Source organism: Bradysia coprophila, assembly GCF_014529535.1.
Source record: "Bradysia coprophila strain Holo2 chromosome IV unlocalized genomic scaffold, BU_Bcop_v1 contig_5, whole genome shotgun sequence".
Taxonomy (NCBI): Eukaryota; Metazoa; Arthropoda; class Insecta; order Diptera; family Sciaridae; genus Bradysia; species Bradysia coprophila.
Genome location: NW_023503374.1, coordinates 4,062,076 through 4,592,531, shown reverse-complemented (window position 1 = coordinate 4,592,531; position 530,456 = coordinate 4,062,076). Strand labels below are relative to the sequence as shown.

The window sequence follows — 530,456 nt, the reverse complement described above, 5'->3', positions numbered from 1 at the left end:
TCCTCACGTTTAATTGAGAAACATTAAATGATTTGTACACATTGTTTAGCATGAAAGAGAACCGATTTATTGCAGATGAGGTGAAACGTAGAACATTATTTACCTCTAATTCAGTTCATTGTTTGTTTTAGAAAGATTTCCTTGAAGATTTACGATTTTAAATTCTGTTTCGTTGGTCAATTCATGCGAATCAGTATAATATTGAATGCACAATTATTTGTAATGGACAAAAATTTGCTGCGTTTGCTCGTTTACACAGTCAGTTGTGAATAATTTTGTCGTAAGAAATTTCTTGATCCGAGACAAACCACAGGTTAGTAATGATACGTAAGTAAGAAAGACTTTTCAATTCTTTAGGAGGTTTTGTATAAACAAAGTACATAAAAACTCTAAATCAGGCGAACTTTAGTGAGTTCAGAAGGTCGTCATGAAGATGATGAGAATAATTTCAGTCAATGCTCACCAAATATCAGAATTGTTTCATTTATTCCGATGATGGAAACAAAGTCTAAGAACAGTATTCTATACCGAGTATAGTCTGAATACGATAAGTTGTCCCTTAATTTCCAACTCTCCGATGAGATGTTCACTGTTCAGTCATGAAAAATGAGAATACGAAGGGACAACACCAATATTTTAAAACGATAACAGGTGCGATCTGTTGACTAGACTTACGGTAAGATTATGTGGTTGAGAACAGACCATGTACGCATTTTCATCCTTTGTTATGAACGTTTTGTTTTGTCAAAAATGTCCTGTTCAACAGCCCATTACTCTATCTAGTAATTAGGGCCTAAAGTAACATATAAGCTCGTGGGAAAAATCCCCCGCAGTCCCCCTCAAATCCCCCCGGTTTTTATAAATCCCACAAATTCCACCGACTCGAAAGATCATCGAAAACAAAACTTTAATCTAACTAAATTCAAGTTGTTTACCATAAGATCAATAAATGTGTACTCGATTTCATGAAGAAGGCCGAAATCAAAAATTATTGCTCAATACAGAGCTGAACCAAGCGTTCGTACTTTTGCTCAATGTTCGACTAAGAGAAGACTCAACTGGCCTTAAGGCCAATTCATACTCGCATACATTTTTGCGATATATGCGACCATGAACTGGTCTTAATAACCTTTGGATCACGTTCCTACTAATCAGAATGTTTCACAAAAAAATCATTCTTTGCGGAACGGTTTAACCGTTTACGATTGTAATGCGCTAGCGTTAAAAACACGAATGGTTAGATCATGAGTATGTTGTATCTAGAATTCCACTTACATCGTTGTGGGATGTCAAGGAACACTTGTCTACGGATTGTGGATACAATATGACTAATTGGAAACCATTTCCGCAAATTTACGAAAAAGGACATTTTCTTGATTGAATTACACCAGTTACAGTAAAAACTTCTCAACGGTGTTGTATGCGCTGGATAGCTCTTAACATACTCTACAAAACTAGCGATAAAATATTTATTTATAATGTCACATCTGTGAGCCTCAAAAACGAGCCTAAGCCTTAATATGGAACCCTAACCGTCAGGTTTGCTGATGCGCGCAGGCGTTATTAGTCAGAGAAAATTTTTCTTAATACAGTCACTGAAGGCAGTACAGTCAACAGCCCGACGTATTGGAAGTCTTGTGTGATTGGCCTAGTCTAGCATTACAATCCACTAAAATTTGGACGAAGTCGACCCCTTATTGCCGAAGAGAATCAGGAGAAAAAAATTTCCTCCTGGAAACCACCGATTTTCTAAACAGCTCTACCACGAAAACGACTATTCCGAGAGAGGCGAGATATACCTCGTTGAACTCGTAATGAAGCAAGTATTCGATGGGTACCATACTCGTCAAAAATCCGGATGGCATGGCTAGCCGATTGTTCGAAGATTTCGCGATATCACTCTTAAGAACTGCAGCAATTTCACACTTTCATCGAATGAATGTTTACGTACGTACGCGAATTACCGGCCAAAAAACAAACCATTCGAATAAATTGTATCAGAGGTGACTAGTTCAACAGTTCATTACAGCTGTAATGTAACTTCTGAGTCCGAATATTTATAGCATTCGGTTACCCTTCTTTCTCATAGACCGACTACCTATAATTAACTCGTATGTAAGCTATTTTGAATCATATTTTCAAATTCCCAATTAATTGCCTCAAACGTTTGTTTTTGTTTTGGACGGTTTTTCTGTTGTTTTCGTTGCTCGCGGCTATTTAAAATATATCAACCAAAGACCGGGATGGTAATTAAAATATTTACATAATGTGGCATATTTGCAGTGTTTGCACACATCGATACAGCTTAATCATACCGTTTACCCATTTTTCAAAAAAAAAAGTTTTTTGACCTAAGATCAAAAGATAACGTTGGACGCAGTATAAATATAAACATATATGTGTCCCATTCAACACTTCTTATTCAATTCCTAATTTAAGTCTCATATAAGATTTTTTTTAATTTCTGACCTTCAGTTTGGCACTAAATATATTATGAGTGTGTTGTTGTTGTTGCTTTTATATATTTTCGATGTTGCATTAATTAATTTCTTCAGTAGTCATGTAGCCAATATGCCAAGTCTCATGACTCTAGGATTTTTTGTTCTGTGCTAAAGATAGTCAAACATTAAATTTTATATAGACCAGCTCATCGAAACTCTACAAAAATGAATAGTACGAGGAGTGAGGTAAATTCACAAATGATGGATTCTTGTTTGAATTTTAACCGAAGCGAGGCCGAGGTAATCCAGCTCCATCATCGGCCATACCATCCGTACACTAAATACAGTGATTCAGAATTCTGAGCAACCGAATCGCAATCGAATCAATAACAAATTCTTTGTCGGTTGTCACGCGTCGGGAGTATGGCTTAGATAGTAAAATTACACTATATAGTATTTATCAACACTGCAAGATATTCGGATAACTTCGGAACCAGCTTGACGTGTTATTTCGAATTCCAAATTTACACGAGCTGAATATAGTCATGCCCAAGGCTCGTTGGTTTTCTGTATTATCGTGACGATTGTGAAGCGAACGCGAACGGTTCAAGTGAATTTTGCCTTCAATGGCATGCCATAGCACACGGATTTTTTTTTAATAAATCCTATTTATATTGTGTATTATATCGTGAATCTATAACAAAATTCTTATGCTCGATGCGCATGGATTGTTATTAAATACAATTTACATACATTCAGTTAGAAGGGTGCAATTTTTCTGTTCGAATCGTGTTCATCAGACTAACAGTTTTTTTACGACATTTATTCTCTAAATACAAATATCAAAGTTATCAATTCATTTCTTAAATGTGAGATTAAAGTAAATTTAGCTTAAAAGTTTTGAAAGTGTGTTCAGTAAGACTATAAGTGGATTGAAGATTATATTGCGTCGTAGACGTGATACGAATTATGGAGATTCCGGAAACTATAAAGGAGGAAAATCAAATAGGTCTGAATTATCTAATTCGAAACCAATGTCCGAAAGAATTGATAGAGGCCCTTTTAAATTGCGAGTCAATTCAATTGAACTATCAAAATAACGGTGGAGATACGTCACTACATGTCGCTGTTAAAGTATGCCGAAAAGATATTGTTGATATATTGATTGCAAAAGGAGCCAATGTCAATATTGAAAATAACTTGTTCAAAACACCAATCAGTATTGCGGAAGAAAATTTTCAACTTGATCAGTCCCAAGAATGGGAATCTATAATGTTTCGCTTGAAAAACGAAGCAAGAATCAAAAGCGAATCTATTCAAAATGAACCAATACCGTCGACATCAAAGGCAGGTATTAAAAGATCAGGTGAATCGCTTGAAAATTCGATTATCGAAAGAAAAAATCGAAGAACTGATAAGCATCCAGCTTCAGGAATCAAGACTGGTTTACATGGCGTTGTTTTTCAATTAAAATTGTTAATGTTATTTGCTCATCGGGCAATAAATAATCAATTAGTACCATTCAAAATGGCTACAGAGTTTGATCCTGCTGAAAAATTTGACGATATTGTTTTTATGAGCGAAAACACTCGCGTTTTGCAGGCTAAGCATAAGAACGAAAACGAAGGGAAAAGAATCACCAGCATAGATTTACTGTCAACGATGAGCACAGCTCCATTCGCACTACATAAATACTTCATTTCATTTTGCAAGATAAAGAGAAGTAACAATCAATGGTTTAAAAATGCCGAAGTGAGTGACTTTATTATCATAACAAATGCCGATTTCGATTTGGCTGAGTACCGATCGACTAAAATAAGGAATAACATCGAATTGAGGGATATTTTGCAAGTGGAAAGTGATTTAAATGGAGACAAAATTCTTTTTATCGATGCATCTAATGCAAAAAAATTCAAACTCAACAGCAATGGTCGAGGTGATTTGAAGGGATTGATGAAAATAAATTTGTTGAACACTGCTTTGAAGACAAAGATTCAAGTTGCCAATATAAAGGCAATAAAAGATTTATTGCGTGCCATGAAAATCGTGCATTTTGAAAGTTTAATAATTAGTGTTAAAGAGGCGGTTGAAAAACTGAATGATAGGAGTACAATAACAAACATTAAATCAGTAACTAAAAAGGTGTTGCAACTTCAGGAAACTGTCTACGATTTTTCGGAGAAGTGCAAAGTCATTCAATTCCAAAAAATGGTGACTAATTCCAATATCTCCCTGGAACAGTACTCGAGTTTAAAAAATTGTCTAAAAAATCTAAAAGCAAACAATAAAACCACAGTGGTACGTGAAATTAAAATACTTGCTAGTTCAATAACAAATAATGCAATAAAAGATCTAGCAGATTCAAAACGACTTTTGAACGATTACAACAGCGCTGAATCGAAAGAGGTCGTAACAATGGAAACAGTCGAAAGTGAATTAAAAGACATTAAAGAGCAAATTTCGGAATCAAACACATTTGATTCAATACAACAACAAATCGAAAATAAATTGTTGAAGATGAATGTGACAAAAACGTTTTTCAGCGACCTTACACAAAAGTTTGACGATTTCAAGGATGTGAAACAGGAAATAGAAAAAAAATTGGACGACATCATATCAGAAGTATCATTTATTTGGCTTGTATTGACTTGTAACGAGGAACTAGATTCCCTTTTAAAGGAGTTTTTCGACAAATTTCACTTTGTTACAAACTATCCGAATGAACGGGAGTTGGGAGAGTACATCGATAAAGAGTTCAGTACCATACTTAACTTGCTAAATTATGATTTTCCGGCAGCTTCATTTGAGAGATACATGTTAACGTTTTTAAAAACTTACAAGAATAAGCAAGCAGAGTTTTTAACATCTGACCACCTAAAAGATTTTTTCGAGGAAATGAGAGGTAGACTGGATGGGATGGTAGCATCTGGAATACATCAGCAGCACATTGATCTTTTGAGAAAATATGGAATTCGATTCAAAATAAATCCAAGACAACTGGAAGAATTCATCGACCACAGCAACAGTGAACAAATTTTTCATTTTTGTACGACAACCCCTCGACTGACCGCCATCAAAGTTCTTCACACTGTTGAAGCCAGGACTCAGTATCACAAGTGTGACAGCTATATTTTCTCGAAACTAAAGACACTATTGACTGGTGACGATGCCCCTACCGAAAGGGGGAAAGATTCACAAGAAATAATTTTAAATGCTTTTAAAATGAAATCGTCTCACTATCTGTTGGTGATCGAAATTCATGACGAAGCAGATGGCGACATCGCAGACCGGATAGATTTTAAAAGACTTTGTGATAGTCTGTCGGAAATTTTGGCCAACAACTTATCTAAAAAGTTAGTTTTAATTGGGAAAAAAGGTACAAACTTTTGGAACCTTGATGTTCGAGACCAACTAGAAGAATTAATTTTCTTCAGAGACTTAGATGAAGCGTCGCAAATGAAAGTACTCGATAAGGAAGTAAATTTCCAAGAAATAAACTTAAAATTAAATGAACTCATCAATGAAAAGTCTGCCGACAGAGTTTTTAATCAGGAGATTTTATCCGAATTTCTGGAAGATAGCACGAAAATGAAAATTGGCGAAAAGAGAACATTCGAGTCATTAGATTATAAAAAAGATTGTTACATTGAAAGACAATTTCAATTAAAAGATGGAACAATTAGAGACGAAAACGATTTTTGCACAATGGAAAGTTTGACTCAAAGGACTGTTGTCATTGCAAATGAAGCTGGAATGGGTAAATCTACTGTCCTAACTAGCATAGCTAATAAGATAAGAGATTCTCTGAGACATGTTTGGATTGTCAGAATAAATTTGAACGATTTTAAGGCCGACAAAAGAAAGTCTCGAAGTATAAGTAAAATAAGTTTCGGCGAGAACGACATCGATAATGCAATCGAATTCTTGATCAAAATGATTTCTCTTAATGTGAGGAAGAAACTAGCGGCTCGATTCCAAAACAACCTCTTCAAATTGAGCCTAGATGAAACCAATAACGAGTTGCGAAAACCAAAAATTGTATTAATATTTGACGGTTTCGATGAAGTTAGCAGATCTATCAACGAAACAACTACACTAATCAAAGCTCTTCACAGAAGTCAAGTATCTCAAATTTGGATATCAACTCGTATAATTAAAAAACATCATTTGGAGGAAGCGTTTCAGTCATGTGCTTACATCTTGATCCCGTTATCGAACGAAAATCAGATACATTTTGCGAGCAATTTGTGGAAAAGGACATTGAAATACAAAGATTCAGACAAGGGTACAGCCTCTCCTAAAAGGTTTTATAAAGACATTATTGCCTATTTAAATGAAATAAACTTACCGGACGAAGACTACGCAACCCAATTGAAACATAGCATTTTAGAAATTAAACAAAAGTTTCCTCTGGAAAAACGTGCGAAGATAAAAGCTCTTATGTCTGCCATCGACGCTTTAGATTTCACCGAATACATTAAAGAGCTGAAAGAATACTTCACGGCAGTCGAAGGGGGAGGGGATGATTTTGGCTTTACAACGAACCCTCTGCATCTTAAAATGTTGACCGAAGTTATTTACGAGAAAAAATTCAAATTGGAAAAAAACTTAGGACTTTTAGATCTTTATGATGAATTTGTGAAAATTAAGTTCAAAATATATTATAAAATGAAAGCAGTAGCTGGCGACTATGAAGCAATGGAAGACGCGAACGACAGAGACTTAGAAAACGTATGTAAAATTCATTGTGCGTTGTCTGTGAAAATGCTCATTGATGATGCAACATGCAAGTCATTACCAAACCTACATTTATACGAAGGTACAAAGGATCAGAACCGAGAGCTTGATAGGATCGGATTTTTTAAACTGGTAGATGAAGATAAGAAAGAACTAAAAGAACTAGAGTACGTTCATAGAAGCTACGCTGAATACTTCTGCAGTAGATATTTGATTGATAACCGGGAAAACCAACGAGTGCAAGAGCTATCCCAAGTTTTAGCCATCGACGATAACAAGATGCTTCAACATTTTTTCGAGAAAAGTAAACTTAAAAGAGAATTAATGGAAAAGGGACTTTCTGATACCGAGCATTAGCTTTCTGTGTCATGATACTTTGTAAATTTCAATGACCCAATAACGTCATTCAAAGTACGTATCCTAACTTACGTCCCAAAATTTATGGAAATAGGACTGCCTTTAATTGTCAAAGGTGGTGAAGCTGCCATAAAAAGCTAACGAGCTGACAGAGTTACCTCCTGCAACGTTTAAAAACGCTAAGGTAGTTTGGAAACGCTCTGAAGTCTCTTACTATACTCTCACGATAAAATCAAACAATTCCAGTAAAGTAACAACTATGATCCGGCTTATTTTTGCATGAAAAAAAAAACGTCGCATAACGTCTTTCAATCGTATGTCAGATTTTCGTTAATCGATAAAATTCAATTATAAATTGAAATGTATTCTCGTTTTCTACGATTTTTTTCCAATTTCTTTTCCATGTCTTGCGGCATTTTAAATGAAAATGATTCACAAATTAATAAGCATTTCCAATACAGGCAAACAAAAAAAGCGAATTATTTTGTTGAGATTGGTAGATTTAGTCTTCATAAACATTCCTTTTTATTTTATTATGCTTCACCCGAGGTTGTACCTCAGTTTGAGCTTAATTAACTTGTTGATTGGATTTTCTGACAACCAGACGAATTCTTGTTATGAGGTAAGGTATGAGCAAAATTTGTTTTTATTGAACATATTTTCCTATATTTAGCTTTATTTAGCTTTTGCGATTTACTTGCATATATGACTAGGAACCAGAAATTTTCCGTATTTAGAAAAAGCCGTAAGTTAGTATCAGAATTTGAATTTTAAGTGAATTAATGAATTGTCCCGAAATTTGCTTTCAAAGCATTTATATGAGAATAGTGATCATCTTCAAATACGTTTGAAATTCCATCGACTTAAAAAAAATCTCATACAAATGAATGACTTAACGAAACATTTAACGAAACTTAAGTAATGTTACTGGTGAAAGTACCGTAACTCGATGGAGTGAATATGGTATCCCTGGCAAAAAATAAGGGAAAAACTGTATCCACGAATACTGCATTTTCCGTATACTCCTCTTCTATATTCTTATGTCGAAATGAGGATACCGAGGTTTTCTTTATACTTTTTCCCCTGATTTTTTGCTCAGGATTATACAAGAAAAAGTGTGTAAAAACTAATGAAGTAATTTATATTTGTCACGAAGAAGTCGAGGCTTGCCTAGACTGATAGTGACAAGTATGTACTCTATTTTATCGCATACGGTGTATATTATATTATAATGGTTATTTATGAAGCAAGAAACGTATGAAGGTATGTTCATTTTGACGAGTTGGTAGACGAGATTGTGATCATTGGCGAGTATTAGTACGAGTCTCTTATATACAGCCTTATAGCAGTAATGTACTATTACCTTACTAGGAAAGTAATAAAGCCATGACTTCCCTAGGGCAAAGCCTTTACCAACCTCGTAAGGTAAAATAGCATAGTAATCTTGTTGAAGTATAGTAGACTTAGCATTATCATAATTTGTAATTAAGTTAATTCAATCACGTTGGCCTTTATACTGGGAAATTCTTGGTACATTCATTCTGAGTCTTTCATTAATAAAAGAAGAAACTTTCAACTAAGTTTTATTATCTCGTTTTATTATAATTACTTTAACTGGCGTTACAAGATGAAAATGCTGCTTATAGGAAAAAGCTATTGGTAAGTCATTAAGGATAATGTTCCTGATCCAGTCACCGAAGCATCAGAAAAAAAAAGATCAAAAAAACGCATTCACTAATTGCTTTGTCTGTCGAAGATGATCAAATTCAGCACATCAGAAATTGTTAAAGTTCCAAGGAAGCATGGAACCAACTGAAGGAATTTCATGAAAAGGACACTGCAAACAGTCGCGTTGCTAATCTGCGATTTTTTTTTATATAATTTTTATTTATTATTTATTTATTTATTTATTCACGGCAGAGTAAAAGTAAACCTGGCAAGAGCGGTTCATTATTGAAACGTCAAATAAGGGACCTAATACACTGTATGAAAATGAACTCAAATGAACACTGCAATCAAATTAGAAAATATACACAAAATTATATTCTAGATAAAGATAAATTTACAGCCTTCCAGACTTTTTCAAATTTAAGTTACGACATTTCTTTACACTTTTGTATTAATTAGTTATTGAAACTTGACAATTCAGAAAAATGGTGAGATTTATTATTGTCTTAGAAATATGGTTTGATAAGTTTTAATCTTCACAGCTTGTGAAATGCCATTATTTACCCTCATAATTGGATAAAGCTTGTACCTTGAGCACCCTGAGTATGCTTTCAGCAACGTTCTATTCACATGTTCGTTATGCTTAAGGTTGGGTTGTATGTGATAACCCAGGTAACGAACACTTTTCTTGAATGGTATATCCGAATCATTGATTCTCAAAGCAGATACGCCTTCTGAAAGTTTCAGGTAGTTGGCCCTGCAAATAAGGAGTGCTTCGGACTTTCCGGCATTAACTCTAATCTTCCACTTTTCATAGTAGTTCTGTAGCCTGTTAAGATGGCCTTGAACATTTGATCTCGCTTTGTTTTGGGATACTCGAGTCGAGAAAGTATTCGTATCGTCAGCAAATATTGTCAAGGTAGTGTTCATATGTGTTGGCAGATCAAACATGAATATTATAAACAGTAGCGGCCCCAGTAAAGAACCCTGTGGTACCCCATCGTTTACAGTTACTGGGTTCGACAATGCCTCTCTTAACTTGACCCTGAAATTTCTATCCTTGAGGTACGATAATACAATTTTGATAAGATATGTGGGGAAATTCAACTTTATCAATTTGTAAATGAGTCCATCCACCCACATTGTGTCGAAGACTTCTTCTATATCTAGGAAAGCAGCTATTGTAATCTTTTTGTCGTTGAAGCCAATGATAGCCTCTTCGTATAATCTCAAGAGCGCATGCTCTGCGAAATTAATGACAGAAGTTGGAAGAAAATGGAGATTTGGTGGCCCATGTGAATGCTATGAATGAGTTGTTTCAAAAATTGTTGGCTCTCGTCGAAGAACTCAAGCCTGAATTTATCCTCAGCGCGACGTTAATTGGCTCGTTACCAGAGAGTTACAGTGCACTGGAAACAGTTTTGGAATCTCGCAATGAAGAACTAACCTCGAGTGTTGTTTGCTCAAAGTTGATCGATGAATACAATCGGCGAAAAGATTCTAAATCTACTAGGAAGGATCATGTCATATGCTTCTTTTGTGAGAAGAAAGGTCATTTCAAACAAAGTTGTGAGGAGTACAGAGAGAGAAAGCAATCTAGAGGTGAAGTGGCTAGATTAGTGAAGGAAAAATTATCATCTTATGGCAACGACTATGGCAATGTTAAAATGGACAAAAGAAAAGAAAGGAACAGAACAGAAAGGAAAAGAAGAGGAAGAAAGAAGAAGAAAAAGTTGAAGAAGAGAAGAGGAAGTACGGAGAGAAGAAACATAAGTAGGACGGGTTTCCATTTTTAACAAATTATGAGAATGAGAAGAAGTTTTGAAGTATAGTAGACTTAGCATTCTCACAATTTGTAATTAAGTTAATACAATCGTGTTTGCCTTTATACTGGAAAATTCTTAGTAGATTCATTCTGAGTCTTTCATTAATAAAAGAAGAAGCTTTCAACTAAGTTTTATTATCTCGCTGCAGAAATCAAATCCCTAACAAATCTACTATAATGTATCGCAATACAATCAAAAGAATTTGCCGTTATAAGGTTGTTACGCACTATTCTGCACAGTGTCATTTCAAATTAGGTTTTATGCATTCAAACGATTCGAAAAAAATTCAAAAAAAAACATACTTTCTTCACTTCCCCCGAGAGTCATTAATTAATTGACATGAGTGTTAACACTCATTTCCCGTGGCCTTAGTGAGTAATATATATTATGCACCTGTTGCCAAGATTGATATTTTGGCGTGTGGGACATTATTGATGTCTGTGAAGTACCTGCGAACTTGAACCTGCGAATTCTACATTATAGTCCAGTCGTTGTGACGATCATTTTACATGACTTTCTACTGATGAAAGTTTCGAGAATTCGCAGGTTTGAACCTGCGAAAAAAAAATCGCAGGTTCAAACCTGCGAAAAAAAATTCACAAGTTCAAATTCGCAGCTTCAAACCTGCCAAAAAACCAACGCAGAACCAAAAGGGAAGTTGGAAGGTCTGGTTAAAAATTCGCAGATTCCAAATGAAAATTGGGAGCTTTGGTTAAAAAATCGCAGGTTCAAAATGGAAATTGGGAGGTTTAGTCAAAAAATCGTAGTTTTGAACCTTCGGAAAAAATTCGTTCGTTCACACATTTGGATGAATTTGCAGGTTCAAACCTGCGAAAAAAAAATTCGTTGGTTTAAACCTGCGGAAAAAAATACAAAGTCGCAGTTTTATACCTTCCAAAAGACCATCGCAGGACCAAAAGCGAAGTTGGAAGGTCTGGATTGAAACTTTTTTAAACATTGACAACCTTGTTGGTAGCCTCATCGTTATATATTTCTAGGTCCAGAGAGGACATGTTAATTTGATAAGTTCAGTGGTACAAAATCTTTATTACTCAGAATGTTCTCTTTCAAAATCGTAATTTTGTGATCAACTTTGAGGCTTTTTGTTTCGATTTATAATATTTAAGAGCCGATTTGCCAAAACTTCGAACAACTTAAAAACAAGCCATCGGCGATTTTTTTAGAGTATACAGTAATTGAATCAGGGGACCTTCCTGAGTAATTTGCAAAAAAAAAACAAGCCGTCAGAACAGTCGGAGCGTTTGCTGCGACTGAGCCCCTACGACCCGTAAACCAATTACGTACGTGACCCTTGTGCATCCGTAGCCCTAATTCGTCAGTGATCCTAATTTTTCCGAAGCCCTAATACATCCGCAACCCTAATAAAGCTATAACCCGATGTGCCCGTTACCATAATGCTTCCCACCTAGCCCAAGTGCGGCACGTTCAATTTTAATCAAAGTATTCATCTTCATCTTAAAAATTGCACATAGCTCAATTACGAAAGCCCGTACGAAGTACCTCTCAAATAAAACAAAAATTTACGAAGTATTTTAAGGAACCCAAATTTGAAACTTTTTCGATCTATGTCCATATGCGTGATATATGGAATGCCTGAAACACCCCACACACATAACCAATTACTTTTCTGTTAACAGAAACTCTCTATGTACCATTTTCCCCAAGATACATCACTTTTACTAAAATCCAACATGGCCGCCGGTAGCCATTTTGTTAGGAGACCGGAAGTAGTTTTGACGCCCTACATTCGTTAATACCTTTCAAACAAAAAAAAATCGGTCAAAATTTACTCGAGATATTGTCAAAATACACCACTTTCACTGTACTGCCGTGTAGCCGGATATGAGCTCACTCCAAGGACCTAGCTCACGCTCCAGTTAACCAAATTTCATAAACTTTTTTTTCCTTGATTGGTACCTTAAATTTCTATCTAGTAAAGTAAACATATTTGAAATCCGTTCCAATTTGGCCGACCTATAAACAAAAACTGCTTCCCGCCCTGTACCTGGTTCAAACTCACGAGTCGGTCATCCAATTTTCATAAACTTTTTTTTTGTCGATTGTTATTGTAAATACCTTTCATTTGACGTATCACTTACTAGTGTAGCGTTTAAATTGCCGTAGATATCTTCGAAAAACCCTAATACACCTATTGGGCCCCAGCTCAGGAGTGGTACACCCAAATATGCCCATTTTCATAAATCCTCGAAGTAATTATGTTTTCACGCCAGAAATCATGAAAAAATGGTCTGCACTAGGGTGACCAAAATAGATTTGTTGCATATCACCGACAATACGTAACGCATTTATCTGAAATTATGGTGGTTGGCAGAGGTGTTGAGGACGCATATGTTGACCTTTTAAAAATTTCTAAATTTTTCTGTATGTGGTGCAGTAGCTGTTTTAGGGGAAAAAATTTCTAACTTTTGGAGTGTTTAAAAAAAATTACAATGATAGGACTTGTAAAAACTCCTCCGGTAAGTGGCTAACGTAGAATATATGATTATAATATGCTATTAAACACCTGATACAGTGCCGCACTGGCTATACTGGGAAGTCGGGAGATACCCGAGGAACGTGAACAGTGAGTGATAACATCATCAAAATCATGTTCGCTTAATTTCGCGCTTACGAATTAATAGTAAATTATAGGAGAGACCATGTAAATGGTCAATTACAGTAAACGCAAAGTTTGTAATATTTTATTACAGTTTTTATGTCAAAGTTGACCTGTGATGAGAAAATATCTGTTTATCCCATCAAATCATCAACTTAACATTCCATCTCATCATCATCAGACTCCACTTTTTGGTTGACCATTTAATGAAAGTATTCAAGCAAAGGCTCTACACCAGGCAAAAGTTGACCGACGTATAAACGTCGGATTCGTTCCTCACATCCGCCGTTTATACAATGACAACAAATGAATGAGCGTGATATGGATTTTTATTGTGGGCGAAATTTTTGAAAACGCAAATAATTTTTGTGGAAATTTTGTTATTTTTATTTTTCTTCAGGTATTTTAGGCTTTAGGTAATTAGGGTGGTATATATTTGATCTTTCATCGACGTTTTATTTATTTTGTGTGAAATTTGAAACTAAATGTACAAGGTACTTCACACAAAATAAATAAAACGTCGATGAAAGATCAAATATATATCACCCTAATTACCTAAAGCCTAAAATACCTGAAAAAAATAAAAATAATAAAATTTCCACAAAAATTATTTGCGTTTTCAAAAATTTCGCGCACAATAAAAATCCATATCACGCTCATTCATTTGTTGTCATTGTATAAACGGGGGATGTAAGGAACGAATCCGACGTTTATACGTCGGTCAACTTTTTCCTGGTATAGAGCCTTTGATTCAAGCAATCTATCTACCGAAAACATGTTTTTCTTCGACGAAGACTTGATATTACCAAGGCTGTAAACTTTGGACCACAAAGTTTACAGCATTGGATTTCGCGTGTGCAAATTATGTGTATCCGCGGTATCCAGGATACCGGGAAGTTGTTAGGAAAAAAAATTGGATACCGGGAAATCGAATTACACTTTTGAACATACAATTTTTTTCCGGAAGCCCAAACCTGCCAATTTTTTTTGGCTGGTTCAAACCTGCGATTTTCTTTCGCAGGTTTGAACCTGCGAATTTGGAACGCGCGGATTTTGACCAAACTACCCAATCTCAGGCCGAAACCTGCAAATTTTGTGTTTTTGGTTTTCGCAGTTTCAAACCTGTGAATTTTTTATTTCGCAGTTTCAAACCTACGAATTTCTTATTTCGCAGTTTCAAATCTGCGAATTTTTTGTAATTTCTAAAATCACCAAAAATTCATGTAAAATTATCGTCACAACGACCGGACTATAATGTAGAATTCGCAGGTTCAAGTTCGCAGGTACTTCACAGACATCATTATTGCCCTAGCCGAAGGCGTGGGCTATAATGCCTACACGTCAAAATAACAGTCTAGCAATAGGTGCATATCATATTTTATCTGTCGAGAACAGATATATCGAGATAAACAAAAACTCCCTAGAGGGATGAGCTCGAGATTATCGTTCTAGACAGATAATATATATTACACACTTGTCACGAAAAAGTCGAGGCTTGCCGAGACTGATAGTGACAAGAGTGTACTCTATTTTATCACATAAGCGAAAACGAGACGACAACATAGACCTGAAGTGTAATTATTGAATAATTCTTCTAGTTCAGTAATTTTAACATCCGAACACCGCGCGGTGATAAAATAACCAACGTAAATGTTTCGAACTTGGGGTTTCACCTTGTGTGGTTGTATCTATCGCATTAGACTCGAGCGGCTCGGCAAATTAAAAAGTTCTAATCGAATATTTCTAAGACTGTACTTCTGATCGCCGTAATTTCGACCAACTATGTAAGAAAACTAAAGGCCAAAGTCAGTCACTATCGTCAGTTCAAATCATAAAAAGTAAAGAATTCGTTTTAAATTTTCTTTAAATATTTTTTTTATTTAAAAAATAGCTTAATGATTGCAAAATATAACATCAATTTTATATTTATGATAATTTTATTTATATTTATTTGATTGATTAATATAGTTTCTGTTTATGATTCAGTTAGTTATGTCACAAATTGTCGAACTGAATTTTTTTGGTAAATTATTTTATAGAAACAATTGTCACCTTAACAATTCAATAATTTTTGGTTTTTTCTTATAAAAAAAATTAAATTATAGAAAATTTTTCGATTTAACTACAATTATAACGAACAATAATATTAGTGATATTACAATTTCAATTTAAATTTATTTATAATTTCGATAATGTTTATTGTTAGTGTACACCATTTTTCCATATTTTTTTTTTTTTATTTTAACAATTTCTTCAAGTTCAACCTCATAGAAACGGCTAGACATCTGGTATGGACAATGACGACGAGATTAAGCGATGAGATCTGGCTATAATGTTTACATGTATTATCAGAATATTGAAGTAATAGATTTTTTATATCAAACACTAGGAGAAAATCTACACAAATGAAGTAACAGATTCAATGATTTTGTAGCGATACGCTTGCCGTTTCTAAAAGGTTAATCATAATTCCCTAATTATATATAACTAATCATCCGTAATTCGGCTATATAATAAGAACATTTCTTTTTCTTAATAAATTTATTGACGATTTATACTTGAAAATAAAATTTCTTAATAAGTCTTTGACGATAACATTTCTTGCTTTAAATTTTGATAAATAATTTTTAAATTTAATTTCTGATTTTAATTCTTCATCTTTCTTTTATAAAATTTAATTATTTATTCTTACTCATTTATTCATTTATTATTATTACTGTTGGTGTTTTTGAGAAGTAAATCTTTTTTTATAATTTTCTTTAAGAAGCAATGGTTTACTGACGATTATATAAAGCGGTTTTTAGGATTTTCTTTTTAGCTTAATAAATCTTACATTTTTCACAATTTCAAGATCATTCTTGTGGAGATCCATAACATTGAAATAGTTGACTGTATAGTATAATGCTGAAAATTTCCATTATTGACTTTGGCCTGACATTGAAGGAATCTACAAGACTCGTCAGACAAAAGTAGTGGCAGTATCCCGAAAAAAAATTTTGAAACGGACGGGATCCGAATTCAGTATTAGAATTTGAAATTTTGTAAATTTGATAAGGCAGAAGACTATTTTCGACTCTTTTGCAATTGAAATCTTTCGAAAATCAGGCGAGCAAAAACGGTTATGTAATCTGTTGTCGACGCCGACGGTAAAAGTAAATGTAGAGCTCTGACTAATGAGGCCTTTTTTTCCAAATGTTTGTTAAAACAAATGAAGTAAAAGATTTGGCCCAGTCATTCAATAATACTTTGAACAATTGAAGTAACAAACTTGATAGTTATTCTGGTTATACGAATTATTATTACGAATACTAAATGCGAATAGTCGTAGTTTTGATAAATAGCAGATTCGCAGTTTGATTTCATGAAGAAAAAAATTTAGCAAGGAGCTTACCTGACGGGTACGACGGCAGTATTATTTTTTCTTCGTGTTTCTTTGTACGAATTAACATCACTGCCCTCGCATAAACAATAATTTGATTTTAGTAATCATTAAGGAGAATTGATAAGATAAGTAGAATTAAAAAGAAAACTTTGACGATCATTGTTAGATTGCACTTATTAATTAAATACAATGCGAATGGACAGCATCATATTACAAAGTAAATTATTTGAATGCTATTGACACCAATGTTTGGACCCCTACTATTGTGAATGATAATCTAGTTCCATTCAACACTTTCCAAATTATCAATGATTTGAACGTTATTGGTGCCATTTGTTGGGATCTTAACTTTATCAGCCTCACCATTATTCGCCATTATAATGCATATGAATGCACGGCCAGTATTACTATCTCTAGGATGAATTGTGACCGGAAGAAATCTGTCAGTGGTTCCCTCAACAAATGAATTGAGTCGTTGATGAATTTCGGGAAAATGTTTCCGTATGCTCACTCCGCGCCGCTTCAATATGTTCTGAACATTGACCATAATTTGTTCGCGAATTTTTTGGTTATTCTTTTTCACTGTACAGAAGGTTAGTATCAAAATATCATTGTTTTGTTCATTGGGAACATTTGGCATGGCTAATTCGGATGGTAAAGCTTTGCTTAGTTTCAACTTGGCACATCGAGACACTAATTGTCTTTCCCATTTGACTGGGGCCGCACCAGTTCCTGGCGTTTCCGACACAACACAAATGGCAACGTAAATCAACATTTTCGAGTCAGTTTTGTATTCTGTACTTAGGCGCAACAATTCGGAATAGAGCTCAGCGCCCATTTCTTGTGGCAGTAATTCCGGCCAACGAACATAAGACGCTTCACCGATACACTGAAAACCTTTCGTCACAAACGCTTCCGCACTTTCTGGACTACGGAACAGAATTCGAATAACTCCTCTGCCCTGTCCTTCAAATCCTTTACGAGCCAATAAGCTCAGGTGTCGCAGTGTGTCAGCATCGTCTTTACAGGCCGATAACACTTGTCGACATAGAGCTGACACCCTCGAATGTAAACAAGCCTTTCGATGCTTTTCCCAATGGGAGCGACGACATTCTCTGGAGCAATACATGTGGGAGCAATTGTGGCAACTTTTGTAGAATTTTTTCGCCTCAGCAGCTGTTGTACTAGAATCGCATTTCGGAAAACGGCACTTCACTAATTCATTATCGTTTTTAAATTCGGTTGAGTCGAGGCTGCCTCGCCGTAACGAACTGTTGGAGTCGGCACGCTTTTGGGCATCACCTTCACTGCGTCGTCGCGGTGGGACGGTCTCAATTTGGAGATGGGTATTTGCGTCAGTCGTATCATTATTAGCTAGAGTGGTGTCTATAAACAAAATTTCAATTTCTTTTCGATTAAAACAATTTTTTTTGAGCGAATGATTACAAGGTTAGAAGCATTTTGTTTTCATTATGTTCAAAGCATTTTCAGTATGCATCTAAAACGGTGAAAGCATAAACAAAAAGAAACATTTCTTAAACTGAAGTCAACTATAATGGAACAAAACTTACAGGTTCATACCTGAGGACCTGTAGGAATCAGTTGGTAATCCCAATAAAGATGCCAAAACATCTTCTAATGTAGTCGAACTTGGTGAGGGTCGATCAGACGACTGTACCGATAATACTGGTATTGGTGTAGCTGAAGACGAATTATTAAAAAAAATAGAAAAAATTTATAATTTCGAAAGAGAGTCGGTGGATGAATCTCAACTGAATAGGTGATTTGATGTGACACACTCATAGCGAAAGGTGAAAAAAATATGGAGCGGTTGTCGTCACTTTTGCATTGAAATGGAATTGTTATGATAGAAATGCATAAATAAGCGTTCTACACACAAATGATCAAGTAAGTGGAGTATTTTCCATCGCTTCGTATCTCTGCTGAACGTTGTCTTGTTACTGTCTCCCTCACTTTAATGAATGTGAACTGTATCGAAGAATTGATTCACTTGGATGGTGCTCGGAGCGGGGAAACGATAAAATAACGTTGATGATACCATCGAACGAAGATCTATAGAGACTTGGTTCGAAGTAAATCTGTGTGAAGTAAACTCATCCTAGAACAAGACTATCACGGGATAAAATGAAGTCTGACAAAGGCCGCGATGCAAACAGTAAAAATGTAAACGCAGTAGAGACTTCCGAATTAATTGTTATTCGATTATTGGCTGCTGTTCTCTTTATATATGCTGCTGGTAAAAGTTTGAAGTAATAGATTTTGCATCAAACCGTGTGTGTAGGGAGGTAACAAGGGAAGTAACAGATTAAATGAGACGAAATGTTTGCCGTGTATTAAACATATTGATAAGCTCTTCAACTGGTTGTGCACCAATTTTATGGGGCGGTTCATAAATTACACAACGCAAAAATCAGGATTATCGAGAACCTATCCCCTGTCAAATGAATAAGAAATTTAAAAAAAATTTATGGACCGTCAAGCAAGCCTTACACCCTCTTCATATGACATAATTGTTATGTAGCTTTGACCTGAGTGGATAAAGGATAGCAAAAAAAATTCTTTGGTAAGAGTATATGGGCTACATACATCAGGTTCCATAAATTTCACTAAAAGCAAAATTGTAACAATTTCCTTTGACCTTATACAAGTGCTGGGTGCACAAAATAGATAATTTTGAACCATTTCCGACTACCATACAAAGCCCACGTAACATGAACTTTCAAGTAAAAAAGGATATCATTTCCTTTTAAATTGCTGCTTGACGTTTCCCTTCCATTTTATTATAATGCTCAAAAGAAGAAGACATTATTCACGGCATAATAACGCTAGTTACTTTAAAATAAAGACGAAAGATAAAGAAACTAAGATAAATTCCCATCCCAGAACGTTTACATATATATATGTGTAATCACACGCAGACAAAGTGAAATATAAATGGTTCAGATAGCATACCCAACCATGGTACACACAAATTTCATCCCAAGTGGAGTGCAGCTGAAGGCGATGGTATTATTATTTCAGAAGAAATTTATAATAAAAAGGGCGCTCGCTGGGTTATGAATAACTCAACTATTATTGATTCGTCTGACGTATACTCACATTTACTGGATAATGATATATAATGTATAGCACAAATCAACATAATATTGTGCGAGTATGCATTTTGGCTTGTTGGTTGGAATGATAGTTTCCAGGTTTTTTCCAACAATTTTCTTTTGAATAGACAGAGAGACTGTACGTACATATTTATCCCTCATCAGGTCCAGGTTGAACCCTATGATGCCATATTATTACACTATGCCCAATGACAAAAACATTTTTTACGGGGTCAGACCAGACATTGTATTATCTCAGCTGTAACACATTGTTCAAAATGAAGGATTGGAGACGAATGACTTTGAAAAAAAGTTTAAAAGGGACTGTCATGTTTGAAGAGTTTAAAATATGTCGTGTCTGGTACGACATCCCTTTCAATAAAAAATTTTATTTTTGATTTTTCTGATTCGTCATTTTGCATTAGATGCCTTCTGTTTGTTGTCATGTTTGATTTTCTACAACGGCTGTGTAACGGCTGAGATCAAGTCTACCCTACTTAGGGGCTTTACAATGCTCAAAAACAACTGTCGTAAAAGTAGGTAAATTCCCACACTGTGCCTTAAGAGTCATATCGATATCTCCAAAACTTCAGGTGATTTAATTACCTTTGGGAACAAGCGGTCTCCAATTTTAATGATTGATAGCTCGTTGGATTCGTATTTTAATTCTAGGAAAAAGGTATCTTTCACTTTTTCAAAAAAAAAATTGTTTTCTGTGAAAATCGTTCAAAATTTCAGGGGATACTGTAAACGGTTTTTCGGCAATAACTTAAGAAAAAATTATTTTAAATTATTGTAATGTTGTACGAATGTCGACCCTGGAAAGACCTACAGGTAGAGTATACGCACTGCTTGGAACAGCATCTGGAACGGTACTACGGCAGTCATTTTTTATCGTCTACTATTCTTTTACCTTATCAATAGAAAAACGCTTCGCTATGTCGCCAATATATGTCGTTGCAACAATTCCAGTGTTAGTCAAATCGAGAGAAAAATTATGAAATTTTTCTCGGCAGATTTTAGTCAAATAAAGTATTAGCGTACCTCAGGACTCCAGAACAGTAATTAGTTGTTTAATCGGACCAATATTTGCTACGCTACAGGAGTTTGGAAAAACCATATGCTCAAGTGGGAGCAAACGGTTTCCAAACTCCTGTCGCGTTGCAAATATTGGTCCGATTGAACAACTAATTACTGTTCTGGAGTCGTGATACGCTAACACTTTATTTGACTAAAACCCTCAGCAAAAAAATTAATAATTTTTCTCTTTATTTTACTAACTAGGGATAGGAGACGTTCAAAATTATCGATAATATCAATCGAAAGAAATTATCGATTATCGATTATCATTATCGCCCATGCCTATTACTAACCTTGGATCTGTTGTAACGACATTATATTCGCGACATGGCGAAGCGTTTTTCTATTGATATAGTAAAAGAATAGTAGACAATAAAAAATTACTGCCGTACTACCGTTCCAGACACTGTTTCACCGGTTGGGTCTCCATAAAGAAGGAAAATATCTACATTTTGGCACCATCTTTTTTTTCTAAGACCTCTGTAGGCTTGTAGCACAAAAGTACTGGGTTCATTTATATGTGGAAAGATAATGGCTGAGGCCAGCTACAACACCCTATACTCAGTTCCGTGGAAAATCGATGCTGCAGGGAAGGCGGTCTCTCCGAACATCTGCTTTATTTTTAGTCATAACTCTCGTGGATCTACTCGCACCAAGCAGTGCGTATACTCTACCTGTAGGTCTAACTAATTTTTTCTTGAGTTATTGTAGAAAAACTGTTTACAGTACCATTTGACATGTCTTTAGTTTTGAACGCTTTTCATAAAAAACAATTTTTCTTTTCGAAAAAGTGAAAGATATGTTTTTCCTAGAATTGAAAGACAAATCCAACGAGCTATCACTCATTAAAATCGGATACCGCTTGTTCCCCAATCGCCTGAAGACTTGGTGATGTGACTCTTAATGGAAATATTACACACATGTACAAATTGTCGACCTGCGGCGAATCCGAGGTTTACAACACATCGAATGACAAGTTTTTTTTTGTCCAGAAGTTTCTTCAATCATAGGACCGTTTAGTACATCGAATGCAGTTAATCAGTTAAATCAGTTAAACTTTTGAACAAGATTTGAGGTACGCCGGTGGAAATAGATTTGCATTATAATTATACACTAGTGCTTAAAAATGATGTTTGCAAAAATGAGGATGCCATTGCTATTCATAAAATCTTGTTCCTAACTTGTGCCTACATTTTGCGAGGCGTTGTCTCTGATTATCAGTTGACAATATATTGCATAAAATTTTCATTTAGGCACATGTTACAAAACAATTATTTCACAACTCCTTACCATAATGTAACCTCAGCCTGTGGCCTCGTATGAAAATTACACACATCAAGTTCCTAATTAAGGATTTTTCACTCCATTGAATAAATTAATATTTCTCAACTCATTGACGATGCGTAGAACTTCCGTTGCTTATATTGAAAGAACCTCTTTGCTATTGTATTGCTTGGTCTCTCCGAAAAAGCCAACGAAAGGTTTACCTTCGTAACTGGAGTTGAGAAAATTATTATTTTCGGGTCGAGTAGCACAATAATATGGCACAGGGATGAGATGTATCGTGACCTTGTATGAGCGATTAATATGCATACAAGCTGTCGGTCTTAAACAGTGGTGCAATCACATTCTACGACGATTCATTCTAAGAAGCGTTACGCAACAAAAATAAAACTCAAAAGGAAAGCCCGGCTGGAAAGACGTATTTTTCGTTGAACGACCGAAAATAAACGATAAAAAATCAAACAACATAATTTTTGCAATAAACTTATTTAGACGTTTATTAAAAAATATAATTAAAAATATTAAATTGTAATAAATTCGCAAATAATAATAATAGAAAATAAGAAAACGGAAAATTAAACGACTAAAAACAAATTTTACAAGTTTTAAGACATTATACAGTTCCTTCTACGCGTAAAATTACCTTGCATAACTTGGCTATTCATTACTCGGTAAATTTAGTAAAGTGAAGCTAGTTTTGTGACTTTTATTAAATTTTTTTAATGATCAGACACAAATCTCCATTTTATTATCAAAAATATTCAATGTCGACTTTAACGGTCGTATGCGTTTCATATTCACATTGGTACACTTCCAAATTAAAAAGGATTCATTAGCCTCCGGAGTACATTCATTATTCGTCTCCGCAAAAACAGAACTCAATTTAAATTTCTCATTAAAGCGTTTGATACGTTCTCACCGATAAAAAAAAGGATTTAGATCCATCTCACAATGAATATATCAATTAACTATCCCGCCACCACCATCGCGAGAGGTATATGAACACATTTTAGTATGTAAATAACATTAGCAATGCACCAGTGGAATAATTTAGCTGGGTAAACGATAGAGCACTGGTAATGTTTGTTTTTTATTCGTTGGGTAAAGAGTTCACATAAAATTAAAACTTGTTCGCTTTGATAGTCAACGCTGGCGTATTCACATTAAATATAATTTTGTGCGAGTATCAAACGAGATAATTTAATTAATTAGCTAATGGAAGCGAGTTTATCCGGTTACGGCTATTCGTGTCACAATTTTTATCGGATTTTTTTTGGTTGGAAATATAATTCTATTTCCGGCTAATGAAAACTTTTCCAATTTGGTTTTCGGTGTTTGTTTAACTTGACTATGCATTGCGACGATTTCACAAGGAACTTACAGACTTCATTGTTTACTTATGCAAATTAAAAACCAAAAAATTAAATAAAAAATGAAGAAAACTTCAAATCTATCATTCAATCATCAGTTTAGCATATCCATCCATGCTTTCAGAAAAAATCTGTCAATTTTTTGGTGAATTTTTGTGTCTAATTAACAAGCTATAAAATATCTCAAATCATAACCAACCGAAATTTAAAAGCTATCAAAAATGGTGGTGATTAATAATCTTTCGTTCTTATTCTCAATTTTTTTTTTTTTGATTAAATCGGATACGTTTCAATAGAACAAAAACGACAGAAGAATTCAATTCTGAACCGAAATTTGTTGAACCACATGCCTTCAAAATAAATGTGCCAAGCAAGTGACAGCTGCCAAATAGAGTACTATTTTGTAATAATTTGTTTGATACACTGTCAACGACAGAGTAAAATTAACCAGGCAGTAGCGCTGATTTGACTAGAGACCTGAATAATCTAGTAGCCCTAAATGTTTTGCGAATAATATGAGCTTATATAGCAAAATGAATATTTTAACAATTTAAGTAAAAGATTTCAGTAAAATGTATTGAGACTTGTTACAGTGATTCCAGCTATGAACTGCATAGAATTCATTTTCGGATGAATTTTTGTATGGCCAGCAGAAAATGTACTAGATTTCTGGCACTTTAATAGGTCCAAAGGAAAAGTAATAGATTCGGTAATAACACTGATCATATGCTTGTCAGTGAAAGGATTCGAGTGTTTTTCAAGGCTCATATAGCAAGAATTCGGGAACTGAAATTGTTGTCACTCAATGAGGACCGACAGGCTGTGTAAAGGGACGTATTTTTTTGTCGCCACGCACATTGACATGGGCTTCACACACTACTGAATTCTTTCATGTACTGATGTCTTTAAGCAATCATTGTGCATTCTCAACATCATGAGCCATCAATCAACTGATTTTACAATCTTCTGTTATATCAAATCATTATCGTCGAAACTACAATCCGAATAGAAAATGAAGCAACTTCTGAGGCATGTGGTTAAACCATTTTCCGTTTAAAAAGGTGATTCTCTGCGTTGATTAACAAGTAACCAAAGAAACAGCTCCGAGTAAAATTGAAATTTGGCGATTTATTCATTTTATTCTTTTGTAACAATTTGTAACAATTCTGATGATCAATTAAGCTTAGCTGATCGATTATTTAAATCTTTGAAAAGATTACGCAAAAACAATATTTCGCTTAGTTGCCACTACAAATTATAAAGAAATTTCTTACGAAAATATAAATCTAGACAGAAACAGCAAGAGAGAGACAGAGGCACAATTACAGTATTACATACAAAATAATAGAAACCCATTACATATTTCATTTATGCACAATAACATAAAATACTAAAAGCTAAAATTTATCAGCTCAATATTTCTGTAAACTAAATCGTCTTGAACATACAAAACTATAAAAATTGAATAAAAAAAAATCTGATTTTTGATCTTTTAAATTATATAAAAAAAGTGTTTGTCAATCTTTCTGACAATGAAGAACTAATTGCACTAAATACTAAGACAAAAAAAAGTTGTGTGTGATTTTAACATAATTAAAATGTTTTCGTTTCTCTTTTGTTACAAATTAAAAAATAAATAAATTAAACTGTAAACTCTATTATTTAGACAAGCACTGACTTACCGACGCCATTCAATCGGGACATTGTCGCATCCGTACTACCACGCGGGGAAAATGTGTCGATAACAGGTGTTTGGGGCGAATCAAGCGGTCGATTTCCAACGAATGAACTTTCAAGCCAACATTTTCTGGGCAAAATGGAAAGAATTTCATATTTAACATTCTCTTCACAATTCGCAAGGATACTGATACAGACAAGTGCCCGACGGTACCTTCAGTTCCTCATAAGAACACGGTTTTGTTACCCGATACGCAAAATAGTTGTTCAACGACTTTTAGTTTCTAGCCCTTCAAGGGGTAAGACATGGTATACGTCATCTCGGCAATCACATATCATACAAAATGCTTATTAGGATCAAATTGAAGGTATTGAACCCAAATGGAATTGCCAGGCATGCCCAACCCACCAACGAAAATTTTATTTTTCAATTCCATTAGGCCGTCAATAACGTCAATTCGACCCCACTCTCGCCTTAACCCTTCTAGGGCTCGAAAATGAAACTCGTAGAACAACCATTTTTCGTATCGGGTAAGAAAACAATTTGACATAGGTTTCGAGTCGTAGCTCCACGAAGGACTCAATGTACCGTATGTCACTGGTCTATGAACCCGTCAAGTACTCACCTTGCTGTAGGGCTTGTCGATCTACTTCTGGAAGTGCGATCCGCTTGATCGTTTACAAAATGTACGATTGCTGATGTGACTTCTTTGATTGATGACTGTATTTCCGGTGTCACTGCTGGCTCTTGTTGGTCGTTTTGTTTTCGCTGTTTCGACAATTGTCGTCCAAGCAAATGCTCCGAATGTCTAGCTGCCAATCTGAAAATTTGTTATTGTAGAGGAATGTATATTGATCATCGCCGGTTTACAATCGAAGGAGAGACAACTCATTCTGGTTTGCAATGAACAAGAAAATTCTGATTTTTGGTAGAGCTTGGTGTCTAAAACTCCATCAGAACATTGACGTTTAATACATCGTTTCACAGCAACTTTTAAGGCAACGAATGAGCGGCCAAAACCGTATATGTCAAAAATTACGGCGTCTCAAGTTACGACTACTTAAGAGCCAAGATAACTTGAGATTTACGACATTTCAATTACGACTAGTTGTAGCATATTCCGACTCGACGAAAGCGACTTTAGGGACACGAATAATCTTGGACTAGTACCGTGAGGGTTACCAAATAAGTTCTTTCTCCCTTGTTGAAAATTACACACAATCATAACGCGTCTCTTACCTTTCTCCAGGCGTTCTCGGATTATCTAATTTTTCCTGACTACGCCAACCCAAGTACGGTTGTCGTATCGAACTCCGCGCACTGTATCCAGAAGAACCCGATAATGTGCTCGAATTTAAGACACCACCACGCGAAAATGATCCACGTGTTGAAGCACTCGGCGATGTGAGACTTGAATTTAGTTGTGACGTTGACCACCGCGAGAACCCTGTTTGACCGTGATGACTATGTGCTGACGGACTTAACAATAGCGGACTGCGATCTGCCCGATTCGATCCTAGCGAGCTGAGCGATGTCGTTTTTGAATTGAGACCGGTCCAACGACTAACATCGGAATTGCGCTTTTTCGTAAAGCTGCCGGGAACATAACCGCCTTGACTGGATTCAGTCGGTTTCGACGGGGGACCATATTTGCGATACCATTCTGGTATGTTTAACCTTTGTAGTGAGGCTTGTACTCGAAGTTGATGTTCACTTAACACTGGATTATTGTCATGGCATTTTTGGAGCTCATTCTCTGGTGGCTGAAAGCAAGGATTGAAAGTAAAGTTAAAAATAAGTTTAAAAATTCAAAAGTTTAAACGAAAAGCTTATGTGAAAATGTATCCGTTCGGATAATGAATTTACCTCCTTGGCAACAAAATCCAAACAATACAACAAGTCCTCATTAGTAAGCAATTTTTTCTCTAAATCAAGGGCAATATCTTTGCGAATAGCTACCGACATATTGACACATTCATGAGAGTAGATTTTGATGAAAGACAAGAAATTTTTTAGCGATTTAGTATTCATGGTGGCCAATCGATTTTTGTCTAATTGGCTGAGAGCACTTACTAAGCGATTCAAGCGACTTAAAATTTGGGCATATGTTTCGATCGAGGAAAGTTTCCTCACATATTTCGCTAACAACTGAAAGTCCCCGCTTGAAATCAAATTGGTAACGTCTTTTGTAACGTTGTCCTCGACTTTTTTCCTAAAGAATTTTCTCTCTGACTCGAGACTTGCGTTAATTTTCTCTAACATTTCATTGTACATTAGAACCTTTTCTCTAACATTACCAACGCCCAGTTCTTTAGACAAATTGTCATAAAATTCAACGTTTGATGGGTCTTCATCGTGAGATTTCACTTTGGAACCGACAAAGACATTCTCTTTAGCCTGAAGCAGTGTTTCGGTTGCATTATCAATAAATGTCCCGAAGTGAAAGTTGTCGGAAGAATTTGTTATTTCCTCTTGATCATCGTCAAATTCATCCTCACCGATTTGATGTAATTCAGAGCAAAATTCATTGTATTCTTCCTCACTGTTATCGGTCAATTCGTCGATATTGTCATCAAAGTAAGAGAATATTTGATTAAATTCGTCAGTCAAGTGCGTTTGATTAAAGTCATCGGTCAACTGAGTTTCATTCATATCAACCATTTCTTCGTCACGTTCACAGTTGTCGTTATCCGTGCCCAATATGTCAAAACCCAAAAAATCTTCAACATTTTTCAGCCGCTTCTGTTGCGGAGGCACAACGGACAGTTCATAAACGATACCAGCATACGATGACAAATCGAATTCAGCTGATAGACTTGTGTCGAATGAAAATGAACAGTCGGCATTCTCCAGTGAGTCACTCATTATTTCAATAAAAAAATAATTTCTTTTCCAATTAAAACTTATTTAAACGAATAACGAGAAATGGAAGGGCCCGAAAACGGCTTTGATCAATTAAAATTAATTACTCAATTGAGACACATGCATTAACACACAAAGTACAACTCAAAGTATCAAACGTTACGCAGCGACGGACGGTGTGGACAGGTTTAAGATTGAAAATTAACTAATGAACTAGTGACAAGGTGAACTGTATGTCACTCTCCTGTTACCTCTCAATGGTCAATTGTCTTTTCTGGATATTTCCGTTACTACAAACAGACGTGTAGTCATGACACACTTCTTATGTAAATTTCAAGCTAAACTAACAAATAAACCGAGGGTTTACAAAATGATGTACCGGCAGCCGGGACTGAGTAATAGAATTGTTAGTGTGTGTGCCCTTAAGAACACCTTTTTTGCTGTTGCGACGTGAACATAATTAGCAAAGCAATAAATGGTTATTTCTACCTAGAAACAGAGAGGAAGGATTAATATTTATTCGGAAATTGAACACACCACTGTAGTAGAGGTACATGTGATATGAACGAAGACAGAGAAATCAGTTCGCATAATTTTCCATTTCGCTCCAAACCACAATGCACTGAAGTTGTCCAATTTGTGTAATTGGGTACAGAGAGTGAAGAGATGTATAGATCTTCAAGTCTGGCTCTACACCTTTTTTTCCAAAATATTCTACTGACTGATTCGTTATTCGTACAATATAATGTCACCTTGAAAGTCGAATAATTTATTTGCCTGATAATACACACATTTCAGTGGAATAAACGACTTATTAATAGCGACTAAATGCATTAATAATAACTGGAATGATTCATTTGTGTCACCTTACACGTTGCACACATTTCTACTTAAGTAATTTGAAAATAAACCTGCAATGACCGAGATATGATAATTGATAATGGTTATACAATATTGCAGAACACATCCGTACCTACGTTACGTACTGAATGCATTCACAGAGACACCGAATTTGTCTTTTGACATTTTCATAATCAATACTTTCTTCTTTGGGTATCAGCACTGTGTGTCATTACAATTTTTCACTAGATACAGTGGAACAGGAGGGGTAATTGTTTCACAATGTGAGTTTTAGATAAAAATAAAATTCGAACATAGATTTACCTCGCTGTAATCGTTTTGGGTGTACGTGAACATTTCTCAATTCTAGCATTTAGAATTTATATGCAAAAGAAAAAAGAAAAAATTCAGGTCGTAAAATTCAAGTTGCCATCGGGTGAAAAAAAAAACCCCACACACAATTTACCCTACACACAATTTTGGGCGTTGATTATTGCAATTATTACACTTCATTTCTATGTGATTTATCAATCTACGGCAAACTTGATTTGGCACATTTTCCGACGAAAAACTGGACAAATTTTCAATTTTTGGTTTTTCATTATTTTAATGGTTTAAGTGAAACGTTTTTTTTTGTGTGTTCTCATAAATTTCTCGTACACTGTTACTGTCGTTGTTCAATGTTGTCTGACCTCGCACTAGTTTCGTTCCTTTTATTCTGGTACATGCGCAATACGTCCGTGTGCTGGAGGCAATTTAAAATACTCGACCTAGTCAAATTTTACGTTTTATACAGTCGGATGCATGGTTCGGGGGTAGTAGATTCATCCACAATATTTTATGCTATGTGTGTATGATGTATTTGTACGAATAACTCATCTCTATACACAGTCAACTAGTATCCTCATGAGGGTACGTTCAAAGTATGCATCGATTGTTGGCAATCGAGCAAAAATTCTGTGTTAAGAATTTATCTCGGTCGGTTAACAATAGATAAAATTGAGGAGAATTTTCCAAAGAAACGTAATCGAATATGTGCCAAAAAATATGCCGACAATTGAATTTTGAATCAGTTAGATGAATGGGAAGGGAAGTAGAGATAGTTTGAGCTACAAAATGAATAGTTCTCGGAATGGTTCATATTTTCAAAAATTGATAGAGCTGAATGTGTAACATAGTAAAAATTGAACTGTTGATACTCCGCTAACATATGCACAGATGTTAATCAAACATTGTAATGAACCACTTCCGTCAACATGAAGATGATGTAACGAAAGGGACAGTTTACAACAATATACGTCGAGCACATCTATTTCAAAATTCAAGATTAGTTGGCCAATGACCACACACCTTTAAATGAACGATTTTATCATACCAGACGATCTGCATATTATGCTAAGTTAAACTTTGTCGATGACAAAAGAATTTAAATCGAATAATTTATGGTCACATTTGGAATCCGTTACCGCAGCGGAATCGTCGAAATATGAATTGTACAAAAAAAAAATCAATTTAAAATTCAAGGCTGGTTGATATTTCTGTTTCTGTTTTTTTTTCGTATTGTTTGATATGGAAAATTTAACAGTTAAATCCATATCTATGCAAAAGAGAATTATACAAAAATTATAATCGCAACTTCATTCATTCATTTCCTTTGTGTGAGTGTGTTAGACATTGCAGTGCCATTTACTATTTCAACTTAATCCATTCTAATAATCGAGTTGAAAATGTCATGTATGCGCAATTAGAGAAAAAAAATAAAAATGCGAAATTTACGGATTTCATTCGATGCTATGCTATTATACACCTCCACCATTTCTGTTTTGTTATTATTAAATATCGCATGAAGAATAGGTTTTATGTAAATTTACTGTTGGAAAGTTATTACGATACGACGATGTGATACTAAGTTGCTTGTGTTTATGATATGACGCAAGTCTTAGAAGTCTTCAACTGAACCAGAATGGTAATGCTAACAAATACTGGTTTCTTTAATGTTCTTGAACACAGACGGTGTTGTTATCTTGAGCTGGTCAGTTTGCGTAATAGCTTTTTTTCAGTTAGCCACCAATTTTGGTCGGCATGGTCATTGGAGAATTATAAATAATGAGCGCAAGTGAGCGCAAACCTTTTTATTTCAAATATTGTGTCTTGAGCCTCCTCAAGTTCTCAAGAGTCATATCGCCAAGACTTCAGGCGATTGGGGAACAAGCGGTCTCAATTCTAGGAAACACGTATCTTTCACTTTTTCTAAAAAAAAATATTTTCTGTCAAAAGCTCTCAAAAGTAAAAACATGTCAGAGGGTACCGAAAACAGTTTTTCGGCAATAACTCAAGAAAAAATTATTTTAAATTGTTTGTAATGTTGTACGAATGTCGGCCTTGGAAAGACCTACAGGTAGAGCATACGCACTGCTTGGTGCGAGTACATCCACGAGAGTTATGACTGAAAATATAGTGAATGTTCGGAGAATCCGGATTCTCTGCAGCTTCGTTGTTCCACGGAACTGAGTATGGGGTGTTGTAGCTGGCCTCAGCCACTATCGGTGTACATATAAATGAAGTACTTTTGTGCTGCAAGCCCACAGATGTCTTGGAAAACAAGGCATCAGAACAGTCGGAGCGTTTGCTGCGACTTAGCCCCGTACAACCCGTAATCCTATTTCGTCCGCAATCATAATACGTCCGTAGCCCTAATAAGCCCGGAACCCTAATACGTCTACAACCCTCTAATGCGTCTGTTACCAAAATGCAAGTCAAGTTGGGCATTGTCAAATTTACTGAAACTGTTCATTTTTAAAATTGCGCATAGCGCAATTACGAAAGCCCGTACGAAGTACCTTTCAAATAAAACCAACAATTTACGACATTATTTTAGAAACCCAAAATTTTTTGGCAACATTCCATTGGGTATTCAATTACCTCTCAAATGAAACAAAAACTAGCAAAATCGGATGAGATTTACTCGATTGATGTGCAAAAAACACTTAGGGCCGAGTAGCGGCCTTAGGCCAAGAGCCCAAATTTGAAATTTTTTTTGCCATCATTCTATTCGGCATTCAATTATCTCTCAAATGAAACAAAAACTAGCAAAATCGGATAAGATTTACTCGATTGATGTGCAAAAAACACTTAGGGCCGAGTAGCGGCCTTAGGCCAAGGGCCCAAATTTGAAACTTTTTTTGCCATCATTCTATTCGGCATTCAATTATCTCTCAAATGAAACAAAATCTAGCAAAATCGGATGAGATTTACTCGATTTATGTGCAAAAAACAATTAGGGCCGAGTAACGCCCTTTGAGCCCTCCCAACAAGCCCACGTTGCATCTTACCCAAAAACAATGTTCAGCAACTTTGTTCTACTCGTCAATACCTTTAATTTGATATATCAAAAGCAGCTATTGCGTGCGTATTTCGGTAGATATCGTCGAAAGACTGAAAAACACCTATAGGGCCCTAGCCCTAGCCTAGGGCCCTACCATGCCCATTTTCGAACTTGACCTTACTTTTGTCGATACCAATCGGGGAAAAAAAGAATTTTGAAAAAAGGTTGTGATTTAGTCAAGCTAGAGGGGTCACAGACGGACGGATGGACGGATGGACGGACGGACGGACGGACGGACTTTTTTTTTTATTGCGGATTCGTAGTCTATGAACATAACCAAATGCTTTGCCCTCACTGTCTGCTTCCAATTCGACGTGTTACAAACGGAATATTAATCTTATAAGCCCCCAGTACTTCGTACAGGGCTAAAAAGTTGGTGCCAAAATGCAGACTTTTCTTTTTTTCTGAGGGCTCTACAGCTTTTACCTTATCAATAGAAAAACGATTGAACGAAAGACATTCCAACCAGTAAATGTGAATTTGTCAATTTCAATTGAAGTTCTAATAGTCGGGAAGCATTATAATCTGACCATTCGAAATCTAGGATGACTCAATGAAGACTAAAATCCAAATCAAAAATCGAAGGGAAGACTACATTCTGTCGCGTCTCAACGAACCCAAATTTAATGTCAACCATTTGGTTTTAATTAAAAGTGGGTGTTATATAGCTTCCTACGATGCTATAGCTCTCTAAAGTTTTTCATAAAACAGACGATGGAAATATTCAAACGTTTTGACTCGATAAAAAAAAATCTTCCACAAAAAATGATTAGCTCAACATTCTCAGCCAATAACATCGTGTCATTCACTCAGAGCTTTAATAACATTCTAAAAACAACCCCTATCTCTCGATCACAAGAACCCACCCCACTTAAACGTTTATTGTTCGGTCGTTCCAGACTGAAGTTAAGTCTGATGGTTAAAAATCCAAACAGTCAACGACATTTTATCAAACGAATTACGACCACGAAACGAACATAAATGGGATATGTAATTTAGGGCTTTGTGAAATTAAATCATTTATGAAAAACGGTCATGGCACGTTCGACGGAGGATGACTTTATGATGGGGATGGATTCTAAAATATTCATGAGAATAATGCCACTGAAAAGTAATTATGTGAGTGGCGGGGGGGATAAGGACACTGTGACGAGAGGAAAGCTTTTTTTTGGGAAAAGAAACACTTTTCCGATTTGCATGGGCAAAATCTTTTCGGAAAAGCTCTTTGGGTGGATGAAACATAATTGTAGTGTTGTGTGTACTATGATATGATGATGGTTCACACGATATGTGTGTATGTAAATTTTGAATCGTTGAACTGTTGACGAAATTTTTGAAATATGAAAACATGAAATGAATTTTATAGAGCAGCACAAAGAGCAATTTCGTATTTTTAGGAAGAATTTTAAAGTTAACGTGCCGTCACGCATTAAATTCTTTTGTTTTATGGAAACGTTTTTTTGTTTTGTTTTGATTCTATCAAATGTAACAACTCAATAAAAAAGCAAATTAAAGCCAGTTACAACACACACAGAGGTTTTATCGAAATTATCAAAATCAAGTTCATGTTCAAAAACACTACGAATTCGTGTAACGTTCAAGAAAAATTATGTTCCAAAAAACCTGCGATATCATTTTTATTATCTAAAGTGTTCACTTAACAGCACACACAAGAACCACTTAAAAATGAACCGTTTATTATTATTTAAGAATGATTATCTTCTCTGTGAAAAGCGTAATACAGCAAGAAAACCACACCTCTATATTAAAAGTCATATAAATGCGATAAGAGGATATATTGGATGTAGGAGAGAATAAAAAGAATGTGTATTCGTAAGTGCGATGCTTGTTAGCTGTAATAGGGAACATACTAATTGATTTTAATTAATAAATTGTTGGTAATGATATCATTTTCTACTCGGTATTGGTCGCATTGTAGCGCAGCAAAACACAATTTGAACGAACATGACGATGACAATGAAAATGTGAAGGAAAAAACAACATGATAATGGTATGCGATATCATAAACTTGTCCTCTAAAAATACCAAAACAAGTATTACCTCATCTGAACGATAGTTGAATTTATATCAATGGTCGGTGGAATTCCTATAATATAATCTACCGTTGAGATAATAATAAAATTGAAGATAAAACAAAACGGTTTACCGTGTACGATTTTCGATTTTTTAGTTGTTGTTGCTTTTAAAGTCCTGGTAAACAAAACAACGCTACAGCCATCGAGCCAAGGTTAAAATGTTTACATCACAACAAAATTTATGAATCTGTTTTCAGCTGAAATACTTCCTGACGTAAAGCTATAACCAATGCTCTTAAACAAATCATTTTGAATTTACTATATTTAACCAAAGATTGAGAAATATTTCGTTGAGACGCCATTACAGTTTGCATGGAATGTTTTGGTTTTTTGTGAGGAACGTGATGACCTAAAATTTATTTCGTTTCGATAGGTATGCTCAGGGGCTATTATTTGGTAATTTTGTTAACTGAAATGACTAAATCTACCAAAATTTATCGAAAACGTTTTTCGATAGATTTCAGTAATTTCGTTGAATTTCGATAATTTTCAGTAATTTCAGTAAATAAAATTTACCAATAATTGGCCCTGGATGTATTGGAACTTGGCGACTGGTGGCGTTTGGAAACAGTTTTTGAGGAAAAACATATCGGTACTTTGAAGTGTCTAGTCTATTCGACCACGGCCATCACTGTGGCAATAATGGATACAGGCACACATTTAAACTGATCGCAGAAAAATAAGAACATATCGCAAGAAAAAGAGGAATTGATCGTTACATGAATTGATCGATCAAATTCTTTTTTTCTTGTGGTCCATGGGAAGAGACATGGATATAATAGTGTAGGTGTTCTTCATCCAAGTTAAGTTGATTTTTCTTCGGATTAACAGTGCCTCATTCTCCTTGCTTTTGTTCGCTTTTTGGTAGCTTTACCATAGGACTGGGCACGAGTTAAAAGTTTGGTGATGAGTTGAAATTACATTTCAACTATGATTCGCTAGAATTTTTCGTGAGCAAATCGGTATAGTATTCGATAGAGCACTGCATCGAGTACCATTGTCGCCATGGACTGATGAGAAACGGTATTTTTGAATTACATATTATGCAAAACTTGGAATGACGCATTTAATTTTCTAATAATTAGAAACAGTGGTCTAATGTCTTATCACCTCTAAAGCAAACGTTTGTTCTTTTTGCAAAAGTGACGTCCAAGACAGAGCCTCCCAGTGCATTTTCTATTAATAGCTCTAGTATTGACCCATCACAGCTTTGAGATGCAATAAATTCAAATCATGGTCATACATAAATGATGTCCATTCATAGGAAGAACGGGTTAACCAATGGTGACATACTATGTTACCGATACAGGAAAAGACATCACCGAGAAGAGAGGTGGTCAAAACATTAGAAAAAGTGTAGGAAGTACTTTGTGAATTGCCCCAAATTCTCAGTCATGTCGTTGCATTTATTACGAATAAAATTGATCGCAATAGAAAGTTATGCGGTTAAGTGAAATGGAATAATTTTATTACAATCCAAATGTACCATGACTCTTCGTGGTTCGTTTTAAATTTATCGATATATTTTTTGCAGCGAATTGCAAAGTGGAAAAACTGAAAAAAGGGCGTAGCAAAATGATGCGAAAATATTCATCAGATGTTGTTGGAATGAAAATAAGATAATTTTGTTTTTCTCGACGTGAAAATTTTCTTTCCATTTACTTATAAATGGATACACATGTCTTCATTCTTTACGGACGTACGTATGACATTTATGAATGGCTTTCAACGCTATTGCCAAGAATTGAATGAAATTTAATAATAGACCAAATGTACTCATACGAAAAAAAAGGGAAACAACAAAAAAATAATAAAATTCGCTCAAAATAGACGAACTGATTCAAATTTTCATTCCATTGAGAGATTCCATGAACAAAGTAACATAAAATGTACCCACGTATACAGTACAGTACATAACAACCATTATAGGTACATCATGCATCTGCATCAGAGTTTTATCGAGATTTGTTATCCATCCATCCATATTTTTTGTACGGATGGATATAAATAGCTCGTGTAAATATTACATTAAATTTCTCAGATTGAAACACTTTGTGATACGAAAATATTATTAGCTTTCATCGGGCTTTGTAGTTCTTTGTTGTTGTTGTTTCTTTTCCATGAACCAAAAATGTGTACATATTTATTGCAGTGACTCGAATTGAACCGAGAACTATACGTTTCCTTTCTGAAACAACAACACACACACACATTTCCGATAATAAAAATAAATTATTGACGAACATACAGACTAGAATACAAAATTTATATTTCGACGATTATAGTGTTGTACAGAGCCATGGTTCATTTTATATTGGGATTTACAACGAAAACTTCTGTATATTCGAAACAAATAAACAAAAAGTTCAAGGTAAATCTTATGTATACAAATATTGGATAGAAAAGCATATTACCGATTACTATACTGCATCTCTACTGCAAGAAACTTTCCTTTCAATAACTGATTAAATTATGGAATTATATATTTCCTCGTATCGATTGTTTACAATGGCTTAACATTGTATCAGCTACAAGATCTGCTAACGAAGCATTTCAAAAAATATAAACCAAACAGTTATGTTCTAAGCCGAGTGGTTCGAAGAAAATTATGAGAAATAGAAGCACAAAAACACCCACAAAAATGTTATTGGAACATAAACTCTCCTACGAGAATTGGTCACGAAAATAATGGTTGTGGTATTATCGGTATGTACAAACAGCAAACGGTGTATTTACACGTTACATCAATTGAATTAAGGACAACAACAAATTTATGAAATTCAGAATCAGTCAAAAAACCCTGAGGATAAAAGTGATGCAAGTCCTTTTGTCTACTTTCAAAATAACTGATATCGCTGAGGATGACGCATTCCGCGCCCGTAAGTAAAAGTATTATCAACAAAAAATTAAAGTTTTAAAAACATTGTTTAGCTTTTGTGGTGGTTTAACTACAGACCGCCACGAGTCTGCAAGGATAGTGATGAATTGGAATTTCATTCCGATTATAATTCGCTATACTTGTTCATGTGCAAATTGATATGGTGTTCCTAGAGCACTGTATCAAGTACCACTGTCGCCATGGCCTCATGAGAAATGGTATTTTGAACTGCATATTAATGCAAAACGTCGACAGACGTATTTTCTCGCAGTTCGAAACAGTGATCGAAACGTTCTACTCACAAAAAATGTAAGAAAGAAAATTTTAAAAAATTATTGCGTCACAAGTGTCAAATGTTGAGGAAACTACTGTTAGGAAAATAGTTAAAATAGAGACAAATATGTCCTGAATCGTTGGCGTTATAGTGTAGTCAATAACGCAATGAACGTTTACCGAGCGAGTTCCGGCAAACGAGTGATTAGAGGTTGTTGGGGACATCGAAGAAATAGTTTTCTGAAGCGACAAAGAATTCCTTTTCACTCTTCCCCTCACCACCTCTTCAAAGTTTAAGTGCAGATGTGTCTTTGTCGAATTATTGACAGGGCTGTGTGAAACGGAGAGATACGTGTGATATCTCATTTTAAAGGTAAAGGTTCAAAGTTTGTTTTGACGTAGTTACATTTTCCGAATTACCCTTAAAATGAGCTATCACATGTATCTCTCCGTTTCACACAGCCCTGTCAATAATTCGACAAAGATGTCCACAACAACCTTCAATCACTCGTTTGCCGGAACTCGCTCGGAATACGTTCCTTAACAAAATTTTCGTTATCGAATCGACTACACTATTAAGGGGGGAAGTCAAAATGTTGTTAATAATTTTTTGTTGAAAATTTTGTAGTGAGTACCTGCATCACGCCCGCTTACTAACGTGCGGGCATGACTAAAGTGAGAATGCTAAAAAAAACACCAGAACGTGAATGGTTCGTTTTTATCGGTTAATTTTGCTTAGTACGAGGGTTGCAGATCTGCCGGACGTGTATGAATGATTCAACCGTTTTTTTTTATTGGCAAGGGTTCAAATGACGTACGAAGAAAGTAAATAAAAAAGGTGAAAATTACAGTAAAACAAAAAAAACAAATTTTTGAATAATTTTCGGGTTGAATGTCTTATGGCAGCATAAAGCAATAAAAACTCGTCCAAATAATAAAAAAAATAAAAGTTCACCTTATCATTACTCATAAGACCATACGGGAATTATACAAACAAATACACACAGCTGGTAGCTCTAATCTAATGTTTTACGAGCAATTGTTTAGCTATTCCATTTCTTCAAGACCACACATTTAAATATGATTAAATGTACCAGCAGCACAGAACGAAAGAGCATTATTTAAAAAGAAATTATTTTAACATGAATTTCATTGCAGTCCGTATGGTAGAATTGAAGAGAGTCCATAAATTATCCAGCCAAATGGCGTTTATTATCATAGACTGTACCGAATGTACATTCGGTACACAATTTTTTTTATGTACATTCTCCAACATATAGAGACTATAATAAACAACAAAACACATTGCATTTTGAAGCAACAGTTCATAACACCGCCCTTCTGTAAATTGTAGTGCAGACACTTTTTCTGTGAATTCAGCTAAAATGTTTGAACTATTAAGTGTCTAGATAATGTTGCAGACTGGTAAATACATGTATTTAATCCATATGGAACAAGGTTATCTTCATCTCGGTGTCTATGGTATGTTAGATAGAACGTCATCGAAAATAAATGTAAAATTTTGATGAAGGGGAAGGAGAAAATTGTTTTGTTAGAACGAATTATGATGTGTACATTGTTAGCGAATAAATTCACAATTTTATTCACATACAATCAGTCAAGGTTTTTTATTTCAATTCCATTATCTCATAACATTCAAGGAAGACAATTATGATACCTTGACAATAGAATTAATTGAAATTTTATTTTGCATTTTTTCAAAAAGAGAATGACCAACACAATGACAATTTAATTACAGAAATTCATTAAGTTTATCGCTTCACATTTAGGGTCTACACTAACAGTCATTTTATACGGTTGGGTGTAAGTGACACGAACTCGGGCCACGGCAAAGTTGTGTTAGTGCCACTTTTTTGTTTAGTTGAATGCATTAACAAAATGTATACAGAGCGATATATATACGTATAAAGAGACGAGAGGGGCTAGACTTGAAAATGTTTATTTTAATGCAACAAAATATGGTCACACAATTCACAGGATGTAAGCAGTTATAAAGTAACGTTCTAAATTGACAAAATTAATTGCTGGAAATGTATGATTGTGTGTATGGTTTATATGTATGCCTAGCAGTTTTAAGGTAAAAGGTGTCTCGCTAAAGGTATTATACAATTTTGTGCACAGTACTCACCAGAACGAATTTTTGATTTTCTTTATCTAGCAGAAATTCCATACTTTTGTGTGGTCGTCGGGTCTGTGGCTCCATTGTCTGAACGATTCTATGTTTTGCATTGCATTGTTTACGTTGACCGTCCGTTTGCGGTCCCAGTTCCATCAGACTTCTCGTTTTACCCGATATGACCGTTTCGTGCGTATCCAAATTCGTTTCGATTAAACCGATTTTGTGCTCGAATCCGTACGATTCGTTAAATCTATCATCATCACAATTGCCACTGTCATCCCCTATGCTCGTCATGGTTTCACAATAAAACTGATTGTAAAATTCATGATCCGAAGACAGATGATGGTCGTTGACATCGATTTCTCGCGGTGCAGAAGATGCACGTTGTTGCGCATGTACCTGCTGTCTCGGTTTACCAGTTGGTAATGGGGGTTTCGCGCATAGTCCAACTACACGTGGGGGTTGTCGTGGTAGTGGAGGTTTTGCAGTCAACACGTGGCTATTGTGGTTCACCACATCACTGGTTTGTTTTGATCGAACACAATTATCCGATTCGCTATGCGAATTGCCAGTAAGGGGCTCCTTTAGCGGAATATACACAAAATCACCGTTTTTATTAATCGAACCGCGACTGTTGACTTTTTCCACTTTTTCGACTTTTTCAACTTTTTCCACTTTATCATTTTTGTCATGCTTATCACTTGTCACCCTCTGTTCATTTATCACGGGATTATTATTCTCGAAAGCTTTAGCCTTCTTTTTACCACGCAAAGAAAACCTGAAACCAGAAAGCCTCGACAAAAATCCACTTTTGTGCTTCTTCTCCGGTTTGGCTGGCAAATTCTTATTGTCATTGCCATCAGCAGCACCGGACACATGACTTTTCGTCGGTTTGCTATTTTTATAATCACCGCCACCCGTTTCCATAGTTCGCTTATTATCGTTCGGTTGTTCACTTAATTTAATAACACTTCTGTTATCACCATTCATTGACGGTACGCTCTCGTTGACGATCATCACATTACTACTAACTTTTGGATTCAATGAGCTCGGTGAAACATTTTTATTGCCTTCTGCTGTCGTGCCGCGATCTTGATTGTTTACATGTGGTGTGTATGCGTTATCTCTTTCAGTTGCTATGACTTCCGATCGGTACGGTATGGTTCGACTGTTCTCTAACGTTGTGCTACTAATATTGTTGTCGGTTTGTTCGTCGCTGGAATTTAAATTAGAAATTGCAAATTTATTTAAAAAAATAAAATAAAAAAAAGATTTGTTTGGTTGTTGGTTTAAGTGTAAGTTTTAACTCTTCAGCGTTTTTGTTTTGGTGTGTTTTAACGATTCATTTTCAATTGCGTTTCGAATGTTTTTCCGATTAATAATTATCTCTTCCAATACACTCAACGAACATAATCGAAATGAAGAAAGAAATGTAAATAAATTTGTAATTTAGATATGCCCAGCGCGCTTGTTTCTAATTTATATTTGAAACAATTGTTTATAAAACGTAAAATGTACCGAGTAGAAGTAGTTTTAATAAAGTGGTGGTCTGTTTATCTTCAAAAAATTTATTAATTTGCTTTGGCTGGGCAGGCAGATTTTTTATTTTTATTTTAAATTTATTTAGAAATTCACTTTGAATGTGTAAATGTTCGCGAAACATTTTCAATTCCAGTTTAAAATGTTAATTTAGAGAAGCAAAAAAAAAGAGTTTTAAGTAGAAAATGCATTACACTCTTCGGAATAATATGCCTTTTTAAAGTAGCCTTAAGTAAACACACACTAAAAATGTTAATATATGACGATCGTGACCCAAATACATTTCTTCGCTATATTAGTCAGATTTAGGCGTTTCCACACGAATTAAAATTTAAAAAAACAAGCCGTCAGAACAGTCGGAGCGTTTGCTGCGGCTGAGCCCCGTACGACCCGTAAACCTATTGCGTACGTGACCCTAGTGCGTCCGTAACCCTAACTTGGTTGTGATCCTAATTCTTCCGAAGCCCTAATACGTCCGTAACCCTAATACAGGGATAAACCGTATATATAAACCGCAATTTTAATGAAAGTACTCATATTCATCTTAAATATTGCGCATAGCGCAATTACGAAAGCCCGTACGAAGTACCTCTCAAATAAAACAAAAATTTACGAAGTAATTTTAGGAACACAAATTTGAAACTTTTTTATCACCATATCCATATGCGTCATATATGGAATGCCTCAAACATCCCACACACACAACCAATTACTTCTCTGTTAACAGAAACTCTCTAAGTACCATTTTCCCCAAGATATTTCACTTTTACTAAAGTCCAATATGTACCAATTGTACTGACACTTTACAATCATCAATACCTTTCAACAAAAAAAAATCATGAAATATGGTCAAAATTTACTCGAGATATTGACAAAATACACCACGTTCACGGTACGGCCAAGTAGCCGGATATGAGCTCACTCCAAGGGATCTAGCTCACGCTCTGGTAAACTAAATTTTATAACCTTTTTTTCCCTGATTGGTACGGTCAATACCTATCTAATAAAGCAAAAGTAGTCGAAATCCGTTAAATTTGGCCGACCTAAAACAAAAACTGCTTCGCGTCCTGTACCTGGTTCGCATCAAGGGCTCACGAGTCGGTCATCCAACTTCCATAAATTTCAATTTTTTTGTCGATTGGTATTGTAAATACCTTTCATTTGACTTATCACTTAAGAGGCACCGGCACTTTGCTGAAAAGCCTACATTATGGCGATTTTTAAATACTGGATTTTAGTTTACTTTTGATGATATCTTTCCACCAGAATCCTTTTTCAAAAATGTACGACCGCAATTCCGACCACAATCAAAAGAAATCATCAAAAATGAAATACGAGGCACACAAATGTAGGCTACAATTTTAGCTAAGTACCAGTGCCTCTTAAAAGTGTAGCGATTTAATTGCCGAAAACCCTAAACCACTTATTGGGCCCCAGCTCAAATATGCCCATTTTCATATGGGGTCTCGCCATTGTCATAACCTAATCAGGGAAAAAAACGAATTTTTGAAATCGGTCGAGTTTTACTCAAGTGTACGCAGACGAACAGACGTACAGACAGACATTTTTTATTGTGGATCATCTATAATCATAGGCAAATGCTTTACCCTTACCGTCTGCTTCGAATTCCACATGTTACAAACGGCATGGTGTTCTTATAAACCCTCAGTACTTCGTACAGGGCTAAAAATTCTTCAAAGAATTTTTTAGACTTTGATCGGTTGTTTATAACAACAACGTTTTTCGTTTTAGGTGTAACTACCGTCTTTCGCAACATTTTTATAATTTTTTCACGCATAAACAACTCCACCTTTCGAATGGGAATCCTGGGAGAAATGTTAACATTATATTTAATGACAGCCAAGATGTAAATATAATTTCCGTTCCAGACGAATGATCTTTGGAGAGTGAGTGAGGATAGACAAATATTGAATCGATCTTATCAATAGACTTATAATATTCAGAGTACATTGACACTGTACCCTATTTATCAACATAATACACAGATTGTTTATTAAATGAAGCACACAAAATTGAAATTGTTATTAGAAGACTTCATCACGATCGGGGAGCGGCTGTGGAGATAAGACCGAGTTTGATTAACTGCAATTAATTATAATAACACAATAATCAGCTTTTCTCGAACGTGTAACGTTCTGATAGACTGCAAAACCAGTCGCACAACTTATATTATGCCCATCACAAACTATGCAATTTTCATTCCTTCATTAGACAAGCAAAGAGTTTGGTTTAAACGGTTGCTGTTAAATGTCGATTTATTTCATGCAGTTTATAATTGATTTTGTATAAGCTCTATCGTTGGCTAATTATAAATTGTAATAAATTGTCATGAGGACTAATAAATCGAATCGTGCTATCTTCACTGAACGTTTCATTTTGGCGAAAAGCGAATGAGCATAGAAGACATTACGGTCTTCATATTATCATCTGTTACCGACAGTATCGCTAAAAATAATAGATGTGGTCGGGTCATTGTAGTCTTAAATAATTGTAAAATTGTGTTAAAACTAATGAAGCAAAAGATGTCAATTCAATTCAACATGTTAGGAATGCTTCAAAAAGACGAAGTACTAGATTTGCTTGTCTTGCGTGAACAATTAAGTAAATATTTACTTAGTCGTAAGTATAAGTACAAGAATGATGTCACGTCATCCAGAAATTACTATCTTTAGCAGAAACATGTGCACTTACAGTTAGAGGCAGAATTTGCTTCAGCTGTTTCTCAGCTGATCCACACAAATAAGCAAAACTGTTTGAACGAGTTTATACAGTCTTACCACCACCACGCGCGTGTTTGTAGCTATAGTAGTTCGACCGTATAAAAAAGTATAAATAGTTTTGATTGTATGTGTGTATCAGCTGAAAACCACCCGAAGAAAATTCATGCTGAAATTTCAGTGCCTCTGACTGTAACAGTCTGTGAAATTTACTTCGATCAAAAGTAGTAACAGTAGTACGAGTCACAACTATATTTATGCTTGCAGTCTGTGAAATTTTAACTTATTAATCAAATTGCTCGACGTAAAAAACTATTTTGGTATATTAAACGTCGCAATCGTTATCAATGATGGATGAAGACGATATATGAGAAATTTCAATCAGCAACGTTCGCAGTTTACTTCTATTCACGACCGCATCCCATTTTCGAGTTATAAATTAAATCTCAATGAAACAATCGATGGAAATATATCCATAGCACTGCTTCTACCGAAGCACACTTTTTTTCGTATTCTAATATTTTACGAACGATCGATGTTTCACGACACGGCATAATCATTAACTCTTTTACTTCTGCTGTTTAAAGTCGTACAAAATCTTGTACGTCGTTTGTTTTATCTATATAACAAAACACCAGCGAGAGTTTAACGCTCATTACTTTCCTCGTTGTCCATAACAGATGATTATCTGTAAGTAAGACCATATTGGAAGCTAATTATCTCGTCAGTGTGACCAACCCAGGTTCTATTGTTTTCTTTATGTCGCACATATCTCTACTTCATATTTGTTACAACTGTGAGCGATAGTAGGTGGGAGGCACAGATGCCCTTTATGCCTCATACGTTCTGAGAGTACCTATTTTCAAGTACACCGACGCAGTGAATGAATTTAAAGAGCTTTAGCCTGACTGGATGGCCTCAACCTGTGATAACTGTGCTGACGACTTTTTGCTTTAATTTTCTGTGATCTTTAAGCAACTTTGACTTAAATGTAAATATGAACCTAATGTATCATACCATACGCTAAATAAATCAATAAAATGAGAGTAGGTAGCGCAAGTAATTTACATATTTTTTTGAATTGGAACTTTAGAGCCTCGGAAAATTCTCCGCTATCAAAATTTTTTCCAGCTCTTTCCATCCCCGAAAGTTTTGGTTGTCCCCCCACATAACTCGGCGGTTCGCTGATGGTAAATTTTCAGAATCTGTACAATCGTCTATCAGCGGACGCCTGAGTTTCAATGGTAAACGAATAAAACTTGCTGGAGACGATAGAGCGTGAAAAACTATGGAACAAATCCGTTATTGGCGGAGAAAAAATTTTGATAGCGGAGATCGCCGTAGAACATGGGTTTGAAAATGCAGACCTCCGCCAATTGCAATAATTTTGTATGACCAGTTACCTCAGATTAAATTTTTAACACTTTGAGGCAAAAGAGGAAGGATCAGTCTAATGCATGAAACTACGATTTTTTCTTGAAACTAGAGTTTTCAGTCTTAAAAATTGTAACGCAACATACCGTTATTGGCAGAATCTGCCCTTAATTATACGTAAGAAACTATCTGTTTATCTTACAAATTTCGGATAAATAGCTTATGGTAGTTTCCAGTTAAGAACACTGATGCGGAATCTTGACAAGGATTATGACCATTCATTAGAGTTTAACATACGAATACCTAAAATTTGAAAGTTTTTTCCTGCGTGTCTGTTACAAAGAGAATTCAATTTTTTCCAGAGGAAGAGGAATCAGACCAGAGCCAGTGAATTCAATATTTACGAGAAAAGGCTCACGAAGAGGAGAGAATGGCTCTTTGCAGATGCAGACCTTCATTCAAAATTAATGTTTTTACTCATAGTGCAATGATTAAGTAATTTCGGTGTGTCGATCTAGCAACAGCTGGTTTTGTATCAGCTGGTGAATATTGTGACGATTGTTTACTTTGTGTATATCTTGCTGTTCTCTTTATAGGCGTATGTGTGACGGGTAACAAACACAAACGATGAATGCAGATCATACTAACACTGAAATGGACACCAGCTGATACAAAACCAACTGTCGCTAGATCGGCAAACCGAAGTTATTTAATCATTGTAGATATGAACTTAAGGTGAATTTGAATTCCTTCAACGGCTTTTACAGTCTTTATCTATTGACAATAACTAAAAGAAACAAACAATTATGGAAGAGCTCTTGCAATTCAACTATGTTTTCCGATAGTGTGTACCAGCACAACCGCGCCAACACAAACAAAAATCGGCAACATTTTCAATTATGCTTTTCTTCAATTACACAATGTAAATAACTAAATTGTTTTCGAGCTTGTATGTGGAGCTGACATAAAAGAATTACAATTATCAAGAAATATTCGAAACAAAAACCACAGGTGATCCAGACGTTCCGTTGAAATGTTTGAACGTTTTGTATGTTAACATACGCAGATGGTTTGCAGATGTAAGTAACTTAGGAAGTCAATTGCTTTCTTATTTGTTTTTAAATAAAAATAAGTTCTGTGCAGAATAATTGATAAAGAACAGACGCATAACAACGTAATGTGATTACACAATGTCCATATAACAACTCAATACAAAAAATGTTACCGTATTACGTACACTACACACTACGTGAATTATGTAACACGAGTCTTTGAACCAATATGAAGAAAATGACTTGGCACTTTAATACGAAAACACTACTGCCGGCTAACGTGCAGACGTCTACAAGAATTTTGATTTCGATGCGATTGCTGCCAAAGATATAGACGTAAAAGCTGTTCACATTTTTCCAGACATTTTTGGATTCTCTCCCCATTGTTCTAACATTTTCAATAACCGAAAAAATTGGATATCTCACCTGTCCCGACCACCCTCTCAAATAGTGGGCACTGCACTTACACATATCCCCATAATTGAAAGAAATATTCATAAAAAATGGCAAAGCAAATTACCTGATATCAAAATCCTCCTCGTCCACACATTCCTCTGAGGATTGCTCTCGCCAGCTGATTTCCGACACTATCGGACAGAAACTGACACCCTTTCCTAGCGAGTGCCGTGATCCAACTGAAAGAATTCCTTGTTTCTTATCGTGCAACTCTTCTTGTTGCACGTTCGGTAACGGGTTCATCGACACTGTCGTACTAGATATATCCAAATAATCATCGGCATCGTCCACATTATGTAAACATAAATTCGGTGTGCTGGCAACCATTTGTCGTTTAACTGCTGTCGGATGTTTGGTTGGTGTCGTTGTTGTTGTTGATTCCAGATTCGAATTGCTGTTTATGCTACTTATGCTGTATGATGAGCCGCGAGCATCAAAATTACAGCGTTCCATACTTTCAGCATAACATGTGACCAGATTCGTTGGATCGCGATCAAATGTTAATTTTTCCTGTACTGGTGACGGTTCCACTGGAGCTTGTTGTACATTCACTGGATGTTCGATGTAGTTTGACTTGATCGTTGGATGAATCTTTCGAGGCGGTGGTTTGGGTGGAGTGTCATGTGTGGCATCGTTTCGTTCGCGGTACAAAAAATCCTCGAGCACCGGATCATAGTTTTCGGTACGATCGTTCAGTATGGATAGATCACGGTTGAAATGTGCCGAGATTTCGTCCAGCAAGAAATTACATCGACTAAATTCACCACTGTTCCGTTTCCGATTATCCGCCATTTTCTTCAAACTACTGATGCTGCTGCTGCTGAACGACTGTCGGCCCGAATAGTCCAATACTGTTAAATTACTATAACTCGCATTAATCACTTTATGCTGACGATATGACTCAACTGGGACATAGGTCGTTTCAAAATCACATAAATCAAAATTCTTAGCAGCGGCTGAACAATACGTTCCGTTGTTCGGTGAATTCAAATCATTGCATATGTTCAAATCGTTCGGTACACTAGACACAATCGAAAAATGTAGGAATTGATCGTTTTTTCGCGGATTACGGTTGTATGGGCCGTCGATTTGATCACTGGATCGATTCTTTTCACCATCTACACCAATGTGATTTAAAATGTCTGGTAAACTTGTCGAAATGTTTTGCGACGCTGTTCCGCTAATGCAATGACCGTCGATTGTATTTTTGGCGTCGTTTGCACTCGAACGTGCCGCCGAATATCGTTTCGTTGTTTCTATTTTCGTTGGATTATTCTCACTTATGACTCTACTATTTATATCTATGTTCATGGAATGTGTTTCATCTGCGTTGCGTATGCTGCTGTACAACATATTCTCTAAACTCTTATGGTTTTCGAATTCCTCTTCTTCGATGAAATCGTCGTGACCGAAGTTTGGAATGCTTTTCGATCGTATTCTCAACGAATTGTATTCACAGTATCCACTGTCCTCGCTCAAATTTTCCACCGAGTTTTTGCCACGGTAATTTATTCGTTTCGGATGCTCCATAGCCGGTTGACTCTGGACACTCATCACATCATCCGAATTATCACTGTCCGAATTGGAGCCATCGGTTCGTTTCAGTTCGATCTGTTGGCCACCGGTCAGAAATGCCGATTTATCGAAATCGATTTTATTGACATCGTAATAGTTACGCGACGATGGTTCGAAACGTTTGTTCGGTTTGGCAATGTCAACCGTATCGTAGCACGTTTGTGGATGAAGGGCAGGCGTTGAACCACCATACGGTTGTGCGTCGACTTGCAGCTGTCGTTCCAATGATTCGAATTGTATTAGAGATGATGATCGGCTCAATGAATTGAATGATAAACTGTCTGAATCCGAGTAAATGTCCGAGTAATCATCGAGGCGACACCTAAAAATTAGAATTTTTTGTTTAATTTGTGGAAGCAAATTAGGGAAACAATTTGATTAAAAAATCCCTGAAAGCGATAGAATAGACTATGCCAAAATGACTTTTTTTCACAATTTATTTGCATAAATTAGCTAGAAATTGAAAATAAAGATACCCGTGTCTCGTATTTTGACGAAAAAACTTGAAACCGGAAAGATTTTTCACTTTATAAATTCCTGAAATATGTGATTTGCGCCATTTTCCACCCGAATTCCACATAAGGTCTTAAGTTTGCCACTTTACAATTACAGTAGTATTGTTCATTCAGTTCACCCAGTTTTGACTGATTCACTGAATTTTGTTTTGATGAAATGTCAAATCGCCACAGTAAATTATTAATCTCAAACAAGTTTGTGTCGAAAATTTGTAGTATTTCGCGTAAAACTTAGTGATTCAGTTTAAATTTCGTCCAGAAAATAGTTCCGAGTGTGCTTTTTCTATTGTTTTAAACAGAATGTAGGACAAATTTTCCGAAATAATTTTAAAGACAAATTAATTTGGTCAAACATTGTGGGTGTTGTGAAAATCTCATTTTTAAAGCAATTTGGTGTCGATTATGCAATTCAGTGTTCAATTCCTTAAGTTTATGTGCCTAGAAATTCCCTGCAAAACGTTTCGTGCTAATTCAGTCGGTAAAATGTGAAGAAAACATGCAAAAAATGTTGCCATTCAGATAAACAAAAATTATTGACATGTCTGTTGTGAAGTTAGTTGTAAGTGACACCGCAAAACTGAAATTATTTTGACCGTTAATTTAAAAAACTATTTTTTGGCGGAAATGCTTTTATTTGAATGTGTGCATGTTTCCGGTAAAATAAAATAGTGATAACGTCATCACTATTGAGGACCTTTAAAATGGCATCATTGGTTAAAGTTGATTGGCATAGTCTATTGTAATTATTAAGTCGATTTCGGTTAAACTTGCCCAACAGAGATTTCTTTGAATATACGGTAAGTGTAGTTCTGAAGGCATTTCGTGTTTCATGAACGACCCTAACCGTAAGCTTACAACTATTTTGTACTATTGCCCATTCATCAAGTGAAATACTGGATTTCGATACCAGGTACGTGATTTTCCATATATTGCAGCTCATAGTTACAACTTTCGCTGCGCAATTTCTGATATTTCATTAGTAGCGTGACTTTTCATGAAACAACTAATCTCTGCAGCAGTTGTAGAGCTCTTCAAAAAGTGATAGTGAATATCATTTTTCTCAAAAAAATTCGATAAGAAGCATCAAACCTAAGTTACGGACACTTAATACGACTGTCTATGGCAGAAATGTACATCGAACTAGTTGTTATTTTCAGAGGTTGGGCTGATATCAAAAGTTTAGGATAAAGGCCGCAAACACACGATAAATTTTGCGTTCATGTGATAGACAATTGTGCTGCAATTGTCCATTGTAATTTGATATTCATCACATATACGGGTTAACGGAAAGCGCAGCATAATTGTCGATCACATCAATGCAAAATTGCTCATGTGCTTTCGGTCCAAATCACTTCTCAACAGCAGACAATCTGTTATTCCAACAACTCCAACACACAAATATGCTAGGACGTCTAGCTACTATTGTCCTATAATGTAAAAAAAAGTCAAAGGTCGATCAATAGGTATACTCAGCCTTTTGAAAACGGAGGGGGTATCATTAAATCTGGTACTTCTGTTGTTTAAGGTGCTGCTGAGTGTTTGATTCAATTTCTTCATTTGTTTTAACATAAACCATTATGCTATCGCCTATTTTTGTCGTGGCTGTTAACAACTATTTGGCAGATCTTATTATCATTCCTTGCCACCCGGAAATGATTCATTTTTAAATATAACATGGCATCACCCTCAATTACAGAGGAGAATTGAACAAGAATAACATCGAGGAATTTCGATGAAGTCTATATTGTAAATCTATTTAGTCGAAATGCAAGTGTTTTCAAACTTGTTACGAAAAATATCCAGAAATGGACACAAAATAGTGGTTTGCGTACCTGTTTGAGAAGCCAAAGTTAAATCAATCGTCCTAAACAGGTACGCATGTAAGTTTTCATGCAGAGTGCCGAAAACCAGAGAAGAGTTGCCCTCTTTTTCGGCTCCGAAGCAAATAGTTATTTGTGCCACCGAGAATTAAAATACGACTCTTTTCAGCACTCATTTTAGTGTTGTAACGTGACTTATTTCAGCACCCGTTTGATGTGATATTACAACACTCAAAGCAGTGTTGATATGGAATTTGTATGAGTTGTTACAGAATTCGTTTGAGAAAATGCAAAGCAATGTGATCGATCAAATTTGAAGAGTGATTGTTTACAAGGAAAATTATGATTTTTTGTGCTCTTGTCTATTTCAATTCTCGGTTGGCACAAAGCATGATGTGTTACACGTATTGTAATGAGATTTTTTTAGCACACGACCCAATTTTCCTAACTCGCTCCGCTCGTAAGGAAAACTTGGGTCTAGCGCCCAAGTTTTCCTTACGAGCGGAGCGAAATCAACATTACAATACTTGTAACACAACATACTATTATGACATCGAATGCGAAGTACTTTATTAGGCTCTAGATGAGTAATTATGACACCACAAGGCTGCAGACCGTGTGTCATAATACACATCTAGAGCCGAATAAAGTACTTCGCATTCGATGTCATAATAGTATGTTGTGTTACAAGTATTGTAATGTTGATTTTTTCAGCGCTAGACCCAAGTTTTCCTTACGAGCGGAGCGATGCATTTTCTCAAACGAATGCTGTAACAACTCATACAAATTCCATATCAACACTGCTTGAGTGTTGTAATATCACATCAAACGGGTGCTGAAAAACGTCACTTTACAACACTAAAATGAGTGCTGAAAAGAGTCGTATTTCAATTCTCGGTGGCACAAACAAATATTACATGCTGTGAACCCCCAGACCAATTGTCTTGTTTTCCCGAGTAATGTAATTCGCCACCTTCGACTCTACGAAAAACCAAAGTGGTGGAATAGTTATTTCATACGAGAGCCGAAAGTGAAAAATTTCAATTTTGAGGGGCGAAACTTTACTACGTAACACATAGTCATCTGTCATTAACAACGACGAGAAAAGTAAGCGATGAACATTGTGTCATGATGTCTTAGATAAAAAACTGTATGCAAAAACAAATGAAGTAAAAGATTTTCAATCGAACACTAATGCAGTATTTTCAATAAGAGAAGTCACAAACTTACGCTGGTATAACTCAATACGCTTCATCTTGTGAAGGATTAACATAAATTTCACTTCGACTTACCGTTTTCCAAAATTATCCAGATTGTCACAGCATTCGACTTTAAATTTAAATTCAAAATCCTGTCTCGGTTTCAATCGCATTTGGAACACATCATCGTTCAGTTCATCCTGACGTCGTCGTTTGGCCGGGCAAGCAAAATCTCGTTCGGAAATGGTATCTTGATCTGCATATATGTAACGGAACGAGATTACAATTTTAGAAAATCTTAATTTAATTGTCTTTAAAAAAAATCCAACATTTTCTCGACCGAATGTGAGTTTAATTACTGGTACTAATCAAAAATTCAAATTTCTATTCAACGAAACAATTGAATGAATGAATTTCATTGAAAACTCAAACTGTTCGTTCAATGTAAATATTATATAGCAATGCGCACCAGCCCAAGCTCACAACGTAATACTTTGTGCAAACAAACACACAGAACAAATATAAACTCTGCGTGATTAGTAAGGCGTAAAAATATTTCACTTTCGATTACTAAACAAGAGGTTGAGAACCATTTGGTTAAAGTGTGAATTGAGATGTTTCAATAGAGATCGTCCGATGAGTAATGCATGCACACAAAAATGCAAAGAATGCGTTTCATACCTTGATGGATCTCCACACGTATAACGGACCCCGTCTCCGATTCCGAACTCCAAGTGGTATGCTCCATTTCGGTCCATGGGTCAGCAATGCCATTTTCATCGTCGTCTGATGTTTCTTCGATGATTGGCTCCAGGGCTGCACGGATGACATAGTTTGAATCACCATTTTGTCCGTACGGAGGTAACCAGGGTGTTGACAGAACTTCTGCTAAGTCTAGATGATCCATTTTCGATGGGACGTTGATTTAGTTGATGTTGTTGCACCATTTGTGAAATGAGAAAGCTGGTCGGTCATATAGAAAGAAAAAAGTTTTAAAATCGAGTTCAAAATTGATTCAATTAAAATCGACCAGAACGAATGAGAGTTAACCTGTCATCTGTTTTCGATAATAACGACAAAAATAATGACAAGCTCTGTGTAATGTTGTCCTTTTTTAGGAAAATGCATGTTAAAAAAATTGAAGTACAAGATTTGAAATTTATCAGATTAAAAATACTTTGACGATAGCAGTGTAGGCCCAATAATAATACCGGTCATACCGGTCACAAAAATCATTCCAATTTCTCACAGGCCATCGCAGCATGATCAACACGTACACACTAAATTGCTTGCTGTCCAACAAACAACGATTCTTCTACTAACTTCATTCCATTTTGCAGGTACTTTCGTTCCACTAAAAACACTCCCTGACTGAGATAAGCTTTCATTCAATGACTCGATTTGTCAGAAATCAATTTAGATAGCACACGACTGTCAATGAAAGCGATTGCACCTCAAAATGCCGATGGTTTTTGAAGAACACACATAAAGGTATGTTGGTTTGTTGAAGGGCTTCTTTGCATCGATTGACGACGCTCTTTTGTTCTAATGTATACACTGCTCTTGAACACATTCTTGTATAATACTTGTGTTCGTACTTATTGATGTGTTAATGTTGAAACACCTGCCTGTCTTTGTAATGCCATATCCAAATTGTGTTCAGGATGTAGGTGGTTGCAATTCAATTTGAAATATTCATTGGTTTTCCGTTTCGTGTTGGGAGTTCGAAATAAATGTCTCTCGAAACGACTATCAAGTTATGTAGTTGATCTATTCAACTCAATTACTTGTCGAACCGTTCCGTCTAATTTCGATAAAGAACAACACTTTTCACCCACACTCTACATATAAGTTTGAGGCATTTGTATCAGATACAGTGCACATATCTGCATATCAGTGTTACCTCTCCAATTTGCTTGTCATTCCTAACATTTAGCATAAAACGAAATGATATGGCTTTGAAGTTCAGACATGTTCCACATTTTAATTGAACAATAACCGTTTGCATATAATGTGATTAAACGTGCAACAATGCCAATAAAATTCCACTGATGCCTTAATTCAATTCAAATTTTGCATGCTACACAAAACATATAGAGTCGACGACGCACATATAGGTATACTGTTGTGGAATGGATGAAATTGTTTTGCGTAGATTGTAGGCAGAGTTTGGGAATGTAACAATTTTTATTGCTTCACTGGGTCTTACCTTTCCCTCTTTTAAATTAAAATGAAAAAAATCTTTGAAGAAAATGTTTGAAACAATCAGGAAGACAAAAAAACAGCAAGATGGGATTGAAGTCCACTGTTAATTTGATTAAGATTCAGGTTCTTCTTAGTACTTTTCTTTGCAAATGTAAATAAAATACCAGACCATTTAACCTGGTAACCTGTTAACAATATAAAATCTATTTAAAGGAAATGTTAAAACTAACGAAGTACTAGACTTTGAATGTAAAATCATTAATTTACACAAGATAAGTACTAGAGTTTGTAATGTAAAGTTAACTTTATGTTAACAATAGAAGTAGCAGATTTAATGCGAACTGTACATAAATAGTGAAAAGAAAATTCGCCTGACAACATCGTGCAAGTGATTCACATTCTTCAGTAGATAAGTCATGCTACTCTTTTTTATTTACTTTTTATTTTTCTTACTTGAGATATCGTCACCAGATACGACATAGCCATAGTGGTAATAAATTCTTACTATCTAATCGTAGCCGAAAATCACCGAAAAACCGTTATCTTGACACGTTTGCAAGCCATTCAATTGCGTTCAAGTTTCTTATATATACTTTCGAAGAGTCCTAACAAGAAATGTTCAATGGACGAACCGAACCGGGTACCGCTCAATTGCAATAATGAAAATTCATAATTTCGTTTTAATATGAAAAGTTCGTTTTCCATTTTTAATTCACAATCGTAATTTAATTCCGCTTTACATTGCTCCGTCATGCATTACAATGAATGTATGCAATATGTTTTCAAAAATTAAAATGAAATTTCTTGGTTGGATTTTTTTTGCTCAACATTTCAATATATAGTCGGTCGTCCAAGTCTATTATCCATTTCTTTGTTTTCGTTAAAAGCATGGGAATTTCGTAAAAAAAATCGTAATTTTTGGTGAACTTATAATTACATACAAATACATATTCACAACAAACATTTTTTTTTTGAATTCAACTTACGTGTTGTAAGTAGATTTATAGGGCATCCAATAATTTTACGTGAGATTTTTTTTTCTCTCGTGTATTGTTGTAAGAAGCTTTCTTAAAGACGTTGTATTTTATACATGAATGTATCTCTTTCGCCAGCCACGTTTAAATGTCAATTTGTATATTATACGTTAGATGTATTCATACAGCCAGGAATTTTATGTTCGAACACTTTCGACTCAAGAAACATTCTAATTTTTATTTTTCTCTTTTTTATTATTCGAACTGTTTAAATCACTGAACGTATAAAATCGGTCCAAATTTAATACAATAGGTGAAACAATACGGTGTACAATACTATATAGGCGACACACATATATAACACTCGATTACTCACAGGTCTCCCATAAAAAACAATTTTGTTTTAATTGTACACAGTGCATACTATTACGACATGGAAAATATTTACTAGAGAAAATCTACTTAAGTTTAAGATTTCGTTATATGTTCTTGTAAGTATATTATGGTCGAAGTATATTATTAATATGCTTGTTACTCGTTGTAGGGTGTATGTATACACACACGGTGTGTATTTTTAAAACAAAATCCAACACTCCGCTGTGAGATTAATCTATTTTTATGTTTGGAACTTGGCAAAATAACCTTTACGAGAAGCCGTTTACTTTTGCTGTAATTTGTTTTTTTTTTCTTGATAACACAAGTATGTTTTTTAAGTATAAGATTAAGTGGTACACATTCGGTATTGTGGGAGTAGGTGTTTCTTAATAAACAATCCCAAAAAAACCGATTACGAATATGACTTTGTTTTATAATAAATAAAAAAAAAACTTTTCATTGAATTTATTGTTGTATGAATGGAAACACCGAATAATCTATTAATTCCAAACTAACTACTGTTACACCGTAAACTAAACTGAATCTCAAAATTTCACAGAGGTATGCAGCAACAGAACGAAATATACAAAAAAAAGAGTATAACAAGACAGGACAGGTTTATATTCATTTCTGTAGAATATAAGTATATGAACGTACACAATGAACGTGTGGTTCTTGTGAATATGGATGAAAACAACAATATTATTTATATGTAAAAATTTTACAATAAAAAACTCGAATGTGAAACAGCAAAATACAATAAATTCGTTGATAAAACGAGTGGCTTATAGACGTAAACAGTCAATGCTTCACAAGTACACAAAAAACAGCCAACAGCGAACCATTGAATGAGAGAATTTGTGTGTTTGTTGGTAATGGTAAAACGAAGAGAATATTATTAACAAACGTGAAGTGTTGTTATAATAAACTGTAAATCATTGCACTCGTAAGTGGACCTGACCAACCCGACAGGCAGTTATTTACAAAGAGTGTTAAAATAACTTTACCAAAACATTTTTTTTGTCGTTTATCTTGTCCGAAATTGTTGATGATATTATGCCAGTGCACTTTCCCCTTGTTGATTGTTTAATTGGAAGGAATCTAAACTCTTCTTATTTATAGAACAAGAGAGCTGTCCACCTGAGTTTTTTTTTATCACTTTGAGAAGATGACGTTTTTTTGTTGTCTTCTCACCGAGCGAATGTTTCTGGTTTTTTTTTTAAATGCCGAGTTGAATGAACCATCATCCGTAGTTAGTTCTTCTTTTTTAATCACCCCTTAACCTCTTAAGTTGCTAGACCCATAATTGATTTCAAAGAAATAAAAGAAATTATGAGCAAAGAGATGATTTTGTATATATATCAGTAGTTTAAAGTGCTTATAATGAATCGGTTTACAATGAATCGGTAAAACTGATTGTACACCTAGAATGGACATTTTTCAACTGGTTAGTATTAGGGCAGGTTGATATGAAATTCCGTGCGATTTACGTTGTTATAAAATTGTCTTTGTCTCATCTTGTTTCAAGCCACTCATATGAAAACCTTCAAAGTCGAATATCTCCAAAAATACAATGTTTTTTTTGAAAAATTTCTTCCGTTCTGGAAAGTGTGGCTTATTACCGATATTTCATGGAAGAACTTTTTTTGGAGGAGCCGGAATGGAGTCGGTATTAGGGTTATCCCAAAAAGTGTCCCGGAAAATTCATCAACTGTCACTACTTCCCCTCTTCGTGATTTCGGTTCAAGGATAATGGAAAGTTCCATATTTGGAATGTTATTGGCGATTTTCACTATATAAAATTCAATTTACATTTACGAAAGCTTTTTCGTGTGACATAACTATTCCGTTGTTCCCTGTCCACGATGAAATTTTTGTGACTGTTTATGGAGTAACCCATCCAAAATAATGTCGAATCCCGACGTTTCTAACACTTCCTTGGTCTAGACACTAGACATTTCTTACATTTTTGGTCATTTTTTCGTCTAACATTTGGACTTTTAACGAGTTTGAAGTCACCAGAGGTTAGTTCCTAAAAATAAGTGACGTCTTCCCAATCCTAGAAATATAGAACTGCAGGGACTTCTGACGAATTTTCTCGATGGTTAAGGTAATAGCATAAGGAAAAACCACGAATTATAGGAATTGAAGGGCGAATCCGGCAAATATATGTGTTGATCCGGTAATTGAAGTAATAAATGGAATTGAAAGCAATTAAATAAAAGGAATTAGGAATTGATTTGCCACCATTTCGGCCAGTCGATTACTCTTTGGACGATACCTTTATACAGTGCATACATACGTAAAGGTCATCTATGTGCGCACATAACACGTATGACTGTAGACTCGTTTAGAAGTATAGTATAGTATAAGTAGAGTATGTTTGTTGATCAGCTGGTGAAGTTCAGCTGTTGCAGATTCTGCACAAGCTTTACGTTTAATAATTGTAAGTTGACCCTTTTAAAAATAAAGTCCATTGTGTAACATGCCCACTCTTTTAATAATTATCAAAATACAATGTACTTCTTAAGTTCGGCATTTTCCACCATCACTTGACGCAATGCAAACATGGATGCATGCAAACTTTATAAATGCAAACCAGCTTTAACTTTGTCTCCTAACTTCTTATTCACAGTGTATAAGTTCCGTTTGAGTACTTTTTTTTGTATTCGTTTCTCAACCCGACTCAGATTAGTTATCAAATTCGATATAATGCTCTTACGTTCATCGGCACAAATTTCATGTTCCCAAAAATATTTCGCTGGTGAGAAATTGTCATCGTTACCAGTGTCTACTCGATCCACGTCACCACTCACGTTGAAGACATTTTGCTTAAATGAACGATTATCATTAGAATTGATGCCATGGAATGTATTTGGATAGTAGTCGGGAGCATCTTCACCATTGCTACCAACATTCAAGGGTCCGTTTACTCGATAAGTTTTTACTTCAAAAGGACAAGCGTTAACGGGTATTTGAGCAAAGTTAGTTCCGAGTCTGTAAAGTTGAGCATCAGGATAAGCGAATAGTCTTGCTTGAAGTACCCGATCAGGACTAGGCTCAATTCCTCGCACCATATTAGATGGACTGAACGCAATTTGTTCAACATTAATAAAATAGTTTTTGTGATTTTCATTTAACGTCAATGTACCAACGGGTATCAGTGGATACTCATCAGTTTTCCAGTTCTTAGTCGGATCGAATGGATTTTCGGGGTGCTTTTCGGCTTGATCAAATGTCATCACTTGAATTGACAATGTCCATGATGGAAAATTGTTTTTTGCAATGTTGTCATAGAGATCTTGTATCAGCACATTGGGAAGTGCATACATTTTAATAGCGTCTTCCAAAGTGAAGAATTCTTCTTTCGTATGAGGGACCCAAGTAAATTTAACATAAACTGCTTCACCATGTGAGTTAACCATTTTGTACGTGTTTAGTGCGTATGCTTTCACACTTCGATATGATTTGGGGATGATTCCATTTGACATAATTAACAATAGAAACGTTGTCATCTCAGGTCGTTCAGATATCATATCCATTAATGCAGATTGATCAAACAGGTGAGTTTGTGGATTACGTTTAAACGCCCTGCTCATAGCATCAAATAGAACTGCATCACGCAAAAAGAAATTTTTTACATTTAGCGACAATAAATCGTGTATTCCTTCTTCTGTATAAAACTTGACGGCAAATCCTTTGAAGTCATTTAGGAAAGTGTCTGGTCCTCCCGCATCACCATTAGCACCTGATAAACGTGCCGCAACATTCGTACGTTTACCAGGTTGAAGAAAAGCTGCCTTTGTATATCGGCTTATGTCATGAGTGACTTCAAAGTAGCCCCTGGCACCTATAAAAATTTATTTATCCCTGTAGTCTAGCGACACGAATTTCAAATTCCCTTATTTTAATGTGTATAGCTTTTACGCAAACAATTTCACAATTGAGCAATTTGTTCATTAACAGTCGTTCAGTATACTATACGTACCTGCTCCTTTTGCATGCACAATTCTGGCCGGGATGTTATTACGATTAAAGGCCTGCAGTTTTTCAATGAGAAAGAAATCTTGTAGTAGAATAGGACCTCGAGAACCTATGGCTAGTGAAGCCGTCAACGTAGGGTAGACGATTCCAACAGCATTTTCAGCAAAAGCTTTAGTTTTATTCGGATGGGTTGCTGCGTAAATGGCTAATTGATGTATTGACGGTGAATCTGAGTATGGTGGTTTGTCGACATCTATTGTTGAATTCAAATATAAGCAAGGAGCACCTACGAATGCCTAAAAACTATCGATTGCAATAACTTATGGGTTAGAACATTTACTACAACCAACCTGCTGTAAGAGAACTGCTAAAAGTATAATACGATCCACTTCCATTATTTACTTTAACTGTAGGTGATTCAGAATGCAAGTGAGTTAACACTACAAGTAATCGTTTCTTATATGGCAGGAAGCACAATAATTCAAAAAATTAATTAAGGCAGATTGTGTCACATTTTAGTTTTATGTGAACGGTAATGAACAGAGCCGTTCCAAGGAAATTATGAAGCCACCCACCTCTTCTCTTACCTTCTAAGAGCCGAATACTTTTTCGAATTAGATCGCCAATTGTACTCAAGGTTAATAAAATCGAATGCAATTTTTTACTTGGCTTAAATACATGTTTTAGATAACATAATGTGGGACTTAAAAAAGGGAAAGCGATTTTTATTTCCATTTGTGCGATTTTTTAATAGCGGTCGTAATTCAATAATAATTACTGCCATACATTGTCGTTTTAGGTAATAATATATTTTTATGGCAAGAAATGGTAATAGTATTTTTCCTAACGAATGCTGAAAGGCTCGTGCTGGAAAACTCTCATTCGCTAAAAAAAGTCTTTCACCATAAGTTAGTAACAATGCTTTTCTTAAACGACGTGTCAAATATGCGACGAAGTCGCGATACTTTAACACTAGTTAGGCCATGAATCAGCAATCGGCCATCCATTATACCCTATGAGTTTTTGTCGTCTCTCTCAGATCGTTCAGACATTATGCCCACTTATATCACGAAAAATTGAGAATCCGTCACTTATACTTACCTTGAAGTTTAACAAGGGGAAACTAACAATGACTAAACAAATATTTCGAGAAACTAAGCCACGAAAATTCGCAAAAGCTTACCGATAGAAATAAAAACCAAAATTGCTTCCATTCTTCGTTAACACTTTGAGTTAATGAATCAACGCTGCTAACATGGCCATGTGATGTTAATTTATGTGAGGACGAACAGTAATTCAATTTGTTGCAATTTAGGACTAGAAATGATAAAAGTTATAGTTAATGCAACAGTGAATTCCATTTTAGATTGTTAGAACTTAGAACGTAAAATAATTGATTGATAACATAGCTGTTCCAAATTTTAGTTGCGTATAGTCTGACCATTCTTCGTTGACTTTTTTAGTCTCTATTTTGACAACGATATTTATAGTGAGTCACCAACTATTTCTTTAAAAAAATATGTCGCAATGGAATTGAATAATGACGGAAAATATAGTGGAATTATTTCGAAGATTCGTGAAATTGTCGAAATTAATTGGAATTATAGGAATTGAAGGGCGAATCCGGCACATATACTGTTGATCCGGTAAATAATTTTCCAATTGGTATGACGACGTACCCCTACTTATAAACAACAGAATATTAGTCGTCAATTATTTTCGGATAATATATCTTCGGATTGAATTGTTTCAGGAGATCACATTAACGACTTGATTTCGAACTTTTCATACACGTAAAATCTTAAAAAGTTTAAAATCTTTCTGATCCTCGAGCAACCAGGTTGTTCACAAGTTTCTTTCAATCTTGTCTATCGCTTCTATAATGTTGTAAAATTCACATCCAATTATCATAAGCTCCAGTGGTAATGTCATGACAATTTTCTGCAATACGTACACCTGAACTCAAAGAGTTGTATGTTCATTGCAGGCTCATTATATTTTAATTCTAACAAATGACATTCCGAAAAATAAGGTGCAATCAAATCGTAATAATATTCCATCAAATTGCAGATCGGTTGAAAATGCCATTTGATAATTTTTTGTAATACAATTAAGTTACGTGATATTCTAACCGATATCATTTATAATACTTCTTGATGGAATTTCACAATACCACGAGGAAGGATATTAAAGCAACTTGTACTTCGATTGGATAAGATTCTACCGAATCGCATAATATGGCGGCAGAGCGTATTACCCAAAATAATATTCCATGGATATGCATTTCCTTTACCATTTGATGGAATATGTTACTACATGGTCGAACATATTACAATTTAGTCGTGTTAATATACTACTTGGTGCAATGACATAATAGTGGGATAGACAGGCCTTCTATGTAAATATTTTGTTCAAGCGGTGAAGCAAAAGCAAATACGAAATATTCAAGTGTGTGTGTGAGTACCTTAAATTTATGGTTCTTACGTACTTTCGTACTTATTTTGAAATATAGGCGCGAAGGAAATTTGTATTTTCACTCTTTCTTCGAAATTGGTTTAAAGCATTTCTTTCTTTGAAAATTAAATATTAATCGAACTGAAATTTTTATTTCATGTAAACAATCTCTCATTGTCCCCAAAACTGAACTAATTTTGTAATTTTTTCTCCTTTTCGATCGAATGTTTTTTTATTAGAAATCTTGACGATCGGAGAATTCAATCAGTTGGCTGAATCTATAAACTTTCACGGTCAGTAGTCACACATAATAAAAATGTTAGCATCGTCAATATTAAAATTTCGGGACATTTCTTTTTAAAAATTATAAAATTTGTCAGAAAATGTGTGTAATTAGGTAACTAGTGAACTGTTTATGTGTAATTGAAAGTATAGCAGCTATCGTTTCAAGTGGTCAAAGTTGATTTCGAAAAGTCTGCAACAGTTTCACCCTTAGAGTAATTAGTATGGTTAGTCTAAGGTTTCACCGACTTGTCAAAAATAATTGGAATGTGTAAGTGTGTGTGTGTCTCAAGTGTATATTACACAGAGTTTACTTTTGCTTCACGATTTCGTCTACGTAATTCCTCTCTATCCCACTATTATCTCATTGACTTGGTGAACTCATATTCTATTTCGTTGAAAGTTTTTTTTTAATGTATACTTTAAACAAACGAAGTAACAGATACAATAAAAGGTATAGGCTAAACTGGTTCGATTTCCAATCAGCACTCATTTATTAGTGTAACAAACTTTTCTAAACTTTTTGATTTTTATTTCCGGTCACTTTTGAATATCAAACAGATGTTTGAACGATTTTACCCTGTATTTTAACTTTGAATGTTGGTTTTGCTGGTTTCAGTTTGCAGAGCATGCTGAAACTTATATCTGAGGAGAGTTATGCACTAACCGTCACAAAAAGACATTATCCAAATGAAAACATTTCGGTTCATGCATATCTCTCCTCATCTAAGGTCAAGGCACATTTAGATTGCACAACCAACATTGAAGAGGTTTCCTGCTTCGTCTATGAAGCTACGGACCGTGAAAACTATGAAACACAGATCACGTCCAGCTTTCCAACGAAACCCCATACATATCTGTAGTGATTAAAAAATATAATTTTGGTGGAGTGTGACTGCATCACTCTTATCGTCTACTCAAAAAATCCGGAATATAATATGGAGAAATCTGAACTATATTTCCGGAGGCTGGTAGTTTGCATAATGTACGTACCCAAATTAGATCGAATTATTACAACTCTCCTGAAAAGCGGATTATTTAAACTCTCAATGACCTTGGAAACGTACTACGTCATAGAAGAATCAGATTATTTGCGAACGACACTTTATTATATGTAAATTTCTGACTATGTTGAAGATGCAGTGTCTCAGACGAACGATGACCTCACGGCGTTATTTAGTAATGATGACAAAACTAAAGTGATGATTTTTGTTAACGGCAACGAATTGTTCATATAGTTCACCAGGTGTGGGCGTGATGGTGGACGAGAAACTAGTTTTCGGTAAGCATGCTAAATTAACATTGTTTGTGAAAAGGTGGTTACTCCGTGCAGACTTAAAAAAGAGCGTTATAGCTACAATAATACTTACTTTTCACAACTATAGCAGATGCATAATTAGTGTACAGGCCTCTCACTCTAAATTTGGACTCCTTATTAAGGAATTAAGGAGGTTTTAGCACAAAAATAAGGAGAAATAAGGAAATTGTTGGTTGAAACTAAGGAAAAATGGGGAGACATTTTTCGATAAAAATCGAAATTTATCTAAGATACAGTAATTAACATCGGCAGTCCGCCTCAACTTTAAAATAAAACGCATTATTGTTTATTTTGACGTATCGTTTTTGTAAAGTTGTATCGTAAAATTCACTTTTATCACGATGAAAATTTGAATATTTTGTGCTTGTTTGAGGCTCGAATTAGATTCTTAGCAAAGCTTAGCTTTACCAATTATCACTGTAAGTGCGCTTAAAAATTCAAAATAAAACGCATCACTGTTTACTTTGTCGTACCTATCGTTGTTGTAGGGTGGCAGTTTTCAATCAGTTTACGAAGCGACAAAATTTTTTAAATTTTAGACGTACTTACGGCGTGAATTCTTACTTGACCCCACCCTCAAGTTTAAATCTTGCTTGATTAGATTTCGATCTCGTTAACTGCAAAACCTGTTGTTTGTTATCCCGTTCGAATCTCGAAAAATAATAAATTTATGAAAGTATAAAAGAATAAATTTGAAAGAAGTAAATGTAAATAAGGCTAAACCCTTCAATTGTTTGTAATAAGGACGCATGTCTGAGACATTGTTAAGGTTGATTTACATGTTAATACTGAGACTCTCGAGCCGAGAGACGGCGTGGAACCACAAAAATATATGTTAAACCAGTCATGTTGGAACGATCATGAGCTACAACACCACCTTTTTATTAGAGTTCTTTGTGCTAAATAATCAAAATTGTCCGTCGATGAAATTTGCGAAAAATAAGGAAAATAAGGATTTTTTAATAAAATAAGGAGGAATAAGGAGGTTTTTATAAAAATAAGGAAATGAGGAAGTGTGAAAGGCCTGAGTGTATGATGAACATCGTCATGACTTAAAGTTAATGAGTGTAAAAATTGCAATGAATCAGTAGTACCAAAGCACTGTCAAGCACCGAAGCTGACTTTGACATCACTCAATTAGAAGGCCAAAAACCCACCTGTTGACAATTTTTTTACATCTTTGGATAGCCATTGTATGAAAAAGAATAGCCTACTTTGATCGGTTCAGTCCTCTATTTGAGTGACGTCAAAGTCAGCTTCGGTGCTAGACAGTGCGTTGGTAGTACTGTAAACTGCTATGCAATAGTACTTTGCAAGGTTGCACTAGCGTCGCTAATCATTAGTCGCTAATAGCGACGGTTATTTTCAAAATTTGTCGCTACTAGCGTTAGCGCTCGCTAGAATGTCATTAGCGAAAGTTTTTCGCTGATCGCTAATCACTTCGCTAATGAAAAATAGAACTTTCTAGGTATTGAACAATTTAATATTGAATTATTAGAATTGCTATTTGCACAACTAGAAGTGAAGCGTTGAAAAATCGAGTTATGAAATGTACTTCACATTCAAAGTCCGTTGAAAGTTTATGAAATTTCATGTATTAGACCAATTCCACCTCGCAATCGTGTAAAATACTTTTCATGCTTTGGATTAACAAAATTCACACGAAAGCTTGACTTTCCAATTGTTACTATACTCAGTCTTTTGCAACTCCGGTAAAAAGGTAATATTCAACATAAATCATAATCATAATCATAAAATCTATAAAATTTTCCTCAAAAAATGATTGAACAAAATTCAATCAAAGTTCATCAAAAACAATATTAAAAAGATTATTGAGATTTCATCATGCTCAGCGTGATCGAAAACGTTAAAAAAATTTATAAATTAAAAAATCGTCTTATTCATGAGATCTCTTAGCGAAACATTAGCGATCGCTATTAGCGACCGCTACTAGCGCGCTAACTTTTTTTCGGTTAGCGAATAAGTTTAGCGACGCTAACATTTTTCGAAATTAGCGTTAGCGTCGCTAATAAAAATCGTTAGCTATCGCAACCTTGGTACTTTGATATGCATTATTCATAGAATTGTGAAAGGAAAGGCGGTATCCAACAAGAAAGATTAAGTTAAATTTGTGATAAATAGACCTGAAATTGAAGGAGCCTATGTGATTCACCATTCACGTCGACTATTAAATCTACTAGTGTTCAAGAATTATCTCTTGAGGGAATGGAGATTGATTGCAGATTGGAGTTCGAAATTTCACTTGAACGTTGATCAATTTATCATTATGAACAAATTAAGATTGAAAGGCAGAAGAGTTCAAAAAAATCAAGGCTGTATACTTTGGGGAGGTCACGCAGACCGCCATTTTATTAGATACGCGGGAACACACCACTTCTGATGATTTTACATGTAAAAAAATTCACCACATCATCAAGACGACTAGAATCATCAGAGTAGGTGAATTTTTGTATGAAATCGGCCATTTTATCATCAACTGTGGTGTGTAACCCGCGTATACACCTGCATTATAAGTAAAAACGAGCCATGACAATCTCAGCCCAAAATGTCCTTTTTAACTTGATCTAACTCAACTCGAGTCTCGAACAAAATCAAATATGAACAAATATGGGTTTGATCATTAGTGATATGGGAATGTCGGATGGGACCTACAAATTTTAAGTTGGATTTGGTCGATTTTCTGAGTTTAACATTAAATTGGTTTTGATTGATGTATTGGGGTTGAGCAAAACTTTGGACATATAAGAATCGAGACTACAGCGACAATAACCAAGTTACCAAAGTAAAAATGATACGTCAATATCAACTTATCTTTGCGTTGGACTAAGTGTGAGCAATTGATCCATAAGATTGTTTTAAAATATTCGAAGATCTAGAATTTGCCACTGGAGTTTCACAGTATCGGTACGAAAGCTAATACAAATAAATTTGATCTACTACTTCTTCTATACACTCAATATTTTTATTTAAAAGGTGGTCCATTTCGTTTACCAGTATTCAAGTAACACAAGTTCAAAGTTCAATTTTACATTAAAATTTATTTTGAAAATAATGAGATTTACAATAACAATTACGGCGATCGATTGCCCATTTCAACCAGATGAGATGTAACATATAACTCGCAACATGTAAATAATGTACGGCGGTAGAACAACAAAAACCATTGTTTTGGATTGTGTGTGTGATGGATTATTGACTGCACTTCCTATTGTTTCTGGAATTAAAACAAAATTTGTGAGCGCTTCGAACGGTTCTTTTCGTTTTTTTCTGATGATAATGACGAATCACACAGAAATAGTAATTTAAAATTGATTTTGTGCAACAATCGAATTAGGTAGCAAAATGCTACTCCAATGAACTGTTAATACCTAGACTGTAACGAAGTCCAATACCAAAAATGTGTTTTTGTGTCAAGAATAAATTTAGTGGATGTGTTCGTTGAAATGAAGCAATAAAATAACGGATTTTTACGTACCTTAAGTTGTTCTCCAATGATAAGCAGATCTTTTAGTAAGTCTTCGGCCAAATCCTCCTTCATATCGATTGCACTTGGTCCAACGCTGCCACAATATGCTGGTACGTGAAGTCGCGTGACAGCTAACTTGAATAATTTTGGTAGAACCTTCTGTTTCGATACCCAGAATTTCTTGATTATGTCGAACTCAAATTCGAAGTGGGAGCTGTTTAACAGAGGCAGTTTTAGATAGATGGTGACTTTGTCGTTCTCAGTTGCTTTTGAATTCTGTACTTCGAATTTAGCTAATCTGCTGGATCCCTTTTCCTTATTGGAAAGCTGGACTCGAGCCTTAGGCTTTTCAGGATGTTTCTGCGACTCAAAATTTTCAATCCGGCTTTTTTTAGGTCTACTTATTCCAGTAGACGAAGTAGCTTCATTGTCGTTGCTAGTTTCCTTCAACAGACTCCGTACTTCAAGCATTACATCAGATCGCTCAGCCTCAGTTAACATTAGAAGCTGCTTGAATCTCGGGTCTAAAAACGAATTGATTTTATCTTCCATTGTTACTGGAAAAGCCAATACGAAAGCGTCTCTCGCATTAATCATAAATTCCTTCAAATCACTCGAATAATCATTTAATGATTATGTTCATACAGTACGGCCCACCAAACAAAAACTTTATTCGCTGTTGTGTAGGTAGTTGCAGATAGGTCATCGATAGCTTCAACAAATGGTGAAATCAATGCAACGAACTCTTCCGATTTTCTTTTATTGAAATGAAACGTGAACTTATTATCACTGTTTGAAATCGACAGCATTTCAACGTAATTGTTATTAATTGACTCCATCATCATCAATTTATCTTTCCACGATCCATTATCAGCTTCCAGCACGAAATCGTATAAAACGGAATCATTGATATATTTTACGATTTTTCTACAGCTTACAAGGAAATCATTTAGTTCATCTGATTCACAGTTTTCAAATGCTTTGTCCAATACGTCTGTGATCGCATTGACCATACATTTCCGGCGAGAAAATGGAAAATTCAAAGTCTTCAAGAAAATTGTGTCATTCGGTGTAACAATCTTCATACGATGAAGATCATTTTCGTCGCCACCGAAGTGCTTGAATCCATCCACCAAATTTCGTAAAAAAAATTCGGAGCTTCTTCGATCGAATGGAACAGCGAAGATGGCTCTATTTATCAATCCAGACAAATTATTTGCATAAAATGGTACCCGCATCATCAACAAACTTTTTTCTGTTGAACCTTCAAACTTCTTGATGCACAGGGATGCCGAGCACCAATCGTTATTTAATGCTTGTCGAATATTTTGGTAGTTCTCACGGTTGTTTTCGTCCTTGAATTTTGACATTGCTCTATTCATTGCATTGGAATCGGGAAACAAGTCCTTAAGACAGACATTACCGTGTTTTTGTGCAAGAGAAACGAACGACTGAGCATACGTAACAAATTTCGGGGACTGACACATTTTTTCCCATGTAACAAACTCATCTGCACAATACTCCATCATGTTTCGAATTAACAGATCTTGGACTTGTCTAGCCATTTCGGGTACTAAAATCCTATATTTCGATGCTGCATCGGGTGCACTTTCATCAATATGGCATTTATGACGATGTAAGTGTGAGCTACCACTGTACTCTTTGAATGTTAGAAGCGTCTTGCATTCCATACATTGAATAAATTCGATTCGTTTTTTTGTCTGAACATTTCTTATCAACATGAATTTTTTCCAGACTGGGGAACGTCCTGTACTTTTGTAAAGTTCCAATGTTCCATTCTCGAGCCCTTTCAACGTCTCTTCAATCTGCAATATTTTTTCCTCCTTTCTTAATTGGGGCTGATCTTTATCATCGGTATCAGTAACTTCTTCCTCCATAATTATTGCTGACAACTGTATTTTTCACTCTTTTTACAGAAACTGTACTACGCACACTTCGTTGATATCTCACTTAATTTCAAATGTTCACACCTCGAAAGTATTAAAAATAACATATTTTGGGATGAAATAAATACTCTATCCGGTCAAACTGTTACTTTTGCAACAAAGAAAAATAAAGAGCGACATTGTTCCACCCAATATTTTCTCTGCTTTCCCAAAAGAAAACGATGCATCGAGATGTTCAGATTTGTTCCTAGCAATTATTTTCGATAAAATTTTCTTTCTAAGTAAGCAAAGAATTATACAGTCACGAATAGCAAATTAAATCATCTACAAAAACTTTAAGAATCGCAAAATGCTTCCAAAAGAGACTCTCAATAAAGAAAAGAAAGTTCTTACTGCGAAGATTGGAGAGTTTTGTGCTCCAGATATCAGGCCTTTCGAAATTATTAAGGGCAAAGGTTTCATCAATTTGGCGCAACATTTCATATCAGTCGGTGCAGAACATGGTGTCATAGATGTGAATAACGTCCTGCCACATCCGACAACTATTTCTAGGAACGTATCAGATGTAAAGCTTAAGAAACACACAGAACTTTTTCCCATAATTGAAAAAGCATTGAAAAACGGTGAATGTGCAGCAACAAGCGATGGATGGTGCGACGACCACAAAAAGAACAATTACTTAACAATGACCATTCACTTCTTCGACGAAGATTTTTGTCTTCAAAATAAAGTTCTCTTCACGTCTTTGTTCAACGTCAAAAAGAAAACCGGTGTGGCAATTCGAAATGAAATTTTGGCAAAATTCAAAGAACTGGGTTTCAATGAAAATGATTTTTTTGCTATGCCAATGGTGACCGATAAAGGAGGAAATATGGTTTGTGCTTTTAAGGGCAGGAAATTCAACAGAAAAAATTGTGTAGCTCATGTTCTAAACAGAATATTAGCCAACACTTTTGAAAAACACGCTCCAGTCGAAGTTGAAATATTAATTGATAACTGCAAAGCCATTGTCCGTCATTTTAAACAAAGTTCTAAGCTAAACGAACTGCCATTCACGGTTAAGCAAGAAACGGAATCGAGATGGAATTCAAAGCTGACACTTTTATCTTCCGTCACTAAGCAGTATGACCATATAATGTCTTTGTTAACGGAAACACAACGTAACAACTGGTCATTTCGATTGGATTTGGCGAATGAGATCATAAGATTCTTAGAACCTTTTAAGGAAGCCAGTGATCATTTAGAAGGAGAGAATTATCCTACTTTCAACTTAATTTTTTTGTGGCGTGTAGAAATATTGAAACATTTGACTGATGGACAATTTATTGGACCGGTTAAGACTCTCGCTAAATATGCTTTGAAGTATTTGGAAGAAAAATTACCTGTGTTGATGGAGTACAAAATTGCTACTTTCCTGGATCCACGTTACAGACATATGGAGATGTTGACAGATACACAACGCAATCACGTTTTTATTGAAGCTCTTAATTTAATGAAAGACATCACACTTCCTGAAACAGAAACAGCCTCTCATAGTAAAAGAGCAAGATATTCGGTTTATGAAGGCATAATTGACAACCGAGACGAGCACGAACTTAAGTCGTACATTCAAACAGCGATGTACTCAAAGCATACAGAATCAAAACTGGTTGTGCAAACATTTTGGAAAGAAAATGAAAAGAATTTCCCGAAGCTCTATATATTAGCGAAAAGGAGACTATGCGTCCCTGCGACTAGTGGACCTAGTGAAAGAACATTTAGTGGTTCTGGTAGGACCATCGATCCTCGTCGAACTAATATAAAGCCTAAAATTTTGGATGACTTACTGTACATTAGAGATAGTTACCTGAAAACTAACTAATATTATTCGTCACCAATTAAACGGAAATAAAATATTTGTTTTATGATGGAAAAGTCCAATTTTTTTTATTACTACGCAAAACCAGAGTACAGAGTCATTTTCACACACTTGCAATGAAATAATAATAAAATCAGGGCCAAACTGGGTTTCAAATGAAAAACTCTGTCCAATTATAGATGCTCAGTCATATATACTTCATATTCTTCTCAAGTTGTTCAACTCAGACCGGGATCAAACATCTTATATGTCCAAAGTTTTTCCCAACCCGAATACATCAATCAAAACCAATTTAATGTTAAACTCAGAAAATCGACCAAATCCAACTTAAAATTTGTAGGTCCCATCCGACATTCCCATATCACTAATGATCAAACCCATATTTGTTCATATTTGATTTTGTTCGAGACTCGAGTCGAATTAGATCAAGTCAAGAAGGACATTGTGGGCTGAGATTGTCATGGCTCTTTTCTACTTATAATGCAGGTGCATAAACCCGCGTATCTGTATCTGCGTGACCTCCCCAAAGTATACAGCCTTGAAAAAAATGCCTATCATGACCAATATCATCAATACATGGTTTCTGTGTACTAAATTTTTGGAAAATTTCTTAAACGTAAAAAATTTTCCATTCAAAAAATTGTCCCAAAACTGAAAAACAAGAATAGACCGGCTGAAGCCTGGTGAGGTCTTTTTTCATTTTTTTTTTCAATTTCTGTTTACTGCTAGCTTGGTACTCATTCAAGTACCACTTTGGTATTCAACTACCAAATTTTGGAATTATAAATAGGCAAGCAAGCCGATTAATTTCATCAGTCGGTGTGCAGCTATCAAACAGTAAAAATATCTACATCATCCGTATTAGTCAACTACCATGTTGGTAGTCAACTACCACTTTGGTAGTCAACTACCACTTTGGTAGTCAACTACCACTTTGGTAGTCAACTACCACTTTGGTAGTCAGTCAACTACCACTTTGGTAGTCAGTCAACTACCACTTTGGTAGTCAGTCAACTACCACTTTGGTAGTCAGTCAACTACCACTTTGGTAGTCAGTCAACTACCACTTTGGTAGTCAGTCAACTACCACTTTGGTAGTCAGTCAACTACCACTTTGGTAGTCATTCAACTACCACTTTGGTAGTCAACTACCAAATACTCGATTTATAAATAGACCAGCAGGCCGAATAATTTCGTCAGTCGGTGTGCGTCTCTCGAGTAAGAAACATCTTTGCTGCTATATAGTTTGGGGGTCTAACTACCAACAACTACCAAATTGCAATGTCTGCTATGAACGATCGGTTACCAGATAACAAATAATAATTGATTTGCCTGGTGTTGGTTTGCTCATAGTAGCATTGCAATTTACCAACGTGGTAGTCAACTACCAAATTGTTGAGTTATAAATAGGCAAGCAGGCAGAATAATTTCGTCATTCGGTGCGTAGCTCTCAAACGGTAAACATCTCTGCTGCTAAATATTTTGGGGGTCCAACTACCAACAACTACCAAACTTTCAAATTGCAATGTCTGCTATGAGCGATTGGTTACCAGATAACAAATAATAATTGATTTGCCTGGTGTTGGTTTGTTCATAGTAGCATTGCAATTTGAACTTTTATCAATCACATTTTATTTGTGACACAGACGGACGGACGGACAGACGGACGGACGGACGGACGGACGGACGGACGGACGGACGGACGGACGGACGGACGGACGGACGGACAGATGAAGTGCCCACAATAGGTCTTTTTTTCCTATGGAAAAAAGACCTAAAAAAGCTTTTTTCGGAAGGAATATCAAGCGACTAGGCTGGTTATGTGCTTTTTGGATAAAAATATTTTTTTTTAAATCGATCGTCCCTATAAGTAGGCTCTCAAAAGAGCACGTGATTAGTTCTACAGTGACTAGCATTCTAAAATTAGCAACTATAAGAAATTTTAACGCTTCAATTATGTCAGTTTGGGTCAAAAGTAGGTCTTTTACATCTGTCAAAGTGACGTTTTAGACGTCAAGCGAAAGAAGTGGTTGCTTACGTACTAATTTATTTCACCGGAAACGTACACTCATTTAAATTAAAGTGTTTCTATCAAAACGGAATTTTTTATGATTACCGCCGAGATTATTACATTTTTCACACTCAACATTAAGGGCGAGCAGAGCAATTGTTTTTAATTGAGTGATAACTGTCAAAGTTCACTATCCATCTCCCTCCTCTATCCATGTCTGTGATATGGGTTGCTTTGTTAAAACTGTCAAAAATTCGCTAGTGATTGTTGACGAATAATTGCTGTATACGTGCTATTCATTTTTGTGTTGGTGACTTGACGTTTCAAAAACAGTACTCAGAGGTTTCGATTAACGACTTTAACTACGATTTTCTTCGTTAAGTCATGTTTAACGGATGTGATTTGGGTGTGAAATTGAGTGAATGCTCGATGTACGAGTTTCTTATTTTTCGTATTTATATTGATATGTGACAAAACGTCGTGAAAAGAATCGATCAGTCCCTTCCTTATTGAAGAAAAATAAACGATTTTCTGATTCTGACTAATTCGAATATTTTTTGCGTTTAACGTTTAAAACAGACAGATGGAAAAGGCAGACTTTTGATCCAAAATGATACAATAGGTTTGTTCCAAGTAACTGTAAACACAAACTTTGACAACCCGAACAACGACAATTTCATCCACAGCAACGTCGCTAACGTGATATTTCATACAAATCGAGCAACGTCGCCTACGCGATTTACAGTGAAATGTTATTGATGTTATGGTTTTGTGGATGAAATTTGACAATTCATATGGCCTTGGAACAAACCTATTACATTGTAAACTTCTGCGATTCTAGTACATCATAGATGGCGCTATACTAGTTCGGTAATGATTCGTGGATTGTTACGGCAGATTATCATCGTTCCATTGACTTCGCAACCAGCTCAAATCTCAAACCACACGACTAGTACAAAATTAATGTATTTCAAATAAAAAAGAAATTATAATTTATGCTGAGGTAAAATTAACATTTAAAAGTTGTAAAGACAAAGGTTTGTTTTGTTAAATAGAAATTTTGCTAGTAAATTTTTTGTTGTTTTCGTCGTCAATTTTTTTTTGCTTCTTCTTCTTCTTTTTATCATTAAATTTAATATGAATTTTTTGGGGGGTAGATGGGGGTTATTAGTGTTGTGCAACTTACTTTTCATTCATTTTCTTCTTTTTTTCGACGAACTTCTGCGCGCTTACATAACTAATTTAATTTCATTAAATAGGAGGATAAATATTAACAATTGAAAAAAAAAACATTCACTAAATTTGAAAGACAATATCCACTAATTTATACAATCTGTCCTTACGTCTAAAATTATTCTGTTTGTTTTCTTGTTGTTGCTTTGTTGTTACATTTAATAATAGTTTTTCACTTTAATTCAATTAGGGTGAAAAGATAAATTTTGAAATATAAAAAAAAAATTTGACTACACCATCCACACCGATGACCAGGGTTAGAATTTAACAAAAAAAAAATGAAAAAAAATTTTAATTTGAATTGTTCCACAATATTGAACGATATCAGCCCAAGACACCTAACTCTACACACCGAATTGACTTCAAATCGAATTCCTCGAATTAGATGATTTCACCTTTTCTATTGCACAATCTATAGTCTGCTTAAGATCACTAAATACCGGTACACCTTGCCGCTTCGCCAAATCAATCAAATACGATCGACCGCGATTATAATCCTTGATCGCAGCTGGTGTTAGCTGAGGAACGGAACGGAAATTAATTTTCGATTCGAATGATCCGATCAAACAGTAAACACTCACCCGATCATTTCCCAGCACACAAAATTCGGGTAGCATTTGTACGCACAGGACAACATTATAGCCTAGACCAATGTAATGAGCTGCCAATGTCATCGGAGCCAATGATCGTGTTTCGTTGGTGATGACAAACAGTAGAACTCGACTAGCATCTAATATGGCCGGATTGAACATGGATGGCAGGGCAAAGTCTGTCGACGAACACACTTCACCGCAGTAGGCCAATTCCGTTTCACCATTCACTTTCACCGGTCCCGGTAGCTGGTGCGTCGAGTCACCGTTGAAAATACTTTCGTGTAACATGGGCAAATGGTAGCTGATGCCCATTTGATTCAGCATCGGTATCACAAAGTCTTTTCGCCACGTTGTTCTTAACATACAGCTGCCGCCTAAGTACAAATCCTTGATTTCGATCATATTCGGGCGATTGTGCTCAATGTGATTCGAATCGATGGAACTGCCACTGGAAAATACTGAATCGTTTGAATCGCTCTCCTCTTCCTGTTCGCTGGCAAAATACTCGACGTTTAGCGAAATTTTTGTTTTCTTTTCCAATTGCGACACCTTGGCCACAATATTTTTCAATTCTTGCGGTGATGATGTGCCACTGTCGCGATTCCGATACAAATCGGTTCGATTGAATCGATCTTCCGGCACACTTTTGCAGCTGCTTGTTCGAAATATTTGTTTTGAATACGTTGTGTTGTAGGTGACCGTCAGATGATCGTTGGGCGTGTTGTGCATAAGTTCTGAAACCAGAAGAAAAAAATATCAGTCACAGCTCGAAGGACCACCAGTTCCGCAGTCTTATAATCGTATAGAATCTTACCCGGCGTATTTGTCAAGAAGATTGGCGGTGGTGGTAAATTGGTCCCTTTTATCGGTGAAATGCAACCACTTTCATGAATCTCTTGCTGCAAAATTGCCAAATACGATGTGATCATGCAGAACTCATCGAATGTTATCGAACAGTCGTGAATGCTCGAAATTGATCGAACCTCTTGAGTTCGCCCATTCTCTCGATGTATGTCGATTATTTCGGTCAGGCAATTCGTAGAAATCAAATTTTGCGGATAGCCCAGATAGCTCAGAGCGCACTGACACTGTGCCAATGTTATTTTATTATGCAAAGATTTGTCAGCTACTCTATCGAACGCTCGACGCACCAGTCTGTTTCAAGAGAACGAAATGGTTAGCCGGTTGAGTTGAGACACATGAAATGTCATCTCCTTACTTGAGTCTGGATGAAACATTTGATGGGGGCGATCGTCCCAGATCACCGGTTAATATTGCTCTAGTTCTCTGTAATCCAGACGGAATGCTGTCTAAAACAGGAATACCTCTTCGTATCACTAATTCTTTAAGTAACTCTTGGTTCCTCTTCAAATCGATGTATTCTCTGCAATAAACAAAATAGAATTGGTAAACATTCCATTGGGAGGGATGTACGCACGGACTACAGAAACTTACTGCGAAGAAATGGGCTCATTTAAAATGCACTGCTCAGGTTTGTATGGATGAAGTACCAACACTAAATGCCTCGAATTCTGTCCAGCAATATGAGCTGCTTCAATTGCCCCGGCTGATGCCCGGGTTTCGGAATCCATTACGAAAAATAACACGCGAGCTTTCTCCTTGGCTCGGTGCTCCAATTCAATCAGATCCGGAGTCCAATCGGACACTTGCTGCATTAAAAAGAAAACGGAAATGCAATTGGATTAGCATACACACAGTGCCGTCAGTGATTGACAGAAGAAAACTTACCGGATTATAAAACGAGATTCCAAGTTCATCGAGCGCCGGAATGGCAACATCTTTGCGCCACGTTGTTGGATTGCACGATCCACCCAGGAATACTTCCGGTGCATTAATATCAATGGTTGAAAATGGTTGTTTGTAGGTCTTGTCAATAGGGTCAGTTTTTGAATGTGATTGACCATCGGAATTTGAATCTGAATTTGTATCGGTCGCTGCTGTGGTTGATGCTTTTTGTGATGTTGATGATGCTGGTGTTGATGATGATGATGATGATGACAGAGAGCTTGAAGATTTTTGGTCATGACCTTGCGACGCATGGTATGTACGAAATCGTTTCAAATCTGTTGCCAGCACACAGAATTCGCCGAATGTGAGGCCGTTCATGTGCTTTTTACTGGCATCCAAATTGTTGCTGCGCCGAGCAAATAGTTTCGCCGTTTGCAGCATTTCGTTGACTGGAAAGGAATCGAATTTAGGGTTATTAGAGATACAATCATGTGAATTCAACAATTTTTCTTACTTTGTTTTTCAGTTGGATTAAAATTTAGCTCTCTAAAGAGATCATACAGTCTTTCTGCAGGTACAACATTGCATCTTGCTTTAGCACGCCAGGCATACAAAGCTTCTCTGGAAGGAAAGAAAATGAAACGAAATCGTTAATTTAATTGGAACGGTCTATCTAATCGTTAAATTGAACGGATGATATATAACAACGTCAATAAAAGCACAATTTTTTTTATCAATCTATAAAGATAAGCGAAATTTATTTAAAACACAAAGCCAAATGGCACGGCTGTAATTGTAAAAAATAAAAGTGAGGTCATTAAATCTATGACACCGGTAGCAATTTGTCCAGTAAAATTGTTTATTTCACCTTGTATTTGATACACGACTTGCGCTAAATTTTCAAAGTTTGAGAGAGAATGAACTTAACTCAACGAATTAAATTGTAAACATTTATTTCGTTGTAGTGCACTTCTCTCCCCTTAAGAGTCAGTTCGCCAAAACTTCGAACCATAGAGGTAGACTACCTAGAGGAATTATGACCTGAAATTCATTGAAAAATTATATCACACACACCACTAACACGAAAACGTCAACTTTGACATTAAGAGTCCCTTTTTACTGTCTGTACACGAAGCTGTCACTCACACATTCAAATATATGATTTTTCATTTTAATTTGTCAGTTTGTTCTATTGAGAGGGCCCTTGCTTCGAACAGCCTATATGGAATCGGGATTCAATCCGACGGCAATCCAAACGAGCTATGGCTCAAACGAATCATCGTTCCATTCTGAGAATTTCGTGGAACAACTTTTTTCTCGAAAATTTTTTGTTGGGCTGACATGGCACTTAGAAAAATTTTGTCCGAAGTGGTCGCGAAAATCGTTTTTTATCAATAGCTCCAACATGCGAGATGTGAATAAAGTCAGATTATGTACGTTCATGAAGGTCGATGAGGGGAATATTATTGGCCAACAAACGCCGATGTCCGGCCGCAACAAGTGAAAAACCTCGAAAAAACTGAAATTTTTGAAGTGCTCTGGGTGGCTGGGGAAGCAAGTAGGAAGCAAAAATCGACTCCATTTCTATCTGTTACGGTGGGTATGGTCGTGTGGGTGTCAATGGATACGGCGTGAAGTAAAACACGTATAAAACAATTACAAAACTCCAGGTTAGAGCTTCCTGCTACTTGCTTCCCCAGCCATCCGGACCACTTCAAAGATCTCAGTTTTTTCGATGATTTTTACTTGGTGCCAGCCGCTGGTGGGCTGGACATCGGCGTTTGTTGGTGAATAATATTCCCCTCATCGATCTTCATAAACGTACACAATTTGACTTTATTCACACATTGCATGTTGGAGCTATTGATAAAAAACGATTTTACTGACAGCTCCGGAGAAAATTTTTCTTAGCTCAACAAAAAAAATTCGAGAAAAAAGTTATCAGAATGGAACGATTCGTTTGAGCTTTGGCTCGTTGGGATCGCCGTCGGCTTGAACTCCGACTATTCGAAGCTTTTGCGAATTGACTCTTAAGACACTATAATTAGTTCTATATCACAGACGGACATACTATATATTAAGAGTTATCAATGTTATTTCTTTAATCCTAATTAGTTTGTAGGACTCGAAACGAAATCTATTACTTTACTTGTTCTTTCATGAATTTTACTATTTAAAACCACATTTACCAAAGCTGATCGCGCAGTTATTTAGTTGTTGTTGATAAGAGATAATATACTGCAATTTTACATGTTTACAGACGTATTATTTTCTGCATGACAAAGAATTTATCGATACGAACAAAACACCCATCCCATAGTTAAGCAAGAAACGATATGCCGATTGTCGACTCAGAATCAAATTGAACTTTAACTGTATACGGACCATTAACATATTTCAATGATATTTTTAGATGATTTGATATTTAAAATTCCTCTGCAATTGCCACAGAAAATGCACTTTTCAAATCGATGCAAATGACTATCACCAACAACTAGATTCATTCTAATGTACAATCGAATGTTATTCCACTTTTAAATTGAAATTTACATTTCCTTTCAATTTTCTCGGTTGCCCCCGTCAACGGAATTGAATTTTAGCTTTTTGAGCAAACCTTTTTTTGTCTATCGACAACACAATTTTCTTCCGAAAAACTAGAGACTAGATGGCGCCGTGATATTCAATTTGTGTCGAGACACAAAGGAAAGAATTTGCCACTGAAAGTCAATGTATGTTCGCGAAAAGTAATTCAATCGAATCGACACTCTGAATGAACTGAAAATGTTTCTTGTCGTCGAATGCTTTTGAGTCTATGTAACCAACTAATTTCTGATTTTAATGAACTGTGAGTGAATATAATACGAAAAAACATTTCAGATTTTTTTCATTTTAATTATTATTAACAGCTTTTCCATTTATTCAAAACCACAATACCTACACGAAACAGACAAGACTTGCATCATGATCTCATTCTTATTACAAAATATAATTTATGTTTCTTTTTCCAGGTATATAACTAACTATATATAAATAAGCGTATAATAACTGTATTATGTCATTTTTTTCAAATTCCATTGATTAATAATAAAAATGTAAAATTTATTCGCTTTATAATTGATCGATGGCATCACTTTTAACTATAACTCGTAAGGAAAAAGACAAACACGAACGACACAAACAACAACAACAACATCTTAAAAATCTTTCCACCTAGAGCAGAACCAATTATGAATATTAATTAATGAATCATTCTTCGGAAATGTTTTAAAGGATTCGGAAAGTGTGTGGTGTATTGATAGACTCATCCACATGGGTTAAAAATATAAACGTTTTTCGTGTGTGAATAGTATACTCATAAAATGTTAAGTGAATGAAAGAGCGGTATATGTTAGTAATTAACATGTGACTAAACAACATTAGTGAGAACAACTCAATTCACTAATGCTCTTCGTTGAAATATCATAAAATTACTACAACTATTTCGGTGATACTTTGTCATTGAATATTGCTTGTCCAGTATAATATTAGCAACATTGTGTAGATTACATCTGTACACACATCGAGTGATTCATGAATGTTGCAAAAACAAAAAAAAATATGATTTTGTGTGTACCTGAATTCGATATTCATAAATCTATAAATGATTGTGGTTTTTTCGTATATATATGGCAATGCTTTCCGTAATCAACTGGGCCAATGTAAAACATCTACACACACGATAGAGAAATTAAGTTTTTATTTTTAGTTAGCCTCATACGAAGTACAGTGTGCTGTAGGTCTGTGTTGCCGTTTGTAAGATTGCACGCACAGTCTAACCAAATAATCTAAAGAATTTGTCCATATTTTGCTATCTACGAAGTTGTACAGATCTGACAAGAAAGCCGGAAAGAAACAACAGACGGAGGCAATTATGGTGATGATGATAATGATCGAACCTTGTTTCCAAGTGAGCTATTGAAACGTGCCTGTGAGGGAAAATCATAGATCTGTTTTGTTCCCTCAATTCGACCATATTTTTTTGCGTAAATACAATTGAAGTTCTAGCGCGACGATCTAGGGGTTCACATTCGATCAAGATAATATATGCTGACTTTACCTGTCGCATATGGCTATTCATCTGTTATCGATAACGACGACAAAAATAATGACAAGTAAAATGCATGTTTAAACAAATGAAGTAAAAGATTTGAAATCAACAGATTAAAAATACTTTGATGGAAGTAATAGACCCGATAATAATACTGGTCATATGCTTGCCGTCTGTAACAGGGTAATATATCAGAAATCTTACAAGTGTTCTCTGAGCAAATTTAGTACGAACAGGAATAAAATTCGTTCCAATTTTTGTGTCGAAAAAGTAAAATCGTTTTCTCAAAATGTTCTTCTAGCATTGCTACATCAGATTTCTGTAGATTTATGTACTGTCCAAAAACCTTGCTAAACTGGTCAGACTACTTGAACCTGCCCAAGGCTCAAGTTTTCATGTTCTTAACGAATTCAAGTTGCCGAGAGGAAACCTGAACCTGAACTGTTTTTGACTGCCGGTTTCAGATAAAGTCAAACATGACCAGATCCAAGCCTTGATTGAAAAAACTATCATACGAATCGAACTAGGTGTTATTGAACAATCGTCGTACGGGGACTCAATGCACAGCCACTTTACCATTTAACTTTTTTTTACGTCGGTCTATTGTTTCCATACGAAAAACGGTACGGTGTCCAATCACGTAACAGCACAGTTGTTTACTAAACAGGCCATCAAACCAAATAAGAACAATGTAGATAAGCTAACACTTGTGATAAATTATTAGGCTCAAATATTGATCTGGCTTATCTTAATATTTTTGAACGCATAAACAGTGCATTGTACATGTCAACGTTGTACATAGGAACACCTTTTTCGTGAAACATTTAACAGTCACTATTCAAATTTAAAACAGCTACCAATCTGAAACCATAACTAACTTAACTAATGTATGTTGTTAACGTCCGAAGTTGGTGCTACAAAAAAAAATAATGCTTATTTTATCTTGCAGCAACTTTGGCAAAACAAACGTGCATTTTCTTAAATTCATATACAGCGCCGCTCAAAACTGTATACATACAATGGTTAACATCTCCATCTGAGTATATATTACTAACCGTGAATAAACAGTTTTGATATTATGAATGTGTATATACATAAGCCCATTCACTCAAGTTATATCCGAGGATAGGTAAAACATGTGCGCTTGTATTTTCTTTCGGATATATATATACAACCGAGAACACAGTACAACATGGAATTTTATTATTAGTAATGACCTCATCGACTGTTCAGTTTCTTTATCAAATATCGATGAAAGTGTATAAGTATCTACCTAATACATATAATAAAAAGTATAAATAAAAGTGTATTTCACGCAATATAAAAAAGCAAAAAAAAAAAATCATTTCGCGGTTGGTTCATTGAATGTTGAAATAGCAATTTAAGAAAAAAGAATTTTTGATTCGAATTTTAATTCGTACAGAAAATAAAGAAACAAAAAACATTCAAAATGATAGCAACGAACGTGAATAATATGGACAAACAAATTGGCTTCATTAGAATTTTCGTCACCTCTCTGCGGCGGTTTATAAAATATTTTGATCTGACATCGTATGCAGAAAAAGCGTTCTCATTGGATACGAACAGACGGCTGTCATCTGTTATCAACAACAACAGCAATAATAAACGACAAGCTCTGACTATTGAGGTCTTATATAGCAAAAAACATGTTCAAAACAAATGAAGTAAAAGATTTGTGAAATCAATTTCTGAAATTCTTCGATCGAATGAAGTAATAGATATGATAGTAAAACTGTTAAAATGCTTGCCGTCTGTAACATGTTAATCTAAATTCAACAATGATTTTGTTGTGCGTTACATTTCACAGATCATAATTAAAATAAACAAAGGCGCACACGTTTTGACCATGATAATGTTGTTATGGAAAATCTCATATATGTATAAGCCTGTATCCAATCCGAGTATAATTTTAGAACAAATATTTTACTTATACAAAGTATTTCAGCATAGCATGCATGGTATATAATAGGAGGATTCTAATTTTGCCATTGCAAATATATACATTTTAGTGTTCGAACGTTTTCCCCCCTGTTATCATACCAGATTATTATCTATTGGCATTTCGTTTGCACGCATATCCAAACAAATATATATTTCAGGAAGCTACATAGCCGTTTAAACATCGATAAATAAATTAGTTTCGGTGAAAATTTGTAAATGACCTCATCTGAGCATTTTAGTCGAATATATTTATATAAAATTGTCGATGTTGACTTCATGGATTTTAAATTCAATTATCATGCAACGGAAACATAAAGCTTGGAAAACAACAAAAATAAAATAAATTTTTTGTTTCGAGCGCAGTTTTATTTTCATTCGTAATTAAAGAAAATATCTACACTTCGGCCTCCTCCTTATTTGTAAATGCCACTGGCTTCCTTCAATTTTACTTGACAACTTTCCAAAAATATCAAAGAAATAATAGATCGGTGTCATCAACTTTTTAATTTAAAGCTTTAAAGCCAAATCGTATGCAAAATAGTGAATATAAACAGACATTTTCGAGTATTACGTATTGCGTCGAATGTGGAGAGGCAGTTTTCGATCGGAACGACAACAAATTGGTGTGGGCGTGTAATTATACAAAAACAATTAGAATTTGGTCATCTTAGAAAGTTGGTGACTATTGCAATGATGTTGATTAAATTAATTTAAATTGTCATATTGAGACCATCTGTTTCTGCGCAAAATGTAGCTAAGTAAACAAGACGAGTGATGACACTTTTCGTTCGCTCCATTTTATAATATCTCGAGGAACTGATCAAAATAAATTCTGATGTACATTCTCAGGAATCTATTATTTTTCACTTGAACGAAACGTACAGAGAACATACTACTCACTGGCTTTATAAGGCTTGATACACTCTCCATTTATAGTGTGTGCTAACTTTCGGAACGTAGAATCTCCAATCGAGGAATGGATAATTCTTTCGAAAATTTATTAAATGGAAAGTATTCCACGGCGGTTACTTTGGGTAAAAAAAAGTAAAAATCGTATCTATGGAGATGTACAGAGTTCGAATGGTCGACAGTAATTGCAACAGATCATAGAAGGTAGTTATGGTGATGAGAAGATGAAAAAGATCGAACCTTGTTCCCAAGTGAGCTATGGAGAAGTGTCTGTGAAGGAAAATCATAGATTTATTGTATCTTTAATTCGAGCATTTTTTTAGAGTCAAAATAATCAAAATTCTAGCAAGACAATCTAGTGGTTACATTCGATCAAGCTAGTAGATGCGCTGTCCAGTCCAGTCCAGTCATAATAAATAGCAACGATCTATTCTGCAAACACTTTGTAAAGGGAAGCATCACTCTATTCTACATAGTAAAAGAAAGCAGCACTCTTCTCTACTCTACAAACACTTTGTAAAATAGAAGCAACACTTCCTTCTAGAATCTAGAAACAATTTGTAAAAGGAAGCATCACTATCCTCTGCAAACACTTTGTAAAATGAAACTACGTTGGCCTCTAAAAACACTATGTGAAAGGAAGCATCAATCTATTCCACAAGCGATGTGTAAAATGAAACAGTACTATCTTCTTCACAGTGCTTGTAGAAAGGAGTGATTACAAAATGTTTGTAGTGGAGGACGATGCTACCTTTTACAATATGTCAAAACGTAATACGAAACATTACCATGTTTTCATGTTTTAAGTCAATGCTGGCTTTGTAAATAACATATAAATAATATTAAAGCGAATAGTCGAAAAAGACTAATCACCCTCTGTACGAATAGTGAAATAAAGACTAATCGCACTTTGTGCGACTAGCCTTTTCGATAATAAATTACATTTTTGTATATGAGTATGAATCTTAAAGATTTCAGGTTACTGTCAAATTTATCCTGATCGGGTGTTTCATGTAAAATCTATGACTTCATTTGGTTCAACATTTTCAGTCATTTAGTTATTTAGTCATTTTTCACCTCAGATGAAACGTCGTGAGCCTCAACATTCTTCGATGACTCTATCAACAAGATCGTCTAATTTTGCCGATAACAAGAAAAAAGTAAAAATCGTAACTTGTTCGGCAGATACGAGGAAATTGCAAGAAGAAATGGACGAATTCGGGCAGTGGTGTGATGACAATGGGCTGCAACTGATCATTGGAAAATGCAAGGTGATGACTTTTACACGCAAAAGGAATTCCATCGAAGCAAATTACACCATCAAAGGAACAGAGATACAAAGAGCCGACAACAACCTCAGATTCGTGAAACGGGAGTGCTACAAGGCCCTGAACATGGACAATGGACAAGAAAATGGATACGTGCTACGACCATACCAAGAACGATGCGAAGAATTAGGACTGCTCTCACTACATAGAATGAGGGTAATTTCGGCTGTATTGTGGATGCACCAAATTGTATCTGGACGTCTGTGCGTCTCTCCATACTTACGTACTCAACTGAACTTAAATACTCGCCAACTGAGAAATTCAGGTTTTATTAGGCTGAAACATCCGAGAACGGAATATGGATAGAATTCTCCACTCAACAATGCGTGCAAAGCATTCAATTGTGCAGCGGCAGTTGTCGATCCGACGTTACCGTTTGTACGCTTTAAACAAGAAATTTTGAAACTGCCAGATCGGGCATTCGGTAACCTCATAGAGATACGAGATACGTGATACGAGATACGTGATACGAGAGATAACAATTGTTAGATGGCAAAGGACTGTGATATAGTGGAAGCGAATTGCTTTTGAGGGAATAGGTTAATTGAATTTGAAAAGTTGAATTTGAAAGGTTGAATTTGAAAGATTGATTGATTTGGACATTAAATTGGAATTGAAGTAGACTTAGATGTGTCTGAGCGGATTGAGTGACGAAGCTTGAAAGCTATATTGATTTGGTGTTTAGCATTAAATTGTGATGATGACGATGATTTTAACTCTGTCAGCTTACTTAAGTAGACACTAAAACCAAAGAATAAATATAAAATGATTTTTTTTTGCTCTAGAAGAAAATACTGACCCATTTCAATGGCATGATTTTTACAGTGACCAATTTCTTCTTTGAGTTCCTAGAAAAGTATTACGAAACCCAGTAATTCCACAAAAACTCCCATAAAATTTTCACCACTTTCTAAAGGAAATGTAATTTTTCGTTCCGAATGGAGGAGAGCTTATTTTTGTAAAATTTATTTCCGAAATTTTTCGAATCTTTTTCGTAATTATTCGGAATGTTTGGGAATTTTAAGAAATTAAGTTCCAAAAAATAGGTCCTGGAATAGGGAATGAAGCTAACAAGTCGTAAATTTAGAGACTACGAAACTTAGAGACATATCGGAGGTAATATTGACGAAGGCTATTCATATAATAGCGATAAATGTTTTAGTTTCCCTCTGTGGTGTATGAAACATGCAACAATTATTGGGTCATTGGAAATTCATGCACTGACTTTTATTGCCTGACTATGTTAAAAGTCAGTGTATGAAATTTTAATGAACGGAAAATTGTTGCATGTCTCATGCACCATGTTGTTATTAGAACAATATGCCCTCAATAATTTACTTCGCTAACATTGTAAAAACGGAAAAATCGATCTCGAATAACCTAAACTCAATGCAATCAAAATAATTACGCAATGAACTACTCAAATCTAAATGAATTAGTTAGGGTAAATCGTCCTCACTTGCCGAGGGTTTTTTTTAATAGTTTAATACCGAGTCCACTTTCTATTCAACCCACAAAATGCGAATTGTTGAATAAGTAAGTAAAACGTCGAATCAATAAAACGTTTGAAGAACGGAACTTGATTAAAATCAGTACAAAATATCGATTGCAAATTTAAATAACGACTCTATCGAATGCCTTGTACATTCGTATCGTATACTAAAATGTGCTAATTTCGATTTTTATATTTGTGCACATATACTACACTTTTTTTTCTATCTCTCTCTCTTTCTGTTCGTGGTGTTCGTTATTGTACGATGTGTTCACATTTATAACCGCAATACTAGGTGAAAGTTCCACTCAAAAAACATAAAGAAAAATATCATCAAGTTCATCTATTTTAAAACGTGAGTAATATTAGTGGAATATACTGGTGGGTATATTAAAATATGAAAAGGAATCGTACGAGAAGCAACACACTAAAAAAAATCGAGTTATAAATCAATAAAATTGATTCTTTGTAATATTTGTGTGAAAATGAATTTCGAAAATAATATCAACCACTTCATTTTTATACGCAGACATTTGACTAATCGTTTATAGTACCAGAATAGCACAGACATCCCACGCTAATTATATCCGAGTAAAATTTTAGGAATTAGCAGGAATTTTCTAAAAACAATAAAACGAATTTAGTATTGAAAGTGATGAAGACATCAGGTGTATTGACACCATTCAGGCGTTAGACGAATCATGTTTCTGTTTTAGGTTTTTAAGAGGGAAAGGGGTTAGGAACTTAATCAAATAAAACATCTAACTAAATTTTGTTTGTTTTAAACCGAGTTGTCCATCTGGTACCGACAAAGATGACAAAAATAAGTGATGAGCTCGGGCTACTGACTTCTTATATAGCAAGGCGTGTGTCAAAACAAATGAAGTATTAGATTTTCTGTCAAATGCAGTACAGTGCGAGATATAGTTGGAGCAATAGAAGTAGCAGATTTAATGATAATACTTATTGTGCGTGAAAGATGTAGTTAAAAATATCTGACAATTGATTGATAAGTTAGAAACTACCAATCAACTGACAAATGGATACAAATTATATTGTCAAATTCACCGGTGCAGGCTAGTGAAGATGACATTAGTCCACTATGATTTACAATCGCTGTTCCATTCATTTAGTTTCTATAACCTTCTTCAACCGCCAACATTTTGCCGATTTTAGATTTGAATATTTGCAAACAATAAAAACTATGACAAGGTTGACAGATCGAATAAAAACATCTGTTTTGTGTGACATCGTCATTGTGTTCTTCAATTTCTCTAAAACGAATTCATGAATTCATGGGTTGCATGAATTCATGGGATGCATGAATTCATGGGATGCATGAAAATCAGGAAGAATTTAAAAGAATACTCCCAAACTCAGGAAATTCGGGCATGTAATGATGTTGAATCGAATTGACTGTCTGAGAAAACACTGTTACTATCCTAGCCAGTATTACTCTCCATTTATCACAAAAATTGTTTAAAATATTTTGAAAATTGCCTCACTTTTAATTGCCAATTTTATATGGCTATCATTTCATCGGAATTCTTTTGTTGTTCTGAAGAATTCCATTGAATTTTGTAGAATTTTGAGAAGTAACGTGGATAGCTGCTGGAATTAGCCATATAATAAAAAAAAACAAATCTCATCGAACGAATCGTTCAGCGTCTCCAGAGATTAGAACAAAATTTCCGCAGATAAAATTTATTGCAAGGTGATCATGTGACCAGAATGACCGTCAAAATTACTAAATCTAACTCAATCATTTTTTTCTACACAAACTTTTCATTCGTCTAACAGCTAGCACCATATAAAGCAATAATTCAAATCCAATTAAAAAATAACGAAAATGCGGCTGTAAATTGCAACGCCGACGAGCTCGAAATTCCTCTTGCACTATACGACGCTACACCAACACCTCTCTTAGTTCACAACAAAAATGAACATACCAAAATGACTGGTTCATGAAAATATCAAGTCAATAAAAGTGTAGGCTAATATCGACTGACATTATCGTTAAAATTTTGTACAAATTTATCGCAATTATAATTAACAGGGACAACATATGGGTTGGTAATTGGAACGAGAGCAAAAAGATGTCGGGAAGAATTAGGTATGAACAGAATGACATCATTTCATCGGATTCCATTGGCTGATATATTTGTTATTATTCTGCATTTTAGTTAAATTTAGTTCACAGATTCGATAAACTGCACACGCTATGGCATGTTACTAAGGACGGAAATGGTATAACCATCAGAAGAAATATTTCGTAATCGGCAAATTTAATTTAAAAGTCGACGAGTTCAAATTTAGTCGGAGAGGTATAACCTCTCTAGGTATAAGTCGTTTGTATTTAATATTAAGTGTTATAAATCCAGCACCGTCGATATATTCCAAATGTATGAGTATATATCGTTCGGATATATAGTTTATTTTCACGGCAATTTAATTTGGAAAACGAATACATATGGTAAATTAGCGTACAGAGAGTGTAACATCGAAAATTATCAGCAAATCAAAAACAAAAACCAGATGTTCATAAAATTCCTGCGCAATGAAAATCTGTTGAATTTTTGTGTGTACTCGTTTTACATTAAATATTATGAATGTATGTATGTAACGTAACGTTACGACGTTACCTCTTTTTTTTGAAATTTCAATTCGAAAATGTTTGGTCATGAAGAAACTATTGCTAGACATAATATAATGTGGGTATATTAAGTATAAAAATATATAAAAATTATATTTATTAAAAAACATGATGTCATGTCCTCTCAATATACTTTTTTCTCTGTTGTACTTGACCACTTCTGACTGTTTATTTTGGATTTATCGATGATATATATAAACACGAAAATATTAGCCAATAACAATAATTGTCATAATCAATCAAAAGATTAAATGCGAAAACGGTTTGGTGTTATGTGCATTGTTTTTGAGCTGGATTGGTTTTAGGCTAATTAGTGGATTATAATATGCACGAAATATGAGAGCGTTCATGGTGGGAAAATCGGTTAGAAAATGTTACAATTCATGGGGTTGGATGGTATGGATCTAACAAATTGTTGTCGTAAATTGAAGAGTGAATGAAAAAAAATCAAAATGTGCAAGACAATACCTGATGAACTTTTTCGACTCCACATTTCGGTCGTTTCGCGTAACATTCAAAGTGTTCGGTCGCATCGCCACTTCATCCGAATCTAATCGACCATTTGATCCATTTGTAGTACTATAATTACATTCGCAGCATTCTGTCGGCAATGGTTCCGCTTTCATTGTAATTATTCCACACACCGAAGAAGGAGCAACACACACGAAAAAACAAACAAACGAAAAAATTCTTCTTGATTTAAACGGACGAGTTGATGGGATTCATCCTGTGTGTGTGCCTAATTGGGTTGGGTTTATCAATATTTTCGATATATTAATGTAATCCCTTTCCTCGATTATACTTGAAAATTTATTTCTGATTTTACTCGCACAAGATTATATTCTTTGAACTCAATTAAAATTTATAAATGGAATGATTTAATGTTGATCACGTTTGGTATGAGATCATTTTTATATTTTCTTTTCACTTTGTTGGCTGGTGGCTTTTTTTTAAATTTTTTTTTTTATTATTTTTTTGGTTTTGTTGTTGTTTTGTGTCACAAACGGCGCGACTGACAACTTCCTGAACAATCCGATTTTATTAACCGTTCAATGTAACGATGAAGTTCAACGTTTATTTGGTTGCTTTTATTGGAAAAAACGGTTCGTTCGACAGAAAAGTTCGAAATGCTTTTTGGTTGGAAAATAATATTCCGTCAACTGCATAGAAAACAGCTACAACAAATTTAAAGTTTTTTTTTCTTTCCTTTTCAATGTGTACCTAACTTATATGTAGATTTGCCATATATAATATACTCGCGGCGCACACACAAACTTAATAATATTTTTTCGGATAGTGATGTGTGTTTTACTACGTACATAATCGTCTATTATATACGCTATACAACACTCTGCCACACTCTGATTCAACGTTTTATTTATTACTTTATTTACACAGAATTCATAGTATTATTAGTAGCATTGATCAACAAAATGATTGTCGTTCCGTTGAGATCTTTAACAACAATAAAAAAAGATTCAATTTTATGACCGATACAATACGTTTCCGCATTATCATTCAATTTTATTCAATATTCGACTGAATCTTTCATAAAAGCGCGATTACAGTGAAGACACAAAAAAAGAACCATACACCGAAACGACAAAACTGCTTTTTTTTCTCGTATTCTACTCTCTTTCAGAGCTGGCAATGAACTAACAAATCGTTTCAATTTATCAAAGAAAAGCAGTTCTTTTTCACAGAACCGTCTCACTAACACAACGTGGCGCTGTTGGTTGTAATATTTATATTAATGAATGTATAATAGCACGGACGGACATTTGTGTGTCGGGAAAAATGTTTTAATGTGACGTGAGTCAATATGAAGCCATTCAAATGAAAATTTAATTTTCATGAATGTGCTAATTTAACGTAAATTAATTTGGAGTCTGAATGCTTTACTGCATATTGACGAGAGAGAGAGAGAGAGAGAAAAGCTAAACAAACAAACCGAATGAAATTAATTTGGAAAAATTAAGGTGACAAAATATTGCTGGGTGTATAAGGCTTTCACCATCCAAGCAGACGAGTCATTATTATCTACCTATCTACCTCTATGCATGTATTTTGCCAATGACTACCGTCACCACGCACGACGTTTCTAGAAGTTATCGTTTTATTCTCGATTCTTAATTTTTATAGTTCAAGACCAAGGACGTTGGAGACTGCGGTAAAGATCCAATAAGAATTTGAACAGTTAACGACAGTCTCATTTAGAACTTTCTCAGATGGATCGAGTTAGTAAATTTACCATTCAGAAACTAAACGTAACTCCAAACCTGAATTACCCACAAATTTCACTTTCCGCCAACAAGGTTGTCTGATAAGTGTAATCAGCTGAAAAGCATTGCATCATTAGTCATCGATAGTAGACAGATAGCAGCTAAGTACCATCTCGTTCTTGAGATAAATTAGAATTTGTGTTTAGTGTCGATTTGATTATACGTGCGCAAATACATGGAGTCGGTTGTTGGACATCATGGTAACACTGGCAAAAACAATATAGTCTTCGTACGAACGAAACAAATGTGCGCTTAATCGAATTGTTAGTCAGTTTAATTTAATGTTTTGAATGAATTGCGTACAACAAATCCAGATTGAATGGCTTACGACGTTTGTAAAAATTAATTCATTAAAAAAGACGACAACAACAACATCATGAATCAACAAACTAAACGGTCGACAACAACAAAAACATTTTGTAATAAACAACAATCATGTAACCTATGAAAACAACGCGAATTTTGTTGGTATAACAATTATTGAATTGTGATTTTTGCAACGTGAAATCACATTGTGATAGTAATATTGTTGTTTGAAGTGGTCACACTCTTGTGTTTATTTCCATTGAAGTTGATTGGTTTAGTGCGCAAGAAATTGTTTCTACTCGAGTCCGAAAAGGTTATGAGTTGGGATTCTACCTTACTTGATTTGAGAAATTTTATGAGAAAGCACGGCAGAGTAAAATAAACCAGGCAGGAGCGGTCCATTTTCGAAACGTCAAATAAGGGACCTAGTACGCGAAAAAGAACTCAAATGAACACTGACATAAATTGAATAACTTTATCCACAAAAAATAAGGCTACTAAATTATTCAGGTCCCTAGTCAAATCAAGCACTCCTGCCTGGTTTACTTTACTCTGCCGTGGAGAAAGGAAGGTTGATCTGACTTCACCGATTTAAAGTATGATGAGTAAGATAAACTATGTATCATCTTGACACGTGTATTAAGCAACAGAAAAGCGTAGAGCGGACGTTATCAACTACATCTAATTCAAATAATATGTTTGCCAATTTTGAGTCATTTTAACTTTTCTTAGTGGTATCTTGACTTAGAAATTCGAACAACAGGTAATACTTGGTCGATCTATAGATCTCTTCCAAGTGCAGGTGCAAAGTGCAGTTTATTGTCAAACGTCATCCAAAGAGCCATAACCTCAACACTTTTCCATACATTTTGTCAACAAAATTGTTTGACTATGTTGTCTGTGGATGACGATGACGGTTTGTTCCAAATAACTGTAAACACGAACTTTGACAACCCGAACCACCACAGACAACATAACCTTTGTTTTTTGCAAAAATTTTGAGGCGCCGCGCCGTATACTTATAGTGACAACTTTCAAAAAATTTTACGTATTGAAGCTGCTTCGCGCTAATTTCGGCAGTTCATTTTTCATGAGAAATTGTTTAGGTTATGTTGTCTATGGATGAAATTTGACAATTCGTAAGGCCTTGGAACAGACCTATTGTTTGAAATGTGAACTGTCACCTAGGATTGTGTTGACTATAAATCTCACCACCATCTGTTATCGACAGCGACGATGCAAATAAGCGACGATGCCTGACTAAAATGTCGTCTTATATAGCAGATAGCCTATCAAAACTGTTGAAGTAAAAGACTCTGCATCAGTCAATCGTAAATATTCAGATCTAGCGTCAGCTCATTTTGTATCAGCTGGTGTTCTTGTTGTTCTCTTTATATGCCTGTGTGTATGTGTGACGGGTAACAAAATGATAAATGTAGATCCTACTAACAATAAAGTTGGCATCAACTGAACCAGCTTTTGCTAGATGTGCTTGACGTCATTGAAAGGTTATAATGTTTTAGTTTCGGCGCAAAACTGATAAAAAACGTAGAGTTCGCGAAGTCCACACTAAAACTTTCTGTTCGATATAACAAGACGATAAGATTCTCATGCATACGGCTCATACGGCTTTGGATTATTCTGTGACATAGCTAATTTAAACCCTCACATCATCACCCTTTTGAGAGCGTCTATACAAGTTGTATGGCAGGTGATGTAAGAGCTAAATATATTTTAACAAAAAGGTTGGCTGAATATGTCCGATCAGCAAATAGTTCTTTATGAATTTACTTGACCTATGCTTCACCTTGAGCTTGAAATGCCAGTTGATGGCTGAATCAGTATTTTCATAAATTAGCCGTCCGATAGACAAACAATGCAAATTTATGTATATTTTGCACATTAACGTGTGCAAGAAACACAATACGAAATGACGATGAAGCCAAAACAAATTGCATTTTAGAGCCAACAAAATTTGTTTCGTTTCAGTTAATCAGAATCATTTTCCAATTTTGTTAATTAAAATTTAGCTCTATTCGTCATTGTGCTATGGATCCTGGTCAATTAGCCGACGCGTGATCATTAACATAAACAAAAGATTTAATAATAAAAATTGAGAAGAAAATGTTGACTTACGGATGTCGAAATTTCGTTATTGATGAAAGAGATGTCTATTAATAGAATTTGATTCACTTTCTTCAATAAAACGTTTCGGTAGAACAATGCTTCAAATTCAAATTGGATATTCGGTCAACCACATTTCTTTTAAAAGAACAAATTTAGTCGATTAAATCTTATAAAAACATCAAAACAAAAGTGCGATGACTGCTTCTAACCTGTAAAAATTACAAATGCGCACACACACTGAATAAAAAACCGTCAACTTGACAGATGACGTCAGGAAAGCAGAACAAAAACGAACTCCCGTCTGAGCTGTCAAAATCATATGGTATGTTGGAAAACGAACGAACCCCCAGCTGTCACACAATCAACGTGTTTTCTGTTTAAGAAGAGATGTTTTCTTGAAATAGTTTTTCCAAAATAAAATGAATAAGAAACCGGTGTTGAGCGATCAGGATAAGAGAAAAGTTCTTTCTGCTAAGAAAAAACAGAAGGTGGTCCTGAAAAATGTGCTGGTTCAGCCGTTTGAGAGATATTGGTAAGTTAACACTCAATATTATTGTCTCTTAAAATCAAAACAACCGGTGGTAATCGAGTATGTATTCCTCTGAAACGGAATGATGAATGATAATGTGACGGAATACTCGGATTGGTATTCTTCCGAGAAATGTTGGGATGTGAGGAACTTACGTGCCGTCTTTAAACATTTTCTCTCCGACATTGCAGTTCCAATTGTGCATTTGAAATACCCCAAGCAAAAAACGGTTCCGGTGATTCTGTCAATTTAATTTACTCTTCAAATTCTGCTTAAAATTCAAATGTAGACGATTTACGCCACCCGGTCAACGTATAACCAATCTGGTGATTTTATCCGACTAAAACAAAAATTTTCTCAATTTTCTTCGACCAGGTTAACACTTCCTGTTTTATTTCACGCGACCAAGGGTATGTTTCACGGGACATATAAATTAGGGACAATTTGTTCATCTTCAGGCATCAATTTCACTTCTCTTGATCCAGTAAATATGTTTACGCTTGAACCGTCTTCTCCGACTCGGTTTTCCATCAGTCAGAACGTAATATTTGCATTTCTCTCCTTTTGTCATGCGCCTCCATTCAGCTCCCGCCAGAACAGCCCCCTCGACAATTGTCAATCCGCAGTGGGTTTTACGATATTCACGCAGAAAATTGAAAAATGGATTTTTTGTGTATTCCCCAGGCTTTGAAGGGATTTTCTTCTCTTTGCCTGTATGACATTTTGATGTCGATCTGGTATGCGGTGCAACAGACGTGCTAGGCTGGGCTACTTCACATTCCAGCGTAAAATGAAGCTCTTCGCATTTCAGCGTACTAGGTTGCCCTTCATCGCTCTGCAGCGTACAAGGCTGCTCTGGTGCGCATTCCAAAGTCGGTGTACAACTCAATTTAACCTGTTGTGCTTGAATGCAACGATACCTGTTTCGTTTGTATGTTTTCAATTTAGAACAGACAAATTTCCGTAGACTTTTCATTAATTTTTTGATCATCTTATGGTTATTGGAGACGGCAATGCTGTTTATAAAAAAATAAAATCTCTGCGAATGACAGTGACAATTTTAATTTTGAAAATTGCATATCGTCGGACGCCCGATTACTTGATTCAATTTAATTGGACCGGTACGAGGTATCGGGCTAGAGAGTTTACGCTTTAGTTTGGAACGCTGGGATGTCCGAAATTTAGTGAATTCAGAATGCTCACCTGTACTGCCCGTCCGTCTTCATCTAATTTTTCTCTGGAAATTTTCGTCCGTTACCAGGTAAATCTGTAGTAGAGACTCTACCGATTTGTTTTACTGAAAATTGAGAGCAGAAAGTGATCGATTTAGCGTCCCAGGTAAGGGTTAGAGTTATCTCGGAAATATCGGTCGTAACCCTTTCGTGGAGGTTGCCTGCCATTAGCTAAAAACAAAAATGAAGAGCTTCTAGAGCCTTAAGCTTTGAGCTTAACCTTTTGAAACGAGATCTTACGGGATCGATACGTATCTCACTACGTACGCGCGGGTCGTCGAGCACATTTAAAATGACTTTTTGAACAGTTAAAGAAATACGAAATAAATTCTAACAAAAACGAATTGTTACAGGCCAGAACTCTCCGCAGCAGATGTGCATCAGTTCGTGCAAAGGTTTCAAGGTCTTCATAAATCAATCTCACGGTAATATACCCCTCATATCATTAGATCTTGCGTCATAATTTTAAAATCGAAAAATAACGACAAATAACCAACCAATTCCGTTTGTTTCTCTAGCGACGACCCAAAAGCGACTACAAGCATCAAAGCATCCACTAATACCTCTTCTCAACAAAATGTGACGACAAACAAAGACTCATTATCCGACAAAGTGATACTAGGACTACGATCATCGATTCGTTGCGTATCATCCGGCAGAACGGTTGCACTGTTCATATCGTCGAAAATACGACCGAAATACATTGTCGACCAGATAATCATAATGGCCGTTACGAAAAATCCAAACTCAAGCATTCTTTGTGTACCTGACATGGATGCGGCACTGCAGAATGTACTCGGCTTTTCATGTCAATGTTTAGCTGTGGTGGACGATCAAAATGAAATTTGGAATTGGTCTGTGGAAAAATTCAAACAGTTTGCTGTTCCGAAATCATTGCGGAAATTCGAACTTCCCGTCACCGAACGAATGAATATTGATGGTGAACCTCAACGAAAGCGACCGGTTGTCAGGGATGAAGTTGATGTTTCAGCGCTGTATTTACACAAAGCAAATGTTAACGGCCGGACGTTTATCCCTAGTGGAACGATGTCGACAAAGGATGCCGGAAACGATTTTATTTCGTTGGGTAGCATAGGTCTGAATATTGCCAACATTCGTCCCAAACACCAAATGATATCAAAAGATCAGAAAGCGGATAAGACCGGTGCCAAAACAATTTTCAAACCAAACGTACTGTCGGAAAAGTTTCCAACAAAACACAAGTTGAAGACAGCGCGCAAGCAACGGCTGCATCACAATCACAATAAATTTAATTATCTGCCATTGAAAGTGAATAAAATTCAAGCGAACGCCGACAAAGTTAGGAATAAGAACAAGAAAAAGAACAAAAAGAATAAAAACTGAATGACTTCAACAGACGTGTGGGTTTATTAGCGAACTCTGGCTGTCCTAAACACCGCATTGTTTGTTAAAGCCGATGAAAGAAGAAACACCTGAGGTATGTATCCAGTAGTAGTGAAAAGATATGATTTATTCCACAGAAGCAAAACGCATTCACTTGGAAGGGCTGACATTTGGGGTTTAGCAAAATGTCAGGATTTCGCCCATTTCAATGGAATGCGTACTTTTATCGTGCTTACCCCCATCCTTGGCTAACAAATATCTTTAAGAAACGGTAAACGTATCGCACACATGACCATTAAATCTGTTACTTCGTTTGTTTAAAATATTGCTTAACGTTTGATATCGTCGTCGATAACTGACGTCGTCGTCGACGTTTTTCTGAGCTCAACGTTCTTCAAAAACAGGCAAAAGAACAGGATTTAAATAAGGGACCTCTTTGAAAAATATCCTATTGTGGACACTTAATCTGTCCGTACAATAATAATTATTGTTATCTGACAACCGATCGCTCAGAGTTGATACTGAAATTAGAAAATTTTGTAGTTGGTAGCAGACTACCAATATTATGATTGACTACCAAACGTAATTTTTGGGGAAGAGATGTTTACTATTCGAGAGCTGTGCACCAACTGACGGAATCATTCTGCCTGCTTGCCTATTTAAAGCTTGAATTTTTGGTAGTTGAGTACCATGCTGATAGAGAGGTGGTAGAGATGTTGCCTGTTTGAGAGCTGCACACCGAGTTATGAAATTATTTGGGCTGCTTGCCTATTTATAATTCGATAATTTGGTAGTTGACTGCAAACCTGGTAGATGAATACTAAATTGGTAGTTGACTACGAAACTGATAGAAAATTGGTGAAGATGTTTACTGAACAGCTGGATATCGACTGATGAAACTATTCTTCCTGCATGCCTATTTATAACTCACGCAGTTGGTAGCTCCAGCATTGAAAAAAATTGAGAGAAAGAAGAAGGATCTCACTAGGTTTATAGCCGGACTATTCTTGTTTTATGCTCAACTGCACATTCAATTTTACTGTGGTATTTTGTTGCGAGACTACAGTTTCAGAAGCTCAGAACATTCAAATGCAGGGAAGACAAAAAGGTTCACACGATATTATTTGAACTAAGGGACCATTCATAAATGACGTCCGCGTTCTGGGGGAGGGTGGGCCTCAAGAAAACGTGACTGCCCTAACAAAATTTGAGTCAAATTTGACCATTTTTGCGTGACGATGGGTTAGGGTGGAGTCTAAAATCTACCAAAAGTAGTGGACGTCATTTATGAATGGCCCCTAATTATCAAGTTTTTCCAAATACAATCGAAAACTTTGAAATAAGTGCCGAATTTGGTTTCAGCTGTTTTTCAGCTGATCCACTCATACAACGAAGAGTTTAGAATACTTTAAAATCTGATCTGTGGAACCAACATCGCAACAACGTACAAGAAGTGATTAGCGGTCAATCACAAATTGAAGACAGTCTTGAGGACAAAGTTGAGAACAATTTTGTTGCTACATTATAGGAGTTCACTTGTCATGGGTTTGTTGTTATTTTTCTTCTTCTTCATTTCCCATGAAGGTTTCTTTCGATGTGATGCGTGGGTTTTCCTTATGCTATTACCTTAACCATCGAGAGAATTCAGACAGGAACCAGAAAAATAGTCAGAATTTCCTGTAGTTCTATAGATCTAGGATTGGGAAGACAGCGGACCATGAGGACGTCACTTATTTTTAGGAACTGACCTCTTCTTCTTCTTCTTTTTCAGCCTGTTTCTATCCACTGCTGGATGTAGGCCTCTCGAACTTCTTTCCATTTCGTACGATCCATTGCCATTTGCTGCCAGTTTGTACCTGCAGTTTGTATTCTTAATTCCGTTTGTCCATCTCTCTGGTGGTCTACCTATAGCTCGCCTTTTATATGGTCGCTAGTTCATGATCTTTTTGGTACAACGTTCGTCTGTCCTTCTTGCAATATGTCCCGCCCAGCTCCATTTCAGAGATGCTATTCTTTCCATGACATCAACGACCCTGGTTTGTTGTCGAATCGATTGATTCGTCATTCTGTCTCTGAGTGTTATTCTAAGCATACTCCGTTGCATGGCTCTTTGTGTCACTCTCAATTTATCTTCGGATGCTTTCGTTAAAGTTAACGTTTCCGCTCCATAAGTGAGCACTGGAAGGACACAAGTGTCGAAAAGTTTGCGTTTCAGACTATTATTCTATTTGCTTTTGAAAATTAGTCTGAGTTTTCCGAACGCTGCCCTGCCCATGCAAGACCAATCCTACGTCTTATTTCTGCAGTTTGGTTGTCCGGACCTAGCTTCAGTTTATGTCCTAGATATACGTATAGCTGTCGACTCGTTCAATGACAGTGTCACCAATTTTGATTTCTCTATCGCCCCCGATGTTGGTCATGACTTTTGTTTTCGAGGCCAACTTTGCTTAACTGTTGTAGCATAAGCTGAGCCGAGCCTGACCTAGATTTGCTGCTATCGGTACAATGTCATCAGCGAAGCGGAGATTTCTCAGGTACTCTCCATTTATCTTTATTCCCATTTTACTCCAGTTTAAATTCCTAAAAACACTCTGCAGAATCGCCGTGAATAATTTCGGTGAAATGGTGTCACCCTGCCTTACACCTCGGCCGATTTTGAATTTCTCCGTGCTCTTATGAAGTTTTATACATGAAGTAGCATTTTTGTACACATATCGAATTGTGTCCAATATCGACCATGTTTCCACTGAATCGAAAGCTTTTTCGAAGTCTATGAATAACAAGACTATATCGATGTTGTATTCACTGACCTCTGGTGACTTCAAACTTGTGCCCAAATGTTAAACGAAAAAAAGACCAAAAATGTCTTTTGTCTAGAACAAGGAAGTGCTAGAAACGTCGGGATTCGACATTATTTTGGATGGGTTACTCCATAAACAGTCACAAAAACAATTTCATCGTGGACAGGCACCAACGAAATAGTTATGTCACACGAAAAAGCTTTCGTAAATGTAAATTGAATTTTATATTGGGAAAATTGTCAATAACATCCCAAATATGGAACTTTCCACAATCCTTGATCCGAAATCAAGGAGAGGGGGTGTAGTGACGAAATGTATGTGCAAGAAACACTTGAATTAGTATCCCAAATTAAAGTAGCGTATCTTTTATATACTAGAAATAACTTGCAAAATCCTTAAAGGAGCATGCATGACTTTCCCATGCCATATCCGAGGCTTCTGAACATGGATCATGGCCGGCCGACTTAAATCAGAAGTAGTTGAACGTAGCTTTGAAATGACATTACTTTTATGAAAAATAAATTGGAAATGGCCAGCGAAAATGGCCTCAAAGTTGATGAATTTTCCGGGACACTTTATGGGAGAACCCTAATACCGACTACATTCCGACTCCTCAAAAAAAAGTTCTTCCATGAAATATCGGTAATGGGCCATACTTACCACAACAAAAGAAATTTTCACACAAAAAATTGTATTTTCGGAGATATTCGACTTTGAAGGGTTTCATATGAGTGGCTTTTCCGGCCGGAGAAACGATTTTCCATTTTCCGGAAAAAAAATGTCCCACAACTTTTTATGGCAAACAAGATCAGACAAAGAAAATTTCTTAATAACGTACGGAATTACATATCGACCTGCACTAATAATTCATATCATGTAATACGAAATTTGAGATGCGCTACAAGTAGGAAGAGACAAAACAATCATTTTCGTAACAATGCGATTAACACATATGTGGTAAATTGAGTTTTTATTTTAGTCTTCTAGTAATTACAATAATCAGCATCAGAATTTAACGATCGGAATTCTTGGCAACGTTGGCTCCTTGTTGGACACCTAAATTCAAATATTTTAGTAAATGAATTTTTTTTCAATAAAACTTAATATTTTACCGAATTCATCTTCTTGAACAGTTTTGCTGGGATCGGTACCACTACGAGCAACGGAAGCTAAAATTTATATTAAACTCAACTTTTTTCACTAAATTCTTTATTATTCACTAACCCAAAAATTGACTGACTGGGAGGCTAACAAATCCTGTACTACCTTCATGCACTTGGGTTAAAATCGTTGGCTCACGTATAGCCTTTGGCTTTGCGAATGCAATAGCAAACACAGTGAACAACACAAAGATAAACAATTTCATTTTGAGAGTGAAACAGAAAACACTTTTCAAAGCACTACAGCGACTATGCTGCTGAGGCGAATCGTCGTGCTTTTATACCTAGAACGATTTTTAAGCTTGATAACTTGAGACAGAGTTCCGGTTCTTTGCTTACATAACTTTATTTTGATTTTGCCTTTATTTACAAATCAAAAAAAGTTGAATGCAAATGGTGTCTGCCGTTCATAAACTTGTTCCCGAATTTGAATTTTATTAAAAATTTTATAGTCAATCAACGCACTTCAAGCAAAAGTGCTTCGATTGACAATCCTGCCAAATAGAGTACTCTATTTTATATGAAATTTTATCCCCACTCTTTTTACAGTGTAAAATTTTGTATGGAGCACTGTCAAGTTTCAGTACCCTATTTAGAGTACCACTTTTGCCTGAACTGCGTTGAGTCAACATGACAGGCAAATAACTATAATATCACACTAAGTATAAATATAAATAACTTATTTTTAATTGATGTAGATTATTATTCAGTAGAACAAAAGTGTAAATCTCACTTTAAAAGCTGGAATTTGACTCCAAGGATATCCCGCATAGTATGAATTTCATACTGATTCATTCTAATTGGATTCTTACTTCTACATATATTTCTCATGTATGACATGTAGAAGAAAAACATAGGCTAAAATTTTATGTGTTGGTAGTACCGAATTTGAGCTAGTTAGCTGTCAAAATTGTATGAGACGACGGTGTAGCGATGTGCTGAAGCGCTGTAGGAGCTACCAAGTCTCATACATTTTGACAGCTAACTACCTCAAATTCGGTACTACCAACACAGCCTCCGAATATTTTCTATGCTCGTGCTAGCTAGTAGCAGCGCTGTGATCTTACACAAAAAAGTTATTTTTAGCCCCGTACGAAGTACTGGGGGCTTATAAGATTAATATGCCGTTTGTAACACGTCGAATTGGAAGCAGACAGTAAGGGCAAAGCATTTGGTTATGTTCATAGATGACGAATCCGCAATAAAAACAAGGCATCAGAACAGTCGGAGCGTTTGCTGCGACTTAGCCCCGTACGACCCGTAATCCTATTTCGTCCGTAACCATTATAAGTCCGTAGCCCTAATACGCCCGTAACCCTAATACGTCTACAACCCTCTAATGCGTCTGTTACCAAAATGCAAGTCAAGTTGGGCATGGTCAAATTTACTGAAACTGTTCATTTTTAAAATTGCGCACATCGCAATTACGAAAGCCCGTACGAAGTACCTCTCAAATAAAACCAACAATTTACGACATTATTTTTGAAACCCAACATTTTTTGCCAACTTTCCATTGGGTATTCAATTACCTCTCAAATGAAACAAAAACTAGCAAAATCGGTTGAGATTTACTCGATTTATGTGCAAAAAACACTTAGGGCCGAGTAGCGGCCTTAGTCCAAGGGCCCAAATTTGAAACTTTTTTCGCGACGTTCTTTTGGGTATTCAATTATCTCTCAAACGGAACAAAAACTAGCAAAATCGGATGAGATTTACTCGATTTATGTGCAAAAAACACTTAGGGCCAAGTAGCGGCCTTAGTCCAAGGGCCCAAATTTGAAACTTTTTTCGCCACGTTCTTTTCGGTATTCAATTACCTTCCATAAAAAACTAAATCTAGCAAAATAGGATTAGTTTTACTCGATTTATGTGCAAAAAACACTTAGGGCCGAGTAGCGGCCTTAGTCCAAGGGCCCAAATTTGAAACTTTTTTCGCCACGTTATTTTCGGTATTCAATTCCCTTCCATAAAAACTAAATCTAGCAAAATCGGATGAGATTTACTCGATTTATATGCAAACAAGGCATCAGAACAGTCGGAGCGTTTGCTGCGACTTAGCCCCGTACGACCCGTAATCCTATTTCGTCCGTAACCATAATACGTCCGTAGCCGTAATACGCCCGGAACCCTAATACGTCTACAACCCTCTAATGAGTCTGTTACCAAAATGCAAGTCAAGTTGGGCATGGTCAAATTTACTGAAAGTGTTCATTTTTAAAATTGCGCATAGCGCAATTACGAAAGCCCGTACGAAGTACCTCTCAAATAAAACCAACAATTTACGATATTATTTTAGAAACCCAACATTTTTTGCCAACTTTCTATTAGGTATTCAATTATCTCTCAAATGAAACAAAAACTAGCAAAATCGGATGAGATTTACTCGATTTATGTGCAAAAAACACTTAGGGCCGAGTGGCGGCCTTAGTCCAAGGGCCCAAATTTGAAACTTTTTTCGTCACGTTCTTTTCGGTATTCAATTACCTTCCATAAAAAACTAAATCTAGCAAAATCGGATGAGATTTACTCGATTTATGTGCAAAAAATACTTAGGGCCGAGTAGCGGCCTTTGAGCCCTCCCAACAAGCTCTCGTTGCATCTTACCCAAAAACAATGTTCAGCAACTTTGTTCTACTCGTCAATACCTTTCATTTGATATATCACAAGCAGCTATTGCGTGCGTATTTCGGTAGATATCGTCGAAAGACTGAAAAACACCTATAGGGCCCTAGCACTGGAAGGGCCGACCCTACCATGTCCATTTTCGAACTTGACCTTACTTTTGTCGATACCAATCGGGGAAAAAAAGAATTTTGAAAAAAGGTTGTGATTTACTCAAGCTAGAGGGGTCACGGACGGACGGACGACGGACGGACGGACGGACGGACGGACGGACGGACGGACGGACGGACGGACGGACGGACGGACGGACGGACATTTTTTTTATTGCGGATTCGTCATCTATTAACATAACCAAATGCTTTGCCCTTACTGTCTGCTTCCAATTCGACGTGTTACAAACGGCATATTAATCTTATAAGCCCCCAGTACTTCGTACGGGGCTAAAAACACTTAGGGCCGAGTAACGACCTTTGAGCCCTCCCAACAAGCCCGCGTTGCATCTTACCCAAAAACAATGTTCAGCAACTTTGTTCAACTCGTCAATACCTTTCATTTGATATATCACAAGCAGCTATTGCGTGCGTATTTCGGTAGATATCGTCGAAAGACTGAAAAACACCTATAGGGCCCTAGCTCTGGAAGGGCCGACCCTACCATGCCCATTTTCGAACTTGACCTTACTTTTGTCGATACCAATCGGGAAAAAAAAGAATTTTGAAAAAAGGTTGTGTATTGCTCAAGCTAGAGGGGTCACAGACGGACGGACGGACATTTTTAGCCCCGTACGAAGTACTGGGGGCTTATAAGATTAATATGCCGTTTGTAACACGTCGAATTGGAAGCAGACAGTAAGGGCAAAGCATTTGGCTATGTTCATAGATGACGAATCAGCAATAAAAACAAGGCATCAGAACAGTCGGAGCGTTTGCTGCGACTTAGCCCCGTACGATCCGTAATCCTATTTCGTCCGTAACCATAATACGTCCGTAGCCGTAATACGCCCGGAACCCTAATACGTCTACAACCCTCTAATGCGTCTGTTACCAAAATGCAAGTCAAGTTGGGCATGGTCAAATTTACTGAAAGTGTTCATTTTTAAAATTGCGCATAGCGCAATTACGAAAGCCCGTACGAAGTACCTTTCAAATAAAACCAACAATTTACGACATTATTTTAGAAACCCAAAATTTTTTGCCAACTTTCCATTGGGTATTCAATTACCTCTCAAATGAAACAAAAACTAGCAAAATCGGTTGAGATTTACTCGATTTATGTGCAAAGAGCATTTAGGGCCGAGTAGCGGCCTTAGTGCAAGGGCCCAAATTTGAAACTTTTTTTGCCATCATTCTATTCGGCATTCAATTATCTCTCAAATAAAACAAAATCTAGCAAAATCGGATGAGATTTACTCGATTTATGTGCAAAAAACACTTAAGGCCGAGTAGCGGCCTTAGTCCAAGGGCCCTAATTTGAAACTTTTTTCGTCACGTTCTTTTCGGTATTCAATTACCTTCCATAAAAAACTAAAACTAGCAAAATCGGATGAGATTTACTCGATTTATGTGCAAAAAACACTTAGGGCCGAGTAACGACCTTTGAGCCCTCCCAACAAGCCCACGTTGCATCTTACCCAAAAACAATGTTCAGCAACTTTGTTCTACTCGTCAATACCTTTCATTTGATATATCACAAGCAACTATTGCGTGCGTATTTCGGTAGATATCGTCGAAAGACTGAAAAACACCTATAGGGCCCTAGCTCTGGAGGGGCCGACCCTACCATGCCCATTTTCGAACTTGACCTTACTTTTGTCGATACCAATCGGGGAAAAAAAGAATTTTGAAAAAAGGTTGTGATTTACTCAAGCTAGAGGGGTCACGGACGGACGGACATTTTTTTTATTGCGGATTCGTCATCTATGAACATAACCAAATGCTTTGCCCTTACTGTCTGCTTCCAATTCGACGTGTTACAAACGGCATATTAATCTTATAAGCCCCCAGTACTTCGTACGGGGCTAAAAATGTCCGTCCGTCCGTCCGTCCATCCGTGACCCCTCTAGCTTGAGTAAATCACAACCTTTTTTCAAAATTCTTTTTTTCCCCGACTGGTATCGACAAAAGTAAGGTCAAGTTCGAAAATGGGCATGGTAGGGTCGGCCCCTCCAGAGCTAGGGCCCTATAGGTGTTTTTCAGTCTTTGGACGATATCTACCGAAATACGCACGCAATAGCTGCTTGTGATATATCAAATGAAAGGTATTGACGAGTAGAACAAAGTTGCTGAACATTGTTTTTGGGTAAGATGCAACGTGGGCTTGTTGGGAGGGCTCAAAGGTCGTTACTCGGCCCTAAGTGTTTTCTGTACATAAATCGAGTAAATCTCATCCGATTTTGCTAGTTTAAGTTTTTTATGGAAGGTAATTGAATACCGAAAAGAACGTGACGAAAAAAGTTTCAAATTTGGGCCCTTGGACTAAGGCCGCTACTCGGCCCTAAGTGTTTTTTGCACATAAATCGAGTAAATTTCATCCGATTTTGCAAGTTTTTGTTTCATTTGAGAGATAATTGAATGCCGAATAGAATGATGGCAAAAAAAGTTTCAAATTTGGGCCCTTGCACTAAGGCCGCTACTCGGCCCTAAGTGTTTTTTGCACATAAATCGAGTAAATCTCATCCGATTTTGCTAGTTTTTGTTTCATTTGAGAGATAATTGAATGCCGAATAGAATGATGGCAAAAAAAGTTTCAAATTTGGGTCCTTGGACTAAGGCCGCTACTCGGCCCTAAGTGTTTTTTGCACATAAATCGAGTAAATCTCATCCGATTTTGCTAGTTTTTGTTTCATTTGAGAGATAATTGAATGCCGAATAGAATGATGGCAAAAAAAGTTTCAAATTAGGGCCCTTGGACTAAGGCCGCTACTCGGCCCTAAGTGTTTTTTGCACATAAATCGAGTAAATTTCATCCGATTTTGCTAGTTTTTGTTTCATTTGAGAGATAATTGAAAGCCGAATAGAATGATGGCAAAAAAAGTTTCAAATTTGGGTCCTTGGACTAAGGCCGCTACTCGGTCCTAAGTGTTTTTTGCACATAAATCGAGTAAATCTCAACCGATTTTGCTAGTTTTTGTTTCATTTGAGAGGTAATTGAATACCCAATGGAAAGTTGGCAAAAAATTTTGGGTTTCTAAAATAATGTCGTAAATTGTTGGTTTTATTTGAAAGGTACTTCGTACGGGCTTTCGTAATTGCGCTATGCGCAATTTTAAAAATGAACAGTTTCAGTAAATTTGACAATGCCCAACTTGACTTGCATTTTGGTAACAGACGCATTAGAGGGTTGTAGACGTATTAGGGTTCCGGGCTTATTAGGGCTACGGACGTATTATGGTTGCGGACGAAATAGGATTACGGGTTGTACGGGGCTAAGTCGCAGCAAACGCTCCGACTGTTCTGATGCCTTGTTTTTATTGCGGATTCGTCATCTAATAACATAACCAAATGCTTTGCCCTTACTGTCTGCTTCCAATTCGACGTGTTACAAACGGCATATTAATCTTATAAGCCCCCAGTACTTCGTACGGGGCTAAAAATGTCCGTCCGTCCGTCCGTCCGTCTGTGACCCCTCTAGCTTGAGTAAATCACAACCTTTTTTCAAAATTCTTTTTTTCCCCGATTGGTATCGACAAAAGTAAGGTCAAGTTCGAAAATGGGCATGGTAGGGTCGGCCCTTCCAGAGCTAGGACCCTATAGGTGTTTTTCAGTCTTTCGACGATATCTACCGAAATACGCACGCAATAGCTGCTTGTGATATATCAAATGAAAGGTATTGACGAATAGAACAAAGTTGCTGAACATTGTTTTTGTATAAGATGCAACCCGGGCTTGTTGGGAGGGCTCAACGGTCGTTACTCGGCCCTAAGTGTTTTTTGCACTTAAATCGAGTAAATCTCATCCGATTTTGCTAGATTTAGTTTTTTATGGAAGGTAATTGAATACCGAAAATAACGTGGCGAAAAAAGTTTCAAATTTGGGCCCTTGGACTAAGGCCGCTACTCGGCCCTAAGTGTTTTTTGCACATAAATCGAGTAAATCTCATCCGATTTTGCTAGTTTTTGTTTAATTTGAGAGATAATAGAATACCGAATAGAATGATGGCAAAAAAGTTTTAAATTTGGGTCCTTGGACTAATTCCGCTACTCGGCCCTTAGTGTTTTTTGCACATAAATCGAGTAAATCTCATCCGATTTTGCTAGTTTTTGTTTCATTTGAGAGATAATTGAATGCCGAATAGAATGGTGGCAAAAAAAGTTTTAAATTTGGGCCCTTGGTCTAAGGCCGCTACTCGGCCCTAAGTGTTTTTTGCACATAAATCGAGTATAAATCATTGAATACCCAATGGAAAGTTGGCAAAAAATTTTGGGTTTCTAAAATAATGTCGTAAATTGTTGGTTTTATTTGAGAGGTACTTCGTACGGGCTTTCGTAATTGCGCTATGCGCAATTTTAAAAATAAACACTTTCAGTAAATTTGACCATGCCCAACTTGACTTGCATTTTGGTAACAGACGCATTAGAGGGTTGTAGACGTATTAGGGTTCCGGGCGTATTACGGCTACGGGCGTATTATGGTTACGGACGAAATAGGATTACGGGTCGTACGGGGCTAAGTCGCAGCAAATGCTCCGACTGTTCTGATGCCTTGTTTTATTGAACGGGTTCGTTTTGTGGTAGACGATTTTTTTTACAATAATTCGATATATATTATCTGTGACTAGATTCACGTCCACTAAAATTGTTTCTACATTTTTAGTCATTAACGAAAATATGGGCGACAATCGTCGTCCAAATTTTAGAGTCCCTATGTACTTGCTGAATTTTGAATTTTTGCTAAGTTGATATAATTCCCTTGACTGAAAGTCAGGCTTTTACACCAGAAAATACCGAAAAATGTGGGTAACAAAAAGGTTCACTATGATTGAAAATGTATGAAATGCTATGAAAAACGTTAAATGTGGGTAACAAAAAATCGTTGAGGGCACGATAACTTGAGTAATTTTTAACCAATTTGGATGATTCTTTTTTTTAAATACGTGGAATGAAAATCCCGAGGCTAAGTTCGAAGATGGGCAATGTATGACTAAGGATCTGGAAGCTATCCGAGAAAAACAGGATTTTATACTGTTGATCATAGCTTCAATTGAAAAAGATTACTTTGATGAAATTTGATTTTACTATGCTGGTGCATGTAATAAGGCTATTACATGTATAGGCAATAGCCTTTACATCACTCGCATAGTAAAACGCCGTACTACACACGGAAAATAAAGTGATATCTCGTATCACGATGAGTAAATGTACCTCGGGCTAAAGCCCTCGGTTACTTTTACTCATCTGGATACGAGATATCACTTTACTTCCCTTGCATAGTAATGTACTATTGTTTGGTAGTGTGGGTAAATCATATAAGTTTGTTTTCGACGTGCATGAAACTAGCAGGAAGAATAATTTCATCATTCGATGCCCATCTCTTGCTAGTGTATTACTAACAACTTGATCTATCAAATTTGATAGTTGACTAACAACTTAATAGTTGACTATCGAATTTGATAGTTGACTAACAACTTGATAGTTGATCTATCAAGTTGTTTGTCATTTATCAAATAGGTAGTTTTTTACTCCCTTTACAACCACATCTTACGCCAGCAAAATGCCTGTTATCAAATTAGCACACTTTAAACACAGCATTAAACATTGTAAGAGATTTTAATAAAAAAGTTAAATTTTTGCAGGCAATATAGGATGAATTATCTCAATTTCTGAATATTTTTTTAAATACATGGAATTAAATGAATCAAAGAGAATATTGTAAAAATTGTACGAGTGTGTAGTTTGCGGCCAGAGCGAAGCGAGTGCCGTAATTCACACGAGTCGTGACATTTTATTCACGATTGAAGGTTTTTTTTAATGGGAAATCGAGGGATTATTTTTTCTCGGTCTACCAATAAATTTCTCCTTTTACAAATATTTTTAATCCCTTTACCATTATATAGTGGTACCAATTTACCGAAGATATAGGTAAACTGAGTTATTTTTAACGATGAACCAAAAACTAATTAAGTTCATTTATTACCATGTGAAGGTATATTAAGTATCGGTGACCTCCTTTTTTATGCAAAAATGTAAGAGAATAACATCTATCGCACTTTTTTATTTCCTGCGCTAATTTTACTGATGAGATACAGCCACCATTGAGGATCCATTTGGTGAAACCGTTTGTGTCAGACGGTTCAAGATCATCGTCGCGGAAACTTCCGACTTGTTGCTGAACAGTACACACTCGACAATGCTTTGTATCACAATTTATCACAGAATTGTTTAAGTTACTATCTAAATTCAACGATTATTATCAAACTTTTATCACAAACGTCAACAAAAACAGATCTCTGCTGTTAATTTGAAACATTATCCGGCTCTATGAGAAATTAACCATTTGCAGATCACACGCGCAATTTTCTCCTCCATGTCCTACGTCGTCCATAATTGGACAAATTCTGAACCCAATTCCTCACAGGAGCCTAAGGCGAACCTCGTTCGCATTACTTCCCCCGCATGCAACCTACTGTTTTTAGAGATACATTTTTAGATTAAAAGCAACTCACTCTTATTAATTATCACTGAATCCCGAGGTCGAACAGCTTCTTTACTTCACTTCATGTGTACCCTGGGAAAGAAAAAAGAAATGGCTTTGTTCGTTTCAATTTTCTGACTTTTTAGCGTTTTATTTGTAGGCATCTCAGCTGGGAGATACATAGCCTAAGAGCTTTGCGCTGTGGTTGAGTTCTCTTGTTGTATTTAGTCCGTTTTAAAATCGCAACGTAAAAAATTCTTACAATAGAGTATTATGGTGAAAGAGAAGCAACTACCTTGACACCTCATCCCCAAAGCAAGTTATAATTAACCAGTCTTCGGTTTTCTCGCTCTGATCATAATAGTCTTTATCTTGACGGCGGAGCCAGATTTGTGTTATTTTCAATATAAATGGGGTGTTACAAGTATAGTTCCTAAATTTTGGGATGATAGATGTTTCCTCTGGCACTACCTAACTTCCATCGGATTTTTTGATCGATTTGGTTTTTTTTCGACATGAGTGAGGTGTTCCAATGTTGGTTCCTAAATTTTGGGATGACAGATGTTTCATCTGGCACTACCTAACTTCTAACGGATTTTTTGATGGATTCGGGTTATTTTCGACATAAGTGAAGTGCTTCAAGGTTGGTTCCTAAATTTTGGGATGACAGATGATTTCTCTGGTACTACCTAACTTCCATCGGATTTTTTGATCGATTTGGTTTTTTTTCGACATGAGTGAGGTGTTCCAAGGATGGTTACTAAATTTTGGGATTCAGGCTAATTTCTCTAGAATTTAATTTCCATGAGGTTTTTTGATGTTCTCGAAATGACAATATCAATCAAAAAACTGATTCTATACATTTATTTATATCTATTCGACCATTCAAATTATCTTTCAAAATGACCGCTACAATGATCCTAAGGTATAAATACTGCTTTTGTGTGTGTACGTCATGAAAACATTCGAATTTCCAATTCACAGAGCTCCATGCTGACTTTTCTCATGTGCTCGACGTGCAGACGTAAAGTTGAATGACGATTCGCAAAATTTGCAACGATATCTTCTTTCGTTGGTATGCACCGCTTTGTGTCGTTTCAAGTAGCTCCGCTTCTTGAATGCCTTCGGACACTCGTCGCACATGAAATTCAGTTCCGTTATGTGTGAAGCACGATGCAAGCGCAATTTCGCATAATACGGAAATTGCTTATCACATTGATCGCAAGCGAAGGTCTTACCCTCGTGCGTTTTTAAATGTTGCGTGAGTTGGCCGTACGTTCTTAATCGACGACCACACGTCGGGCATTGGTGACGTAGAAACTTGTCGTAGTGAGTTCTCATGTGGGCGACCAGATAGTATCGCAATGGAAATTCCCGTTCGCATATGTAACAAGTGAAGCAGTTGCAATTTTTCCGCTTGTGAAAGAAAAAGTCAGCGTCCTCGTTGTGTGCGTCTTTGAAATGAGCCTTAAATTCCACATGATTCAGAAACCATTCCTTACAAAACTGACACTTGTGTCGTCTGGGTTCCGATGGATGTTTTATCGGTGGCTCCATTTCACAGTGGTAGCAATGGTTTGTGGTATGATTCCATGCAGACATATGACTACTTAGCCTCGTGGAACTTTTGAAGAACTTCTTGCACATGTAACATTGAAAGACTGTGTAGTTGAAATTGTGCACATTTCTGATGTGATTACGGTAGTCATCGCACCACTCTTCGCATATGGGACAATTTTGTGGTATGTCTGGTTTGAGATATTTCACATCCGTTTGTTTGCGTTTTCGCTTCCGTTTTTGTGGTTGCAGCGCATCTGAAGAATGTTCGATTAGGCCTGCAGATTCCGTTGGTTCTGTTAGCGTGAGGTCAGGTAAAGACGCATTCGAATTGAAAACTGCAATTTCGCTTTCAATTTCTGCACAAACGAACTCTGATGGTCGCACGGTCACATCATACTTTTCATCTGGATAGTGGCCCTCGCAATGATTGATTATTTCGCCAAAGTCTTCGAATACTAGGCCACAGCTATAACACATGAATGAATATTGCTCCTTGTTGTTCCGGAAAATTTCTCCCATCTTCATTGGTAATGTCTATGAAATGCACAGAATGTCGCTTTTGACAAAGTCACATAAAACTTGATTAGAATTGACGAACCTCGGATTCGGTGTCCAGTGCATCGAAGATGTGTGATGTGCTGAAGGATGGTTTAACATCTTCCATATCCATATCCATTCTAGACCTGAAGCAACGTCCAAATTAACGGACAATTTTTATGTCTCAACAGTGACTATGGACAACGTCGGTTTTAATTCAAATTAGAATAAATTTTGCGAATTTCAAGTAAGTTGATATGACATTTAGTTTGTTTTTTGTTGTTGTTGACCCGAGCGTTCAGCAAACAGCTGTTTTATTTGACTGTGTGCTTGTCAGTGCTGTCATCTAAATTTGAATTTTAAAAAATTGCTCAATTTCTAAATTTTAGCTGGATAGATATTGAGGATACACAAAAACAAATTTTCCAATGATTTCACCAGGTTTTTGATAAAAATAATGAGTGCGTTCAAGGTAAATAGACAGATTATGAAGAATCGGTCATACCTGGACTGTACATTCATTGGTGTCAGCCGTGTCAACCGCCCATCCTCAATAAATATAAACTTCCCAGGTATGGTCTAATGTCCAATGAAAGTAAATAGATAGGTATGGCCAAACGTTCAAATTTGTTCTAGCCGAAGCACATACGGATTTGCATGGCGCCACCTCAAACAAACTCATTTCTAGTGCAAATTTCCACTAGAAATGAGTTCGTTTGAGGTGGCGCCATGCAAATCCGTAGCGCTTTTAAAAATAAATGCAAACGCACTCATTTTCATATTATTTTGACATTTTGAAGAATCGGCCATACCTGGTTTGTGCATTCATTGCCTATCTGTATCTGCGTGACTTCCCAAAACTTTACACCATTTGAAAATTTCGGAACGAACTTGTGGAACTTTCGGAAGGAACTTTCGGGTGAATATAAGATATTTTACGTTGTATCAGTGACGTTTGGCGTTATTATGCTGTTCCAACTGCGTTCTATAAATTTGTCGAAGATTTCTAAATACATTTAGTTGCTAACATCCAGGGCTGTAAACCTTTGGGAGGTGACGCAGATCTCGCCATTATGTTATAATGGGAAGAGGTGAATTTTTTGTGGGAAAATTATCTATGTGATCATACGTATCTGATCCGCCTGACCTCCACGAAATTACAACCTTGTTAACATCCTCATGAGATGCACCTTTCCTTAATTTTGACATCGAAAGTGCGCCCTAAAATGTGAGTTTTAAGTGACGTTCCATTTTCAATATTTTAGCTCATTTTCGGCATGAATTATAAAATGAAATAGAAAATTCCGAAAGTGAGAATCTTGCATGAAATCCACCAAAAGGAAACGAGAGTCGTTATAAAAAAAAATTATTTATTTATTTCGAGCTAATCCTTTCAAAAATGAATCGTAAACGCGCTAAAACTCTTCAACACAAATAGACGAAAAATGGAACGTACACTTATCGACAACACATAAACTTACCGACACGGTCTCTCGCAACACTATATTCGTCTACATGAAAAGAAGAAAAGAAAAAGAAACTTTACTTTACTGAAGACACCATTCATGAAAACAGCTATGGCGTAAAATGTAGAATCCCGTGTTAAAACAAATCTATAAAATCGTCTGAATCGAACGTGTTTTTGTGTGTTAAATTATTAGAATTTTAAAGTGAATGAAATATTGTGCAGTTGACTATTTATTACCAAGCATTTTGAATTGAAATTTGTAAACCGCTTCAGTCGAGAGAAAAAATTGCGATGGAGTCATCTGTGTAACAGAATTTTTGATGCGAATTTCGGATTTTACAAAAAATCGGTGAGTTTGCCAGCTTATAAATCTGGATAGACGTAGTGCTGATGTTCTGTTTTCATTAACAAGCTTTATGAACAGAAAAAATAATTCGTAAAATTGAATTTCATTCCTCAATCCAATTGCGCCATTTGTAGACGCGATAAACAACTGGCCAATTTGTTTATTTACTCTATTCAACCACTGTTTAGCGATATATAACAGTCTGAAGTCTTGATATATATCTATTTACGATTTGTGATTATGTGTCGGTCGTCCGCTGAGTATAAAATAATATTTATTCGATGATTAAACCTTTTGCAGTGATGACTTCTTAAAGACCAACATACATTTTGCAACATTTATGCTGGAAGGCTATTTACATTGTACCACTTTCTCTGTCGTCGCTTTTTTTGTGTGCGAAATAATTTGCAAGAAAAAAAAATTTGTTTTGCATTGAGCGGTAATGAATCGTCTACCTGGTATATAACAACAAAATATTCCACCAGCAAATGTCTAACAATTCCATGTGTTCAAATAAAATATTTATTTTCCCCTAAAATTATTGTGTCTCATCTGCCGACAATGGAAACATTGATTTATGTATTGTGACCACGGGTTCACATACGGAATGTGTATGCATATAAAAACATAGCAGTCCCCGACGCATTGAATAGAATCCTCAATTCTAAAAAATTTTATTTTGAAAAAAGAAACATTTTCCATTCACAGATCATAAAGCAATGGCTCAACAAATGGAAACGACTACCTCCAATTATAACACCGACAGTCTAATTGACGAAGACAATGCCACTGGGGCATGTGTTGACAGCGGTTACTCGTCGCTGGGCAGTCTTACACAGATATCATCAATAAACGGCTCGTCATTGCGGCCGTCGGCGTCCCACTACCTCCAACCGATTTACGAAAATGTGCCAATCAATTCGTTCACAACGGTATCCGAATTGACGCCGACCAGCCAAAGCATACGGAGGATCAATGAGTTTCACATCACGTCGCCGATATCGTCACTGAAACGGTCGGCTTCGTCGTTGCCATGCACTCCGATCAAAGTTGGTACGCCGAAGAAGATGCGCTTGGACGGTAAAAGTCGATCGAAGGCGCATCTCAATCTGATTGACAACATCCATGTGGATGAGAATAGCGAGAATCGCGACATTGCAAATGTTGAATTTTCCCCGATCAAGGCGGTGAACGTACTGCAAGAGAGAAATGGGAAATTCGAACGGAAGGGCAGTTTTAGCAGTACGCCGATCTATGAAGAATCGTTGTTGAAGTCGATGTCCGTGTCAAAGACTGATTTTTTTAACTCTACGAATCGAAGAAACGAGAACAGTCTGGTCATACGTAAGACGAAAAGCTTTAGCCCATCGAAACAGAGATTGTTGGTACAACGCAACCGTCCCGTTGAAACGGCAAAACCGATACCGGAAGATAAAGAATTGCCGTGTACCCCAGTGCGTAGGTCAATTAAGCGAATGCTTTGTCGTCAAGATGCACTTGAAACATCACCACAACCATCGACCTCCAGTTTGTTCGATTTAATGTCGAATGATTCATTCACCGAATCGGACATTAACCTCGAATCACCAGTGATCTTCAAATCACCATCACCATCACCGCCACAGTCAGTGTCGTCTAATGAGACGCCAATCAAAAAGATTCGCCGGAACCTTAGCTTTAACCTACCCCAGCAAAGTCCCAAGAAGGAGCTCGACAAGATAATATTTTCGAAAATTCCGTGCTCGCCACGCAAACAACGATTGCCGGCAACCAAACGTTCCTCAACGACAAAGGATGTAGCCGTTGTTGCCAAGCGACCACAATACGATTTAAGTCCATTGTTACCAAAGCGTGCATCTTATGCTCACCTGAAATATTTTGATATTTTGAGCCACTTGGCCGAGACAACGACAGCCATTCAAAAGATTTTCAGTTATGTCGGACCGAAGGATATTTATCGCATGTACAATGTGTGCCAGCAGTGGCGCACGATCATTAAAAATGATACGTTCGCAAGTGGTCAACGAAACAAGTATCTGGGCTCGTTGATGAGGAACAAAGAAAATTTGCAGAAGAAACCGCTTTTAAAGTCACGTTCGCTGAATGCCGTTCCCAAATCGCCGCTGAAACGTGCCAATACAGTTAATTTGAGGAAGAATTCGCTGAGGAAATTGCCCACACAGTCATCGTTTGATGAGGAAACCTTGTTGGTGAGTACCGGTTTTTTGTTGTCGCCTTTTTTAGAACCGCATGAAGTCCCCTTGACTATTACGTTGTTGTGGTTCATAACAAGAATTAGTTTTGATTTGTCCTTGATAACATGATGCGTAAGGGAAAATCTGGGGAGAGGTAGAGTTCTTCAAAAATGTTTCAAAGTTCTATGGGATATTGCTTCCTTCTCTTACCTCCAATTTACGAATAAGAATTCGGGTGTAGAAGACTTCAAAGTTTTGTCTGTGAAAAATCATTTGGTTCTGTTTAACATCGTCCGCTGACAGTCTTCTTGGGAGAACTACGAGGGATTCTTTTGAAAAACGACCTGCCGAAATCGGACACATTTTCCAGCGTACTTTTTATATGTGCCTAAATAGGTATTGGTCCCTAGAAGCCATTTTTTTTTTTGAAAATTCGTCGATGCTTGTGTGGTTAGCGAGAGGTGATCGAAAACCGAAAACATGTACTTTTCTTATGGAAATTTCTCCGGCTACACGACAAGGTCGTTTGAGGTGTCATTAGAAAGGTATCTGCAAATAGTCGATCATGGGGTGTAGACTCACTTCTGACGAGGTACGAGCAGTTGAAAGTATGGTTAAAGGTTTGATTATTTCGGCGAACTTCTGTTCTGATGGTTCCTGTACATCCGAAAAGCCACAAAAAACTCTTGCCCCTAATTGCTACTGGTCTTTCTAATGACACCAAACATGCTAGGGTAGTTTATCGATGAATGCGGCTTTGAAGTGCAAGTTTAAGGTTTAGTACCGCTCGGTTTTCGATCACCTCTCGCTAGCCACACAAGCATCAACGAATTTAAAAAAAATATTTTTGGCTTCTAGGGACCAACACCTATTTAGGTACATATAAAAACTCCACTGGAAAATGTGTCCGATTTCGGCAGGGCGTTTTTCTAAAGAATCCATCTACTAGTTTTGTACAGACTGAGATAATGTGCCTTTCGTTCCCTTACGCCCTGATTTCACAATCAATCTACTACACCACACATCCCTCAAGCAAACATAATCCCTAACACTCTAACAATAATTGCTAGAAAGTATATAGAACGAGAAGGTACTTTATGGGAACAAAACTTCCTGGCGACGTTCAGAAGTTCGGCCAAAATTTAAAAAATCTGGGTCTGATTGTTCACATTTGTTTTTATAACCGGGAGCTTTAGTTGAGAAATTAGGATAATCAGGATTAGGATAAGTGGGTTAGACCTAAATATCAGCTGTTGTATTCCATTGTGAAATTACCCAAAAATCTATTACGATTCATCATAAAGGCTGGTAGAGATAGTGTTCTGCAGTTTCACTGTCTCCGCACCTCTCGCAATTCGGCGAGTCTTTGAAACCTAACAATTTCAAGCTATTATTCAGCGAACAGTGGCCTGTTAAGATATCTGTTAATCTTTTTATGTTCCTCTTACCAAGAAAGAGGAAGTATTCGGAGAATCTTGGACATTCTAGAAAACCCTCGCCTTACACTGATTTACGGAGGAGTAGAGAGTTGAAAACGATTCAAAGTCGAAAGGAATTTAGAATTCAAATCTTTTCGCTTCGAAACAGGGCTAACGTTGACGGTCAGTATCTTCTATGATTCACGCCTAGAACTCGTAGAATTAAAACAGTGTCGCTTTGTATGTTTTGCCAAACACACATCAAAAACCCACACAAAAAATTTCGCTCATTTAACCGTACTGTCTTGTGTCTGTCGAAACAGTTACCTGTTTCTTTTTACGATATATGGGAATTCCTGAATAAATAATTTTGTTTTATGACCCTTACTTAACTGTTCATTTTTGTAACAACAAAAAATCGACCCAACCAAACTCTGCGAAACTCTGTGCAAATGAAATTTGTTTTTTTTTTATGTAAACCGCCTACCTGCTTCAGTCCTCACTTCATTATTGTATGCCTTTTAAATATCGCAAAAATTATCAGTCGGTAACACATAATCCTTCTCTAATTACTTTTCGGCCGGTATGCATTCAAAATAAAAACAAAATAGGAAATTTCCATGTGAAGTACCTGATTCCTTTACGTCATTCGAATGGATCAGCTAAATAACAAATCCTATTTTCCATTCCAGCTCATCAAAGAAAATCAACGCCGTACAAAATGCATAAATTGCGGCTACCCTAGTATTATAACCAAGCACCAGAACAACGAGCCAAATAAAATCAACGAAAATCGCATACCATTCCAACGCAGCATTTACTGTGACCAAAATTTGTTCCGTAGTGATCCGATCCGATCCGCCGTCAACGAATACGATGTGGCCGAATGTACGAACAGGCGGTGTGCATTCAAATTTTGCATGAACTGTAAATCTGACTATCATGGCAGTGATCCGTGTCGCGATGCCACATTCATCGCACCGGTGGATTCGGATGATGAGGACGATGCGAAGGTGAATTACTCGACCGGGTCGAGGAGCAAACGGAATTTGCGGCGGTTGTGTTCGTTGGATAGAGGAAGGTACAGTTCGGTGGACAAAGTTAAATTTAGTTCGTTGGGTTAGAGAATATCGGACAATCGGACTGATTTTTGTACGGATGCATTCGAAACCGATTCCAGTTTTTTTTTTAAATAATGAATTCCGTTTATTTTCTGAAAGAAAGTGATATACTTAGTAATGATGTGCGTGTCGGACATTGGTCGCGTCGTTTTTCGTAAAATTAATATATTTTGCTAATTTGCCACTTTTTCTAATGATTTTATGACAAAATGATTGCCAATATTTAATTTAATTTATATATTTTCGAGTGTCCTGATTTATGCGATAGAGATATGGTTCACACCGTCTCGTCACTTTTTAAAATAATTAATTTGCTTGATGCGATTTGAACGCCAATTTTATTTTTTATGCGAAATGATAATTAACTGAGAGTAAAAACTTTTAATTTTGTGAGTTCGATTATTTTTATTAAATTTAATTTACAAACGAAGGACTTGTTGTCGGTGCCTTTTGCAATTTTTATTTGGTTTGTATGCTTAAGAGTGCGGTCTGAACTCATAAAATGTTCGGTACAAAAACGATGCTTAAAATGGTTTACAAGAAACGTATAGACGCCAAGAGTATGAAAGTCATAGACAGTCAAAACGAGAAGAAAACGTCTTACGTTTCACTTGACAAAAGAGGAACGTCGTGATAAAACAATTCAAATTTCGTGAAAAGTCTTAGGTCATCATTGTGATACATTTAGCATATCAATCGTTATTTTCAAAATGATTCACTGACGAAAGATGGTTTGAGAGCGCGCGATAATGTGTAAGACAAAGGTATGAATCTAACAATTATTTTAAATGAAAGCGAAAAGAACGAACGCCCCCGTGCCATCTTTTTGGAACTCATTTATCAGTAAATTTTATTCGCGTTCGACCTTACAATGCAACATTCCTAACTTAGCTACATTCGTCCTGTAAGGAAGTGCGTGTGTGGGATTCTTTTAAATTTCGACTGACTGAAATAGGCGCTATTTTTTCCGGAACTTTTTTTATATGTGCCTAGTTAGGTTTTAGTGCCTAGGCCCCAAAACCAGTCTCAGATATTTTTGATCTTCCATACCTGGCTGGTGGTAAGCGACCAAAATTCGAAAAATGGGGTTTCGTAGTCTGGATTTCATTTCCGTAAGATGGCGAGTACACGAACGTGTATGGGTTCGTTGGAAAGCTGAGGTCGAGTACTTTCGGGGCAAGTATCACCTTCAAAAAATTTGATGATAGACGGCCGAAATTATGACCTCCGGAAAATTTCTCAGAATCAATAAAACCTCGTTGAATTTTGACGAGGGCTGTGACCTCACTAATGCAATTATTTGATTAAATTATTATTTATTATGAATGTGGAGCACCTCAGCTTTACAGCGATACCAATATGTATGTAGTAGTTTGGTGGGATAGAATACACCGTTTTTATCTGTTAAGTAGTCACGCACCAAACTACTTCATATTTGTATCGTTGTAAAGCTGAGGTCCTCCACATTCATAATAAATAATAATTTAATCACTTAATTGCATTATTGATGTCACAGCCATCGTCAAATTTCAACGAGGTTTTCTTGATTCTGATAAATTTTCCGGAAGTCATATTTTCGGCCGTCTATCATCAAATTTTTTGAAGGTGATACTTGCCCCGGAAGTACTCGACCTCAGCTTTCCAACGAACCCATACACGTTCGTGTCCTCGCCATCTTACGGAAATGAAATCCAGACTACGAAACCCCATTTTTCGACTTTTGGCCGCATACCGCAAAAATATGTGAGACTGTTTTTGGGGCCTAGGCACCAGGAACTAAGCATATTCAAAAAAAAGTCCCGGAAAAAATAGCGCCGATTTCAGTCAGTCGAAATTCAAAGGAATCCCTCTGAAAGTCATAGACAGTCAAAACAAGAAGAAAAACTTCTTACGTTTCACTTGACGAAAAAGGAACGTCGCGATAAATCAATTCAAAGTTTTGCTTCACCAAAGTCATTTAGCATATCAATCTTTATTTTCGAAATGTTTAAATGAAAGCCGTGCCATCTTTTCGGTGGAACTCATTTATCAGTAAATTTTATTCGACCAAACAATGCAACATTCTTCAATTTCATTTTCATTTATTTTTAAACATAGTTTCTTAAACTAAGTACACCGCGTAGCTCCAGTATGTGTTACAATTCTAAGGAACTACAACATTCTTCACTTAGCTACATTCTTTCTGTATAAGGAAGTGCATGCTCAAATTGTATATCGGGAGAACTGTGAATTCCTTTTAGTGAAATCAGCTCCAAAAAAAAAGGAGTGAGAAGTTATTATAGTTTCGGGTGCGAAGGAAAAAAACGATTTTTTTAGGAAAGAAAATGAGCTTCAGCTTGTAGCTCCGAGAATTTTACACGTAACTAGATAATTTCAAATTGTAAACCTTTTAGTAACGGCAAGCGTTTTGCGATATTCATCATACTCTGTTCGGTCTTCTGTTTAAAGTATTGCCTGGTGCTTGTTACCAAATCTCATTCGTTTCAATGTTCGCTGCATATGACCACATAAACTAGAGATCATTGCTAACGTTTGTCGGTGCTGTCGATAGCAGATAATTAGCCTAAGATGTGATATGAGTTAAAATTGATTCAACATTGCGGCACAGAGCCTCGGATGCAGCATTTAAACATTATCGTTTAATTGACGTTACGCAGAGAAAAGAACTTTTCATTTAACGAAAGTTAAGCGAGTTTTTGCAACTTCCATTCAGCTGAGCAGAGGCTGAAGTCATGAAAACGTTTTCGCAAATTTTCGTGAATCTCAAAAATCGTGACAATCGAGAAAATTAGCAAAAAATTTAGAAAATTCGCGAAAACGTTTTTACGATTACATGCACTGCAGCTGAGGTAATGAATCAGTAATTATCTTCTTTCACTCCGAGGGAATCAGGTCTGCATTCAACGTAGTCAAACGTTTTCATTTGTTTCAACTGGTGCAAAGTTTGTAACCCTAACCGAAGAAGTGTGGTGTCGTTTGTAAATAATATATTTTCAGACATGATCTGATAGAATGTTGCATTGACGATCCTTGTTTGTCTTTGTCTCGTTCAAGCTTTAAAAAGTATTAGAATTTGCTGCAGTCATTTATTTTGAGAAGGACTGTGATCGATGCATTTGTGTAGGACAATAAAGACATTTTGAAAGTTACGACACTTAGATTATAAAAACACAATATTCCACATCGATAAGAAGACTTACTTGTATAATAGCTAAATTGTTAAGTGTTGCGATGTGAAAAAGAAAAATAATTTTTCATGATTTTGTATTCGTTGGAAGTGAGAATTTTAAAGTATAAGTCAAGAAAGAATGCTCAATAGAATTTCGACTAGAAATTTGTTCGTGTCACAAATTTGATTGTCTGTAGAATGTTTAGTGAATTTAGAATTAATATTTTTTATACGGAAACCTCACATGGAACAATAAAATAAATGCCATTTTTCAATCGCAAGACTTTTTTTTACCGTTGAACACCTTCGCCAATTTATAACATTGAGAAACACTGCATAAGAAATTGAAAAGAAAAAAAATCTGCTCGTTTGACCAACATTTCAATCGTTAAATCTGTTAATTCGTACAGCCACAATATCAAATCTCATTGGTAACATCTTAGTATGTAAGTGGATCTGGACAGATCTCATTATGAATCGAGGATTTGCTGAAGAGTTTGGATTTAACCCGTTACAAACGACAAGCATCTGACGATTATTATTTTCGGGTGTACTACTTCCATCGATGAAAGTATTTTTAATCGGTTGTTTTCAAATCTTGTACTTCCATTTTTTGACATGCATTTTACTATATAAAGGACCATTTATTACCCAGATGAATAGCCGTATGTGACAGGTTCGTTTGAACGAAGGTTTTCACGGATTGAGAAACCTTCAAAAAAATGTTTACCTATGCTATATAGGACCTCATTATTCGTTAGTCGTTTATTCTTGCAGTCGAGAACAGATGACAGCCGTCTGAAACAGGTTAAGAGTCTTTTTCAGAAATATACGACCGCAATAACGAGCTTGTTAGCTTTCAATAAAAAAAAATAGATTTTGTTGTAGCAGTTTGACCAGCTTTGCGAAAACTGAGCAATTAATGAAAATTTCGATAAACTATACTGAATTTGCTCAGAGCTGGTCAAGCTGCTACATCAAAATCTATTTTTTATTGAAAGCTAACACATTCGTGGTTGTATTTTTTAGATAAAGGATTCTGGGGTATCGATATTGAAAGTAAAATACGAGACACACAAATGTAGGCCACAATTTCAAATAAGCGTCTGTGCCTTTTAATCTGTTGGAAACTTGCTTTTTTAGCTAGACATGAACACATTTCATTGTCCGGAGTTTTAATGATCCAATACAAATGGAAATCAATATAGATGATAGAGATTCCAAATTAGAGTTTTAAGGTCTTTTTTCTTCTAGAAAAAATACCCTATTATGTCCGTTTTGTATGTCTGTATGTCTGTCTGTCTGTTCCACAAATTTGGTAGTTTTGGAGCTCTCAGTCGGTAGTTGGTATTTTTGGTAGTTGGTAGTTTTGAAAGTTGGTAGTTTTGGTAGCTGGACTGATATTACAAATTGCAAAGCCACTATGAGCAAATCAACACCAGGCAAATAATAATTATCTGTTATCTGATAACCGATAGCTCACAGTTACACTGGTATTTTCGACAATTGCTGTGTACCGGACATTTTGACTGTATGACTTATAATATAGGTAAGAGATCCATAATATTATGGCAACTGAGCCCATATTTGCTTGATATGGTTAATGTGCCTATAATATAAGCTGTATACCCATAATATGGACTAGAAACACATATTATCGGTACATTACGCATAATATATTATGAGGGTACAGGCCCCATATTTTAGAAAAAATATAGCAGTGTGTGCCCCATATTGAGCAATTGTATGGGACTCATATTCATGTGAAGGGAAAAAATCTTAAAGTAAGTGCGACTAAGTCTCGTACATATCTTTTCTTGACTTTTTGAAGGAAATGGACCTGTGGCAGAAATGTTGGCTTTTTCTGTAAAGTCTCATGAGAGTTTTGCGAGTCGAAGTAAATAGTATTCGTTAAAAATGAAGAACAGTTAGTGAAGTAGAAGTAAAAGTGACTGACATTCGTGAAAACCGTCGGGCACTAAGAATGCATAAGATGACAGTTCCTGGTCGGTTCCTAGCTTTTTATGAGAACGCGGCTTTTGAAAATCATAATCTTTGGCTTCGTTGGAAATTCTTTTGATATTTCTTTTCAAACTTTTTTTTTCGCGACTTGTTTACCGCTTCATTTTGATTGTGATTTTTTTATACTTGCGTATCAACATTTTCTTAAACCCAAATTTTAAAAATAGAAATGTGCTAGCTTCCTTTGCAAAAAGCTGAAAACACTCGGCGTTCAAGATTTCGATTTGGAAGCCCAGAAAAATGATGTCAAATTTTCGGTCGTTTTTCTTTCAATTTTTAATTTTTCGGTTATCGGTTGTCCAAAAAAGACTTGAACAAATTTTGTTGGTTTTTCTTTCTTTCAAAACAATTAAGTTACCAACCATTTGGTTGTTTTTCACTATTTCGAAACAATTATGACAACCAAAATTGTTCCATAAAATGACTAAAAGTGCTGATTAGTAAATGCTAGCAAATGTAAAATGTTTCATAAGTTTTGTTCAAAACTTCATTGTGATCGAATAATATAGCTACACAGTCCATATTGTAATAACAACGCTTCAAAATAAAAACATGTCATAACACAAGTAAAGTTAGCGCATCAGTAGCACAGGTTTCAGTTAGTTTCTCGGGTTAAGCATCAATCGGCGCGGTTAGTACTTACGTGGGTGACCGCAAAAAACATGCAAAATAATAACTTTTTTTTATTTAAACGTCATAATATGAGTGGTGTAACCATATTATAAATCACACAGCTATATTATGTGTCTCAGGGCTATAAGAAGTAACACTATAATATAAGTAGTACAGCCATGTATATCCGGCATACAGCCACATTATCCGGCATACAGCCTTTTTCACTACAGTTTTTCCAATATGGTACACACAGCCTCGGCCAAAATAAAGACCGTGCTAAGTCCACTTATGGGTACCACAGCCACATTATTTCTTTCCGTGTAACATTGCAATTCGAAAATTTGGTAGTTGGTAGTTGACTACCAAGATTATTATTGACTAATAAAAGTAATTTTCGACCGAGATGTTTACTGTTGAAGAACTAAGCACCGACTGACGAAATGATTCTACTTGCTTGCCTATTTATAAACAGAGAATTTGGTAGTCGGTAGTTTTGGTAGTTATGGTAGTTGCAAGCTGGATTCACATTCAAAATTGCAAAGCCACCATGAGCATATCAACACCAGTCGAAAGTTTGGTAGTTGGTAGCTAACTACTAAGGCTATAATTGACTACCAAGCGTAATTTTTGGAGAAGAGATGTTTGATATTCGAGAACTACACGACGACTGACAAAATTATTCTACATGCTCGCCTATTTAAAACTTAATTTTTGATAGTTTTTTGACTACCAAACTAGGTACTTAACTACCAAACTGGTACTTAACTACCAAACTGGTACTTAACTACCAAACTGGTAGTTAACTACCAAACTGGTACTTAACTACCAAACTGGTACTCAACTACCAAACTGGTAGTTGACGACCAAACTGGTAGTTGACGACCATGCTGATAGAGATATGGAAGAGATGTTTACTGTTTGAGAGCTGCACACCGACCGATGAAATTATTTAGGCTGCTTTCCTATTTATAATTCGATAAGTTGGTAGTTGACTACCAAATTGGTAAAAGTTGGTGGCGATGTTTATTGTTCAACAGCTAGATATCGATATCGACTAATGAAACTATTCTTCCTGCTTGCCTCCAGAAAAATCGAGAAAAAGAAAAAAGACCTCACCAGGCTTTAGCCGGTCTATTCTTGTTATACTTTTATGGATTGTATAGAGTTAAATGGTTAACTGTCGCGGCACTCTATAAATGATAACAATACTTATCAACGTCTCATATTCGGGAATGAAAATTTCAATGGAAAACTCTGCGGAGAATGATTCCTGCTGTGAGCTTATTGTGAAGGATTTGAGGAGATTAATGCTATACCAAAGATGAGTCAATAACTTGGTTTGCAGACGAGGGTTAGTTTCAGCTATTCAGAGAGGCAAGGCGCTGGTTAGTAATATTTCTTAATTGATTTGCAATTTTATCAATCAGTCAAAGACCACGACAGAGTAAAATAAACCAGGCAGGACCGCTTCATTTTTGAAACGTCAAAGAAGGGACCTAATACTCTTTGTGAAAATTAAATCAAATGAACACTGCCATAAATTGAATAAATTTTATTCGCACATAAGGTACTAGGTAATTCAGGTCCCCAGTCCAATCAAGCGCTCCTGCCTGGTTTATTTTACTCTGCCGGGTCAAAAACCCTTTAAGAAGCAAGTTTCTGTGTTCCAAAACCAAGAAAATTTTCTCTAAACAATTTGCGTCTCAATCTTCATTTAAAAGAGTTTCTAATCAATCCTTAGATCTCCCACCAAAAAATCGTTCAAATTAGTTCAGGAAAAATGTAACAGATGGGCCTGTTGTCGACCACCATTGACTCATTTTTTGACGTTTGTCAATATTTTTCTTAATTATTTTTGTTATCAAAACACAAACCCGGAATACTCCTATTTGTTAAGACTATGGGTGATTTTGAGTGGCCTTGGGAATACAATTTTCCTCCCTTTTTCACGTAAGACACACCCGAAATGTAAACTTTCAATTTCTCCAATCGTAAGGTTCCGTTCTTACATAGAATTCAACTGCATGGAAAAACCAGAGAACTGCAACTGTCGGTGTGGGCTGGTCTTGTCCTCAAATATTTCCGTCATAACCGGGAAACACAGTTTACAATTGGCGACGAAAGTGTTCTGTTCGCAAACCAGCAAATCCAACGAAAACTGTCCAACGACGGAATCCAATTGATTCTGGAAGAATTGGAAAAGTCCGGCAATGCTGCACCGGTCGATAAGAAGAAGTTGCAGTGGGAAATTTATTGGCATCCATTGGACGAATGGGGCAACATAATTTACAAATGGGCATCGGACAACGGTATGGCGAACACGGTGTGCACATTGTTTGAGATCAGTCAAGGAGAGAATTCGGTTGATGAGGAATTTTACGGTTTGGACCAGAGCGTGTTGGTGAAAGCTTTAAAGACGTTGCAAGCGAAACAGAAGTGTGAATTGTTCGATGACCAGGAGGGAGTGAAGTTCTTTTGAGCGATTGTGATGTGTGTGATGGACCGGGTGGTTGTTTTATAATTTAATTTAAATAAAAATTTATTTCCGTAAAATTTTGGTATTATTATAAGCGGTACGGTACACACACTCTCTGCATCATCAAACAACATTCGATTCCCCAGGTATTGATATGCTGAGAATTTCGTCATCGTGATGATTGTTGTGATCCTGCTGCATACTTAACGCTATGTTCAGGCGAGTATTCGGACTAAGTAATTCCCCAGAACTTGGTGATGTAATCGGTGGAGGTCGTAAACGGGAGGGATCGAGAAGCGATTGGACTTTTGTCTGTTTTTTGACTGGCGTACGGCTCGGTGAAGATTTTCGACTGTTGAATGCTTTCAGTGTCTTGGCTCTGTACAGAAAGAAAATTGAGAAGTCAATCCACATTCATTGAAACCTCAAATTGAACATACGCATCTAACAGCTTCAGCAGCAAACGGCGATATGCTTCGTATTCATCGCTTCCAAATTCATTTGGATCATGACGTGCCATATCGTACATATCGCAAAATTGATGGATCAATCGTTGTCCATTGCCATTCAATGTAGCCGCTAGTGTCGACAGTAAAAATGCTCGGAAACTGTCACGGGGCGTTCGAACAGATCCATCTTGCTTAGCAATTTCCTTCTCTGCAATTACAACAACACAAAATTCCGACTTTGAAATGTGAATCTGCTGCACGATTAACTGACGGTGGACCATACCCAAAATCTTGATGTCATCCACTGCTTTAAATCGATAATAGTATGGCGGAAGGCTTGCGTCTGGTTTGAGAATATATCTCGAATCATCGTCCCAAATTAGCTGAGGTTCGTAAGCAATCCGTTGAATGCAATCCAGTCGACGTTCGATCTCCTTTTTTATCGACTGGAAAATATCAATTGAGTGTTTCGGAGGTCAACAAATGTTCATTCAAAAAAGAAAAACCTTCTTTGCATCGTGTCCAATCGGAAAGTGCGGACCTCGTCGTGACCTCAAGGCGAATCTCATAATTTGTCTTTTAGCGAAAATGAACAGAATTATGAATAGAATGGCACCGAGAAATGCACAGATCACATAGATGTACGCCCCGAAGACGTATTTCAGATATCCTTGGCCTTTCTTGTCAACCATTTCTTTAAACTTTACTTGCATCGATTCGGAATGTTTGCAGTTTATGTTTAGCGAGTGTATCTATCGAAGCAACGGCATTACGTCCGACCGAAATCAACAAACATTTTGTGGTTTAATTCGGAGAAATTAAATTTTTTCGAAACGAATCACCATTTGTACACATTATTTTCTTTTGTGTTGACAAACAGCTGGGATGGCTGTCAAGACTGTCAACAAATTGATGGCTAATGGGAACGTTTAATTCATTCGTTGTCACCATTCATATGAAAAAATTTGCCGCAAAAGTTCAAATATTCTGCGAGCACGACAGAGTAAAACAAACCAGGCAGGAACGGTTCATTTTTTAAACGTCAAATAAGGGATCTAATACACTGTTATGAAAATGAACTCAAATGAACACATCTACATAAGACACTGACTGTGTTTTTTCTGAAAACACAAAGGCTACTAGATAATTGAGATGCCTAGTCAAGGCAAGCGCTACTGCCTGGTTTACTTTACTATGCCGTGCTGCGAGTCAAAATCTAGTTTTCACAACGCAGGTGAGAAAATATTCATTTTCCTCCGCTGAAACTTCGGAAGACTTTGTAGTGAAAAACGTGAAACGACTGGAAATTGCATTTTCTCTGGTGAATTAGACCCTAGAAATGCAATTTCCAACTTTTCTTCCCTCGTTGAACAAATAACTATTTTATACTATAAAAAAAGAAGAGCAGGGGCAAGGATAGCATCAAATTAATCATTTTAATTGAAACATTTTGTTCAACAAAAGTACAATCGCTAAAACGAACTGGTGTGCATACGTTATTTTGCACCAGCTAGTCACATACAATTCCAAATGTGACCAGCTGGTGCAAAATAACGTATGCACACCAGTTTGATTTAGCGATTATATCTTACTCTTGACAAAATTCTTGTTTTGATTTTATTATGAAGCAAGTAGCTCATATAAATGTGTCGTGAGTTTGAACAATAAATTAAAGGTTAACGGGCCAGCGTCCGATGGTAAAAGGTAATCGCGGGCCAAAATCTTTCTAGCACATCATCGGGCAGTCATTGTTCGGGCGGGCATTGGGCGAGCCTACATATTTTTTAAGAACATTTTTGTCGTAAATTGCGACTCGACTCACTCCGGTTTTTAATTGAAAAACAGTCAGTGATCCAGCTCTTAAACTGAAAGCTTACAAGCAATATACTGGCCTTTATTATTCTTTCACGGTTATATTGAAACACTGTGATCATTGTGCGGGAAGAGCATTTTTCGGGTTGGCATTTTTGCGTGTAAAAACGGGCCTTGGGTACGCCTGCTCTCTCCTCTACGATAAATATCATGTAACGAACTCACGACAATCATGAGTCATGATTATTCTCAACAAATCAGTAGACATCATCAGTAAAACCAACGCACTGTCTAGCACCGAAGCTGACTTTGACGTCACTCATATAGAGGACAGTGCTTTGGTAGAACTCATACTCGTGGTATATTAGATCAAAGGGACCATTCACGAATTACTCCCTAGAAGCAGGAGATGACGTGTAAACAAAAGCGTGAGCTCGGTACATTTCGAAAAAATCAATAAATTTTTGTCTAAAATTCGTCATATTTAGAGTGTGTACTTCATGATTTTCGCCAATTCATTCTCAAAACCGGCATTTCATGCAGTACCATTAAGTATTAGCTTATTAAAACATTTAACAGAAATTGGTATACTGGCACTAGCAAAAAATTCAGCTGAATCGGTATATTTCCGTACGTAATTCGCCCAGAACAGACGTGCAAATCAAATAAAGAGAATTTTTTCCATCTATCTGCATAAAATCGAATGAATAAATGTAACCTCATTTACATTGAATTTTCTTTGTTCACGAAACACAATTGTTCGGATCACAAAGAAACAGCAATGCTGGCATAGAATTATCGCAGCCTTCACGTGAAGTAGTAGAGTGCAGTAGTCGCAAAAATGAAATCCTTTTTGTTCGTGTTTCTTTTCATTGGAGTCGGTATTGCAGTTCCCGACTCTCATCTTCTAGATCTTAAACATTCGAGTATTTTGTCGTCTGTCGGTGGTTTAGTGGATTCGGTTCCAACATTGCTCAACAATCCAGTCGGTGCGTATCAAAATTAAAATTAATATTGATGGGCTGAGCGCCTTTGGTAGAAACGTTATTGAATTGAATTACAGTTGAAATTCTTTTTTTTTACATAAAACCAGATGGTATTGAAGGTCTTGTAACCGTTGCTCCTCTTGCTTTAAGCTATGGTTTAAGCTCGCTAAGATTAAGCAAATCTATAGACAATTTGACAGCATTCATTCGTAAGTCAACCGATACATCGCTGACGGTCACTCAATATATTGGATCTATAAGCAATGGCTTAGATGACCTCATACCGGCCGCATTATGCTTCGACAGAGTTGTCCGTGAAGCCACAGATAAGTATCATAATCTCAATTTGTTCAAAGTTAAGTCGATAACCGACTGTTTGAGCAAGACGACCAAGGCCCAATACGATATCAGTGCAGCAATTCAGGCAAGATTGAATGGCATTCCCGCTGAATCGTCCACAGATTTGGATGACCTAACTGGTAAAATAGACAGAGCATCACAGGCAATGCAGGGTTTTGCTGATGTAGCTGATAACGTACATGGTGTAACCGGCTTCTTCTTTGGTATAGCTGCGCACATTCTACTTGTCGATTACGGTCTCATTAAATTGTCAGCAAGCTTACATATGTTAGCTAATGCTATCAGTGATTCATCTGATACATCATTTGACGAGTTGGTCAGAGCTTTGCATGGTCTTGCACAGACCGAGAAAAATATAAATGTTGCCTTCCAACATTTAGCCTATCTGACGTAAAAGGGCATTTTGGTAGATGATGATAACATCTAACGTGATATGAAGTGAAGAATACAAATCATTCTATCCGTAAGCAAACAAAATTGACTTTAGCTGTTAGCGCGAAAAACAGACTTTTACAGGGAGATAAAGTGGGATTATACCCTTGCCTTCGGCTCGGGTTATAAACTTCACACTGGCCAAAATAAAAATTTGGAAACAGGTACATAAAGTACAATTGAGTTCCAAACAATGATTTTATTTCAATTAAGAACATTATTATGAGCAAAAAATTATTCTAGACCATAACAAAAAAGTTTTTAGTTTTTTAATAAAGCAGATTTTGTGTTCATAACATGTACAACCCGATGGAGAAGGGTCAATTGTCAAACGAAGAAGGACATTTTGTTTACATCTATGCTAAATATCCCGATTGTTTTTATATTTTATATTTTATTTCGATGCCGAACGTTATTTGAAGTATTGGGGAACTATATGTATTATGCATGGAAATTTTGCATAATTAATTTTTAATTCAGTAAAGTATCGTGAAAAAATAAGAAAAATAAGCAAAGTCAGAAACCTTGGTCAACATGCGTGCAGCGCGCCATCTTTTTATTCAGTCGAAATTGCGAAAATTTACATATAAAACAATCGGGATATTTAGCAAAGATGTAAACAAAATGTCCTTCTTAATTTGGCAAATGACCCTTCTCCATCGGGTTGTACATGTTATGAACACAAAACCAGCTTTATAAAAAAAACTAAAAACTTTTTTGTTATGGTCTAGAATAATGTTTTGCTCATAATAATTTTCGTAATCGAAATAAAATCGTTGTTTGGAACTCAAATTGAGTATCTTAGACTCCATACGAAACACAATTGCATAGTGCATTTTGTGTCAAAGGTCTGAAAATTTTACCATCGGTAAATATGAACTTCCAGAATCTAATGCAATGTGGAGCCCAAAATTTTAGCCCCTCCCATTCTCCTCACAACTCTTTAAAGTTTATTGAATTATTATTATTTTAAGAATTATTGTGAAGCCGCCATGACTCCTACCATAGCTATATATAGCTCAAATGAAAGAGGAAAGTCCAAAGTTTTTTTTTTTGACACACCTTGGTTTTTAAAATTTTCCATTTTCATTGGGCTTTTCCGAGCATTGGCGAAATATAAGAAAAAAAGTTGAATTTCGAAATGAGATAACTCGTGAAATTTAATTTTTACAAAAAAACGATGTCACCATTTACTCATCGAGAGGGTCCACCAGTCAGAACTCTGGAATTTTACGACTTCTCAATGTAATTTTTGAATGTGTCAAAAGTTCTTCTGGATAAAATAACCAAAATTTCATGAATACCTGACATCCTAGCATATTATCCTGATGGGATATAGCCAGGAACAGCGTCGGAAGTGACACATGTTTTTGGTTTTTCAGGAATTTCTTGAAAAAACTACATTTGTCAAGTTAAATAAGGAAGATTTACAGACCCGTATAGTCCTGGCCTCTTTCTTCCGCTCCCAATTCTAGAACTGAAAGTTTTAAAGGACGTACCTGAATTTTTTTGTTTTTGCTTTGGTACTTTTAGGATTATTGACCTGGTAGAGTACTAGTTCCTAAAATTCGAACACTCCACATGGTCCAGCATCTTCCCAGTTCTAGAACGCTGTGATTTTACGAGTTAACTCTTTTTTTTTTGAATTTTCTTCTTGCCTAATGGGATGACGAAGGTAGTTGGTTGGTTGATTCCTAAAATTCCATCATTCTTCATGGTTCAGTATCCTCCCGGATCAAAAACTTCAGCATTTTCTGGGATAACAAAAACCTTTGAGGGTGTTGTTTTGATATTAAGAAACTTTAGGGTAAGTAAGTAAAACGCTACACTTGTAAAAGTACGTCAAATGAAAGGTATTTACAATACAAATCGACAAAAAAAAACAGATTATGGAAATTGGATGACCGACTCGTGAGTTAGAGCCCTTGATGTGAACCAGGTACAGGGTGCAAAGCAGTCTTTGCTTGTTGGCCAAATTTGAACGGATTTCGACTGTTTTTGCTTTATTAGATATGTATTGACCGTATCAACTAGGGAAAAGAAATATATTATGAAATTTAGTTCACCAGAGCGTGAGCTAGGTCTCTTGGAGTGAGCTTATATCCGGCTACTCGGCCGTACAGTGAACGTTGTGTATTTTGTCAATATCTCGAGTAATTTTTGACCGAATTTCATGATTTTTTTTTGTTTGAAAGGTATTACAGAATGTAAAGCGTCAGTACTATTTTCAGTCTACAAACAAAATAGCTGCCGGCGGCCATATTGGATTTTAGAAAAATAGTACTTAGAGATTACCCTACCCTGTTTCTGTTAACAGACAAGTAGTTTTATTAGAGAAGTAATTGGTGATGTGTGTGGGCGGGGGTTTCAGGCATTCCATACATCACTCATATGGGCATGGCGATAAAAAAAAGTTTCAAATTTGGATATCTATTTAGGCTTTTTATTTGAGAGGTACGGGCTTTCGTAATTGCGCTGTTTGCAATTTTTAAGATGAATACTTTCATGCCGCACTTGGGATAGGTGGGCAATAATGTCAAGTACGTAATAGGGATACGGAAGCATATTGGTAACGAGCGCATGATTTCTCAAAATAGTCCCTGTGTTGAGCTGTTGTGCCATTTGAGGCGAAAGTGATGTTGGGCAGCAGATACGTACATCATTTTTGAATTCTAAGGGATCATTGTTTGTTGCACACATGTAGTTGGTTGCATAAATAACTATTAGATGATCGTTAAATTGGGGGTATGCCTTGAGTAACAGTACGGTTATTCATCTGCTATCGATAACGACGACAAAAATAATGACAAGCTCTGGGTATTATAATATGGTCATTTTCATAGTAAAATGTATGTTAACAGAAATTGAAGTACAAGATTTGAAATAAACCGATTAAAAATACTTTGATCTATATAAGTAGTAACCTGATAATACTGGTCAAATGCTTGTCGTCTGTAACAGGTTAGTGCTTTTCTAGAATGATGTTATTTCGATAAAGATTTAAGCAATAAAAACTTTCCGTATTTTATACAACAGATGTTACATAAAAGGGTTAAAGTCAACATTCTCGTTGTAGTTCCATTTATTTACGAATCTCGGGTCATCGTACAGTATGTATGCAATAGAATTGTATACGAGGAGATCTCAACCTCGCATCGCCATCGAGATGAAAGCTCACAATAATACGTTAGTGGTAAAAAAACAAAAGTTTAATCTTATCTCTCCACAAACAGTGTTGTTGTCATCAACACTGAATCTGATAATATTTCTTTTTCTCTACGGTTGACTAATGAATCCGGTGTATGTACGAGGCAAATAAATAGTCTAATTATGTAAAAATTACACACTATTAACGCATGAATACGCCAATTTTAATGATAATTTTATTATAATCTCCATATTTATGCATAATAACAGGCACTATCTTATTTGGATATTACAGAGGATTGATAATATTTAATGGTGTTATTCAAATTGGGCTCATTAATTCGGATTCGATTAGCATAAATCAGTAATTATTCGGTTTTAAAAAGTGTCGACAGCTCTCGAACGCCGTCTAATAAAATTCAAGTTTTTGTTTAAAAAAGAGGAAAAAAATCTATTCATTGGATTGGATATGTATACAGAACTAAACGGAAAGATAGACGCGTACTTACGAGACGAGACCAGTGTCTGGTCATCAGACGTGCATCGAAATCATGTCGGATATTTCATATACGTTCTGGTCGTACCGATTTTTTGTATCTTTGGTATAATAACCAATTCTCTCAATGCAATTATATTTTCAAGACCACGTATGGTATCATCATCTTACATCTATTTTACTGGTACATACTCATAATATTCGACATGCTGGGGACTGCTTCAATTTCATTTATTTTTTTCTAATGAAATTATTTTAGCTCTTTCTTGTTTGGACTTACTTTCTTGTTTGCTTTTGTTTCTTTCTTGTTTGGCTAGAACGGAATTTAGGATGGTTGATGGATGGCGACGATTCGATTTGTTTTGTTTTTTACCGATTTCTGGAATTACAACATCAGCATCGAATTTTGTGACGTTAGCTGTAGTAATAGGTATGGTAGTCGTAGTGGTGCCTGACTTGCACGCATTTTGCAAATGGCTTGACATCTGTTACAAATCTTAAGTTGCTTGCCCCCTTATATAGCAGAAAACATGTTAAAATGTATTGAAGTAAAAGATTTTGTATCTCCGTTAGACTACCACAATTAACACCAGATTCAAAAATTACTGTGATAAGCTTGCCATCTGAGAAAGGTTAATCAGTGTGGTATTCGAAGATGTGTGAAATATACATTAGGACTAATATCGTAACACTCTGGCATAAGCCTATTACTGGTGAAATTTAACGAAATTTAACAAAATTTTTATTTACGAAATTTTGAGTTTGTGAAATTTAACGAAATTGGTTAAATTTAACGAAATTGCTTAAATTTAACGAAATTGCTTAAATTTAACGAAAGTGATTAAATTTAACGAAATTGGTGAAATTTAACGAAATTGGTGAAATTTAACGAAATTGGTTAAATTTAACGAAATTGCTTAAATTTAACGAAAGTGATTAAATTTAACGAAATTGGTGAAATTTAACGAAATTTGTGAAATCTTACGAAAGATTGATGCAAATATTTTGTACTTTAGAGATGACACATACGTTGTCCAATATAAAGTCATATTAGCAAAAGCCCATTGTTTATTTTATCATCGTTGTCGTTAACATATGTCAAAAAGTAAAACCCCGGAATGCCTTTCAGCAATACGAATAAATTTCGAATTGTTCCTGTTTTAAATTAGTTTGCTCTGTCAATAAATAAATAAATTTAGGTCATTTAATTGCACAAATTGTGGGTAAAAAAATTAATCATCAAGTCGTTCATTGATTATTCCACTCATGTTGATTTTAAATTATTATTCAGTTAAAGCTCGACGTGAAAAGCTTCTGAAATTGGAGTGGCAAATAAAAGGCAATAAATTTGAATATTATATTTGAGCTTAACTTGATTGGTTTATTTATCTGATTGATGCAACACAAAAGGTTATTTATTCCGCGAAAGCGCATTCAATCATTGCAAAGGGCTGTTTGGTATGCAGCGATATCCGAATAATTGTAATGCTTAATTCCTATAATCACCGGAATATAAAAATATTTTTTTCCAATTAATATTTTAGACCGAGTAATCTACATGAAGACGTGCTTGCCGAAAGGAATACCAAAATATTGTCAGCCTACAGTGGCGAAAAAAGTTGTTTCCGTAATCATTTGCGTTTGCGTCTTCTGTAATTTGCCTTATTTCTTCATTTACCAAGAAGTTGACGGCCGCTTAGTAACGTCTGCATTCTTCGAATCCATGTAAGTCTGTGCACTGAGAGAAAATGGAGTTTCAGTTTTATTATTGGTCCAGAAACAACACAGATAACTCTCAGTGCACGCACAGGTGGAGATGATGCTGTTTATTTTAACAAAGTTTTAAATTTTTTTTAGATGGTACAGCATTTACAATTGGATCAAATTTTTCATTTTAGTCCTGAGTTCTGCAATTTTGATTGGAACTAACGCAAAGATGATATGCATTATGAGAAAGTGGTACAAACGCAGTTATTTATTGAGATGCGGAAATTCCATGTCGGAAAAGAAGCAACTGTTTGTAAGTCGATTTGAATTTTATTTTCTATTGAGTCATTCTATAGGAAGTAGGGGGGGGGGGGGGGGCGCTACGCGATTCCTTTTCAATTTTTCACAAACTCAAATTCTGGACTTCTAATTACAAGACTAAAATCATCTGAAATCTTTCACGGCAAGCATATCTTAAACTACAGTTGACGTCAGTGAAATTTATACGTGAATTTGCTTCAGCTGATCCACTCATACAAACAACAAATACGAGTGAAATGGTTACACGCACGTGCTTAATAATGATAAACACTGTATAAAAATGTACAAGCACAGCGCTCCCACAGTGTCCTACTTTCCTACTTTGTCCTACATTTTGAAAATTCGACCTACTTGTCCTACTGTCCTGCGTAGGTCATTTTTTCTAAACCATTCTCATACATTTCTATAAAAATAAAACTTTTATTCGGTTCCTACTGTGGTCTGCAGTCGAATTTAATGACCAAAGTACAAGGAGTCAACTTGTACGTGAAAATCACAATCTCACAATCTGTTAAAAAGCTTATCTTAGAGTAGATCTGGTAGATTCGGATAAAGACGAGAATTACTCTTCTTTGACTTACATTTTCCTTCTCGTTCGTGGAATGAACAATTTTGCGACAATGTGTGAATGGAATCACACATTGTATGAATGATTTGCAAAATTGTTCGACTATCGTTAGTGATTCATTGGTGGTTGGACTAAGCCTAATCCGTCCTTTACTTCTATATACTCAGTGAAGAGTATAACCTGAAGTGAATCACAGCGAGCTGGCGTTCCTCATCTTCATTCCACAGCTGAAATGCTTATCAAATGAAGCTAAAAAATCAAAATAAAATAGTTTGAACACTCTGCCCTTACCCAGGACTCACGTTAAGTGAATGAATTGAGAAAAAAAAGGCTGTTCCGACCTCGAGACCTAGCGGCGGTCCAAAAAACAGAGTGGACTGACTATCTTCAGTTGTTTCCGCTGGCCTCTTACACAAGACAGCAGTAAATCTTTCAATTTAACTAGCGTTAGAAAGTTTACAAGTTGCCATCTACTGATGGAAAATCGGGTGTCAAAGAAAGCTACATTCCAAAAAAAAATGAGAAGTAGAATATAAAACATAGTCACAGTCAACAAATGAAACTTGTTCAATGAAGTCATATTTGATTCATAGGACCACAACACTGGTCATGATTTCTTGTTTTCATCATTCCGAAAGTCTTGAAATTGGTGCTTGTCAGCACGAAGAAGTCTAGCCTGAGTACGAGAAAAGAGGAACAAGAAAGGTAGAATGTCGCAGTTAGTTCGGGCACCGAAATACAAATATGAACTATGAAGAAGTCCTATCACTCTTCATGTGAAAATATTGTCCTACATGTTCTATCGAAGGACAGGAAATTTTTAGTGGGACCACTGCAAGCATTTTTGTTAGTTTGAGTGCAAAACATCTGAAGCAAATTGGTGTTCGAACTGACGTCTAATTACGACTAACAGGGCGGCATGTGACTTACTTTTCTCACTAATTCTGACTTTTTTTTAAAGAAGCGATAGTGACTTACTTTTTTGTTTTTTTTTTACTTTTCTAACTATTTCTAACTATTTCGGAAAAAGTATTGAAAATCGGAACAATTTCCTTTTCCAACTAAATATTTATTACAAAAAGACAACACAAAATTTGCCTGCGGCGCAAAGATGTACGTAGTAAGGTAACTGACTGAAAGTTGACCTAGTGGAAAAGTGATCTTAAGTTTTCCGTGTAAATTTGTATGAAGAAAAAATTATCGGTCAACTCAACATTCAATAAACCGTGATATGTACTATGACTTTTGTATAGATAGGACAACTCACGATTCAATGTGTTTGAGATTTGTCAAATTAGGTCAACTTTCAGTCAGTTACCTTATATGAAAATTTTCCGACTTTCCTACGTATTAGGGCAACTCAGTTTTTCTGTTTTTTAGTCGTAGAGTAGTTTACGGTAGCCCACTTATCCCATGTGAAAATAAAATTCGCTGAGAATTTTTTTTAGTCGAACAGAAAGTAGCCTAAGGTAGCTGTATTCTGGGACTGGTAAGACGACCAGTATCCTACAGATGCTTCTGCAAAGGTTTTATTGTGAACGCAATCTAGATGTCCCCATCCCCATACGACATTCAAACAAAAATATATTAAGAAGCAGAAATTTAAAACATTTTAAGTTTTTGTGTTGACAAGGTTCAAAAATAGGGTGACTATACATGAATGGAGAAAATCATCTCCTGGAAAACCTCCAGCTGATGCGATTCTTTGACATAAATTCAATTGTATTTAACAAAAAACACATTCAAAATAGAGGAACAGTGAAAATCAGCTTTTGGGAGGGATTTTTTTATCCTTAAAAATGCTCAAAGGTTCACCCTATTTTTGGACCTTGACAATACAAAACTTAGTTTCTGCTTCCAATGCTTCTATTACTTTATAATGAATTGAAATACCTCTCAAATGAGCTATGTTCTGCTGTGCCAGCTACGGCTCTACTCGTACGTTTTCGGAATAAAATTAAAACAAAATAAAATGATCGAGTCTAGTTTTTGACAATTGAATTTCAACTGTCAAAAACCAGATTTTATTTTACTTTTACCCGCACAAGCTTCGACCTCGGCTTCGACTAAAAAAGTGTATCTACGGATAACTAAACTAAATGTGGAAAACCGATGTACGTATAACAATTGAAAAACCTAATCTATCGAGGAATCATGTTCAAAAAAGGAACGTGAGGTAAAATTATATTTAAATTTTAAATCAAGTTTTTGAGTAAAATACCTTACTTGGCATTGCCAAGTTGGCAATGGAATAAATGGTGTAAATGGCAATTCTTGTGTGTAAACAATTTTAAAGGACTAGTCACTGTTGTTTTTAGCAATCTTTCAGTTTGATGAGGTAAGCGAGAAATAACTTCGATATTTTATTTTTCCCATAAACAATTCTAAATTTTTGATCACCTTCCTTTACTGTCCTTTATGGTACATTCAGATATTATCGATTTAATAAAAGTGTCTGTTTAAACATGTGCCGTTGAGTTTTAAGTATTATGGAGTTATTTTGATAACTCATCGTCTCGTAGATATATTTGCTCTAAATAGACGTTTGTAAAAATAAAGTTGCATTTTGTGAGTCATGTCAGTTTAAGGGACAAATACAAGTAATCAGATAACAATAAGTTCTTAGTCAAATCGTCAAAACTAAGTTTATTATTATTTTCTGATCTCCCAATCACACTTTGTGATAAAGAAAAAGGCTTTGTCTCAATAAAGTAACCAATAAATCATAATCGAATTTCGTGCTTCTTTTTCAAGATTTTTAAACCTCCCGCCTGCTGCTAACAAGCGCTAAAGTGTACTTTACTCTTTCTTAGTAGAAAGCAAAAGTGTGAGCTTGAAATTCACGTTTTAGAGCTGGTTTTTGTTCACTATTCGGTCACTTTTTATAAATCAATCGATAGTGAGAATACCAACTATTTTCGGAAAATTTGATCACTTTTTCACTATTTTCTGAAGAAAAATCACATGCCGCCCTGGACTAATAGAAAGCCAGTCAATCGCCTAAACTATATTAACCATATAGTTGTACAGCGTGAGTCTGTCCGTCGTTATACCAAAATATTATTTATGAAAATAAAACTTTCTTCATCGTTCGGATGAACTTCATGAACTTTTAGCCCAGAATGAAATAGTTTGATGCAACATATGTTATCAAGCGTTGCGTTGTACTGCAATAACTCCGAAAATCACTCAAATTTACCGTTAACCTTTCACATACGGCAAGCATATCGCTGTAATTTTGAATCTGTTATCTGAATTATACTCGATATGAGTGAATATAGTTAACAGATTAAAACCGAATCTTTTACTTCAATAGTTTGCTATTAGGTTTACCATCGTCCACGAACACATGACAGGCAAGAGACGTTCCCCCAATAACTACTTTTTACGAGAGCAAAAATTAAGATAAAAAACGCAGCCCAGATAGCAATGGACGTCATCATCCCTTAGCCTACCACCTTGATCTATTGCACTCTATAAAACCATATTAACGACATGATTGAGCGACCACAAATTAAGGATCATGCCATTTAAACTCTACCCATTTTCACCCCTAAATGTTAACACGATGATGCACTCTGTACAGTACATAACACCAAAACTACATTTTTTCCAGAGTCAAACACAATTAACGTTGACTATAATTGTGGTCGTTTTTCTATTTCTAATTGGGGAAATACCGATGTATCTTGCATCCCGACGCAGCGCAATTACAATGCTTTTTCAGGTAATTCTCCAACTAATTTTCCAACTCAGACACTTTGATATAATAAACTAAGTTATTTTCACACTCCATAAAACTAACATATAAATTTCTTCATTTAACCGAAAAAAGGGCGATTTATCGAAAAGTTCATCGCAAGCCTTGGAAACATTTCGTATTATTGCAACCTTCTTGCACGCCCTACATATCAGTTTGAACATTGCAATTTATACATCTCTCAATCCACCCTATATCATTGAGTTATTTGACTTTCTGCAGATTATTTGCTCGAAATGCCATTGGAAAGTATTTAGCAATAATACCGGCGGTAATACATCGAATAAAATCATTTCGAATTCTTTTGAAACGAATATTTGCATTATTCATGGCGTATCCGTAGACGAATCGTCTATGTCGAAAAAATCTATCACAGTGAACAGTGCTAGAACCAGCAATTATAGGATTTGTACATGTCCTTCGACAGCAACGAAAAAGGAAACGATTGAAATTGAGAACAACGATTATGTGGAAATTTTGGCGTCATAAAATATAATGTGACTGTCTGTTCTGTATGTTGTATTGAATTGCTATCCGATCATAATAAAATGCTAATTTTGTAATGTAAAAAACAACAAGAAAAGTACTGTCTATGTTCGATGCTATTCGTCACCTCACTCGATAAATTTCCTATCATGTCGGTTGCATCATGGAACACTTAGGTGTTAATCAGAAACCGTTCATCGAGAATTATATTTCAATGTAAATTCGATTGGACAATTGGTCACCGGAAGTTTAATCGACTGGGTAAAGTCAATGCTATGTCATTGGTAAAGTACAATGCATTTTGAACAGTTGAACTGATATTTATGGCTGCCACAATGCACACAATTTATTACACCATACAATTTGCAGAAGGTAAACATATCGCCGATTTATCGAGTTATCCGGTACTTCTTTTTATCAAAGTATTTTCGATAGAAACAAAATCTACTACTTCATTAGTTGTATCACACGTTTTACTATATAAGACCTCATTATCCAGAGCTCATCGCTTGTTTTCGTCATCTCTATCGATTACAGATGCTATCAACGTTTGCTACATCATTTCAACCAATTTTTATTTATTTCGTTGCAAGTTACATACCAACGCACTGCAAGCATGATTGATCGTAGTGACAGCTGTCAAATAGAGTATAATCTTTGAGGAAAACTTTTTCTTAATTTTTTTACATTGCCAAAACTTGTTCGATACACTGTTCAGTTTCAGTACTCTTTTGAGAAAACCACTCATGGCTGAAGTGTGTTGCTTGTAGACGTATCTAGTAAAAAGGCACACAATAGAAATTTTCTGATTTTCGCGAGAAAAACGATTCGCAGCTGCATGTTAGTTCGAGATAAGCTATGAATACATTCATAGCAGTAGAAGAGACTGTTTAAAGAAAAATTGGCTCCACTTCTCATATATTAAGACCCTGCAACATAATACCATTATTTTAAACTTAATTTATATGAACAGTTTTAAGTACTGCGTAGAGGAGGCTACTTTTGAAAATTTTGGTCTGGTGCTTGGTTCGTGATATGCTTGATTTCATTAAAAATAGAAAATTGCATAGCAATGTATGACATTAGGCTGAAAACTTACTTACTTACTTAGGCGGGCACTACAACCTACTATTGGTTTTGGCCTCTTCCAGCAATCTTCTCCAATCGGACCTATTCCGCGCCAGTCGCTCCGTTGGTCCGTTGTCATGTACTTGGTTTTTCTCTCACTGACCTTGAGACCGAACTCAAGGCCGAAAACACACAAGCAATTTTGAGTTGATGGGATCGACAATTATGCTGTGTTTTCCATTGAAATCCAATATTCACCACAGACTTTGGTTCGAGTTAAGGACCAACATCATGTTCGATATTTTTTATCTTACATTTCACTTCAGAGCCAAGCTTCGGCTTCGTTTTATTTTCAAACTCACGATAACAAAATGGTGGTGAGGTGGCAAAGGACATAGCTCGACCGACATATAGATAAATTAGTTCTCAATGTCCATTTCTGATATAGCCGAAATTAGGTTGACAAAAAAAAAGTTTCCGTCCAACACGAACAGGAATCGAAAAGCGATATATTCAAACCGTTAAGTGGTTATATTGAAGAAAGAATTTCGAATCACAAATCATTGCCAGCACCCACGCTTCCTAAAATCGGAAAATCATTTAAATGACAAATGGTCGAAAATAAATTTCAAAAAAAAGAAAGAAAAAAAAACTTTCGCTTCAAGTCTTGTAATAATTTAGATAGTTACTACAAGGAAAATGACATTATTTCAACCTATCCATATATCAAGTAGTGCCGAAATAATTCATTTCCATTTTGTGATGTCGACTTTGTCGTTGTATAAATTTATTGATGGAAAGTGAAGTTTTTCCATTTTTTTTCTCGTTCGGGGAAAGTGGTTATAAATAGCATTTTATATTATATGATATACATAAACAGAAAACCGTCTTATAGGAAACTGGATGGAACGAAAAATATGTATGAAATGGATTAACAACAAGACGAGGATATTTTTCTCTTGCCGTTATACATATTATAGAAACGAGTAATGTAACATGACATTCTGTTTAGACACTTAAACTCAAGATGAAATAAATTACTTTCCCGACGAAAATGAGTTTTCACCGTTTTAATGCAGTTGTCATTTTTACGATATAGATTTTCGAGTTAAGTGATTATTACAGCGAACCTTTCATTTCAAACATACAATACCGATCGAAAGTCTGAGTGGATACAAGCAGCTGTCCAAATAGCTTGTTTGTTTTGGCTGTAATTTTATTTGAAACTATTTTTAAAAGTTACTTCTACCCATTACTACTAACCATATAAGTTGACATATTATGATGTACCCATTTATCCATTCGAAACTAAGCAATCAACTGTTCACGTCGAAATTGTCTGGTTGAAGCCGTGAATTGGATTTTTTTTGGTTATTTACTCGTAAATAGTTATTTGTTAACTGAGAGGAGAAAATAAGAAATTTTATTTGGGTTTCGAGAGCGTAGCGAAGTCCACAAGTCACCCGAGAAAATGGAATTTCCTACTTTTTCATACTTTTGTACAAATTTCATAAAAGTTTAACTTTAACTATACGTTTAAGGGTGCAAGAGGCTGAAGGTCAAAGTACGCAATAGATAAACTGGCTCAGTCGCAGCAAACATTCCGACTGTTCTGATGCTCGTTTTATTTTGTGGCCTTTTTCATTTCATTTATTTACATTTGGAACACTCAAGGATCACTCCATATACAAATGTGAAATGTCCGTACAATCATATCTACTAGTTAACCATAAATACAAGAATAAACAAGAATAGACCGGCTAAAGCCTGGTGAGGTCTTTTTTCTTTTTCTCGATTTTTTCTGGAGGCAGGCAGGCAGAATAGTTTCATTAGTCGATATCCAGATGTTGAACAATAAACATCTCAACCAACTTTCACCAATTTAGTATTCAACTACCACATTATCGAATTATAAATAGGCAAGCAGCCTAAATAATTTCATCAGTCGGTGTGCAGCTTTCAAACAGTAAAAATCTCTTCCACATCTATATCAGCAAGGTCGTCAACTACCAGTTTGGTAGTCAACTACCAAAAATTAAGCTTTAAATAGGCGAGCATGTAGAATAATTTTGTCAGTCGTCGGTTAGTTCTCGAATATCAAACATTTCTTCTCCAAAAATTACGCTTGGTAGTCAATTAAAGCCTTGGTAGTTATCTACCAACTACCAAACTTTCGAATTGCAATGTTAACTCTGAGCTATCGGTTATCAGATAACAAACAATTATTATTTGCGTGGTGTTGATATGTTCATGGTGGCTTTGCAATTTTGAATGTCAATCCAGTTCGCAACTACCATTACTACCAAAACTACCGACTACCAAATTTTCTGTCTATAAATAGGCGAGTAAGTAGAATCATTTCGTCAGTCGGTGATTAGTTCTTCAACAGTAAACATCTCTGTCGAAAATTACGTTTGATAGTCAATAATAATCTTGGTAGTCAGCTACCAACTACCAAATTTTCGAATTGCAATGTTAACTGTGAGCTATCGGTTATCAACAAAAACAGCAATAATAAACGACAAGCTCTAACTAATGAGGTCTAATATAGCGAAAAGCATGTTCAAAACAAATGAAGTAAAAGATTTCTGAAATAAATCTCTGAAAATCTTCTATCAAGTGAAGTAACAGATCAGATAGTAAAACTATGTTAATATGCTCGCCGTCTGTGACAGGTTAAACAACAACATATAACCCCAACTCAAAAGAAGGATGGATGCTTGTGTGCCACGATGAAAATCCGTAGGCGGTGGTACTCTCAGTTACAACAACGACATATGTCATTCCAAATCGGTCAAAGCAACGGCGCTTGAAACTCGCTAACGTATTCAATTGTTTGATTATCGTCGACAGTGCATTATAACTAGAAACAGCATTGACGAAGAATGACTTTTGTTGTTGGGAGTTCGAATGACGGGGTAATATCAGTACATTAGATCGTGTCGACGGCTGGAGCTTGTGGTACAGATATTACGGGCCTTGTTAATAAGTAATTTGAAGACACAAACTTGTCTGCGATAATGTACATGATTGGACAGCCAACCACACGGTTTAAGTATTCGTCCACAGTGCAACGTCTCCCAATAGCGAATACGAAACGGGTGCACGTAGAGAACACTCTTGTTAATATCCGAACTGAATCAAAATCCAAATTTGTATAGAATATACTGACTACTGAGTCACAGTAAGTAAACAGTGGTACGATAAGAGACTTCACTAGCATTAATCTCGTTTGCCATGAAAGAATACCGATATCACTAATCGCAGTCAACTGGCCCGAAATATCAAAGATCGTTTTGACTTTTCAGTTGAATTGTTAACGCTGTTGGAAGAGTTGGAAGAAATTCTATTTCAATTTGTGATTTAAAGACAGTGATTTTGTAGCTTGACTCAGCTGCTCAGGTACAAAAACTTTACAATCATCGAATTATGGAGGCAGAAGAAGCTGTTTCACGTGGAGTTAAGCGATCGTTATCAGGCGATGAAATTGAAGAAAATGACGAAAAGAAAATTAAAAGTCCTCCGGAGTCATCAGCCGTAAGTAAAAGATTTGGATATCTAATAAAACCTTGTTTGCGACGATGCGGTGCTTTTATTTATGTACTTTCGTCCACACAAATTATGTTAAATTTTAAATGGAGTTTATGTAATTCTTGACACGAAAAAGTAGTCTCTTTTATTCATGAACAACCTCTTAGATCTGTTCTGAAATTCTGATGATAAGCTTCTCCATATATATATATGTTTAGGAAAACGGCAAGATACTGGTCCTGCTTGATTTAAACGACGACTGCCTGTATCAGATATTTTCAAACTTAGTACTGTATGACCTGACAAATGCAGCCGATACGTGTGTTCGACTACGGGATTGTGCAACCTATGTTTTTGAACATTATCACAAGTGCTGCATTCTTTTCGATTACCGGACAGGTGGAGGTGTTAATCACACCGAAGTACGAACAGCAGTACGGATATTCGGACCTACAACCACGAAACTTACGCTTAATATGCAAATTTTCCACAAACTTTTTTCCTCGGATTCTGCCCTGAGCATGGTCAACCATTATTGCAAGAGCTTGGATACAATAATCCTAAATGGATTAAAATTTACAAAATGGTTTCCTGCCAAATACGTCGAATATGATTTTGATCCCGACAGCGATCCCGATAGCGATGCTTGGAACGACAATTATGATTCAGATGACGACAGAGATTGGATTGTGGGCTACGTATCGCCGAAGTTTCTCACAAATTTGCCGCGAGTGAAAAATGTTGTCGTTAACAAGGCAATGTTATTTTGTGGCGGTCGCCTGTTTGATGATTGGAAAGACAATATTTGCACCCTCACCATGGAAGATGTGCTGGTCGGCGATGGCTTTCTGAAAGCACTTCGGAATTCATATGTCGAAGTTAACATGGTCATTCGCAATGAGACTCGACGCGGACGCGGTAATATCGTGCACAATAATTTCAGAATTGTTGAAGCATTGTTTACACCAAAAGGTTGCGAGAATGCTCTAAAAACAGAATGATTCCAGTATGGCAACGTAATTTCACCAATTTAATAAAATAGTTTGTGAACATTGCGGTTTTATTTGCGAATGGGTAGGGAGAATGAACCGAAAAATGGCAAGAAAAGGCACTAGAGAGTTTGCGAAAGTGGAATATAATTCCCAAAAGCGCAGTTATTGTATGTAAATTGGTAATTGTGGACTGCAATTCCACACATTTTTCAGCCAATGGACCGTATGTCTCGCCATATGATATTTTTCAGTCATTTTCAACCATTTTTACAAACTGTGTGAACAGTAAAGATTACTCCAAACATTCACTATATCTTTAGTCATAAGTCTCGTGGATGTACTCGCACCAAGCAGTGCGTCTACTCTACCTGTAGGTCTTTCCAAGGCCGACATTAGTACAACATTACAACATTTAAAAAAAATTTCTTGAGTTATTGCCGAAAAACTGTTTTTGGTACCCTCTGACATGTCTTTACTTTTGAGAGCTTTTGACTGAAAATGTTTTTTTTTAGAAAAAGTGAAAGATACGTGTTTCCTAGAATTGAAAGACGAATCCAACGAGCTATCACTCATTAAAATCAGAGACAGCTTTTTCCCCAATCGCCTGAAGTCTTGGCGATATGACTCCTAAAATGTTACTGCCATTGTACGGGCTTTTTGAGACAACCCATTTTCGCATACATTTTTAGATCCCCGTGAAATAGTTCCACTGACAGAACATAGATTTTTCGCAGAGTTTTGGCAGAAAGTTGATATTATTCGCTAGCCTGGGTCTTAACCTTTCTAATGATATAGCATATTTTTACGAGTATAAATTGGAGGCAGAGTTGACCTACTCGAAAGTTTAATCCGAAAGAAGTAAAAGAATTTCATACACTTCACTTCATACCACTTCATACATTGGAAGTACGAGATTATGATGTGATTAGCTTGATTTTTTGGTTTTGTTGACTTTCGTCTGAGCAAAGCCATTTATTGGAGTATACAAACTTAAGTCAGAGGAGACTGTACATATTAAGGACAACAACGATGACCGCTTAAATGTAAAACTTCTAAACTTCTAATCATCTTCGCTTCGCCCTACGACGCTAGGGGACAGAATTAGATCGACGACCCTTGTTGAAGGAAAAACCAAATTTCTGTTTGAGCTTATAATTCTAAATCTTCATGACGATTTTGTCAACATTCGACATCGCACCTAACGGTGATTTAATTCAAAAAATTTAGATGAAACTTGCAATCCACAATCGGTGAGCAGCAATGCGTTCATAGACATCAGGCACACCAGTGGCACAGGGGACATGCCAAGATGCAACTCCAATTAACTGTCCTCCAGCAATCAAACCGCCACCCTCATCACCGTAACAAATACCCTCACTAGAGCGGGTTAACGCGCAAATTTTGTGGTCGTTGACACGTTCAGCATTTCGTGACGGTAATCTCGTACGGCACTCATCGTTAGTAATCGTTGTCGTGGACATTCTCTGCAAGTTGTTGGGTCCTTGACCACCGCCGATGGTATTCGTGCCCCATCCTGAGACTTGAACCACAACATTTCCGCCAATTATATTTGCACTGATTGGTACCGCTTGAACATTGACTGTAATCAAATTTCAAAGTTGAGTGTTTCTGTGGAATAAGCTCATCAAATGTATGCGCAAAGAGCAATAGAAAACTTATTGCCATTCAGAGGATTTAATGGATTATATAAAAACACAACCAACTTACCGGTGAAAGCCATTGCGGTTGCTGTGAAAACAAGCGAGAGGCTGCAGGATAATTGGAAGTTAGTACAAACCCTTTAACAAACATCACTCTTGATTGTCTTACTCATTTTCCAACGTTTCGCGGTTGAATGCGGGATGGTAGGTTATGTTAGAGCTGATATGGGCTGCGCCGCCAGCATTTAATGTAACTGTTCCAACGACGACACGGACTCCGTTTAGGGCTCGTCCAAGGGTACACATAGCCGTGGTGACAATATATCGATTTGAAACAATTGATCCTCCACAGAAGTGAACATCCGTTAGTGATCTCAATGAAGCCATGTGTGGAACCTGTCCAAGATTGACTGCCACACCACCCAAAAGACGTCCACTAGGACCAGATGGATTCACAACGATCGCTGTGAACGCGTAAAGATCAGAAACATATTTTCAGTTCCTATGCTTAAGCCACTTACGAGTTGCGATCGCTGCTGACACTACAGCCAGTAGAACTATTATTGCTCTAATCATTTTCGTAGTTACAATTACCGACTAGAAACGAGAGTGAAGTGATTTCATTTTGGAATTGCAGCTGCCTTTTATATTGAGGTTTTTAATCTATCATATGGTTTATATCCGTACTTAACAACCACTTGAGATTTATGAAATATTCACAGTAAACGGACAGATTGAATTTTTGCTAACCAGAAAATGTCGGCAATAAAATGTTCTTCGATAAGATTGAAGCGGCTTTTTGGTGTGTTGATTTGAGACATTGATTAGGTAATTGATTAATTAACAGAAGTAATGCCATCAGATTAATGAGATCAAATTGGACTGATAGCACTCGAGTATCATAAATTTCTTAAATCATTTTTTTGTGTTCTCTGAATTCGGTAATGCTGACTAATTAGACGTTGCGCAATTTTTATTGTATGTCAGAAGCAGTTTTATCGTGTTTCTGGTAGCTGACTGTGTAATTATGAGTTGTATCAGATGTTTCAGCATAAGGTCAAGTTGACAAGTGTTTAACAATTCTGAAGTCATAAAGGGTGGTATGAAAATTGAGTCATTCTTTTGATTGAGTCAGAACATGGTAAACTGTACGAAGTTGGTCATTCCTTCTTCTAGCATTATGAAGGTCTTGTACTTCATTTGTTATTCCGCAACAGCTGGGAGATGCGGGAAATCAGAAACAAAACTACATTTTTTATTTACATCTTTAAAAAAAAATTTCTATTTAAAATCGCTTGATAAGATTTTAGTGTAGACAATTGAGTCGTACAACTTTACTATTGCATAGAAAAATAGGTCAGCATCCTCTTAAATTTTTTGTGTAACAGTAACTTATTAACCGTACGAAGAAACACCTTTGGATTTTTGGCTAAAACATGAAGAATCGATTTTTTTAACTGTGAAAATTCTATGTCTCCAGTTTCGTGGCTGATCACAATGTGAATGTGAGATACTCTCAGAGTTCTACAACAACCAAATACAAAGTATACAGTAGAAGGTTCCAAAAATAACCAAATAAAATTGTACCAAGTCATACAAATCGAAACACTCCGATCCGAAACATGTTTCGAAGACTCTGCAAAATTCTGTGAATCTTGAAGACAGCGATACCGTACATCAAATGCAATGGAAGCGAAGGGAAAATGAATTTTGCCTGGTTTATGGTCCTCATAGACAGAGGACCTCGGCGTTGCACGATATTTGTTTCTAAATTTGGTCACCCATGTCAAAAATGGTCTAAAATATCAGTCGATACTGTCCAGAATCTGGAAATAATCTGCAATTCTGGAAAAATTGGTCACTTACATCAAACGCAATGGAGGCGAAACGAAATTTAATTTTGTCTGGTTTATGGCATACATAGACAGAGGACCTGGGCATTGCACGATATTTATTCCAAAACAGGGTCACCCATATCAAAAATAAGTCGAAATATTAGTTTGAAATCAGTCGATACCGTGCAATATTGCACGGTAACGACGGTTTATTTACCCATTTTTCACGCTATTTTTGATATGGGTGACCCTGTTTTGGAATAAATATCGTGCAATGCCCAGGTCCTCTGTCTATGTATGCCATAAACCAGACAAAATTAAATTTCGTTTCGCCTCCATTGCGTTTGATGTAAGTGACCAATTTTTCCAGAATTGCAGATTATTTCCAGATTCTGGACAGTATCGACTGATATTTTAGACCATTTTTGACATGGGTGACCAAATTTAGAAACAAATATCGTGCAACGCCGAGGTCCTCTGTCTATGAGGACCATAAACCAGGCAAAATTCATTTTCCCTTCGCTTCCATTGCATTTGATGTACGGTATCACTGTCTCCAAGATTCACAGAATTCTGCAGAGTCTTCGAAACATGTTTCGGATCGAAGTGTTTCGATTTGTATGACTTGGTACAATTTTATTTGGTTATTTTTGGAACCTTCTACTGTATACTTTGTATTTGGTTGTTGTAGAACTCTGAGAGTATCTCACATTCACATTGTGATCAGCCACGAAACTGGAGACATAGAATTTTCACAGTTAAAAAAATCGATTCTTCATGTTTTAGCCAAAAATCCAAAGGTGTTTCTTCGTACGGTTAATAAGTTACTGTTACACAAAAAATTTAAGAGGAGTCTGACGTATTTTTCTATGCAATAGTAAAGTTGTACGACTCAATTGTCTACACTAAAATCTTATCAAGCGATTTTAAATAGAAATTTTTTTTTAAAGATGTAAATAAAAAATGTAGTTTTGTTTCTGATTTCCCGCATCTCCCTGTACTTTGTTGGGTTATAGATAATCTATTGAGAATAAGATTTGAGAACTGCATTGAGAAGTCAGGTTCATAGTATGAGTGAATCGTGATTGATCGGTTGATAAATGGTGCTTGATTGTAGACATATTTTGTAAAGACAAAATTTAAAGGGTTCACGGTAGGGTTGAACAAATAAATAGTGTCGCGATACCACCTCTGATTACTATAAGGAACCACATTCAGTTCGCGGATCCATCCAATCGTTTCGGAGAACCGGCACTGATGGCCGTGCGGGAGCGGGACCGACGAGTCAATTTGAATACAGATTGTTATCGTGCACCAATCTATTGATTAATCGAATAAATAGCAAAGTTCGAATCCATTGAATAAACCCAATTTTAATCGGCAAAATACACAAACACGACAAAGCTCTGTAACAATATCAAGATAAACATTAACTGACAAGAATGCTGACATTAGAATACTGAATTAGAGCAGGAGCTTCTCTTTTGCATTCTCGTTGTAGAAGTGCTTTATAATTCTCCAAGTGAAAAAGTAAATGCATTCGGTGATGCTTAATAGACTGACACCCTAAGTTCCGACGAAATGAAAATGTTAGTTTTCAATTTATTTGTATTTTCAATCACCAAAGCATTATACCAGAAACAATCCAAGCATTCCCCCGATGTAAACTACAGGAAAATAAAAAATTATTTACAAAATGTTCAATTCATATATTCCATTCGTTTTACCTAATAAATCTGTGAAACCGAAAATGAGGTCTCGTTTCAGCTGCATCTTAGGGTAGTTTGATATTCCCCATTGAAGGTTTGCACCTAGAAACCAGGGTCTCGATCTCTGCAGTAAGTGATTCAATTTAAAGAGATGAGAGAGGAAGACAATTTGATTTTTAAAGTTTGATTGAATAAGTAGGTGCTGAAATACAACAAAACTTTAGACCGCAAAGAGGAAGCCATTTAATACTGAGACAACTGTTCCCAACACCAACGACATCATTAACCAATTAGCTCTGGGCAAAAAAGTATTAAAATTTTGCTAACTTTAAATTGAAATTAAGCCGTATAGGTAAAACGTTGATGTTGACTTAGCAAGCTCTATCCAATTATTCAAAGACTAACTCTGTCTAATCAGCAGTAAAAGTGTGATTCTTTTGTCCACCTGTCCTTAGTGCTAGCAATTCTGACTGCTTGTAGCTTCCCATTACCCCTCTCACGTTAAAAAAAAATCTGTTCCAGAACATCCAGAGAAATATCGATTTCGTATCTCTATCTGATACTAAATACTCTAGAACATCATAGTTGACAAAAAATAGTTTCTGAGTCGCGCAACGCAATCGATGCAAAGTTCACATGAAAATGCATAGAAACGCATTCTAGGGCTACTTCCCATGTCAATGACTGCTAATACTTTCTGTAGTTTTCAATTCTTCAATTTTGAAATTTTATTCACATTTTCACATTCATCATATATCCCGGGTAAAAAAAAAAGTGAATGTGAGACCCCTTTTGAGACCGTTTTTTTTGTATGGAGCTGAGACGTCTCTTTTCGAACCTTTGAGACTGGTTTCTTCTCATATACTGATGAATTGATGATGATGATGATTGCGAAACCGATGAGAAGTCTCGTTTTAAATGTTTTTATAGACTGTATTACACTGACCGAGTGGTCTCTTCTTCTGTATTTTATGAGACCGACCGAGTGGTCTCTTCTTCTGTATTTTAAGAGACCGACGGAGTAGTCTCTTCTTCTGTATTTTACGAGACCGACTGAGTGGTCTCTTATTTTGTATTTTACGAGACTGACCGAGTGGTCTCTTCTTCTGTATTTTACGAGACTGACCGAGTGGTCTCTTCTTCTGTATTTTATGAGACTGACCGAGTGGTCTCTTCTTCTGTATTTTACGAGACCGACTGAGTGGTCTCTTATTTTGTATTTTACGAGACTGACCGAGTGGTCTCATCTTCTGTATTTTATGAGACCGACCGAGTGGTCTCTTCTTCTGTATTTTACGAGACCGACCGAGTGGTCTCTTCTTCTGTATTTTACGAGACCGACTGAGGGGTCTCTTATTTTGTATTTTATGAGACCGACCGAGTGGTCTCTTCTTCTGTATTTTATGAGACCGACCGAGTGGTCTCTTTTTTAAATAATTTGCGAGACCGACTGAGTGGTCTCTTTTCAAAATAGTTTATGAGACCGACTGAGTGGTCTCTTTTTTAGATTTGACTATGTTTAAGACTCAAAATATTTTTGAGACTCTTTGAGAAGTCTCATTTCAGTTTTTTCTAGATTCTTTTAGAGGCCATCTGAGAACTCTCACTTTCTTTTCGACGTCTTTTGAGACTATCTGAGAACTCTCACTTTCTTTTCCACGTCTTTTGAGACTATCTGAGAACTCTCACTTTCTTTTCGATATTTTTTGAGGTTATTTGAGAAGTCTCATTTTAATTTTTTTTTTGAGATCCTTTGAGGCCATCTGAGAACTCTTACTTTCTTTTCGACATCTTCTGAGACCATCTGAGAAATCTCATTTCCATTTTACATCTGTGAGATATTTCATTGTCTTTAGGCTGTAGTTTCTTCCCGTATTCACAGATGGCACAGTTTTTTATTTTTTCTTATAATTCGCTGAAATGATAGAAGTTTTAGTGTTATTTATTTGATTTTTTTTACCTTTTTTTTTACCTTTTTTTTATTTCGTGATGTATTTTCCGGTCACCACTCCAAGTACTAACCGCGCCGAATGATGCTTAACTTTTGGATTGGACTGCCAGCCACGTTACGCGTGTTGCTAAATTCGATATATCTTCGTGTAGGTCTTATTTCGAACCGTTGTTACAAAAACTTTGAGACCGACCGAGTGGTCTTTCTTGGATTATTTTTCGGTGGACTTTGGGAGACTGACCGAGTAGTCTCGTTTGGAACATTTTACGAGAATGTAAGAGACCGACCGAGTGGTCATTCTTGGATTATTTTTCGGTGGACTTTGGGAGACTGACCAAGAAGTCTCGTTTTTGAACATTTTACGAGAATGTAAGTGACCGAACGAGTAGTCTTTTCGAATTATTTTTCATTGGACTTTATGAGACTGACCGAGTAGTCTCGTTTTTGAATATTTTATGAGAATGTAAGAGACCGACCGAGTGGTCTTTCTTGGATTATTTTTCGGTGGACTTTGGGAGACTGACCGAGTAGTTTCGTTTTTGAACATTTTACGAGAATGTAAGAGACCGAACGAGTGGTCTTTAATGAATTATTTTCGTTGGACTTTAGGAGACTGACCGAGGAGTCTCGTTTTTGAACATTTTACAAGAATGTAAGAGACCGAACGAGCAGTCTTTTCGAATTATTTTTCATTGGACTTTATGAGACTGACCGAGTAGTCTCGTTTTTGAATATTTTATGAGAATGTAAGGGACCGACCGAGTGGTCTTTTCGGATTATTTTTCATTGACTGGCCGAGTAGTCTCGTTTTTGAATATTTTATGAGAATGTAAGAGACCGAACGAGTAGTCTTTTCGGATTATTTTTCATTGGACTTGATGAGACTGGCCGAGTAGTCTCGTTTTTGAATATTTTATGAGAATGTAAGAGACCGAACGAGTAGTCTTTTCGGATTATTTTTCATTGGACTTGATGAGACTGGCCGAGTAGTCTCGTTTTTGAATATTTTAGGAGAATGTAAGAGACCGAACGAGTAGTCTTTTCGGATTATTTTTCATTGGACTTGATGAGACTGGCCTAGTAGCCTCGTTTTTGAATATTTTAGGAGAATGTAAGAGATCGAACGAGTAGTCTTTTCGGATTATTTTTCATTGGACTTGATGAGACTGGCCGAGTAGTCTCGTTTTTGAATATTTTAGGAGAATGTAAGAGACCGAACGAGTAGTCTTTTCGGATTATTTTTCATTGGACTTGATGAGACTGGCCGAGTAGTCTCGTTTTTGAATATTTTATGAGAATGTAAGAGACCGAACGAGTAGTCTTTTCGGATTATTTTTCATTGGACTTGATGAGACTGGCCGAGTAGTCTCGTTTTTGAATATTTTAGGAGAATGTAAGAGACCGAACGAGTAGTCTTTTCGGATTATTTTTCATTGGACTTGATGAGACTGGCCTAGTAGTCTCGTTTTTGAATATTTTATGAGAATGTAAGAGAACGACCGAGTAGTCTTTTCGGATTATTTTTCATTGGACTTTATGAGACTGGCCTAGTAGTCTCGTTTTTGAATATGTTATGAGAATGTAAGAGACCGAACGAGTAGTCTTTTCGGATTATTTTTCATTGGACTTGATGAGACTGGCCGAGTAGTCTCGTTTTTGAATATTTTATGAGAATGTAAGAGACCGACCGAGTGGTCTCTTACATTCTCGTAAAATGTTCAAAAACAAGACTTCTTGGTCAGTCTCCCAAAGTCCACCGAAAAATAATCCAAGAAAGAACACTCGGTCGGTCTCTTACATTCTCATAAAATATTCAAAAACGAGACTACTCGGCCAGTCTCATCAAGTCCAATGAAAAATAATTCGAAAAGACTACTCGTTCGGTCTCTTACATTCTTGTAAAATGTTCAAAAACGAGACTCCTCGGTCAGTCTCCTAAAGTCCAATGAAAATAATTCATTAAAGACCACTCGTTCGGTCTCTTACATTCTCGTAAAATGTTCAAAAACGAGACTACTCGGTCAGTCTCCCAAAGTCCACCGAAAAATAATCCAAGAAAGACCACTCGGTCGGTCTCTTACATTCTCATAAAATATTCAAAAACTAGACTACTCGGCCAGTCTCATCAAGTCCAATGAAAAATAATCCGAAAAGACTACTCGTTCGGTCTCTTACATTCTCCTAAAATATTCAAAAACGAGACTACTCGGCCAGCCTCATCAAGTCCAATGAAAAATAATCCGAAAAGACTACTCGTTCGGTCTCTTACATTCTCCTAAAATATTCAAAAACGAGACTACTCGGCCAGTCTCATCAAGTCCAATGAAAAATAATCCGAAAAGACTACTCGTTCGGTCTCTTACATTCTCATAAAATATTCAAAAACGAGACTACTCGGCCAGTCTCATCAAGTCCAATGAAAAATAATCCGAAAAGACTACTCGTTCGGTCTCTCACATTCTCATAAATATTCAAAAACGAGACTACTCGGCCAGTCTCATCAAGTCCAATGAAAAATAATCCGAAAAGACTACTCGTTCGGTCTCTTACATTCTCATAAAATATTCAAAAACGAGACTACTCGGCCAGTCTCATCAAGTCCAATGAAAAATAATCCGAAAAGACTACTCGTTCGGTCTCTTACATTCTCATAAATATTCAAAAACGAGACTACTCGGCCAGTCTCATCAAGTCCAATGAAAAATAATCCGAAAAGACTACTCGTTCGGTCTCTTACATTCTCATAAAATATTCAAAAACGAGACTACTCGGCCAGTCTCATCAAGTCCAATGAAAAATAATCCGAAAAGACTACTCGTTCGGTCTCTTACATTCTCATAAAATATTCAAAAACGAGACTACTCGGCCAGTCTCATCAAGTCCAATGAAAAATAATCCGAAAAGACTACTCGGTCGTTCTCTTACATTCTCATAAAATATTCAAAAACGAGACTACTCGGCCAGTCTCATCAAGTCCAATGAAAAATAATCCGAAAAGACTACTCGGTCGTTCTCTTACATTCTCATAAAATATTCAAAAACGAGACTACTCGGCCAGTCTCATCAAGTCCAATGAAAATAATCCAGGAAAGACCACTCGGTCGGTCTCAAAAATCTCGTAAAATATTGAAAAAGAGACCACTCGGTCAGTCTCGTTCAGCCAAAGTTCAACAATCATCAAAGAAATAAAATATTGAGAATGAAATGAGACTGAAAACGTAATGAGACTGAAATGAGACCGTTGATCATGCTCATTTTACGGTCTCACTGAGACCTTAATTTTCACCCGGGATGTACAACACATACATTCATCAGTTGTCGATAACGATGACAAAAATAATGACAAGCTCTTGGTAGGATGGTCGTTTATATAGCAAAACGCATGTTAAAAAAATGGAAGTACAAGATTTGAAATCAACAGATTAAACATAGCTAACCCGTACGAAACACCTATTTGTATCAAAAGACTTTACTGTGAAACTTTATTTCTTTTACTTCATTCTCTACTGAAACGTTATTTGCGCTTTAAAATCACTTGCATTATCCACTCTTTGCCTTGTTATCATATACAAATAAATTGCCGGAGGCAATATAGACAGCCCCGTACGAAGTCAACTTTCATAAATTCCTATTTAAACAGCTATATACCGCTATATTTACCTATATTTCACTATAAATAAACATTTCACAGAGGAATATGCTATTATATAGCTCTATATGCCTGCATATAGCTCAATATAGCTGTATATAGGTATATATAGATGTCCATACATGGAATCCCTGAAACGCCACACACATAACAAATTACTTCTCTGTTAACAGAAACTCTCTAAGTACCATTTTTCCCAAGATAGCTTACGCTCCGGAGAACATAATTTCAAAAACTTTTTTTTCCCTGATTGGTACGGTCAATACCTATCTAATAAAGCTAAAACAGACGAAATATGTTCAAATGTGGCCGACCTACAAGCAAAAACTGCTTGCCGCCCTGTGCCTGTTTCACACCAAGGGGTCTAACTCACGAGTCGGTCATCCGATTTCCATAAACTTTTTTTTGTCGATCGGTATTGTAAATACCTTTTATTTGACGTATCAAGTGTAACGTTTAAATGTCCGGAGATGTCTTCGAAAAACCGTAAAGCACTTATTGGGCCACAGATCGGGAGGGGTCGATCCAAAATCACCCATCTTCGAACTTAGCCTGTCTTTTGACATTACCAAACGGAAAAAAAAAGAATTTTCAAAATCAAATGCGTTTTACTCAAGTTATCGTGCAGACAGACGGACAGACGGACTTTTTTTTCACTGATTTGGCGTCTCTAGACAACCACAATAGGTTCCCCCTTACTCAGGGAGTCCAATTCGGCGTGTTACAAACGTATGCGTAAACCTATAAGACCCCAGTACTTCGTACGGGTCTAAAAATACTTTGAACGATGGAAGTAATAGACCCGATGATAATACTGCTCATATGCTCGCCGTCTGTAACAGGTGAAGTGAAGATTGAGAGGTGCCAATTGTACTGATGGTTTTTTTGAAAGTGGACCTCGGATCTATTTTTTAGCGACTTTTTTTTACGTGCCCAAATAGCCCTTGGCCCCAATAGTCTAAAACCGCAGTCGTTTTATTTTAATTAATGTTCTTTTATCGGCTTGTGAACTTTCGCAAGGGTGTTTTTTGTCCGTGATTAACTGCCGCTACAGCCTATGGACAGGACATACATGTGTGGGGGTTCGTTGGGTAGGTATTGTCCAGTAGATATAGGCCAAGCACAGATATCTTACAAGTACTGTACCACTGTTCGAAAATAACGTGTTTCAGTCAAAGGCCGGAAATTTTGTTGAGCTTCAAAAGGTGATATCTCGCACCTGGCGAATATTTATCTCACTACGTACTTGCGAACTGTGAACTATTATTTTGATTAGTGTATTTTATAAGCTTCGAAGCAACGTAATCTATACATATAAATCTGAACATCGGCGCACCACGACGCCCCTTGGCGCACCTCGGAGCACCTCGGAGCACCACGGAGCACCTCGGAGCACCTCGGAGCACCACGGAGCACCTCGGAGCACCTGGGGGCACCCAGCCTCCGAGAAGTCGGCCGGTCAGTCCTGCGAGGCCATTTTTTGAAATCGACCTCTGAGGGGTCGGCCGGTTAGCCCTCCGAGGTCGTTTTTCAAAATCGACCTCCGACGGATCAGCCGGTCAGCCCTACGAGGTCGTTTTTCAAAATAGACGTCCGACGGATCAGCCGGTCAGCCTTCCGAGGCCGTTTTTTAAAATCGACCTCCGACGGACCAACCGGAGAGTCCTACGATGCCGTTTTGCAAAATAGACGTCCGACGGATCAGCCGGTCAGCCTTCCGAGGCCGTTTTTTAAAATCGACATCCGACAGACCAGCCGGACAGCCCTACGAGGGTGTTTTGCAAAATAGACGTCCGACAGATCAGCCGCTCAGCCTTCCAAGGCCGTTTTTTTAAATTGAACTCCGATGTATCACCGATCAGCCCTCCGAGACCGTTTTCCAAAATCAGAGAATTTAACCGGTCAGCCCTCCGTAGCCGTTTTTTAAAAACGGTCTCCGACGGCACACCTTTTTACGCCGCCGAGGACGATTTTGAAAAATGCTTTTCAATGGCATTTTTCGAAAACAGTATCTGGACCTCATTCGGATTGTCAAAATTTAGCTCAAATAAATTAGCTGGCAGGACCTCAGAGTGCGTTTTTCAAAAAGTTTTCAGGACATAAATTTCTTTTCTCCAAAGTGTGCTTCATACAGGGATAAATTACTAAAACTCTATCAAACATTAAAATTCAATTCAAAGTAACTGAATAAAACAAGGAAGTCGTCTTTTCGTGAGAAATTTCTTGACCCGAGGATTAGTCGAAGTAAAAAATCAAACAATAACTTACGATGAGTTTTATAACAGATTTATATGCTTCGCCTCGGTACGTAAAGTTCGAAAAGCAGCATACGTAATTCTCGCACGCGTCAAAACAAAATCTGAAATTATTCCTAAATGTTTGTCCAATGTCAGATATTACTATAAGTAATAAAAATATCTAAGCATCTTAAGGGGTCATTCAAATAGTGCGCAAACTGTAAAGGCCCCTTATGTAATGATTGTCTTGAATTGAACGTTGTGTTTGGTTAAGCTTTGACACATTTAGCTATGAATATTTAAATGAAATTATGGCGCTTATTTGTAGCGCCCGATTAAAGGATTTAAATCATGTCAAAGATACCTTCAAAGATACACGTCCCGTCTTAAAAAATCTTTGTTTAAAACTTTTATTGAAGCAACATCTTATGCAAAAAACCAACAATCTCTGCAAATTATTACATAAGAAAAAATAACTTAAAAACGAAAAAGTAAACTAAATCAGTTTTCAGAAAAAGTGTACAATTTTTTGAACAATTTCATGTAGACATGATTTTGGTATCAGTAAAATTACGAATAACAGAACGATTACTGGTAATTACAGGAATCGGAATGTTAACACTACCTAAAGTATTAGTACTATTTTAAATACCAGTTCAGTTATATCAAAATAAATACGGTTGAAACAGTGCATATCCCAAGCGAGAAAACAGTGCAGTACGACCCGGCCGAAGGCCGGGAAACTAGAGGATGAAGTGCGGATAACTGTCAGATATAAGAGGTGAAAAGGAAAGCCGATGTGAGGGAAATTTTTTTTTTTATTTTATGGCAAATGCTATAGCTAAGTGCAAAATCAAACATGGCGTCCTTGTACATTTTAATCGATGAAACTTTGTTTAATCTAGAATTTACTTAAAGAAACGATTGTTGATAATTTTCGTTTGTGTGATTAAAAAGAGCAAAAAAGAAAGTAAGAGAGAGATAATTAATGAAAATTATGATTTTGAAAGGGAAACGAAATTAAGGATTGAGATTATGATTACATTAAAAATGTAGAATTAAAATTCGAAGTTTGGAAAACTGGAAGCGTAGAGTTGAATCTCTGAATGCAAGAACTTTGAGTTGAATCCCGGAAAGCTAGAAGTGTAGAGTTAAAAATCGAAACACGATAAGCGTAGAATTAAATTTCGGAACGCGAAGCCAGAATTGTAATGATAATTTTTAAATACCACATGTAGGGTTGATAACCAAGTAAGGAAACTTTATTTTGATAAATAACCCTGGGAACAGTACGACCCGGCCGAAGGCCGGGAAACAGTGCTAGTCTACCATTAAAAAGAGTAGACTATTAATTCGCTTGACCAAATCACTCCCTGCAAAGAGAGAACTATGGACATGTTTGTTTAGAGACCTCACTAACAGAATTTTATGACCAATCACAAGTGCAGTGATGGAAAGATATCATCAAAAGTAAACTCCCTAATGTATGCTTTTCAGCAAAGCACTGATGCCTCTTAACGTGACTTCCGAACGACGCCTCGAAGTATGCAAATACTATCTGAAGACAGTTAGGTTCTTAATTGATATCTCTACTAAATGTAGTCTAGCCATATGCTCACAATTGATAGTATTTGCGTTATGGCCTTCCTAAGTTGTACTACACTTTCTTACCCCAGAATTAAATTTCCTGATGTGAAAATGGAAATTTTACCGAAAATTTTACAATTAAAGAGTGAGATGAATTTTAGGGATACAAGCAACCGATGATGCTGACGTAGAATATTTTCCTAAAATTTTTTTTCAAAATTTGAAGGAAAATGTAAACAAAAAGAAAACGAAGCGAAATGAGCGCGATCACAGTTAAATGGAAAAACAAAACCAAAACCATTTCGATACATTTCCTGGCTTTCAAATAACTTGAAAAGCATCTGAAAATTGTTGTCAGGCATTGTCTGCCCAAAAAAACATCAAATTTCGCAAACTAATCGAATTAGTCAAGTTAAGATCTTTTTCATTTAATTTGTCCATTGTCTGTGTCTCGTAATGAAATTATACCATTTACACATAAATAAACATCATAATAAGATGGCATTAATTTAATGGGGTCTCTTTGTCGACATTATGTTATGTGTGAGTATAAACCAACATTAATAAATCTGAGACATTAAACAACCAAACAACAAAAAGGTACACAACATGCTCATGAAAGTAAGTGGATATAATTCATTCTTCTACATGTAATATGTTATATATATGTGTGGTTAAGAGGTATATATATTGCAATCATTCTGTAATGAATGTATAAAACACGTCTGTAGACGTTTGCTCTGTACTACTCGTGTTGTTACACAAAACATGGCATCAAACATCAATTTCTTTAGTCATAAAAAAAACAATTCATATTTACATAGTCCTGAACAAAGAAACTCGAATCGTCACAGTTGGCCAAACACTTGCAATTAATTTTCATTTTATTTGATTTCAAAGTAATCAATTCATCTGGAAAAGAATCGAACACACGAGATAGTCATGTAAGTCTATATATACATTCCATCCATAATACATGCTATACAAGTTATATATACATTCACATTCTGCACTAAAGATATCTAGTCAGAGGTTTGTGTGAATACACAAACCCGGCCCGAAAACGAAATATTCAATTATTTCCTATCTAAACATAAGGCAAAAGATCTTTGATACATTTTTAATAAATTACCTTTAATGGTCATCAGGCACAGTAAACCTTGAATGTCACAAATGTTTCCCAGCTTTTCATTACGTCTACCTGCCGGAAAAATGATGGGAATTTCAGATAAAATTTGTGCTTTCTAAGACGAAGGGCGAAAATAACACAGTATGTAACAAAGTATGCAACGGTAAAACGTTAACGAACTTCGATGTTATTATTATTTTTATCTTAAGACGAAGCAGCGCACCTGATCTGGGTATACAAAGTTTTTTATAGCAATTGTTTGGGGACACCATATAATTTTGTGTTCCACTGAATATTTTAGTTTTTTTTTGTAAAAATAATAATTTACAGTTGAATGACATCGGAACTAAATTGTTTAAATGAATTTAAACAACAACTTTTATTAAGAAGATACAAAATTAGCTGTTAGAGTCTACATTTAGGCGAAAAAATTGGTTTGTGGCTGATAACTTATCCAACTCGAAGAAACCATTGTAGATTGTGTAAATCTATCAAATCTGCACATGTACAGGTTTCTCCAAATGGGTTAAATTATGACTCACAAACCAATTTTTACTTTAACTTTTTACTCTTCAAAAGTAACTCTAAATAGGGTACTGAAACTTGACAGTGTGGCGTGAAACTGTAAAACACTGTAAAAAACAATTTCATACAAAATAGTACTCTATTTGGCAGCTGTCGACAGTGATGTAACAAACAGTGATGTAAAGTACACTTTTTCGGACGCTTTTTCTTTTGTGTTTCGGTATGCCTTTATTACAGTAAAATGAGCCATTGGCTTCCATTCCTTTTTTTAATTCAATTTTACTTTCATGAATAAAATCGTTCTCTGAATGGAAATTTATATTGATCAGAATTCACCAGAATATCGCCTGTGAAAGTCACTGGCTAGTTCACAGATAGCCTTTCAGTTGCAATGTTTACCTGATATGGATGATCTTCTCTCTACAAACAAAAAAGTACGATTCATTCAAGTCGATTCGTTGTTATATCATCATTATAAAATGCCTTTCATTCATGAACTGAATTATTGCATTTTGAGTGGGATTATGCGGCTTAATTAGCTCGTATATACATACTACATGCTGCGATAATAATAAAATTACGAAAATGATTCTCATTTGTTGCTAACATGGAGAATAGTTATTGGAATAGAAGGGTTACTGTCCTATATTGCAACATAATGAACCTGAACATCGATTATCACAACTCTGTTGTTTTATATTAATAGTTATTTATACTATAAGAACTGTAAAGGGTGTTTTATGTTCGAGGAATGGTAAATGGTTCGAGACGAAGTCGAGAACCTATTTGCCATTTCGAGAACATAAAACACCCATACAGTTCTTGCAGAATAAAATTTTTTATATATTGAGCGCTTAAACGCACTTCATTTGACCAAAAACAAATCACATTTTCATTACACTAACTACGAAAGTTGTAATTTTCGCTTCCCGAATGAGATGCGAAAGTTTAAATATTCAACTCTCAGTAAGCCACGACATCGCAAGAGGTGCGAAAGTACTTTCGGCTCTCAAACGAGGATGCGAAAGTAAATGACAGCAACAACATGTGTTCCGTCTGGTGTCGTTGTGATCGCTGTGATTGTTGTGATAGAAAAGAACGTTGCCATTAATTTAATATTTTTTCTTTTACCAGGGGGCTGCCGCCCCCTGGACCCCCGCATATTTCAGCTTATTTCGGTAAATTTCATCAGTTTGAACGTGTTTAGGAAGCTCAAATTACAATTTTCGCAGTTATTGTAATGAAAAGTTGTATGGATCACATGGCACGACGTAAAAAAATTCAACCTGTGCGATTGCCGCCCTGGCCTTCGGCCACGGGCTGCAAACTTCGCACACGGTTGGATTTTTTTACTTTCGTCCCTTGTGATCCAAATAACCAATTCTGTGTGTATATAAACACATCATCTATGTACCTTTACAGTTCAACTATAAAACTTATATACTCGACTATAAAGTTTATGTATTGGCTTATGTATTTGATGTTTATACGCGAATCGCAAAGCCTTCTTTATATCGAGGTTTGCGGTCAGATAAAGTGCGTTTTTTAAGCGAGAAATATATAAAATTGAAAATGTTTAGTGTTTCGTGCCTCGCTTAGTGAAATTTTGGATGAATCGCAAAATGAACTAATCAAACCAAATGCGTCAACAACATCAACGCCAAATCCATCAATAATGATGGGTTGAATGTATATTTAGAGTTTAATTTACATATCGGCTCGTTGTTGCCTCTGTAATTCCTGTGGTATAGACCTTGTGGATTTATCAAGTTCTAATTACCTTACAATGCTATATAGCGCTCAAGCCGATACGTGCTTGTTAGGTAGGCGTGGTTGTTTTGTGGAAACCGTTCGACAGGACTATATTGGTGCTCACGAAATTATAGTTCAAGCAAGGCACTTCAAGCAAAAGTGATCATCGTCGACAGCTGCCAAAATGAGTACTATTTTGTATAAAATCGTTTTTTTAAGTGTTTTGCATTATTCTTTGAAACTCTGTCCAGTTTCAGTACCATGTTAAATACCACTCATGCATGAAGTGCATTGGTTCAAGCGATTAATATTATTTCCGAAAATTTCTGTGGATTTACATTTCCCGAAAATTTACAATTCTCAGGGGATTTATTTACAATCTACAGCGAATTGCAGCACTTGACCTAGTGCAATAATAACTGATACTCCATACTCTCTTTCACCGATAATACTTTGACAATGGTTTATTTAGTAAGCGGTACAGGTAATCAATTCCTTTTTTTCTCTCCCGTATGTTATTGCAATTTTTTTTCCTACTTTTAAGTATTTGGAAGAATTTTTGTTCAAAATTCTTAGTTGGTTCGGAAGGAGAAAAAAAATCGAGATAAATTTTAATCGAATTTCTACCTTTTGTTTTCATCTACTTAAAATATCTAATATTGTTTTAATTAATGATGTCGATGAGGCTTTTTATCTCGACAAAGAAAAGAAAAAACTTTTTTTTTCAAATTCTTTTATATTACCATGCTGTCGGTCGATTCTGTATCTGTACACTAAATTGGTATAAGTACACACAAATGCTGTGTAGATGGAATAGGTAAATGATATTCACATCAGAAAGTTTTTGTCATTGCAAATGGACACCTTGTGATAAATTAAATGCCTGGAAGGAACAGAATGGAGTTGGAAGAGAGTAAGAACAAAACATTGCGAATTCCTATGACTTAATTTCTATAGTAAACAAAGTGGATGTTGTTGTATTTTGAAGCAATTTTGTTTCTCCTTAACTGCCGTAATTTGCATAAGAAACACTTAACGGTACATTTCCATTTATTTATTAGAAATGTTAAGTTTCATAGTTTCTTTTGCAAATTGCGGCAGTTAAGAGGCACCGGTACTTTGCCGAAAAGCATACATTAGGGCGATTTTTAAATACTGGATTTTAGTTTACTTTTGATGATATCTTTCCACCAGAATCCTTTTTCAAAAATGTACGACCGCAATTCCGACCACGAACGTGTTAGATTTCAACAGAAAATAGATTTGGTTGCAGCAATTTGATCAGCTCTGAGAACAATAAGCAGTTTATGAAAATTTCATTAAACTGCTCACTTTTCTCAGAGCTGGTCAAATTGCTGCAACCAAAACTAATTTTTATTTAAAGCTAACAGATTTGTGGTCGGAATTGCGGTTGTCCATTTTTCAAAAAGGATTCTGACGAAAAGATATTAACAAAAATTAAATACGAAACACGCAAATGTAGGCTACAATTTTAGCTAAGTGCCGGTGCCTCTTAAGACCTACCCCTCGCAAATTTGTAGCCTACATTTGGGCGGAAAAATGTTAGTTTTTTTGATGATTTGGGAACCAAAATCTTTTTTTTTGAAAAAGTAAAACCTTTAAAGCACCCTAAAATGTGTTACTTCTAAAGGAAAAATTGGTTTGTGGGTGATAACTTATCCCACTTGGAGCAATCTTTGCATATTGCGTAAGTTTATGTAATCTGCACAGGCTTCTACAAGTGTATTTAATTTATGACTAACAATCCAATTTTTCCTTTAAAAGAAACACATTTTAGGGTGCTTCAGCGGTTTTACTTAAAAAAAAGAATTTGGTTCCAAGAAATCATCAAAAAACGAATGCTTTTCCGCCTAAATGTAGGCTATCAATTTGCAAAGGGTCCATTGCTCTTAATAATTTTTTGTGTTAGCGTTTTTGTTCTTAGAGATCTCATTAACAGTCTTTTGCTGCCAATAACAAGTTCAGTCCTGACCATCGACTTAACATGACTTCCGAAAGTTAGAAAAGTTAGATGCTGAATAAGTGAATATCCCGCCTAAATGTAGGCTAAGATATATGTCACACAAGTTATTCAGAGTGTATATAAATCGTTACAGCCACCAAAAACACTGCATTGGCGATTTTCAAGATCAACAGATGTCACTGCTTTCTATGCATGATTTCCTACGTCTTAGAGACGATATTCTTTCCGCGAAGCATTTATGTCGCCACTTTCTATGTTCAATTTGTAACCCTTTTTTCCCCACTATATGTCGGAAAGCCAATTAGATTCTTTGGTGTCTACAGCGGACGTAAAGGAAATTTGTGCAGGAATTTGCTTCAAATGTTTATCAGTTGGTATGGTTTGGTTCATACAGACGAAACTGCTTATTAGGCAGCTTTACTACTATCACTCGTATGCGTTGAAGCAAACAGCTTTGTTTTGTTTTTATGAGTGGACCAGCTGAAAAACAGCTGAATCAAATTTATATCTAAGTTTCACTGATGTTCACTGTATGATGAGCGAAAAGATAAAAAATCGATTTACTCTCAGACACTAGATTAGAGCTTGAGATCGTGTCTCCTTGAAATTACAAAAGTTACTAAATAAATCAAGTGTCGTCGATGTGGTAGTGGATTCCTTGTGAATCACCAATAGCTTTAAAATTATTTTTTGAGTGATTCGTTCGTGCAATAAATTCTTTGCCATATCATTCAATGTGCTTACCTCTGCTTCGATAAAAGTGTGGAAAACAGCCGCAAATCCTACTCGCCAATCGCATACGACATTCGCGAGTACACAAATTGAAACTGTATATTGGACTTGTCATCATAATTTCCGACTCATGAGTGTATCTGCATTGACGTTGCGAAACAGTTAAACTGGAAAATGTTGAGAATGAAAACTTTGCAACGAAGTTAGATGACAATTTTCTTTTTTCATTAAAATTATTCAAATTTTCCAGCAATCTAATTCAAGTGCTGCAGAAATGTATAATATTTACTCTCTGGCATTGGCCGAAGTTAAAGTTTCCAGTCCGAGTAATTCCACTGTTGTATAGTCAAGTGCTCCAAACGAATAGCGATGTTTCGATATATCAGCCACTTCCATAGCTCCATGGAAATAAACTTCATATGCTGAAGATAAATTAATGAGCTGTGCGTATATTTCACCATCCAATTGATGAACGTATACGGTATTGTTCGGTTTAATTAGATCCCATCGATTGCGCTTCCAATAGCTGAAAGAATTCAATAATATGCAATTAAAACACGAGTGAACTCAAGTGTATTGATGGATGAGTTTCACTTGTAGTCATTGTAGACGGAAACTTTTGAATTTGTGGAGAAGCATATTCCCATTTCGGTGACCGTTTCCTGGACGTACATCTTGGCAACCGTTCCACTGCTCACTTCTGGCTTATAGGACGATGACATATTGGAAATTAAATCCAAATAATCATCGCCAGTGATGCCGAATGTTCGGTTTCGAACAGGTTCTAGTCGGTGCAAATTTTCATACGACACGGTGGATACGACATCCATAAAGTATTGAAAATCGTCTCTCTCTTCTTTTGTTGGAAATTTATGTGGAAACATTCTGCATAAAAGAGAAAAGACTCAGAAAACATTCCTTGTTATGAATGATTCAATGTTTTACTTGATGTAATCGTCAACTTTATCTGGGTCAATCCTGGTGTGTTTTGAATAAACCAATAAAAGACGTAAAATTTCTAATTTCAATGAAACTAACACTACAGCCTACCAATTTACCTTTTGTGCGGACACACCGTTAAGCTGGGAAACGTAGTGTTCCAAGCAAATTTGTCCCGATCCATTGAAATAACAATCGGATTGGTTTGAAAACGGTTCCATGTTCGTTGAGCCAACGATGCAGTGCCATATATTGCAGTGCAGATGCAGACAGCCCATAGCAATCTTTTCATTTCATATACCAAGTGAAAAGATGAAACAAAACAAAGTGCAAAAATATATACAGATATATGAGGGGCGAATTTTCAAAACTAGACTGGTTGGTCATAATACTTGGATGGAAAGAAAGGAAGAAAAAAATCGTCAGATCTATAAAAATGCGAAAAAATGTTACATTTTTCTGCTGAGGAAAATCAGTTGATGAGATATAGAAATTTGCATATTTGTGGTTGCTATAAAATTGGATTTAGATTTTCTGAATATGTTTGCAGCGAAGCGATTCTGCACATCATTTAAAGCGACCACATATTTCCGATGTAGGGTGAAATATCGAAAACCGAATTACCGAAAAAATGTTCAAATTGGCAAAAGGGGTGATTCTCCTCTACTCGTTAAACCCTGCGGAGATATTCAATTGCAAAAGTAATTTTTTTAAACCCATCGAGGCATACAGTACAAAACGAACTACGTTCTCTCTAGTTAACTGCAGGTAGCTTCGAAAATAACAGAGATACGGATTAAATAGAAAATAAGGAGCATCAAACCCATCAGCATTGATATTCATGAATAATTTAACATTTCGCCGTTGAATGGCATATAAGTTGATAGAAATATCTGTCGTATGAAAATACCTTGGAATTCCGGGGTACCATTAGAAATAAGAGAAGACGTTCACAAATTAACTGAAATCATTTACATGTCAAAGAGAGAAAACCAGATACTGCCGCATCCCAGTTTCGTCCCATCCAAACTTTCATATCGTGGGCTAGGTATGTAAAGTTACATACCTCGGAGAAATGTTTTCTGACGAGTGTGAAATATTGCTGCCAAAAGCGAAAGCTAAAGAATTGTACATTACTATACCAGTGAAGTAATTTCATATCTCCAGCAGCCCTCGGATACTTTTACTCATCGTGATACGAGATATCAAATTACTTCTTGTGTAAAGTATAACGTTTTACTTTACGAGCGAGGGAAAAGGTTTTCACTAGTGAGGAAATAGCCACATTACCTCACTAGTAAAGCAACATAACTTTCCTCTCGAAACACAGAGACATTTAACGTAACTATATGTTCAATGAATCTGTTACTTCATTTGTTTCAACTATCACTTTTGAAACATTAGAGAACAATATCCCGTAACTTTCAATAACAATTGATTTCCAAAAAAAAGGTTTTTCTCGGCATGCGAAGCTTTTCACATCCGATATAAATAGTCTTAGATTACACCCTCCACCTCCAAAATAACTTTGCAGTCTTTGACAGAGCCTCTTAGGTTAAATATGTACGAAAACATATGTTGAATAGCGCGACAACAAACCTAGGGGAAAATCGTGAGCACGTGCACGGATTTTCGGAAAATACCATTCAACAGAACAATTCCACTTGACGATCTAATCAACGAAACGACATTAGTAAACACTTAAAGCAAATGAAAAGTGGATAGCAAGATAACCGTCTTAGAATAAGTAATTCTCTCGTCCGTAAAATTTTGCAGACACACAGCCAAATGGGTACACAAACGAAATAAGTCAAATTAATAGAATAAAAGGGATAGTCTCTTCTTACGATGTATTAGAAAATGTTTGATTATACCAAACTTGAAAGAGGACTTTTTCATTTAAAAATTAAATTTTTCTTCGTCGTTTTTTTCCCGTAAAGAATTACTCCATCCATAGCATGCACCCAAGCATAATGGAAAAGTAGAGAAAAAAAAAAGTAAAATGCATTGCATAGCCATATTGGCGATGGGTTCTATCCATATATATATATTCGAATAGTGCTGGATACTATAACATTTGAGCAAAAGATATGAGAACGGGAACATGAGTGCTGCAAGAGGATAATAATAAAACTAACTGAAAAGTAGATTCTATTTTCCACCATATAATGCTTGGACGTTTGGATTTTATCCAAAACTTTATATTGCGTTTCTCTTCGTCGAAAAAGATGCATCCATGTTGTGTGTGCGAGTGTAACGTATATTTATATGCACGTATAATATTATGGGAAATATTATTGCACAACGCTAGCATATTTTTTTTGTATCCTTTTTTTTAAGTGAGTTGTTGATCTTTTTTTCCCTTCTCTGCTGTGTTACATAATAATACATTTCCGAAAAACTCATGATTTATGATTGAAATGGATAGGAAAATATATTAAAAAAAAACGGAATGCTAATTTGGCTGCCATCAGATCCTTATCTGCATTGTCTGCAGTTCATATTTAAAAACAAAATGAAAAATGAAAAACAAAACAAAAACATTTATTTCCACATAAGTTTTCGAATTTTCTTTCTGTATTCAGATATTTTACATGTCGTTCCCATTTCTGCTCACTGACTCAAAACTGTCGTGGGTACACACAACTAATCTTATTTGGAACAATAAATTAAATATTCTCTTTTAGTTCTAGAGCTCGTTTTCATATTAAAATCAGAATTCCAGAAAATTTTTAGTGGGAAGGATTGCGTACAAATTGGTTTTGTCGGTCGGATCGCAGTTTTTTACGTCAGTAGTTTTAATGTAACTTTTCTTTTCATTTCCATTTTATGGCTTCTTAGAATTGTAGCTCCTTAGAATTGTATACATACTGGAGCTACGCGGATCATTTGTAATCGATATATTTTTACGGAAAATAAATGAAATGAAGTGAAATGGCTGCCTTGTAAACGAAAGACTCTAGAAACTAGAAGTCACAATCGAAAAGAGGCATCGATGCTTTGCATTACACTTTGGTTTTGACTATTCGCACGCGCGTGCGAATAGCCATTACACACTGTACCAGACTATTCGCACGCGCGTGCGAATAGCCATTTCACATTGAACCTGACTATTCGCACGCGCGTGCGAATAGCCATTTTACATTGGGTTTGACTGTTCGCACGCATCCACATTTAATCTCAAATCAAATGTCGTTATAGCGTTATTTATTGGCTGAAAACTTCAATTTAATATGTCTTTAGTGTAAATTCATTCAAAATACATATAAAAATATTTTGAGATCAGAATTAACTCGAAATATCCAAATCTTACGTTACATTAAAGATGGATTTTTTTAAATTAATTCAATATAAGTAAAGTAAAAATATCGAAAGGGGTCACAATAAAAATTCCTAGGGAATTTTTCCTTTTAACGACTTAATGTAACGACAAAGCGTTTCGTTCGATCTTTGGGAATTTTTCCATCGAGAAAATGTAAACGCGTTTACTATGCTGGTGCATGTAATAAGGCTATTACATGTATAGGCAATAACCTTTACATCACTCGCATAGTAAAACGTCGTACTACACACGGAAAATAAAGTGATATCTCGTATCACGATGAGTAAAAGTACCTCGGGCTGCCGCCCTCGGATACTTTTTCGCATCTGGATACGAGATATCACTTTACTTCCCTTGCATAGTAATGTACTATTGTTGATACTAACTAATTTAGCCTCCTACGAAATTTAACACAAGTTGGTATGTATACATTATTTTTCATATTGGCACATTCATTGTTCCACTTTGGAACAAACCATTTTTTGGTAGAATAAACCGAAAAACGTTTTGGAACATTTGAATTTACAATTATTATTATGGGAACATTTTAATGCTGACAATATCGAAATGGCTTAAAGTTCAATATTGCAAAAAAAAATGATTAAAATCGGACAAAGTTCTATATAGTCCATTTTGCATTGGCTTGGCATGATCAATATGATTATCTGGACGATTGTTTTGGGTGGTGACTGAAGAATCTTTTTAATGCTCAAGTTCAGTTTTAATCGCACACTTTTTATCACTCCTTTTGAGCCATTAATGGTAAATAATAATTCTGTTCTGAACAAATTTTGAACACATGACACTAAAACCAATTGCTCATGAAGCAACAACTCTAACCATCACGTAATTTTCCGTACATATGGTTAAATGTATGGCGAATGTAGTTCTGTGTTTTCAAACAACCTTGTATCTAACCAAAGCACTGTCAAGCACCGAAGCTGACTTTGACATCACTCAATTAGAGGGCCAAAAACACACCTGTTGACTATTTTTTTAAATTTTTTGATAGCCATTGTATGAAAAAGAATGGCCAACTTTGATCGGTTCAGTCCTCTATTTGAGGGACGTCAAAGTCAGCTTCGGTGCTAGACAGTGCGTTGATCTAACACGTTGCGAAACCTCTTTTCGCAACTTGTTGCATGAATTACTGTTTCGACACCTGTCTGTGTATAAATAAAGACATTCTTACATTTCCGTTTGTTGATCTATCAGTTTTACGAGTACTGGCTATTCGCACGCGAAATCGAGCGCCCATGAAAAATACGAATATGATTTTCGCGCGAAAATCATATTCGTATTTTTCATGGGCGCTCGATTTCGCGTGCGAATAGCCAGTACTCGTAGGCTTAGCTATTCGCACGCGCGTGCGAATAGTTAAATCCAAAGTGAAATGGCTATTCGCACGCGCGTTCGAATAGTCTTCTACAGTGTGGAATGGCTATTCGCACGCGTGTGCGAATAGTCAATTACAATAAGGAATGGCTATTCGCACGCGCGTGCGAATAGCATCAGCCTTTTTTAAATGCTGGATTTTAGTTTACTTTCCACTAGAATTCATTTTCAAAAATTTACGACCGCAATAACGGTCAAAGCCTTTTAAACGACTACAGCCAAAACTAAACAGCCTCGATGAAGCGAGGCTGTTTAGCCAAAACTAATTTTTATTTATATTCTTGGTTGTTATTGCGGTCGTACATTTTTCGAAAAGCATTCTGATGAAAAGATATCACTAAAAATGAAATACGAGACACGCAAATGTAGGCTTCAATTTTAGCTTAGTACCGATGTAAGGGGAGAGCTGCTGAGAAAAAAGGCTATGTGGTATTTAACAATAAGTATTTTCATAGCATGTGCCTAAATGGACATTTTGTGCAAAAGATGTGATAGGTGAAGCCCTGAAATCCGTGAAATACCAGCTAAGGCACAAGTTAGGAACACGATTTGTCGTAACGAAGCATTTTCACCTTTTTTGGAGAAGGATTCAGTTTTTCCGCACTAGTGCGTAAAGTCTGAGCTAAGAAATAGTTTTTTGAACCTCAGATATTGCAACAAGTGTATTTCCAAAAAAGCGAGTCTGCTGAAATGCTAGTCCTTTACTTTTGACTTCTACTAACGTTTCGCGTTAAAAAGAAAGTGCTAATTTTTGTAATATGGCAAAATTTTTATTTTTAGACCCGTACGAAGTACTGGAATCTTAGAGGTTTACGCATACGTTTGTAACACGTCGAATTGGACTCCCTGAGTAAGGGGAAACCTATGGTGGTTGTCCATAGATACCAAATCTGATTTAAAACAAGGCATCAGAACAGTCGGAGCGTTTGCTGCGACTTAGCCCCGTACAACCCGTAATCCTATTTCGTCCGCAACCATAATACGTCCGTAGCCCTAATAAGCCCGGAACCCTAATACGTCTACAACCCTCTAATGCGTCTGTTACCAAAATGCAAGTCAAGTTGGGCATTGTCAAATTTACTGAAACTGTTCATTTTTAAAATTGCGCATAGCGCAATTACGAAAGCCCGTACGAAGTACCTTTCAAATAAAACCAACAATTTACGACATTATTTTAGAAACCCAAAATTTTTTGCCAACCATTGGGTATTCAATTACCTCTCAAATGAAACAAAAACTAGCAAAATCGGTTGAGATTTACTCGATTTATGTGCAAAAAACACTTAGGGCCGAGTAGCGGCCTTAGTCCAAGGGCCCTAATTTGAAACTTTTTTTGCCATCATTCTATTCGGCGTTCAATTATCTCTCAAATGAAACAAAAACTAGCAAAATCGGATGAGATTTACTCGATTTATGTGCAAAAAACACTTAGGTCCGAGTAGCGGCCTTAGTCCAAGGACCCAAATTTGAAACTTTTTTTGCCATCATTCTATTCGGCATTCAATTATCTCTCAAATGAAACAAAAACTAGCAAAATCGGATGAGATTTACTCGATTTATGTGCAAAAAACACTTAGGGCCGAGTAGCGGCCTTAGTGCAATCGCCCAAATTTGAAACTTTTTTTGCCATCATTCTATACGACATTCAATTATCTCTCAAATGAAACAAAAACTTGCAAAATCGGATGAAATTTACTCGATTTATGTGCAAAAAACACTTAGGGCCGAGTAGCGGCCTTAGTGCAAGGGCCCAAATTTGAAACTTTTTTTGCCATCATTCTATTCGACATTCAATTATCTCTCAAATGAAACAAAAACTTGCAAAATCGGATGAAATTTACTCGATTTATGTGCAAAAAACACTTAGGGCCGAGTAGCGGCCTTAGTCCAAGGGCCCAAATTTGAAACTTCGCGTTCTTTTCGGTATTCAATTACCTTCCATAAAAAACTTAAACTAGCAAAATCGGATGAGATTTACTCGATTTATGTGCAAAAAACACTTAGGGCCGAGTAACGACCTTTGAGCCTTTGACCTTTGAACAAGCCCACGTTGCATCTTACCCAAAAACAATGTTCAGCAACTTTGTTCTACTCGTCAATACCTTTCATTTGATATATCACAAGCAGCTATTGCGTGCGTATTTCGGTAGATATCGTCCAAAGACTGAAAAACACCTATAGTGCTCTAGCTCTGGAGGGGCCGACCCTACCATGCCCATTTTCGAACTTGACCTTACTTTTGTCGATACCAGTCGGGGAAAAAAAGAATTTTGAAAAAAGGTTGTGATTTACTCAAGCTAGAGGGGTCACGGACGGACGGACGGACGGACGGACGGACGGACGGACGGACGGATATTTTTTTTATTGCTGATTCGTCATCTATGAACATAGCCAAATGCTTTGCCCTTACTGTCTGCTTCCAATTCGACGTGTTACAAACGGCATATTAATCTTATAAGCCCCCAGTACTTCGTACGGGGCTAAAAATGTCCGTCTGTCTGTCCGTCTGTCTGCACGATAACTTGAGTAAAACTTATCCGATTTTGAAAATTCTTTTTTTCCACGTTTGGTAATGTCAAAAGAAAGGCCAGGTTCGAAGATGAGCGATTTTGGGTCGACCTCTCCTGAGCTGGGGCGCGATAAGTGCTTTAGGGTTTTTCGAATATATCTCCGGACATTTAAAAGCTACACTTATAAGTGACACGTCAAATGAAAGGTATTTACAATACAGACAAAAAAAAAGTTTATGGAAATCGGATGACCGACTCGTGAGTTAGACCCCTTGGTGTAAATCAGGTAGAGGGCGCCAAGCAGTTTCTGCATGTAGGGCGGCCAAATTTGAACCAATTTGGACTACTTTTGCTTTAATAGGTATTGACCGTACCAATCAGCGAAAAAAAAGTTTATGAAATTCGGTTCACCTGAGCGTGAGCTAGGTCTCTTGGAGTAAGCTCTTATCCGGCTACTCGGCCGTACAGTGAATGTGAAGTATTTTGTCAATATCTCGAGTAAACTTTGACCGAATTTCATGATTTTTTTTTTGTTTGACAGGCATTATTAAATGTAAAGCGTCAGTACTGTTTTCGGTCTCCTAACAAAATGGCTGCCAGCGGCCATATTGGATTTTAGCAAAATTGAAATATCTTGGGGAAAATGGTACTTAGAGAGTATCTGTTACCATGGAAATAATTGGTTATGTGTGTGGGGTGTTTCAGGCATTCCATATATGGACATCTATATATATATCTATATTAACCTATATTGAGCTATATACAGGCATATAGAGCTATATAATAGCATATTCATCTGTGAAATGTTTATTTATAGTATAGGTAAATAGGTAATATAGGTAAATATAGCCTATTGCGGTATATAGCTGTTTAAATAGGAATTTATGAAAGTTGACTTCGTACGGGGCTGTCTATATTGCCTCTGGCAATTTATTTGTATATGAAAACAAGGCAAAGAGGGGATAATGCAAGTGATTTTAAAGCGCGAATAGCTTTTCATTAGAAAAGGAAATGAAGTAAGACAAATGAAGAGTTTCACAATAAAGGCTTTTGATACGAATAGGTGTTTCGTACGGGTCGGCGTTAGCTATGTTTATTATTAAAAATTGTGGAAAATTTCGTTTTCGTCCCCTAATGAGAAAACAGAAGCTTTGCTTCTACTCAGCAATTTTCGTATTATTTTCTAGCTGGGTGTGCAGAATGTCATCTTTTAATCGACGGTAACGACAATAGTTATTTACGTATCTGTTATGGACGGTAGATTTTAGACAGTTTCGCGAGTTGTAGCCCGAATGAAGTGAGAAAAATTCCAAAATTTATGCCCAATGCATAAAAAATAAGCTATGATGTCTTGCTAATATAGTCTTTTATAGGAAAACGTGTGCAAAGAGGGATATATACGACAGAGTCGAATATTCGTGGGACAAAAAAACCTGTGTTGATAACACTGATTTTGAGCTAGTGTTATATAAGGACAATCTAGCGTCATCTAGCGTAGCTTTTCAACTATGAAATTTAACAAGGAATACTACTAGTATTATACTAGCTGAAAATCAGTCTGACCAACTGAGGTTTTTTTTGGCTTATGTTTTTCTTCTACATGTCGTATATATATCTCTCATTCATATATGGCCGGAACAAACGAGGTAAAACATTTACCATTAATCTATCGAAAGTAGGGTACGGACCCCAGTATTCGGCATAGTTTAGAATATCGGCCACAACAATGGGTTTCATTGGGTTTCATTGTTCTAAACAATAGATGGCCGATATTCTAAACTATGCCGAATACTGGGGTCCGTACCCTACTAAGACCAAAAGAATTATAAGATTTGGTGATACCTGTTTTGTCATCATAAAACGTGACACGAACCGCACGGACAAAAATGTTTACACTAATGCATTTGTGGAAAACGTGTACTTTTGTAATTCGTAACCAACAATTTCTTCACCACCGGAAGAATTCTCGAATCTGTCATTGCTTTGGTTCACACAAAATCTTTTACTTTATTTGTTCCACACACATTTTGCCTATATGAAACCAAACTATCACTGGTTCATCGTTTATTTATGTCGTCGCTGCAGATAACAGATAATAGTATCACAGAACTCTTATTGCTACTGTTTGATTATGTTGTCCAATTTTTTGCACATTTTCTGGGAACTTTGTTTTTATAAAATTTTACGTACTGTCTGTGAGAGGGTAGACTATAGATCAATAGACCATGTATCTACTGTAAGCTCACCGGATCTCACTGATCTTTATCAAACTAAACATGCATGAATTGTGAATTGGTTCATTTTCTTGGCAAGATGTTTTTGTAATTGTCATCCCGAGTAAAAATAAAAGTCTCAAAGGTTCGAAAAGAGACGTCTCACGGTCTCAAATCCCTTGTATTTTGAGACGTGAGACGTCTCTTTCGAACCTTTGAGACTTTTATTTTTACTCGGGATTCTTCGCACAAAAATGAGTGATTCATTGGGAAATTTTGCAATAATGGGACGAAAACGAATAATTGTCATGTTTCTGCAACCCCATAACCACCATTTTACATTCCATTCATTAATAATGATGATGGTCTTCAAAATGCAAATCCCAAATCACTCAAACGTAATACCGACCCGTTTGTTTAATATTATATCAAATCCATTAAAAAATAAATCTGTAAATCGAAACAAAGTTAGAGAAACGTTCGTTCGATAAATACAATTGAGTTATACACACATTGTGTGGAGAGATGTTTTTTTTTCTTCTTCCTTCCTTCCTTCTTTATTGAGCAAAGCTTATTTTGTAATGGAAAAGAAATGTTTTTAGTTTTGTAATTACTTATTTTCTTTTATGGTACACGGGATGGTAAACAAAGAACCGTTCTCTGAATAGATTGTATAAATTTTACGATCTCTAAAACATAATAAAAAATTGATTGAGAAAATCAATTTATGTGACTGTAATGCCAAGCGTATTATTATATGTGGACCGTGGATGTGCGCATGCAGTATGTGTATGCAACCATCATCCGGTATACCATTTTTGTAATATAATGTCATCCAGAAAGGAACTCTCCGAAGACATTCATTTGTATTCATTTCAAATCTTTGATTTACATTTTCAATTTGTACAATTTTTATGGGTTCGATGTTAGAAGTTATTTAATTTGAAAATTTCGGTTGCATTTTATTGACTCAACTTTCTTAATTACTGTTCAGGTTCGTATGGTTTCATCATTACGAATCATTCTGACTTCCTAACACTGTACGTACGAAGTTTTTTTTTAGTTAGCTATTACCCAAAGCTATTAACTAAGCCTATCGTAACATTTCGAATTTGTTTCTCTAAGCTTATGATTATACCGAGAGATACAAAATCCACAAAAAAAAACTTTCTTACCCCGTCCAGTCCATTAATGGGTTAACTTGAGTAAATGTTATCTGATTCTGATAAAGATGGTCAGGTTGTTGAGGTATTTTTGTAAACTTTTTTTTTGCGTACATCTATGGAAGTACGGACTTCAAAACAGAAGAGTTATTGAAGTAGATAATAAAGGGTAATACGCAGGCAGGGAAAAAAAGGTTTATAAAAACGGTGCATTGCAGAAGACCAGAACGTAATAAACATGTCGACAAAGTGTTTTAATATTTGAGTTTAAGGTCCATCTCGGAAATATGGCAGATATAAGGTGGAATAGTGCTTCCAAGCGAAATTCTTAGATAAAGTACAGTTAGGTTGTTTCTAAGTTCATTGGAATCGTTCATAAAAGTGTGTCACTCGTGCGAAATATGTTTGATAGATAATGGTTGCAAGGTAGAGGATGTAGAAAACTTAGTTTTGTTTTACGAAATGTGTTGAAATCAGATCTAAAAATAACTCAAGAGAAGAACTTCTTTTTCAAATAAATTGCTAACTGTCCTGTTAGGTGTAACATTAAATGAATGGTTGCGGCAAACCTGTCTATTTCTACAGTTTTTTTCCGTTCCAAGCAGAGCCTATTTTGGTAATTTTTTTTCCCAAAATTTGTCAAAATTGCAAAAGATTACTCAAATTTCCAGAAATTGTCGAAATTTACAAGAAATCACTAGTGAGTCAGGAAATAATTAGTTTTAATTTTTTCCTCTAAAACATTGCCTAAAGTAATTTTACAAGCGTTAAACAGTTATTTTTATGTTTTGGGGCAGAAAAGGAGTAAAATTTTTGAGTTTTTGCATGTATCTGTTTGGGACGATTGATCTGAGGCACTTTTGCATAGAGAGCAAGCGAATATTAAAAGATTGGAGAGTGTTTTTTGGTGAATTTTACACTGCGAATTACAAACAACGTCTGACGTTTAACAATAAACCGAGAGGCGGTCTTGTAAACGTAACACAGATTTTCACAGCTGACTTTTCATGTCAGGTGGTATCAAGTATTTTTTACAAAGAAACCTGACCTGACCCTAATCTGAATTTTTGATGAAAAAAGTCCAGGTGAGTTTCCAGCATAACCTGAGATTTTGAGAAATTTTTATATATGAATAACACATGAAAGTCACTTTCTTACTCTGGTAGAGTGAACATCATTCTTCATTTTAAACGAGCCGTCAGAACAGTCGGAGCGTTTGCTGCGACTGAGCCCCGTACGAACCCGTACATCTATTGCGCACGTGACCCTAGTGCGTCTGTCACCCTAGTTGAAGTCAAATTATTATGACATGTGTACATCTTACAAATTGCGTATAGCGCAATTATGAAGCCCCGTACGACGTTCCTTTCAAATGTAACACAAATTTCAAGTTGACCTAAAATTTTAATTTATTGAGAGGCCTAAGGCCTAGTTACGGCCTTAGTCCAACGACCCAAATTTATTTTTTTTTCAACATCATTATAATCGGCCTTCGATTACCTTCCAAATGAAACAAAAATTAGGAAAATCGGACGAAATTTACTCGAGATATATGCAAAATACACTTAGGGCCGTGTAGCGGGCTTAGTCCAAGGACCCAAATTTATTTTTTTTTTTCCAACAACATTCTATTTGGTGTTCGATTACCTTTCAAATGAAACAAAATTTAGGAAAATCGGATCAAATTTACTCGAGTTATATGCAAAACACACTTAGGGCCATGGAGAGGCCTTAGTCCAAGGACCCAAATTTTAAATTTTTTTTCAACAACATTCTATTCGATGTTCAATTACCTTTTAAATGAAACAAAAATTAGGAAAAACGGATGAAATTTACTCGAGTTATATGCAAAATACACTTAGGGCCGAGTAGCGGCCTTAGTCCAAGGACCCAAATTTAATTTTTTTTTCAACAACATTCTATTCCTCGTTCGATTACTTTTCAAATGAAACAAAAATTAGGAAAATCGGATCAAATTTACTCGAGCTATATGCAAAATACACTTAGGGCCGAGGAGCGGCCTCAGTCCAAGGACCTAATTTTCAAACATTTTTCTCACCACATTCTATTCGGTATTCAATTACCTTTCATATAAGACAAAAACTAGCAAAATTGGATGAGATTTACTCGATTTATATGCAAAATACACTTAGGGCCGAGGAGCGGCCTCAGTCCAAGGACCCAAATTTCAAACATTTTTCTCACCACATTCTATTCGGTATTCAATTACCTTTCATATTAGACAAAAACTAGCAAAATTAGATGAGATTTACTCGATTTATATGCAAAATACACTTAGGGCCGCGGAGCGGCCTCAGTCCAAGGACCCAAATTTAAAACGTTCTTCGCCACATTATATTCGGGCTTCGATTACCTTTCAAATGAAACAAAAATCACGAAAAAAGGATGAAATTTACTCGAGTTATATGCAAAATACACTTAGAGCCGAGTAGCCTTTCACTTCTAGGGCCCTAACTCACGGGCCATTCACCCGATTTTAATAAACTTTTTTTCCTGGATCGGTATCAACATTACCTATCTTTTGCCGTTTCATTTACATTTCCAACGTTTTTTTTGCCGTAAATATCCCCAAATGACCTTAAAGCACTTAGGCGGCCCCAACTCACGAAGGGCCGACCTAAATATGCCCATCTTCGAACTTAACCTCACTATTTTGACTATCTTTCAGGGAATTTTTTTTTTTTGAAATCGGATTTGATTTACTCAAGATATCGACGTGACGGACAGACGGACAGACAAAATTTTTATTGCGGATTCGTCATCTATGAACATAGGCAAACACTTTGCCCTTACCGTCTGCTTCGAATTCCATCAATTACACACGGCATCGTAATCCTATAAGCGTATCAAAAATGCGTAACGCAACTTTCTCTACAAAGTCAGTTTAAGGATCGTTATCTCCAAAAACACATCGACACATTTAAACGTTGAATCTTAATTAAACGAATTTTCCTAAAATTTCTCAGCAGTGGGGGCTGCACATACGTTTCAAATTTAATTTCCGTAAAAACTTGCATTTCCTTCAGTTTCAGCAAATGCCTTTCACACGGTCTCAGTAGCCTCAACCCAAACATAAGTTAAATAACTGAGTTGCGTTCCCTTAAATTGAGACTCCTCACACAACCTCTGAAAATGTAATTCATTTTTTCTCTCTAAAGGTGAGACTCCTCACACAGTCTCTGGAAATGTTATTTATTTTTTCCTCATATTATTCGAAATTCAGACTGCTCAGCCATCTCAAACAGTCTCATAAACTGCAATGAACAGCAAATTTAACTTATCCAAAAAATATTGAGACCGAAATTGGACGAATGAATAATTGAGATCAAAACGAGACTGTTGAGGGGCCTAAATTGACGATCTCAATGAGACCGGAATTTCACTCGGGATTAGCGATGTAGTCGGTGGAGCCTTTTTCAAGGTCTGCCAATCGTTTAAAAAAAAAAAAATCCAAAATTTCCAAAAATTACCAAAAACATTCCAAAAATTATAAAATTTACCAAAAGTTTACAAAATTTCCAAAGAAAATAACCAAAAATAGGCCCTGATTCCAAGTATGAATAAATAAGGAATGAAACCTAGTTTTGTGGTCTGGCCAACTATAAATTCTGATAAACCACATGATCAACAAAACCGAAATACGATTTTACAGCTCCAGTGTTGATGAATCCATAAAAGAATAAATAAATTTCGACTAATGCGGGAGTGACAGGCACACTAATGCTACATGGATTCGTATACTTTTTATGTTCCCGCTAATTTACAGTCCAAAGCCCATACACCAGTCCAATGTCGAAACGTAAAGAGCGTATCACCGAACGTAAAAAAATACCCAAAATTAAAGACATCGCACATGTTACATTGAAATTTTTACCCAAAGAACAATCTCACTTAATCTCTACATAATCCCCGAACCGACAGCATAGACAACGCACAGACACACACGCACACACCCAGGCTAAATCTAAATCAAACGAAAATATAATAAAATGATAATTTACCTTTCAGTGAAGTGTAATCCACGATTCATCAAATAAATAAATCCATGAACGCTGGATGTACGCGAGAAATTTATAACGAACATGTGAACGTTGGTTAATATTTCAAATATTGGATGTCCAGCCATAGTTCCTTTGGTCAGATGGTCAAGCTTTGAATTATTATCTATTAATTGGTCCATTTTATTGTGGTGTTTCGGTCGGGCCAAATTATCTCTGGTTTTGGTTTATATGGCAGATTTACACGTTGAAGGGGATGCCGCACAATTGGGATTTCACTGTTCCATCTGCGATAGAATATACAAAGTCTGCAACGTTTATATATGTGTATACGATGATAATTTGTATATTTATGTCAATTTCACTCTCTCTCCACACAGACAATGTGGAAATAGATTGTGTGTTCATTCCAAATAAATAATTGAGTTTCTAGGAAATCAAAATTTGTCGAAGCCTGACGATGAATGGTATAAAACATATGAATAAACGAGTGGTCTGTGTCAATTTTTAGCAATGAAATTCTCCAGCCAGCAAAAAACATTTGATTTTAACAATTGTTGCAATGCAAAAATCAAAGTTCTAAAATTAAAAAATTTCAAATTTGTCAAGTTGTTCGGTGTATAATAGAACTAAAATTGAGATTAATTGGAAACGAATTGCTGAAAATAATAAATTGAATACGTTAGAGATGAGCGAGCAGACCAAAATTCGACACAGAATCCAGGAATAAACTTTAGCTGCAAATGGCTAGTCATCGATTATTGACTAAAACAACGATAATAAGCAATTAGATCTGGATGGCGTCTTCTTTCTACGAACTACAAAAACATACTTCAAACAAAAGAAGATTCAGCCACAGCTTGTTGTTTAGAAAAGACTAACCTTCATATTTTACAGAAAAGGCAATGTCTTCCAACGTCTTTACTTGGTCAACTGTGGGTACTTCCTCACTTTATACGATCGAAATCCTAATCGAAATCTTATTGTCCTGTCAGAAAAATCTATATTTCGTAAGAAAACGGTTTCACCTCCAATCAAGTGATATCGATTTTTATCAGAAATTGAAGTAGTAGACACTCTTGACGGTGACAGCTTTTCTCTTTAAGAGTTATTTTGGAGGACCTAAATCGATTGAGGAGGTAATTTTAACTCGCCTTCTAATATGCATAGTGTGTATGAATTGAGGCTATTTTAGGTCTCAGGTGGCGACGACTCTTGAAAAAATCGCGTCGTTGTGGGAATGGATGTTATAGAATTTGTTGAATGAGACTGGTTGCACAGTGCTCAACCATTTACATGAAGTAGCTGCCGTTGATTAAAATAAGTCAAAGACACAATCAAGCAAAAGACCAATAAATTGAACCGAATCTGTTACTTCGTTGTCTTGTGATCGACGTGTTGTTAAATTGGTGAAAATCTTTTACTTCATTAGTTTACAACCAATATGTTGCTATAAAAATCCAATTACGGTTCGGCTCGTCTCCTATTAATGTTTCCGTTAGGACCCAATTAAAATTTCATTTTAATTATGATTCGCTATAGTTATTCGTGTGCAAATCGGTATAGTGTTCGATTAAACACTGTCGCCATGGCCTGATGAGAAATGGTATTTTTGAACTGCATATTAATGCAAAACGTCGAAAGACGTTTTTAATTTTCTCACAGATCGAAACAGTGGTTGAAAGGTCTTACTTTCCGTTGTCGATAACAGATGATACAGCCGTACATGGACAAGTTCAGCATTCGCTACTGTGCCTTATTACATTGGTCGAATGAAGCGATTTATCATCATTGTTAGAGACAGACATATTTGTATTCTACTTATTGGAATAATTTTAACCGCTTTTCCAGCTATTATCTAACCCAAGAAACCCATTGGGTCATGTCAAAAACTACCCTTGTAATGTACGCAATAAAACATTGAATGTATCATTAATTTTGGCATTAAAGAATGTCTATTATACCTTGTGTATTCCGCAGCACTTAAATACAAACTGGAGTCGGTCGGTAACACCAGAAACAAAACGAAATAAATTAATTACGAATTTCCATGAGAAGTAATCTAATTTTCACTGTGAAAATGTTTCGTTGAGAATTGGTTTTTGTATACTTCCTTTTACGGGGCGAACCACACAAATCATTTACATCACAAATTGTTCTCACTTAACCAAACCCGCCTGTACGGAAAACATATACATATATATAAGTAATGTATAGTTGTTGCGAATGTTGTACCATCGATGTACACATAATTTAAACTATACATACCATGCACCGTATAACACAAAGTACACATAGCTGGAAACATTTTATGGTCGTCTTGAATTCATGGTTTGATAAAATGTTCGTCTAAGTCACATAAATACCAGTAAAAGATTGCGATGCGGTGGTAGTATTGAGTAAAGCATAACGGCTTGCGGTCTACATTGGAATGAACCATCATGATGTAGTGTGAAAAAAAAGAGACGAAGAAAATTTTCAAAGTCTCATAAAAGTTTGATTTGGAAAACATGGTTCGGTGAAAACAAATTGTATACATCGCAATGTTCTCTGTAGTAGCAAAATATGGATGTTGTAACATCTAGATATATATACATACACAGCCATCCAGCAAACAATTCTCATATGAATCGTAATTTCAATTCGTTACGTATGATGTGTGTGTGTTGTTGTATGTTGTGGGGCTAAAGAAGGACTAACTGGCATTATATGGAATTGTTACTCGAGCGGAATGACAATGTGATTCCTTTGTGCGTGTGAAGACCCTTTTCCGGTTTTTGTTAAAAGGGGTGAACAAATTTCAATTCAAAGCTTTTCGAAGTTAATTCAATTCCTCTATTTCTGTGAAAGATTTACTAAAATTGTCTGAAATGTACGAAAGCGGCCCATTGTGATGATCTTTGGTTTGGATTTTTTTTTGCTTCAAAATTTTTGCACTTGAAATTAAACATTAGCCATTGTCGTACCATTAAGTGTGTGAATGGAGTGGTATTTGTGGTGAGCTTTGGCGATTGGTTTTCGTCCTTTTTTTAGTAATAATTTAGTTCAGAATCAGAATGAATCAGAATGAATTCATCATTTGTTATCGACGTAAAAGCGATGTCCTAAGATTAATACGAGCTTATACAGTAAATTGAATGTTTAAACGAATGAAGTAAGAGATTTTGTGTTTAACATTTAGTCGATTTAAACAGAAGAAGTAACAGCAGTAATTATAAGGCGATACGTTTGCTGTTTCTGAAAGGTTTAAAAGTCAGAGATCTTATGTAATTCAATTACTGGACACTAATAAGTCCATTTTATTGGAAGATATGGAACGAGGGGTAGATAAACGAAAATTGTAAAAAAAATCACAAATTCGTTGGAAATCCTTAAAAATTTTAGAGAATCTTAAAAAATCAAAAAATCAAATCCTGGGAAATCTTTTTGTACGATTATCTTCCCCTCGCGTGGGAACGTTTGCTCATTGCACGGAAAACTCATATATGCACCCCAGACGAAGAAATCGGGAACAGCTCCACGATTATAGAACATTAGTTGTGTGCTGCATATTGATCTGAGGATCATACAATGCCCGCCTAATGAATATTGTTGTTGTGTGCTGGATATTATTTTTCAGCGTGCAGGTCTTAGCTGTATGCCTGTTTTATAATATAAAATGACGCCATTTTTTTCAATTCAATAAACAACCTAATTTATCGTTTAATAGAAGAAATTGATTTAATTAACTTTATCAATTTTATTTGCGTTAGCAAAAAAAACAAAAAAACTTTTTCAATTTTTTTTTTTTAATTATTTTTAATTTTATTATTATTATTTGTTATTAGCCGTAGATTTATATTTAAATTCATCATATTAAATTGCTAACAGAATTTTTTTTTTGCTTACGTTTTTTCCGGTCACCCACCCAAGTACGGACCGCGACCATCGATGCTTAACCTCAGTTTCTGACTGCCAACGACTTTACCACTGCTGCTATACTGCTTGCATATAGTGGCAGTGTTATTTCGAACCGTTGTTACTTTGCTTTATGCAGCACACAGGCATATTTATACCTGCATGCTGAATATTGACTAAATGAATAAAGTCGTCCGTATTTAGAATGGGTTATGCAACAACATTTAATTGAATTTATTTTCTATGAAATGTAGTACTTCTCCCCACTAAGCAATGTCATCGGATATTATTAACGATCTCAAAGTGACAATAGCAGCATTCCTGGACATAGAGAAGGCTTTCGACACGATGTGGATTGAGGGACTCATATATAAATTGATGAAGATGAACTTCCCAAATTATCTCATCAGAATTGTGTTTTCCTATCTCAAAGAACGGAGCTTTAGAGTTAAGTTGGGAGACCAGCTGTCTGACTCAGTATCTGTGAATGATGGGGTTCCACAAGGATCTATATTAGGTCCTTTACTCTTTATTATATTTATGATAGACCTCCCGACGCATATGAACACAACTCTAACAGTCTTTGCAGACGATACGAGCATTTTCTCAACTCGATTGTCGCATAGTAGAGCAAGATCAAATGTACAAAGCCACCTCGATAAGTTGCATAGATATTACCAAACCTGGAAAATTAAAGTGAATGTGCAAAAATCGGAAGCACTCTTCATTCAGAGATCAAACCGTTCGCGTATTGTCCGTGAAAACTCGTGTGCTATTTTAATGAATGGCACAAAAATCCCATTCAAGAACAGCGTCCGTTTTCTGGGTTATTATGTTCAATCGAACCTCAAGCATAACGAACATGTGAACAGAATGTTACTCAAGGTAAACACTGGGCTGCATAAACTGTATCCTATCATGAAAGCGAATAATGGCATTTCACAAGATGTGAAGGTTAAAATCTATGTGACTATACTTAGACCGGTTCTCACCTATGCTGTGGCGGTTTGGCATACCTTACCAAAGTACTTAATTAAAAGGCTGAAGGTTTTTGAGAATAAATGCCTTCGTATGGCAATAAACTTCAGAAGGTCAAGAACGAATTATAAATTTATATCTACTGAGGAACTGCACAGAATTGCGAAAGTACCAAGACTCAACGTGTACTTATACAAATTGGCTAAAAATGTGCTTAGCAAGACCTATTTACATGATAACACTGTTATCAGTAAATTTGGTAATTTTTCAAACGAAAGAATCGCTAACTGTATTTACAAACCCCCTCACTCGCTGATAAGAGGCCTTGACTCTAAGCTGTTGTCTTTAGACACACGCGCATCTTGAAATTTTATTTCCCATTGACAATAATAATTATTGAAAATTAAGAATTTATTGGTTTCTTTCTACTTTGATTTGTTAACAACAGATTAGTTGTATCTCTAGGTTAAGTAATCCCCCCCCCCTTCAAAAAAATAAGAATATTGATTGTTTTCATATACTTTTTTCAATCTATAAGGTGATATGCCTACTGAAATTTCATTTTACAGAAAAAATTTTACTCTCTGAATTATCGAGTCCAAACACGAATCAAAATGTAGAAATCTCGAACATAAATTTGAAAAAGTCTGGATGACTGTAAATTTATTTTAACCTCAAATATTTATGTAAAAACTAATTGTGTACTTAATTTGATTGAATAAACTAAATATACAAAAAAAAAAAAAAAATCGGATATTATTATTTTAATTCTGAGCCTGGTTCTGAATTCGAGGTTTTTTCAATCGTTCTACAAAAAAACTGTTCACATTAATAGTGAGCATCTATTACGCGAATTAATAAATTATAAGATTGGCTCACCTAGTTTGTGTATATTACGTAGGTGGAAGCACGGGGTTTCAGGGGGTTTCGAACATTTAGTTTTTTCATGTTGCAGATATTGCAGTGTCAAATTCTGTCCAAGATGTGACATATTTGCAAGGTATTGGCCTTTTTCACAAAGTATAATCAGCGTAACCTTCGTAAAAAGAATCTTGAATCTGACAAGAGCACGTGTGCCAACGTGTAAAAAACAAATGTTCAAAACCCCCTGCTGAACCGTGGCGATCCTCTTGTCAAACGGACAGTACATAAACAAATTCCATCATTTATTGCTGAATACCACCAACTATTTCTGTTAACATTTCAAAAGCCTTTAATACCGAAAATGGACTTAAAAGTTCGTTCGTCAATATTTCTATTGAAATACATAAATGTAACATTATCATTGCATATTAATTCGGTAAAAATAGAAATAACTTTAAATGAAGGAATAAAATTAGATTTGATAATCATCTTTATGCGTATGTTCTTGAGATCTTCCTTTTATTTCATTAAAACAATAAATTTATTGTTGCATTGTCCATTCTAAATACAGACGACTTTATTCATTTAGTCAATATTCAGCATGCAGGTATAGTTCGATAGTACCATTTAGTCAATACTCGGCATGCAGGTAAAGTTAAGTAATACATCCCACAACTAATATGAAGATATAATTCAGCACACAGCAAATATATACCTGGGAACCTCACAATATTCCTACGAGCTGAATAATATTGTTGCCGGAACTATATTTTGAAAATATTCATATTACATGTTTATTGTAATACAACACACGGGAACATTATTCAGTCTGCAGCAAATATATGCAGCACACAACAAATGACGAATTTGCCGAACTTTCCGTGTGGTTAATAAGCGTCGAGATGTGTGGACATTGGTTATTTACACTTCGTTGTTTAGTAGAGACAGTGAAATCGTTCTCTTTTTATTGCAATTATGAATTGAAAACAGATATAATACTGAAAATTCAAAATCAATTAACCCAAGAGCAGTAATTTGCCACTGTAAATCCAATAATCCATTCTTTGATCTCCATGCTGAAGGTTGCACTAACCACATTCGCCAACGCAATTACGACGAAAACTTAAATCAAATTAAATGTTTATAAAAGTGACATACCAAAAAAACTAGCTAGGCAAATTCCTACCATATTTCGGCCAGAATTTGGACTTTCCAATGTTTCTGATTAAAAACACGGTTGCCAACAATAGAAGAAATAATAAGCTCATCTTTGCCAGAGTCGGCTTATGTAAGAAACAAGAAGTCAACACTTCTACCTCCGCTTCCATATTTTCCGTTTTCGCGAATAAAACATTTTCTTTTATACTTGAATTAATATTCATAATTGCTTCGGATTCGTAGAAATTGATGCAATAATGTTTGGTGCTGGTCTGAATCGTAAGTTTAAACATCAGCGAATTTATAACTTTCTGTTGACTATACTCGACCATGATATCAGAAAGATTAATGAAGGCTGTATTTCAAAATAACGGGAGAGATAATCTTAGATTCTGTACAACATGCAACGCAAATAAAAGCAATAAAAACCGATTAGACTTGTACTGACATATGCGTCATAGATAGTTATTTATTGCAACAACACAATTGAGAGTGGTAAATGCTTTTTACATACTACATGCGTCGAAAACCGTACTTTTCATGTTTGAAGCACGTCTTTCGACGCCCTCAGCATGAAAAATCCATTACATAACTCGGTATAAAAATGAAAAGTCTCATTTTCGTGTGTTTATTGACCTCGGCTTCGCCTCGGATAAACAACATTCACGCGTAAACTCTACTTTTCATCTTTTTAGCGAAAGTAAAATACTATTGCGCACTATAGATGTGTAATTGTCCCTCAAGGTCGATGTGACGACACCTATTGTCAGGGCCTATTTTTGGGAAATCGATTTTCCACAATTTGCCATAATTTGCCAACATTTGCTAAGATTTTCCGAAATTTTCCAAATTTGCAAATGGCAAATTCTAGCAAATATTGGAAAATTTTGGCAAATTTCGGAAAATTTTAGCAAATTTAGGAAATCAATTTCCCAAAAATAGGCCCAAAAAAATGCTAAAAAAGCGCCGAGTTGCCAACGAAAGTTTTAGTTTTCGTCACTGAGTAGAGAACAATTATTTCCATCATGAAATTGAGTAGAGGATAATGCTTTTTATGAATTAAAAAAATGAATTTTGTCTCTCACACGGAGTACTTTTATGGTAAGTGGAAATCAAGACTTAAACTCCAAGCGGGTAAATATATCTCGAATGGGTACGTAAGATTAGACAATTCTGTCAATTTTTTACAAATCTCTCCTTGATAAACGCTGTATATACTCAATTACACTGGCACGAGTTGCCCTGATGCAATTTGAGTATAATTTGCTGTGAAAAACCGAGCTGATGAATTCAATTTTCGAATGGGTCAGCCCAGTTTATATTTTAGTTTTCGTATTCAAGAGACATGCCACAGATTTCCCAGAAGTAACTATTATTCTGGAAGACATATGATCACTTTGGGAAATTAATATTTGCTTAGCACAAAAATGTTTACATTTGTACGGTCGGATTCTAAAGCTCCTCGTAAAAGCAGCAACATCCTCAACAAAATGTACAATGGAACTTTGTCAAATTGATGTGAAATGTATGCTGGCTTTGCTACGATTCCATTTTTTTACGTTTTCCATTAAATAAGTCACGTCATCATCATCTTCGTTGATTTTAAAAAATTAGCTCACTAATGTGACTGGAAACTTTAGGCGCTTAACATACATCTCTCCTGAATGAAGACTAGACATATGAAAAAAATTAACCGTATTAGAGTTACGTGATACGAGTCATTCAGTTATACACCGTACTTTTGCCACAGAGACGTTTCAACCGATCTCCAAAATCAAAAAAATATTTTCTGCAAAAGAGACGTCTCCATCGGTCTAAAGAAACCGGAACATCATTTTCTGCCACAGAGACGTTTCAACTGGTCTAAAAAGTCTGGAACAATATTTTCTGCAAAAGAGACGTTTCAACCGGTCTCCAAAATCCCAAAATAATATTTTCCAATGAAGAGACGTCTCTACCGATCTCCACAATTCGAAAACATATTTTCTGTTCAGAGACCACTCATCCAGTCTCGCACTATTTGCAAAAAGACTATTCGTTCAGTCTCAAGCGGTCTGGAGATATAACTGCTACAAGACCATTCATACAGTCTCGCACAGTTCACCCATAAATTTTAGCGAGGAGACCACTGGTTCTGTTTCAGGTGATCTGAAAACACATCAACAATGAGACCACTTATCCAGCCTCACAAAATCTAGCAAAGAAATTTATCGAAAAGATACTACTCGTTCGGTCCTATGCATTCTCATTCGTTCATCCAAAATGTGTATAGCACAAAAAAAAAATATTTTGAGACCGAATTGAGAATTCCAGCAATTTTGAGACTGGAATTAGACAGTTGAGAATACGTATTTCATGGTCTCATGAGACCGACATTTTCACCCGGTGTTACAGCTACACACCACATCTACTCAAATTATAAAGCTTGAGTGAACTTTAGGGCACTTTATCAATATTGACACAGAAATCGAACCCGATTCATTTTGGCTGAAGGCCAGTAAGTATCCACTGAGCCATCTTGTTCCGTTGCAATTATCAAATTTTTTACTTCTTTTGTGTAAGATATTAGAGATAAAAAAGAGAATTTTTGTAGTTTTTGATGAGCTTCTTCAATAATTTTGTATTTTAAAGTCGGATTAGCTCAGTTTATTCTTTTAATACGCCAAATATTTCGACTTCAAATCGAAGTCGTCATCAGTGGCTGTAACAAATTTCATCAAAAAATCAGCGCACTGGACGTTCGCTGATGACTTCGATTTGAAGTCGAAATATTTGGCGTATTAAAAGAATAAACTGAGCTAATCCGACTTTAAAATACAAAAATAAAAATGAGAACGCAAGAAGCAGCCATTTATTTTTGATCGTGGCTTGTGGCTCAGATAACTCAGTTTGATCTAGCTCCACAAAAAAATTGGCACAAGAAAGCTCATTTCGTTGTTTTCGTAAGTGATTTGTGTAAAAGCAAAACTAAAAAGCAAGTCTAAAACATTGACATAACCACTGCACTGGCATTACCTTTCGTAATAAAAGACTGAGCGAGCTCCACTTAAAATAAGTCTTAAATGAGGGACGAGTTTTACTTTATTTTAATTAAAAGAGCAAGCAAACTAAGAAATATAATAATTCTGATGAACTAAAGTCAACATTTCTTCTTTTTTTTCTATAAATTTTCAACGTTTGCAACGACCGCCTGTGTAATGTTGTTATAAACCTTTTAATTATAACTTTTCGCACGAAAATCTCGTCGCTGCTGTGGAATGGTATTATTTTTCCATCATTGCTGGCATATAATTATGAAAGTTGTCTGTTCCGGGTATAATTCCGATGCTAAACCAATAAAAATAATTTTAAAGATTTTCCGATGTAAAATCACAAAACACACATCTGGCTTTTGCGATCTAATAACTTCCTGGAAATCGGGCAAATCCTTTTGATGTTATTTCGTTTTGTACGGGGTTTTTTTATGGATTTAATTTAAAAAATTCCTCTCTTTATGGTAACCAGAATAAAAGCGCTGCTACGGAATAGAATATATTCCGTAAAATATTAGCAAAGTACATACTCTAGTGCCCTACTCAACAATTTTAAACCGCACATACAATAGTTTTAAGGGTGGCTTGTGAATGTTGTTGGCGCTCTTGTTTGTAAAAAAGTTATTTGTTTCTAGGGTTTAACTTTAACAGGTTTTAGAAAATTCTATTTTGTTGTTCGAATAAATTCAAGGTATTAACATTTTACCATACACTCACTACATATACCAAGCAATTGTTTTAAAATTACAAAAAAAATGAAAATAAATAAAAATCCATACCCAGCAAAAAAAGGCAGCAATCAGCCAGCGTTTCAATAAAAATACAAACAATGGACACGAATATCTGCATACGGTCCGGTAGTTCACGCATTCACCAACAATGCAAAACTAAATCCCATTCACAATATTTATTGGTCTATGGATTGGAATTACAACTGGAAGTTTTTTTTTGTTGTTGTTGTCTCTGTTGTTGCTCTCTAAATACCCCAAAGCAAAATCGTTTGGATATTTTATTATATGATAGTCAACACAACAGCGATTTACACACCTACGACCGAAGCTGCCATCAATGTGGAAGACCCCCGAATTATATAGGAACACACCAGGCATTGAATCTATGAACCAAAAATGAATTATTAAACTTTTGTACCATTGGTATTTTAGTTTCGATTTTATCATTTAATTGATTTGCTGGAACAACCAAATGCTCATGTTCAAGTTAAATATATTACGGTACATACATACACAATAGACGTATCCACACATAACAACATATTGTGGAAAAGGGCAGCTCTACCGAAAAGCTCCATATGTATATATACACAGCTAAGGTAGAGGAATTCATTAAGTAGTGATGTGGTAGGTATGCTTTTTATTAGTCCAGTCAATTTACCAATTCTCATTCACAACCCCTTATTAACTACCAGCATTATGCGGGCTGATGAATAAATATTTTTTGGAAATATGATTTTTCTATTACGACACGATAATGATTCAATTTGTTGTGAAATAAATGAAGGGATATAGGCAGGTCACGAAGTAATATTGGTAGAGTCACGCACGGGCAAAAGTGTATTTTTATGGGAAGTGGATTTTTTTTGTGTGCGTGGAAGAGTGGAAGTGGATGGAAATTGAGATCGGATTAATGGGTGTGCAAAACGCAATGAACTTTTATTGTTGTGGCTGTTGGGGCTGCGTTGGCTATAATTACATTTTGAGACAACAATGTGAAATGTGCAACCGCAAATAAATCGTTTTTAGACGAACCAACAATGCCACAATGCCTGGGATAATAATGTTTCATCGTGGAAATTGTGTTGATGGCATTCGACGTCATTCAATTTTATAATTCGATTCTTGATCATGGGTCGGTTTATCGTTGCACTCGTCAATTTATTTGTTTATAAAGAATCAAATTCTCTTGCAAGATGTGATGAAATGAAAAAGAAATCGTTTTCGTAATAAGGAATTTTCTTTGGCATAATGACAAGTTGCAGTGGGCTACGTTAAAATATGACAAATGAGAAGTGGGGATGGTTCTGTTAGTTGAAGCTGACACAAAAACATATACTCAGACTTTCGTAGCATCCAAATGATAGAAAACTAAGTCTCCATGTCGATGCTTCAATCTAAATATTTCTCTGCTGATGAAGCACTCTACTACTTTAATTTGTGTGAATCTGACTATTCGACAAAGAATCGCCTTCAAGACACAGCCGACCATCTGTTGTCGAAAACGGCAACAAAAAAGTATTGAGACAAAGATTCTGTTCACTTATATAGCAAAGCTAATGAAGTACAAGATTTTGCAAAAAAGAAGTGACAGATTTAGTAGTCTCAAAGCAAAGGCTCTATATAGAGCCTTTGCTCAAAGTGATCCTTTTGACGTTTGTACCCTGAACGAAAAAGGTATGAGACTGAGATACCACAATTTTCTAGAGGCTCCTCAATCGACCCTGGAGCAGTAATATTTGTGGAGTAATAAAAACTTCCACTGAACCGTTCAGATTTTGGCTCCAGGCGCCTTTCTGAGTATCTCAATCTGTTCTTTCAGAACCTTAGTCTGTAAAAAGTTTAGAATTTGCCACCATTCCGATATTAATTGAATTTACTGTACTATGGTGTCATTACAAAGTAATCGTAAGGACGAGAATACATAGGAAACAACTTCCATTCACCGTAGAATCCTCGTATCCTCAAATGAATTTCAAAATGTTTATGCATGTACATAAACACCCATAACATCCTTATCCATTTACAATTTACATAGAGAACAATTAGAATACACACTCGACACGACGAAGGTACCGTGCATGCATAATGATTTCATTACATTCCGACATTACACAACACACAGCCGCACAAACCCAGTACACAATCTATAATACACAATCCGAAATCCATCTGATTAATTGTTATATTAGTTTCGTGATTAGTTTTCGTTACTGTTTATTAATGCTGCTTCCTCGAGACGATATTCAATGATAAATATTATTTCCATAAAAGCATAAATTATTGTCCAACTGATACGTACATTTGATTTAGTTTGTCATTTTCGTAATTCACATTGAATTCGATGTGCTTTTGTTTGTCACAGAAGGCAGGACAGAAGTGGCCTGGGTAATCAAACATCTGCCAAATTGAGCTTTGATGATATATCGTATCGTATCGGCTATCAGCCAAATTGTGGAAGGTATGAGCAATTGCCGGTTGTTACAAAAACTCTACCATTGTACTACAGAATATTTGATAAATTTTCATAATAGACGTGTTGTGCACGATATAATAGATAAACTGGAGAGTTGTATCCACACCCCATAATTACATAAATTGTCCTTCGGACTCTCAATGTAATTGGTATTGACTCATCACAATACACGGTGCGGTTGAATGAATTTTAACTGAGCTTTGCGATGTACTTTTGATATTTTTGGATATGATTAATCTGCTCGGAGCCCTGAACAAGGTTCCACAAAATTTTTTTGATTTTCATCCGTACCGACGGTGAGAGTCAGAGTGGTGCATAGCCCATCATGGCTACGGAGAGAGTGGTGGAAAACTGGTTGTAGCTGCAATCGGTAGTGCCTGAAATTCTAATAACAATTGTACAAAAATTCGGTACCATAAGTGTAAGGGAAGCCGGCAGAGACACACTAAAAGTAAAAAAACGTGATTTACAAACAGTCATAGAGGCGTGGATACTTGAGAGATGAAGCTACTAAATAGTTCTAGCAGTAGAGCAACATTTCCTCTACCAATCACCAAAAAATTATTTTTGGACACCGTTCACGTTGAGGCCGACAGTAGCTCAAAGTTACTCTCTCATATTTGGAAAATTTTGCGAGTTTCAGATGCATCTGAAACACACTTAGTAAAATTTGTTGTAATTAAAATAGTTAATTCTAAAATACAGGAAGTCTTAGCTTTCCATCGACACCACACTTGCAATGACTCATGGCAACAGTGCCCATATGTTGTGTGAATAAGTCAAATGTGTCCTTCTACGACGAAATTTCGTGCATGACTTAAAACATTTTTGAAAACACCACTGGAATGATTTGTTTGATTAACAAAGTTATAGAGACAACAAAAAAAAAACAAAATCGCTGTAGAAGCACACATTTCACTTATTCACCCAACACGTCGGCACTGCTGACATGAGTCAATGCATGTGTGGTGTCGATGAACAGCTGAGACTTCCAGCATTTCAGAACTAAACATTTTAATTACAAAAATTTTTAATAAGTGCGTCTCAGGTGCATCTGAAACCTGCAAAATTTACCAAATATGAGGGAAAAACTTTGAGCTACTGTCGGCCTCAACGAGAACGGCCTCCAAAAATAATTTTTTGGTCATTGGTAGAGGAAATGTTGCTCTACTGCTAGAACTATTTATAAGCTTCATCCCTCAAGTATCCACGCGTCTATGACCGTTTGAAAATCAGGTTTTTTAAACTTTAGCGTGTCTCTGCCAGCTTCCCTTACTCTTATGATACCGAATTTTTGTTCAATTGTTATAGGAATTTCAGGCATTACCGATTGCAACCACAACAAGTTTTCCACCACTCTCTCTGTATATAGGATTAGCTATGTACTACCACTGTCACTGACGGTACGGATGAAAATCAAAATTTTTTGTGAAACCTTGTTCAGGGCTCCGAGCTGACTAATTATATTCAAAAATATGAAAAGTGCATCGAAATACTCAGTTAAAATCCATTCAGCCGCACCGTCAATAGCAAGCAGCAACACACATCTTTTTATTTCCACATAGCACAGAGGAGGATTTTCTAGCACAGATTTATGCCGTTGATTATGATTTTCAAATGTTCTTATACCGAAAATTCGTTATATTGCGACACGTGACTCTGAAATTCATCGCTGTAGTTCTAAAATTGAGGCCAGGGATTATTACCCTCACATACTTCAAAAATAATTTTCCACCTAGCTACGTTACGTGGCCTACGTAGCTCCAGACACAAATGAAAAGTCTCGTTTACAGATCAAATAATTTACGAAATTTCTTTAAGTGAATATTGCGTGCGATGATTTGTTGAAAAATAAAATTGAAAAGCCTAAAGTGACAACTGGTAGCTTTATGTACGGTACTGTTCCTATTCTCGCCCTTTTTGGAGATGATCCATAAGTCAATTCGTAGAACATCACTTTATTCATAAAATATCCTTCTTTTGTATTTTGTTCGGCTCAAGCTTGCAAAATGGAAATTCTAAACCTTTAGATTTCCAAAATACGGAAAATTAGCTGTAGTAGCTGTTGGAGAGCTTTTCGATTTTTTCAACACCAGTCCAAAGTTTTCCTTACGACCGAAGCGAATTCTCGAAAAAAAACTGTTACAGAAACTTTCATTTACTGAAATTTACAAAAAAAATCTCTGGACAACACTGTTCCGTTTACAAAAAATGTAATCTGCATTTGGTACAGGGTCGTGTGAAGTTTCATTAATAATTGCATTGCATTTACTTTCGGGAAAATAGGGTCTTATTGGGTTTAAAATGCATCCATACATTAATTTCAACGTCTCATATTTCATTGTAGATGCTTCCAAACGCCCATAAGACCCTACGTCCTCTAGAAACCTTGAGATTCAGGGTGGATGAATTTCAAAAAATTCCATTGGAAAATGCGCCTGATTTCGGTAGGCTGTTTTTCTTTTAAATAATCCCTCATTTTAATGATCACTCAATGGTCTCAAATTCCACTCATATCTCAAGTTATAATCTTCGGTTTTCTCTCCATGTCGTATGTAATGAACTATTTTATCTGAAAATCGTTTCGATCGTCTCTTCTTTTGTTGGCAGTGCGTTCCTTTTTCTCTAGCAAATGTCCACTTTCCTTGTCAATAAGGTGGTATTTTGACAGCGTCCAAACGAAGTTTGTTTGCTAGAGAGAGGATTGCGTATTCTTGCTTGACGAGTGAAATGAAACGAATCCTTTTTTTTCTGAATAAAAGTAATTTATTCTGAATAAATTCAGTCTTGTATAGAAATAACATTTTTTTTATCATAAACTTATATATAATCTGTTCTGTTTTTTCTTTCATTTTTATTTTAATTTAATTCTTTTGTGTTGTTGTTCTTGTTGTTGTTGTTGTTAATAATATATTGTATCTTCATTTTCATATCATTTAACTGTATCATTTGTTTTTAATTTTTTTTTTTTTTTTTCAATTATTATTTCAATATATTTACATTCATTATTAGTTTTTACGAGATTAATGTTTACAAATTGATCATCATTCACTAAATGTATTAATTAACATTAAATGTGGGGAAGGGTGAAAGGAAAAGTTCTCTAAAAAAAATTTATTTCCTCTTCCACAAATGAAAAATGTACATAACTTCGTCAAATGAATAATATAAGTATACGCTAGAGGAGTATAAAATTTGAGACGTATTTCATAAATATTTCATATTTTATATGTTTAATAATAAATCGTGTGTTTTATTTAGAAGAACAATTCTATTTCCGAATGTTTTGTTGTTTTTGGTCTTATTTTTTTCCTGTTTCGCTGCGATAACGAAACGCATTAATTGTTCGAAAAACCCATTTTCAATATTTTGATTTAATTTATTTTATTTGATTGCGAAAGTTTATCAATTTTTTTATAAAGAATTATATTGCTAGAAATATCGTTAGTTTTTTTTTCTCTTTTCTTTTTTTTCTCTTTTCTTTTTTTTATATTTCATTTTTATTAATTAATTAGTAAATATACAACCCTAATGCATTGCTTTTTAAATGGTACTTTAATTTACAATCCTATCTTACTATTTATACGTTCATTTCGGTTCTTCTTCCTCGAAAGAGCTTGAGCAACTATAAATGAACATAATAAAAATTGCTGGCAGAAGACGATTTGCACATGCGAAAAAATAATAAAATAATTAAGAATTCAACTTGTGAATGAAGTGGTACAGCTGTAAGAAACGATTAAGACATTTGGGGTAGTTTCTTATAAGAAAAATGTTACGTTCCTGTGTTGGGTGGTAACTACTTATTAACTGCACAGCTGTAGTAATTGAAATTAAGGCGAGCCACACGTACCAAGGGAAGTAGCAATTACAGCAAGCTGTATGAAAAAATTCAAACTATTCATACCACACACACTCTGGATGAAATGTTTAAGGTATGGATTGGAGGTCGTTGGATTGAAGTAATTAAACTGTAAGTTTTTAGTTTTTCCTGTACATTGAGCATCCTAGACTTAATAACATTTTACCCCTTGCTTTTGAATCATTAGGTTGCATGAATCCTGAAACAAAGATTGCAGAAAATTTCTATTGCTATTCATGGAACTTTAGGAAGGAATAGAGTGGATGATTTTTATTTATTGTATTTGTTGATGGAAAAGGTCGTTTTTTACTGACTGCGCCATAAGCGAGCAAATAAAAAAAAATTACCTATTATCTATTCGTGGGAGAAAATAAAGAAGTCACATTTGCAAAGATTACAATCCAATTGATTTTATTCATTCCACCTGAAGAATATTTTTGGGTAAATAATGGTGTTTCTCGAACTGAGTCCGTCAATTGATCATTGACCACTCGGATTAACTCAAGAAAAAAAAACGAGTTTTGAAATAATTTTACTATTGCTGAGAATGACGACACGATTTGCGGACGGTAATAATTTCATTGCATTCCTAATTGCAAATTTTGGGCTTTCCTATATTTCACAAAATTATCAGTTTAGATACATCTGTTATCGACAACGACAGCAATGATAAACGACAAACTCAGACTAAAGAGGTCTCATATATAGCAAAAAGCATGTTCAAAACAAATGAAGTAAAAGATTTCTCAAATCAATCTGTGAAAATCTTTGATCAAATGATGTAACAGTTTGAATAGTAAAACTGTTAAAATGCTTGCCGTCTGTGACAGGTTAAATCGAATTGTGTTTACATTGTGTGACAGAACAGAAGCACTAATTGGACAGAAAAAAAACGTTGTAAAAAGTCATTAAAATATTGTAAAACAAATTACGCTTGGAAAACTGAGAACGTTAACCTACTTTACTTCATTATATCAGATTTCTAGAGAGAGAAAAAAACAAACAAATTTTTACCTCGCATGCATTACTCGACGTCTAGTGCATAAATAATAATTGTTATAAGCTGAGGGAATAAAAAGCAAAAAATTTCCCGTCTTCGTTCATAACACTCTGCACTAAAACAACAAGTGCAATTTATCGCCACTCAAGTTTTCTTTCGTTTTAAATATATTTTTTTAGTTAGGATGTTAGGGTTTAATGAATTCGGTTATCTAAATATGGTATATAGTTTCCAACTAAAAAATTCTTTTTTTTCTCTTTTTTCTGTACATAAATTCCAAATGTTTTGTCTGGTTTCCTTCCTTTTTTTTATAAATATAATATTTTGTCAATAATTTTACTTATTTTATACACGATTTTGTTTATTTTAAATTATTTTTAATAATTTTTAATAATTTTTGTTTGTTTCATTTTTACAATTTCTTTCTCCCTTTTTTTTGCATTAATTTGTTACACCACATATTGTCATTTTATTTTGTATATTCAAAATCACAACTAATTAAAATCAAAAACTCCGTTCATATATATATTTGCGTTGAGAATTTAATTAAATAATCAAAAAATATTATGCATGAAAGCTGGTGGATGGTGTGGGGTATAGTTTCGAAAAGGCTGCATTTAATTTGAACAGCAAGCAAACAAAAATAAAATTATTTCTGGTCAGACCGTCAGACATATCAATTCGTTTATTTATTGTTCGCTTTTAAAATGCTCTTTTTTTCGGTGATTTTTTTGTGTTGTTATTGTGTGTATTCATTCCTGTTTTGTTTGTTAGATCATAAAATGAAAGTTATTTACATTTGCTATTTTTACTCCCCACCCATTATCCCACACCCCGTCGAACCGAACCTATTTAATGATGCTGATGATGATTCCCATTACCCATGGGCTTCACACAGTAAATGTGTACATAAAACCGTCATAAGCTCACACACACATACACCAGCTGCAAGGCATTTTATAAATCATAATTTAATTTAATGTTTTTAAAAGCAAAAGCTTTTGCAAAATTTATACCGTACACATATTGTTGTATTTGCAGAAAATATTTTGAAAGGATATTTATTACGAACACTCCAGATATATAGAGAGCTTGTGGCTTTTTGGTGTGGTTTTTCCTTAAGGACTTTTCATTCGGTGGTGAGAGTGTGAGAGATTTTCTTTTTTTTTCGTTAAATGTTTCTCTACCTCATCAGAAATGCTTTGCCACCGTTTATATTACACCGAAAGGTTTTTACCATATAAAATTAGCGCCACACTTCAATTTCGCATGCATTTTAATTTAAATCATTTAGCTAAAACAAGTAGAGCATAAATTGTTAGGAAAAAAAAATAAATGCGGAAAAGGGAATTTAAACGTTTCACTTTGGCGAATCACGTGAAGTGATTTTGTTTAAATCAACTTTTCAAAAGTGAATCGTACAACTTCTCTGTGGTGTTTACCTTCAACCTTTTTAAGCTCACTGCCTGAGTTGATGCTTTAGGATAGTAGAAAAGAATTTTTATTAAAGTTTACATGGAAACATAAACCTGCTGACACAGTTTTAGCGAACCAATTAAATGTTTGTCGTATTACGGAGTGACTGTTTGCTCTTCAGTGCAAATAGCAGCTGCAGTGAAAAACAGCTGTGTGCAATTCGAAAATTTAGCCATTTTTGGTTATAAACTCTTTTGCTAGAGACGTCGACTTCGACTCGAATCGTTTACTCGATCTCGAACTGAGACACTTTGCAGTTCTAGTAGCATATGTATATACTACCTGAACAACGAAAAGTGTATGGAATGATCCAACAGCAGGCGCGGGTGTAAATGGACAGGGCGCTTTAACATGATTGTTCGGTTGCCTTAATTGTAAATGGCTAAAGATTTCTTTTTAATCTTTTCCAAGCATATTGAGCTATAACCGATAAATCTCCTGCTTCTATTTAAAGCATTTGATGCGTTCAAATCTTTTACTTCAAACATTTTAACATAATTTTTGCTATACATAAATAAAAACTAACCGAAACACGGCGCTTGTTTTTTTGTCGTCGTTGACGATAACAAATGATTAGCCGTTTCTACAGAAGGTATTGAAATTACAATTTGATCACCCCAATTTTTGGCATTAGCTCACGTATCCTCCATTTCATTTTATTTCAACATTTTTCTCGCCAATACCGCATGACATACCGACGTCAGAGTAAAGCCATTTATATCGAGTGACCTACAAACAAACTTAAAAGCACTTAAGTGTAGAAGATACTATACGATTTTCGAGAAATGAACAAAAAAAAAACAGACAGAAGTACCATCATCATTTGACGACGACAGTCCAGTTTACTATACTCCAAATAGATTTTGTTGCAAAAAATAAATAAAAATTTAAATGTTTCTTCATTTCCCCCATTGTCCCCACATTTGTTTTAGAGAAAATTGAGCAGAATAGCAGCAAAACTCAAAACAAATAGAAAAGACAAAAACACAACCGATTCATCTTCGCTGTCGCATTAAAGTTTTTTTCGGGTTGTGTGTGTGTGTGTGTGTTGTTCATATTTAGAAAATGTTAGAAGCAATTTAGACCGTAATTGAATGGAAATTGTATGTGACTATGTGAGGGGGGTTATCTTATGTGCAGATCCGGGAATTTATGTTCGTGTAGAGAAAATGGTCACATAGATGGAAGAAAGTTTCATGGACCATTTGGTCGCATAGGCAGTAGGTGAAATTGGCCGAAACTATTACGTCTGATGTATCGTTCAGACGACGAAAATGTTATTGACAAGCATCAGCAATGTAATAAGACATTACGATCAAGTTTATGGAAGTAGCAACGATGTAAGCCTATTGAAGCATAATAAATGACATGGAGATGGGATGGGGTCAGCTCGTTTTTTTTAGACAACTAGATAAAGACAAGGACATCTGTCAGAACTGTTTAAATTCATACCAAACTCGTGACTTTTGTCTTCCGTTGACAAACGAAACTCTGATGATGGAGAATGTAACTGTAAGATGCAACGTCTGGTTTATCAGGTTCATGTGAAACCCTTAAAAATAAGCCTCCCATTTACACAAACGATTTGGGTTGACTTCGTTCCGGTATGCAAGGTAAAACGATTGAAATGGTCATTTCATCTAATAGAAAACACTCTACACGTTTATCCACATAGTCCATGCCATAAGCTATATATATACCATCAGTTCGAATATCATTTGGATGAAAAACTGTCTACCAAAATGGTCCCTTTCATGTTTTGAATATCGTCCAGCCGACATGCTGCGTATGTCTGTTGTTTGGCGAGCGTTGAGCTTATGTGCGGTTGTGTGATGAAAACAAACAAATCGAAATGAGGGATTTTCAATCTAACGATTGTCAAATAAAATATGTGACCGAATGTGAATGCTAAAATATATATTGTAAATCGATTAACACAGTTAGGTATCCCATTCAGATGGTGAAGCTTAATTAAATCGTTTGTGTGTAGAAAATTCCTTTGGCATTATATTGCATATAAACATGAATTGGAATTTAAATTTTCGATCGCTTTTATTGAGCACTCATTGAGAGAGAGCCGAGGCATGGCGAAAAGCGAGAAGTGTTGAGGATGATGGTATACGGTATGGTATTGTGGACGTGTAATAAAATATTATTGTAGTGCACCAATCATATAACAACGAGGGAAAAAAAACCTTTCATCCATATTATGAACTGATGGTGTGTACTCGAATTGTGGAAGTTATTGTGGAAATATGAGATACAAGTATCATCGTAGAACGGATGGAATAAAGGATTTCATGATTTTCATCCGGTTTTTTTTTCTCTCTCTCTCTCTTTTTGTTTTGTTTAATGAAATGCCATAAAGTATTTTTATCTATAAAATTTTATTATGGCCATAAAGTTGGAAATATTTAAAACTAAACGACATTCATTAAAAATATCTGCGTTACCTACTGCCCGAATACTGTACAAAACATCATTTACACAACAACAACAAAAAAAGAAGCTTTAATGGACGATCTGAGGATTGGGACTGTATGGCTGATGTATGGCTCGTTTTTTTTTAGTTCGGTATACATATATACGTATGGATGGTGGTTGGTGTACGATACATACCATTAAGGATAATCACTTTGGTTTTCGTGTTGTTTTTACCCTACCCCCCATTTGTGGCCATATATTTTTAAACTTTGCCATGGAACCGAAACAAAAAGGTTGCGTCTAAACGCAATTATTTTTCGGGGAGATGTAGAAATTGAAATGAATACCGGACCGGTTCGGAATGTGGAACATTGTGGAGAGATGAAGACGGTTTTCAATAGTAATAGTTTCGGTTAATGGAGGAATTTCATTTTGATGTTATGTACGGATGAATGCTCTTTCGAACCGAATATATCCGAACATTTTGCTGCTGGTTCTAATTCCGTCAAAGAGGTTGTTTCACATCAAAAATGTTTTCATCATCCAGCAATTATGCAAACATTTCTGGTTAACCTATTCATAGTATCGAATGTTTGGAATTCAAAGAAAGTCGCTCTTGTTGTGAAAATAGAGACGATGTACCACTGGCAAATCCGAAGGGTATACGAAACATTCGATCACAAATTTCTCATGTGGATTGGCGACGATACCAAAAGTCGATGAGTTCTGGCCAATAATATTAATAAAAACATAAGCTAACGCCGACCAGTACCAAACACCTATTCGTATCGAAAGCTTTTAATGTGAAACTCATTATGTCTCTCACTTCGTTTTCTGCTGAAAAGCCATGGGCCCTAAAATCACTTTCTTTGCCTTGTTATCTGCATAAAGAAATTGCCGGAGACAATGTCGACAGCCCCGTACGAATTGAATTAACATTAAGTACCATTTTTCTCAAGATATTTCAATTTTACTAAAATCCAATATGGCCACCGGCAGCCATTTTGTTGGAAGACCGGAAATAGTACTGACACTTTACATTCGTGACGAATAATTCGTTATCACATTTCAATAAAAAAATATCATAAAATTCGGTCAAAATTTGATCGAGATATCAATCACAACCACAATAGGCTTCCCCTTACTAAGGGAGTCCAATTCGACGTGTTACAAACGTATGCGTAAACCTATAAGACCTGAATACTTCATACGAGTCTAAAAATTTCAAGAGTCATCTGTTATCGACAACGACTTCAAAAATATTCGATGAGCTGTAGCTACTGCTTTATTAAATAACAAAATATATGACAGAACTAATGAAGTACAAGATTTTGTATCAAACAAAATTTTGTTATTGAAGTCATTTGTGCAGTGGACGAACTGGTATTAAACGGTATTGGGATACGGAAGAAACGATCATCAATTTTTTTTCTTTTGAAGTTACGACATGATTTTTAAGTTCTCAGGAAATTTTCCGTAAACTACCATTTAATAACCCACTGTAGAACGGTTTTGTCAACAAAATCTATAGTGTCACAAATTTGTCATGTCAGGTCAACTCATAGGAAGTGAAAGCAAGAATGTTCCACAGCACTCTTAAGATGTTGTCGGTGTTAAATGCCACATGTACCCGATAGGGAAATTATTTGTTCCACTATGAAGCGTTGTGAAACTGTAGTTTTGTTGTTATTCTGAGAGGCGCCATTTTGGGTGAGAAAATATTCATTTTCTCTCCTCAAATGGCGGGTACAGCCTTATTGGGTGAGAAAGTGATCATTTTCTCAACTAAATAAAATGGCCGAATACCAAAACACGCCATTTATTTTATTTTCTCCTAAGTGGACAAAGATGCGGAATTTCGCAGAACGCAAGCATGAAAAATGTTGTGTTCACCTCGGGGAGATATAAGAAATTCCACCTTGAACTTTAGCTCTTGCTGAAATTTTCTATTTTCTCTCATTTGTTAACAAATAACTATTCCTTTTGAGCCTTAGAAGTGCTTTAACGAGGGTATGCCTAGTGTTCTACCGTCACACATCTAACAAAATCCAAGTAGATTTGCCAAAGTGAATGAATTTTAAAAGTTGCGTGACAAGTTGAAAATTTAAAAATTTATATTGGGCACAACGACCCATTTCAACAAAAAATTTCTTTTTCATTTGTCATTTGACACTAGATGTGTGACGGCCGAGACATACACTAGGTCTTCTCTCGTCAAGGCCTTTCTAGGTCACAAAAATAAAAGTTGTCGACTCAACATCACGTGGGGAACTGGTATATTAGTGAAGCTCGTTCACTCTTAAATTTGGCGATTTCAAAGCATGTGTTGCAATGGATTTTTTTCGCGATAATTCACGTTGTCATTCCCGCAGCACTCTCTCTCTCTCTTGTCAATTATAAATATTGTTTTGTGGGGAAATGAAAACAAACAAAAAATAACGGTAAGAAGGAGCGCTCAACTCGTTTGTAATAAAATATATAAACTTTAAAAATTAGCTTTAACTTTACTGTTTTTTTCATTATTGCTTATCGAAGACGTTTTTCTTTTAAATTTATTTATTTGCACTTTTAATTTTATTTAAAATGAAGAAGAAAAACTTTCAGTTTCTTTCCTTTCCGTTCGAATTCTCATTCTAATTTCCATAAAAATTTATTGACTTTTTCCTTACTGAAAATTTTACTTCCCTTCTCTTCCTCCTCCTCTTTCTTTGATTAAGAAAATATTTGACAGAAATTTTTAGAAATCATTTTACTCTAAATTCTCTTTAAAAATAATTTTACTCAATTGTTTCAATTTACCACAAAGTCATACATACACCACATGCGGTTGCTTATGCGAACGTCTTGTATCGTACCGAAAATCATCGAATTTCTCGTAATGGTCTGGCTCTTCGATCAATTTATTGACGGGAATTTCCCACGGTCGCAATGCCCTGTATTCGTGTTCCATTTCCTGTGCGGCCAAATATCGTTCCAATTCCAATTTATCAATTGGTTGCGGTATGACACGCTTATTAACATTCTTCCGTTCGGCCAGTGCCTGTTTCTTTTTTCGCACCATTCGCAAATAACACAATACACTAACGCCGGTCATGACGACCAGCAGTATACTCATCACGGCACTTATTATTGTCACAATGTGCGCTGGACATTTGATTTCACTTTCAGACATTGTCTTCAATATTCGACGAATTTTCCGCTCCTCCCATATATCACATCCAATTTTATCTTTATCTAAAACGAGTATATTTGTCGTGTTCGTATTTTCTTCATCGTGCTGGCCAGTTGTAAGTCGCCACAGCCATAACAAAGAACAATTGCATTCGAGTGGATTGTCGGATAGATATAATCTCTGGAGACGGTCCAGTGGAAATTGTGCTGCATCTAATGTTCGTAAATCATTGCCTCGCATGGATATTTCCACAAGATTTGGATTACCATGGAATAGTCGAGCTGGCAAATCACCGAATGACGGATTGTCGTCTAGGGTTATTGTTTGCAGAAATGTGTTGTCCACGAAGGCTCTGCAAAAGAAGAAAAATGATGTTTATGATTACATGGTTTCTCCCATTGCGTTTTTGTTGGGTTGATTCGGAGGTTTTCTCTGCTTTATTTTCGACTCAGGACATTTCTATATATGTAATTTGGGTGGTCAAGGGAGGTGGTGTGCAGGGAGATTGAAGGAAATTAATGACATTTTTTTGATATGAAAAGGAAAATTGTGTTTTTTATGTTTATGATTGGGGTAATTTGGGGTTAAGACATACAGTTGAAATGGCAGATTTAAGTGCCAGCTTATAAATGAGAAAAAAAAAGTTCTTTTTTTGTGTTGCCTTTTATTGTCGTTGAAGTATGTGTGTAATCATATGATCTGCACAATATTATTATTGTACTTGCCTAAATGGAATAACAAGAATCGTTTTCTTCCAATGCATAAGGAGGGATTCTTTTGAAAAACAGTCTACCGTAATCGGACGCATTTTCCAGTGGACTTTTCGATATGTACCTAGAAATGACTTCGACCCTAGAAGCCAAAACCTATTTAAAAAAAAAATCGAAGCTTGTGTGGCTGGTGAAAATTCTTCAAAGCTTGTGTGGCTGGTGATGAAAAACCGAAAACTTGCATTTTTCTTACAAAAATTTCTCCAGTTACACGAGCCGTACAGGGTCGTGTTGGGTGTCATTAAAAAGGTAATCACATGTACTATTGAGCCGACTGAAATATGTGTAGGTAAAGTTTTCAACCGAAGACTTACACTGTTCTTATTGAAATTTCTCGAGGTACACAAAACGTACATGGTCGTGTAGGGTGTCATCGGAAAGCTTATTTTATGTGCTTTTGGGCACATGGGGTCTTATGTGGTTTGGATGCATCTACGATGAAAAGAACTTGAAATGTTGCCCATATTTCATCGCATATACATCCAATTCCCATAAGACCCTATTTGGCCCCGAAGCACATAAAATTACCTTTCAAATGGTATCCCACACGACCATGTACGTTTTGTGTACCTCGAGAAATTTCTGTAAGAACAGTGAAAGGTCTTCGGTTGAAAACTTTACCTACACATATTTCAGTGTGGATGAATTTTAAAACCAATAAGTCCGGCTCAATAGTAGATGTGATTACCTTTCTAATGACACCCCACACGACCCTGTACGGCTCGTGTAACTGGAGAAATTTTTGTAAGAAAAGTGCAAGTTTTTGGTTTTTCATCACCAGCCACACAAGCTTCGAAGAATTTTTTTGAAAGTGGTTTTGGCTTCTAGGGTCGAAGTCCCTTTTGGGCACATATAAAATATTCCAGTAGAAAATGCGTCTGATTTTGGTAGGCTATTTTTCAAAAGAATCCCTAACGATACAACAAAGTAATTGTCGAGAGAGTCAGTGTGGAATTTTTCGTAAGCCTATTACATCGTTACATGGTTCATAAATCAAGATTAGCCTCGATTTGTAAATACTATTTTCGATAATTCGAATTTTATCCATTCATATACATAATTCGCAGTTAGAATTGATAAATTTACTGATTTAATAACTCCACTAATTTCAGATTCCATTTTGATGACTTGTAGGTATGCAAATTCTGTGTGGCAAATTCTAGCCAAATTTACATAATTTCATGTGTATTAACCAATCTAATCCTAATAAATCGATCATTTGCAAACACGTATACGTACTGTCCGTACATTATACATAAAATTGAACTTTACGTAATTATTTATTGGTTATTTGTATGCATCTAAAACCCGTGTTGTATGCCGTTCCGTACATTTAATAATGTTCCCGACTAAATGCCATTTTATCAAAAATTGAAAATAGATTGTGACAACCAGCCAGCGGGTACGTTGAGTAATCGCATTTTGTTACATTATATTTATAAATAACTTCCCGAATCATGTAAATGAATGGCCCTCTCGCTCTCGCTCTTTTATTTATTTTAGTCGATGTCCTGTGGTGATTTAAGTGCCGAAAGCGTTCCACTTAAATGGCTTTTACAAAGTGGTATTTTTGTAATATTCATTATTGTCAATTAATTGCAATGAAAACAATTTTGACAATTTTTTGTTTGTTTGTTGTGCTTCGCAGCCAACAATGAATGTTTGTGAGTTACATGTGGTCACAAAGGCTTGAGCGGAACGGGGTTATTTGTTGAGTAGCGATAAATTGTTGCCTTTATGAAAAGCGATTTCCGAATCACCATATCCGTATCAGGCATTCCAACAGTTTGACTTTCCCGAAAGAATTGTTTTGAAGAAATTCTCTTTGGAATTCTGAGATAATATACTTGATACATAAAACCTTTACCACGTCAAATATGTCGAGAACCGTACCTTTCATGCTTAATCAAAGGCTCTGTACCAGGCAAAAGTTGACCGATTTTTAAACGTCGGATTCGTTCCTTACATCCGCCGTTTATACAATGACAACAAATGAATGAGGGTGATATGGATTTTTATTGTGCGCGAAATTTTAGAAAACGCAAATGATTTTTGTGGAATTTTTTTTATTTTTATTTTTTTTTAAGGTATTTTAGGTTTTAGGTATTTAGGGTGATCAAATATAAGTGTAACAGGTAAGTTTGATCAAAAGTAAAAAATAGTACGAAATGTGTTTCATTAAGAATTTTTGGGCTTTCAATCGTGGCACGTAATTTGATTATGTGTATAGTACATTGTCATTAACATATGCTCTCCATGTTGGTGGTATATTTTCAAGTCCTCTCTTTCCCGGCTGAAGTAATCGCTCCCTCAACAGACTCGGTCTCGTTATCCATTATTTTTTTTAGCGAAACTCGATAGCGAATGAATCAGATCACATGAAGAAGCTGCTAATTTTGTACCAAACTTGCTGCAGCAACCAGCAACATGTTATAATCAGCTCCGGTTAACATGTGTTTTGCCTGCTGCAACCAATACGAACGTACAACCGAATTTGTGTGAATCGCTTCATATCTCCCGTACCGACTCGTATCCACAAGTTCTAATTTGTAAAAGAGTACGAGTGGCAGAATATTGCAAAAAATAAAAATAGACTGCATACGTTCAATCCATATTCATTGAAGGTTTTCCAATGATTTAATTCTAAGAGAACCACATCAGTGTCTGGACTGAGACCTAAAATCTGATTCATTCTATGTTGATAAGAAAAATGCAAAATTCGAGGCATTAGTCGAATATCAGCTTCTTCGAGAGAACCAAACGACAATTCCGGGTACTCAGTTTGTTAGAGGAAATACAAGGATCTTTCCAGTCACCGATTGTAGCACTGCAAAGAATGTGTGCTTCTTGTCGAAACAATGATCGTTGTGTGAGTACAGTTGATTTGAGGTATGATTGGAGCCGCATTTTTTTTCACTGAACCGACAACAATTGATTTACTGTAGGAATCGATTTCGTTTTATCTTCAGTTTTTAAAAGTATTTTAAATTTTCAAGTAACAAATTTGAATTAATTGGACCAATTTTTTCTGAAAAATGTTGTTCCACAAAAATAATAAATTTTTTTCCGTCGATGGACACGGAATGTTCAGTGGTCCCTCGACTTAATAGGCAAGACAAGAAAACAATTTCGGAAAACAGTTATTAATGGTAAATCACAAAAGATGTTCGTACTTAGTCCTCACATTACCAATGAAAAAGAAATCTATGCTACATCCGTGCAGCAGTATTATCGACATCTTTTTAAGTATGCGAAGGTAAAATATTAAATCTGGCTACACAAATTCTTTTAGTTGCTATTCGGACATGAACATACTTTCGGAAGGAATTCAATTAGCAATCTGTCCAATCTGTATAATACCCGTCTTTACAACTAAATCACCTCGTGTTTAGTTTCACAATTTATTTCATAAATCTGTTACCACAAGACCCGCAAACTATATAGAAATTGCATTCATTTGCTTCCCTTTTCAACAGATCTAACAGAAATCCTATTCATAAAAATCCTTTTGGAAAAATAATAACTAATAACACAGGCACACAGTACAATACACAACCCACACATGCTAAACTGTCTTACCAACATGAAAAACGAACTATTTGCAGGAACAAAAATGCAAGGACTGGAGAGACGAACGAAAAAATGGAAAAAGATTAATTCTTTTCACATTATATTTGGTATACCTCAACATTACACATACATAATACGCCATGAAATGATAATACATAATGTATACAATATTACAGATTAACGTAAGGTAAAGGTATACCCCCTTATCCTAACATGCATAAAACCTCTTAAATCTTTATACTTTATGTACCAAAAGGAACTTTACTTTGGTTTTATATAATATTTTATAGAAAAGCTCTGCATTAAATTTGCTGCTTCTCTCCGTTTTTTCCTTATATTTTTTTTTCGAATTCGTGTGCAAGGCATGTAGCTATGTCCATTATAATAAATTGAGATTGAATAAGCTTTTAAGGAACTTGATAACGTGACCATCTCTGCCAAGTAGATGCATACATAAAATGCATTATTATATTCCAGGATGTCCACTATTTAATACACATATCCACTCTCAACTTAAATGTATCAGAAGATGTACAGTAGTCGGTACACTTCACCTATATTTATACATAAGTATACAATCCGTACATGTACAAAATTGTCCCGTGTCATTACTATAATACTATATGCAACTATGACATGACACACACGTAAATTGTTTATTTTGTAATGAGGAGATGATATGTTATGTGTATCAGATCGACCTTTGTTCTGTACTTGAATCTGGTCTTTCGAATGTTTGAAGGCATCAAAGTGTGTCCGTCTCATTGAAAATGCTTGATCTGTAGATGAAATCTTGCAATTAATTTACATTTGCTTACAATTAGACTGGAAGACATTCGCTTTATGCTACACTTTTCAAGAATCACATCAAAGTGTTTGTAAGGAGTCATCGTACATATATGCGTGCATATTACGCTCGTTGTCGGTGGTGTCTTCATTTATATACGTTTACATTTGTAAACACCGTCGTCAAATAATGTTGTTGTTTTAGGCATAATTTCGTCATATTTCGTTGAATTAACACCATTTTGATTTTGAGTAGTATTTCCTACGTTTAAGGATGATCCTTAACCCTAATGTTGATGTATAATTAAGTACGCTCGTAACTGCCTTTGTTGCATGTTACCATTATATTAAAAATCACTTTCAACTTTTTGCTGCAAAGTTATAATTAATTAAATGGTGAAAGCACCACCCAAAGCTCCAAATAAATAGGACTAAAGTTTGGCTTGGTAGGTCATGCCATGATTTAAAAATAAAACGGGAGAAAAAGAAAAATTAATTGAAAATAAAAATAATCTCAGACCTCTTCTGTGTGATTTGTTATTTAACCACAATTTAAATTTGATGGACGTGAATTAAAAATGTCAGGACGGTTTTTAGGTTGGTGCACGTTATTACTATGTCAGCGTAAAAAAAATTGTTTTGTACAACATAATGCACTCTTTTATTTAGCGAAACAACATTTTTCATGGCATTTCTAAGGTTTTATTATTTTTAAAACTGGGATTTAATCCGTTTTAAACGTTGTATAAAATAAACGAATATTAATTGTGGAACGGTACGCGCAAATTTAATTACACTTGGAGAAATAGAGTTTTATGATGACGCAGATCGCAATAGATTACATTTGGGTGCCTGTGGAAGTGCACCACATGAGGTATCATTCTTTTTATTATGAACAGAGCTCACAAGTGTGTCTTTAAGCGACAATGCTTCGGTTAGGATGTACAATTTCTTTACTAGCCAAAAAAGTAGATAAAATATTCATGAAAATCGTGAATTTTTTTTTATTTTCCCTCAATTTTCTCAAAGTCGAGGAAATGCACAAGGCTTGTTTTGCAAATAATTCCAAAACAAAATTCGTTTAACAAATGAACATCTAGATTTTTTTTAAAGAATCATAAAACTTACTGACATATTCCTGGCCAAGATACTTCAAATCGATTTTTCACCATAAAGCCATGATGGCTCATTTTTGGCCAAATGGAGAAAAATGTAGATCTGGTCGTGGTCTACATTTTTCTCCAGTTGACCAAAAATGAGCCATCATGGATTCATGGTGAAAAATCGATTTAAAGAATGTCTTTACCAGGAATATGTCAGTAAGTTTTATGATGATATAATTCACGGTGGGGTTGAACAAAACTTAAATAGAGTCTCTATACAACCTCTGATTTTTCTTCATGTTCTTATTGAGGGACTCGAGTACTATAAGGAACCACATTCAGTTAGCGGATCCATCGAGCCGTTTCGGAGAACCGGCACTCATGCCCGTGCGGGACCGACGAGTCAATTTGAATACAGATTGTTATCGCAACGGATAGAGGGACTCTACCGAAAATCGAGAAGATTCATGAAAATATTTTCACGAATTTAGACTCTGAAAGTAAACGTTTCCAAAAAAGGGGCTTCCAAACACACGAAGTGCATAAATGAATATCTGTTCGCATCTGTTACAAACACAAAAATTTTAGAAGACCAGACGAATTTCGGGTAAAACGGTTCTATACAACAATTTGTGTTTCAAACTTCAATCAAAATTAATTAGGTAACGAGTTTCTTGAAAATATTTAGATCAAATGAAGTAGTAGATTAGATACGCCTTGTTGTGGAGCAACACTGAGTATCTGGACCATCAACGGCCAGAATAGTTTTGAAATCATTTAATCTAATAGTGTATGAAAGGGAAACTAAATGAAAAGAGTTTCATCAATTTTCTTGTTTTCTTTTGTTTTATTTTGATTTTTTGTCTACGGCAGGAAAATTGAAGCTTTCAATAAAGGAGTTTTATACGTTTCTCTCAAGATATGACATTTGTTACCGACGACAATAACAAAAGTAAACCATGAGCATTGGCTAGTATTCCCTTATGTATGATTGAAACGACTAGTCATTTGAAATAGACCGAACAAGTTAAGTAAAAGATTTTTTATCAAACATTAGGCAACATTTTAAACGAACAAAGGGACAGATTGATCCATTATTTGGCGATACGGTTGCTGGTATTATTGGCATGGATGCGTACTGCATAGTGCCAAAGAGATACAAATCGCCTTAAGATATGTCTATGCTACTGTGCTAATATTAAACTCGTAAACATTGCACTGAAATGCGCTCGGAAATGTGTGATGAAACTAGGAAAATTGAATTGATTTTCCATACATCCTGTCTTCTAAAATAATAGTTCCGGCAGAGCGGACGGAATATATGAACGGTTGATGATATTAAATTCATAGAAAAACACAAAAACTACTATCGATGATTGAGATCCATTTGTTTAATTAAAACATGAAATAACTCAACTATTATATGATTTTAGCAATTTGGTACATGGCAAAATGTGTGCACAGTACATGACCGAAACTCATTCAAAATTAACATAAATTGTTATTTAGATGAAACATATGCGCTCATTAAATATAATGTAGTTTCTGACGGATTTATTATTTATTTAAACATTTACATACATTGCACTGTAATTGTACAACACAATCTACTACACCACATCTGCAGTCTGCAGTTAATTTATTTTAGAGAGTCGAATTAACTATATTTAGTGTAACAATTAAATGGAGGACTCTGTGCTACTTTTTTATTGGTTGGATGAACATGAAGTAATTTCATTGAATTTTGAATAAGCTAAACGGGCCTCATCATAAGTTTTTAATTTTGGTGGATTTGATTCCACCACACAGAAATAGCGCTTGTCTTTCCGTTCCTTCAATTTCACACGTACATGTGAGGGAAACGACTCTCTTTACGCTTCTTTCGTTGACAACATGTGGTTCAATGTGGAATTAGGTCCGTTTATGTGGCTGTATGAATTTACCGGAAGGTTGGAATAATATTTTACTTTACTAGTGAGGTAATGTGGCCTTTCCCTCACTAGTGAAGACCCTTTCCCTCGCTCGTAAAGTAAAACGCTATACTTTACACATGAAATAATTTGATATCTCGTATCACGATATCTCGGGCTGAAGCTCTCGGATACTTTTACTCATCTGGATACGAGATATCAAATTACTTCACTTGTATAGTAATGTACTATTAATTTTCTTGGACTTTCGTCACTAGCTTTGTATTTAAATAATAATGTTCCGTTGATGTCTGAGCGCAATTCCACAATGTTTAGTGGGGTATTCATTTGAATAACCAACGATGCTGACGAGCTTCGAAATTGCAGTTTTTCGTTTTAAATTTAATTCCGAATATCATTTTGTTGCGAAACCTTATTTTCACAAACATAACCGTATTTAAGCGCCCATTTGACGAAACTTAATTTTCTTTCAATTTCTCTAACGTTGGATTGACATGTAATAATCTCTGCTCCAACGAAAATAGCAGGAAATGCCAAAGGGAAACTAATTTGCAATTTACACCATGTTATGCTATGGGAAAAGATTTGATTTTTTTTGAGAATCAGGTCAATTTTGAAGTAATGTCACTTTTAGGAAGTATTTAGAAAAGCTTGAACGTGTATACTTATGGCATTGCACACAGTTAGACTTCATGCATATGGAAAGTTTCACCGTAAAAACTAACATAATCGTGTGTGGATGTTGGTTTTACGTATAACGTGATGCACTTTTGTACATACATTAAACCATTTCGAAAAGCTCTTTCGTACTCTAAAATTATTTCCGCAAAAACATTTTTTCCCTTTGATGTTAAACGTAGTTTCATTCAATGAAAATACTGCGAAATGAATTTTTAAAATGCCCCATAAACAAGCGAATTTAGCAGTGAAGCACTGTGACTGGGAGGCAAAATGTTCACAATTTTCATTTAACAATCGGAAAATATTCTCAGTTCGATATTGGAAATTGCTCGACAACTTGAATACTTTCTACACACACAACATCTTCACATATACAATGCATACGAATAAGAAAATTCAGTTCACGTTTAAAGCATAATAATCTGATAACCAGGGCATACTGCATCATCGCTGCATCTAAAGAATTACATTACATTGTTAGACAAAATTTTGCACTGACTGTGGATGCAAAATTGTTATGTAAAATAAAGCAAATATTGTTGCCCACTGTTGATTGAGTTGATTCAGGTGCAAAAACCATTTTACGCCGTAAAATCAATGCTCGTATGTAATCTCTACATTTTATTCGTTGTTATTGGAAAATATGTAAAATGTAAAAATAAATAAAACAGCGAATGTAGAAAGGTGCGGAGGCTCTCGCACCGGATTCAGCATTTTTAAATGACTTAGCAACGAATCTAGGAAGCCTATATCTCTGTAATGATACATCTAATCATATGTTTTAGACTTTTCTTTAAAATATCTTATCAAAAAGGTATTTTAGCTTTCCGCTTGCCGTTAGGACATATGACCAGAGATTGATTCTGTCACTTGTTTGAATTATTCTATTTGTATTTGATGACAAATCTGTTACATCTTCAGTTCAACTTTATGTTTTGCTGTATAGGAGAACATTGACGGGATCTAATCGTTTATTTTTATCATCATTGTCGATAACGAATGAGCAGCCGTATCTGAATGGTCTTAGGTGCTCTTAGATCTATTAGACCAACAGATAGGTGTTTCTATATTAGAACCAAACACTCACATGTACTTGTGTGAGCGTTCGAAGTTTCGTTCTTCGTTCGTTCTTGCACAACACTCGCACGTGTTTTTGTTGGTATTTACCAAGGTAAATATATGGGCGGAGGTAATGTCATACGCGCGGCCTAGCACAATATAGTTCGATGCTAATGACACCTTTTTTTAAAAAATGGTTGACTATGATTTACTTGTGTCTCACAAAATGTTGTGTCTATCACAAAACAGATGGCCCAGGTTTCTAAGCAATTTTGTGATTTTAAAGAAAGTGAAAGATGGCGTTTATAGCGATCTTTCATGCCATTGTACATCTGATTTGGTTATAAATGTCATTACCTCCGCCCATATATTTACCTTGGTTATTACCAGCTTTGTGGTAGCTTGACCACATTTGCATGTGACTGGCGAGTAGAGCTGTGCGGGCGTACCTAATTTTTATGCCCCACGCCCGATTAATTTTCGATGCCCGCCCGAAATATAGTTGCCCGATGTCGCGCCCGAAAAATTTAGGCCCACCCGTGCCTGGTGCTATTGGGCGAGAGCGGGCATCGGGCGGGCCAAATTTTTGGGCTGCCCGCACAGCTCTACTGGCGAGTGATGAAGCGGAATGAAAGTCTAATTTCATTTTGCTCATAATTCTCTAGACTTGTACATGCAACAGGGTACGACTAGCCACTTTTTTTGGTTAGTTGTTTCCTTGCCACTGTCGCCATGGCCTGATGAGATATTAGCAAAAATAATTATTTAAAACTTTTTAGGAATTATGAAATTGCATTACATAGTCTCTCAGATCGAAACAGTCAGTGGAAGAAACCATGTCGCTAATTTCACCTATGCTCAATTCAATTAATAAGCTTTTGGGACTATTTCAAAATATGCCAACGAAATGTATAATTTGAAATTTTCAAATTTATTTTGACAAACAAATGACCGCGTACATCTCTGATGCTATTACACAAACACATATCTTCTGAAGTCCATTCATGCAGCAGAAATGATTGATACAAAAAAAAGCGAAAAAGGTTTTTCAATTAGAGGGATGTTTTGAATGAACATGCTACATGCACACCAAACACTCTCAACCACACTTTATTTATAACGATGTGCAATTTTATATAAAAAAAATGAATAATTCAAATCAAAATGCAAATTTATATTTTATACCAACACCGATTGTGGGGTGAGAGGAGTTGTTATGTTGATGTTGTGTTCTTGTTACGTGTGACGTGCTATGTGTGTGTGTGTTAGTGTGTGCGCTTCAGGATTGTAATGTGAATCCTTTAAGCAAATATTCGGAATTGATGTTATGTGCAACCAACGTATTTATTCCGGAAATGCCATGACTATCAAAGTGAATAGTTAAAAATCCAATCTGGAACAGTCTTTCGGAAATATTCGCCCATTCATTGTTTCACAAGGAACTGCATGGTGTTTCGGTTATTTAAATACGGTTTTTTGCTTGTGCTGAGATTTTAATTAAAAACGAAAAATTAAAATTTAAAGCTGCACACTTACATGAAGTAATATATGCGATGCAAAAGGGACTCGATTAAAATTTATTTTGATGAATATTTCATGTAAATATGACACAGAAATGATAAATATTGGATTTGGAATTTAAAACAAAATTATTCGTGCAATGGGTAATATATTTTATGTTGATATAATACTCATGGCTGATGGAGCATTTATATGTTTAATTTATCTGTATGGTGGATTTGAAATGCATATCTGTATTAACATTAAAATGTTTTCGTAGAGCTACATTAACAAAGTATTAACGTGCACATTTTGATTATTCTCATGGGTTCATAAAATATTTTGTGCATTTCAGTCAGTTGAGTGTGTATGTGTGTGTAACATTTGGTTTTAGCATAAATTTTGCAGAGTCTAGCGTATCATTTTAAAAACGAAACGAAGGTGTCTGAAAGGCAAAGTTTTGTTTTCCCGTGACACACGGTGTGTTATGCATACACACATAAACGTTGTGGAATATAAGACTGTGCATAAAACGTGAAAGTGTTACGTCTCATCAACAGAAGAATCACCTAAGTAGATTCACAATTTAGAGAATTTTATATGTAATAGCTTGGCTGAAAGGTTTAAGACTTTCGGAGTAGATGTTGCAGACCAACTTAAACATTCTTACAGCGACAGAACTGTGTTGAAATCTGGTATGGAACTCAGCTTAGTAAAATAATATTTAATGACGAATAGATGAGGTCATTGGTTCGACCTTTCGACCTTTTTCGAGATACTCTGACGAGACAAGATGTTACGATGCGATGCATTGGATCCTTAAAATTAAAACAGTGACTTAATCAATTCCCTATTGATTGTGGCACGACTGGGCTTGTCATTGGAGGTTGGGTGCTATTTTTTTTTTGTAGACTAACTAATATCATGTTAACTAAGAGTCTGTTCTAAGGTAGGCCACGCACCAAGAAGAAGAGATACACATATGAAACATAGTTCCGTGACTGACGCAAAGAATTCATCATCGCGTTTTGTCACACGTCTAAAAGTCATAGCTCAGCTCTAGAGCGTAGAAATACGTTAGACTCTCCATCTAAGAGACTCAATGTCAGCGATCAAAATATAAATGATAATCTCTGGCTCATATAGTATAAGTTATATAAGTTATAAAGGAAGATTTTAAACAAAAGAAGTACCAGATTCTCGTGATATTTTCAGTTTTCATTTTAGTTCATTGTGTCAATCCGCTCGCTTTACATTTTTGGAACTTTTCAATTTCAATTTGGTTTATTCAATGGACTTTTTCTGAATGACTAGATGTGAAATAAAGTTGTGGAAGAAATTTTCAATTTCGAAAATCCACTTTTTAGTACATTTTTGGCGAATGAGGATTTTTTAGCCTAGAAATGAGATCAGTTTCAGGCGGTGTGCGACAACTGTTAAGCAAGAAGTAATAGTTTTGATAAAAATTCGAGTGATTTATATTTCACGGTTTCAATCATCCATCCATCAGTTTATCTGGATTATTTTATCGTTGATCTTTGCTTGAATTTAACGTTAAATTGCTTAAATAAATGTTGAGCTGTCATTTCTTTAAAAAAATGCAAAGCTTTCAATTCAATAACATCGGAGACAGTGCAAAAGGATTATTTCTTACAAAAATAAACAAAAATGTCACATTGACAATACACACAGTGTCATATAAATGTATACGAAATTGGAATAGTGTATTCTCTGTTGTATATCTGTGAACATTTTAAGAAGAGCTGGTGACTTTTCTTCCGTTTTTAAAATTAGAAAAATAAAATAGTATTCAACATTCGATACGTTTTCAGTTGATACGACAAATATATCTATGCTCCAATGATTTCCATTTTAATATTTTTCTATTTTCTCTTCTTTCTTTTTTTTTATAACAAGCTTCTCTGTATCCCAACTCTTGCAGTTTTATTTCCACATGCAGAACTTTGCATATGCTGCCGGGATGGTTGTTATGAATTTTAAAAATCTTATATCATTTTCAGTTAGAATCGTTTCTTTTTCCAATATGTTCCCAATGCTCCGATTTTCATTTTTCCTTTTTGAAACAATATATATGTCAGAGTGCGACAGTTTCCGGTGAGGCTCATTTAAACAATCTTACATTATACTTTTATCCGTTCGAAAGTTTACGGAGAAATAAAACAAAATATTCAATATCCAACGAAGTGGAATTAATATTTAAGATCTTTGATTGCGCTAGACGTACAATGAACCTTATATGAAGGATCATTATCTTGGCACTTGTTATTACTTGCATTGGTGCACGAAAATGTTTAGACGGATGCGTTTGTGAACAATGTGTACTAGTGTTGCATTTGTCGTACTTAGTCGACAAATCCTTACATAGAATATATACCAAATCTGTTACTCCTTTGGTTCTAAGTAATTTGTAAATGTTCATGTTCATACAAAAAATCTGTTACTTCATTTGTTTTTGTCTGCATATATAATTCTAAATTACCCAAAGTTAGTCGCTTATTTCTGACGTAATTGTAGATAACAGATGATCACAAGACAGGATGATTATCAAGGTTTGATTGGAAACTACTTTTGCTATCCGTCGTTGATGAGATTTATCGCACAAAAAATAGTCGACACCTTGTATTCTAACGGAAAACAATTTATTGGAAGATACAACTGAACACCAGTTCGAATAACAAGAGAGTGAGTTAGCAAAATGTATACAGTGCAACACATGCAATATGATGAAGTTGAACTGAAATCAGGTGCTGACATGGATATGATGACACAGTGTTGACATTAAATAATTGCATTTCAACAGGTTTTTATTCTAGGAATCATTTCCTTAAATTTCCTAATAATTCCAGGAACTTAAAAATCAGTCAAAAAACCCTTAAATGGACGCAAGTCCTTCATCTTCCTTACAAAATACCTTACAAAAAATTGTGAAAGAAAATTAAAAAAAAAGAAATTTGCGGCACAAGTAGGAGATGATTCGCTTTTTTTCAGTACACTTTTCAACCATTTTCCTAACAATAGGCTTCTTTACATCTGCCACTTGTGACGCAAATTTCTTTGTGTAAATTTTCTTAAACAAATTTTTAGGGTCAATTTTTGTTGATAAAATTTTTGTGTCACATTTACCCTTTAGGGGTTTTTTGACTGATATCACCACATTTGTTAGTATGTCATTTCGACAACATCGAAAAACCTTACGGAAATTAAAAAAATCTTGAGAAATCAGTCTGAATCATAAAATCTAGAAACCAATCTTGGAACACCTCACTTAAAAATAACTGAAATCCATTGAAAAATCCGAAAAAAGGTTGGAAGTGCCAGAGGAATCATCTGTCATCTTAAAATTAAGAAACCAACCTTGGATTACCTCATTTATATCGAAAATAACCCAAATTCACAAAAAATCCGATGGAAGTTTGGAAGTGCTAGAGGAATCATCTGTCCTACCAAAATTAAGGAACCAACCTTGGAACACCCCATTTATATCGAAAATAACCAAAATTCATAAAAAAACAGATGGAAGCTAGGAAGTGCTAGAGGAATCATCTGTCATACCAAAATTTAGGAACCATCCTTGAAACACATCACTCATGTCGAAAATAACCCAAATCAATCAAAAAATCCGATAAAAGTTAGGAGTCTGTCATCCCACAATTTAGGAACCAACCTTGGAACACCTCAGTTGTATCGAAAATAACCCACATCCATCAAAATTTAGGAACCAACCTAGTGGAAGTTAATACTTAATGATCCCCACAATTTCCAACAAGAAACACATCCCAAAGCAAAACACACCTCTCACCACATTACCATCCATATCATGCACCAAAATATATTACACATAAAAATACACAACATTGGCTTTTATATGGCTTTTGTATGTAGACTTTGGGGAGCTCCAGCTACCAAGATATGGATTTTTGCCAACTTTTCAAAATTTGGGCCATTATTAGCCTATAACCAACATTTCAGCCTAATCGTAGGCAACTGTAACGTGTGATAGCTCGTTAAACTCGTATGAAGTCTTAGATTCCAAATATCTATTGGGAGTCGTTGGAGTTAAGGGGAAAGTCAAAAAATTACTGTAAATATGCTCCGAAGTCCCCAATTTTTTTTAAATACATTTTTGGTAGTGGACCTGCGTCACTCCCGCTTACTAACGTGCGAACATGATTTCTAGAAATAATAAAAGATTATCCGCAACCTTTGTCATGCATCAATGATATTGCGACACGACCACTCCCATTTGGTTCTGTAATCTAAAATTTAGCTTGCAATCGAATTTTTACTGTTCTGATGTTGGAAATTTCGGTAATAATCCATTCAATACATCGATAACAAAGAATCGAATTAAACGAATCGCTGGATACAAACGTAACGACTAGCTTTAGTGCAACTATATTCTAAAAGATATCGAGCCATATAGTTGAAGCGGTATAAAAAATGAAAAAAATGAAGTGACCGGAAAAAAATCAATATCTGAATATGATCAGACCAACAGCATGAAAAATTTGGCTCTCAATAAATCAACATGAGTATTTTGTTTGATTCGATTGAGCAAACTGCATTTCGCTTTAGAAAATATTTCCAACTTTATTCGAATACGTTTTTTTCGCCACTCGTTTTTTTTTGATATACTTCGGTTGAATCATGTCGGAGAGATGAATATTTTATTTTCGAATAAAACATTTGGAAACGACATATTCAAACAAATTGTTCTTCGAAAAGCCAGCGATATATATTATTAAAGAACCTTGACCTCGTGAAGTTTTCATGCATCGGGATTTCAATATGGTGAGTTAAAGATGATGCAATTGCAATTTTGAAACTTCCAATTTAAACATCAGGTACAGCCGTTTCACATTTATGCATTTACGTGATGATGTATAGAAAGGATGTGAGGGTATTATCGTATATTTCACATCTTATATTTGAATATATATATGGATCTAGTCAAAATCCAGTCAAATATACATATAAAAGTAGATTCGAGTGAAATGTAACGTAATATATAACAAGACATGCCGTAATAAGTGAACTATTAAGGACTGATTGAAGTTATGAATTTAGTTAAATTGTATTTGTCAAAGAAACATTAAACTTTGCATATTAATACTAATTTCAAAAGCGTTACCTGTGGCAAATGTGACTTGTTACTTTCATGAACTTTTATTTACATTTATATGTTGATGCGGTGGGTTCGTATCTACAAGAGTAATGTGGTTACTATAAATGGATTGGTTGTATCTTCTACAATAGTAGTTGTTGATCATATTGTATTTCAGAAGGGAGGCTCCCGGTTAAAGCCAATTCGATTTAATTTATGACTATCGTGTTGCGGCATAACGTTACTTTGCTGTTTGTTATATCGTCATCTCACAATTTATGAAATCAACAATTTTTACTAGAATAATCAAAATAAAACAATTCAATTTACTGAACCATACTGAAAGTTTACCGAAAACGTTTTTCCGTAAATTTCATCCGGTAAATCTAGATAAATTTTCGGAAAGCAAGGTTTAGAGAAATTCAAAGGTTCCAATCCAAAGTCTCCTTTTGAGAGCACCTTTATTGGTTGCTTCGTTGATATATCCTGAAACGCTTAAAATAACAACTACTACTGTACAACTACTAAAAGAACGGTATGGCACGGACATCTGTTATCGACAAAGATATAAAAATGTAAGCTTTTGGATTGTTTGCCGTTAAATAGTGAATGTATGTTAAAACGATTGAAGTAATAGATTTTGTAACATATGCCACGTACATTACTTTAATCAAAAGAAGTAACAGATTTAGTTGTTATGCAGGTAATACGCTGGCCGTTTGTAAAAGATTTGAGTGGTCCGGACAAACGACAAAGGCTTCCCAATTTTCTAGAGTCGATCTTTTCCTATTAATTTACAGTCATTGATAGTTGAAGTGACACGTTTGATGTGATCTCCTCCTTCACTACAAAACAGACGCATTATATGAAAGACACAGCCACCGTATGGAGAGTCAGTTTTTCATTCCGTCACGATGCTAGCGGGTTGTCCGAGACGTTTTTCAGAAATTAGCGACACATCATCAGCAGAATATTAAATTTTGAAAAATAAGCAAAAAGAAAACCAATGTTACTGACCAAAACACGAAATAATCCAATTTTTTATAATGCAATTAGCGCCGATTTACATAGCTGTTCTTGCATCTTCTACTCGGATCGAATATACTATTATGTATGTACAAGGAAATGCGAAAATGTGGAAGCGGCTGGTATATAAACCAACCATTCTTATGCAAATTAGTAAATATTACAAAATCTTACTCATTCCGTGTGTTGACTGCTTTTCGCGAACATTTTAACGCTTTCACTGTGCCTATAATTTTTCGTAACTGTACTGAGTGAGTAAATCTAATTTATTACTTTTATGTACATTGTACGAAAAGCCAAAGCGCCATTTTATACCATCATATAAATACCACGCTGAGTTATTATGTCAGTGATAATGCTTGTAACTGAAGAAAAAAATTTTTTTTTACAATATTTATGAAGTTGTTATACGTTTCCCTCCATAGAACCCTAATTATGTAAAATAAATGTTCCATGTTTCGACTTTTTCTTTATTTAACAACGACTTAGCTCTTCTGAAAATGTTTCAAAAGGAATGTTTTTTCGCGTTGCGTGTGTCTGTAAGACACCGAGAATCATGCTTTAATGTTGTATTGAAGAATATGTAAACATCAAAAGATGGTAATATAATACTAGAAAACATGCAAAGAAATTGTCAAATATTTATGCATAATGTACGAAGTAGGGATACAACGATTGCTTTTATATGTAAGACGTTGTACACATCGTATGGAATAAAATGTGTGTAATGCTTAATGTTTCGTTCATTTGATATATCAAGTGTTGGCTTGAATGGAACTTATACGTATTGACAAATGGTAGAGTCAACGAAATGTATAAATGCAGGGGAAAAAATGTGGAAGTAATAACACAATGAAAAAGGATCGTGGATGCTACATCTTTTATTTACAAGTTTTTTTTTCTTCTTTTCGTTCCTTTTTTGCTCATAACAATTTTAATGCTGAAATCACAATGGCAACGAAGTCAGTTAAAAAAGAAGAAAATCCTCAACAGGCGTATTATAACCGAGAAAGCCTACCCTAACAATTACACAAAACTCATTAATAATCAAGATTCGTCTAAATTTCATGCTTTTCTCTTCGTATTGAAAGACAATTTTCTTATTTCGGATTGAGCCTTCATCATTCACCATTATTATTATTACGATGATGAACCAACCGGGAACGGACGAAAAAAAAAACACCAAAATATTTTGCAAATTTTATGTTAAAGCATTTCAAAGCAACATTTCTGGCAGCGATAGGCATTTTTTAATTAAATTATTTTTGTGTGTTCTGTACAAGGATTTTCATATTTATCTGTCTTGTTTAGTATTTTGAATCACGTTTTATTTGCATAATTTTCTTTTTATTTCTCCGGGATGGTTTTCTTCGGCCGTCGTGGCTATATGCCATAAATTTTAAAATGTTGAAGAATATTATACGATTGCTCGAACGTGTCCTATTATCCGGTCGCATAAAATGCAATGTTAGATTATTCATTCGCCTTAAAGAGTTTTTTATTGGACAATATAAGGAATGGACAAATTGAGGTGCTTCGAATCATTTTATTTGATCAAGTAATTTAACCCATTATGCGAAGTGTAATTTATGCAATGAAACGGCAACTGAAGAGGAAAATACGGCGTGCGATACATTGAACAAATCAGTGTATAACTTGGCTATAAATTCAAGCACCTCTGGCAGAGGCTTACATACATAAATTAAAGAGAAAGTACTCCGAAGGAATGTAAAAACCTTTCATACTAACGACTTATCCGTTTTACGACGCGGCGTTCATGACATATTTTAATATTTTATTGTTAACAGTCATTTCTTATCGACATAGACGACAAAAATAACCATCGAAGCAAAAGGTTTTGATTCAATTAGAAATCAGTTCCAAGTTCCAACAATTAACTGATAGATTCAATTATAGTGCATTATTCCAGTTCACTTGTCGTTTGTTTAAGATTGAAAGAAATATACTCATTCATTTCGTAGTTTTTTATTTATTTTTGTTATGTCAAGAATAAGACCTTTCCAATTTAACCTGTCACATATGGCAATTCATCTGTTATCGATAACGACGACAAAAATAATGGCAAGCTATGGGTAATATGGCCATTTACATGGTAAAATACATGTTAAAAAAATTGAAGTACAAGATTTGAAGTCAACAGATTAAAATTACTTTGATCGATGGAAGAAATAGACCCGATAATAATACTGGTCATATGCTTGCCGTCTGTAGCAGGTAAAAAAGTGAAGGCGAGATAATCCGTTTAGTTTTAAACATCTAGCACCAGTCTCGGTACGAGTGTGTGTTTATGTTTCCACAGATTATTGAAGTTGTCAATAAAAAGGTTCGAGTGTTTGGCCTGGATCGCTTTTGAGGATTCTCTTGTCACTGACAAAGGGTTTACTATGTTTATCCGCTCATGCCATTCGATGGACGAAGCGAATGTTAAGTAAAATTAATCATTAACTTTTGCTGAGTTGGTGTGGTTCGGCGAGTAGATCTTTTGCTGACACTAGAGCCAAAACGCACCATTTAATTTTGGCATTGAGTCAAATTTACATTAATCACACCATTATATGACGAATAACATTTAAAGGTTTAAAGCTAAAGGTTTTGCAAGCAAAATTATATCACTAGAAAAAGAGATGTTTGCCTACTGCGATAAAATACCTCACTGATATAAGGCTGTATATAATAGACTCGTACTAATACTCGCGCAAGCTCTCGTATACGTACGTACACGTCTCTCATATACAGCCTTATAACAGTAATGTACTATGACAAGTACACACACGGAATTTTGAAAACCGACACATTTTCTGTTTCTGATTTCTCCATTTGCAAACACATGCAAAATTCACAAAAAAACAGTAAAACACGAAACAGAAAATGTGTCGGTTTTCAAAATTCCGCGAGTGTACCTTTTTAGTACGTGGAAACAGACAACAAATTTTATTAATTTATAAATCGGTCCAACTTAAAATACAGTGTGTTCAAACTAAATTAGAACGTCGTAAGATTTTTTTGAGTTTCTACAGTCACTAATGTCAAATAGAAAAAGTGCGTCCGTTTCAGTCTTTTTCTCAGGCCGCACTTTTTATTTTGAATTTGAATTTTTCGTCTTTTTCAATTTTTTGTTTTTTGCTACAGAAAGTGTTCTATTTTAGGTTTTATTGTTTTATTTTGTAATTTGGAAGCTCAATACTCTAATTTACGACCGGGCAAATAAAAGAATCAATAGAAGTAAGTAACTTATTTTGAAATGCTATCAGATTTTTGTCATAACATATTACAGTGGCCGACTTTCAATTTTGTGGTATAGTGGCCGCTGTTAGACCAGCTGGTCCATTTAAACAAGCAAAGTCAGTTAATTCTATAATCAGCAGGAGGTGAAAGTAGCAACATTGGTTTGTTTATTATCGTTAACAATACAACTAAAGAGAGTTGCTTTATAATGCAAATATGTGCGTTGGTTGACATTGTGTGCCATGGATATACAAGATTAGAAGGTAACGTCGATATGGCGCAAAATTTGAAAATAAAAATGAAACAACAATTTTCTATGAAAAGAGATTGTTTCGCATGAATAGCATGTTTCAGAAGGAAAACATATTTCAAATGAGTAACATGTTGCAAATGGGAAAAATATTTCAAATTGGAGACATATTTCAGATGAAAAACATGTTTCAGATGGGAGACATGTGTCAGATGGTGAACATACTTAAGATCGTAAACATACTTGTGATCGGAAACATATTGCAAATGGTAAACATATCTCAGATAAAGAACATGTTTCATATAGAAAACATGTTTCAAACGAGAAACGTGTTTTAGATGGAAAACATGTTTCAGATGAAAAATATGTTTCAAATGGGAAACATTTGTCCGATCGTAAACATATTTGAGATGGGAAACATATTTCAGATGGAAAACATATCTCAGATGAAAAACATGCTTCAGATAGAAAACATGTTTCAGAATAGAAACTTGTTTCATATGGAAAACATGTTTCAGATGGTGAACATACTTGAGATGGGATACATATTTTAAATGGAAAACATGTTTCAAATGGGAAACATATTTCAGATAGAAAATATGTTTCAGATGGAAAACGTGTTTCAAATTGGAAACATATTTCAAATTGGAGACACATTTCAGATAGAAAACATGTTTCAGATGAAAAACATTTTTCAGATGGGAAGAATGTGTCAGATGGTGAACATACTTGAGATGGGAAACATATTACAAGTGGGAAACATGTTTCAGTTGGGAAACATGTTTCAGTTGGGAAACATGTTTCAGTTGTGAAACATGTTTCAGTTGGGAAACATGTTTCAGATGGAAAACATGTTTCAGATGGTAAACAAACTTGAGATGGAAACATATTTCAAATGGGAAACATATTTCAGATAGAAAACATGTCTCAGTTGGAAAACCTCTTTGTTCTTAGTAACATAATATACAGTATTTCGACACAAAAAATGATTCCCATCTGAAACATGAATGCGAACCAATTCTTTTCATATAAAATAGTTATTTTTTTATTTCGATTTTCAAATTTTGCACCGTGTCGATGTTACCTTCTACTCTTTTATATCCATGGCACACAATGTCAGCCAACGCAAATATGAACGGCGTAACCATATATAAAAAAGATCTAAAAGATACATATCAGGATACCCATAAAATTTCAGGATCTAAAAATTAATTACGGTTAGTGCATAACTCCGTTCATATTTGCATTAAAAAACACGAATACACTCTCTTTAGTTGTATTGTTAACGATAATAAACAAACCACTGTTGCTACTTTTACTTCCTACTGATTATAACATTAACTGACTTTGTTTGTTTAAATGGACCAGCTGGTCAAACAGCGGCAACTATACCACAAAATTGAAAGACGGCCACTATATGACTGTTATAAATTCACTGAACCTTAAAACACTCTAGAAAACACTGTCGAACGGGCGAACAGAAACGAGGCCAAATGAATGAAAATGTATCTTAGACACCCGGAAAAGGGCTTTAAATACGAAGGTTGTATGTGAAAACGGTGCATTCAATAAAAGTACGTTCAACGGGACACAAGTCCCAAATTCAGTAGTTTTATTATTATTCGGAACAATGACAAAAGTCTGATAGCATTTCAAAATAAGTTACTTATTCTTTATTTTCCCGGTCGTAAATTAGAGTATTGAGCTTCCAAATTATAAAATAAAACAATAAAACCTAAAATAGAACACTTTTTGTAGCAAAAAACAAAAATTGAAAAAGACGAAAAATTCAAATTCAAAATAAAAAGTGCGCCTGAGAAAAAGTGTGAAACGGACGCACTTTTTCTATTTGACATTAAAGACTTTAGTGTAACTGTGGATTTACATAGCAACGTAAAAGTGACAGATGCAAAAATTTTCTCATACGGCAACTCGAAATTTCATTCATAATTTTAATTTTATGAATGAAATTTCGGGTTGCAGTATTTAAAAAACATTGCATCTGTCACTTTTACGTTGCTATGTAAATCCACGGTAACTCTAAAAAATCTTTACGACGTTCTAATTTAGTTTGAACGCACTGTAAAATCAAATCATGAGGACCTTCAAATACCTAATGTAACTAAATATTCAAAAAAAATGTCTGTATGAACAGCGAAGTAGTGCGAATAATTGAATTGCCAGTTGTGGGTCCGAAACTCAACCGCAACACAAATAATTCGTTTCATCAGGTTGTTGTCCACAATAATGACATCTGATTGAATCGGTTATTAGGTTGCGTCTTGGACATAAAATCTTGTTACCAACACGTTGGTGAATTAGGGGTTTGCGCATACGATGTGTTTCCGAACTAGCCTTCGGCTCGTATCGGCAATCTCCATACAGTTAGTAAAATAGTCATTTTTCACCAAAAATCAAAGTCGAAAAATCGTGTGTTGGAACGAATGTTTTCGATCATAGCGAGCTGTTCTCAGTTGATAGTGTTGCAATGCGCGTAGCCAGCCGTAATATGCGTAAACACTCAATAAATTTTATTCAAATATCACAAAAAAACTGGCTGTCACAATAGTAGGAATGTTCGGGTATTAATCAACGAAAATGCGTTACAAAAAGCAAAACATTAAATGATGAAATCAAATAAATGTCAAAATAACAAACAAAAAAATTATTTAAAAAACATTTGCCATATAATCCAATTATAACCACACATAATTTATACGAGCTGTGATTGATTGCTTGAGTTTCCTTCCCCTTTCTTGTAACCGTACAAACTAAATAAACGCTTTCTATATTTAATAAACACGAAGAGGTAGAACGCTATGTCTAAGTCTATAGTTATTGTTTTGCGAGAGTGTGTGTGGTGTGTTTCTATTCTCTTCACAGTTTCCATAATATTAAACAAAACCATTCCTACGAAAACACCACACATATCAGAAAAGTTAAGCTTGCTTGAAATTCAAGACACCAGAATAAATTCGTGGAACATAACACAAAATAAAATAGGATTTCATCATCACATGGATTCGTGTAGTATGTATTTATATATAAGAAAAAAAACCCCGAATGGTATGAGAGACAGAACTCCTCTCTGCCTGTTCGTCTTGAAAATTTTCATTTGAGGCATTTACGTCCTGTATACAATACATATACGTATGTTCCAATGTGACAGCCATAATTCCATATCCATCCTCATTTGTAATATGCTCATAAGTGTAACTTTATATACAGGCTAACAGCTACACACTCTTAATATTATACAAAATATAATTGTGAATGTTTGCGTTTAAAACTCACCTTGAGTCTATTTTAACAAGTTTATCAAGACGATTCAGATGAAGTTCCTTCAAATGAAACAAATTTAATAGTGCTACAGGCGGTAGATGTGTAAAACAGTTTCCGCTCATCGACAAATGCGATAGGTTTGACAATTTTGACAATTGAAGCGTTGGCACAACCTGCAAATAAATAAGAAAAATATTTTTGTTAATATATTGAGTCATTCCGGTGTTGTCGGTTTCATTTGAGAAAAAAAAATTTTTTTTTTGTTAACTTTGCATGACAAGATGTCATTGTTGTAATGTATAATCACCAACACCTACTATCAAAAACCTGGTAACGTAAACTTACCTACCAACATATCACAATATTAATGTTCAAATTAGAAGGGTTAGGGCCTCAGACGAACAAGAAATTAGTTTTAGTTTTGACATTCTATTCACCTCAATTAATTATATAATTTAACAATTATTGTTGGGAAACTTATTAAATTTTGTGTTGTTTGTAATGGGTGTGGTAACTTTAATCACGAAAGTTGGCTGTGTGATCATGTGTGACGAAAATCATTTTCGAAGTTTAAACATTTTTTCATGGATTTTCGTTTGCATTAGGGCAACGCACTTCAAGCATGAGCGGTACTCTAAATAGATTACTGAAGCGGGACACTGTATCAAACAAATTTTGGAACGATAATAGTATTTTTCGTACCAGGACAGAAAAAATTCATTTCCTATTGTGGTATGACCAATGTTTTGTGCATCGGCCAGCTGAAATAGACAAGACACATCAATTTACTTGAAAACACACACTTCACATTCACCATAATAAATTTGATCAATCGTATAGTCATGAAAAAATTCTGGTAATTCCTTTTAAGGCTGTATACTTTGGGGAGGTCACGCAGATCGCCATTTTATTAGATATGCAGAAACACACCTTTTCCATACAAACAAATTCACCAAAATTGAATTTGTATGGCGTGGTGAATTTTTTGTATGAAACGTGGTGTGTAACCCGCGTATCTGCATCTGCGTGACCTTCCCAAAGTATACAGCCTTGATCCCTTTCACGCACAACAAATCGTAAAGAAATCAATTTTATCGGGCACCAATACTCTCTAGCAACCAAACTCTCAGCTCTCTTTGTCAAATTCACACCTTATTCCTTTGTATTCTACAAACACTATTCTACATATTGTTTAGTAGAGAGAGTATTGTCCGCACTATATATCGTTCGGGAAAACCTGACATTTCATAACAAAAAGTCATGGAAAAATATGTCGTATTTCAGTTGTCCGGTGCACAAAAATGTTTTTCGTATTTCGTACAAAATAGTACTGTATTTGGCAGCTGTCACTCGAAGTACGTTGACTAGGGATATGATTCAACATACCCTACATTTACATACAACCTAACACCATTAGAATATCCTTCAATCTTTTTTCATATAAGATATTCTTTCAACTCATATGTCTTTAGTGAATTTAAAAAAATTAAATCAAATTATTTAAGAGGTATATGTCGTCATCACCCCCACCTTTTTGGGCTGGTGTTTTCGTTGCTGATTATTATGAGCTATGTTTTGTGCTTTCAATGATGCTATCCAAAAATTTTGTGCTGCTCAGGCACCCGAGCACATAACTACTTTAAAGCATGTCGCTTTGTATGAGATACCCCTAATATATCAACTGCACCCAAAATACAATTCCAGGACTAAAATGTACACATTATGTGCTGACGATATCACCACACCAATAGTTTAGTGCTGCCACCTGTGTTCAGCAAACTACTTTCTGCTCATAACATGACACTTTCTATGGGAGACCCCTAATATATCAACTGTACCAAAATAACAATTCCATGACTGAAATGTACACATTATGTGCTGACAATATCACACCACCATTAGCTTAGTGCTGTCACCTGTGCCCAGCACAAAACTACTTTATGGTCAAAACATGTCACTTTGCATTGTATGGGAGACCCCTAACATATCAACTTTATTCAAAATACAATTGCAGTACTGAAATCTATACATTATGTGCTGACGATATAACTCCACAATTAGTTTAGTGCTGCCACCTGTGCCATCGAGATGCATACACAGTAAACTCTGACTATTGTCTAAGCCTCTTGTTACATGCACAATGGACTCAGGCTATTGTGCAAGCATTCTGTTTCATGCACAATGAACTCTGACTATTGTGCAAGCATTCTGTTTCATGCACAATGAACTCTGACTATTGTGCAAGCATCGAGATGCATGCACAGTGAACTCTGACTATTGTGTAAGCCTCTTGTTACATGCACAATGAACTCTGACTATTTCGCAAGAAATCTGTTGCATGCAAAACAAACTCTAAGAACTGTGAGGGGTCTACTATGCATGTTTTCTAAATATTTCATTCTCATCATGAACAGATTCACCATATTAAGGTTGATTGCATAAGTTTACAAACATCCGTGACTCTGACATATGCGAAGTAACATTAGGACTCACCCACAGCGCGAGGCTATTATACTAATCGCGAAAACGTTATTCTCTAAGCGAGAGTTCGAGCGAAGCTAGAACAAGCCAGTTTTGTGACGCATTTTGACAAACAAGGGAAACATTTTAAATCGTCAATCGTCCATGCGAAACTTAACGAAATCCGAAACAAAAAACAATTAGTCAGTCATGTCACGTTAGTCCTAGAGTACCTAGAGACACCGTTTCGTTTTCTGCTCGGGTGCTTTTTTAAATCTGTTATCGATAGCGACGACAAAAATAAGTGATGAGTTCCTCATTCGCCTTTATATAGCAAAATGTGTGTTAAAATAAATGAAGTAAAAGATTTTGCTTCAACCTATTGAAAGATCAAAAGAAGTAATAGATCAAAACTCGATAAAGTTGTATAGCTTGCAATATAAGAAAGGTAAAGGAAAAGTCATAGAGATGAATTAAGAAAGTTACACATTGTAAAAATCACACCCACAGCGCAATTTTTCGTGCTGTGCTGTAGTTTAGAGTGTAGCGACAGTTGGACTGTTAAATAATACTTTATAAACGAAAAGCAACTACAATTTCGATAGTTTTAATTAGACAGCCTAGCTTCAAGCACATTTCGCAAACTGACGAGGTTTCTCTCTCGGTTTTGAGCCGTTACATTACATTGTAACACCCAAGCCAGTGCAAAAGTTGTTGATGGAAATCAATTTTCCAACAAGTGTATGACATAAATGAGAGTACAGCACCGAAAACACCTGTTCCATAACGACTATGGAATAATTACAAAAATATTATGGGTCAGCTTTTGGTCAAATACTAACATGCACTGGGCATACATAATAATTACCGAGTTTTCTAAAATGGTAAAAGTGGTTAGTGTATCGTCTAGACATTTATTTATTCATAAAGTAGCAAAATGTCGGATAAAAGTTCGATTACATTAGTTTGTTGTGTAGAGTAATCCGTAATCACACCCTCGTCACTGACCTTTTTATATATTGTACACAAAGTAGTTAATGAGGGCTATCGTCTGTGATCTGATCGTAATACTCGTTTTTTTTCTCTTCAACTATAAAAGGGACTTCAAACATTGTTGTTCTATTACCCTTTCAGAATAGTATATGTGGGGTAAAATGGATGCGTGTCGGTCTAATAATAAAACATTTTCCATATTTCGTCGAACATGTTTATACACTCAAAAATGAGACACTTTATTGACTTTGTAAGAATGTTTGACTTCTAAACTTGTAATGTGCTGACGTCGTTTTATATAGTTGATACAATAATGATATTCATAATACTGTTGTATGCACAGGAAAAATGATTAATGGTGAGTGTTTATCGACTTAGTTTTTGAACAATTTTGCGGCAAGAGATTAAATGTAATCAATGTAACCGCACAATTTGATGCAGACAATAATTTGTAAATGATGTTTTCTAATATGGATGGCAAGGTGGAGACGATTAGTGTAACATTAAAACGAAATCTTTTTAATTCAAAATAAGTAACGGAACTTCGTACAAAAAGCAGATAAGGTTCTCAACGTAATTCTTTTCCTCAATGGGTTTGGAAAAGAAGAAAGAAATTTGATAGAAATACAATGCACACACAACAGCGCTCATAATTTATTATTCACGATATTAAGTGAAAGAACTTTCGACGATGAAATTTACCATTCGTTCGTTTCGTTGTAAATTTTGTCTCATTGAATGTGTATTTGACGGAACATTTTCTATTACATTAATTTATGAATAATGTAATAACTAAATCACATACAAAATTTCAAAGGTTCAATTCATGTTAAATTCACGAAGATTAATTGCTGAATATGCGTAAATTACACAGAAGGTTTTACATAAGACGGAATTTATTGATGAAGCGTATAGTCATTTGCTTCTACCTGGATTGATGTGTACATATTTTAGCGAATTCGCTAGTTGTAAATTTATGAACGGTGGCGGTTATTAAAATATTGATTTTTACTGCCTAAAATTTGTATTGTGAATTGAATAATTAATATCAATAGCAGGTTTAACCCCCACATGATGCGGTGAAATATTGATTAATGCATGAAGTCGTCTTTTGAATTAAAACGGAATAACTGGGAAATGCTTCAATGCAACCGAAAGGAACACTTCAAGGCATGAGTTTTCGCACATAGTTATTGATTTTGGTATTTTGGTGTACTATTTTGAACACAGTGAACTATAGAAATTTAGATCCAACGTTGTTCTAAAGCTGCGGAACAATCGAGGAATTCGATTCAAACTCGGGAGGATACGTCTTTGGATTTATTATTGATTGATTGATTTCTTCAAATTGCTTAGCAAGAAGAGATTTTTTCTAAAACACGGTTGGTTTGAAACGAGATTAAATAGGGAACGCCGACCACCATTAGAGACAACAATTAAAAAATCAGTTATTAGTGGTGGATAGGGCTTGTAATCCTTTATCCATATCAACAATCCGAAACATCCACGGTTGCTTCCTCTCGAAAATATCGCCCATTGAAAATCGTGATTTTTCGACCACTTGGGGCTACAGCTGCACAACCAGATGTTCTAATGTGATTTTTTTAAATAAAAAGTCTTAGAATTAGTTCCGCTACCGATCCCAATATAAGTCAGAATTAACCGCTACTCTACCGACCGTGGACGACACAGCTGCTGGTTCTCAGAAACGGCCAAGCCGTTCGGTCTGATTTTTTCCTGTGTGATGTTCTTGTCAATCACTGATTAATAATATGAAAAAAAAACATGGTGGGGGCGTTCCCTATTGAATCTCGCTTCAAACCAACCGTGAAAAACCTAATCCAAAATTTTTTGATTGCAGATCAGATTAATCGATTGGTTGAAGGTTTCGACCAATCGTACGTTAGAGATAATATTTGTTATTTAGAAGCTCTTAGAAACTGCTATCCAATTGTTATCGACAACCATAATAAGTCCTCGCCACAAAACCATTTTATGTCTTACTTCATTTATTAGAGTATCTTCTACTGTGTGAGATACAAAATCTAGTACTTCAATATTTTTAATTATTCTTTTCTGTAAGAAGAGAAAAATGAAATTCGACAAGTTTTCTGATTTGGAGTTGTGGTTTGTCCACAAGAATTTCGTTCAACCAATGAAAATATAGATTTTCATTTCCTGACTAAATTTTGTGTGTAATCATATACAAACCACAACGACTCTTACGTCACTAAATATGTCGAAATTCACTTTTAAGATAAAATATTCGTTTGCATTAGAAGTTCAATCAATAACGAAATAGGACTATCTTTTTTGGTAAAAAATGCATGTCTCTATTTCAAACGATTTTGACGATGTCACATAAGAATTGGTTGGGTGGCCATCAGAAGGCTTTTCTTCAAATTTAAGGGTGATTGTATTCCAACCAAAACAATTAATTGCAAATTCATACCCCGATGTATAAATTGTAGCAGCTGAAACCAGTTTTATCAACGTACTTTAAGGTTTGAGAGAAAAATTATTATTTATCTTGGAATTGAATGTTCATGAAAGCACGCAGCCATAAAAAACACGCAGCCATTAAAAAAGCACGCAGCACTATTGAATGAGCACGCAGTCATTGAAAAGCATAAAATGTCGTCTGTACCTACAATTCATAAAATATAATCACATCGAGAACAACAAGCCGAGAAAATTATGCCGACTATTACACAAATCTCAGCGGAATAAAAACATTTTTCTTATATTGAAATTTTCGCAACAAAATTGTAGTCTGAGTAAATAAATAAAAGGATCAAGGATGAGTGTGTGCATGGGTTAGGTATGAGAAGGCGTATATTATCATTATAACGACTTTTATGATGATGATGATAACTTTGCATTTATTGAATAGAATTTTCCAAGGTTTTTCCTTTTATTTTAGATGATTTTCATCAATGTGACGACTCTTCACTCTTACATAAATAAAGCACTTAGCGTCACTATTATAATTATTTTTTGCACGGGTTCGTTATACATATACACACATAAAATTCATAATACAGTGTAGGGAAGGTGATGCAAAGTTATTTGTTTAAAAGCCAACGGCGACAGCATGAGTTAATAGAAAATAACGTTTTAAATATTCACCAACGAAAACTAGGGGGTATAGAACAACAAAATTACCGAGCAAAAAGTTTTTCATTTTTTTTTCATTTTTACAATACACGATGCAAAAGGCTTAATTGTTTGGTTTAAAGTTGACGGTGCTGTATATGTAAGGCATCTATCAGTATTTTGTATTTCAGTCGGTTCATGCATTAAATAGTTTCTTTTATGCTAAAGTAAATAGAGACTCATTAAGTGAATGCTCCCTTCTTCGTTAAATCTATTTAGCAATATAATATTATTCGTTATAAATTGTCTCAAAAGGCTTTTAGAAATGAACAGAAATAAAATACAACGAGAGAGCGAAAAAAAAACTTTTTTTCTTTGTTAGAAATATAGACGTAGCATAATTTGCTTAAAGTTTCCGTTTTTTGTCTTGGATTTTTAATGATAATATTCCAGAGGCGAATTTCATATTTCCACTTGTTAGTACCTGTTTTATATACCATGTTATAGGTTATAGAAAGGGTTGAAATGTTGTGTTAATGTAGTTACAGTTGAAACTCAAGAGCGAACGAAATAAAAAATTTACAAAAAAAAATCTGGAAAAAAGTTAAAAACGAAGGGAGAAATTCATACCTCTCTACAACAAATTGAAATTAATTTGTCGCTTGAAGGAGAAGCAAAATATACATTTTTACGCTGCGAATTGTTTTTAATTAAATTAAGGGAAAAGCAGTTGCAATGCGAATAACGTATTCAATTTAAAGGGATTTTTCGCGATGTTAAAGAATTCTTATGATTTCCAGATTGTTGATAGTGAGAATATTACGGATTTAAAGTAGGTAAGGTTTTCACGACTCGTAAACACAGTACCGAATCTAGCGAATTAAAATTTATTCAAATTAAGTTATTGACGCTCAAATACCTAAAATAGTACATTGAAGTCACAAAAAATAAATAATTTTGTTCTAAGGCATTACTCGCTTCGCTTGCAAAACAATATATTAGGATTGCGACTCGAAGACTGCAAGTTTGTCATCTGTCATCGACAATGTTAACAGAAATAATCTATTCTGGCTAACGTGTTCTTTATATTAAACTTTATGTTGTAATAAATGAAGTAGTAGATTTGCATTGACTTCTTGAAATGCTCCAATATTACAATCCAATTGACTATTCAATATTTGAAATATCACAGTAATATGGAACACGTAAGTATATTCTGAGGTAGTGTATGTAGAGTAATATAGTAATTAAGGAGCTGTTAGAGTACCCAGTACCAATACCCATTTCAAGCACTAATTTTATATCAATCGATTATAGGCCAAATTTCTAAGACTAGCTAGTTTAGACCGATCTTGTACCTTCTGTAAGACTTAAGTGATCCCCATCTATAATTCAGCAATATATTGAAAGTGTTTTGTGACATCGCCTGCTCCAGCGAAACACTTTCAAATAAAAGCCATGACAAATGACTCAATCCATAATCTCAGCCAATGGACGAGATTTTTTTAAATCTTGACTAAAATAGAAATGATATAAACCCCTGCCTTTACCTAACTTCCGTTCTTTGTGGGAGGCTAAACATTTTTCTTCCAAATGAAACGAAACCGAATTCATAACAACATGACATGTGTTTCTCTTCCAAAGTAGGGCAGATGTGAACCTGGAGAATCACACCCAAAAGTGTATCTCTATCTTAACTTGATTCATTACGCTGTAAGTGACTCGCCGTGGCTTTCTTTGTGATTACAATTTTCCATTAAATTCCGTTAATTTAATGGCATTAGCTTCAACCAAAAATGACATTGATTGCACAACGAGATAAAGTGTGTAACAAGAAATTTGCTTTCAAAAAATATTTTTCAGACAAATTTTTTTTTCTTCCCTTCCTTCTCCTAAATCCTCAATTTTCATATTTCCGTTTAAATTCTCCTCTTCCCCATACACCATTTCGAGCGTATTTTCATTTCTAACTTTCTGTCGTTTGCTATTATGTTCTTGTGCACGTAAATAAATCTCATTAATTACAGGTATAATGTAAATTTAATTTGTTTCTATCGCAGATATTACACAGGAAATTTCTTCCAGCCAGTCAACCATAGGCAACGTTATTATAACAGTTAATTAAAATTTGGTTTGGTTTATTTTAATTTAGTATTACCCGTCGTACATTAGGGTATAGTTTGTTACCTTTTTGCCAACAAGTAATAATTGTGTGTACGACGATGGTTTAATAAAGCAAAGTCTCAAGTTATAGAAAATATCTCACGAATATTGCCAACATCATATTTTCCAGCGAAACCACAAAAATAGACAAACTATTACTATAACAGTCAAAACTAAACTGAATACGACTGGGGACAAAATAGGATAGCAGTTTATGCATGAACAAACTTTATCTGTGTCTCAGATTAATGTTGGAAACGTTTTACGTCTGGAATTTTGTTACGGGTTTTAAGTAGTTGTTTTATAGTTATAATTTCCTTGGTCTATATTTCCATTGAAAATATTTTGAGGGTGGATGCTAATCTCGAGCTCTGTATTTGAAATCTTGTGACAAAACACAAATATTATAGCCGCCAGATATGTTTCGAAAATGTTAATAATTATACACAAAACAGAAATTTTGCGTTGATGATGTTGACAATGGAGATTTCACTGGAAAACACAGGACGTGTGGAGATACGATACAAATCGGATTATTCGAAAGCTCTGTAATATCCTGAAAATGCATAGAATTCCAAAACAAGACTACACATATCATGTTCATAATGCTATGGACACAGAAGTAAAATTACAAAGTTTTGTATTTACAACCGCATTACATGCATGGTATAGATATGTGTGTATGGATATGGTCGGTGGGGTAGGGGTACACGTATCTGTGGAAGATGGGGTTGTGGTGGATGATCGTATTACGAGCAAATACAAACGAATGCCAAAATGTCTTCGTTATTCGTACAAATGCAATTTTGATAAGCGAAATGACTTTGCTAAGAGCTTTGGAGCAAAAGTTTAATGCGGAATGCATGTAAATGAATGTTGAAGTCGGAATAAACTCAATAAATTCAATAAACTCAATACACATGACTGGAAATATCAACAACACAATTTATATGTAGCATTAATCCGGTAAAAGTGGATGGAGAATTTGTAATCTTTTCTCTGTATAGCGGAATATGACAGAACATACACAAAGCATTTTAGTTATGTTAAAAATTATTTACATTTCCCAACTTGTAGCACCGAATGTATTTGGCTCGCGGGGGATCATTACTTGCAAATAAAATGCTGGAAAAAAACAGCTCACAATGTTGAATGCATTTTGTTTGTCATTTTGTCACTTTGAAAGTTTTTTCTTATTCAAATTATATATGGAAGAGTGGTCTCCAAGCAAACGGTTTAAATGTCAAGAGTCAGTTCCAACTAACATATTGGTAACGGCACGTGTACATCTTTCAGAAAGGTGGGAAAATTTAACACAAATCAATTTTAAGGAATTTAAGGAACGTCAATTTTTCACACTTTTTTTTTGAAAAGAATGCGGAACCATTTTTTGTTGTTGGTGATAGGGGGTGATAGCTGGTTGTTTTCAGCAAGGACATTAGAAGATTATATCCTAGAGCCATTCCCCTATACACAATCATGTCATTGTTCTGTGTAACAACAAAAGTTATGCCGGTGCCTCGGAGCAATTTCATGAAATTGAATCGAATACGATAACGTTCAGCCCAGCGACGGCCTTTAAGAAACCAACGCAGTCACTGATATTTTTTAAAGAAAAGAAAAATTGTCTCAAAACGATATCTACTTCGCATTCAAATTTATACGCTTAATAGGCTTACAACAATATAACAGATGAAAACGACTGATAATATTTTTGTCTTGTTCATGTCTTTGAACCAGCCTGATTATACGCATCATATTGTATTGTATACGTAGAGATATCAAACTGGTATCTGGGAAATTTTCGTCCGAGAATGGAAAATCTGCTGTTAGTTTAACTGGAAATAATGTTGATAAGCACAAAAGGCTGGTTCGATTATATCGATTTTGTTATTCATTTCGGCACAGTGAAGACGATTCGGTTTTAACAAAAATAAAATTTTGATAGTAAACTTATACCGAGGGGTAACCTAACCACTGTGGAATTTTTGGGACAGGCCAATGGAATTTTTGGAATTTTTGGAAATATTCTAATTTCGAGTGGAACTTTCACTATTGGAATTTCGAGTGGAATTTCCAATATTGGAAGATCAAGTGGAATTTTTCATACAATCGCTAAAACGAACTGGTGTGCATACGTTATTTTGCACCAGCTGGTCACATACAATTCCAAATGGGACGAGCTGGTGCAAAATAACGTTTGCACACCAGTTTGATTTAGCGGCTGTATTTGGATTTCAAGTGAAATTTCTATTATTGTAATTTCGAATGAAATTTCCAATATTGGAAGTTCCAGTGAAATTTCAAGTGGAATTTCCATTATTGGAATTTCGATTGAAATTTCCAATATTGGACGTTCAAGTGAAATTTTTCATATCTAGATTTCAAGTGGAATTTCCATTATTGGAATTTTGATTGATATTTCCAATATTGGAAGTTCAAGTGAAATTTCAAGTGGCATTTTCAATACTGGAATTTTGAGAGGATTTTCAAGTTAAACTTCCAATGAATTTCGAGTGGAATTTCACACATTGGAAATTCAAGTGAAATTTTTAGAATTTAGTTGAATTGAAATTGTTGGGCCAGATTTTTTGCCAGTGGTGATCCCCTCGAATTTCACAAAACATATATATAAATGCTAGGCCTAATGCTATTTTTGCTAGTGACACGGGTAAAATTTATGTTATTAAATGGCATAACCGAATCACGCTGACTGGTATGAAAAAAAAAACTGAATGTAATCGCTTGGCATGGAGAGGCATTAAGTAAATAAAATTAAGTTTTTATTACTTAATGAAGTATATAATTATTTCGATGCATAAAATTTCCTATTAACACAACACTTTAGTATTATAGTACACACAATGTGCTCCATGGATTGAAATATATTGAAACCCCCTCGGTTTCATGCCTCAAAGTTGTGTACATACACCATGCAGTCAACCCCTCAAACCATTGTTAAATAACAACAACTTATTCTTCATTCCGAACAGTTAAACTCTTTGCTACTTAAATATATAAAAGCGAAATGGCAGTAGATTTTCGTGTATTACCGAAGCACGTTTCTATACATGTAAAATATAGCTCAATTATACAACCTTTTTGTTTTGCTTTTCTTTTCACCATATGCGTGCAGTTAATTTTGACGGTAAAAATATTTCTGCTTTGTTTACCAATTTTCGTCCCAACTTAAACAACCCGAGCTCATTTTTCCATGCGATTATTAACAGGTTTTTTTTCCTATTTCGCTTTACCAGACTTTTTTACATTACATTTTCATTTCTTATGCCCTTGTACCCTTCCAACACACAAACTTGATGATTGTAATATTATTTTGGTAACGAACGAAAAAAAAATGATAAAATTGAAAATGGAATAGCGGTACAACGGGGGTATAGCGTATTTTGATTTGGATACGTAATTATGAAATAAGCATTGGGAGTAGAGTTCATTTGAATTTGAGGGAATAATAATTACAATGGACGAATTAAAAGCTTTAAGCGAAAAAAGGGAATAATTGTTTACATAGCAAGGAGTCTTGACAAGTGGGAGGTGGTGCGGACCGTGCTACGTTTTGTATATGAAGCACAGAAGAGAATGGGTTAGATCCAGAATTAAGAAAACCTGTCTTGCTGTGAGTCTTACAACCCTAAAAATTTAAATTTATCATTTGGGGTCTGGTGAATTCCGGTCAGCGTTAGATTAAACTGAAGTTTTAATGGCCATTTTTCAGAATAATTTGACCAGAAACTGGCATTTAATTACCAAACCTGCAGTAATCAATTTCTGGTTAATATTGAATCAGGTGGTACATGAAATCTTAAGTTCGAGTTCAGGTATCAGGTTCTCGTAAATGTTCTGAATGAAACTGATCCTGAAATCATTTCAGGTCTGGTGATTTCACGTCAGAGTCAGGTTAACCTGAAATTCTGGAAACTACAAAGGTTAACCTGAAATGACCTGTATTTATCACACCTGAAGTGATAAATATTCGGTTCATTTGGAGTTTACAATCTTAAATGAAGTAAGTCATGTCAATATAAACCTGATCGGAACATTATCACTGCATGCGAAGGGATGAGAAAAAGTTTGTTTCTCCTTTGAGGAATGCAAGTGGTATGGCCTAGATATGTGACATAATAACACGAAAGAATAACAACGTAATAAAGTAATGGTAATGGTAATGAAATGCTTATAAGACAAATTCATTTAGCGATGACTGTTTTCGAATAAACAGGAACACAAATGTTATATTTACCTTCATGAAATTGTATTATATTGAAGAATATAAAAGAATGATTTGTCAAACCAGTGAGAGTGAGTAAATAGAGCGTTTAGTAATAAATACGTTTGCTATGGAGAGTATTGTATTTTATTTCTGAGCATGAACATCTGTTAATTCCCCACATGGGGGCTCAACTGAAGCCTTAGTGATTAAAGGCCTTAGTGAGGAAAGACCTTAATAGTGAGTGAAGTACTGTTGAAATTAAATAGAATAATAAGTGAAATCTTGTTTGATGCTAAAGCTTAGTTTTAGCTAACGATGTACGTTGAAAGATTTGAACAAATTTCTTAGAAGTAATGTTAGTAATGGGTCCCTAAGTATGTCTATCAACTAAACGAATGTCTATCAAACAATTTACATGAGAACGAGATGATTAAAACAACACTATGACTCAGTTTATAATTGTATTTGCAGCGTCTTTCTTAAAGTTTTTCGTTGAATTTTCTCTAAAACGAATTTTAATAACCATTAAAAGTTGAACAAGGATGAAAACGATACAGTTAAGAACACTTCTTCATTAGTTCAACTTCTAGTGCTTAAACTAACTTGTCGCAATTAAAATAATTATTATTTTTTCAACAAGGAGCAGAGAGGAAAAAAAACAGAAATGCGGAGACGAAATCTACCAGAAATTCTTTCACTTCACCGCACACACATTGAGCAACACAATAACGATATGCACCGCAAAAACGAAACTTTTTCGAAAACTTTTTGAATTTTTGTTTGTTCACTCTGTTCAGTCGTTAAACCGTCATGCCGAACAACTATATAGCGTCGCTTTTTATGCAAATTTCTTTAACAGAATTAAAGATTTTAGTTAAAGCTAACACTGAAGAAGTTTTATTATTTAAATTGGGCTTTTCGTATTCAATGTTTAGTTTGAAAGTTTTATTTGGATGTGTCGGAGTAGTTATACACACAAGAAACGGATTGAGCGGTTCAGCCATTTAAAATTGTTAAGAGGAAGAATTTTGTGAAGACGAAGAATTTCACTCAATTTTTTGCATCAATTTTTAATCAACAAATTCATTCGATTGTTGCAACAAATCCAGACGATAAACAGTAATGAATTTTCCTTGTACCGACTAATTATTGCAAAAAAAAAACTTTCGAGTATAATTCTGCCCTGGTTTTATTGGATTTAATGGTTCAAATTTTAGAACTAAATTAACATGATCATTGAGTCAATTGCATTGACATCCTTAGATTATTCAGCGGTTCAATAAGAGCTAAAGAAGTGATACAACGTCTAGACAGACTAATAGATATTTAGAGTCCATTCACTTGGACATACAATCATGACAGCCGACACATAAATATCATGGGCCAACATTTCAAGAACTTAGTCTTGATGTCTTTGACTTAAGGATTCAAACCGACACTTACAGATGAAGTCTAAAGTTTCAAACCTACAGTGATAAACTGGTGCTGGGAGCAGAGCCGACGTACACACGCTTCCATACATATTCTTCTAATTAAATCCAAGATCGGGTTAACATTATTTTTTTTAATACCGACTTAAAATGAGCTCCTTATTGGCTCTGGAAATAACTAAGCAGCGGCTTACTATCGACGAATTTCATTGTCCGTTAAATAACCAGTATGTCTATCAGTTTTGTATTTCAGCTACATCTATCAAACTAAATGTTTGCAGTTTGCAATCAAAATTTAAAATGTGAATTCGTTCTACAATACGAATGTTTCAACCTCAATGTTTCAACACTGCCAGCCGATGCATTCTTTTTTGCAATGGCTAATTAAAGAAAATGGAAATGAAAAATTAATTTAAATAACTAATTTCATGCTTCGTGTAGCAGAAACCAGTTACGTGAACTTTGATTTTAATTTTTTGATAAAAAAAACGAGTTCGTTGAAATTTGAAAGCGTTTGTGTATCGTGCTGAAATATTTATGTAACTGAAACAAGAATAAAAAACTAACAAGAAAATAGGTACTCACCGTGAGATTATTATCAGCTAAATTCAAAGTCCTTAGTTCCAATAATCCATCAAATGCTCTTTGATCCAGCTCATTCACAACATTTCCTGTAATTTTCAGAACCGACAGATGCTTGAGCGATTCGAAGCTGTCGTTTCGCACAAATTCAATGAAGTTCCCCGACAAGTCCAGTGACCTTAACTTTTTTGTGTACATTAGATTTTCTGTTGGCACGTCTAACAATTGATTATTTTCGAAATTTAACTGAAACGAATAGAATGCAGTGAGTTAGAAAAATTTGCATTTAATCGGTTGGAAAAAAAATGTGTAGCAACAAAGCAACTCAAGATTTATTTATCAGTCTTCAGTGAGTGATGATGGTTCTATTGAAAATTTTAATTTGAAATTGAATTATTCGAATTGAAACCAATATCAGAATTAAACTATTCTATCTAACGTTTTATCTTGCGTTTTATTCAAAGCAAGCTTATCATTGTCGACACAATTAAATAAAATCTTCTACTTCATTTGTTAATCACTCTCGCTGAATCTTTGAAATCATTTGTTTCAACAAAACTTTATTTATATATTATCACATCAGGCAGAGCTTATAGCTGATTTTTTGATATTATCTGCCGATAACAGGTGAAAGAGCCGTAAGACGACTTTATTCATTCTTTCTATGTTCTTACTAACACATCTTTGATCAATACGTCGTATTTTAGACAATGGGGCAATTTAATCGTTTAAGGCCAGTATAATGAAACTACAGATAACAGTAACTAATAGAAAATCTCTGTAAGAATCTAGGGCTTAAAATAATCGTCAAAAATTACTTACAATTTCCAACGAAATCATATTCCGGAAAATGCCATCATCCATACTTATGATACTATTACCAGCTACATTCAATTCAATCAAACCGACCAAGTCATGCAGCGCCGTCAAATGAATGGTTGTGATTTGATTGTAACTCAAGTCCAACAATAATAGACTCTTTAATCCACGAAATGCATCTTTCTTTAAATGTGTTATCGAATTTCTACTTAAATTTACGGTTTTCAATTGCTGCTGTGCATCAAAGTTACGTGAGCCAAGATCATCAATCTTATTCTTGGACAAGTCCAACTCTTCCAACTGAGTATAGAATTGTAACGTAAAATGCACATTTAGGATTTGATTCAATGTCAAATTGATGTATTTAATGTCCGGATTTAACTGAATTGGCACGACTTCCAGTCCGGCATTGATACATGATACACGTAAGTTATGATCGACATTACATTGGCATTTCGATGGGCAGAAGCTATTGGTCCGTTGAAAGAATAATATGCAAATTAGTAACAGATTCCGTGTGATGCCATAGTGTAGAGGCAATGATGACATTTTCGTATCGATCCTTGGTTCGAGCCGGTATGTGTGTGTATTTCGACGACGATTTATGTCAATTTGACGTGTATCACCTGGAAAATGAGGGAAAAAGGCAAATTACAAAAAGAATTTATTTAATAAGAAAATTAGCAAAGTTTAATAATTTTATTTTCGTTTTTTTTTTTTACTTTTTTGTTACTTTCCGAAGATAGGGGAGAAACGAAATTATCATCATGAATAAATACACCCAGACTTTTTTTTATATATTTATGAACAATGATAAACATAGGTTGGAATAGCTATGCAAAGGGAGGAAAAAAATAGACAAATGACGGTGGTTATTTGAATAAATTATTGCAAATTTAAATTGAACTATTAAGGGAAGAGACATTTTACTGGTTATATGGGTCGTGAGATTTGTGTTCATTTTTTTAAAATGTTACATTTATACTTACCAACAGGGATTTATGCCCTTTACATTTTTATGAAAATTGCATTACAATGTCGATAAATTTTCAGAGGGTTTGGGTTGGGCATACGATTGTAATTATTATTAGTCTCGTGAGGCTTTACGGTTTTTCTGCTACATTTACTTTTTTCTACGTTTTTCATAAATTTTATTCAGTCCTTGTCCTTGCAAATAGTTTTTTTTTTCCTATTTTTAGATTTTTTTACTTTTTGTTGAGTTTGAGTATGATGTTAACATAAATTTTAGTAAAACTTCATTGCAAAGCAAGAAGGACCGAAACCGTCGCGTCCTATGTATATGTGTAGCCTATGAAAGTTCGAAAAAAAGCTTTAATTAGTTCACATACGCATGAGACGATGAATCGATCGAAATTACATTTTAATTACGATTCGCTAGAGTAGTTCGTGTGTAAAATGGTATATTGTTCTTGCATCGACATTACTTTCGCCATGTACTCATGAGTATATTATGTAACTAGGATCAAAAATGTGTCGTTTTGACCCAGATGGTGAAAACGTCTAAGGATGGAGTGGATCGCAAGCGATATCATGTTTGACATTTTGGAATTGTTAAATATCTTTTACAAATTTGACTTCGACGAAAAAGTGGGAAATAAAGAAATATTTGCAGACCCTGGACAAAGAAGCGGGAAATAAAAGTGAGAGAGAAAGTTGTTGTTTTGGGTCTATATCTGGTGAGAGAATGTGACGTTATTGGTCCGTCTAAAAATAAATGAATTTTTTTGTCTTGCGGCCAGAAAATGCGCCATTAATGTGTAAACAAAAACCAGTTTTTCGATTTTTCTGGCCTAATTCCTAACGTAGTTCTAAGTCTTTGAAGGAAAAAAACGAGAAACAAAAATGATTAAAAGAAGATTATCAACTCTTACATTATCACTTTATCAGGTCTTTAGGGCAATGGCAAGGGTACGCAAGACCACTGAAAAAGTAAATGTAAGTTGAGTCTGAAAACTTCACTTGTTCTTTAATTGTTAAGTGGTTCTTCATTTGAATATGTGAAACATTAGGAATGAATATTTGCATTAGTTTCTCCTCGAGTTGCTTTCAATTGTTGTGTTTCGAATGAGCGTTCTGTTTCAATTTAAACATTCAGGGGTATCTAACCAACAAAATGATATGCGGAGAAGAGTTTATGTGTTGACTTAAACGAAAACATGCCAACTAAGTTAACAAATTACTTGGCAAGTACTTTATCGACCGAACCAAGAATATATAATAATAAAACGAACAATAAACAAGTTCTTATTTGACTTTATTAGTCTCTTTACTGTAATGAGTCCTTCTAGCCGGAAACCCTTTTTCCTAGGGCATATATACGTTACGTATGTATGTTCGGTTTTCTTACAACACAAGAAAAACCAACTCAAAATGTAATTTAACTATTCCGAAATCCTAATTCGGTTTATAATGTCAATAAAACCTCCCCCCAGTAATATAAATCTCGAACTTATCCTTTAGCCTCGCATATAAGTTAAAACCTCAGTAGTCATAATGACGTCTAATTGGAATTGTGGTAAACCAATTTCCCATGGCACAATTTCACGCATATATTATCAAACTTAACACTCAATTCTTTTGACATTACATCGGCATAACAACGTAAACTCTCAACGATATAGAGTCCCCCATATTATATATATGTATCCGACGCAATAAGTACATGTATGAATTTTAGCCACTTTTCCACCCTTCGCGTCAGCATCGATATCATAACTTAACGTTGGGACCTAATCTAAACAACAATAACCATAAATTTATTTCAAATTTATGTGCATAATTAGTTTTAGGCATATCATTTCACAATATTTATGCGTTCCATTAAAAATTATAATTTTCAATATTGTAATGGTTTGATTGCTTTATTTTGTTCCAACCATACATATATCAGAAATGGAACAATTTACTTGATTACATGGCGCTATACCTCCAACGCACTCTCGTCAACTCTTCATATTAATATTGTGTGTATTTTGTATTATAATAGATGGTTGGGAGCATATAATATAATTGTGTTGAGTGGCAAACGTTATGCATTTGAACTGGAAATATTTCATTATTGAAAACTCTACCACCGTATTTAACTGCATTTATTGTTTTCATCACAGAAAATTTACGAACATAAATATAGATGGAAACATCAAAGGGGTTTGGCTTATTTTTAGTCTGTGCAGTTCTAAAAATAATAATAATAATAATAATAATAAAAGTGCTACGTCGAAAAACTCAGCGACACATAGAAAATGAACGCATAGCACACATTAAATTTATAGTTTTCCATTCTTTTTTATTTTTCAATATATAAAAGTTTTATGTGCCTTTTTTTCGTTTGATATTTTCCACACATCATACAGAATGGTTCAGAAGTGAAGATTAACTCCAGACACACTAAAAAATGCAAGATTAAAAATGTCGAGCTACTTCTTTTCACAATATTATTTTAAGGATCTGGAATTATAATTTATTGCTTCGGATATCGTGTTACACTTCTGATGTGCCGGTTAGGAAGAATTGAATGCACAATGAAAGGTTTATTGTGATACAGTGGACGTCAGTGAAATTTAGGCATGAATTTGCTTCAAATTATTGAAATATTTGCACAAAATATTTCTAATTCCATTTCCCAATTTTCATTGCAGATGCGGAAGGATTTTAAAAAGTGTTCCATTTTCATGCTCTGTGGCCTCTCAATCATCATTCACTTGTTCTCAAACCATTCTGTTTAGTTTAGAAATTTTAGACGATTCCAAATTCAAAGGGAGCTAATATTATTGCGCCATGTATTTCTTATGGCGCAATTATTATCGCACTCCAATTTTAGAGCGAATGCGCTATTGAGAATTTTTTCAGAGTTTTCAGAAATTTTTTCGGAACTTTTGAGATTTTTTTTAGGAATTTTAAGAATGTTTTTTGGAATTATTCAATAATTAAAATTCCCAATAATAAGCCCTGTTCTATGACCGTTAGAAAATTCCCATTTTTTGCATATTTTCTGGGAATTTTATGTATGGCCGCTGCGTTGTTAGAAACAATTTAAATTGAGCAGTTTTTTTATAAATTAATTTTTAACGATAGAGCTGTGCGAAACGACATTTTCGTAAATGCTCTCAAAGAGGCAGTTGCTAACACAAATACATTTAAGCAAATACAGAGATAATTATAGAGTGAAACCAAAGCCGTAAGAAGAAAAAGTCGACATTGTTTTTTGCGTTTTTTTAAAAGAAGATAATGTGGTGAGTTTTGATTTCAATTTAAAAAATAAAATACTGCGTTTTTTTGAAATCAAAATAAATTAAAAAGATGTTACTGTTTCCCGATAATTAAAATTCCCGATAATAATCACTGTATTGTATGGACATGGTCGCTTACATCGTCGAAATGATTATTTAATTCTTAAGAGTCAGATATTTTCTGTATTTGTGTTTTACTTGAGTTTTTGACTTGTCCATATACAAATACTTGCAAAATTCATGAAACATGTTCCAGCGGAAGGCTTTTTTTTAAATATTTTTAAATATCACCATATATTAAATCTATTACTTCAATTGTTGACAGTATGTTGTAATGATTGACACAAAATCTTTGCCTTCATTAATTTGATCGTACAGATTGTTATTTAAGAGAATACCGAGGAGAATACTAACTAGAGCGAATCGCTTTTTTATCGATGTTATTGACAACAGATGAAATTGACGAAATATTATTTCTGTTTGAAAATTATATCTTATAATACCGTACCCACCCTGTGCGTGATTTGTATGTAATTTGAGTTGTCAGTCAAATATCACATCCATGCACTTACAAGAGGTGCAATAAAAGAATGGAAATAAAACACACAAAACCTTATAGGTAGAAAAGTGACACTTGAAAATTTATATATCTTCCATTCAATGAATATGTTTGCTAATTGTCCGTATTGAATTGTATGTTATATCGCCCACATATTTCACTAATAAAACGATAAATTTATAAATAACAATTTAGTCAAAGTAATTGTGTGTAGGAAAAACCAATTTCGTTTGATCGATGGTGATGTTGTTAAAATGGCAAAATGTTTAATTAATTGTAACTTGAAGTCAGTGAATTGAATATCGCTGGTAGAAGTGTTGGAATTTTCTTCGTTTTTATCTTCTTTTTTTTTTGTGCTGAGCACATTTCTCTCGCCCATTCGTATATATATGGGCGATTGCCATTAAATTAAAGATAGAGTTACGAGAGCTCTATGGGATATATAAAATAAAAATCAATATTGCTGCATGGATATTGCCTGTAGCTGTCGGTAAAAAATTCATTTGAAGTACTCAATGAATATTTATATAAGCTAAAGGGTTTGATTTGGGTTTTATTCAATAATACATATCTTCTATTATATACGAACAAGAGGATTCGATTCAATGGAAATTAAAGTTTCTTTTCAAAGAACTTTTCAGCAGAGAAGCTATTGATCCGAAACAAATTAAAATAGATCGGCGATGCTCCATTCTGTGTGTGTGTTTTTTTTTTCTCCTCTACTTTCAACAGACACTGAAACAGCTGACATTGATAAGTGAGAAAAAAATGTTTTATAAATGGCTTAATGAGAAGGTCAGGTCCGAAGTCAAACTACTAACTGTTCGTGTTGAGAGAACGTTGATTTAAAATTTCGAAGTTTTTCTTTATCGAAAACAAAAAAGCAAAGTTTTTCATTTAACAAAACCGCTGACTCTATACATGAAAAGAACGAATGAAAAACTACACAAAAAAACTAGCAAAGTTCGTTTCTGAAACTAAAGCTGGACCTGGTGCTCAATAAAATTGATGATACAAAGAAACTTATTTCAGTTGACAATCGAAAAATGTTATGGTGGAGCAAGGTTAAAACATCTTGATAACGTTTGAAACGAAACCATTAATCGTTGGGCTTCCCCCCGAAACTCTTATTTTTCAGACGCTTTAAAGTCATTAGAAATCATTGAAGACGTACTAGATAATAACTTGGGACTCCTTATCATGTTAGGGAGTGAGTTCAACGAATTTACGGCTGTAAATGTTATCAATGAAATGGCCGTAATTAACTAACACTACAATCCAAATCACTGGGGACAAATGACATTACCGAAAGAGTCTCTCTACTTCAGTGGGCTCTCACCCACCCTAAGTATCAGTAGCATTCGCATTAACCATTCATTGTTACACTAAAAGCCCAACAAATTTCTATATTGTACATAATGGTCACACGACAACAAAAAGTTGTATAAATAATATTTTGATTAATGATCAACAATGATTCATTCATAACGCACTCGTTTCGCATTATAATATATCACAACAAAGTGTATGACATTTTCGGATTCTTTTGTGAATAATTTTGCGCCTTCTGGCTGTTATTAAGACACACTTTCTGAAGTGGAAATATGAACTTCGTTCGTTCGTTCGTTTTTTCCTGTTGGGTTGCAGATGAAAACCCAATTACGTAATATTTTCATCAGAAAATTCATTATTTATATTCACTTTTTTCGTGCTTTTACCATTTCGATCTTATACACAGAGCTATCCCATGTCGGTATACAATGGTGTGGTAAATGGCACACATCTATACAGAAAAAACAACGAACCATATTTACAACAATGTGCTACACAGTCGGTATTTTTGATGAACAAAGGGATAATACGGAAAGTATTACGAAACATTAAGATATCGTTCCACTGTGTTATCATATCTTTAATGTTCTGGATTCTCGTTGTTGGTGGTTTTTTTTTCTTTGTTTCCATCAAAAATATCCTCAAGAGATAAATTAAATGGATTTTGTTTACCTTTAGCCCATTAATAATCATAAGCTGGATGGTTAAAGCTTTAATCGCGAGGATTAACATTTTTTCTCCCTCTCTCTCTATGTTTTGCTCGTTGCGTACAACGATTATTGCAATCTTCTTCATCTGTTTAATATGACGTCGTTTCGGCAACAATATATCAAGTGATGTAAATTTATATTATATGTAGGTTAAATATGCTGTGTGTGTAGCCAAACAAACGTCTCTTCCTATGCGTATAAAACGATGAAATTGATAAGGGAGTAAAATGGTTTACTTGCTACGATCGAGCATTTCTTGGTTGTATTTTATTTATATTAATGGGATGGTTTAGTGCTACACAGAATAAAAAGGAATAAACTAAATTCAATTTAAGAGGCAATTACGGAAAAAGGCATGTAGTCATAAAGATATCGGCTGAAACGAGTACATGATGGAACAACACTAAACTCTATTGTTGTGAAATTTATCGACTTTAATTTCTAACGCCGTGTATTGTATTAGAGCATGTGCTTGCTCTGTATGGGGTTGTGGTTTTTCAATTTTGATATTGAGAAGAAGAAAAGAAGATTCACAAACGATAATTTGAAAATGGCAAGCGTATCGCCATATAATCATTCAATCTTTTAGTTCATTTCATTTAGGGGTCCCTTGGTCTTTGATGCAAAATCTCTTACTTCATTAGTTTAATCATACTTTTTGCAATATAAGTAAACACACTACCTTTGGGACATTGGTTATTTTTGTTGTCGTTGTCGTCGATATCAGATGAATGCCAAAATATTATTCGACATAGTGGCGCTATGGCCTTGATTCTTGTATGGTGCTTCTAACATGACGAGACAATACATACAACTAATCGTCCTCCCGGTCTTGCATATTTATATTCAAACAGAATCATTAGAAGAATTGCTTCCCAAAAAACCTTCAGGGATACAGACCATACGAGAATATGGTTCAAACATAGTGAATTAGATCCTTCATTTAACATGCCATCGAATAGTCAAGGTACACAAATTTGGTAGGAAATTTAGTATCATCGTACAAACTAGGGAAGTACGGGTGTGCAACAGTCTCCCATCAGTGCCACTAGACCTGAATTTGTTTACGGATGGCCCGTTAATTAATGAATCAGCGGGTACAGGCCTCTATTGTGAAAGAATCAACTCCGGCACTTCTCTGCCGCTCAGTTCGTGCTCCTCTATTTACATGGCGGAGATGAGAGCTATTATAGAAGCTATTTTAAGGCACATTGTAACACTAATGACGATGTATGTATCTCTACAGATAGTCAAGCAGCCTTAAAAGCATTACGTTCGCCTGTTATAAAATCTGTTATCACTCTTGAATGCTGAAACTTACTCAATATGTTGGCTGAGTGGAACACAGTAAAGCTAATATGGGTGCCAGGACACTCTGGAATTAAAGGTAACGAGGAAGCGGACATTCTAGCGAAAAATGGTGTAGATGTACAAACAGATTTCATAGGTCCCGAACCTGTAATGGGTACTCCATACAACTGTATTAGACAAATAATATCATCACTGCGTAACATCAAATTCATTGAGTTCTGTGCAGATAATACGAACTGTAAACAGGCCAAACATTGCATAAAAATCAGCAGAAACAACTCCAAGTTTTTATTAAACATCAGTAGGACGAGACTCAAAAACTATACAGGGGTAATGACGGAACACTTCCGCTTTAACAATCATATAACCACGCAACCTTATTAGGTTCGATCAGATGTCATAATTTGTGGACAACAACCTGATGAAACGCATTATTTGTGTTGCGGTTGAGTTTCGAACCCACAATTGGACATCCAATAATGCAATGTGAAGTCTCAATTTAGACCCTGCGCTATTGAGTGGTACTCCCTCATAGCGATAATTTTTACCCTAGCCTGTCGATGCGCTTTCGAAATATTCATAGGATAAGGATCTCAGATCTTACTAAAAATTTCAAGGAAAACGAGTTTTTCGGGGCGTTACAAACCAACTCTCCCATTAGACAGCTAGCCAGTAAACGATTGAGTAGGGCGGGCATCGGGGAATCAGGCACACGAGATCATAGTATGCGTCCTTTTACGACATGTAACGAAAAGTCATGACTGTGCCAGATTCGCCCCTTAGAGGTGAATCTGGCACACCATCAATTTGTATATAAGAAAAGTATATTTTGTATACTTTGATGGAAGCCCTGTGCATGCGAATGACCTTGATACATTTGACTTCTCTCTCTCTCCTCTCTCTGGTTTCTAGGTAAAGTTGTAACAAAATCATGATTACAGATTTACTTTTACAATCCAATGAAAGCGAACCATAGAAAACAAAAATCGACGCTTTCCCCCAGTCTTGCTAAAGCGTATTATCCCATTTACTGTTGTGTTTACTTAAATGAGTGAATTGTTGCCAAGAGAGTTTCTGCATCATATTAATGTTAAAAAAAGAGTAGCAACAAAATTAATCCATAATTCTTTATCACGACCGCACATTTATTTATATGAATAAGTTGCGACTGCATTGAATTAAGTTAAACAAATGAATGTATCTCACTGTTTTGGTGTATATCATTTGTTACATTTCCTCTCTATAAATGTTCATATATATGGATGTAGGAGATAGAAAGTATGCACTTAGGATATTAAACTTTGTGCGCCATTATCCCTAAGCTTTAGCAAACACCATATTTATTTATAAGATATATTTCGTACATTTTGTATACTTCAATTGAATGAATAAAGAACATTTTGGCGTTTATATATATATCTACATCCCTCATCCCTCGTATTGTGTCAATATGTAAGTGTAAATGTTTTATAGAAGTACACATTCGTTTGAATTTGTTTATACACCGACGAAAATCAGACACAATTGTATAGAGTATACTGTCGTCGAGGAAGTGGGAAACTCCTCAAATCCCAAACAACCAGGAGAATCACAGTATCGAAAAATCATCATTGTGCATATTGAAACGATACGCATGTATAATGCATGAAAGATTTATTTTCAACCATTGGAGAACATAACACATCAGATTCGGTATATCGGATGTGTAGCATCGGAAAAACAACAGCGCGTACGAGTTAAATAAAAAACAAAAATCTTTTTTTTTTTTAAATAAATTGGATGTTTTCATGCAAATTTATTGTATTTTCAGTGAAAATTGTGATCGATTGAAATGTTTTTTTGTGTCTCTGAAATACATTCTATTCAGAGCATTGAATGACTGACGCTGGTTCGAGTGACCTAAACTAATCAAAATTTTATGTCTTTCGTCAAATTATATTTGCCTGTACCTGAATGTATAGACGACGACAATAGTTCTGTATGACAGACTTCGATTTGTAGTTGCAAGTTTTAGTAGAAATCAATAATTTAATTCTCGTCGAAATGGGGGTTTTCGACGACCTAGATTATTCGAAAGTTAATTAATTAATGATTAGGGCTCACAATACTGATTTGCTTCAGTAGATTTGTTTGGCAATAATGTTTGCAGGTTGATTGGAAATTTAGAGAGCAAGAGTCGGCAAATAAACCGGATATTTTGAATGGAGTAGTTCTCATTAATTAAACGTTAACCAACAGCAAGTGTCTCATGGTACAATCATTTTGTTGCTTCAATTAGTGTCAACTTCCTGCTGACTCGGCCCACTTATCATAGGGATCGATAAGTTGGTCGAGTCTGCAGGAATTCGTGCGCCCCTTCTGTGTATTTTGGGCGTATTCTTACGATTCTTAGATTAAGGCCATTTTTATGTAGATACTCAATTATATGTCTTTGTTTTAGTAGTTTAGTCGGAAAGCTCCAAGTGGTTTCGTCCGGGCTTTTATAAGCGCCGAACAGTGTACAAGTGCTCCAATGCCTCTTGATACAGTTACTTCATTGGTTTTGACCTATTTTGCATAATAGATCTCATAACCCTCTAGACATGTTCAGATTGTTTATTGTGTCGCTTTGCTCATAATAACAAAATCCTTGACCAATATGCAACGTGAATAATTCTGTACTGTGAAAGTAATGCCAGGTATGTTCGTAATAGAACTTAACTGAATAAGCAATGTAATATCGAGTGCATCTATCTGCAATGTAGATTCGACATGCATCCGATGACAAATGCAAAGTTTATTGATTGATTCGATCCTGAAAGCAAATCGAGAACTCGACCGTTTCCAATTTGTTAATTTTTCAATAATTATAAGCTCCGAAACGAGAGACAAATTTGTGTCACATAACCCAACATTAAGTCAATTTAGATGTTTCGTATTTAGAGTGAACGTTTTGAATTATTAACGAAAGATTATGGGTTGGGTATGCTTGCGCTGAAATTGTGTATGTCATTCATCATACAATAAAAGGAATCGTCCAAAATAAACAACTGGAACAACACAGCACAACAGTTGTTCCACCTTAAGTAATATTAAATTCTCCTATGAATTCTTAACGGCCGATCCAACTACTCGCTCGGCTCATTCCCATTCACTACAACAATGAATGAGTTGACTATAAACACTACAAAAAAACATTTTTGTTTTGCTCAAACAATTAAGCACTCAACTTTTTGTTCTGCCGACTGTGTACATCACGAATGATGTGTGTAGTATACTGCATCGCTTCATAACGACATCAACAAACTTTTATGGAATCATTATCATGCGGCAAACAATGGCCTCTCTACGAATGATAATGGTGAAGGTACATTTGTGATATTTTCATTCATTCATTCGTTCTTATATTATGCCAACATGAAAGCCCATCATACCATCATTATTCTTCGTCTTGTATTTTTCTTTCTTCGAAACTTTCACAGTATACAGTGGTGTAACAATACAACACGGTGGAATGTTGTCGAAATGGGAAACATATGAAAATTGGTGACGGCTTCAAGTATCTCTTTTGTTGTTTGATTTTAACGTAAACATTATGGTGATGGGTGTACTTGCAACATAAAACAATATTCACAATCCAAAAGTCATTAAAAAATCCATTAGATACACCTCACGTTACTCACTCTCTTGAGACAAACCTCATTAATCTTTAGTCACACAAAGCACATACATATACGGTACATCACACGTACCACATATATGTATATATCCAGAAAGCAGATCGCTTTTTTTCTATTACCTCAACAGAAACAACAAAACGAAATGAAGGAAACGAGAAAAAAAAATTTCACCAACACTCAGGACGATCGGCGTACAATAAAACCTTTTCCATGTTTTGCATATTTGCATGTGAAAATAAGTTCAGTGTGCGTTCAAAGAAAAACCGAGGGAAATTCACAGTGCTTTTTTTCGCTTGTTATTTTTTATCCGAACGATTTTCCATCCGCGTTCATTGACTCAGAATGAAAATATTTTGCATTTTGCCTAAAAAAACATTTCTTTCGACTTTAAACAAACTTCTGAGTGAATGTTTGAAGTGATGCCTTAACATCTTTGTCACACCAAAAGAAAAGACAAATGACACGCTCGGCGAGCATTGCGTGCATATACATTTATATGTGTATATAGCGCGTACACACAGAGTCATGTTATACAAATAATCTCGTTTCATCGTTTATCATGTTTATTTATACATAAAATAACATTGTTAAACTTTTAGGCTTTCCAAGGTATTTTATCTATTTATACAGCATTTTTGGCCTTGCAGAACCATATTTTATGTTACCCTTTTTTAACATGTCCTCATATAGCCCGAAACCTCCCCAACCATTAAAACGCCATGTAATTTACTCGACTCTTTCACTAATGATGGTTTGTACAGGAATGCCAAACTTCACCATTTTCTATGTACATTTTCAAGCTCGTCTCGTGTACGTGCTAGGAAAGGAATATGTCAGGAGAATGTTGAATGTACGGTCGCAATATATTTATAGATGATATCGAAACGGTTTTCATTCTGTGTGGAAATGTGTATTTATATGAGAGAGAAAGAGTGTAGCACTATGTAGCACAAAACTGGGATAACTGGGTATTATTATGGGAAACATGGAGTAGGAGTTCTAAGTTCTAATAGATAGTCGTTTTCCCCGAAACAAAAGATTTGTGTATTTCTCGATGAATTATTTTAACATTAGCAAGGTTATAGGGAACTTCATTTTGTTGATTAATTTTAATGATCCGGAGGGTTTTATTGAGAAATATTGCATTGGATTTGTCAAAATACTGTTAATTAAATTGTGTTTGCAACCCGAGAATATGCTTCGTTTCATGTCGGGGGAAATGGTTTGAAATATTTGTTCGTAATGAATATGGGGAACAACCGATTTTCGAACAATAAAACAATGGAAACGGGATACTAAGAATTGTTTGATTTTGCATTATGGCGACATTTTTCGTGGTAAATTACAATAAACCAATTTCCTTTAAAAACGTTACGAAGTACAAATCATTGCACGTTCGGGCGTAACGATTGTGTCCTGTGTGCTATGCTAAATGGATGAAATCAGTCTGGTTTGTATTTGGTTTTCCAATTGTCATCACCAACAACATACATGGTCGGAACATTTGCACATTTTACCACTGCTTTTTCGGTGAATATAAATAGGCAAGCAAAATAGCATTACGTTTGTTGTGCTAACCAAAACAACTGTAAACTTAAATGCATAATACAGTTTCCTCTTATCTATTTACTTTCCTTTTACCCCTAATGAAATTCAAATGCAAACACCATTGATTCGATTTTTCTATTGAAAAATAACGTCAAATCATGGGATGGATGTGTTTCAGCCGACGGGCTACCCGTACGTATTCTACTTGGCTTAGTACATGGTTTGTTTTCAAGGTATGGAAATTGTCAATTCTCTATTTCTTCTACATAAAATTGTCGTATCCCACTGCAATCATATCGCCAGTAACTATAGAATATTTTACTTCTTTTGATCAAATTAGTTTCAACAATTGGATAGAAAATCTTGTACTTCATTGGCTTTTTATTGCTGTTGCAACTTACTGACTTTCAAAAAGTATGAAAAAGTGCACCGAAGTGCACCATTGAACCTAAAAAAGTTAGGTCCATCTGTGTGCACTCAGTCACTGAACCTTGCAAAAAACTTTTTTTGGGTTCAATGGTGCACTTTGGTGCAAAGTTGTGACTTCCCAAATGGCTTCGGAAATCGAAGGTGCGTTTTTGTAATTTTGCAATGCAATTTCGAATGCATTTGTAACGTTTGGGTCCGCGTAACATATACTAGAAAAGTCACATTCCAAACAAAAATTGACACAGCTGGGACGAAAAAGTGGGAAAAACGGTTTTTGTTTTGGTGTGAGAATTAGACGTTTTTCGTCTGCCTGAATATAAAACAGATTTTTGAAATGAGTGAAAAAGTGAATCAAATATTTCAATTCTGTGAGAGCAAATTCAACCTTACAGATATGTATGAACGACATAAATAAACACCGTAGCCCCAGTCCTTCGTACGAGCCAGTCGGAAAGATTCTAGTGTTTCAGTTGCTTTTATTTTTCTTTCGACTGACATTATCCTGCATAGAAAAATCCAAAAAAATAAAAACATTTCTAAAATAGAATTTAAACAAATATTTATGCATTTTATGTTGAATAGAGAGACATAGAGTGCATACATTTTCGAAAATATTATGTACGTTGAACACCCTTCTCGAAAAGACGAGAAAAGAGGTCTTTTGAATTGATAAACCAAATTTTCAGTGAATAAAATCATCTTCCTCTCGTACAAATGTACTCCACATTCGTTTACTCCATATATATAATGGACAAAAACAACAATATTACAAACAAAAACGATAAAATCAAAACAATTGAGTCTTGCATACGAATACACTATGGAAAATATAAAATTTTTGTATAGACTCAAAGCGAACAGCGACGTATCATATACAAATGGTATAGGACTAGAAATCGTATGTTAGGATATTCGCCTGAAACTACGGTACACTTTTGTGGTATATCAGTCAGCTATATAATCAATATAGTGCCTTTCTTCTTTCGAGTTTTCAGAACAATTCACAATTCACAATGGAGCACATTGCAAACAATAGAGCAAAATGCAGATGTTATCGGAGCAAAAAAAGAGTAGTGAATGGGGGGCAGTTCTCCACGGATCCATTTTGAATCATTACCAAATCTATTCAAATCTCCTTCAGCAAATGTCGGCATGCAAATATGAAAACTATTTGCTATATTGTGCCGGAGAAAAATAGCTGAAGTACCGATGCTTACGCGGAAATCTCAAAATGTAATTTAAACTCAACAATATATTAGGGTGCCGTACGCAATTTTGCGTTCAATTAAAATATGGTACAACGTTCAATGAGCATATTTTAAGTTAATGAGATAATATTTACAATCGTGGTACGTAGTCATTCCTCATTCCGTCTATACACCATCAGCCCACTACCCCCATACATACCGGATTGAAAACATTCAAATAACTCAATTTTCAACATTAAAGACAATTTGGTAGGCTTCCTTTTAAAAAGTAAATATTTGTGGATACGTGAGCTCGTTACGAACTAATATTTTTAAATTGGAAATGTACTGTACGGTGTGTGGTGGTTTGTTATTTCGGTAAATGATGGATATACGTAATATACGATCACAAAGAGAGAAAGAAAAATAACCTCAAACCAACATAAGTGTACTTCTAACAAAATGCTTGAATGGTTTTGTCACGTTCACATTGCTTTTTGGTATTATATAATTTGATCGGAATTAGTTATTGAGTTTCATATATATATCATCGTTTCTGCCAGGAAAATTACCCATTTGTGGCGATAATGGAAAATTTTCGAGTAGATTTTGTATTGAATCGTTCAGTTTTCTTTATTATTATTTTGTGGATTTATGGAGCAAAATGGGAAATTGTGGGGCAGCCCATTTATCAGAGTACAGAAAAGTAGTTAGAAATAGAAATTAGGGATGTGGCGATTCGAAATGACACAAGTCTTATTCGTAGAAGTAGACGTGAAGTATCGTCACATTTTGACGTTTCTTTACACTCTGTCGACTTTTCTTAGCGTTTCTTCACACTTTGGAGATTTTTCTTGACAATTCATAATTTTCACAAAAAGAAATCGCTTGAATGTGAAGGCAAGCCAAGAAAAATCGCCAAAGTGTGGGGAATCACCAAGGAAAATCTCCAAAGTGTGAAGAAACACCATAAAGACAAATTTTCAATTCTTTATGTTTTTTGGAGGTTCTTCACACATTGGCGACATTTCTTGGCGTTTCTACACATTCTGGTGATTTTTCCTGTTGATTTAACAAACTAAGGAAAATCTCTAGAGTGTGAAGAAAAGTCAATAAAAATCGCCAAAATTTGAAAAAAGAAAGTTACATTTTTGATTGCTAAATCGGATAAAAACGTCTTAACTTTAGTCTATGTGATCGAACAAGACAAGAAGGCATTACGTTTCCTTCCATAAATGGATAGACACTTAGGATTTAACCAGTGACAGACAGCTGTCATCTGTTATCGACAACAACAGCAATAATTACGGAAAAGCTCTGACTAATAAGGTCTTATATAGAAAAAAGCATGTTTAAAACAAACGAAGTAAAAGATTTCTGAAATCAATCTATGAAAATCTTCGATCAAATGAAGTAATCGATCATTATCTATCTGCATTAGTAAAACTGTTAATATGCTTGCCGTCTGTGAATTCCCTATGATCGAACCAAATACCTTTTCAACACCTTTGTAAAAGGATAGATTTACAAGCATCGAACATACCGCCCTTTGCGCTACCTTTCGTAAAAAGATAAATACCCTAGGATCGAGCAACATCATCATCATTTTTGTTTGATTTGTTAAATCACCAAGAAAAATCGCCAAAGCGTGAAGAAACGCCATGAAGACAAGTTTACCATTCCCTGTGTTTCTTTGCTGATTTTTCTTGACGATTTTTTTATTTTTTGGCGGTTCTTCACGGGAATCATTTTATCACTCAGAAAGTAGGACAACATTTTTCGTATATGTAAAGTTGCCATGAAAATTATGTCTGGAATGTTGCTCTCATGACAATAATCAATGTTTAATAAACATGTGCGACAACACAACGAAATAAAACGTTTGCGGTTATTGCCACAGTGATCTGCGCAGCCTTGATAAGCCTTTGACAAGTCCGAATTTTGGTAGTTAGCTGAGCGTTTCTGATCTCTATGCATTGACCTCGTCTTCGCCTCGATTCAACCACTTTTACACGAACAAACTTCTTAGCTATAGTCATGTAAAGGACTATTAACATTTCTCACAATTCTATACATTCTAAAGGATGTCCGATAAATCCGAATTCTTTAAACTCTCCGAGTACTTTTGAAAATGAGAAGAGATTTCTACATATTCCTCCGTATAAAATTGCAACACAAAATACTTTGCTTTAATAAATTTTCGTCTACAACTTTATAAAATCGCATGCCATCTCAGCGAAACATTTAATTCGAAATACGCAACCATTTATACCAATCCAAGAATTTTAACAGTTTGTTTTGTATGTGATTATATATATATGTATGATTTCATGAAGTTTTAAGAATAGTTTCAGTTACACTAGGACGGATAAATTATAATTTAAATGTTTACAATTTTATGGTGAAAGCGAGGTCTGCTGGGTAGCCACAGTAAACATATATATCCGTACACACACACAATGTACGTTTCCTATGTCTGTCGTAATTTAACAAATTGTTTTCGCAAACTTCTTCTCTTTCATACTGTCCACTTTTTGATTACACACAATATTAAAATTAAATTAAATTATTTTAACTTGTTCCATTTGTTTTATTGTTCGACTGAAACTATTTCTATAATCATGTTAAAAACATAAATTTTATGGAGATTATTTCAAAAGGGAACCGAAATGAAAGTATCAAGCCATGACGTATACGTGTGTAAAAAGCAATAAAACTGTCTGCATTATCACTGGTATGGTGTGTAAAAGGGAATTATGGATCGAAAGTGTTAAGGTCGAAAGTTGTAATTATGCAACAGTGGTACCGAACTCGAGTCATTTCTAGAATTTTAGAATGGAATTAAAACAAGTAGCTCCAACATAACTAAAAGCTCACCGACACTACCAAGTTGAAGCGATTAAATTATTATAGAAACTAGAGCAAAAATATTATTCTCAACGGTAATTACGACATGCTTTGCATATTATTGTAATAATAAAAAAAAGGAAAATTAGAAACAGTGTGGACTCTTTTCCTTCGCTGGATCTAAAATGTTTAACGTGACGGAATATTTGCTGAACTTTTTGGTTATATACGACCCAGCATTTCGACATGTATTTGAACAAGCTAAACAGATGTATACTGACAGAGTAGATCCTAATAGATTTCGGTTAATTAGTTATTTGTGATACGAGAAAACTATCAGCATTCATGGAAGAGGGATAAGGCTATGCCATATAAAGAAAAAGCACAGTATCTATGAAAGACAAGGAAAACCTCAAGGACATCTAAATGTCGGAAAAATAAACATTTTCGCTCTCTATCTATCTCTTTCTTCACAACCGTTAGTAATGGAAAGTGAGCATAAAAATGTTCCTTGGTTAGAACTCTGCTGTGAATGTTATGTTAGGCCACCTGTCTTGTACCTCTCGCTACGCTCTGGCCACACACACACACTCTAAATGAAATTTCCAACTTTTCTTGCCTAGGCTAACAAATTTTCCACTACTGTTCTAATAATGAAATGTTTCAATTTGCCGAGTTCCACTGTTATATTTGTCTTCAGTGACGTCAATGACCATCACGTGATGTGGCATAGCAACTTTTTTAATTAATTGATTGATTGACAATAAAATCGCGAGCAGTGATTTTCATTTGCGTTTTAAGAAAGTCACGTGCGTATCGCAGTATTTATAGAAAAGGTCAGGCTATTTCGCATTTATCTAAAGTGCACATTGCACTTCACTTGCTACGAATGGTTTGATAAATAGAATAGATTTATCTTGACAAAGGCAAACCGAATGAACCGAATAAACAGTTTAAATTATTTTATAATTAATAATTCTAAAAGACTTGCCAGCTGACGCAAAACTCGAATAGCTACTGTAAGTTGAAAACCATCAGCTTGACTCAGCCTAAAATCAGCCTGACTTCGGTGGAGCAAGTTATTATCAAAGTGTGTAGGTCTCATGCTCATAGTAGTTCCTAACTGGTCAGAAGTATACAAACATCCACTTCCTTAGTTCTTTCAAAACAACAAGTGTCTTCCAAGAAAGTCTTTATTGTCGTAGATACTAGGGCTAAAGTTTTTTTTTTTTTTAAATAAAACTCCTCAGAAATGTCTCTTTTTTCACAAGATTTTTCGCCAACTACACAAGCTATTCAGGTGATGCAAGGTGTCTATTTAGTCACATCATTTAGCCTCTAATAGAGTTGGATCGGTTATCCGAAAAACCGAAAATTTCGGTTCGGATAAACCCGAACCGAGAATTTCGGTTCGGATTGAACCGAACCGAAATTTTCGGTTCGGTTTGAACCGAACCGAATACTTTGGTTTTGTCGTAAAACAATATGAAATGAAGGCAGACTCGTCAAAATTGATTGATTTCATTATGAACTAAACAAAAAGAAGTAAATGGAGCAATTGCATGCGATTTTTGTGAGAAAACGAATTTGACAAGAACTTATGAGATTTTCAATTCTCAATAAAAGTATCATGCAATTGCTCCATTTACTTCTTTTTGGTTAGTTCATAATGAAATAAATCAATTTTGACGAGTCTGCCTTCATTTCATATTGTTTTTCGACAAAACCAAAGTTTTCGGTTCGGTTCAATCCGAACCGAAATTCTCGGTTCGGTTCAATCCGAACCGAAATTCTCGGTTCGGTTTAATCCGAACCGAAATTTTCGGTTTATCGGATAACCGATCCAACTCTGCCCTCTAAGCCATATTTCTATTCGATTTCTTTTATTTTTCCGAGAGTCGTATCGTCAAAATAAGAAAATTTGGAGGCTTTCACAGCCCGACTCTACGTCACTGAACGGCTATTCATCTGTTATTGATAACGACGACAAAAATAATGACAAGCGTCGGGTAATATTCTTCTTTATACAGTAAAATGCATATTAAAAAAATTGAAGTACAAGATTTGAAAGAAAATAAAACAGATTGGAAATACTCTGATGTATGGAAGTAATAGACTCGATAATCATACTGTGGTCAGATGCTACATATGCTCAAATTGATGGATATCGAAAGTAATTGAGAGGAAATACGGATGAATATGATGATCAAAAGAATCAGCCAATGCACACAAAAAATGGTTCTTCTTACTGTACGTTTCGCGAATTGCAATCGTGCCGATTTAGTTCGTTAAGCATTTTTGCAACGCTAAAACGGAATATGAGCATCGGTTTAGGTATTTAAAATTTGAAAAAAAAGGAGGACACTGTTAGACGCTGGTTCTTTCGTTCATTATACTTATCCGTATTTCCTTTCTTTTAATTAATCAGGTTGTCAGATTAGCTCAATAAAGACAAGGATATTGAAATCCTTTCTTTTAATTTCTATCAATGTCTCTTAGTTCCAGTCAATAAGGGAGGTACCGCATATACTTTTTAGTTGATTTTCTTGAAGAACTCGGAAAATAAAGAGACCCGTGTTTTTTCTTTTCTCGAAAAAATCAAAATTCGAAAAATTATCACTGGTTGAAGTTGAAAAAATTTTCACACCCGATCACACCCGCCATACAAATTGTTGTTGTAATCGTCATTTACATGGGAAGTATAAAGTGCCCTATAGAGGGTACTATTGCTCGAATCAAGAAAGACAAAAACACGGGTCCTTTTATTTTCCGAATTCTTCAAGAAAATGGAAAAAAAATGGAAAAAAAATCTTTTTGTACCTCCCTTATTCTAGTATTTCCTTCAATTACTATTATTTACCAGATGCTCCTGCAACTACGAAACTGCAATAAATTCGACGGTTTTTCCTTCGTTTTCTTCAAATTTGGAGGAAATTTTAGAAAATTATTGAACTAAAAAATTTGTTGAAAAAAGTAGATAATGAATCGGTTAACAGAAAATATCGTGGAATTATTAAAATTTATTAGGAAATAATAGGAATTGAAGAGCGAATCCGCCAAAACGGAATTAATCGGGTAATTAGAATTTAATCTGATAATTGAATGAATTGAATGGAATTAGTAAATGATCTGCCACTATTTTGGCCAGTGAGTTTACTCTAGTTTTCAAGACTGCAATTCAACAGCAACGGCATGAATTGTATAGCAAATTTTCACGTATATTTAATTCCCAAAAAATTTTATCAAAATGGTATACGTTCAATGTGCTAAAATATCCTCTTAATTTGATTTGGTTTAGGTGGTTTATATAACGTATAAATGGCACAAAACAAACAATTTTGTGGTTGTTCAAAAAGTTTTGAGCTGTAATCGGATATTGTTTGTAATGCTGGGTTTTTGGGGTGTATAATATAAGTCTTTTAGTTGTGGTTAGGTAAAATTGATATAATGGTTTTGTTATGTCATGTCTAGATTGGTTACGTAAAATTTCAATGTAACTTCTGAGTCTTAAAAAGTTTTTTTTTTAAGAAAATTTTTAATCAGTTGAAGACAAGGTAAACGGGCACATTTCCCTGGTGCTATATTTTGTGTAAGCTTGCATAATTATACTAAAACAATAAATGGATCAATGCGGTTCAACAGATAAATAAATAAATGGAAGGAAGAATGTATTTAAGGAACAAAAGTAAAGTTTTCCCGAAGTTTCTCAGCAAAACAATGGAAGAGTTTCAGACAAAAAGACTAGATAAATTCATGAAAATTCATATCGGCCAACAAAAAGGTTTAAAATCACTTGTACATTCGATTCGATGTTTCTATCTATACCTAGCTACCTAGCACACAAAATCCACTTCTCCAAAGATAGTTTATGTTAACTGGTTTTCGTTAAAGTTTCAATGTAAAAACAATAAACAAATCCCATTATCAACACCGCATTTACAATCCCAAAGAGTCGGAAATAAGAAGCGTGAACAAGCAGTGCTACTGGCTCTTATTTTGCAATTTAAACGAAATAAAAAATCAAGAAAGTTCTTTTGTCAAGTTAGATCCGTATACACATTTTAAGTTATAATTTTGTTGAAAAGACAATTTTTTTTCCAGTTGCTAACTTGGTATATCGTCGCCAGTAAAAGAAAAACTTTATCACGGTATAATATATTTTCTATCTTTTTTCATTAATCCCCCGAGTTAAAAAAAAGGAAAAACTTTTGCAAGAACAAAAGTGAAACGAGAAGACATAAATAAAAATGTATTATGTTTGAATGGATGTATAAATGTGTCGAGTTTGAAATTAATATTGAGTTTTGGAGTTGTGTAATAAACGGGAGAATCGTATCTATAGCTCTGCCATCGACGAAAAAAGATTGGTGTAATCCATTTATGGGATGCAATCATACAATGTGTAATACTTGAGATTAAGTTATCGAAAAATAGTTTTGATGGAATTTAATTGGATTTCAATACATTCGATTATGTGTGTGTGTATAAGAGGGGAAAAGAAACCAGCAGCGAAAGAAAATACCAATTTGTGTGAAACGATAACGAGATGATAAATGTCGACTGAAATTTATTTTCGCATTTATTTCTTCATTGAATTGCTTTTTTTGGAAGTTACGAGTTTCAATATGTGCCCTCAAGGATGCTACTTCAATCGATGGAGTTAATTTACCGATGGCCAGTGATGTAATGGAAAACGATACGATGGTAGTACTTTATCGGAAGAATCATCGATTAATATTTTATGTTTACCAATGGCCTATTTTTGGTTTAATTCTGTATGTACGGGCTTAAACAACAGAAGTAACAGATTTACTGCTTTGCCGGATAGTCTTAAGTCTGTTGACGAAATATTTCTATTAACACTGGAGGCCATTACTAGTGCTCGAATAGAAGGTTTGTCATTGGATTAGACTTCTTTTCCTTTGTTCGCGGTCTGTGGTTTGGAAATCGTGGAACATTCGGTGATAGCGTTATTCAATTTTTCCGCGAAATGAAATTAGACAATTCGTTCCTCAAACAGTTGTCCGAAAGTGTTTTGACAAAGACTATCCATGACGTAGCAGCCACCTTTGAGTTTTGTAAAAAGATTAATTGAATTCGACTTTGTGTTTGTAACGACGATGTCCATTGGATTGATCAATATGCTGTGTAATTTAAGCAACTTATGTTATGTAACCAGCACTTTTTATGTTAAATAAATGTTTCTCTCTCTTGGGGGATTGGGTGTTAGAAAAGTTGAAGATCTAGCAACACCAGCGTATTTGTCTTCTATTTATTCTTCATCAAATTTATCTAACATGATACTTCAAAAGTTTGGTTTAGGAATAATTCCTAATTATTGATGAAGAAATTTTAAAATTAATTTCTTAAATGACAATTGAATTTGTTCCTGAAAAAGAAGTATTAAGAAAAGAACAAAGAAATTGGGACCTTCCGAAGATCATACATCAATTTAATGAGATGTTCCAATCTGGTGATCTTAAGACTCGTGCCAGACTACTTGCGTCATCAACTAAAGAATCTTCAAAGTGGCTGCTAGTACTGCCAGCCCAGCGAGTCAATTAGGAGTGTTACTGGATAATAACACTGCTAGAATTGCTGTTGGTCTTCGATATGGTTCCCAATTATGCGAAGAGCATAAATGTATTTGTGGTGATATTGTTAAAAAAGATGGTTTAAATGGTCTATCATGTGCAAAATGTGCAGAAGGAAAATTCGCTAGACATGACCGTATGAATGTGATTTTCTTTCATTGTTTTTCTAGTGCAGGTATTTCTAGCAAAATACAGCCACCTGGTATCACAAGAGATGATGGCAAAAGACCTGATGGAGTGACTTTAATACCATGGAGACATGGTAGGTCATTGTTGTGGGATGTAACTGTTAGAGATACAATGGCTGCATCGTATATTAACGAGTCTTCAAAGAAAGCACGCTCAATTGCTGACAAAGCGGAGAGGCGTAAACTTAATCATTATATGAAATTAAAGCAAAGAGGGATTTTTTTGAAAGTGGACCAGGCTCCGTCGGAGCTATTTTTTCGCGGCGGTTTGTTCATATGCCCAGATAGCCCTTGGCCCCAATAGTCCAAAACCGCTGTCGTTTAATTTTCATATTTGCGTCTTGGCTGGTGGTGAAGGTGCAAAAGTCGAAAAAAGGGTGTTTTTATACGTGATTTACTGCCGCTACAGACAATGGACACACATGTGTGGCGGCTCGTTGGATAGGTACTGTCCAGGGGAACCGGGGCAAGCATAGATATCTTGCATGTTCTGTGCCATTGTTCGAAAATAACAAAAATATTGTGTCAGTCAAAGGCCGTAAATTTTGATGAACTTCAAAAGGTGATATCTCGCACCTGGAGAATGTTTATGGTTAGATCATTGGATGCAGACATCAAAAACAGCATAATTCGTGTATTTTTCTAAAATCAATATTTTGCTTTCGAGTGAAGGAAGTCATTTGCTTTATACCCAAAAAAGTATCCTGAAACCTTTCACTTCTATGGCAATTGAGGTATAATTGTAGAGCTGGGTTAAGCCTCTATCAGGGCAACCACTGATCTATACAACAACAGTCACCAAGTACAAAATATCACCTAATAAAGCTCATCAAAATTTCCGGCCTTTGACTGATACATACTTTTTGTTATTTTTGAATAGTGCTTGAGTACACATTTGATATCTGTCTTTGCCCCGGGTCTCATGGACAGTACCTATCAAACGAGCCGCCACACATGTGTGTCCATCGTCTGCAGCGGCAGTAAATCACGTATAAAAAACACACTTTTTCGACTTTTGCACCTTCACCACCAGCCAAGACGCAAACATGAAAATTAAACGACTGCGGTTTTGGACTATTGGGACCAAGGGCTATCTGGGCATATGAACAAACCGTCGCAAAAAAATAGCTCCGACGGAGCCTGGTCCACTTTCAAAAAAATCCCTCAAAATGATTTATTCACCCCGATTGGTTTCAAGACTTTAGGTTGCATGGGCTCTGAGACGGTATAAAAATTGGGATCATTAATGAAAAAGGCAACTGGTGAGGCTAAATCAAAAGACCATCTCTTGCAACGAATTTCAATCGCTTTACTGGTTGTGTCATTATTGTGAGCAGTCTTTTTTTGCGCATTTAAATAAAAACAGAAGTAACAGAAGTTACATAGTAAGGACAAATTGGGGTCAATTTCAGGCGGGCCGATTTCTATTGGCTAAATGGGCAAATCACGAAATCGTAAAGCACAATTCACTATACACTCACGACAGAGTTTTTCTTACAAAACCCCTCACTAGGTCCTAAAATATGAGATTTATTATTTGTTTAGCGTATGGTTTTACCTCTTTACCCCCATACGCCGAAAACCAAAGTATTTTTTCTTGGCAAAAGACCGTGTGTGATTTTGAGAAAAAAGTTTCATATTTCAATAAAAAGAAGATTTACCATGAAACCAATCGATTTTTTTTTTAATGGAAATTATTGAAAAATATTGTTGCCATCCCGGTGTCATCCCACTTATTAGAATCTTAGTGAGAATCCAATTAGAATGAATTAGAATGGTTCGGATATCCTTTTAGTTTCATTAAAATTACAGCTTTTAGGAGTCATTCATAAATGACGTCCACTACTTTTGGTCAGTTTTAGACCCCCACCCCTCCCCCCTCGTCACGCAAAAGTGGTCAAATTTGACCCAATTTTGTATGGAGTGTCCGAAATCGTAGACCCCCCTCCCCCCCTCAATACCGGACGTCATTTATGAATGACCCCTTAAAGTGAGATATAAAATCAAGCAGACATTTTTCAGATATTCTGTTTACACTTTTGTTCTACAGAATAATAATCTAAATCAATTAAAAATAAATTATTTATACTGCACACGGTCTATTATTTTAACGTTAACGGTGACCGCAAAGTAAATACACAAATGTATAACTTCTTCTGCTTAAAATTACAACTAGGTTTTGAAATAAAATCTTTTACTTCACTTGTTTAACCATACATTTTGCTATAAGAGAACACAAGTCAAAGTTCATAGCTTATTTTCGGCGGTGCTGTCGATAACATATGATTGTAATCTTACAGATAATACTACGTTGGGGTTCATAAATGTCATATCTTCATTCGCTGGCTGTTCGACTCGTTAGTGGTCGTTTCAAAAAAATCTTTATTAAAACTCATAAAAACATCAAAATAGCACCAACAATCTGCACTTTACATCCAATCCATCCATCAATCTTTTATTATCAAAAGCACACAGTTCATTTTCCATCTTTGTCCGTGGCATTTTCCCAGAATCAGAACATGTTTTTTACATGTTACTTTTGGGTGCCACACAAACTCAATTCATCAAAAGTCATGCCACTGTTTTTATCATTGGAATTCCAAGCGATAATTTATCGTTCTCTTGCCATTAACAATAACCACGCATATGATCTTTTATACGTTTTTTTTATCTCTCTCTAAATGTCATGAATATACTGTTTTGCATACGTTCAACGTTCAAACCCATATCAACGTCAATTACATATTGAATGCAACAACAAAAGTAACGATGGCAAACAAGTAAAGCAATGAGAGAACAGAAAATAAAGAATGAGTCCACGAAGTGGGTATGCGAGACCCTGGATATAGATCTAGTCGAACAAAATGTAATGTAATGTAATGTTGATAGTCAATGTTCACATTTTGAATAATGGGCCACAAGAAAGGAAGGGTTTTAAATGGTTCGTTTCTCGTTTTTTTTTCTAGTCTTCTCTGTTTATACTCATTTTAACTATGCTGCTTAAAAGTTTTATCCGACATAAAATTATTTAAAGCCAATACTATTCATCCGTGCCATGTGAAAATTAAATACTTCTAATTTGTAAACGTCAGCTTGTTTTCTCGTCGTTTTTGTAGCAATTCGAAAATTTTGCTAAATACAAAACACACTGTAGCTTATGTACTTATGCCGCCACGGGTTCAAGTGTATAGTGTACCTCCTCATATATAGATACAACACTTTGTGTTGAATTTATTTTTCGCCTTTGCCTTTTTAGCTTCTCTCCCCCACACACACAATAAATAACGAAATAATAGGTTTTAAACATTTTGTGTGTGTTATGTCGGGGGTTCTATACATTTTATTATTTTATGTTGTTATACCGTAGGTATATAAAGATTAGCTTTTACTAATAAATATCCACTAACGGTTCGGTTTAAAACCTTAAAAAAATATTTACTTTCATCCAAATTAATGTGGGGTTCACAAATACATAACGAGGAAAAAAATGGGTAAAATTTTTCGTGTTATTTATTCAGTCCCATTGAATTACCACCTCGCCCCATTTTACATCTTGTACAAGTAAATGCATGCGACGTTCATTTCGTTCCATAGTCTTGTTTGTCAAATGCAAATTAACAAATTTCTTTTTACCCAACTTACGGATGCGTATAAATTGATATTAGTGGAATAGTTTTCGTAGGGTTTCGTGTAATTAGTCGTGTTATGTACGCACCAATTTCCCGGCAGGTGCATTTCAAACATGTATGCATTACATATAAGATATGGCAGCTGAAAAGTGAAGACTTTAAACTAACGTATTTGATGTGGTAACGAAACAAAGTTTGCAGACGTTCTTCTTTGTTTAACGTTCCATATCGAATTTGCAACGAACCACGAGAAACTTTCTTTCCATTTTTTAAATCTCGCTAGTAATATACTCGACGTTAACGTTCTTGTTGAAAGCTTTCCACTCGGAAAGATATATCAGTAAATATTTCACTAGTTTCGGAGCGGCTGATATGGCTGAATATGTTAAATGTATTCGTGACGAGTGTTCTTTGACATTAATTCTGTGTGAAATAGGATTTTTGTCAAGGTAAATAGTACTTTTGTCATCCACAATTCGTCGAAATCTATTCGAAATTATTTTGGCTCAAAAGAACCTTGTGCTTGGCAATATAAAGTACTGTGCGAAACTATTTCGAAGCCAGGTTTCAAACGGAATCGAGCGTCTCAAAGAAACGTTTTGTGGATCTAAAGTTTTCATTTAATTTGAATTTATAAGATTAACATTATGAATGCTGCGAATTCAAATACGTATACGACGTATATACTCGATGCGATTGTGTTTGTCGGAACGTTAGGTATTACGTTTTGAAAGTGCTTTTCCACGAAGGCAAGACATTTTGTCGAGTGTCGATTATTATTAAAATCTTCTGGCATACGACATCTTATGCGAAATATAAAGATTACAATTCACAGATTTGCGGCAAAACCTTTATGTTCAAAGGAAATGCGACAAGCATTGAAGCATCAGAATGTACTGTGAAAATATCCGTTCTGAAAATCTACCACCTACCGCCTCGCCTTACCCTTATGGACTTGTGAAAGTTTATTTTATTACTAGCGATACATTTTAAAAAGATTCAGCAATAACTTAAACTGAAATAGAATAGCCACTGTAATAGAGACCATTCGAGATGTCTTTTTCTTTTCGAAAAAAAAAAAGTTCGAGCTGATTCGTAGAGCTTTCACCCGAGTAAGTCATCTGTTATCGTCAGCGACGGTCATAACAATCAAAAACTCTAGCCAGTATTTTCTCATTATAGTATGAACTAATGTTAGAAACGACCGAAGTACAAGATTTTGTATCAAAAATGGAAAAAATTATTGAAACAACTGAAGTAGCAGACCTAATGGATAAACTGAATTTCGTTTGTCGTCTGTAAAACTTTAAAAATCTCAAATTTGTCGTTTGAATCGAGTATGTACGGAAGAAGATGTTTTTATTGATCACAAACATGAATATGGATGGATGGATGGTAAAGATTGGATGAAAGAAATTTCAATACTACGAAACCAGTACTTTTCATCTATGTCAAGTATTACGCGATAAACAGTCAAGCTCAACTAATTTAAATTAATGTTTTTGTTCCATACCTTGACAGCCCATCAGCAGCAGAGAAAATATAAAACAGGAACAATAATGAAAAACTTTTTTCTTATAAAATGCGACTTTTACTGACAGTCTAATCCAACTAAGTATCATGTGTATATAATATATACATATATACATATAACCTTCCATCCTTTCTGTATAAAATTATACTGGCACAACGACCACTGGCGCATTATTTACTTTGATTCCATGTAAAATGTTTTGCTTGTTTTTTTATATTCCGAATGACATGTTTTTGTGATTAACTTCGATAACATAATCCAACGACGGAAACTTTTAATTAGTGGCGTAACAAAAATAACAAGCTGTGTGATATAGCTTATGAAGTTGATTCTTGCAGCAGAATTAAAATAGATAGATTTGTTAGATATAAAAAAAAACAGATTCTGCGAGCATTGAGAATTCTGCTTTTAATATTAAAACGAATATTACGAACGACTCTCTCAACCACACATATACGCTCAATGAGACCCGTTTCTAATTTTTATAACCAACCAAGTTTGTCTTTCACTTCTCTTTTACGAACTTTTTATTTGCAATTTAAAAATGAATAAACCCATGTAGCACTCGTGTGTCACAAAATTTTTTGTGTGTGCCTGCCTATAAAAAAAACAGCATCCCCAAAAGCACAGTGTACCATTTCATATGAGCGAACAACGTATACATTTCAAATGCCTCTGTTTGCTGGCGCGTTTTTTTTTTGCTTCTTTCTTTTATGCGACATCTTTAACTCCAGTTTACATAAAATATATGAACTGGATAAATACAAGAAATAAATTTACCTTCCGGCACATATAAATTCGGGTTAATAAATAACCAACAAAATTGTTGTTCAGAAACATATTTTGAGGAATTTTCTTCTATAAAATATTCAAATGTTGCAAAAGGATTATAATATGGAACTGGTGTTACTGTTTAGCTCCATGAATTACCTTTAAACATTCCGTTTGTATTCCGTTTGTTGGTTTTTTTTCTTCTTCTCTTGCTCGTCAAGTCATTATTCAAACTGGCAAAAAGGAAATACGTCGTAAATTCTCTAATTTAATTTCGAAAATGAAAAATACAAAACTCACCGACAAGAATTAATTGCCGAAATAATTACTCAACTTCCAAAAACAATGAAATGTTTTGCAACAATGACGTTACCTTTTCCTTCCGTTTATGTATTTTTGTTGCTCGGTATTAACGGGAAAATGGTAGATATATAGGAAATAAGTGACGCCAGCAGAAGCTTTATAGCGCTGCAAACTGTCAATAAACGAAACTTAATTTTTATTTCGCACGTAGGACAGTAATAGGTTTTCGCTGTTGCCGAATTATCTCATTAAAATCGAATCTCTGGCAAACAGAATCGAGCTAAATTGACAATACAGTTAGAGGCAGTGAAATTTCACCATGAATTTGCTTCAGCTGTTTTTCAGCTTTAGTATACAATCAAGACTGCAGGCCCGGACTGGCTCAAAAAAGCCCTTCGGGGAAAAAGTCAAAAGACTCTTCCGTTCGGGCGACTTTTTACAATTAGGCCCTCGATTCGTATGACTGATTAATATTGTGTAACTTCCACAGTGTAAGTGAATCACACAGTTCCGCCACACCACACGGACAATTGGGACATTTGCGGTGCAAACTTTTAAAAGAAAAAAAAAAGATTGTGGAGATAGCTCAAAGAACAATCTTTGAGGGGAATGTAAAAATGTACAACTAACGAAAAATTATTTAAAAATTTCGCTCACCTCGCTCGCTAGTGAAAGTATATAAATTTTGATTAGGAGAGGACTTTCTGTTAATTTTTCTTCGATTTCCAATCGAAATTTTCCTACTGAGGCCTTTCTGTTAATTTTTCTTTGATTTTCAATCGAAATTTTCCTACTGAGGCCTTCCTGTTGATTTTTCTTCGATTTCCAATCAAAATTATTCTACTGAGGCCTTTCTCTCAATTTTTTCTTCGATTTCCTACTGAAGCCTTTCTGTTATTTTTTTTTTTGATTTACAATCGAAAATTTCCTACTGAGGCATTTCTGGAAAACAATCAGAAAGGTCTCAGTGGAAAAATTACGATTGAGAAAGAAAAAAAAAATTGAGAGTAAGAAAATTTTTATTGGAAATTGAAGAAAGAATTAACGGAAAGGCCTCAGTAGAAAAATTTCGATTGGAAATCAAAGATTTTGTCTATGTTCGCTAAAATGGGCTTCATTTTTTTAAAACAATAAATGGTCGGAATTCAAAAAAGGCCTCGTCGGAACTTCGCCCGACTAAGGCAAAAGGCCCTTCGGGAATCGCCCGAACGCCCAGTATGGCCAGTACGGGCCTGCAAGACTGGTTATACTTGTTAAAACGGTTCGCGATTTTTCTGGAATTTTAGACCACTTCTCCCCCTTGTCCGCACATTTTCACTACACAAATTTGTAGTCCCCCTCTCACCCCTATAGTGCGGACGTCCTTTATGGACGGCCCATAAACAGATTTGATTGTTTGTGTGGATCAGCTGAAAAACAGCTGAGGCAAATTCGTGCTGAAATTTCACCGCCTCTGACTGTAGAAATATCATCCTAAAATTCCTATTCCGATAATAGATTAAAAAAAACTCTAAAAATGTTCATCTATTTAAAAAAAGAAGCTTCATCTAAAACAACCGAATGGTAAAACGCTCAAGACTGAAGACTAATGGTAAAACTTAACCTTTTTAATGAAATAGTTGTGGCTGTAGTAGATGTGCAAAAAAAAAACTTTTTCAACTTATATTCCGAAAAGTTATGGTAAACCTATTATTTTAACACTAACGCCGTACTATATGAACAGCGAATTCTCTCTAACATCGAAATAGGTGCGGCTGGCACTGGGTGTTTGTGTATAACGTGCAAACTCTGAAAATTATATGTGTCATCTCTTATCATTATTTAAGATTTTATTATATTTTGGCGGAGCGAGATTACAGAAATAGTTTGCAGTTTTGAATGCTAAAATCCAGAGTCTTTGTGTGTTTGTTTGTTTTAAGGTTTCCCCTTATAACATCAAATCTGTAATAATACAGACAGCGATGATAAATGGTGTTGAGATTATAATAGCTAATAATCGAATTGTTAAAAGTTTTCTGATTTATCGGGAAATTTGGTGCGGAGAAATATATATCGGGAAAAGTCAATAATAATTTCGTGCTTTTAAGACAGAACAATCGGTATATGGCTTTGGATTTTCTTCGAATAGTTTATGTACCGTTCGAATAAAACTTTTCTGTTTGCCATTCGAACGTTTTGTTTAAGTTTTGAATTCGTACATCTCTTTCGTCGATGCGTTTCGTTAATGATTGAGAGGAAATAACAATGTAAATTTTGAGTCAGTAAAAGATGGGATTGTTTGAACTTCATTCTAAATTTAATGGGATTTCTTGAAAACGAAAAAAAAAACTTTGCTGAGTTTACTTGTGTAATTTGTACGTGATTTACGTTTACTTTCAATGATTGCGATGCTTAATGTTTTTCCAATCGACTCGATAAAATGTGATTTGCCATTGATGTGCATCGGAATTCGGTAGGGGCGGTTAAAGTTTGTATATTACTTCACTGATAAAAGGGGATTTTCCGAGCAAACTTTTCCCACATATCCCACACATTTTTTGTCCCACATATCCCACATTAATAGTTCGAATTGAGCTCCTTCTGGTGGCGTTATTTGTATTTATGTGTCCAAGTAGTGACAAAATGTACTGGGTAGCTGTAGTTAACTTGACACCTTTACGTGCTGGATACTTTACCGAAAGATAAAATATTTTGGTGACTCTGCCCACAATATTACATAATATTATGAACATGAAATGAGTCAGAGGTAAGAAATAACAACGTGAAATGTATGTGGTTTATGTGAGATCTGTTATCGACAACGACTACATAAATAAGCGTTGAGCTTCGACTAGTGCTTCCTTATATAGCAAAATGTTATGTTAGAACTATTGAAGTAAAAGATTTTTCAAAAAATTCTCATCGATTCAGCAAACGATGTAACAGATGGAATGATTAATACCGTGATACGCCTGAAATTTGCAAAAGGTTAATTTCCAGATCACCCTAAAGTGTGCTCTCGAATCTCATGGTTCTGACTGCAAAAAACGTATAATTAGGAACAATAACTGCTTGATTATGGGGAACATCTACCAACCGCGCAAATGGTTATACGGTTCGTTTTGTATCCACCGGCCAACCTTTTTATTAATAAAGAATATGTGAACTCATAATCTGTGTTATCGGATCTAAATACAAAGTTGAAGCAGAAAAAGTATGAAGAAATCCATAACCGATTATTAAAGAGCATATCAAACCGTAGATAAAATCATCATCGTAAACGTTGTGTGCTGTGTTGTTATACTTGTTTGTTATATTCCTTGTTGCTGTTGTTATTATTGTAAAACTTCAATTATTTACTTTTGAAATGAACATGCTTGCATGCAATCAATTTATATTAATTCTCTTCTCCAATGTAACCATGAACTATACGGAGTGGAGATTGAAGATGGTTGTTTATATTAGATTATATTAAAAGATAAATACCCACTTGTATCTTCATAATAAAATACATAAACGCACAGCTATCCGAAACGCCTAACCTAAGCCACTATACACACCGCACCGCGATATTGCGATTGCATACCGTTCCATTAATGGTTCAATTTAAGATTCGATTATCCATTTCATTATTCATAGTCTGTAATTACCAGTAATTTAACCTCTCCCTCCTTGAAATATGTACAAAATGAAGTCATTAAAACGTCGCTGTTGGTTTTCAAAGTCGCATTTACATGCAGTGTTTATTTGCATTAACAGAAAACATCTTCAATAAAGTTGATAACATGTAGCTATGAACACAAAGTATAAAGTAAACTCCAATCAATAGCATCAATCTTTGAATGCTCATCATTTGGTGTTTTAATTTAATTTAATTTTTTTTCTTTTTCGTGATTTCGTGTTAGTTTTTTTGTTGTTTTTATTTTCTGTTCTATTTAACAACAAACTTTTTTAATATTGTTTAACGATTGAAAAGAAACACTTTTCACCAGTACGTTCTTGTTTTGTTTTGTTAAACTTTTTTTTTGCCTTCTCTCATTCGTTTTCCAAAGACTTTAGATTTAGACATCATTTCAATATTGATTTACATTTTACAAGATTGAATACCTACAACCATAAATAAATGAATGCATACATGGCACATAAAATCGAAGAGGAAAACAGAATTTACACACCAGAAAAAAAGACGATTTTTTTTCTGTTTGTTGTGTAAGCACTACAAGAAGAACTTTGCATTCGAAAATGTCTTAAGATGCAAAGAATGAAAGCAAAAAAAACTGAAAAACTGCGCAAATTCACTTTTTTGTTTAACTAGACTCTCTGCAAAAGAAAACTATCTTTCAAGTGTATTTGCACATAGCAGTACTAATAATTTTGATTGTCGAAGTGGAACAGCATTTTCAGAAACAAAACTTTAAATTGGAAGATTTGTTTTAGCATTTTTGAATTTTATATCCACACACACAAAATGATGTCAGTGCTTGTTAAAATGGATGAATGATTGCTGAGGAATAATAATAAAAAAGATTTTTTTTCCTACTCCGGTTCGGAAGTACCCTGCTATGGATATCATCTATAAATCGAGTCACGATTTTTTAGGTTTTTCATTTTTTATTATTTGATATCCCCGGAGGACTAGCAATTGTTATTGAGGATGATATCTTAATATTCATTCATAACATGCTGTTTCATCGCTGGCTTTCCTTTGGAAAACATATTTTTATGAACTATGTTTGGAAAATGAAAGAGAGATGTTACTCACAAATCATTAAGTTCAATGTCAAGTAGAAGAAGAAAAAAAGATGAAAAATATGAATCATTCAATGTGATATTTATAACGTTTATGAAACGCAACTAGGTACCACGGTACGTGGGTATATCCCTAACATTTTATTTGAAAGAACTGTGAATGCAATACGAATCGTAAGGTGCATGTGAAATATACCTTTTTCATGGTTCTTTTGTAGTAATACACTCAGCGATTTCTGATCATCATTTTTCTCGATAAAGCTGACGAGAATATTTTAATGATTACTTGCGAATCGAAGCTACGCGTGAACTATGATTTGTTATAATACTCAATCTTCTTGACACTTTCCTCTTCTCTAAGTGCTTGAAATACCAGTCGATGAACTCGTAATGTTGAGTTCTGACCATCAGTTTGTAAATTAGTAAAATTGTAATTTGTTTACCCAGTAGAAAGTATGGTTTAAAGTTAAATTGGAGATAAAAAATGTCATTAAAGCATGTATTTTATGTTCAATAAACTAGAAAATAAGTGAATCATCTGCTATCTACAACAACGGCACAAATAAACCATCAGTTCTGGCTAGTCTGCTATGTATGTATAAGCGTGCCCAAACTAATGAAGTAAAAGATGTTGTTTAAACAACTGGAGTAACAGATGCAATGATTAAGATCATTTCATCCATTTCATACGACGATGACGATAGAATTTAGGAAAATGTAAAATGTGGCACGACTTCTCTATGCATGAATAATGTCATCGAAATTATGATGTGTTTGAACAATACTCTATCTAGCAAACAAAATTGGTTTTGACCCTGTCCCCTTATTTCTTTGTTTGTAGAATCATGCACTGTTGACTCATTTGTAATTTTACACGTAAAACGCAAACGCAACCCTACCGATACTGTTGCCATGAGCCATACTTGTACGTGTCTTATCCCTTGAAAACTTGGAAAAAATGTTTCACACCGGAAAATCCTCGGCGGCGGTATAATCGACTTAAAACGGTGGCTGGGAACTATGACTCTTTATTATTTCTACGCAAACTATCAAAGAAATTGATTAATAAACAAGAAAATCGCATTGATACTGGTGTATTCAGTGTAAAGAGTCTCTCAGCAATAGAGTCTGTTTTTCTTCATTAGGCGATTTAGAAATCACTTTTTCGATTTCGATGCAATTTTTTTTATTTTTGAGTCGATTCAAACCGCCTGGATCCGATTTTTTGCGGGTTAGGCTAGTTTTTTTTGTATGAAAAAAACATTTGTCGGCTACGGAAAACCTTGACCCCCTCAAAATATTGTGCCATTAAATGCATCTCAAATATATATATTTTTTTTTTTCATTCAGCCTTGGCGGTGGAAAAAATTCAGTAAAGAGCAACTTTCCCATACAAAATTTTTTTTCAAAAAACTTCAATGATTTTTTTCACCGCTAAAGCTGCATGAAAAAATGTAAAAAAATATATATTTGAGATGCATTTAATGGCACAATATTTTGAGGGGGTCAAGGTTTTCCGTAGCCGACAATATTTTTTTTTCATACAGTCAAAAACTAGCCTATTGCGGGTGCTCGGCTCGCGTCTCGGCTGGCTTAAAAAGTCGGCGATGGCCTCAACGGCGAATCTCATCGCTATGTGAAAGTATAGAGCTTATTTCTATAAAACAACGACAAAATTTGTCTAGAATAGTCAGAAACACAGGCTCAGTACATTTATAAAGAATTTCGCGGATTTCGCGTTTTTTTTTCGGCAGGATACGTCTAAGCGTCGATAGAGGATTCTTTTCTAAGAATTTTGAGCTATTACACGACTATACCGGATGAGATTTGCCCGAATTATGTGTGTTTTTGCATATATGGTCGCCATCTTGGATAACAGCGCCACCTCCAGCTTTCTGTTAACTTTTATATTTTTGTGAGGTCAAGAAAGGATCAGAGAATTTAAATCAATTTAGTTTAGCGAAATTGGTCAAACATTGGATTTTATAGGAGAATTAGGGAGAATTAGTAGTTTTACGCGGCTCTACATGCCAAAATATGGCGGCTGTAGCTTGGCACGTCAATATACTATAATTAACAATAAAAACGCTTTTCACATCAAATATGAGCCAACGGACATCTCGCACCCGACTAAATGTAAAATTCCATCTTCGACGCATGTTACAAGTAATATTGAATGAAACTATGATATTAGTCCTTGTCTTCGTGACGCACCAGAAAATCACCTCTTTTGTTACGTAAAACTTTAACGTACCACTTGTACCACCTGTAGTCCACTTCCCCTCACACGGTTGACTTTTTTTACTTTTCCCATTTTGTGATGCAAAACTTATTGTCTTAAAAACAATAGAATTTCTGATAAAACAAAGTGACTGTCACAGTGTCCGTATTCACATACCTTCATCTGAAAGTTTGAACTGTATTTTAGTTGGTCTACTTTCTATCCCCTGAGGTACATATCTTTTTAAAGAGTCCAATCGCAAACTTTTTTTTCCTCTGTTTTATTTCGATATTGTAACGACAAAGAGATCTGACACAATGTTAATCTCGTGACAAATATTCATCGGAAAAAAGGATAATATTGAATAGGTATGATAGCCATGCCAACCATAATATTATCTTATTTTCATCTTTTTACTTGAATCGAGAACTTTTTAATTTATTATCAGAGCTAATGTTCAGCCATTCAGCTGCTTCCACTTAAATAAATTTCATTTCAATATTCATAAGAACATATATGAGATAAAATATCGAAACAAGAATATTACTTAAAACTGCTAATAAAGATAAGAAATGACAGGAAAATATTAAAGCGACTTACGTTTAAATAAAGAAAATTCAACAAGATTACCATAAAAGAGCAATTGATCTTAGAAAATATATTTAAAAAAAAACGAGAGAAATAATGCAAAATTGCAACACCAGATACCATTGAAAAAGTGTCCCAATCCGAAATACACACCGGTTAAAATGCATCTCTCGATGGTTTTTTGCGATGTGGGCTGTACCCCCATATATTAACAGATTATAGAATGAGTTTAATATTATTCATTGAGTCTAACATTTAAAGCGTATGGATTCGATATTATGTGTCTTAAAAATATAAATTTCAATTTTATTTTGTTTTGCTACTCGCGTATTTTGATCATTAATAACCGTCTTCACGGGCAATGATAATGCACACACTGCACTCTGATATTAATTGGGTACAAGAGTCTGTTAAAAGGAGAATTCGATTTATTTATTTATATATTTTTCTGCATAATATTTATTTGGATTTAATAAAAACGAGCGCAAGTTTTATGTAGGAGTTGCATCACAGTTATAAAAATGTTTAATCAAACACTTTTATTATTATTTGTGCTCATTGTCAATGCGGACACCGTGACGATATCACATATATTCCGCATTTTTATTTTAATGGATCAGCCTACAACTTTAGGTGATTATTTAGAATTGATAGTACTGTAATTGTGTTGAAACGAAAATTCCTGGAGCAGTTTTAATCTGCTGAGTAGAGCCAAGTTTAATGGAATTCCTTGATGATTCAGATGGTTGCTTGTTTATGAGGAATGAATAGTGACAGGCGCAACACATTTACAGATATCAGGAGGTATGATTTCATCACTTTTCAATCTACTTATACATACAAAATATTTTTAAAAGGTAAGGAACTATTCGCTCCAGCCACCTTCTCAATTATTTTTATGAAAATCCTTCCATCTACACCAATCTAAGAGACATGGAAATAGTAGATTTTAAGGTTAACGGAATCCCAAAGATTTAACGTTTTCATCATTAACCATTTAGAGATAGTAAACATTATAACAAATGTAATTAACGAGTTTTTCTTTGCTTCATTTGATCAAAGTCAATGGATCTAAAATCTTTTACTTCATTAGTTTAGGAAACATTTTGTTATATAAAGCCGAACTTAACAGAGCTCACCATTTGCTTTGGTGTCGGCAGCAGATCGGAGAAACGATAACAGATGGATAGATTATATCAAGCAATATATCACGTTGTTCATGCTAGCGATACGAAAACCTTATTTTGTCCACTATGAAGCGTTGTAAAAATGTCGTTCTGTTGTTATTCTGAGGAGCGCCATTTTAGGTGAGAAAATAATCATAATGGCGGGATAAGCCATTTTAGGTGGGAAAAAGATCATTTTCTCACCTAAAATGGCCGAATACCAAAACACGCTATTTATTTTACTTTCTTCAAAGTGGACAAAAATGCGGATTTTCGCAAAACGCAAGCATGAAAAACGTTGTGTTTACTTCGGGGAGAAATTGGAAACTCCACCTTGAGCGAAGCTTTCGATTTTGTCAAAATTTCATATTTTCTTCCCTTGGTTAACAAATAACTATTTCATAAGAGGCTATGTGTGGCTGACCATTTTTTTAAACTTTCGGCAGAATTATGACATTTTACCCTATGTATGAAATCTGTGACTTAGTACTTACTAAAAGTACGTTGAGGTGTAACAATAAATTCGCTTTTGCAGTCTCGTCAACATTTAACGTTTAGCTAAAAGCGATCATTGCGTATAGGAAAGGGCATCGCCATACAATCAATAAGTTCGCTGTACTTCGTTTTTGTTTAAACCATCGTTCAATGTTTGAAACAAAATCTTTTACTTCATTTGATTTAATATTTGTACTATATTCAATCCGAGGGGTGACGCACTTCCATTTAATCCATTTAATCCATGTAATCCATTTAATCCATTTAATCAAAAAAAAATTTTTTTTTAGTTTTACCGAAATAATTAGGCTACCCATCTGAAAAATTTGTAAAGTAATTGCGAAAAATAGATTTGCACGATCCCCAGCTCGTTTAAGTACTCGTGAGGTATAGGAATTTTTTTGTTGTTAAAAATGGTATTAAATTTCCCTATGTACCCGGGTGGTATACCTGTCATACCACTGGTGATCCTGCTGGATCCTGGTGGGATCCTGCAGGATCTTGCTCAATTAGAGGCTGGATCCCATGCGTAGAAAAAAGTGAAGCACAGTTTACACTAAAAACTCCTAAAAGTGGATTTTTTCGCTTTTTGACATTGTAGTATGAGTTGTAGTACGTGGTTCGATCAAAATCAACAATTTTTAAGACTTTTACAGTATTTGGTAAAATGAACTTTTTTCCTATTTAATCCATTTATTCCATTAAATCCATTAAATCCATTTAATACCATTTAATACCATTTAATCTAGAAGTGAGTCACCACTCGATTCAATACATTTAAAAGTGGAAAATCTTGTAGCGTGGGCAACAAATTTCTCGGTTCCTGCTAGTCCTACAGCTTTTTGATGTTCTACAAAGTTGTAGGGAATAGCTAACTTAGTAACAAAACTGGGGCCTTTTATTTTTTTAGCTTCTAAATTTCTCGAGATATTGGTAAAAGTTCACAGCTTTGTTGCCCACGCTACCGTGGATTGAGCAAATGTCACATTACCCGGTGGCTGTCGCTTGTTTTTATCGTTACTGTTGTAAAAGTAACTCAAAACTCATCTGTAAATTGCACACTTGTTTGATGTGTATGTTACACCAGTTATCTCGCTCTACGCGTGCTCGTAGAAACAGTTAAGCCAATGTGAATCGTATTAACATTATGACAATGCAGAACGTGTTGAACTGTATTTGATCTAATCACCTCTACTAAGAGTATTATAACATTTCTACTATTTGACTAATGTGCAGCGGTTCTCATTACGATTCTCCTGTTCAAATAATAGAGAAACTACGATTCTCCCGAAGCATGAAAATACCTATTATTTGAGCCATGCTTAAGTCTCTCAATCATTTTTTCCCTCAATTACATCATGTCAATTCGATTGTAGACTCTCCAAAAACTTATTAAGAAATTTGGTAAATTGACTAAAAGATTTTATCTGTTTAAAAAAAAGACTGTTAACAACCACTCACAACCCGTTAACACGTTTCTCCATCACATTCTTTGAAAAAAAATCACTAAAAATCGTGGTATACCACCAAGACGAAAAGTATTAAAAGAAAATGAGAAAAAAGAACTGATGTGACCTCCGACTAAACACTGTATACAGAGCTTCACAAAAGACGATGCAATAAAATGTATTACCACGGAACATCATTAAAAAATATATTAGCTGCGTGAAATCGAAACCAAACGAGAGATACTTAAAGTTAATAGCGACGAAATTCCCGTTTATGAGGCCGTTGTGTTTAGTTTGTTTCTTTTGTAAGCAAATAGCCGATTTAAATTTACTTACCAACTATAAGTAATTATCAACAAAATAAATAAATTAGCATTCGTATGACTTGGAAAACAAAATTGTTTATAGTTCGGTTTACGATGGTTGGATCTTAAACATTTTAATAATGAACATTACCGACATTACATGACATCCCATATATATACATATATTACACATTAAAATGCATACTGTGTATGTACCATAAATTACTTCACAAATACCAAATCGGTCTGAAAAATGTACTTATGTTAAAAATTAAATCTTTATTACAATCATAAAACTCATGATAGAATGTGCTCAAAATTGAATCTTTACAGTCACATGGTATAAAGACGTAATGTAATTCTTCCGCACCAGTGAACTGTGAAAAATTCTTCGATTTATTTTGTCTCAATCATATGAAAAAAAGGAACCACATCGTTACGACCATATCATTTTAGGAGCTAAGTTTTCCCATATTTTAATCGTGTTATTTGTCTCGACAGTTAATGACTGAAGAACTTCATAGAAAATCGTCGGCGAACAAACTAATCTTCGACCGAAAATAGTTTTATGAACCGACAGAATAACCGAGAAAGTTTTTATGACCACATATAGAAAATTCACACTCTCTTTGTTAGATTTTGTCCTACACTTAACACCATCAAATCAAACCAAATAAATCAATAAGATGTGAGAGCTTATGAAGCAGATTTTTTTTTCCATTCCTTTTGGTCTGTCGGTTTCTTTTTTTCTTCTTCTTCTTTTTTATTCATCTCTAGATTAACTTCAGTTCATATATAAATTTTCTTTATTTAACATGAAGTTGGAAAAGTGTTGTTATAGTCAATTGATGACAGAGAAAAGTCTAATAAATCCAATGTTAAGCTGAAATCATTGTATTTGAACAATCACTTAATCTCAATCAATCAGAAAATATAGAAAAATTCGACAAAAAGGAGCGAAATGTATTACGGTTTTATATTGTGGATGCTACTCAACCAGTAATTCTTTCCATTTTTCCCAATCGATGTGTACGATAATATAACACACTCACACACGATACACCTTCCGCCATACACAGTTGTTCACAGATATGTGAAACATATTTTCGATTTGTACTTTTCATACATGGCGTATTAGCAATTGGATTCGGTCGGTAGATAGCTGAAGCATCCATATAAATGTTGGTTCCCTTTGTGAGGAAAAATGCTCCATATCAAATTCAATTACATTTATTACTCCCATTGCTTTCATCTACGTATGAATGGATTTGATTTCCTCTTTTTTTCTTGGTATTTTTTTCTGTGCACAATATATACATGACAACGCTAATCGTTCAATTTTCTCTCCCCCAAAACCGTGTCACAGTTTTATTGTATATTGGTTCTATCGCCGCGAATTGTTATACGAAGCCAAATTTCCTTGTAACACTTCCACCGACACAGAACAATGGAATGCCTTTCCGAATGATATATTTTCGTGTTTCGAATGAAATTATCATAACTCGGCGGTGTGTAATACATGACACACTGCAAAGTTATTTCAGCATGATGGCTGTTGTGTATAGGTGATAATTGACGAGCTTGTCAGTTTAGCTTCAATTTTTTTTTCTTCTTCTTTTCATTGAGGCTGACAGCAGATTTCAGTGGATCTCCCAAAACACTTCTTTGGGGATTGGGAAATTATGACAACGTTCTAAAACCGTCATGTGATGAGAAACAGATATATATGTACGTTGGTTCTCATAAACAATTCTTTAGACTGACAATAAAAATAAGCGAGAAAGTCTGGGTAAGGCTGTCTTGTCTTATATACCGAAATTCATGTTAAAATGAGTGAAGTAGTAGAATCTTTATCAATCTTTTCAAAATATTTAGATATCAAAAGTAGTTATAGATTCGCTTAATACGTTAATGTTCGGGGACATCTATGGATTCTTAATTATTCCAACGCTTGATCATGAAGGACATTTATGTTCTAGACATTTCCTTCCTTATGGACGTGAATTAATAGATATTTACGTCACAAGGACGGAAATGTTAAAAAGAAGAGTTTTCGCGTGAAGTTTGTTAATCCGAGGCGAAGCCGATATCAATAACCACTCGAAAAATTGGCTTTTCATTTTTTGTCAGAGTTACGTACAACATTGTACATGTTGGGGGCTCCGAAAAAAATGCTTCATTGATGAAATGAACGGTTTTCGGTGCGGAAGCACGTAATGCTAACCATCGTATTTAAAAAAAAATATTAGAAGTTGGTAAGACTTGTGTTTGCTCCAAACATTTGATGAATTCACACAGTTGTACCCTTTCCGCGTCCGATTTTGACGTCTCCCCAAATGTCCTAGAATTGGAAAAACTCTACCCCTTCTAATAAAAATGGACTTCTTTCAGTGTACAAAGTTTGAAGAATTAATTTTGAAAGTAAGAATCGTAGTAGTAGTCCAAACTCTCAAAATAAGATACGTGAAGTAAGAAGAGATGGAGCGACATCAAAACTCTTTATTGCCTATCCACCCGGAATATTGTTGTTACACGTACATTTTTCACCCGCGGAAAGCGGTCGTTACATGTGGGATCTTTTTCATCACATCACAAGTGAAGGAATATTCATTACATACCAAGAGATTTTCATTACTTATCAGCAAAAATGTATCGCATGAAATATTCTTTAGCACTGAAATCGAAACAATACTCGCGATGTTATTTTAGTTTTGATACACTCACGGAATTTTGAAAACCAACACATTTTCTGTTTCGTGATTTACTGGTTTTTTGTGAATTTTGCATGTGTTTTTATAGCCATAATTTCAATTTTTTAGCCCCGTACGAAGTACTGGGGGCTTATAAGATTAATATGCCGTTTGTAACACGTCGAATTGGAAGCAGACAGTAAGGGCAAAGCATTTGGTTATGTTAATAGATGACGAATCCGCAATAAAAAAAATGTCCGTCCGTCCGTCCGTCCGTCCGTCTGTGACCCCTCTAGCTTGAGCAAATCACAACCTTTTTTCAAAATTCTTTTTTTTCCCGATTGGTATCGACAAAAGTAAGGTCAAGTTCGAAAATGGGCATGGTAGGGTCGGCCCTTCCAGAGCTAGGGCCCTATAGGTGTTTTTCAGTCTTTCGACGATATCTACCGAAATTCGCACGCAATAGCTGCTTGTGATATATCAAATGAAAGGTATTGACGAGTAGAACAAAGTTGCTGAACATTGTTTTTGGGTCCAACGCGGACTTGTTGGTAGGGCTTAAAGGTCGTTACTCGGCCCTAAGTGTTTTTTGCACATAAATCGAGTAAATCTCATCCGATTTTGCTAGATTTAGTTTTTTATGGAAGGTAATTGAACACCGAAAAGAACGTGGCAAAAAAAGTTTCAAATTTGGGCCCTTGGACTAAGGCCGCTACTCGGCCCTAAGTGTTTTTTGCACATAAATCGAGTAAATCTCATCCGATTTTGCTAGTTTTTGTTTCATTTGAGAGATAATTGAATACCCAATAGAAAGTTGGCAAAAAATTTTGGGTTTCTAAAATAATGTCGTAAATTGTTGGTTTTATTTGAGAGGTACTTCGTACGGGCTTTCGTAATTGCGCTATGCGCAATTTTAAAAATGAACACTTTTAGTAAATTTGACCATGCCCAACTTGACTTGCATTTTGGTAACAGGCGCATTAGAGGGTTGTAGACGTATTAGGGTTACGGGCGTATTACGGCTACGGACGTATTATGGTTACGGACGAAATAGGATTACGGGTCGTACGGGGCTAAGTCGCAGCAAACGCTCCGACTGTTCTGATGCCTTGTTCAACTTCGACGAGCACCAATGGCTAAACAATTTTAATTTTTGAATTTTTCACTTATTTTCAAAAACAATCAACACTTTTACTTTTATTATCATGTATTCACTTCACTTCACAGAAAAATTTATTGTAACACCACCAAAATCGACAAATATTACGCAAAATATGAATCTAGCACTTCACAAAAACAAAACAGTCGAAGTAGTTTGTCAACATGTCATCAAAACAGTGGTGTTGCCAGTGATGCTTTCGGGATTAATGTTATGAAGAAGTGTGAGCCGATTTCATGAGCAGACTAGATTCGTTTATAAACGTTTCAATGCAACAACAGATTGTTTTGTTGGTTTTGTGCTATCGGTATTTTTTATGTTTATTATTAGTCTGGCAGTGAATCAAATAGCGCGACATAATGTTGTGAAATTAAACAATAATTTAGAATAATCTTTTGGTATTCAAGAATCTGCTAATGTCTTCTTGAACACTTTTGGTTTTGAACTGTCAGGTCCTTGGGTGGAAAAATGTACTCGTAACAACAATATTACGGGTGAATAGGCAATAAAACAGCATACATTGGATGCTGCTTAGTAGTTCATTACACTCGGAATCAATTTTGTGAACTCGCGAACTCACTCGTGTGGTTTTAAGCAAGAAGCTTTCGCCTTCGGCTCGGATATGCAAACTCTACACTTGTCAAAATTGTCAAATAACCGTTTCCAAAGCTTGTTGCTTAAAACCACACTTGTGAGTTCGGCTCGTATCACAAAATTGATCACTCATGTAATGAACTACCACCGCAGCATCCAAGGTAGTCTACTATATTGGTCGAAAGGTAGTTATCTGCCCATGTGATCATTAGTCACGATTTGTAAAACTATTCCCCATTTTACGAACTCCCTTGGAAACAAGAAAATCTTTCGATCTTACTTACCAACGTTGAAAAGAAATACAAAATTGTGGACATTACCTGAAAAAAGAGAGAATAAATTCAAGTTAATTTTTGGCTTATTCTTATTTATAATTTGAAATAAACGTTTCGTGTAGTCATTGATAAATTCGTAATGGTTTTCTTCTAACACCTACATCACGATTAGTGAAAATTAATTCGCTGGTGGCTCTATTAAATATCAATTAAATTCAAATCAATGCGACAGTATCAAATAACAACGCAAAGAGACGCAAAATAACCGTACAATTATAACTCCTCAAAGTGGGATATAATTTCAAATTAATTTCTAGCTCAGGTAATATTAGCCCATTGAGTAATGAATCGCTTTCAAAAAAATAAAAATGAAAATCCTTATTATACCTATCCCAAAAATGAGCAGGCGAACAATTTCTTCCATAAAATATCGAAGAGACCGCAGTACACTTATTAAACCAAAACTCCTCTCAACAAAATTATTTAAATTAGATTTCTCCTTTCAATAAATATTCTTTGGAAATTAAATATTATATGGAAGTGATGGTGGCGTTTGAATCCAATTAACCCCTTGTACCACCGCATCATAATAATACATAAGTATGCTCTTAAAGGTCCATAAATCATGGGCACTTTTAGACGTAGACGAAGGAATGAACACACACACAAAAAAACCGAAATCTTTTCCAAAACCAAAATTGTGTAATAAATTATTCCAAATTATAATATTATAATTGAAGTGGTTTAATCTTAAAATGTGATAAGAAAATACGAAAAAAAAAATATTTCTCTTGTGGTGTGCCGTATGGTTCATGGTGTATAGTATACAGCATATCGTTGCTATATATAATATAAAAATGCCGCACACGCAGGGGGTTACCCATTTTACGTTTTATTCCTGTTATTTGTTCAAGTGTTGTTGCCTACACATTTCATTTGATTTCATTCTAAAAAGGTTCAACATCAACATAGAAATGTGCATTTTTCTGCTTAGATTAGAGCGACAGAAAAAAGGTTTAATTTTTCTCTGTTTGGTATTTTGTGATCGAGGGCGGTCTTGTTCAGGATAAGAGACCAACAAGAACCCAAATGTGTGTTATCTGATGTTAATGTCCTTTTTAATTTGGTTTTCGTAACGAAATCCAAAATTGATATGTCTTTTTGTCACTTTCTTGTGTTTTTTATGGAGGCTAAACAACGGTTCCAAAATTTATTTTTATTGTGTGGTGTGACAATCGAAATAGATATTGTGTAGTGGACTGAAATTTCAAAATTTCTTTTTTTTTTCTCCATTTAAAATGATTTGTCATTAGTTGGAATCTCACGTAAATAAATACCGTCATATCCACATAATATATTGATTGCTGGTGAGACACATTTCTTTTCTTTATATTGCTTTTTTTCGAGTGACCTCCCAATGTTTCTCTTTGTAATGATCGACACGTTAATTTGATAAAACAGCAATAAATTCGGTTTTTATTATCATCTTTTTTGTTTATTTCTATAATGGAATTGTAAAAGGAAATAAAATAAAAAATTTAAACGAAATGTTGGTTGTATGCAGCTCGTTTCTCCTTATCGTAAATTCATAAAGAACAGACACTCCAACGAAACATTATTTTTTTCATTTTGGTATGAATAAAAGTTGTGGGTAGATTCTGCATCTGCAGTTTTGTTTATTCAATAGAAAATAGGGCAGCTACGATATGGCTAGATGTTTAAAAAAAACTGAAATTTCGAATTAAATAAGCCTCGAAATAAGCTTTGTGTTTGATCTACTTTACATAACGACGACAGGGCCGAGGGGTAAGTCACTTCCATATTAGGTGTGACACAATTCTTCGAAATTACATAGAGCGGGAGGGAATGATTTTGATTTCTTTGTAATTTTCGATACAGTCAGGGGCAATAAAATTTCAGCTAGAAATTCCTTCAGCGGTTTTTCAGCTGATCTACATATACAATCAAAACTACGTGTACGTCTTTATACGCTTGAAGTTGCTACACGCACACGTTGTATTGGTAGGAAGAACACGATTCTCCCAGAAAATGTCTCTAATCTGATATCGACAGTAACGCCAGACATAAATGATAAGTCCTGACTAATGTAGTCTTATATAGCGTAACATATGTTAAAATGAATGAAGTACTAGATTTTGTTGGAATATGTACTTTGATCAAAAGAAGTATTAGATGTGATAAACATATTGGCGGTATGTTTGCCGTCTGCAAAAGGTTAATCTTATCTTTGAGATTCTCTATCTAAGGCACTAGTGACAGCGTGATACTCAACTAGCTGTTCACAACATTTTGTTCTAAGTCACTTACAAAGTACGTTTGGTTATAAGCTTCACTACTGGAGTGTTACATTTTGTACAACTTGTGAGAATTGTGAGATGTTGATTGTTGAAGTCAGAAAATTGTGTAATGACACAATTTCTGGTGATTGACAAAATTGAGTTTTATATAACAATAAGGAAAATCACCTTTCATCAATTTGTCAGAGACACCAATTGATGTCGTGCGATTAAATTTTCGGGCAACCCGGACTTGTTTTCATTTAGAAATCCTTCATTTCAAAATGTTGTCATTCGGATATGTACACATGCTCTTGCACCCCCGTTTATTACATCATTGCAAAGTCGTTGTAAAGCAGAGTTCCCCATAATATACACTGCACACCACCGGTTCTATATGTTGCATAAAACAATGTCAGTCTCAAATCCGTGATGAAGTATTGTTCTCATAAATATTGTTTCCGTACAAGTAGCAACACTATCTGCCGACCAAATAATCTCTGCTCGCTTTTCTGTGTGTGTATTCTTTCTCCAAAGTAATGCATGTGACAATGTGAATCACCATGAGAATGCTGAGGGTTTTTGTGCAATATATGAAGGAATTTATATAATCCGAACCCCCTAAAATAACCAGTATGTATGTTCGGGAGAGGAATGTATTGTATCCTGTTCATTTCATGTATGGAAGTGTACCAAGTGTACCTTCATCTTTCAAGTGTATACTGTAGTCTACACGCTCCAGTTGACTACCTCGAAACATAAATATAAACTCTGGTATTTCCTGATAGCATATACACACACATTGTGTTAGCATTTATTATTGATTGCTGTTAGTGTTTATATTATGCTTTTCAAGTAATCTTGTAAAGCGTTCATCCGTCAAGATTTACATAAGATATCAATTAGACATTAGACATTAATCAATTTTCGAAATGATTCGTTACAAATTATACAAAACGAAAATGTCATATGCAAGAGAGATAAGTTGAGTGTGTTGTGTGCGCATCGTATAAAATGTAATATCGATAAGATGATGAAGAGGGTACATTTTGTACACCGAATATACTCAAACATGTTCAACAAATATTTAAGTTTAACATTAAATTTTCCAGTTTCTTTTCATTTTCGTATTTTAATTTTTCTTTTTTTTTTCGTCGATGTACGACTGCCGCTGTGTATATATAATACCTCATAACGTCGAAAATATCTTGGCACATAAAATGAAATGTTCAAGATGACAGCTAAACAACTGCTGGCTTTTTGGAAGACATTGTTTGATGTTTTTGTTGCTGTCATATTTACTTCTCCGTTGTTTGTCTAGACATCAGTTCTTGTCATGCTAACGAAGTTTTAAATTAATGTTTTACTGTTTGTTTGAACGAAATTTTGTGTAATTATTATTGGAAGAATTTTGTGCTTTCTATGCGAGTGTGCACGATATACATAACATGGTAAATGTCCTGATAAACATTTAGCAAAATCTATATATGTATGCGAGTGTATCCAAAGAAAGCGATCGGCTACAACAACAAACATTAAATTAAGTTAAATTACACAAAGCCATCGGAACAGCCTTGTATTGTTTGCAATTTTCTTCGTATTACATTAACATGCGATACCGTTGGTAAGACGACTTTGTGGTATAATGTTTTCCCGATAGTTTCGCTTAAACAAATTTACATGTGTTTGTGTTTCGTTTCAGTTGTCAGGTTTACATATTATTAAGATGTTGTGTGCAATTTGTCCGTAATAGTACTTCAGTCATCAAAGACCATAATCTTATACTGATATCTTGAAAGTGGACACTTAGACCTTCAACCATGTTCCGATCGTACGCTTTAGTTTTTCTATTTAACTTGAGCGCAGAACCAGCACAATACGTTTTAGAAACGGCAAAACATCTGTTATCGACAACATCGACAGTAATAATCAAAGAGCTCTTATTAGTGCTCTTTTATATAGCAAAATGTACATTAAAACAGTTGAAGTACAAGATTTTGCACTAAGCCAAAGTCGCTATAACGGTAGGAGAATATTGCTCCTGTCAAATAGAGTAGTTTATACTCTAATTGCATGGCATTGAAACAGTGTAAAATGTGAAATTTCAAAAGGGTACACTTCCTACTATATTTTTAGCCCCGTACGAAATACAAAGGCGCTTGTAGGATTACGGTGTCGTGTGTAATTGATGGAATTCGACGCAGACGGTAAGAGCAAAATGTTTGCCTATGTTCATAGATGACGAATACGCAATAAAAATTTTGTCTGTCCTTCTGTCACGTCGATATCTTGAGTAAATCAAATCAGATTTCAAAAAAAAATCACTGAAATTGAAATAGTGAGGCTAAGTTCGAAGATGGACATGTTCGGGTCGGCCCTTCGTGAGTTAGGGCCTTCTAAGTGTTTTAAGGTCTTTTGGAGAGATAGATATATATTGCAAAATAAACGATTAAAATGTAAATGAAATGGCAAAAGTTAGGTATTGTCAATACCGATCCAGGAAAAAATTAATTTCACATTAAGTTCAGGTGAGTGGACTCTAAGTGAAAGGCTACTCGGCCCTAAGTGTATTTTGCATATAACTCGAGTAAATTTGATCCGACTTTCCTAATTTTTATTTCATTTGAAAGGTAATAGAATGCCGAATAGAATGTGACGAAAAACGTTTCAAATTTGGGTCCTTGGACTAAGGTCGCTACTCGGCCTTAAGTGTATTTTGCATATAGTTCAAGTAAATTTCATCCGGTTTTTCCTAATTTTTGTTTTATTTGTAAGGTAATCGAACACTGAATAGAATTTCGTTAAAAAAAATTAATTTGGGTCCTTGGACTAAAGCCGCTCCTCGGCACTATTGCATATAATTCGATATTCGAGTAAATTTCATCGGATTGTCCTATTTTTTTTTTTCATTTGGATGGTATTCGAACACCGAAGAGAATGCCGTTGAAAAAAATTTTTAATTCCGGTTCTAGGACTGAGAAAATTTTTAGGTCAATTTGAAATGTATGTATGTATTTACTTGCGTAATAGGCTTACGGTCAAAGTAGGGCGACAGACGCGATATACGGGTTCATACGGGGCTCCTTCTTTGGAACCACACAAATAAGTAAATTAGAAAGAGTTTTGACGATCTTGTCAATGAAACAATCCATCATTTTCCGGGCTCGGAAACACTTTACTTGAAAACGTAAGTTAACTTTTCTTCAAGGCGCCAAAACTTTACTTCAAATTTCTGAGTAAAATCAACGCCCTTCAACTCATGAGTTTTACACTAAATAAGGTCCTGAAACATGACAGTGTGTCACTCAACTGTAAAACACTGTAAAAATCATTTCATAAAGATTGGACTGTATTTGGCAGCTGTCGACTACGATCACTTTCGCTTGAACTGCGTTGGTAAAATACTTCACTTACGCAATGGGTAATGGGACAAAATATGGAAATTGTTTAACCGATCCGACGCGAAACCGACCATTTTCAACTTTTGTCCCATTATTGCTAAGTACTATTAATAAGAGAAGAAAACGATTCAGCTACGTACAATACCATTCTTACCGATTCTACAAGTTTAAACTTTTCCCATAAAATAAATGAAATTGCCATAAAAGTTCAGTCCACTTTCCATCAGTCGAAAAGTGGTTTGTTTGTTATTCAATCAGACATTCACTTACCTCAAGTTAAATTTCAATTATTAAGCACAGAGCATACAGTAACTTGAGTCTTGATACCTAAACTCACTAATTAATTTGTTATTTGCCAAATGCGAATCGTAGCATGATAAAATTGACATTTAATGCATGTAACATAACATGGCATTAATATACACATTCTCAGCATTATTCATTTCATATCATTCCAGTAGCAGTTCAAATATAAATTAAATTGTACAAATGCTGAAGAAGAATGTATCATACTACCATTTTGGTATGGGTATTATTGCAACATGCTACCAGCGGTGTGTATGGATCTGTGTGCTATGAACATGATATCACTTCTCTGTGTGTCTAAAGTTGATCCATTTCGTCATAATATTATAACTAACTACACAATGACATAAAATCCGAATTGAATGTAATTCCATTGAATATTATTATTTATGAATCGCATTAATTTGAAAGGCGGCTCATAAAAAAATGAATGAAAAATAAATAATTCGAAATTCGTTTTTTATGTGTTTGTGATAAATTCCGAAAATCCCATCTAAATCTTCTACAAATTTGTACGGCTTTAGTTGCATAGCTACACACATCAGAGCTACGAAAGTCGCTGAGTATACCTTGTTCTTGTTAACAACGTACATATACTACATAATCGATCCGAGGGTATGTGCACAGAAGCTATTCGAGTAAAATATTTTATAACTTCTCCTAGTGGAGCGTTTAATCTTCGCCAAACCTATAAATAAATTGCATGCTATAATGTATTTGGGAGTAATATCGACAAATGTGTACCCACCTCCCCCACAGATACGTGTTGTGTGTACTCTCGCTCACTCCTCTATCTCCGTGTGTGTACTACACTGACGTTATATTACAAAAGACGTATATAACACCGATAAAAATCCAAAATTGATTTATTGATTTGAAATTGAATGCTTCTGTACCATTTCGATGTCAGACGAAACGAGCGTTGTTTACTTTTTTAAGACAGATAAATCTTTGAAGGTTTGCCGTTGCTAATACGAATACGGTTATAATGGCTATTGCACTAACACAAAGGATGTGTTTGCTTAAAACAAAGGGATTATGTGATGCGTACCACAGATACCGAAATAGCAAATACTAAGAATGCTGTGGGTTGTTTGTGGCTTGGCAGATATAGTGGCAATGACTGTAGGACCCGATTTAATACATCTTATGAACACAACCAACCGAACGTATTTATTTTATTGAACCGGAAGATATACGTTGTTGGTTATATTACAGCTAAGCATGCAGGAGATAATGGTATAAAAGATTGTTTAATAATATCTTTGTTGGATTAGTGATGGAACCAAAGGGCGATTACATTGTGACATGTCGTAATATACTAGTCTCGATCCATTGGCCTGAACGAACAGTGTGCACTTTGTATTTTGATAAAGAGATGACTAACACAAATCCTACGAATCTCCTAGGCCATAACGGAAGATTGTGATATTTATTCTCTATAAACGATGACAACGGAAACAGCCAAAGGCATGAAACTGTACTCATTCATAATTCTGTTCAATACATGCTGTACAAGTTGCTGCTTCGTCTACAGATAGATTGATAAATCATGGAATACCCTTTAGAAAGGGCTAATCATCTGTTATCAAAAGCATGTCTTCATGCTACTGTAGGACTGTAGTACAGTGCCACTGTACCCTTTTTAGACCCGTACGAAGTACTGGGGTCTTATGGGTTTACGCATACGTTTGTAACACGTCGAATTGGACTCCCTGAGTAAGGGGAAACCTATTGTGGTTGTCTAGAGATGCCAAATCCGCGAAAAAAAAATGTCCGTCTGTCCGTCTGTCCGTCTGTCCGTCTGTCTGCACGATAACTTGAGTAAAACGCATCCGATTTTGAAAATTCTTTTTTTTCCCGTTTGGTAATGTCAAAAGACAGGCTAAGTTCGAAGATGAGTGATTTTGAATCGACCCCTCCCGAGCTGTGGCCCAATAAGTGCTTTACGGTTTTTCGAAGATATCTCCGGACATTTAAACGTTAAACTTGTAAGTGATACGTCAAATAAAAGGTATTTACAATACCGATCGACAAAAAAAAAAGTTTATGGAAATCGGATGACCGACTCGTGAGTTAGACCCCTTGGTGTGGAACAGGCACAGGGCGGCAAGCAGTTTTTGCTTGTAGGTCGGCCACATTTGAACATATTTCGTCTGTTTTAGCTTTATTAGATAGGTATTGACCGTACCAATCAGGGAAAAAAAATTTATGAAATTATGTTCTCCGGAGCGTGAGCTAGGTCTCTTGGAGTGAGCTCTTATCTGGCTACTCGGAAGTACAGTGAACGTGGTGTATTTTGACAATATCTCGAGTAAATTTTGACCGAATTTCATGATTTTTTTTTTGTTTGAAAGGTATTAACGAATGTAAAGCGTCGGTACTATTTCCGGTCTCCTAACAAAATGGCTGCCGGCGGCCATATTGGATTTTAGTAAAATAGAAATATCTTGGGAAAAATGATACTTAGAGAGTTTCTGTTAACATGGAAATAATTTGTTATGTGTGTGGGGTTTCAGGGATTCCATATACGGACATCTATATATACCTATATACAGCTATATTGAGCTATATACAGGCATATAGAGCTATATAATAGCATATATTTATCTGTGAAATGTTTATTTATAGGAAAATATAGGTAAATATAGCGGTATATAGCTGTTTAAATAGGAATTTATGAAATTTGTCTTCGTACGGGGCTGTCTATATTGCCTCCGGCAATTTAGTTGTATATGATAACAAGGCAAAGAGTGGATAATGTAAGTGATTTTAAAGGGAGAATAGTTTTTCAGCAGAGAAGAAAATGAAGTAAGAGAAATGAAGAGTTTCACATTAAAGGCTTTTGATACGAATAGGTGTTTCGTACGGGTCGGCGTTAGCTATGTTTTTAGAATTAAATTCTTAAAAATTTAAGAAATAAAATTTTGAATTTTTTGAAGAATTTTATGGAGTTTTAAGAACTTAATTCCACAAATAGGCTTTGATCCTGTTCTTTTGTACATTTAACTCTAACCAAATTTGTGGAGCAATTAGCTTCAGCTGTTGTAAGCTGTACCGCTCATACAACCTCACTCCCTTAGTGAGGTTGCATGAGTGGACCATCTGGACAACAGATAAAGCAAATTGCGTCACAAATTTGGTTGGAGCTCTGAGAAAAATCTTTGTTAAAATTAATGAAGTAATAGATTGGAATATTATATTGATATACACTTGCCATTTATAATAGGTTATTGAGGTATTTATTGAACTAAACAGTTGGTTTCATTTACTTCGATTAAGCAGAGACATTCCGGTGACTTATTAGAAAAGAAAACAATAAAATATTCCCATCAACAATACCTCCGCACAATTGAAGAAAAACGAAATGATTTTTATCAAACATTGCAATCTGCAACGTCAGCACTAATCCAACTAAAACATGCTTGATCCTAACCCCTCATAATGCGAATTATTAAATTCTGTTAGAAGGAAAATAAAAATAGCTCCGTACGATCAAAAATAAAATAAAAACAATAACGAAAACCTTCATAAACGACAAAACACTCCCCCATCCCCGGCTTAAACACCTCACTCAGCAGAAATATATATTCTTCATTTTGATGTTAAAATAAAATTATAAAAAAAACCTCCCGATACCCAATTACACGCATGCGGATTTCCCAAGCAGAAGACACAGGAACAAAAAAAAAAGAAGAAGAAACCATCGTTCCTTTTCCTTAACTTTCTCATCACGAACTTTTCTATTTATATTATGATGAAACTACCAGACAGACGGCTATATTGTACCGTTTGGTTCGCTTAACACACCGAAAAGGAAAACTGAATATTTTCATAAATAGAACATGGCGCAGCTGTTCAAACCATTTAGCCTGTAGGAAAAAAGAGTCAAAAGAAAACACACACAAAATAGCTGTGTATATCCCCGAAAAAATTTTCATATTATAATATTGTATTATGATGGCAAAAGAAAACAAAATAAAAATCAACTTGCATGGCAATCTTTACCGAGGGGTAACCGACTCGCCACAATCGTATGGTAACATTTTTTTTTTCATTTACCCGTATTCGGGCAACATTTTCTGGCAGTCAATCGTCAATCGACACTGGTATTTTCCCTACTTATTCTGCTTACTGAAATTTGACCATTGGCTCTCTATTCGTGTGTCAGTATTCACCCGAGTCGGTTACCCCTCGGTCTTTAGTATACAATAACAGCATAGACATTAGTTAAGAAGGAAAATAAATAAATAATCAGTGCACGTTATAACGTTGTATACTTGTATCACACACTGTAGCGAAAGCGAAAAAAAAATGCAATTAAGCCGAAAAAATGAATGAAAATAATATTTTATAAACATAGTTAATGTAATGGCGCTATAAAATGCTCAGAGTGGCACTTAAGTATACTTACGAGGAATTTAAGTAGAAATATGTTTTTAACAAGATACCAACACTGTATTGGTGTGTGTACATTAAAATTAAATCTACTTAATCCTATAAATAAATAATATAAATACCTAATCCATGGTGAACCAGTTAAGATAAGAATTTAAAATTTTAGAAAAAAAAAACTTTTTCTGGTTTGGATTCAGTATGTAAAAGTGGTTTTTCTGTTCGAGTTGCGAGGAACAAGTCCGAATACCATGAGCATGTGAGCTTCACGATGGTGGATATGATTCACAACAAAACATATTTAAGAAACAAATTCTTTTCAATTAATCTTTTTCGTTGAAAAAGGCGTTCATCGTAAAATACACTTCTTGAAAATGATAAATCATCCATAAAACCTTTTAAAATCTATATACGAGATGAAAGTGTGATTATGTAAATGAGACGATATTTAAAAAATTTTGATGATCGTTTTCTTACACGAAAGAATGATATGTGTCAGAATTTCACCATAAATTTGTGTTTGGTAAATATGGCATAAAGGAAAAGAATTGAAGTGAGAAATGGATCTGCCTTTATTTGTTTAGATATTTAAATTGAAAAATTAAATGATTTTTAAATTATGGTTCTTTGAACGTATTATAGTAGATTATGGCACCATAAAATAATTGAATGGAAAGGCTTATTATGTATTATGAAAAATTAATTGAATGCCGAACACCGGTTTTAGCTTGATACTCAGAGATTACACGAGTGCTTCGGTATATCTGCATACCTTCCGTGATCACACGAATAGCACACAATTAGAGATGAGCCGCGTAGTCCGAACATAGTGAAACATTTAACGGAGTTTCAAAATTTGAAAAATATTTATTTTGGTTCGGGCCGGATTTTTAATAAGAGATATTTAAAAGTATACCAGGCTCTGCGCATGCCCCGTATCTCCTGGACAATACCTATCCAATGAGCCCTCACACATGCATGTCCATAGTCTGTAGCGGCAGTAAATCACGGACAAAAAACACCATTCGTCAACTTTTACTGGAAGTTTCCTATCCAATAAAAGAATATTAAAATTAAACTACTGCGGTTTTAGATTTTAAAGCTGAGTTTCATTCGGTGTCTTGATTTCATAAGTTATCGACAATGACGACAGAAATAAGCGATGATCAATGGTCCATGTTAGTTTATATTGAAAAAATGTGGCTTTAAACAAATGAAGTAAAAGATTTTATATCAAAAAATTAAAAATGTTAGACAATTGAAGTAGCAGATGACATAAATAATGATACCGTTACACACTTGGCGTCTGTAAAAAGCTAAATCTAGGTGTAATATCTTTTCGATAGTTGTGGTTTCTGATGCAATAAAATAACTGAGATGTACAGGCGAGTTTGTTTGCAAAATCTACTGCTAGAGAGGTTCTGATCAAATGTATTTAGCTAGTTTCATCTCAAGAAAACGTTCTGGAAATCTTAGCAAACCCATTTGTAATAGTGTTAAACTAGTCGAACGACTACAAACTACGGTAGATTTGATAGGTTAATAAGAATAAGATTAAAACAAAATTCATATCCCATAAAACCGAACAATTCAAAAAAAAGGTCGTCTCACATCAATTGACGAGACAACACTGTTATGCCAGACGTCGTCTAAAGTAATACACATTAAATTAAGATCTGCTTTGGATAATCTGTTCAACAACCAAACACCCACACGGTATTTTATGTCCCGACATTCAACAAAATATTTATTTTGAATCAAAATATGAAATAAAATGAAAACAAAAGATTCGTCGATTCGTGAAGAATTATTCATAACTCCGATTGAAGAATGAAACAATAAAAAAATTGCGATGATGGATCCTAAACATTAAGTCCATATACGCTATGTATGTAACATAATATACAACGAATAAACACTCAGTACTCAGGCAATGTTTGTAAATTTTTAAGTACATACGGTGGTGCTATGGTAAAGGTCAATTATAGCTTCACATTATGTTGTGGTTCGGTTTGGAATAAACCAATCTTATTAATGTTAATCGCACTCAAATCAGGGATTAGAATTTAATACGATGTCAGTATATGGCTACCTGTTACCTGTTTATTGAGTGGTTTATACTATTTATGTGTGGACTTAACGACAGCTTATTTTAATATCTGAATCACAGGTCTGGAGTACATTAGTACATCCAATGTGTAGCGTTCTACAATACGACCTTCTGATAACTACAAACAAATGTCTCCTAAAATACCAATCAGAAAAAACTCAAAATTCAATTACTGAAAGTTCGTAACTTTCAAAAATACCGGGTTTGCTGTACCGACGACGCAAGATAACAACATTATAGACATACACCCTTAATAGTCAACTGGAATGGGTTGTGATATAGTTTCGTTCAACGAGAGGGGAAATCAGGGGAATTTAGATGGCGTTGAGAGTAACTCTATGATAAATTTGAATAATCGTATGGAGGATGTGAGATTTTGCTAAATTTAAAAATTTTGGAGTACAGAAATCGAGGTTTTTGATTTTTCTCGTTATAATTAAAATGTTTTCCATCGTTAAAAAATAGTTTCAGTGAAAAATTATTTTTTCTTGAAATTTCATGCGGAACTATTTTTATATGACAGGAAACATTTTATTTTGAACAAGAAAAATCAAAATTTTTGATTTCCGCACTTCAAAATTTTTAAATTCAAGAAAATTTCACATCCTCCATACGAATATTCGAATTTATCATAGAGTTACTCCTAGCGTCATCTGTTAGTCTTTCTACGTACATGCAATTTTTATCAAAAAAAAGATGGCGAAAATCACGACCCATTACGTACAGACAGACCAATGCATTTAACGTTTTTTTTTTCGTCTTCTTCCTTCTTTCTTAATTCTATTATAGGACTGAAATGTTCGTGTTATTTTGAATTTCAGCGACAGTTATTACATTCCTCAACACCTGCCTCTATCCATGATTTTCGGTGAGACACCATAAGTGAATATCTAACTTTATAGGCGATAGTTAAGTTAATTTAATTATCGCTAATGCAATAATCAAATGTGAAGTCTTTTGATCATCCAGCAGATGAACAGAACGAAACTATTCAAAGTATGCCGAAACGAAACAGAAAGACACTCAATAAAGTGGAGTCGACAAGAAATTTATGGTTTGTTTTATGTTATGGATGCTTAGTCGTTACAGACTCTTCAATTTTAACTCGATATATTCTTTTTCTTTTATTTTTAAAATTTCATTTTTTTTTCTCTATTCAAAGCAATCATGGTGACAATTTTGGAATTTATCCAAGAAATTTTATTTACATTTTTTGTTGGTACGTTCGGTTAGTGTGTGGAATAAATTTTTAACGTCAACTTTTATCATGATGTGCAGTTTGTTTTCTATATACAGTCATTCATAAATATAGAGTAAATTGTGTTATGATGTGTTAAATGTGATACAAGCGGCGTGAAATTGAAATTAAAATCAGAAATGCGTGACGATTCGCTGAGGCAATTCAAATATAAATTAAATTCTGGCGCCATTTCTCTATTCCATCAAACATCATCAAAATGTTCATGGCGTTGCGGTGATTGAATAGAGCGACCACATTCGGTTTTGATTCTCGGTACCCCCTTGGATTTACGTATACCAACCATATTGTATGCATGAAAGAAATTAATTTTTACCGCACAATGAATCCAACATTAACGCATAATGCAGTTGGGAAAACTTATAAACGTTTTTGTTAATAATTTCTTTGCGAAATTTAAATAAACATTTCCGTGCATATTCCACTATAGAGCATTCACAGCATCAACGTTATAAAGTAAATTGGTTTCAAGTTTTCTGCTAAGTTATCTTGGAAAAGCTCCACCACCACACCAGTTCTTCTCTCTCTCTGTATGTTAAAACTCGGTTTTGAATTAAATGCAAGGGTTTCGGTCGGTGGAATTAAAATAAATCTTTGAATATCGTCAAACGAATATACGAAGCTACATTTCATTACAGTCATCAATTTCTTGAGGAAAATATATTTCTGAGAAATTTTTACAAATTCATAAAGAATGTACACCACACGGTTTTGCCGCTGCTGAATGAAAAATCAACTAAATTTAAAAATGAAAAACATTTCTGTAGAATTTCATACACCGAATGATCGATTCTATTTTGTAAAAAGAATTTTTGTGTTCATTAGTATGTCGTCGAATACAACGAATTGGTATGGGGACTATTCGTTCCTAATAGAAGAATAGTTTCAGGTATTATTAGTAGTCTTTTGGTCACCTGCAGTGGTATTACGGCATGAGTTTTCTAATGAAATACTAGACGATTCTAAACAAAAGAAGTAATAGATGTAAAATGATTACAATGATGATTAGTTATGATAAGTCAGTCTTAATTATACTTTGGGAGAAGAAGTTCAAAAAACTATATTTTTTTTGTAAAGTCTTGTTTTATCCAATGCAATGTCCCCGAACTTCGGAGATTCCAATAGGTTATGGGCCCAGGTACGGCTGGTGACATTATTTACAATAGAATCTCGCATTCCAACGAGAAATCTGAATGGTGATGGCAAGTGAGACTAGTTTGGCGCGAGAATGATGATTAAGAATTGAGAGCGCGTTTGGGAAAAGTATTGGACCTATCGACGATGAGAAGCAACAGAATGCGAAACCAAATTTGTGCAAAGGGATAACGTTTGAAGAGGTTTGTTGAGATGATTCCATTCGAATGAAGACTGATGCATAAAATACGATTTCAAATTTTTGTAAATGATTAATTGTAATTCGGCTTGGAGAACGGTGCTACAGGCTACAAGCTAAATCAATAATAGTAAATAAAGAATCGTATAAATTCAGCACAACAGATGAAATGTATTTAGTTACGTAGAAGCTGATGATGACATAAAGCCGAAATGCATCCTATGCTAATAAAAAACTTTGTAAGACCAAATTAAAGGTGTTTTAGTAACCAACCACAACTTTTAATGTAGACAATATCATTTTTCAATACAAAATCAACTCAAATATGTCATCTGCTAGTAATAAACCACGACAAAAACTATTATTGAACTCTATATGTCGTCGTGATATATATAGCAAAACACATGTTAAAACAAATGAAGTAAAAGATTTTATTTATCGAAAAAGAACAAATTCAGTAAAAGATTGGATTACTACACTCACGGTTTGCTTGCCGTCTGTCAATGTCTAATTTTATATTTTCGCGGAACTAGTATACTAGTGGTCAGTCCATAGTAGAAGACTGCTTCTTTGTTGTACGCTTGTCATTTCGTTTAAAGCAATTACCAGGTCATGCCTTTAGAAAGCTGTTCATGTAAAAATTGAGTGGAAATGAATTTAAATCTGAATTAACAAAAATTGATTTACTTTCCATTGACAACATTTTGGTTAACCAGCTAGGGTGTTGAATGTAACCAAAACTATCTCTTGGAAACCAAACTACAATTATTAACTTGCCAAGGACGTTTCTGAATCTCTGTTGCTTTGTCCACACTGTTAGAAATAAGTCTTATTTTAAAGTGTCAGATTTTCTCAAACTTATTTTGCCACTAATTCGATTTTAAATTAGTTTATTTGCCAGAGAGAAAGAGAGAGAGAGAGTATTGATGTAAATATTTTAAGAGCACACATCCGTCTTTTTAATGTAATGTCTTGTTTATCTACTGGTTATCTACTGAATTCATGGGAAATATGGTATGATCCGTTCATTATCGAGTATCAAGCATACAAAAGAAATCCCATTAAAAATTTGACATTATCGAGTACAAATTATACTTAAACTGAGTCAGGAAACGTTTTAATTAACTAATTTAATAATAATCTACCTTGCTATTCAAAAAAGCCGTTGTTTTAAATAATTAATGGGACTTGAGGATACAACAATTTCAGATGGCAGAAATATTTTTCTAAATAAAAAAAAATGATGAAAAAAAAACGGCTTTCCGACCTATTAAAACTCCATTTTTTATTCCGTTTTCTATAATTTTCCGGTGCACTGCTAGCATTAAATGAAATTTTTCTCGAATGAGCGCGTACCTCTATTTTCCCACATCATACTATGATGGCTATATGTGTAGTAAGTATAGTTTCAAGAATCCAGCGCACATGATATATATTTAAAAAAAAAAAAAAATCACCAGCCAAATAATACACTTATACGGAAAAACGGAAAAAATATCACAAAAGCATTTCATGATATGAATATTGAGCAATTCACTTTGTGGTTTAAGTTAAACAAAGGCTTTTTATAATTATTTTTCTATTTTACAATTTTTCAATTCAAAAGGGGAAAACAATGGAAGTTTATACAGACTATTATACATCCGAGATAAAGTAAAGGAACTTTTTTTTCCTCTGTACTGGAAAATTGAGTGAAAAAAAAAGAAAACGGAAAATAGAAATAAGCGAAAAGAGTCACTCGTTTTGTTTTTGTAATTTCTGAAATGAAGTGCATTTATATATCTTAAGGATGCTGGCTAGACTAATAACTTGAATGTTAAATAGCGTAATTTGAATGTTTGAGAATCATATACAGCAGCAGCAGCACACTGCGCTGGTATTATACTACACATCAACTAATTTACAAAGTTTAAATCAAAATCTGTAGTGGAAGTAAAATAAATTTTCCCCGAAAACCTACCGCAGACATAAATGTACACACATAAATATTATATGCGATTCTTTATACTATACATATACCAACCGAACCAACTCGGCTGAATAATTTGAACGAATGCGAATAATTAAGTTAGAAAGCGGCAAATAAGAAATCCCCAGTTTGATAGTGAAATTGTTTTTGTTGAAGCGAAATGAATTTTCCAACTCTAAAATCATTTTCATTTAAATATTTTATGTAAATATTTCCCTTGGTTTTAGTGTTTCAATGTTCATGCTGTTTGTAGACATTCGGGGGCCGTACTGACGATATGCAGAAGCTAAAAGTGAAATTATCCCAACATGTTCTTACTTGCTTTGCTCGTCAAATATTTCAGATGTAGATTAGGGAAATCCAAACACAAATCTGACGCCTCCCGTAACGATAACAGTCGAATAAACTGATTATGAAGAAGCCGTATATTCGCTATTTATTCTCACTTATCATGTTGAGATAACAAAATTTGTCGACGAACGAAAACATTTATTGAACTTGTCCTTGAAAATGAGGAACATTCTAAGCTGAATTAAGGAAATAAATCGACATGCGATAATCTACCCCTCCTAATATACATTATACGTTCAGAATCGTATTTTGTGTGGATAAAATGTTTATGTGGCTGCGTGTGCAGGTGTCTAACCAATAATATTATTTTATAGGAACGAACCCTGATGGAATAGCTTCACTCTGTACCGGCTCGCACAATGCTTTAATCGATTAATCGCCTATTTTTCGACGGAATTATCATGACATTCGACCATTATCGTTTTATTTATTTCGTTTTTGTCCATTAGCACTTCATATCTCTATTTCGACGTGTTCGTGCAGCATAAAACAAAAGAATTATCGAGAGTCTCATGCGACCGCAACCTCCAACGGTTAAGGATATAAAGCAGACACCTCGAACAAACAATATAACGTACAATTGAAATTGCGATTATTGAGAAAACCTTTCACCCCATCTCGATTATGTACTACACACCAACTTCTCGTTTGGATTTTTATTCGTTTTTTTGTGTGTTTTTCTTTCTCTCTTTTTCATTTGTTTTTTTTTTTTTTTGCTACGCGTAGTACTACGAATAACCATTGTCGCAATGATACTAAAGTGGATGTCATATCTACAGAGCATTTATAGCCTATTCTTAAGTCCTCGGGCACATTTTTTCCTCATTAACCAAATCTATTATTTTATTGAACCATCTCGTTTCGATGTTATAGTATATGGCATTTTACGTAGGTCTGCATTTACTTAAACTTTTATTTATACGAACAAAAATATTCGAATGTAGCCTTAAAACGAAAACCAAGTATTTTTTATGTGTATACAATCTACGTTATCGCACATAGAAGATAAAAAATGTTTTCGTTTTATTTTACTATTTTTCATGGTCTTTTTTGTGTGTGCAGTATATACCCATGCTCCCAATATACAAGGGTGCCAAGATGGATGGATGGATGGTTAGATATGTATGATGGAAGAAACATTTATCTGTTTTTTATCTTTCGTCTTATAATATTGATTGTGGAACAAAAAAGGTTTATATTGCATCGGGAAAACGTAGTTCGCTCTTCTTTTTTTGGTCATTTACGTTTAAGGTTGGTGTTTGGTTTATATACAACACACCAAAAAAAAAGACGAACGAGATTTATGTGCGCACGACAAAAATGCTGTATGAGTTTTTATGCTGCTTTATGAACAATATACATGATAAATGAGGTAATTTTCGGGATGTATACAAATGTCAATCACGTCATATTACTGAATTCTTGTAAACAACACCATGAAAGAAAGTACAATCTCAGAAGAAAAAGTATCGGGTGTGTCGTTATGTGTTCACGTTTGGATCCGTTACACATTTGCTGTGAAAAAATATGGTATTAAGTGTGTCTTACACGAAAAAAACAGAGGTCAAACTCGTTCCTAACCAATGTTAAGACTATTGGCAACCGAATAGCACGAGCGATCGGAATATTATATTTGAATTTTACACCGAAAAGTATGTTCGACTTTGCATAAACATATGCAGTTGTAGTCGGTGCACTTCCAGTTATAGTGACAAAACGTTTATTGTTTACATTTTGATTGTAACTTTTCTCTGAAGATAAGATTTTTACAGTAGCTACTGAAATTACAGAGAGTAAGAAAGAGTCAGAATAGAGTAAGAACTCGTTTCACAGGCGAGTCACCAGTGAGTTGTGATTTTCTATTTTAACACATGTAACACAGAGAAATGATAACAGATGGCGTTTCCTCCACATGGGCGAAAGAAACGCCATCTGTTTTTATTTCTCGGGTAGTACACTGTTCCTTCTGAAAAACCTACGTGAAAAACACATTCTAAACGAGCGAATCTTAATCTATGATGATCTCGTTGTCTGTGTGTTATATATATCACACAGAGCATTTGATCGATACATTGGAAATTCCGATGTGATATTTACATATACTACTATGTCATCTGCTGTCTCAAGCGCCAACAAAAATAAACGATACACACTGGCTAATGTGGCCTTATAAATAGAGACATGTAAGTTGTATGTCAAAACTAATGAAGTAAAAGATTTTGTGTAAAATGCTTTCGACAAAAGAAGTAATAGAAAATCATTCATGAAGTATGTCACGTGTGACTACTATTTGCATCTGTTTCTATCACATTGTTTATCCGTGTATTTCATCTCTTTCGCGAGCTACATATACTTTATAGACGATCCATAGACTCGAATTCGGATTCCAACCAAGTAAACCAGAAACTGTTCGGATCTCTAGCCTGTAACTTTTACTTTCTTTAAATGTCCTAACCAAATATCAGGTTGGTCCAATTTTATTAATTGCATTCAATGTTGGACGGGAACTTGGTTACCCCAAAAAACTTATTCATTTGGCTAGAATGACTCTGTAACATGTGAGAGCCAAGGTCAGAATTCGGAACAATCTATCTGATACCTTTGAAGCCTTGGAAGGACTTAGACAAGGCGATGGACTGGCAGCTCTATTCTTCAACATTGTTCTTGAGAAGGTGATAAGAGAGAAAAGTCGAGTCAGTTGTTAGGATATGCTGATGACCTAGACTTGGATTGGATTGGATGGGAAGGAGGTTAGCCCAGCACCTAAGCCTCTAGTGGGCCTGTTGTGCTATTGCACAAGTCACTTGATCATATGAATTGTGATTTTTTCATCATATCTCTCCGGACTCAGATAGTTCACAAATCGACCGTGTAAACGTCCCATACGTTGTGAATTCTCTAAGCCACGAGTGGTATGCGAAGACCACAACCATCACTAATGACTCCTGCATTTTCCCAATGAGCGACGAGTCGATCATAGATGGCGCTTATCCTACAGTCTGTTGTATATTGTGAATTGTGTCATTGACATTATGTCAACATGGCGTGATTGTTGCGAAGAAATCGAATATTGGATTTCTTTGAAATTTGCGACTTTGTTACGGTCGTACAGCCATTAGATAACTAATAGCGAGTGCTTAATCACCAAGTGATTAGAATAAAACCAGGCAAGCATTTTTGCACCGGGAGTTGAACCCGGGACCTCTTGGGTATGAGTCCTATGCTCTACCAATTGAGCTACCTAGACTTAATTGGACGGAACATTGACATCGTTAAAGAGAATTTCACGAAAATTGAAGATAGGGGTGCTAAGTTCGGTCTCAAGGTCAGTGAGAGAAAAACCAAGTACATGACAACTTCATTGTCTGATGGCAGACCAACGGACCATACGCTGGAGGTGAATGGTAAACACTTCGAGACTGTCGACAGCTTTATTTACCTTGGGTCGCTGATCAATAGTGATAATAGCATCGGAGAGGAAATACGTAGAAGGGTAACGCTTGGTAAGAGGGTCGAAAACACTCAGCCGCAGCATTAAGTGCGAATTGTACAGATCGCTAATTCGACCAGTTGTAGCATATGGATCGGAAGCTTGGTGCAAAACACAAAGTGACGCTTTTGGTTTTTGAAAGGAGAATTCTTCGATCAATTTTTGGAGGTGTCAATGTGAACGGCAACTGGAGAAGAAGATACAACCATGAGCTGTATCAGCTTTACAAGGAGCCTGATATAGTCAAATTCATCAAAATCAATCGATTAAGATGGCTCGGTCATGTACAAAGAATGAACGAGGAACGTGTACCACTGAAACTGCTAAATACAAATCCCGATGGAAGACGCATACCAGGAAGACCAAGAGCGAGATGGAAAGATGCAATTGAGTCTGATCTAAAAGTACTAAGAGTGAGCGACTGGAGAACGTTGGCGCGGAATAGGTCCGATTGGAGAAGATTGCTGGAAGAGGTCAAAACCAATGTAAAATAAGTAAGTACTCAATGTTGGACGTTTGAGCCTATCAGATGTGTAGAAATTGTCATCTTGCTCAACTCCGTGCTCAACTTTTAATTAAAATTCCACTTAATTCACCGAAATAAGATTGACTTTTACACTGACAAATCATTCCCGGTGTTCCGCCATAAACGATTTATTAATTTGCTCCCCAAATTATATTTCATTATTTACGCTGTTACGGAGACAATCTCTGTCCGACGTATGTAGGTTAATTAACGTTGAAAATAAAACGAACCGGTTACATTAACATATAGAATAAAATACCAGGCCCGTAGAGACTTGTTCTACATTTGCTTGTGACCGACAATGATATGCAGACCTATTGTGTAATAAATATTAATTACGAATGCTAAACAGAATGACGAAAATTAAATAATCGAAATAATGAAAATGCTAATATTTCATAGACTTGGAATTCTCTCCCCATTCCCGAGCAATCATCAATCAATTAAAAAATTTTGATTGTCTTAATCATGATTAATTGATGATGATCATCCCTTAACGTCACTTTACGTTCCTATGCAAACAATGACAAACAAAATGGGATATCCTTATTCGATATTAGCTAGCAGCCGCACATCGTCCGTATAAGCAAGGAAACGATAGAGGATACGGTGCATACAATGTATACAGCTTTTGTTGAACAAAACAGAACGGGATACAAAGTTCCCTCTACGGTTCCCTATTGTTGATTGTTGTATCGCGAAAACATTGAAACACTTTTCGCAAGAATGCCCCTTTTTTCCATCACAATTTATTATTGTATTTCACCCTCGTCGTCGGCACAAATGATTATTTAGAAAAAAGTAAAAAGCTTTTTTTTCTGTCGTAAATTAATATTTGTTTTTAGACTCTTTTTATGTTCGACAATTGGTATTGTTAAACAGAGACGCATCTGATATAATATACGAAAATGACCATTCCAATTGCGGGTTGTCATGGAACATTTTCCAACAGTGCTTTTCAATTTAATTTTTCCTTTAATCTGGTGGAAGGAAAAACAAGCCGGAAAATTGCATGAAATTATTGGAAAAGTAATTAAGTAAATGTTTAGGAAAACGGACAATAAAATCATTATGAAGCGATAACGATGTCAATGATTGGAAATTTAGTGTAATGTAAAAACCGATTCTATCTGTACGGAGAAACCGTACACTTCTTTTTAATGGCTTTCTAATGGAGCAAAGGGTTAAGGCTGAAGGTTATAAATGGTTCATTAAAATATAGCCTTTTTTTCTATTCCTCCGCATATAATAATCGATTCCACGGAATATAGACATTGAATTTATGTTCGGTGTAGTCTATAAGGAAATCGGAATGCCGCTATCGTAATCTCGAAAGATTAATTGATTTTAAAGTTAACCGTCTTCCGGAAGGTATAAAGCCTTCTTGTACGTAGAGAGAGAGATAAAAAAGCGTTTCACCCAAATCAAGAAGGATTTACGAGTAACATTAGAATATTGAGGAGCCTAGAAGGCACAGCACAAAAACATTAGGATTCGTTTACGTGTTTCATAAAATCGACGAAATCGACGTGTAGGCGTAGTCGAAAGGTTTTTGTAATTTGAATAAATGACGATCTATTATGGGATGTGAGAAAAATTGTTACGGAGGAGTTCAATGTATTTAACATTAAAATCGCGGCAAAAACTTTGTTTCTAAACGATTTCAAACATCTTGTGCTTTGAGAGAAGTTTTATTTTAATGCTAAAGTCAACAGAATCCCGTTTCAATCTACCCACCATAAAGAATTAACTCGATACAATCTTCAGCTAAGATTCGTTAAATTTTTTTTTTTTACAACTTTCAATGCCATTACTCAAACAAAACAAAAAAAAATCGAACGAATTTCGTCTGAATTGACCTGTGAAATTTTTATCGAAAAAAAAAGTCGAGAGAGCTATTTGATTGGATAATCAACATAAACTTTTCCCATTTTCACGAAACAACACCGAAAAAAAAGAACTTCTCTCTCTATTAAAAACGAAAAACGATTGTTTTTATATTGTTTTCGATTCCAAACAAACTTCTTTCACCGCACATGAATCAAAATGTTTCGACATCAATACTCTTAGAATGAGCAAGAGGAAAAAAAACGTAACTTTTTTTCATGCTATGTACCAGTGAAAATAAACAATTTTGTTTGCCATATTTTTCACTTGGCGGTGAAATGAAAAATTATTTTTATAACATTTCGCTTTCCACAATATTGCCAAGAGAAATTGATAAAATTCATAACTGATATTGGCATAATTCAATTTCGGTTGCTCCAAAGTAACGTAAAACATATACTCTGTGCTGCTGGTGGTACCTTTGCCTCTGCTACGTGTGAAACAATGTTATATTACTTGAGACAAAATTTTATGCTCTGGATTATGTAGGGGTAAAATCTGGGAGATATTACTTTTCCGTCATTTCTAAATGATTTAATGGATGGAAGCGTAATGCGATTGTAATTCGGATATGTCGGGAAAAAAATGTAGCAGCAAAAAAAAACCATCACATTCGGTATACCCAGAGTGCAGTGTTATGTCATTGACGATATTCATCTTTAATATGTGTCACAGTGCATATATAAAATGCAATGGATATGGTTCTTTTCACATGGCAAAACATTCATTGAATAAAATTTGAAAGAATGTGAGAGGGAGAGAGAGATTTTTTTTGGTACTTATGGTAACCAATTATCAGTTATGTTGAACATACAAAAAATGTTGAACAGAAATATATTTTATAATACGGGGAGATGTTATGAACGAGAAAAGAAAACACACACAAATTATTCCCGGAAATATCAAATTATTTTTGTCGAATAACGATAATCCCTTTAAACCATTTTCATTTGACATATACCATATTGTTTGCACATTATTATAACCGATCCGACGAGGACGAGTCAAAATCAAATATTTGAACATGTTTTTTGTAATTTTTTTTTTCTGTTGAAAGTTTTTGGAGAAACCATAAGAAAATATATCAGCAAAACAGACGTAAAGGTTTGTTTTGTAAATTGTATGACGAATAGAGATGTTCCTTTTACCCATTTCACTGTATGTTGATTTAGGGTAAGTCTAAACGGAGGGTTTAGGAAATTTAAACATTCACTGATTTCGATTGAGAAATTGTTTCAAATGCCTTGGAATCGACACCTTATGGAGATAAATCAACCGAAATTTCCTTTACGTCGCTCTACCGCTTTTTACGACAAAGATTTGTATGTCCACCACATTAAACTTCGGTTTTATGCTAAAAACCTGCACTTTGACCACTTCGTTATGTGAACGAATTTCGGACTTTTAACGATAAATTCGATTCAATTCATTTATTCATTGCCTTGTTTCACATACAATAGCTAATTGCAACAAGATTGTTTTTTTTTAATGAAAATTAACTCAAAAATTGAATCAAAAATTTAAAACTGAAAACAAATCCACAAAAATGTTAGAAACGACGAAATGACACTAATATCAGTTTCGTAAACCCATGGATAATATGCACTATGGACTTCGACATCAGAGGTCAGTGAGCAAATTCGTTAAAATTGGTCTAGTAAAAATAATGGCGAAGCTCCAATTTGAGACGACATTTATAGACGTGTAATTTCATGTGCTATCAACAGCGTCGACAAAAATAAATGACGATTTCAACCTAATTTGATCTTATAAGCAAATTGAATGCTAACACTAATGAAGTACAAGATTTTTTCTCAAATTGTGGATGTCTACATATATGACCTCTATGATGATAATATTCACGTGTAAGATTAGGTTTTTACTTCCGGGTGGTACCTCCTTCTATCATCAAGAGATTACGGAAACTTCTAAAAATGTAGAGAAAACTCTTGAAAGTTGACGAAAATTCTTCGGTTACCTTTCTTGATGCCACTTTTTTTTCTCTAAAATCTGAACCCAAATCAAAAGAATCTAAAGCTCCCGAATCAATAAGAATCACAAAGAAATGTTGCATCATACTGTTAAAATAAGATAAAAAGACTTGATTTGCTGATGATTCAGTCTGTGAAATGTTGAGTTGCTACTTGGTGTTAGTTCTCTCTTTTAAAAGTGTTTTTAGTTTCTCAAGCCAATATTTTCGATTGGTTACACATTGACTAGTTAAATGTTCGCGAAAACATTATTTTCGCAATAGATTCCCGTAAAATAGATGGTAACACTGAAATTAGCAGTTCAACTTCACCGGATTTTTTGTTTTCGTTCTTGTTTTAATACACACAGTTAGTAACTCGTATACAACAAACAATTTTTGTCATAAAACTTTTGTCATAGTGGCCATAAAATGTCCCATAAAAGCTTGAACTAAGCGTGAAATGAGAAAAATTTGCCATTTGCAGTAAATTGCAAACAAGCATAAAACAGAGAAAAAAAATAGTGATAAACTACCACTCTTGTAGACCACAGAATATTGTTTCACCTTATTTTGAAATCAAGGAGGAGACAAATTCGTGTTTAACCACCAATTTTACGGGAATAAAGAACGTTTCGTTTAGTGCCATATACACACATAGTTCTTACCAGTAGTGGTCATATGTGTGCAGGTCCGTTTTAGGATAGAAAGTATAATCGAGTCACCCACTGCTTATATGCCGACTAAACACATTATTATTCATTTAAAAAATCTTTCACATGTTCAGACTTGCCTTTTCTCAGCAGTTAGTGTTTGGTATAAATAATAAAATACTTTAGAGGCGAGTACCCGAGTAAAAAAAAACAGACAGACACACCACCATAAATTGTGAAAATTGAATAAGAAAAATTTTCTGCTGACGGAAATAAATGAGGTAAATACATCAAGTGGCCCGAACGGCCAAAATGTTATATAAATCAAGTATAAATGTGTCAACATAGCAGCAAGACCATAACATAATTGCATGGTCTATTACAGAAAAATGTGACGGAGCGAAACTCTGGATAGAGAAGAGGAGGAGGAGAAAAAAGAAAAAAAAAATTAAAAAAGAAATGTGACAAGAACCGAAAGTTATTGTGGCTTCGTAGAAAACTAAAGATAAAAAAGTATATTATGTCTTCAAAGTCAGGCGTAATTAATGAATCCTGGTTTCGTTTCGCTACTATAAAGGGAATGGCAAAGTAGCACTTTATTTTCCATAGATTCATATTATTGCTGACGTCGAGCGTAAAAAATTAGTTTCAGCAAAATTCTCTTCCATCCAAATTATTTAATTCAATTAGCAAATAATACCTACCCATCGAGACCTACCATATTTTATAATTAATTATTCATTCGTTAAAAACATATTGAAGACACCCACCCTCCAAAAAAATGATACAAAATTTGGGTGCCTTATTATTGTACGTTCATATACGTATACATATACACAAATCGTTTTGTTTACTCATCCAGGTATCTGCCGAGTAATTATTCCAAACATTTTGTTAAATAAGCAATTACCCTTTCTGATTTCTCTGGGGCATCTCCTATGTCTATTTCATCTAATGTTTACATTTTATAAAGAAACATTCGGAATTTTGTGTGTTTTTTTTGCTCCTCTATTTAAATTAATTTCCACCAATTTATTTCTTTGAATTCACCGAATATCTTCGTCAAAAAACGGTGAAACACCAGTACTGCGATGCAGAGAAGCACATAAATAAAACTAATTATCTCTCGTGTATCTTTCGTTCAGATGAAATTAATCATTTTCTCGTTGTGAGACAAGCTTAAGTTAAAAGGTTAAAAACCATGTTTTTGGTAATGTGAGTTCGTTTTTTTTTAGTCTGTTTCATTTTCGATTTGTTTAGTTTCGTGTGTGTGGTGTGGCGTTGTTTTTTTTATATCTGTTATGCGGTTAGATGTTCCAGAACAACGAAATATGAATGAGCAAATGAGATTAGATGGATATTGATATGGTTAATAGGATTGACGATACATTTATGTTGTAAGTCATTAGCTCGGTGACCACACAGTTTTTTTTTGTTGTTTCGCTCGAGAGGAGTATAATTTTTGTGGTGTAAATGATTTTGCTTGATGGTGTTCCCGATGTTTTGAGTGAGTAGGAAGTGTTTTAATTACTTTTCATTTTGTTTAGATTTTTTGTCGTCGCATTTATTGCGAATGTGGGAGTGGCCGATAGTTATGTTGATAGAAAGACGTAAAATGAAAACATTGGAATGATCGCATTGGAACGGTCGTTAAGATGATAATGAATCAACGGATGGTTATAATTCAGACAAAGAAATATTTTTAAAATTTTCAGATTTCACAACAGTCTGTATTGAGATGAAAAATCTATAGGCTGGCCTCTAACATTTGAAAAATGCCAAACATATCACAATCAACGAATCTTGTACTTCTTTTGATCAAAGAACAATCAACATATTGACGCAAAAAAATCTAGTACTTCATTAGTTTTATCACACGTTTTGCTATGCATAAGATCACATTCATCGTTTATATATGTCGTTGACATAGTCGCTTATAGCCAAGAGGTTAAAATTCAAAACCTCCTCCATTCTCTAGACACAAACACTGAACTTATTGAATGCATTTCAGGTAAACGTTTTCTATTGAATGCATTGAAAACGCAAAAGTTTCGGTCATGCAAAGCTTTATTGGTAATTCATTTCGACAAAAAACAATGAGAGAAAAGTCAACACGACCCGAATAAATAATTAATTATTGAAATAAAAACCCCGGTTATTTTAGCTTCTCTTCTTTTCATCGAACAGAATACAAACATTGGCAAACATACAATCAGTCCGTAATTGTTTGAAATTATTTCATTGTTTTGCCGATATCGAATGTTATGTTATGTTGCTTTTGAGGATGTGGCATGTGGGTAAATATTCATTGGGAAAATTTATAAATTTTTTAAATTGCAATTATAAAATCGTTTGGATAAATTTTGCAAATGAATATGGTAATAGTCTGAATTGCCAGTCCAGAGTAAAAATTGGCGAAACAATATTCAAAAAACGATCATATATACCTGGCCGCACCGGATAAAATCGAATCGATAATTTTAAAATAATTTAAATTGCAAATCGGGTAATCGTTATTATTGCTTTGTGTGTTTATCGTTATTACCCCATGTTATATGAGCATTTAAAATTAACGTTCGATTTTGGAATGCGAAATTATTATCGCCTCAGGTAGAGCACATAATTCTGAATAATTTATAAAATAATGGAAACTTCCTTAAATGAACAAGCTAATACAATTCACGTTTTCATAAAAGTTTTTCTTATAGTGTACATGTAACCGTGATTTTAGCTAGTTCCTAACATGGTGCTCATATAGTTTCATACGTAAGATAATGTCTGTCCGGACGATTTATAAACCAATATGGTCTGCTAGTTATTGTATACCTTTTTAAATAATCTATCGACTGGAAAAAGTTTTACTCTGTAGGGATTCCATCATATCCTTGGCAAAATTTTGGAACGTTGAGTTTGCGTAACTATTAGTAGTGCTTCACTCAAGATGATCTTTTAAAAAAATTCTTCAAGAAACCTTTCATACCCTAAATGCAAACAGACACCCTCACCGCAGCATATAGAATTAATTTACATAACTGGTTATTGCAGGGCCTATTTTATATTTTCGACACATAACTCTTCAGCTGAATAGAAAACATAAAAGATGTCGATTGCCATTCTCTTTCATGTGCACTGTCATCAAGCACATTTTTGAGAATTATCCAAAGAAAGCTTTGCTGCATTCCAATACATTCGTTTCGTCGAAGATCGAAATTAGGGAAGGGAAAACCGGAAGCTTTTGGCGAAACCGGTTTTCGGTAATACCGGACCCTGTAATACCGGTATTACCGGTATTTTCGGTATTTCATACAATCTTCCTTTCTTTACAAAACATTACCCTGTACCTATTAAATTATGGACTTATTTATGTGATTTGAAAAGATATAGAATAACAGTCGTGATCATGACCACTTTACGCACATGAATAAGACCCAGAACTCTCAAATTACATGATCTCGAAAGCTTTTTTCCTTTACCACATTAATTTGTCAAGAACTTTTTCTTGACGGAATTTGAAGCATTTTACCCGCAACCAAAAATATCTTAAGTTGTGCAATGGTTCGTAAATAAGAACGGAAGGAGTCCTCAAAAAATTTATAACTTCCCTAGTTCGATTAATCTTTTATTTATGTAGATTTGCACAAATTCACAAGTACAATATTGTTGGTACCTTCAGATAATTTCTGCATAGACTCAGACTCATCTATTAAGAAACAATTTTAAAATTGTTATCACCTACCTATGTTATTGATTCTAGACTCCAATTCAACTTAAAGCTTTGACAATGTAGTTTCAGTGGGTCATCGAAATTCATTCGATTTTAAACCAATAATTTTTCTTCGATTAACACTCATATGGCCTGGAATTCTTTAGAAGCAATTCGGGTAAAGAGTTTTCCAAAGTTGACACTGAAGTGTCTGTGTTTGTATTGTCAAAAACGTTGCAATTTATCATCATTTAAGTCACTTGTGGAAATACAACGGAGAACTTTTTTCGAGTATAGACATCAGATTTTAAAAAATATTTCAAAGAACTCCTCAGTCGAATTGAGATTCAGAAGAACCTTCGAAGGACAATCCTAGAAAATTTCACATTTTTTTTAGTTTTTCCAAAAGTTTTAAATGTAAAATACTATAATCTTCAAACGATGTCGAACTTTAGTAAAAACCGGTATTGAAAGTGCTAAAACCGGTATTCGGTATCCCGGTATTACCGAAACCGTTTATACCGAATTCCCTTCCCTAATCGAAATACATGAGAAGCGAAACCTGAAATCTCAGATTTAGATGTCTGTAAAGGAATCTCATATCGTTAGTCAGTCATAGAAAGACTAGGCCCTACTTTATAAGATCTGTTATCGACAGTATCGACAAAAATAACAGATGAGCTCTCTCTAATGTTGTCTTATATCACAAATGGTTACTTAAACTGTTGGGCTTTGGCAACGCACTTCATGCTATTAATGACAGCTGCCAATAATAGAGTACTACTTCGTATGAAAAAAGTTTCCGAATTTTTTTACAGTGCCAAAATTTGTTCGATACACTGTCCAGTTTCAGTACCCTATTTAAAGTACCACTCATGCTTGAAGTGCGTTGGCTTTGGTCCATTTTGAAACCAATGTGAAATGAAAAACAGGACGAGGTGATATCATTGATGTGATGTCTTTGCAATCCTTCTTGTAATAAATACGATGTGGGACTGATGTCGGCAATTACTAAAGGTGATTTGACGGTATGTGTTTGAAATCGTTTAATCAGGCTATGACTCTGGCAAACAAACTTCGTTTTTGACGTTGTCAAAACACCAAAACGTGTAAAATGTAATGGCTACGTTGCATTTTTATCACCTCAATAAATGTAGTTGAATTGCTAGAGAGGGTATTGGCTATGATCGTCGTTAAGTGAATATTTCAATGAGCTGCAATGGCTCGAATGGATTGCGTTCGTAACAAACGCTATGTGACATAAAAGACAGTGACCAAAACGTATGCGAAAAAATACACTCGGTTAGAGCCCCGACTAAAACTTAATTTAAAATGAAAAAATAACAAATTTCAAAAACAAAGACCGCGTGTGTATAAATATAATCTTTAGCCAAATATTTTCGTATGGGAAATAACATCTGAAAATAATAGCAACCGAGAGACGTATGTAGACAATCCATGGTGTACGACTGGTGTACATTAATTTACTATTATAATGTAAATCATCGCATATGCATACATGTTCCAGTTATAGTACATGTACGACAGACTCCTAGACTGTAACCGAACACACATTGTAATGTAAATGTTAAGCGTGCAGACGAAAAAATGTTTCTCTTTTTTTTCGGGGTCTTGCAACAAAAATAATTTGCATTTGTCTAGCTTTGTGCTGAGATTTCGGTCATTTTGTAATAATACAAATAGCTGCGGTTGTAACATATGGAGAATTTATGTATCGTTAATGGTCCTGAAGAGATAGATTACGTAATCAAAATGTATGCATGCACATATATGTAAAATTGTTTTATCCCAGCAGAGTGTTAAATTTTACAATTCGGTGTACACACATTTGAACTGTAGATATCACTGTACCATCCATAGTGTATATGCGGTGTATGTAGCGTACAACAACACTTTTTTTGATGGAGAGACTGGGGTTGAGCTGAGCATTGAACATATTTTCAGTTTTGTTTTTAATATGTTAATAGATTTGGGATTGTTTTCGTTGAATTTTTGATGTCGGTCCAATCCGAAAACGAAAACATTTATGTTTTATAAAATGAATTGGGCATGTGAAAATAATGTACATTATGGTCAGTTTGATGGATTTATTAAGATGAATAACTCTGCATTTTAGTCTGTTTTAAAGCAGATTGTTAGCTGTCGATCAATCAAAAAAAAAAAATGAGTCGAATGTAAACGGTATTTTTTTATATGAATGCTGTCCAATATAAGCGTCTTACGGACGGATGGAAATTTTTCGGAAGAACATTGGAAGTTGTAAGATTCGACCTGTTTACAAACGTATACCCCTTTCACTAGAGATTTAATTTTTGTTTTATTTTACTTTTGAATATAAACGCAAGATCAGGGTCGGTCCGACATGGCGCTTAACCTTTAAAGCAATCTGTTATCGACAGCGACGACAAAAATGAGCAATGGATTTCTGACAAAAACAAAAGCAAAAAGCATCCTAAAGCAAATGAAGTACAAGATTTTTCACTAATCCGTTGCAAACACTTTGATCAAAAGGAGTAATAGATTCAATAATTTTACTTACGTGTCCTACAGTTGGTGAAAGATAGAAATTGTTTTCCGTATAACTGAATAACCTATCACGAGCTAGGATTTTGAATTTCACTATGTAGTACTAGTTGCATGTAACAACCAGCGTGATTGGTACCAGGGCGAACAGTATGACATAGGTTTGTATGTGACGCAACGATAGTAACCCTAGGGGGAAGCAACACCAGCAAATGGTGAGACAGAGTTCGGGCGAATAAAGGTAAATAATGTGAAGGTGGTTGAAAATTCAACAAATGTAGATACATTGCACTTCGTATCTATAGAAGAATCAACCCAAGTCGCATATGTGTGGTTTATGAAGGTTTGTTCACGTTCAAACATATGAGCAAATTTTGCTTTGATTAGCTCAAGTGGTGGCTTTTAGTAAAAAAAAAACCACGGACGGGCCACGAGTTAGCAAATTTAGTGACGAGTTGAAATTTTATTTCGACTATGATTCGCTAGACTTGTTCGTGTGCAAATCGGTATAGTGTTCTTAGAGCATTGTATCAAGTACCACTGTCGCCTAGGGAAGGGAAAACCGGAAGCTTTTGGCGAAACCGGTTTTCGGTAATACCGGACCCTGTAATACCGGTATTACCGGTATTTTCGGTATTTCATACAATCTTCCTTTCTTTACAAAACATTACCCTGTACCTATTAAATTATGGACTTATTTATGTGATTTGAAAAGATATAGAATAACAGTCGTGATCATGACCACTTTACGCACATGAATAAGACCCAGAACTCTCAAATTACATGATCTCGAAAGCTTTTTTCCTTTACCACAATAATTTGTCAAGAACTTTTTCTTGGCGGAATTTGAAGCATTTTACCCGCAACCAAAAATATCTTAAGTTGTGCAATGGTTCGTAAATAAGAACGGAAGGAGTCCTCAAAAAATTTATAACTTCCCTAGTTCGATTAATCTTTTATTTATGTAGATTTTGCACAAATTCACAAGTACAATATTGTTGGTACCTTCAGATAATTTCTGCATAGACTCAGACTCATCTATTAAGAAACAATTTTAAAATTGTTATCACCTACCTATGTTATTGATTCTAGACTCCAATTCAACTTAAAGCTTTGACAATGTAGTTTCAGTGGGTCATCGAAATTCAGTCGATTTTAAATCAATAATTTTTCTTCGATTAACACTCATATGGACTGGAATTCTTTAGAAGCAATTCGGGTAAAGAGTTTTCCAAAGTTGACACTGAAGTGTCTGTGTTTGTATTGTCAAAAACGTTGCAATTTATCATCATTTAAGTCACTTGTGGAAATACAACGGAGAACTTTTTTCGAGTATAGACATCAGATTTTAAAAAATATTTCAAAGAACTCCTCAGTCGAATTGAGATTCAGAAGAACCTTCGAAGGACAATCCTAGAAAATTTCACATTTTTTTTAGTTTTTCCAAAAGTTTTAAATGTAAAATACTATAATCTTCAAACGATGTCGAATTGAAAGTGCTAAAACCGGTATTCGGTATCCCGGTATTACCGGTATTACCGAAACCGTTTATACCGAATCCCCTTCCCTACTGTCGCCATGGCCTGATGAGAAACGGTATTTTTGAACTGCATATTAATGCAAAACGTCAAAAGACGTATTTTTAAATTTTTCTCTCAGATTGAAACAGTGGTCGAATGTCTTATGTAAATAATGTACGAAATTGTAAGCGAATAATGAGGAAACAATGGGCGAATAATGAGTGAATAATGAGCAAATGATCGAGTGGTGGGACAAGACTCTTCATTGTTGTTTCTTCCCCATAGTTACCATTTGAAAGACAGAAATTTCCCTTTGTCTGGCAACAGACCATGTCTTCAACCAGTCTTTATCAATAATAAATCTTTGCTTTTTGTATGAACTTATATGTTGTTGTTCTTGCATGACAACTTACAATTTATCAATATTAAATGACACATGTCGTCAAACTGTTGAATCTAATGGTAGCAATCGTAAGCTAGTTATTGCTATTTCATACGTTCATATATTTAAATGCTCACAACTTGAGTATCAACCCAGCGTTGTTCGCTCGAAATAATTATTCTGACAATATTACGAGACTCTACAGGTGGAACTAGGAACGAATTTGGATAAGCAAAAGTGAATCGGGTATAGTTATTTATTGACTTATTGCCTATCCCTGCAGCAAGCTTAATGTATATCCCATAGCTATCTAAAGGACTCTCGGAAATGGAGCGAGATCTCCAGTAAAACCTGAATTTTAGAAATTCAATTTTTACGTCTTACAGTGGGTTCATTTTAGTTCGGAACATATTTGAAATTTTTGAGAGTTCTAAAAGTCATCGATGTTCCCAGTCAATAAAGCGTTTCCAGGTTATGATATTTTGGCACAAAATTTGAAAATCCCATAGCGATTTCAAATTTCTCGCCAAAATATCATAGACCGGGAAGAACTTAATTGACTGGGAACCTCGATGACTTTTAAAACTCTGATAAATCTGAAATTGTTCTTTCTAAAGATGAACACACTGTAATTCCTTCCATTAAAAATCCACTAACTCTTGGGCTGCGATTGGGCTGCACGAACCGCATAAGTAATTTAGAATTTCTATTTTTTAACCATCTGTCTCAATATATCACAAAATTGTTACGTTTAGTATCCGAATGTAAAGTGATAGTCACGGTGGGAAGTGGCTGAGCGGCAATTGTATTCATAATTAAAATGAATCCATACGCACAACTCATATTTTCAATCAACATTTCCATTAAAAAATTGAACATAAAATATAAATCACTGCAGCCAAACAACTGTTTTCCATGATTCTAATTATACTTATGAAATATTCAAAAATTATCAACATTTTTAGTGATTTATAAATAATGGAAGATAAAACAACATTATGACAAAATATTTTTTTATTTTGTGTTGAAAAGCGATAAAAAAAATTTGAATAATAAGTAAGTGTAGCGTGTTGTCGAGATCATTAAACTGAGTTATTAGAACTGAAATTATTGTTTACGTTTCTATTAAAGAAAAATTTACGATCGACTGGTTTAGAAAATGTTCATTTGGCTTTTTAACTATCGCATCAAATAAAAAATAAATTTCCTCCATTTTATATGCGAGTTCAGTAGGGCAATCCTTATAAATTACGCCCAGAGTATTATTTGCTTGGTAAATAATATCACGTTACAATTGAATGGATAATTTGAACAAAACTAAAATTGCATAATTCATAAGGAACTTGGCTTACCTTTTATAAATTGATCGGCCAAGGAATATTTCAAAATTTATTCCGCTTATCATGTTACTTCAATTGGAAGTCGGAATTAAATCTGGCTATCTGTAAGAAAAAGAGACAAATGTTAGTTAGTCAATTAATTGGAGAGGTGTGAAGGTTTTATTCCACTTTACAGTACTCTATTCATTTGTATTCGATATGGCATGCCACCAATACCCTCTCTAGTAGCCTTACTACATTCATTAAGGTGGTAAAAATGCAACGTAAAATTAGAAATTAGTCAACAGTGATGATTCTGATGTAAGGATGCATGCATGTGTGTCTTATCAAAATTCTAAGTAAAAAATTTCCTGGGGCGAGCCCCCCTCTGAGTTTTGGTTCTGGCTCTGAAACGAAGTTGACTAGAGTATTGATGCCATCTATACAATAAATATATTCCTTGCTTATGTACTGTTAACATAAGTTGTCGACGTAAAATTTGCTCTTGTTGGAGTCTTCTTCTTGTTAGTTTGACATGCTGCTGGTGATCGTTCACTTAATTACCATTAGAAACAGCTACTTAGACAACAGCTATGACCAAAACGTTCTTACATTTTTCTCACACAAAAGCGACTGTTTACAAATAAAAGACACAGTTGTGCGACTGTTTAGAGTTTTTTTGAAGAATTTTTCATGTTGAGAGAGAGACAGTCGGAAGAAGTACTTAAATTATGATTTTTTTGTAATTATTTTGAGGGAACTAGAAATATCCAAATTTTCCAATAATGAAAGATCAGATTAAGAGATTAAGATTAAGAGCAGTGGAGCGAGACCACCAAAATGGCCACTTCACGCGGAAAGATTGGTTTAAAAAAAATATGGATAGACTACCAGGTAGAGGTCACAATGAGGTTAACGCAGTGTTGTTCAAATCTATGCTAAGAACACTAAAGTAATAGATTTTGTGTCAAACATTAAAAATCACTTTCACGAAAAGAAGTAACAGATTCAGTGATTGTACCGTAATGTGTTTTCATTTTACAAAGGTTTAAAATTTGAAAATTTCTCAAAACGATGTTTACGGCGCCGCGGTATAAAATGTGTCACAGAATGTGCAATTTTATCTCCACTAACGAGTGGACAACATGAGACCTCTCGCACCAGTGTGAAACACGAACCATTGAAATTATATTAAAAACGTCAATAGATTGGAGCTGCACATGAAAAATGTTAAGTTTGAATTTGGGAAAATAATTTAAAAATTGTGTTTTCAGGTTGAAAGGTAACGGTTCTTTCAATCAATTATATTTAAAACTTTTTTTTTCGGCATTTAATTTAAAAAAAATTGCAGGCGACAGCATTTTAAATACATTTTTGAACATGAAAAAAAGGCCATATAATTCGAGCGAATATTTAAATTCGATTTTCCGAAATTTAATGAATGTTCATAATGAAAATATTTATTCGGTTTCTGATAACTTCATTATATCCACTGTCCATTTTTAAGCTCTCCTGTCAATTTGCTAGTAAATTAAATTAGCAAAAAAAAATGTTCAAGAGGTACATTAAATGGCAAAGTGGAGAGTAATAAACGTTTTGCCATAAATTCATTAATCATTATGTTGAAAATATTTGTTGCTGCTTCATATGGGCATTGCCCGTTCGATTGTGATGTGGATCTAACTAATCCGTTATCTTATAGGTTTATTCAAAATACCCGCCTTTTTAAATAAAAGATGTTCACGAAAGTGACCATTTATTTTATACAGGGGAACAAGAGTAATGTAAAACGTAAATCAATCCGCCGCTCATCTGAGCAGTTCATATTCACTTCAGGTAAAATAATCTCAATGACTTTATATGCCCACTATTGGTTTTACAGTGAGAGACAGTGAAATTTCAGCATACATTTGCTTCAGCTGTCTTTCAGCTGATCCACAAATACAATCAAAACTTTTCTTACATGTTTATACGGTTTATACAGGCACGCGCATGGTAGTAGTAAAACCGTATAAAGACGTGTAAACTGTTTTGATTGTTTGTGTTGATCAGCTGAAAAACAGCTGAAGCAAATTTAACTGTCTCTGACTGTATCAACCTAACTACATTCATTAAGATGGTAAAAATGGGACGTAGTCTTTGCATTTTACATTAGTCAAGTCGACAGTGCATGATTCTACAAACAAAGAAATAAGGTGGTTTTTGGACAGCGTCAAAACCAAGTTTGGTTTTATTTACCGAAACTTACAAAATTTATGTTACCGAATATTTTGGTAAATTGCAGCAAATTCGGTAAACAAATTTGCGAATAATAGATTCTGTTGACTTTGAGCTCTAGATCTAATTTAATATGATTTGAAGTCGACCGCTGTAGCTTTCCGTTGCTCGAATCAATGCTGCTGTAGCTATCCATTTCAAAGTTCAATCTCTGATTAAACTTTTAATACGTTCAACGCTGTAGCACCGATATGTTTAAATTATTCTAGTGCAGTTGAATATAGATCATAGTAATTTCGATCTCTATAAAGCGATTGATGACCTGTTCCAAGCCTTAATTCTGATCACAAAAACGTGGAACGAATAAAGCGAATGGAAAAAACTGAACCTGCAACTTGATATAAACGATATCATCCCATGACTTATGGAAGTTAGCAGTCAGCACAAAGGTTATCGTGCTCAGTATTACGTGTCTTTTTTGCTTCGAAACTCGTCAAGATCACATCTTCCGTTGTCAAATCATCAAGTTTAGTGCGAATTTTGTTAATTTCAAATTGAACGAAGCTAATACACACAGAGAGAAACGAATAAATTAATGTTCGAAAAGATGGTTAGATATTTCCCCCGCGGGAGTGCCACCAATCACATGGAAAAGTTGAAAGATAAATTAAAATAACCTAAATTTCGATTCATCAGCGATGTTTTAAACTCAATTTAATATTCTATTTATCTTCCATATTTACGTATTAGCATAATCAATCTCCGAATCCTGTAAATACAAATTATGAAAATTAAACGTTTTGTGTCTATCATTTTATGCGTCTCGTATACGAATAAACATGGAATAGTTGCTCAATAGTAACCCACCGTATATACATGTTTTATAACCGGGTCTCGTATCTCGCTCTCATCTGTTTATCTCTGATCTGATTTAAAATATTAATCTTTGCCTTATTCATGTTTCAAATTAGAATATTATATACAACCATTTAACGACGAATGATTAAATGAACTTCTTATTAAACACCTGTCAATTATCCCATTCACCATGCCTTTAAATGTTTCAGAAATTGTTGTTTAAAAATATTTTCATCTGTTTATGGGTTGATCGATTGGTAAATGATTGACTTGATATGACTGGTAGGCAATGGTACTCGAATTTAATCATTATAATGAACTATCATGCATGAGCAAATTCAATCGAATTTAATTATTATTCCAGTTAATTTTCGAAACACTTAAGCAAGACGATTCAAGCGTCTCAGTTAAACATCTTTCAACAATCAACATGTAATTACAAAGATTTATTGAGAATTTCGTTTTAAATATTTTGATTCAACAACGATCGGCAACGACAAAGTACTATTGGAATACTAAGGAATAAACCTTTTACCAGTGTAAATGTGCAGCTTTATTAACGAATCTATTACTTCTTTTCATCAAACTCGTTGCAACAGATGGGCACAAGATCTTTCAGAAATGCTAACTCGAGATTTAACCATTCAAATGAAGTATGTATGTCAAGGAGAGGACTAACTTTTACATGAACACAACTCTGTACCTCTCCACACTTGTTCAGTCAAATTGACCGTGAACGACAGATTACAGTATCGAACGAATGATACAGAAAATGCATCAGGTATGTACCCTTTACAGACGGTAATCATACCTAGGAATCCGTTACTTCATTTGTTTTAATTATAAATTGAAATTGTAAATCTTTTACTTCATTTGTTTAACATGTGATTTGCTATACATAAGACGAAGCTATGCGACGTGACGTCAGCTACAGCTCTCATTTTTTTTTGTCGAAGATAACAACAGAGAAAATGTTAGTTCGAGCTATTTTTACTGCTTCGTAAATAAAACACCCCAACACAACGTTTTAAGACAATTTTATAAGACTATAAAGCTGCACCCCAAGGCCTACATTTAAAACTCTTTAAAAGAGACACAAAACCCTATAAAGTTTCCAAACTACGTAGAGTTTATATTTAATTTACCTGAACACCAGCTATTTTAATTAGCAAAGCATATGTGAAATTTCGTCCAACAACCGGGGTCAAAGCAAAGTGTCTCCTTTACAAAGTTTCTGTTGACCACTTACGTTTTTAAAATACCCAACACAACTCAACCCGAACTAATATGGAACAATAAATTGTGTTCTCTAAAACTTTTAGAAACTTATACAACTTCTAACATATTATTTACCAAGCACAACTCTAAATCGACTAAAATCTATTTGCTACATATATGGCAGTGTTACTTATAGATTAATTACATCAAATCTTTTGAAAAAGTTTTTCGTACAAAAATTGGCACATGCTATCGAAGTGATCACGATAAAAACAAATGTTCCAACTAAGTTTTTTTTCGTGCATGGCAATTCTGAAATTTTGCGTCTTATGCACTTACAACATCACTTATAAGTTCATATCTGAAATGCTGCTATTCTTTCGGTTTCAAGTATGTAAGTATCCCGAATGAAAGTTCTTCATGACAATCAGAAAAACAATTTTCCATTGAAAGCAAAAACCAGGATTAAACAAAGTTGTAGTTTACCGAGAGGGGAAGAGCTAGCGAAGTAGATTGTTCAATTTATTTATTTACAAAAGTTTTTATTTTAAGACTTTTTCTCGTTTCAATCAAATACAAAAAAATATCGCTCACGACATAAGCCATAAAAATGTTCACAACTTTCTTTGTCTGGGGCTGGTCGATTTTTGATTGGGAAAGGTATTATATGGACGTCGTATGTGTATGTATATAGGTATAAAAGTGCACTATGTGATTTTCCGATCCAATATATATTCAATATACAATGCACACTCTATTCAATACACTCATTCAGCAATGTCCAGCACAAAACTTTTATTATCACATTAAAAAGTTTTAATCGATTGTGTGGACATGTATATATTGCTTAAACGTACGTTGAAGCAACAATACCCCCATGCACATTTCTAAATGCACAAGAAATTTCTCATATTCATTTTATATTAAATGTCGACACTGGTTCTACTTCGTTCGACTATTTAAAAAAAAAATACATTTTTCTCTATCCGATATACCAATAATATACCAACCATATATAGGTAACGTTACGTTCAACTTCAAGCACTTAAATACTTGACCTTTTCCATAGAAAAGTTATTGGGGTAAGCACTTTTTACAAAAAAAAAAAACGAAGAAAATAAAGAAAAATATCACAAAATCATCATAATATTTTTATTTGTATGGAAGTCTTACGTGGAGAGTCGGGTGGCAGTAGCTTAAATCGAAACAAGCTAAAGATTAGGGTCAAATAATATAAAAGAGGAAAATGTACAAATTGTTTACAAGGGTTGTTCGATTTGACCGAACCGAACGTCCACAAATCTACATACAAATGGATAACGGTTCATGTTTTTGGCATACATTAGTGATGAGCACTTATCAGCGATAATTTTGGGTTCCAAGAAAAATGCATCTGGATTCTGCAGACCATGGCAAAAGTTTTGATGATGTTTACATTGGTCCGAATGGAAAATGTGAATAAACTTTACCAGGTCCGATTCGGATGAATTTATCATAGCTACTTGGAAGGAAGGTATATTATGTGATGCTTTGATATGATGAAATCATTTTCATTTAGTTGTTATATTAAGCTTTGTTGATTGTTCTGACATACTAATAAATACCATATTAGCCCCGTAAGTGAATGTTTATTATGCCCTTTGTGCACTCGATTTCTCGTCAAAATTCGTTCATCCTTCAACAACGAAGAGAATTTCTATTCACTTGAATAAGACAAGAGAAAATATTGGATTAATGGGAAAGTGTTTCGATTTTATGGATTCAGATTTGCCTCAGAAATTAAGGAGCTGTTCAGAGTTTTGCGGCTGGGAATGGTCTTTTGTTTGAAAAATTGCTTCATTTTTGAATTGATTCGATTTTCAAATAGAAATGAGAATTCAATTCAATTTTAAATCCATGAGATCCGTGAGGTATATGACGATGTTCTGTTAAAGTGCTAGATTTGGTATTGCAGTAATTGAAAATCAATCAATCTAGGACTTAAAATTGTGATTATATTTGAAGGAAATGTCGGTACCTTTCACAAACGGTAAACATATCGCGATACAAAATCTGTTACTTCATTTGTTGAAACATCATTTTCCTACAAAAGACCAATAAGACCGGACGACATCGCTTAGTTTAATTATTGCATTCGATAACAGATGATTTCTCATACCTCAAAGATGCAAAATGATAGATGTTTAGTTTTGGCCGACATGGAGTCATGATATTCTCATTATAGAGTAAAACTTTCAAGACAATTCGACCAACATTCTTCGAATGAAGCAAGATAAAATAGAAGTTCAAACAGGCTTCCGTAATTGCATGCATCATTTCTTGTCGATTTTATGTTTCCTTTTCATTTCATGCACAGTTTCTATACGGTGTTATGGTTAACAATGGGGCGAGGCTTTAGAGATTTTTTGACACATAATTCTGTTACTTCGTGTTGGCATCTCGTAGCCGGTTTGTCTTCATTGAAATTTGTACGTGTTTCTACGTTCTTATTAGCGTATCACCTTTATGCATGGTACTACGTAATGTACGTTCTACAAAAAGTTCAACGTAGAACGAGGATGAGAAACAATTCATTAAAATTACTGGTAATACAAAATAATGTTAAGTGAATTCTTAAATGCTATACACCGAATAATAATTAAATATTTCAATGGGAATATACACAACGGTGAGGCAGAATTTCAATTAATTAGTTCCAATTAATAAAGAACACCATTCTATGGGTCTTTATCATTACGTAAAATATGCCATAAAATATAAGTTGAATGTGAATATTCAAAGAATGCGACGAGAGAAAACACACACATTTTATGTACTCTGAATTTTCTCACCCTTAATTCATATCCATACACATGATGATGATGCTGCTCCCCATTTACACGCAGCATACACAATATTTTAAATGTACTTGCGAGTTATACTGATCTATAGAAAAAGCGCGAAACGATGATATACAAAACACATTCATGTTACCATAATCATGTTCTTCATTCACCCTTCGTTTTTCATTTTGATACTTAGCCTCGACATAATAGAAAATTTCTTATTTTCATGTATTTTATCTCATATATATGTTGTAAAAGAAGGAAGAGAAAAAAATAAGAGAAGAGGAAAAGTCTTAAGGGAATCTGTTCAATTATTTCTAGAGATTGGGTAGGTTTTTTTCTGCTTTTCGTTCTTACGATTTCGTTCATTCAGGATGGTATTACAGAAATATATACAAAAATACTAATACTTTTTTCATAATATATACCTGCAGCAGAAGGAAAGAGAGACTCGCAACGAAAAAAAAAATATAAGAAATCACTTTTTTCCTCCTGGCTCCTCTGCCTGGTTTTCATTTCATGAGGAATGGCTACAAGATATGTGTAATAGATTAGAGTTTATTTCTTTTTGATATTGACTTATACCGAATAATTTATGTTTATGTTGAATTCATGTTCAATGTAATGTGAAAGTAGAGACATTAAATTCATTCCGATATCCAACCCTACGTACCGTTGCATTTAAAATTGGAAGTATTTCCGAACGCAAATTGAAAGTTATTTGCCGCACATTACTGTTTCATTTTATGCGATGGGAATAATATTTTTTGATTAGAAAATAATGAGCAACGTACACACAGAGATGGGTAGAGATTAAAAGCAGCGCATTATTTAATAAATTTGTCATTCGGTGTGACAAAAATTGGCTACCGCACATAGTATATAAATGACGTAGGTTTGAACGGGAATTACATCAAATATGAGCACCTACTTTCGATTTTTTTATTGCTTGTGACCGTGACCACAGGTCAAGAATTACTATAGACTAGTAGGACCTGTAGCCTCTATGGGCTATGCATTTGTACACGCTCCGTTCAAACTTTCTCATTAAGAGGTGAGACCGAAATTTAACGAATTTTGTAAGCCGACACCTAATACGGTTGTTTTTGTAAATTAATTTTCTGGTTTCAAACACATAACCCCGTCAAACACGTAATAAAAAGCTGTCAAAAGCCAAGATGACCGCAATTTTTCAGATATTCCATAAAAACGTAATCTACTGTCCAAATCCTACAATTGACACTTTACCCGAAGTCTATATGTGCCATGAAACTGAAAATATCGTAATAAATGTCAAAATCCAAGACGGCTGCCATTTTCCTTTGATTAATACTAATCAGAGAGATGCTAATATGACGACTGGGTCGTTTCGACAGATAGAGGGAATATGTCGAATGATTCTGAAATTGGTTGAGCGAAAATGTATTAAATTCTCTCGCAAAAACCCAACTGTCATTCGACATATTCCCTCTATCCGTCGAAACGACCCAGTCGTCATATTAGCAACTCTCTGATACTAATGTCCAAAAATATTATTCCAATATTTCAAATTAAAATTTTCCACGAGCAATGAAATACAAATTTATTACACAGATGGCGTAACAATACTATGTGATCACAATGATCACTATTGTGACCGACTTATAGAGAAATAGATAAGCAGACATACATTGGCACTTCATAACTACTATAAGACACAGCTAGACAACCTTTAAACTTCATCTGCTATCGACAATGATGTCAAAAATAATAGAAGACCAATAGTTTGGATATATCAAAATGCATGCTATAACAAACGAAGTAAAAGATTTTCTTTCAATCTGTTGAAAAAATGTGTATTAAAAGAGGTAACAGATTTTTTTTGTTGATCATCTGTTCAACATTCATTTTCATGACTCGGAGAGAAAATCGTTACTTTCGACCGCATTTTCGCTCGCGAATGAAAACCAATCAACTTTCGTTGCCCTCTGCATGAAAAGTTTTAAATGTAACTCGGGGAATTTTTTTTTTGGTTCAAAGTTACTACATTTTTATGCCAAATACTGCGAAAGTTTGTATTTTCGGTCCTCAAATGGTGACCGAAAGTAAAAAAATTCAGGCCTTGGGCCGAAAGTAAATGTCACTGTCATCATTTTACTTTCGCCCCGTGGGCTTGCGTATTTGCGGGCCGAAAGTAAATGTCACTGTCATCATTTTACTTTCGGTCCTCATATGTCTCGAAAACACATGTTCACTTGATTGAAAGTACGCATTGAGTGTAGTGTTGTGTTGACGATAGCCAAATGTTTTGTGAGCAAGTGAATGTATGTTTACAGTAATTTCATTTGTTAAATTGTTTTTATTTTTATACCAGGGGGCTGCCGCCCCCTGGACCCCCGCGCTTTTCGGCATTTTGGTGTTTCTACAGCAAATTTTGTTGATAACTCAACAGTTTAATTTAAATTATGTTTTGTTTCGGACCGAAAATACAAATCTTCCGCAGTATTTGGCATAAAAAATAGTATGCATCACTCGGGGCAAAAGTAAAAAAATTCAAATCGTGTGATTGCCGCCCTTGCCTGCGGCGCGGGCTGCAAACTTCACACGTTTGAATTTCTTTACTTTCGCCCCTTGTTATGCAAAATACTATTCATTAGGCCATGGCGACAATGCCAAGGAAATGACCAACCTCTATGAAGTAGGGCGGACATAACCTTTTACATGTACAAGTCTAGCGAATCATAAATCGAATGAAACTATTTGTTTTGTGAAACTTCTAAATGTGTTCTTACAAGAAGAGAATCTTTAGTCTTTTCTCTCTCTTGTCAGCATATATTTAGCAGTAATTGTGTCCTGAAAATGACGAGAAAAATCTGATCCGCGAATTGTAACCTCGAAACAGTGAATAGTGGTGGCAGTTACAGTTTTCACTTTTCTCTCATTGTTGAAAGTTCTAATACAAATTAGCCTTTAATGATGCCTTAAATTCAAAATCCAAGAGAGATGAACGCTTAATTTAGTAAAACCTTTTTTGCAATCCATAATTTTCCATAATTTTGTGGCTCAATTCTACATAATCAATGGAAGAAAATGAAACGAAGAATAAATTAATCTTGATGGAGTACGGGGCAATCACACAAATTCTCTGTATATTTCTGCTGATTTTATTTTTTGCCAATCGAAACCCTCACACCACCAACCATTTCGGTACGCTAAAAATTAATTGTGAATTTAAATTGCAAAAAAATTAATTTCAATGTGTATTCGTCATGGTTTAAAATAGCAATAATGGAAAATGAAATTCATTCAAAATAATGGACGGCAGTAAATTAGCTAAAATTACTTGAGGGTTGATTTATATTTGTTACTTGGATACGATGTAGAAAATTACATTTCGAGAAAATGCTGGATATTATTTAAAAACCTTTAGCAAAATCTTCCATTACAACCCATTTGAATAGAAACCGAAAAAAAATTAAAATGGCGCGAAGGGTTAATATACGGGGATGGCGGCGGCAGTTCAAATACAATAATGTTCCAGTCACGATTAAATACAAAATATTTTCTTGAAAAATAGTCGGAAATTACAAAATTATAAATGGGCTGCCCATAAGTATGGAATGGTATATATAAGTATATACGGGTGGTACTCCCCTTTATAGCAAAAAACAATCATCTCCACGCCAATTTCTCTTGTTACATTTTATTTAATACTTTACTGTGTTAATGCACTTTGTGCGTGCGAATAAAATAATTCTCTTTTAAGAACATACAATCACTCATATGGTAATTACAACATTGATATATTTATGACACAAAGATTTTTTTAATCATACCTTTCTATCAAATCCGCCGTAATTAGAATAAATAGTAGTAATGAACATTTCTAGTGAACGGAACCGAGTACAAATGTATACTTACCTAGCTGAGCGGTATTAACGGGGTGATATGGGTTAGATATACATTTCGTTTGCTAATTATACACGCAGTTTTCATTCCGTTAATATTTCACTAATGTTTCACATAAGCTCATAGAACTTAAAAATGTGACTATCGATCTGTGATACGATTATACGCCATGACACACACATTCACATATCGATCAAGCAAAATTAGTTTAGATGCATGATAAAAATGGGATTTTTTTTGAAGCAGTTTCCCATCAAATATTTAAGAGATCCCCAGCGCAGTCATAAAGGGATTCCTTGTTACACAAATGCAAGCGATCCCAATATATATTTTTTCGACATAAAAAATGTGAAAAGAAACTTAAAAAATTGCAATTTTATTCCGAAAACGTTACAGTGTTTGCAAGCAATAAAGAAATTCATTTTGGTGTACCTTCGATACAATGTTAACGTAAATATAAGTTTTATAATGCAGTCGGTGCTTAAAAAGCCATACATTATTTACGACGTTCCATCGTTTGCTTTTTTCTTCTTCTATGCTTCCACTATTTTTTGAACTTACACACATAAAACCCAGTGCCGGTAAAGTACCCACATATCATGACGGTATACCGGTAAATATTTTCAATCATTTTAAAATAATACCACCGCAAAACACCCAATTTTTCCTATATAAAATTTATATTTCCTAGCCAGCACACCCTCGCACAGTTTCATCTATAGTGTACAAAATGGTTTTGATTTCAACCGGAATTACGCTCTAGTAAATCCACATATAAAAACCAAATAAATCATTGCGATTTTTTTTTCACCTCCTCCTTGTATACCTACTACGGTTGGCTGTTACGTGTACGGTGCAGGGATGGTGTGTGTAGTGTATACAGATATAACTTGGGCATACGGTTATACTATTTGAGTTTCGTTATATGTGCTCAACAGTCTGGCTAAAATCCGATACAGTGTATCGCTGCGAACGCTATTGAATACATTTCATGTCTAAATACAGAAATTGCCTAAACTACAAAAAATATACAATTCCTCTGCTGAGGTTTTCCCTCTTGTTTATACACATATTTTTCTCTGTTTTCAAGAAACGTACAACAGTTGAATAAATTATTTTTTTTATATTAATTTCGGGGATTGGGGACTTAATTCAGTTGGGCATTATTTACCTTGGAATGCAATTATATATACAGCGTGTATAATACACACATTCACATTATAATATATACGAAGTAGCGTTTTTTTGCCATGCTGACAGAGTAATTATCCGGAAACAGGAATTATCCCTGAATAACCTCTATAATGTAGGAAAAAAGAGAAGAAGAAAAAACATTTCTTTCTTTCGGGATTCTTTTCGATTTGGTGTTGGCGAAGTTTTATATTGAGATTTATTTGTCGTGAAAACTGGTTCAATTTGTTTGCGAAAAAGTTTTTTTTATGCAAATTATTTACTTTTTTTATGGATCAGTAAATAAATAGGGAAGACAAGCAACTGAATGCATTGATACATTTATAACAATTATGCGGGGGCATGGGAGAAAAATGAGGGGAATTACTTTGATTTGTTTCTATTTTTGGAATTAAATTTTGTTTTTAAATTCCAATCCAAGTTGAAAGTGGATGAAACGCCGCAAAAATTTATTCAAATTAAAATGCATGACTAGGTTTGAGACTAACGAGCACAAGTACGCTCAGCGAACACTACTGATAATTTAATTAGAAAGTACCTAACAGAAAAACGAAGTCTCAATTGGTAGATGTATTCAGTAAATGTTTCATCTTACCCAACCGACATCTGAATCTGATTTTTCCTCATGATTTTACTCTTAAATTTTCTTGAACCTATTTCTAATCGATAAATGAATGGAAAGGATAGAAAAGGATCGGAGAAGCGGTAGCCCTTAGAGTGGTTGTGCGGTTAATGGTACTACGTTGAAAGTAAATTTACTACATACGTCCATATAATTAACGAAGTAACGGTCAGAGCGCATTCGACGAAAATAAAATTTACCCAACAGGGTTTGTTGTAGCAGATAGACTTTGGTAGTCTGTCCTCCAAATATTTCAGATTTTAACGTCAAATTTAATAAGCCAAAATAATCAAGGCAAAGCAGTCAAAGATGGTAGTGTCAATCTCTTTTTTCTTTCGTTTAAAGCATCACATAATGTTTGATACCTAATCTAGTACTTCTTTAGTTGTATTATATGTTTTGCTATATATAAGAGAACCCTAGATAGCTATCATTGTTGGCGTCTTTGTCAATAACAGATGATGATTAACCATTTATTTTTGTGCTTTCCTTGTTAAAATGGCTGCTTTTAATAATAATAAAAAAGGTATGTTCAATGTAAAGTACTGTCATTTAAGGGGAACATAGAGGCTTGCCGATAGACCCGAATCATAATCCAACTCCAAATAAACGTATAACCTTGCTAAAGAAGATGCTAGCTGTAAAGGATCATTTTGTTGTTGATCACATACACACATTCATGTTTCGGGTTATTAGCTCACATATTATTTTGCATTCCTCCTATATTCCCTTGACGGTAAGTCAGGGTCTTATGCCGGAAAATACCCTAAAATGTTTGTCCCAAACGTTGTATGAAATTTTATGAAAAACGGAATTGTTTGTCCCAATTTTTTGCTTGTAAACACGATAACTTGAGTAGTTATCAACCAATTACTAAATTTTTCTTAATCGACGCAGAATTCAATTTCTGAGGTTAAGTTCGAAGATGGGCTATGTGGGATTAAGGATATGGAAGTTACTCCAGAAAAACAGTATTTTACACTGTTGGAAATGCAATCAATCGAAAAAGATTACTTTGATGAAATTTGATTTTGTCGGTTAGTTATATCACGGTGATAGTCAATTATCACGGTAGAAGGTAAGTAGCAGATTTTGCGCCATATCATAAAAATGTACTAAATTTTATGAAAAACCAATTTCTCAATCGTTAATCGTTATTCAAATGTGTGGAAGGACATTAAAGAACAATCGAACAGAAAACTTTAAGACTCAAACTAGTGAGACGAGTGAGCCAGAGCGAAGCGAGGGCCGTAATTCCCACGAGTCGTGATATTTTATTCATGATTCGAGGTTTTGTGAATGTAGTAGGTATCGAGGGACTTCCTTTTGGTGTACATAAATGTAAGAGAATAACATCACATATGTAGCTATCACTTACTTCTAATTAACGTTAACAATAAACAGAATAATAGACAACTCATACGAGCGGAGCGAGGGCCTTAATTCACACGAGTGAGTGGTTGTATTTAATTTATGATTTATGGTTGATTGAAATTGAGAATACAAAAAGTATTTTTCCAAAGAATTTGGACTCAGACGAAGGTTTTTGTGATGCTTTGGTGATTTGTGATGCTTCGGAAGTTTAACAACAAAAAATAAAATGAAATTGATTTAAAATATAACCACAGAATTGTCAGCCAAGGACCTGACCCGCCCAAAATGTTGGGCCTAGTAAATTACTGAAATATCAAACTATTTCAATGTGACTTTACTGTCGTTATTTTCTAAAATATAAAAGTTCCGCTCCTATCTGTAGAGTATAAAGTTTCAACTATCCGAACTACCATCATCCACTTTATAAAAATACCATCTCTTTGCACCGTTGTAACTGTCACGACTAAATCAATTCGCTAAATCAACAAAGACACACGACTTTCACGGCATATGCACACATAATCATCCGACGAATTTATGTCTCTCATATATAATTGAATCAAATTAATATTTATATTCTTAACTTAAGTGCAGAGGTATTAAATAAACCTACTAATCCATTACCATTTACATACACTCGTACATGCTTGACGAGATAGAGTCCTGAGGATATGAAAATCAATTAATTTTATTATACTTTTACACCAGTTTTATCATCATCCAGCCTCTACGCCATCTCCCATCGATATATGGCTGGAGGTTTTATCATTAAAAAATCGAAATTATAAACTCGACATAACTTAATTGAACCGAATCATTAAATCTAATTTAATGATCAAGCTGATGATGGTTACAATTATCTATACGCAATTTTATTGTCAATAATTTAAAATTCATTGAATTTACGGTTGTATATGCAGATAATGGTCGTAACCGATATGAAATAAAACGTGCAGAAGATATAAATCAAATTTAATTAATTCGCAAAGAGACAAGAATATTTTATTTCGGTTTGGTCTGGTCGATGTGCAAAGCGAACAGGGAGCTAGCAAAGTTTACCTTGTGGCGTATTCGGAATTTAAATATAAAATTCTTTTTTATTGAGTTTCATCATGGATAATATAACTTTAATTATGCCGTTTTCTGAGAGCATTATTTTAATCCCAATAAACAACACTGACATCAAAGGAAGATGCTGCGTTGGAATTTCTTGTCAGATTTTAGTGATTTCAGTTGAACTGATAGACAAAATGTATTGCATTTAGAAAAGATGAAAGAATATTGCTTCTGTATGCTGATAAACTGCATTTTGTTTTTGTTGAATTAATCAAATTTGTAGCTGGATCTCGTTCCATCCCCAGTGAGAAATAATTGAAAATAAACAAAATATGCATTTTTGTCTTATAAGGAAACTAGTTCATATTTTAGTATTTAGTGTATACATAAAACTGTATACCATCACATCTATTATCGACTAATTTTTACCTTGGAAATCCTCAAAATCTAGTACTTCAAATTAAAATTTTCGGATTTTCAACGTTTTATATTTTTTATCGATATAAAATTTAATCCGGGCAAAAAATTGTTCTACTGCAACGCACTTCAAGCATGAGTCGTACTTTAAATAGGGACTGAAACGAGACAGGGTATCAAACAAATTTTGTTAAATTTTTTCATACAAAATAGAACTCTATTTGGCAGCTGCCATTTGAAGCACTTTTGCTTGGTGTGTTTACTTTTCTGTCAAAAAATCTGAGAAAGAAGACAAATACCTGCAGCTGTAGGAGGGGTAATTCACTTCATAAAAAAACGGTTCATTTTCGGCGTACATTGTAGAACCATTTTTTGCTTAAAATTACTTTTTACGTCCAACAAAAATGATTTAAAAAACCGTTTCTCGGTCCATTTGCATCACATGCATTTTTGAACTGGTTGCCAGAATAAAGTTAAAAAATAGTTGTGTCCTTCATGATGAAGGCTTCATTTAAAGACGCCAAGAAATCTTGAGTGAGATTTGATAGATCAACGACTAGAAGACGTTACTCATGTGAGACAGTTCAGTTTTGTGCTGACGAAACGTTTTACTTAACTATTGCAAACAGAACTTGTTCATTCTCTTAAAGTCGGCACCGTACTTGTGAAAGTACTTGTGCCATCATATGAACAGCCCAGTTTCTAAATACTGAAAATTTTTCTACAGATTTCCGCATTTTTTGTAACATTTTTCTGTTTTCCATTTTCTGCCGACATTACTTAAATAGTACAGCAACTTTAGTCAACTTATGGCTCTCCAACGTTGTATTGTGCAATAAATCGTAATATTCGAGGCATAATTTCCAACTTTAACTTTTGAATTCAATTCTGTAAGTGAAATGTTCTCATGGAAATGGTTGTACGATAAAAATATCACTTTATGCGACATTTCAGTTCGCAGAAAATTTGCCCAATCGAGAAATAAATCTTATTTTAATCCCGATGTATGCCAGCAGTATACACGTTATACGTTCAAAATGCTGTCCCTTAGTTCAAATTTACAAAAGCATTTTCTCATTTTCAACCAGTCAGAATTTGCAGTTATTGTGCTTGATGGGAAGTAGTTGTGATTTATATATATTTTTCGGATGTATTTAGTATACAAGAATGTTGTTAAGTAAGAAACGAACATCCATTTAATTTAGTGAAAACCCTTCTTTGACGGAACATAAAACTAATGTTCGTTCGTTTTTTTATTATTTTTTTCATTTTCCAAACATGTCATAAACTTTTACGTTCATTTGATTGCATGTGAACGACGGCATGAAAATCTTTTCAAATGAAAAATGCAAAAAAAAAAAACAGAAAACAAACAAAACGAACAGAAGAAGACGAAAAAAATGATAATAAGAAGCCGAAGCAAATATCGTTAAGATTTGACTGTGCAGAAAACTTCATAAATTTCCTTTTCGGTTTCATAATGATGATGTACACCCCAAACCAAATACGAGCAAAAGAAGAAAATGAAACATCTTTTTAACACACAAAATGAAACAGACAAAGAAAATGTAATATCCACTTTGTTGGTCTAAGTATTATATGAAAATGGAATGTTACATTGTAATAAATAATCTGTTGTGGAAAATCACAATATTTCTTTTCATCAAGCTGAAATGTCTGTCGTAAAAAATACAGGTAATTTTAAGGGATAATACATAGGATAAAGTCAAGGATAAGCAAACACGCATAAATTTCTTTAAATGATTATATTTGTCGAGGAGTTTTTCTCTTCCTCCATCTCTCATCCAGCTGCTTGACTCTTGTTTGATATTGTATAGAGCATCCGTTTGGTACGTGTCTAAGTGATGGATTTTTTTCGAAGGGCTTTTTAAAACAGATTCGGTTTTTGTTTAATATTAGCATATTAAAACATGAACTTGACGGAAAAAGTTCGTGACGTTTTATGTCACGAATTTTTGCGATTTTATACGGCTAATTCCAGGCAGTTGTCAAGGTTAATTCCAGATTTTTGTCAAGTCTAACTCTGATTTTTTTTTGTTTTCCTTTCTTTCTTTTTTTTCCTCGTCCTGGAATCCCTTTCCATTTACAAACAGCTTTGCCACCTGTCACTCACGACGAGACATTATTAAGCCAAAAGCCAATGTGGCAAATTATTAATAGCAAAATCTATTATAGAATTGCTTGCAGCCATTCATTACATACATACCCTAGCTGTAATAATAACATCCATAGGCGTATTAGATAATACATATGTTAGCAATAGGGTAGACAAAAATAAGCGATGAGCTCTGTCTGATGCGTTCTTTTATAGCAAAATGTACGTTAAAACGAATGAAGTAAAAGATTTGACCGGAATCTGTTGTGAATATATTTACATCAAATGAAGTACCAGATTCGCCAATAACGCTGGTGGTATCTGCTAGCCACCTGAACAACGTTAATGCAAACACAATTGAATTATGTCACTCATTAAAAACGTACACTTTCCACCATCGATCTTGGTACACATTACAATTAATCATTGGCAGCGTTTCCGTGATTAAAAACCAATTTCAATCTTTTACAAATTTATAGCCAAAACTACTAAATCAATTCCTCCTGCTCTCTCTCTACCCCATTCGTATAATTAAAATTAGATTGTTATCTATTCAATCTTCCTGTAATGTTTAATGCTTCAACGGACATATGATGACTGGTTCGATCTGTTCAAAGGACCATGTCCATTAATAACTGTTCGATTCGAATGAAACACGAATACATCTTCTTCAAACAGAATGGTACACACATCTAACCGGGGGATTGATAAAATATTACACATCGACACACACACAGCACATATAAATGAAATCAATTATCGACCACTTATTTTCTCTTGTATGCTTGTGTATCCATTGAGAGATGAATATAATCCCACAGCCGTTTTTTGTTTGATTCAATCGAATTTATTGTTTAAAAAAAGAAGAATGTACTTTTATCGAAGGTGGTACTTCCTTTCGATTTCATTGAATTATTTCTTTTTTGATATTTGTTTGGTGCTTATATAACATCAAGCCCATTGATAGAAGTTTTGATTTATTACAAATGGAAGCGTCATATAAAACACACGCGGCTGTTCACGGTGTGAGAATGTAGCACCGGGATCTTTTCAGTATCTTTTCAGTCATTATAATACTCTTCCTCTTCGCATATCTGGGCTCCCTGGCTTCACGTGTTGAATCTAAAATTTATTCGCTAGACATTTGTATGAAATTGCACTTTTGTTGAAATTCTTTCAATCAACCTGAAAGTTGACAGGGAGTGTTTGCTACAATTCCTGCCATAGATCAACGGCACGATCTGTAGAAACATATATTACAGACTATCGCTCATTGCTCATATCAGTCTCAGATTGACGTGATTTATTTCAGGTTGACCTGAACCTAATCTTTACCTGAATATAAGATTTAAGGTTCAGCCTGAACCGGGCCTGTTTTCGATCAGGCTTTCTTATTTCAGGTTCAGGCCTGAATTTTTCAAAAAAACTAAAATTTCGGGCTCAGATTAAATCAGGTTCAACCTGACCTGATTTTAATCAGGTTTTATCATATCAGATCAAACCTGAGCTGTTCGTACGATACGTACGCCTAGAGATGAGGGTCTATGAACAGTTACGTATTGCAATGTAAGGAACCAGGCGTTTGATTCAAATTCGGATTTTCACAAAAATCTGTCCTGCATAAACGTCGGTTTCCATCGAGAATTTTGAAGAGAGTTGTATATTCTGTTTGATATATTTAGTGGTGATTAAGTGGCAAACAATGGTTTTCGAACACAGACCGCTGTGAAATTAAACGAAATTATAGAATTTTGCGTTAAACATTTTCTCTTGTCATTGGCCTTTCACTATACGTGCTATTGTTCACGGAGAAAGCCATAAATTTTACTCCATGAATCTGCTAGAAAACTCAAATAATGAATATTGGCTATATATAGACACTATAATGTTTACCTGGCTAATATAGGCGCTATACAGGAAAACCGACTGGCTAGATACAACACAATTTACGTATGCTAAATATAACGCTCGAAGCATTATGTGATAAATTAATGAATAGTCGAATACGCAGAGCTACAGATTCTTCGTTTACACATAATGCATGTCTGAAAACGAAATTAAATCTCTAATATATGCTTCCATCAACCACTAACATCATCAATGAAACTCCATTCAGATATACGTTATATCTATATGGACTATGCTGCATCATTTCGCCTACCTGAACTTGTATTATAACATGCCGCTGTGCGCTTATAAATTTATTTTCATTTCGAATTCATTACTTTGCATCTTTTACACCGCATTTTACCAAATTAGTAGCACCCAAAATGACCATAATTAAAAACCAGTAAACACACACCGATTATCCATAAATTACACCGAGCTTTACGGAACGTCAGTCTCAGCAGTGGAGACGAGCCGAGAGAGAGAGAGAGAGATAGAGAAAAAAAAACCACATTCAAAATCAAAAGGAAAATTAGGGAAATGTGAGACACGATTAATTAGTTTAAATACCGTGTGGGCCAATAAATTATAATTTATATACACAATGGTGAGCCATAAGAATAACAAGAAATACCTTTTAACAGCCGAAAAAAAAGACAAAATTTGTTTTTTATGTGAAGAAACTAAATTGTGAAAAAAAATCTTTTCTTTCAAACAGGTTAACGTTGTAAATTCCGCGGCGTAATTTTATCATTTTATTGATGTGTCAGTAGGGAAATTAAGATTGTAAAGGAAAGATGTAAAAAAAACTGTAGGTTGTAAAAAGAGGGATACACAAAATTGATAAATAGAAATGGAAGAGACCCCGGTATATATACATATCTGCTGTTAACGTTGTTGAAGACAATGATGTCACAGCGATGACTTGCATTTCACTTTGAGATTATTTTATTTGTATACTTTGTCATTTAGCACACGGATATTTTTCTAACTTGATAATGGATTGGTGAGTTCAGGAGAAACCATCAATCATTATCGTTACTTGTGTCGTCGGTGGGATAAAGTTTTTGTTTTAAATTTTAACTACGAGACATTTTGACTAAGTAAAACAATGGCCAACAGATGTGTCACCTTTTTCGAATTTGAAAGAAAATCTTAGTCCGGAACAACCTAAGCTCAAAGTTTATCACTTTGGGTTAGGTAGGCTCTACTTAACTGCAGGGTTTACCTACTAGGTCAAGAATTTAAAGTCTCAAAATTGGTTCAGGTAAATCTGGAGTCAATCTGATTAACATGTTCCTATTAATAGATTGAATTGTTTAAAACGCTTTTGCATAGTATTTACATATCAACGATCTGACCCAGCCTTTCCCGAGTAAAAAAAAAGTTCTCACAAATGTCTAAATCTGTCGAAATCACATATGTCAAATCTCATTGAGTTTTGAAAGACAATACATTTCGAGACTTGAGATATCTGATTTCGACAGATTTAGACTTTGAGATTTCTCACTTCAAATTTTTTTTTACTGGGGTAAGAAATCTAACCTACTGGACAAGCTGTTACCACAACCATGCCGGCAGATTGACCAAGCTGGAATTGAGGCCGAAGGGATTTGGTTCGAAAAGTTTAGTGAGTTGCCACAAATGGATCTAAGAAACGTTCAGAAAATCTGGGAATCCTTCGTCACGGACATTAAAATCGATTCAATTAAAAATGCATTAGAAAAGCCGGCAGATAAGGCTAGATTCCTAGCCAATTCAGTTCGCGAATCAGCAGCCTGGTTGCAAGCCCTTCCATCTCCACAGCTTGGTACCCATTTGACAAACGATGAGTTTCGAGTCGCATTGGCCTTACGCATAGGGTCACCGATCGTTCCATGCCATACCTGTGTTTGTGGCGACACTGTAGATAAATACGGACGTCATGGTTTATCTTGTTCAAAGGCGGCTGGAACCGAGACATGACATCGGGCAACGACATTATCCAAAGAACAATAAAATCTGCAGTCCGAGAACCACCGGGTTGTTCAAGACCAGACGGCAAAAAACCTGACGGAATGACGTGAATTCCTTGGGCGAGGGGCAAATCAGCACTGTAGGATTTCACATGTCGTGACACTTTCGCACAATCGTCTTTGAACAAAACAACACAACAAGCGGGTCATGCAGCCAATCAAGCAGAAACAAAGAAAATTGACCACTACAGTGACCTAGCAGACCATTTTATTTTTATTCCTGTTGGCACTGAAACGTCTGGAGTGTTTGTTGATATCGGTTTGAAATTAATTAAACAAATTGGCAGCAAAATTGCAGAGGTTACAAATGAAAAACGTTCAACTTCATATCTTATACAGCGTTTAAGTGTAGCCATCCAAAAAGGTAATGCGGCGTCAATCATGGGAACAATACCTCCATCCAAGAATTTGAAAGAAATATTTTATTTATAAAGTCAATTGTGTAATTCTGTGCCTGATTAATTTAATCAAAAATTAGCCAATTTTTTGAAGAAAATGTAAGCAGCTAATCATCTGTTATTGACTGCAACGACTAAATTAAGCGATGGTTTCCGGTCTATACTTTGAACAGTTGAAGTAGTAGATTCAATAATAGTAATAGATTCATGTCCATACGTTTGCCGTTTATATATACTATACAACTTAAATCTATTGACTTTATAATTTAAAGTCCGTTCGAAAGAGTAGATTTAACAGTTAGTTTCGCAAACGATTAATTAGGAAACAATCAGCATTAATTTCAGGTGAACTGTCACTATCCTAGAATCAATCATCTAAAACCAGACAGTAAACTTATTCGCTCACAAAAAAAATGCCAAATTCATTCATTAAAATTGGTTATTGATTGCTCAATTTGTTACCAATTCTCACAGTGAAATAAAGTTAAATCCACCAGTCTCTATTTCTCATGTAGATACCGCGCGCACATTCTATACACAATAATTCCTCAAACAATTATTTTGATTTAATTTAATGATGCCTATGGGAATGGAATTCGTTCAAATTTAATTTTTTTTTCTTTAAATTAAATGGTCCAGAACTGGCAAGTAAATAACCATAACAACAGAACGTTTTTCAAATGGCTTTTTGTACATTTTTCTTCACCTTCTAATTCCAAAATGTGTGATTATGATCATCAAATAATTAGGTGTGGTGTGTGCATTTGCTTAACAATAAAAATCATAAAATGAAAGATGATACGCTGTGCTTCATATAATACGAGTTTCAAATTTATACCAACAACGCTCACATATCCCTATATGTTCCACTCGCTATATGACTGTAGATGTAAAACACAACGATTCCAACTCTATCATATCATTGTACAACATGGAATGGAGTTTGTTGCCCTCATTTTCTTATATATTTTAACCTTTCTTTTTACAATTTCAGTTCATATCTCGCTGTGAAAGTGCTTCCAAAACTCCATTATTCCTAAGACGAAAAAGTACTTAAGATAAAAAGTGATAAATGGTTATATCCAGGGTAGAAAATTACAACAAAACGCCGCAATAAATGAAATGCACTATGTGATATACGAAAGGTGTGTTTGAATATGTTTTTGTTATAAAAAAGAGTGTATTCGAGAAACAACTTTGTTACGTTTTCTACATTTTTCCGCTGCTTCTCTCAAGTATTACGTATAGCCATCTTTTCATATTAACTCGTTCCAAATATAATTCTTTTTGAATGAAAAAAAGAAGAAGAAACGTTTTTTACTTATAACAACGGCTCTGAAGCAAAATATATGGCTGTGTTGCAAGGTTATGTTCATTTTCCATAAGTATATACAAATAGGTACACAAACAGCCATAAAAGCCATATAAGAAAACCTGGCGAAAACTGAAACGGAAGGATGTAATGTTGATTTATCAGCAGCTATTTAGAAGTTCGCTCCTTCTGTAATTAAATTAAATGTATTTGGCAAACATGTAGATGAGAGGAAAAGCGAAAGAGAAAAGTTTTTTCTTTTCTTTTTAAGGTTCTTTAGCAGCGAGACTGAATTTTCAGCAGCAAAACTAAGATACAAAATTCTTTTTGGCTACGTTGTCACGCTAAAAAGTAACTTAATTATGAATGAAGCAGATGTGGAAATTCTAAGCTCTTTCACTTTTCCATACATGTAGAGACGAAGTATTTACGATTCAGTTGCTGAAAATTGTACACTAAAACAGTGGTAAATACATTTGCGGCAATTTAAAAGTAAAGTTTGAGAGATGGATATCAGATAGGAGTCTTGAATGCACAGAAAATGGGAACATATTTGTTGATAGAATTAGAAACCAAATAAGTTGGGCGTTACTTCGTTCCATGCAAATTCATTTTTCATTTTCAAATTAATTTTACTTTACAACATTGATTGGCCAATCAATCGACAGCTTGAATGTAATCTACAGTTATATATATTGTGTGTAGAACGAGGTGAGCGAAGCGAGTGGAAAAATTTTGAGAAAATTTTCGAACTAGTGCTTACGACTCACTTATTTAACCAATTTTAACCAATGCGATGTTTTATCACATAGGTTAGTAGTTAGTGGAAACATAACATAACAATTCAAATTCGTTAAAAGCATAGCACTGCTTCTCGTATTACCACTGACTCAACAAGCGTTCAATTTGGAGGCTTCAGTGATAGGAGCCACCGCATAAGTTGGTTTGTACTATATCGTTTGAACTCATACCATGAAAACAAGTCCACCTCCACAAAAGGAACATTGAGCTAACTCTGATTTCATCAGCCCCAGCATATTTTATAAGTTAATGCTAGGAGAATTGCTATACTCAAAGTTAACTTAACATGCGGCTAACGTGAACTCAACTAATTTCAAGAAGCTAGTGATGTCGAGGCCAGTGAGGCAAAAAGGATGATAAAATCGAATTTATCGTTCTAGGCAGATAAAAGCCTTTTAGCATTCGTTAGAAAAATGACAGTTACACCACTAGTGATGTAATGAAAGGAAGGGAAGATCGATATACCTCCCAGCTTTCTCACTTATAAACTTCAATCCACCGGCAGCCTTTGTGATAAAAAAGAATAGAAATTACGAGAGCGTTCATCCTTGCTGATAAAAATTATCATTTTTTCTCCTTGTTACGCAAGCCGAGCAAAATTCTTTGTCTGACATTATCGAAAAGAATTCCATGAATTTTTTTGCAATTTTTTAAGGTCCTCCTTAATTAAACTGAACAAGAGAAGATTTTACATTGAAATTAACGACAAGTGTCATACAACATTTTATTTATCCTGTTAGTCGTCGTCGTTCCGTATAAAGTTATGTGTATGCTGCATTAAGTATCAAAGTTTTAAAAATTCGCTCTTTCAAACACTTTATCTTTTCTGGATTTTTTTCCCTCTTCTTTTCATTCTTTTATTTCTTGTGCATAATAAAAAGCGAAGCATTTCATTCAACACATATTATGCATATAGATGTGGTGGCCTCGACAAATGTCCACATAAAAACACAAAAAACGATCCATTACGTTGAAGTTTTATTTGAACTCAAATGGGATATATTCCAAGATTGCATATCTTTTTGATAAAAATTCTTTCACGAGAAGGATGAAAAAAAGAGTTGTCTTCTTTTATGACAGCGACACTATCTTCTATATTATGGGATATTTAAAACATATGTAAATACCACAGGCACATATAATATGTAGCCAGCTATAATATGGTGTACAATCCAAGCATGAATATTAGAAAATTTTATATATTCTTGACGAGTCTCGCGCCTTGCGGCCACATGAAAAGCTTTTTACAGTACAAATCTCTTCTTTTTTGTTAGTCGAGTTGTAACTGATGTAATATTAGATGCGCTTTAACAGAGCACATCTTTCTCGTTTATTTATTTTTGTTTTAAAAATTATTTTACAAGAGTCTCGTATGGGATTTCGCATATAGATAAAATTTATTGTATATTTCACCTGAGATATGAACATGCAGCACATTCGTATATATATTCATAATATGAATGTGGATACATTGGAGTCGCTGTATGTGATATAAAGCCAACAACGATGTCATTAAAGCGATTGTGTCATGGTCGGAAAATGTCATAAACGAAGAAAATATTTTCTATGATTCCATATTGTGATAACCCGAACCGTTATGCGCCAAATTGACTTGGTTTGCATACATTTTGCCATGGCATATAAATCTGGAATTGCATTAATTGCAAACGGATTGTAGTTTTAAATTACGAGCAACAATTTTGCATTTCAATTCAATTTTGCTATGCAGATTGACGGTATGTATGGATGAATGTTTCAACATCATTTGAATGTAAAATCATTTGGAAATAAATCTCTAAACTTCTTGGTGAACAGATTCATATAACAAAAACTGAATGATCAAATCTGAAAGAAAAAACCTTCACAAATTCTTAGCAGTATCCGGCGTGTGTTTAAATTATTTGGGTAATTTACTGAAAAACACATTTCATCGTCTGTATACATAACACCGATGTGAGCTCTTCGCTCTTCCCCATCCGCACACCAAATACATTATTTATCATGTCCTCTTGTATCCATTAGTACTACCCTAACAATTTATATTGTCAGTCATATTTTATTGCACAGTCAAGTTGTCATTGAGATTTTCATACTGTTTTAGTATTTGTATTCACCACCCTTTTCGTTAAATTAACACCACTTACCTTTAATCATGGAAGTGTTAAGCGAAAGTGTTCCATTTTGAAACGAATATATTATTCGGTTCGGGTGGTGCATAGTAAAACACTTGAAACATTTAAATTGATCGGATTTGTGAAGCTTGGAAATTTCTATTGGTAGCTCAGTGACAGCATTATTCGTTGTTTTCAGAACCTTTGTGTCCTATGGATTCTGTGGGTTCTTTGGATCATTCGATGACACGAATAATTGTTAAGTTACGTACGCAGAATCATCGCACTTCAAGCTAAAGTGTCAAATAGAGTAGTATTTTGTATGAAATATTTTTTGACAGTGTTTTACAGTCGTATGACACACTGTCAAGTTTCAGTACCCTATTTAGTGAACTAATCATGCTTGCGATGCGTTGAGGGGCCGTTCATAAAGGACGTCCACGATTTTTTTGGAATTTTAGACCCCCCTCCCCCTTATCCTCATTTTTCCACTACACAAATGTATGGCGGTCACACTTTGGCGACCTCCCCCCCTCAACCCTATAGTGCAGACGTCCTTTATGAACCCTGACAGGGTGTAAGATTATAATTATAATAAACAGTATAAGGTTATTATGCTGCAGCAATTATAATCAACAAATCACGGTATAGATATTCTGTAGTTCAAAGTATTGTTTAGAACTTGATACGAAATTATTTGATATGTAAGATACTAGACAGAGCGAATCTCTGATTTGTTTCATTTTTATTGAGAACAGATGAGTACGAATGGCTAAAACGTTACAATACAATAACAGGTGGACATAACTATGTCACAAAGTTTTGTTTAAATCTTGAATGCACTGTGATGCGTTGCCACTGTAAAATTTGACATTTACATTTTAAATGCTTTCCATCTAGCATCTAAAAAAATTTCAAAAATTTTTAACCGTTCATAGACGAGAAGCATATCAGCAGTTTTCCATATGATCTAGTACTTCAATTGTTTATTTAAATGTAAAAAAACGCAGCAAGCCTCAACCAGTAAATCAACCAATCTAGTACTTCATTTTCTATGTATTTTCAATAGATTGTTTTTAACATAAGTATTTTGATTGGATTTGTTGGATCTCATAATTCCTCTAGTGTGCAATTATTAATGGATTAATCAATTAGCCGACAATCATTCCACTTTGTAAATTAAATACCCAAACAAATTGGTGCAATCAAATCAAAATAGTAAATTTGATTGGCCGTCATTACATGGGAATTTATTGGAATTATTTCTGTGGATTTAATATACGAACTGCGTAAAACTGCGTCTACACAAAATCTTTATTTATGTGTGTAGCAATAATAAGCATTATTTATGTTTCTCCAGCCAAATAAAATAAACAGCCAACCAACATATAATTTGTGGGATGTGTGTGTGATTGCTGATGGGTAACTACCAATATTCTATTCACATTGATGGACAGGAATTTCTCATTATTTTTTATCCCAATTTATGAAGGAATTTGTTCGGTCCTCTATATCACATAATATTATTATATAAATGAACGGTACATACATACAAACACGAGCCACGAACCTATACATATTGTTATTTTAGTTTTTTTTTTCCTTTCGTTACGTTTATTCATTCATTCACAATCTACGGTCCCTTATACGTACATGCGTTTATCATTTCCGATTTACCCACAATTTGTACATGTCATAATAATCTGAGATTGACATATCGCATCGTAAAGGACTTTTCTTCGAAAAATATTTTTCACCATCATTTATACCGCTTTTTCTGCTGTTAATCAATGATTTAATCATTTAGTATTTCTTCCCTCACTTCCACTTCCTTTTTGCATGTACAATGTACATAACCTGCGGATGTATAGCAGTGCGCACAAAAATCCTGTAGTATCGAAAAAAAAGGATTTCTTCTTCCTTTTTACTGGCATGGTTGGAGGTAGTTTTTCTTTTGATATATATTGGCGTGCAAGTTGAGTAAATAAATTGCAAAGTTTTTTTTCCTTCTTCTTCCTTGTATAACAAGATTTTCTTTGTATTTACGGTTTATACATTGTGGATGCTGTGTCCTGTGTATAGATGAATAAGTTCTGGTTGAGACAAGTACAAAAGAATGAAGAATTGAATGGAATTCGGCATGGAGAGATAATTCGAATAAGTAAATTTATCAGGGTTTATAACTAGTTTTCCGACGTTTCTTCGCTTTTTGTTTTGCGCACTCCGCATGAGGTTTCGAACGCACGAAAGATATCATTTCGAATGTTAGCAGCATTTTGGACTTAATCTTCGTTTGAATCAATTTGCCAGTCAAACTACAAGCTACTAGCAGATGGGTAAAATTAAATTAAAACTCAGCGAATGGAAAGTGAAAAATTGTAGAAAAGTTTCGTTGCTGACAACGAATTAACATAATTTTAATTAGTTGTATACGAACAAAAACTGCTGTGAAACTTTACTACGAATGTTGAATGTGGGAGAAGTTTTCTGAAAAGAATATTGTCTTTCGGACAGATCTTGTACTAGTCAATACAAAACACTAACTTAAATAGGTCGGGAATTGACTGGGAAGTTATCAACTGGCTTTGATAAGAAATTGTGTAGAGAAGTGTATGTTTTTGGCGCCCATTATAGACCGGCTGTCACTTTAAAATTTAAAGTTTAAATAAGGTTGACAATCGGGTGAGGTCGTTCAACATTTTGACCTGATTTGACCTGAAACCTTATATAAAGTTAGTACTTGGCCCGATAGTTATTATCTTGACGTAATGAATTGACTAACAACTATTGCATCGGAAATTGCCATTCAGGTTATTCAAGATGATCTAACAGGTTCACGACAACCTTCCACATCTGAATTTTTTTTTATTTTTTAGGTGATGAGGCCTAAGTTACACTTGAAAATAGTAAAATTTCGCTTGGATAACAGGTTTTGAGTAAAATTACAACAAACTGAAAAATCGAACAATTTTCACGAAAATTTGTTCAGGCGCGACCCACATCTGAATGTTATATTTTTGGCCTTAATTCAACTAGAGCGCTGCGCCAGTGAGCCCAGCAGTAGCCGCCGCCGAAAAATTGGTCAGCCGGAGGCGCCGAAGCCGAGTTAAATATCGGCGGCAGCCGATGTTTTCAAATTCAAATTTAAGAAATGCCTGTCCCGATGTCAAGCACACCTAGCGAAAGAAATTTTTCTCATTCAGGCAAAGTTTGTAATTTCAGGCGATCTTGCATATTACCAAGTAATGTCGACAAAATAATTTTTATTTATAATAACTCAGAATTCATTACAGGCTTTTACATTTCAAATGTCTCACTGTCATTTTTTTCAAAGAATGCCTTTGTGAATTCGCAATGACACAATGAAATTCTCAGAAAAATTTGACAGTGAGACATTTGAAATGTCAAACACTGTAAAAAATTGCTTTTAAAAAGTTTGAAATATAAAATTTCAATTTGGTAAATGAAGAATGTTGAACGTTGGACTTTTTTTTACTAAATAAAAATCTTTTTTCCTAGTTTTTCTTTGATTTTATATTAACGAAATTCAGCCGTTGCCTCTATCGCTGCAGCCAGCCGCCGATGAACTCCGGCTGAGATTTCAGCGCTCTAAATTTAACTTGAAAATACTTAAATTTCGCTTGGACAACAGGTCTGAACACCTGAAGGCGACTGAAGACACTGAAGACTAGAGACGACTGTTCGATCAGTTTTTCATACTCCTGGATCGTTTTGTCCATGTCATTTTGAAGCACAAGCTCCAAGTCAACTTTCGATTCTCGACTGAGGCTGCTGTATAATTTCAATTGTGGTCTTTCGACAGGCACTGAAAATTCATGCCAGGTGAGGTCAATCTGACCTGTCATAAGGCTTAAATACAAACGATATTTTGGCAGAGGATGTACATTTGACCTACTCTCGAAGTCGAATTCAGAAAAACATATTTCGATAATAGACATTGTCATTGCCAAGGACTACACGCCAAAATAGCCAATTGTCAAATAAGTCAGTATCCTTAAGGTCAAAAAAAATGCGAAAATAGGACCCTCACTTGGAAGAAATGTCATTTAGCATTTAGAAAAATGTCAGGATTTGACTCATTCCAAGTTAACGTCTTTGGGCGAGACAGTAATGATAAATTTTCCACCCGCAGCCATGAAAAAAAAACAATCTGTGCAATCGTAGTCATTTTTCGTAATATTTAGTTAATTGCCAGTTATGAATGCACGCCCAGCATTGCATTTTCTGTTTTATTTTTTATTATTTCGTTCAAATCTTTATTTTGGAAGATAACCACAATAAATAGTGTTGCAGTGGAAGCATTTCCTGGAACTACTATAATTGAATTAGTTATATTTGCATTTCTCTCCGCAAATTTTCGCTGTGGAAATTCACTTCTGCACATAGCCGTGCTAACAGTGCGCTTCGCTTGAATCCATAACATTTTTTCAATTTATATTCAATTTCTAAAGCATAAAACGCATTTCCCTAATTGCATCTCTCGCCATTAAAATAATTATCTTTTTCCCACATTTTGCATAAACGAATTTCTTTAATGAATTGATTTATCAGAGCAGCGGCGTTTTTTTTTCTATAATTTTAATTTGAATTTTACTCTATACGTATTCATAATGCATAATGCACAACAGTATACGATAACTGATTTTCAATTCCCATTTCGGAATTTGAACAACTTCAATAACATAATTTTAAATTTCATTATAATATGCAATTCAATGCAATCCATCGTGTACATTCATCACTGTTATTACATGTAATGAATTTAATAAGTTTTCATTAATTTTCACAAATCAATATATCAGCATGGACGATGTGATAACGGCAATGGCAGCTTTATTGCAACAGTGGAAGCGTTTAGCTATCAGATCAAATGAATTGCAATTTGTAATAATAGAGAAATTCGTATAATGGTGGTAAGGGGAATTGTTTTTTAATCAAATTCGTTTAATTTGATCGTCAGCGCAAAACTTTACTGATGGAGGACAAGAGTACTGCTAAGTCCTCTTCTATCGACCAAGATACTGCATAATAACAAATGAAGTAAAAGATTTTATTTCAATTCAATCTGTTTAAAATCATCAAATGAAGTAACAGATTCGAGTATAATCCTATCATTGATACGTCTCTTCCGTATGAGAAAGGATCATTATGTGCATTTACCCTAAACGCTGTCTTTAGCTAAAAATGCCAAGACTGACCATTCCTATCTCCTCAATCAGCATTACAAATAAAAGAAAAATCTCCTGACTAATCGAGTCAATTTCGCCATATCGCTATACCCCTCCGTATAAATCTTCACATCTAATAATTGAGAATAACCCACAATTGCAACACTAACTCCGAAACATATTTATTATACTAAGTCTAACGTTGGTAAAGCTAAAGCTGATAAAGGTAAACAATAACACAATAGAACAAGGTTATTCTACTGTAAGATGATTTGATTTAATCGCGTTATCTTAATAATATCCTCCCAACTTCTGTTGTATACCATCTCGTACCGTATTTTATTGTTCGTTGAATTATCGCTGTTTTTGGTTGTGTATATATATCAAATAAGCTTAGCATTACGGAAGACACTGTTCTTCCTTCATGTTCCATTCAGCCAAAAGTTCTTTAGTTTAAATACAAAACACATAGAAAGTTCAGCGTCAGCATTAATGTGCTTATAGTCGATGTGATTGAGTTTCATTAAATGAGGGAAAATGAAAATGTATATCGACGAAAAACCATCAGCTTTCATGTATATAACAATCGTGGAACATCGATGAGCAAACTGATATAAAATTTGATTTTGCAGAGTTTGTGGTATGCGGTGTAGTTTTTTTATTTATTTATATTTTTGTGTGGATACTACCGTTAGGTGTACACAGTGTTGTTGATGATGATAATAACAATAACAGTAATAATATGCTATCCGTTTCTGTGAAATATTTTGCAGGAATTTAATCAAATACATATTAACAAAAAACGATCCATTCAATGAATTTATACAAAATACTGAATGCGCTATAAAGCGATATGATCAATTTTTCCGTTGAAAAACACCACTTCAAATAAAACAGCAAATAAATTTGGAAATTAATTAACGCAATTAGATGGGGTGAAATGACCACAATGACGTTGTTTCACCACCGATTTGTGCTTTAACCTGCAGGGGTTAAAATGAATCGAAATTATTGGGAAAATAAATACTGGTAATCCCTCCACTACAAAAACTAAACATTTTGTGATTTGTGATTATCAAGTTGACATTGGTGTGTATGTACTATTTACAATTGTTGGGATAATTGTTATTGGAGTAGCAGATACTTTAGAAACGGTCATAGTCATCTGAGTTGTGGCTAGGGTTCTTGCGTTGAGCTAGGCGAATGGTAAAATTCAGTGAAGTAGAAGATTTCTCATCAAACACTCGGCAATACCTTAAACAATCTAAGTAGCCGTTTGGCTCACGATGGTCAAGATGGCACACGATGGTCATTGGCTAGTATTAGATTCATGTACGAGTTATTTGAATTGAGTGGGAGTGTTGGAGTTATACAATTATAATATAACTCGTTCAAGTCGAACACTCGAAGATGCACACTAGAATAGTAGCCTAATGAAATGATTTTCAACGTAGTAGACATTGGAAACATTTGGTCCGATGTGTGAAGAGACAACGATTTTTATAAGCAAACTTGGAAATTTGTTACAAGAAAAAACTGGAGAAAAAAAGTGTGATTCAACAGTTTCCAATTGAAATTCAAAGAAACAATGCCGCATAAATTTTAAAAACTTTCGAAACAGGTGAACCAAATACAATTTCTAGTATTTTTGATTTATTGTAACGAAACTTCTTAATAAACTAACAATTTCTAAAAAAGACTTAGAATTAGGTATAAATGCTTTGATAGAACTAGGCACTCTCTAATAAACGTTCAAAGTGTGAACATCTGAGTTTTTTTTTTGAAGTTCGGATTGGAATCCGTGAAATTCCAACAGGTTCTGACTAGATTAAAAAAAAAGATGTCATTGGCATCGAACTTATGTGCTGGGCCGCGCGTCTGAATGGCATTACCTCCTCACTAATTTACCTTGGAAATTCTGGTTGAATATTTGTTGCAGAGACACGAAGAATTTCGTATTGCTGTGGGCATAATTTCTTCCACTACTGGTAACATTAAAACGGTTAATATTTCGACTAACATGTTCTACATCACACTAAAAAATATCAAAAACTCAAAATATTATTTGTCAACGCTGCCTGTAGGGCATTCAACCTACATATAAATGCACTTTTCTTTTCCAGATAACAATTACAACTGTTTACACTTGAACGAATACGCTTATTACTTAGAATTGTTATTACATATACCCGAAGAGCAACAAAAAATCGTTTCAATAAATTTTATTCGAAAAAAATGTTTAACAAGTCGTTGATAACATTATCACCACAATTCTCGTTTTTTTTTCTCTCTCCTACGTCGTCGTATATTTGAAATGGGCTAGGAAATGGGAACTAAAAATTTCTTGTGTTAAATTGTGTTGTTGTCGTCGCCATAATAGGAAGACACAAACATTTTATTATGACAGGGTCAACAGATATATATCGTATAACAACCATCCATTTATTTCATATGGGAATATTGTGTGTGTATATTCGAGATGTGTGCGCTGTAGATATATATATTCGAAAAATGTATAAGGAGAAAAGGAAGAATCAAAACGAAACGAAATTCAATATGACTTTAGCCTATTGACATTAAAGAGATAAGGAATCCATAAGTCGTTTTATGAAATTGTACCGAGAGAAGAAAACCTATTATAGCAAATATCCAACAATTTATCTATAAATGAAATTAATGTTGAGATTTCTTTGCATTTAACGTAAACATACATTTCTATGTTGTGTATAATATAACGTAAAGCATTCGTTATTTTTCGGTATTTCACTACAATACGGTATATGTATAACAATATCCGTCTAATCGTTTTGCGTATTTCATCCGACTATGATAAAACATTTGTTTTTCGTTTGCTTTCTTGTTTAAGCTTTTAGCCTATAATTCTCTGTGGTGGTCCCTCTTTAGTTATGGAAAATTGCTTCGTACATATACCTCGGTGCGGTTCAGTTTTGTTATTTATTATTAATAACAAGTATGCGGTTACGATATGGTTTTGAAACATTAAATAGGTAATACTATTTCTTGGTAATAACACTGTGGTTGTTGGGTATCATTTTACATTGTTTTCGTTCGGTTATACACGGTTATAATAGAACAACGTAAACAATGTTTTGTTAAAAGATTTTTCGTTCAAACACATTTTATTCCACATTATTCCACATACGCGTAGCTGCTCGGTAAGCTTCTATTATTATATATATAATATTGGTTAAACCTCCTTCATCTTTATTTGAAAATCATTGAAAATTCCATTACCTAATATTCAATGGAACGGCAGGCATATAGTGTACCACATATACCTTTTGTACCAAAGAGAGAGAAAGAAAAAAAAAGATTATATCGGTTATTATCATAGAATTTTTAATTATTGATTTCGTGCACGAACAGCGTATTAAAATGCTTGAAAGCGAAACACGTATACATTTTACCTGATATTGTGTGTAGTGTGTATATTGTGTGGTTTAGTTCTCTTTTTTTGCCCGTAAAATAGACGTTTTATTCGAACCAACTAAACGTGTAGAAGTGCTCTGTGCAACAAATACAAATCACTATAAAAGCTTTTTATGGTTATTACGATTATGTATTTCGATATTTTAATTTGATCTCATTTAAAAACTTTTTGAAACTTATCTCTCGCATCACTCGGTGTAACGTTAAGTATTTTGTTGCGAGCGCGCGAATAGCAGAAATTTAAATTAAGATGCTGTATTCTTTCGTTCCTAGTATTCCTATAATATTCTGACATTATACCATGGTTTTGCGTTGCCGCGGGCTTGGATGTTGAATCTGGCTTGCCAATATATAAATATATTTTATGCTAATACCCGAGTTGTTAAGCAGTAAATTGTTGTATTAATTAATTAAGGTATTCTAATCACGCGTTAAATTTTTAATTTTTGCTTCGTCTTCGTCTTCTTTACTACGGTTTATTGGAGGGATATAATCGAAGTATTAAATTTTTAATGACTAGTCCCATCCAAACATATTTACCTTTTGCTCATTATTAGTGATTTTATATTCGATTGTTATATTCAATAATTCCATCGATTTTTATGAGTCTTTTCAATATTCATGTATTGAATGTACAATCAATTATTTATCGATAAAGCGACGATGTTGAAATTATTATTACTTTTTTTTGGGATAGGCATTTTGTAATGTCCGTCAGACGATTAATTTTTGATTCATTGTTATGCTTGCGGAGTAGAGTTTTCAATTTTGACTATAGGTCCCGTTTCTCAGTATTGTACTTTATTTCCATATATGAGATTGTCATCATAGATAATCTTCTCATTGTCGTAGCTAAATTTTAATATTACGACACGTGTAGCCTGTGGTGTTATTGCACAATGTAAAAGGTCATTATTGTTTTTATAATTAATTGATTACCGAAACAATCAACATGAAATTGGACAGGGCCCATTCTCGAGAAAAGAAATTTGATAATTTGAGGATAGGTGGGTCCTGACACAGGTGGGTCCTGACACATTACTTATGCCACTTCACTGACAAATACCAGTTGAAAATCTAAATTGAAGCAAGTAGATTTGTCTTCACTGCCACAGCTAGTGCGCAACATGCAGAAAATACAGCTTTAGCAGATAATGTAGATATCCTGGGAGTTGCATTTATTCACATTTTTACATTTGATTAGTAATTTTGTTGTGGCACTCATAAAAAACATTTCAATCCAAGAAATGTGACCAATGTGCCATATCCAGGCCCAGAACAGTCAAAAGTTGTCGAAAAGTGTATGTTTCTGTTATTTTTATGCTTATTTAGCTGTAAAATTGAGATTCTTATTGTTTTCTTACGATTGATTCAGAGATTTACTCACAGTTACAGGGTAAATATTGTCACCCTGACTCTTTATGTAACCGACGTAAAGAACGTTTTACGTAAAATAATTCCGAAAAGGGGGGTCTTTAAAAATGTGAATACGTTCATACTATCCATTCATATTCATATTGTCCATTTCATAAACAATCTTCGCAAGTTCAATTTTCATTTTTTCAAATGTGGCATTGTACCCATCGTTATTGACGAGCCACTGTGAAAATTATTAACGATTCCCGCAATTCCCGGGAGACAAAGTGAACAATTTTCAACTCTTTTTTGTCATTTTTTTGCAACAGAATACTGAGATGAAGCGTCTAAAGATTTGTCATCCCGATAAAGCAAACCTGAATGGGAAATGGGAATGATATGTGGCATTCTAACACTTTTTCGTTGGACCGTAACAAAGACGAACAAGTTTTAACGCAACATGGACTACAGAAGAACCACCAATACTTCACAGCGAGTATCTGAAGTAGAGAGAATATAGCCATGGAACAATAATACTTTCTCGAGTTGATTATAAGATTGGTTTGGCTGAGATCAGATATCTAATGGATAATATTCTTGTTACATACATTCAACGGAAATTCATCTGTTATTAAATAAGATGACAACAAGCAATCGATTCTTACGTGTAAGCGTTCCCATTTATGGAAAAATATGTGTTCGAAATAATGAAGAGAAAAATTAAGAATTGTTAAATAATAGAAGTAATAGATTCAATGATGTGATAATACGGTCAAACATTAATATTTTTTGGTCGCCTCACTTCTCTCGAAAGTAATTACGAAGAAAATGAGTTGATGGAACGCCACTTATCTTACCCACTGCAGACTAAAGGAGTCGGAACAGCCATTTCATCATTATTAATATTATTTCCTCAAAAATCCAGTCATGATCCGTACATGTTCATGATAATAGGCACTCTCTGCTTTCACAAAAGTATGGCACTATATGAAATACATATTTATTAGAGATTTTTATTTCACGAAATGAATTAATTAACTCAGTTACAGCTTTTCCAATTCCAAATATACAACAACAAAAAATTGTTATGCGCATAATTTAGCATTTTAGCATCCAACGAGCCTAGAACTTCGCCATATTATACAATTTCTATGAAAGTCGATATATGGTGTACATTACACACATATGATGTAACGATGAAGGAGAGAGAGATGTGTTTGAATTATTATTTATGTATAGTGTTATGAGTCAAGTTATGATGACGAGGAGAATAAATAAAAAATAAAAACAACATACATTATTTGGGGTGACGTTTGGTTTCCGTGAAATATACTTATGTTCCGAAAAATAGGGAAGACAGTAGACTTATTTCGACGAAATATACCCGGAGAGAGTGAATATTATGTTTGTATATACTGTACGTAAGGAAATATCAAATATCATGAAACATATTTTGGTATGCTGATGCTAGGAGAGAGAGTATTCGAAAGAAAAAAAAATTGTTGAGATACACACGACGGCACATTTTGACTGTATAAAGAACCATTTATTTTGTTGCCCCCAAACGTTTTTTTCAAAAAAAAAAACCACTTTAAGTTTATTGGGCGTGTCCGAGAAAATACTAATTTTACGGGAAATAAAATATTCAAATTTATTTAAGTAGTTTACTTATTATGATTAAAGACTTTGAAATAGAAAAATGAAATATTTATGGGAATTGTAAAAAAGGAAATCGTATTCGGTTTTGAATATTGTTTTTCTGTTGCTTCTCTTTTTTATTATTGTTTCGAAAGTTTTCTCTCCTATGTTGATGTAATGCATGGCGTGATAAACCCACCCTCTCATAAATGTTATTTAATGTTTGTGTATAATATATGTGGTGGAAGTTATTGATAATATTTTGAGAGGAAAAGAATAAAAATGAAAATCAAATTTCGGAAAGAAATCATAAAACTTCTGTCATACATTTCTGGGCTTCCTCTGCGGAGAGGGACTATGCCCGACGTTTCGAGTACTATGACTTTTTATGACATCTTTTATGCGTTTAGTTTTCTTTTTTTGGGAGATACAATCACATATTGTCGAAGTTGGCACATCATGTCTTTATGATTTTGTCTGTCGATAAACTGCATTTCGTTATTATATCTATAAAATATCATATCCTAATTCAATTGTATACGGACGAGTACGGGTTATGATTTTGCATTGATCTCTGGGTGTGAGAGAAATTACATAGCCAACATATACGTATTGTGTTCTTAGTTAGTGAATGTGTGGTGGTGGTGGGACCAGTAGACGGATATCTATTGTTCTTTTGTTCATTCAAAAAATCAATCAAAAAGTTTATCATAATGAAAGAACAATAGGTGTCCGACTATTGGTGCTGGCTCCATTTTGATGTTACTGTAAAACCTGTATAAGTTCACCACCTCGTGGGACCGGAAAATTCGATCAAGTTACTCGGGTTACACAGGTTTTCCTTTTCATTTCTCGTTTTTATATTTTTTTTTGTTTGAATAAGTTAATTAGGGAAAATTCTACCACTTTGCAAAAAAAAAACAACAAACAAATCATTGGGACTGAGAAAAGCTGTCAACTTACAGAGGGTGGTCAACATACGCAGGTTTTACATTTACTTAATTCCCATATCTTGGCCCGTGTAGCCATTATGTGGTGATTGAACAATCATTGGAAGCAGCGTGACTCAGCACCTACATATGAATTCTTCTCTCATTCTTCGGCCTTGAAACGTCCATTAAAGTAATAAAAAAATGCCAAATTTAACATTTTATAGGCAGTGTAGCTATCGAATCTGTTACTTCTTTTGATCTAATAGGTTTCAAAACGTTGAAGCGAAATCTTTTACTTCAATTCTTTTAACAAATATATTTTGCTTTTTAGGTTCAAATTAGTCGGAGTTTGACTTTTATTTTTACCGACATCATCGATAACATATGCTGATCAAATGGTTTATTCAAAGAACATTTTCCCAACAAAACCCAACAACACTTATAACTACAATCGTTAACCTTAAGTCCTATCCCCGACCGTAATATTTTTGCTCATATCCCGACGGGTATATGCGCTGCAACTTGAACTGTAGCTGGAAATGATTGAATTTCGGTGGAATGAAGCGGCTCTTTGAATGATACAGATACTTCAAAGGACCATAAAATCGCTAATATCTCTCTCGTTATTATGATAAAAGCAAAACGGAAGAAATATTTGCGTAAAATGTCTGAACATGGTTGAGTCAACAACAAAACCGACCGTACACCGTACACAGCACAATCTCAACGTAGCAACATTTTTATGATATTGCAGAATGCTGATGCTGACGTGGTCCAATTATAAGTAATCAAACACACAAACAACTGGAACGACTGCTAAAAGCAACATAATATTTGCACTATAACTATCATAAACTTAAGTCTTCGCTATTGCTTGCCGTATATTCCGAACGAACCGAATGTTTCAATTTCAGAACAAACAAAAACTTCTCCCATAACAAAATCATTTTAAATTCTTTTGTTTGTTCGCTAATTGTTGTGCTGAGACTTTTAAATTGCATTTTTATAGTCGTCAAACAGACTGTGTTGATACAACACGATCCCGCATAATGTACATCGGAGCCGGAGAACGTTACACAAATGATTTTATGGCTATCAAATCACAAAATATACGTGATCAAATCATGTTACCAATATTGCCATTTCGACATTGGCTTCGAATTAGAGATGAGCGGGCCGACCTTTTTTCAATACCCAACCCGACCCGGCCCGATCCAATTTTTTGAACCCGAGCCCGACCCGACCCGAGAATTTCTAAGTAAGACCCGGCCCGGCCCAACTCGGCCCGTATTTTTTAAATGAACGAAAAAACCTAAAATTGTTATATTTGAACAAAAATAAGTGTCCGCATCTGACCTGACATCCAATACAATATTTATTTGATCTCTTTATCTTTCAATTTCACAAGAAAAAGATGACAAATTAAATTTAAAGGAAGTTTACCTGTATCGAATCAGTTACAGTCATTTTACAAAAAAAATTATGAAAAATCAACATAAGCGAAACCGTATCAGTCTTTTTTTAAATGGGTGAGATTTTGCTGGACGAAAATGGTGTCCGATAAAGTATCGATATCCAGCAAAGTTCGTCGGGGATTCATTGCGTATCCCGCCCCTGAAAAAACCCTCTCCGCTGTGATCTCTGACGCTGGTACTGCCAAAACACGCATTGCAATTTTTTGTACGACCGGAAAGTGTTTACCGTGGTCGCGCCAGAATTCCAACAAATCAAATTTATCTGTGAAATCAACGAATTTTTTTAAAATCAAATTCAGATAATGACTTGGGAGCCTCGATATCGACTACTCTTGGTCGTTTTCATTGGTTCTATAAATAATACAGTAAAATTGATGATTCATCAAATTCATCAAACTAAGACGTAGAAATACACAAGGGTTAACGGACGATGACGAGTATATACAAACACAACATTGATTTTTTTTTATTGCCCATATTAAAAATTACAAAAAGTTGATCGGCATTTAAACCAAACATATTTCACAAAATCACAGGTTAGCCTAACATTTATATCCTTGCCCAATGCTGTAAAGATTTTCATTCATATCACATGATGATCAGTGATCATTGATCACAAATATGTTTACCTTTTCAGATTGCGCTTAGCGCATTAATTATGTTATTATTTAAATTAAATTGCACAAATAATGATTTTTTTCATAATTTTATGAAAAAAATTCAGATTACGTAATTCACGTATCATCCATAAAATATGACTAGCCAGAAAGACCGAATTTTATTGACAGTCATGCAATAATGGCATAATTAAAACCTTTTTCAGTGTTTACAGTGTCTACCTCTGTGAGAATTCTATGTAGTTATTGGAAAGTCTCCATGATAGAGCCTAATTCTCTTTAAATTCAAAATGTTCGAATGACAATGAAAGTTGAATCTCTTAACAGATCATTGAAAAAAAAAAGTTTTCTTTAAGTCTCCATCACAATTAACATTATTAACATTAACAATATTCCAGACGCTTAAATGTAAGTTTAGCCTGAACTGAACCTGAACGTTCTGATTTTTTTAAAAGTCCGAAATTCCCGGGCAACCCGAATCTTTGTTTTTGAAACCCGAACCCGCCCGAGCCCGACTAATTTTTGAAACCCGGACCCAAACCCGGACGGGCCGGGCTGGGCCGGGTCGGGTAGGCGAATTTCGGGCGGCCCGCACATCTCTACTTCGAATATTGCAACAAATTTTTCGTTGGTTATTTTAGTTAGCTAGGCAAATATGTATATAGCAACGCTTTTAATGCATGCATCAATGATCCGTCATCATCATTATCATCATGAAACTCAGTCTCTCGTGTGCACTATCACAGAATAAAACAACGAAGAATACCGATTCGTATTGAAATGAATGTGAAGGAACAACATGCACAAATAAAATAAGAAGAAAAAAAGATTGAAAACGTATTTCAAACAAAATATGAAATTCAAAAAAAATATAGCTCTCGTTGACATTGTAGCAGACGCTAGCCCCGTACAAACCTGAATATTTAGTACTAGCGTACCTTAGTATACCAACTGCAGTAAAAAAAAAAACAGAAAGTGTACGCCGTAGAAGTAAACTATGAAAGCACGTCCTTCGTAATGCTGTTGAAACAGAATTACATTCTTAATTTTTACACGTCAAAAAACTTCTACTATCTCCACTCAAGCTTCCAATGTCAAATTGCAGATTTGGCCCCACTACAAAACATGCTCAAGATCCATCAAACTGATTTTCTCATTAAACTTTTCAGTCTGAACTGAACCTGTCACATACGGCTATTCATCTGTTATCGATAACGACGACAAAAAATAATGACAAGCTCTGGGTAATATGGTCCTTTGTACAGTAAAATGTATGTTAAAAAAATGAAGTACAAGATTTGAAATCAACCTACTTTGACCGACGGAAGTAATAGACCCGATTATAATATTGCTTGCCATCTGTAACAGGTTAATCATAGTTTTTTGGGTCAATTCTTCCATTAAATTAAAAAGAAAAATTAAAATCGAGTGAGTAAGTGACGAATGGATGGATGGACAATTTTTTTTTGTGAATTTGGTATCTTTTGGCATAGGTCAACGCTTTGCTCAGAATTCCAAGCTGCATTTTGACAACGGCGTATCAATCCTATATGCCTGCAGTGCTTCGTACGAGAACAAAAATTATCGTTTTTCGATGTGAGGGAATTTTTGTATGCAAAACACGTTAAACGACGATATATCCGTTTTCATGATATTTTTTATCAGCGGCGATGAATCTTTTTTTAGTTACTGATGTAAAATGATTTTTTTTTCTGGAACCGTAATAACACAGAAGAGTAAAAGGATGTCTCAAGTGTTTGTTAATTAACGTCGTTGAACAGGAGCTTAAAAAATAATTATATAAATTGTGCATCAACCAGATATATATAAGTTATATCATGCGTATGCTACAGTACGCTATCTAAATCTTAAAATTGAATGTTGTAAAAAAAAACCTGTTTTGCAATTTATTTATTTCTTTTTATTTGATTTCTTTCCCCTTTTTTCTCCCATTTTCTTTGAAACGAATTCTTTTTAATTGAATTAAAATCAGCTATGGAACCGTATCGCTTAATGCGAAACAGAAAAGAAAAAAATTTGTTTGATTTGTTTCAAAATTAAAAGTTGATACCGTTCTCAAGTTCGTTTCGTTATTTTTTATTTTTTGCCTCCTGTGTCTAAGTTACAGCTTGAATGCACAAAGTTCAGACACTTTTTATTTAATATTGCTACTTGTTTTGTGTGTCAAGTCTCATGTTTCATGTTGTGTTAAATTTCAAGGCATTGAACTTTAGTGGAACAGGTCAACGTTAGAGTTAAGCATTCCGAAGACTGTATGCAAATGTGATTTTACTTTTCAAGACAATAAACTTGTTTTTTTTCGTGAAACTTTTTCTTGACTTTGAGACAGGCAAACTTAAGTGTACCGAAGTTTATTAAATGATTTTATGGTACATTTGGCCCTTTTGTGTTGAGTCGAAAACGAAACTGAAAACAAATTCACTAAAACATTTCAACCGGATCGTGCAAATACAAAACGTCGCAAATTTTCGCCATTCCCTTCATTCCTTTCTGATAAAAACGGATGATCGGTATTGTAAAAGTGTATATGGCTTATTCCAGCAGCAATCCACGTTACTCAGAATCTTACAAAATTAAATGGAACATCAGAACAACAAAAAAACTCTGGTGAATTTCTTGTGAATTTTTTAAAATTCCCAGAAGTTCCCAGAGATAGCTGCTGGAGTTAGCCGTATACGGAAAAAAAGTCCGTCTGATAAACATTCATTAATTGAACCCCGAGATGTAAAATCTATCAAAATCAAAAGTTAAGAATACGTTTTAACGTCGACGAAGACGAAGGCTATACTGATTTGCATGAGACGGTTCGCATTCTGAAAAGTTTGCGGAAAGAGAAATAATTGTTCGAAATTCATCGTTTTCAGTGCATTATATACTTGAGGTATCTCTTTCTGGAACCGCAGGCAAAACGATAAATGAAATTATTAAATGGTTGACTTCGGGCCTGAGGTGAATGGAATGCAAAAAGAACGGAAAAACGAATGCAAGTCATTTTAAGAATGGTTTTTTAAGCAGCAGAACCATCAAACTAGAATCTTATTTTGTTTGGTCTGAAGGTTCCACTGATGGGATGAAAGTAAGCTGAAATAAATTTCGACATGGAATTCATTCGATATGACCAGCAACCACGCAAAGCATGTAATAGAAGTTTTCATATTTTTAGAATCGACTAGACATCTGTTATAGACAACCTCAACCAAAAATAATTAGCGAATTCCTTCAATAGATTTGGTCTTATACAGCAAACAGCATGCCATAAGAAATAAAGTAAAAGATTTCGTATAAAAAATTAATCGATGCATCGAACAATTGAAGTAATAGATTCAGTGATACAGTGATTACATTGATGAATTACAGTGATTACATTATACGAGCTATTCACGCAATTTCTTATATTTCAGGAGTAAGAAATTTTCGCTTTGAACTTCTGACAGCTTATTTTGACTAATTCGAGGATCAGTCATAGTCATCAAATGTTTGTCAAAGTCTAGAGATTCGTTCGAAAATTTATTATCAAGATTCGAGGATTCAAACTACTAACAATTTTCTAAATGATTTAACTGAACTCAGTTGTTACCTCAATTTAATATCAGTCATTTAAATTAAAAAAAAAAAAAATGAGGAAAGCAAAACGTCCCCATTGTCTAAAACTTAAAACAGAAAAATGAATCTAATCATCCCTCTGATTCGACTATCCCTCCGACGAACCCTTGTCGGCGAGTTTATCTGAAGAATTCATGATATCATTCTTCAAATAATATGATGAAAATCTATCGTAAAATGCTAAACGTGAAAACACCCAAAGACAAAAGGTTGTAAAGCAATTAACCAGAATAAAAAATGCAAGTGAAAAATCTTTGAAATTCCCCTGAAATTATAATTATTCCACCATAAAAATAAATCAATTTACCGAGCCCAAATGTTCGAATAGATACACCTATATATATGTGGAAAGTATAACGGCACAGGGAAGTTATAATATAAAGAACACCGAAAGCTCTCTAATAATAATAATATTAAGTAAAGCCCACAACAAAATCTAATTATATTTTAGCAATTTTCTCGTTAAAATTCTGAATAATTTTCTTATACATTTTCCCCGTTGACACCGAACGAAAACAATTTTTCCCTATTGTGCTTACACGTTTTAATATAATGTGTGTACGGAAAGGCCTATAAATAAAGGTGGTAAAACAGAAACTTTTATGTACGAATATATATATACACATCTAGACGTTATCTTACCTTTCATTAATTATATCCCTTTATAAACTGGTAATCCTTATGTTCCCTCGGCGTATTTTATGTATGTATATATGCTCCACACTTATGTTATTTTATGTTATACTTCTGACGTTTAAATAGCACATGCACGATCCTTTTTTTTTCCCGTAAAATAGTATTGTATCTCTTTATTATTCTTTGCTTAAGTTGAATTATTTAATTTTACCTTCATTAGTGCGGAGGAAATAAACCGCCAAATGAACTTACTATAAAAAGAATATTATTCGACACGAGCCTATCTCGCGCGCACAAAAGAAAAGTATTATTTCGAATATCACTTTTACGAACCCTTTTAAAACAACGTTAAAACCATGTAATTACTACAATTGCTCAATCACGCGAGACAAATGGTAATACACTCGGCAATTTCGTTTATTTATATTTTTTTTCTGCATAAATATGAAAACCGAGAAAATTCATAAAATGAAAAACTTTTATTCCACCATTGGCCGCATTAAAATAACATTTATTTCACCTTGTCTCTGGCTCTCTGGTTCGGTCTGTGCTTTTATCAGAATAATTTACAATTACTGTCTGAAAGACCTATTCGTGACGGTTTAACTTAAAAAAAAAGTTTTTCGTCGAAAAGCTTCCAGTACAATGACAACAAAACGACAAAATTGTACAAAGTAATCAGACAATAAACACCTTTTCACTCAAAAAGGACATCATTTAGTCGTTCATAGCAAAAAAAAACTTCTTTTTTGCCAAAGAGAGAAGGACGATAAATTGTTTGAATTGTTTTGCATATCAAAGTCCATTCACATGGTGTACAGACACCTTGAACTTTGGCCTTTTATTAAAAAAACGTAATCGATTTGCGAGCTTTTTGGTATAAGCATACACGGTATACAATAAATTCGCTACGAGTTTTGTTAGTTTTTTTTCCTTCTTGTTATTTGAAATTTACGATGTTTATGTGGTTTACGGAAATATATTCTACGGTTTTATTAAGCACTGCCGTGTTAGAGTTTATTTAATCAACCGTTGTTATCGCACAAAAACGATGTATGAATTTAATTAAGTTTTTGCTTTAGCAGACCTTTATGTTGAAGGACAGCATAAGGTTCCTTTTTTTTAAAAAAAAGACTAACTATTTTCCAATCAAATTCAATTCAACAAATCTGAACGAGAAGATAACTTTTTATTCATAGTTTCGACACTGAAATCTTTGCTTTCTGAGCATTCGAGAACGTAGAATGTCACGTATCTAGCACCGAATATCGACTAACAACTGAAAAGTGTCGTTGAATGTTACTTGCTGCGAGTCGTATTCTCTGCATAAATAAAATGTAAAATACAAAACAGGAGACTGGGGATTTCCTTACGAAGAGTGGGTAAAAACCATTACGACAGAAAGAGAGTGAAGAATGGGAAACGAAAACGAAGAAGAGAATGACTGATGCTCATGGGGAGCATAAACTTTCTGCAAACTCTCTGAATGAACGCGTGGTTCACATTGAAATGCCATATTACGAAAATGTGTAGCAAAGCAAAGGCGAAGAAGGGGAATCGTTCGAATGTATCGTATTATATGCGTGTTGAACATATGTTTATATGCACTAAGGAATGTTGAGTGTTCTTTGATTGGTCGCTTTTTATTGTGGATAATAATAATGTTAATTTTGACTAAGAGTTACATGTACAATGCACACATAAATGTTATTTGTTTTAAATTGGATTCTCGAGTGGTATTAAGAGCACAATGGTTAGTAAGATGACCACTGTAAAATTTCTTGTATTGAATCAGTTACATTAAAAAAATACAATTTGGCTATCTCATCTGTTGTTGAGACAGCGACGGTAAGACTAAGCGATGCTATCTGGCCAATTTGATGTGATAGAAAAATTTATGTTAAAACTAATGAAGTAAAAGACTTGGTAGCGATCGAAGTAGATTTACAAATTTTTGATTTTGGAATCATACGTATTAGTCGAGATATTAGAAGAGTTTCGAAGATGTTTATATCCGACCGAAGTCGACAATTCCTAGTCAAAGTTTAAAATGTTTGATCAAGGTTCGAAAACTACTTGAGAGGTTTCCTGGTTAAGGCGCATCAGATATACCCTTTTACGCACCGCCATGTCATATTTTTTCGACAGCGACAACAAACGAAACATAAAAGATGAGGTTTAACTGATGTTTTTCTATATAGAAAATTGTATGTTAAAACTGATGAAGTAAAAGCATCAATCAGTTGAAATAGTGAGATTATCGGAGACAGATTCGATAATTTTATTCGTGAAATGATTGCGGTCTGTAACGTGTAGCCAACTATCAAATATAAATTTATTAAAATTGAAGTCTTCCGCCTAGAAATTAGAACTTAAAGTCAAAGATCGAAAATAAATTGGTTGAACATCTATTTTGTTGCCACACTCATTCCACTTCCATAGTAAAATATACAAATCCAATTGAATCAAACTCCTCGCAATTTTAAAGTTATTTTTAACTTTATTATTCAATAAACCTACCATAAGATTGGTACCTTGAGTACCATTATTTGGACAAAAAAAAAAATTGAATTAAGTTCAGTCACAAATATGAATATTTGGATGTAACCTGCCATTCACAGTGTTGCAGTTATTGAGTTGGCAACCTAGTTATACTAAGCCAACGTTCAATGAATTCACCTCTTTGGAATGGGGGAGGGTAAAACCATAGATGGTTCTCATTCATATGGATAAAAGATCCACATTATTCTTACATACATCGGAATAATGGTATGCAGCTCTGAAGCGTAATGGAAGAGATCCTTTGGTGAAATGTTGAAGAGCATATATATTGTCAGTTGTAATCGAATATTGAGTTAGGGAAATGTAGATAACAAATGAAGGACTAGAAATTCTATGGACTGGAATTTTGTTGGGTGAACATACGTCCGCGACTGGGTGACAAAGATGTAGTTTTATACAAATCTATACAAATAATCTACTCATTAACAAACTGTGTCGGTAGTGTTATGCTGATAGTGTAAATAATACAAAACTAATTGTAAAAATTGAGTGCGTTTAATGAACATTCCCATGAAAGTTCTGATGGAAAACTTTCGAGAAAAACTAACCGAAAACACAAATAGAAAGTTTCGGTGGAAAAATTTATTTTTCATATTACGTTGCTAATATTGAAAATGATGATAGAAACTTGTCGCTTTGTAGATTGTCGTACATACACACACACACCAAACAAAATGCAATTTGAAACTTTTGCGTGGAGTGACATCGAAGCGACATTACACCGAAGAAGTGAGGGACACACCACACAGCTTTCATACACCCAACTTTTCTATTCATAATAGCTCTACTTCTGTACTGCACAATGTCATGCATGTTGGAGTACCACACACACCTCCCAGAGTTACATATTTTCCAATAAACTTGAACACAACTTTTTTCTATTTTCGGAAAAATATATTTATTCATGAAAGTAAGAATGTTAACTTATTCACATGAAGTGGAATACCGTCTATTTATCAGATTTGCTATCGACGTTGTCGAATATATACGTAGGAAAAATCTATAGAAAATTATGTGATATACACTAACCCATGTAAGCGAGGAAATTCTTTCAGTGGTTTAGAAGACGGTTGAAGACAGAATGATTTCCAGAGAAAGAAAAACTTTGTTCCAACGACGACGACGAAAAAAAAACATGTTTTTCATGTTTATGATGTGATTGTTGTGTATGATAAAATATTTAAATTGCAAGTAACACATGCGAGAAATTATTTATCGGTTTTTAATACAGAACTTTTTCACTTTTTAAAAAAGTTTTTGTAGGTTCAGTTGTAGGTAAAATGTTTTGTAGATACACCTAATATAAGTTTGAAAACTAACGGAAGAAAAAAAAACTTTCTTTTTTTTCCTTTATGAAATTTTGTTTATTAAATTTAAGTTTGGGATTTACATTGTGGTTGGATCGGAATTTTATATTTTAATTTCATACACGCGTGGCTCCAAAGACGTTAAAAGTTTATTTTTTTCTTCAAACTTTCGAGTGCAGATCTGCTAGTGCAGTAACTAATGAGATTATTTCTTTCTAATAAAGTACATTTCTTGGGCCTTTATTAGTAAAACATAGCTAACGCCGACCCGTACGAAACACCTATTCGTATCAAAAGCCGTTAATGTGAAACTCATCATCTCTCTCACTTCCGTCTCTTCGCTGCTGAAAAGCCATGAGCCCTAAAATCACTTACATTCTTTGCCTTGTTATCATGAATAAAGAAATTGCCGGAGGCAGCCCCGTACGAAGTGAAATTTAATAAATTCCTATATGAACCGACATATTTACCTATATTTTACTATAAATGATGACTTTACAGATAAATATGCAATTATATAGCTGAAAAGAGCTATATATAGTAGGGGTGTGCGATGGGTAAGGGACCGAGACTGGCGTAGTCCACAAAAAATTGTTTTCATCCCTAGATGTCAAATATCGATTTTAAAAATTTTAAACAAATTATTTACAACTTGCGTAACAAAGAAGCTAAATTTTCGAGTTTTTGGTTGCCCACATATTTCGACCTACCAAAAGCTTAGCCTGTCTTTTGACATTACCAAACGGTGAAAAAAATATTTTGTGCCACCGAGAATTGAAATACGACTCTTTTCAGTACTCATTTTAGTGTTGTAAAGTGACTTATTTCAGCACCCGTTTGATGTGATATTACAACACTCAAAGCATGTTTATGGAATTTGTATGAGTTTTTACAGCATTCGTTTGAGGAAATGCAAAGCAATGTGATCGATCAAATTTGAAGAGTGATTGTTTACAATGAAAATTATGATTTTTTGTGCTCTTGTCTATTTCAATTCTCGCTTGGCACAAAGCATGATGTGTTACACGTATTGTAATGAGATTTTTTCAGCACACGACCCAAAAAAAAACTTGGGTCTAGTGCTGAAAAAATCTAAATTACAATACTTGTAACACAACATACTATTTCAAAATCGGATGCGTTTCACTCAAGTTAAAGAACACACAGACGGACAGACGGACATTTTTTTTCGCTGATTGACATCTATTGACAACCACAATAGGTTTCCCCTTACTCAGGGAGTCCAATTCGACGTGTTACAAACGTATGCGTGTGTTTCAAATACTGACTTCATTACAAGCATCATTAACAATCATAATTTAACGATGCAACCTGTAATGAGCATAGCAAACCCGATACCTGTGTGATGTTCTTGGCATTCAAATTTCATAAGATTCTGTTCTTCTTAGAGATGAGCGGGCCGACGTTTTTTCAATACCCGACCCGGCCCGATCCAATTTTTTGAACCCGAGCCCGACCCGACCCGAGACTTTTCTCTTCGCGGCCCGACCCAACCCGACCCGAAAAAATCATCGGCCCGACGTGACCCGACTTTTTTTTACTATAAGAAATTTAATGAAAAATCATTTTCTACGCATAAAAGCTTTGCAATAATCTTATACGCGAAGTAAAATAATAAAATAAGTTAGTGTTTCATGCTTTATAGGCTTTTATTGGCTTACTTTAAATTTGTATTTCTAAGTCGGGCCGGCCCGAATTTTTGTTTTCAAAGCCCGACCCGACCCGGCCCGAATGAATTTTCAAAACCCGGACCCGAACCCGATCGGGCCGGGTCGGGTCGGGTCGGGCCGATGTATTTCGGGCGGCCCGCTCATCTCTAGTTCTTCTGCCTATTAAGTTGTGGTGAGTCAGTTACGAGCCTACGAATTTTGAAATAGTATGTTGTGTTACAAGTATTGTAATGTTGATTTTTTCAGCGCTAGACCCAAGTTTTCCTTACGAGCGGAGTGAGTAAGGAAAATTGGGTCGTGTGCTGAAAAAATCAACATTACAATACGTGTAGCACATCATGCTTTGTGCCAACCGAGAATTGAAATAGACAAGAGCACAAAAACCATAATTTTCATTGCAAACAATCACTCTTCAAATTTGATCGATCACATTGCTTTGCATTTTCTCAAACGAATCCTGTAACAACTCATACAAATTCCATATCAACACTGCTTTGAGTGTTGTAATATCACATCAAATGGGTGCTGAAATAGTCACTTTACAACACTAAAATGAGTGCTGAAAAGAGTCGTATTTCAATTCTCGGTGGCACAAAATATTAAATACCAAACACTGAAAGAATGATCATTTGAACTATTAAACTTACGGAGAGCACTTCATTATACCATCCGATTACAATGATTTATTTGTATCCCATAGCTAAACTGCAGGACCTCACCAAACGTTGACGAGTGTATCAAGTGTTTGTTCAAAAAACGTACTTCACAAACTTTACTTTCGGACACTTTTTTACAATATGACAAATTATGTATGAATAGCCTGGAAATGGAAGTATAACTCTATAATTGTAACGAGGTATTTATGTACTTCGTTTGGGACTATGATGCCGTTTTGTTAAATATTACGAATTGTTCGTCCGTAGAGAATAAGTTGAGTAAATATTATTCGAGTTTGATAGATTTCTATCGATGGAATTGGTTATTTAAGGTGAGTTCTTTTTGGATTTTCCATGTTACGTATGCACACTCAATGACAATACATACTCAATTTGTGACAGAGAAAAATATCATCTGTTGGCGACATCGGCGGAAATAATAACCGATTAGCTCTGGTTTTCTTAATGTAGTAGAATGTATGATCAAATGAAGTATAAGCTTTTGTATCTCATTTAAACAGAAAAATTAGTAAAAGTGATTGATCGATTAGAAAACACTACGAATAAATTTGGAGTAAAATCGGTTTCTGTATTTTTAAGTAATATTTGTCGCTACATTTTTAAATTTCGAATGGAGGCTTTTTAGTCAATACGACGATGCATGCTTAACGCACTGGTCAACTGTACTTTAAAATCTATTACTTCTTTTGTTTAAAATATCATTTTGTGTTCAAGAATCTACTACACCGTTTGTTTAAACACACATTTTCTTTAATAAGAATCACTATGTCCAGCTCACAGGTTATTACTATCGTAGCTATCGATAACAGGTGCTCGCCATGCAATTAATTTTAATATAAAAACAGGAAGAGCAGTAAAAGTATGAAAAAATGAAGTTTTTCTTGCTTTCTCCCCAATAGCTGCTGTACAAACCCGATTATCTTAAAAATTTAATATTTTGTATTGTCTTGTTAATACCTTTCATTTGATCTGTTTGCCTGTTACCACTGGTTTTTCAAGCATATCTCCGAATGTTTTCGCTCAAAAATCGCGAGCGATACATTAAATGGAAGGTATTGACGACACAAATTTAAGTACCTAATTGTTGGAAAATCGAGTCAGTCGATCAGTAGTTAAAGGCGAGAAGGTGAGCAAAACACATTGTTTTGCCTGTTTAGACCCGTACGAAGTACTGGGGTCTTATAGGCATACGTTTGTAACACGTCGAATTGCACTTTCTGAGTAAGGGTTGTCCAGATTGTCCAGGGACCTATTGTGGTTGTCCAGGAAGTTTATGAAATTAGGTTCACCGGAGCGTGAGCTAGGTCTCTTGGAGTGAGCTCTTATCCGGCTACTCGGCCGTACAGTGAACGTGGAGTATTTAGTCAATAATTTAGTAAATTTTGACCGAATTTCATGATTTTTTTTTGTTTGAAAGTTACAGTTTGTTCAAAAATGAAATGCACAGTTTTTAGTATTTCGAGACAGTTGACAATTTCAATCTGTCAGATAGTAAAGGATGCGTTTAATTAACCGGCGCATTAACAGATTTGAAATTTGAATGGTTTTTTCCACAGCTACAGATTTTTGCATGTTAAGTTTCTTACATTTTTTGCAAATAGCATTTTAATAGTAGGAAACTTAGATTTCGTCAGAAGAATCTGCGAACGGAAAAATGTAAATTTATTTTGAGTCTGAGTCTACATCCATAATTTCTCTTAGATCGTGTCTTCATTCAAAGAAATCGATGGTGTTGTACAGCAGCTTACTGTTAAAACCCAGCCACCATTGAGAATTTTAAATAAATCGAAACAATCCAATCCACAATACATTCCATAACTTTTAACAGTTGTCAAAAATACTATAGCTGCATATATTAGCGACTCTTTTTCAAATACCGAATAAATTTGCTTCAAGTCAAGTTCAATTTTTGCATTGATCAACTAGTTTTGGTGATCTTTCTAGTAATTATTACGCACTACATGGGAATCATAGAGTTGAATTAACCTATAATTAACACACATTTAATAGTTGCTTTTGTTAAATATTCAATGCACAAAACTTATTCTACAAAACCAGTCCACTGAGCCAACATACATGTTCTATTGAAATTTCAATTGTCAAAATAATATCGAAGCCATTGATTTATGATGACGAGAAGGTACATTCATCTCTCAGAAATTTTACTTTTTCATTTCTTTTATTGTTTTGTTTATTTTTTTGTGTTTTTACGAAATCCTTTTCATTATTCATGATAACTCAAAGTAAATACAAAAACATAAAAAGTAATGAAAAAGTAAAATTTCTGCGAGATGAATGTTCCTTCTCGGCATCATAAATCAATGGCTTCGATGTCATTTTGACAATTGCCATTTCAATAGAAATGTATGTTGGCCGAATGAACTGGTTTTGTAGAATAAGTTTTGTGCATTGAATAACAAAAGCAACTATTAAATTTGTGTAAAGTAGAATTTAATTCAACTCTATTCCCATGTAGTGCGTAATAATTACTAGAATGATCACTGAAACTAATTGATAAATGCAAAAATTGATCTATTCGCCTAGTCGGTTGGACTGTAGAGGAGCCACATTTATTTATAATTGTTGACAAATTTTTTTCCCTGATGCTTATTCGTGTTTCCAATATCGTCACTTCAAGTGCTGATAAAACTTCTTGTAAAAAATTTGCTAAATGTATGAAGCAGACGGTCTTTCTACAGATTTGAGTATTCAAAGACCATCGATTTGTTTGAATAGAAACACGATCTAAGAGAAATCATAGATGTAGAACAATACTCAGACTCAAAATAAATTTACATTTTTCCGTCCGCGAATTCTTCCTACGAAATCTAAGTTTCCTACTATTAAAATGCTATCTGCCAAAAATGTAAGAAACTTAACATGCAAAAATATGTAGCTGTGGAAAAAATCATTCAAATTTCAAATCTTTTAATGCGCCGGGTAATTAAACGCATCCTTTACTATCTGACAGATTGCAATTTTGAAATGTCTCGAAATACTAAAAACTGTTCATTTCATTTTTGAACAAACAGTATTAACGAATGTAAAGCGTCAGTGCTAATTCCGGTCAACTAACAAAATGGCTGCCGGCGGCCATATTAAATTTTAGTAAAATTGAGATATCTCGGGAAAATGGTACTTAGAGAGTTTCTGTTAACATAGAAGGAATTGGTTACGTGTATAGGGTGTGTGTTTCAGACATTCCATATATGGACATCTATACTGCCGTAATTCGCATGTCAGACTTAGTGCAAAATTTAAACAAAGAATTCTTTTGTTTAAATTTTGCACTAAGTCCGACATGCGAATTACGGCAGTATATAGGTATAACTATATACAGCTATATTGAGCTATATATACAGGCATATTCATCTGTGAAATGTTTATTTATAGTAAAATATAGGTAATTATGGCGCTATATAGCTGTTTCTAAATAGGAATGTATGAAATTAGACTTCGTACGGGGCTGTCGATATTGCCTCCGGTAATTTATTTTTATGTAATAACAATGAGTGGATAATGTAAGTGATTTTAAAGGGCGAATAGCTTTTTAGTAGAGATGATTATCAAGTAAGAGATATAAAGAGCTTCACACTAAAGACTTTTGATACGAATAGGAATTTCGTACGGGTCGGCGTTAGCTATGTTTTTCACTGTTTTTTAAGCATATTTCTGGATTTTTTTTTTCGAAATGAAAGATATTGACTATACAAATCGGAATATTTTAGGTTTAGAAAAATCTGGCTGGACGATCAGTAGCTATTGGCGAGAAAGCAGACAAAACAGCGAGATTTGCTTGTTTTGTCTGTTCCTCACTACACAGACAAAAATCCTGGATTAGATTTAAATCTTTTTCGGATTACATATAGGACCAAATTTATTTTTGGATTGAAATCTAATTTTTCCAAAGATTACTTGCATTTAATCTTTCGAAAATAATCTGTCGATGAATTAGATCGAAATCTTCCAAGAGATTTCAATTTTTTTTATTTTGAAATTAAAAATTTTTTTCCAAAATTTATTTGAATATTGGAGTAAGACTTGTTTGTTTTATTTATTCTGAAATTGGAAATTTTATTTGTTTAATTGAAATTAAATGTTTTTTTTTTTACTTACTATGATCAGGATTTGAACTCGTTCACCTCGGTATCTCCGTATCTCCAGTCCTGTATTTTACCACTGAGATATTGGGTTCTTAATCTTAGCAAGATTATTTTCGAACCGTTGTTGCGGAGATTTTACTCTTTCAAAGATTAAAAAATAATCTTCTGAACGAAACCTTTGTACCAACTGAGGTAACCATCATAGTAAACGAGTTCAAATCCTAATCGAAGGCAACATTTTTTTTTTCAATTTTCCAATTATTTAATTAACTATTATCATAAATCTGTATGAGCAACGATAAGGACGTTGAGCCTGGCAAAACTATTGAAAAGTATCATAAGCGTATGGAAAATATTATTGCTACTATCAATTTTAGCCATTTTAACCCGAAACGAAATCTTTCAAAATATTTAAAATATTCGTAATCTTTCCGTAGATTAAACATTTAATCCGACTTTTTTCTCTGTGTAGTTTTTTAAGCATATTTCTGGATGTTTTGACCAAAAATGGTGTGCGATATGGCCAATGATAGGTATTGACAAAACTAAATATTTAATTTTTAAGAAAATCGGGTTTGTACATACAACAGCAGCTATTATCGATAAATCAAGAATACTCTAATTTTTTCATACTTTTACTGTTTTTCCGCAAATTTCACTGGAAATATTATTTAATTGAAACAACCGACATCCATTTTGCAATTTTATATTAAGTATGGAACACGTTATAATTTTTCGTTTTTAACCTAAGCCGATGAGATGATAAAATACCGTCTTTAATTGGCTGGGCTAGTACAATTAGAAATTAATTGTCCTATTTGAACATTGTGAAACTCGATTTGTATGTAAATTAAAAAAGTTCTGAAATGCGATATCCTATAAAATGTTGTTGAATTTTGAGCATTTTCCATGTTCGAAATAAAATTCAATATCTCCAATTTACATACATACAAAAGGATATAAGAGGTTATGATGATATAGAAAATGTATAATATTATAGGGGATTATATGGGGATAAAAATCTGTATATATATCTGAATATTAACATATATTGAATGGGCGTGTGCGGCAAAGAGTTGATTTTACAATTTCAAGCTTTTTCTTTTCAAATAAATAAAAATTCAAGAGATGGATCTACCGCTTCCTATCTTATAATATACGATGTTGAATGTAGACCAGGAATGATGAAAAAAGAAAAAAAAAACCCCGAATGTTATGTGGAGCTATGTGTTTGCCATATCAAAAGCTGTTATTTATTGCATGAAGTGAAAAAATAATATTTTGGTTCGATGAAGAATATGATATGTCAACACACAGAAAAATAAATTAAAATTTTTGAATAATAGCTAACGGCTTTCGTGCTAGAGATAAGGAAAAGGGTTGATGGATATTATTTGCGAGAGTAAAAAAATAATACCTAAAACTGTGGCAATATAGTGCGGTTTCGTTTGTAAAGGACTGATGGGAGTTGTTGCCCCATTTTCGTCCGAGATTTACTGTGGAAACTTTGGTGAGAAGATAAACAGCGAAAAAAAAACAATTGTGGAAAACTCATTGTTATACATTTTACGGCACTGTAATTCATAAAATTATATGCAGCTGGAGACTTTTATAAATCATAAATATTTTCTTTAATTGGAATTTCCCCATGATTGCGAATGCTCTCATTAAATGGAAATTAAATGACAATATTTGCTTAAAACTTTTTCCGAAAAATCGTACAAAAAAATGATGAAGGCGAAAAGTTGTTTTTTTGTTTTACGAAGGAAAGAAGGGTGGCAATTTTTCGGAGAAAAACAAAAAAAAAATACGGACAAAGGATAATGTTAAGCGGTTTGCCGCAAAATATTTTTTTTGTAATCCGGTATGATTACAGAAGCTAGCTGTGTATTTGCATACAGCGTGACCATCATAACACATTAATCTTGATTTGTATGAACACATCAAGAAGTGAAAGGGGCGAACATTTCATGTGATTTTAATCCGTTGAATGGTTGAATTCATGAAATTTCATCAATTTAAAGCCGACAATACGGATTTCATTTCGAAATATCTCTGAGCAACTGCCCCCCTTTGTCTAAAATAAACCATCAACCAACCCATTAAGTATTAAAGCAGCATTGGGACTGGCCATTGTTCGTTAGCAACACTAGTTGTTAGCTACTTTTAATATTTGTCCAGCTGTACGTCAAAGAATTTTTTAGTAAATTCAGACGACTGAATTATCGTCGAAACTTTTTTCTGTTTTTTTCTGAAGTACTAGATTTAGATTTAGACTACTAGACATTTAAAAAAAATATAGTTTTCTGTTAACGAAAACGACAAAAAAGTAAGCAATGACCTACAGTTGTCTGTCTTACATATAACGAAATCTATGTTAAAATTAATGAAGTAATAGATTTCGAATGAAATAAAAAAAATGTTTAAGATGCATGCATTCTGTTGAAAAGATATCACTGAAATAAAATACAAAACACAACAAAGTGTACAATTTTTGCGAAGCATCCATGCCTATCAAAATAACAGAAGTAGTAGACTTGATTATTATACGCCATGAAACACTAGCAGTTTTTAAAGGTCAAACAGAAATTGGTCTTCAAGACGAATCTCAGCCTGATCTTTTCCATATTCCATAATCATGATACACATTTCTCTTTTGCAAGTTTACTGCATTGTGAATGGAACAATGAAATCAACTGACTTCGGTCATTTCATTTGACATAGGTTCGCCGCCTAACAATGTCTCTATGAGTTAATATACAGTATTGATATTAATCAATTTCGTTTAATGTGATGATAGGTGAGAATAGGAAGGAACGAGGACCAGAGAGTTACAATTTCAAGTTTTCGTAGATTTTACGTGGGATTGTGTTGTGTTGTTATGGATGTATGAGATGATTTATCGATTTTCATAGAACATAAAGCTCATCTATGAGGTCTATAAGTGTACATCATAAAGTTAACCCAATCTGCTACAGTATCAAGTAAAACAATAAATTGTTGTAATTCAGTAAAGTTTTAATTAATGCTGGGCATCATCTGAACCGTGTGTAAATACACACTGTGTATCTAGCCTTCATTAACGAGGTGCAACTGAAAATGATTCTCTTTGCAAACTAAAAAATTTTTATAATCACGATCGTCCGTTGATGATATAAACGTGTTCCCTACGATATTATAAGTGCTGTAAAAACGTTGATGATTATAAAAAACTCTTCCACCGACGTATTACGTGTTAAAACAAGAAAAACACACAGCCAATTTCTCACACATTTTCTCACATTAATTAAAAAGAAATATCAGCAGACCATTTCTAATATATCCGAGAAAAATGTAAACAAATTCTACGAGCTTCGTTTATGAAAGTTTACGATAATGTTGGGTAAATGGTGTGCATGAGAATGGTGTGCAAAAACCTAACAAAAATTGAGTCATAAAAATATCTAAACATCATCTTTAAAGCCCACCATTTAGCACTTGAATACATCGGAGAGTTTAAATAAAACAAAACCAATCACGCCTCTCAATCAATCAAAAAGTCGTATTTTAATACATAATTCAACAGCATAGACGAGAAGATTTCATTTTTTTTTCTCTTCTTTTCTTTTTCCATGTGAAATACAACGAATTCATTACCATAAATATGTATAGAAAATACACTCATTCACTTCATCTTGAAACTTTAAAAAACCCGATGCTTATGCCTCAACAAAAACATAAAATAACAATAAAATCTCATTAACAGAAATATCTTCCTTTTTTCCATCCTCTCGTTGAATGTTTGTTGTAGTTGCTGTTGTTGGTTTTTTTCTTCGTTCGTTGTTGTGTTATACACTGACTGAGGATAAGTTTTTATTATGCGCCAAGATGATTTATTTACAATAATTCGAGAACAAACTAATATAATATTCATTTGGTCTGTTCTTTTCTTTTTCCGAAAATTGTTCAAGCGTTCAATTGTACCGGGGCCAAAGAGTATTACCGAGTCGAACCATGCGTCTCCATACATTATAATCTTTATGTACCATCATCATCAGCATTGTGTTATTCGGTACGATTTACTTTCAGTTGAAAAGGTAGATACGGTATAATAGGTAGCCCCCCGAAAACATGATATATAATATGGTGGAAGACGAAGACGACGAAGACGAGGAATTCGTTTTATCGAAAGGAAAAAAAAGAAAGTTTTTTTTTGATGAAGGAATAAAATTTGGTTGGTGTAATCGTACGCCTGGTAGATTTTACGCTTTTTCCATACGGTTCGGGTGGAGGAGGGTGTGCATCAAAAATCGATTTAAATATTAATTTGAATAAATTATTAGCTTTTTATCTCATTTTTCATTTTACTGTCAAAATACATTTTCATAAATTCATTTTTTTCCCTCGACTTGATTTCAAACTTTAATAAATTTTTTTCTTGCTTCGCGAGATATATACTCTCTTTTGTGGTTTTTGCTCGGTTCGAAGGTACACACATTACTATAAAGGCATGTGCCAGTGAACAGTGAATAAGTAATCAATATTAAAACATTCTGATAAAATATTCGAACATTTCTATTTGATTTTTTTGTTCCGTCGTCGTCTTTGGTGAATAATGACTGTATTTCGGGTGTTTCGCGGGGAAAGTATTAATATTGCCGAATGGAAATTAGAATGGGATATTTTCGAATTGGATGGGGTCGTTTATCTACGCCCAGAAAATTCTTGGTCAATGGAGTAATTCTTATTATGTCTGGATTTCCGATTTATTTTCGTTTTTATTTAAAAATGACTTCCGACATGGAAGGGAGTTTGATAGACGTTTTATAATAAAAAAATAATAAATCTCGCTGTGTTGAACGGCTCAATCTTACGATGTTTAAATATTAAAACTAGTCAGGAAACATTAATTTAAATAAACACAAAAAAGACTCGTTCGAAGACATGTATATTAAATCTGCTTTCTTGGCATCTTTAAATGTGCTGATAAAAATGTCAGAAGTCCCGACCGAAGCTGCACCCCTAAATCATGCTCTGGTCTGTCTTCTTTTTAAGTTTATATAAACTTCATAATGTACCAAGAAAAGGTAGTTCTGATGGATCCCGACCTGTAAAACCTTGGATCTTTTCAGAACATAAACTACAAATAAAAAATTTCTTCTAAGGGTTTCGCCACAGGATCCTGTCCATCACACGGTTGGTTTGAAACGAGATTAAATAGGGACCGCCGACAACCAATATTTTTTTTTTCATATTTATAATGAGTGATGGACAAGAACTTAACACAGGAAAAAAATTAGCCCGAACCCCTGGGCCGTTTCAGAGAACCAGTGACGACTACCACAAGCAGTCAGGTTCAGCCTGAGCACATATTTTAATTGGGATCGGTAGAGGGAACAATTCTAAGATAAACTGTGTAAAAATTATTGTCTTCGGTCATCTGCTCTAGGAGCAATAACAGTTGAAAGTCAAAATTTACCCATTTTCGAAGAGTGAAAAAAAATCCAAAAATTCCACAGTGGTCACTGCCTCGGTAAAAGACATTGGAAACTTGTCTGACTTAGTTTCTATTGGTAATCACAAAGAGATTGATTCTTCCCACTCATTGATTAAAATTCATGATGTTACGAACGTATATAAAAGGCATAAGCTCCGTAAACTTCGTACGGGTCGAAGAAGGATCGAGCGAAAATGAATTATTGCGTTACAAAATGGCAGCGTCTATAACTTCACACTGTTTGCATTTTATGCACGTAATCAAAACCACACACGTATTTGCCATAAATATAAAAAAAGAGCGAAAACGAAAATCTGTAACTGAAAGTATAACAATAATGTTTGACAAATCCTTTGATATGGAAAAATTACCACCCCTCAATGAACAGTCAAACATTTCGTTGAATAAAAATCCCTGTGTATCCATTATTTGAGTGTAAAATGCATTGCCGCCCGATATATGCGATTACATATACGAACACTGATTTACGACTTCAATTTTACATATATACAAATAACTCGATAACAGCCGGAGAGCACAACAAAAATAAACTTTATTTCTCGCAACTTTCACTTTTCTTTCCTTTTTTCAACCAATTTTTTTTTGTATTTTGAAAAGTTTTCACAATAAATATCCATTCTCTCTCATATATATAACAGTTGGAAAAACATATCGCTCAGACACTTACTATCTATCCAGTGTATTTAGCATACATGCGAGTGTTTGTCTATATATGCATAACATAAACTCATTTAATGTACAGCTATACGTGTTTGCATATACTTACCCTAAAGGGATGCTGAGACTCTTACTTGGAATCAAATTTCAAAAGCATTTGTAAACTTTACCCTAGTCTCATATGAAGAGCGCAAGGAAGACGAAAAAAAAAACACGAAAACATGGGAAGTGGAAAAAATGATATAAAATTGTACATCATAGATATAGAACAGCACTCACATTCATAATAATGCCAACCCAACTTCTCATCGTATATAAATATATTTGCTGCGAGTTCCACTTGGGAATGGTATGGTTTGAGTTAGGTTGAGGCTGTGTTACTGCATAATATGCCGAGAATCTAATATTCTGCCTTACTGGAAACTAAAGGCATTGTGTGAAGGCTGTTCGTTCGTCGTTGTTTCCCCAGTTATAAATTACATGTCTATGAGCTATTTGATCTTAAGTACGTAGATGATACGTGAGATTTATGAAAATAAAAAACTTTTCAATCCATTGTCTCGATGTTGTTGATGTGCTTAATCATCATATTGTATTTTTTTTGCCTCCATCGTGAAAACAAATCCATCAATGTGTTATTATTATCTCTGTGCTGCGGGGGTGACAGCGGTTTGTTCGCTGTTTTTATCGCGAGCTATTAGAAATCAATCATTTGTATGGAAAAGCATAGCTTCTCGACATGTTTAGTATTTTTGTGTTATTATTTTGAGTAATAATTATTTGCAACTTTATTTATACTGAGTCTCTACATAGCTGGATCCCATCAGGCTATGTATAGACTTTATAAATAAAGTTGCAAATAATTATTACTCAACTTTATACAGAATCACATTGAGGGAAGTCGATCACTGGATCAATATCAGTGATTTTACAGAAAGCAAGTTAAACAAGATATTGCCATTTCAGTTCGTAATATTCCAGAACTACTCCCATATTACGGCGCGGCATCTGCTATGGTCAAAAAACGTAAAAGTAAGTGCTGTGATCTGGCTAATTTATTCGGCTCTTTATATCAGAGTTTATGCTGCGTATAATGAAGTAAAAGATTTTGTTTCAATCCGTTGAAATCTCGTTTAGATCAAAAGAAGTACTAGACTGAAAAATAAACTTCAGAAACATTGATCACAAGGCCCCACCTATCTGGTGGGTCAGGTGCCTTGTCTGACTAAATTTTTCAATAACTGAAGTCCTAGTTTTCTTACCATTTTTAAATAGGCTGCTGTTTTTGAGATCACAAAATTATAGTAAGATGAAAAAGCGATGCAAGAATGGTCTATTTGCTACATCATAAATGATGCATCTGTTTTATTTTCACTGGCCGTTTAGAAAACTTAAATTCTGAAGAAACTAAAAGAGCTAGGAGTTGAAGATTCAGTGAGCGATGTTTTGCTCCCAATATGGCATATTTCTTGCCTGCCTCTTGAATAAATTAAATTCGTTTGAATTACGGCCCTCGCTTCGCTCTGGCGGCAAAGTTCACACTCGTTCAAATATTCTATTTCACGCAAAAATTCTCTTTTATCCAAGATTACTAGTCCAATAAAAATCCAATCTTCGAACTAAACCACATGAATTAACCTACTGGTCGGAACCACTAGAAAACATTTAATGTAAATCCCACCCATCTCATTACTCCAATATTACGAACTTAATCTCAGTCGATTAAAACCAAAATTTTGAAAATCGTTTCAGAATTATTAGAGTTATCGCGGTAACAAGTGTACGGACATTTTCTGCATTTAAGGTTTTTTGCCAATGTAAAACATTTTCAAAATATCATAGTCAGCTTAGCGTTATGGACCTTTAAGGCTATTTTCTGTCGTAAGACCCTGACTTTCAGTGCTTAACGCAAGGCTTAACGTTTATAGCTTACGTATAAACAAAGTAAGGTATGGCTTCTTTAACTTTTTCGAAGCAGACTGTTATTCTAAGCGAAAAGTTGTTCTACGGTAAAGCTGTACGTTTGGCTACAGCTACATTTCTGATTGAAAATAACTAACCAAAAATCGGTTCATTTTGGGGGCAGACCGTAAAACAATTTTTTTTGCTTAGAGTCGATTAATAGTAAATTGTCTGGATCTTCTTCTTCTTTTTCAGCCTGTTTCTATCCACTGCTGGATGTAGGCCTCTCCAACTTCTTTCCATTTCGTACGATCCATTGCCATTTGCTGCCAGTTTGTACCTGCAATATTCTTAATTCCGTTTGTCCATCTCTCTGGTGGTCTACCTATAGCTCGTCTTTTATATGGTCGCCAGTTCATGATCTTTTTGGTCCAACGTTCGTCTGTCCTTCTTGCAATATGTCCTGCCCAGCTCCATTTCAGAGATGCTATTCTTTCCATGACATCAACGACCCTGGTTTGTTGTCGAATCCATTGATTCGTCATTCTGTCTCTGAGTGTTATTCCAAGCATACTCCGTTCCATGGCTCTTTGTGTCACTCTCAATTTATCTTCGGATGCTTTCGTTAAAGTTAACGTTTCCGCTCTATAAGTGAGCACTGGAAGGACACAAGTGTCGAAAACTTTGCGTTTCAGACTATTATTCATTTTGCTTTTGAAAATTAGCTTGAGTTTTCCGAACGCTGCCCATGCAAGACCAATCCTACGTCTTATTTCTGCAGTCTGGTTGTCGAGACCTAACTTCAGTTTATGTCCTAGATATACATAGCTGTCGACTCGTTCAATGACAGTGTCACCAATTTTGATTTCTCTATCGTCCCTGATGTTGGTCATGACTTTTGTTTTCGATAAGTTCATCTTGAGGCCAACTTTGATTGCCTCTTCACTTAACTGTTGTAGCATAAGCTGAGCCTGACCTATATTCGCTGCTATCGGTACAATGTCAATTCGGTACAATTTCAAGCAACATGGATTTATGAGGAAGAGGTCAACTTCGTCGAATCTAGTGGATTTTGTTAATGAGGCTGTCAATGTCATGGAGTCCGGCTGTCAACTAGACGCTGTGTACACAGACATACGTAAGGCGTTCGATAGAGTGTCTCACAGCTTGCTAGTGCAGAAGTTGAAAGAGATTGGCATTCACTCAAGTCTGCTCGGTTGGATTCACTCGTACCTGAGTGGTCGTTCCCAATACGTGAAGTTGTCGAGTTGGAAGTCACGTTCGTTTGACGTTACGTCAGGAGTTCCTCAAGGTAGTCACCTTGGTCCTCTTTTGTTCATTGTTTTTGTCAATGACGTCACGTCAGTGTTTGCTTCGGCCAAGTTTCTGTTGTTTGCTGATGACTTGAAGATATTTCTTCGTGTGAGCTCTATACTCGATTGTGTGTTGCTTCAACGTGACCTTGATGCACTCTCTCGCTGGTGTTGCCGTAACCGCCTTCCGCTAAATGTTGATAAGTGTAAGGTGATTTCCTTCCACCGATCCAGAGATCCAGTGTTGTTCAACTACTATATCGACGCTTCCATTTTGGAACGTGTGACGCTTATTCGCGATCTTGGAGTCTTTCTTGACTGTGCGCTCAATTTTAATTTTCACTTTGAATATGTTGTATCGAAAGCGTATTCGATGCTTGGATTCATGAAACGAATGTGTTACGGCTTCACCAACTTGAGAGCGCTTGTTAGTGTCTACTGTGCACTCGTTCGCTCGCATCTTGAGTATGCCTCGGTTGTATGGTATCCCTGGCAAACCGACAGAGTAGCCAACCCAAGTAGCATTTCATAACTACGGTTGGAAAAATGACTTATTCGTTGCAAACTTATTCGTTGTCTAACGGTTATGTAACGAATAAGTTATATTCAGCTTGACTTATTCGTTGTATAACCGTTTCACAACTAATTCGTTATCGTTCAATTTTTAACGAATTAGTTGTACAACCATTATTAAACGAATAAGTAAATCGATCATTTTTGCCGAAAACGTATTCGTCAAATCACCGTCATACAACCAATAAGTTGGAGTAATCTCTTTCACGAATTAGTCGTAAAACGGTTATGGCACTAATACATTTTCAGTTTTTGCGTCAGTTGGAATCAAGATGTGATGCTAAAAAGTTCGCTCGGAATATACCTATCTATAAGAGACTTGTTATGCTTTAGTGTTTCAGTTTTCATACGATGTCATTATGTGTAACAGTAAAATTTGAAGTATGTTTGTGCTGAGAATTGTTTATACTTTGTGAATAGTCGTAATTTTCTAACTTATTGCCAATTTGTAAATCAACATTTTATTGATCAATTTCACTAGTTTTGTTTGCCGCTATTGTCGAAGTTAGATGTCTTGTTAGGTCTTTGATAGGAGTTAGGGTCGACAACAGTATCATACAATAAAAGTGAAATTGATGAATAAAACTTTGTTGAATTGGCATTAAGACAATATAGTGCAATCTTTGATTTCATTTCATAATAAACAAATTTTCTAACATCTAACACGATCTGCGTAACTCTAGTTTGCATAAACAATTCAAAAAAGCTTTATCAAAAATGTACAAAAAAAAACGCGTGGAAAAACGTCTGACTGAATTGTTGACTAAAATATGGAACTGTGACTGAAATAAGAACTAGTCATTGTGCCTCTTACTTAATTTACACACCAAATAATGAATGATAATAAATAATTTTAAAAAGAATCAGTTGAATTGCAGTTCATAAATAATGTGAATTGATTTACGAATTGCACATACAATATTCCAGATAAAACGTGTTCTTGAAAGTGCAGCTAGAAGCTGAAATTACTGATACACGAAAAAATTGTGAAACGGTAGAACAACCGTCTTACAACGAATAAGTTAGACAATATTGAATTTCCAAACGTGACTTATAAGTCTTACGACGGTTATACAACCGTCTCACAACTTTAACCAATTCGTTGTATAACCGTCTTACGACCAATTCGTTACTAAAATCTTACAACTTTCGCAACTGGGCAAAAACCGTTGTACAACCGTTATTACAACGTTGCGGCAACGTTGCGACAACCAATTCGTTATCGTCTAATTTTTACAACCGCGGTTAAATAACGGTTGTACAACCGAATTTTAACCGTTGAATGCTACTTGGGAAGGTCGAGTCGATACAAAAGAACTTTGTCATTTATGCCCTCCGTAGGACTGTTAGGAGAGACGCTAATTACAGGCTTCCCTCCTATGTGTCTAGGTGTGAAACTCTCGGGATCGAGACTCTGTCGAGGCGAAGGCTAAATCTGTGTGCATTTTTCGTGCATGATCTTCTCAGCTGTCGTATTGATGCTCCCGACCTCGCTTTAAAGTTCGTCGTTAACCGACCTTCCAGGTCCCTCCGTTTTCATGAGTGTTTGCACGTTCCGACTCATCGCACCTTTTACGGCTTTTTCGAGCCGGTTTGCAATTTGTCCAGGATTTTTAACAATTTTAGTCGTTTGGTTGACCCGCGAGCCAATAGGGCCACGTATCGCCGTTTGATCAAGTCTCTGTCAATTGATTGTGAACTGAAATTCGCTGTTGGCTCATATGTTTTCTGATACCGTAGCCGGGTAGTTGGATGAAGATTGGTTTCAGTATTGCTAAGACGCGATAGTTATTTTTCTTATTCAAGTTTTTTGTAGTGATAGTTGGTTTTCGTTCTAAGTTTCGTCAGGCTTCATTTGTTGTTTATAATTTTTAAGAGTTTGATTGATAATCGTTGTAATCGTTCATCATCAGTTAGCAAACATGCTGTCGATGATTATTCCGAATAAAAATAAAAATAAAATGTCATCAGCGAAGCGGAGATTGCTCAGGTACTCTCCATTTATCTTTATTCCCATTTTACTCCAGTTTAACTTCCTAAAAACACTCTGCAGAATCGCCGTGAATAATTTCGGTGAAATAGTGTCACCCTGCCTTACACCTCGGCCGATTCTGAATTTCTCCGTGCTCTTATGAAGTTTTATACATGAAGTAGCATTTTTGTACACATATCGAATTGTGTTGGAGTACCTTGAGTCTACTCTACATTCGTCTAATGCGTCCAATATCGACCATGTTTCCACTGAATCGAAAGCTTTTTCGAAGTCTATGAATAGCAAGACTATGTCGATGTTGTATTCACGACACTTCTCAATAAGCGTTCTCATCACCTGCAAATGGTCGTTTGTGCTGAAACCAGATCTGAAAGCAGCTTGTTCAACAGGTTGGTAGAAGTCGAACTTGTTAGTGTTCCTCTTCGTAATGATTTTCATAAACAACTTGTAGAGTGTTGACAATAGGCTTATGGGCCGGTAATTTTCCAGCTTTGTTATGTCTCCTTTTTTATGCAGCAATGTAATTACCGCATTTTCCCAGGCTTCTGGTACTTCTTCCCATTGGAGACATTGATTAAACAAAGCCGTGATTGCCTTTAATAAGGAGTCTCCACCTAGTTTAATGGCTTCCACTGGAACACCATCTTCTCCGGGAGACTTTTTGTTTTTCATCTCGGCTACTGCGACCTTGACTTCATCAACAGTTATGTCGGGCATATCCTCCGATCCCACGTTTCTTATTATTGGTCTATCTTCGGTTTATTCCGTTGGACTCTGTCTTGCTGAAGAAAACAAATTCTCATAAAATTCTGTTGCAATGTTTAATATCGCATTTCGATCCGTTTGGATCGTTCCTGTTTTGTCTCGTAATTTGAAGATTTCTTTTTTGGCGTTTGTCATTTTTCTCCGTAGGACTTTCATATTGCAGTTAGCTTCAATTATGTTTTGAGCCAATTGGACATTATATTTTCTTTCATCTGATCTCCTTGCTTTGTTGATACTTTTAGACAAGTTCCGGTATTCCACCGAATCTCGCCCTCCGTTTTTTTACCAACTCTGCTCTGCTTGCGATCAGGTCTAACGTTTCTCTGCTGAGTTTTGATTCTTTCCCTTGGACGGATTTGCATTTGGATTTCATGAATCCCATTATTGTATCGACGATTTTGGTATTCAATTCGTCCAATGTTTCACATTGATTGTTGACGTTATCTAATTCGGCTGGATGAGTTAATCTAATTGTGATGATCAATAAACAGCACTAGACTCTAAAAACTTTCTTACAAAAATTTGACCTACATTCAATCTGTTCCATTTGTATGACCTGCTTCTTCAATTGCATACTTGAGGAGTCTGTTTTACCATAAAGAGATGTAAACTTACGACAGATACAGTGCCGGACTGGCCCTATGGACGTTCGAGCGATTCCCGAAGGGCCTTTTGATTTTTGTATGGATAAATGACGACGAAAGGTTTTTTGAAAAATTTCTTACAACGCCCGAAAGGCTTTTTGGGCCAGTGCGGCACTCGACAAATACATCCGAAAAACAACCAAATTTATTTTCTCGGTCTGTTTTGACCTATTAGAAGCAACAAGCGTATCTGTGTGCAATCATGAAATCTAGTACTTCTGTCGTTTAAATAATAGCGAAGATGTACATAAACCGTATGTCATCACTGATTTTAATCTTTGCTGTCGTTAACATATGGTTAGCCGTATCTGAAAGGTGAAGCTCATAAGAAACATCAGAAGCAATAACTTCAATAAACATGATGACCATAAAACCAGCCTAATGTTTCGAAAACATTATTCAGTTAACCGCAGACTTGTTAAAAAATAAAATTTTATTTAAATTTCCAAAATTCATCATTAATGGCAATTTAAATTATAATTGTAAAGTAAATCTGAAACACCTTTTTTGGGCACGAATGGCAATAAATTTGCTGGCTATGAAAAAAATATTACAAATTACAAAAGTGTCATATCGAAGACAAACGGGGTATCATCTTCCATACCATATAATAAATACCCCAAACTGAAAATCGCGACATATTTCTTTATTCCTCTCCTTGGCTTCGTTATTATTATTTTTTTTGTGCACCGTCAATATTATACTGTAAACATTTAATAATGGGTACAAAAGATGAAATTTATGGCTCTTTGAATGGTAATATCATGCCGTGAATTTGTTTTGCAATATTGCAATACACAACACAATATGTTAATAATTTTCTTATATTTATTTCCACTAATAATTTACAATCTCATGTCGGCACAATTTACATATTATGTTATGTTACCACTAGCGACAACAGCAGAGACACACAAACACACAGAATTTACGTTATATTAAAATGTTTTTGATAATCTATCCTCTCTGATGTTCGATGGGTATATGAGTTCCCAGTTAATGGTCCGTATGATGTTTGCAGAGCGCAGTTTGGATATATTGCAATAATTATATTTTGTGCTTTGATGAAATTGCATTTGAAGTGAAATAAGTCGATGACATGAAACCAATTAAGGATTTTTAATTGGCTTTTGTAGCGAAAATTTAACTGTTTATTATTGTGTTAAAACATTTTATTATGATTGCAGTAAATTGCAAGTGCAATTAATTTATGCACCTCCATATTTTTGCATTCCAAATAAATATAATTTTGAAAAAGGTTTACTCTGCGCGCCCATGGTGGAAACGATGAGAACGTTGCAATAAAAACGGCTACAACTTTTACTTTTTGAAAAGTGGTAGTAGCGTTCGATAAGAATTTAAATTTACGATTCCAATTCAATGGATTGGTCGAGTTAATACCGTTAATACACGTTTAGTACAAGATGGTTGAACACAGTCAATCTAATGACTTTTTCAAAGATTTTGAGTTATTAGAGAATTAAAGCGTAACGATTGAAAACACGTCACCACTTCGTCTGAGTCAATTTATTAAATTGAGGTGAAATTTGAGATAAATCATCTGTTAACATCTCATTGGAAATAGGCAGCTACTTCATCCTTTATCTGTTATCGACATCAACAACGAAAATAATTGATGAGCTCTGCTCAATGTTTTACTTTATAATAGTAAAATGAATTTTAAAACTAATGAAGTAATAGATTTTTTCTACCTTATGGGTGGATTTTATTATCTATTTATGATTGGGCCTTGACTGATGAGGTTATGCTTTCACATTAATTAAATTAATTAATTAATTTGTGATCCGGATCCCATATAAATTAAAATATTTGTGAAACTAGTATTAACAAATATTCTAAATCATGTAGGTTAAAACTACTAAATACGAGTCCTGCTTTAATACGAGCGTTCTATTATCGTTTCTTTTGTTCGTTCCAGTTTCTTGTGGACGTCTGTACAAATTTTTTTATATTTTCACTCACTTCAAGAACGTCAAAAACGTCGACCGTCAAGATCTCCACTGTACATTCTTCTGTTTATTTATCGAAACCTCAAACAAATTGAAAAGTTGTACAATTTCCAATTTTCTGGTAATTTCTCATTCCGATGTCATTTCTTAACTCTCCATGTTTTCTTAAATGTGTACGAAATAATGCTTTTAGTGCTGGCAAAGCTTCTGTATAGTTTGTTACTCGGTTAATTTTCTGTGTTCGTAGCAGCTGGTACGTAGTAATGGTAAAAATGTTTCCTTTGATAAAACAATCGTTCTTGACAACTTTCTAATGCAATTCAATGCAATAACAACAATATATGATGTTCCCATATATAGATTGTATAGGTTCTATCATCGTGTATATCATAGAATACGGAGAGGTTGTGTAACATACATGATTGTGTACAACGTAATGTTATAAACTTATACTAATGCTAACTTCAAAGACTTTTCTTTACAAACAATTAAAATTTTGTAGTTTCGGAGACTTACGTGTAATTTCAAGAACTTTTTTGTTGAGGTTAGTAAGATCACGACGACAATTCAGCCTATCATGGTGTAAGTGTGTTATATACGTGTCATTTATTTTGACATCTATGGTATCAAGTTACTTATTTTGGTAACTGACATCTTGGCATCAAGTTATTTGCATCTTGGTATCAAGTTATTGACATCTTGGTATCAAGTTACTGACATCTTGGTATCAAGTTTTTGCATGTTGGTATCAAGTTACTGTCAGCTTGGTATCAAGTTACTGTAAGCTTGGTATCAAATTACTGTCAGCTTGGTATCAAGTTACTCTCAGCCTGGTATCAAGTTACTATTATCTTGGTATCAAGTTACTGTCAACTTGCTATCAAGTTATTGTCAGCTTGGTATTAGGTTACTATTAGCTAGGTATCAAGTTACTGCCAGCTTGGTATCAAGTTACTGTCAGCTTGGTATCAAAATACTGCCAGCTTGGTATCAAGTTACTGTCAGCTTGGTATCAAGTTACTGTCAGTTTGGTATCAAGTCACTGACATATTGGTATCAAGTTGCTATCAGCTTGGTATCAAGTTACTATTAGCTTGGCATTAAGTTACTGTCAGCTTAGGTATCAAGTTATTGTCAGCTTGATATCAAGTAACTGTCACCTTGGTATCAAGTTACTTATTTTGGTAACTGATATCTTGGCATCAAGTCACTGTCAGCTTGGTATCAAGTTACTGACATCTTGGTTTCAAGTTACTGTCAGCTTGGTACCAAGTCACTGTCAGCTTTGTATCAAGTCACTGTCAGCTTGGTATCAAGTCACTGTCAGCTTGGTATCAAGTCACTGTCAGCTTGGTATCAAGTTACTATTAGCTTGGTATCAAGTAACTGTCAGCTTGGTATCAAGTTATTGTCACCTTGGTATCAAGTTACTGTCAGCTTGGTATCAAGTTATTGTCACCTTGGTATCAAGTTACTGTCAGCTTGGTATCAAGTTACTATCAGCTTGGTATCACGTTACTATCAGCTTGATATCAAGTTACTGTCAGCTTGGTATCAAGTCACTGACATCTTGGTATCAAGTTATTGTCACCTTGGTATCAAGTTACTGTCAGCTTGGTATCAAGTTACTGTCAGCTTGGTATCAAGTCACTGTCAGCTTGGTATCAAGTCACTGTCAGCTTGGTATCAAGTCACTGTCAGCTTGGTATCAAGTCACTGTCAGCTTGATATCAAGTCACTGTCAGCTTGGTATCAAGTTACTATTAGCTTGGTATCAAGTAACTGTCAGCTTGGTATCAAGTTATTGTCACCTTGGTATCAAGTTACTGTCAGCTTGGTATCAAGTTATTGTCACCTTGGTATCAAGTTACTGTCAGCTTGATATCAAGTTACTGTCAGCTTGGTATCAAGTCACTGACATCTTGGTATCAAGTTATTTGCATCAAGCTACTGTCAGCTTGTGATCGAATTGTTGTCATCTTGTTATCAAAATGTCAGCAATTTGGCACCAAGTTGTATGTAACTTATTATCAAATTTTTTAGAAGTCGATATCACGTTTTTTGGAATTTGGTATCAGGATATCGGTATTAAATTATTTTTAGTCCCCGTATCAAATTACCTGTGTCTCGGTATTAAAATGATGTGAACTTGGTATCAAGATATTTGTGTCCCGGTATCAAAGTATTTGTGCTTAAATTGTTGGCATCTTACTTGGTATAACGTCCCTTAGAACTTGGTATCAAGTTCTGTCATCTTCACAGGAAATTACTGTCATCTTTGAGTTAAGTTGTTGTTTATGTTCAACTATGTATAATTATTAATTATACAAAAAATTACATGAAACCATGATTTTTGATATTGAATCATCACAAGCGGCATCTTTGTCAGTTCACCATAACTGACGATTCATACGATCAAAAGAAATCTAAGCAACCCCTGCAGGCATTCTTGTAACCAATGCGTTAAACGCTACACATCAATCAAAATTAAAAGAAAACTTTGTGCTTTTGTGAGGAAATAATGTGAACATTTGTTGTTTGGATATTGGGAAGTGTACTGTAGATACTGTGCAAAATTAAAAAATCGAATCAAACTCCAAATGCATTAGTTTATTAACTATAATCACAATTCGCAACAAAAAAAATTAACTTCGAACCGGATGTTCGAGGTGGCTAAATCTGTCTTATAATAAAAATTAAGTAAATCGGCAAGAAGATCTTAGTGTAAACACATCATAAAACATTTGTTTGAATAATAAAACATTCCAAAAAATAACAATGAGCTACATGCAGTGGGGCTATGACGATTCCGATCATAATATTAATTGCCACAGCGCACAAACTGCTGCTGAATCAAATTATTATATTAATGGCCAAGGCGCAGGCATCGTAAACGAAATACAGTGTGGCTATGACGCCTTGTATCATAATATCTGCGGTCCCAGTGGACCAAACTTCTACATGCAAGGTAATCAAAACGGGAATCGTTTTCTGCAAAACCAAAATTTATCCGTGGTGAGTACAACCGTCATTTGAAAATATTTTTTTCGTCAATGACTGTTACCATTCGTGCCAGAACGCCGGATATTACGTTTCGCCGAACCAACCTCAATTTGATCGGGGTAACATCTATTATGACAATGACGGACCGATCCTGAAAAACCAGAATTTATTTTTGGTGAGTACAACCGACGGGCGTTTAGAGAAAATGAAAATTTTGTAAAATATGGTCCAACGTATAGCAGAGCTCATACAACTATCTACCGCACTACAATGTGCACTATCACGGTGGGTACCCTGCGAATTATTCAGCAGTTGGTGGCCATCAATGGGGTTATCGACCTCTTGACGATACGAATCAGGTGCAACAAATATCGCACAACTATCACCCAGAATACAATGTGCACTATCACGGTGGGTACCCTGGGAATTATTCAGCAGTTGGTGAACATCAATGGGGTCATGTTAATTCGAACCGACACCAACCTCTTCAAGATACGAATAAGGTGCAAAATCCGCTAATTGCAATGAACATCAGTCATCCGAAATGTTGGGACCCAAACAAACATATGCCTTCGGTAGGTTGAAATGATAAAACACTTCCAACCAAAAATCATATTGGTTTTTGAAATTTCAGAGCGATTGCAATGAGACACAATCCAGTCCGACTAAGTACCAGCAGTTATCTAAATATACAGCACCAGCAGAGGTAAGAATGTTGCAAAATTCTAAACATTTCGACAGAAAATTTGTTGACACTTTATTTTGTGACCTAAGTGTCGCACTGAAAATTGACCTCGTCAGTTTCAAATTAATTTTTGTGGGCCAAATGTTCTTTTTGTAGGCGAAATGCTCCACACATTAGTTCAGAGTCAAATCTAAATTTGTAATCTAACAGGAGTTAAAGCTAAGATATTTCTTTCGTGAAAACAATTGTACGGATGATTACTGAACTTCAATTGTGGTATAACCACTCATTGAGAACAATTTACACTCAAATTTACCACGCGGTCCGAAAAATAATTGAAAAGTAAATGTTTGACTGTCAGTTTTGATTTTACAAAATTGCAGTTTCTCGATATTTAAAATTATTGAAATTTCGTCGGAAATAAATACCATCTTTTATGATGAACATCAGCAAAATGTTGGGATTTCTTCTAAGAAATCTAACAATAAAAAAAATGCAAAAATTATAACATTGCACCCAGTGCGACTGGATAATGACTGACAAATATGTCAACTAATTTGTTTTCTGAATTTTTTGCCTAATGAAATTGCATTCTCGAATTACGTACGTGTTAGTGAAGAACCGTTGACCCTTCATTTGATCTTTTTATTAACAGATGAGTGTTATGTTGACTTTATTGTCCATTGTACGGCGATTCGTACAGAAATTCTTTTTTTCGTCGCCCGGTGAACAGACGAGTTAATGAAAGTGAATTTTGACAACTGACGTTGCAATATAAACAAAATTAATTGATTTTTACTATTCAAACACAATGTCATCACTCAAAAATAATTAATATTCATCAACACGAAAATATAAATCCTTTTTACATCAAAAATGTCAAGTTTCACTGACAAGTTAATTCTGTATGACTTTTTTCTCCCGAAAGGTATGGTCATTACCTTTCATTTGATATATTAGTCTCTACTTTCCTGATTATTTCCTGATATTAGTCCACACTTTCTGATATACTCTGCTAAAAACTTTTTTCTCTCAAACGTACGGTCAATATCTCTTACATGGTACATGCGTCGAAAACCGTACTTTTCATGTTTCAAGCACTAAAATCCATTACTCGCGAAAAAATTGTTTTTCGTGTGTTTATTGACATCGGCTACGCCTCGGATCAACAAAATTCACACGAAATCTCTACTTTTCACCTTTGTATCCATTGTTGTTTAAAATACTATTATTTACTGTATCTAGCACTGTTGCTGAGACAATACTTCCAGGCATTTACGCGAAAAATACGTAAAACCTTTCAGAAATGTAACTCTGTCGGCCATATCTCTGGCACGACTTGACCGATTTTCCCCATCTTGACCTTTGTTCTTGATTATCTTTCAGGGATTTTTTTAAAAATCAGTCGCATTTTATTCAAGCTATCGTGCAGACAGACACTTTAACATAGAATTTTTGCATATTCAACATCTCTAGGCATAGACGAACAACTATGCCCTTCACAGACTAGAGGTCGTTACGCAATGTTACAAACGTACTTTATGTACTTCGTTCGGCGCTATATCAAGGATAAAAAACTTTGTAAAATCAGAATGACAATTTTAACTGATATAGAATAAGATGAAACATACCGATCCGCACCTATCCCTATTTTGTAGAGAAAGAATACTTGCCCTATCAAAAAAATATTCATTTATTACCAATCGCTTTAAATTGTATTACATGACTTTCGGTATAATTAGAAAACGCTGAAAATATATTTTTTTATGGTTTAAGGGAGATCGTCTTCACCTAATTAATTATTTGGAGTATTTACACGAAACTCCGTTGCTTGCCGACCAAATCGTTCAGAATGAAAATCTCATGCCTGCCAACCGAGTGGTTAATGCCGTTGATGGTGATGTGAATGGTTTTGATGCCAATTTAAACGTTATAGAGCAAGATGACGTCGATATGGATGAAGGCGAAACGAAACGTAACGTAAGCGAATTGTGCATTGAGAATTATCGATGTCTTCAGCTTTTTCATTTTTTTTTTCTTAATATGAATTTTCAGGCTATAACTGATTCGTTGATCATCAAACCGAAATTCCAGATAGGTTGTGACAACAGCACTATGTTTGTGGAAACATCTGATTGCCCTTCGACGAAGAGACTGTGCTGCCCATTTTGTGACAAGCTCTACATAAAATTGGCAAGACATATGGAAAATAAACATAAGACTGAGGAAGACGTAAAGAAATTTATGTGTCTTCCTAAAGGTAAATTTTTACATGAAAGATCATATCCAGCAAAATTTTCGCAAAATTCGTGTTCTTGTTTTGTACAACAACCGCCGAACAATTTTCAGGCTCGAAATCGCGACTGCTAATATTGGATTCACTTCGTAAGACTGGACAAGACAACTGGAACAAGAGTGCTAAACTAAATAAGGGTAAAATGATAACGTGTCGACGACCAAACAAAAAATTTGGTAACAAGAGCACTCGATTCAAAACATGTCCGTACTGTATTGGGCAGTACACAAGAGGAAGTCTTCGACTACACGTCCGTAATAATTGTCCACGAAAGCCAATACAGAACGAAGAAGCAAAAGGCAAGCGATTCATCACAGCACTTGCAACATCTGTCGAAGCACGGTATCATGAGAACGCTAGTGCGGGCTTACAAAAGGTGTACAAAAGATTTCGGGATGATGCCCTTGTATGGAGTTTGAAATTTGATTGGTTAATTACGGTTTATGGTAATAAGCAAGCTGCCAAGTACACCAGGCTCAAGTCACGACCCATGATTAAAGGTCGGCTTAGACTGATCGCTCGCTTCTTGCAAGAACTAAAACGAATTGAACCAGAAGTAAAGGATCTTGCAACACTGTATCACCCGAAATATTTTGACCGTGTGGTTGAAGCAATTCAAGCTGTTGCACGATTCGATGTTGAAAAAAATGAATATGGCGCTCCCGCAACTGCTTCAAGTTGTGTTACACTTGTCAAACAAATCGGGGTGATATTGATTTCCGAATACATCAAACGAGATGACCAGGAACTTCAACGTCTTACCGAAAATTTTATGACCGTGATGAATATTGACATCCACAACATGATCAACAAAACGGTGAACGAAAATCAAAGCAAAATGAGACGTCGACGAGTGGTCAACCTTCCATCATTAGACGATTTGAAGATATTGAATGAGTATATACAGTCCGAATGCAACGTTTGTTACGATGAACTGTCGAAATCGTTTAATTACAAAAAGTGGGTGTGTCTGTCCAAGCTGACGATGATCTCCATTCTCATTTTCAACAGAAAACGAGTAGGAGACATGGAAAATATTACTCTTGATGACTTTCACTACAAAGAGGAAATGAACGAGAACACAAATCAAGAACTTTTTGCAGCACTCTCGGACGAATCAAAGGACCTCGCAAGACGCTACAGTCGAATGAGAGTACGCGGAAAATTAAACCGAACAGTGCCGGTGCTTCTAAATCAGACTATGAAGAAATGTCTCGAGCTCCTTGTTTCACATCGCGAAGACGCATTGATCGATACTAAAAATGATCATCTGTTCGCACTTCAACCCTCACCCATCGAAGATATCAACTACATAAATGCCGGTACCACTTTGAAGAAGTTTGTTGAACTTAGTGGAGTCAAAAATCCGTCAAGTATAAATGCCACTAACATGCGGAAACAACTCGCGACAATGTGCGTTTCGCTGAAACTCGACGATGGGGAGGTTGCAGATGTAGCAGATTTTATGGGCCACGCCGAGTTAGTCCATCGTAACAGCTATCGGCAAAACACCATTGATAGACAAGTGGTCAAAATGTCGCAGTGGTTGGAAGCTGCATTGGGTAACGAGACATCAATTGACACTGAACAACGAAAAACAGATGATGAAAGTCTCCAAAAAGCCAGCAAACTATTGCAATTATTGGACGCTGCTTTAGGTGACGAAGAAAGCTGTGACGATAACGTTTGTTCTTCAGAGTCCTCAGGTCCTGCCCAAAATGTGACAAGTAAGTTTGAATACATTTCTCCTCTTTATGTTGCCTCGTCGTCCACAAAATATTTCTTTTTCTTTCAGTGAAATCTAAGGTTCCTGCAGCAGCCGCACCTAAGCGTAAACCGCCAGCAGTTCCTACAAGTAAGTCTTTCGAATATTCAAAAAAATTCCACTTTTTGTTGCTTCGTGATCCTGAAAGGTTTCTTTTTTGCTTTCAGAAAAATCGAAGCGAGTTACTGGAAGAAATCGGAAAGCGTGAAGTGAAACGGAGTATAGCATTCATCATCTACAATTTCTGTAATTTCTTTGATTGTTTGCTGGTTCGAGCATTTTCTCAATTATTCAAATTATGCACTTTCATTGTCTTTAAATAAAATCGAGTCCCAGTTTCTATAAATGAAAGAATTTTGATGATTTCGTTGTCTTGTCGTGTAAGTAAAACAAACTTCGAAGAGTTGAGAAATTTGAATTGTTTTACAATCTCAAGTTTTTATTGTCAGAAGACAAGATAGACATACTGAACTGATACAAACTTCGAAAGCACAAAGAAAAACACTAAATTGATGAAGAGTCAGCGCAGATTTTGATTATCAGCACGATAGGTGTCCGTCCCTTTTAAAGTGTTCCTCGAGTTGGTCTTTCCGTAATATTACATGACACTATTGGCAGCATTCGAATACCAATCGTGTCTTGTACACATGATGCAAGTCAGGAAACTAATCTTCATTATCCAGGACCAGAAGACGAGTTACTGAGAGGTATCGCAGAGATAGACAAATTTCACTTCCCCAACTATTAAGGTCAATGACTCCTCAGGGTGATAAAATCAATAAAATTTTTAAATTCTACTCTGCAGAGTTTTATTCGTAACTTGTATTGTTTGATACATTGAAGTTGCGTAAAGTTTTCATCTGTTTATCGCATTTCAGATTATCACCCAAATTTGAGGAGAAGTGGTGTATTTTTGTGAACTTTCTTTTCGACAGATTAGACGAAGTCGTAATATATTGATACACGCCACCTTGGAACTTGAATCCAGGATAGTAGTTTCTTTCTCGTTTGTCGAATTTAATCCATCCGAATTTCACTCCTTTCTCACACCATTCCGGAACTGGAAATGTGCTGATTAGAGAGAATTGAAAATACAACAAAAAACAAAACTTACGTGCTTTGTCCTTCACTGCTACTCCATCTCTCAATTTGGGTGGATAGTTTTTCTGTGATGTGTCGGACGTTGTCTTTCTCTTTCTTTTTGGTCTGCTGTTTGCAATAATGGTCGAATGACCCGATTCGATTGGAGGTACGTCGTCGTGGTGATCAATTGAATTGCGGTCGAATGCAACCGCCGGCTGTACCTTGAACGACGATGCGTTCGGTTGGTGTGCGTCGATCTCGGCAATGATGGTCGAATGACCCGATTCGATTGGAGGCACGTCGTCGTGGTGATCAATTGAATTGCGGTCGAATGCAACCGCCGGCTGTACCTTGAACGACGATGCGTTCGGTTGGTGTGCGTCGATCTCGGCAATGATGGTCGAATGACCCGATTCGATTGGAAGCACGTCGTCGTGGTGATCAATTGTATTGCGGTCGAATGGAACCGCCGGCTGTACATTGAACGACGATGCGTTCGGTTGGTGTACGTCGATCTCTGCAATGACGGTGGAAGGACCCGATTCGATTGGAGGCACGTCGTCGTGGCGATCAATTGAATTGCGGTCGAATGCAACCGCCGGCTGTACCTTGAACGACGATGCGTTCGGTTGGTGTGCGTCGATCTCGGCAATGATGGTCGAATGACCCGATTCGATTGGAGGCACGTCGTCGTGGTGATCCATTGAATCGCGGTCGAATGCAACCGCCAGCTGTAGGTCGAACGACGATGCGTTCGGTTGGTGTACGTCGATCTCTGCAATGTGGAATGTGGTAGAATAACCCGATTCGATTGGAGGCACGTCGTCGTGGTGATCAATTGAATTGCGATCGGATGCAACCGCCGGCTGTACCTTGAACGACGATGCGTTCGGTTGGTGTACGTCGATCTCGGCAATGATGGTGGAAGGACCCGATTCGATTGGAGGCACGTCGTCGTGGTGATCAATTGAATTGCGGTCGAATGCAACCGCCGGCTGTACCTTGAACGACGATGCGTTCGGTTGGTGTGCGTCGATCTCGGCAATGATGGTCGAATGACCCGATTCGATTGGAGGCACGTCGTCGTGGTGATCAATTGAATTGCGGTCGAATGCAACCGCCGGCTGTACCTTGAACGACGATGCGTTCGGTTGGTGTGCGTCGATCTCGGCAATGATGGTCGAATGACCCGATTCGATTGGAGGTACGTCGTCGTGGTGATCAATTGAATTGCGGTCGAATGGAACCGCCGGCTGTACCTTGAACGACGATGCGTTCGGTTGGTGTACGTCGATCTCTGCAATGATGGTGGAAGGACCCGATTCGATTGGAGGCACGTCGTCGTGGTGATCAATTGAATTGCGGTCGAATGCAACCGCCGGCTGTACCTTGAACGACGATGCGTTCGGTTGGTGTGCGTCGATCTCGGCAATGATGGTCGAATGACCCGATTCGATTGGAGGTACGTCGTCGTGGTGATCAATTGAATTGCGGTCGAATGGAACCGCCGGCTGTACCTTGAACGACGATGCGTTCGGTTGGTGTACGTCGATCTCTGCAATGATGGTCGAATGACCCGATTCGATTGGAGGCACGTCGTCGTGGTGAGCAATTGAATTGCGATCGAATGCAACCGCCGGCTGTACCTTGAACGACGATGCGTTCGGTTGGTGTGCGTCGATCTCGGCAATGATGGTGGAAGGACCCGATTCGATTGGAGGCACGTCGTCGTGGTGATCAATTGAATTGCGGTCGAATGCAACCGCCGGCTGTACCTTGAACGACGATGCGTTCGGTTGGTGTGCGTCGATCTCGGCAATGATGGTGGAATGACCCAATTCGATTGGAGGCACGTCGTCGTGGTGATCCATTGAATCGCGGTCGAATGCAACCGCCCGCTGTAGGTCGAACGACGATGTGTTCGGTTGGTGTACGTCGATCTCTGCAATGTGGAATGTGGTAGAATGACCCGATTCGATTGGAGGCACGTCGTCGTGGTGATCAATTGAATTGCGGTCGAATGCAACCGCCGGCTGTACCTTGAACGACGATACGTTCGGTTGGTGTGCGTCGATCTCGGCAATGATGGTCGAATGACCCGATTCGATTGGAGGTACGTCGTCGTGGTGATCAATTGAATTGCGGTCGAATGCAACCGCCGGCTGTACCTTGAACGACGATGCGTTCGGTTGGTGTGCGTCGATCTCGGCAATGATGGTCGAATGACCCGATTCGATTGGAGGCACGTCGTCGTGGTGATCAATTGAATTGCGGTCGAATGCAACCGCCGGCTGTACCTTGAACGACGATGCGTTCGGTTGGTGTGCGTCGATCTCGGCAATGATGGTGGAATGACCCAATTCGATTGGAGGCACGTCGTCGTTGCGATCAATTGAATTGCGGTCGAATACAACTGAATTCCGGTCGAATGGGTCTTGAATTCTAAATAGACGAACGACTGGGTTCCACGCCATGTTCAACCGAAGCTCATTATTTCCGTTTACCGTGACTTCCAATATCGAGTTAACGTTGACATTTTCCGACGTATCTAGGTTTGATACAAATGTATTCAAAGAACTTTTTAAATAACAGAAATTGTAGCTCGTGAAGCTTACCAGTTGACTCGTGGCTGTCCCTCAAATGGCGAGTTACATTGCCAAGATTCCACCCCAGCTTTAATCTATCTTTTCGCAATTGAGGTGCCGACTTATACTGGCAGAACGGACATACAATCTTCTCGTCTGCTGGATCAATCAAATGCCATCCTGGCACATTACGGCAGATCTACAATAAATCTCTTAATAATAATCTGCTTGTGAAGACTAGTTTTATTACCGTATTTACCTCAAATAGCTTCGCGTCGAAGCTTTCAAATATTGTGCTTGCTTGTTCAATCAAATGTTGCTTCATACTCGCATCCTTAATATTAAAAAAATTAGCTCACGGTCGGTACTATTATTATTTATCAAATTACCGTTTTAAGTATTTGGTACGCTGAAGGACACTATAAAAAATTAAAGTTGATTTTCAGACTATTTCTTGTATGTTTATGAATTGTGTGTGTGTGTGTGTTCTGGTAATAAGTTTCATAAAATTTGGTGCTTCTTTATACAAGAAAGCCGAATATAAAAATAGGTTCGAACGCGTTTGCGAATTATGTGTATCCGTGGTATCCAGGATACCGGGAAATTTCTGAAAATCTTTTTAGGACATCGGTAAATCGAATTATAGCTGCACAAACCAGCGAAAAATGTATGTAGCGGGAAGTCACTTTTACATTTTTGGATACCGGGAAATCCGGGAAATCTTGACTCGGATACCGGGAAGAAAACATAATTTGCACACGCGTTCGAAATGACAGTAATTAGGGAAAATTTCGGTTTAACGTAGATTATATGTAGATAACACACCATTCTAGCAAACTAATTTTTAAAATAAAAGAATTACCGAAGCGATCAATTGATGATTTCGTTTGTCTGGAAAGCGGACTTCGTCTTCATCTACCCGCTGTCCCTATGAAATTGACAAAAATATTTTTATGCTAGACAAATTAATCTTTTTTACCGAAAGGCAAATATTATCGATCTAAACAAATGAATGTATTACCGAATTGACTAAAATTCGCTTTCGTTTCGTCGGAGGTGGATTGTCATTTTCAACCATTCTCTGGTAACATGAAATTTACAAAAGTGAAACATAAAATATTTACGTCTGCAGGCATTTTATAAATTACCTTGACGGCTTCTTTGAACCGAAGGCGATCTCCGATATTCGGGAGAAGCTCAGTGATTTCATTTGCGTTTAACTGAACGACTTGATATAATTCGATACAGTGCTCTGCAAATAAGATTGAATGCTATAGGAGGAAACTGCTAACAGTTAATACTGGACATTAGACGGAATTTCTAAACATAATTATCCGTAGCAAAATATAGCGTTTCATACTTTAAAATGACTTTTCAGGTTTCAGAGGTTCGAAAAAAATAGATTTTACGTTTTAAAACACAAACTCTAATCGAAATATAATTATTCTGAGGTTAAATAATACTAAAACTTACTGGAAAACGTCTCCACTGCAGTCTTTAGACCACAATTAGTGAGAAATTCTTCCATTCTTGGCTGATAACTGTGATATGGGATAACTTGATCACTCTTATGAATTTTATAACGATTGCGACAACACTTGTAATAGGACTACTTGATCATTTTTACGAATATTGATTGCGAACTGCGCGACGCGTACCGGTAAAAAAAGGAATTTCTTATACATTTCGGGCGCCATACATTTAAAATATCGATCGGAATTACAATCTTGTTTATATTGAACACTTCGTATTTTCATTTATTTCTGTCGTTGACGGTTTGTGTATACACTTTTGATTAAGTCTCAAAATATCAATTGTCATTCACAATTCCCGTTTCATGTAAGTTTCAAGTAATAATTAATCAATAAATCAAAATTTTAATAAATTGATGTCTAGATACGCTAGATGCCAAAAAGTTGATACGGAGGTGGAAATAAGTTGATACTAAGATAACTTCATATCAAGATGCAAATAACTTGATACCAAGACGAAAATAACTTGTTACCGACACTGAGAGAAATTGATGCCAATATGTTAAAACCGTGATACCAAAATGTAAACAATTTGATACCCAACCATCGCGTGTGGAAATTATGTTTTCTTCCCGGTATCCGAGTCAAAATTTACCGGTAACCAAAAACGTAAAAGTGACTTTCCGGTACATACATTTCTTGGTGGGTTTGTTAGGCAGTGCTTCGACTTCCCGGTATCTGAATTTTTTTCCAAAAAAAATCTTGGTAGATAGGATACCGCGGTTACCCATAATTTCCACACGCGCCCAACCAATCTGCCTTGATACCAAATTAGAAATCACTTGATACCAAGACAGAAATCACTTGATACCAAGACAGAAATCACTTGATACCAAGACAGAAATCACTTGATACCAAGACAGAAATCACTTGATACCAAGATGACACTCTTGGAACAATACTAACAATACTTGGAAATAACTTGACACCAAGGTGTAAATAACTTGTCGGCAACACTGAGAGAAATTGATGCCAATATGTTAAAACCGTGATACCAAAATGTAAACAATTTGATACCCAACCATCGCGTGTGGAAATTATGTTTTCTTCCCTGTATCCGAATCAAAATTTCCCGGTAACCAAAAACGTAAAAGTGACTTTCCGGTACATACATTTCCCGGTGGGTTTGTTAGGCAGTGCTTCGACTTCCCGGTATCTGAATTTTTTCCAAAAAAATCTTGGTAGATAGGGTACCGCGATTACCCATAATTTCCACACGCGCCCAACCAATCTGCCTTGATACCAAGATAGAAATCACTTGATACCAAGACAGAAATCACTTGATACCAAGACAGAAATCACTTGATACCAAGACAGAAATCACTTGATACCAAGATGACACTTACTTGATACCATAATTTTCTTGGAACAATACTAACAATACTTGGAAATAACTTGACACTAAGGTGTAAATAACTTGTCGGCAACACTGAGAGAAATTGATGCCAATATGTTAAAACCGTGATACCAAGATGTAAACAATTTGATACCCAACCATCGCGTGTGGAAATTATGTTTTCTTCCCTGTATCCGAATCAAAATTTCCCGGTAACCAAAAACGTAAAAGTGACTTTCCGGTACATACATTTCCCGGTGGATTTGTTAGGCAGTGCTTCGACTTCCCGGTATCTGAATTTTTTTCCAAAAAATTCTTGGTAGATAGGATACCGCGGATACCCATAATTTCCACACGGGCCCAACCAATCTGCCTTGATACCAAGATAGAAATCACTTGATACCAAGACAGAAATTACTTGATACCAAGACAGAAATCACTTGATACCAAGATGACAGTTACTTGATACCATAATTTTCTTGGAGCAATACTTGGAAATAACTTGACACTAAGATGTAAATAACTTGTTACCAACACTGAGAGAAATTGATACCAAGATGCAAATAACCTGATACCAAGAAACCAATAACTTGATACCAAGATTGCAGTCACTTGATACCGAGATGCAAATAATTTGATAACTAGGTTGCTGACATTTTGATACCAAGCCAAAGATAATTTGATACCAACTGAAAATAACTTGATACCAATATGCAAATAACTTGTTACCAAGATGCCAATAAATTGATACCATAGCGGCAGTTTCGGAGAAGTCTTCAGTGAATCTATTTAATGCTAAAATAAATCAAACACAGCATACAAAATTATGGTCAATAGTACCAATTCTGTTACTTTTGAAGCTGAGTCCTCAGAACTATCATACAACACACAAAACGCAATTATCACAGAAATATTCTGGAAAATATTTCTTTGTTAAAATCAAGTTCTCAAAGCTATCATTAAAGAGTTATTTAAATCTCCATCAACATAAAATTAATTGAAAAAAGAAAGAAAAAATAACGACACACTCACATACACGAGCGTAAACCCGAAACTGAAGATAAGAAAAATGGACCAGACCCTACCGTATAAACCTTTTTAAAATCAGCAAAGCCGGAACATAAATTAAACTTTACTTGAAACAAACCTAAAATTACAACCGAGAAAGGGATCTGCTAAAAGAATTAACCGAAATTATTATTCCTGCCATGATTGAATGAAGATAAACTTACATAATCCGACATATTATTTAAAACGGATAGTAGCGAACAAATTCATTACAAGGATAAAACTCTTTTCATTTTCGCATGATAGAGGTGGCTCTCCTCCACATTAAATGATTAAAATAAAGTTAGAAGATAAATCGAACGAAAATCGTGGCTTACAAACTAACCCTCCGGTTCGGTGAATCTTTCGATGCATTTCTATAAATTGAAAAAGATTCTTGAATTTCAATGAAAAGTTTTTTTTTTGGTCGGAATTACTTTTCGGTTACAATATTCTTTAAATGATGTGTGTAGTAGATAGCACTTTTAATCCATTCGTAACTTCCATTATACATTTCCTTCTCAATCATTAACTCAATAATTATTTACTTATCAGTGAATTGAACGAAAAACTTCGATGGAATAGCAAAATCTTTGCAATCGCACTAGCATTCCATCATACATAGTTCATAGATTCTTTTTACTTCGCTTGGAGAAAACGTAAATCGACACGACCCATTTGAACTTCTGAATATAATCATTTGCAGGGGTCCCACTCAAAATCTCGTGTCATTCGGTAGGACATGTAGGACAATATTTTCTCATTGTCACTAGGACTTTTTCATAGTCAGAAATTGTTTTTAAATCATATTAGTCGAAAAGTTTTTCCACGGTGAATTTTCCAATTTGTATTTAGAAAATGAGCGTAATATGTGGATCAACACGGTTTCAGTCTATTACAAAATGTTCAACACAATTTATTTCAGGAGTCAACATAATTACGTAATTCTTCCTTTCTTGTTCTACTTTTCTTAACCTTGTACTCAGGCTTGACTTCTACTATCGGACCAATATTAAGGGTGTTACGGCTAATTTTCGAAATGAGGAACACAAGAAATATTTCACAAATTCAAAACACTATCCAATCGGGCCCGTAGCCAGCGAGAGATATTTTTAAAAATTTCGTGTCATGTAAACTACAGAACACACTTGAACAAAATTTGTTTAAGCTATCCATATTGTATTTTTTGATTAATTCCCGCCTTTATCCGAATTTTCCAGATCTGCTCCTAGTTAAGCTTTTTAACAGATTGTTGGTGATATTGCGATTTTCACTTATAAGTTGACTTTCCATCTCCTTGGTAAAAAAATTCGACTAGAGACTACAGTAGAATACGAAGAAAAAATATTTTTATAAAAAAGTATTAGAATGCAAGGATTACACGGAAAATTTAAAGTCAAAAAATGGAAAAGTGAGTAAAAGTAACAGAAATAGTTGCTAGAAATACTTGATTTTCAGATCAAAAAGTTGGTAAAAAGTGGGTTTTTAGGAACTTTTATATCCTATTTTTACGCGAAGCCAAAAGGAATTTATAACGTTGAAGAGAAATCAGTATATATAGAATTGACTGAAAAGCAGAACCGCATTTTTGTGCCAATTTCTACATAGAAGGTGTTTCTGGCAGACATTGATAGAAAAATTACGGACTCCAGGAAAAAGTTAGTGAAACGAAGCAATAATGGGAAAGGTTAAGGCGATGGAATTTTGTTTCAAAGCTTCGCGTTAAAAAATTTTAATGGAGGTTGCAAGTGATGAACTTTTTTTTTCAAAGTAAAACCGCCAGGGTAAAATTTGTTGCTTTAATGTTTATGTTCAATCAAACAGACTTCCATCCTCCTTCATCAGAATTATAATAGCAATTTTAAGGCTCAACATTTTTTTAAACCTCTTGTTCTTTTGTCTGTGGCTTTCATTTGATGTTTTTTTCATTGAAACTTTATCCATTACTGGTTCAAAACCTGGAATATTACCAGGAAATTTTGTATGAAAGTTGCAGGTTTACAAGTAAACCTGACACCTGACAGTTTTAAATCTGATCAGATCAGCTTCTTTTTCATAGACTTAATTACCTGCCCAGACTTGAATTTTGAAAATGTATGAAGCTTACACTTCGGTCTGAACCTCCTCCACCATAAAACACTAACAAAAAAGTTTCGAAAAACTCAGCTGTTGCAGGTAACTTTGTCTCCGGGTGATCTACAATAGCTGCCACAGCTATTAGATTAATGTAGATTACCTGGAGACAAAGTTACCTGCTAAAGGTGAGTAGTTCGAAACTTTTATGTCAGTGTAAGCTAGCGTTCTTTTTGAATGACCTCTAACTCTAAAGAATTCAAGCAATGGTGCAAATTAGTACTGGTGATAAAAACGTAGATTAATCTGCGAGAATACTAAAAACCACAAATATAAAAAGTAGATTATCATCAGTAAAATAGATTCGAGTCGACACTAACTTTGGAGGTAATATTGCTAAATGCTATGTAAAAGACTAGATAAAAGAAAAATTTCAAGCGCCGCAGGCGAAATTTTTCAAATCTAACATAGTTTCCAACCTGTTTTAAGTGATTTTGAAAAAAGTGAGTGATGGGACTGAAAATAGTTGAAAACGATGAGAAATCGAGCAAATAGTTGCTCACTTTGTCTGATGTTGAAAATAGTTGAGAAAAGTGAGTGCGTGGAATCCCTGAATGGCAGAGGTGTCCTACGCAGGGCAAGTAAGACGAATTTTCAAAATTTGAGACAAAGTAGGACTGTGGGGGCGCTGCATCTGTTATTGACATCGACGAAAACTGAAACGATTAGCTTTAGCTAATATGACTTTATCTACGAAAAGGTGCGCAATAACAAATGATGTAAAAGAATGGAAGTAATTCGAACATAAGAAGTAATAGACCAAATTGGCGACTTGAATAGACTCGAATTTATGTTACATACTAGTAATATGATTGGTGTGCGTAAAGGTCCATAATTATTGTCACGGAATTCTTCAGACTCGATATACTATGCTGGGTATATACTTTCCTATTCTGTGAAAGGCATGCAAAGTTAAAGAAAAATTAGACTAATTGGGGATCATAAATTACGTAACGTTTTTTCGGTGCAGTCATCGAAATTGAATCTTAATTAAATCGAGAAGTACGCGCTCTGCAAAGTTAAAACTATGTTCTACGTTGGAGGTACATCAAAGTCTTATTTTCGCAGAGCTGATTGATTCGAGGACTAATTTGGTGTATACATTGATGTAATTCAAACGCATAAAACTCTTTAACTAGATTTAACATTTAACTGAATTATTGCGCACATAGCGATCCACTTTCACTTAAATTCCGAAAATTCATAAAGCCGATGCCACAAACTTATGAAGAACAATGCCACAAACAATGAAGAACCATCTGTGGTTGACAAAAACTAAAACGGTGAGCTCTAGCTAATACGGCTTTAATACCAAAGTGTGCGCTAAAACCAATGATGTAAAAGATTTGAAGTGAAGAAAGATCTGCTGAAAATACTTCGATTAGAAGAAGTAATAGACCAAAGTGGCGATTTGAATAGTCTCGTCTTTATGCCAGTAATATGATTGGCGTGTACGTACTACTCGAGCCAAAGTATTATATAGTGACTATTTGCACCGTGTGCAAATAGCCAAAGTATTATAAAGTGACTATTTGCACCGTGTGCAGCGAGCCTTTTCCAAGTCTTTAACCATTTCTAGAAACTGAATCTGTTCCAAAGTTGACCAAAGTGACTATTTGCACACTGAAGAACTTGGTACCAGAAACTGTATTTATTTCACGGAAACCGAAAATTGTCAATTTTAGTAACTTATATTATTGAAACATTTTCATATTACATATATTTCGGTAAGAAAATTGTTAAGAAAAAGCCATAAATGAAAAAAAATAATAATTCGGCCAGCCAACTGAAAAGGCTGCAAGAAAATTTACAACGATTGAAAAAAAAAAACAAGTGAATCAGCTTGCAAGTATCTTTCAATTTCAATCGATAAATAGTTCAAGAAATAGTTAACGTTACGAAAATGTTTCGAAAAAGATTGATGCCTCCTATTACAAAATCTACCCAGTACATCAGAAAAAGGAGTGACATTTTCTTTTACAAAATGTAACAATGAAGAGTATTACTCCTTCTATAAAATGCTTCGAAAAAGGTGTGATATTTCCTTTTACAAAATGTAACATTAAAGAGTGTTACTCCTTCTACAAAATGCTTCGAAAAAGGAGTGATTTTTCCTTTTACAAAATGTAACAACGAAGGAGTAATACTTCCTTCTACAAAATGTAACAATGAAGAGTATTACTCCTTCTACAAAATGCTCCGAAAAAGGTGTGATATTTTCCTTTTACAAAATGTAACAATGAAGAGTGTTACTCCTTCTATACAAGGAGTGATATTTCATTTTACAAAATTCTTCGAAAGACAATATTAACGAAGTGAGTGAAGCTTTCTTTTAGTGTGCAAATAGTCTCTTCATAATACTTTGGCTATTTGCACACGGTGCAAATAGAAACTGTATTATAAAGAGACTATTTGCACCGTGTGCAAATAGCCAAAGTATTATAAAGTGACTATTTGCACCGTGTGCAAAGCCAAAGTATTATAAAGTGACTATTCGCACATTGTGCATATAGCATCAACCTAAAGACTTTCCAAATGATTACCTACATTTGATTCTGCTAGGCGCACAAAAGACATGGACGATGTAAAAAATTATTATAAGAAATTATCGGCTGCTCAGATTAGAGATGAGCGGGCCGACGTTTTTTCAATACCCGACCCGACCCGGTCCGATCCAATTTTTTGAACCCGAGCCCGACCCGACCCGAGACTTTTCTCTTCGCGGCCCGACCCAACCCGACCCGAAAAACTCATCGGCCCGACGTGACCCGACTTTTTTTTACTATAAGAAATTTAATGAAAAATCATTTTCTACGCATAAAAGCTTTGCAATAATCTTATACGCGAAGTGAAATAATAAAATAAGTTAGTGTTTCATGCTTTATAGGCTTTTATTGGCTAACTTTAAATTTGTATTTCTAAGTCGGGCCGGCCCGAAATTTTGTTTTCAAAGTCCGACCCCACCCGGCCCGAATGAATTTTCAAAACCCGGACCCGAACCCGATCGGGCCGGGTCGGGTCGGGTCGGGTCGGGTCGGGCCGATGTATTTCGGGCGGTCCGCTCATCTCTAGCTCAGATTGCTTCAGTTGATTCAATTGTAAAAACTATTGCACAAAGAGAGCCATCAGAATTTGCGAGGACTGTTTGAAGTACTGGAAAGGAACGGAATTCCGAATTTCCTTTTTTATACTGGACCCGTGATCTTGAAAGGCATCTTATCCCCTCAAAACTATAACAATTTTCTCGCTCTACATTGTGCAGTCCGTATATGTTCGAGTTCCTTCGTTGATTCACATTTACACGTCGCAGAAAAACTTTTTAAATTTTTCGCCGAATTATATGGATGACAAAGCGTCAGCTATAGAATTTATAACATTGTACACATTCCCAGGAACGTCGAACGTTTTTGAAAGTTGGACTCGTTTCGTTGCTTTACCACAGAGACAAAATTGACTTTTTGAAGAAACTGTTAGGGACAGCACATAACGACATAAGCCACTCGAACAGGCTATAAATCATTTGGCTGAAATGGACATTTTAGATCCAAAAGAAAGAAAAAGCATCGAACTGAAACTTGTGAAGAAACACATAGATGATCATGATGCTTATGAATTACTTTTCTTTAAAGACGTGAGAATCGACACTTTGGACAAAAGTAAGTGGTTGCTAACCGAAAGCAATGACATTGTTGAGTTTCAGAAAGACAAATACTTGGAGGGTCGTCTGCTTATATTTGGCTCAAAAATCAAACAGAAACATGATTTTTACGAGATGTTACTGAAGTCTTCCTTGCTTCATATTAAGCTTCAAATGGAAAGACCGAAGTGCCTCAAATATACGATTGAAAAGAGTCTTTATTCCAATTCATTCTACACAGCACAGTAATTACAGAACATAAAAATGAAAGAAAGAAGAAAAGAGAAGAAAAACAACTTGATCAATGCAGATGGTAGATCTCGTCCAGTGCGGCACCCTTCGGAATGCAAGCGTTGACAGACATTGCATTTCCCCGCTGGATAGCCAGGGAAAATCTTTGGAACAAATAATGTCTCGCCTTCGCCTCGCCTGTCAGTCTAATCATGTGTGAGCCAATTTTGTTGAGTAAATTGATAGCTTCCTTCGACCATGGACCGAATGTCTCCACCCCGACGGCGACGAAATGGTAATTTGCCTTTATCAACGAGTATTTGGAGTGCTTTCGAGCGACGGCTCTTTCTGAGGCCATTCCTGGTGTTTTGATTCTGCCAGACATGTTAGAAACGGCGAGTGAATCCGCGCAGGTCGCGTCCCAAACGAGTGATTTACCTCTCTCCCAGGCGGTGTACGTAATGCCATCAGGTCTTTTTTTCCGGTCGTCTCGATATAATCCAGTTGGCTCAAGCAAGGATGGCATGTTGATTGTTCCCAAACCTTGATGCAATATTCGGTTCAACTCAGCATGGCGGAAGTATTTTCCCGGATTCTTCTTGCAATGAAGGGCGTGCCTACCCAATTCGTCCACAGCTTTGCCGCACACACATTCGAACGGATGACAGATTTTTGATCCGAGACGCAGGCCAATACATATTCGCATCACATCGTTATTCAGAAAAGTGCCAATATTCGGGCTAGGAATAACATTCAGCCAGGCTCCTGACATTTTGTTTTGCAACAGGTCAAAACGAAACTGTTCAACTTCGGTTGTGAATGTTAGCTGCGATATCAGTCGGTTGATATTGATTCGGTCCCAAGCAAATTGTGACTTCAAAATTTCAGGCTTGAGTTCGTTGTTGACTTCATTCCACTTGTTCAATGCTTCCATCATGTATGGCATATTTGACTCGTAGTCCTGAACATAGGTTAGTGTAGACACGATGTCTTGTACTCCATACACTGAGGATAGGAACGCTGGGAGAGATATGTCTGTGAACGAACGAATACCTAAACCTCCAAAGTTCACTGGTAAAGTTGACTGAATCCATTGTGTTTCGGTCAGCTGCACGTTGATTATATGCTCCAATGCCGATTTCAGCTGCATGTCCAGATCTTGTAGCAAAGCAGTAAATTTCCAAAGCGGGGAACACCTGAGCAAGTACACCAGCTTCGGGATTGCCATACAATTTTTCAAGATGAACAGCGCGTAGTGTGTTTGTAGTGACGATAGGCGACCGATGAGGACGTCAATCTTTTGAAATTTTCTTCTTGTGAACGGTTCGATGGTACTTTCGAGTATGGGTGAGCCCAAAATCTCTAGCTCGTCGTCAGTGACTACTTTGATTCCAGGGGCTAACAGCTCGAACTGACTTACAACATTATCATTCGCCCGACCATTACAGAAATAGATTTCGCATTTTGCGCTGTTGAGCTCCAGACCAATCGATTTTGCTCTGTCTTTGATAGTCGACAGATCCGCGAGTACCTTGGCTGGTGTGTCACCAAGAGTACCGTCGTCAAGGTACCAAACATTGAATTCAGCCTACAAACTCATAAGAAATGGATGGATTGCGAGACTGAAAATTAGCGGACCGGCCGGGTCGCCTTGTTGAGCGCCGACTCTTGATAAAATAATTTTATTCCCATAGGCGAGGAATGTCGGCCGTAGATAGCACTGACTGAAGTAGTGATAGAGCTGAGGAATTTTATCTTTAATTTCCGCGAGCATAACGTCTCTTTCGACGCTGTTGAATGCATTTTTAATGTCAACTTTGAGGATGAGCTTACATCCATTTCTCGGATTGCGCACATACGACCTGATGGCGTGGACAGCTGCTTCACATCCAAACTTTACACCGAAGCCTATTTGACGTGGTCGCAGATAATTGATCATATCAGATTTAACGGAGAAACAGGCGATCTTCGAAGTTAACCTTCGTAGGGTCGTGCCAATTGCTATTGGCCGGAGGCCACCGTCTTTCTTTTGCAGTGCACACAGCGATGCGCCATACATCAGCTCGCACACCTCATCATTTAGTTTTCCTGCTAAGAAGAAATTATTGAGCTTTGTAATCGATTGAAGTGCACGATTACCCGATTCGCCTGCCGACATTGAAATGATGTCCTTGAGGTGTTGTGGACTCAGACCATCGCTTCCAGCACTTGACCCGTTGGCAAATGACATAATTGCTGAATGTACCATGTCAAAATCCACTTGCAGCGGTTGAATTGAATCGTCAGGTTCTGATGGAAAATTTTGAAGTCTTGAAGGCTCCGGATGTTTATTTTCTAGCTCGGTGAAAGTCTCATCGCATTCCCTGGCTATTGTGTCTGTTGAACTAATCAATCTGACTGCCCCACGTATGTCGAAATCGGCTAGCTTAGCTTCAATACGACTGGTTAACGTTGATTGTTTTTTAGAGGACACTCGGTTGTTTTCCACCGTAGGCAATATACGATTTAACATCCATAAAAACTAAAATGTTTGCCGTGTCTTCTGAGGGTGGACGCTCTAATACTCAAGAAGGAGGAATAGATGGGAAGCGAAGGCTGCAATGGTTCGTTCGAGGGTTGCCTGAGCGGTATCAAAATCTGCGACGCTTGACAATAGACAATAGACAAATTTATCCTTGGTGCCAATATCTTCAGGCAACACCAATCTTGCCAAAAATCGAATCAGTCACTGTCATGGCTATGGTTCACATGATAGACGTCGTGAAGATTTATTATCAGCAAAGTGGTTTTTACAAAGGGAATTGGACAATCCTTGCGAGCACAGGGCTCACATAATGGAGAAAAGAATGTAAAAGAACAAAAATTGCTTCGTTCGAATATAGAGAACGCTTGTTGAAAGTGATCGTGGGTATTTTACGTCAGATATGGATAATATATAAAAAGAAAGATTCTAACAACGTAATCGATGAGTTTTTCTGTAATATGTAAAAGTCCCAGCAATCTAGAAAACAATTCTTAGACATCAAAGTCTTTGAATGAAAAAATATTGAAAAAAGGAAAATGGATTCAGAAAATCTATCGTTTACACATGGGTGGTATTACTATGAGGAGGAGGCGGTTTCAGGAAATGAATCGCAATTGAAAATCAGGTTGTGATTATTCTGTACATTACAGAATACTATCGTAGAGAAACGTATGGTCGAGGCCATCATCCACCAACCACTTCATCAACCGAATCACGACAAATTCATGAACCTCACTCAGGCAGACATTACTAACAATGGTTAGCTTCGCAGTAATTTTTTTTTTTAGCCCCGTACGAAGTACTGGGGGCTTATAAGATTAATATGCCGTTTGTAACATGTCGAATTGGAAGCAGCCAGTAAGGGCAAAGCATTTGGTTATGTTCATAGATGACAAATCCGCAATAAAAAAAATGTCCGTCCGTCCGTCCGTCCGTCCGTCCGTCCGTCCGTGACCCCTCTAGCTAGAGTAAATCACAACCTTTTTTTAAAATTCTTTTTTTCCCCGATTGGTATCGACAAAAGTAAGGTCAAGTTCGAAAATGGGCATGGTAGGGTCGGCCCTTCCAGAGCTAGGGCCCTATAGGTGTTTTTCAGTCTTTCGACGATATCTACCGAAATGCGCACGCAATAGCTGCTTGTGATATATCAAATGAAAGGTATTGACGAGTAGAACAAAGTTGCTGAACATTGTTTTTGGGTAAGATGCAACGTGGGCTTGTTGGGAGGGCTCAAAGGTCGTTACTCGGCCCTAGGTGTTTTTTGCACATAGATCGAGTAAATCTCATCCGATTTTGCTAGTTTTAGTTTTTTATGGAAGGTAATTGAATACCGAAAAGAACGTGACGAAAAAAGTTTCAAATTAGGGCCCTTGGACTAAGGCCGCTACTCGGCCCTAAGTGTTTTTTGCACATAAATCGAGTAAATCTCATCCGATTTTGCTAGTTTTTGTTTCATTTGAGAGATAATTGAATGCCGAATAGAATGATGGCGAAAAAAGTTTCAAATTTGGGCCCTTGGACTAAGGCCGCTACTCGGCCCTACGTGTTTTTTGCACATAAATCGAGTAAATCTCATCCGATTTTGCTAGATTTAGTTTTTTATGGAGTCTAATTGAATACCGAAAAGAACGTGGCAAAAAAAGTTTCAAATTTGGGCCCTTGGACTAAGGCCGCTACTCGGCCCTAAGTGTTTTTTGCACATAAATCGAGTAAATCTCATCCGATTTTGCTAGTTTTTGTTTCATTTGATAGATAATTGAATGACGAATAGAATGATGGCAAAAAAGTTTCAAATTTGGGCCCTTGCACTAAGGCCGCTACTCGGCCCTAAGTGCTTTTTGCACATAAATCGAGTAAATCTCAACCGAGTTTTTGTTTCATTTGAGAGGTAATTGAATACCCAATGGAAAGTTGGCAAAAAATTTTGGGTTTCTAAAATAATGTCGTAAATTGTTGGTTTTATTTGAAAGGTACTTCGTACGGGCTTTCGTAATTGCGCTATGCGCAATTTAAAAAATGAACAGTTTCAGTAAATTTGACAATGCGCAACTTGACTTGCATTTTGGTAACAGACGCATTAGAGGGTTGTAGACGTATTAGGGTTCCGGGCTTATTAGGGCTACGGACGTATAATGGTTGCGAACGAAATAGAATTACGGGTTGTACGGGGCTAAGTCGCAGCAAACGCTCCGACTGTTCTGATGCCTTGTTTAAAGGTAACTTTACAATACTATGACACCGCATATCGCTCTTATACAGGTTAAAGAAAATAGATGCGCACTGCGCACACACTTCCTTGACCGAAACCATATTATTCAGCACCCTAGGTCTTGGGGAAGCCAAAGGAAGCCGATTCTCCATATCGTATCGTAGGCGGAGGACAAATCAATAAGTAGCCTTCACTGTGGTTCGTCATTGCCAGCAATTGCTCAACATACACCCGATTTTCTCTGAATCCCGCTTGATCATCAGGAAGAACATTATCAAGTAATAAAGCTTCGATAGACTGAAAATATTTCAAGTACCACAACGACCACAACCCTCGGTCCAATACCTTAATTGGATTTTCAGCCGGACCAATATACGCCGAGAGATTTTTAAGACTTTGAAAGCATGAGACATCGTTAATTTTCGAGGGTCATTTTGCCACTTTACTTCAGGACGAAGAAGTAACCCAAGTAGCATTCAACGGTTAAAATTCGGTTGTACAACTGTTATCACACCGCGGTTATAAATTATTTGAAGATAACCCAAAATAACTAATTAGTTGTCGCAACGTTGCTACAACGTTGCAATAACGGTTGTACAACGGTTTTTGCCCAGTTGCGAAAGTTGTAAGATTCTAGTAACGAATTGGTTGTAAGACGGTTATACAACGAATTGGTTAAAGTTGTGAAACGGTTGTATAACCGACGTAGGACTTATAAATCACATTTGAAAATTCGATACCGTCTTACTTATTAGTTGTACTACCGTTTCACAACTTTTTCGTTTATCATTATTTTCAGCTTATAGCTACACTTTCAAGAACACGTTTTATCTGGAAAATTGTATGTGCAATATACGTAAAGATGTTTTTATGCACAGCAATTCAACTGATTTTTTTTTTAATTATTTATTATCATTCATCTAAATGAAAAATTAAATGTGAAAAGAAACTTCTTTTCAAAATCAATTTTGGTTCGATACATTCGCGCTCGAAGAAAAATAAATTTCTTCAACCGCTGCATCATCCTGCCCGAAACAGGCCTTCATCGTAAAATAAAACACAACATTCTCTAAAACAAATGAAAATTGAATTTAACTATTTCACTCCACTCTTTATCAGAACGTATTTCCATCACATAAACAAAAAACAAGCTGATTTCGTCAGTGCACCTTTGTCATGACCATGTGCATATCAGCTCGTACACTTTTAGACTAAATCAAATCAAGTGTACGAAACACATCATTCATCATTCATCATTTGGTGCGTAACTAAAGTAAGAGGCACGGTGAACTGTTCTTATTTTATTCACGGTTCGATTTTAGTCAACAATTCAGTCAGTCACACGTTTTTCCACTCGTTTTTCTACATCTTTGATAATTAGCACCGTATTGTCTTAATGTCAATTCAACAAAGTTTTATCCATCAATTTCACTTTTATTGTAAGATACTGTTGTCGACCCTAACTCCTATCAAGAGACCTAACAAGACATAAGAAACCTAACTTCGACAACAGCAACAAACAAAACTAGTGAAATTGATCAATAAAATGTTGATTTACGAATTGGCAATAAGTTAGAAAAATACGACAATTCACAAAGTATTAACAATTTTCAGCACAAACATTCTTCAAATTTCATTGTTTCACGTAGTGACTCAAAACTGAAACACTATTTAGCACATTTTACACATAAAGTCTCTCATAGATAGTTATATATTCCGAGCGAACTTTTTAGCATGACATCTTGATTCCAACTGACGCAAAATTGAAAATGCATCAGTTGCTCAACCGTTTTACGACGAATTAGTGAAAGAGATTTCTTCAACTTATTGGTTGCATAACGGTTAATTGACGAATAAGTTTTTGGCAAAAATTGTCGATTCACTTATTCGTTTATTAACGGTTGTATGTACCATTAATTCGTTAAAAATTTAATGATAACGAATTAGTTGTGAAACGGTTATATAACGAATAAGTTATTGTGAGCATAACTTATTCGTTACATAACCGTTGGACAACGAAAAAGTTTGCAACGAATAAGTCATTTTCTAACCGCGGTTATGAAATGCTACTTGGGAATTAACTTCGTGGTCAGCTAAAATATACATATTATGGACAAAAGCGTCTCATTCTTTGCATTTAACAAAAAGCATGAGGTTCCGACGGGTACATTTAATCCTTGATGGAAATAAAATAAGGCCATTAAATCATATCTGGCTTTGTAATTTCTATAGAAATGTACAACCAAAATGGAAGTACCTGTAGCTTTTGCAACATTATAAACTAATTAACGAGACTTACTGAAACCTAACCAAAACTTACAAAAATAGAAACGCCGGAGTAATAAACATTTATTACGCTACCTGTTTGTGTAAGAGTTTTTAGCTTTGCTTTCTCTCTTTTCTTATTTCTTTCGTCTTTCGCCCGAAGTCAAAGGATTATGCGTATATGTGTATGTGTGTAAAAGAGACGAATGGTATAAGTAGGAAAAAATCATTGTTGGGGTAAGTTTCGTCCATTATAAAGATGAAGTCTGTCCTTGTCAGTGTATATGTGTTGTGTAATGTTTATAGCAAATATTTGTTGCAAGTAAAGCAGTAGTATTGGTGAGCGTTTTGACCGTAAGTCAGGATTTAAGTTGAGACGACTTAATCGTAAATTTACTTTCGAGGTGAAAAGACCTGTTCAGTACAGCAGAGATATTTTCAAAGTATTTTGGAAAATTTAGACAAAACAAAAGTGAGGTGAATAAATTAGCAGCAAAACAAAAAGGATAATTAGCAGCATAGCATCATGGAATCAAACAAGTTAAAAAATGTAAGTAAATCAATTTAATTTAAAAATTCTGATTCCAATAGATGTAACAATTTTTTTCTCTTTCAGATTGTGCCCCTCAACATCGAGATCGTTGCCATCGATCCGGATCACTTCTATTCATCCGAAAATGAAGATAGCGACTATAGTGACTGCAGTGATAGCGAAGCTGAAACCAGAAACTACGCAACGGAGCGCAATATCAGCAAAAACCCTGAAGCTCAGCCCACATCCGAGCCACAGTCATCAGAATCACAAACAGCCACCGACTCTCCTCAACCAATGTCATATATGTCAAGATCCAACGAAAGGAATGAAAATGACACCACACCTATAACCGACTTACCCACATCAGATGTACTCACACCAGACGTGCTCTTATCAGACGATCCAGCCACATCAGATACGCTCACACCAGATGAACCAGACGAACCTGTCGAATTGATTGACGGTTTGTTCAACTTTGTCACATTCAACATCGACGAAGACGTTGTACTAAAGGATGTGGAAGAAGATGGCAAACATTTCAGCTTAGAGGCGTACATCACCGATCAGAGCGAATCGCCGACTTCATCTTCACAAGAAAACGCCAAATCATCCATTTCATCTTCACCAGGAAGCAGTGCACCACCGATCTCGTCATCACAGGAAAAGCCGTTAAACAATTCAAAGGGCGAAACGACAGTGAGCAGTACTGGGTTTGGAATAGGTCAAGGAAAAAATTTCGCAGCGCTCATGAAATGCTACAACAAGGATAAGCCAGTGTTTCACCAATCGAAAGGAGATACAGAAAATAAACTGAAGGCCTTGGCTAAATCGGTTAAAGATAATAGAGCGCCCAAAGAAAGAGACGTGAAAATGACCAAAGACAAGGACCTGAAACAAATCAGAGAAAAGCACCTGAAACCGGTCAAACGGGAAGATGTGAGAACAGTCAAAGTAAAACAAGCGAAACTAGTCAAAGAGAAGGACGTGAAACCGATCAAAATAGAAAACGTCAAGCCAGCCAAAGAAAAACTAGTCAAAGAGAAGGACGTGAAACCGATCAAAATAGAAAACGTCAAGCCAGCCAAAGAAAAACTAGTCAAAGAGAACGATCTGAAACCGACAAATGGACAAGGCGTGATGAAATTATTGAAAGAGGAAAAAGTCAAATCAGGCGGAGAAAATAAGCTGAAACCATCCAAAGGCGAAGTGAAAACCTGCGACGAAAATAAAGAGCAAATTGGCCAAAAGATTTATAAAAAGATGGAAAATCATTCCAGTGCACGGAACACTCACATCGCCACTCAGAATTCACCAAACTGTGCTGAAGAAGTAAATAACAATCTGGATGATTTTACAAAAGCAATTTTGGCTTCAATGGCTGTAGCGCAAAGAAAACCAAATCTAGAAAAACGACGCAATTCAAAAACGAGAAAGCGAATTTTCCATGTTCAAGAGCATTCGCTTAAATTTCAACAATTTTTGAACGAAAAACGAGAAAAGCCAAAGATGAACGTGCTTGAACCGTCAATGACACAAAAATGCAGTAATCGTATCCCAACATTACCGAACGGCAAAATACCAAACACTACAAATGCTAACAACGAACACTTGAAGATGCCACCACAGCTACAACAAAACATCAGAAATGCCAATAGTGTTGCGTTGAAGACCCATCCGCAGCAACAACGCCAAAATATTGATATCGAAAACCTGCCACCAACTGAAAACTCCAACACCGTTGAAGTGAAGACGTCGCCGCAACAACAACACCAAAATATTAAAACCGAAAACTGTGCACCAACTGATCATAAAGAAGCGCCGGCCGGTACTCGCAAAATCAGCATCCACGAGTATCTCAACCGGAAAAGATCCCACCAATCTTCCAATAATGGTTCGGGCGTTGACATTGATTCGAATATTCCGACAAAGAAAAGAATATCCATAAATGAATATATGAAACGTAAGGTGCAGCATGAAGGTTCACATCAGTAAGCGTTTTATTTGCTCAATTAATTTCATTGATTGTTATACCCATCCAGATAGATAATGGTATTCTCTTTATTACAGATACACTCCATCAAACATCGCACCAGTTACGAATGTGGCCATCTCCTCAAAAATGTGATTTTAGAATGTAAGAAAATAATTGTACGACATGCAGTTGTAAATTGTTTTTATGTAAAATATATTACTTGTAAGAAATGATTCATGATTTATTACTTTTATGCGTCTATATCGGCTCAATGCTCATACATCCATATACTCATCAATTGTTCCCATTTGCAATAGTCTCGAGGATGTTTCTCACTCACTTTTTCATTTATTTCACCTTTTTAGACAATCTGAAAAAGTGATGAAATATTTCCATGAACAAGACAAGATCTGCTGTTTCAACCTCAGGTGTTAACAGCGGTCTTAAGCCAGTGTGGTCTGCACATCGTCAGTTGCTACAATTAACACCCTTTGCACGACAGTGAAAACTTTACTTTCGAGATTTAAAGTTTTTTCAAACTAATTACCATCGACTGATGGAGGCTCGGACAGATGTGAAGCTGCTATGAAATTCATTCCCAAACGCAGCAAAATTTGGTAAAACTTGAACACAAAACGGAAATCAAAGACGAATGCACCGGGATGGTTTGTTTTCCAAATTGACAAATAAAAGAAAAAGATACAGTTCAACCAATGTCTTTTTCAACATCATTTGACATATCGGCCAATTGTATTATTTGTAATTTTTTTCGTTCAAACATCACGAATTGTAGAAAATGATCGGACCAGTTATTGGATCGTGTATTTCTATCAGCTGTTCGGTGCCCACACATTGGTTCGCTTGGAAAATTTTCAGATCTACTGCATGATTTGTTGCACAGCTCAAATCGAGATATTGAAATACCGCGTGGAGAAAATTGGCATTTAGCCACGACAAAATGTCGAAGAATCCTGCAAAAGACTCAAATCACGACATACAACTGCTGGAGTGTCTAAAACTTCACAAATTTATAATGAGGCGAGTAGCGTTTAATGGAAGAAGAAGAAGTGCTTAATGGAAGGTCAACATGTCTATCTACCACACATTTGCATACATTTTCAGATTCATCTCAAATATAGAGCGAGTGTTCAGCATTCCATTCTTGTTTCAATTGTTTTGTAGCAGCGTTATTTTCTGCGTGACCGGATTCCGCATAATAATGGTGCGATCATTTTTGTTTTATATGTAAAAACAACATTCGACTCGTCATAGCAACCAATGAAAGTATATAACAGGTATGGCCAATCGAAAAATTCATCTTAAACGCACTCACAATGTGTGTCAAAATAATATGAAAATGAGTGTGCCTCATGGCGGAAATCAAATTTTTATGTCCTCCGTGTGGGTGATAGACCATACCTGTTTTACACTTTCATTGATAGCAACTCAATCGCTCATTCACGCCGTAAGTGCGCCTGAGAATTTGAATTTTAAGTGAACGAATTTAACGCTTCCTTATGAGAATGGGTCGATCTTACTCTGGCTCGTTCCTTCTTGAATATTGTAGCGCTCTTATGGCGTGAATTTGTGGTTGTGAAAAGTAATATTAATTTTACGAATTCTCAACAGATGGAAGACGACACCATCACTCTGGCATATTACGTTTGCTTTTTCGGCGTTTTCCAAAACGAGATATTTTTACCGTGTTATTTCGGCACCCTGCTAACGTTAACAAATGATGGTATGACCGTTGCACTTTATTCATCGAACTGGCCCGATCTATCACAGTCGTTTAAGAGAACTATGATATTGTTTCTCGAATACCTGAAACGGCCGAAGGTAATGAAAACCGGAAAGATATTCACACTGACTCTATTCAGCTTTTTAACGGTAACACATTATGAGTGAAGTTGGCAGTGTCTGATACAATTAAAATGATTGATTTTTCCATAGGTGATCAACAGATCTTACAGCATGTTTGCCGTTCTCCGGAATTTAGTGAAATAATTTTACATTTTTGTTCAAGAGGTTCTGAATGTGTCCTTACAATAAAGATAATTGAAACATTTGGTCAATGTCAGTTTGTGTTACTGTTTAATCACACAAAAACTGGAAATAACTCTTGAAAGAGGAAGGAATGACCCAAGTCGATCACTGCGGGAACTATTATGATCTTTAAATATATAACCATAACTCGATGATAAATGCATCTCTCTCTTTTTCGTGACATATTTTCGATTGCATCGATGAAAGGTTTCTTAAACGTTGCATCGAAGTAAAAATGAAAAATTACTACAACGTTGTTGCAACTTTCCTGCGACGTACTTGCAACATTATTGCAACGCTGATATGTTTTAAAATTTACTAATAAAAATTGGTTTAAATTAACTTGGGCAGTTAATCTTAGTAGCCTACGGTTTTTTTTTTTTTTTTGAAAAGATCAGCCAAATTTAAGTCGGCTTTATCAAAGTGTTCAGAGTTTTGTGCCAAAGTAACAATTTCACCTTCATTCAATACACATTGTGTATTACACAACAAGAAGGTAAACACATTTCCCTACAAATCCCTACAAAAAATTCTAAGTCTCCATTGTGCATTCCCTAACCTTTATTTCGTTCGAATATAGAGAACGCTTGTTGAAAGTGATCGTGGGTATTTTACGTCAGATATGGATAATATATAAAAAGAAAGATTCTAACAACGTAATCGATGAGTTTTTCTGTAATATGTAAAAGTCCCAGCAGTCTAGAAAACAATTCTTAGACATCAAAGTCTTTGAATGAAAAAATATTGAAAAAAGGAAAATGGATTCAGAAAATCTATCGTTTACACATGGGTGGTATTACTATGAGGAGGAGGCGGTTTCAGGAAATGAATCGCAATTGAAAATCAGGTTGTGATTATTCTGTACATTACAGAATACTATCGTAGAGAAACGTATGGTCGAGGCCATCATCCACCAACCACTTCATCAACCGAATCACGACAAATTCATGAACCTCACTCAGGCAGACATTACTAACAATGGTTAGCTTCGCAGTAATTTTTTTTTTAAGGTAACTTTACAATACTATGACAACGCATATCGCTCTTATACAAGTTAAAGAAAATAGATGCGCACTGCGCACACACTTCCTTGACCGAAACCATATTATTCAGCACCCTAGGTCTTGGGGAAGCCAAAGGAAGCCGATTCTCCATATCATATCGTAGGCGGAGGACAAATCAATAAGTAACCTTCACTGTGGTTCGTCATTGCCAGCAATTGCTCAACATACACCCGATTTTCTCTGAATCCCGCTTGATCATCAGGAAGAACATTATCAAGTAATAAAGCTTCGATAGACTGAAAATATTTCAAGTACCACAACGACCACAACCCTCGGTCCAATACCTTAATTGGATTTTCAGCCGGACCAATATACGCCGAGAGATTTTTAAGACTTTGAAAGCATGAGACATCGTTAATTTTCGAGGGTCATTTTGCCACTTTACTTCAGGACGAACACAGTAAAAACGTTCGGAAGAACTGTGTGTACGTGCGTAGCTGCACGCACGATCCTGATAAAATCAAATTATATCCAAATTTACAACAATTGCAAAAAAAGAAGTAATTAACTTCGTGGTCAGCTAAAATATACATATTATGGACAAAAGCGTCTCATTCTTTGCATTTAACAAAAAGCATGAGGTTCCGACGGGTACATTTAATCCTTGATGGAAATAAAATAAGGCCATTAAATCATATCTGGCTTTGTAATTTCTATAGAAATGTACAACCAAAATGGAAGTACCTGTAGCTTTTGCAACATTATAAACTAATTAACGAGACTTACTGAAACCTAACCAAAACTTACAAAAATAGAAACGCCGGAGTAATAAACATTTATTACGCTACCTGTTTGTGTAAGAGTTTTTAGCTTTGCTTTCTCTCTTTTCTTATTTCTTTCGTCTTTCGCCCGAAGTCAAAGGATTATGCGTATATGTGTATGTGTGTAAAAGAGACGAATGGTATAAGTAGGAAAAAATCATTGTTGGGGTAAGTTTCGTCCATTATAAAGATGAAGTCTGTCCTTGTCAGTGTATATGTGTTGTGTAATGTTTATAGCAAATATTTGTTGCAAGTAAAGCAGTAGTATTGGTGAGCGTTTTGACCGTAAGTCAGGATTTAAGTTGAGACGACTTAATCGTAAATTTACTTTCGAGGTGAAAAGACCTGTTCAGTACAGCAGAGATATTTTCAAAGTATTTTGGAAAATTTAGACAAAACAAAAGTGAGGTGAATAAATTAGCAGCAAAACAAAAAGGATAATTAGCAGCATAGCATCATGGAATCAAACAAGTTAAAAAATGTAAGTAAATCAATTTAATTTAAAAATTCTGATTCCAATAGATGTAACAATTTTTTTCTCTTTCAGATTGTGCCCCTCAACATCGAGATCGTTGCCATCGATCCGGATCACTTCTATTCATCCGAAAATGAAGATAGCGACTATAGTGACTGCAGTGATAGCGAAGCTGAAACCAGAAACTACGCAACGGAGCGCAATATCAGCAAAAACCCTGAAGCTCAGCCCACATCCGAGCCACAGTCATCAGAATCACAAACAGCCACCGACTCTCCTCAACCAATGTCATATATGTCAAGATCCAACGAAAGGAATGAAAATGACACCACACCTATAACCGACTTACCCACATCAGATGTACTCACACCAGACGTGCTCTTATCAGACGATCCAGCCAGATCAGATACGCTCACACCAGATGAACCAGACGAACCTGTCGAATTGATTGACGGTTTGTTCAACTTTGTCACATTCAACATCGACGAAGACGTTGTACTAAAGGATGTGGAAGAAGATGGCAATCATTTCAGCTTAGAGGCGTACATCACCGATCAGAGCGAATCGCCGACTTCATCTTCACAAGAAAACGCCAAATCATCCATTTCATCTTCACCAGGAAGCAGTGCACCACCGATCTCGTCATCACAGGAAAAGCCGTTAAACAATTCAAAGGGCGAAACGACAGTGAGCAGTACTGGGTTTGGAATAGGTCAAGGAAAAAATTTCGCAGCGCTCATGAAATGCTACAACAAGGATAAGCCAGTGTTTCACCAATCGAAAGGAGATACAGAAAATAAACTGAAGGCCTTGGCTAAATCGGTTAAAGATAATAGAGCGCCCAAAGAAAGAGACGTGAAAATGAACAAAGACAAGGACCTGAAACAAATCAGAGAAAAGCACCTGAAACCGGTCAAACGGGAAGATGTGAGAACAGTCAAAGTAAAACAAGCGAAACTAGTCAAAGAGAAGGACGTGAAACCGATCAAAATAGAAAACGTCAAGCCAGCCAAAGAAAAACTAGTCAAAGAGAAGGACGTGAAACCGATCAAAATAAAAAAACGTCAAGCCAGCCAAAGAAAAACTAGTCAAAGAGAACGATCTGAAACCGACAAATGGACAAGGCGTGATGAAATTATTGAAAGAGGAAAAAGTCAAATCAGGCGGAGAAAATAAGCTGAAACCATCCAAAGGCGAAGTGAAAACCTGCGACGAAAATAAAGAGCAAATTGGCCAAAAGATTTATAAAAAGATGGAAAATCATTCCAGTGCACGGAACACTCACATCGCCACTCAGAATTCACCAAACTGTGCTGAAGAAGTAAATAACAATCTGGATGATTTTACAAAAGCAATTTTGGCTTCAATGGCTGTAGCGCAAAGAAAACCAAATCTAGAAAAACGACGCAATTCAAAAACGAGAAAGCGAATTTTCCATGTTCAAGAGCATTCGCTTAAATTTCAACAATTTTTGAACGACAAACGAGAAAAGCCAAAGATGAACGTGCTTGAACCGTCAATGACACAAAAATGCAGTAATCGTATCCCAACATTACCGAACGGCAAAATACCAAACACTACAAATGCTAACAACGAACACTTGAAGATGCCACCACAGCTACAACAAAACATCAGAAATGCCAATAGTGTTGCGTTGAAGACCCATCCGCAGCAACAACGCCAAAATATTGATATCGAAAACCTGCCACCAGCTGAAAACTCCAACACCGTTGAAGTGAAGACGTCGCCGCAACAACAACTCCAAAATATTAAAACCGAAAACTGTGCACCAACTGATCATAAAGAAGCGCCGGCCGGTACTCGCAAAATCAGCATCCACGAGTATCTCAACCGGAAAAGATCCCACCAATCTTCCAATAATGGTTCGGGCGTTGACATTGATTCGAATATTCCGACAAAGAAAAGAATATCCATAAATGAATATATGAAACGTAAGGTGCAGCATGAAGGTTCACATCAGTAAGCGTTTTATTTGCTCAATTAATTTCATTGATTGTTATACCCATCCAGATAGATAATGGTATTCTCTTTATTACAGATACACTCCATCAAACATCGCACCAGTTACGAATGTGGCCATCTCCTCAAAAATGTGATTTTAGAATGTAAGAAAATAATTGTACGACATGCAGTTGTAAATTGTTTTTATGTAAAATATATTACTTGTAAGAAATGATTCATGATTTATTACTTTTTATGCGTCTATATCGGCTCAATGCTCATACATCCATATACTCATCAATTGTTCCCATTTGCAATAGTCTCGAGGATGTTTCTCACTCACTTTTTCATTTATTTCACCTTTTTAGACAATCTGAAAAAGTGATGAAATATTTCCATGAACAAGACAAGATCTGCTGTTTCAACCTCAGGTGTTAACAGCGGTCTTAAGCCAGTGTGGTCTGCACATCGTCAGTTGCTACAATTAACACCCTTTGCAGGACAGTGAAAACTTTACTTTCGAGATTTAAAGTTTTTTCAAACTAATTACCATCGACTGATGGAGGCTCGGACAGATGTGAAGCTGCTATGAAATTCATTCCCAAACGCAGCAAAATTTGGTAAAACTTGAACACAAAACGGAAATCAAAGACGAATGCACCGGGATGGTTTGTTTTCCAAATTGACAAATAAAAGAAAAAGATACAGTTCAACCAATGTCTTTTTCAACATCATTTGACATATCGGCCAATTGTATTATTTGTAATTTTTTTCGTTCAAACATCACGAATTGTAGAAAATGATCGGACCAGTTATTGGATCGTGTATTTCTATCAGCTGTTCGGTGCCCACACATTGGTTCGCTTGGAAAATTTTCAGATCCACTGCATGATTTGTTGCACAGCTCAAATCGAGATATTGAAATACCGCGTGGAGAAAATTGGCATTTAGCCACGACAAAATGTCGAAGAATCCTGCAAAAGACTCAAATCACGACATACAACTGCTGGAGTGTCTAAAACATCACAAATTTATAATGAGGCGAGTAGCGTTTAATGGAAGAAGAAGAAGTGCTTAATGGAAGGTCAACATGTCTATCTACCACACATTTGCATACATTTTCAGATTCATCTCAAATATAGAGCGAGTGTTCAGCATTCCATTCTTGTTTCAATTGTTTTGTAGCAGCGTTATTTTCTGCGTGACCGGATTCCGCATAATAAAGGTGCGATCATTTTTGTTTTATATGTAAAAACAACATTCGACTCGTCATAGCAACCAATGAAAGTATATAACAGGTATGGCCAATCGAAAAATTCATCTTAAACGCACTCACAATGTGTGTCAAAATAATATGAAAATGAGTGTGCCTCATGGCGGAAATCAAATTTTTATGTCCTCCGTGTGGGTGATAGACCATACCTGTTTTACACTTTCATTGATAGCAACTCAATCGCTCATTCACGCCGTAAGTGCGCCTGAGAATTTGAATTTTAATGTGAACGAATTTAACGCTTCCTTATGAGAATGGGTCGATCTTACTCTGGCTCGTTCCTTCTTGAATATTGTAGCGCTCTTATGGCGTGAATTTGTGGTTGTGAAAAGTAATATTAATTTTACGAATTCTCAACAGATGGAAGACGACACCATCACTCTGGCATATTACGTTTGCTTTTTCGGCGTTTTCCAAAACGAGATATTTTTACCCGTGTTATTTCGGCACCCTGCTAACGTTAACAAATGATGGTATGACCGTTGCACTTTATTCATCGAACTGGCCCGATCTATCACAGTCGTTTAAGAGAACTATGATATTGTTTCTCGAATACCTGAAACGGCCGAAGGTAATGAAAAACCGGAAAGATATTCACACTGACTCTATTCAGCTTTTTAACGGTAACACATTATGAGTGAAGTTGGCAGTGTCTGATACAATTAAAATGATTGATTTTTCCATAGGTGATCAACAGATCTTACAGCATGTTTGCCGTTCTCCGGAATTTAGTGAAATAATTTTACATTTTTGTTCAAGAGGTTCTGAATGTGTCCTTACAATAAAGATAATTGAAACATTTGGTCAATGTCAGTTTGTGTTACTGTTTAATCACACAAAAACTGGAAATAACTCTTGAAAGAGGAAGGAATGACCCAAGTCGATCACTGCGGGAACTATTATGATCTTTAAATATATACCATAACTCGATGATAAATGCATCTCTCTCTTTTTCGTGACATATTTTCGATTGAATCGATGAAAGGTTTCTTAAACGTTGCATCGAAGTGAAAATGAAAAATTACTACAACGTTGTTGCAACTTTCCTGCGACGTACTTGCAACATTATTGCAACGCTGATATGTTTTAAAATTTACTAATAAAAATTGGTTTAAATTAACTTGGGCGGTTAATCTTAGTAGCCTACGGTTTTTTTTTTTTTGAAAATATCAGCCAAATTTAAGTCGGCTTTATCAAAGTGTTCAGAGTTTTGTGCCAAAGTAACAATTTCACCTTCATTCAATACACATTGTGTATTACACAACAAGAAGGTAAACAAATTTCCCTACAAATCCCTACAAAAAATTCTAAGTCTCCATTGTGCATTCCCTAACCTTTATGCAGAACACATTGAACATGTACCGCTGTAAATTACCGAAAAACATGAGCCGATCGAAGAAAGTGTATCTTGTAATTAAAGAAAACTTGGGGACGAATTACGCCACTACATCAGATTTACGAAATCGTGGGTCAATCGAGAAGTTCAGAAAAAATAAACATTTGCAAAATATCGTGCAAAATGAACCTCTTTACAATTAATATTCCAATTATTAGTTTTTCGAACGACGATAATTGGCATTGGAGTAACTATGAGCGCGATCTCGAGTCCGATAACGACGATTATCATTTAAGCACATGGAACAGTGATATATGTGCCTAGGCTCTTACGTTTATAGTTAAAACCATCAAACAAACAATTTGTTGTTCAAAATCCCACGTTCTCGTGACACCACAAACATTCCGAAGGATGAACTCTATTAAAAACACCAAAAAAATAGATCGATTGTTGAAGGTTTGTGGTGGCAGCTACTGGCACAATGGAATCAATTTAGAGTTAATTTATTCTGTAAAAACGAAAATTCCAAAAGAAATTGAGCCCATGTTGAATAGTCCTCCGATCAGTAAAAGTTCGAAGAGTCAATTTTGGCCGATTATCGGTCAAATTCATGGGAGTTGGCTACGAGCCATTTTTATCGGTATTTTTCATGGCTACTCTAAGCGAATGATGCAAATGATTATCGCGATCAAGTGCAAGGCTGTATAGGTTTGTTCCAAGTAACTGTAAACACGAAATTTGACTGGCCGCACGAACACGATTTCATCCACAGAGCTCGGTTTTCATACAAATATTGATGAGGTTATGTCTCTATGGATGAAATTTGACAGTAGTTTGACAATTCGTATGGCGGTGGAACAGACCTATACTTTGGGCCGATTTCATACAAAAATTCACCTACACTGATGATTCTTGTCGTCTTGATGATGTGGTGAAATTTTTTACATGTAAATCATCAGAAGTGGTGTGTTCCCCGCGTATGTAATAAAATGGCGGTCCGCGTGACCTCTTCAAAGCATAAAGCCTTGGATCAAGTGTCGTTGTTTCTAATGTGACGCACCAGCAAAGGCATTTATAAATTGTACTGTCTCTCACAATGGGTATTTCGCATGAAGATTCTGTTGTGACCAAAAGTTTTCGTGATGAAGAAGAACATCAGAGAGGATAGTCAACTTTGGAACAGATTCAGTTTCTAGAAATGGTTAAAGACTCGGAAAGGCTCGCTGCACACGGTGCAAATAGTCACTTTATAATACTTTGACTATTTGCACACGGTGCAAATAGTCACTTTATAATACTTTGGCTATTTGCACACGGGTGCAAATAGTCTCTTTATAATACAGTTGCTATTTGCACCGTATGCCAAATAGCCAAAGTATTATAAAGTGACTATTTGCACCGTGTACAAATAGCCAAAGTATTATAAAGTGACTATTTGCACCGTGTGCAGCGAGCCTTTTCCAAGTCTTTAACCATTTCTAGAAACTGAATCTGTTCAAAGTTGACCAAAGTGACTATTTGCACACTGAAGAACTTGGTACCAGAAACTGTATTTATTTCACGGAAACCGAAAATTGTCAATTTTAGTAAACTTATATTATTGAAACATTTTCATATTACATATATTTCGGTAAGAAATTGTTAAGAAAAAGCCATAAATGACAAAAAAATAATAATTTGGCCAGCCAACTGAAAAGGCTGCAAGAAAATTTACAACGATTGAAAAAAAAATACAAGTGAATCAGCTTGCAAGTATCTTTCAATTTCAATCGATAAATAGTTCCAAGAAATAGTTAACGTTACGAAAATGTTTCGAAAAAGATTGATGCCTCCTATTACAAAATCTACCCAGTACATCAGAAAAAGTAGTGACATTTTCTTTTACAAAATGTAACAATGAAGAGTATTACTCCTTCTATAAAATGCTTCGAAAAAGGTGTGATATTTCCTTTTACAAAATGTAACATTAAAGAGTGTTACTCCTTCTACAAAATGCTTCGAAAAAGGTGATATATTTCCTTTTAACAGAATGTAACAATGAAGGGGTAATACTTCCTTCTACAAAATGTAACAATGAAGAGTATTACTCCTTCTACAAAATGCTCCGAAAAAGGTATGATATTTTCCTTTTACAAAATGTAACAATGAAGAGTGTTACTCCTTTCTATACAAGGAGTGATATTTCATTTTACAAAATTCATTCGAAAGACAATATTAACGAAGTGAGTGAAGCTTTTCTTTTAGTGTGCAAATAGTCTCTTCATCGTGATGCAAATAGGCCAAAGTATCATAAAGTGACTATTTGCACCGTGTGCAAAGCCAAAGTATTATAAAGTGACTATTCGCACATTGTGCAAATAGCATCAACCTAAAGACTTTACAAATGATTACCTACATTTGATTCTGCTAGGCGCACAAAAGACATGGACGATGGAAAAAATTATTATAAGAAATTATCGGCTGCTCAGATTGCTTCAGTTGATGCAATTGTAAAAACTATTGCACAAAGAGAGCCATCAGAATTTGCGAGGACTGTTTGAAGTACTGGAAAGGAACGGAATTCCGAATTTCCTTTTTATACTGGACCCGTGATCTTGAAAGGCATCTTATCCCCTCAAAACTATAACAATTTTCTCGCTCTACATTGTGCAGTCCGTATATGTTCGAGTTCCTTCGTTGATTCACATTTACACGTCGCAGAAAAACTTTTTAAATTTTTCGCCGAAATATATGGATGACAAAGCGTCAGCTATAGAATTTATAACATTGTACACATTCCCAGGAACGTCGAACGTTTTTGAAAACTGGTTTCGTTGCTTTACCACAGAGACAAAATTGACTTTTTGAAGAAACTGTTAGGGACAGCACATAACGACATAAGCCACTCGAACAGGCTATAAATCATTTGGCTGAAATGGACATTTTAGATCCAAAAGAAAGAAAAAGCATCGAACTGAAACTTGTGAAGAAACACATAGATGATCATGATGCTTATGAATTACTTTTCTTTAAAGACGTGAGAATCGACACTTTGGACAAAAGTAAGTGGTTGCTAACCGAAAGCAATGACATTGTTGAGTTTCAGAAAGACAAATACTTGGAGGGTCGTCTGCTTATATTTGGCTCAAAAATCAAACAGAAACATGATTTTTACGAGATGTTACTGAAGTCTTCCTTGCTTCATATTAAGCTTCAAATGGAAAGACCGAAGTGCCTCAAATATACGATTTAACATCCATAAAAACTAAAATGTTTGCCGTGTCTTCTGAGGGTGGACGCTCTAATACTCAAGAAGGAGGAATAGATGGGAAGCGAAGGCTGCAATGGTTCGTTCGAGGGTTGCCTGAGCGGTATCAAAATCTGCGACGCTTGACAATAGACAGTAGACAAATTTATCCTTGGTGCCAATATCTTCAGTCGAATACCTGAAACGGCGAAGGTAAATGAACCGTGAAAGATATTCACACGTGACTTTCAGCTTTTTAACCGGTAAAACATTATGAGTGAAGTTGGCAGTGTCTGATACAATTAAAATGATGATTTTTCGGCATTGGCTATTTTGACGCGTATGGGCAAATAGCCAAAAGTATTTGATATAAAGTGATATGTTGCAGCCGTGTACAATAGCCCAAGTTATAAGTGACTATTTGATCCGTGTGCAGTGCGAGCGCTTTTTCCAAGTTTTAACCATTTCTAGAAACTGAATTTGTTTTACCAAAGTTGACGGCAGTGACTATTTGGCACACTGGAAGGACTTGGTACCGAGAACTGTATTTATTTCAACGGAAACCGAAAATTGGTTCAATTTTAGTAACGTTATATTATTGAAACATTTTCATATTACATATATTTTCGGTAAGAAAATTGTTAGGAAAAAGGCCATAAATGAAAAAAAAAAAAAAAACTAATTGGCCAGCGGCTAACCTGAAAAGGCTGCTAAGAAAATTTAACAATCGATTGAAAAAAAATTACAAGTGAATCAGCTTGGCCCAGTATCTTTTCATCTTCTACTGATCAAATAGTTCAACGAAATAGTTACGTTACGAAAATGTTTCGAAATAAGCTTGAATGCTCTATTAATTACTCTAGTAGGCATTCAGAAAAAGTAGTGAATTTTCTTTATACAAATGTAACAATGCAAGAGTATTACTGCCTTCTTATAAAAGATGCTTCGGAAAAAGGTGTGATATTTCCTTTTACATAAATGTACATCTAAAGAGTGTTACTCCTTCTACAAAATCTTCGAAAGGTGTGGGTATATTATCGCTTTTACAGAATGTAAAATAAGCGGGTAATACTTCGCTTCTTCGAAATGGCCTACGACAAAGAAGTCCGATATTTCCTTGCCTTACAAATGCTTCAAAATAGGCAGTGATTCTTTCCTTTTACAAAATTGTTAACATGAGAGAGTAATCACTCTCCTTGCTACAAATGTAACAATCGCAAGCGTACTTACTCCTTTCTATTCAAAATGCTCCGAAAAGGTGTGATATTTTCCTTTTATCCACAGGCAATGGGTGGTATTACCTATGAGGAGGAGGCGGTTTCAGGAAATGAATCTGCAATTGAAACTCAGGGGCTTTGATGATTTATTCTGTAACTATTACAGAATACATATCGTACGAGAACGTTATGGTAGAGGCCTATCCACACAACAGCTTCATCATGACCGACATCAGCGACAAATTCATGAAGCCTCACTGTCCGGCTAGAATTACTAACGAATGGTTAGCTTCGGCAGTAATTTTTTTTTTTTTCAGTAACTTTACAATAGCTATGACCAACGCATATCGGCTGCGTTATACAAGTTAAGAAGAAAAGTAGAATGGGCGCACTGCGGCACATACTTCCCTTGCACCGAACCATATTTTAGCCCACCCTAGGTCTTGGGAAAGCCTATAAAGGAAGCACGATCTCCATATGCGTAATCGTAGGCGAAGGACAAATCAATAAGTAACCTTCACTGTGGTTCGTCATTGCAGCAACTTGCTCAACATAGCACCCGATTTTCTTGATGCCCAGCTTCGATCATCCAGCAAGAACATTTTATCAGTAATAAAGCTTCGATAGACTGAAAATATTTCAAGTCAACGGCACAACGACACAACCCTCGTTCAATACCTTAATTGGATTTTCTAGCCGGACGCAATATACGCCGAGAGATTTTTAAGAACTTTGAGAAGCATGAGACACTGTTAATTTTCGCAGGGTCATTTTGGGCCACTTTACTTCAGGACGAACACAGTTAAAAACGTTCCGGTAAGATGTGTGTACGTGCGTAGCTGCGACGCACGATCTGATAAAATCAAATTCATATCCGCAAACTTTAGCAAACCATTGCAAAAAAAGAGTAATTAACTATCGTGTCAGCGTACAATATAGCATATTATGGACAAAAAGCGTCTCATTCTTTTGCATTTTATACAAAAAGCATGAGTTCCGACGGGTACAGTATTATCTTGCATGAATAAATAAATGGCCATTAAGATTCATATCTGGCTTTGTATTTCTTATAGAAAATGTTCAACCATAAATGGAAGTACCATGTAGCTTTTGGCAAGCATTGATACAACTAATTAACGAGAATTATGACCTAACCAAAACTTAACAAAAAATTAGAAACCGGGTAATAACATTTTATTCGTTCTACCTGTTTTGTGTAACGAGTTTTTTTAGCTTTGGCTTTCTCTGCTTTTCTTATTTCTTTTCGTCTTTCGCCCGAAGTCAAAGGATTTAATGCGTATTTGTGTTATGTGTGTAAAAGAGACTCGAATGGTATAAGTAAGGGAAAAAATCCATTTGTTGGGAGTAAGTTTCGTGCATTATGAAAGATGAATGCTGTCCTTGTCTAGTGTATATGTGTTGTGTATGTTTTATAGCAAAATATTTGTTGCAGTAAAGGCTAGTATATTGGTGAGCTGTTTTGAGCCGTAAGTAGGATTTAAGTTGAGAACGACCTTAATTTCGTAAAATTTTACTTTCGAGGTGAAAAGACCTGTTCAGGTATACACGCAGAGATAGTTTTCAAAGCTATTTTGGAAAAATTTGACAAAACAAAAGTGAAGGTGAATAAATTAGCAGCAAAACAAAAAGGATAATTAGCAGGCATAGCATCATGAATGCAAACAGTTATAAAATGTAAGTAACTCAATTTTATTTAAAAATTTTTTTTGATTCAATAGTATGTAGACAATTTTTTTCATCTTTTCTCAGATTTGTGCCCTCCAACATCTGAGATAAGTTGCCATCGATCGGTCACTTCTATTCATTCCGAAATGAAGATAGCGACTATAAGTGACTGGCAGTGATAGGCGAAGCTGAAAGTCCAGAAACTAACGCAACGGAGCGCAATATTAGCAATACCCTGAAGCTCAGCCCGCATCATCCGAGTCCACAGTCATCAGAATACAAACAGCCTACGACGTCTCCTCAAGCTCCAATGTTGATCAGTATGTCAAGATTCAAACGAAATGGAGGAATGAAATGACCACCTATAACGACTTACCACACATCAGATGTACTCAACACAGACGTCGCTCTTTATCATCGAGCGATGCCAGCAGATCAGTATACGCTCTACACAGCTGAACCAGACGACCTGTCGAATTGATTGACGGTTTTTGCTTCACTTCGTCGCATTCAACAATCGACGAAGACGTTGTTGACTAAGGTGTGGAAGTAAATGGCAACATTTCAGGCTTAGAGGCGTACATCACCGTGCAGAGCGAATGCCGCCTTCATCTTCAGCAAGGAAAACGCCAAATATCCTATTTACATTTTACACGCAGGAAGCAGTGCACCACCGTTATCTCGGTCATCACAGAAAGCCGTTAACAATTCAAAGGGCGAAACGACAGTGAGCTAGTACTGTGGGGTTTGGAATAGGTCAGGCAAAAATTTGGCAGCGGCTCATGAAATGCTAGCAACAAAGGATAGCCAGTGTTTACTCAATCGAAATGGAGACTCAGAAATCAACATGAAGGCCTTTGGCTTACTCGGTTTAAGATAATGAGCCGCCCAAAAGAAAAGAGACGTGAAAATGACAAAAGACAAGGACTGAAACATCAGAGAAAGCACGCTGAACTGGTCAAACGAAAGATGTGAGAACAGTCAATAAGTAAAACAAGCGAAACTAGTCAAAGAGAAAGACGTGAAAAACGTTCAAAACTAGAAAACGTCAAGTCCACTGCAAAGAAAAACTAGTCAAAGCGAAGGAAGGTGAAAACCGATCCATAAATAGAAAACGTCTTAAGCCAGCCAAGAAAAAACTAGTCTAAAGAGAAGTATGGGGGGGCTGACAACCGACAAATGGACAAGGCGTGATGATATATTGAAAGGGAAAAAGTCAAATCGCGGAGACAATAACGTGAACCCATCCAAGGCCGAAGTGAAAAGTGACGACGAAAATAAAGAAGCAATTGGCCAAAAGATTTATAAAAAGAATGGATAATCATATTCAGATGCACGGAACAGCTCACATCGCACTCAAATCAGTTCACGCAATGTGTGAAAAGAAGATTATCATGAGATGCTAATATATACAAGCATATTGGAATTATGGACTAGTAAGCGCAAGAAAACCATAAATTTAGCAAAACGACGGGCAGATTCCAAAAAACGAGAAAGCCGAATTTTCCAATGTTCAAGAGCATTGCTTAATTTCAACAATTTTTGAAGACAAATCGCTAGAAAAGCAAAGATGAACGTGAATATAGAAGGTAAGATAAAAAGAAAAATGCAGTAATCGTATCCCACATTACGAAGGCAAAATTACTCAACACTACAAATGCTAACAACGCACACTTGAAGATGCCACCACAGGCTACAACAAAACATACAGAAATGCCGGCATAGTGTTGGCGTTGAGACCCATCCGCGCAAACAACGCCAAAATATTGATATCGAAAACCCTGCCACCAACTGAAACTTACCAAACCATAAAAAACCGTTGAAGTGAAGAACGATCGCCGGTCAACATACAAACACCACAATATTCAAAACGCGAAACTGTGCACAGAACAACTGATCATAAAAGATAGCGCCGGCCGGTACTCGCAATAATAGCATCCCACGAGTATCTCAACGGAAAGATCCCACCAATCTTCGCAATAATGGTTGCGGGTCGCGTTGACATTGTTGATTCGAATATTTCCGTACAAGTAAAAGATAATCCATAAATGGAATATATGAAACGTAAGGTGGCAGCATGAAGGTTCACATCAGTAAGCGTTTTTTATTTGCTGCAGATTGCATTGATTGTTATAGCCGCATTACCAGATACGATAATTGGTATTTCTTTTATTAGCAGATATCAGCTCCATCAGCATCGACCAGTTACGATGTGGCCATTCTCCTCAAAAATGATGATTTTAGAATGTAGAAAATAATTGTACGACTATGCAGTTGTAAATTGTTTTTTATGTAAAATATATTACTTGTAAGAAATGATTCATGATTTTATTTACTTTTATTAGCGTCTCTATCGCTCAATGCTCATTACATCCATATACTATCATTGTTCCATTTGCAAAAGTCTCGAGGTGTTTCTCAGCTCACTTTTTTTCATATTATTTTCACCTTTTTTAGACGGACAATTCTGAAAAAGTCTGATGAATATTTCCTATGAACAATGACAAGATCTGCTGTTTCAACGCTCAGTGTGTTAACAGCGGTTTAAGGCAGATGTGGTTCTGCCACAATAGTCAGTTTGCTAGCAATTACCCGCTTCTGGCAGACGAGTTGAAAATCTTTCTTTTCGAGATTTAAAGTGTTTTTCATAACTAATTACCTGTGACTGATGGAGGCTCGGAAAGATGTGTTAAGCTGCTATGAAATTCATTCCAAAACGCAGCAAATTTGGTAAGGATATTGACACAAACGGAATCAAAGCCGAATAGCACGCGGGATGTGTTTGTTTTCCAAAATTGACAAATAAAAGAAAAAGATATCAGTTCAAACCAATGTCTTTTTTCAAGCATACATCATTTGGACTATAAATCGGCCTAATTGTAATTATTTTGTAATTTTTTTTCGTTTAACATCAGGAATTGTAGAAAATGATCGACCAGTTTATTGGATCGTGTATTTCTATCCAGGCTGTTCGGTGGCCCGACAATTGGTTCGCGGTTGTGAAAATTTTCAGATCCCACTGCAAATGATTTGTTACCAGGCAGCTCAATCGAGATCATTGAAATACGCGTGGAGAAAATTGCTATTTAGCGCACGACCAAATGTCGAAGAATCCTGCAAAAGACATCGCAAAATTTCACTGACATAACAACTGCTGTGAGTGTCTAAAACATCACAATTTATAATGAGGGATAGTAGCGTTTATGAAGAAGGAGAAGTGCTTTAATGGAAGTCAAACTGTCTATCTACACAGCATTTGGATACATCTTTGCAGATTCTTCTCCAATATAGAGCGGTGTTTCAGCATTCCATTCTTGTTTGAATTGTTTTGTAGGGCAGCGTTATTTTCTGCGTGACCGGATTCGCGCATAATAATGGTGCGTCGATTTTTGTTTTTATGTAAAAACAACATTCGAACTCGTCTATAGCAACCATACGGCTGTTTTACACTTTCATTGATAGCACAACATCAATCGCTTCATTCACTGCCGTAACGTGCGCCTGAGAATTTGGATATTTTAAGTGCACGAATTTAACGCTTCCTTATGAAGAATGGGTCGATTTACTCTGGCTCGTCTCCTTGCTTGAATATTGTTAGCGCTTTATGGCGTGAATTGTTGGTTGTGAAGTATATTTAATTTTTACGGAATTCTCACAGATGGAAGACGAACCATCACTCTGGCATATGTCGTTTGCTTTTTTCGGCGTTTTCCAAAACGGAATATTTTTACGCAGTGTTATTTCGGCACCCCGCCTGCTAACGTTAACAAATGATGGTATGAGCCGTTGCACTTTATTCTTGCGAATGGCCGCGATCTATACAGTCGTTTAACGAGAACCTTATGATTATTGTTTCTCGAATACCTGAACGGCCGAAGGTAATGAAAACCCGGAAAGATATTCGACACTGACTGTATTCAGCTTTTTTTACGCGTAGCACATTATGAAGTGAAGTTGGCTAGTGTCTGATAGAATTAAAGATGATTGATTTTTCCATAGGTGATCAACAGATGCTTACAGCATGTTTGCCGTTCCTCAGCGGAATTTAGTGTAATTTTACATTTTTTGTTTCAAGAGGGTTCTAGAATGTGTCCTTACAATAAAGATAATTGAAACATTTGGTCAACTGTCAGTTTGTGTTACTGTTTAATCACACAAAACTGGAAATAACTCTTGAAAGAGGAAGGAATGACGCTAAGTCGATCACGGCGGGAACTCATTATGGATTCTTTAATATCTAACATAATCGTTATGATAAATGCATCTCTCTTTTTCGTGACATATTTTCGATTGGGTCATGCGATTTGAAAGGGTTTTTCTTAAACGTTGCATTCGAAGTAAAAAATGAAAAATTAGCTTTACAACCGTTGTTGCAACTTTCCTGGCGACGTACTTGCAACATTGCTGCAAACGTTCCTGCAGAAAAAAAAAAAAAATTATTGCACGCTGATTATGTTTTTAAAAAATTTAACTATTTAAGAAATTGGTTTAATATTCTTGGGCGGTTAATCTTAGTAACCTACGATTTTTTTTTTTGAAAAGATCAGACCAAATTTAAGTCGGTTTAATCAAAGTGTTCAGAGTTTTGTGGGCAAAGCTAACATTTTACACCTTCATTTCAAATACACTAATTGTGTATTACACACAAGACAGTAACACATTTCCTACAATCCCGTACAAAATTGCTAAGATCTCCATTGTGCGATTGCCTAAGCCTTTATGCAGATACACTTGAACATGTACCGCTGTAAATTGAAATAACATGAGGCCGATGCGAAGAAAAGTGTTCTTGTAATTAAGGAAAACGTTGGGGAACGAATTAGCGCCAGCTACATCAGATTTGACGAAATCGTGGTCAATCGAGAAGTTCAGAAAAATAAACATTGGTCTTTAGCAATTAATATTCCGATTTTAGTTTTTCGAAGCGACTGATAATTGGCATTTCGGAGTAACTATGAGGCGCGATCGTCGGTCGCGATATCGACGATTATCTTTAGAGCACTGGAACAAGTGATATATGTGCCTAGGCTCTTACGTTTTATAGTTAAAACCATCAAACAAACAATATTGTTGTTCAAATGCCCCGTTCTTCTGTGACCCCACAAACATTGCGAAGGATGAACTCTATTAAAAACACCAAAATAGGATCGATTTGTTTGAAGTTTGTGTGTAGGCTTATTCTGAACTAATTGGATAATTCTTAGAGTTTAATTTCTTTTCTGTAAAAACGAAAATTCGCAACAATGAAATCTGTAGGCGCTCATGTTGAATAGTCTCCGATCAGTAAAAGTTCGCAGAGATGCAATTTTTGGCGCGATTATCGTCAAATTTCATGGAGTTTGCGTACGAGCCATTTTTATCGGTTATTTTTCAGTGGTACTCTAAGCCGAATTGATGCATAATGATTATCCCGCGATCAGTTGGCAAGGCTGTATAAGGTTTGTTCAAGTAGACTGTAAACCGAAATTTTTTGACTGGCCGCACGATAGCGAGATTTCATCCACACGAGCTCGGTTTTTTCCATACATAATATTGATGAGGTGTATGTCTGTATGGATTGAATGTTGATTCAGTAGTTTGAACATTTCGTTATGGGCCGTGGACATGACCTATTACTTGGGGCGATTGTTCATACTGAACAAATTCACGCTTGATACTGATGATTCTTGATTCTGTCTTTGATTGCAGTAATCGTTATCCCAACATATACCGAACGGCCACCAACATACCAAACACTACAAATGCTAACAAGCGAACACTTGTAAGATGCCACCACAGCTAAACAAAACATCAGAAATGCCAATAGTGTTGCGTTGAAGACCCATCACGCAGCACAACGGCCAAAAATATTGATATCGAAAACCGTTGCCACGCACTGAAACTCCAACACCGTTGAAGTTGAAGCTGCGCGCAACAACAACACCAAAATGATTAAAACCGAAAACTGTGCACCAAAACTGATCAAAAGAAGCGCGGCCGGTACTCGCCAAAATCAGCATCCAGCGAGTTATCTCAACCGGAAAAGATTCCACCCAATCTTCCAATAATGTCGGGCCGTTGGGGACTTGGATTCGAATATTCCGACAAGAAAAGGAGATATCCATAAATGAATATATGAAACGTAAGGTGCCAGCGATGAAGTTCACATCCAGTAAGCGTTTTATTTTGCTTCAATTAATTCATTTGACATTGTTATACCCATTCAAGATACGATAATGGTATTCTCTTATTTTACAGATACACTCCATCAAACATCGCACCAGGTTCACGAATGTGCCATCTCCTCAAAATGTAGATTTTAGAATGTTAAGAAAAAATTGTCGACATGCAGTTAGTAAATTGTTTTTATGTAAAATATAACTTGTAGAGAAATTGATTCGATGATTTTATTACTTTTTATGCGGTCATATATTCGGCTCAATGCTCATACAGGTCCATTATACTCATCAGATTGTTCCCAGTTGCAATAGTCTCGAGGGATGTTTCTTCACTCACTTTTTTCAGTTTATTTCACCCTTTTTTAGACAATCTGAAAAAGTTGTGAAAATATTTCCTATGAACAAGACCAGATCTGCTGTTTCACACCTCAGGTGTTACAGCGGTCTTTAAGCCAGTGTGCGTCTGCCACATCCGTCAGCTGTGCCCTACAATTAACTACCCTTATGCACGACAGTTTGAAAATTTACTTTCGGAGATTTAAAGTTTTTTCAACTAATTACAATCGACTGATCGGAGGCTCGGACAGCATGTGGAAGCTGCTATGAAATTCATTCCCTAAACGCCAGTCAAAATTGGTAAACGTTGAACACAAAACGGAAATCACACAGACGAATATGCACCCGGGATGAGTTTTTATTTCCAAATTGACAAATAAAAAGAAAAAGAGGTACAGTTCAACCAATGTCTGTTTTCAACATCATTTGACATATTCGCCAATTGTTATTATTTGTATGTTTTTTCGTTCAAACATCGACGAATTGAGGAAAATGATTCGGACCAGTTATTTGGATCGTGTATTTCTATCAGCTGTTCCGGTGCCCACACATTGGTTCGCTTGGAAAATTTTTCAGATGCTACTGCATGATTCCTTGCACAGGCTCAAATTCGAAGGATATTGAAATACGGCGTGGACGAAAATTGCATTTTAGCCACGACAAAATGTTCGAATAAGTCCAGTGCACAAAAGACTCAAATCACGACATACGGGAACTGCTGGAGTGTCTAAAACTTCACAATTTATAATGAGGGCGAGTAGCGTTTAATGCGATAGAAGAAGAAGTGCTTAATGGAGGTCAACATGTCTATTCTACCACACATTTGCATACATTTTCAGATTCATCTCAAATATAGAGCAGTGTTTCAGCATTCCGATTCTTAGGGTTTCAATTGCGCACTCGCTACTCCGTGTTATCTCCCTTTTGTAGCAGCGTTTCTATTTTTCTGCGTGACCGGATTCCGCCATCAATAATGCTGCGATCATTTTTTGTTTTATATGTAAAAACAATAACATTCGACTCGTCGATAGCAACCAATGAAAGTATTATAACAGGTATGGGCCAATCCGAAAAAATTCATCTTAAACGCACTCACAATGGACGACACAAGGATTGTCGTGTCAAATAATATGCAAAATGAGTGTGCCTCATGCGGAATCAAATTTTTATGTCCTGCCGTGTGGCGTGCATAGACGCATACCTGTTTTACCACTTCATGATAGCAACGCAAATCGCTCATTCACGTGCCGTAAGTGCGCCCTGAGAATTTGAATTTTTTAAGTGAAACGAATTTAACGCTTCCTTATGAGAATGGCGCTCGAATCTTACTTCTGGCCTCGTTCCTTCTTGAATTAATTGTACGCTCATGGCGTGAAATTTGTGCGTTGGTGAAAAGTAATATTTATATTTTAACGAATTCTCAAAAAAAAAAAAAAAAAAAATCAGATGGAAGAACGACACCATCACTTCTGCACTAATTACGTTTGCTTTTTTCGGCGTTTCCAAAACGAGATATTTTTACCGTTTATTCGGCACCCTGCTAACGTTACAAATGATGGTATGACCGTTGCACTTTATTCATCGAACTGCGCCCCGATTCTTATCACAGTCGTTTTAAGAGAACTATGATATTAGTTTCTCGAAATACCTGAAACGGCGAAGAGGTAATGAAAACCGGAAAGATATTCAGCACTGACTCTATTCAGCTTTTTTAACGTCGGCTTAAACACATTATGAGTTGAAGTTTGGCAAGTGTCTGATACAATTTAAAATAGATTGATTTTTCCATAGGTGATCAACAGATCTTACAGCATGTTTGCCGTTCTCCGGAATTTATAGTGAAATAATTTCATTTTTGGGTTGCAAGAGGTTCTGAATGTTTGTCCTTACAAATAAAGATAATTGAAACAGTTTTGGTCAATGTCAGTTCTGTGTTACTGTTTAATCACACAAAAAACTTGAAATAAACTCTTGAAAGCAGGCAAGAAGACCCAAGTCGATCACTGCCGGGAACTATTATGATCTTTAAATATATAAACCATACTTCGATGATAAAATGCATCTCTCTCTTTTTCGTGACATATTTTCGATTGCCCATCGATGAAAGCGCTTTCTTAAACTTGCATCGAAGTAAAAATGAAAAATTTACTACAACGTTGGTTGCAACTTTCCTGCGAGCGTACTTTGGCACATTATTGCCATACGCTGATATGTTTTAAATCTTACTAATAAAAATTGGTTGTAAATTAATTTGGGCCAGTTAATCTTAGTACCTACGGTTTTTTTTTTTTTTTTTGTTTGTTTTGAAAAGATCAGCCAAATTTTAAAGTCGGCTTTAATCAAAGTTGTTCAGAGTTTGTGTGCCAAGTAACAATTTCACCTTCATTCAATACACATTGTGTATTACACAACAAGAGGCTAAACACATTTCCCTACAAATCCTACAAAAAAATTTTCTAAGTCTCCATTGTGCATTCCCTAACCTATTTCGTGCATTGTTCGAAGTATAGAGAACGCTTGTTGAAAGTTGATGTGTCGTATTTTTACGTCAAGATATGATAATATTTATAAAAAGAAAGATTCTAAAAACAAACGTTAATCGATGGAGGTTTTTCTGTAAATATGAAAAAAGTCGCAGCAGTCTAGAAAACGAACTTCTTAGACATCAAAGCTTTGAATGAAAAAATATTGAAAAAAGGAAAATGATTCAGAAAATTCTATCGTTTACACATTGGGTGTATTACTATGAGGACGGAGGCGGCTTTACAGGAAAATGAATCGCCAATTGAAAATCAGGTTGTGATTATTCTGTACATTACAGAATACTATCGTTAGAGATCAACGTATGCGTCGAGGCCATCATCCACCAAAACACTTCAATCAACCGAATCACGACAAATTCATGACCTCACTCAGGCAAATTACTAACAATGGGTTTAGCTTCGCCGGAGTAAATTTTTTTAAGGTAACTTTACAATACTATGACAAACGCATATCGCTCTTATACAAGTTAAAGAAAATTAGATGCGCACGCGCACACACTTCCTGACCGAAACCATATTATCTTGCAGCACCTAGGGTCCTGGGGAAGCCAAAGGAAGCGGATTTCTCCATTATCATATCGTAGGCGCGAGGACAAATCAATAATAACCTTCACTCGTGGCGTTCGTCATATTGCCCAGCAATCTCAACATAACACCACGATATTTCTCTGAATCCCGCTTGATCATCAGGAAGAACATTGATCAAGTAATAAAGCTTCGCATTAGACTGAATATTTCAAGTACCACAACGACCACAACCCTCGGTCCAGATACCTTAATTGCGATTTTTCAGCCGCGACCAATATACGCGCGAGAGATTTTTAAGGACTTTGAAAGCCATTGAGACATCGTTAATTTCGAGCGGTCATTTTGCCACTTTACTTCAGGACGAACACAGTAAAACACTCGTTCGGGAAGAACTGTGTGTACGTGCGTAGCTGCACGCACGCATCCTGATAAATCAATTTATATCCAAAATTTTACAACAATTGCCAAAAAAAGAAAGTAATTAAAACTTTCGTGGTCAGCTAAAATATACATTAATTGATGACAAAAGCGTCTCATTCTTTGCATTTAACAAAAAGCGATGAGGTTCCGACGGGTACATTTAATCCGTTGATGGGAAAATAAAATAAGGCCAATTAAATCATATCTGGCCTTTTGTAATTCTATAGAGAACTGTACAACCAATGGAAGTTTACCTGTAGGCTTGCAACATTATTAAACTAATTAACTGAGACTTACTGAAACCTAACCAAAACTTACAAAAATAGAAACGCCGGAAGTAATAACATTTTACTAACCTTGTTTTGTGTAAGAGTTTTTAGCTTGCTTCGTCTCTTATTCTATTTCTTTTCGTCTATTCTCCCGAAGGTCAAAGATTTATGCGTATATTGGTGTATGTGGTTCGTGTGTAAAAGAGACGAATGGTATAAGTTAGGAAAAAATCATGTGTTGGGGTAGTTCTCGGTCCTTATAAAGATTGAAGTCTGTGCCTTGCAGTGTATATGTGTGGTGTAATGTTTTATAGCAAAATATTTGTTGCAAGTATAAGCAGTAGTATTGGTCGAGGGCGTTTGACCGGTAAAGTCAGGATTTAAGTTGAGACGACTTCATCGTAAATTTACTTTCGAGTCGTGAAAAGACCTGCCTTCTCAGTACAGCAGAGATATTTTTCAAAGTATTTTGGAAAATTAGACAAAACAAAGTGATGGTGAATAAAGATTAGCAGCAAAACAAAAAGGATAATTAGCAGCATAGCATCATGGAATCAACAATCGGTTAAAAAATGTATAGTAAATCATTTAATTTTAAAAATTTCTGATTCCAATAGATCCTAACAATTTTTTCTCTTTTTCAGCATTGTGCCCTCAAACATCGAATCGTTGCCATTCCGATCCGAAATCACTTCTATTTCATCCGAAAATGAAGATAGCGGGGACTATAGTGACTCAGTGATAGCCGAAGCTGAGAACCAGAAAACTTACGCAACGCGAGCCGCAATATCAGCAAAAAACCCTGATAGCTCAGCCCACATTCGAGCACAGTCATCAGAATCACAAACAGCCACCGGACTCCCGTCAACCAATGTCATATATGTCAAGATCCAACGAAAGGAGATGAAAATGAGCACCACACCTATAACCGACTTAACCCAACATCAGATTACTCACACAAGACGTGCTCTTAATCAGACGATCCAGCCAGATCAGATACGCCCACACCATCCTCATGAACCAAGACCGAACCTGTCGAAATTGATCTGCACGGTTTGTTCAACTTTTGTCACATCAACATCGGACGAAGGACGTGTACTAAAGCGATGTGGAAGAAGATGCAATCATTTCAGGCTTTAGAGGTCGTACATCACCGATCAGAGCGAATCGCCGACTTCATTCTTCACAAGAAAACGCCAAATGCCATCCATTTTCATCTTCACCAGGAAGCAGTGCACCACCGAATCTCGTCATCACAGGAAAAGCGGTTAAAATCAAAGGCGAAACGACATGTGAGCGAGTACTGGGTTTTTGGAAATAGGTCAAGGAAAACAATTCGCAGGCGCTCATGAATATTGCTACAACAAGGCATTAAGCAGTGTTTCACCAATCAAGAAAGGAGATACAGAAAATAAACTGAAGCCTTGGCTAAATCGGTTAAAGATAATAGAGCGCCCAAAGAAGAGACGTCGAAAATGAACAAGACAAGACCTGAAACAAATCAGAGAAAAGGCAACCTGAACCGGTCAAACGGGAAAGTGTGAGAACAGTCAAAGTAAAACAATGCGAAACTAGTTCAAAAGAGAAGGACGTGGAAACCGATTTTCAAAATAGTAGAAAACGTCAAGCAGCCAAAGAAAAACTAGTCAAAGAGATAGGACGTTGAAACCGATTCAAAATTAAAAAATAAACGTCAAGCCAGCCAACTAAGAAAAAACTATTCAAAGAGAACGATCTTGAAACCGACAAATGGACAAGTGCGTGATGAAATTAAATTGAAAGAGGAAAAATTCAATGCAGGCGGAGAAAATAAGCTGAACCATCAAAGGTCGAAGTGAAAAACCTGCGACGAAAATAAAGAGCAAATTGGCCAAAAGATTTATAAAAAGATGGAAAATCATTCCAGTCGCACGGAACACCTTCACATCGCCACATCAGAATTCACCAAAACTGTGCTGAAAAGTAAATAACCAATCTGAGATGGATTTTACAAAAGCCAATTTTGGCTTCAATGGCTGTTAGCAGCAAGAAAACCAAATCTAGAAAAACGACGCAATTCAAAAACGAGAAAGCGAATTTTCCATGTTCAAGAGCATTCGCTTAAATTTCAACAATTTTTGAACGACAAACGAGAAAAGCCAAAGATGAACGTGCTTGAACCGTCAATGACACAAAAATGCAGTAATCGTATCCCAACATTACCGAACGGCAAAATACCAAACACTACAAATGCTAACAACGAACACTTGAAGATGCCACCACAGCTACAACAAAACATCAGAAATGCCAATAGTGTTGCGTTGAAGACCCATCCGCAGCAACAACGCCAAAATATTGATATCGAAAACCTGCCACCACTGAAAACTCCAACACCGTTGAAGTGAAGACGTCGCCGCAACAACAACTCCAAAATATTAAAACCGAAAACTGTGCACCAACTGATCATAAAGAAGCGCCGCCGGTACTCGCAAAATCAGCATCCACGAGTATCTCAACCGGAAAAGATCCCACCAATCTTCCAATAATGGTTCGGGCGTTGACATTGATTCGAATATTCCGACAAAGAAAAGAATATCCATAAATGAATATATGAAACGTAAGGTGCAGCATGAAGGTTCACATCAGTAAGCGTTTTATTTGCTCAATTAATTTCATTGATTGTTATACCCATCCAGATAGATAATGGTATTCTCTTTATTACAGATACACTCCATCAAACATCGCACCAGTTACGAATGTGGCCATCTCCTCAAAAATGTGATTTTAGAATGTAAGAAAATAATTGTACGACATGCAGTTGTAAATTGTTTTTTATGTAAAATATATTACTTGTAAGAAATGATTCATGATTTATTACTTTTATGCGTCTATATCGGCTCAATGCTCATACATCCATATACTCATCAATTGTTCCCATTTGCAATAGTCTCGAGGATGTTTCTCACTCACTTTTTCATTTATTTCACCTTTTTAGACAATCTGAAAAAGTGATGAAATATTTCCATGAACAAGACAAGATCTGCTGTTTCAACCTCAGGTGTTAACAGCGGTCTTAAGCCAGTGTGGTCTGCACATCGTCAGTTGCTACAATTAACACCCTTTGCAGGACAGTGAAAACTTTACTTTCGAGATTTAAAGTTTTTTCAAACTAATTACCATCGACTGATGGAGGCTCGGACAGATGTGAAGCTGCTATGAAATTCATTCCCAAACGCAGCAAAATTTGGTAAAACTTGAACACAAAACGGAAATCAAAGACGAATGCACCGGGATGGTTTGTTTTCCAAATTGACAAATAAAAGAAAAAGATACAGTTCAACCAATGTCTTTTTCAACATCATTTGACATATCGGCCAATTGTATTATTGTAATTTTTTTCGTTCAAACATCACGAATTGTAGAAAATGATCGGACCAGTTATTGGATCGTGTATTTCTATCAGCTGTTCGGTGCCCACACATTGGTTCGCTTGGAAAATTTTCAGATCCACTGCATGATTTGTTGCACAGCTCAAATCGAGATATTGAAATACCGCGTGGAGAAAATTGGCATTTAGCCACGACAAAATGTCGAAGAATCCTGCAAAAGACTCAAATCACGACATACAACTGCTGGAGTGTCTAAAACATCACAAATTTATAATGAGGCGAGTAGCGTTTAATGGAAGAAGAAGAAGTGCTTAATGGAAGGTCAACATGTCTATCTACCACACATTTGCATACATTTTCAGATTCATCTCAAATATAGAGCGAGTGTTCAGCATTCCATTCTTGTTTCAATTGTTTTGTAGCAGCGTTATTTTCTGCGTGACCGGATTCCGCATAATAAAGGTGCGATCATTTTTGTTTTATATGTAAAAACAACATTCGACTCGTCATAGCAACCAATGAAAGTATATAACAGGTATGGCCAATCGAAAAATTCATCTTAAACGCACTCACAATGTGTGTCAAAATAATATGAAAATGAGTGTGCCTCATGGCGGAAATCAAATTTTTATGTCCTCCGTGTGGGTGATAGACCATACCTGTTTTACACTTTCATTGATAGCAACTCAATCGCTCATTCACGCCGTAAGTGCGCCTGAGAATTTGAATTTTAAGTGAACGAATTTAACGCTTCCTTATGAGAATGGGTCGATCTTACTCTGGCTCGTTCCTTCTTGAATATTGTAGCGCTCTTATGGCGTGAATTTGTGGTTGTGAAAAGTAATATTAATTTTACGAATTCTCAACAGATGGAAGACGACACCATCACTCTGGCATATTACGTTTGCTTTTTCGGCGTTTTCCAAAACGAGATATTTTTACCGTGTTATTTCGGCACCCTGCTAACGTTAACAAATGATGGTATGACCGTTGCACTTTATTCATCGAACTGGCCCGATCTATCACAGTCGTTTAAGAGAACTATGATATTGTTTCTCGAATACCTGAAACGGCCGAAGGTAATGAAAACCGGAAAGATATTCACACTGACTCTATTCAGCTTTTTAACGGTAACACATTATGAGTGAAGTTGGCAGTGTCTGATACAATTAAAATGATTGATTTTTCCATAGGTGATCAACAGATCTTACAGCATGTTTGCCGTTCTCCGGAATTTAGTGAAATAATTTTACATTTTTGTTCAAGAGGTTCTGAATGTGTCCTTACAATAAAGATAATTGAAACATTTGGTCAATGTCAGTTTGTGTTACTGTTTAATCACACAAAAACTGGAAATAACTCTTGAAAGAGGAAGGAATGACCCAAGTCGATCACTGCGGGAACTATTATGATCTTTAAATATATACCATAACTCGATGATAAATGCATCTCTCTCTTTTTCGTGACATATTTTCGATTGAATCGATGAAAGGTTTCTTAAACGTTGCATCGAAGTGAAAATGAAAAATTACTACAACGTTGTTGCAACTTTCCTGCGACGTACTTGCAACATTATTGCAACGCTGATATGTTTTAAAATTTACTAATAAAAATTGGTTTAAATTAACTTGGGCGGTTAATCTTAGTAGCCTACGGTTTTTTTTTTTTTGAAAATATCAGCCAAATTTAAGTCGGCTTTATCAAAGTGTTCAGAGTTTTGTGCCAAAGTAACAATTTCACCTTCATTCAATACACATTGTGTATTACACAACAAGAAGGTAAACAAATTTCCCTACAAATCCCTACAAAAAATTCTAAGTCTCCATTGTGCATTCCCTAACCTTTATGCAGAACACATTGAACATGTACCGCTGTAAATTACCGAAAAACATGAGCCGATCGAAGAAAGTGTATCTTGTAATTAAAGAAAACTTGGGGACGAATTACGCCACTACATCAGATTTACGAAATCGTGGTCAATCGAGAAGTTCAGAAAAATAAACATTTGCAAAATATCGTGCAAAATGAACCTCTTTACAATTAATATTCCAATTATTAGTTTTTCGAACGACGATAATTGGCATTGGAGTAACTATGAGCGCGATCTCGAGTCCGATAACGACGATTATCATTTAAGCACATGGAACAGTGATATATGTGCCTAGGCTCTTACGTTTATAGTTAAAACCATCAAACAAACAATTTGTTGTTCAAAATCCCACGTTCTCGTGACACCACAAACATTCCGAAGGATGAACTCTATTAAAAACACCAAAAAATAGATCGATTGTTGAAGTTTGTGGTGGCAGCTACTGGCACAATGGAATCAATTTAGAGTTAATTTATTCTGTAAAAACGAAAATTCCAAAAGAAATTGAGCCCATGTTGAATAGTCCTCCGATCAGTAAAAGTTCGAAGAGTCAATTTTGGCCGATTATCGGTCAAATTCATGGGAGTTGGCTACGAGCCATTTTTATCGGTATTTTTCATGGCTACTCTAAGCCGAATGATGCAAATGATTATCGCGATCAAGTGCAAGGCTGTATAGGTTTGTTCCAAGTAACTGTAAACACGAAATTTGACTGGCCGCACGAACACGATTTCATCCACAGAGCTCGGTTTTCATACAAATATTGATGAGGTTATGTCTCTATGGATGAAATTTGACAGTAGTTTGACAATTCGTATGGCGGTGGAACAGACCTATACTTTGGGCCGATTTCATACAAAAATTCACCTACACTGATGATTCTTGTCGTCTTGATGATGTGGTGAAATTTTTTACATGTAAAATCATCAGAAGTGGTGTGTTCCCGCGTATGTAATAAAATGGCGGTCCGCGTGACCTCTTCAAAGCATAAAGCCTTGGATCAAGTGTCGTTGTTTCTAATGTGACGCACCAGCAAAGGCATTTATAAATTGTACTGTCTCTCACAATGGGTATTTCGCATGAAGATTCTGTTGTGACAAAAGTTTTCGTGATGAAGAAGAACATCAGAGAGGATAGTCAACTTTGGAACAGATTCAGTTTCTAGAAATGGTTAAAGACTCGGAAAAGGCTCGCTGCACACGGTGCAAATAGTCACTTTATAATACTTTGACTATTTGCACACGGTGCAAATAGTCACTTTATAATACTTTGGCTATTTGCACACGGTGCAAATAGTCTCTTTATAATACAGTTGCTATTTGCACCGTATGCAAATAGCCAAAGTATTATAAAGTGACTATTTGCACCGTGTACAAATAGCCAAAGTATTATAAAGTGACTATTTGCACCGTGTGCAGCGAGCCTTTTCCAAGTCTTTAACCATTTCTAGAAACTGAATCTGTTCCAAAGTTGACCAAAGTGACTATTTGCACACTGAAGAACTTGGTACCAGAAACTGTATTTATTTCACGGAAACCGAAAATTGTCAATTTTAGTAACTTATATTATTGAAACATTTTCATATTACATATATTTCGGTAAGAAAATTGTTAAGAAAAAGCCATAAATGACAAAAAAATAATAATTTGGCCAGCCAACTGAAAAGGCTGCAAGAAAATTTACAACGATTGAAAAAAAAATACAAGTGAATCAGCTTGCAAGTATCTTTCAATTTCAATCGATAAATAGTTCAAGAAATAGTTAACGTTACGAAAATGTTTCGAAAAAGATTGATGCCTCCTATTACAAAATCTACCCAGTACATCAGAAAAAGTAGTGACATTTTCTTTTACAAAATGTAACAATGAAGAGTATTACTCCTTCTATAAAATGCTTCGAAAAAGGTGTGATATTTCCTTTTACAAAATGTAACATTAAAGAGTGTTACTCCTTCTACAAAATGCTTCGAAAAAGGTGATATATTTCCTTTTACAGAATGTAACAATGAAGGGGTAATACTTCCTTCTACAAAATGTAACAATGAAGAGTATTACTCCTTCTACAAAATGCTCCGAAAAAGGTATGATATTTTCCTTTTACAAAATGTAACAATGAAGAGTGTTACTCCTTCTATACAAGGAGTGATATTTCATTTTACAAAATTCATCGAAAGACAATATTAACGAAGTGAGTGAAGCTTTCTTTTAGTGTGCAAATAGTCTCTTCATCGTGTGCAAATAGCCAAAGTATCATAAAGTGACTATTTGCACCGTGTGCAAAGCCAAAGTATTATAAAGTGACTATTCGCACATTGTGCAAATAGCATCAACCTAAAGACTTTACAAATGATTACCTACATTTGATTCTGCTAGGCGCACAAAAGACATGGACGATGGAAAAAATTATTATAAGAAATTATCGGCTGCTCAGATTGCTTCAGTTGATGCAATTGTAAAAACTATTGCACAAAGAGAGCCATCAGAATTTGCGAGGACTGTTTGAAGTACTGGAAAGGAACGGAATTCCGAATTTCCTTTTTTATACTGGACCCGTGATCTTGAAAGGCATCTTATCCCCTCAAAACTATAACAATTTTCTCGCTCTACATTGTGCAGTCCGTATATGTTCGAGTTCCTTCGTTGATTCACATTTACACGTCGCAGAAAAACTTTTTAAATTTTTCGCCGAAATATATGGATGACAAAGCGTCAGCTATAGAATTTATAACATTGTACACATTCCCAGGAACGTCGAACGTTTTTGAAAGTTGGACTGGTTTCGTTGCTTTACCACAGAGACAAAATTGACTTTTTGAAGAAACTGTTAGGGACAGCACATAACGACATAAGCCACTCGAACAGGCTATAAATCATTTGGCTGAAATGGACATTTTAGATCCAAAAGAAAGAAAAAGCATCGAACTGAAACTTGTGAAGAAACACATAGATGATCATGATGCTTATGAATTACTTTTCTTTAAAGACGTGAGAATCGACACTTTGGACAAAAGTAAGTGGTTGCTAACCGAAAGCAATGACATTGTTGAGTTTCAGAAAGACAAATACTTGGAGGGTCGTCTGCTTATATTTGGCTCAAAAATCAAACAGAAACATGATTTTTACGAGATGTTACTGAAGTCTTCCTTGCTTCATATTAAGCTTCAAATGGAAAGACCGAAGTGCCTCAAATATACGATTTAACATCCATAAAAACTAAAATGTTTGCCGTGTCTTCTGAGGGTGGACGCTCTAATACTCAAGAAGGAGGAATAGATGGGAAGCGAAGGCTGCAATGGTTCGTTCGAGGGTTGCCTGAGCGGTATCAAAATCTGCGACGCTTGACAATAGACAGTAGACAAATTTATCCTTGGTGCCAATATCTTCAGGCAACACCAATCTTGCCAAAAATCGAATCAGTCACTGTCATGGCTATGGTTCACATGATAGACGTCGTGAAGATTTATTATCAGCAAAGTGGTTTTTACAAAGGGAATTCGACAATCCTTGCGAGCACAGGGCTCACATAATGGAGAAAAGAATGTAAAAGAACAAAAATAAACTTTGCTTCGTTCGAATATAGAGAACGCTTGTTGAAAGTAATCGTGGGTATTTTACGTCAGATATGGATAATATATAAAAAGAAAGATTCTAACAACGTAATCGATGAGTTTTTCTGTAATATGTAAAAGTCCCAGCAATCTAGAAAACAATTCTTAGACATCAAAGTCTTTGAATGAAAAAATATTGAAAAAAGGAAAATGGATTCAGAAAATCTATCGTTTACACATGGGTGGTATTACTATGAGGAGGAGGCGGTTTCAGGAAATGAATCGCAATTGAAAATCAGGTTGTGATTATTCTGTACATTACAGAATACTATCGTAGAGAAACGTATGGTCGAGGCCATCATCCACCAACCACTTCATCAACCGAATCACGACAAATTCATGAACCTCACTCAGGCAGACATTACTAACAATGGTTAGCTTCGCAGTAATTTTTTTTTTTAAGGTAACTTTACAATACTATGACAACGCATATCGCTCTTATACAAGTTAAAGAAAATAGATGCGCACTGCGCACACACTTCCTTGACCGAAACCATATTATTCAGCACCCTAGGTCTTGGGGAAGCCAAAGGAAGCCGATTCTCCATATCGTATCGTAGGCGGAGGACAAATCAATAAGTAACCTTCACTGTGGTTCGTCATTGCCAGCAATTGCTCAACATACACCCGATTTTCTCTGAATCCCGCTTGATCATCAGGAAGAACATTATCAAGTAATAAAGCTTCGATAGACTGAAAATATTTCAAGTACCACAACGACCACAACCCTCGGTCCAATACCTTAATTGGATTTTCAGCCGGACCAATATACGCCGAGAGATTTTTAAGACTTTGAAAGCATGAGACATCGTTAATTTTCGAGGGTCATTTTGCCACTTTACTTCAGGACGAACACAGTAAAAACGTTCGGAAGAACTGTGTGTACGTGCGTAGCTGCACGCACGATCCTGATAAAATCAAATTATATCCAAATTTACAACAATTGCAAAAAAAGAAGTAATTAACTTCGTGGTCAGCTAAAATATACATATTATGGACAAAAGCGTCTCATTCTTTGCATTTAACAAAAAGCATGAGGTTCCGACGGGTACATTTAATCCTTGATGGAAATAAAATAAGGCCATTAAATCATATCTGGCTTTGTAATTTCTATAGAAATGTACAACCAAAATGGAAGTACCTGTAGCTTTTGCAACATTATAAACTAATTAACGAGACTTACTGAAACCTAACCAAAACTTACAAAAATAGAAACGCCGGAGTAATAAACATTTATTACGCTACCTGTTTGTGTAAGAGTTTTTAGCTTTGCTTTCTCTCTTTTCTTATTTCTTTCGTCTTTCGCCCGAAGTCAAAGGATTATGCGTATATGTGTATGTGTGTAAAAGAGACGAAAGGTATAAGTAGGAAAAAATCATTGTTGGGGTAAGTTTCGTCCATTATAAAGATGAAGTCTGTCCTTGTCAGTGTATATGTGTTGTGTAATGTTTATAGCAAATATTTGTTGCAAGTAAAGCAGTAGTATTGGTGAGCGTTTTGACCGTAAGTCAGGATTTAAGTTGAGACGACTTAATCGTAAATTTACTTTCGAGGTGAAAAGACCTGTTCAGTACAGCAGAGATATTTTCAAAGTATTTTGGAAAATTTAGACAAAACAAAAGTGAGGTGAATAAATTAGCAGCAAAACAAAAAGGATAATTAGCAGCATAGCATCATGGAATCAAACAAGTTAAAAAATGTAAGTAAATCAATTTAATTTAAAAATTCTGATTCCAATAGATGTAACAATTTTTTTCTCTTTCAGATTGTGCCCCTCAACATCGAGATCGTTGCCATCGATCCGGATCACTTCTATTCATCCGAAAATGAAGATAGCGACTATAGTGACTGCAGTGATAGCGAAGCTGAAACCAGAAACTACGCAACGGAGCGCAATATCAGCAAAAACCCTGAAGCTCAGCCCACATCCGAGCCACAGTCATCAGAATCACAAACAGCCACCGACTCTCCTCAACCAATGTCATATATGTCAAGATCCAACGAAAGGAATGAAAATGACACCACACCTATAACCGACTTACCCACATCAGATGTACTCACACCAGACGTGCTCTTATCAGACGATCCAGCCAGATCAGATACGCTCACACCAGATGAACCAGACGAACCTGTCGAATTGATTGACGGTTTGTTCAACTTTGTCACATTCAACATCGACGAAGACGTTGTACTAAAGGATGTGGAAGAAGATGGCAAACATTTCAGCTTAGAGGCGTACATCACCGATCAGAGCGAATCGCCGACTTCATCTTCACAAGAAAACGCCAAATCATCCATTTCATCTTCACCAGGAAGCAGTGCACCACCGATCTCGTCATCACAGGAAAAGCCGTTAAACAATTCAAAGGGCGAAACGACAGTGAGCAGTACTGGGTTTGGAATAGGTCAAGGAAAAAATTTCGCAGCGCTCATGAAATGCTACAACAAGGATAAGCCAGTGTTTCACCAATCGAAAGGAGATACAGAAAATAAACTGAAGGCCTTGGCTAAATCGGTTAAAGATAATAGAGCGCCCAAAGAAAGAGACGTGAAAATGACCAAAGACAAGGACCTGAAACAAATCAGAGAAAAGCACCTGAAACCGGTCAAACGGGAAGATGTGAGAACAGTCAAAGTAAAACAAGCGAAACTAGTCAAAGAGAAGGACGTGAAACCGATCAAAATAGAAAACGTCAAGCCAGCCAAAGAAAAACTAGTCAAAGAGAAGGACGTGAAACCGATCAAAATAGAAAACGTCAAGCCAGCCAAAGAAAAACTAGTCAAAGAGAACGATCTGAAACCGACAAATGGACAAGGCGTGATGAAATTATTGAAAGAGGAAAAAGTCAAATCAGGCGGAGAAAATAAGCTGAAACCATCCAAAGGCGAAGTGAAAACCTGCGACGAAAATAAAGAGCAAATTGGCCAAAAGATTTATAAAAAGATGGAAAATCATTCCAGTGCACGGAACACTCACATCGCCACTCAGAATTCACCAAACTGTGCTGAAGAAGTAAATAACAATCTGGATGATTTTACAAAAGCAATTTTGGCTTCAATGGCTGTAGCGCAAAGAAAACCAAATCTAGAAAAACGACGCAATTCAAAAACGAGAAAGCGAATTTTCCATGTTCAAGAGCATTCGCTTAAATTTCAACAATTTTTGAACGACAAACGAGAAAAGCCAAAGATGAACGTGCTTGAACCGTCAATGACACAAAAATGCAGTAATCGTATCCCAACATTACCGAACGGCAAAATACCAAACACTACAAATGCTAACAACGAACACTTGAAGATGCCACCACAGCTACAACAAAACATCAGAAATGCCAATAGTGTTGCGTTGAAGACCCATCCGCAGCAACAACGCCAAAATATTGATATCGAAAACCTGCCACCAACTGAAAACTCCAACACCGTTGAAGTGAAGACGTCGCCGCAACAACAACTCCAAAATATTAAAACCGAAAACTGTGCACCAACTGATCATAAAGAAGCGCCGGCCGGTACTCGCAAAATCAGCATCCACGAGTATCTCAACCGGAAAAGATCCCACCAATCTTCCAATAATGGTTCGGGCGTTGACATTGATTCGAATATTCCGACAAAGAAAAGAATATCCATAAATGAATATATGAAACGTAAGGTGCAGCATGAAGGTTCACATCAGTAAGCGTTTTATTTGCTCAATTAATTTCATTGATTGTTATACCCATCCAGATAGATAATGGTATTCTCTTTATTACAGATACACTCCATCAAACATCGCACCAGTTACGAATGTGGCCATCTCCTCAAAAATGTGATTTTAGAATGTAAGAAAATAATTGTACGACATGCAGTTGTAAATTGTTTTTATGTAAAATATATTACTTGTAAGAAATGATTCATGATTTATTACTTTTATGCGTCTATATCGGCTCAATGCTCATACATCCATATACTCATCAATTGTTCCCATTTGCAATAGTCTCGAGGATGTTTCTCACTCACTTTTTCATTTATTTCACCTTTTTAGACAATCTGAAAAAGTGATGAAATATTTCCATGAACAAGACAAGATCTGCTGTTTCAACCTCAGGTGTTAACAGCGGTCTTAAGCCAGTGTGGTCTGCACATCGTCAGTTGCTACAATTAACACCCTTTGCAGGACAGTGAAAACTTTACTTTCGAGATTTAAAGTTTTTTCAAACTAATTACCATCGACTGATGGAGGCTCGGACAGATGTGAAGCTGCTATGAAATTCATTCCCAAACGCAGCAAAATTTGGTAAAACTTGAACACAAAACGGAAATCAAAGACGAATGCACCGGGATGGTTTGTTTTCCAAATTGACAAATAAAAGAAAAAGATACAGTTCAACCAAAGTCTTTTTCAACATCATTTGACATATCGGCCAATTGTATTATTTGTAATTTTTTTCGTTCAAACATCACGAATTGTAGAAAATGATCGGACCAGTTATTGGATCGTGTATTTCTATCAGCTGTTCGGTGCCCACACATTGGTTCGCTTGGAAAATTTTCAGATCCACTGCATGATTTGTTGCACAGCTCAAATCGAGATATTGAAATACCGCGTGGAGAAAATTGGCATTTAGCCACGACAAAATGTCGAAGAATCCTGCAAAAGACTCAAATCACGACATACAACTGCTGGAGTGTCTAAAACATCACAAATTTATAATGAGGCGAGTAGCGTTTAATGGAAGAAGAAGAAGTGCTTAATGGAAGGTCAACATGTCTATCTACCACACATTTGCACACATTTTCAGATTCATCTCAAATATAGAGCGAGTGTTCAGCATTCCATTCTTGTTTCAATTGTTTTGTAGCAGCGTTATTTTCTGCGTGACCGGATTCCGCATAATAATGGTGCGATCATTTTTGTTTTATATGTAAAAACAACATTCGACTCGTCATAGCAACCAATGAAAGTATATAACAGGTATGGCCAATCGAAAAATTCATCTTAAACGCACTCACAATGTGTGTCAAAATAATATGAAAATGAGTGTGCCTCATGGCGGAAATCAAATTTTTATGTCCTCCGTGTGGGTGATAGACCATACCTGTTTTACACTTTCATTGATAGCAACTCAATCGCTCATTCACGCCGTAAGTGCGCCTGAGAATTTGAATTTTAAGTGAACGAATTTAACGCTTCCTTATGAGAATGGGTCGATCTTACTCTGGCTCGTTCCTTCTTGAATATTGTAGCGCTCTTATGGCGTGAATTTGTGGTTGTGAAAAGTAATATTAATTTTACGAATTCTCAACAGATGGAAGACGACACCATCACTCTGGCATATTACGTTTGCTTTTTCGGCGTTTTCCAAAACGAGATATTTTTACCGTGTTATTTCGGCACCCTGCTAACGTTAACAAATGATGGTATGACCGTTGCACTTTATTCATCGAACTGGCCCGATCTATCACAGTCGTTTAAGAGAACTATGATATTGTTTCTCGAATACCTGAAACGGCCGAAGGTAATGAAAACCGGAAAGATATTCACACTGACTCTATTCAGCTTTTTAACGGTAACACATTATGAGTGAAGTTGGCAGTGTCTGATACAATTAAAATGATTGATTTTTCCATAGGTGATCAACAGATCTTACAGCATGTTTGCCGTTCTCCGGAATTTAGTGAAATAATTTTACATTTTTGTTCAAGAGGTTCTGAATGTGTCCTCCCAAGTAGCATTTCATAACTACGGTTGGAAAAATGACTTATTCGTTGCAAACTTATTCGTTGTCTAACGGTTATGTAACGAATAAGTTATATTCAGCTTGACTTATTCGTTGTATAACCGTTTCACAACTAATTCGTTATCGTTCAATTTTTAACGAATTAGTTGTACAACCATTATTAAACGAATAAGTAAATCGATCATTTTTGCCGAAAACGTATTCGTCAAATCACCGTCATACAACCAATAAGTTGGAGTAATCTCTTTCACGAATTAGTCGTAAAACGGTTATGGCACTAATACATTTTCAGTTTTTGCGTCAGTTGGAATCAAGATGTGATGCTAAAAAGTTCGCTCGGAATATACCTATCTATAAGAGACTTGTTATGCTTTAGTGTTTCAGTTTTCATACGATGTCATTATGTGTAACAGTAAAATTTGAAGTATGTTTGTGCTGAGAATTGTTTATACTTTGTGAATAGTCGTAATTTTCTAACTTATTGCCAATTTGTAAATCAACATTTTATTGATCAATTTCACTAGTTTTGTTTGCCGCTATTGTCGAAGTTAGATGTCTTGTTAGGTCTTTGATAGGAGTTAGGGTCGAAAACAGTATCATACAATAAAAGTGAAATTGATGAATAAAACTTTGTTGAATTGGCATTAAGACAATATAGTGCAATCTTTGATTTCATTTCATAATAAACAAATTTTCTAACATCTAACACGATCTGCGTAACTCTAGTTTGCATAAACAATTCAAAAAAGCTTTATCAAAAATGTACAAAAAAAAACGCGTGGAAAAACGTCTGACTGAATTGTTGACTAAAATATGGAACTGTGACTGAAATAAGAACTAGTCATTGTGCCTCTTACTTAATTTACACACCAAATAATGAATGATAATAAATAATTTTAAAAAGAATCAGTTGAATTGCAGTTCATAAATAATGTGAATTGATTTACGAATTGCACATACAATATTCCAGATAAAACGTGTTCTTGAAAGTGCAGCTAGAAGCTGAAATTACTGATACACGAAAAAATTGTGAAACGGTAGAACAACCGTCTTACAACGAATAAGTTAGACAATATTGAATTTCCAAACGTGACTTATAAGTCTTACGACGGTTATACAACCGTCTCACAACTTTAACCAATTCGTTGTATAACCGTCTTACGACCAATTCGTTACTAAAATCTTACAACTTTCGCAACTGGGCAAAAACCGTTGTACAACCGTTATTACAACGTTGCGGCAACGTTGCGACAACCAATTCGTTATCGTCTAATTTTTACAACCGCGGTTAAATAACGGTTGTACAACCGAATTTTAACCGTTGAATGCTACTTGGGCTTACAATAAAGATAATTGAAACATTTGGTCAATGTCAGTTTGTGTTACTGTTTAATCACACAAAAACTGGAAATAACTCTTGAAAGAGGAAGGAATGACCCAAGTCGATCACTGCGGGAACTATTATGATCTTTAAATATATACCATAACTCGATGATAAATGCATCTCTCTCTTTTTCGTGACATATTTTCGATTGAATCGATGAAAGGTTTCTTAAACGTTGCATCGAAGTAAAAATGAAAAATTACTACAACGTTGTTGCAACTTTCCTGCGACGTACTTGCAACATTATTGCAACGCTGATATGTTTTAAAATTTACTAATAAAAATTGGTTTAAATTAACTTGGGCGGTTAATCTTAGTAGCCTACGGTTTTTTTTTTTTTTTTGAAAAGATCAGCCAAATTTAAGTCGGCTTTATCAAAGTGTTCAGAGTTTTGTGCCAAAGTAACAATTTCACCTTCATTCAATACACATTGTGTATTACACAACAAGAAGGTAAACACATTTCCCTACAAATCCCTACAAAAAATTCTAAGTCTCCATTGTGCATTCCCTAACCTTTATGCAGAACACATTGAACATGTACCGCTGTAAATTACCGAAAAACATGAGCCGATCGAAGAAAGTGTATCTTGTAATTAAAGAAAACTTGGGGACGAATTACGCCACTACATCAGATTTACGAAATCGTGGTCAATCGAGAAGTTCAGAAAAATAAACATTTGCAAAATATCGTGCAAAATGAACCTCTTTACAATTAATATTCCAATTATTAGTTTTTCGAACGACGATAATTGGCATTGGAGTAACTATGAGCGCGATCTCGAGTCCGATAACGACGATTATCATTTAAGCACATGGAACAGTGATATATGTGCCTAGGCTCTTACGTTTATAGTTAAAACCATCAAACAAACAATTTGTTGTTCAAAATCCCACGTTCTCGTGACACCACAAACATTCCGAAGGATGAACTCTATTAAAAACACCAAAAAATAGATCGATTGTTGAAGTTTGTGGTGGCAGCTACTGGCACAATGGAATCAATTTAGAGTTAATTTATTCTGTAAAAACGAAAATTCCAAAAGAAATTGAGCCCATGTTGAATAGTCCTCCGATCAGTAAAAGTTCGAAGAGTCAATTTTGGCCGATTATCGGTCAAATTCATGGGAGTTGGCTACGAGCCATTTTTATCGGTATTTTTCATGGCTACTCTAAGCCGAATGATGCAAATGATTATCGCGATCAAGTGCAAGGCTGTATAGGTTTGTTCCAAGTAACTGTAAACACGAAATTTGACTGGCCGCACGAACACGATTTCATCCACAGAGCTCGGTTTTCATACAAATATTGATGAGGTTATGTCTCTATGGATGAAATTTGACAGTAGTTTGACAATTCGTATGGCCGTGGAACAGACCTATACTTTGGGCCGATTTCATACAAAAATTCACCTACACTGATGATTCTTGTCGTCTTGATGATGTGGTGAAATTTTTTACATATAAAATCATCAGAAGTGGTGTGTTCCCGCGTATGTAATAAAATGGCGGTCCGCGTGACCTCTTCAAAGCATAAAGCCTTGGATCAAGTGTCGTTGTTTCTAATGTGACGCACCAGCAAAGGCATTTATAAATTGTACTGTCTCTCACAATGGGTATTTCGCATGAAGATTCTGTTGTGACAAAAGTTTTCGCGATGAAGAAGAACATCAGAGAGGATAGTCAACTTTGGAACAGATTCAGTTTCTAGAAATGGTTAAAGACTCGGAAAAGGCTCGCTGCACACGGTGCAAATAGTCACTTTATAATACTTTGACTATTTGCACACGGTGCAAATAGTCACTTTATAATACTTTGGCTATTTGCACACGGTGCAAATAGTCTCTTTATAATACAGTTGCTATTTGCACCGTATGCAAATAGCCAAAGTATTATAAAGTGACTATTTGCACCGTGTACAAATAGCCAAAGTATTATAAAGTGACTATTTGCACCGTGTGCAGCGAGCCTTTTCCAAGTCTTTAACCATTTCTAGAAACTGAATCTGTTCCAAAGTTGACCAAAGTGACTATTTGCACACTGAAGAACTTGGTACCAGAAACTGTATTTATTTCACGGAAACCGAAAATTGTCAATTTTAGTAACTTATATTATTGAAACATTTTCATATTACATATATTTCGGTAAGAAAATTGTTAAGAAAAAGCCATAAATGACAAAAAAATAATAATTTGGCCAGCCAACTGAAAAGGCTGCAAGAAAATTTACAACGATTGAAAAAAAAATACAAGTGAATCAGCTTGCAAGTATCTTTCAATTTCAATCGATAAATAGTTCAAGAAATAGTTAACGTTACGAAAATGTTTCGAAAAAGATTGATGCCTCCTATTACAAAATCTACCCAGTACATCAGAAAAAGTAGTGACATTTTCTTTTACAAAATGTAACAATGAAGAGTATTACTCCTTCTATAAAATGCTTCGAAAAAGGTGTGATATTTCCTTTTACAAAATGTAACATTAAAGAGTGTTACTCCTTCTACAAAATGCTTCGAAAAAGGTGATATATTTCCTTTTACAGAATGTAACAATGAAGGGGTAATACTTCCTTCTTCAAAATGCTACGACAAAGAAGTGATATTTCCTTCCTTACAAAATGCTTCAAAAAGGAGTGATTTTTCCTTTTACAAAATGTAACAATGAAGGAGTAATACTTCCTTCTACAAAATCTAACAATGAAGAGTATTACTCCTTCTACAAAATGCTCCGAAAAAGGTGTGATATTTTCCTTTTACAAAATGTAACAATGAAGAGTGTTACTCCTTCTATACAAGGAGTGATATTTCATTTTACAAAATTCTTCGAAAGACAATATTAACGAAGTGAGTGAAGCTTTCTTTTAGTGTGCAAATAGTCTCTTCATCGTGTGCAAATAGCCAAAGTATCATAAAGTGACTATTTGCACCGTGTGCAAAGCCAAAGTATTATAAAGTGACTATTCGCACATTGTGCAAATAGCATCAACCTAAAGACTTTACAAATGATTACCTACATTTGATTCTGCTAGGCGCACAAAAGACATGGACGATGGAAAAAATTATTATAAGAAATTATCGGCTGCTCAGATTGCTTCAGTTGATGCAATTGTAAAAACTATTGCACAAAGAGAGCCATCAGAATTTGCGAGGACTGTTTGAAGTACTGGAAAGGAACGGAATTCCGAATTTCCTTTTTTATACTGGACCCGTGATCTTGAAAGGCATCTTATCCCCTCAAAACTATAACAATTTTCTCGCTCTACATTGTGCAGTCCGTATATGTTCGAGTTCCTTCGTTGATTCACATTTACACGTCGCAGAAAAACTTTTTAAATTTTTCGCCGAAATATATGGATGACAAAGCGTCAGCTATAGAATTTATAACATTGTACACATTCCCAGGAACGTCGAACGTTTTTGAAAGTTGGACTGGTTTCGTTGCTTTACCACAGAGACAAAATTGACTTTTTGAAGAAACTGTTAGGGACAGCACATAACGACATAAGCCACTCGAACAGACTATAAATCATTTGGCTGAAATGGACATTTTAGATCCAAAAGAAAGAAAAAGCATCGAACTGAAACTTGTGAAGAAACACATAGATGATCATGATGCTTATGAATTACTTTTCTTTAAAGACGTGAGAATCGACACTTTGGACAAAAGTAAGTGGTTGCTAACCGAAAGCAATGACATTGTTGAGTTTCAGAAAGACAAATACTTGGAGGGTCGTCTGCTTATATTTGGCTCAAAAATCAAACAGAAACATGATTTTTACGAGATGTTACTGAAGTCTTCCTTGCTTCATATTAAGCTTCAAATGGAAAGACCGAAGTGCCTCAAATATACGATTTAACATCCATAAAAACTAAAATGTTTGCCGTGTCTTCTGAGGGTGGACGCTCTAATACTCAAGAAGGAGGAATAGATGGGAAGCGAAGGCTGCAATGGTTCGTTCGAGGGTTGCCTGAGCGGTATCAAAATCTGCGACGCTTGACAATAGACAGTAGACAAATTTATCCTTGGTGCCAATATCTTCAGGCAACACCAATCTTGCCAAAAATCGAATCAGTCACTGTCATGGCTATGGTTCACATGATAGACGTCGTGAAGATTTATTATCAGCAAAGTGGTTTTTACAAAGGGAATTCGACAATCCTTGCGAGCACAGGGCTCACATAATGGAGAAAAGAATGTAAAAGAACAAAAATAAACTTTGCTTCGTTCGAATATAGAGAACGCTTGTTGAAAGTGATCGTGGGTATTTTACGTCAGATATGGATAATATATAAAAAGAAAGATTCTAACAACGTAATCGATGAGTTTTTCTGTAATATGTAAAAGTCCCAGCAATCTAGAAAACAATTCTTAGACATCAAAGTCTTTGAATGAAAAAATATTGAAAAAAGGAAAATGGATTCAGAAAATCTATCGTTTACACATGGGTGGTATTACTATGAGGAGGAGGCGGTTTCAGGAAATGAATCGCAATTGAAAATCAGGTTGTGATTATTCTGTACATTACAGAATACTATCGTAGAGAAACGTATGGTCGAGGCCATCATCCACCAACCACTTCATCAACCGAATCACGACAAATTCATGAACCTCACTCAGGCAGACATTACTAACAATGGTTAGCTTCGCAGTAATTTTTTTTTTTAAGGTAACTTTACAATACTATGACAACGCATATCGCTCTTATACAAGTTAAAGAAAATAGATGCGCACTGCGCACACACTTCCTTGACCGAAACCATATTATTCAGCACCCTAGGTCTTGGGGAAGCCAAAGGAAGCCGATTCTCCATATCGTATCGTAGGCGGAGGACAAATCAATAAGTAACCTTCACTGTGGTTCGTCATTGCCAGCAATTGCTCAACATACACCCGATTTTCTCTGAATCCCGCTTGATCATCAGGAAGAACATTATCAAGTAATAAAGCTTCGATAGACTGAAAATATTTCAAGTACCACAACGACCACAACCCTCGGTCCAATACCTTAATTGGATTTTCAGCCGGACCAATATACGCCGAGAGATTTTTAAGACTTTGAAAGCATGAGACATCGTTAATTTTCGAGGGTCATTTTGCCACTTTACTTCAGGACGAACACAGTAAAAACGTTCGGAAGAACTGTGTGTACGTGCGTAGCTGCACGCACGATCCTGATAAAATCAAATTATATCCAAATTTACAACAATTGCAAAAAAAGAAGTAATTAACTTCGTGGTCAGCTAAAATATACATATTATGGACAAAAGCGTCTCATTCTTTGCATTTAACAAAAAGCATGAGGTTCCGACGGGTACATTTAATCCTTGATGGAAATAAAATAAGGCCATTAAATCATATCTGGCTTTGTAATTTCTATAGAAATGTACAACCAAAATGGAAGTACCTGTAGCTTTTGCAACATTATAAACTAATTAACGAGACTTACTGAAACCTAACCAAAACTTACAAAAATAGAAACGCCGGAGTAATAAACATTTATTACGCTACCTGTTTGTGTAAGAGTTTTTAGCTTTGCTTTCTCTCTTTTCTTATTTCTTTCGTCTTTCGCCCGAAGTCAAAGGATTATGCGTATATGTGTATGTGTGTAAAAGAGACGAAAGGTATAAGTAGGAAAAAATCATTGTTGGGGTAAGTTTCGTCCATTATAAAGATGAAGTCTGTCCTTGTCAGTGTATATGTGTTGTGTAATGTTTATAGCAAATATTTGTTGCAAGTAAAGCAGTAGTATTGGTGAGCGTTTTGACCGTAAGTCAGGATTTAAGTTGAGACGACTTAATCGTAAATTTACTTTCGAGGTGAAAAGACCTGTTCAGTACAGCAGAGATATTTTCAAAGTATTTTGGAAAATTTAGACAAAACAAAAGTGAGGTGAATAAATTAGCAGCAAAACAAAAAGGATAATTAGCAGCATAGCATCATGGAATCAAACAAGTTAAAAAATGTAAGTAAATCAATTTAATTTAAAAATTCTGATTCCAATAGATGTAACAATTTTTTTCTCTTTCAGATTGTGCCCCTCAACATCGAGATCGTTGCCATCGATCCGGATCACTTCTATTCATCCGAAAATGAAGATAGCGACTATAGTGACTGCAGTGATAGCGAAGCTGAAACCAGAAACTACGCAACGGAGCGCAATATCAGCAAAAACCCTGAAGCTCAGCCCACATCCGAGCCACAGTCATCAGAATCACAAACAGCCACCGACTCTCCTCAACCAATGTCATATATGTCAAGATCCAACGAAAGGAATGAAAATGACACCACACCTATAACCGACTTACCCACATCAGATGTACTCACACCAGACGTGCTCTTATCAGACGATCCAGCCAGATCAGATACGCTCACACCAGATGAACCAGACGAACCTGTCGAATTGATTGACGGTTTGTTCAACTTTGTCACATTCAACATCGACGAAGACGTTGTACTAAAGGATGTGGAAGAAGATGGCAAACATTTCAGCTTAGAGGCGTACATCACCGATCAGAGCGAATCGCCGACTTCATCTTCACAAGAAAACGCCAAATCATCCATTTCATCTTCACCAGGAAGCAGTGCACCACCGATCTCGTCATCACAGGAAAAGCCGTTAAACAATTCAAAGGGCGAAACGACAGTGAGCAGTACTGGGTTTGGAATAGGTCAAGGAAAAAATTTCGCAGCGCTCATGAAATGCTACAACAAGGATAAGCCAGTGTTTCACCAATCGAAAGGAGATACAGAAAATAAACTGAAGGCCTTGGCTAAATCGGTTAAAGATAATAGAGCGCCCAAAGAAAGAGACGTGAAAATGACCAAAGACAAGGACCTGAAACAAATCAGAGAAAAGCACCTGAAACCGGTCAAACGGGAAGATGTGAGAACAGTCAAAGTAAAACAAGCGAAACTAGTCAAAGAGAAGGACGTGAAACCGATCAAAATAGAAAACGTCAAGCCAGCCAAAGAAAAACTAGTCAAAGAGAAGGACGTGAAACCGATCAAAATAGAAAACGTCAAGCCAGCCAAAGAAAAACTAGTCAAAGAGAACGATCTGAAACCGACAAATGGACAAGGCGTGATGAAATTATTGAAAGAGGAAAAAGTCAAATCAGGCGGAGAAAATAAGCTGAAACCATCCAAAGGCGAAGTGAAAACCTGCGACGAAAATCAAGAGCAAATTGGCCAAAAGATTTATAAAAAGATGGAAAATCATTCCAGTGCACGGAACACTCACATCGCCACTCAGAATTCACCAAACTGTGCTGAAGAAGTAAATAACAATCTGGATGATTTTACAAAAGCAATTTTGGCTTCAATGGCTGTAGCGCAAAGAAAACCAAATCTAGAAAAACGACGCAATTCAAAAACGAGAAAGCGAATTTTCCATGTTCAAGAGCATTCGCTTAAATTTCAACAATTTTTGAACGACAAACGAGAAAAGCCAAAGATGAACGTGCTTGAACCGTCAATGACACAAAAATGCGGTAATCGTATCCCAACATTACCGAACGGCAAAATACCAAACACTACAAATGCTAACAACGAACACTTGAAGATGCCACCACAGCTACAACAAAACATCAGAAATGCCAATAGTGTTGCGTTGAAGACCCATCCGCAGCAACAACGCCAAAATATTGATATCGAAAACCTGCCACCAGCTGAAAACTCCAACACCGTTGAAGTGAAGACGTCGCCGCAACAACAACTCCAAAATATTAAAACCGAAAACTGTGCACCAACTGATCATAAAGAAGCGCCGGACGGTACTCGCAAAATCAGCATCCACGAGTATCTCAACCGGAAAAGATCCCACTAATCTTCCAATAATGGTTCGGGCGTTGACATTGATTCGAATATTCCGACAAAGAAAAGAATATCCATAAATGAATATATGAAACGTAAGGTGCAGCATGAAGGTTCACATCAGTAAGCGTTTTATTTGCTCAATTAATTTCATTGATTGTTATACCCATCCAGATAGATAATGGTATTCTCTTTATTACAGATACACTCCATCAAACATCGCACCAGTTACGAATGTGGCCATCTCCTCAAAAATGTGATTTTAGAATGTAAGAAAATAATTGTACGACATGCAGTTGTAAATTGTTTTTATGTAAAATATATTACTTGTAAGAAATGATTCATGATTTATTACTTTTATGCGTCTATATCGGCTCAATGCTCATACATCCATATACTCATCAATTGTTCCCATTTGCAATAGTCTCGAGGATGTTTCTCACTCACTTTTTCATTTATTTCACCTTTTTAGACAATCTGAAAAAGTGATGAAATATTTCCATGAACAAGACAAGATCTGCTGTTTCAACCTCAGGTGTTAACAGCGGTCTTAAGCCAGTGTGGTCTGCACATCGTCAGTTGCTACAATTAACACCCTTTGCAGGACAGTGAAAACTTTACTTTCGAGATTTAAAGTTTTTTCAAACTAATTACCATCGACTGATGGAGGCTCGGACAGATGTGAAGCTGCTATGAAATTCATTCCCAAACGCAGCAAAATTTGGTAAAACTTGAACACAAAACGGAAATCAAAGACGAATGCACCGGGATGGTTTGTTTTCCAAATTGACAAATAAAAGAAAAAGATACAGTTCAACCAATGTCTTTTTCAACATCATTTTACATATCGGCCAATTGTATTATTTGTAATTTTTTTCGTTCAAACATCACGAATTGTAGAAAATGATCGGACCAGTTATTGGATCGTGTATTTCTATCAGCTGTTCGGTGCCCACACATTGGTTCGCTTGGAAAATTTTCAGATCCACTGCATGATTTGTTGCACAGCTCAAATCGAGATATTGAAATACCGCGTGGAGAAAATTGGCATTTAGCCACGACAAAATGTCGAAGAATCCTGCAAAAGACTCAAATCACGACATACAACTGCTGGAGTGTCTAAAACATCACAAATTTATAATGAGGCGAGTAGCGTTTAATGGAAGAAGAAGAAGTGCTTAATGGAAGGTCAACATGTCTATCTACCACACATTTGCATACATTTTCAGATTCATCTCAAATATAGAGCGAGTGTTCAGCATTCCATTCTTGTTTCAATTGTTTTGTAGCAGCGTTATTTTCTGCGTGACCGGATTCCGCATAATAATGGTGCGATCATTTTTGTTTTATATGTAAAAACAACATTCGACTCGTCATAGCAACCAATGAAAGTATATAACAGGTATGGCCAATCGAAAAATTCATCTTAAACGCACTCACAATGTGTGTCAAAATAATATGAAAATGAGTGTGCCTCATGGCGGAAATCAAATTTTTATGTCCTCCGTGTGGGTGATAGACCATACCTGTTTTACACTTTCATTGATAGCAACTCAATCGCTCATTCACGCCTGAGAATTTGAATTTTAAGTGAACGAATTTAACGCTTCCTTATGAGAATGGGTCGATCTTACTCTGGCTCGTTCCTTCTTGAATATTGTAGCGCTCTTATGGCGTGAATTTGTGGTTGTGAAAAGTAATATTAATTTTACGAATTCTCAACAGATGGAAGACGACACCATCACTCTGGCATATTACGTTTGCTTTTTCGGCGTTTTCCAAAACGAGATATTTTTACCGTGTTATTTCGGCACCCTGCTAACGTTAACAAATGATGGTATGACCGTTGCACTTTATTCATCGAACTGGCCCGATCTATCACAGTCGTTTAAGAGAACTATGATATTGTTTCTCGAATACCTGAAACGGCCGAAGGTAATGAAAACCGGAAAGATATTCACACTGACTCTATTAAGCTTTTTAACGGTAACACATTATGAGTGAAGTTGGCAGTGTCTGATACAATTAAAATGATTGATTTTTCCATTGCTATTTGCACCGTATAGCCAAAGTATTATAAAGTGACTATTTGCACCGTGTACAAATAGCCAAAGTATTATAAAGTGACTATTTGCACCGTGTGCAGCGAGCCTTTTCCAAGTCTTTAACCATTTCTAGAAACTGAATCTGTTCCAAAGTTGACCAAAGTGACTATTTGCACACTGAAGAACTTGGTACCAGAAACTGTATTTATTTCACGGAAACCGACAATTGTCAATTTTAGTAACTTATATTATTGAAACATTTTCATATTACATATATTTCGGTAAGAAAATTGTTAAGAAAAAGCCATAAATGAAAAAAAAAATAATAATTTGGCCAGCCAACTGAAAAGGCTGCAAGAAAATTTACAACGATTGAAAAAAAAATACAAGTGAATCAGCTTGCAAGTATCTTTCAATTTCAATCGATAAATAGTTCAAGAAATAGTTAACGTTACGAAAATGTTTCGAAAAAGATTGATGCCTCCTATTACAAAATCTACCCAGTACATCAGAAAAAGTAGTGACATTTTCTTTTACAAAATGTAACAATGAAGAGTATTACTCCTTCTACAAAATGCTTCGAAAAAGGTGTGATATTTCCTTTTACAAAATGTAACATTAAAGAGTGTTACTCCTTCTACAAAATGCTTCGAAAAAGGTGTTATATTTCCTTTTACAGAATGTAACAATAAAGGGGTAATACTTCCTTCTTCGAAATGCTACGACAAAGAAGTGATATTTCCTTCCTTACAAAATGCTTCAAAAAGGAGTGATTTTTCCTTTTACAAAATGTAACAATGAAGGAGTAATACTTCCTTCTACAAAATGTAACAATGAAGAGTATTACACCTTCTACAAAATGCTCCGAAAAAGGTGTGATATTTTCCTTTTACACAGCACATGGGTGGTATTACTATGAGGAGGAGGCGGTTTCAGGAAATGAATCGCAATTGAAAATCAGGTTGTGATTATTCTGTACATTACAGAATACTATCGTAGAGAAACGTATGGTCGAGGCCATCATCCACCAACCACTTCATCAACCGAATCACGACAAATTCATGAACCTCACTCAGGCAGACATTACTAACAATGGTTAGCTTCGCAGTAATTTTTTTTTTTAAGGTAACTTTACAATACTATGACAACGCATATCGCTCTGATACAAGTTAAAGAAAATAGATGCGCACTGCGCACACACTTCCTTGACCGAAACCATATTATTCAGCACCCTAGGTCTTGGGGAAGCCAAAGGAAGCCGATTCTCCATATCGTATCGTAGGCGGAGGACAAATCAATAAGTAACCTTCACTGTCAGCAATTGCTCAACATACACCCGATTTTCTCTGAATCCCGCTTGATCATCAGGAAGAACATTATCAAGTAATAAAGCTTCGATAGACTGAAAATATTTCAAGTACCACAACGACCACAACCCTCGGTCCAATACCTTAATTGGATTTTCAGCCGGACCAATATATGCCGAGAGATTTTTAAGACTTTGAAAGCATGAGACATCGTTAATTTTCGAGGGTCATTTTGCCACTTTACTTCAGGACGAACACAGTAAAAACGTTCGGAAGAACTGTGTGTACGTGCGTAGCTGCACGCACGATCCTGATAAAATCAAATTATATCCAAATTTACAACAATTGCAAAAAAAGAAGTAATTAACTTCGTGGTCAGCTAAAATATACATATTATGGACAAAAGCGTCTCATTCTTTGCATTTAACAAAAAGCATGAGGTTCCGACGGGTACATTTAATCCTTGATGGAAATAAAATAAGGCCATTAAATCATATCTGGCTTTGTAATTTCTATAGAAATGTACAACCAAAATGGAAGTACCTGTAGCTTTTGCAACATTATAAACTAATTAACGAGACTTACTGAAACCTAACCAAAACTTACAAAAATAGAAACGCCGGAGTAATAAACATTTATTACGCTACCTGTTTGTGTAAGAGTTTTTAGCTTTGCTTTCTCTCTTTTCTTATTTCTTTCGTCTTTCGCCCGAAGTCAAAGGATTATGCGTATATGTGTATGTGTGTAAAAGAGACGAATGGTATAAGTAGGAAAAAATCATTGTTGGGGTAAGTTTCGTCCATTATAAAGATGAAGTCTGTCCTTGTCAGTGTATATGTGTTGTGTAATGTTTATAGCAAATATTTGTTGCAAGTAAAGCAGTAGTATTGGTGAGCGTTTTGACCGTAAGTCAGGATTTAAGTTGAGACGACTTAATCGTAAATTTACTTTCGAGGTGAAAAGACCTGTTCAGTACAGCAGAGATATTTTCAAAGTATTTTGGAAAATTTAGACAAAACAAAAGTGAGGTGAATAAACTAGCAGCAAAACAAAAAGGATAATTAGCAGCATAGCATCATGGAATCAAACAAGTTAAAAAATGTAAGTAAATCAATTTAATTTAAAAATTCTGATTCCAATAGATGTAACAATTTTTTTCTCTTTCAGATTGTGCCCCTCAACATCGAGATCGTTGCCATCGATCCGGATCACTTCTATTCATCCGAAAATGAAGATAGCGACTATAGTGACTGCAGTGATAGCGAAGCTGAAACCAGAAACTACGCAACGGAGCGCAATATCAGCAAAAACCCTGAAGCTCAGCCCACATCCGAGCCACAGTCATCAGAATCACAAACAGCCACCGACTCTCCTCAACCAATGTCATATATGTCAAGATCCAACGAAAGGAATGAAAATGACACCACACCTATAACCGACTTACCCACATCAGATGTACTCACACCAGACGTGCTCTTATCAGACGATCCAGCCAGATCAGATACGCTCACACCAGATGAACCAGACGAACCTGTCGAATTGATTGACGGTTTGTTCAACTTTGTCACATTCAACATCGACGAAGACGTTGTACTAAAGGATGTGGAAGAAGATGGCAAACATTTCAGCTTAGAGGCGTACATCACCGATCAGAGCGAATCGCCGACTTCATCTTCACAAGAAAACGCCAAATCATCCATTTCATCTTCACCAGGAAGCAGTGCACCACCGATCTCGTCATCACAGGAAAAGCCGTTAAACAATTCAAAGGGCGAAACGACAGTGAGCAGTACTGGGTTTGGAATAGGTCAAGGAAAAAATTTCGCAGCGCTCATGAAATGCTACAACAAGGATAAGCCAGTGTTTCACCAATCGAAAGGAGATACAGAAAATAAACTGAAGGCCTTGGCTAAATCGGTTAAAGATAATAGAGCGCCCAAAGAAAGAGACGTGAAAATGACCAAAGACAAGGACCTGAAACAAATCAGAGAAAAGCACCTGAAACCGGTCAAACGGGAAGATGTGAGAACAGTCAAAGTAAAACAAGCGAAACTAGTCAAAGAGAAGGACGTGAAACCGATCAAAATAGAAAACGTCAAGCCAGCCAAAGAAAAACTAGTCAAAGAGAAGGACGTGAAACCGATCAAAATAAAAAACGTCAAGCCAGCCAAAGAAAAACTAGTCAAAGAGAACGATCTGAAACCGACAAATGGACAAGGCGTGATGAAATTATTGAAAGAGGAAAAAGTCAAATCAGGCGGAGAAAATAAGCTGAAACCATCCAAAGGCGAAGTGAAAACCTGCGACGAAAATAAAGAGCAAATTGGCCAAAAGATTTATAAAAAGATGGAAAATCATTCCAGTGCACGGAACACTCACATCGCCACTCAGAATTCACCAAACTGTGCTGAAGAAGTAAATAACAATCTGGATGATTTTACAAAAGCAATTTTGGCTTCAATGGCTGTAGCGCAAAGAAAACCAAATCTAGAAAAACGACGCAATTCAAAAACGAGAAAGCGAATTTTCCATGTTCAAGAGCATTCGCTTAAATTTCAACAATTTTTGAACGACAAACGAGAAAAGCCAAAGATGAACGTGCTTGAACCGTCAATGACACAAAAATGCAGTAATCGTATCCCAACATTACCGAACGGCAAAATACCAAACACTACAAATGCTAACAACGAACACTTGAAGATGCCACCACAGCTACAACAAAACATCAGAAATGCCAATAGTGTTGCGTTGAAGACCCATCCGCAGCAACAACGCCAAAATATTGATATCGAAAACCTGCCACCAGCTGAAAACTCCAACACCGTTGAAGTGAAGACGTCGCCGCAACAACAACTCCAAAATATTAAAACCGAAAACTGTGCACCAACTGATCATAAAGAAGCGCCGGCCGGTACTCGCAAAATCAGCATCCACGAGTATCTCAACCGGAAAAGATCCCACCAATCTTCCAATAATGGTTCGGGCGTTGACATTGATTCGAATATTCCGACAAAGAAAAGAATATCCATAAATGAATATATGAAACGTAAGGTGCAGCATGAAGGTTCACATCAGTAAGCGTTTTATTTGCTCAATTAATTTCATTGATTGTTATACCCATCCAGATAGATAATGGTATTCTCTTTATTACAGATACACTCCATCAAACATCGCACCAGTTACGATGTGTCTCACTAATTTGTTACCATATTACACGAAAAATGTTGAGGTGAAAGTAGATTTAAGGAAATTGAAAATTAGATAATTATTACCATAGTACACGAAATATTTTGAGGGTTCTAGAAACTATTAAATTCATTATGCTTAGAAAAAGTTTTTATAGTCACAACCAGAGGAAGAACTTATCTATCCTATACAAGTCTAAATAGTGTTGCAAGGAAAAAAGAGAAGGTGACGAAAAGGTTCTCACTACGAACAGTCTCAAAAAATGAAAATCAGTCCACCAAACTTCGAAGAGCGCAAAAGATATGCTTATTGAATGAAACAGGGCTTTGTTCAAGTTAAAACTTGGAACCCCGTGTGAATGTTAGTTGAGACTAGGTACCAGGAACCATAAGAAGTTGAAAATTCCTGGGGACCTACGAAGAAGTATTAGCTCAGAAATTCCTGGGGACCCACGATTGTGATGCCTTGGCATCACACTCAATACACGCTATGAATTATTAGCGTTTGAGTCGCTCGTGAAGAACAATTTCGTCACAAATTGTATCGATATTAGCAACGATACATTCCAATGAAATATTGAAATTATAAACATAGCTTGGTCAGGAACTTAAGTGTGTCGCACAAGCGACTGAAAATGCTTAAAATGCAATTCTGCATTACAAGCATATTCAGCCGCTCGATAAGTGGGACATTTGGGTTCGTCGCCAAGTTGATGTCTTAGCATTATGAGCAAAAATTCAGTCAGTCTTTTTGGAACCGCGATTGAGATTAGTTCTTCTTTTGGAAACGACAGTAAGTCTAGTTTTGGTATTTAATAACAGCGACGGTAGTGAAGTAGTGAAACTAAATTTGGTGAATTACCGCGAGATTAGTAAAAGAGAGAAATTATTGTGAAGAGTTAAGAAATCAAATCAAAATAAAGTTTTGCGTTTATGTTAAGAGTATTACCGTGAAAGTAGTACAAGAGAGAAATTATTGTGAGAAGTTAAGAAATTAAGTCAATGTAAAGTTGTGTCTTTATGTTAAAATAGCCAAAGTTGCAGAATCAAGTTCAGTATCGTATAATATCTGCAGTAAATCTTATAAATCATAAAATCGTATCAAATAAATGTTCAACCGATAAACCAGTGACTTTGAATTAGAAATCTTAATAACATCTTGGCACACCTTTGGATTAGAGGACATAGAAATTTGTCTCCCGCCGGACCCGGGGTACGACAATGTGGCCATCTCCTCAAAAATGTGATTTTAGAATGTAAGAAAATAATTGTACGACATGCAGTTGTAAATTGTTTTTATGTAAAATATATTACTTGTAAGAAATGATTCATGATTTATTACTTTTATGCGTCTATATCGGCTCAATGCTCATACATCCATATACTCATCAATTGTTCCCATTTGCAATAGTCTCGAGGATGTTTCTCACTCACTTTTTCATTTATTTCACCTTTTTAGACAATCTGAAAAAGTGATGAAATATTTCCATGAACAAGACAAGATCTGCTGTTTCAACCTCAGGTGTTAACAGCGGTCTTAAGCCAGTGTGGTCTGCACATCGTCAGTTGCTACAATTAACACCCTTTGCAGGACAGTGAAAACTTTACTTTCGAGATTTAAAGTTTTTTCAAACTAATTACCATCGACTGATGGAGGCTCGGACAGATGTGAAGCTGCTATGAAATTCATTCCCAAACGCAGCAAAATTTGGTAAAACTTGAACACAAAACGGAAATCAAAGACGAATGCACCGGGATGGTTTGTTTTCCAAATTGACAAATAAAAGAAAAAGATACAGTTCAACCAATGTCTTTTTCAACATCATTTGACATATCGGCCAATTGTATTATTTGTAATTTTTTTCGTTCAAACATCAAGAATTGTAGAAAATGATCGGACCAGTTATTGGATCGTGTATTTCTATCAGCTGTTCGGTGCCCACACATTGGTTCGCTTGGAAAATTTTCAGATCCACTGCATGATTTGTTGCACAGCTCAAATCGAGATATTGAAATACCGCGTGGAGAAAATTGGCATTTAGCCACGACAAAATGTCGAAGAATCCTGCAAAAGACTCAAATCACGACATACAACTGCTGGAGTGTCTAAAACATCACAAATTTATAATGAGGCGAGTAGCGTTTAATGGAAGAAGAAGTGCTTAATGGAAGGTCAACATGTCTATCTACCACACATTTGGATACATTTTCAGATTCATCTCAAATATAGAGCGAGTGTTCAGCATTCCATTCTTGTTTCAATTGTTTTGTAGCAGCGTTATTTTCTGCGTGACCGGATTCCGCATAATAATGGTGCGATCATTTTTGTTTTATATGTAAAAACAACATTCGACTCGTCATAGCAACCAATGAAAGTATATAACAGGTATGGCCAATCGAAAAATTCATCTTAAACGCACTCACAATGTGTGTCAAAATAATATGAAAATGAGTGTGCCTCATGGCGGAAATCAAATTTTTATGTCCTCCGTGTGGGTGATAGACCATACCTGTTTTACACTTTCATTGATAGCAACTCAATCGCTCATTCACGCCGTAAGTGCGCCTGAGAATTTGAATTTTAAGTGAACGAATTTAACGCTTCCTTATGAGAATGGGTCGATCTTACTCTGGCTCGTTCCTTCTTGAATATTGTAGCGCTCTTATGGCGTGAATTTGTGGTTGTGAAAAGTAATATTAATTTTACGAATTCTCAACAGATGGAAGACGACACCATCACTCTGGCATATTACGTTTGCTTTTTCGGCGTTTTCCAAAACGAGATATTTTTACCGTGTTATTTCGGCACCCTGCTAACGTTAACAAATGATGGTATGACCGTTGCACTTTATTCATCGAACTGGCCCGATCTATCACAGTCGTTTAAGAGAACTATGATATTGTTTCTCGAATACCTGAAACGGCCGAAGGTAATGAAAACCGGAAAGATATTCACACTGACTCTATTCAGCTTTTTAACGGTAACACATTATGAGTGAAGTTGGCAGTGTCTGATACAATTAAAATGATTGATTTTTCCATAGGTGATCAACAGATCTTACAGCATGTTTGCCGTTCTCCGGAATTTAGTGAAATAATTTTACATTTTTGTTCAAGAGGTTCTGAATGTGTCCTTACAATAAAGATAATTGAAACATTTGGTCAATGTCAGTTTGTGTTACTGTTTAATCACACAAAAACTGGAAATAACTCTTGAAAGAGGAAGGAATGACCCAAGTCGATCACTGCGGGAACTATTATGATCTTTAAATATATAACCATAACTCGATGATAAATGCATCTCTCTCTTTTTCGTGACATATTTTCGATTGCATCGATGAAAGGTTTCTTAAACGTTGCATCGAAGTAAAAATGAAAAATTACTACAACGTTGTTGCAACTTTCCTGCGACGTCCTTGCAACATTGCTGCAACGTTCTTGCAACATTATTGCAACGCGCGCTGATATGTTTTAAAATTTACTAATAAAAATTGGTTTAAATTAACTTGGGCGGTTAATCTTAGTAGCCTACGGTTTTTTTTTTTTTGAAAAGATCAGCCAAATTTAAGTCGGCTTTATCAAAGTGTTCAGAGTTTTGTGCCAAAGTAACAATTTCACCTTCATTCAATACACATTGTGTATTACACAACAAGAAGGTAAACACATTTCCCTACAAATCCCTACAAAAAATTCTAAGTCTCCATTGTGCATTCCCTAACCTTTATGCAGAACACATTGAACATGTACCGCTGTAAATTACCGAAAAACATGAGCCGATCGAAGAAAGTGTATCTTGTAATTAAAGAAAACTTGGGGACGAATTACGCCACTACATCAGATTTACGAAATCGTGGTCAATCGAGAAGTTCAGAAAAATAAACATTTGCAAAATATCGTGCAAAATGAACCTCTTTACAATTAATATTCCAATTATTAGTTTTTCGAACGACGATAATTGGCATTGGAGTAACTATGAGCGCGATCTCGAGTCCGATAACGACGATTATCATTTAAGCACATGGAACAGTGATATATGTGCCTAGGCTCTTACGTTTATAGTTAAAACCATCAAACAAACAATTTGTTGTTCAAAATCCCACGTTCTCGTGACACCACAAACATTCCGAAGGATGAACTCTATTAAAAACACCAAAAAATAGATCGATTGTTGAAGTTTGTGGTGGCAGCTACTGGCACAATGGAATCAATTTAGAGTTAATTTATTCTGTAAAAACGAAAATTCCAAAAGAAATTGAGCCCATGTTGAATGGTCCTCCGATCAGTAAAAGTTCGAAGAGTCAATTTTGGCCGATTATCGGTCAAATTCATGGGAGTTGGCTACGAGCCATTTTTATCGGTATTTTTCGTGGCTACTCTAAGCCGAATGATGCAAATGATTATCGCGATCAAGTGCAAGGCTGTATAGGTTTGTTCCAAGTAACTGTAAACACGAAATTTGACTGGCCGCACGAACACGATTTCATCCACAGAGCTCGGTTTTCATACAAATATTGATGAGGTTATGTCTCTATGGATGAAATTTGACAGTAGTTTGACAATTCGTATGGCCGTGGAACAGACCTATACTTTGGGCCGATTTCATACAAAATTCACCTACACTGATGATTCTTGCCGTCTTGATGATGTGGTGAAATTTTTTACATGTAAAATCATCAGAAGTGGTGTGTTCCCGCGTATGTAATAAAATGGCGGTCCGCGTGACCTCTTCAAAGCATAAAGCCTTGGATCAAGTGTCGTTGTTTCTAATGTGACGCACCAGCAAAGGCATTTATAAATTGTACTGTCTCTCACAATGGGTATTTCGCATGAAATTTCTGTTGTGACAAAAGTTTTCGTGATGAAGAAGAACATCAGAGAGGATAGTCAACTTTGGAACAGATTCAGTTTCTAGAAATGGTTAAAGACTCGGAAAAGGCTCGCTGCACACGGTGCAAATAGTCACTTTATAATACTTTGACTATTTGCACACGGTGCAAATAGTCACTTTATAATACTTTGGCTATTTGCACACGGTGCAAATAGTCTCTTTATAATACAGTTGCTATTTGCACCGTATGCAAATAGCCAAAGTATTATAAAGTGACTATTTGCACCGTGTACAAATAGCCAAAGTATTATAAAGTGACTATTTGCACCGTGTGCAGCGAGCCTTTTTTAAGTCTTTAACCATTTCTAGAAACTGAATCTGTTCCAAAGTTGACCAAAGTGACTATTTGCACACTGAAGAACTTGGTACCAGAAACTGTATTTATTTCACGGAAACCGAAAATTGTCAATTTTAGTAACTTATATTATTGAAACATTTTCATATTACATATATTTCGGTAAGAAAATTGTTAAGAAAAAGCCATAAATGAAAAAAAAAATAATAATTTGGCCAGCCAACTGAAAAGGCTGCAAGAAAATTTACAACGATTGAAAAAAAAATACAAGTGAATCAGCTTGCAAGTATCTTTCAATTTCAATCGATAAATAGTTCAAGAAATAGTTAACGTTACGAAAATGTTTCGAAAAAGATTGATGCCTCCTATTACAAAATCTACCCAGTACATCAGAAAAAGGAGTGACATTTTCTTTTACAAAATGTAACAATGAAGAGTATTACTCCTTCTATAAAATGCTTCGAAAAAGGTGTGATATTTCCTTTTACAAAATGTAACATTAAAGAGTGTTACTCCTTCTACAAAATGCTTCGAAAAAGGTGTTATATTTCCTTTTACAGAATGTAACAAAGAAGTGATATTTCCTTCCTTACAAAATGCTTCAAAAAAAAGTGATTTTTCCTTTTACAAAATGTAACAACGAAGGAGTAATACTTCCTTCTACAAAATGTAACAATGAAGAGTATTACTCCTTCTACAAAATGCTCCGAAAAAGGTGTGATATTTTCCTTTTACAAAATGTAACAATGAAGAGTGTTACTCCTTCTATACAAGGAGTGATATTTCATTTTACAAAATTCTTCGAAAGACAATATTAACGAAGTGAGTGAAGCTTACTTTTAGTGTGCAAATAGTCTCTTCATAATACTTTGGCTATTTGCACACGGTGCAAATAGAAACTGTATTATAAAGAGACTATTTGCACCGTGTGCAAATAGCAAAAGTATTATAAAGTGACTATTTGCACCGTGTGCAAATAGCCAAAGTATTATAAAGTGACTATTTGCACCGTGTGCAAATAGCATCAACCATACATATACCTGGAATTATGCGCACATTCACATAAACTACATATTACTATTCTGCGGCCAATACAATAAGAAACATCAAAACCATTTCTGCCATGATTTCTGCAGAATTTCAATTCTCCGCAATATTTCCGCAAAATTTTTGCTTTGTCCGGATAATTTCAATACTAGATTGCCCCTCGACTCTACTCGTTGTGTGGCAATAAAGATAAAACTTGAGAGTCGATGATTATAGCTAACAGTGTAACCAAAATGTAACTGTTAGTAAATATAATTGCACAAGGGATTCTAGTACTTTTCAGTGGTGTTATTTCGTCACAATTAAAATTTTCAGAAACTGAACATTTATAGACGAACGTGATATCGTTGAGAGTGAAGAATTTGATACGGAAAATTTTCAACAACACCAACATGGCCAGATTTTCCTCACCCTGTATTATTACAAATATGGCAAACATCATGAATCGCATTTTTGCTGTTTATTTAAATTTCAATCACGTTAAATTTTTATAATCATCTGCATATAGAAGTACTATGCAAATTCACATCTCACATTATCATCGTGATGGTATACACATATCTATACATTTATGCATTACATCGTCATGCAATTCAAATGCCAATTTCGACTTCTTTTTTCATATTATAGTTTCAACCTTTCATTTTGATGGAATAAATTTTCTTACCATTGCGGTTCAGTTTTGCTTCAACATTCATCATTAAGAACGAACTTCGGTCTCTTTTTTCGGTTCTGTTCACGTTTCTATTTTCCTTCTTTTGGATCTTATTCCATCTCCTATGTTTGCGATGAAACAGTGGACGCTTCACTTGAATAACTTATTTCAGTTTTTATTGAGTTTACGTAGTACCGGGAACTAGTTGCAATGTTTGAATGTTTTTTTCTTTCTTTTGGAATTATACCACGGAGTTGTTTTATGAAGGAAGATGCACATTTATCACTAAGATAAGCTGGTTAGTCGTCATGGCAATATAACAAAATTTAATTTGAATTCCACCGTAGCATAATAATGGCAACATATTATTTTACGAAATATTACAAACTGCAATCTGAAGAATGTCGTTAACTTACAACCTTTATTTTCAAGAGAAAATACAGTAATTTAGCGCGTAGCTATGGCAAAGCTTACTAATAATGTTAACCACGTTGGAAATACAAACTATAAGCAAAAAAAAGTTCCTTTTCAACATAAAGAGTGCATAACTAATATTTTATCACAAAAAGTCAACCTTGTACACATCAACTTTGGATCATTAACTAATCTCGTTACTTCGATTTATCTTGCATTATCAGATGAGACAATGTATAACAGTGCTCTTTGTTAGAACTGCCATGTTGTCGTAGTCTCGAGGACGAACATTTAAGACCTCGTTTATAGCGACCCAACAATCTGACCACGGCCACCAAATCTTGTCTTAATGATGTTTTAACCAATCCAAACGAATTGTAGACCAAATACTTCCGAAATTGAGATTCCAAACGACCGAAGTAGAAACGGAGCGCAATGTGCGAAGTGTATTTTCAGCTTGATCTACGTGGCCAATATTTCAACTCACGAAATCAATTTAGTTAATGAATGGCAGTGAATATTGTACGGCAGCGAGGTAAAAGAATAAACTCAAACTTTTACGGATTTTATCGATTCTTTAATTATAAACTTGGATAAAATTAATATTCGAACCATTCACCACTACTCTTGTTACTCCGAAGTGGTTTGCTCGGAGTTTTAACGGAAAAAGAGGAAGATTTACAAACTAACAATCATTTTTATACCTTCGGTCCTACAATGGTTCCGTTCGCATATTAATTTTCATTTTGAAATGATTATACAAGAACAATTGTTGAATTGCTAAACGATGTCACTGATTTTTATATATATAATTTGGCCGACAAAATGACCGGTATAATTTGAATATTTCTTATTCTATTTAGTTAAGTTTGGTTATTTATGTGGCTGGATCCTTCGTGTTAAATTGGTTTTATTATTCTTAAATCTATTTACAATGTAATAAAAGTCATGTAGCGTCTCAACACGTTACACAATGGTTGCTGATGATTATACATTGGCTTTGGAAGCATGGTTTACAATTTGCGATTCTGTGCCGATTAACGTGGCAAGTCAGAATTCATGGGACCAAATCATTGTAGCTTTACACTTTGCTACAGATATGGACAAAGCAAGATACGTAGCATCAACTATGCCTGAATCGAATTATTGGCTGTCTGCATTACCATCGAAGCATTTAGGAACCTTATTGGACAATAAATCATTTCGAATATCGATCGCATTACGTATGGAAGATGCGGGAAAAGGCAATAAAAACGCATAGATTCAATACGGCACAATTAAGCTGTGTCACAGCACATTCTTCAAAAGAATTAAAATTTCTCATATATGTTGACATTTTCATTCCGAACGCCAAATTTTCCAGTAGTTCAACAAACTAATCCGCACTGAGTTAATACTGCAAAATACGAATACAACACATAATTTTTGACTTGGACTCTGCCAAAAAAAAACATATTGACAATATAATAGCATTACAGTTGATCGCTAACACCAACGCACTGCTCCTAGCATGAACACTACTTTGACAAACGTCGAATTTGGAGGCTTTTGTGATGAGAGCTACCGCTTAAGATTGATTGTATTGTGTGTTTGAACTCACACAACTAAAACAAGTCACCTATCTTCACGAAAGAAACGCAGTGCCTACTGTGACTTCATCAGCCTCCAAATATTTCTTATGTTCATGCTAGGAGCAGTGCGTTGCTAACACAAATCGAATAAACACAGCACCGTACTGCAAGTTCACCACACTAATCTTAACTGAAAGCCAGAGTTCCACTTCCAAGGTCTTTAGGCAATATACCTTCCGATTTGTGTATGTTTTTAGGGAATATACAAAAGTTCATCACAGTACACTGACAAAAAAAATTCAGATTATTACCTGTGACAGATAATCTTTCCCCAGGTAATGTAATTTCTCATACAAAAACAGCATTACCTGTCACAGATAATGTGATTTTTATATGAAAAATTACATTACCTGGGGACGGAACTGTCAACTTTTTTCTCAGTGTAGGCTATTGAACCCACTAAAATCTAATTTTAAGTCGCTAGAATAACTACATCAATCTAAATGTGATACTAAGAATCCACGTGTTTCACTGAGTCCCGGGAGCGATCCTGAAGACATGGACCTAATCTTTTTTAAGCTCAACAGCACACTTGCGTACACTTTTCCAAGCCCTTTCCAGAAATCTCACTAAATAACTAAAGAAATCCAACATTACATCTACATTACACATTACATTGCACATTACATTACATTGTAATGTAATGTAGCGTTACAAACTGCACCTTTGATTTCTGAAGCCATTTGAGGAGATAAAATTTTTTGGTTTGCGAACTTTTAAAGTACTCACAAAAGTTCACCAAAGTGCGCTGCTGGACATGACGTTGTCTACGATCTTTTCAAAATGTCTTCTATAGACATCAATTTTACTCCCCAGCTCCACGTATTTAACATTAAAAAAGGCCTTGCCGACATTGGCTTGTTCAACAGAAACCCAGATATCGCTTTCCAGCTCGAAAGAGTTCACCCGAGTCGAATATAAGTGTTTTTTATTGCTATGACACAACCTCCTCCATTCTTCTTTCCAATCACGTCATTGTCCCTGTCATTCCTATATACGATATACCTGTCGTCAAATAACTCTGAAGTGAACACGTTGGCCCTAAGCCACGTCTCACATAGAATAATAACGTCGTAGTTGCCAGATAGCAGATTCTTCCTAAATTCACTCGTCTTAGTCTTTAATCCTCTCACATTCTGGTAGTAAACGGTTAAATTTTGGAATTTTGAAACTTGACTCATCTTTTGAGCGAATACGCGGTATAAGGTATTTCTATGAATTATCGACAGAAAGGAAAGGAAATAGTTTCAGGATGAATATGAATCTGTAGATTTTTTTTCGTGCGGTTTTTCGTTTAGAAATAAAAGATGTTTTTTTCAGGTGAAGAAATAATTTCAGGATGAGTTAGAATATTTGGTTTTTCAGGGCGGCTTTTCGTTTAGAAATGAAAGATGGTTTTTCGTTTGATGGTTTTGCGTTTAATTTCAACTTGATTTAGATTAAATTATACCGAAAGAAGAATAAAAACAGGAAAAATTCAACTTGCAATACCAAGCCTCAAAACTCAACTTTATCCCCTTTTCTTCTTTAAAAAAGACTCTAACCAAAATCTAATCACTTTGAAAAGATTAAAAAAAAAATTAAAGAAATTTGAAAAATTCTAAATAACTCTAAGCGTACAAGACTTTAAGCCCAGTCTTAGCACTTTAAAATAGTTTTAAAAAAACATTGAAAAAGTTCTAAATAACTCTAAACGTACCAGGTAACAAGTGCACGAAAATTTGTTAAAAAATTACTTTACGCAGCAACGTTTTTTTTCACCATTCCTATGAATGAATAATAGTTTTATTAGTCTACTATTTCCTAGCCGACTCTAACAATACAAAAGTGATCAACTTTCCAACTTAAAATCATAAGATAAACCTTACAGCCAAAATCACAGGTAGACAATACAAAATAAATAAATAAATAAATAAAAAATTTACAGAAAGCAAGTGAACATCAAAATATCACAATGAGTCGAAAGCATTAGAAAAAGAAAACAAATCAACAAAACTCAAATATCTCAAACATAGGCAAATAAGCACAGAAACCCAGGCTAGATTGAGCAGCAAAATCAACTATTAGCCGGTTGGCTTCGTCAAAGCAAAATAGATAACTGGAACCTTTCGAATAGAAAATCTACGCGTCATAAGAACGAGGTTTAAAGTGTGATCCTCAAGGAGTTCCAAAACGACCAAAAACTGAACCATCAAGCTCCTGGACGCTGCGTCTAAATTTCTGAGATGGCAGGGTGGGATCCACGTGAGCGGCCGCCATGTTAAAGAGTTGGCAAGCAAAATTGAATGGCGAGTATCGATTGTAAGCGGTCCTGCATGTATTCAAACGAATCAGTGGCGGGTTGCGAAGAGCTCTCGAACCATCGTACAATGATATCCTGTCACGCAACACCTGTGAGTTGACTTTTCCGGTGAGCACGTCGTGGATAAAAAAGACAGCGGCATTCGTACGTCGTCTCACTAATGGCTGCAGATTCAATTCCTCACATCTGTCAACGTACGGTCGCAAACGAAAATCTTCCACGCTTGGGTCGACAAGGCGATCCTGGTTTGCATATAAAACGAACTGACGTTGGACGCTTTCTAGGGCCTGGATGTGGATGTCATGATGAGGCGACCAAACTGAGCAAGCAAACTCGAGATGCGAGCGAACGACCGATGAGTAAAGCATCTTCGCTGTTTCGACGTTAAACCTTCCATAACATTGCCCTTTAATGAATGACAGCATCGACTGTCCTTTCTTGGCAACTAGCTCTACGTGATTGGTAAATGAGAAATCGTTTCTGTACGTTATACCGAGGTCCTTGACCTCATGCACTCGTTCCAGCAGTTTGCCATTCATATAATAATCAGTCAAAATCGGGGAGCGTTTTCGTGTGATTGACATAATCTTGCATTTACCTTCATTTAACTCGAAACCGTTTCTGCAACACCAATTGAAGAAGTTGTTTATGGACGTTTGAAGCATCAATAGACGAGATTTTATTGTGCGTGATTTTTTTGTCGTCAGCAAAATTCAGCCCGACTATAATCCCGATCACATCAAAAAAAAAACTTACTTTTTAGCTCTCTGCAAACTTTTTGGCGAGTCATCATCATCTTCTGGGCGTTGCCTTTTCGAATAACTGTTGAATTGGTTACTCGGCCCTGATCGATGGTCTAGTGACGTCAGCATCTGATACAGCTCATCAGTGCTGCAATAGATTCTTTCTGCTCCGTTGGCCTCTAGACGAACATTACAGCCATTTCGATTAAGGCAAACTGAATGAATCCTCTTATCTTTGACGGCCTTTCGACCTTCGGCCAGAAGTTTTCCAAAAAACGGCGTTACATGATTATTGATGAATATCGTGGAGTTTCCGATTGATGTATCCGAACCGATGATATCACGTGCCTTCACCACCTTGTCCACTTTAGCTTTCATGATCCTTTGCTTGGTAGCAAAATCGTTGAATTTTGCGATGAAAATATTCGTGAACGTTTTTGCCTTTTTGATGCGATAGCAGCCAAATATGTCGGCTCGCCGGGTGTCACAACCAATTATTTGGAAAATTTTCAGTGATATTAAGTTAAAATCCTCTCCAACGGCAGCCGGTAGGCCCATTATACTTATGTTATGCGACAGAACACTTTGTTTTAGCAATTCGGCCTCGTAGTTACTGCGTTGAAGCGAATCCTCGATTGAACTTGACCTAAATTCCATCAAATTAATTGAAGAACAGTTTGAATTTACTCTGTGATCCATTTCTAGTAGTCGTTTATTCATCGAACGGCTATATTGTTGAAGGTCATCTTTGGTGCATTGCAAGTCTCGTATTTCTTTTAGTAAGAGCCTCATTTCGTTGTTGGCCAGTTCTGCCGTTGATTTCTGTGTAATTGACTGGTCCCTTTGGTTAACATCGGATATTTGATTCGACTCGGTGTCTGATTTTAACAATTCAACCTCCAACTCGACATCAATTTGCGAAACACCGTCACCACCACTCATTTCACTACTCTACAGTGACTTTGATATCGTCAAATGAGTTAATGAATTCTATGTATTTTGAGACGAGGATTCAGATTCTTTCATTTATTTTTCTTGAGTACCCTTATTTAAATCAGCATACCCCCCTAGAGATACCATGTATTTCCAACTTACCCTAAGTATCTACTTCGAGTTTGAGAATGAGCGCGAGCCTCACACTTACGAAGTATAAGTTTAAGTCGAAGCTTTTGCTTCAACCCCAGCAAAAGGTATTTTTTTGATACCAACATTGAAAAATGATACTTTCGCCCCGCATATGAGGGGCGAAAGTAAAAAAATGCATCCCACGGGGAGAAAGTACTTAACGAAGAGCGAACGCAACTGAACGAACAGCGAAAGTGACTGACGTCACAGAAAATGAGAGAAATGAGTCGAGTTGTCAACAAAATCCGCTCATATTATGCAGAATACTTTGATCAAAATTGTAAAACACTGTGCGCCAGTGTTCTTATTGAAATTAGCATACAAAGTTGATACTTTTTGTTACTGAATGATTTGTTAGTTATATCTTACAGTGAACGACATCTCAAATGTCTCACTGTCATTTTTTTCAGAGAATGTCATTGTGAATTTGCAATGACACAATAAAATTCTCAGAAAAATTTGACAGTGAGACATTTGAGATGTCGTTCACTGTAATTTTTGTGTGTGTTATTGTTGTGATGGCTAAATTATTAAATTTTTCATATACCAGGGGGCTGCCGCCCCCTGGACCCCCGCATTTTCTGGCTAAATGCCTTCTTATTTCAACATTTTGTTGCGATGTTTGCGATACGTATCAATTTTCAATGTTGGTATCAAAAAAAATAGTATGAACGACTCGGGGCAAAAATAAAAAAATTCAACCTGTGCGATTGAGGCCCTTGCCTTCGGCGCGGGCATCAACTCTCGCACACGGTTGAATTTTTTTACTTTCGCCCCTTGTCATTCAATGTACTATTAAAATTGGTTAATAACTATGCCACTGAGTGAAAAGTACTTTATTAGGCTTTAGATGTGTAATTATGATCATAATTACACATCGTGACCGTGATCCTTATACATGATTTATGCAACAGAGCGTCGAATGTTCGCAAATTTTGCACATTATGATGCTGAGTTGGAAAAAATAGATACAGATACAATAAATCGAATTTGAAACGTAGACTCGATTCTTAGAAATTGCCAAAAATGTTGTATCTGCGACTTGCTAGAGTGTTGGTTCCGAGTCATTAAATCATTTGAACGACAAGAGTTGAGAACTTGTATGTTTGACATATAAACGACATCTCGACTTGTTTCTTGTTATTTTAAAATGTGCTTTCGACGGTCGGAGTCAAAGTCGACACAAAATTACAACGTTCCAAAACATGCTTTATATAAGTATATACTAGTTTTTGTATACTTTTTTTTACTCAAAGCTTTTTTATTTGTGAACATATTTTTTTTTTCAATTTTTAATGTAATTGCTGCAAGAGTTCAATTATTAGAAAATATAATTTTTGCCGTTCATATATATCTATAATATAAGTTTAATGTTCGCTGATATTATTCGCACGAGCGTGCGAATTGCCATTTCACAATGGATTTGACTACTCGCACACGTGTGTGGTAATATCCATTCCATGCTGTCTTAGACTGTTCGCACGCGCGTGCGAATAGCCATTTCTTATTGGATTTGATTATTCACACTCGAGTGCGAATAGCCAAAACAGTGAGTACTGGCTATTCATACGCGAAGGGACTGCTTCTGGAAAAACCGAATATGTTCCAGTACTCATAAGTATACAAAAGAGTGCAACCGACGCGACGATATAAAATAGCTGTAATCGTAGTTGTAAAACGATTTTGAGTGGGTTGGAATGGTTAACTGAAAAGAACAAGAGCAAAGTTTTTCTCAAGAAGATATTTGTCGCTGGTATAAATCATGACCCTTCGCACGCGCATCCGAATAGTCAAATCAAATGTGAAATGGCTATTCGCACTCACGTTTAATGTTTGTTTGTATCTCTAAAGGAGCCCAGACGCGAAATGCCACTACTAATGATAATTGAAATTTGGCATTTTATGAGTAAAAGTTAGGAAGAATGCGCGAAATTTTTTTCATTCGTTACCTGATTACGTTGTGAATGCGTTTCATAAAATTGGAACTTTTTGTAACGCGTGAAATCATTTTTTAGGAAAAATTTATTTGACGCGCAAAAATATTTTGTCATTAACTTTGTACTACACTATAGTACATCATATTTCTGTTTACGTTCGAATAATTCAGAATTGGTTTTTAGATATTATTAATCAACCTACGTAACGTAGGCTACGTTAAGCTCGATTACGGTCAAATTTCCGCCATCAATGATAAATGGATCGTGATAAACTTATTGCTCTAATTCTAGTTTTTTGCAAATATTCGAAAATTACATTTATATGTGTGGCGAAAATTAAGGAATTTTTTAATTTTATAATTCGGTCTATAGTATACAAAGCTGTTTGCAACGATTGATCTGAGACGCTTTCGACTGTAGCCATCACTTCATTTAGAATCGAAAAATGTCCTAAATCAATCGTCCAGAATAGGTACGAAAATAACTATTACCAATGTTGTAGGCATTCATGATGTACGTACGTGTGTAGTTGCTAGCGGCTACACTGTAGCACATAAGATTTTTTGTTAAATTTATGCCGATGGATGGATGGTCAAAGTTGAGTGAGTTAAATCAAAGATTTTTAGGAACATTTTGAAGTTTGGTACGAATACTTCATTCACTTCATTTTCTGAAGAAAAAAAAAACTTCAGATTTAGGAAAGCGAGATAAAAATTTTTAGTTTATTTTAAGAATCATTAAATTTCTTTACATTGGGTTTCCATCGAAGCCAACAAAATCAAAAACAACGTCCTCTTCTGCCACAACTTGACTCTCCAATCGCTGTTGTTGAATGTTTAGGACTTTTATTTGCTTTAAAAGCACCAAACGTTTCAGCTGTTCGTCACTTAAGAGCTTCGTTTCATCGGTTTCATATCCTTCGAGAATTCGTTCCGCAACAGTCTTGGACGAAGAATCTTTTGTTTTATCAAGACCATCGGTAATTTGTGGCTCAGTCTTCTGATTGTCTTGGATGTCAACACCCAAATCGGCACCCTGAAACAATTCATTGATTTGTAAACGATGTTTGGGGATTTAGTCAAGATCATAACTCACGCCTAGTTCCAAGATTTTACACTGCCATTCGCTCAATGTTTTTCCACAATTTTGTGTAGTTTTTGCTCTAGACTTCAGGTTGTTAATTTTCTTGAGCAAACTGCCATGATCCAATGTTTTGCCAGTTAGATTTTTTCATTTACATATTATTTTATCGGCGGCTTCACTTTTTTTACTTTTCTGGTCTTTTGTTTGTGATTTTATAAGCACATCGCTATCTTCCTCGATATACTGTACAAATTGCGATATTTCGTTGACTTCAGTTGACATTATTGCTAAATCAGGCACGAATTAAAATTTGCTTTAAGAGCTGTTCCAATTTGACAGTTACACACTTGGTATATCGGTGGTATACGTTGTATACCGGACAAGCCAACGACTTATGAAAGCAGATAGTCATTTCAGAAACTTGCAAAAATTGCACAGTTACAAAAGTAACAAATTTGTAGAAAATGTTGCACTGGTACATTTATTATCCTAATTAGATATCGACCATTTAGTATTCTTGCAATGAACTTTTCGATATATTTTTCACTGGTGGTACGAGTGGTGTAATAGTGGTATAGTGTCTATGATCAGTAAATCTTTGGTTACGTGACGCTATGAGAAATGAAAAATGACCAATGAAGTAGTATGAAATTGTCGCTCTATTTAAGCACAGATCATTTCCACCAAATTTTTAAAAATGGTTTTAAACAACTGTAAAAATTCACCGAACATATTTTGCTTCATCTGCGGAAAATTTTGTATTGCATCGCAACTTAAAGCAATCACAGAAAATACGCAAAAATTCTACGAACTGTACTTTGGCCGTGCCATGCAAAATCGAGATAAACCCTGGGTACCAAACATTGTAAATATTGTGATTCGAATCTCAACCTTTGGTGGAATGGTAAGAGAACTCAAATGGCGTTCGCCGTTCCAATGGTCTGGAAAAAACCTCGCAATCACCGCAACGATTGCTACTTTTGCATGACAAATGTAACTGGATTTTCTGCTAAGAACAAACATAAAATCATGTATCCCGACTGTTCATCCGTTGAAAAACCAATAAAGCACGGAGAAAAATTTCCAGTGCCCATTACACCACATCAAATCCCACATCAAAACAACAGTTCGAATGAAAGCAAATCGTCGTCATCGAGTGAGTCATTTTCCGATGTTCATCCATCATCATCGGATCCGGATTATATTCCAGAAAACGAACCCCATCTTCTCGACCAAGCGGAGTTGAATGACCTTGTTCGAGATCTTGAATTGCCTAAAGAGAAGGCTGAGTTGTTGGCGTCTCGTATGCTGCAGTGGAACTTTCTAAAAAGTGAAACCAGAGTTACAGTGTACAGAAGCAGAAACGAGGATTTGTTAAAGTTTTTTACGAAGGAAAATGGAATATGTTACTGCGTGGACGTTGATGGATTGATTAGTGCTCTTGGTATGAAGCATGATCCGAGTGAATGGCGGTTATTTATCGACGGTTCGACGGACAGTTTGAAAGCTTGTCTTCTATACAACGGAAACGAACTACCGTCCATTCCTCTGGGTCACACTGTAGATTGGAAGGAGTCACGAGATTCTATACAAGAAATCTTGCGTGTAGTCAAATACGACGAGTACGAATGGAAGATCTGCTGCGATCTGAAGGTAGTGAGCATGTTGATGGGTTTACAGGGCGGATATACAAAGCACATGTGTTTCTTGTGCTTATGGGACAGTCGTGCCGACTCGGAGCACTACAACAGAAAAGTATGGCCTCCACTAAAAGGCTTCGTGCCCGGCGAATCAAACGTAGAGCACCCACCATTGGTCGACCCAAGTAACATAATTTTACCGCCTCTTCATATTAAATTGGGACTGATAAAAAACTTTATCAAAAAGTTGAAACCTGATGGGAAAGGATATTTGTATTTGAGAGATAAATTTCCCAGACTTTCCGATGCAAAGCTAAAGGAAGGGGTTCTTGTAGGACCTCAAATTAAGAAGTTAATCAATGACCCCGGTTTCGATAAAGTTTCAAGGAAAAGGCTGCCTGGAAATCGTTCAAGAAGGTGGTTCACGGTTTCCTTGGAAATGAAAAAGACGACAACTATAAGCAATTGATAGAAGAAATGATGAAAAACTATCAGAAAATGGGTGTCCGGCAATCATTTAAAATACATTTGCTAGATTCGCACCTCGATTTTTTCCCTGAAAACCTTGGTGCCGTCAGCGATGAACAGGGTGAACGATTTCACCAGGACATGGCTACGATTGAACGAAGATACCAAGGACGATGGAATGAAGGAATGATGAGCGACTATTGTTGGTTCTTGAAAAGAGACAACAGAAACTACGAGTACAACCGTAAGTCTTCCTTTGCTAAAAATAAGTCTACTAAGAAATTAGCGTAAAGTTTGGTTTGGAACGTTGTAATTTCGGTTTCGATTTGAATTTTGGATATGTTTCGGCCTAAAGCCTAGTTTGGAACGTTGTAATTTTGTTTCGATTTGAAATTTGTTTCGAAGTGAATTTTGGACAAAGAAATTTTTTTAGGCCTAAAGCCTGGTTTGGAACGTTGTAATTTTGTTTCGATTTAAATTCTGTTTTAAAAATATTTTGAGTGCTCTCACAGGAATCTTTGTATTTCGTTAAATTTATGAAAATAAATGATTTTCATTTTTAAAAGGTTTCTTTTGTCATAACTACAAAGGTTGAACAGTATAAAATCATAAGAAGAAAACCGTGGTCAACATTGCTCTAGCAAGAACCTGTAACAAAACTGTTTCTCAATTTCTAAGAGTCGAATCAACGCACTTCAAGCATTAGTGATACTCTAAATAGGGTACTGAAACTTGACAGTGTGTCATATAACTGTAACACACGGTAAAAAACCATTTCATACAAAATAATAGTCTATTTGGCAGCTGTCGACTATGATTACTTTTGCTTGAAGTGCGTTGGTCGAATGTATGTTTCACACTCGATTCATTGTATATCTGTAATCATCAGTATCAATTCAAGCACTTGCCAAGTATGAGTAAAAGAATGATGAGCAAATGCTCGTATACATAAGCAAATGGGGTTGAAGCAAAAGCTTCGACTTAAACTTATACTTCGTAAGTGTGAGGCTCGAGCTCATTCTCAAACTCGAAGTAGATACTTAGGGTAAGTTGAAAATATATGGTATCTCTAGGGGGGTATACTGATCTAAATAAGGGTACTCAAGAAAAATAAATGAAAGAATCTGAATCCTCGTCTCAAAATACATAGAATTCATTAACTCATTTGACGATATCAAAGTCACTGTAGAGTAGTGTTTTATTCTGTTTAGTTTTTCGTTGATTCTTGATATGATATGGTAATGTTCTATTGCCACGAACACTTTTCTTCGGTTTATCCATTACAGTAAATATGTCGGTTGACATTAATCATTTGGCGCGAAGAAAACAAAAACAATTATGATGACGTCACACGCATAACAGTTTTAGTGAACGGAAAACAAGTCAAACTCTACTCCATCACGATTACAAAAACAGAAAAAAAATTAACACTTTCAGGCAGATATGTAACACTAGGTATGTTTAACAAGACACACTGTCAAACTAAAAAAAAACGTTTATTGACCAAATTATCAACATTCACCGCAAATAAGAAAATCAAAAGCAAGTCATCAGAACAGTCGGAGCGTTTGCTGCGACTTAGCTCCGTACGACCCGTAATCCTATTTCGTCCGTAACCATAATACGTCCGTAGCCGTAATACGCCCGGAACCCTAATACGTCTACAAACCTCTAATGTGTCTGTTACCAAAATGCAAGTCAAGTTGGGCATGGTCAAATTTACTGAAAGTGTTCATTTTTTAAATTGCGCATAGCGCAATTACGAAAGCCCGTACGAAGTACCTCTCAAATAAAACCAACAATTTACGACATTATTTTAGAAACCCAAAATTTTTTGCCAACCTTCCATTGGGTTCAATTCAATTACCTCTCAAATGAAACAAAAACTAGCAAAATCGGTTGAGATTTACTCGATTTATGTGCAAAAAACACTTAGGGCCGAGTAGCGGCCTTAGTCCAAGGGCCCAAATTTAAAACATTTTTTGGCACCATTCTATTCGGCATCCAATTATCTCTCAAATGAAACAAAAACTAGCAAAATCGGATGAGATTTACTCGATTTATGTGCAAAAAACACTTAGGGTCAATTATCTCTCAAATGAAACAAAAACTAGCAAAATCGGATGAGATTTGCTCGATATATGTGCAAAAAACACTTAGGACCGAGTAGCGGCCTAAGTCCAAGGGCCCAAATTTGAAACTTTTTTCGACACGTTCTTTTCGGTATTCAATTACCTTCCATAAAAAACTAAATCTAGCAAAATCGGATGAGATTTACTCGATTTATGTGCAAAAAACACTTAGGGCCGAGTAGCGGCCTTAGTCCAAGGGCCCAAATTTGAAACTTTTTTCGCCACGTTCTTTTCGGTATTCAATTCCCTTCCATAAAAAACTAAATCTAGCAAAATCGGATGAGATTTACTCGATTTATGTGCAAAAAACACTTAGGGCCGAGTACCGACCTTTGAGCCCTCCCAACAAGCCCACGTTGCATCTTACCCAAAAACAATTTTCAGCAACTTTGTTCTACTCGTCAATACCTTTCATTTGATATATCAAAAGCAGCTATTGCGTGCGTATTTCGGTAGATATCGTCGAAAGACTGAAAAACACCTATAGGGCCCTAGCTCTGTAGGAGCCGACCCTACCATGCCCATTTTCGAACTTGACCTTACTTTTGTCGATACAAATCGGGGAAAAAAGAATTTTGAAAAAAGGTTGTGATTTACTCAAGCTAGAGGGGTCACGGACGGACGGACGGACATTTTTTTTATTGCGGATTCGTCATCTATGAACATAACCAAATGCTTTGCCTTTACTGTCTGCTTCCAATTCGACGTGTTACAAACGGCATATTAATCTTATAAGCCCCCAGTACTTCGTACGGGGCTAAAAACACTTAGGGCCGAGTAACGACCTTTGAGCCCTCCCAACAAGCCCGCGTTGCATCTTACCCAAAAACAATGTTCAGCAACTTTGTTGTACTCGTCAATACCTTTCATTTGATTTATCACAAGCATCTATTGCGTGCGTATTTCGGTAGATATCGTCGAAAGACTGAAAAACACCTATAGGGCTCTAGCTCTGGAAGGGCCGACCCTAACATGCCCCTTTTCGAACTTGACCTTACTTTTGTCGATACCAATCGGGAAAAAAAGAATTTTGAAAAAAGGTTGTGATTTACTCAAGCTAGAGGGGTCACGGACAGACGGACATTTTTATTATTGCGGATTCGTTATCTATGAACATAGACAAATAATTCGCCCTTACCGTCTGCTTCCAATTCAACATGTTACAAACGGCATATTAATCTTATAAGCCCCCAGTACTTCGTACGGGGCTAAAAATTAACCGGAGACGTAAGAGATGCATCGACAGTTTTCAGGTCGTTTTTTCGGGTTTTGTGGTATGAAAAAGTACCAATGCCTCTTAAATATCAATTCTTGTCAAATATTAGTACTTTCTTTCAGCAATCACCTGACACACAACATCATAAAATAGTGTACTGCAATTTCGTAGAAGTATGAAACAGTATTCTGCCATACCGGACAATTTCGTGTACTGCCGGATACTGTCAAATACTGAAAATCTGTATACGTATTTGTACTGTTTGTGTATGGAGAAAGGTCGCATATTCACGCCATATGTAAGTGCGAATTTTCGATGAATTGATGGACGAAGCAATGAATTCGAAAATAAATTTCAACATTCGTGTACTTTTTTGAGGATTTGTTTTGGTTGAGTCGGGAACGGGATGTCCAAGATGTTTTATTTGCGATAGTTGAAATCCTTTTTCACAATGGAATCTGCGTACCATTCCAATTAAAAAAGTAAAAGCTTGGTGTGGCAAAGTATAAAAAACAAAACACTTGAAACTTGAAACCCTCGTTGAAACCCTTGAAACCGGTGACTATTCACTTGTCAACGGCCGTATAATACAAGAACAAGAGCAAAAATCTTTTGCTAATCTGTTGCCGGCAAAGATGACAAACATGATAGCACTGTCTGGTCAGTATTATCATAAATAAACAAAACGTAGAGTAAACTAAAGAAGTAATAGATTTACAGCCATCACTGGATGATATTTTGAATTGAACAAAAGAAGTAACAGATTCAATCGTTATGAGGAGCTACGATTGCCGCTTATGGCAGCTTGAAGGACATAAAAAATATGGGCCTAGAAGTTAACTGCATTTGCGTCGGTGTTCACTATACGGCATTGGTCTACTTGAATCTCTAGGACGTACGCCAATTGTAAGGACGAAAGTAATTTATCACAAATATCAGAACACACATACCGTTCTTTCATAAAAGTCATGCTGGCGGCATTTCATTATTCTAATATAAGTTGTAATACACATCGTAATATCATTTTTTTAATGAATGTATGTGTGAGTGTGTGTATGCATACGAATTTTAATAAAAAAAATTCTGACTGAAAAAAGCCTGAAACGATGATATAAAAAAGAAATATAAATCCAAAAAAAAACTTTTCGGGAAAAGAACTACGGCATATGAAAAATGTTTTAATTTCGCTGGAAAAACTATATTCCAGTTGTTTGTTTCGAGAATCCCCTAATGGATTCCACATAATATGACAAAAAGCAGAAGCATATCCATTTACTGTTTAAAGCACCATATCAATTCAAATCCTTTTATATACAGTAAATTACGTCATTTGTTCGCAAACAGCAAAACAAGCCCCTTAACTCTGTACAGTAATTTCTTCTCGTAAAGAAATGAATATAATACCATCAGATGCCTTCGAATAATTCCACCGAATTATATTATTAAACACAGCATATGAATATATAACAACAGAGAAGAAACATTTTTATAGTTTTCTGGATGGGGTGGCATGTATAGTGTCGCGAGGAAGTAAATCAAATGTTTTTATGTTCGTGTGTACAGCTTTTTATTACATTCTATCGTCGACATATTATTACTCATATAGGACATTTTCAAGTATTACACACATTCGGGAGGATGTAGAGTGAAAAATATTTTTCAGACAAAGCAAATATTGGAGCATGTGATGTTCAGCTCGTAGCTCGTATATACATGGCTGAATTTCGGAATATCGCTGAAATGTAAGTACATATTTTTGCGAGACCCTTTTTTTGCTATCTATTTATGTGTTATGTGCTGTCGTCGACGATGTTGTGTGTGAAATTTAAGTTTCGTTATGTTTATGCATGTTATGATTTGTGATATACTCTTTCATGAGTTTATTTCGTTGATATTCAATTTTGTGCCGTAGTTGAGGAGCATGTATCCGAAACATGTCAGGCGAAATTGCCCGAATAATCCGAATTTTAGAATTCCGTTTCAGTCGGTTAATTGAATCAAAAAGGTGATAAAGTCATGTTTTGATAGCTTAAATATAGGGACACAGTTACGAAACACATTTTCGGTGTACATTCGGATACGGGTGCCTTTTAGAACCTGAACTGTTTCGTATCGCTGGGGTTTATTTTTCTATTCGAAATAAAATGTAAAAGGCCGGGGTAGATGGAATTTTTCGGTAAATGTAAAAATACAATCAATAAACAAACATTGTTAGGGATGATATAGAGGTATCTTTATACGCTGGGCTGTTGTGTATATTCTGAATTGGAAGAGCATTTTTCACGCATTTACACACACAAAAAGTGTGAACGGAACATAACGAAAGACAAGATGTAAATAGCGTAAGTTTAGAGGCAATGACAACGAATCGAAGAAGAAGATTCGCGGTGTCGATAACATGTGAAAATAGGAAATGATTTTTTGTGGCTTTTTGCATTTACATATTTGAATAAGTGTTGTTGATATAGGTGCAAAATGTTTGGTTAGAGGTGAATGGGAAAAAAACAAATTTCCATGCATTTTGCCGATGGGCCATGTATAGTATGTGGGAGGTTTTATACCAAAGCATGGAAATTTATCTAAACTTAATATTTGATCTCTATCTCGTTCTTTTTTTGGCGGCGTTATTTTTCCAATTTCCATATAAAAAAGCCAGAAAATCGCAGACAAAAAAATGTAAATTTAAAGCTTGCATCACCTCTGTGTGTGTGTGTAGAGTATGTCGAATATAATGTTTGGTAACATGATTGTATGTATATTTCCAGTTCAAAAGCTTATCCGTCTATAGAACAGCGGCAATCAAAATATCAGACGGAAGTAATATAGCAGAATATCTTCGGGGTATTTGTGGCTTTGTCACATTGAAATATCTGGAAATTTTGAGAACCTTTTGTGTATTGCCGGATTCTTTTGTGCAAAATCAAACATATTTTATGATTGTGATGCCTAAGGTTAGGCTTGATATGCCAAAAATCACATTAAAATAATTCGTTATCATGATTAGAGTATATACAGCTCGGTGTGCTCTAAATCGATTAAAATACTCGTAACAAATGCCGAATGACAAGATGTTGTTACAGTTGGAAATTATATAGCGAAATATTTGTTGCTCTGTTCATACATAAACCATCAAATGATTTTTATGTCAAAACAATTCCGTCCATAAAATTATTACCAAATATGAAGCGAACAAAGTTGTTTTGTGGAGAAGTGCGTCCATTCTTGTTTTTTTTATTGTTGTTCGACGATGTATTCGAACCCGAAAATAATATGACCATTTTCAGAAGAGTTTTTCATTTTGATGGATCTATTCATTGTATAGTAAACTGTGTATGCATAGGCAAAGCATTGAGCATCTCTCCATCAAAACGAATTATACTACTTCATATGTGTGAATAGATAAATGAATGAATGAATCGTATACCTTTTTCACATTGTATAGGAGTGCTCGCAGTGGCCGAATAAAAGTTTATTTTATTGAATACCAAATAAGCGAGAGTTATGCTGAGTTATCACCATCTCAGATGATTTATTTTAAGTCAAACATTATAATCTGTAACTTCTATTGATTGAACTGTATTCTAGGATTCAATAGAAAGTCTGTTACTTCATTTGTTGAGCCATACATTTTGTAATATAACAGAGTGATAACCAGTGATCTTCGCCTATTTTTGTCGTCTCATATCGACAACACATGACTCCTATATGATTTTGTGTTTCAAAGTAATCGGAACAACTTCAACTTTTGATCTGATTAATTTTTAGAAAAGACTGTTTAATTCGTTGTTAAATTTATCACTGGTCAACGTATAGAACAACAGAACGGAAATGATTTTCATTTTATGTTTTTAGATTGGCACAAAGTAGTGGTGAAAGTTTCTGAGAAGTTTTATTTTGAAAAATGTAGGAAAGTCCAGGAAAATATTTTGCTAAAAATAATTTATGGAAAGAAGCAAAGTGCTTACTAGTCTCTCATAAGACCATCGCCTAAAACCTATGTCATATTGCTACACTACCTAAGCCGAAGTAAGTTACATTTGTTTTAAAAGTATTGTTGTCTAGCTAAACGGAAGTTCTAGACTTGTCAGGCACACTTTCCTTACTTTAGATGATTTTTCTACGATGTAAGATGACTGTGATATTCAGTTAGCATATGCACCTATCATAGCTCTGAACAACCAAAGTGTGAATGAAGACCAATATATTTAGTCTTTGGTGGTATATCAATATGGAAGGATGCTGATCATTCCTTCTACAGTACAACGAATTAAAAGGAACACATTGGAAAGTAACAAAAGTTCATAAAAAAATCTTTGTATAAGTCAACGTACGGCATATTCGCCAGCATCGTAACAACCGGAAAAAAAATGGAACGTTCTTCCCGCTGTATGTATGCTGTCAATAATAATTTATTTGAAGAGATTTTCCAGCCTTAATTATATTTTAAATGGAAATCATTTATAACACTCGTCCAGGTTCTATGTGTCTCTAAGAAAAGGGTATAATATTGAATCATCAATTTGATTAAATATTAGCATAAAATGACATATCCACTGTATTGTATAGGGTAATGGCACAATGGTGGAAATGGATGCGAGATAACGTTTTTTTGCCGAGAGAATTTTGGGGGACATTAGACATAGGATTTAGGTTTGTGAAAGTATAACAAATAGTTCCAGATTATCAGGCTGTCGCAGTAAAGTTTTTTAGAGTTAATTATACTGAGGATTGGAGCGAAATTATAACACGGAAGCTTAAAAAGTCCCGAAATTAGTGTAATGTTTCACTGATGATAAATGATTGAATCTCTTTCTCGCTATCGTTGGTAGATGATATACATGTGTCTGCAGGTGATCCCGTGGAATTGACAGGAACTATTTCTTTTGGGTAGTAGTATATACCATTATTATTATTACCATTGCCATCACTATACAACCTACACTTATGTACATGCCTGGTCGATCAGATAGCTGAAAAACTGAGAAAATAGCAGCAACATGGTGTTCCAGAGATAAAAAATTTCCGTACAATTTCTTTTATCTGCATTCGTTCTTCACCTGCGAAGGACACCACCATTCCAAGTATATTCGTCGTTATAACTAGGGCAGATATCATAGAAAAGTTTGGATGTTTGTACATGGCAGAATATTTTACCTAGCACGTCAGCATTCTAATTTCAATAACTGTCTCATTTACCTTTATACGACAAAAGCAATATAAATGTCTGCTCGCAGTTGAATGCCTCATTGTCGTGTTACCAGTACAATTAATGTCAACATGAAAGTGAAAAAGTCTAAAACTCATTCACAAATATTTTATTTTCAATTACAGATTTTGTGAGACGATGTTCGCAATTGTTTCAGAGGGCAACGGGAAGTTTCAGTTCGAACTAGTGTAATTGGAACATAAAACAAGTCAGATCACGTCTCTAGTGGGATTTTGTCCCAAAGTTTTGCAGGTTCCATAATAAAGTTAGCACAACTCAAGATTTTCCAACATGTTGAGGATCTCCAGAAAATTCTTAAAATCTCACGCACGAATCACAAAACCATCTCAACATTCGCCTGTAATGCTCGCATATCACACAAGATTGGTGTTATTAATCTTAAGTGCTTCGTCTAGAGAATCACTAGAAATTGACGGATTTTGAAAATTCGTCAATTTTGGATTTTAGTACCTTCACTAAGGCATCACTAGAAATAAACGGATTCTGACAATTCGTCTATTTTGGATTTTAGTACTTTCACTTAGGCATCGCTAGAAATAGATGGATTTTGAAAATTCGCCTTTTGTGGATTTTTAGTGCACTCACTAAAGAATCACTAGAAATAGACGCATTTTGTAAATACGGCTATTTTGGATTTTTATTACGTTCACTAAGGCATCGCTAGAAAAGGACGGATTTTGAAATTTCGCCTATTTCGGATTTTAGTACCTCCATTATGGCATCACTAGAAATAGACGGATTTTCAAAATTCCTCTGTTTTGGATTTTAGTACCTTCACTATGGCATCACTAGAAATAGACGGATTTTGAAAATTCGTCTATTTTGGAATTTAGTACCTTCACTAAGGCATTGCTACAAATTCGTCTATTTTGGATCTTAGTACCTTCACTAAGGTATCACTAGAAATTGACGGATTTCGAAAATTCGTCTATTTTGGATTTTAGTACCTTCACTAAGGCATCACTATAAATAGCGGGATTTTGAAAATCGCTAGAAATAGACGGATTCTGAAAATTCGTCTATTTTGGATTTTAGTACCTCACTAGAAATAGACGGATTTTGAAAATTCGTCTATTTTGGATTTTAGTACCTTCACTATGGCATCACTAGAAATAGACGGATTCTGAAAATTCGTCTATTTTGGATTTTAGTACCTCCACTATGGCATCACTAGAAATAGACGGATTTTGAAAATTCGTCTATTTTGGATTTTAGTACCTTCACTATGGCATCACTAGAAATAGACGGATTTTGAAAATTCGTCTATTTTGGAATTTAGTACCTTCACTAAGGCATTGCTACAAATTCGTCTATTTTGGATCTTAGTACCTTCACTAAGGTATCACTAGAAATTGACGGATTTCGAAAATTCGTCTATTTTGGATTTTAGTACCTTCACTAAGGCATCACTATAAAAAGCGGGATTTTGAAAATTCGGCTATTTTGGATTTTAGTACCTTCAGAAAGGCATCTTGAGATTCGTGCTAACTTCACCCGCATCACATTTGTCCAAATAGAAAATTAAATAAGTGAAAATTCATTAATTCTGTAGTTACGCATTGGAAAAGGGCAACTAGTTTTCTGTACCAACGTTTAGCAATTTTAATTCAGCGTGGAAATGTTGTATCAATTCTGAATTATTTTATTTATAAGTTAGTCAATAAATACATAATAATAACTTCAATGGTAAATTTTGGCCGCAAAGAATAATAATGTCCTGGTGAATGTGGGTCAACAAAACTTTGTTAGACCGAAGAACCATGGTCAAAAAATCAGATGAAACATTGGTGGAAAACCTATTCAAGACACTTCCATTTTAGTCGGGTGCGAGTTATCCTTTCGCTCATATTGAATGTGAAAAGCGAGTTTATGGTTGATTATCGTAGGCGAGGGGGAAATCACTATTTTGTGATTAACATGGTTAATCAGTTAATCTGTTAATCAGAAAGATAAGTTTTGTGAATACAAACGGTTAATCGGTGATTAACATTGATTAACCGCTATATTTCACGTGTATTTGTAGTTTTGCGATTCATCATCATGTTAATCACTGGTTGATCATGTTAATCACATCAATAAAAAAGAGTGGTTTCCCTCTCGATCGTAGGTGGGTCGGCCACGAACTCGAATCGCAATGTTGTCAAGCTGGGATCGGCCTGCTTTGGGCCAGGGAGCCGCCGTTAGCTAGAACTTCTTTCGGCTCTATAAAATTGAATTTTGATCCGAATTGAGAGGGAAAAAAATCCTGTGTTCCTTCAACCTTTCTGCATACGAGAAAAATATAAGTGATTGAAAAAGTATGCAGGTAGCGCTGTAGTTCAAAATGGCGCCCATCAATACAAAAAAGTGTGCAAATCTGGAAAATCCGAGAAATGCTTTTTTTAAAGTAATTAATGTTTTTTATTTTTAACATAAAATAGACACCATTCGGAATATTTTCGCCCATGGAACCATGTCAAAAATATTTCATTTTATATTTTTTAATAATTTTCAAAAATCAAAATTTCATAGAGCGAGAAGAAGTGTTAGGCAACGGCGGCTCCCTGGCCCAAACCAGGCCGATCCCAGCTTGCCAACATCGCGATTCGAGTTACTGGTCGATCCAAACACGATAATCAACCATAAAATCACTTTTTACATTCAATATGAGCGAAACGGCTTTTTTGGACAACTCGCACCCGACTATTTTGCGAAATAATAAGCTTGGTAATATTCGAAACTTAATAGCGTTTGGCTATTGCCTGCCTACTAAAATCAGTTTTTTTATCATTTCCCGCAACTTTGCGACGCAACAAAAAGGAAACTTTGAAGCATTTTATCGCACTTCTCGCTCTGAAATTATTCGTTCAGTACACATTTTGTTTTCGATATCACAAACGAGCATCCCCAAAAAACGATCCTTGGTTGAACATCTTTTGTGTTACTTTTTTGCTGTATGATATTCGGTACAGATAGAGAGCATTGTATACGATACGACGTTACTGGTATACACATTTCACATGTACGTACAGTACCATTCAAGTAAAATTCTATTTTGTTTCAATTACAAACTCGAGTCTATAAATTTTCTTTCTGAAAAGACACGTATGAATATAAATTTTATTTATTTATGTTGTCGTGTTGTCTGTGTGTACAAGCGTATATATATAATATACAAATACTCATGCCATGTCTTTTCTAAAATTTTGAATTACATTAGATATTCATGATGAAGTACTAGCTGTACCACGAACGACTTTCAATTTGGATAATATTTTATCCGAAAATTGAGAAAATTGTGGAAACTAGCAAAGCATTCTGTGGGGACTACGACTGATTTTCTGGTTGACCTGATTGTATAAAATATTTCGTCTAATATTGAATGACAATGCGACGTAAGAATGATAACATTCGTGTCCACACCATCTTTCAATATGTATCGATTCCATCTGATTTGCACTAATTCGGTTGCAATAGGTGCTATTTTGTTCGGAAACAGTAACCATAGATAACCGAATTATAGCAATCATCCCCATATTAAAAGATAAAAACGAAAAAAATCGATCAAACATAACGAGATAAAAACCACCTGGCACAATACGATTTTATTGATCCATATAGCTGCTACACACGGTGCGTGGTGTTTTAGAAGATTGTCTGTGTTCCCCTTACACACGGAATAAAGTGCTTTCAACGAACGGCAAAGAGGAAAACACTTTCTCTCAAATACACATAACAAGTTAATCGTCTCCCTTAAAATATATATCGGAGAAAATTACACACTTCGAGTAAGAAAAATACATAGAATCTTATCCGAACACTCAAAATGTGATAAAGAAAACAGAAACACATTGCAAATGATGATAACGCAAGAAAAAAAAATATAAAAAATAAAAAGTATCACCCCCACTCCAGGCTTTACATCACGGTGGTGGTTTGCTTTTTTTTCTTCTATTCGTATGAATGTTACGTACAGACAACATTACCGAAAAACGCTTTTCATTCCTGAATGAAAACACTGTGATAGCAATCAACCATAAAAAGCTTTTGATTGTTAAGGATTGTTAGAATAGCCGTGTGCTAAAAGACAGCTTGTTTTCTTTCATTGAAAGTAAAAAAAAGGATTTTCTCATATTTTCGTAGAAAAAGTTTTTTTTTTCCTTCCTTCCATACTTCGTCTTTAAAATTTAAGGAGCATTCGTCTCTATCTACCGACGGTATTATCATGTTCACATTTTAAAGTACATTTTTCTTCGTAAACTTTAATATTAGGTCATACACGATGGATAGTACGTAAAGATGTTTAAGCGAAAAAAAAGTAATCCAACCCTCTGCAACACCATTGCCATTTACTATCATAATAACGTCTTATTTATACATAGAAAACAGCATATTCGCCTGCTCTATATACATATATTCATACACACAGCAAAAAGATAAAGATATCCTCCGAACATTGTACATACATAACAATCAAATTTGTTTAGAAAAATATAAAAAAAGTTGGAAAATGGGGGATTTAAAAACATAAAAAAGCATAAAAACGCACTATAAAAATGTAACAATCGTCAGAACAGATTATGTGTATGGTATGGGATATCGCATTTTTTTCTGCGTAATTGGAATCGTAAAGTCTCATCTGTTCGGTCATAACAGAACGAAAATGTTTAAATGAAAATGAGTTTCTGATTGCAGTTGCATTACAAGAAAGGGCAATTCGGAAGCGAGACAGACTATTAACTGAATATTTACTGCAAATTAACTGTTGTTCGTCCGGCAATTCTGTGTAAATGCGCGATAAATTTAATTATTAAGTTTTGGTGGGAAGTGGTTAGTTGTCACACGTATGTTATTGTTATGTTACGTGCAATTTCAAAGCTGCACCATTTATATGAGCAGTACTTTCAGGATGCCATCCGTAAAGAAAGGATTTCGATATCTTTGACTCCCCCACACTTATCGCACAACAAAGAGCTGCAAATTTTGCTGTTTTCTACAGAGGAATAGTATTTGTGCAGATATGATCAAAGATTCCCTTTTATAAAGACTAACTCAAGATAAATCTACTAACACCCTCCGAACATGGAACCCTACTTTCGGGTGAATATAATATCAATCATGTTGCACATTAGTCAAATTTGCTTTGCAGCACATGCCAAAACGCAATACTAACCAATACAGTTCCAGCAACATTATTACCCCAAACAGCAAATGTCATGGATGTCAAACAATGCAAACACTAAATGCTAAGCGGATAGATTAAGGAATTTGTTTATGTATTGTTCGTTGACAAGTAGATCGCCACCGGTTTCTGGCAAGGTAAATGTACATACTGAAGGTAACGCAAATCCGCAAGACCACACGGATACAAAGTTTCGGGTGAATATAATCTTTATAAGGTTGGACACAAGTCGAATTCACTTTGTTAGCTTGCAACACATGCCAACACTCAATACTAAACAACGCAGTTCCAACAACATGATCATGCCAAATGTCACGGATGCAACATAACAAATTTTATATTCACCCGAAACTTTGGATCCGTATTTCTTGCTATTCAATGATGGGTCTGCAAGGGATCTCCCTTTTGTTAAGACCAGTTCACCAAAATGAATAGCATATCCTAAGGGAATATAATGTAAATGTAGAAAAACGTAGAAGCTTCCTTTTGTATGTTGTTATGTATAAATATGACGAAAACCGTTTTGATGTAATTAGTTTGAGAAAGTCTATGGTTTGAGAATGGTCAGTGATTTGACCGAAACTATAGTAACCCAAAACACCGCCAAAGACTGTCCCAAGCCAGTTTGAAAAAGAGTGGAGGGAACGAAGTTTAACGAGGACGTAGCAGTAGATAAGATAGGATTAGATAGATCAATCTTAAGGCTGAATGAATCGTGAGCTGGAAGCCGAAAGAATTGGGGTTAAGGGACCAACGTTGAGGTGAAACAACACGATCAGGAAGCCCAAGGAGTCAGAGTTCGGGGATTACCGGGGGCGAGCGAAGTAAAGCTTTCATACTCACCAACCCGCAGTAGCAAGCGTGGTGTTTTAATGCTAAAAACCTTCAAACGAAGCCACAATTACACATTGCCACATATAATGCCAGAACATTGTCGTCAAGACAAAAAATGCAAGAAATGGAAGAAGAGCTAGAAAAGATAAAATGGGATGTTGTGGGAGTGAGCGAAGTGAGAAAACCTGGAGAGGAATGCCTAAAATTACAATCAGGGCATACATTCTTCTACCGAGGAAGTGACAGTCAGATGCTGACGGTGTCGGATTGTTCATAAAAAAGCGGTGGTCGGATCGCATAACTCACACGAAAAGCATATCCGATCGATTGATATACGTAAGTCTATGTATATCTAGGACATAAACTGAAGTTAGGTCTGGACAACCAAACTGCAGAAATAAGACGTAGGATTGGTCTTGCATGGGCAGCGTTCGGAAAACTCAGACTAATTTTCAAAAGCAAAATGAATAATAGTCTGAAACGCAAAGTTTTCGACACTTGTGTCCTTCCATTGCTCACTTATGGAGCAGAAACGTTAACTTTAACGAAAGCATCCGAAGATAAATTGAGAGTGACACAAAGAGCCATGGAGCGGAGTATGCTTGGAATAACACTCAGAGACAGAATGACGAATCAATGGATTCGACAACAAACCAGGGTCGTTGATGTCATGGAAAGAATAGCATCTCTGAAATGGAGCTGGGCGGGACATATTGCAAGAAGGACAGACGAACGTTGGACCCAAAAGATCATGAATTGGCGACCTTATACAAGACGAGCTATAGGTAGACCACCAGAGAGATGGACAAACGGAATTAAGAACATTGCAGGTACAAACTGGCAGCAAATGGCAATTCATCGTACGAAATGGAAAGAAGTTGGAGAGGCCTACATCCAGCAGTGGATAGAAACAGGCTGAAAAAGAAGAAGAAGAAGAGATAGTAACCAATAAATTACGAGGGGTGACTCACTTCTAGATTAAATGGATTAAATGGTATTAAATGGATTTAATGGATTAAATGGAATAAAAATTGGATTAAATGGATTAAATAGGAAAAAAGTTCATTTTACAAAATACTGTAAAAGTCTTAAAAATTGTTGATTTTGATCGAACCACGTACTACAACTCATACTACAATGTTAAAAAGCGAAAAAATACACTTTTAGGATTTTTTGTGTAAAGTGGATTAAATGGATTAAATAAGTTTAATACCATTTTTAACAAAAAAATTTTTCCTATACCTCACGAGTACTTAAACGAGCTGGGGATCGTGCAAATCTATTTTTCGCAATTACTTTACAAATTCTTCAGGTACTGAGCCTAATTATTTCGGTAAAACTAAAATTTTTTTTTTGATTAAATGGATTTAATGGATTAAATGGATTTAATGGATTAAATGGATTTAATGGATTTAATGGATTAAATAGATTTAATTGATTAAAAAATTTTTTTGATTAAATGGATTTAATGGATTAAATGGATTTAATGGATTAAATGGATTTAATGGATTAAATGGATTTAATGGATTTAATGGATTTAATGGATTAAATAGATTTAATGGATTAAATGGAAGTGCGTCACCCCTCGATAAATTATAAATTTTGATGTAAATTAAAAAGGCGCGTTTTTCTCAAAACCTAAAAATCTAGAATTTAATAGTAAAAATGTGGTGTCTCGTTTCCTCTTAATTATTAAACGTTAGCACTCAATGATTCATTGAACATTCTACTGCTATACTTCTGATTTTTATCCGGTGTATGTTGAAGCACACCTAAAATTAAAATTTTTTTAACACTATGTTAGGCCACGCTCATATGTAGTTAGTGTTATACTTCCAAACTAATTTATTTTAAATTTTTCCTTCGAACAATTTACATTGTAAAAAAATAAAATTCCCGCGTTACTCACCTATAACATGCCACCTACATGTCGTTTCATGGGTAGCGACTGTCGTAACGTTTTGTGAATAATGTTGGCTAACCCTGCGTGAGCAGATGCACACACATACACACGAACGAAGATAAATGTCAAAACATATTTTTTCGAAAAGAAAAAACACGTCGTCTTAGAGATGTCAAGAGATTTACCTTACTATTCGTAAAGAATAATGTTATTTTGTTGGTTTAGTTTGTTTTTTGTACTAATACACAATGTTGATATTATAAGTAGTGCAGGTATGGAAACAAAATTCCTAGAAAAAGTCACAGCGCACTAAATACATTTTTTACTACAGCGGGAAATTTACATATGATCGATGGAACGTCTATTCACGATGTCATTGGTGGTGATATTTTCTTTGAAATTGTAGACCCTGAAGAACTGGAGTATACATACAGATTGCGACCAGCCAAAGACTTTGGTGGTTCGTTCAATAGTAATAAGTTTAAGGTACAGCACGGTATATTGGTACCAACAATTCCCAGAGACGCATGCACAAAAATTCGTAATTATGGTGATATTAGGGGCAACATAGCACTGATTGAACGGGGGTAAAAATATTTAAAAAAAAATTGGCTGTGCTCAGACTGAACTTCCATTCACAATGAAATTTATTTATTTCTTATTCAGGGAATGTTCATTTTTGGCGAAAACGTTGAATGTTGAGAAATTCGGAGCTATAGCGGCAATCATTACTGACACTAATCCCGATTCAACGGAATCGGAACATTACATCGAAATGATACACGACAACAGTTCCAGTGATGCAAACATTCCAGCTGGATACCTGCTCGGTAAAAACGGTCAAATGATTCTGTCAACGCTTCGAAAGCTGAAACAAGGCTATGCGATCGTAAACGTACCGGTTAATTTAACATTCACACCGCCACAACTGATCAATCATCCGCCGTGGCTGGGTTGGTAGTATTTAATGTTGGATTGGGGAATTGGATTTTTTGTTTTCTAATTTATCTTTTGCTGAGGTTTCTTGTTCAATTTTGTATTCTACTAGTCAGCTGCTGTGTTCGAGAACTAAAATCGATGAACGAAAAAGTGATAAAAACAGACAAAGAGCAATAAATTTAAACGAATTTATAGACACTTAACAGATGAAATTTTTCTAATTTAGCGAAAGAAATTCTCTGAAGGTTGAGGACGCCAGTCTTGCAATCCTCCTTTTCGTAGCCTATTTCTAAAGGAATTTTGAGAAGTATCCTTGAAAATTATCAAGAATTCTTAAGGTTATTTTTTTAGAAACTGAAAAATCTCACGATCTTTTCAAAATTCTTTAAAAAAAATGTAGTAATGCAAATCCTGAAGTAGCCTGTGCTTCGATGTAGTATTACTATAATTTGCACGACGAAAGTTCCAGTTGCTTAAAAGTGATTTTGACAAACCGTCGATTGGATCAACACAATGTGAGTACTAGGGTCGGTCGATTTTTGAAAAATTTCAAATCGTGCTTCTGGACCCAGCTGATCCCACTCAGCTTAACCCACAGAAGATTTTAAGACCAAAAAAACATTTTTTTTAAATGTTCTATGCTTTGCCCAAGACGATTTTTTAGAAAATTTTTGAGTATCAGAAAGTGTTGGTACTTTGTTGTTACTCCTAATCAAAAGATTGAGTAAATTTTTTCTTTTTTCCTTTAAATATTCAACGTAAGGTTAAAGGAATACAACAAAAGAAAGAATACAAAAATTCGATCAAAACCAAGTTTTCCGAAGTAAACGAAGTTCATGGAAGTCGGTTTTTTTCAGATTTTTTCAACTTTGTTACTATTAAATCAGGAGTAAATTTAGACGGATTTTTGATAAATTGGCTCATTATCAAGGGAAATAAATAGTGATTCTAGAACACAAAAGTTTTTCACTGTCGGTTACTTAATGTCGGTGGGACTAGTCCAAGTCTAATACACCAACATTGTTAATGAGAAAAATATTTGTCTAAAACAATAAGTAAAAGATGACTACCACATCAAATTACCATGCACTGTCTACATAATTGTGTTCACACCTTTCCCGTTAGAATTGACGCTGTCGACGCTATTCAAAATGAAAAAAAAATTATTGGTTTGTTCGGACGAAGAAAGAACATCAAGACTTCAATTCTAACGGGAAAGGTCATACTCATGTGTGAACACAATTATGTAGACAGTGCATGGTAATTTGATGTGGTAGTCATCTTTTACTTATTGTTTTAGACAAATATTTTTTTCATTAACAATGTTGGTGTATTAGACTTGGACTAGTCCCACCGACATTAAGTAACCGACAGTGAAAAACTTTTGTGTTGTAGAATCACTATTTATTTCCCTTGATAAATTTATCAAAAATCCGTCTAAATTTACTCCTGATTTAATAGTAACAAAGTTGAAAAAATCTGAAAAAAACCGACTTCCATGAACTTCGTTTACTTCGGAAAACTTGGTTTTGATCGAATTTTTGTATTCTTTGTTTTGTTGTATTCCTTTAACCTTACGTTGAATATTTAAAGGAAAAAAGAAAAAATTTACTCAATCTTTTGATTAGGAGTAACAACAAAGTACCAACACTTTCTGATACTCAAAAATTTTCTAAAAAATCGTCTTAGGCAAAGCATAGAACATTTAAAAAAAATGTTTTTTTGGTCTTAAAATCTTCTGTGGGTTAAGCTGAGTGGGATCAGCTGGGTCCAGAAGAACGATTTGAAATTTTTCAAAAATCGACCGACCCTGGGGTACGCACTCCAGGAAATCTTTTGAAAGATTTCAAAACATCATGAGAATCTTTCCTCTGAATTTTTATTGAAAGATTTTTCTACATCTTGTAGATTTTTAAAGATCACAGCTCGGGTTCTAAAATCTTTAAATTAAGAGACTTTTGAAAATTTTTAAATAATTTCTTAAAAATCTTTTTCCTCAAAATTTCAAAATTACCATAGAGATTTTTCGGATTCTTGCGATTCGGATTCGGAGTCCAAGAAATCTTACTGAAGGAAAGATTTTAAAACATCTGAAGAATCTTCTTTCTTTAGAAATGTGGAAAGATCGTTCCAACATCACTGAAGATTTTTACACATCAGAAGAATCTTGTTTCTCCGGAAGAAGATTTTAAAATACAAATCTACAAATCTAACATAACAATTTGTTGGAAGTAAAAAAAGGAGTTCTAAGGAAATTCTTAGATTTCTTTAAATCCTTGCTATTCAAATTTTTTCTACACCTTGTAGATCTAAAATTCGAGAAATAAAAATCTTTGGCTTCTTGCATTTACGCACTACAGGAAATCACTTCATAAAAATCTTTGTCCTAAAAATCTCAAAATTCCCGTAGAGATTTGTCGGATTCTTGCAGGTACGCACTCCAGATCTTATGCAAGATTTTAAAATATCATGAGAATCTTTCTTCTGAATTTTTATGGAAAGATTGTTTCTACACCTTGTAGATTTTTAAACATCACAGTTCGGTTCTAAAATTCGAAAAATAAAAATTTTCAAATTAGAAGACTTTTGAAGATTTTTAAAAAAACTTCATAAAAATCTTTGTCCTCAAAATCTCAAAATTCCCATAGAGATTTTTATGATTTTTGCAAGCTACTAAAGTGAGTATCCCCTCGAGTGAGTATGTAGATTCGTAAAACTAATTACTCCGAGCTACGGTATAACATTGGTTTGGTTCATGTTACACTCAAGAAATGTTACTGGCGTTTAGAACGTCTGAAAAAAAAGTTCAATTCACTTTATTAAACAGTGGAGTCAATGGAAACAATGGAGTCAAATAGAAAAGAAAATGGTTTTTCGTCTAAACGCGCTGCTCAAGTTATTCAGCCGCTCGACTTTTCCTTTTCGTTCAATTTGAATATAACTGGCAGTCATTGGCAACGTGATGAATTGTTTCATTGTCATCGTCACAGTCGAAATGCGGGAGTCACACTTGATAATTGAGTTGAATGTTTCATGGTTCGTTCTTATTGGATTAAATTGACACCATTCATTACGTGTGAGTTCAAGCCCTTTGTTCGGATTGGTTATGGTAAAATCGTTCTAATATCGACTGCATTCTTCTTCCACTGAGTAATTGGCGATGTCAATGGCTTCATCTTTCATCAATAGAAGGCAGATCTAAACAAGGCTAAACAAGACACTTCGATTGGAGTCATGATCGGTAGATTTATCATTTTTAACATTTCACAAGCTAGCGATGCATTTCTTTTAATACGCGTAGGAGGTATATTTATACAGAAGACAAGGCATTGGCGTAGATTTGCTTACACCAGTAATTTTGCGCAGGCAGGCGTTTATCGTATGGTTTAACGACGTAGAACGTTTTTCTCAATTAAAATCATTTTTAAGAAGAACCTTGTTGAAATTACGGATTACTCTTTCTGAGGGGCTGAGTAGTAAGCGGCACAATTTGCTCTAAGTTAGGTGAAAGTGTTTGACCTCGAAGCTATTGAAAGTTCACATTTTTGTCGACCTTATTTAATTCATCGGACGAATAGCAGATATGTATAATCCCAGAAGGAACAAATTGGTGCCACATTCAAATTTATTTGTTTTGCTTTATTGAGAAACGGTTTATATTGTCTAACAGAACTCAATATGTTTATGTAAAAGCATTTGAATTTTAATTTTTATATTGTCAGAGCTTCGATGTTCAACGATGTTGAACCTGGTCATTTTAGTACGTAAGTTTTAACACTTTACATTATATGACCAATCGCAAACATTCTTCTCTCTGCTCCACAATAGACCTCTCGGGCAATTCATTTCATACGGAACACAGTGAACGCAACGAATAAATTTACTGCAGTTTGTTGGACTTGGTAGATAATCTCCTCCTTCTGCACAAATTCCGGTGCAAGTAGAAATTGAAGGTGCATTTGCTGCTACAGTTGATGCAGAAGGAGTGAAGGGAGTGGGTGGATTTTCACTAGGAACAAGTTTGGTAGCTTGACACGGACAAGGGGTTGTCGTTGGGCATGAACATGGGCATGGAGTTGTTGGGCACTCAGTTGTTGTTGGGCACTCAGTTGTTGTTGGGCATTCAGTTGTTGTTGGGCATGCAGTTGTGGTTGGGCATTCAGTTGTGGTTGGGCATTCAGTTGTTGTTGGACATTCAGTTGTTGTTGGGCATTCAGTAGTGGTGCACGTAGTTGTTGTACAGGGAGTTGGAGTGGTGCATGTCGTTGTTGTGCATGGAGTTGGAGTGGTGCACGTAGTTGTTGTACATGGAGTTGGGGTAGTGCATGTAGTTGTTGTACATGGTGTTTGAGTGGTGCATGTCGTTGTTGTGCATGGAGTTGCAGTTGTACACGTAGTTGTTGTACATGGAGTTGGGGTAGTGCACGTAGTTGTTGTACATGGAGTTGGGGTAGTGCATGTAGTTGTTGTACATGGTGTTGGAGTGGTGCATGTCGTTGTTGTGCATGGGGTTGCGGTTGTGCACGTAGTTGTTGTACATGGAGTTGGGGTAGTGCATGTAGTTGTTGTACATGGTGTTGGAGTGGTGCAAGTAGTTGTTGTACATGGTGTTGGAGTGGTGCACGTAGTTGTTGTACATGGAGTTGGGGTAGTGCATGTAGTTGTTGTACATGGTGTTGGAGTGGTGCATGTCGTTGTTGTACATGGTGTTGGAGTGGTGCACGTAGTTGTTGTACATGGAGTTGGGGTAGTGCATGTAGTTGTTGTACATGGTGTTGGAGTGGTGCATGTCGTTGTTGTGCATGGGGTTGCGGTTGTGCACGTAGTTGTTGTACATGGAGTTGGGGTAGTGCATGTAGTTGTTGTACATGGTGTTGGAGTGGTGCATGTCGTTGTTGTGCATGGAGTTGCAGTTGTGCACGTAGTTGTTGTACATGGTGTTGGAGTGGTGCACGTAGTTGTTGTACATGGAGTTGGGGTAGTGCATGTAGTTGTTGTACATGGTGTTGGAGTGGTGCATGTCGTTGTTGTGCATGGAGTTGGTGTGGTGCAAGGAGTTGTGGTGGGACAATCGCTAGTAGTTGTGGGACAATCGCTAGTGGTTGTGGGACAATCGCTAGTGGTTGTGGGACAATCGCTAGTGGTTGTGGGACAATCGCTTGTGGTTGTGGGACAATCGCTAGTGGTTGTGGGACAATCGCTAGTGGTAGTAGTAGGACCATCTGTCGTAGTAGTAGGACCAGCTGTCGTAGTAGATGGATCAACTGTTGTACTTGTGGTAGTTGTAGTGGTAATATCCGACCACTGCAAAAACGTTCACGTAAATGTATGTGAAAAGCTTTGAATGGAAAAGTTGTTGAGAGTTGTCATACCTCACAATATACATTGGTTGGATCATCACATTTGTTCTCCAATTCATTGAAATAAAGTCCATCGTCACAAATCAATGTTACGGATCCGAGTGCGTTGCACGATAAATACAAACTACAGTTTAGAGGATGTGCAATATCTCGGTTATCGTAGTCATCGCATTCTCTGACTATTTCGATTTCGTTAGTAATGGGTTCATACGGTCTTGTTGGAACATTCAACGAAGGGGTTGTGATGACTTCGTCGCTGGTTGTGAGATCTTCGTCTCCCTAAATATAAACGGAATTGAGCTTAAACGAAAATGTTGAAGGAATGAAGCACGTTTTTATTCTGTTAAATTCCGATATTCAAACCGTAACTGCCCTGAAAATTCAAAATGGTAGGTTTCGGTTCATGAGTTCAGTTACTCGTTCACTAAAAATTTAAATTCTACGGCGCAATTACGGTGTGAATGCTCTACCAAACGTTGAGTGGAGAACGTTAAAGCTTACTCCATTAATTAGAAGTAACTTCTGTTTTATTTGGATTCCACTTGTCACCATTTCTTCACTGAACTTTTTTTATCATCAAAATCTTTCAATAAAATTTTTTATGAATTGGAAGCAATATAAATATACAAAAGTGGTTGAAGTGTCGAACACACACAGGTTTAACAACATTAAAATCATCGAAAGCAACCCAATCCTGCAGGGCAAACACTTACTGGACACACGACGTTAAATCTCCAATCACATTTTAATTCTTTTGTATTCCAAAAAAAGTTGTTTGGGCAACTTAACAACACTGCTTTTCCATCTCTACACTGAATGAATTTATTGCATTCGGTTGGATGAGCGAAATATTCCTCCGACTCAGGAGGGCAATCAACTACGATGTCCGATAGAACCACTTGAAGGGAGCAGTACACGACAGTAAGTGTGGCCAATAGATGAACTGTAGTAAAATGTTAACGAAAAATTCAGCAAAGTATCTTCAATAAAAACGATTTTTGTTCTGTACCTTTCATGGTAATGCTGAATTTTATCCAATACAAGCGAAGTGTGTCGACATTATGAATTCATTTTAATTTTAACAGTTTGATTAAATGTTGTGTCTTTAATTAAAGAGCAAATTTTAATGGGTATCTTCTTTCGTAAGCCGACAGTAATTACATGCTATTTTAACCAATGATTAGCACGATAAGCACAGTTGAATTGGTTTTTTTTCTGTATCGTTAAACGATAACAGTTTTTCGAGTAAAAAAGGATCTGATTAGGAATTATGGTGTTTCATTGGCTCATTGAAAATATGACGACACACCGTTCTTCGGTTCTTTTAATGTTCGCAGAAAGATTGGCGTAACGATTCTACGAACCATACTAAAACCGAATGACGGAACTAATTCTTCACAAAACCTCTTCCGGATGTTTGTATACCAACATAACATCAACTGTCTTATCTCTCAAATTTAATAATCAACAATTCGTTAATCATTCTGTTATTACACACAGCTCAAAATAAATAGGAGAATTTTGCTTTTATTTTAAGCTTCACACGACTTATATCAAAAGATGCAATAAGGACCACAGCAATCTGTTATTCAACACTATTAACCTTTTACGGACTGGATCTTCCACCTACATACTTCATTAGATCTAATTAATTTATAAGGAAGCAATTTATTTTTCGGTTAATTTTTTATTTATTTGTTCACTTAAAATTCCAATTCTGAGCGCACTCACGGCTGGAATTACTTTCAAGATATTAATATCAAATCTTCTTTTGATTCAACCCAATTGTTTTTGTACGAGGCCCTCAAATGATCTGTCGTTTTATTTGAAATAATGAAGCCAACTTCAACGTATATTTATCGCATGAAAATTTTCTTCATTTGGCTCCCAAATAGACAGTGGGAATTGTTCTCATCACACCCTCAAAAAAGAAGACAGCCGTGTTCCGTCATCCCTAACCTAGAGAAACCTAACCTCAACTCTGTGAAGAAAATTGAAATTATTGAGCTGCCATTTAATTTTGTGTTTTGTCAGGTGAAATTATAATTGTGTCTTGTATGGCGTAAGTGAACAAACTTAATCAAAGTGCCTCTTCATTTTTATAGTGCACATATTTTCAGGTTAGGTTTTCTGTAGAGGATTTTTGACATTTTGAATAACATTGGACTTGATCTATTTGTTCACAAATTTACTTTTTCGATCAAGTTGTTCTTATGAAGAAGACCGACTTGTCGACAGTGTCAATCAGTGTAAGAACTGAGAGATGTTATTGCTCAAATCCACACTCTATAGATCATCTTCAAGGCCGAGGATGTCGCGCTGAAACGTTTAATTCACTCGAGTGAATAAGTACTTGATCTAGCTAGACTCCTAGCTATTTTACTAAATCTGAAAGGGTTTCAATCTGTTGCTTTAGCTTTAGCAATTAGCTTTAGCACATGTCTCCTTTAATAGCAAAA

At 35.4% G+C, this 530,456-nt stretch overlaps 17 protein-coding genes and 5 long non-coding RNA genes across 33 annotated transcripts; 10 read left to right on the top strand and 12 right to left on the bottom strand.

The window, feature by feature from the left end:
- Nucleotides 1–15,925: 15,925 nt before the first annotated feature.
- Nucleotides 15,926–56,591, bottom strand: LOC119071712. 3 transcript variants are annotated; one of them, XM_037176706.1, is made up of 10 exons: nucleotides 55,511–56,591; nucleotides 53,001–53,282; nucleotides 52,413–52,575; nucleotides 47,275–49,107; nucleotides 40,061–41,267; nucleotides 26,817–27,340; nucleotides 26,203–26,397; nucleotides 25,582–25,706; nucleotides 18,631–18,750; nucleotides 15,926–18,435 (listed from the first exon to the last, which is right to left on the bottom strand). In XM_037176706.1, exons 2-10 carry the CDS (start codon nucleotides 53,224–53,226, stop codon nucleotides 17,327–17,329), a joined length of 5,502 nt encoding a protein of 1,833 aa, XP_037032601.1. In that variant the 5' UTR covers nucleotides 53,227–53,282; nucleotides 55,511–56,591; the 3' UTR covers nucleotides 15,926–17,326. The 3 variants fall into 3 exon arrangements, with proteins under 3 accessions (XP_037032601.1, XP_037032602.1, XP_037032603.1); XM_037176708.1 differs by having other exon boundaries at nucleotides 18,276–18,435; nucleotides 18,621–18,750; nucleotides 55,511–56,454; XM_037176707.1 differs by lacking the exon at nucleotides 18,631–18,750 and having other exon boundaries at nucleotides 55,511–56,589.
- Nucleotides 56,592–58,458: 1,867 nt separating this feature from the next.
- LOC119072015 (catalase-like) lies at nucleotides 58,459–59,205 on the bottom strand. The gene has a single exon (XM_037177133.1). It carries the CDS (start codon nucleotides 59,203–59,205, stop codon nucleotides 58,459–58,461), a length of 747 nt encoding a protein of 248 aa, XP_037033028.1.
- Nucleotides 59,206–66,953: 7,748 nt separating this feature from the next.
- On the bottom strand, nucleotides 66,954–71,700 carry LOC119071757. Its single transcript, XM_037176796.1, has 2 exons — nucleotides 67,408–71,700; nucleotides 66,954–67,146 (listed from the first exon to the last, which is right to left on the bottom strand). The coding sequence occupies exon 1, from the start codon at nucleotides 69,294–69,296 to the stop codon at nucleotides 68,025–68,027; it is 1,272 nt and encodes a 423-aa protein (XP_037032691.1). The 5' UTR covers nucleotides 69,297–71,700; the 3' UTR covers nucleotides 66,954–67,146; nucleotides 67,408–68,024.
- Nucleotides 71,701–74,284: 2,584 nt separating this feature from the next.
- LOC119071724 lies at nucleotides 74,285–90,842 on the bottom strand. Of its 2 annotated transcripts, none has more exons than XM_037176740.1 (8): nucleotides 89,649–90,842; nucleotides 77,264–77,370; nucleotides 76,750–77,198; nucleotides 76,456–76,670; nucleotides 76,220–76,384; nucleotides 75,815–76,155; nucleotides 74,989–75,734; nucleotides 74,285–74,925 (listed from the first exon to the last, which is right to left on the bottom strand). In XM_037176740.1, the coding sequence occupies exons 1-8, from the start codon at nucleotides 89,804–89,806 to the stop codon at nucleotides 74,770–74,772; spliced, it is 2,337 nt and encodes a 778-aa protein (XP_037032635.1). In that variant the 5' UTR covers nucleotides 89,807–90,842; the 3' UTR covers nucleotides 74,285–74,769. The 2 variants fall into 2 exon arrangements, with proteins under 2 accessions (XP_037032635.1, XP_037032636.1); XM_037176741.1 differs by lacking the exon at nucleotides 89,649–90,842 and adding an exon at nucleotides 80,363–80,394.
- LOC119071836 lies at nucleotides 77,957–98,684 on the top strand. The gene is made up of 3 exons (XR_005086740.1): nucleotides 77,957–78,079; nucleotides 86,518–86,528; nucleotides 98,674–98,684. It is a non-coding gene; the product is annotated as an uncharacterized LOC119071836 (long non-coding RNA).
- Nucleotides 94,222–97,033, top strand: LOC119071772. Of its 2 annotated transcripts, none has more exons than XM_037176822.1 (3): nucleotides 94,222–94,427; nucleotides 96,010–96,073; nucleotides 96,173–97,033. In XM_037176822.1, the coding sequence occupies exons 1-3, from the start codon at nucleotides 94,315–94,317 to the stop codon at nucleotides 97,019–97,021; spliced, it is 1,026 nt and encodes a 341-aa protein (XP_037032717.1). In that variant the 5' UTR covers nucleotides 94,222–94,314; the 3' UTR covers nucleotides 97,022–97,033. The 2 variants fall into 2 exon arrangements, with proteins under 2 accessions (XP_037032717.1, XP_037032716.1); XM_037176821.1 differs by having other exon boundaries at nucleotides 96,010–96,081; nucleotides 96,175–97,033.
- Nucleotides 98,685–111,088: 12,404 nt separating the features above from the next.
- On the bottom strand, nucleotides 111,089–112,644 carry LOC119071764 (zinc finger protein 43-like). Its single transcript, XM_037176809.1, has 2 exons — nucleotides 112,392–112,644; nucleotides 111,089–112,327 (listed from the first exon to the last, which is right to left on the bottom strand). The coding sequence occupies exons 1-2, from the start codon at nucleotides 112,467–112,469 to the stop codon at nucleotides 111,212–111,214; spliced, it is 1,194 nt and encodes a 397-aa protein (XP_037032704.1). The 5' UTR covers nucleotides 112,470–112,644; the 3' UTR covers nucleotides 111,089–111,211.
- Nucleotides 112,350–124,261, top strand: LOC119071834. Its single transcript, XR_005086738.1, has 3 exons — nucleotides 112,350–112,360; nucleotides 120,627–120,629; nucleotides 123,940–124,261. It is a non-coding gene; the product is annotated as an uncharacterized LOC119071834 (long non-coding RNA).
- LOC119071734 lies at nucleotides 113,834–119,151 on the top strand. The gene is made up of 3 exons (XM_037176765.1): nucleotides 113,834–114,147; nucleotides 114,853–116,354; nucleotides 118,450–119,151. The coding sequence occupies exons 2-3, from the start codon at nucleotides 114,864–114,866 to the stop codon at nucleotides 118,879–118,881; spliced, it is 1,923 nt and encodes a 640-aa protein (XP_037032660.1). The 5' UTR covers nucleotides 113,834–114,147; nucleotides 114,853–114,863; the 3' UTR covers nucleotides 118,882–119,151.
- Nucleotides 124,262–126,495: 2,234 nt separating the features above from the next.
- On the top strand, nucleotides 126,496–127,237 carry LOC119071809 (vacuolar protein-sorting-associated protein 25). Its single transcript, XM_037176874.1, has 2 exons — nucleotides 126,496–126,634; nucleotides 126,698–127,237. The coding sequence occupies exons 1-2, from the start codon at nucleotides 126,585–126,587 to the stop codon at nucleotides 127,161–127,163; spliced, it is 516 nt and encodes a 171-aa protein (XP_037032769.1). The 5' UTR covers nucleotides 126,496–126,584; the 3' UTR covers nucleotides 127,164–127,237.
- On the bottom strand, nucleotides 127,206–128,495 carry LOC119071787 (protein C1orf43 homolog). The gene is made up of 4 exons (XM_037176848.1): nucleotides 128,116–128,495; nucleotides 127,893–128,055; nucleotides 127,601–127,817; nucleotides 127,206–127,539 (listed from the first exon to the last, which is right to left on the bottom strand). Exons 1-4 carry the CDS (start codon nucleotides 128,320–128,322, stop codon nucleotides 127,284–127,286), a joined length of 843 nt encoding a protein of 280 aa, XP_037032743.1. The 5' UTR covers nucleotides 128,323–128,495; the 3' UTR covers nucleotides 127,206–127,283.
- A 1,690-nt stretch (nucleotides 128,496–130,185) lies between these two features.
- On the top strand, nucleotides 130,186–141,771 carry LOC119071773. Of its 3 annotated transcripts, none has more exons than XM_037176823.1 (5): nucleotides 130,186–130,410; nucleotides 136,387–136,567; nucleotides 136,700–136,862; nucleotides 141,055–141,165; nucleotides 141,274–141,771. In XM_037176823.1, exons 1-5 carry the CDS (start codon nucleotides 130,263–130,265, stop codon nucleotides 141,685–141,687), a joined length of 1,017 nt encoding a protein of 338 aa, XP_037032718.1. In that variant the 5' UTR covers nucleotides 130,186–130,262; the 3' UTR covers nucleotides 141,688–141,771. The 3 variants fall into 3 exon arrangements, with proteins under 3 accessions (XP_037032718.1, XP_037032721.1, XP_037032719.1); XM_037176824.1 differs by lacking the exon at nucleotides 130,186–130,410 and adding an exon at nucleotides 134,917–135,272; XM_037176826.1 differs by lacking the exons at nucleotides 136,387–136,567; nucleotides 136,700–136,862; nucleotides 141,055–141,165; nucleotides 141,274–141,771 and adding an exon at nucleotides 130,515–131,235.
- Nucleotides 141,772–146,072: 4,301 nt separating this feature from the next.
- On the top strand, nucleotides 146,073–147,303 carry LOC119071782. The gene is made up of 2 exons (XM_037176841.1): nucleotides 146,073–146,289; nucleotides 146,502–147,303. The coding sequence occupies exons 1-2, from the start codon at nucleotides 146,182–146,184 to the stop codon at nucleotides 147,282–147,284; spliced, it is 891 nt and encodes a 296-aa protein (XP_037032736.1). The 5' UTR covers nucleotides 146,073–146,181; the 3' UTR covers nucleotides 147,285–147,303.
- Nucleotides 147,304–148,415: 1,112 nt separating this feature from the next.
- Nucleotides 148,416–149,619, bottom strand: LOC119071793 (chymotrypsin-2-like). Its single transcript, XM_037176858.1, has 4 exons — nucleotides 149,458–149,619; nucleotides 149,106–149,400; nucleotides 149,004–149,044; nucleotides 148,416–148,875 (listed from the first exon to the last, which is right to left on the bottom strand). The coding sequence occupies exons 1-4, from the start codon at nucleotides 149,510–149,512 to the stop codon at nucleotides 148,499–148,501; spliced, it is 768 nt and encodes a 255-aa protein (XP_037032753.1). The 5' UTR covers nucleotides 149,513–149,619; the 3' UTR covers nucleotides 148,416–148,498.
- A 2,561-nt stretch (nucleotides 149,620–152,180) lies between these two features.
- LOC119071751 lies at nucleotides 152,181–194,382 on the bottom strand. The gene is made up of 12 exons (XM_037176786.1): nucleotides 194,296–194,382; nucleotides 183,591–183,874; nucleotides 169,085–169,249; nucleotides 168,972–169,004; nucleotides 168,621–168,911; nucleotides 168,316–168,552; nucleotides 168,039–168,193; nucleotides 163,037–163,105; nucleotides 162,725–162,816; nucleotides 152,499–152,604; nucleotides 152,407–152,438; nucleotides 152,181–152,337 (listed from the first exon to the last, which is right to left on the bottom strand). Exons 2-12 carry the CDS (start codon nucleotides 183,767–183,769, stop codon nucleotides 152,236–152,238), a joined length of 1,461 nt encoding a protein of 486 aa, XP_037032681.1. The 5' UTR covers nucleotides 183,770–183,874; nucleotides 194,296–194,382; the 3' UTR covers nucleotides 152,181–152,235.
- An 8,016-nt stretch (nucleotides 194,383–202,398) lies between these two features.
- Nucleotides 202,399–376,181, bottom strand: LOC119071742 (leucine-rich repeat-containing G-protein coupled receptor 5-like). The gene is made up of 6 exons (XM_037176774.1): nucleotides 374,920–376,181; nucleotides 329,724–329,813; nucleotides 248,761–249,383; nucleotides 247,942–248,184; nucleotides 232,999–233,159; nucleotides 202,399–209,009 (listed from the first exon to the last, which is right to left on the bottom strand). Exons 3-6 carry the CDS (start codon nucleotides 249,304–249,306, stop codon nucleotides 208,292–208,294), a joined length of 1,668 nt encoding a protein of 555 aa, XP_037032669.1. The 5' UTR covers nucleotides 249,307–249,383; nucleotides 329,724–329,813; nucleotides 374,920–376,181; the 3' UTR covers nucleotides 202,399–208,291.
- Nucleotides 210,189–231,571, bottom strand: LOC119071839. The gene is made up of 3 exons (XR_005086743.1): nucleotides 231,559–231,571; nucleotides 222,465–222,466; nucleotides 210,189–210,338 (listed from the first exon to the last, which is right to left on the bottom strand). It is a non-coding gene; the product is annotated as an uncharacterized LOC119071839 (long non-coding RNA).
- Nucleotides 376,182–382,895: 6,714 nt separating the features above from the next.
- Nucleotides 382,896–404,970, top strand: LOC119071829. The gene is made up of 3 exons (XR_005086733.1): nucleotides 382,896–383,125; nucleotides 394,693–394,700; nucleotides 404,959–404,970. It is a non-coding gene; the product is annotated as an uncharacterized LOC119071829 (long non-coding RNA).
- A 1,148-nt stretch (nucleotides 404,971–406,118) lies between these two features.
- LOC119072014 lies at nucleotides 406,119–408,524 on the top strand. The gene is made up of 5 exons (XM_037177132.1): nucleotides 406,119–406,235; nucleotides 406,311–406,515; nucleotides 406,605–408,278; nucleotides 408,347–408,406; nucleotides 408,484–408,524. The coding sequence occupies exons 1-5, from the start codon at nucleotides 406,119–406,121 to the stop codon at nucleotides 408,522–408,524; spliced, it is 2,097 nt and encodes a 698-aa protein (XP_037033027.1).
- A 3,383-nt stretch (nucleotides 408,525–411,907) lies between these two features.
- On the bottom strand, nucleotides 411,908–412,880 carry LOC119071831. Its single transcript, XR_005086735.1, has 5 exons — nucleotides 412,847–412,880; nucleotides 412,374–412,403; nucleotides 412,244–412,318; nucleotides 412,015–412,183; nucleotides 411,908–411,947 (listed from the first exon to the last, which is right to left on the bottom strand). It is a non-coding gene; the product is annotated as an uncharacterized LOC119071831 (long non-coding RNA).
- Nucleotides 412,881–521,813: 108,933 nt separating this feature from the next.
- LOC119071806 (PRADC1-like protein) lies at nucleotides 521,814–522,836 on the top strand. The gene is made up of 3 exons (XM_037176872.1): nucleotides 521,814–521,970; nucleotides 522,030–522,285; nucleotides 522,365–522,836. Exons 1-3 carry the CDS (start codon nucleotides 521,904–521,906, stop codon nucleotides 522,657–522,659), a joined length of 618 nt encoding a protein of 205 aa, XP_037032767.1. The 5' UTR covers nucleotides 521,814–521,903; the 3' UTR covers nucleotides 522,660–522,836.
- A 3,424-nt stretch (nucleotides 522,837–526,260) lies between these two features.
- Nucleotides 526,261–529,162, bottom strand: LOC119071731 (mucin-2-like). Of its 6 annotated transcripts, none has more exons than XM_037176757.1 (5): nucleotides 529,007–529,162; nucleotides 528,711–528,940; nucleotides 528,010–528,276; nucleotides 526,916–527,941; nucleotides 526,261–526,873 (listed from the first exon to the last, which is right to left on the bottom strand). In XM_037176757.1, exons 1-5 carry the CDS (start codon nucleotides 529,011–529,013, stop codon nucleotides 526,409–526,411), a joined length of 1,995 nt encoding a protein of 664 aa, XP_037032652.1. In that variant the 5' UTR covers nucleotides 529,014–529,162; the 3' UTR covers nucleotides 526,261–526,408. The 6 variants fall into 6 exon arrangements, with proteins under 6 accessions (XP_037032652.1, XP_037032654.1, XP_037032655.1 ...); XM_037176759.1 differs by having other exon boundaries at nucleotides 526,261–527,338; nucleotides 527,390–527,941; XM_037176760.1 differs by having other exon boundaries at nucleotides 526,261–527,442; nucleotides 527,494–527,941.
- Between the last annotated feature and the right edge of the window lie 1,294 nt (nucleotides 529,163–530,456).

Coding starts and splice junctions, on each gene's coding strand:
- LOC119071712 (XM_037176706.1), bottom strand. CDS start 53,226: ATGGATCATCTAGACTTAGCAGAAGTTCTGTCAACACCCTGGTTACCT. Junction 27,341..40,060: donor AAAATCAAAAATTCGTTCTG/GTGAGTACTGTG, acceptor CCTTGCTTTCAG/CCACCAGAGAATGAGCTCCA. Junction 18,751..25,581: donor GTCCCGATTGAATGGCGTCG/GTAAGTCAGTGC, acceptor ATTCGTCTTCAG/CTACACCAATACCAGTATTA.
- LOC119072015 (XM_037177133.1), bottom strand. CDS start 59,205: ATGTATGCACTTCCCAATGTGCTGATACAAGATCTCTATGACAACATT.
- LOC119071757 (XM_037176796.1), bottom strand. CDS start 69,296: ATGGAGGAAGAAGTTACTGATACCGATGATAAAGATCAGCCCCAATTA.
- LOC119071724 (XM_037176740.1), bottom strand. CDS start 89,806: ATGAAAGCGGAACCATTGCCGACAGAATGCTGCGAATGTAATTATAGT. Junction 77,199..77,263: donor TAATCCAACTGAAAAACAAA/GTAAGAAAAATT, acceptor ATTCCTTTCCAG/TCAACGAAATGCTGCAAACG. Junction 76,671..76,749: donor GAATCTCGTTTTATAATCCG/GTAAGTTTTCTT, acceptor TTTTTAATGCAG/CAAGTGTCCGATTGGACTCC.
- LOC119071772 (XM_037176821.1), top strand. CDS start 94,315: ATGAATAAGAAACCGGTGTTGAGCGATCAGGATAAGAGAAAAGTTCTT. Junction 94,428..96,009: donor CAGCCGTTTGAGAGATATTG/GTAAGTTAACAC, acceptor GAATTGTTACAG/GCCAGAACTCTCCGCAGCAG. Junction 96,082..96,174: donor CTTCATAAATCAATCTCACG/GTAATATACCCC, acceptor TTGTTTCTCTAG/CGACGACCCAAAAGCGACTA.
- LOC119071764 (XM_037176809.1), bottom strand. CDS start 112,469: ATGGATATGGATATGGAAGATGTTAAACCATCCTTCAGCACATCACAC. Junction 112,328..112,391: donor CACTGGACACCGAATCCGAG/GTTCGTCAATTC, acceptor TGCATTTCATAG/ACATTACCAATGAAGATGGG.
- LOC119071734 (XM_037176765.1), top strand. CDS start 114,864: ATGGCTCAACAAATGGAAACGACTACCTCCAATTATAACACCGACAGT. Junction 116,355..118,449: donor TTGATGAGGAAACCTTGTTG/GTGAGTACCGGT, acceptor TTTCCATTCCAG/CTCATCAAAGAAAATCAACG.
- LOC119071809 (XM_037176874.1), top strand. CDS start 126,585: ATGGGTGATTTTGAGTGGCCTTGGGAATACAATTTTCCTCCCTTTTTC. Junction 126,635..126,697: donor AATTTTCCTCCCTTTTTCAC/GTAAGACACACC, acceptor GTTCTTACATAG/AATTCAACTGCATGGAAAAA.
- LOC119071787 (XM_037176848.1), bottom strand. CDS start 128,322: ATGCAAGTAAAGTTTAAAGAAATGGTTGACAAGAAAGGCCAAGGATAT. Junction 128,056..128,115: donor TTGGACACGATGCAAAGAAG/GTTTTTCTTTTT, acceptor GATATTTTCCAG/TCGATAAAAAAGGAGATCGA. Junction 127,540..127,600: donor CTGCTGAAGCTGTTAGATGC/GTATGTTCAATT, acceptor CTTTCTGTACAG/AGCCAAGACACTGAAAGCAT.
- LOC119071773 (XM_037176823.1), top strand. CDS start 130,263: ATGAAATCCTTTTTGTTCGTGTTTCTTTTCATTGGAGTCGGTATTGCA. Junction 136,568..136,699: donor TCTGCATTCTTCGAATCCAT/GTAAGTCTGTGC, acceptor AATTTTTTTTAG/ATGGTACAGCATTTACAATT. Junction 136,863..141,054: donor CGGAAAAGAAGCAACTGTTT/GTAAGTCGATTT, acceptor CATTTTTTCCAG/AGTCAAACACAATTAACGTT.
- LOC119071782 (XM_037176841.1), top strand. CDS start 146,182: ATGGAGGCAGAAGAAGCTGTTTCACGTGGAGTTAAGCGATCGTTATCA. Junction 146,290..146,501: donor GTCCTCCGGAGTCATCAGCC/GTAAGTAAAAGA, acceptor ATATATGTTTAG/GAAAACGGCAAGATACTGGT.
- LOC119071793 (XM_037176858.1), bottom strand. CDS start 149,512: ATGATTAGAGCAATAATAGTTCTACTGGCTGTAGTGTCAGCAGCGATC. Junction 149,401..149,457: donor GTCAGCAGCGATCGCAACTC/GTAAGTGGCTTA, acceptor ACGCGTTCACAG/CGATCGTTGTGAATCCATCT. Junction 149,045..149,105: donor CGCGAAACGTTGGAAAATGA/GTAAGACAATCA, acceptor ATTATCCTGCAG/CCTCTCGCTTGTTTTCACAG.
- LOC119071751 (XM_037176786.1), bottom strand. CDS start 183,769: ATGGACCAATTAATAGATAATAATTCAAAGCTTGACCATCTGACCAAA. Junction 168,553..168,620: donor TCCGTCTACAATGACTACAA/GTGAAACTCATC, acceptor GAATTCTTTCAG/CTATTGGAAGCGCAATCGAT. Junction 152,338..152,406: donor GAATGCTTGGATTGTTTCTG/GTATAATGCTTT, acceptor GTCGGAACTTAG/GGTGTCAGTCTATTAAGCAT.
- LOC119071742 (XM_037176774.1), bottom strand. CDS start 249,306: ATGTCATCATTGCCTCTACACTATGGCATCACACGGAATCTGTTACTA. Junction 248,185..248,760: donor ATATGATTTCGTTGGAAATT/GTAAGTAATTTT, acceptor TATTCGTTTCAG/TTAAATTTCGAAAATAATCA. Junction 209,010..232,998: donor CTTGTTAAAATAGACTCAAG/GTGAGTTTTAAA, acceptor CTTCTTTTGCAG/AGCCTTCGTGGACAACACAT.
- LOC119072014 (XM_037177132.1), top strand. CDS start 406,119: ATGCCTGCCAACCGAGTGGTTAATGCCGTTGATGGTGATGTGAATGGT. Junction 406,236..406,310: donor AAGGCGAAACGAAACGTAAC/GTAAGCGAATTG, acceptor ATGAATTTTCAG/GCTATAACTGATTCGTTGAT. Junction 408,279..408,346: donor TCCTGCCCAAAATGTGACAA/GTAAGTTTGAAT, acceptor TTTTTCTTTCAG/TGAAATCTAAGGTTCCTGCA.
- LOC119071806 (XM_037176872.1), top strand. CDS start 521,904: ATGTTATTTTGTTGGTTTAGTTTGTTTTTTGTACTAATACACAATGTT. Junction 521,971..522,029: donor TGATATTATAAGTAGTGCAG/GTATGGAAACAA, acceptor TTTTTACTACAG/CGGGAAATTTACATATGATC. Junction 522,286..522,364: donor ATAGCACTGATTGAACGGGG/GTAAAAATATTT, acceptor TTTCTTATTCAG/GGAATGTTCATTTTTGGCGA.
- LOC119071731 (XM_037176755.1), bottom strand. Junction 528,277..528,710: donor GATTTAACGTCGTGTGTCCA/GTAAGTGTTTGC, acceptor GTTTATATTTAG/GGAGACGAAGATCTCACAAC. Junction 527,942..528,009: donor CAACCAATGTATATTGTGAG/GTATGACAACTC, acceptor ACGTTTTTGCAG/TGGTCGGATATTACCACTAC.